General features: G+C 38.2%; 28 protein-coding genes across 52 annotated transcripts; 15 read left to right on the forward strand and 13 right to left on the reverse strand.

Moving 5' to 3' along the window:
* Nucleotides 1-5,143: 5,143 nt before the first annotated feature.
* Nucleotides 5,144-28,143, forward strand: LOC111608191 (myelin-associated glycoprotein-like). 5 transcript variants are annotated; one of them, XR_002752585.1, is made up of 10 exons: nucleotides 5,144-5,260; nucleotides 5,431-5,784; nucleotides 7,124-7,414; nucleotides 8,127-8,378; nucleotides 8,498-8,758; nucleotides 8,844-8,928; nucleotides 10,905-10,994; nucleotides 11,081-11,150; nucleotides 11,224-11,317; nucleotides 28,122-28,143. XR_002752585.1 is itself a non-coding variant. In XM_023331503.1 (9 exons), exons 1-9 carry the CDS (start codon nucleotides 5,173-5,175, stop codon nucleotides 11,257-11,259), a joined length of 1,527 nt encoding a protein of 508 aa, XP_023187271.1. In that variant the 5' UTR covers nucleotides 5,144-5,172; the 3' UTR covers nucleotides 11,260-14,450. The 5 variants fall into 5 exon arrangements, 1 of the variants encoding a protein (XP_023187271.1); XR_002752583.1 differs by lacking the exon at nucleotides 28,122-28,143 and adding an exon at nucleotides 12,048-14,450; XR_002752584.1 differs by lacking the exon at nucleotides 28,122-28,143 and adding an exon at nucleotides 13,279-14,450.
* Nucleotides 13,175-14,205, reverse strand: LOC111608192 (myeloid cell surface antigen CD33-like). Its single transcript, XM_023331507.1, has 3 exons — nucleotides 14,153-14,205; nucleotides 13,685-14,056; nucleotides 13,175-13,570 (listed from the first exon to the last, which is right to left on the reverse strand). Exons 1-3 carry the CDS (start codon nucleotides 14,193-14,195, stop codon nucleotides 13,281-13,283), a joined length of 705 nt encoding a protein of 234 aa, XP_023187275.1. The 5' UTR covers nucleotides 14,196-14,205; the 3' UTR covers nucleotides 13,175-13,280.
* On the reverse strand, nucleotides 19,222-20,640 carry LOC106700410 (myeloid cell surface antigen CD33-like). Of its 2 annotated transcripts, XM_023331505.1 has the most exons (4): nucleotides 20,339-20,415; nucleotides 20,190-20,247; nucleotides 19,722-20,093; nucleotides 19,222-19,609 (listed from the first exon to the last, which is right to left on the reverse strand). In XM_023331505.1, exons 2-4 carry the CDS (start codon nucleotides 20,230-20,232, stop codon nucleotides 19,320-19,322), a joined length of 705 nt encoding a protein of 234 aa, XP_023187273.1. In that variant the 5' UTR covers nucleotides 20,233-20,247; nucleotides 20,339-20,415; the 3' UTR covers nucleotides 19,222-19,319. The 2 variants fall into 2 exon arrangements, with proteins under 2 accessions (XP_023187273.1, XP_023187272.1); XM_023331504.1 differs by having other exon boundaries at nucleotides 19,722-20,640.
* LOC102238028 (myeloid cell surface antigen CD33-like) lies at nucleotides 27,622-29,019 on the reverse strand. Its single transcript, XM_005798434.2, has 4 exons — nucleotides 28,950-29,019; nucleotides 28,807-28,864; nucleotides 28,346-28,717; nucleotides 27,622-28,232 (listed from the first exon to the last, which is right to left on the reverse strand). Exons 2-4 carry the CDS (start codon nucleotides 28,847-28,849, stop codon nucleotides 27,955-27,957), a joined length of 693 nt encoding a protein of 230 aa, XP_005798491.2. The 5' UTR covers nucleotides 28,850-28,864; nucleotides 28,950-29,019; the 3' UTR covers nucleotides 27,622-27,954.
* A 6,135-nt stretch (nucleotides 29,020-35,154) lies between these two features.
* On the reverse strand, nucleotides 35,155-40,003 carry LOC111608040. The gene is made up of 8 exons (XM_023330329.1): nucleotides 39,936-40,003; nucleotides 39,732-39,804; nucleotides 39,255-39,635; nucleotides 39,047-39,091; nucleotides 38,798-38,918; nucleotides 38,569-38,643; nucleotides 37,803-37,881; nucleotides 35,155-37,692 (listed from the first exon to the last, which is right to left on the reverse strand). Exons 2-8 carry the CDS (start codon nucleotides 39,802-39,804, stop codon nucleotides 37,618-37,620), a joined length of 849 nt encoding a protein of 282 aa, XP_023186097.1. The 5' UTR covers nucleotides 39,936-40,003; the 3' UTR covers nucleotides 35,155-37,617.
* A 2,633-nt stretch (nucleotides 40,004-42,636) lies between these two features.
* LOC111608174 lies at nucleotides 42,637-45,005 on the reverse strand. Its single transcript, XM_023331420.1, has 4 exons — nucleotides 44,637-45,005; nucleotides 43,749-43,823; nucleotides 43,409-43,487; nucleotides 42,637-43,294 (listed from the first exon to the last, which is right to left on the reverse strand). Exons 1-4 carry the CDS (start codon nucleotides 44,750-44,752, stop codon nucleotides 43,220-43,222), a joined length of 345 nt encoding a protein of 114 aa, XP_023187188.1. The 5' UTR covers nucleotides 44,753-45,005; the 3' UTR covers nucleotides 42,637-43,219.
* A 3,088-nt stretch (nucleotides 45,006-48,093) lies between these two features.
* LOC111608099 (TBC1 domain family member 15-like) lies at nucleotides 48,094-57,820 on the forward strand. Its single transcript, XM_023330724.1, has 10 exons — nucleotides 48,094-48,530; nucleotides 50,493-50,678; nucleotides 50,825-50,943; nucleotides 52,036-52,139; nucleotides 54,090-54,157; nucleotides 54,234-54,380; nucleotides 55,334-55,424; nucleotides 55,533-55,681; nucleotides 55,774-55,915; nucleotides 55,996-57,820. Exons 1-10 carry the CDS (start codon nucleotides 48,317-48,319, stop codon nucleotides 56,162-56,164), a joined length of 1,389 nt encoding a protein of 462 aa, XP_023186492.1. The 5' UTR covers nucleotides 48,094-48,316; the 3' UTR covers nucleotides 56,165-57,820.
* Nucleotides 57,821-58,091: 271 nt separating this feature from the next.
* On the forward strand, nucleotides 58,092-64,080 carry LOC102237422 (heat shock cognate 71 kDa protein-like). Its single transcript, XM_005798431.2, has 9 exons — nucleotides 58,092-58,218; nucleotides 59,276-59,480; nucleotides 59,632-59,837; nucleotides 59,947-60,099; nucleotides 60,178-60,733; nucleotides 60,828-61,030; nucleotides 62,166-62,364; nucleotides 62,453-62,685; nucleotides 62,874-64,080. Exons 2-9 carry the CDS (start codon nucleotides 59,276-59,278, stop codon nucleotides 63,054-63,056), a joined length of 1,938 nt encoding a protein of 645 aa, XP_005798488.1. The 5' UTR covers nucleotides 58,092-58,218; the 3' UTR covers nucleotides 63,057-64,080.
* An 837-nt stretch (nucleotides 64,081-64,917) lies between these two features.
* LOC102237162 (chymotrypsin-like protease CTRL-1) lies at nucleotides 64,918-66,856 on the forward strand. Its single transcript, XM_005798430.2, has 7 exons — nucleotides 64,918-65,023; nucleotides 65,230-65,333; nucleotides 65,438-65,517; nucleotides 65,606-65,687; nucleotides 65,812-65,992; nucleotides 66,110-66,240; nucleotides 66,566-66,856. Exons 1-7 carry the CDS (start codon nucleotides 64,978-64,980, stop codon nucleotides 66,725-66,727), a joined length of 786 nt encoding a protein of 261 aa, XP_005798487.1. The 5' UTR covers nucleotides 64,918-64,977; the 3' UTR covers nucleotides 66,728-66,856.
* A 1,089-nt stretch (nucleotides 66,857-67,945) lies between these two features.
* Nucleotides 67,946-70,053, reverse strand: LOC102230788 (G-protein coupled receptor 1-like). The gene is made up of 2 exons (XM_005798485.2): nucleotides 70,012-70,053; nucleotides 67,946-69,638 (listed from the first exon to the last, which is right to left on the reverse strand). The coding sequence occupies exon 2, from the start codon at nucleotides 69,601-69,603 to the stop codon at nucleotides 68,566-68,568; it is 1,038 nt and encodes a 345-aa protein (XP_005798542.1). The 5' UTR covers nucleotides 69,604-69,638; nucleotides 70,012-70,053; the 3' UTR covers nucleotides 67,946-68,565.
* A 4,109-nt stretch (nucleotides 70,054-74,162) lies between these two features.
* LOC102230528 (C3a anaphylatoxin chemotactic receptor-like) lies at nucleotides 74,163-75,912 on the forward strand. Its single transcript, XM_005798484.2, has 2 exons — nucleotides 74,163-74,251; nucleotides 74,561-75,912. Exons 1-2 carry the CDS (start codon nucleotides 74,242-74,244, stop codon nucleotides 75,553-75,555), a joined length of 1,005 nt encoding a protein of 334 aa, XP_005798541.1. The 5' UTR covers nucleotides 74,163-74,241; the 3' UTR covers nucleotides 75,556-75,912.
* Nucleotides 75,913-81,386: 5,474 nt separating this feature from the next.
* On the forward strand, nucleotides 81,387-83,053 carry LOC102230262 (chemokine-like receptor 1). The gene is made up of 2 exons (XM_005798483.2): nucleotides 81,387-81,461; nucleotides 82,053-83,053. The coding sequence occupies exons 1-2, from the start codon at nucleotides 81,404-81,406 to the stop codon at nucleotides 83,051-83,053; spliced, it is 1,059 nt and encodes a 352-aa protein (XP_005798540.1). The 5' UTR covers nucleotides 81,387-81,403.
* Nucleotides 83,054-93,467: 10,414 nt separating this feature from the next.
* On the forward strand, nucleotides 93,468-95,317 carry LOC102229998 (chemokine-like receptor 1). The gene is made up of 2 exons (XM_005798482.3): nucleotides 93,468-93,564; nucleotides 93,733-95,317. Exons 1-2 carry the CDS (start codon nucleotides 93,555-93,557, stop codon nucleotides 94,857-94,859), a joined length of 1,137 nt encoding a protein of 378 aa, XP_005798539.2. The 5' UTR covers nucleotides 93,468-93,554; the 3' UTR covers nucleotides 94,860-95,317.
* A 2,996-nt stretch (nucleotides 95,318-98,313) lies between these two features.
* lin37 (lin-37 DREAM MuvB core complex component) lies at nucleotides 98,314-102,612 on the reverse strand. Its single transcript, XM_005798429.3, has 9 exons — nucleotides 102,177-102,612; nucleotides 101,818-101,893; nucleotides 101,686-101,733; nucleotides 101,528-101,557; nucleotides 101,265-101,350; nucleotides 100,963-101,123; nucleotides 100,165-100,296; nucleotides 99,972-100,042; nucleotides 98,314-98,737 (listed from the first exon to the last, which is right to left on the reverse strand). The coding sequence occupies exons 1-9, from the start codon at nucleotides 102,208-102,210 to the stop codon at nucleotides 98,650-98,652; spliced, it is 726 nt and encodes a 241-aa protein (XP_005798486.1). The 5' UTR covers nucleotides 102,211-102,612; the 3' UTR covers nucleotides 98,314-98,649.
* Nucleotides 102,613-102,708: 96 nt separating this feature from the next.
* proser3 (proline and serine rich 3) lies at nucleotides 102,709-108,546 on the forward strand. Of its 3 annotated transcripts, XM_023331113.1 has the most exons (14): nucleotides 102,709-103,072; nucleotides 103,144-103,255; nucleotides 103,663-103,922; nucleotides 104,532-104,662; nucleotides 104,804-104,865; nucleotides 105,240-105,325; nucleotides 105,405-105,538; nucleotides 105,675-105,910; nucleotides 105,990-106,121; nucleotides 106,224-106,510; nucleotides 107,140-107,284; nucleotides 107,565-107,724; nucleotides 107,854-107,935; nucleotides 108,087-108,546. In XM_023331113.1, exons 1-14 carry the CDS (start codon nucleotides 103,062-103,064, stop codon nucleotides 108,136-108,138), a joined length of 1,890 nt encoding a protein of 629 aa, XP_023186881.1. In that variant the 5' UTR covers nucleotides 102,709-103,061; the 3' UTR covers nucleotides 108,139-108,546. The 3 variants fall into 3 exon arrangements, with proteins under 3 accessions (XP_023186881.1, XP_023186880.1, XP_023186882.1); XM_023331112.1 differs by having other exon boundaries at nucleotides 105,990-106,510; XM_023331114.1 differs by lacking the exons at nucleotides 107,565-107,724; nucleotides 107,854-107,935; nucleotides 108,087-108,546 and having other exon boundaries at nucleotides 105,990-106,535; nucleotides 107,140-107,218.
* Nucleotides 108,150-110,294, reverse strand: hspb6 (heat shock protein family B (small) member 6). The gene is made up of 4 exons (XM_023331115.1): nucleotides 109,998-110,294; nucleotides 109,762-109,910; nucleotides 109,312-109,434; nucleotides 108,150-108,714 (listed from the first exon to the last, which is right to left on the reverse strand). Exons 2-4 carry the CDS (start codon nucleotides 109,906-109,908, stop codon nucleotides 108,556-108,558), a joined length of 429 nt encoding a protein of 142 aa, XP_023186883.1. The 5' UTR covers nucleotides 109,909-109,910; nucleotides 109,998-110,294; the 3' UTR covers nucleotides 108,150-108,555.
* A 1,132-nt stretch (nucleotides 110,295-111,426) lies between these two features.
* Nucleotides 111,427-113,560, reverse strand: psenen (presenilin enhancer gamma-secretase subunit). Of its 3 annotated transcripts, none has more exons than XM_023331116.1 (4): nucleotides 113,467-113,560; nucleotides 113,010-113,091; nucleotides 112,705-112,809; nucleotides 111,427-111,895 (listed from the first exon to the last, which is right to left on the reverse strand). In XM_023331116.1, exons 2-4 carry the CDS (start codon nucleotides 113,068-113,070, stop codon nucleotides 111,756-111,758), a joined length of 306 nt encoding a protein of 101 aa, XP_023186884.1. In that variant the 5' UTR covers nucleotides 113,071-113,091; nucleotides 113,467-113,560; the 3' UTR covers nucleotides 111,427-111,755. The 3 variants fall into 3 exon arrangements, with proteins under 3 accessions (XP_023186884.1, XP_023186886.1, XP_005798482.1); XM_023331118.1 differs by having other exon boundaries at nucleotides 113,010-113,088; nucleotides 113,463-113,560; XM_005798425.3 differs by having other exon boundaries at nucleotides 113,463-113,560.
* A 1,246-nt stretch (nucleotides 113,561-114,806) lies between these two features.
* On the forward strand, nucleotides 114,807-148,909 carry kmt2b (lysine methyltransferase 2B). Of its 5 annotated transcripts, none has more exons than XM_023331107.1 (37): nucleotides 114,807-115,129; nucleotides 117,432-117,510; nucleotides 117,619-118,964; nucleotides 119,040-121,299; nucleotides 121,385-121,572; nucleotides 123,589-123,711; nucleotides 123,803-123,989; nucleotides 124,730-124,961; nucleotides 125,047-125,114; nucleotides 125,219-125,476; nucleotides 125,588-125,694; nucleotides 126,731-126,856; nucleotides 128,456-128,569; nucleotides 128,729-128,875; nucleotides 128,954-129,046; nucleotides 129,121-129,238; nucleotides 129,355-129,468; nucleotides 131,935-132,119; nucleotides 132,313-132,414; nucleotides 134,677-134,787; nucleotides 134,896-134,972; nucleotides 135,118-135,332; nucleotides 135,414-135,517; nucleotides 135,610-135,747; nucleotides 135,924-136,082; nucleotides 136,174-136,291; nucleotides 136,396-136,474; nucleotides 137,243-137,403; nucleotides 137,677-137,844; nucleotides 137,925-140,892; nucleotides 142,226-142,326; nucleotides 142,485-142,622; nucleotides 143,046-143,298; nucleotides 143,529-143,636; nucleotides 144,820-144,903; nucleotides 145,990-146,119; nucleotides 146,212-148,909. In XM_023331107.1, exons 1-37 carry the CDS (start codon nucleotides 114,821-114,823, stop codon nucleotides 146,485-146,487), a joined length of 11,544 nt encoding a protein of 3,847 aa, XP_023186875.1. In that variant the 5' UTR covers nucleotides 114,807-114,820; the 3' UTR covers nucleotides 146,488-148,909. The 5 variants fall into 5 exon arrangements, with proteins under 5 accessions (XP_023186875.1, XP_023186876.1, XP_023186871.1 ...); XM_023331108.1 differs by having other exon boundaries at nucleotides 119,043-121,299; XM_023331103.1 differs by having other exon boundaries at nucleotides 117,619-121,299.
* Nucleotides 148,910-148,985: 76 nt separating this feature from the next.
* Nucleotides 148,986-153,800, reverse strand: igflr1 (IGF like family receptor 1). The gene is made up of 8 exons (XM_023331109.1): nucleotides 153,654-153,800; nucleotides 153,377-153,569; nucleotides 153,171-153,192; nucleotides 153,045-153,092; nucleotides 152,108-152,168; nucleotides 151,954-152,025; nucleotides 150,461-150,562; nucleotides 148,986-150,232 (listed from the first exon to the last, which is right to left on the reverse strand). Exons 1-8 carry the CDS (start codon nucleotides 153,736-153,738, stop codon nucleotides 149,913-149,915), a joined length of 903 nt encoding a protein of 300 aa, XP_023186877.1. The 5' UTR covers nucleotides 153,739-153,800; the 3' UTR covers nucleotides 148,986-149,912.
* Nucleotides 153,801-155,392: 1,592 nt separating this feature from the next.
* LOC102229477 (G protein-activated inward rectifier potassium channel 3-like) lies at nucleotides 155,393-161,446 on the forward strand. Its single transcript, XM_014468555.2, has 3 exons — nucleotides 155,393-155,566; nucleotides 156,950-158,183; nucleotides 161,010-161,446. The coding sequence occupies exons 1-3, from the start codon at nucleotides 155,393-155,395 to the stop codon at nucleotides 161,366-161,368; spliced, it is 1,767 nt and encodes a 588-aa protein (XP_014324041.2). The 3' UTR covers nucleotides 161,369-161,446.
* Nucleotides 161,447-163,932: 2,486 nt separating this feature from the next.
* Nucleotides 163,933-173,448, reverse strand: zbtb32 (zinc finger and BTB domain containing 32). 3 transcript variants are annotated; one of them, XM_023330317.1, is made up of 6 exons: nucleotides 173,370-173,440; nucleotides 172,976-173,068; nucleotides 170,093-171,142; nucleotides 169,067-169,173; nucleotides 167,184-167,342; nucleotides 163,933-165,470 (listed from the first exon to the last, which is right to left on the reverse strand). In XM_023330317.1, the coding sequence occupies exons 2-6, from the start codon at nucleotides 172,978-172,980 to the stop codon at nucleotides 165,241-165,243; spliced, it is 1,551 nt and encodes a 516-aa protein (XP_023186085.1). In that variant the 5' UTR covers nucleotides 172,981-173,068; nucleotides 173,370-173,440; the 3' UTR covers nucleotides 163,933-165,240. The 3 variants fall into 3 exon arrangements, with proteins under 3 accessions (XP_023186085.1, XP_023186086.1, XP_023186087.1); XM_023330318.1 differs by having other exon boundaries at nucleotides 172,976-173,061; nucleotides 173,370-173,438; XM_023330319.1 differs by lacking the exon at nucleotides 172,976-173,068 and having other exon boundaries at nucleotides 173,370-173,448.
* A 9,271-nt stretch (nucleotides 173,449-182,719) lies between these two features.
* aplp1 (amyloid beta precursor like protein 1) lies at nucleotides 182,720-232,596 on the reverse strand. 2 transcript variants are annotated; one of them, XM_005798422.2, is made up of 17 exons: nucleotides 232,292-232,596; nucleotides 199,173-199,352; nucleotides 198,224-198,341; nucleotides 197,104-197,216; nucleotides 195,528-195,712; nucleotides 195,138-195,451; nucleotides 194,182-194,309; nucleotides 192,601-192,675; nucleotides 192,350-192,508; nucleotides 192,058-192,186; nucleotides 191,707-191,806; nucleotides 189,016-189,183; nucleotides 188,834-188,854; nucleotides 188,641-188,699; nucleotides 187,557-187,619; nucleotides 187,266-187,409; nucleotides 182,720-185,483 (listed from the first exon to the last, which is right to left on the reverse strand). In XM_005798422.2, the coding sequence occupies exons 1-17, from the start codon at nucleotides 232,355-232,357 to the stop codon at nucleotides 185,382-185,384; spliced, it is 2,124 nt and encodes a 707-aa protein (XP_005798479.1). In that variant the 5' UTR covers nucleotides 232,358-232,596; the 3' UTR covers nucleotides 182,720-185,381. The 2 variants fall into 2 exon arrangements, with proteins under 2 accessions (XP_005798479.1, XP_023186274.1); XM_023330506.1 differs by having other exon boundaries at nucleotides 182,720-185,480; nucleotides 232,292-232,594.
* A 2,921-nt stretch (nucleotides 232,597-235,517) lies between these two features.
* LOC102229221 (suppressor of tumorigenicity 14 protein homolog) lies at nucleotides 235,518-261,479 on the forward strand. Its single transcript, XM_023330212.1, has 19 exons — nucleotides 235,518-235,690; nucleotides 244,076-244,226; nucleotides 244,836-244,993; nucleotides 246,565-246,635; nucleotides 246,865-247,037; nucleotides 247,739-247,771; nucleotides 248,151-248,379; nucleotides 250,469-250,608; nucleotides 251,143-251,246; nucleotides 251,681-251,790; nucleotides 252,611-252,741; nucleotides 253,187-253,291; nucleotides 254,019-254,126; nucleotides 255,532-255,645; nucleotides 256,077-256,196; nucleotides 256,600-256,783; nucleotides 259,064-259,338; nucleotides 259,792-259,931; nucleotides 260,061-261,479. Exons 1-19 carry the CDS (start codon nucleotides 235,670-235,672, stop codon nucleotides 260,220-260,222), a joined length of 2,529 nt encoding a protein of 842 aa, XP_023185980.1. The 5' UTR covers nucleotides 235,518-235,669; the 3' UTR covers nucleotides 260,223-261,479.
* Nucleotides 261,480-261,563: 84 nt separating this feature from the next.
* Nucleotides 261,564-461,166, forward strand: nphs1 (NPHS1, nephrin). 3 transcript variants are annotated; one of them, XM_023330210.1, is made up of 33 exons: nucleotides 261,564-262,243; nucleotides 329,731-330,105; nucleotides 341,441-341,556; nucleotides 354,356-354,393; nucleotides 409,751-409,844; nucleotides 417,039-417,227; nucleotides 422,188-422,310; nucleotides 430,911-431,033; nucleotides 431,632-431,713; nucleotides 435,647-435,750; nucleotides 438,011-438,132; nucleotides 439,555-439,726; nucleotides 441,084-441,241; nucleotides 442,732-442,873; nucleotides 444,224-444,348; nucleotides 444,433-444,601; nucleotides 445,181-445,310; nucleotides 445,517-445,689; nucleotides 446,348-446,488; nucleotides 447,059-447,199; nucleotides 448,555-448,676; nucleotides 449,588-449,747; nucleotides 449,867-450,023; nucleotides 451,440-451,591; nucleotides 453,711-453,822; nucleotides 453,898-454,079; nucleotides 454,182-454,226; nucleotides 455,059-455,181; nucleotides 455,713-455,761; nucleotides 457,463-457,592; nucleotides 458,905-458,989; nucleotides 459,150-459,313; nucleotides 460,033-461,166. In XM_023330210.1, exons 5-33 carry the CDS (start codon nucleotides 409,781-409,783, stop codon nucleotides 460,120-460,122), a joined length of 3,729 nt encoding a protein of 1,242 aa, XP_023185978.1. In that variant the 5' UTR covers nucleotides 261,564-262,243; nucleotides 329,731-330,105; nucleotides 341,441-341,556; nucleotides 354,356-354,393; nucleotides 409,751-409,780; the 3' UTR covers nucleotides 460,123-461,166. The 3 variants fall into 3 exon arrangements, with proteins under 3 accessions (XP_023185978.1, XP_023185977.1, XP_023185979.1); XM_023330209.1 differs by lacking the exon at nucleotides 341,441-341,556; XM_023330211.1 differs by lacking the exons at nucleotides 261,564-262,243; nucleotides 329,731-330,105; nucleotides 341,441-341,556; nucleotides 354,356-354,393 and adding an exon at nucleotides 405,228-405,264.
* On the reverse strand, nucleotides 264,815-309,320 carry kirrel2 (kirre like nephrin family adhesion molecule 2). Of its 4 annotated transcripts, none has more exons than XM_023330213.1 (15): nucleotides 308,643-309,320; nucleotides 282,067-282,222; nucleotides 281,286-281,435; nucleotides 277,728-277,885; nucleotides 274,997-275,147; nucleotides 274,750-274,855; nucleotides 274,392-274,540; nucleotides 274,149-274,276; nucleotides 271,307-271,433; nucleotides 270,024-270,124; nucleotides 269,127-269,325; nucleotides 268,094-268,213; nucleotides 267,818-267,927; nucleotides 267,557-267,667; nucleotides 264,815-266,925 (listed from the first exon to the last, which is right to left on the reverse strand). In XM_023330213.1, exons 1-15 carry the CDS (start codon nucleotides 308,689-308,691, stop codon nucleotides 266,422-266,424), a joined length of 2,319 nt encoding a protein of 772 aa, XP_023185981.1. In that variant the 5' UTR covers nucleotides 308,692-309,320; the 3' UTR covers nucleotides 264,815-266,421. The 4 variants fall into 4 exon arrangements, with proteins under 4 accessions (XP_023185981.1, XP_023185982.1, XP_005798478.1 ...); XM_023330214.1 differs by having other exon boundaries at nucleotides 268,106-268,213; nucleotides 308,643-309,319; XM_005798421.2 differs by having other exon boundaries at nucleotides 267,557-267,646; nucleotides 308,643-309,319.
* A 3,983-nt stretch (nucleotides 461,167-465,149) lies between the features above and the next one.
* Nucleotides 465,150-474,806, forward strand: LOC102234860 (FXYD domain-containing ion transport regulator 5-like). Of its 2 annotated transcripts, none has more exons than XM_005798420.3 (11): nucleotides 465,150-465,256; nucleotides 465,853-465,938; nucleotides 467,160-467,205; nucleotides 470,392-470,460; nucleotides 471,674-471,793; nucleotides 471,894-471,944; nucleotides 472,444-472,488; nucleotides 472,874-472,903; nucleotides 472,991-473,065; nucleotides 473,149-473,194; nucleotides 474,424-474,806. In XM_005798420.3, the coding sequence occupies exons 2-11, from the start codon at nucleotides 465,882-465,884 to the stop codon at nucleotides 474,446-474,448; spliced, it is 564 nt and encodes a 187-aa protein (XP_005798477.1). In that variant the 5' UTR covers nucleotides 465,150-465,256; nucleotides 465,853-465,881; the 3' UTR covers nucleotides 474,449-474,806. The 2 variants fall into 2 exon arrangements, with proteins under 2 accessions (XP_005798477.1, XP_023186478.1); XM_023330710.1 differs by having other exon boundaries at nucleotides 465,181-465,253.
* Nucleotides 474,807-514,321: 39,515 nt separating this feature from the next.
* Nucleotides 514,322-531,124, forward strand: fcgbp (Fc fragment of IgG binding protein). 2 transcript variants are annotated; one of them, XM_023331253.1, is made up of 23 exons: nucleotides 514,326-514,498; nucleotides 514,593-514,640; nucleotides 515,183-516,433; nucleotides 516,524-516,870; nucleotides 516,963-517,539; nucleotides 517,644-518,242; nucleotides 518,334-518,901; nucleotides 519,005-519,270; nucleotides 520,683-521,024; nucleotides 521,112-521,685; nucleotides 521,778-521,977; nucleotides 522,193-522,334; nucleotides 523,532-523,860; nucleotides 523,942-524,521; nucleotides 524,617-525,215; nucleotides 525,585-526,152; nucleotides 526,523-527,121; nucleotides 527,800-528,367; nucleotides 528,450-528,649; nucleotides 528,773-529,153; nucleotides 529,266-529,552; nucleotides 530,714-530,763; nucleotides 530,858-531,124. In XM_023331253.1, the coding sequence occupies exons 2-22, from the start codon at nucleotides 514,595-514,597 to the stop codon at nucleotides 530,721-530,723; spliced, it is 9,033 nt and encodes a 3,010-aa protein (XP_023187021.1). In that variant the 5' UTR covers nucleotides 514,326-514,498; nucleotides 514,593-514,594; the 3' UTR covers nucleotides 530,724-530,763; nucleotides 530,858-531,124. The 2 variants fall into 2 exon arrangements, with proteins under 2 accessions (XP_014324026.2, XP_023187021.1); XM_014468540.2 differs by lacking the exon at nucleotides 530,858-531,124 and having other exon boundaries at nucleotides 514,322-514,498; nucleotides 530,714-530,764.
* A 2,470-nt stretch (nucleotides 531,125-533,594) lies between these two features.
* LOC102234601 (FXYD domain-containing ion transport regulator 6-like) lies at nucleotides 533,595-546,553 on the forward strand. 2 transcript variants are annotated; one of them, XM_023331343.1, is made up of 10 exons: nucleotides 533,595-533,829; nucleotides 539,295-539,351; nucleotides 539,477-539,503; nucleotides 541,718-541,741; nucleotides 541,938-541,961; nucleotides 544,144-544,218; nucleotides 545,884-545,920; nucleotides 546,029-546,066; nucleotides 546,188-546,212; nucleotides 546,291-546,553. In XM_023331343.1, the coding sequence occupies exons 2-9, from the start codon at nucleotides 539,300-539,302 to the stop codon at nucleotides 546,190-546,192; spliced, it is 282 nt and encodes a 93-aa protein (XP_023187111.1). In that variant the 5' UTR covers nucleotides 533,595-533,829; nucleotides 539,295-539,299; the 3' UTR covers nucleotides 546,193-546,212; nucleotides 546,291-546,553. The 2 variants fall into 2 exon arrangements, with proteins under 2 accessions (XP_023187111.1, XP_023187112.1); XM_023331344.1 differs by lacking the exon at nucleotides 539,477-539,503.
* The last annotated feature ends 5,786 nt before the right edge of the window (nucleotides 546,554-552,339 follow it).

The following is a 552,339-nucleotide window of genomic DNA, read 5'->3' on the forward strand; positions in this document are numbered from 1 at the left end:
TGTATATTATATATTGTATTATGTCATATCTTCAGTTAAATTCAAGATATATTTGATATTCTTAGATACAATCAATAAATAATGTGAACTTGTATCATAAGCTGAAAATTTAAATGAACTTGTATGGAATGAGGATGCTTTTGGACTGGGGGGAGTTTCACAAATTTTCATTCAAAAATTTTTTTTTTCCAACATTTTGAAATTTAGTCTGTTAGGCTTTTTTGACACAACTTCTCCTGCTGTAGAAAAAAATGAAGTAAACAATACATTTATGTGAAATAATTTATAAAAAGCAACTGAGTAATTTGTAGAATGGCTGTATACCTGAGTTTATCCTAGGTGTTTCTGGGACTTCATTCTCATGTTTGGCCCTATCATGCCTCAGCATTGAGGAGGTGGATTTATTTAAATAAGACATTTCTGTCAAACATATGCGACACTTAACCTGCTGAACATAATATGAAAGTAAACTAAGAGTCAATTTCAGCTGAATTTGGATTCAGATAAATCAAGTAGAAACGGAAAGGAACCGGATGAAACAACAACGTAGTGAGAACCAATAGCTTATTTTCTGCCATAAGGTCAAAATGGTCCCAAACTACAAAACCTGTCATTTGCCTTGAGACTGCTCCATAGTTGAGGCTGTACTGTAAAAGATCAAGAGTTCTTTTGGCAAATGCATCCTGCTGACACATTCGGTTCCTTATAAACACATTTTTTCGTGTCAGTATCATTTCGAAACAGTTCCTGTATCGGTCACGTGACCTGGTGAAAGCAATATGCTCACCGACACAGAAACTCTCCCTTTGGCAGAAACTAACCTCCTCACCAAGTGAGACCAGTCCATTCCCTCAGAATTCAATCTGTCCAATTTACCCTCAACTCACCATCTCTCTCAACTACCCTCAGAGTTCTGATGACTGCGGCTTCCCACTCACAGGACAAGAACCTCACCATCTCACATTTCATCTTTGTTAAAGTAAACTTTATCTGATTCTCTGTTCTCACGTTTGTGGGTCAAAAGACGTGAACCCAACATGAAGCTTACCAAGTGCCAAAAGTTTAGATAGTTGAATCTATTTTTTTCTAATCATGACATACAGCCAAACAGTTAAAGACTGAAAGTGTGATTTATTGTCCAACATTTGAGGAATAACTCACCCAGGTTTAGATATGTTGTAAAAAAAGAAATGTATTAACCAAGGGTAACTCAAGCCTTTGTGTTAGAGGGGTCAAAATCCTTTCATTCATAGTGAAAGTCTGTTGGCAGACAGGAAGAAGCTCAGAAAACCTGTAGTTTCCGATATGAAAAACCTTTTAGGTTCAGCTTTTCTTTCTGTTTCATGAGGTTTATTTAAAACAAATGTATAGAAACATGAGAGTAAAGACAACGGCACACGATAAATAAAATAAGGAAAAAAGAAACACACTTATGAACAAGGTTGCACTTTCTATAAATTAAAATCAAAGTTTTTGTCCGTTCTATTAATTTCAAAGATAACAATACAGTACATTTGGTAAAGTCAAGCACAGATAAAAAAGTTCTATTTTTTGATTTTCAAAATCAGTAAGACCATACATATTCTAAAATTGTAAAAGATTAAAAAAAAAAATCTTATGCAGCCAAAAATAAAACATTGTTTCTGTGTTTTGACTTGTTTATATGCTGTCTATTAAAAGTCCCACCGTAAACTTTGCAGAGTTTCAGAAAACTGCTACACCCATAAAGTCATTTTTCAGTTCACACCTTTTTGTCACAATCACATAATTCAGTTCATTAAAGAATCTCCAACAAGTACGAAGTAAGAACAAATAAAACATATTCAAAATATTATTTATCCATAGAAAATCAATCCTAACCATTGGCTGTTTAAAAAAATCTAAGTACTTATATTGTTGAAACATAAAGTAACTTATAACTTATTTAATTCAGTTTCATGACTTAGTTTTTTACAGCAGGGTCAATGTTTTAAATTGATTTGGACATTTCTGTTGGTTGTATATTTTTATTTAACAGTGCACTAGTATTTAAAAGTTAGATTTTGTTTTAGAAATTTAAATATATGATATTATTGGTTATCTTGATAGAGACCAAATAGGCACCCTTCTGTCAAAATTTAATCGGTGGAGTGATTGATGACCCTAATCATTAATTGCTCATGTGTGTAAGATAATGGATGGAGGGAAAACATCATTAGGGCCAAGAAACATACAGCATATAAATCAGAGACAAAAGTAGTGGATAATTTTAAAAGTAAAAAAAAAAACAATTTCCCATGTTGGAGCAACTCTTGGAGCGTGGTAAAAAACTTTCAACTTTAGGAAACATATGAAAGATACATATGAGTATCCTCACCAAGGCCTGCTTAGTCCCTGTCAGATACTCTTCAGAAATAAATTTACAGATCAGGAACTTTTACTGACATGTATCACACTAGCAAGTGTTACAGAAAAAAATCTATGAGTTTTAAATGTATTAAACCAACCTTTACTATTTTGGACAAAGCATGAAGCAGTGGGAAGATCAGTGTTGATTCAACAGCAAGAGAAACACTGAACAAAAGCATTCACAGTGATGTGAGGACAAATTCTGGAACGGGAATGATGTTAGAGGTTGTCTTTCACTTCAACTGCAGAAAGCTGAAAGTTAAATTTGAGGAGCCTCACGTAGGCCTGTTTACTGTCTGTCACATTTTCTTAAGAAGTACATGTACAAACGAGGAACATTTACTGAAATGTATCACACTAGAAAGTTTTACATAAAAAAAATCTATAAGACTTTAAAATTTAAGTGATGAAGGAAATCACCAACACATAGTCAGCACTGACGAATCGTGCAACCATAAATAATGCAGTAAAACAGTTAAACTCTAGGTTTTCTTTACAACTATGTGTTTACTCTTACGCAGGGACATGCACAGGCACACACCCTCACACACTCACGCCCACGCACACACACACAGATGACCCCAGCCCTCCCCCTTTTTTTCCTTCAGAGATATTTGTCCAGTCTTATGTCCCAGACACATACACACACGCACTCTCACACACACACCCCGCACGAATGCACACACACACGCACACACACACGCACACACACACACATACCCCCACAGATGGCAGGGTTATCTAGGAAAGGTGACAATCTATGTATTAATCTTGATACTGATGATCACTTATTGTTTTTCGTGCTCTAATTGTGCTGTACTTTAATTTGCTCACAAGTGGTCACATGTGCGTAGCCCCCCCCCCCCCCCCCCCCCCCCGCCACACACACATATGGCTTGGTGCGTATCACTGCCATCGGCAATTCCCCCAGAGGTCATGAGAATCTGTGCTGGCGTTTAAATCATACCTACCCTGATAAAGACTGAATTGAAATGACTGGAAACATAGAGTATCACGCGTGTCATGCATGCTGACCAGAGGTCATGAGAGTCATCCTGTTGGGTCCGCCCTATCCCGCTTCAGGCAGTGTATCAGATAGACATTCTGTTTAAAACCCGAGGTAATTACAACATCCAAATGTATTTAAACTTCTCTAGGTACAGTATATACTATATACTGTATATTGTTCTTGATTATCTAACACTTATTGTTTTTCATACTTTAATTGTATTACTCTTAAAACTCATAGAGGTCGGGAGGAGTTTACCAAAACAATGTGTCGCATTGATGGGATTAACAGATGTCAAAGGAATGTTTATTTAAGGGGGGGCGGGGCACATTCTGTCACCGGAAATCAAAAGCAATTAATGATTAGGGTCATCAATCACTCCACCGATTAAATCTTGACAGAAGGGTCCCTATTTGGTCTCTCTATCTTGTCTAACTCTTTGGTGTATTTATGAATAAGGCAGTTAGTAAAGACTTGATGAACCATTGGCTTCAGAACTTTTCACCTTTACAAACCACAAAGTATTTACATCACAGACTGACCTGCGATCAGATGTGTACTTGGATATTGTGTAACCACCTCCCTTATTCTCTGCAGCAGAATGAGTTAATTCATCTGTATTATTAGATTATGAGAATTATTTATTGCAAGGTAATAATTTCTGTTTTGTTGCACTAAGGTGGTTTTAGACAAAGAATTGCAGAATTCGAAAAAATACATGAAAACATCACAATTTGCACAGAAACAAAAGGATTTATACAGTTTATCTACATAAATGTTCATGTAGGATTTCGTTACACTTTAACTCCTCACAGACTGTTTGTTGTTAGAGCATAATGTCGTGCAGAATTTCACACCACTTCACTCTACTCAGAAGCAGCTCTTTCTATAAATAAAAGTCGTGGCTTCTGCGGTGACGGATTGACCTGCTGACATCTTCACTGCAACAATATTTGAACTCTTCTTTGGCTCATTTTAACATCCACTGTGTGTACAAACTGTCCACATGGCAACGTAAGTTGCTTCCCAAATTCTATATTAGTTTATTTAATGTTGGCAGTCTAATCTAAAATTGTTTTTTCATTCTGTTTTATTCCTCCTTTAAATTTTGAGGTTTTTGTTCCTCAGTCATTATAGAGGAAACAGCACTTTCATCAGTTTCTTAACAGTGTTAGAGGATTATACAAAATGTAAAATATGGGTTTTTTTTACACATATCCCTCGAACTGATCACACAGAGATCTAGGCTGTGAATGGCATTAAGATTATTTTAAAGCTGTTTTAAATATGGTCAGCAGTCCATGGATTTTTCTTGATTTCTTATTTGTTCTCCATCAGTTCACTTTAACTTTCTGCCCCAGTGTACAATTTAAGTCTGTGCTCTCATCTTTAGCATGCACCTTTGTTAAAATCCATGTTGTTACATGGTGCAGCAGTGGTGCCGTTACATGAATCCAGCATGACAACTCCTCCTGGTAGTTTAATGATGACGATGGGGCGTGCATCGACATCCAAACCGCAGAGAAATGAAGGACGATCCAGTGAATTGTCTTTTTAACTGTCAAATTTAATCAGGTTTGAAATCTTCCTCACAATTTTAAATATGTTATTGAGCCGTAATTAAGATTAGGTCCGGTAGTGTCCTTTAGTTGGTCACGCTTGCAGATGATAAATATGCACATGTATGTGACGCAGTGGGTTTGAGGTTTGATAAAAGTGGAACGGAAACTAGACAAGTCATTTGTCACGGGAATGAAAAAGCAGCTGCAGCCTGCATGCCCATTGTATTTCTTTCATTCACCCAAGAAAATAAGATGGGTGCCTCCAAATGGCTTATCTTTTTCGCATGCATTTATGTGAAAGGTAAGGTATGTTTTGTGTAATGTATAAACTGTTATAAATTATGAGATGCTAATTTTGTCAGTCCTGTTTCCCAAAATTTCTTTTCATGTGACTTTACTGTAGTAGAATGTCATTTATAAGTTGCATGAAATTACTGCTTTGTTTCAATATTTTAATCTTTCTACTTGCAGAGTTTGAAAGCGAAGCCTCATCCTGGACATCCACATCTCCAGCCTCAGTTAAAGGGCTCCTCGGCTCATGTGTGGTGATCCCCTGCTCTTTTAACTATCCCGTTGAAGGAAATAAATATGAATTCACTGGGATTTGGAACAATCCAAATGGCGTAATTTTTCACTCAGGCTCTGGACAGACGTCACAGCAGTATCAGAATCGCGTTGAGCTTGTTGGAGAGCTGAAATCAAAGAACTGCTCTCTGAAGATCGACCCCCTTCAGAAGAGCGACGTGGGGCCCTTTGATTTTAGAATTGAAATTAAGGACTACAATAGATATTCCTACAAAAATAGTATCACCATTTCAGTTATAAGTAAGTAGCTCATTATTTTCTTCTTTCCGTTTTCAGTGTTGCTGTCATGTTTGACATTTATGATCATTTTCAGTATCTAGTTAGTTCAAATGTAGCATTTTACATTTGACCTTTGCACTTGTCTTAAGGGTTTAGCCAATTTTAGATACATTTTACATTATCTAAAAGCTTGCAAATTGATATTTTTTTGTGCACTACTTTACTTTTGTTTTTTTCTTGGAGAAAAATGTTCAAGAAACAAAACATTAAGAAATTGCTAGTGAACTAAAGCAAATAAATCTTAAAAAATATAAATTAATTTAAACAGTTAGAAATGAAAAAAAGTCCATGATGTTTGTTTATGAAGCATATCAGTTTACATTAGTTACTGATGTTTCACGGTAGATAATTTAATTTGACATAAAAATGTATTATGTCTTTAGACCGCTCAGCCGATTAGTTTCACCTTTTGAAAACTCAACAAGTCAAAGGATTTTAATGACATGAAGCATATTATAATTTACCAAATGAGCAAAATGCCCCAAAATTAAAACGGGAACGGATGCAATATGTGCAACAAATTTGAACTGATGCTTTATTCTACGGTGACCTCTTGAACTAAATTTGAAATCATTCTCTTTCCATGTCCATTTGAAGTGAGGCTTAGTTTTGTTGTTTGCTACATTTGGGAAAGTTTATCAGAGACAAAATGTATTTAGTTTTACATTAAATTAAGTAAAATCTTAATGGGTGTTATCTCATCAGGAGCACTAGCCTGGGCATTGAGTTCCTACGATATTTCACCTTATTCACATCTTGATTCACAGCAGTCTGAGTTTTCTCCCATTGGCCTGGATTCCTCTGGTAGATTTTCTACCAGATCGAGCAGCGAACAGAAGGAGAAGTTGTGAGCGATGACATTGATTTTTTGCACTGTTTTAGAATTGTAGTCTGTCTGTAATTTTAGCAATGGCAGCAGAGGAAGTGAACAAAGCCACTCACTCTGTGTTTTTCATGTCTACAAATACTAAGTTAACATTAACAGCTGCCTCATTCAGTGGAGGATGGTTGTTTACAGTGCAGGCAATTTCCTGTAAGCTTCATAGCATTGAACTGGCACATTGCCTATGTCATTAACAATTGGGTAAAAGTTAAAACTTCAACAGAGTCCATACCTTCAGTAAGCAATTGTTTCTCAATAGCCAAGAGCCCTGACCCTCTGAAAGAAGCAAAGTGTAGAACAAGGCCTTGGTTTTTACCAGGCTATATTAACACAGGATGAAACATTTTAATTTTCTCTTTTTGATTACTGAACATAGATCATTTTAATACTCTATTGTGATGCCTCTGGTTAACACAGGTGAGCCAAATCCTCTCCAACTCTCGGTGGAAGAGGACATTAAGGAGGGACAAAATGTGTCTGCAGTCTGCTCTGTGTCTCACTCCTGCCCCGCCTCTCCTCCCAATTTCAAGTGGAGTCACCTCGGAGAGGAGATTCATCAGTCCCAACAGCTTGGCGATGCAGAGTGGAACACAAGATCTATTCTGAGCTTTCGGCCGACTCATATTGACCACAACAAGCCTTTACAGTGCACTGTAACCTACAAGGGGGGGAAAAGTCAGGAGAAATCCAAGATCCTTCACGTAAAATGTAAGTGTTGATTAGAATGATATTTTCCTGATTACATTTTGGATTTAAAAACCAAATTACCATGTTCTTCAAGGCACATAAAAAATGTTTTTGAATGAAAAAACCTTCTAAAAAAGAAGTGAAACTGTAGAGAACACAATATGTGCATAAGTAACACAAGCCACATTGAGGTGACAAAAGCTCAAGAGGTGGTGTGGCAAAGTTGCATTTGACTGCATGGTGGTTTTAAGAATTCACTGTTTTTCAAATTATTTACCAATAAATATATGCCATGTCAATGCTGGCTTTTTACCAACTGGTAAAAGGCCAATTGGCTAGTTTGTCAATAAACTAGTCAATTGGCTAGTTGGATGCCAGTTCATCCAACAAATTTATGTCAGCAAGGTTAAAACGAATGAATTAATGTTCTAGTTCACCACCTAAACATTGTGAGCTAAGAAAGCCAGCATGAACCAACTTTCAGTCATTCATTGTAATTTTGTTCAAATAAAGACGAATAAAACTGAGTTGTGCGTAGATCATGACGCTATAATTAATTGTCATAATATCATGGCATGTTTCTAAAATGCTGTTTGTCTTTAAGTTGAACTACCAAATGAGGACTACAATTTCTGTAGATTTACTTTTTCATGACACTGTTGCACCAGATGCCGTCACAAACGATATTGTTGATATGGCAAGAATATATAGCTGTTTTTATATATTCATGCAGATGCACCACTGAATGTGAACGTTGAGTACAAGGTCGACGTAAAGGAGGGAGAAACTGTGGATCTCACTTGCTCCAGTGAGGCTCACCCTCCTGTCAGTCGCTATGAGTGGCACAATGAAACTGGAGCAAAGATCTCTCAGGGAAACCTCTACATAGTGTCAAATGTTTCTAGAACAATAGGAGCAATGTATTGTGCTGCTATCAACGACGAGGGAAAAAATGTTTCACGGCCTGTCCAGCTCAATGTTTCATGTAAGTACAAAATAACAGACATAATGACAACATTTAATATTGGAACTAAAACATTGAATGAATTTGAATTAATAGCTGATTCCAAATGCATTCTGGGATTTTTTTTTTTGCCTTTACAGATGCTCCTGAGATAAAGACTGAGTCGTCATGCTCAGTAGAGGGCAACTGGGTGAAGTGTGAGTGTATTGTGGACTCCAATCCTGCCAGCACCGTCACATTTAAGCATTCTGACAAAATTCTACCTGGAACTACAAGAGATAAAAATGGTTTCTATACCATAAAGATTCTTTGGAAAGATATTGAGCCTTCCAAGTTTGTGCAGTGTTTGGCATCTAACACCGAAGGGAAGGCCAGCCATACACTCTCTGTACCTCATGACGGTATGAAGTGATATCACATTTCAAGAATCACCACCAAACATGGCGAATTAAATAAACACACATTGTTTGATTTCTGTCTTTACAGAGGTGATGCTTTACATTTTCATTGCCAGTGGAGCAGCAGGGTTCTTGCTGTTTGTTATACTTGTAGTGGTACTTTATAAGAAATGGTGAGTAAAATATAAATGTTGTTTGCTAATGTAAAGAAATCTGGAAACAATCAGTGTTACATGAGAAACAGTAATTTATTTGTATTATACAACATATACATTAAAATACAGTATTTTAATGTAAATATGTCAAATATTTAGATAATTGTGAAAAGAGTCCTCCAAGGCACAGTTTTTGGCCTTATTGGTTTTTTGCAAATTCCAAATAGGACTTGACAGAATGTGTATATGGCTCAAGTGCATTTTTATGTAGATAAAACGATACGTCAATGTATGACCTCAATGTATGATCCTTAGCATGAAGAAAGCAAATCATGCTGTTTTCTAGAACTAAACCTAATTCTTGGATGAAATTGGTATTTCTGCTCTGTGGAAGCATTATTGATAAAGTATCATCCTCCAAATATCTGGGTATTGATTGATTAAGTAGAAATGTTGAAGGGCTTTAATTTGGCTACTATTTTTGAAAAGGACCTGTACTAGATTATCATTCAGGAAAATCCTGTAGAGCCTAAATGGATTTAGACAGCATCTTGGTGGCATTATTTATATGCACATTGCTTCTTTCTCGTGTTAATCTAGATTTTATTTATTATTCTTTACATTTTATGACACATTTATTTCACACAATGGGTCACTGTGCAGTTTATAATCTTTTTTTCTGACACAAGTTAACCTTAAAGCAGTCTTTCTCAAACTGTGGTCCCCAGACTGCTGGTGGTCCACAGGTGCCCCCTAGTGGTCCGCGAGGTACTGCATGTAAACCACCGTTTATTTGTCGTGACCTCAGCTCAAAGTGCGGCGCTACAGATTGTGTTAAAAATAATGATGGAAAACTGGCTTAAAACCGAGATGTTCTAAAGATGTCGTTCATTACTCTTCTCATTAGGAAACAACAATACATGAGTTAAGAAACTAATTACTTCATTTCAGGTTGCATCATATATTAAGATGTGTTATCACAGGGGCAATTTCAGGTTAGGTGGTATATGATTGCCTATCCACCCCCCTCCCCCTCTGATCTGAACTCTAGTGGAGTTCTGTTGTTGGACTTTCTGCCCCAAGTGGAGGAGTTTAAGTATCTCGGGATCTTGTTCACGAATGAGGGAAGGAGGGAGCAAGAGATCGACAGCTTCACTGCAGCGTCTGCAGTGAAGCTGGCGTTGTACCGGTCTGTCGTGGTGAAGAGAGAGCTGAGTCAAAAAGCGAAGCTCTCAATTTGGGTCATGATAGAAAGAACGAGGTCGCAGATACAAGCGGCCAAAATGGGTTTTCTCCCCAGGGTGTTTGGGCTCTCCCTTAGCGATAGGGTGAGAAGCTCGGTCATCCGGGAGGGACTCAGAGTAGAGCCTCTGCTCCTTCATGTCGAGAGGAGCCTGTTGAGGTGGCTCTGGCATCTGGTCAGGATGCCTCCTGGACGCCTCTCTGGTGAGGTGTTCTGGGCTCGTCCCACCGGGAGGAGGCCTACAGGAAGACCCAGGGCACGTTGGAGGGATTATGTCTCTCGGCTGTTTCTCCCAAGGCCTGGGAACGCCTTGGGATTCCCCCGGAAGAGCTGCAACAAGTGGCTGGGGGGAGGGAAGTCTGGGCCTCCCTTCTTAGGCTGCTACAGCAAACGACCCGACCCCGGATAAGCGGAAGAAGCTGGCTGGATGGATGGATGGATGGATGGATGGATGGATGGATGGATGGATGGATGATCCGTGACTGTTTGTTAAATGGGTTAAGAGTTCCTCAGTTTGTTTGAGAAAGGATTATACAGTACAGACCAAAAGTTTGGACACACTTTCTCATTGAATTCAATGAGAAATTCAATGAGAATTCATTCAATGAGAAATTCTCATTGAATGAGAAATTCAATGAGAATTTCTCATTGAAGTCAATGAGATAGTGTGTCTAAAATTTTGGTCTGAACTGTATGTACAAAGCCATGCATAGCAGACTCTCCTCTGAGAAAATTATATTTACCTTACCAGCAGGGGGAAACCTAGAGACACTTCGGAGTTAAACATGAGTGCCATGATGACAGAAAGGCCTCAGCAACCACCAGAGAAGGCCTCAAACAGGTCCTTACCACTCACCAAAGACTGAATTAAACAAACTTTTCATCTTAATTATAATTATTTTCAAACCATTTGATTTGTATTACCAGGAACAAGATTTGTGATGATCCACATTCTTCTAATATTTATATGAATGAAGATATGTATGGAAATGTTGGGGTACGTATTTTTCTATACATAATTTACAAATTCATGAGTAAATACAATATTTTATGTTGAATGTGTTTTTCAGACTGACTGGGATGATCAAATATATGCCAATGTCTAATAAATAAAGGAAAAGCTGCAGTTTGCCTACCTGTTTGAGGAAAAATATCAATATTCAGGTCTGTAATTAATGGTCTAATTATATTTTAAGTTTGTTCTGTGTAAATATTTAGAACGTATTTCCTTTAAATAAAGGAAATTAATTCTGTGTATTTTGGGGTTACATTTAACTCTCAAACATTAGAGTGCCTCATAAGGCCCTTTTGCTTGCAGCTATAACTTTTCCAAATAAGTCTTGTAAATTCATGTATCAATAATGGCTATTAAGCTGTTGTAAAAGTGTACCTAAGTGTATTTTTAATTATTGTTTATGTAGAAGTACTTATCTGGTTTCAACATATTGTGCAAGTGTTGTTGTCTTTAGAATTTCCTCCTTTGCTTAGAAGATTGTGATATCTGATTAACGTGTTTAAAAGTGAAACTATTCTGATAAAAGAGATAAACTTTAAAAATATCAAATGATGATCCTGTAGTTGTTGGCCTGCAAGCTTCGTAAGTGCAGATGTGAAAATAAGTTAGAGAGTATCACTGTTCAATAATAAATGAAGAAAGTGTGGTTGTTGATGGGCATGTACTCTTGGTCAAGTGTGGAAAAACCCACGGGTGTGCCTGTAAGTGGGTTCAGAATTAACTCTCAGAAAGGGAAGTTGATAAGAACATCTGTGAAATTTTTCAAACGTCAACATCTGTTACTCAAAAAGGAAACTGAAATGTTTCAACCTCGTTTTTGCTTTTTTCATGGCTGATTATATCAGCTGACTCAAACAGCATATTTTATTTTTAAACTAGAAATTGACAATGGAAAATGTTTGACTCATAAAACAAGAAGTAATGTGAAGCAGAGAACAGCCACGTGGGAGAAAAAATTTCCAGGGGAGATTGTTGTCAAATCAAGAGGAGACCTCTTCTTCCTCATCATTTTGCAGAGGCTCAGGTGTCTTTCTTCAGTTCTTCTCTTACAAGCAGCATATAACTTATTGCTGGAGGAACTTTTAATATAGAGGCCACTCTATGCAGCATGATGATACTAGACTGCTTAAAATGAAACATAAAGTGTGAGACTTGGTTTAACCTGAATTGTTATTTCTGTAAATCTTTTTTCATCTGGTGCTGCTGCCGGAGCACTGGAGCATGCTTTGTTACTTTAGTGCAACAGTAACAAAGCATGCAAAGATGAAGATCACCATTTAAAAGTTAGAAATGAACAACTATGTGAGATGTTATGTGATTCAAAAGCATGTAAAACAAAAAAATAATGGCAAAATAATTTTTATTTTACTCCCCTCTTTTCTTCTTGTCAGTGCAGTTGACAAACAACGTGCTTAAATGTAGTGCATCAGGTCATTATCTCAATCTTTGAAAGAGGAAAGACTATCATATTGTTTAACAGAGAAAAGTTCATGTTTCCATATATATTTAATCCACATCTCCTGTAGCTATTTGTGCAGTTCCTCTGTTGATGAAGGTTCTTTGTGGCCTATTTGAAGTGCTAAATAAAATACCTCATATTCTCTATTCACCATAAATGGGAGGCTGCAGCCACAACAGTCTCCTACTTCACACACTCCAGATAATTGAGACAAAAGTTAAGAGATAAAAAAAATACACCAATGTTATAATCTTAGCACTTTAATGAAAGATTTAATTCAAAACAACATTAAAACTTGTAGACTTTGGAGTATGATGCAAATTTAATAGTCAGTGTATGATCTTACAGTTGATGAAGAGTAAAAGAAAGAAAAACAGCAAAGCAAAATTAATCCATAATCCTTTTAGAAAATCATTAAAGGTTAAAACAAAATTAATCCTAACTTTTGTGCCTCTAACACATTTTCAAAAGATTTAGGTAAAGTTAAACTCAAAAGGTGATATGAATCAAAGCAACAATAAGAATTTCTTGACTCACTACATGATTATTTTTTTGTAGTTTTACTATTTCAGGCCTTTTTCTGCAAAATCACTTTGCCATCATGGCAGATAGCACTAAAAATATTGCTCTAATCTAGTACTCCATATTTAGACTCACTTGGTACTCTTCTTGATGAGAAGCACAGAGCCCACTGTAGTCTTCTTGCCAGGGAATGTCACCGTACATTTTAAAGGCATGTTGAAGTCGGCTTCTTGAGGGGTAAAGGTGAGGGTCGACGTTGTTGACCACAACCATTTATTTTCCTTTTTTGACCTTGTTTTCCTTATTCCAGAGTGGCTCCATGAGAATTTGGGAGGAGATGATGGACAGACATGAGTAACTTTGCAGGTGGCAGTCACTTGATCTTGGACTGCAACAGACATGGTGGGAGGCTTAGGAACTCCTGTACAATCAACAATTTTCACAAAATTACTTGTTAAATAGTGATTTAAACATGTCTTTTAACATCTTAAAGTAAATGGTTTAGAATTACTGAAAAGGTCTCTAATATACTCACGGAAGACATTGAGGGTCACCTTATTTTTTGAGAAAGTGAAGCTTTTATGTTGTGGAATTTCAATTCTGAAGTAAAACGGACCAGTGTCAGTTTCTCTGACGCCATACAGCTGCCAGGTGCAGTTGCCGCTTTGAAGGGTTCCTGTAATTCTGGATCGCATGTGGAACTCATTCCCTAGTCTCAAATTGAGGAAATTTGATGCAACAATCGTGTCCCCTCTCTTCCAGAATCCCCGCCATCTGTTCAATATTTTTTTTGTCTCGGGATACAAGTAAACGCAGGGAATGACCACACATGAGCTTTGAAGAACAGGGATTCTGGATGGCACATCTATGAGCCAGTCCTTGTGCAAGATATGAGATTCAGCCATCGCTGCAATAAAGCACAAAAGCAAGAATACATTTTTAGCAAGTAGACAGTGATAGAATGATGATATTCCATGAATTGTCATTTTAAGGCTAAGCTTACCACAAACCATCAGAATTGAGAGCCACAATTTCAGATCCATCATTAGCTGACTAATGTCCTCTGTCCTACTGTGTGGTGAGAGTGAGTCTTGTGCTTATAAAGCAAAAGTTTAGACCTTGAAGTCAGAAATTGTTACAGATTGCAATCAAACTTTCCCAACGACATAAGCTGATTATTTTGTTGCTTTTTGGGTACATTTTCGATGAACAAATTTTAGATGGAGAAAAAAATTAAATGTAGCACATGTACTAAAAATCTGCAACAATGTGGTGTTTGAATAAAATGTTTATGGTGTAAATGATAAGTCCTTAACTAGAAAATTCCTGAAGAAATTTAACCGGGGCCTGCCAAAGTGTGCCCGTCGGTTTGGGCCCGGCGTTCTGATGCTAGAAATTAGCATCAATGCTAAAGAAAGCTGTAACGTAGTCAATAGCATGAGGAGATTGACAAGATTGTTGACTAACATGCACTTGCACCATTCAGTTTGATAAAGTAAGTGTATCAGCTAAAATTAGCAAAAATGCTAATGTTAGCGTGATTCCTGTCAGTAGCATGTGGGACATCACTAGGATGTTTTCTATAATGGACTTACTGCATTCAGTAGACTAAACATGGCTAAAAAGTGAAATAAATAGCTAATAGCTTATTTAAGCTAAAATGCTAATGCTAATGGACTGCCTTGCTGAGCAAGGCAGTTCCCTAACCTGAGAGAAACAGATAATGCAGAATAATATTATTGCACCGCCTGTGGTGGTGCACTAACCTCAGGGGCATATTGAGGCTTTTATTTTGAAATTTTTGTTAAGCTTAATTTTAAATTGCCACACTAAACCCATGTGTAACAGTGCTATGGATAAAAAAAGTCACATAAAGCCAAAAAGAGCAATTACCTGATTTAAAAATATTCAAGGCTTTTATTTTGAAATTTTCAGTAAGCTTAATTTTAAATTGCCACACTAATCCTATGTGTAACAATGGTTGGGTGAAATCAATTATATAATGCCCTAAAGAGTATATACCTGACGTAAAAATTGTGAAGGCTTTTATTTTGAAATTTTCATTAAGCTTAATTTTTATTGCCACAATAAATCCATGTCTAATAGTCATTGGGTAAATCAGTCACATAATGCTCAAAAGAGCAACTACCTGAAATAAAAATATTCAAGGCTTTTACTTTGGAATTTTCAGTGTGCTTCATTTCAGAGGGCCAAACTATTCCAGTGTGTAACAGTGCTTTGGATAAAAAAGTCACATAAAGCCAAAAAGCGCAATTACATGATGTAAAATTTCTCAAGGCTTTTATTTTGAAATTTTTGTTAAGCTTCATTTCAAAGGGCCAAACTAATCCCATGTGTAACAGTGACTGAGTTAAATCGGTTATAAAAAGCCCAAAACACAAGTAGTTCTAAAGGCCAGTCCAGTCCTCTGTTTCAAATGAGTCTTCCACCGTAGATAGAACTACAGTGATGCGTATTTGTAGTCCTAAGCAGCAGCCAATAGCCTCCTGAGTTGCTATGGTAAATAACTGTCTCAGCTAAGTGTGAGCTGTGAGTCAGACATGCTGGGGGAAACAATTCTCTCTTTGAGCCAGCCAGTTTGACTGAAAAAAAGCATTGGGAACAAATCCTTCAAAAGAATATTAAAGAGACGCTTGTTGGGTGTAGAGTAATAGGTTCCTGCCATTGCTTTGCATGGCAGGCCCCAATGATGACTTCCTGAAAGTCAGCGCAGTGTACCCAGCATCAGGTGTGGAGCAATTAAATATAATAATGCTTGATATCAGATCAAATCTTTGGAATATTAATATTTTTCATTAGTCCCATAACATTACCCATGCGGAAAAAATGTGGTAAGAAAATATTGCTGACATTAGGGCAGTTCTCAATGCAATAAGAAATAAATAAATTCTTAATTTTCCTGCTTTTCCTTTAAACATATTTGCTAATGCTAATGCTTTTCCTTGTATTCTTTGCTAGTGTAAAGAAATCTGCAAACAAGCAATGTTACATGAGAACCAGTTTTCTTTTTGTATTATCCATCCATCCATCCATCCATCCATCCATCCATCCATCCATCCATCCATCCATCCATCCATCCATCCATCCATCCATCCATCCATCCATCCATCCATCCATCCATTTTCTTATATCCTTTAAGAAAAAGCCAAGAAAATGAGAAAAAAAGAAGGTTATGAAGATAGACTATTGGCAAATAAATGAATGAATGATTAAATAAATAAATAGATAGATAGATAAATAAATGAATAAGTAGATAAATAAAATAAGAAAAAAAATTATCTAGAAGGCTGGAAAGAAAAATAGGTATAGTCGAAGAAGAAAGTTGAAGAGAGAAAAAGAAGAACAGTCATGAATGTGACAAATAAAAGAGTAAATATCAAAATGAAGTGGGAAATGGTTAAAAGCAACTAAAACAATAGCAAAAAGGAAAGGATAAGAACAAACAGTTAATGTTTCACAGAAAGAAAGATAATGAAACCACAGTGGTTAGAAGGAGACAACAGACCAGTAGCTCGTGATTCGCAGGAACTATTAAAACAGGTAGTATTTTCAGCAAACAGAACTATCCAGTGATTAAGAAGAAGAGCAAATTATATAGAAATAGGGAGGGACAAAACAAAGGGATGATTAACCGTTTGAAGAATAAAGAATCTAAATAAAAGTTATTTTAAAGGATGATAGTGGGGAGGGAAGAAAATAACGAATATTCTGTCTGAAACCCATTTTTAACTGAAGGTTGCATTTTTCTCTGTATGTGTATTAATCTGATAATCTCCTTGGTAATGTTGGTGATGACACTGTCTGTGGGAGAAGGACAGTATACAGTATATATAGAGAGGTGATTCCTTTGTCTAGTCAGATCTCTTCAGAGTTCTCCATCTGCGCAGATGTGAAATAAAGCTGTGTTTTGTTCTTTCTCTCTAACAAGGTTTGGACTATGTTAATTTTTCTCGCTTCACACTGGCAGGATCAAATATATGCCATTGTCTAATAAATAAAGTAAAAGCTGCAGTCTGTCTACCTGTTTGAGGAAAAATATTAATATTCTGGTCTGTAATTAATGGTTTAATTATATGTTAAGTTAGTTCTGTGTAACTATTTTGATGTGTGCTGCAGATGTTCTGTGCAGATCCCCCTTGCAAATGCAATCTATACATCTCAATAGTGTTAACAAGGTTAAATAAAGGAAATTAATTCTGTGTATTTTGGGGTTACATTTAACTCTCAAACATTAGAGTGCCTCATAAGGCCCTTTTGCTTGCAGCTATAACTTTTCCAAATAAGTCTTGTAAATTCATGTATCGATAATGGCTATTAAGCTGTTGTAAAAGTGAACCTAAGTGTATTTTTAATTATTGTTTATGTAGCAGTACTTATCTGGTTTCAACATATTGTGCAAGTGTTGTTGTCTTTAGAATTTCCTCTTTTGCTTAGAAGATTGTGATATCTGATTAACGTGTTTAAAAGTGAAACTATTCTGACAAAAGAGATAAACGTTAAAAAGATCAAATGATGATCCTGTAGTTGTTGGCCTGCAAGCTTCGTAAGTGCAGATGTGAAAATAAGTTAAAGAGTATCACTGTTCAATAATAAATGAAGAAAGTGTGGTTGTTGATGGGCATGTACTCTTGGTCAAGTGTGAAAACCCACTGGTGTAAGTGGGTTCAGAATTAACTCTCAGAAAGGGAAGTTGATAAGAACCTCTGTGAAATATTTCAAAACGTCAACATCTGTTACTCAAAAAGAAAACTGAAATGTTTCAACCTCGTTTTTGCTTTTTTCATGGCTGATTATATCAGCTGACTCAAACAGCATATTTTATTTTTAAATTAGAAATTGACAATGGAAAATATTTGACTCATAAAACAAGAACTAATGTGAAGCAGAGAACAGCCACGTGGGAGAAAAAATTTCCAGGGGAGATTGTTGTCAAATCAAGAGGAGACCTCTTCTTCCTCATCATTTTGCAGAGGCTCAGGTGTCTTTCCTCAGTTCTTCTCTTACAAGCAGCATATAACTTATTGCTGGAGGAACTTTTAATATAGAGGCCACTCTATGCAGCATGATGATACTAGACTGCTTAAAATGAAACATAAAGTGTGAGACTTGGTTTAACCTGAATTGTTATTTCTGTAAATCTTTTTTCATCTGGTGCTGCTGCCGGAGCACTGGAGCATGCTTTGTTACTTTAGTGCAACAGTAACAAAGCATGCAAAGATGAAGATCACCATTTAAAAGTTAGAAATGAATAACTATGTGAGATGTTATGTGATTCAAAAGCATGTAAAACAAAAAAATAATGGCAAAATAATTTTTATTTTACTCCCCTCTTTTCTTCTTGTCAGTGCAGTTGACAAACAACGTGCTTAAATGTAGTGCATCAGGTCATTATCTCAATCTTTGAAAGAGGAAAGACTATCATATTGTTTAGCAGAGAAAAGTTCATGTTTCCATATATATTTAATCCACATTTCCTTTGTAAAGGACTCTCCCACTTGTAAAAATATTTAGCTGGCAGCAAAATTTACCCAATGAATCATATAATGTAGATTTAAAGTGCATAACACTGTTACTTTTGTCGCCAGGCTCTTTGTGGCCTATTTGAAGTGCTAAATAAAATATCCTATGTTCTCTATTCACCACAAATGGGAGGCTGCAGCCACAACAGTCTCCTACTTCACACACTCCAGATAATTGAGAGAAAAATTAAGAGATAAAAAACACACCAATATTATAATCTTAGCACTTTGATGAAAGATTTAATACAAAAGAATAGGACAACTTGAGGACATTGGAGTATGATGCAAATTTAATAGTCAGTGTATGATCTTACAGATGAGGAAGAGTAAAAGAAAGAAAAACAGCAAAGCAAAATTAATCCATAAATCCTATTAGAAAATCATTAAAGGTTAAAACAAAATGAATCCTAACTTTTTTGCCTAACATATTTTCAAAAAATTTCGGTAAAGTTAAACTCAAAAGGTGATATGAATCAAAGCAACAGTAAGAATTTCTTCTCATTAAATGTTTTTTTTTTTTTTTTTTTTTTTGTAGTTTTACTATTTCAGGCCTTTTTCTGCAAGATCACTTTGCCATCATGGCAGATAGCACTAAAAATATTGCTCTAATCTAGTACTCCATATTTAGATTCACTTGGTACTCTTCTTGATGAGAAGCACAGAGCCCACTGTAGTCTTCTTGCCAGGGAATGTCACCGTACAGTTTAAAGGCATGTTGAAGTCGGCTTCTTGAGGGGTAAAGGTGAGGGTCGACGTTGTTGACCACAACCATTTATTTTCCTTTTTTGACCTTGTTTTCCTTATTCCAGAGTGGCTCCAGGAGAATTTGGGAGGAGATGATGGACAGACATGAGTAACTTTGCAGGTGGCAGTCACTTGATCTTGGACTGCAACAGACATGGTGGGAGGCTTAGGAACTCCTGTACAATCAACAATTTTCACAAAATCAATTGTTAAATAGTTATTCAAACATGTTTTACTATCTTAAAGTAAATGGTTTAGAATTACTGAAAAGGTCTCTAATATACTCACGGAAGACATCCAGGGTCACCTTATTTTTTGAGAAAGTGAAGCTTTTATGTTGTGGAATTTCAATTCTGAAGTAAAACGGACCAGTGTCAGTTTCTCTGACGCCATACAGCTGCCAGGTGCAGTTGCCGCTTTGAAGGGTTCCTGTAATTCTGGATCGATGGTGGAACTCATTCCCTAGTCTCAAATTGAGGAAATTTGATGCAACAATCGTGTCCCCTCTCTTCCAGAATCCCCGCCATCTGTTCAATATTTTTCTTGACTTGGGATACAAGTAAACGCAGGGAATGACCACACATGAGCTTTGAAGAACAGGGATTCTGGATGGCACATCTATGAGCCAGTCCTTGTGCAAGATATGAGATTCAGCCATCGCTGCAATAAAGCACAAAAGCAAGAATACGTTTGTAGCAAGTAGACAGTGATAGAATGATGATATTCCATGAATTGTCATTTTAAGGCTAAGCTTACCACAAACCATCAGAAATGAGAGCCACAATTTCAGATCCATCATTAGCTGACTAGAAGTCTAAAAAACCAAAATAAAAATTAAGATAAACATATAAAAGTCTGTAGTGTCGATGAATCCTCCTTAATCTTCAAAGTAATGATCCACTCACCTTGAAGTTTCTTTAACATATGGCTGAAATTAAATCTAGTAAGATTTGAAAGTTTGAAGCCAAAGATTATGTCTTTGTCCTATTGTGTGGTGAGAGTGAGTCTTGTGCTTATAAAGCAAAAGTTTAGACCTTGAAGCCAGAAATTGTTAGTTTGCAATCAAACTTTCCCAACGTCATAAGCTGATTATTATGTTGCCTTTTGTTTGTTTTTGCCAGAAAAATATTTTAGATGGAGAAAAAAATAAATGTAGCACATGTACTAAATAAAGTCTGCAACATTGTGGTGTTTGAATAAAATGCTTATGGTGTAAATGATAAGTCCTTATTGATGACTTCCTGAAAGTCAGCGCAGTGTACCGAGCATCAGGTGTGGAGCAACTACATATAATAATGCTTGATATCAGATCAAATCTTTGGAATATTAATATTTTTCATCAGTCCTATATGTAAAAATGCAAAAAGAAATATATATTTTTACTGCTTTTCCTCAAACATGTTAAGGCTTTAGCTCATAATAATTATGGTGACAAAATAGCTTCCATATGTGAAGAACAATATATGGTTTCTGAACTTATTTCCACTTTTGTCACATGGTTGTGAATTGACTCGTTTAACATAGTACTTTTCTAGTCATATTAGTTACTTCATACACAGGCCCACTCAGTTATACACGTGCCTTGCCCATGGGTACATCAACATATGACAGCATGTAGCTGAAATTGAACTCACAACTTTAAATTTTGTTTGAAAATTCACTCTTCGGCCACTTTGTAATTTACACATTCCTTGTTCTTGGTTGGACCTAAGAAGGTGTTTGTAACATCAATCAGAGCTTTTGGTCTAAATCCACTCTGGTTTTCTCTTGCTGTAGCCAATTTCTTTGAAGATTCAATGTGTTTTGCATTTTAAAATCTTTTAAAAGAGAAGTGAAGATATAGAGAACGCAATATAAACATAAGTAACAGAAACTACATTGAGGTCAAAAAGCCGAAGGGATGGTGTGGCAAAGTTGCATTTTGCTGCATGATGGTTTTAAGAATTCAGTTTTGTACATAATTTTACCAATAAATGTATGCCAATGTGTTGCCAGTTCATCCTAAACAAGAAGTAGTTCAAATTTATTCAGCCAGGTTAAAATGAATGAATTAATTCTATTTCGCCACCTAAACATTGTGAGCTAAGAAAGCCAACATGAACCAACTTTCATTGATTCATTGTAATTTTGTTTCATGAAGCTATAATTAGGTGGTGTGGCAAAGTTGCATTTTACTGCATGGTGGTTTTAAGAATTCACTGTTTTTCAAATTATTTACCAATAAATATATGCCATGTCAATGTTGCCTTTTTACCAACTGGTAAAAGGCCAATTGGCTAGTTTGTCAATAAACTAGTCAATTGGCTAGTTGGATGCCAGTTCATCCAACAAATTTATGTCAGCAAGGTTAAAACGAATGAATTAATGTTCTAGTTCACCACCTAAACATTGTGAGCTAAGAAAGCCAGCATGAACCAACTTTCAGTCATTCATTGTAATTTTGTTCAAATAAAGACGAATAAAACTGAGTTGTGCGTAGATCATGACGCTATAATTAATTGTCATAATATCATGGCATGTTTCTAAAATGCTGTTTGTCTTTAAGTTGAACTACCAAATGAGGACTACAATTTCTGTAGATTTACTTTTTCATGACACTGTTGCACCAGACGCCGTCACAAACGATATTGTTGATATGGCAAGAATATATAGCTGTTTTTATATATTCATGCAGATGCACCACTGAATGTGAACGTTGAGTACAAGGTCGACGTAAAGGAGGGAGAAACTGTGGATCTCATTTGCTCCAGTGAGGCTCACCCTCCTGTCAGTCGCTATGAGTGGCACAATGAAACTGGAGCAAAGATCTCTCAGGGAAACCTCTACATAGTGTCAAATGTTTCTAGAACAATAGGAGCAATGTATTGTGCTGCTATCAACGACGAGGGAAAAAATGTTTCACGGCCTGTCCAGCTCAATGTTTCATGTAAGTACAAAATAATAAACATAATGACAGATAATGTGTTTTAGGAAGTGAAGGCAAACCAAAAAACAAACATGCCACAATTTATTTACTGATTTTATTTCAGACACGAGTTAGCAAAACAAGTGTGACGCCAGGTGAGACACACACACAGGAATCCAGCAACATAAAAGGACATGACTCGAACTTAAATACTGCAGGAAACAGGTGAGGGAAATAATCAATTAGGAGACACAGGTGAAAAACAAGAGCTAAATTAACAGAGGAGACAGAGCTGGAGGACCAATGACCAAGATCCATATAGACAAGAAATAAAACCTGACGTCTGACAGAAAACTAAACGTGTGAAACATTAAAGAAAACACAACACATCCCAAAATACTGACATTGTGACACATATAGTTTATCTGTTTATTCTATCTGTTTTGCCAATAGAATAATATACATTTTAATGTAAATATGTGAAATCTTTAGAGAATTTTTAAAGACAGTTTTTGGCCTTATTTTTTTCAGTTTCTAAACAGCACTTGAAAGCATGTGTATACAGCTAAAGTGTGTTTTTATATAGATAAGACAAACATCAATGTATGACCTGAAGCTGCTCTTTAGCATGAAAACAACAATTCATGCTGTTTTCTAGAACTAAACCTAAATCCAAGATGATATTGGTATTTCCTGCTCTGTGGAAGGCCTTATTGATAAATATCATCTTCTAAATACTTGAGTATTGATTGGTTGATTGTTTGCCTGATGATAATTCAGGGGAAATGTTGAAGGTTTTTAATTTGGCTACTATTTTTGAAATAGGAACTGGGATCTAAGTGTCCTAGATTATCATTCAGGAAAAGCCTGTAGAGCCTAAATGGATTTAAACAACATCTTGGAATGTTCTTGTTCATGGCGGCATTATTTATATCCACATTGCTTCCTCCTCATGTTATCCTAGATTTTATTTACTACTCTTTACATTTTATGATAAATTAAATTCACACAATGAATCACTGTGTAGTTTACAATCTTTTTTCTGACCGAAGCTAACCTTAAGGACACAATAGCACTAAGAGGATTCTGTGTACAAAGTCATGCGTAGTAGACTCCCCTCTGAGAAAATTATACTTTTAAAACTATACCTTCATTTTGCCAGCAGGGGGAAACGTAGAGACACTTAAGTATTAAACCTTTGCAATGATGACACAAAGAAGTCAGGAACCCCCAGAAAGGCCTCAAAAAATCCTCATCACTCACCTAAGCAAACTTTTCATCTTATTGATAATTATTTTCAAACCATTTGATTTGTATTCCCAGGAACAAGATTTGTGATTATCTGCATTCTTCAAATATTTATATGAATGAAGATATGTATGGAAATGTTGGGGTATGTATTTTTCTCTAATTAATTTACAAATTCATGAGTAAATACAATAATTTTATGTTGTATGTTTTTCAGACTGACTGGGATGATCAAATATATGCCAATGTCTAATAAATAAAGTAAAAGCTGCAGTCTGTCTACCTGTTTGAGGAAAAATATTAATATTCTGGTCTGTAATTAATGGTTTAATTATATGTTAAGTTAGTTCTGTGTAACTATTTTGATGTGTGCTGCAGATGTTCTGTGCAGATCCCCCTTGCACATGCAATCTATACATGTCAATAGTGTTAACAAGGTTAAATAAAGGAAATGAATTCTGTATATATTTAGGCAACATTTAACTCTCAAACATTAGAGTGCCTCTTATGGCCCTTTTGCTTGCAGCTATAACTTTTCCAAATAAGTCTTGTAAATTCATGTATCGATAATGGCTATTAAGCTGTTGTAAAAGTGTACCTAAGTGTATTTTTAATTATTGTTTATGTAGCAGTACTTATCTGGTTTCAACATATTGTGCAAGTGTTGTTGTCTTTAGAATTTCCTCCTTTGCTTAGAAGATTGTGATATCTGATTAACGTGTTTAAAAGTGAAACTATTCTGACAAAAGCGATAAACGTTAAAAAGATCAAATGATGATCCTGTAGTTGTTGGCCTGCAAGCTCCGTAAGTGCAGATGTGAAAATAAGTTAAAGAGTATCACTGTTCAATAATAAATGAAGAAAGTGTGGTTGTTGATGGGCATGTACTCTTGGTCAAGTGTGGAAAAACCCACTGGTGTAAGTGGGTTCAGAATTAACTCTCAGAAAGGGAAGTTGATAAGAACCTCTGTGAAATTTTTCAAAACGTCAACATCTGTTACTCAAAAAGAAAACTGAAATGTTTCAACCTCGTTTTTGCTTTTTTCATGGCTGATTATATCAGCTGACTCAAACAGCATATTTTATTTTTAAATCCTTCATTGACAATGGAAAATGTTTGACTCATAAAACAAGAAGTAATGTGAAGCAGAGAACAGCCACGTGGGAGAAATATTTTCCAGGGGAGATTGTTGTCAAATCAAGAGGAGACCTCTTCTTCCTCATCATTTTGCAGAGGCTCAGGTGTCTTTCTTCAGTTCTTCTCTTACAAGCAGCATATAACTTATTGCTGGAGGAACTTTTAATATAGAGGCCACTCTATGCCAGTGTTAACCAAACAACTCCAGTGCTGTAAATTGATTTTTCCCCCTCCAGTGTTATCCTACAGTAATGAGCAATTGAGATTTTTTTCCCCCAATTACAAATTGTTGAGAGCTAAAGGACAACTTTACCACACACATTACTGAAATACTTGGAATAATAAGTATTAACTTGATGAAAAGTCATCGCTTAAATTAAAAATGCCTTGTTTTGCATATGTGTAAAATAAATCAGCTTTTGTTGCAAAGTACTCTAGCAGAAGTAAATATGTGAACATTTTAAGTTACAATTACAGATGATTCCTTTCTCTGTGTCTGCTGGAATGTCTGACCTGTTGAAAAAGCATAAATTACATGTGCCAGACATTTTGATTCACAATTTAATGTCCAGAGGAGAAAACATGTGTTTAAAAATATTCATAATCAAAAATAGAAATCTGCCTTGCCCAAATGTGGCTTACTTTTTTTAATTACAATTAATTTCCAGTTTTCATCGGGAAGGTAAGACGTAGTAGTGATGGTTTGATACAAACATTTACTTCTTACCCGCTGTGTCTGTGTGTCTTGCCCTTTATTGTTCCCTCCTATTTCTCGTTGTCCTGATTGTCTCATGCAGGGGTGGAAATTAGCACCTGCCACTGTAATAGTATGAAGTGGCATGTAAATTGGAGCAACCACCCGCTACTGTGGTGGGTTGACAATTTGAACAGAAGAAGAAAAAAAAAGCAGCATTCAGTTTGAACTTCTGTCCAGGGGAGGACTGACCGTCTGGAGTCCAGACTGATGGATTTACTTTCCAAATCTACGAAGTCATAATTTAACAAAAAAATTATAATAAATCTAATTTTTACCCACCACGACAGCCCATTGGTTGATTTTATTGATGGACGTTGGGCTTATCCAATGAAATCCCTCAGTCCTCCTTGACCCGCCCCTCCCCTCTAAGTTTATAAATGGCGCCATTTCAGCTAACCGGAGTCCAAGAAAATGAACGGATACGAGACTGGGCGTATCCGGGGCACAGTTTTTGTCATAAAAACTACGACAAAAGCTAAAAAGCTCAAAACCCCATTCAGAAAAATGTGTCAAACTAACCGATATGTTAATTATCACGCTAACTTTGACCGTTGGAGGAGATTCAGTAGCGGATAAGGACAGGGAATAAGCGATTCAAGGGCTTTTTATTGTCGGAGGAGGATGATGAGAGAGATGTGACCAGGGACAGATTCAGGAAGAGTTCAGGTTAGCTGCTGCTGCCCAGTAAGAAAGAGTGAAAGTGTTCATAAAGAAAAAGCTTCATGCAGGCAGGAAGGCAGGTGTTTGTGAGGGGGAAGCTCCAGGTAGTCAGAAAGACTCTGGAGTAACACATGAAAAATGATGGCCAGTGGAATTAATAATGAACATGTTCTGAGATATTTTAGTAATAATTGTTAATTTCAATAGAAAACATAATAAGTAAGGGAAAACAGATGAAACAGTTAGAAAACAACTATCGATACAATTCAAAATATTTTAAAACTGACTAAACACATCTTTAATAGTATCAGGGAGAGTTGTCAAAATATGGAAATGTTCAACATATGATTGCAAGAATGTTAGGGTTGTGTAGTTAAAGTTTGCCTTTAGTAATTACTTCAAATTAACTTATTGTACTACAACCCCGTTAAGGTGTCCATGCTTTATGTTAAATTATTCTGTATATGTACATCTGTATGTTAAACTTGTTGTCAGTAAATTGGTTTTAATAGAGTTTAGAATAAATCATACATTTCCTATAATTTCCTTGTACTTGTGGGGTTTGTAATCGAAAGAAAAAAAGAAAACAGTCCCTGGTGAAATGTCTGAGTGGCCGGTAAAACAATTTTCTCTACCAGCCACTGTGGCTGGTGGAGAAAATTTTTAATTTCTACCTCTGACTGCGTTTCCTCATCAAACGCTTGTGTTTGCTTTCGTACATTGTGTCATCCTCTTATCTAGTTACCAGTGCTACCAGTGTTTTGAGTTTCTAGCATCATTGCTCACCTGTGCTGCCTGGACTTTGTACTCTCTGGATATCGTCATTAAATCATCAAACTCAGTTGCCACCTTTACCTCTCTGCATTTGAGTCCACACTTCTTCAACCACCAATCATGACCAACAGTGAGCTATGCATAACTAGTGTGTGCTAGGTGATTCAAAAGAATGGAAAATGGCAAAAATAATGGCATAGTCATTTTTATTTTACTTCCCTTCTTTTCTTTTTGACAGTGGAAATGAGAATGGACATAAATATAGTGCATCAGGCCATTATCTCAATCTTTGAAAGAGGAAAGACTATCATATTATGGTTAATAGAGAAAAGTTTATGTTCCCATATATATTTTATCCACATTTCCTTTGTAAGGGACTCCGTCTTGTAAAAATATTTAGCTGGCAGCAAAATTTACACAATGAATCATACAATGTAGATTTAAAGTGCATAACACTGTTACTTTTGTCGCCAGGTTCTTTGTGGCCTATTTGAAGTGCTAAATAAAATATCCTATGTTCTCTATTCACCACAAATGGGAGGCTGCAGTTGAAACAGTCCCCTATTTCACATACTCCAAATAATTGAGAGAAAAGTTAACAGATGAAAAACACAAAAATGTTATAATCTTAACACTTTGATGAAAGATTTAATACAAAAGAATAGGACAACTTAATATTGGACATTGGAGTATGATGTATATTTAATAGTCAGTGTATGGTCTTACAATTGATGAAGAGTATAAGAAAAAAAGCTAAACAAAATTAATCCATAAATCAAATTAGAAAATCATTAATGGTTAAGAAAATGAATCCTAACTTTTTAGCCTCTAACACATTTTCAAAAGATTTAGGTAAAGTTAAACTCAAAAGGTGATATGAATCAAAGCAACAATAAGAATTTCTTGTCTCTCTAAATGTTTTTTTTTTTGTAGTTTTACTAATTCAGACCTTTTTCTGCAAAATCACTTTGTCATATGGCTGATAGCTCTGAAAATATTGCTCTAATCTAGTACTCCATATTTAGATTCACTTGGTATTCTACTTGATGAGAAGCACAGAGCCCTTTGTAGACTTGTTGCCTTTGAACAACACCGTACAGTTTAAAGGCATGTTGAAGTCGGCTTCTTGAGGGGTAAAGGTGAGGGTCGACGTTGTTGACCACAACCATTTATTTTCCTTTTTTGACCTTGTTTTCCTTGTTCCAGAGTGGCTCCATGAGAATTTGGGAGGAGATGATGGACAGACATGAGTAACTTTGCAGGTGGCAGTCACTTCATCTTGGACTGCAACAGACATGGTGGGAGGCTCAGGAACTCCTGTACAATCAACAATTTTCACAAAATCAATTGTTAAATAGTGATTTAAACATGTTATTTAACATCTTAAAGTAAATGGTTTAGAATTAGTGAAAAGTCTCTAATATACTCACGGAAGACATTGAGGGTCACCGTATTTTGTGAGAAAGTGAAGCTTTTATGTTGTGGAATTTCAATTTTGAAGTAAAACGGACCAGTGTCAGTTTCTCTGACACGATTCAGCTGCCAGGTGCAGTTGCCGCTTTGAATGGTTCCTCTAATTCTGGATCGATGGTAGAACTCATCCGTTAGTCTCGCATTGGGGAAATTTGATGCGACAACTGTGCCCCTTCTCTTCCAGTATCCCCTCCATGTCTTCAACATTTTTCTTGCCTTGGGGTAAACGTAGCTACAGGGAATGACCACACATGAGTTTTGAAGAACAGAGATTCTGGATGGCACATCTATGAGCCAGTCCTTGCCCGAGCCTAGAGATTCAGCCATCCCTGCAATAAAGCACGAAATACGTTCTCAGCAAGTAGACAGTGATAGAATGATGATATTCCATGAATTGTCATTTTAAGGCTAAGCTTACCACAAACCATCAGAATTGAGAGCCACAATTTCAGATCCATCATTAGCTGACTAGAAGTCTAAAAAACCAAAATAAAGATTAAGATAAACATATAAAAGTCTTTAGTGAATTCTTCTTGACTTTCAAAGTAATGATGCACTCACCTTGAAGTTTCTTTAACATATGACTGAAATTAAATCTTGTAAGATTTGAATGTTTTGAAGCCAAATATATCTCTGTCCTATTGTGTGGTGAGAGTGAGTCTTGTGCTTATAAAGCAAAAGTTTAGACCTTGAAGCCAGAAATTGTTACAATCAAACTTTCCCCACGTCATAAGCTGATTGTTATGTAGATATTTTCACATTTTCCAGGAACAAATTTTAGATGGAGAAAAAAAATAAATGTAGCACATGTACTAAAAATCTGCAACATTGTGGTCTTTGAATAAAATGGTTATTGTGTAAAATCAGTTCAGGTATCCCTATGGATAACTTCCTGAAATTCTTCACAGTGTATCCAGCATCAGGTGTGGAGCAATTAAATATAGTAATGCTTGACATCATATCAAATCGTTGGAATATTAATATTTTTCATCAGTCCTGTGAGCACTTGGTTTTTTGTGTGTTAATTAGTCCCTATGTTGTTGTCATCTACCCCTTGATTATTTCCAGCTGACCCTCGTTTCCCCTGATTACCCTCTGTGTATTTACTCTGTGTCTGTTTCCCTACTGGATCCTTGTTGTGGTCTTCTTGTTAGTTGTTTGTCCCGTTCATGTGTGTTTCCAGTGCTACCAGTGTCTCAGTTCCTTGTCTCATTGATCACCTGTGCTGCCTGGACTTCTGTACTTTTGTGATCATCATTAAAAACTATCATTAAAACACCTCAACCTAGGTCCCACAGCATCTGAACCCTCACCATTAACCAACAATTCTTGACAGAAGAATCCAGCCAGAACGGTGAGGTTCGCAGAAGTAAATGAAAGAGAAGTAACATCAACAGAATGGATCCAGAAGAACATGAACATCTTCAATGGACAGTAAGAGAGTTCATTGATACAGTGGCTCAACTCTGCTCCATCTAAAGCTGATTTGAGTTAGCCAGAAACTGTACCATTGCCCTGTGGGACTGTTCTCCTTGTCTCCCTTTCATGGACTTGTTAGAGTTGATTCAAGGAAGCAGTATGGCACTGTCAATCAGCTTTTGCTTTGATAATAGGCGAACCACTAACACCTAAGCCAGACATCCCTGCTTTCCGTTCTCAGTCTTCCTCCACAGCTCTTTCCACATCCATCCCCTGTAAATGGGCATCCAACCCTGGTATGCAGGCAACAAACTTTTCTCTGCCCGAGTCTCCCAGTGCTCTGCCCGAAGCCAACGTTCCCGAATCAGAGCAGGCGGCTAGCCTCACCAAGCCAGCAGCTAACACCCACGAGCCGGTAGCTAACATTCCTGTGCTGTCGACCGGTCGTCCAGAGCCATCTGCCGGCGCTCCGGACAGTCTTTGTGGGTCCCTCTGGTGTCTTCTTCATCGCCTTCGAGGGGCTCGTCTCCTGCGTTGCCACCACCCAAACCTTCCCCAAAGGGTCCGCCTCCTATACCGCCATCCACCAGACTTATATGGCAGGTCCCACTCTGACCGTATTGTTTATTTTGACTGAGTTTATTTTGTTTCTTTCTGTTCATTTTGGACTCTGGCCGTCCACACACCCTGTTTGGGTTGTTTTATTCTTTTTCTCATTTTTTTTGGGTGGGGAGGAGGGTAAGGTACTGTGAGGATTTGGTTTTCTGTGTGTTAATTAGTCCCTGTGTTGTCCTCTGCTACCCCTTGACTGTTTCCAGCTGCCCCTCATTTTCCCTGATTACCCTCTGTGTATTTATTCCTGTGTCTGTGTTTTCCTGCCGGATTCTTGTTATGTTTTTTTCATAAGTCATGTGTCCCGTTCCAGTTCTGTGTGTCTCCAGTGCCACCAGTGTTTGAGTTATTTGCCTCACTGCTCACCTATGCTGCCAGGACTATCATTATGGCACCTCAACCTGGGTCCCACCGCATCTGAATCCTAACCAGAACTCCTTGACAAGTCCCATAACATTACCCAGGGGGAGACATGATAAGAAAATATTGCTGGTCAGTGAGGTGCGATTGTGGCAGTACCCAGATACATGTTCAAATACAATATTAAACATATAATTTTACTGCTTTTCCTCATGTTAAACATGTTAAGGCTTTAGCTCATAATTATGGTGCCAAAAAAGGCCCATACTTATGAACTGACTCAATTAATATAGTACTTTTCTAGTCATATCATTTACTTCAGACACAGGCCCACTCAGTTATACACGTGCCTTGCCCACAGGCACATCAATATACGACAGTAGGAAGCTGAAATTTAACTCAGCTTTCAATTTTGCAAGGTAACTACTAAACAGACACCCACATCACTATTGTGGTTTCGTTGTTTGAAAATTCACTATTTGGCCACTTTATAATGTACACATTCCTAGTTCTTGGTTGGACCCAACAAGGTGTTTGTAACATCAATCAGAGCTTTTGGTCTATTTCCACACTGGTCTTTTTTTGTTGCAGCTAATTTCTTTGAAGATTCCGTGTGTTTTGCATTTCTATGTGGATTTACTTCTTCCAGTACTTTCATTATAGCAAATGTTTACTTGGGATAAAAGAATCCCAAGTCCAAACCTTGTCTATATAAAAAGGTAAAACGTATTGTTGACTTGAATGAGTTGGACGAATTTGCATAAAGTCAAACTTATAATTTTGATTTCAATCTATAATATTACAATACTTGTCATGTGGATTTCAATAGCAGCTGGTTTGATATTAACTGGTGGCCTGCTAAACCAAAGTACTGCACAGTCATACTGCACAGAGTGATTGGTCAAAACAAAGGAAACATCGCAAGAATGTCTTCCTGTTGCAAAACAAACTGATAGCATGAAAACTGATAGTGGTTACATTGGTTACATATTTAAGAATCTTAATTTTTTCAATAAATCACTATCTGGAAGTGGTAAGAACGTCATTTCACCTAAAAACCATCTATGACTAGCTGCCTCTCGTAATATTTCTGACAGATGATTCAAAAGAATAATTATCTGTTCAATAGTCAAGGAGCCTTCACTGAGAGCTTCGGATATTTCAGAAAACAGCAGGTACAGGTTTTATCATTGTGGTTGATCTTAACAGGTTTTGTTAAGATCAACAAACGCTTGTTGCTTTTGTTAAGATCAACTGCAATGATCTCTAAGCAAACTTACTGCAGAAGACCCCCCTGCAGAAAATTTTGACAAGCCAGTGAAAAAATTAGACGAGATTAAAGTTAAACAACTTAAATATCACATTCCATGTTTGGAGGAGGAATGTTTGTGCACAGAAGCCTGACAACACCATCCTAAAAGTGAATTTTGCAGGAAGGAGCATCATGGCGAGGACCGTCAAACACTTATTTTACTTAAATATAATTAAGCCTCGAATTTATTTCACTCACAATCCTGGCAGGCTGGATTCGAGGCAATTTCATTCAACCAATTTTGTTTCTGAGAAGCAATGAGACAGGCATCTCTCAAAGAGTAACAGCAATGTGGAATAATTATCATTTTTTAATAATATAAACTCTTATTTTATTGACATGGTAAGAAAAAATTATAGTTTAAAAAAATGACCTACACCCCAGGGGGAAAAAAATTGTAAGCATTTATTGGTCATTCTTGCTATATATTTGCTGACCAGTTCTTTTGTTTCCATTGGTACTTTTGATGATGTACACACACTAACACACACATGATGTATGTATATCTAACCTAAGTCACAAAAGTAGCATCAGAAATCAGAATATTTTAGATGCTGTGTTTTTCTTGTGTGTATTCATTTAATGATGATGTTGTTCTACCCTGACTGTTAGGTTCATTTTGTGACATACGCGGAAGATTACAAAATGAAACAATCTTGCACACAATCTTTCCAACAGTGTGTGTGCATTTAGTATGTGTTTTTTTGTGCACAGTGTGTTTGGGGAAAAAAAAACAGACTGTGGACCTTGAAGAAAAGCCTGCATTGATACAGTTGGGTTCATACTGTTTTATTAATCTCAGCAGAATCTTATCACCCTCCTCAATTTAGTTCAAATTATCTCACAAACCGTTTATGTTGTTCATAATTTCTGGGAAAAAGGCTGTGGCATGTTACCATAAAAAAGACACAGTTTTTGGAAAGAACCCACTAATTTCTGTTTATCAACCAGCCAGGTAAGATGACAGCTGACCAGAATCCGGACCCGACGACATCCATCCCAGGGTCCTCAAGTTGTGAGCCGAGTATTTGACAGCAGAGCTACGACATCTCTTTGACCTGCCATTAAGGCTGAAGAAGGTGCTGAAGATTTGGGAGATGTTCTGTATTGTCCCTGTCCCAAAGAAGGGACAGTCCATTTACCTCTCCAACTTCAGGCCTGTGGCACTATCGTCAAATGAAGATCGTTGAGAGACTGGCTCTACAGCACTTCAGACCTGTGATGAATGTCTGCCTGGATCCTTTGTAGGCCGACTTCAGCGTGGACGATTCTACTTCACAGAGCTTTTGCCACCCGGATAAACCACACATCACAGTGAGGATGATGTTTTTCTACTTCTTGTACCATCCTATCTGTGATGCAGGTAGATCAAGACCTGGGGGCCTGGATTACTGATTACCTCATTAACAGGCCGCAGTATGTCAGGCTGCACGTCTCTCTAGCTGATGTTGTGGTGAGCAACAAGGGCACACCCCAGGGAAGTGTGTTATAACAGTTTCTTTTTACACTTTCCATCTCTGACTTTCACTTCAGCTCTGGAACAAACAACCTACAGAAGTTGTCAGATGACTCCTGTATTGTTGGCTGCACTACAGATGACAGGGAAGAGGAAGACAGAGACTTGATTGAGAGCTTCACTGGATGGTGTGAGAGTTATCACCTCCAGCTTGATACAATTTGAGCAGAAGGCCCCACAACCCTGTTTTAAGAAGGGGTGATGAGGTTGAGATGGAGGGTGCCTACAAGTACTTGAGGGAGCAACTTAGCAACAACTTGGACAACACTAAATGCCTCTACAGGAAAGGTCAGAGTAGGCTGTTCTTTCTGAAGCTCAGGTCTTTTAATGTGTGCAATAGGCTGCTGCAGATATTCTACCAGTCTATAATGGCCTGTGTCTTTTTTTTCTATTTTTTTGCTGTGGTGTGCTGGGCAGGTGGTAATGGGTCACACAGCATCAACAAGCTAAGTAAGCTGGAAAGGAAGGCCACTTTGGCTATGGGATTTGAACCGGACAGTGTGAAGGGAGTGACCAAGAAAAGAGTGAGAGGGAAGTTAAAGGCCTTCATGGACAATCCCTCTGATCCATGCTGAGCTTAGGCAGCATAGGAGCTCCTTCAGCCACAGACTCATTCAGCTCCGGGCCTCAGAGCAGAACGGAGGCTCATTTGTGCCATCTGGCTCCACAACATCACATCACCAAAATAATATTCCTGATTATACATTGTTTTATTTTGTAAAAATAAAACAATACATTGTTTTATTTTGTTGCTATTTCTTTTGCTGCTATGCCAACTGTTATGGGGGATTAATAAAGTTATATCCTCAACAATTGAAAATTACCTTGTGCATCAGTTTATGCATAAGGTAAAATTTGTATATATCTTTATATTTGCTTGAACTTTTATCACCTCTGGTCTGTCTGCTTTTTACTGCCTTCCCTGTTTACAAGATGTAAGCAACATTCATGTTAGAAGAGCTTTGCTGTTCTATAGTTATTGATGACAAAATTAAAGCACACCTCAGAGTGTGCTAGTATTGCTAATAGTGTTTTTCTTACTTCCTCCTAAACATACAGTGTTGCCATTGACATCGGTTTTACACAACTATTGTGTTGTAGAAGAGAATTAGCAGATCCGCATTTTTACTGTTTATTTCATGCATAGCTACAATAACACTAAACTCAACTTCAAATTATGGACAATAAATGTTATGAATGCTTGTTGATTAGACTGTCGCACATACACGTGGGTGTGCTGACAATCATGTTCAGGCTGTGCGTCTTTTCACGTCTTCCTGTGGTTTTGAATAGACCCAAGAATTCTAGAGAAAGCAGAACTTAAAGATGTTCTAGCTCACTTGGTAATATTCAAAATAAGTTCCTTGATATAGCTGCCTGCTAATAGTGAAAAAAGTAAGCAGCATTTGCTGTCCCAAGGTTAATCAGTCAGCTGAATTAAGGGAGATAAAGAGTGAGGTAAAAGCAAAAAGAAAATCTAACATCACAGAACTTATTTACTGAGCCCACACTTAAAACAACAGTTTTTTGCCATTGGCAAAGGGATTCAAGTAGTTTTATTTTAACCATTCTATAATCCATTTCAAGCATCAACATACTCAAAAAACAAGGCAGAATGAAAAAAAATGCAGTGTAAGTCACCGGTTATCTAAATTATTATAACAAGTACACAATATACATTTTGAAACACTTGTAGCTACAGGGCTTGAACTTTTGCAGTTTGTTGTGACTTTTCAAACATTGAAAATGAAACATTTTAACCCAGTGGCACTTGATGATTGGTTTCAAGCAGTAGATTCCTCATATGTTTCATTTTGACTCAGAAGTTGGAACATTCAAACTCTAAATGCAGAAAATGAACAAACAGTCCAAGTGAAAAAGTCACATGTTTCTTGCTCAAGTTAATTACAAAAATACAGGAACTATAAAATTAGATTTACTAATATTGTTTTTAAGAAAACTGACTTCTGATTTATATCAATTTGAATGCTGGCCACATCCACATTGAAGGGAGTGCACACACTTATGTAACCACATTCTTTTTCATCACTATTATTTTCCAAATTAAATTTCTTCTTCAATCAAAATGTGAACATCATTAGTCAGCCTAAGTTATTCCAAGAGTTGTAATGATTTTTTTTTATATCTATTATATCCTTCTCCTGAGACCAGGTCTGTGACCAATTTATGATATAGTCCTAACTTTTAATCAAGTGACTATGCCAGCAAAACCAATAATCATAAATCCAAATAAGTAAATAAATCTAAGAACTCTTACAACGATGGCCTTTTATATTTTGATGCTTCCTACAAATGCAGGCGTAGGACCTTCTGCCAGCAGTAACATATTAGGTAAGTGTTACTTGGCTAAATTATGTCCAAGTCATGTCAAGTAATGCTTTTAGTGTGTTGCTTCTGAGGATCGATGAATGTACACCAAATGGTCGTTTTTGAGCCCTTTGTTACTTTAATACTCTGAATGACGTTAGCTACCCAAGCTGCATCTGCGTTTAAAACAAAATAAAACTTGATTTTGATTCAACTGTTTGAATTTATAAAAATGATCCACTTCCTGCTTGTGGTGCTACTGTCCACATGAGACTGAGATAAAACAGGGTAGCTCCATCTGAACCAAAACAATATATATATTCTTGTCAAAGCAAACTTTTACTCTAACCTGACCAGTCACAGCACAATCTACTATAAATCAACAATCTGCTGCATTTAAGAAGGAGCTAAAGGATGTTGGACAGGTTTTGCTTCATGAGTTTATAAAATGCAGCGTCGTTTTAAAAAAAATGCTTGGCTGTTTCCACTTGCAAGATTGTGTAATAGAAAATAAGGAAGGCAGTAAGATGAAGCATGTCAGATCAGAGCATAACTCTTTTCTCCCTGTAATTCTATGATGTTTCATTGGTATTTGTGTCACCAGTTAACTATTACGAACTGATAACTGGCAGCAGTCTTGTTGAAAATGGAGCAGTTACTGAATTACTGGCAGCGGACCTGTTCTGTAGACATTATTATGTATATCAGAACATAATGCTGCTTCACAGTATTTGCATTTTAGATCACAACTACAATCCTAAAACTTTAGTTTGTTTATTCAAAAATACAGTTCACAATTATGAATATACATGTATGTGTGTGTGTGAGTATGTTCAGATAAGACTATTTTGTCAGATGGAAAATAATATGTCTTAAACTTTCTGTTAAGCCCACATTTCTGTATTTTATATATATATACAGTATATATATATTTCTTTTTTAGCATAACATTCTAATCTCAAATGTCTTGTTTTCATGAACTGTAAGCAGAAGGTCTTTAAAATTAAAAGGAATAATATAAAAAAATACAATTGAATTTGCCTTTCATATATTTATTTATACTTTTATTCTTCTCTTGTAGCTGTATTGCAAAATTTCAAACTGTCACAATTTGCTTAAATTTTCGAAACTGATATTTTTATAAGCAATGTATAAAAATGTAATTTTTAACATGTTGACTGACACTAGTTTACCTCAGGTTACAATCTCTTTTATATGAAGATAACTCCATGTACACAGTGCTATATATTGGACAGTAAAATTAGCATTTTTATTGCCATTTAAAAACAAATATTACTGAGGTTTGTTTGTTTTAGTTAACAAAGAGACAGGTGGCAGACTTTAGTTCTTGATTCTTGAAAATCCTTATTGAAAACCCACACAATTTATTACAGTCTACACAGCACATCATGTTGTCAGCTCATTTCATATTTGTGAGATTCTGGATTTTTTTTTATTATTGAAGCCTTGCCAAGTGAAGGTGGAAACGTTCATCTCTTAGCCAAACCGCATTGGTCACATTGCTGAATAAAGTTCCCTTTTCATTAAACTTTGGAGTTTCCATGCATGTGCTGCAAACCAGAGCATCCTTCTCAATCTAGTTGACACATTTAATCCTTCTTATTGAACAGATGCATTTGAAAGCTAAATACAATACTGTAGGATGAAAGCAGATGTTTTTTCTAAGTTGTATAGTCCACATTTCCATAAATATTTTCTACGGTTTCCACTTGTTGGTCCATCTGATTTGCTGATGTCTAAAATGAAAGGAGAAAATGTGATCAAAGTTAATTTTAGATAACTACTGGACATGCCTTGAAGTATTGTGAAGATTTTAAGATCAATTATCATTGTAGATACAATATACCTGCAGATTTAAGTAAACAGGTTCATCAATGACTTTTGCATCTGGAGGCATTTCATTTGATGTTTTACAAAATGGTTCACTAGAAAAAGGAGAAAACAGAGAGTTTCAATTTTAGTTAAATTATTGGGTAAATAATTGTGTTTGAAGTTACTAAGCTAAGAAGACAAAATGTATAAATAATCACAAACATTCTCAAAGATTTTGTTTCTGTAGTTCTCAAATTGTGATTTTATTTAATAAGAAAAGCCAACCAGCACACTATCAATTCCACCTACTGATGGCTCAAAAAGCAAAGTGAAGGATTTGCAATGGCCTAGTCAAAGTCTGAGCCTATTTTCAATGGAGATGTTATAGCATTGCCCTATAGAGGCCATTCTTGCTACATCTAGTAGAGTGATAATTGTCCCAACAGACTCGTGGTCAGCTGTTCCCACAAATCAGCTAACGGACTGTTCATTATTTAGCTCTCACTACTTTTTGAAGCATTTACTTATTTAACTTTGTCCACGGACAATTAAGGGAACTATTACCATCAGTAACGTCACAGAACCTCACTGAGGAAAAATAACAAACAAGCTCTTTATTAAATTCTATCATTTTGAAATATCTTTTTATGTTTATTGAGGTTCTTTAAGGCTAAATTTAAGAAAGTAAAGCTGACAAAACCGAAGCTAAAGAAATCTATAAGATGGCAAATAATTTTCATAGAACAGTATAATGCAAGAAGATTATGTTAAGATTTAAAAAAACAAAAAGCAAGCAGGACCTTTTGCGTGGGGTTGACAATGTCCTTCTGAAGTTTGCATAATATCCAGATTCCCGACGGTTCATCATGTGTGACCTGGGATATTGAAGATAATTACAGAGTAGTGATACACATGATACTCTATTACCAGCTGGGACATAGTATATAGTATATATTATATATACTGTATATGCAAATGTTTATTGTTTAATGGTATCTACTTGTAACATCAGATAAAATTGCTGCTTACCTCTTGTGCATTTTGTAAGCTACTATCCCAGCTGCAGCAATGATGAAAAGTCCGAGAAGTGGCACAAAGATGGTCAGATACAGCTTTTTGTCATCATCATGCACATCAGGCATGGCTCTCGCTGTGAACAACAGTCATTTTCATGAAAGAAGACTAACTGGAGATTTTTACATGTCTGTATTTGTTTCTGAGGAACAAACTGAATAAATAAATAAATAAATAAATAACTGAATAAATAACAAAAATCACTTGTGTCAAACTCAATTGAGGGATCATCTCTGTGACTTAGGGAACCTGTGAAAAAAGTAAAAAACAAAACAAAACATGTTTTTCCAGACATTTGGGGAAATATTGATTTGTGTGACTGATAACTAGAAAGACTCAAATTAATCCAAATCATGACTGTGACACAAAAACCTTTAAAGGTTTAAACTGGTGAAATGAAAAACATACTAACTTAAATTCTGTCCGTCCACCTTAATGTTCACATGGTGTTTGTTGAAACTGTAGCTGTCGTTCCATCCAGAAACCCGCAGGTAGATTGATGGTTCACTTTTCATAATATTGATGATTTGTAGAGAACAGTTTCCATCTCTGGCTTCTCCAATTAGTTTTGTCCTACTCTGGAAGTGTGGATCTATGCAAGAGGTGCTAGGATGAAACGCGAATGCCAGCTTGTCGTCTTTGTCGCTGCAGCTACTGCTCCCTTTTGTTTTCCAGTAAAGTTTAATGTTTGTTTTTTGTTCTGGAGGAATTTCAAAAGTGCAGAATATGATTATATTTGAGCCTTTTGTTGCATTTATGGTCTGATTCAAGTATATCTTCCAGCGAGGGTCATCTGTGTTTTAAAAACAAATGAAAAAATGTTTGTCAGGCAATAAACTTTTTGTATACACACACATACGAACACCCCTACATACATATATACACACACCTTTAGCTTTTGCTATGTCTTGTGATAGCAGTATCCGTATTAGACTGAGATAAAAAAGAATGTGCATCTGCATCTGGTGAAAGAACGCACATATTTTGGTCAAAATAGGAACAAATATTTTAAAAATCCATATTACAACAGAATCTAATTATAAAAGATCAATTGTATCAACTGTATCTTTTGTACAGTAGATAAAGTACTTACAGTGGAAACGGCCCAGATGCTGTTGGGACGGTAGTTTCTCTGGGTCTGTGTTACTTACTAAGCATTGGTGTGGAAACTCTAGTTGTGGGTTTCCTGTTGCACAGTTAGGTAATAGGTGAAAAAAGGAAGGCGACTAGAACTGAAAAATGACACTGTAGCTTCACCACCTAAACTGCCGGAGAACTTTTATTTATGTACTGTGACAAAAATAACATTGCTTTCAACTTCAATAAAAGCTCCCACTGCACTTCTGACAGCTCAGTTTGAAGTTTTACTGGTGCATCCCAAATAATGACAATTTATTTTAAAAGATTTCTATTCTGGTAATCCAGTAATCCAGCACTAGTGGAGCAGGAGATTAACTTGTGACGCTGCTGAAGAGTTCACGACCCCCATTGCTTTAATAGCAGCCTCGGTTTGCGTTGCTGGGTCTCGAGTCTCTCATCTTACTCTGCACAATTCTCCGTTGTTTCTTTATAAGGTTTAGATCAAGCCGGTCTACTGGCCGTGGCAGTACAGTGATCCCAACAAAGATTAAAAAAAGGTATTGATACTTTTGGTAGTTTGGGCATGCGCCAAGTCTTATCCGAAAGTGAAACCACTTAAACGACAGTGAAGATGCTCATGCATCTGTGAGCATCTCTGACGTTCTAGGATTTTGCTAAGGACACATCATATCATGTAAACAGGTTTAATTATATAGCCTTCTTAATGTCATGACCATACAGGAAAGTGTTGGCAATTGTGGGCTTCTTTAACTGCTTTCTGACCGCTCTGGGTGTCTTTTTTTTTACTCTCTGGAGTGGGCCTCAATAACTCACCAAACTCTGTGGTATTTTTCCACTGCGTGTGTTGCAAGACGCAAAATTCCCGTCACTCTCACAGGCAGTGCAAAAGATCCACACGAGTCACAACAGACATGTTTGCTCAGGACTTAGAGCCTAATCTTTTCTGTACCTTGCCCTCCTATGCGATTGATGAGATACAAAAATTTGAGGCACTTTAGTCAAAGAAATATGCCCTTCCCTCTGGAAAATGCAAAACAGAATTTTGGATATATTTTCAGTTTCTCAGCAGTGCATCTGAGATGAAAAACTTAGTGTTCTCAATGTTTATTCACTTGTTTATTTCACATAAATAGCTACAGAAAACAATTAATCTAGTATCACTTCAGGCAACACTTTTGGTTCTGGTCGCTACAATTTTTTTCTTTAACTTGGCTGGCTTCTAATCATCCAAATTGATCCTGGGTCAGACAAAATCCCTTATTCTACCCCGACAGTTTGCAACACTTTAGGGCAGTGGTGTCAAACTCCAGCTGCTGTCCTGCCACTTGTAGCTGTCTCTCTGCTTCAGCTCATCTGGTTCCAATATTAGCTCATGAGCAGAGCTCTGTAGAGCTTCACTGCATGCTAGTGAGGCAGTCTCACCATTTAATTCAAATGTGTAGAACAAGGGACGCAGCTGAAATCTGCAGGACTCCGGCCCTCAAGGGACGCAGTTTGGGAACACTGTTTCAGATCCAAACAGAAACAAAACAAGCTAATTTATTTCCATTAAACACAATATTTACAGACACAAGACAACCACCAAATGGACACAATGGATATTAGGAGATAATACAATACACAAAGAGCACTATAGGGATTTTGCATTGTGAAAATGTAATCTATAATACACATATTTTAAATGTAAGTGTAAAAACCAACATAATTAATAGAAATAAAGGCTTTCAAACATTCATCTATGTGTAGTTAATCTATATATTGTTAGTTTTTAAACTAATCTTTTAAAAACTTTCTATATGATGTATTTTTAACACATTTAACTGATAGTAGTTTACATCTGGTAATAATGTCTTTTATAATGATAAATTCACGTACACAATGCAAAATACTGGAGAGTAAAATGAATGTTTCTCATCGCTGTTTAAAAACAAGTTTTACTAAACCTTCTGTTTGTTTTTGGTTAATGTCAGACTGTGATACAACAGAGAGGCTGAAGGTGGCAGACTTTAGTTCTCAATGCTTGAAAGTCCTATTTGTTACATTCTACAACACAACACATAATATTGTCAGGTGATTTTATATTTGTGAGATGCTGAACTTCCTGTTTTTAAATCTTTCTCAAGTGAAGGTGGATAGGTTCATCTGTTAGCCAAAGTTCATTGCTCACATTGCTGATGTTATGATCCGTCTAGAGGTGGCCAGGTCATAACCACTTGGCCGCAGCAAGTTGGTTGCTTGAGATCCTCTTCAGATCTCAAGCAGCCAACAGAGACAAAGGTTAACATTTTATAATGTTATTTACTTTAAAAAGATGTATTTTTGAATGAAATGTTACAACAGGTAGCAGGCTTCAGAGTGAGCTATAGTGCTGAAAACAACAAAAAGAAGCTATGTGTCAAGAAACGGTGCAGTGAGGCAGACGCAGCAGACCCAGGTAGGATGAATAAATTATTTTAATGATGAATGTCCCAAAAAAGTCCACAAATAACCAGGCAGCACGACTGAGCAGAAGCCAGGGCTCAACGCCGGTAGCAACTGGTAAATTGACTGGCCAACATGACGGACTGAACACACATAAGACGAGAACCCGACAAAGAACAGACACACAGGTGACACTAAATACACTGGGGGTAATCAGGGAACAAGAAACACCTGGGGACTAATCAAAGGGAGACAGGACAACACTGAGACACAGATACACAGGAAACTCAAAATAAACACACAGAAAAACACAGATCCTGACACTATGTGAACATTAAAACTTACTGATTTGAAAGTAAATAAACCAAATGACAAAAACTTACCTCCCTAATTAAGAAAAACATGATAAAACTATAATAAAACAAACATAAACGGCAGCCAACTCCTACAAACTCCAAGAGCTTTTATGAAGAGTTTTTGACAGAAAGACAGTGAGGCCAGTTGAGATGAGCTGAGGATGGATGGCAGGAAGTCCGCATCAGAAGGTTTTATATCCGTTACCTCCAGTAAGCCACCAATTGGACGTCTCCACCGTCTTCTGAGAGCCAATCAGAGATGGGCACCTGCACGTCATGTTTGCATAATTAAGATGCGACGCCAGTCCTAACAGCTGGATAAAGTTTCCTTTTCATTAAACTTTGGAGTTTCCATGCATGTGTTGGAAACCAGTGCATTCTTCTCAATCTAGTTGACACACTTTCGATGCTTCTGACTGAACATGTGCATTTGAACATCAAAGACGACGCAGGAAAATACAATCCTTTAGGATGAAAACTTTGAGACAGATGTTTTTTTCTAAGTTGTATAGTCAACATTTCCATAAATATTGTCTACGGTTTCCACTTGTTGGTCCATTTGATTTGCTGATGGCTAAAAAGAAAGGAGAAAAATTAGATCAAACTTGGAGTTGGTTTTAGATTACTGGACATGCCTTGAAGTATGCTAAGGATTTTAGACGTAAATATTACTATAAATACAGATTACCTGAAAATTCATGTAAACAGGCTGATCAATGACTTTTGGATGTGGAGGCATCTGGTTCAATGTTATACAAAATGATTCACTAGAAAAGGAGGAAATAGGGAGTCTCAATTTTAGTTAAATTCTAGGGTAAATAATTGTGTTTGCATTTACTAAGCTAGAAAGACAAAATAATATAAATAGTATTCACAAAGCTTTCTTTATTACACATTAATGCTTTAGATACAAAATGCAGTTTTCGATTGGTGATTATGGTTCATATGATTATTGGAAACATGCAAGTACTTTTTCATAGAACTGCAAAATGCAAATAATTTATCTTGTGAATTTTAAAAAGCAGAACCTTTTGGGTGTGGTTGATGATGTCTGTCTGAAGTTTGCATAATATCCAGATTCCTGCCGTTTGAACATGAGTGACCTGGGATATTGAAGATAAGCATTGAAGACCTGTTATTTGTAACTGATGCAACAAAAAAAAACACTTTGGATTAGATGATTAGATAAAGTAATTATCTGTTATAGAGATGCAAATACTTGAATCAGGTATTTACATACAAAACACAGACGCTTTTTGTCAGTGTCTTAATCAGACAAACATTTTCGGTCATTTCTCTGTTAGGAATTCCTAAATTAGGTTTATTTATGTCATGAATTGCGGGTGTTGAGGTGATGAGGCAGACGCTGCAGACCCAGGTAAGATGAATAAGTGATTACAGACACAGTCCAGCAACGGGCAGCACGGCCGAGCGGAAGCCAGGGCTCGACGCCGGTAGCAACCGTTAAAACGAGTGGATAACACGAAGGACTGAACGCACATTAGACGAGGACCCGACAGAGACACAGGTGACACTAAATACACACGGGATAATTAGGGAACGAGAAACACCTGGGAGTAATTGAGGGGAGAACAGGACAACACGGAGACACAGGGACACCGAAAACTCGAAATTAACACACAGAAAACACAGAACATGACAATTTACTAAATTCTGCAGAATGAATATGGGAAAATGTTATTGCTTTTTTCAAATTCAGGAGTTTACATCTTTTTCATCTTCAGTAGAACTGCTTTTTAAACTGTATGATCTGGACCAAACACGTCCCACCAGCGCTTCACTTTAGTCCCATAAGGGTAATGACCATATGTCAATATCTCTTAACTTATCTTCATATATATCAATTTCCAAATGTATTTTATCTACTTGTAACATCAAACAAAATTGCTGCTTACCTTTTGTGCATTTTGTAAGCCACTGTCCCAGCTGTAGCAATGATGAGAAGTCCGAGAAGTGGCACAAAGATGGCCAGGTACAGCTTGATGTTCCCATCATCATGCACATCAGGCATGGCGGTTGCTGTGAACAATAGTCATTTTCATTAAAGAAGCCTTACTGAAGATTTTTATATGTCCGTATTTGTTTCTGAGGAACAGACTGAATAAATGACATGAAGTAAATAAAAAAATTTTTGTTGTAAATTCAAATGACGGATCATCTGTGTGACTCAAGAAACCTTGAAAAGAAAAATCTGTTTCCAAACATTTAAAGAAAACTTAATCTGTATGATTGCAAGCTATAATTGCCTAATGGAATCAAAACTTTGACTACAATAGAAAAACTTTAAATGTTTGAACAAGCATAAAATATCTGGTAAAATTGAAAATATACTAACTAAATATTTTTTCATCCACATAAAATTTGACAGCATGTTTTATGAAACTGTAATTGTCGTTCCATCCAGAAACCCGCAGGTAGATTGATGGTTCACTTTTCATAATATTGATGATTTGTAGAGAGCAGTTTCCATCTCTGGCTTCTCCAATTAGTCTTGTCCTACTCTGGAAGTGTGGATCTATGCAAGAGGAATTAGGATGAAACGCGAATGCCAGCTTGTCGTTGTCTTTCTTGCTGCAGCTACTGCTCCCTTTTGTTTTCCAGTAAACTTGAATGTTTGTTTTTTGTTCTGGAGGAGCTTCAAATGTGCAGAATATGATTATATTTGAGCCTTTTGTTGCATTTATGGTCTGATTCAAGTATATCTTCCAGCGAGGGTCATCTGTGTTTTAAAAACAAATGAAAAAATGTTTGTCAGCAATAGATAGATAGATAGATAGATAGATAGATAGATAGATAGATAGATAGATAGATAGATAGATAGATAGATAGATAGATAGATAGATAGATAGATAGATAGATAGATAGATAGATAGATAGATAGATAGATAGATAGATAGATATCAAACCTTTAGCTTGTGATAGCAGTATCCACATTAGACTGAGATAAAACCGAATTGGGAGCTGCATCTGATGAAAGAATGTATATATTTTGGTTAAAACAGCACGTTCCAGCACGAATCTAGCAATAAGGGTCTTTATGTACTCACTGTGAAAAGGACAATGATGGGCTGGCTGGTTGGTCTTTGGCTATTATGTCTAACCACTAATGTGAAAACTTGTTGCACAGCTGGGTAATATGACTAAAAAAGGAAGGCAGCTATGACTGAAAAATGGCTCTTCAGTGTCTCCACCTAAACCGCAGAGGAACGTATACTCATGTATTGTGACAAAAATAACTTTGCTTTTAGCTTCAGTTAGCATTGAAATAAACTGGGTAGTTTGAGGTAGTTTGAGGTTTTACAGCTGCAGGTGTATATCAGACATAACCAAGTGAATCCCTCTGTTTGGCATGAACTTATATATGTGTTTCACTTTTGAATTTAATTACTGAAGGAAATTAATGTTTTATTAATACTCTAGTTCATTGAGTTTCACGGTAACACTTTATTTGACGGGGTGTGCATAAGACTGACATTTATTTACCCATTAAAGTGACATTATTTACAGAATCATGCAAAGCTGGCTTTTAATGGACTTTCAATGCAACTTTTAGAGCAACTTTGCATTAAAAGTGGCATTATTTACCGACTGACATTTCATGACAACGATCATAAACATTCATAAAGACTCCTTTATGTTTATGACAGTGTCATGTCAGCCTTATGCACACCCCATCAAATAAAGTGTTACCAGTTTCACTTTCATTCTTTAGAAATCAAACAGTCGAATCAACAAATACAGAGAAGTAAAAGGAAAATCATAAATTATACATTTCTTGTTGACTTGGCTTTACAATTATGGACCACTTTGTGTTGCTCTCTAACATAAAAGAACTAAATTATGTGATCAAAACCGAGCTAGTTGGTTTTGTTGGCTAAATTATCATTCATTCTATAAAATTAACCCTCAAGACAAAATGTTATTTGGATCTAACATGTATTTGAAATACAGTGAGGTGATAATTTGCTTGCTTTCCCTGAATAAATAAGTTCTGTGTTCTGCAACCACCAACCCTTTCACTGAGTGTTGTTAAGCGTGTGAGTTTGACCTGTCAGGAGGAAGTCAACAAACTAAGGGTGTTTCAAGTTACCAAACTGATGTGGTTCCAAAAAAAGCTTGAAACTCACAGTTGAACTTTAGGCAGCTTAAGCATGTTTTTCTCTGCAGCCTGTATGTTTCCAGATCATTCTGAAATGACCTTTGTGATAGTCATTTTTGTGCCTGGTTGTTCATCATATGTGTATCTGTCTTTGCTCTGTAACAAACTGGAATTCTTTCGATGTTGTCGCCTTCTGACCTCCAGCATAGACTGCAGCTTCTTCACTGCCCTGCACAGGACAAACTCGGTTTAGAAAAGGCATTCACACATACTGACTTGAACTGCTAAGAAACATGTCAGCATTTTTGTTCATTCTTTCTCCACTTCTCAGGAAGTGGAGAAACATCCAAATTTAATGTTAAAATGAGTCAAGATGAAAAAGGTCAAAGTTACATAACATGATACATTGGGTGATACATTGTTTTTTTTTTTCATTTTACAAAAGAAGATCTGCAAAGGCTGGCATATATTTGTACTCATTCATTTTATCTGTCAAAGGTTTTTTAAGGCTAACCCTCACCTTCTTCTGCAAACAGCCAGATGTAGATGCTGAGCAGTATTTAAAGCCTTTACGGCTCAATGAAAATTTTGATTTCAATGTGAAATAAGTTTTTTTCTCTTTGAGCTCTATTTTCAGTTTGGTCCTTGTGTTGATCTCATTCAGTGGAATTGGAGCGATTTTTAAGGGTCATTTAAGTGGTCATTTACCACTGAAAACACAAAAAAAACAACAACAAAAAAAAAAAAACACCCAACATTAAAAAAGTAGTTGTGCTTTCAAGAAATCGATAATGTAGGCAAACTAGTTTTCTTTAGACACATTTTTACAGTCAGGATTCTGTAAAGACAATTTGTCCTTTTTTTTTCAGATTCTATTAAATTTACCTTCATACCACAACCTCTTCAACAATAAATTTATTAGTGGTTTTATATATTCACTGTTATGTGCTGCAGGGGTTAAATGACTACAGGCCATAATTAATTATGTCAGTGTTGATTCTCCATATATTGGATTAATTAATCGTGATATGTTTTAATTAACACTACTATTTTTTTCTTTTGTTTTGCTATTAAATACAAACTTGTATGATACATTTCTTGTGTATGCCTCTCTGTAAATACTTCTATCAAATTATTTTCAGTGTGTAATTACATCGTAAAGCCACTAGATGGGGGCAGTGCGACATCCATGCTACTCCCTAGTGAACTTTGGATCTTAAGGAGGGACTCCACCTGGAATGTGGGCTAAACTTTAAAGGTACAGTCATATGACTCCCAGTTGCATGAATGTGAGAAAACCAGAGCTGAAAATGCTCCCTGGGGAGATTTCGGGTGTTTTTGTGGGCCGGATCTTGACCCTGCGGGAGCTGACGCTTGGCCCACTTTAGCGCTGATCCCCGTAGATAAGATGTTGGGAGTAAACCTCCCGGGATCACGGCAAACTTTAGTGCGTGATCGCAAACTCTACATACATGCATGGAAGATTTGCACTCTAACGGGAAAACGCCACTGACGGTAAGGGAAGATCCGGGCAACATGAGTCGACAACAGGCAGAGATCCCACCTCGGAGGAGAGTAGCAGCGGTGAGCGCTCCCGCTCTATCCGCCTCACGGCTTACCTTACCCGGGGTCATGGACGCAGAGGGGAGGGTCGACGAGTCCAGACTGAGGATGCACATCTTCAAGAACGGTATGTCACTATAAGTGTTAATAGCATGAAAAGCTGAAAAAATATTGTAAGTTTAGGTCAACATTGAAGCGAGTCTTTGTTAAAGTGCAGCTCATGATGCAGCTGCACCAACAACACTTTCTCACACAGATAAAAACCTTGAGAGGTTATACATGTGAGCTCAGTGTTGAACTACAGTATCGCGCTTTTCTTGACCTCAACATCCTTATCAACAATTTTATATTGTGCCAGTGCTTTTTACTTGAGGTTTGGTTACTGGTATAGCAAGCTATATAAATAAAAGAAAAGAAAAGGTAAACAAACTTTCTAACACATCACCAAATTGCTGGACCTGTTGCATGGATGCCGGATGATTTTGCTCCATTATTAATAGATATTGTCTTATACAAATAAACTTCTGAAACCTCTGGGATTAGCATTTTTGCTAAGTTAAGCAATTTTTAAGACCTGGTGAAAACATGTATCCTACTTTATTCAGTGGGTCATATAGAATCCAAGAGGATAACGTATTTTGTTGCTGATAACTGTTTAAACAATAGAGGTATAAGCATATACTACTAGTTATATTTATACAGTATGACTTTCAAAACAGCATTCGTATTTGACTCTTTTTTTAAGAGATTAAGAGACCATATTTTATATTACCTACTCTGATTTGTTGTTGTTTTGAGAGAAATTAACATATTTGATTTATTCTTAAATCCACTGACAACTTTCTTCAAAAATTCTTTAAGTAAAAGATCTGATTTATAGGCCTGATTTTCCACATCACTGTCAGGTTCACATATTCAACCTAATAAGTAGAAGGAAGCATTCTTGCACTGAATTCAAAAGACATGAATAGAATAGATGTAATGCATGTAGAGATGCTTTACAGATGAATGTGCAGTCTGAAGAATTCAACAAATATTATCTCTGTTGAGATACACTGTGACCTTTGATCCCAACACCAGGAAGTCAAGTGATGCTTTGCTTCAGGCATTTTGTTTCCGTCACAATCAAACCATTCTCCTAATGACTCTGAGATTTCTTTGTACGTGCATCAGATTCCCCTGGAGGCAGAGTACCTCAGCGTGACCACTGTGATAAAATAATAGAATTTATTTCTTTTCATTAAGGAATCTCTGATATAAGAGAACAGAAATCTCAACAGTTAATGTATGAGAGCTAAACACACAACAAAACCTCTGGATGCAGCAGAGTGTAAGTTGGACCTTCCACCTGAACTCGTTAAAAAAAGCAGGCGGCAGACATCAGAAGTTACCAAAGAGGCTGTGGGATGCCACATCACATGTCTGTTAGCAGGAATGTTACAGCTTACCCTCTGTTTCTGAGGCCTCACTGAACTTCATATTCCAGCTCTGCCTAAAGATAACCAAAAGAAGATCCAATTTTCTACATTGTTTGGATCAATTCTTTTACTTTTTAAATTTTCTTATTTGGTCTAGGACAGGGGTGGGCACTCCTGGTCCTCGAGGGCCGGTGTCCTGCAACTCTTAGATGTCTCCCTGGTCCAACACACCTGAATCCAACAGCTGAATCTCCTCCTAAGAACAGTCAAGTTCTCCAGAGTCCTGTTAACGACCTCATTATTTGACTCAGGTGTGTTGAAGTAGAGATGCATCTAAAAGTTGCAGGACACCGGCCCTTGAGGACCAGGAGTGCCCACCCCTGGTCTAGGATGATTTTTTCCCAAGAACAAGAACAGGACACATGTCACTTTCTGCTTTACCTAACATATCCATTTTATTGGCTAACCAAACATATTCAACTGTATCAACCCCTTGTGCTGGCCTGCGAAATGTATTTCCTTCTTGAATTATATTCAAGGACTGCAAATGATTCACACAGTGCACTTTGAACACACCTTCCTTAACATTTTGTTTACATTTGTTAACTGAAGTGTTGTACTACTCATATCCTCTCACTAGATGGATTCAACTATCTTTTATTTGGGTCTAGGTGGTGTGTCTCCATCAGAGCGAGGCCTGGCTTGGCGTTTCCTGTTTGGCATGTACCCATGCAGCTCCACCGCACTGGAGCGGTCTTTGCTGCGGGAGCAATTGTTGGTACGTTACCAGGTCATGAAAAGGAGGTGGCAGCAGTTTCTTCCCTCAGCGGTGCGGATGCAGCTCAACGGCACTGATGGTAAAGGTCCAAACATGCACAAACTCTGATATCAATGGGAAGCAGATGACTTTCATTTCCTGCTCTGATCCCTTTTGGCTCAATCTATCTCACCTCCGCCAAATTTTCCTTTCTGTCCCCTAAACACCTTTGCTGATGTGACCCAGCCGAGTTGCTCGCAGCGGTTCGGTACTTTGACCAGAGGGAGGCACAAACCCAGCAACAGGACCAGGATCAGTCTGAGGAGGTGAAGGACAGACTGGCATTCTTGGAGCTTCAAGCTCAGGTTAATATAGTTTTTATTTATATGTATAAATGTCTTAAATGTGTTGGTGTAGATCACAGGTGTCAAACTCCAGTCCTCAAGGGCCGGTCTCCTGCAGTTTTTAGATGTGCCACAGGTACAAAACACTAGAATGAAATGGGTTAATTACCTCCTCCTTGTGTAGATCAGTTCTCCAGAGCCTTAATGACCTAATTATTCTATTCAGGTGTGGTGCAGCAGAGGCACATCTAAAAGTTGCAGGACAGCGGCCCTTGAGGACTGGAGTTTGACAACCCTGGTGTAGATTAACCCTCACGGTTTAGAATAGTTACGCTCTTTTAACCTGGGCGTGGTGAAGTTGATCTGTTTAGGAAAGCGACCAAACAGGATCTAATTATGTTAAACAAACTGTCATTTATTTACTCAGGTATCATTTGACATTTCCTAAACCCTGAAGGTGAGGGAGCTCCAGCTCATTTTAGGTCATGTCATCTCATTCCAACAGCTTACTGTCTTCACCCCTTCTTTTTTTTTTTTACATAAAAAGAAAGTTTATAGAAAAGAACATAATTTTATTCAAACATAACAAGCTGAAATCAAATCAAGCGATATTCATATGAATTGAAAGATAAAAAATTTTAAAGAAATTAACCCTATATCCTTGCAGCCAGCGAATCATGTGACCCAGTTTGATCTAAGATAAGGATTTTGCTGCTGTGGTTTGCAACCAAAGCAGCTCCAAATCAGTTGAGCGCATCATCAATTAAGGAATGATGAAAGCTGTGAAATTCAATACAATGAAAATATTAGTATAAATTTTATTTAAACTGAATGTTGTCACAAGCCAAAGATAGTTGTGACGAAAGAAGACTTAAAGCTGCAACTGCAGGAAAAAAGGATTCTGCATGTACTGTATTTTTAGACTTTTATTTTGAAAATTTTAAAATGTGTATTATTCTCCTTATACTTGGCATTTATCCACTACTGCAGTGTGCAGTAAGAAGAAAAATCCAGAGAGACTAATTATTAAAAACATCGAGGCATGTGAAAGTTTTTTCAAAGCACAGTAAGACAACTTTTTATTGACATAGTTTTTACATTACTTTTTAACAGATACTGTTTGAGCGCATCACATTTGACCTGGAGGAGCTGCGGGAAGCAACACGAATCATTAACAAGGACGTTCCCCGCACAAACAGAGACCTGAGCTACTACCAGTGAGTTTTTTTTTCTGTAGTTATTGTTCTTGTCTTTATCAAATTTTGTGAATCTGCCGAGTCATTTTTTTGATGAGGTGAAGGTAGAAATGCCACAAAGATAAAGGAGCACCACTGCCATTTTATGTAAAAATGTACACTTGTTTTCCTCCACTCGTGGTAGATTTGGTGACAGTAAACCATTTGACACAAGTTCACGTCTCACTTGAACAAGGTGTGTCTTGTTTGAGATTAGTCATGCATCCTCAATTTGCTGTCCAAATGTAAATTTGAGTTCAAGTGAGTGTTGATGCATTTTATTTGTCTATAAAGTGTACCCATGAAAATTCATGACAGAAACTGTCAAAAATCTGGACTCATTACACTTTTTTGTGTGTCCAGAACTCTGATTACTGTTTGTTTGGATGTCATTATTATTGAATTTGATATTTTCTGTGATGATTTGGTGTGTTTGGGTTTATATAATTTCTTTGTGGTTTACCTTTTTCTCGGTCTACTCATATTCCTTTCATATCAGGTCTGTATTTATTATTACTTAATATTTCTCATTCTTATCATTTTTGTTTTAAAGGTCTTGCCGTACATGTTCTTTCTTTTGTATTTAGCTTTCTTCAGTTATTCTTGTCAGATTTTTCCTAGTTTATTTGTGTTTATTGTTAATTTTCCTTCAGTCTGTCTGTTTACCTTTTCTCCCAGCTGCACTTTGTAATCAACCACCTGCCTCTGGTCAGTAATCACACTCCTCTGTATTTAGACTCTGGGATTGTCTTTTAAATTTTTTGGCTTAAACTTCTTTGCCTGGGTCTTTTCTAACATCAAACATGACAGGCTTAGACAAAATCCAGAAAAAACTATATTCCAGTGAGGACAGGTATTTTGTGTATTATATTCTGAACAATTAATCAATATTAAAGTAAATAAAAAAGTTTTAGCCTTCACCTGATTTTTATCAGTTTATCTATTGTCATGTTGTTATTCACAAAAACTAAGAAAAAAAAAGATTAAATTGTTTTATACACCTTGTCATTGCACATTATAAACTACATTATACTTATTGATATTTATCTGAGCTTGATCATCTTTTTTTGCCAATTCCCAACAGTGTGTTCTTTTTCTATGCGAGTTCATGGAAAGTCACTTCTGTCATCTCTGCTAATTGTTCTTGCTGTTTTATAGAATTAGCCGTTTTAAAATTTTCCTAAACTTTCATTTGTATTCGACAGGATGATGCAATGGCAACAAGTTAGATGTTTCTTTGTCACCTAAATGCGAGGGTCTTTATACTGAGGATAAACGTACAAAGGGAACATATTACATAGACAGTCTGCAGAATTGTGGTATTGCCTTTGAATTTTCATTATTTCCTAATCATTTTAAACTTCTGTAAAATTAAAATTTAAGAAAATGGCATTCTTTTTCTCAGGAAAGTCTGGATTTTACCATGTAAATATTTTTTAAAAATGTATTTCTGCATATCCGTGCCTTCTTTTCATTACGCCTGATTTTTCTCCCAGTTCTTTATGCAGAATATGATTCCAGCAGCTAGAATCCTAATACTTCCTCAATGTTTCTTCCGCATACTACTATTGCCTCACTTGCCTTTTACTTGTTTGTTCCCTGACACATATCACCCCAAATTTCTTAGTTTAAATCAGCTGCTGGACTTATCTGTAGTTTAAAACGTGCCCTACATTACAATAAAAATACTTAATATGACGTATGACCCTTTTAAAGGAGTGTTTGCATTCTTCTCTAAACCAATTGTTACAAAAAAAAGATTGGGGGGGGGGAAAGATGTGGGCAGATTGTCATAAATAACAACAACCAAAGAAAATACTAAAAACATTCCTTTTGCAATTTCAGGAGGAGTGTATATATAGTTTGTATCTAATATATTGAGACATTGGAAACTTAACAGATCTTCCACAAATCACTTGTTATTGTCTGCAGAGATGAAGGTTTAGGGAATCTGTTGGTCCTGAGAGACATCCTCATCACTTATGCTGCTTTTCATCCAGGTAATCAGACTGAATCAGCCCAAACTAAAGTTTATTTTTCCTCTGATAACTTTCTGTCTCCTTGTTGTTATGGCAGAAGTTAGCTATGCCCAGGGAATGAATGATCTGTGCAGCAGGTTCTTGGAGGTCCTGGACTCTGAGGTGGACACCTTCTGGAGTTTTTCCTCCTACATGGAGAAGTTCTCCAGGGATTTCATGGCTGACGGCTTACGCAGAAAAATAGGTGAGATCATAAGAAAGAAAAAGCAATTTTGTTTGTAGCAAATGCCACGGCAGCAGCATAATTAGTTTTGTGCAGTATTTCTTTCTCTTTTGACATAACTTTTTTTTTTGCTTAGATGTTATTGATTAAGAACTCCAAAATATTTGGAATCACTATACAAGAAACCTTCAATGAATCCAATAAATCCTTTGTGGGCCATCATTGTGATATTTTAAAGAAATATACATTTTGGAAAATATAAATTATAGAAAGGTATATTTGAATTATAGGTTTTTCGATGGCCTTGCTCCTCCATCTGAGAACTATAAGAGGAGACACGAGAGGAGAATCGCTAGAAAATATTTGGACTCTCTCTCTAAGTATCAGATTGGTGAATTTATATACCACTCACTGTCAGTCATGCAGCTCTCATCAGCAGCACTTCTTACATGAATGCTGCCAAGACCGAGCCCCTCCTTCTGCACCCTGAAAATATCAGGTAATCAGAATCCTTTTAGAAAATTCAGATCTCTACCTTTTTCAAGTTTCACAAAGCAAAAATTATTTTAAAGAACGTGTTAATAGTCTATACCAGGTTAGTTAATGCATGATCATATAATTTTATTTTCATATCGGGCTCTGTATAAGGTGGTACTTATTTTCACAGAATGGAGCTACACATAATATAAAAATGAATTTATGAAACCTGTATGTACCCAAAATCCTGTGATGATGTTTTGTTCCCAATTTCAACTGCAAAATACATTTGAGACCTCTAGTGGTTAAACACAGTAAATGACATTTTCCAGCTCGGAAAATTGTTTTGGGGGAACTATTAGAACATTTACTGTTTGCCTTCATTGCCAAACAGAAAAGTTTCTGAGTGGTAGAATGTTGATCTGAAAGTTCAAATCAAGTCTTTTGTTTTGAAAGAGTTTGATTTGAGCTGGAAATGTTTACTTACTGTATTCCAGAGCTGGAGGCTGATTTGCTGAAGGAGCTGGACCCTCCACTTTATGCTCATCTAGTCAAAGACAACATGGAAAGTTTTACATTTTGCCACAGGTAGAGCATTTGTAGCACATTTCACATACTTTGTTTTAATGACTTTGTTGTTTTATTTTAACGCGAAACCGTATCTTTAAATCTTTGGTTTATATTCTTTGTGTTAAGGTGGCTGCTGCTGGGTTTTCAAAGAGAATTTGAACACAGTGATGCGCTGCGTTTGTTTGAAATCCTGAGCTGTGACCATCTGGAGCTAATCTCACAGCAGGTTGACCGCGCTCGATATCAGGAGAGGCTGGACCAAAAACACTACACAGGTGAAACGCTGGTAAAAAGCAGAATACCTGTGCTTAAAGTTCTCCTGTAAAACACCTAACATTGCTGTATCTTCACCTTACGATGTCTCCAGAGGACAGATCAGAGTCACCACGGCAAACCTTCAACACAGACTTCACCTTCGAGCTCTTCATCTGTGCAGCCATCCTGCTAGATAACAGAGAGTGCCTGCTTCGGTGCCAAGATGACGTGCAGCTAATCCAGTTTACCAGCAGGTTCGAGCCTGTGGCTCCTATTTGACAAATTTGGATATGTTTGTCTTTTCAATGTATTAAAAACACGTTCTTTTTTGCAGTCTTCAGGGAAAACTGGACCTGAACAGCACTTTGGAGAAAGCAGAGAGCCATTTCTACAACTACTGCAAGCGGTGTGCATGGGATTATATGAATGGGCACTGCCGAGAAAACAGTAGCAAACCTGAAGACTTCTTTTATCAACTCCGTAGTTTGTTTGTCCTAAAATGACAACTTTCTCACTAGCCATAATATCACAGTTTTCTTCTATCTGACATTTTGGGGACATATTGTTTGATTTACTTCAGTTCGAAAAGAACACTTGTTTAATGCTGCTTAATTGCTTATAATTACTATTAATGTACACTATTTATTGAACGTTACTCTACAACTGTTGCAAGTTATTGTGTTTACAAATGTCAACAGCATTTAAAACTAAGTCTGAGCTTAATGGTTTTATGACTTTTGTATGTGAATTACCACTTTATAAAAGAGGGGTGTGCTGTTATGCAAGAGTCCTACATCAGCAATGTGTAGATGTGGTCTTTCCCAACAGCTGCTGTCTGGAAAAAAAAGAAAATGGTGGCTATATTTAAGGCCAGATGGCAAATGTGTTGGAGAGGCCAGTGCAGCGAGAATAGACCATGTAGTAACAGGGAAGTGAAATACACACCCACTGTGCCTTACAGAGGGAGTCTTGCAAAATGACTTATACTCCTTGAACTTTTCCGCATTTTGTCACGTTGCAACCTTGATGTGTTTTATTTTGGTTTCTTTTACGTTAGAGACCAACACAAAGTGGTCCATAGTTGTAAAGCCAAGTCAACAAATTATAAATAGCTGCAAACAAAAATTTAAGCGTCACAATTTTTTGTATTCAGTCCTGTTCACAAGCAAACATGTACCATAACAACTCCTCAATTTAAAAAAAAAACAACAAAGCAGATTGAGTATGTGTGTAATTTAATCTAAGTATATAACAGCTGATCCTATAAATTGTTTGTTGATGAACATTAGTGAACAAGCAACCCTATAAAGACCAAGGAACAAACCAGACAGAGCAGGGATGAAGTTATGGAGAAGTTTATTGGATAATCGCCTCCAGCAGTAGGTGCCTAAAATCCTAACACATGAATCCTTCTGCAAATATGCGGGTGGAGGAGTCATGCTGTGGGAAAACTTTGCTTAAGCAGGGAGATAAAAAAATTACCCAATTAAAGGAAAAACAGAGTTAAAAACAGGGTAATTCTGGAGGAAAACATGTTTGAGGCTGCAAAGCACATGAACCTGTGGTAGAGGTTCATTTTTAGCACGACAATGAGACTAAACCTAGATCCATATCCACAAAAATGCTTTATATTAAACCATATTACTCAATGGCTCAGTAAAAGAGAAAACTTTAATCCAATTGAAAATGTGTGGGGTAATATTACATTTTATAATCTCTGATGTTGAAGTTGGCTGAATTCATACCACATTTCAGATTTTCTAAACTTTTGAAAACATGTCCTATGTATTCCATTAAAGAAATTATACATTAAGTTACATCAGGTTTGTCTATCAATTAAATTCATAAAACTTAACTTTTGTTTTGCTTTATGTCATTTTGACCAAATTTGGAATTGGTTAGGAAAAACAATGCAAAAGAATGACCTTACATACAGAAGCATAACCTCAAGAGGTACAAAACTTTGTGTAACTTTGGCTTGAAAATATCCCCTGTAATGTTTTCCACAAATTGTCACTGTATGTTGCTTAATGTGTTGCCGATTTTTGCTTGGAGTTACTAACAAGAGTTGTTAAAACATTTGAAAAAAATTATTTCGGAACGCTGTGAATCATTCATTTAACTGCTTGCACATGCAATAAAGCATGTGAGTAACGTTACTGTTCTTGAGAAAGGCTTCTTTTTAATATTTCCTATCTTGTCTTTGAACAGTTAAGTCATTGCAACTTTCCAAAGTTCTACAAATTTACCTTTTTCCAGTTTTAATTTTGTTTAGTTAGAAAATTAGTGCCGAGATAATAATAGCCAGCTTTCATTCAAGGAAATCTTGCCAGTGAGCAGAAACACGGGTCTAGAACTTTCCTTGGTGGAGTCACCTGACACCTCCAGTGGGCTCTGCCCTCACCAAGCGTTATAAAAACAGGAGGGACAGGACACTCATCCGCTGCCCACCAGGAGAAGAAGGGAGTGCTGGAGAGGAGCTCAGACGGTGGTGTTTAAAATAAGGCATCACTTTAATTCAGTAAACTATCACTTCCTGAGCATCTAACTTCACAAGGTAACTGAATATACAGGAAGCATCGCTCTTCTGGCCTCGCTTTATAATCTATCTTGTTTGTTGCTTGGAAAGCCTGAATGCAAAGTAAGAGGTACTGACATATTTCAGGTTTGCATGGTCTCTGTCAAACAATAGCATGACACATGAAACCAAAATCAATGCAGTAAAATTGTAAAGTTGTGCAACCAAAATCTGAGTAATTTTCATGGCGAAGTGATTTTATTTGTGGTGTGTGGGCAAGACATAGGAACATTATGTCAGGACTTTTTTCTCCTGTGTTGCTCAGTTTCTAAGTCAATAAAACATTTTTTCCAAAAGGAAGGTTTCAGGCCTCGGCGTAAGTCACTTGGAGCTGCTTTTTGCATTGTGACATTTTCCTGTTCTAATAATGGTTCTCGGTTGGGTGAGTGCAGCTCCCAAGAACTTCGGCCTCTCAGGGGCTTTGTTAGATTTCTTCTCTAATCAATTATGTCACTGTGCAACAACAGCCACAATTTTCTTTATGTTCTTTGTAGATCACTCAGGTCAGCTGACCAGCTGCTCCTCAATATGCCTAACACATAATAGAGGCTTACGGAGGCTTTTGCTGTGGCAGGTTAAAATATGTGACTACATCACTGCCTGTTTTTAAATCACTAACTAATTTCTTCACCCTGGCCTTTGACACCACATGATATGTTGATTTGAGCTTTTACTTATTTTATACAGTAAGCCTTTTATTGCATGGCTGGTAATATTTTGAACATATTTTTGTATTCTATATTTGAGTCTTTATTTTGGCATTTTAATAAATTTTAAGTTCTTTCTTAATAAAGCTAGATGGGATTGACTGGATTGGATATAAGACCTTTAGCAAGCCTGCAAAATTGCTATTGAAAAATATCTAGTTTCTTGTGGATGCACAGAGTTCTAAGTATTATTACAACAATTTATGAGGCTTAAGCAGAAAGACATATAAAGACATTGGTGTGATAAACACCGTATGTACTGATTTGAGATTGAACTGCCAATGTAAATGTGCTGAAATACTAAAAGTCTTTTTGTTTGTCTTTTGAAGATGTCTAAAGGACCAGCAGTAGGCATTGATCTGGGTACCACTTATTCATGTGTGGGTATCTTCCAGCATGGCAAAGTGGAGATCATTGCCAATGACCAAGGGAACAGAACCACACCAAGTTATGTGGCCTTCACAGACACAGAGAGGCTTATTGGAGATGCTGCCAAGAACCAGGTGGCCATGAATCCATCCAACACCGTATTTGGTAAAAACACTGCAAGACAATAATACAAAATAGGATTTCACTTCTCCGTCTGTTTTATTTCTCAATTTTTTTAACATCAGTTCCTATTAAAATGCAAAATCTCTGTACACACAGTGAAACTTTCTTTTCATTGTTGCTGAATTAACGACAGATGCTAAGCGTCTGATTGGTCGCAAGTTTGACGATGCTGTGGTGCAATCGGACATGAAACACTGGCCCTTCAAGGTTATAAATGATTCCTCAAAACCAAAGATGGAGGTTGAATATAAGGGGGAGATCAAGTCCTTCTACCCCGAGGAGATTTCCTCCATGGTTCTCACCAAAATGAAGGAGATTTCTGAAGCTTATCTTGGCAAGGTATGCTGCTTGAAATGCTGTTGCTACAGAAAAATCAATTTCCAGCACCAAGACTTACAATGAGACATATACGTATTTTCATTAACTGAAATTATTTCCATCATTTCAGCCTGTGAACAATGCAGTTATCACAGTTCCTGCTTACTTCAATGACTCCCAGCGTCAAGCCACCAAAGATGCTGGTACCATCTCTGGCCTCAATGTGCTTCGTATTATCAATGAACCCACAGCCGCAGCCATTGCATATGGCTTGGACAAAAAGGTGACCATCAATCTAATGGCTAAAATGCTAACCTCTTGCTTTTATGTTGCTTTTACAATTTCCTTCTATTTATTTCAGGTTGGGGGAGAGCGTAATGTTCTCATATTCGACCTTGGTGGCGGTACGTTTGATGTGTCAGTCTTAACAATTGAGGATGGCATCTTTGAGGTCAAGGCCACAGCAGGGGACACCCACTTGGGTGGGGAGGACTTTGACAACCGCATGGTCAACCACTTTATTGCCGAGTTCAAGCGCAAGTTCAAAAAGGACATCATCAGCAACAAGCGGGCCGTACGCCGTCTGCGTACAGCGTGTGAGCGAGCTAAGCGCACCCTCTCCAGCAGCACCCAGGCCAGCATTGAGATCGACTCACTCTACGAGGGAACAGACTTCTACACTTCCATCACCAGGGCTCGCTTTGAAGAACTCAATGCGGACCTGTTCCGAGGAACTCTTGAGCCTGTGGAGAAGGCCCTGAGGGACGCCAAGATGGATAAAAGCCAGATCCATGATATTGTCCTAGTGGGCGGCTCCACACGTATTCCAAAGATCCAAAAGCTTTTGCAGGACTTCTTTAATGGGCGTGACTTGAACAAGAGCATCAACCCAGATGAGGCAGTTGCGTATGGGGCAGGTAGGTCTCCACAGAATTTACTCCTGTATCCCTAGAAGTAGGTGCAGATAAAAACTTTCCTGTAATCATGACTTCATTATTTGGAAACCCACAGCTGTACAGGCTGCCATCCTGGCTGGTGATAAGTCTGAGAATGTGCAGGACCTGCTCCTGCTGGACGTCACACCCCTGTCCCTGGGAATTGAAACGGCTGGAGGAGTGATGACGGTCCTTATCAAAAGGAACACCACTATTCCAACTAAACAAACCCAAACCTTCACCACCTACTCAGATAATCAACCTGGTGTCCTCATTCAGGTAGCACATTCTGCAAATAAAAGTTCACACCTCTTGATATTGGTTGACTTTTGTAAAATTTGACAGTGAAAGGAATAATCTGGGTTATTTAGCATGTCACAATATTAAAATAAGGGTTTATTTTTTCAGGCGGATTTTCACCATCTTAGTCATTCATTTATAAATGTCAAACTAAATATTTAATTAGCTAGCTAAATATTGTGTGTGCCAATTAAATATTTATCTCCAATTTAAATATTTATCTAGAAACTAAACATTTAGTTATCAAGCTAAATATTTAGTTTACAATGTAAAACTATTTAGCAGCAATCTAAATATTTGGAAATAACATGGTGGAATTATAAATTAGGAAAATGAAGCGCCAATTTTTTTCATTTATGGCATGTTAAGTAACCCAAATTATTGATTATTATTTTTTTATTTTTGACTCTACGCTGTATAAAATGGCACCCCATATTATACAGTACTACAAAAAGTTATTTACCTCCCCTCACAACTTTCTGCTGTTTCTGCCTTTTTCTCTACATCAGATCAGGCAAATGGGTAAATAAAATCCAGGTTTTATTTACCCGGTAACTTTATTTAAAAGGGAAATAAAAACCTATCCAAACCCACCCAGCCCTATGTCAAAAGTAACAATTGAATTAGGTAATTAAATTATTAACTATATTTTATAAAAACAAGTCCAGACCAGTGGAATTTGATCCTTCTGGATCTGCACAACTTGCCATCATTTAAGAAACAATAAATGCCAGAGTGAGACTGTCTGGCTAATTAGTTTGTGACCTTGAACTCCTGCATCCTTATCATAATGTATAGTTGTGTAGTAAAAATAATCCAAACCACACCAGGAACTCGACCTCTGAATCGACTGAAATAGATTTTAGAGTGTCCAAGTGAAAGCCCAGACTCTAGCCCAATTGAAATGATGAGGCTTGACCTCCAAAACTGCATTATGAATTCATTTGTGTTAACTTTGTTTGATATTAAAATTACTTTGATTATTTGAAGAACTCAAGTGTGGAAAAACAGCAAGAACAGAATAAATCTGTAAGGGGATAAAAACCTTTTTAATTGCACTGTGCTAGTGTTGAAAATGTTCATTGATCCAATAAACATCAATACCTTGTTTTAGGTTTACGAAGGGGAAAGGGCCATGACCAAAGATAATAATATCTTGGGGAAATTTGAATTGACTGGTATTCCGCCTGCTCCCAGAGGAGTCCCTCAGATCGAAGTGACCTTTGACATTGATGCCAACGGCATTCTCAATGTGTCCGCAGTCGACAAAAGCACCGGAAAGGAGAACAAGATCACCATCACTAATGACAAAGGTTGGACCACATATTGCAGGGCAAAGATTGTTCATCAGAGAAGGTTCTAAAGTGACTGAAGCAAGCTTTATGTTTCATTCTTCCTCAGGTCGACTGAGCAAGGAAGACATTGAGCGCATGGTGCAGGAAGCAGAACAGTTCAGATCTGAAGATGAGGCCCAGAGAGACAAGATCACTGCCAAAAATTCTCTTGAGTCTCTGGCCTTCAACATGAAGAGCACAGTGGAGGATGAGAAGCTCCAAGACAAGATCAGTCCTGAGGACAAAAAGACTATCCTAGACAAGTGTAATGAAGTAATCGCCTGGCTGGACAGGAACCAGGTAAGATATCCGCAAATTAAAAATGCTTTCATTAATATCCAAAAACAAGAGCTTCATTTTTGAAAAAGTTGTGAAATCACAGATGTTTAGCAGAAAAACTGTGATAGACATTTTTTTCACCTCCATATTGTGTTTTTACACTCTTACAGCTCTTACAGCACAATTATCTGCTTCTTTTTTTTACACAGACAGCTGAAAAGGAGGAGTATGAGCACCAACAGAAAGAGCTGGAGAAGATTTGCAACCCAATAATCTCTAAGCTGTACCAGGGGGGAATGCCAGGAGGAATGCCAGGAGGAATGCCCGGTAGCTTCCCCGGCGGAGCCGGAGCTGGTTCGTCCTCTGGCCCAACCATCGAGGAAGTCGACTAAATATAAGCAATAAGCACAACAGTTACTTGTCTCAGCTTGACCACATGTACTGGCTGTTCAAACCATGCATTTTGTGCCAAATGGGCACACCATAAAAATTCTACTTAATTTTGCTCTACAGCATTACTGTTAGTGTAATGAGCTATTGCTAAAATGCGCTAAGGATAGTGCTTGCCAGAAGGAGCCTTGGTGTCTGAACTTTCTCACTTTCTGACATAATTACAAATTTCTATAGAGATGTTTTATAGGCCAGCACAAATAAGTTCATACATACCTGGGAAGTAAAAATGAAAGTATGTATGGTTCTCAACACTTTTGGCAAATGTGAATCAGACCCCTGAGTTAAAGTTTGCCCAACCATATTTCAATGCAAAAAAAGCTGCAGAGCTGTTTGTGATATCGCTATTCAAGCTTTGTAAATCCAGAGACATTTCAGTTTTTGCCCATTCTTTTTATTTTAGTAGAGCTCACGCTTGGTTCCATTGGATGGAGAGTCTTTGTAAACATCATATTCTAATTCTAGTCAGAAAAATATCACAATCACAATCAAATTTGACCTATTCCATTCAGACACATGTGCTTTAAATTAAACCGTTCCATTTTCAGCTCTGTCTGTATGTTTCTGGTCATTGTCTTGCTGTAAGGTGACCTTCAGCCCCAGTTTTACATTTTACAGGATTCCTTCCAACATTGCCTTGTATTTAAGACCACAATCCATCAACTCTGTTCCCATCCCTATGAAGAAAAGCCTCCCCCCTGCACGAGCTTAACACTAGCATCACATCATAGCATGTAAGGCAAAAGGTTCAATTTTTGGTCTGATGTGACCAGAGTACCTTCTACCACATATTGGAATTGTTGCAAATTGCACAGGGACAACTGAGCAATATTTTCACTTTTGAATAGTCATACCTTTCAGACAGCCATTCAGATGGGTTGAACAGTGAGACAAAACATGTTTAAAGCTGGAGGCATTTCTGCTGTTAAAGCCTAAAATCTTGCAATAAACATCTACGCATCTTTATTCCTGACTGTCTGCTGTGTTCATTGAGCTTCATGATGCTGTTTGTGTTGTTAAACAAACCTCTGAGAAATTCATACAGCTGCATTTATACTAAGATCAAATTACTTGGGTAGAGTGTGTTTACTAATTAGTTTAAGTGGATATTTTGGGAGTAAAAACGTTAAATTGGTTGAATCCCAGTTCAATCAATTTGAATGTGCAAAAACCCTTGAAAAAGATTAAATATTTCTTCCTTCCTACTGACAATCGTGTGTCATTAAACACAAAAATGCAGTGAAATGCATTCATATTTGAGGTTTGTTCAGTCTTCAGTGTTTAATTGTACATCTCTAAATCATTAAAGTTTACATTAGATAACTCTCCAACTAATTAATAAGTTAATGACAAGACATGCAATGTGGCAACTATACTACCGATCTGACAGACTTTTCCTGAAAGAAAACCACATTTTGATCAGTATATTTTTAAGCTGTATCAACTTACCTCACAGGAAATTAAAGAAAATGTGTTAAAACAGAGCTCCTGAGTAGGAGAAGTAAGCGTTTATCAACAGAATGTGTTGTCTGTTCTTGATGCATGCATGTGCAGAAGCAAGGGTCACTAACTGAATCATTTTTAATAGCAACAGCAAAGGAAAACCATGTGGCTGCTTCTTCCAAATCAAATAATTATGTGATCTATTTTTTTCTAATTCAAGTGTGACTTTAGATTGTCGAAGGTGCTTATCGGCAGGTGGTGTTTTCTCACACGGGGGCTTGTGAAACATGGATGGGGAGGGGTTTCTACTAATGGCTACCCACAGAAGTCAGGGTCAGTCGTGAGGGATGCACCTATAAATGCTTGTGTAGCACAAAGTTACCAAATAGGGTAGACTTGAATCAAAGTTGGGCCACAGTTATGTTCTTGCTTTTTAGTTGTTTTGCGCTTGTGGCCTCCACACTGGGTGAGTGGCACTATAACTTTATTTCATGCTTTCATCTCAAGGCAAACCATAAAAGAAATGCAGTAAAAACATTGTCCAAGAATCATTGACATTTTACATTTTAATTGGATTGTAGCTACATATGCACTGATTACAGTGTAATATAACTGAGCATAGCCATTGCAATTGGGAACTAGAATGATGCTGGATTTAATCTTTGGCCTCAGGGTGTGGAGTGCCTACTATTAAGCCCCAGGTGAGCGGATACAACAAGATTGTTAATGGCGAGAATGCAGTGTCTGGTTCCTGGCCCTGGCAAGTTTCTCTTCAGGTATGTCGCTCAGTCTTCTGAAATTCTCCAGTTCTGTTGAATCATGCAAAAACAAACACCTCAGGCAGAGAAAATCTCTTGAAGAGACATTGTTCCAAATTTAGGACAGCACCGGGTTTCACTTCTGTGGAGGATCACTGATCAACGAGTACTGGGTTGTCACAGCTGCTCACTGCCGTGTGTCGTAAGTTGCTAGATGTGTCCCACTGCAAACATTTGAAAACTGTTTACTAAAAGTAAGTAATTAATAAGATGACCTCTCATTCTGATAGGCCGTCAAACCACCGTGTGATCCTGGGTGAGCACGATCGGCAGTACAACAGCGAGCCCATTCAGGTCAAGACCATTTCTAGGGTAAGGAAAATCATTCAAAAAAATCCCTTTTCTAAAGCGTGAGCTTTTTATCTGTGTGACCTCTACAAAGATATTTCAACTTTTTGGAAATAATTTGAAATTTTTTCTTCACCTCTATGTACAGGCCATCACCCACTCTTACTTTAACTCAAACACCCTTAACTATGACATCACACTTCTGAGGCTCTCCTCCCCAGCACAGTTCAACTCCCGCGTGTCTCCAGTGTGCTTGGTTTCCTCCAGCAGCAGTATCCCCTCTGGAACCAAATGTGTCACCACCGGATGGGGCAGGACAGGACAAACCTGTGAGTGAGCCTCTCTACATGTCTGAGCACGATGGTTTTACAAGCAACAAAGCTGGAAAGCCTTAGCACTGTAATGGATTTGGAGTGGTTGTGTTTTTTTTCTTTCTGTCTTCTCAGCAAGCCCTCGTTACCTGCAACAGACCTCCCTGCCTCTGCTCAGCCCTGCTCAGTGCAGAAATTACTGGGGTACCAGCAGAATCACCGATGTCATGATCTGTGCTGGTGCTTCTGGAGTGTCTTCCTGCCAGGTAACGTGGTTAATGTTAGACTTCACCGGGTAAAACATACAAGCTTAAAATGACAACTGAATAATATGTTTGCAAAATACATTTGTAATGTGTGAAATGTGAAATTAAATATGCTCTTTTAAAATCTCTGTATGAAATGCCCTTTAAATGTGAGTGCGTGATTGTGTATATATCATCTGAGTCACCAACTGTGCTATTGCTACACTTTTTCCTGTTTTTGAAATCAGTCAGCCCAGTGCTCACAAAAGGCAGAACACAGATACTGTATGAATGCAAGTTCATTTATCAAGGCAAATAATCTTGTAAACTATTTGCCTTGTTTCAGGGTGACTCTGGTGGCCCTCTGGTGTGTGAAAGCAGTGGTGTGTGGTATCTTGTGGGTATTGTGTCTTGGGGCACCACCGACTGCAACGTGTACACCCCGGCAGTGTATGCCCGCGTGTCCTACCTGCGCAGCTGGATCGACCAGACCCTTGCTTACAACTAATCAGAAAAGCACTAATGCAAACGTATTAAAGTTGATGTTGGATCATACTGTGAGTAAATAGAACCAGTGTCCCAAGGGTTGCTGTTTGGTGCATTCTCAAGAAGTCAACCAATAAAATCTTGAAGACTTGCTAGTGTCTCGTTCTTAAATAAGACATGTACTGCATGTATGCATGTGTGTGTGTTGGGGTGGCCTTGAATTTGATGTGTTTTAGCGACCATTTTCCTAACTCATGCTACGTTGTGAGGACTGACTGGTTATGGGTATGGGTAAGGTTTAGGACTAAAGTGTGAATTGAGTTTAGATCAGGTTTAGAGTTAAGAATGAACTGGTGAAAGCTAGATTTAGGATAAGTGTCAGAATTAAGCTACAGAAATGAGTGAAAATGAATTGAGGCCAATGCAAAGTCCTTGTGAAGATAGAAAAACATATTATGTGTATGTGCGTGGGGGTGTGTAAGGGTGCGTGGGTTTGGGTGTTCATGGGTGCACTTTCAGAATTTATATTGACATGAGGTCAACAAGAGCTTCTGATGGTAAAGGAAAACCACAATATCTTTAATTTAAGCTTTAAAGGTTTGAAAACATTTAGTTTTAAGTTAAATAAGTAAAGAAAAATTTTTTCAAGTATCCAGAGATAAAAACAAAATCCACATAATGTTCTTAGCAGTACATGTGTTTTTAGGAGCTTGTGACCATTTGTGGTGTTTTTTGAAGTAATTAAGTCAGCAAAAGCATTTGTAAAATTGGAATGTAATTTCCAACTACGGTACATAAATCCAGTATACTGATAGTATCGTTGTTACTTTTGCCAGTTGCAACAGCACCAACACAGCGCGATCATTCTCGTTGCACAACACACATATGGTCTTTCAGATAACATTAATATGGAAGTGGCATCTAAAGCCTTGTGTGTGTCTCCAGCTTATAGTGAATTTGAATGTCTGAATCAGTTGCCCATAGTAAGGTCTAAAATGACTAATGGGTACAGTAAGGTTTATGATTTTTATTCATATTTAGCAAATATGTATTCATACTTGACTATTTCTTCTTGCCATGATCAACATTACTAATAAATATCAATTTAATAAATTAGATTAATTAATTAAGAACAGAAAATAATTAATGTACTATATCAGCGTCCTGTATTTGTTCCAGCCCATTCAGTTTGTCCCTGATCAATAAATTGTCCAGATTTCTTTTTTTTTTAACAGGTTTGTTTATTTATTATTAAAACAGACACTCAAGCGTACATGTAATATTAAAAGATAAAGCAGTAATGAATTTTGCAGGGCATATTTGCATATCTACGGATAACACCACTGATTCATTAACACACTTTTATTTCTATAGTAATACATCTCCCGTGACACCAACCAGCTGTTATAACCATTTATATACATTTATTACAAAATGTCAGAGCCATGAAAAGTAAAAATAAACCAAGAAAATGCCAGTTTGTTCTCAAATCAAAGTGTAAGTTTGACATTATTTTCACTTTAGACTGTTGAATATCAATTACTCTATAACTAATAATTTACAAGTTATTTGCAACTTTAATTGGCAACACAATTTGTTTCTCTCTACTGTGTTTTCAAACAATATTTTTGCTAATGTTAAGAAGATCTACATCATGGCAATGGTGGCAGGAGCGGGTCAAACCCCCGCTGCGTCTGTCTCAGTTGTTGTGTTCTTGGGCAAGAAAGTTCAGACTGCTCCATAACAGCTGTGGCTCCTGTCAGTCCAAGTATGTGTCTGAGTGGTTGAATGGCTGAATGTAGTGTAAAGTACTACACAAGTACAGGCCATCTAAGAAACTTATTTGATGTTCCTATTTTCCTATTTGTTGAAGTCTTCCTCAGAACTCGCTTGTATTTCTGTGGAAACCAGCTTGGTCTCTATGAAGGTTGGAGAAGTCACAGCCTGTTTTTCCTCCACAGTGCATCTTTGGGGAGTCCCTGTAACGTGTGAGTGAGAGGATCCCAATAAGACATGGTCCTCCGCCAGAGTGCTCTCTATCACAAAACAAATGGACTGCTTGAGCTTCTTCTGGAACTCGTCACACATGAAAACATAGAGGATGGGGTTCAAGCAGCTGTTCATGAAGGCAAGACTTACAGTTAGAGGACCTATGACTTGAACAATGTTCTGTATATCTGAGTAATGATGGAATTTTAATTGTATGAAACCTAAAACATGAAAAGGCAACCAGCAGATAAAGAATGCAAAAATGATGGCAAAAATGATCCGGTGACGTCTTTGTTTCCTCATTCTCTGCAGACGCCTGGCACGAATCCCTATGGCCACATGTGAGAAAAATATTGCCAGGAATGGAATGAGAAAGCCCATAACAAAGCGGAATATACACAATGTCCAATGTTTGTTCTTTGTCATAGTTGAAGGGTACTTGCAGTATGTCTGATTCTGGCTGACTTCCACGGTACGAAAATATGCATAGGGTGTGCTACAGATGCCTGCAGCCAACCAGATTACAGCACTTATCACTTGAGCTTTGCCAACGGTGCGCTTGTTTTGTGCCCACACCACCACCCAGATGGACAAGCAACGATCCAGACTTATTGCTGTCAGAAAAAAGACGCTGGCAAACATGTTGACTAAGCTCACAAAGTTGTTGAGCTTGCACATAAACTCTCCAAAGGGCCAGTGGTGCTGCTGAGAGAGAGAGACTGCTGTAAACACCAGGAACGCTGTGAAGAGGAAGTCTGCCAGAGCCAAGTTGAGAAACCACACAGAGTTGACAGATTTCTTCCTCTGGAAGACGGTCACATAGATGACCAGACCATTTCCTACTGTCCCAACCACTATGATCATGCAATACATAACCAGGGAGAACATCCCTATATGTTCGACTCCCATGTCCAATCCAGGTGTGTGGGCTCTGGAATTGATATCTGATGAAAGAAAAATGGAATCAATTGAAGATAGATTCTCCAGTCTACATAGAGTGAACAACCTTTTTTCTCATACGTATGTACACAATCCATTTAACACTTTCTTCAGCTACAATGATGAATGGCATATCACTTGTGATCACAACTGATTTTGAATCTTGTTCAAATCTTGTAAAATAGCCTATTTTACCATTTAATGCACTGAAAACAAATGAACTCATTGCTACCTTAAAACAAAGACTTCTCAACAAATACATTTAAATGGTATTTAAGATGTTAGTACACAAGTATTTCTGCAAATCCCGTTTTAAAAAATCCAACAGTTTAGCGATTTTAAAGTAAGTAGTTATAAATATATGTTACCAGTCCTTACTTTCCTTGAAGTCTCGGAAGTCTTTATTGTGGCTGACCTCTATGCTTCCTCATATTTCTGTCTCTGTTTTTACTCCTCCCTCTCAAATGCAAATTTGACAGTGCAGTCACTTAGAGGGAGTGGATAAAGTTAACATTACCCAGAAAATGATGCCAAATTTTTAAAACAACTTATAAGGCAAGACATTCTGGTGATATACAGGCGATACATTAAATTGCCAGAGACTTCTGTCAATTATATTTACTTTTCTTTACACAAACCAATCCTATAGTCTTTGGCTGCTTTAGTGATTCAGGTGATTTGACACAACTTATGAAAAAGTTGGTTTGCGGTTTCAAGCGTAAGCAATGTCTAGCAATTTTGTTAAACAATAGTGGACCAAAATCTATCCAGGGCAAAGCATTTTGAAGTTCTCCAATGTTCCACAATACCAGTCACATGACCTTAAACCAGTTAATGCTCAGTACATTGAACTGAACAATGCTGGATTCTACATGACAAATGCAGTTCACCTCATTATCTGCTCTGTCTGTTCTGTTCTGATTTGATTGAGGACTTTTTCAGTCAAACTCTCGAGTTTGGCACAGAATGCAACAACAACCTTATGTTTGCACAATTTGTCATGGTCTTTGTTTTCAACGCCAGTAAAAACATTTCAACACTTATTGCCTTGCTGCAAAAAGTATGTCCAAAAACATTATCACTTGGTGAATTTACAGGCTTGAATTTATGGCTTGAATCAAAAGACAGACATCTTAGGCTTAGTCCACGCATAGCTGGATCTTTTTTAAAAAAGATGATAAACTAGATATTTGCTTCTATATAATTATTTTGTCCACACTTAATAAAAGTGTTCATTCACACAAATCCGCTGAATTACAATTCTCATTGACATTTGACAAGCCAAACCCATAGGGGGAGGTGTAAGAAAAACAGCCAATCACAATCCTTCAAAACAACCATGACATCCTGAGATTCATTTGTGTGGACAGAGAGAAAGCTTATATTACTTTTAAATACCATGTTAGGAGACTAAAGAGAAAAGAAAACTTTCCTATATTATCTCACAGTAATTTAGTCTTTATGTTTTCATTATTTAAAGCACTTTGAACTGTGCTGTTGCTGCCTTGCTGTGGCGGGAGAGAATTCAGCTCCCTGGTTTATATGAATCATCTGCTGCTTGATTGTCCATCAGCCAATCACCAATTGGTTCACCTAACATAGCTGAGCTCTCGGTTGACACGGAGTGCACGCCTCTTTCAGATCACTTGCGTGTCATTCACCAGCTTCTTTTTGCAACATCTTTTGGCGTATGAAGTTTGTAGTAAACTTTATAGGCTATTCTGTTGTGCGCCCCTTCCTGCTTCTCTACCTGGATCAGAGCTGGTCTATTGTTGACTTGTATTGTTGACTTGTGTTTGCACATGTCAAGTGATGTTTCACTTGACATGGGCAGACATCACGTGATGTCTGCCCATGTCAAGTGAAACATCACTTGACATATGCAGACATCACGTGATGTCTGCATTGCCTCTGGCACAGAAACTAATTCTTTTAACACGTGACTCACCATAACTTTGAACTTGCTTTTTCTGAGCAGTACCAGAAGGGCTACTGCTGGGCCGCTACCACTGCAGCAGGCTAAAGGAACGCTGTTGTTTTGCCTCTGTCCTTTTTGTTTCTCTTTTCCCTTTGCATTGCTGTGTGTGTTTTCTAACATGTAACAACTTACTCAACAATATCTTTTCCTCTGCTTGTGGGGTCTCTGGTGAGTGTGGCTATCCCTTGGTGGTGGCATCCCCCTTAAGTAACATATGCAGATTTTCATTTGGATTTAGTTTTTTTTCTCTGAACATTGGAGAGCTCAACTGGGATGTCTACTTTGTTTAGCACAGTAAGCCTAGCATACCCTTCCCTCACCCCCATCGCTTCCCCATCATCCAACCATTACATCGGCCTTGGTCGTCCTAAGGACTGCAGGTTTGTTGTTTGAATATAAAACCTTTTGTTCAGATGGAACCCCCACTCTTGTTGTTATGAATGAAAGAAACCTGAGAGTCTTTCTTTAATGGTTGTGGTTTTTTTGTTGTCGTTTTTTTGGTAAAAGTTATACATATAGACTCTAAAACTATGTCCTTGGGTGAGATTCCCGAGGTGGTGTTGTTCTCAGTGTCAGTGTCTAGGACACATCCTGCCAAATTGCTGCCACACTAGCCTTTTTCTGTCCATTTAAATTGGGTGTACACACAGTTTCCCATATTTGGCTTATTGCCTCTAAACAGTTCTTATAGTTATAAGCAGTCTTCTCTACAAACACACACTTGCCATATTTGGCAACCCTTTAGCCGAAAGCTTTGACTGTCTTTAAGCTCTGTTGAGAATTCACACCTTGCTTTTTTATCACTCTCAACATACGGCTCTGTTTTAAATGTGTTGCAATCCTAAACTGGGGTCTCGAGATCTAATGTGCAACCAGACACTACAACTGCAATTCCAATAATGTTTTTTCTAGACCCTTTATCTTTGCAGGGTCTATCAAAGCCAAACCGTCAACAAGTTGAAATGGTGAAATGGAAAGAAATAAAAGCTGTTTTGAATTTTGGAGGAAGTCAGAGAATGCAACTTCTTTCAGGAAGGTGACTCAAGCACCATACTGCAAGGTCTATGTAGTACAGATATGATCTAGACACGTTAGATGTAAGGCTGCAGTCTTATCCACCCTCTTGATTGTTTATTAACCTATGAAATATTTGCAGAAGTCTGTTGGTTTCACATAACCTTTTTGATTTAATGTATTTAGTTTCTTGCGGGTCTTGCATTTGGAAAAGATCGATTAATGCATGTGCACAAAAAATGCATTTGAAGAAATATTTTACTTTGCAAAGTGATGTTCTTTTTTTTCTGTCATTATCAGATTGTCAGAACAACCCATTGCATTCAAACACTGAATCCACTGAATCTCTGTCCAACTTTACCTATATTGTTGCATTTATTGTTGCAATTTAAACATTCAGTTGCACATTTATCAAAATCCCAAATAAAAGTTGCTTGGTTGTTCTCATGTAATTCTTGATCTGCTTTTATATATATGGGTGTGTGGGTGTGTGTGAGGGTGTGTGTGTGAGTCAATATTGTGCAATTTTGAGGATTTAGCTGTTACTAAGCAGGAATGCAAAGTAGTATGTTTTGCAAAATGGCAGTTCCTGTGAAACCAACTTCATGATCAGTATCTTTTTCCTGTTTATTAATAGGTTTTCTCCTTTTATTTTTGCATAAGGTCTGAAAATAAGATGGAAACCTATTACAAATATCAGATTTTCTATTGCACAGAAATCGAAGAACATTGGTTCTTCACATCGATGAACAATATATACACATTTAGGAAAGTTATCCTGAGAATATTGTTGATTTGTACTTCTGACATGTGCAATGACAATAAAGTTGAATTCTATTCTATCCTATCTCTTATGTAGAAATATTGCTGTTGTGGCTGCAACAAGTATACGTGAAGTTCAGGATGGAATGCAGGAGGTGCTCCAAAAAGTCAGGATTCATGACATTTATTGCTATATGCAATGAAAAATAGTGATGTATAATTTCAATGTCGCCAAAACCAGAAATTTGAAGAGGTGGTATTGTCTGTGTCTGCTTCTCATGAAACTCATTGCAATAGTTAAGAGGAATATGAAACTTCAGCTCTTGCTGCAGTTGATATGCATTATCAGGTGATTTTCAAACATACGGTTTGGTATGTGTCCTCATAATTACTCAGACACAAAAGCTGATGTCATAATAAGTCCTTCACTATATTCCTGCACGTTTTTGTGTTTGTTGTCATGCAGTTGTGTGATTTGTACAAGTGGATGAAATTGCATCAATACGTAATAAATTACTTAGAGGAAGTACAGTAGAATTTCTAATTGATACTGTGCATCAAAAGCAGCAAAATACGTCCCACCTGAGCAACCACTCAGTGATACAAAACATCTCTTTAAAAACAAATCACTCTTACAAACTAGTGAAAACTCCTTCAAGGGCTTTCTTTCACTCTGAACAGATTCTAAATCTAAATGAAATTTTGCAATGCACTACTGTCATTTTGCTCACTCCTTTTCCTGAGCAACAAAGTCTCATTGGCAGCTAGCTGTGAGGGAGGAGTGATATTACAGCGTAAAGAAATAAAGCTCCAAACAGTTAGAGCCCAACTCAGACTGAACAGACTCATGCAAAATGGATATTGGTAAGAGTTTTTAAAACTACAATTAACTTGGATAGTGTTGCTGATATGTTGTACTAGCAGGAAAGAGTAAGACAATGTATCCTCTAACTAACCTCTGAAATGAAAAAGTTTAGACATGCATTACCTATGCTTAAACGGGGAATCTTGATATTTTCTAGTCAATTCAGATAAACTAGTTGTAATTCAGATGTCTTTGTCTTTTATCTTACATTGCACATCAAATGATTATGTTGTTATATCACAATTTATTTTTCTTTCAGTATATTCTTAAAAATCTCGTTTCAAATATTTCCAATTTTCTGTCATCAGATTCGGTTCTGACGCATGTCCAGACATTCTCACTGGTCGTCTACTGTGTGATTATAGTGGTTGGGACAGTGGGTAATGGTCTAGTCATCTACGTGACCGGCTTCAAGATGAGGAAAACAGTCAACTCTGTGTGGTTTCTCAACCTGGCTCTGGCCGACTTCCTCTTCACAGCGTTTCTGGTGTTTACAGCAGTCTCTCTCTCTCAGCAGCACCAGTGGCCTTTTGGACAGTTCATGTGTAAACTCAACACCTTTGTGAGTTCAGTCAACATGTTTGCCAGCGTCTTTTTTCTGGCGGCCATCAGTCTGGATCGTTGCTTGTCCATCTGGGTGGTGGTGTGGGCACAAAACAAGCGCACCGTCCTTAAGGCTCAAATCATCAGCGTGGCAATCTGGTTGGCTGCAGGGATTTGCAGCACACCTTCCGCTTACTTTCGTATTGTGATAAACCATAATAATAAGACATACAGCACTTACCCTTCAAAAGACATAGTATGGCGTCTGAATATTTTGCGTTTTCTTATGGGTTTTCTCATTCCATTCCTGGCAATATTTTTCACCTCTGTTGCTATAGTCATCCGTTCCAGGCATCTGCAGCGGGCAAGAAAACGGAGATTTCATCGCATCCTTTTCTCTATTATTTTTGCATTCTTCATCTGCTGGTTGCCCTTTCATGTTTTGAATTTTATAGAAGTCAGTGACCAGAATCTCCAGAAAGTTGTTAGAATTGGAAGTACTCTAAGTGTGAGTCTAGCCTTCATGAACAGCTGCCTGAATCCCATCCTCTATGTTTTCATGTGTGACGAGTTCCAGAAGAAGCTCAAAAGGTCCCTATGTTTTGTCCTAGAAAGTGCTTTGGCAGAGGAGCATTTGTCTTTTGCGTCATCTCGCTCACTGTCATCTCACTTTTCACGGATTTCTCGAAAGTCAGATTCTGCTGCCCCAGAAGATAACCGTGTGCATGCGTTGACTTTCACGGAGAGTAGGGTGGCATAGAGTAAAGGAAAGGCAAAGAAACAAAATCAAATGTTCAAACTCTCATTGAAATGGCAAGAAAAATAAAAAAAAGACAATATATTGATGACATCCATTTGAGGATTGATATAGATAATGCCTTGCACCTGTGGAGTGAAATAAGAAGAATATTTACTGTTATGAGTGCTTTTTATATTTCTTTAAATGATTTGTCTTTATTTTTTTAAACAATTCCATGTATGTATGGCAGAATACTGTGATATACTGTATGTGACTATGAAAATGTAAGGTTGTTGAGATAACTAATGGAAATATTAAAATATATATTAAAATGTTATTTCCCCTGTATTATTCCCCTTAATAAACTGTGAAACTGCACATTTTTGTGTATTTATCTTAGTATGTGTGTATGCATGTATGACACTGTCATCTAAGAACAGTTTAGTTGCAAGGCTCAGTTAAAAACAAGGAACAAACATAAAACACCTCCTTTTCAGTTTAAAGGTGGGCAGACAGAACATATGCATTATTACTGTCTCTATGTTTCCCAGACTTCTCTTGGTTTTGAGTCTTTCTTGTATTGTGTTCTGTTTGTGTAGTGCTTATTAATTTCTGTCCTCTGTTCAGTTCCTGTTCTGCCGTTCATTTCCTCTGTCTCTTTTCTCTGATTATACTCTCAGATGCTTCCTCTCAGCTCATTAGTCTCAGTTGTTTCTTGTTCTACTCACCACTTCTCATTAGTATTCTATCCTCTTGGGTTGTTTGGTCATGACGGGTTCATCTGTTCAGTCGTACCCTAAGTAATTCTACCCTCTATGTTCCTGATTTGGTTTTGGGTTTATTTAATTTCACAATATTCAGTTCTTCAGTTTTTGACCCTCTGACTTTGTTGTTGTACGATGTGGATGTGTTTTGTACCATTAAGCATATTTATTTTTACTTCATCTCTACCTCCCCTGTGCCTGAATTTGAGTCTCACACAATCATTAGCCATTTTGTGACACAAATATCTCAAAAACCTTATTTGATAACTGCTTAGAGTTATTTTTCTTAGGTTGTAAGTTTGCAATAACTGTAAAGTTGTATTCTTAAGTTTTCACCTTTGAGTGAATATGAATGCTCCCACTTGCTGCTCTTACCTGAATTTTCTCACCCTGGGACAAAGGATGTTTCTATTCTATTCTGACATACACAATGTACCCCATTTGTCTAGATTTTGTTGAAGTGCATTTTGTTTTCAAGATGACCACTGACTATTTGTATGCCTGTTTTCCAGCATTGAGCAGGTGGTTTAATTTGAAATGGCTTCAAAAAATACTGATAAAAATTAATAACACAAAAGTTAACTTGGTACAAATTAACATTACTGAACTTAAAGCAACTGAAATGAATGCAACAATTACAAAAATAAGGCAGCAATACAAGTAAGTAAGGCAAACCCACTTTATCAAAGTTCTGATATTTTACAGTACATATACTGGGAGGCAACAACATGAAGAGATTGCTGTTACTTAAAAACAACAAAACTTCAAAATACTTTAGTTAATGTTTGCCACCAAAACTGGCGATCCGTTCCTTTGACTGCATCACTTCTGCTTTCTTCTTTGGTCGCTAAGCGGCACTGCAGTCCCCTCAAATTTACCAAAGTGGCCGCAGTTTTTTGATTAAAATTATGTTGTGCTGGCGTACTTATTAATACTAAATATACCGTTGGGAAGAAATATTGCATAAAAGGTCAATATCGTATCATCAGCACTTTAAGCCTATGAAAGTCCAGCACCAGTGAGATATCACTACAACATTGCTATGACAAGCCACTGTGTTGGCAGTGATCAGGGTGAATAAAAAAGGATTCTGCAAATGCTGGACATCCATTGATATTTTTATGGATATTTCATATTAGTCGATAAATTAGGACAGGTGTAAGTAGAGACCCCCATTAAGCTCCAATACTGTTTAAGTTTCTCGAGGATATGAATAATTTGGGGGTTGGGTGTTGTTATGATTCTGGCCTGTCTGCCTGCTCTGTTTCCCTCCTCAGCTCTCACCTCTGCAATCAAGTTCATCGGGTCGTCTGCATGCTGCTGTGCTGCAGTGCAATCAGGCTCAGGTCATCCACCTGTTCACCAGCAGTTATATTCAGCTTTCATGCAGGCAGACAGTGCCAGATTTTTTTTGAAAGCCTTAATGTCACTAGATATCCAGCGTTTCCTCCTCCTTTGCTGGCCTGAGACCAAGTTTTTTTCTTTGTCTCAGATACTCCACTGGCTTCTGTTTTCTGGACCCGACCTTGTTTCTGCCTTGTCCCTGGATTTGTCTGCCTGAGATCGCCTTCAAGTGTCTGTCATGTTTCTGTGCCCTGTCTCCTGTTTCTCATCTGACCCCTCATAAGTTTGTTTGCTTCTGACCCTGCCTTGGCCTCTTGACCCCAGAGTCCTGTTTTCCCCTGGGTTGATACCTGCTACCAGTGTTTATGCTCTAGATCAGTCTTCACCATCCAGCTGAAGTGTTCTGTTCACGACAACTAACAGCCTTGAGATCTTGTTTATATGGCAAGAAGAGGAAATAAATGTGTTAACACTTGTTAAAAAAAGAGGATAATTTAATGTTAACTTTGGACAAAACGTTTGGCTCTTTCCTCTTTAATTTCCCCGGATCCTCAGCGAGTGGCGGCGTGCTGCTAAAGTGAAAACAACAAAGCGTGTTGACGTCACAGATCACAGAGTTTAATCTCATACAAAGCAATCAACAACAAAACTGCAGAGGAACAGAGATATGCATTTTTCTCATAAAAATAAAGACAGACAAGGGGAGACAAACAAACACAAAACAAAGACAAACAAAAAGGCAAAGACGCGTCTTTGGAGAGAGCCGATGCAAAAAGGCAAAATGGTAGCCGCTCTCTTGCATTTTCTCTCCTGACACGAAATCTTATACTAAAGTGTTTCTCTATTTAATTTATGCACTCAAGGCGTTCCTCCTGTTGACCAACTGGAAACTCCCTTAAGTACTCAGAGAAACTTGTAACTCCCCCTGATCTACGCAAAGATCAAAGGGCCATCTGTCTTCTAGCAAACCGCTGCGCTCTGACCCCCCGTGGCTCCCACGGTCATTCTGAGTACAGAACGATCCTGAGATAAGACCTCACAGATACCTGTGAAATCTAAAGTCTCTGTCTCCCAAGGAAAATGCTAATTTTATGGCCTCCTATGGCCCGGCCTCACAGCAGGGAGACTCCATTGAGTGATCTGCATTTTGGCCCCTGTTTGTCTGAATGCCTGCTCATCTGCTCAACAGAAAACTGTTCCAAATAAGAGTGCTGAATATACCTTTTACACAGGTCGTAAGATTAACTGTATTAAGCACTAAAAATAATCATTTTTCCTTAACACACTGCTTACCACAATTTCCTCTTGCAAGTAGTGAAGCAGACTGATGGGAACTCTTAATTTACAATATTGTACATAATTAGTCTCAAAATATGAAATATTTGTTAAGTTTCTGACAGATAAATGCTTTGCGTCTGGTGAATGGTTTCTATTATAAATGTAACTAATCAAATAGATTATGAATTATAGGCAATTTGTGTGCCATTGATTCTTTGACATAAAAAGAAGCACAGAAAATTAAAGCAGAAGTTTTAACACTAAGTCTGCCATCCATTGCTGGTTTTGAGAGGGGGATATTTTATGGTTAAGAATTTGTTGCTTTTGAAAAGCTACAAGCAGCTTCTCATGTGGTTCAGTCCAATGCGGGTGATGTAAAGTTTGTTTTAATTGTTCAGAAATCTATAGTAATGCTCTCCAAATATAAGAGTATATTTAAATCACAAATGATGCAGCCCATTATTACTTTTCAAGGCTATAAGATCAAAGTTGTCTCAGGTTTTATAATTGATTATTCCCTGGGCTTTGTTCATCACATTAAACAGCAGGTAAAAAACCTGAAGCTGAAGTTGGGCTTGTACTTAAGAATTGGATCTTGTTTATCATTCGAGGCTAAGAAACGTCTTGTTGCTGCCACTTTTATTTCAGATTTTAGACTATGGTGACATAATATATATGCCTGCATGTTCACACAGGTTGCATAAGCTGGATTCTGCATGGAGGACTGTGTTTCTCACTGGTGGAAGAGCTCTGCCTCACCACTGTCTTCTCTGTACACGCATTGGCTGGACTGTCTTGTTCACCCACAGATTCTACCACTGGTATCATTTTTATTTACAAAGCTATCTTGGGTTTATTCTTCCCCATATCTCCTGTACCTTATTGCTGGAAAATTTTCAGGCGGTGGTTTTCTGCAGTCGGATGACTTCATTTTATTAAAGTTCGCATTGATCGTGGCAAGAAATCCTTCCAGTTTGCTGCTCTCTCAGATGGGAATCAACTGCACAAAGATGTAAACTCAAAGAAAATGGTCCCTTTTAATGTATTTAAAGCCACTCTTAATCAGTTTGTGAATGTTTTTTTTTTTTTTGTAAGTGCTTTGACTAATATCAGGATGCACTTTACTCCTAGTTTTACTTTAAGGGCTGTATTTGCTTTGTTGTTTTTATTCCTTTATTATTCATACTGCAGCTTTGGTTTGTAATCGTCCATGTCTCAATGAGACACACCTGGTTAAATAAACAGTACATACATTACAAACAAGATGTTATCAAAGCTTCCTTTTTCATCAAAGTTTCTTGTGGTTTTTCTGAAGAAAAGCCTATGAAGATTTTCTGAAGAAAATCACAGAGCTCGAGGCCTAATTGTGAGTAATAATACTATCACATCAACCAAAGGGGGAATGACTGGCAGAGTAAAATACCTGGTAGAAACTGAACCTGAACCAGAGTGTAGAAGAATCTTCACTTGTTATTTCATGTATTTAGGAAGGGACATTAAACAATTTATGAACAACTAAACATATTTTTAAAAGTATTTTGCATTCAACGTATCACATTGAATCTAGTTACTGTACTCCTATTTTGTAAAAAGACATGGTACCTACTAAAAATGCAAAACAAAATCCATTGCAAAATCCATAGCTTCATGTTTGATCACAAGTTTGGGACGAGGATATTTTTCCAAACTGTCTGCCACTTGAATGTTTTTCATATTTCTGTAATTGGTCATTTTGAAACTGACACCTGAGATAAAGGGCTGTGGGTTGTTTGACTGACCAGTGTTAGGATGGGAACAAAAGATGTTTTAGGACTATCTTGTGGCTTTTTGGTAAGAACAAAAGTATATGACACATACATTGTTCAATAAACTACAGCTAATTGTTTTACAGAAAATAGCACATAAATGTTATATTATGAAAACAAACAGCCTAACATTAACTTTTAGTAACTTTTTTAATTTAGGTTCATAATCCACTGCATTCTTGAGTTCTTGTTTTGAGTGTTTCAACTTTGTTATAAGAGCACTATTCGCTGATTGTGGAACATGTGCTAATGAGGAAATATCTCTAGACTTGGTGTACAAGTATGAAGGTATTCTATCATAGTAACCAGGTGAACTTCAAGTGGATATTGGGACTATTATCCGGGATTGTTGTGTGTTCCAGTCCCTCCCCGATGCTATAAATGAGCACTACATTATAACAGGATTCATTTATCTGTTGGTGACTTCACAACTGGGCTGGATAGATAGATAGAATCATACATTTGGGGAAATATACAAATAAATGATTTGCATAGGGTATAATCCACAAATGTCTGCCTCTTTTGGCTTTTACATTTTCATACAATTAATGTGATTTAAGTTCATGGTGAATAGTCTTAGTTTTGTTTTGTTCACTCCTTCGGTATGTCCACGCTGTCTTATTGGCAGATGCAGCAGCAGAAAGGGAGGAGTGTAGAGAGAGGAGAAATATAGTTAAGATGAGATATAAATCAACTCAGAATGAAGACCTTGCAGCTGCCCGGATCATGAGGACTGGTGAGTTGCTCTAACAAATAACACCAATAGTTTTAAAGCTCATTCTTAGTTTAAACAGAAAAGTGTATGATTGTTTAATGTAAGAACACAGATTATAGATTGAATTGACTGATATGTTTGATAGGTTAATTTTTTACACACTTTGAGTTCTTCTAGAATTAAGCAATTTTTTCTATTTTAATGTAATAGCTTTTTGTTGAGTGAGCTAAAGTTTTTAGGTCAAGTCAGCTTACTGTGGCTTTGTACAGTTGGCTCTCATTGTAACTTCACAGATGCAAAAAAAAGATATTTATGAAGGTTTAACCAACCAACTCACAAATTCACCCCTAGCTAAAAATCTAAAAACTGAATGAAATTTTACCTGTATGCAGCAAATAACACATTTTAATTCTGAGAACTTTGCTGTGGAAATGTCTGCTGATTCAACAACTTTTTGCTTTTTGTCTAAGAATGTAGCTGCAATGAGAAACATGATAAGATTTTGTGAATGCATCATGGCGTGTGAGGGAAGGCATTGTTGCACAGCGCATGCAAATGTTATTTGTGCATTCTGCAGACTCTCTAAAAAGTGCTTCCATTTCTCTTCACCAGATAACACAACCACAGATAGTTCATCTGGACTGGAATCGGCTCTCGAACACATAGAGACATTCTCACTGGTGGTCTACTGTGTGATTATAGTGGTTGGGACAGTGGGAAATGGTCTGGTCATCTATGTGACCGGCTTCAAGATGAAGAAGACAGTCAACTCTGTGTGGTTTCTCAACTTGGCTCTGGCAGACTTCCTCTTCACAGCGTTCCTGGTGTTTACAGCAGTCTCTCTCTCTCAGAAGCATCACTGGCCTTTTGGACAGTCTATGTGTAAACTCAACAACTTCGTGAGCTTGGTCAACATGTTTGCCAGCGTCTTTTTTCTGATGGTCATAAATCTGGATAGATGCCTGTCCACATGGGTGGTGGCATGGGCACAAAATGAGCGCACCGTCTTTAAGGCTCAAATCATCAGTGTTGTAATCTGGTTTGCTGCAGGGATCTGTAGCACACCTTCTGCCTGCTTTCGCATTGTGACCTACCAGGACAATAACACCCAGTGCGTTTACAATGCTACCATGCAACAAAAACGGTCTCTGTACACTTTCCGCTTTGTTGTGGGCTTCCTCATCCCATTCTTGGCAATATTTCTCTCTTATGTGGCAATAGGAATACGTTCCAAGCGTCTTCAAAATGTGAGGAAACACTTATCTCATCGTGTAATTGTTTTCATCATTGTTGCATTCTTCATCTGCTGGCTGCCATTTCATGTTATGAGTTTTATAGAATTAGCTTCCAGCAATAAACAGGACCTTACGATTAAGATTGGAGGTCCTTTGACTCTGAGTCTAGCTTTCATGAACAGCTGCCTGAACCCCATCCTCTACGTTTTCATCCGAGATGACTTCCAAAATCAGCTTCATCAGTCTGTGTGCTTTGTTGTAGAAAATGCTCTGGCAGAGGACCTTTTGCCATCTGCATCCTCTCGTTTCTTGTCACCACAGTTGCTACGGGCTGATAGAAAATCAGAGTCCTCTGTTCCTGTTGTTAAGGAAAAATGATTATTTTAGTACTTAATGCAGTTAATCTTACGCATGTGTAAAAAGGGTATGTTTGATACTCTTGTTTTGAACCAGACAGATAGGGGTCAGAATCCAGATCACTAAATGGGGCCTTTTGCGGCCCGGCTAGAACACAGAGCCATAAATTAACATTCCTGCAGGCAGTTGGGGGGAGACCTGCCGGAGGCCAGCATCTGCGATGGTGTAAAACTAATGCAAAATAGAAGATTGAAACCCCGTAACATTTAATTTCTAAGTATTAATACCATGTTTACTGAAGATTGTATTATCTCATTTAAAACTACTAAAGGATGAATGTATTTGAAAACTGTATTATCTGTGACGATATTAGAAGCAAATGGAAATTGTTTGAATGAAAATGTTTTCTTTACTATTAGAAAATGGCTCAGGAATTATACTTTATTTTGTCCTGTGGATTTTATGTATTATTTTGGCAGAACTCAATCTTTTGGGGGCTGACTGTGCAAAAGCAAAAACTGGGGTTTGCAAAGATAACATTTCTTGAAAAATTACCAGATGCAAGTCTCTTCGAGAACGTTAGGAGAGATAATGGAAGAGACGTCAGATTCTGAGGGTGTCTGCGAAATCTTATCTTAAGACTCTCGGCGCCGGGGACATTCGTACCTGGTATCGTCCAAGATTAAGTGGTCCGCCCTTGTCTCTCGACAGAAACCAGACGCCTTTGGAACTTCGCTGTAAATTAGGAGACTTCTCAAGTTTCCCTTAGTTCCTACGGGAGTTTCTAATTGGTCAAAGAACGGAACGCCTTAATTGAATATATTAAATTGAAGAAACACCCACTCAGTATAAAATTTCATGCAAGCATTAAAAATTCAGAATGCTACCACTGTTTTGCTTTTTGGCATAAAGCTTTCTCCAAAGACGCGTCTTTGCCCCCCTTCTTTTCTTTGTGTTTCTTTTTCTATTTTTCCTGTTACAGGTAATGAATATATATCTCTGTACCTCTGCAGCTTTGTTAATTGATTCATGCGTTGTTTTGTGTGGGATTAAACTCTGTGATCTGTGACGTCAACGCGCAGTGTCGTGGTTTCACTTTCTCCAGCCGCAGTCCGCCTGCTAAAGATCCCGGGACTTTAAGGAAGAAGGAGCCAAACTTTTTGTCCAAAGTTAATGTTAAATTATTCTTCCTTAATACTGTCTAGGAGAAATATGCAGGAATATTACTACAGATCTAGAATGTATAGCAATGTACGTATAGAGAAACATGCATGTGATTTTTTTTTACTTCATTTAGTTTTTGATGTTTTTTCAACTGTCGGTGATTTTATTGTGTGTGATTTCCTTAAATGTTAAGTCTTCAAAAGAAATATTAGTAACGTGTCGTGGCTTATAGTCTAAGTTGACAATCTGCGCACCACATTAGCTCAGACTATGCTAAAGTAAAAAATTGAACACTCTTTCCATTGATCTGTATGCTAAACTTCCTAAAAAGTTTCATATTTTAGGATGTCGCATGGTATGGCGGTAGAGATGGTTTTCTTTATACAGAGAATATCACTATATACCCAGACTCAAAAATGTTGAATTCATAATACTGTATTTGCCTAATTTGTGAATATGCACATTTTGATTAAACTGAGCTCTTTCCTTTCCCTTTTGATTTTAAATGTATTTTAATGTCCGTTGGAAACACCTGCTTAGTCTGCAGACATACATTCCTAATATAGTGCCACACCATAGAGCATCTCTCCCTGGTAGTCATGAAGTACTTTAAGAAAGTGGTCATGGCTTTCATGGTGGACTGCATTGACATCACTGCAGACCCACATCAGTATGTGTGCAGGAAAAGCCGACCCACAGCAGATGCTCTTATCTGAGGTGGTTAACACTGCATTCGCCCATTTAGAAAACAAGGACCATTATGCTCGTCTACTCTTTGTGGATTTCACATCAACATTCAACACACCCATACAACAGACTCTAATTCAAAACTTAATACACTTGGACTGAGTTACACCCTTAGCAACTGTGTTCTGGATTTTTAAAATATCTCTTCCTTCCCTGTCACTTTCAGCACCGGCCCCCTCTAGGGCAGTGTGCTGAGCCCCGTCTGTTCACTCTGCTCATATATGGAACCGCTCAGCAAAACAACTCTGTTGCCTGATTGTGAAGTTTGCAGATGATTCATCTGTAGTTAGTCTGACAACTGGCAGGAGGTGGAGCACATGGAGGGTTGATGCAAAGAAAACAACCTCTTTATCAAGGTGAAGAAGATAACGGAGATGATGCTACACTGTCAGAGGGACAGCAGTGGATGTGGTCTCTAAGCTACAGGTACCTGGGTGTACACATCACTGATGATCTCACCTGGAGCACAAACATCTCCTGCCTGATTTGAAAAGCACACTAGTGACTCTACTTCTTTGCGATGCGTTTGATGCCAGAGTTCAGTCCTGACATCATTCTACAGATGTGGAGTTGAGAGTGTCCTCTATCTCTGCATCACCACGTGGCACCGCAGCTGTTCTATAGCAGAGAAGGCACAGAACAGCAATGCAGAAAGTTGTGAAAGCTGCACAGAGGATGGTGGATTGCAGCCTCTTCACCATCGAGTACATCAAGATCTCCAGATACAAGAAACGGAAACGGCATCATGAAAGACTCAACTCACCCTGTGCCTTCCAATGTTTCCCCTCTTTCCTTCATGCAGAAGGTTGCAGAGCAAATAGCAGGACCACAAGACTGAGGGATGGTGAACTATGTTGGTCCCCTGTAGCTCCTCCTGCCTTCCCCAGCCACCATAACATCTCATATCTTTGACCTTTTTGCAAAATATGCAGTGTTTTGCATAACTCTGGAAATTGCTCAACACTGGTTTTATTTACCTCTACGGGACTGCATATTGTTGCGTCATTTTATGCAGGAAACTGTTATACTTTCACCACTTCCAGGCAAGTTGGATGAAGTGTTTTGACCAAGGACACAACGATTGAGACAGAGTGGGGGTTCAACCTAGGCTCTTTATTGTTGTATACGACATTGATGCCATTCTGTTCAGAGGAAACAAGGCAAAAAAAATGCCTTGCTACTTGCAAAAGTATTCATCATCCATAAAGCTTTTTTCATATCTTTTCATGTTACAATCACAAAGTTCAACATATTTCATTTGGGATTTTTTTGATGAACCAAAGCCCCATAGTGCATATTTTTGCAACTACTGGGTTATTTTTTACAAATAAAAATCATACTCATGTATGTCAGTACTTTGTAGAGGCAGATTTTGTTAAAGTACAATTGATTTACACTTACAAAGTCTGCACTTTTGCTCATTCTTCTTTGCAAAATAACTCAAGTTTACTCAAGGTGGAATGTGATTTTCCATCATGTTTCAGTGCCCCCTAAAGACTTTTTTGCGGATTACGATAAAGATTTCTTCTGACATTTCCACAAAGGTTAGATTTAGAAATGTGTTCTCAGTCTCATAAAATAGAAAAGTTCAAGGTTGTGGCATTTATAATGGCGTTAAAAGATCCAAATAGTGAGGTACCAAAGTCATGTGCCAGAAAAAAAAAAAAAAAAAAAAAAATCATCAATTCTCCTCTACCATGTTTGACAATTGGTATTAAGTGTTTGTGCTAGTCTGCTGTTTTTAGTTACTGTCAAAAAATAGCCTTATGCATTATAGTTTAAAGTGTAACAGAAGAAACTAAGGTACTGCCCCTGTTTTGATGTACTTGGAATTTGAGAGATGGTTGTCAGGCACATTTTTTACTTTATCATTTAAAGAAGGTTTTGCTCTGCAAAACTGAAACCATGAAGTTCTCTTACCACCCTCAGCCCCACACATAACTGCCATCAAGTTTTTGTTTTTTGGGGGTTTTTTTTTGAGAAAACAAACATTGGAGTGGATTTATGTCTATTTCAATTTGTGTAATTATTTCAACAACTGAGGTGTCAAATCCCTGCAGGACACTCTCCAAGCATTCAATAATGCATTTTTTAAATTGTCAATAATAATCTATGTGACCTCACGCAAAAACTAATCTTGTAATCAATGTGTTATATCAACCGCAAAAAATACCAATAAGATTACAATTTACTGTTTTATATTCACATTTAACATGAACATTAGTGATTCAAACTGTTGTCACTAGTTGATAAGCAGATAAGCAAAGTGACACTCACTGTTGAATGTTTTGCAGACATACTTTGTTCCTGTAAAAACACCACACAAGTTTGATTGTTATCTATTTCCTGCATATAAACTAGCTTCGCTCACAGCCTAACAGGGCTTATTTACAGTATACCACATTTATTTGTCTATATGTGAAGTTTGAAGCAAAAATACAAACTTTATCAATTTGATGCATAAACATCTATTATGTGCGACAGACTGGCGACCTGTCCAGGGTGTACCCCGCCTCTCGCCCGGAACGTTAGCTGGAGATAGGCACCAGCACCCTTCTCGACCCCACTAGGGTGTTAGAAAATGGATGGATGGATGGACATCTATTGTGGCATGTAAAATACTTTCAGGTGTTGCAGCGAAATGTTTCCTGATTCATGTTTTTGATTATTTTTTCGAGTTGGAGCAGTGGAACATAATGCGGTGAGGGCATGTGAATGATAACACAGAAAACTCAGAGTAGATGTATGAATTACACAATTGTAGGGCTTAAATCACGATCAAATTTGTGTTAAGTTGTTCCTCGAGAGATAGGGTGCTTTTGTGACTTTCTGCACTGCAGCTCTACTCTACTGTAAGTATTTGTAGGCAAACAATTGCAGAAGTACGATGCGGGGAAAAATGTGGCTTTAACACTTATTGTTTTACAATCTGCATCTCAAAAGGAGTGGAAGCCCTAACATACTGAAGGACAGTAATACCTTGTATATTGTATTTAATCAGTGGGCCTCAGGAGGTAGAATGCATGCTGCTAAGACCCAGGTGAGGAGATACAAAAAGACTGCAAACTGAGACCCGGCAGAGTCCAGAGTTCCTACTCATGTAAAAGTCATGACTTTTTCAGACTCGTCTGTTTTTTACATAAACCTATAAGATACCCTCATGAATATATGCAACAAATTTCTACAGTGGAGTGTTCTTTAAATTTGAAATATGCAACAGATATACAGTATATATATATATATTTATTTATATTTATAGAGAGAGAGAGAGAAAAAAGGAATAAAAGAAAGAACAAACAGAACAATGGAGTAGTCACAACACTAGAATTAGGAGAAAAATTTATTGTTCAGCAGTCAGAATAAGGGAACTTGTTCTAGAGAGCTAAAGTATGACCTCAGACTGTATATTTAAGCTAAATCATTTTAATTTCTTAAAAACTTTATAATACAAAAGAAACTTCACTGAAGACATTTGACAACTTTGTGGCATCGGAAAACATCAGGTTTTTCAGAGCATACAGAACAGTAGATGATAAGGTTTTAAGTATTTGACATGATGTACTAAACTCAGAAAAAAATATTTCCATAGTCAAATAATTCTATTCATTGAAACCTCTCACAGCTGTCATTTGCATTCTATTTTGATTTCCACCTATGCAAAGAAGTCTAGCTGTACTTACAGTATATGACAGTATGGTTGAAGGGAGCTGGAGGGGGCAAAATGTAATATCAATTGTGAGTTGCTTCAGATGACACAGTTTGCCACCTCTTCCACCTGATATGCAGGAGAGACAATTTAGAAATAGTCAAAAACTTACTGTGTATATATATATAAGTTTCCACAGTTTATATTTTCATCTCATTTCCATAGCTGATTACCTGGTGCAGACACATTGCACATACAGAATGAAAAACATCTCTCCAATAGAAGCATCACAGCAAATGTTATAGTTGCAAGAATGTGAACTTGCAGTCTTGCTCCTGATCAGCCATTTAGAGAATTAAAAAGATTGTGTAAAAAAGAAAATGGCTACAAATACAAATCATATAGGTGAATCAATATTCAATTTTGATTGAATATTGATTCAATCAATTTTGGGTCTTTTATCACCTGTTGCAAATCCAATTTTAAAATTAAGTCCCAGTTTTTTATTCACTCCAGTGATTTTATTCACTAATAAAATCCCCACGTAAACATATTATTTGTGTTCCTATATAAACTCTTCCAGGGAGTGTTTTTTGAACACTGAAGCACAGCGCGAGTATACTGAGCACAAGCAAAGCCTTAAAAACCATATGAGATTGTGAAACATTCATACATAAATATTAAATTGCTACCTACAGACACTGCTAAGTATATAATTTGTAATGCTTTGTTTTCTTTTGTCTCTACCAGGTTTGCACATCTTAAATTTTGGTCCATTCTTCTCTACAAAACTAGATTTTGTTTTGATCAGATCAACTCAATTTTATTAGTTTAGACCATTTATGCAATGAGGCAATTCAACGTGGTTTACAGTGGATTAAAAACACAATGTAGTACACAAACATGAAACCTTACAGTAGAGTAGCAAAATAAAGATAACTATTTTCATCAAAGGTAAAACTCTGCCCCAGTCTCAAGTCCTTTGCACCTACTAGCAGGTTCCTAGAAGTTACTCCCCTGTATTCAACTCCATCTAGCAACACTGCTTAAGATAAATTCTGCACACAGGACAAAAAGTTACTTTTGACTATTGCACTTTCTTCCCTCCATGTGTTTGCTTATGGCAAAAATGGTACTTTTTAATGTGTTGTTTAATTCTCCCATCTGAGCTGTCGATATCTGCAGCTAAAGGGGCGGGGACGGACCTTTCTGTCAGTCCCATACCTTATTTGGAAATGGGACTATTGCATTCCGGAAATGAAGGGGGCGCTATTTTCATAATCACTAGTATAAATACCTTAAGACGCGGAGTTAAGAGGAACGGAAGAAGAAAGAAAGAAGTTTGAGAGGTTCTTCCACTGGTGTTCGGCACACGATCAACAATGCAAAACTCACAAAGTCAACAAAAGGTATTTTTACCTTCTTACATTTTTTCACATAGTAAATCAATACGCTTTTCTAGATTAGGTTGAAAATACAATTAACAGCTAGTGAAATTCGTAATTCATACAGGGGAAGGCTAATTTTAGCATGTAGCATAGCTAATTATTATCCCGCTGGGCACCATTAGATAAAACTAGAAAAGTAGATAACATGTATAATTGAGAAATGTATTTTATGCTCAAACTGTTTTTTATTTTCATTATACAGATCCACGTATCTATTTGCAACATGAACATAAATATTGCTGTTCCCTTTGCTCATACAAGCTACAGAACCATTTAGCACAAACTGCTATGGTTCAACATAACGATATGTGTAACTACACTTGAAAAATATAAAATATTTTTTACATACCAGTTTTCTAGTGTTTCTCTTTTATTTTTAAAGGTTAATCTTTTTTAAATATGTTTTGTACACCAATGTTAAATTTCTGGAAAGTCTAATATATTTTATAAACTAACAGCTGCCATTATAGTTGGGTGTTGTACCCAGATGTGATACTCTAATGACGAGTAGCACTACTTCAATATAGTTTTAGTAAGTAACTGCAATAAACTACACTAGTAAGAGTAACAAAGTATTTGGTGAAATGGCTATTATTAACTACTGTTTTACTGATCATAATGTGCAATGTGATTTTTTTTTTTTTTTGTTTTTGAAGCTGTTCTCCAGGAGGTGATACCAGCACAGGGAGACTCAGCTTACCTCACCTTGGCATTGACCTGCAAGTGCTTTGAAGCCGTTGTGTCTGAGCCAGTCTTCAGGAAGAAGACTCACTTTGCTTGGCTGGATGGTAAGGACCTTTGACTTTTTTCACCTAGAACTTGTGAAATTAGATTTCAACTACATGAAATCGATTTTTCATTAACAGGTGAGATCAACTGGGGCAAATTTTCAAAAACATTCAAGGCAGAAAACCGGATTCCTTTTGCGGTTGTAACGTGTTTTTCCTGCAACCGGTAATATAAAGACTGTGGGCTTCACCGGCAATGGAAGACGAGGAGAGTACCCTGGTTACTACTGTGATGGCCGACCTGGACACTGCACTGACTGTCAATACTGAATGCAAGGAGAATATTAGTTGCTTTCCACTGTCTTTCACACATTTCAGTTGTCACACATTGTTCGTTTTTTTTTGTGACATGCCATTTTAAATAATTTCTGCTAAATAATATTTGCCTTTTGACTTGTGCAGTCATCCTTTTTAATAATGTGTTCTTTCAATATTATTTACATTTTTGAATGTTCCTTTTGTTGTAGCTCAGTTGATTTGCATTATTTAGTTTTCATAGAAATGGTGCCGTTTCCACACAAAGTTACATTGTGGCTGTAATTTGTTGGAGAGAGTAGAACCAGTAAAGTAGTTGTAAATATATTGTAACAGCGTTATTTAACAATAGGACAACCTTGTTTTAAACATTTTAAATGCAAGCAAAGCTAATAACTTGCAATATTTTATATGTGTAAATACAATGTTTCCTATACTTTTTGAACAATGACTGGAATCAATACAATTTTTTTTTACAAACCTGACACGCAGCTAAGTTGTTTATGTTTTAACAGTCAGAATCAACTTGGGGTTTTTTGTAATAAAGCAAGCACATACAGAAACATATTGTTCAGATACAAACAAGATTAAACGAGCAGAGCGAAGGTGTAGTCGGGGTGGAGGTGATGGAAGCTCAGATGAGGAGCAGTTGCACACATCAAGCCAGACTTTATGAAGGGTGAAGGAGATGAGCCCGGCGCCGTTAGACTGGGATGGAGACACATGATCAGGTGATTGGCTGAGCAGGTGAGATGAAGACAGTTATAGTTAGAATTTACACACTGGTTTAATTTATGTAACCAGTGACTTTATTCAAAAAGGTTTTCATATAGAAAAAAGATCATTCTCTCTGGCAGTTACCAGTGCAGTGTCTACTGCCGGGGTCCGAGCCCCAAAGATTATTTCTTGTCAAATAAACTTTCTAAAACCTACTTTCTCTCTGTGTGAGTCTTTCCAGATTGAAGCTACATTTAAAGTTTTAATTAATCTCTTTGGGTTTTGCAACAATTGGATATTTAAGGGCTTTATTTTATGAATCAATTGCAATTGATAGAATTGATATGGAATTTATAAATGGAATAGTGGGACACCAATCAGTTTACTGGTTGAACTGGAGTCCTTATAGCAAACGTTTCCAATGAGACATTATGGTAAACAATGATAATAGCTGAGCCAGGTCACCTGCAACCAAAAATATTCTAGTTTTCAGAATGGCACTTGTTAGAAGTTCAGAAGTCATTTGGTTTGTTTGTAAATTATATTCACAATGTGAATAATAAGAAAAATATTTGGCAAATAAACAACAAAAGTGCTCTGTGAATGGACGTACTAAGTTGGCCAAAATTGTTGACTAAATGTTTTACTGACTAAACCTCTTTTCCATCTAGTTCTTATTTAATAAGACAGAGGCTATTATATTTTAGATTGTAACTTATTTATTTTAAGAGTACCATTCACAACATCAAAATATACTGCTCAAAAAAATAAAGGGAACACTTAAACAACACAATATAACTCCAAGTAAATCAAACTTCTGTGAAATCAAACTGTCCACTTAGGAAGCAACACTGATTGACAATCAATTTCACCTGCTGTTGTGCAAATGGAACTTTGTACAGAACAAAGTATTCAATGAGAATATTTCTTTCATTCAGATCTAGGATGTGTTATTTGAGTGTTCCCTTTATTTTTTTGAGCAGTGTATATTATTCGAACTTCATTTGTTTATATCTGTTTTCTTAATCTGCGACGGACTGGCGATCTGTCCAGGGTCAGCAGCCCTCATGACCCGACTATAGGGATCAATCATGATAATTAATGGATGGATAAATGTGCTCTTAATGTAATGTACATTTGTCTCCAAAATATTGATTTGATTCATGTTTTATTACTTTTGTTTGAGATAGATTGGGTGTAAGGATAGATAAATACTTCTCCATAATGTTTCCTTATTGTTGCTTATTCTAGATTGTTTGTTACTAATATAATTTTAAATAAAGGTTTAATAAAGATTTGGAAATTAAAAAGTGACTTACCACGTGACAGACATACCACGTGACATATCACGTTTTGTAGCCATTTCTTTACTATTTAATTTGTATTTTTAATGTTGAAAGTGTTCTTGGGTGTTTTAAAAGGCGTTGTCAAATAAAATACGTTATTATTAGTATAATTATTATAACACGATGGGTACAGGAAATGGTGTCACTAGCGCCCCCTTAATTTCCGGAATGAAATAGTCCCATTTCCATATAAGGTATGAGACTGACAGTTGTCCGTCCCCGCCCCATTCTGTTTGCTGCAGCGAGGTGTACTTGCCCGAAAGTGCAACTGTGAGTTTATCCACACCCATTGACACTCTCATTGGCAGGTTTATGAGGTGAGAAGGGGGAGTAATCACATAGAGAACAAATATAGGTAAGGCTAAATAGAGATAGGCAAAGTGAGGGGAGACTCTTACAACCAAAAGCAAAATGGCAAATGGTAAGTTGCTTTGAACATGCAAAATTGATCATTTAAATTGGTATTAGAATTGTATTCTGTACCTCATGTGAAATCTGCATAAAAAAAATATGCATCTGGAGATGCAAGCCTATTTACCTTAAAGCATGTCTTAGTGAATGTTTAATACAATATTTATATTTTTGTTAGGTAATGGAAATTCATCTGTAAGTCATCCAACTGGATTGGAAATGGCAGCGAAGCACATACAGACATTCTCACTGGTCGTCTACTGTGTGATCATAGTGGTTGGGACAGTAGGAAATGGTCTGGTCATTTATGTGACCAGCTTCAAGATGAAGAAAACAGTCAACTCTGTGTGGTTTCTCAACTTGGCTCTGGCAGACTTCCTCTTCACAGCGTTCCTGGTGTTTACAGCAGTCTCTCTCTCTCAGAAGTACCACTGGACTTTTGGACAGTTCATGTGCAAACTCAACAACTTTGTGAGCTTAGTCAACATGTTTGCCAGCATCTTTTTTCTAACATCTATAAGTCTGGATCGTTGCTTGTCCATCTGGGTGGTGGTGTGGGCACAAAACAAGCGCACCGTTGGCAAAGCTCAAGTGATAAGTGCTTTAATCTGGTTGGCTGCAGGCATCTGTAGCACACCCTATGCATATTTTCGTGCCGTGGAAGTCAGCCAGAATCAGACATACTGCAAGTACACTTCAACTATGACAAAGAACAAACATTGGACATTGTTTATATTCCGGTTTGTTATGGGCTTTCTCATCCCGTTCCTGGCGATATTTTTCTCATATGTGGCCATAGGGATTCGTGCCAGGCGTCTGCAGAGAATGAGGAAACAAAGACGTCACCGGATCATTTTTGCCATCATTTTTGCATTCTTTACCTGCTGGTTGCCTTTTCATGTTTTGAGTTTCATACAATTAAAATTCTTTGATTACTCAGATGTACAGAACATTGTTCAGGTCATAGGTCCTCTAACTGTCAGTCTTGCCTTCACGAACAGCTGCTTGAACCCCATCCTCTATGTTTTCATGTGTGACGAGTTCCAGAAGAAGCTCAAGCAGTCCATTTGGTTGGTTCTAGAAAATGCCCTTGCAGAGGACCACATATCATTTGTTACGTTATCTCGTTCAATGTCAAGGATTCCCAGAAAATCTGATTCTACCGCCCCTGCTGAGGGGAAAGAAACTGAGACATCGATTATCTTAACAAAACCAAAAAAAGAGATCTCTACGAAGAAGTCCATGAACACGGAGGAAAACAGCCACAAACTGATTGAAATGGCGGACTTTAATAAAGTGCACTGAAGTGATCTGAGCAAAGCTTATTTGTAGAGGAGTGTGAACACGTGCAAAGACAATTCAAAGAATATTTTTGACGTCTGCTTGTTTTTCATCATTTGCTTACCATTAACAGGTGTTTTCGTATGTGGTTATTGAGACAGCCTGAGATGTACAACAGACAGTCTGATAAAATCGCACACAACCCCTTACCTTCCACATTCAATCAGCAAATGTAACTGAAAGCCTGTGTAGGTGTCCTACAGCAATATATTCTACATGCTAAGCTTTTAATGAAATTATTGTAAATACTGTAAAAAAAAGTATAAAATTACTTGTTTACTTTAGAACAGTTTGAATTTTGTTTTAACTTGCCTCTTTTAATGAACCTGTATGTTTAGGAATGCTCACATCTGTATGTTTGTCTACTTCATCGATGACGCCGTCAAAAGAGATAAAAATATTAATGGATGTTTCAGAAATTATTAAAAATATAATGACAAAACAATGCTGTAACACATTCAAGTCCTGATTTCTTATCTTACAGGATATAACAAGAGCCTGAGACAGAGTGTTTTGGTTTGCAATGAACCAAGCAACTGGAATAACAGAAACCTCTAAACACTTCTGTGTGGTTTTTCGCTCACATTCACCTTATCTGAATCGCAACACTTGTACTGCAGCTCTTCCTTGCAGCCATTACATTCTATTGAGGTAAAAAAAAAAAAAAAAGCAACAGCTCAATGTTTTTAGAATACAAAGAATGCTTTCTTTACAAAGTTCATACTTCTTACTACAAGCACAGTTCATACGTACATAAGGCTAGTCAAGAGGAAATTAAAATAATGGTGGTATGTGAAAATGTTTAGTTTCATATTCTAGAATACAGTAGAAGTATTACCAGTATAAAAATACAAATAGTGCACTGATTGCGAACCACTCAACCAGTGGTTCGCAAACCTGGTCCTTAGGTAACCCTGCTCTTCATGTTTTAGATGCATTACTGTTCCTGCACATCTGATTCAAATGATTGCCCGGCCTCTTCTGCAGCCACCAAATCATCCATTCATTTAAGTCAGGTGTTTGGAAGCAAGGAGACACCTACACATGGAGGACAGGGGTACTTGAGGACCAGGTTTGGGAACCACTGTTCTAAACCGCATGTAAATAAAACAGTGAAATTAATTTTGGCAATTGTGCTGAAATTGCCAAAGTCTTAAAGTCTGAAAGTCTATGTGATGTCATTTCTGGACTGGAAAGGCAAATATATAATCTAAAACTAAACCGGGGCAAAATAAGATCTGTTTAAACTATAAAACTGCATAATGGAAAACTGCAATTCATCCTATTTCTGTCAGGTTATAGCATGAATTTAAACAAATATGTTCACATCATTATAGCTTAACTTCATATTGTTGCACTGTACTACAGAAAAGGTAGATCAAAGCTATACTTGCTCATTGCAAAAAAAAATTATTCAGCTGCTTTACATCAAAAAGTTAATTTATTCCTGATCCTCTTTAAAATTATCGCATACAGCAAAGTAAAACTCAAAATGTGGTTTCTCAGACATAAAATATTACCTGAAGCCAACAAATAGAGAAGGATTTATAGTAAGGACATGCCATGTTAGGGCTAGTGCTAATGTAACATATATTACATATATGGATATTAAAATGGCTAATTATGAGTAAGTTAATAATGAAAACAAAGCAGAAAAATTCCTGGTTCGACTGCTGGAGGGAGTATGAGGTAGTTTGACTCTTCTTTATGCCAACAACTTCACAGAGCTCTTTAATGAGCTTGGACTCAAAATCTGTACCTGGTCTGAGTGTATATGCTCTGGAATCCCATAATAAACCATGAATTCATTCCAGAGGCACTTTGCTACAGCCAAATCAAAAGGTTATGTATGGAGTAACGCCCAGACAAATATGAGATACATAAGAGCTAATAATGCAGATGAGCAGAAGACCCCTCTAATCACCTCAGCTTCCTTAAGACAGTGGTGCCCAAATGTTTTTTGCATCAAGGGCCAAAACTGTCAAGTTGAAAAGGCATATCTTTTTCATTTTTACAAACTCAACAATAAAATGACTACTATGACTATAAAATGACATTTATAATGGAATAAAGACATTGGATTTTTGTAGAAATCCAATTTCCAATTTAGAAGAGTTAATCATTATAGATCTTGCAGGTTCAGAAATGGACTACAACAGTGATTTTTTGACATTTTTGTTGGTCTTGCTCATGTAAAAGAAACCACACAAGATCTCAGATCTTGTTTCTGAAAGCTTTTTTTCTCGACTTTGAAGGAGTTAGCAAAGTGAAGAAATAAACCCCATAGTTATGTCAAATTTCATATGTGAAATTATTCAGAATTGCTCAAAGTTGCATCGTCCAAAATGTAAAATTTTATTTAATTCACATTAAGTTGTAAAGTTAAGTTTGTCCACACATGCTTATTTATAGAGTTATAACAATAATGGGCTCCATTTTACAATCCCATGATTCAGATTTAGGCATAATAAAAAGAATACTGATACAAAATCTGTTGAACAACTTTTGTGAGCTTATTTATGAGAATGTTACTCACGTGCTCAACAGCACGTTATCTTACATCACACCACAGAGGTTTATGCTAGAGGTGCTAAACTTCCTGTTTGTAAGGTTAGACTGTGTGATCTGAAACATAAGCAGTAGGGTAAAATGCTGCAACTGGTTGTGTAAATGGGACCTGCATGAATCTAGTATAGGGTTGAACATGAACATAATGAACTGAAACTCTGGAATTTGAATTGGATACAAGTACTGAAACAAACTGACTTAATGAGTCTGTGTTCTCTTTAAAGTGAACAGGCAATTTTGGAAAAAAAAGACATAACTACATCTTTCTGCTGTATATCGGGCAGAGAATTACATATAAACCACTGGTACAAGACAAAGTCAAGTACACAATGACCACAACCACCAAATGAAATTGAACTTTGCATCTATGTAGTTACACTTATTGTAATTCTACCATTATAGCAGTAAAACTAACAATTATGGGAGAACTACACAGCAGGCCAACGAGACAAAAGTCCAGTATGTTAACTTCAATCTGAAGTGAAATGACACTTCGGTGAAATGCTGCAGTAATTTGTTGCTGCAGTAATCAGACGTTTTTAATAATTCCAAGAAATGTTGCATGTTTTTTGGTTCTGTTACCTGATATCTAATCAGGTCCGTTGCATTAGAGATAACGGATGAGAACACTCGATTTTTGGGGCTTCCCCACTTGCAGAATAATGAAACTGAGCTCTTACAATTAGTCATGATAAAGAAAAATAAAAATCAAGCATGTTCCAAGATAAAAAAAATCAATATGGATAACTTGTGTGTGCTTAGAAAATAACCAACCATTTCAGCTCTAATTTTTTTGTTACAAAGATTTATCTAATAGACAGAAAATAAACAAAAACCACAAACACAGGAATACATTACAGTAGACTTTAATCATTTTTGGATTATATCAAGAACGTACCAGTATGTGTGTGAGAAAAATACTACCTCAAAAGTCATTTATTTAGACATTTACACAAAATGTACTTGAGTATCAGGTCTGACACTCCAACATACCCCCACACAGGAAATTGAAAATATCATTTCTGTAACTTAAGGGACAAAAAGTCTGTTAAGGTTCAAAGTTCTGCTATTTCGTTCTACTCATCTATGGTTGTATGCAGGAGTCATCGAACATCAAATATGAATGCATGGCTCCTTTCCAACTGTGGAGAGTCCATTCTGCAGCTAACAAATACAAGGCAGGCAGTCAGTGGTCATAGAGATCCTTCATTTCCTTCAGAACCTTGATGCTCTCACTGTATCTCATCTGGTTTTTATTGGAGCATTCCTTCCATCTACGGCAAGAAAAAAAAACAACTTCTAAATATAAAACTCTTCTAAAAAGTGTTAATTGTGATGTATTTAATTATTTTTAAAATACATTGTTTTTGTTGTAATACTAGCTTGCAGCTATTATTTGCTAGCATTTACACTGTTCTCATTTTATGAAAATGTCACAAATAATATTCTTGCATCTAACATATCTGTGGTATGTAAAAAATGTGGGGAACTGAAGACACGTTTCTTTTGAAAACAAATGGGAATCACTGTCATTTCTCAAAATGTTTTTACTGAAAACAATTGCACCACAACTGGTTACCCAAACACAGTTGACCTTATCACCCCATTTCTTTCCCTTTCTGCTTATTTCAGTTACTGAACAACTGTGGAAAAAAGGAGCACTGTGGAAGCTCTGAAGAATTCCCAAAATTAGATTTTCCCCATGGCACAACTTTCATCACTTATGATGTGTAGGGATCATGGGAAACCTATTTGGTATAACAGACTCTCATTTGTGAGGAAGTCATTTCTCTAATGAGAAACACAAAAGGTGACACAGCATGAACCAGCAAATACACAGAAATGGAAATAAAAGGGGAAAGAAATGTCAAAGGACCCAGAACTAGATGACCAAATAAACAATATCTTCCTCACATCATTCTGATTTAAGATCTTTGCATTGACTTTCTTTGATTTACAAATTCTTTTAAAATATATCTTTTGGATTTGCTGTAGAATAATGTGTTTTTTCCACTTCTCAGGAAGGTAGGTGCAAGTGTTAATCCTGAAATTTTGGAAAAAATCTTTAAAGGCATCATTTAGTTTCCATGGCACCAGCTGTGGAGCTATTTTGTTGGAGACCTGAGGGCAGCTGGGAGTGTTCAAAGTTTAAAGGCAAACTCAAGCTCTCAAAAGTTTTATATTTTAACTCCCCATAACTTTCTAGTTATGCATTTATCTCTTGGAAATGCTGGTTAATTCTTTCATGGGCAGGTTGTCCACAATTAATTTATTTAATCATATATGTTTTTGACAATCACCCTTTACCTTCAAAACAGATAGCTTTCCCAATACTTGCTTAACCATAACTTAACCAATAAGTGCTGGTAAAAGCATTCTGAATCAGATTAACTACAGTCCCAGATAACACTGAAAGTGAATCTTGGACTATCATGACTGTTTCTGAGCAAGAATAAATCTTTCCAAAAACAATAATAAAGGGTCTAGAACAGCTCATGAAGGACTTACTTCTGTCTTATCTTTTTCCAACGTTCCATGTGGTCACTGATGAGAGCTCCTGATACGGGAACCTCTGTGAACTGTGCAAAGAGAGCAACTTTATTCATCACAGGCAATATGTAAGTAGAGATTTTAACTTCCATTTCCCAGTAAAATTGAAAAAGAAAAAAATATCATTGAAATAATCACATAATTTTAGAACCTTGGAAATAGTGGGCTTTTCAGTCTGTGGGATCCTGAGATTGATGAGTTCACCAGAGGGGCTCACTGGACAGGCAGATGGAGGAGGAAGTCGGTACACATTCTGACCTTTGCCATTCATCATGTCTGTGACCTAAAAAAACAAATGTTCTAAATTAAAACTAATTTAATAAGTTCTCATTGAAGCTATTCTAATGTAATAATACAGAGATTGGCTTTAACAAACGTGTCACCTCCTAAAAACAACCTTAACTAAACTGCGAATAAGTCTCTGTCCACATGAAAACAGATATTTGGCCCAACTGAAATGTTTAGCTCTTTGCTTCCAAATATGTGGCAAAAAATGCTTTGCAAAGTAGAAATTTCCAAAAGTCAGGTTTCTAGTATTCACAGGGTTATCTAGACATTATTAAAACTGACTACATAATTGCCCACTTTGAACATGACCACTTTTCTTTTCATTTCTAAAAACTACAAGAATCGTAGGAGTTGTTAATCATTTTTTTTCTGCATCTGCCTCCTTTTGTTCTGACTTGGTTTCCATGAAACCTCAAACATGAGATGAAGAAGGTAATGGGAAACGGATTCAAAGAAAGTATATATTATGACTGAGAGAAAAAAAAACATTTACCTAACCAATGCTTTAGCAATTTTTTTTTTTTAAAAACAGTCAAAAAAAACATCAACTGTAATGTAGCCATTGGTTGTCATAAACATCCAGAGTTTACTCCTCTACTTTTTTGTTAATGCTTGTGTGTGATGAACAAAATAAAAGTGACAAACTTATTTACAGTCCCACCTCCTCTTCTGGTATGCTTTGAGGGGAGCTTGGAGAAGCTGCAGGTTCCCTAAAGGAAGGATTGTTTCTCATCCAGGATCGGCAGATTGGATACAGTGGGGTGGTGGTGTTGAATTGAGCTAAATCAACACTGCGATCAAACAACTTAATAATGTATGCATCTAAATAAAAGGGAGAAGGGCAGAAAATACAAGGACATATAAAAAGAGACACAATTCACAATACAGTAAATAGATAAATGGACCAATAATAAATTAGGTACAATTAATAATCTCTCACTGTATTAATTGCATTCAATTTACTCTGTTTATGTTGATTGGTCTCTGGGATGCCCTCATCCATCTCCTTTCTTTTCTTCCTTCTGTGCTGTGGAAATCTTGCTGAAGGTCTGAAAATGAAGAAGAAAAAAAAAACTAATTTAACCATTGGGACCTACGTGTAGGACCCTCCAAAACATTTAATAATAAATAATAAGCAATAAATGTAATTTATGGATTTGTGATGCAAAAATTTATCTGGACATAAAAGGAGAAACATGTTTATGTTCATCAAAAGACACATTTACCTTTTTCCAGCAGATGACGGAGACAAATCTCTAAAATGAGCAGAGAGGCCATTGGATGACTACAATGCAACAATACTGACACAAAGGTGCAATAATGTGAAGGTAAAAAGATATCTACGTTTAATAAAGTGAAAGAATAAATTAATACTAGTCCTTACTTGCTTAAAGTATCCACTGACAACTTTCCTGGGTCTTCATTTGGTTCTCTGTTTAAAGTGCAGAAAAACAACTGTTAGCATCAAAAGTTTTCACGGATGTGATAATCAATATATTGATTATAATTTACAAACCTTTCATTTTCACTTTTTTCTACTAGACCCTTTAGCACCGCATCCAACCTGCCGCGAGCACCTGTGCTCTCCAGATCTAAAGAAGCAAAATTATTCATAAAACAGTAATCAACAAATACACTGAGATTTAGAAAGGGGAGTTTTTTTAAAAAATCACGATATTAGCGGAGATGCAAAATAAATATAAATGTACAATTTTAGTTTTCCCATGTTTTCTACACTTTATGAAAAGCAAACACAAATCATGTTCAAGAAATTTTAATACAATAATAATGTAAAATACAAAACATTATTTCCGAAGTACTTTATTTTGTGATTGGTGGCAACTTTATTAAGTTTTATAATTATGAATGTCTTACCTGGCCTTTCTGTTTTTATCTTGACGTGGTGCATTTTGTTCAGTTTACTCCCACGGGCTGCTCAGAAAAACAGACTTAAAACAGCTGTTTTGTGCCTCTAACAGAGGTATACGGGGTCCCTGAGCTAACAACGACCTCTTGTTGATTGCTCGGTAACAGCAACGTTAGCCAGTTAGCTACGGTTAGTTGTTCAGCCAGTTAGCCACCCTTCTTCATTAGCCTACATAAACTGTTAAAGCGACTCCAAAATCTAAATTCTAAATACAGACACTTATACTGAAAATGTGTTATTCTAGTAGCTCCAAAACAATTACATATTATTACCTATAAATACCTTACTTCGTGTATTACTGTTTCGGAGAATAAAAGGTACTAGCTCAACTACCGTTGCTAAGTTAGCTTGTTTTTGACAAGCTCGAAGCTGGCTTTCCTCTTCCGCGCGCTGCCGGTCTCCAATCACCCGATTGGTGCCTGTGTGAACAATGTATCATCTGTGATTGGACAAATCATGCCTCAATCAATTTTTACTCGTCGTCTATTGGCTGGTGAGTGAACAAACGTAGCAGTAAACATGTCTTGTGCTTCTATCGACAGACTCGAGAGCTTCTGATAGTTTTTCTTTTTTTAAAAGCAGACAGTTTTAAAGTGATGTTTTTTGTTTAAGATTATATTTGACGTTAAGCAGGTCTTTAACGTGCTGTGTGTATTTACATAAGCTATTTCGTTCCACCCTGCGTTTGCTTCCATGGTAACTATTGACTACAAGGTCAGACAAGCGCTGCAAAAGTGGCTTGTCGAGTTGCAAATCAATATTTTTTATACTGACGTTAATTTGTGTTAGTGTTAAGCTAACTGCTAACTAAACTGTGACATCTTGAAGTTGCTATGAAATCCAGGTAAGAAGCAATGGGCACATTTTTACTTTTGTAATTAGAAATTACAGTAAGTAAAATTTGTTGTGTTTTAGCGGACCACTGTTTACGAGGCAGAATCCATTCCCACCTGTATCCACGGTGAAGACGAGGGCACACTACTACCCATCACGCAAGAAGTCCCTGTCAAAAAAAGAGAAGAAAATTGTATGTTTAAAATACAGCTTCTAACATATACACAATTAATTTGCAGACTGGACCTTAAAACCCCTCTACCTCATCATTTGCAGCTCTTCCTGCATTATTTTAGTGTGTAGAACTTCATCTTTTGCTCGCTCAGTAGGGGTTTAATCTTATGTTGTCATCCGCAAGGTTGCCTTAACCAGATATACAGTACAGACCAAAAGTTTGGACACACCTTCTCATTGAATTCAATGAGAAAGTGTGTCCAAACTTTTGGTCTGTACTGTATTTTTGTCGATTTGGATAATACACCAAATTCGACTGTTGTGTTCTAACTAAGATTGAATTAAAATGGAATTTAATTTATCTCTAATTGACTTGATCTACTAATACAACGTCTCACTTTTTTGGTCTGTTTTTGTCTTTTACAGACTCTAAGTCCTGTTCGTTTACATCAGACCTCTAATAGTCCACCTCGCTCTCTAAGCCGGGAAAGCCAACACCTGTATGAAATTCATGATTTTCCCTCCAGTGATGGACAGCATGTATTTACCGAGATCTGGCCCTCTACCGAATGTGGATCCTCTCCTGAGGGTAATGCTGATATCCCTGAAATGTTGCCACAACTCTCTACAAAATTAGAGACATCCACAGTTCCATCTGGAGTGAAGGAGGATTCTGTACTCGCAAAGTATGTTTCCCATTGTTTTCCTAATTACAGTGCCTTGCAGACATTTTCATAGTCCTCAAATTTTTCATGTTATTACCACACATTTCAGTGTATTTTGTCTGAACTTATGTGCTAAACTTGAAAAGTGAGATCTTAAATGTGAACTGAGAGAAAAAGCGTTTACAAATAAAAATCAAGAAAGAGTGGCATTTCCTAATTACACAGAAATATGAAAAACCATGTTTTCCTGCAATAACAGCTGCAGGTCTGTTGACATATTTGTACAAATAGTGACCGATTTTTTCCTTGTTCATCTTTGGAAATAACTCAGTCAAATTGGATGGAGAGTTGGGTCGTTGTCTTGTGGAAGGTGAATGTTCACACCTGTTTCAAAATCTTCTACATCCTCTAACAGACTATCTTCCTGACTTGTTCAACATTTAGCACAATCCATCTTACTGTCAATTCAAATCAGAAACTTCCTTATCTCTGCTGAAGGAGCATCCCCTTTGAGTTTTGTGGTGATAATGTGACAAAATGTTCAAGGACTATGAATACTTGTCCAACTCACTGTAAGTATATATACATATATATTTTTGCTTTGGGAAGTACTAATACGTACTTTTACAGATACATAGAACGTTTTCGTCATGGTCGGCCTCAGAGTCGAGCAGAGCGCCGACAGATGATTTCTACTGATGGGGGGGAACAGATCCCGTTTTGGTGGATGATCCATTCATCAGTCCCCAGTTCAAACCCAGGTAAATCACTAGACAAAGGCACACTCTCTGTTGGTGTATTTATGTGGATAAACCATGAACTTGTGAATTTTGCTCTTTCTTTCTCTAACAAACATAATATACGTTTCTTTTCAATGAATGGATGTTCCCTGTCCCTGAAAGACGGCCATGATTCTACCACTGACAGTCTAGATGCGCAGCCTCAACATGACATATTCTTAAATGTGAGTGCATTAATAAGTTTACTCAAATTAAACACTGTGAAACCAGATTCGCTTAACCATCTGGACAGGAAAAAAATAGGTGTACTGCAGATTGTAATTATCTAATTACATGCTCACCCTTCTATTTTAATTTAAAACCTCTCTTAGTTGTAGACACTTTAGGTTCTACTATTAATAATTAAATACACACTTCAGCCTACTGTTGTCAAATGTATAGTTTCTAAAAATGATTTCAAAAATTACCAGGACATTTCTTAGAAAGCCAGATAATTTGCTTCTTGAGATTTATCATTTAGTTTTTCCTAAAGTGCTGTATTGTATTTGTATTCACTCACTCTGTTGTTTAGGGCTAAACAATTTTCTTTGTTCCCCAGGTCGGGTCTGACTGCTCTCAGGGGGAATATGATGATACAGAATTAATAAACCTTCAAGAAAGAGCAAGCAGACTTCTACTGAGAGGGTGTGTAGTGCATTAACTAGCAGTACCGATAAGTGGTTAGTGTTCTTGAGTTGAAATAAAACTGTTATCTTTCCAATAGTGACTGTAGTCCGAGTGATCGGTCCATTCCTGTTAGTTCAGATGGCCTAGGCTGCTCCGATTTCTCCTCTCCCGTCAGTGTGAACGAGCCAGTGCGACAGCCTTTGATTCCCAGTTTGATGAAATCAACTAATGGTGAGGCAAATAACGTGAAATACATCTTTGAATGCAGCCATTAATTTCCAGTTTTAGTTGATGTTGATGCAAGAAACCTTACCCTGTCTTGCATTTGTTACTACAAACATTATGGCTGTGCTTTTTGTGTTTACAGCGGCGATCTGTCCAGACCCAGCTGCTGCTGCCTCCTCTCAGAAATATGTCATGCCCACCATGACACCTCCTACTCGCCCAGAGGACGATATTTTGTTCCAGTGGCGATTACGGAGAAAGATGGAGCAGGCTAGAGGGTGGTCCCAGTCCATGAAGCAATCGGGGCTTCATGATTCTGCTTTCAGCTGGCAAGCCCCCAGTTTGGTCCATGAATCAGTCAGTGGAGAAGCTTACAAGGTTGGATTTTAAAAGTGTATATTTGTTTTATGTCAAACACAAAATAGCATGATTATAATCCTTGTTGTATAATCTGTAGCATCAACAGAGCTCCCAGCCTCCTCGCTTCTCAGAAAGCGACGCACATCCATACATGACCTCTTCCCAAGCAGAAACCACTGAGGCCCACAGACGAGGTGCTCCAGCTCTAAGTTCTCCACTCTTCCTTACTGTTGGTGTTCCCTCTACTTCTGTGATGTCTCAAACCCAGACTCTTTCCCATATTCCTGCTCACATGCACTTACTCTGTGATGTCCTTCCCTGCCCCAACCAGCCAACTTTTGCTAATGATGAGCAAAGCATTTCACAGAAGCTGCCTGAGTACCAAACCAAAGCTGTCCACAGAGAAACCCAAGTCTCAGAAAGCTTATTGAGAACCAACAGTGACGGGCCTGTCAAAGAATGTTTGCCAGCCTCACGGCATGCATCCTCTGGAAACATAAAAGGAGATGGTCCTAGTCAGCAAAAAATACTCCGTAAGAACAAGAAGAAGAAACTGGTGACAAAAGAGTCTGACCAGAAGACAGCCCTACCTTCCAGGCAGCAGAGGAAAGCTGTGAGGTGAAATATGAACAACTTATTACAGGTGTAGATCTGTAAACCTGAATATCTTCTAAAAGTTCAATTATTACTGTAACTCTGCTCTAAAAGTCAAGCTCATATATATATATTAATTAAATTGTTAGATTAATGGCTTGTGACAAAAAAAAAAACCCACAACTGTTTCTCAAAATGACCATTTGCTTTTTTAAGCAGAAATGAATCCCACTGAAAGGAATGCCCATGTTTTCTACATGATATGCCCTCAATATGTTTTCTTTGCTTCAATTGTTTTTTTTGTTGTTTTTTTTTTTTTTGCTTGAATTATAAGTTCTTCATAGTCTTAGTTGGTCATTCACCGTTTTTCTTTCAGCTCAATCTTCCATTAATATCCTTGCATACAACATTCTGTGAATGACAAGCTTGTTTAGCAGTGACATTTTAAAGCATACTGTCCTCATCAATGGAACATTTCTGTTTTTAAAAGTTTCAACATAACAGTCAATATAAGTTTCACTTTTTGATTGATTTGCTGAAATTCATCAGCTTTTCACAGATATTCTAAGGGATTAAAGCGAACCTGTACAATGAAATATGAATGCTTTTTTTTTAGCTGGTTAACATGTTTACTGTGATTGCTGTTCAATTAGGGATTCTTCAAATTCGAGCAATCCAAAATACACATCATCAGTAAAAGAGCAGCATCATCATGATGAAGGCAAGGCGGTTCCAAAGGAAAGCTGCAGTGGGGGTCATGGACCACCGTCCTCTCCAGTTCACACTGCCTTAGGACAGGTGAGTAAACATGCATGCTGAGCGTTATTCTAAATCTTACTAAAATACAATCTCAGTTCAAGTTCTGCTTTTACTTACATGCATACTTGCCTGTCTCGAAAGTGGGTAGACAGGGTGCATATTTACTGTGAGAGCACCTGTATCACTCACCAGTTAATGATAAATTTGCATACTAGTACACATTTTAATATGTTCAGTGTAAAATAAATCTTGTGGTTTAGTGTACTAACACTGCAACTTGCAATCTGAATCAAGTATTGTTCTTGGTGGACTTTAACAGGTAGTTTCAGAGGTTTTGTTCCCTACGGTGGCTCAGAAGACTCCAGTTTCATCCGTTTCTACTCCTAAAAACATCTCCTCACCTTCAGGGTCCCCAGTTCCTTTAAATGTTACACAGAACTCGCTGCAGGTCATTTCACAGCTGCTACAAGAGGCTGAAGGTAATCCTGTGGCTTGATTGCAGTCCAGGCAATGACTAAGAAATATTTATATTCCAATACTGCTTTACAACTCCTGCATACGCTTGTAGCATCAAATCTTTCTTTCTGTACATCTGGATTTTGTGTCAGATTCTGATGAAAAAGAGTTTGAAGATGACCCTCTGTTGCAAGTCCTCCGCCAACAGAGAAAATGGGTGAAAGATCAGATAAGGTAGATTTAAATAAAGCTATAGTTTAATCAGTTTGCTTTTTTATGGCCTTACATTTCTGACCTGATCTTATTTTCGATACTTTTGGATTTTTATTAGATTCATTCATCAAATCGACACTGTGAAGATGATGTTTCCTCTTTCTTCTTTCAGAGAGGTGGACGTGAGGCTGAATGAATTCCAGGAGGGACAAGCAGTGGCTTGAACAAATCAGACTGTTTGTTTTTGTTTTTTTGCAGTTTTATATTGAAATAAAGTTTATTTATATGATAATATTTCAACATACAGTTTGGAATATGTCTATATGCATTAATTACAATCACAATATAGTGCATTTACAAATGTTGCTCAAAGGTATAGCAGCTTCAACAGTGAGTTAGGAATATTTACAGAGAGCTGTTTGTTGAAATACTGTGGACGATCGACGAGCAACACTAGAGGAGTACTTTATATACAAACCACAAAGAGCGGGGAATATTAGAACAGTGCCAGGAGCAAAACAAAACAGATGGGTATTTCGGTACGCTGTGTGCTGTTGGGAGTAAATCTGCTTTGTGTCTCAGTGTTTATAAAGGCCGCTGTTTTATTTTCTTATATGGCGAAGATGAGAGAGGCCTCTGTGTTAAGTCAGGCATCTGGTGCCTTCGATCTGCAGCATTGGGGCTGATATGATGAGAATGCCTTCAGGGGAGACAGCTGACTCCAGCGCCATGATGTTCACGCCCTTTGGGATTCGGTAGCGGCGGTTAAACTGCAGTGTTGTAAAGCCGTGGCCCTCCTTCTGCCAGGAGACAGTTAAATACAAGTTTAAAGAATAAATCAGTCACTTTAAATTTTGCTCTGGTTAGAAGATTACATCAGGGCTCCCAATACACTCTAAAAAAAACCATGGTAAAATAAAAGGATTTTCATTTTAGTATTTTTCCAGGTCTGGTAAGAGGGGTTGGGGAAGTAAAAGTGTGGAGGAAAATTTGTTTTCACAGACATTATGCTACATCCCATCTGTAAAAAGGTTGTCTTGGCTACCTTTACTCTTAGCATCCTTCTGTCCTTTATATTTTACCATTTTCCTCTATCCTTCCTCTTCACTGTGTTTTCGTTCTTTATCTTCTCCTGCTCTTCCTTTCAACTTTATTTTCTTTTTTAGCATTCCTTTGTTCCTTCATCCTTCTATATTTCCCTTCTACCTTTTTCTTTCCTGCATTGTCATTCATTCCTTACTTCATTACTTCCTTCTTTCATTTATGTTATTTAAAGAAGGACTAAATGAAGAATGTGTGCCAACCATATTACTTGTCATGTTTTCTTATTGGGTGACACAAGGGAATGTCTTTTAACCCATACAGTCAAAATTAGATTTAAAAAAAAGTGTTCAGACCTTCAGCTCTTTGTGTTGTCCTTGCACTTCTACAAAGTCGCCCACAACTTTGACCAGCAGGTCCTCCGGGTTGAAATGCTTCACATCTACTTGAACTGTAAAGCCGATCTCATCACAGTAGACCTGTCAACACAAGTTAAAATAATGTCTGATGTTTTTGAAAAGGGTAACGATTGTTGCACAAAAAATACATATTTCCTTTGATGAATTTTGTGTGAATTTGATGTATTTGAGCATGCATGGTGTAAACAAAAGAGAAAGATTTTTCTTGAGGGCATTTAACTGATTCAGTCTTCTGTGTTTAATGAAAAGAAATATAAGATGTGTTTAATTGAAACTAAGATTTGATTTTAAGATTGGCAGTAGATTGTTTTGGTAACATTTTATTCTTATCTGAAGTGTTATTAAGCATTTGGCTTTTTTAAACTCTAGATTAAAGAAATGACCTACCTCTGCAGAGCTGACACTCTCCGTCTCGGGAATCAGTAATGATGGCGACCAGTTATAATAGCCATTAGACCCGTTCAGCCGAGGAGGTAAAACCTTCTCCCATGGAATGCCACCAGTTGTTACAGTGGGAGGCACAATAAAATCCATGTCTAACAAGTAAAAAAAACCAAACATTAAAAAGAACAATCAAAAGAGTTCCATAGAGCACAATGAATGCTCAGAGAGGAGCAGCTTACCTTCACTTATATATTCTCTGATCTAACAAGTGAGCAAAAAGAGAAAGGCCAGCCCCCGGTGCTACGTTCCCACTTATCCTGAGTAGGAGGAACGATCTGTCCGATTCCAGTTTTCCTTCTCTGACCGGGCTGAACGTGACTGACCGTCACAGGCTCTTTTATACTGCAGTTGCATAATGACTTGGGCATTCATTCTGAGGCACCTTGCCTCTGTCACATTCCAGACTGTGTACCCTTGGGTGTCCCGTCCACTCACAGATGAGTATAAGTTTTGGGAATGACACAGCTGTTGCTGGCTTATTGTCAATTAAAGTGTTTGTTGCAGCCCTCCTTTACTGGGTCGATGACATGAATATAAACCTGTTACTGGTGTGTAGTCATCAGAACAACTGTGGGATAAGTTGGTTGTTGGGGAGGATCCTTCTAAAAATAAATTCAAAAGAAGAGTGGGTCCTAGACACATGTAGAAGCATGCGTTCTGTACCTGACACATCATCAATCACCTGTTGCATAACAGGATGGGCAGTATTAAGTTGGAGTTAAAAAAAAAACAACTAAATAAAACATTTCCAGGAATATCCTACAAGCTGTATTTTCTTTAGAATTACTAAACAAAATACATTTCCAGGAACATCCTAAAAGCTGCTAAGTGCGTATAGTGAAGATATATGGTCATTTAAATGTCTAAGATAAATAAGCAGTGCAGCACAGTAAAATAAAATACTTCCACAAGCCAGTTTCATTGGGTGGCACCTCATGTTGATCCTCACTCATCTTCACACATGTAGCAGTTATGTGCACATGTTCTCCCTGCTAGCCACGCTAAACCTTGCACCCAAGCTTTGACTGTGACTAAAAGTGGCCCCGATTATGCTATGACTCATACAGGATGATGGCCAAGAGGGGACATTTGGAGGGATTAAGTTATTGAGTTTCATAACAGGCGCCACTGGTTGTCTGGTCTCTGAGAGGTATATAGCAATAAGGAAAAATAAAACATAGGCTCATAGATGCAGAAAGAAATGTATCATGAAGGTAGATAAGATGTCTACCTTCTCTAAAAGGGCAGCTTTAGAGATATACCTTAAGATTTTCAAAGTCACAGTTATGATGCAACTTTGTCTCTTGCAGCATTAAAACTTGAATTGATGACTATATCTCATAATTATAACTGAAAATCATTGCTACATTTTATTTCAATTCTGATTCAGATTTGACATTTTGACACTGTATCTCACAAATGACTTACAGTAAAAATCAAAATGACATTGAAACTCATTCTCAAAGTCTAATTTAATATTTTTCCCTCATAGTTATGACTTTGGAGTAACTATGTCCCACAATCCCTTTTTTATTTATTTAAAGTTGTGGCTTTTATAGAAGAGAGTCACAAACCCACCTTAAAATTTACACACAATTTAAGGCATTATAGATTAAGGGTATTTATTGGTCAGAAAGTAAAAATCACCTTGAGTGCACAAGGTCATTTTAGCAATATTTTAGAAAAAGAAAAAAAAAGCAGTGAAATCAAATCAGTTTTCTCAACTAAACAAATCTGAATGCACATCCACTGACAACACACTGTTAGCTCATACTAAAAAGGAAAAAAAGGCTCTAAACTAAAAACATACAGAAATGTGTGAATTCTACAGTATCAACAATGTATAGGTTATAAATGTTACAAAGACCGATTCTTTATCTGTTTTGCTTTATTAAAGAGAAAACTCTTTGGTCCAGGATGGTCAGAGGTCAAATGTCTCAAGGCGTGCCCAGTGGAATTGTGAACGAAAGGTAATCTCCCACCTCCCCCCACTGTGCTCTGAAGTGTTGGTAAATTGTAATCCATGTCGTCAGTACTGTGACCCAAAACAACAAACCCAGTGCTGATCGCTTCACATCTGGAAAAGAAAATGAGAAAGTATTTTAATTAAAAACTTGTATTATACATTATTTACCCTGGACACTTCTTGGTATTGAGGCAGAAAAATGGAAAGAGAGCTTTAAAGATTGATTACTCAGACCACCAGTCCGTACATGATTAAAAAAAAAATAATCATGAAGCTATCATCAATGGACTAACATCGGTAAAAAGTATGCATGTTACTACCAGTGGGTCTGGTAATAATTCATTATTTAGGGTTATTATTTACGAAATAAAAATCTACTGATTTTCTTTGTACGCTATTATTAGTCTATGCAAAGTCATAAGTTGACAAAAATAAAATAACTTTTATCCTGATATTAGGACCAACAGTAATGTTCATTTGAAAAAAAAAAAAAAATACTGAACATATCTTGTTCCATAGTAGAATATTCCGTTACTGCTTTTAACGGTGATATGATGATTTGCTGTAACAAACAGGACACTGAGGCTGTTTGCACTGCTTAGAAGTATAGATCTGGCATCAAATGTTCATTATTGAACATTTTTAATAAGCTTTTTTGGGATCTTTTTGAGAGGTTTCAACGTGAATCTAAAATTATGTAGTGATCTTAATTTTGAACCTAGATTCATGACCATAATATCATGGTCATGCATGCATGGTCATAAATAACAAAAAGTTGGTTCAATATTCTTTTGCGTTTTTGTTTTGTTTTAATAAATAATCCATTATTTTGCTAAAATACTTACCAATATGTTTTTACGCATGTAACTAAATTCTAGTTAATTTGAATTACTCTGCACCAAAATGTCCATGAAACTTACATGTTTTAATTTGGGTCTGTTCAGTGAAGGGCGGCTTCAGAAAAGCTTCCTTAAAAAACCAAACAACGTTTACAAGCCACAGGAAAGGAAGAAGAGCAAAACCACCTGAAAACACAAGAAAACACAAGTATTTAAAGGTATAGGAAACCAAATCATGCTATGACACGACTACATTACTCCTGGACTTAATATGTAATCCACCCTTCCCGTTTCCATGTTTGGGCTCCATAACGGAGATTACAGCAATTACAACTGCTATATATTGACAAGTAAAGCTGCTTGCATTCCTATCAAATATGTCTTACCCAAGTAATATTTCCTACAAAGGGTGAGTTTCTCTTCGTTGGGAAGTCGTTCCAGGTTCATGGTAAACGCACAGTGGTCCTGCTGAAGGAAGAAACAAAGTTCCAAGGAGATGTTTAGAGCTAGCTCCACTTTGGTATAGCTAACAGAAATAAAACTTGAGAAAACTGAACATGGCAATATTAGCTAAGTTTAAAAGATGACTAGCCACTGAATTAGCAAAGCAAACCAGCTTTATCAAAGACCTTGAGCGTAATACATATACTAGAGAACCTTGTTTAGAAATGTACTAAACCACTGTCAAGTGACTTGAAATAGCCTCAGGTAATGTTAGCATTTTGCTAACAGTTACGTCACCTTCGGAAAAAAAACGACCGTAATCCACTTTGGCAGCGTCTTTTAAATCATGTTAAACATACATTAACAATATTTTTGATAATAACGTCCTGTCATACCTACAGTCTCCAAGGCTAACTCTTGAAAATGAGAACCGAGTAAATAAACACTTCCTCAATCCCCTCTTCTTCGTCGTTTTCCTTATCACCTTTCTTCTGTTTTGAGTAGTCACAAGTCAGTGTTAGAATTAATACTACCACCTAGTGTACAGATGAAGGAGACACACACACACAATGGAGGTTTGTTCCCAAATTTAGAAATATAATGAGAAAATGTCAAATACCTGTAAGGGGAGAAAAACATTAACTTTTGGAGACTAGATTATTTAATTTAAATGTAGAGGGAAAAAAACAGATTTTATCTTTCAAAAACGTTTTACAACTAGTATACCATTTCATACATTCTCCGCAGAATTTAAATTTGTATGTCTCTTTGATGGAAATTCCGACCAACCTGGAATGTCACATATTTCCCGGAATACTAGATATTGAGGGTCTGAGACTCATGAGTGTTCTTGGAAGGAGGACAAATGTTTACACCAATAAAAGGTGTAGACGTTTTATTAGTGTAAAAACTTACCATACATTTAATTTATTAAGTACTCATTCATTTAACTTACATAATGTCTTCCTTTTACATAGTTTACATACAATTTAACAATTTCTTGTCTTAGAGTCAAATGCAGCTTCTTCATTGAACAATACAAGAGCATAACTTTTTTGATAGGCATCAAAAAAGTGAAGTAAATCAAATATAAAAAGTAAACAGTGAACTCCTTGAGGAGAATGTCAATAACCGTTTGTGACAAATGTCAGTTCATGTTATCCCATAAGTATTTATGTCATTATTAGGCCAAAAACATCCTTATTTACAATCATTTGCATTGGTCTTACATAATCTTCTGAGAAATTGTATTTTGGATTTTCATGCACCTCTTCAATATTCCTCTGTTTTTGTGGTATGAAATATGCAGTATATGGTCATCTGGTAAGACAACAATGAAGTTATGTTTTAATCTTACAAAAGAAATTGTGTTAACATCAGCATTATCGGTCATTTTCTAATTACTATAGCTTTATTTAATCATTTCTCAGTTTTATTTAATTAATTACGCAAGCTTTTAAAATCGTTTATCACCACTGAAAAAGTAGGTTACATCTGATCCATTAAAATGTCTAACTTTTAACCCTTCAGTATTTGATTTTAATGTATCAGTATTTTTAATGTCCATTGGAGCTAACAAAGTTGTTCAATTTAGATGGATATTCTAAATGCCACTGACGCTCCACTAAGTGAAAAAAACAAAAATAAAACTCAGTTTCCCTTGTATCATTGCGGCTCCCCCCTCCCATCTCGCGCCTTCCCTCTTGTCTCCCCCTCGAACTGCTAGCCGTCGGTGTGTGTTGTTGTTGAAGCAATGATGGCGGCGGCAGCGGGATGCGGATCAGCAACCGCGGCTGCCGTAGGAGGCCAAGGTGGAACTGCTACGGCCAGAGGTCGTTTCCCCGGTCGGCCTTGGTCTTCGCGCAGTCGTTTGCGCTCTGAGAAGCGATGGCAACTCGGGCGATCAAGCTCAGAAGCTGATGATGTGACTAACGGAGGGCCAAGGCCCGCAAACCTGGCTCTTTCGTTAAATGAAGACCAGTCGCACTTGCGTCTACTCGGGATCGAGGCAAGCCACAAGATCCTCGGTCAGGCTGGATATAGCTCTAGTGGAAGTGAAGAGGTAAGGTCCCGTACTCATTAAGGAAGTGGGTGATGTGTTCAAAATTGACGCATTTAGTGTGATCGGTCTATGCGCAAGAATGAGTGCTTTTCACGGCTGTATGACTGGTTAGTGCCATGGAGAAATGTCAACATCCCATTGGCAGGCTAGCGTTAACTTTAGCTTCAAGCTAAACGGTATCACCAGTGTTAGCCGAGTTGAGCTTTCCATTTGAATACTCCAAACACAAAATGCCACTTTAGTTCTGACAGCAGATCTTTTTAAAGTCACATTAGCATGGGGCTCCGAGTTGATCTCCAAGAATAAAAAATAAAGGTAAAAAATTGATAACCTTAATATATTTTTTAAATGCAGAGTGGGCACTTGTAAACATGCGCCGCAGTTATTCTACGTATGGCCCTTTCGTTACAGGGCCATAATATCTGCTAGCCTGCTAATAGCCAACACAAAGAGCAGGAAGCCTAGCGCCTTCGTACTCTGCAGAGAGTAGCCGCTAACTATGTTTGCTATGTGCTTTTCTAAAGTCTGCTTAAATAAGACACGTCTTGCGTTTGGCAAAGTATAAAGTGCATATAAACAGTTACATAACATTTTATATTGTGGCTATAAAGCTCCTTAACTGTCACAGGGGAGTAAATCGTTTCGGGTTAGCTAGCTGTTAGCCAAGGTTAGCAAACAGGGCATGTTTAAATGGATCTACAGAAGTGTGCCCAACTTACTGCCACACATGTTGGTCTCACACATTTAAGGGCTGAAGCGCAACTAATAGTGAGTGATCCCTATTTATTAGGTCTTCTTCAAGACCCAACTGCAGGTATAAAGAGCATTGTAAGTGTTTGGAGGGAGTTGTTGATTACAGACTAACGTTTCGTTGTAGCTTTTATAACATCAGTGAAGGCGTGACCATCATTAACTAAAGCATGGGTTTTTCCTTAACGCAGAGTTCTGAGTTTGCATTGGATTGTAAAAATGGTGTAGACTTTGACTATTACATTCATTTGAATTATTTCCCCGGTGGTCACTGATTATGTGGTATTAGTAAAGCTTTAAGTCTGATTTCATGGTACGAACTGCTTTTTAAGGTAATTTTTTATGTACATTTATATTTATTTAGTGCAAAGAAAAGATTATGCAGTGATAGAAAATCACAGCTGCATACAATAATGCACTGTTCCAGCTTGACTCAGACATGCTTATGTTTCACCATTCAAACTCCTAAAGGCTATTTTTACTCAATCATGGTTCTGTATTTTTCTTAAAACACATTATTAAGTGTGTAATACCAACCTTATTACCTTGAAATAAAATAAATATTTAACTGTAATAACCATACAATAGTTATGCTGCTGCATTCACAGAGACATGGATCCTACTTCTGTAACTAACGATCCTGGACATAAATGTACTCAGTTGTGCTGAATCAAAATCTTTTTTATAACTTTTTTTTTCTCCCTTGCGTCGCATGTTTCATAGATTACATCTGAGTGTACTGTTTACAATACTAACACCGCTGTCTGCCACATATGCGCGAACATAGTTCTGCGAGTGCAAAACATCTAAAATGTTTTAGTCCAACTGATTGTATAGAGAGGTTTGACTTTCTCAGAATCTGTTATAATGGGTTTATCAAGGAGACACTACTCAGACTGCTTGACTAATGAGCAGCTTCCTGAACAGTTTGGTGCTTATTTTTGTTGTGAATGTTAGGACTGCACAATATTAGACAAATATGTAATCTTTACTTTTTTAGCCACTGAAAATATCCACGTTGATTTCTATGAGGTTTAGCATTTGACCTGTTAACAGTATAGTTCAGGTGAGTGTATAAAGGGCACCAATAAATTTAAACTTGAGAGAATTTGTAGTTTAGCTGCAAAGAAAACAAGATATAGTCAAAAACGAAACATGAAAAATGTTTCAGTATTTGAATCTGGACAATTTTTGGGATTATTTGTAAAAAAAAAAAATTTTACCTCCATTTTTGATTGTCTTAGTTTGACCTAGAAGTTATGATCTGACGCACTAAGGTTCCCATCCACACTGGTTGGTTTGGCGTATTGATTAAATTTACATTATGTTTCACATTAATCTGCCCTCCCTTTGTGTGAACGCGCAGACAAAATGTGAGCATTCCTTCAGGAAAATAACACCAGTGGTACTGAAAATGTTGGTTTTAATGATCGTAATTGTAGCCTTGTTGTTCCTTTTTGAAACTAAATTTGGTGTTTGTTTAATTGTTGCCTGTGCCTCATTGTTAACTGTACATGGGCAATTAATAATTTTTAATTATTTTTTTATAAAGGGTGATGACTTCAAAGGATTTGAAGCTGACAAAAGAAACGCTGCAGAATCTGTGATGTTGCAAAAAAATTCTTCCAAAGGTAAACCATTTTGAAATTTAAAACTGTACAAAAGAAATTAAGTACATGTGAGATCAATTGTTTTTCTATAAGAAATATAATTTTATTTATTTATTTACTTTTTTGCAGTAGATGCTGTCAGCACAAAATCTAGGAGAAAAAGTGAGAAGCCACCACAAAAAGTGCCAGCAGTTGATGAGGCTGTCCCACCTGATCCTGTGAAAGATGTGAAAGCTCTGGAGGAAATAGACGACATATCTCTTGAAACAAAACCAGCAAAGGATTCAAAGAAAACTTCAAAAGGAAAAAACACTATGGACCAAGGGTCAGCCAAGAGCAGAGCTTCAGCAGCAGCACCGAGGATTACAATAAAGTTGGTGGCCAAAAAGAAAGTGAAAACTGTAAAGGAGCCCCAGAAAAAAGCAGATAAAAAGTTGAAACTGAAAGATGTGCAGGACCAGCCCGATGTTAAGGACATTCAGGGTGATCAGATTTTAAGCGCTCACATCAAGTTAAAAACCGAATCTTATGATGATGAACTCAGCACTGGGGACAAAGGAGTGCCGACCATACCTACAAGGAGGCGTGGGAGATCTGCTGTCAAGGTAGCTGAGCCTGTAAGTCAGACTACTGCCAAAGTTCTGGTTGATGACCAAAAATCAAAAGAGAAGGAATTGACCAAGGTTAAGGACAGCGGATCTGCAGAGCAGAAACTGAACTCAAAAGACTTAAAGAAAAAGAAAGTAGCCCCACTGCAGGGTTCTGAGGTTAAAAAAGTGACTCGTAGAAGCACAAGAGTTGCTAACGAACTCTCTAATAACTTAGCGGACAATGTACCTGAAACCGAAAGTCTGACTAAACCCGCTACTGTTCTGGACGAGCTCAACTCAGAAGTTTCACAAAAGGCTGAGGCCAAACCAGTGGTGAGGAGAGTAGGACGAAGGCAAAGCAGAAGGTTAAATAAAGATATTACAGTGCCAGAAAACCAAGGCTCGTTAGCCACAGAACCTGAAAATTTACCTGCACATGCCAGTGAAAGTTTGAATGTTAAAACTGAGGAAATGAGGGTCCCAAGCATAAAGTTAATAAAGACCAGAAATCCTAAATATGATGCACAGGCCAGCGGGAAAACTACATCTCGAAAGAAAAAGCGGAGAAAATATATTTGGACTTTAGCCTTAGTCAAAATTGGAAGTCAAACCCCACGGGCAGAAGATATCCTCAAGGTACAAACAGAGACTGTGAGCCAAGTGGATAAGACCCCACCTAGTGACACCGGTGTAAAGAAGATCACAAAGGGACGAGGTAGAAAATCAAAACAGGAATGTGCAGCCCCACTGGAAAGCATTCAAAATGTTGAAAAGGATCCCCAAAGCATCTGTGATTCGGAAACATCAAGTTTACAAGTGCAGCCTGAAGCAGATCCTGCGCCTGAAACTCCCACGCAAGAAATCACTAAAGCAGATTGCGGGAAGGTACCACCTCTTCAGATTAAAAAGGTTTCATCTCCTGGCAAACATAAAAGCTCAAAGCCGTCTTTTCTGATTCAGCAGGTCAGCCCGGTGCCTGAAAACAAAGAGGAAAACCTGAAAGATCCACCAGAGGTTCAAGAGGATAAGTCATCTTTACAGGATACAGAGACCACTCCTTCTAGAAGGCTAAGAAGAAGGACTTCAAGCCTTGAGTCACCACAGAAGAAATCTGTCAGCAAAAAACCTGCTACCACTCGGAAACGAAGGTTCAGGAAAAGTCCTCAAGAAGAGGAAGAGCCACAAGTGGAAGCTGAAGTTCCCTCTCAGGTTTCAACTGAGGAGTCTGCTCCTCAAATTCTTCCAATAAACTCATGTCCTAATTTAGTTGAAGACCCACCACAGGTGACCAGTTTAAACTGTTCCGAAGTTCTTGAAAAGGAAAGTCCAAAAGCTGCCGACACTCCCTCACAAACAGCAGATGAAGTCTGTCCACAGTCATTGGAGAACAAACTAGAACCACAGATTGAAGAGGCCAAACCATTGCCTGTGCCTTCCAAACCCAGAAAACCTAGAAATAATAAACAAGCAAAGAAGAAGAAGTCTGTTAAAAAGCAGAAGGCTGAGAAGGCTGTTGTTTTGCCTGACACCACAGTAGATGCAGTCCCTGACACAGTTGACTTTATTAACATGGAGCCTATTCAAGTGGAAAATGTTGAGCCTGTAGCTAAAGAGGTGAGTCAGGTAGTGGAGGAGAGAGCAGAACCAGAATCTGAGACCAAACAGGAGCCTGTTCTTGTAGAAGAAAAGGAAAAGCAAATACAACCAACGGTAAAAGAGGAACCAGACATGCAATCTATAGACAGTCAGCAATTGGGAGAAAGTCAGCAATTGGAAGAAGGTCAGCAATTGGGGGAAGGTCAGCAAATGAGAGAAGGTCAGCAATTGGAGGAAAGTCAGATGTTGGGGGACAGTGAGATGTTGCAGGAAAGTCAGCAGTTGTTGGACACTGAGAAGATTGTGGACAGTCAGCAGCCAGTGGTGACCTCAGATCAATCAGGTAAACTAATATCATCCAAGAAATCTTCCAGAAAACTAAAAAAGAAACGCAAATCCTTAATTGGCCAACGCCAAAAGCACAGGCACAGAGGCAGTGATGGAAAATTTGCCCCGCTTAAATCCCCTGAAGGTGAAAGTACTTTTGATGCTGATGATGACCGTTCTCTGCTGCTGGCAGCTCCCATCCCATCCCAAGGGTCTACACTCATCGGAGTACAGAAAAAGTACAAAAAGAAGCACACAAGCCTGCCTTTTGTTGGAGCTAAGAAGTCCAAATCCCAGTCTAAAATCATTTCCCATCTGATTGAAATGGGAATGGAGAAAGATAGTTTGAAGCAAGAAGAAGCAGACACTCCAGTGGACTCGGGACAGCCAGATGTTGTTAGTGTTCAGCCTTGCAAGTCAAAGTTTGTAAAAAATATCAAGCACTTCATTATGCCTGTTGTAAGTGCAAGATCCTCTCGAGTGATCAAGACCCCACAGAGGTTCATGGATGATGTTGGGATGTCCGTGTTGCCTCGAAGGCACTCTCCCAAGAAGGGTTTGCAGCTGGGCTTGAACATTCGTCCGGGGAAGAGGCGAGACGATGGGGCAGAAAGGCCGTTGTCTCCCATCTTTCCAATTGATGATGAGGATATTTTGAGTGAAGCTCAGCTGGATGTTGACCTGTTTTCAGCTCAGGACCTGGAGGACAGCATCGACTTGGCCGATAGCCTGTTTTTTGACTGTAAGAGTGAGAAAAATGAAAAGAAGAAACCTTCTCTGAAGAACTCGAGCTTCAAGTGGAATCTCCCTGAAGATTCCTGCGAGGAGTTATATACACTGGATAAAGCCCCAGAGAGCAAATGTGAGGATCTGTTTTTATCTACCCCAGCAGATAAGCTCCCAGAACCATCGTCGGACCTCTTGGAAGTTCTGAAAAAGAAGAGTCCACCCAAATTTAACAAGCAGGCGGCTCACCTGAAGATTTATCAGAAGCTAAAGAAGCCCATTTTGGGACTTCCAAAAAGCAAAATCACACAAGAGCTCGAGACTGTGAGTAAACCCGCTTTGCCTCCGGTTGATTTAGCTGAAGGACTCGACGACGAGGTCATGAGCATCAGTCTGAGACAGCGGGACACAGGCGTAGACAAGGAAAAGTCCAAGATCAAGATCGAAGACCTTGATAGTCCTGGAGTGGTGAGAAAGGTTTCCGTTAGTCTTCGGTCTCCTAATTCTGTTGCATTGAAGCCATGCACAGAGGAAGCATTGGCAGTGAAAGACACGTCCCTGCGGGACTCAAGTAAGACAATTATAATTAGACATGATTCTGATCAATATTTAAAATAAAGATGTTTAATAGGGCACTTATGTTTTTGTTTTCACAGAAGCGCCGTCGTCGGTACAGAAGTCAGGCACAGTCGAAGGCGTTTCTCTGAGCCACATAGAGAAGGGAGCGCCACAAAGGGCACGCCTCGCGCCTCACGCCTCAAATAAAAGAATGTTGAATCTCCTCAGGAAAGCAAAGGTTCAACTTATTAAAATCGACCAGCAGAAACAACTCAAATCTTCTGGGGTAAGGTTAAAAGTCACAAATAAAATGTTTAGCATAAAGAAATGGTCTATATTTGTGCATTTAAACAAAATTACAATTCAATCAAAAAGTTAATTTATTTCAGTAATTGACCTTAAAAATTGAAACTTGTATAGATTCATTACATTGATATATTTCAATCGTTTATTTCTGTTGATTATTTTTTATGTGTGGAAGTTCAAAATTCACTGCCTATTCAATCTCGAAATGTTTGAAATTTACTTTTATCATTTTCCATGTCTGGAAAAATCAAGCATTATTTTTTCCATACAAAATTTTCCTTTTTTTTCCCCCATTGGACAAGTCTAATCATGCTTAATAAGCACTGTAGTTTTGTCTCATTGATCTGCTGTGTGTCCTTCGATTTACAAAGTATCACCTTGATTTCAATAGAAGCAGTGGACCACAAGTTTTATGTTTAAACAAGCTTAAGTTAAGGTTGCTCTCTAATAGTTGTTTTTTAATTTTGGTGTTAAATGCTCTTGTTGTTCCAAAGAAATCTTGAAACTTGAATTTGGAATAGTATGGAATGGATTTTGTAGCAAACAATGTGTGAAAATTCTGATGATTATGGCTTACAGAAGATAAAAAGAAATTATTTTTAATGTCTCAGAAAATTAGAAAGTCACATAAGATAAAGAAGGAATTTTAATTAGCCATGTCAACCTACATATTAGTCCATGTACAGTACAGACCAAAGGTTTGGGCACACTTTCTAATTGTATTCAATGAGAAGGTGTGTCCAAACTTTTGGTCTGTACTGTACTTTCAATATATACTCTCAATATCTGACTGGACCTCGTTTTGCATGAATCACTGCATCAGTGTGGCATAGCACGGAGGTGGCCAGCCTGTGGCTCTGTTGAGGTGTAATGGAAGCCTTGGTTACTTTGAAAGCTGCCTTTAGCTCATCTGCATTGTTGGGTCTGGTGGCTCTTGAAAATACTGCAGGTTCTCTATAGAGATTCAGTCAATTCACTTAAATCATGTGTCAGTGCCGTTGACGGTGCTGGAAAATAAAACCAACAACTCTATATAGTTTGTCAGTAGAGCAAAGCATTGAGTGCTCTTAAATTTCCTCTTAGACCTTTGGACTTGAGAAAACGGTGGACTAACCCCAGCAGGTGACATGAGTTTGCAAATTATTATTGAGACAGTTGTAGCCCATTGTCCTCTCTTCATACTGATTTTAGTGTTGCACTTATCTCAGTTGCGTGTGCCCTTTTATAAAAAAAAAATTCCACTTACATTTCCATCAGTATGATTGACTGCAGCACTGTGTACAACCAGCTTCTTTAGCAATAACACTTTGAGGCCTCCTAGTGGAGGATGTCAGTGACTGTCTGCTGGACAGCTGTCAAGTCATCAGTCTTCACAATTCTTCTGCAGGCTACACCATTTTTTAATGTTTTAAAATATATTTAAATTATTGGTCATTATCTAAACAAATTGCTTAGCAATTGTCAAAAAATATCAGAACCAAAACCTTGAGTTACACCAGTGTTTCTCAATTCCGGTCCTCAGGCACCCCTGCCTTGCATGTTTTAGGTATTTTCCTTCTGCCACACACCTGGATTGAATTTTGTAGGTAATTAACAGCCCTCTGCAGTTCTTGATGGCTGCAGAAGAGGCCAGGCAATCATTTGAATAAGCTGTTCTGGAATAGACATCTAAAACATGCAGAGCAGGAGCGCCTGAGGACTGGAATCGAAAAGCATTAAGTTATATCTTTCGAATTAAAATTCTACATTTGAATTTCCCCTTGTAGGATTCAGATCTGTTTATTTCAGACTAATCCAGTTCATTCCAGTTTTGTTCAACGATACTCACATTCAGATCCAAGACCACACAGTATGATTATTTGAAAGTACAACTACTTAATTTCATGTATTCCCACCTGTTATAGACTAATCCTGTATTCCTGATTAACAGAAGCACACAAAGCTTTGCCCCTTGTTTGAGCAGATGTCTTGTTTCTTTATTTTATTTTTCCCGTAGCTGTTATCCGGTCCTGCTGGCTCCAGATCTCAAGAAATCGCTTTTAAAAGACAGAGGAGGAAGCAGAGGGCGCAAGTTCCTCGTCCTGAGGTTCCTGTCAAGACCGAGCAAGTTCAAGGACAAGTGAGTCCTCGAATCAATACGCCTGATAGGGACAAGCATCGATCTGTCTTAAAAGTGTCTAGTTCTATCCATCCCGTTGTTTTCTTCTCAGCCGCAGCTCATCTCCCCACTGTGCCAGGAGTTTCGCCGAGCAGGAGGTCCGCGAATTAAGCACGTGTGTCGCGCCGCCTCCGTGGTACTGGGCCAGCCCCGAGCCATGGTCACTGACGACATTCCCCGACTGAGTGCCTTGCCTCTACATGAAAGATCTGGCATCTCCCCGTCTGCTATCGCTAAAGGTTGTTATAATTATGATCGTCACCATTTTGTTTCATAGGATGCTATCTTGATTCCTGTGAATGTAGTGTTGTAAATTTAGAAGTTAATTTCTCCTTTTTTGTTATTTTGAACAGCTTAAATTGTATGACTGACAGTGATTACTAATTTTTGCAAAGTAATGCATGTCCATTTTATAAAATGACCACCATTGTTTTGTTTAATAAAATACAAAATTTTGATATGAACTGCAAAGAAACAAACACTTTAAAGAGCTAAATTATTAGTTCCCAGAAGGCTCTTTGTCCAGAGGTTCCTTGACATGCACAGTGGCTTTTAATAGCAATGATCAAACATTATATGAAGCTTGGCACTATTTGTACATGCAAATGTAACAAAAAGACCAATTTTGTTAGGTATTCCTATATGTTTTTATGCAGTATCTGCATAAAATAGACCCTAATGGAACACGGGTGGAAAAAAACTTTTGATTTATATCGTTTTATTTCCTTTTTGTCATTAGGGTACAGACATTTCACACTTTCCATTTTCACAAATATAAAACATTCAAACAATGAAAATGCAATAATTTTCTATAAAAAAAATATTAACAGGTATTTTTAAACTTGGTAGTGTATCTTCCGCCCTCCCCAAATGTTTCCTTTGGGTCTCTAAGCAAATAGGTTTAGCATAACAAAAGGCAATAAATATCTTTTTAGCTTGTGAAAGGTTATGACGACTTGATTTTTTTCTCTTGCTGCAGATATCGGGTCTCCATCAGAGTCAGACAGCCCAAGCCTGTCGGATCCAAAGGCAATAAAGACGAAAAAGGTGTCCAGTTTTGCGAAGAAGAAGGGGCTCGGGCCATTCGGGTACCGCTCTCGAAGGTGCGGCATTTGCAAAGGCTGCAACCATGAAGATGACTGTGGGAAGTGCATCAACTGCCTCGACAAGCCTAAGTTTGGTGGTCCCAACACCAAGCGCCAGTGTTGTGTGTAAGTTTAGCATAAATGCGTAGCTGTTGGTTTATACTGCAGTCTTCAGAAATAATTGTTTTGTTTTTCTTGCTTTTACCCCAAGGTATAAGAGGTGTGATCAGATTGAAGAGAGGAAAGCACGGAGACTCAGCGGTAGAACGGCTCCTAAAAGTATTTTGCCGCTTTATTTTGCAAACCAAAAGATGTTTTCTTTCTTTTTTACCATGTACTGTTTGTTGTAATGCTTGTTAATTTTGCTTTTCTGCTTGGATAAGGTTCGTCTAAGCGGAGGCGGTCATCTCTCAGCGGGGGGTATTCAAGCAATGACGAAGGGAACGAGGGTGGCGGGGACTCACCATCTGGTCCCAACACAGACGGCCACAGTCCATCAGTAAGGAAGCAGCCAAAGCGTGTGGTGAAGCCTCGAGTCTATTTTGACCTGGTGGATTATGACTCTGATGTCGACGACAAAGCTTTATCTAGCTCTGCCTCACCAGCAAGGAGGAGGGGAGCTGGACCGCGCTTCAACCAAGGTAACCTAAGATTCAGCAAACCAGGAACTTGTAATGGCTTTTAATAACAGCCACGCTTGCTTTATATTGTAGTTTATTCACATTTATTGTAAATTTTCTTCTGTTATAAAGACTTTGTTTCCCTGGATGGATTCTTTGAAGACTTTTCAGATGATGAAGTCAGACACCGTAAATCCAGTTCACATCGGGTACCACAGGTTCGTCGGAAACCTGAGAAGGTGAGCAATAAGAATCCAAACTCTCAGATCGTCTCTGGACTACAGTAGGTGGCTCTTTTGGCGGCTTCATCCAGGTTAAGACTAGAACATTTGGTTTTGGAGGTTGAATCTAACTGCTAATGTGAGATGTTTAACCAGATGAGTCAGTTTGGTCAAGTACAGTTTAGACTCGTGGCATGCAACAGCCATCGACTCAATAAAGTGCGTTAAAGTAAGCAAATGTCATATTTCAGCAAACATGCTCACTGCTTATACATACACATGAATAATATAATATAATATACACGTCTTTTGTTACTTTCTGTCATACAAAAGTCTTAAATTTGAGTTGGTGAAACCTGCAGAAACCCTGTGAGGATCATTTACACAAGAAATTGAAGTAGATTGGTGGCATTGTGTGCCACCAATGTTCTTCCTGTGTGAAACGTACTGAGAACAGAACATTTCTGTCAGATATGAAAGTGAAAGCAGTGTAACGAGCTAAACGCCATAGAGGTTTAAGTAAATAAGTGAATTGATCTTATTTGACTGGTTACTGCATCTTTACATTGTCCTTTCTCAGTAGATGTTTGGTGGCAAATCACCTCCTATGTCTACTTCCTGTCTGTTTTTGTGTATATACAACCCCCAAACAAATGTAACTACAGTTTTAATCTTCAAGATGGTAAAAAACTATGTTGGTTTTGACCTTTGTGTCCAAAATTCAGAATTTACACTAAATACAGTCCTCCAATAATCATCAATGGCATATTTGATTTTAACCATTTTTGACCTCTGTGTTAAAACCCTAATTGATAAACTGTCCCTTTAAGGCTTAATTAGAGCCTGAAAGGCCTTTGGCTCTCAATGGTTGCCACTGAACTTGGCAGATTTTTGATTTACTTTGTTAATACAATTGTTGCCGACAAAGCAGAAGTTTCTGAATGTCTTCAACTCATATTTTCATATTTTTAAAAATGTTATTAAAAACCAGTTTTATTTAAAAAAAGGAAAAGAGAAAAAATGTTTAAGTCTTAATGTTGGCTTTCTCCCTCAGGCTCTTTCTTCTCAGGTTTCCTTGGAGCAGACTCCTCCCAGTGTCCTGGCTGCCCTTGCTCACGGATTTGAACAGCGAGAAGTCGAGTCTTCTAAACCAAGTCACAAAATCAGAGTGGACTTTAAGGTTGAGACCGATTTCTTCTTGCAGTGCAGTATTAATTGCTTTTTTTTAAAGAATAAGCTTCTGACATTTGCTGTTTTTAAGCAACTTCTATTTCACATAGGCTGTTACAGAATGTAAAAGTACAGGTACATGTTAATTGATTAAAAAAAGTAAAATGCATATATAAATTGATTAAACAGAAGAATCTATTTTAACCTTTATATTTTTGTTAATTCTGAAGACTAAATGAAAACCATAAATTCAGTTTCATTAGAGCAGAAATAAAACTCTGTCCATGTCTTGTGGAGGATATGAACTCCATGCTTGGTTGCAGCGCTCAGCCACCTTGACAACATATAAATTGTCTGTAAAGGTTTGAGCATGTGAATTTGATTTCTGACTGGTCATTGCCCTGGTCATTAAGCAGGTGTTGGTGTTATTAGTGGTAGGAGCAGGTTCTAAATCCTGCTGAAAAGTGAAAGCTGCATTTCCAGAAAGCTTGAACGGCTGTTAAACTTCCTGGTAGGCTGTCATGCTGACTTTGGACTTGATGAAAGGCAGTGGACCGATTCCGACAGATAATGTGGCTTCCCGAGTTATCACTGACTGGAAGCTTCACACTCGACCTCAAACAGCTTTGATTGTCTTTCTCTCTGCTCGTCTGTCAGGCTGTGGGACCTTGATTTTCAAATGAAATGTAAAACTTTCTTTCTTTTTAAAAGGATTACCATTGGCGCAATGTTCCCAGTCTTCTTCAGCTTTGGTATAAAGCATGTTGAGCCATTCCTGCTTCAGGAATGGCCTAACATGTCCAGCAGGCTATAGCTTGTTAATCTACCCCAGACTCTTGAAGGAGCTCTGCTTCACAATCGTCGCGGGGCTCCAGTTATCTCTAGTGCAGATGGACCTTTTGCTACCTTACTTTTTCCTCCCAATACACTTTCCATTGCTATAGAAACAGTCTTTTTGACAACTTCTAAGTCAGCAGTTCTCCTCAAGGTCATGTTGGCCATAACAAAGTTGTAACATAGAATTTCTTTATTAAACATATTTTTTTGGGCGTTATGCAGCTCAGTTCTAGAGCAGGTGCACCATACACAGAGTCTAGAGTCCTCGGTTCGATTCCCGACCCCAACCCATTTTTTGCATGTCTTCCCTTTCTCTCTATTCTTCTTGTTCAGCCATGGCTGAATACAATGTAACCAAAAATTATTTTAAAAATTACTTTTTTCTTTACACTTATGTAATATTTCAATTTGCTGAAAAACTGAATGATTCAGTAGAGTATGTGTTTCAATTCCCAAATAAGATTACTGTACTATATCACATTTTAGTAGTACTTTCATTTATTGAGATTCACCTATAAAATCCAATGAGCAAGATAATGCTATTCACTTTATACCCAGTAGGGGTCAGTATTTGCTTTCAAATGACCAAATTATCGACTTCAGGACTTCTCCTGAAAACAATAGGAAGTATATTCTAGTCTGATAGAAACAGTTTTGCAAACAAATGCTTTAATTGGACTGTACCCTTAAGTAATATGTATTCCTGTTGGTCAGTGGCGAGTGCTGTACTTATAACAACTGTAATTGTTGCTGTTTATTGTCTCACCTTCAGGAGGACTGTACCTTGGAGAATGTCTGGAATATGGGCGGTTTAAGTATATTGACCTCTGCACCTGTCATGCCTCCTTACGTCTGCTTCCTTTGTGCCAGTAAAGGACAACATGAGGTGACTGCTCAGTGCTTTCTGCTCTGTTTGAATTTGCAAAGGGGAAACTGTTAGCTTCTGTGTTAGCGGATAAACATATGGCAGCTACGTTTTATGTTGACATGCTAACAGTATTGGGGAATTTCTTTTGAAGGGAGTGTACTTTGTTTATTTTTGCAGATGTTGTACTGCCAAGTATGCTGTGAACCCTTCCACCAGTTTTGCCTTGAACCCGCGGATCGCCCATCGGAGGAGAATAAGGAAAATTGGTGCTGCAGGCGCTGCAAGTTCTGCCACGTGTGTGGAGGGAAGAACAAACTCTCCAAGGTACAAATGCTTATTTAGCTGCTGAAATTCTAATGAGACAATTTTCCCATTATTTTTGTCTTCACAATGTTTTCTCAGCCTTTACTGGAGTGCGATCGATGCCAGAACTGTTACCATGCTTCCTGTTTGGGACCGAACTATCCCAAGCAAAACAAGAAGAGGAAGGCCTGGGTGTGTTTTAGGAAGTTTGTCTTGAATACTTTTAGGTTTTTCTGCTTTCCAGCTAATATGATGTTTTCTTGTAGGTTTGTACAACCTGCATCCGATGCAAAAGCTGTGGTGTGACACCAGGAAAGACCTGGGATACTGATTGGAACCATGACAAGGGCCTCTGTCCAGACTGTTCAAACCTCTTCGACCAGGGTGAGGGGGCAGTTAAGCTCTGCCAGTACATTGATTGATTATTTAACCAGCTGCTGCTTTCAGGCATAATCATTCATGTTGTTGGTTATGTCTTTTTTTTTCTTTGATTCTTTCAGGTAATTACTGTCCAATCTGCTTCAAGTGTTACGAAGACAATGACTACGATAGTCAGATGATGCAGTGCGGCTCCTGTAACCACTGGGTACACGCCAAGTGTGAGGATCTAACAGGTGATTTTTATTGGATGAAATCATATTTTAGTGTTTATACTCATTTTCATAGACTGTGCCTTGCCTCAAACTATGTCATGTTTTTTAAAGCTACGACTTCAAACTACTGTATTTTACTGGGATTTTGTATGATTGACTGAGAATAATAGTGCTTGACTGTAAAAATATTATTTTCCTTGCAAAGGAAATTTTGAAAAGGTGCCAGTATTTTGTAGAACTACTATTTGCAACAGTTAAAGCATCAGTTTCCTTGATGTATGTCTCCATAAAACTGTCGTTTTGAGACCATTTTCACATTATTAATAGAGGGATTATTTATAAACACTGCAGATGCGTGCTTGACTTAACTGCAGAAAGAGGCAGACTGGATTTTAAATCTCTCCCACATTTTTTAACATTAGCTAGCAGTGTACTACAACTGTTTAACACAGCGTGATACAATAAGTTATGCTACAAAATTGACATTAGGGAATGAGATGCATCTTAATTAAATGCAGATGAGTCGATAAATGATGAGAATAAATGTCCCTAACGTCGGACATTATTACTTTCTAGCAATGTAAAAGTAATTTGTTCACTGAAAAATCATCAACTCTTAATGAGACATGTTCAGTTCCTCTTAATAAGACAAACGTATACATGGTGAGCAATAGGGTCACCACAATACTGTTTTTGTAAAATGTAAGTTTCTAATATATAACAAAAAACAGAGTTCATATTTAGCATGCAAGGGAAAAATAAAATAAAATAATCTTAGTTTGGTCGCAATGGGCTCTTTGCACCTGCTGCGCTGACGTCACAACCGCATGTGCAAATGCAGCTCTCTTTTTTCCGCTTTGAGTTACCATGACAGCTAGAAAAGACAAAGTCTTATTTCAGACGCAAATAAAACAATACTATGAACATTGCTGTCTTCCTAATATAATGGGCTTTTAAGTTTTCATGGATTTCCAAGCGGTCCTGAATTAAGATGACGGTGGCTTGTAAATATTCATCGCTACCAGTTAACGCTAACGCTGCACAGCAAAGTTTACAGCCTTCACTTCACTCCAGATCAACTTCTTCAGCCTAAAGAAGAAGGTAAAGGAGCCTCCTGTGTTATTTCCATGGAATCACTTCTGTATTCAGCTTGAAAGAGAGTTTATGGGAACGAGAGAGCAGACCAGAGCCAGACAGCCGAGCAACTGATCCGCCTTTACACACTGCTGTAAACACTGTGCTGCTGCACAAGAAGCATGCAAAACTAATAAAGCGAAATAACACGGAGACCTTAAGGAAAACGGCCATATTTTTCTAAAAGCAACAACTCTGAACCTGGACAGTCTTCTGAACTAGAACTCCGACACCAGAGCTGCTCTACTGTTAAGCTATGGGCTTGTTGTTCCTCAGGCTTCAGAAGCAAAAAGCCTGAACTGTAAAATCCCCCGTTACTTGGTCTCTGACACTAACGACAATAAACGCACGTAATATACTTGAAAACAAGGTAAAAACATTGTCCATTAGAATGGATGAAAAATGTTTAGATACTTAAATAGCACATTTTTACAAGAAAAATGTCTAGCATAAGCTAAAGCTAATGTTAGCCACAAAGTTTAAAGAAAGTAAAAGTCACCTTCGTATCTGTGTATAATGAGGCAGACATCTTAAAACCTTTCTCCAGCTTACTTGTCGGGGCATCGGATCGATCTACATCATTAATTGTTACCTTGGACAAGCCCTGTAAATACCCAGTGTAAAGAGACTTTTTCAATAGATCGGAAAAGATTGAGCCGCTTTTCCCCAAATGCGGAAGCTGAGGTGCAAAGAGCCCATTGGAGGGAAAACGAAGATGTAGCTGTATCCATCGAGGCAGGTGATAAACTAAGCCTTCAGAAATTAAAAATGTATTAGCCTAATTGTAAATAGTTTAGTTAAAATAATGTATTGTTGCCAGCATCCTGACGATGAGATGCACAGTAGAGTGGCTGATGACGCAACGTGACGTCGACTGGTAATCTCTCTATCGATAATGATATTATAATGCAAGTTCACTATCACAAACTAGTAAACGTTCTTTACAAACTTAAAGTTTAACACTCGAACTGGAAAATATTTTAGATATTCAAGATAAAATGCAATGACCAAAAATAATAAATGAAATGGAAATTAAAACCACACACAGCTGTAGCTATAAATGAAATGGATTGTGAAGTCTCTGTAAACAAATTTACCCTTCAAAATATATCAATTATCAGAATGGAAATGATCAAGCTCATTTGAATTTATCGTGCATCGTGATGGGCTTAGTCAACATCCTTTTTAAAGTCATTCTGCAGTGGATTAGAAAGCTTGGTCTGGACTTTGACTAGGTTATTTTAAAATGGCAGTAGGTTAAGAATGTTAAGAGCGGTTGTGAATTTAAGGATACGTTTGCAAGATATAGAGGTGGTTTAAACCTGACCCTGATTTACTGGTAAACCCTTTCAGACGAGCTATATGAGATCCTGTCCAGCCTGCCAGAAAGCGTGGTGTATTCCTGCCGGCCGTGCAGCGTCACCCAGCCCAGCGCCTGGAGGGAGCTGTTGTACATTGAGCTCAGAGCCGGGGTGGAGAAGGTGTTGGCTTGCCTGCTCTCCTCTACTCTCACCCAGCACCTTGTCACATGCTCTCAGGTAGTGGACCAAACTTCCCCTCCTTTATTAGTGAAATGAGAGCTTTTTTTTACTTGCTTAAAATGTCTTTAAATTTAAATAGTGCTAGACTGTTTCTATTCTGAAAAAGGGTGTTATACTTAGTAGGTGGACAGAAATGTCACTGGAACCTTTAAATGTATTGGTTCCATATGTACAACGGTTTCTGTTTCAGTGTGAAAAGTGGGTTGACCCTGACAGTGGAGTTGAGAACCAGCCGGCCTGTGACCTCAGAGCCGTCGGCAAAAAGTTTGACAAAGGCCTGTACACCACGCTAGTGAGTAGAGAAGTAATTCTTATAATTTTTTAATATCAACATTTAAGTAATCTGTTAAAAATGTACGGCTGTTACCTAGAGTAGAAAGATCAGATGCTTTCGAAAGTGGAGGTTCTCTTCCTCAAAGTTCATCCGGTTCTAACCGGAATCAATAAAAATGACCTATAAAAGATATTAGAATTATCTGCACAATTGCAGAACTGATGAAAAAACTTTTGTATATTAAAATATGCTTACACAACCATGTCAGTGTTTTACTTTCGACAGTTTTTTTTTTTTTTTTTTAAGATTTTTTGTGGTTTAGTTTTGCAAACCAAACACTATGTCATCACCTTAGGACTGCAAAGGTTTCTCTTGGCAATCTGTCCAAAAATCTTGGACTTCTTTTTTTTCTATGGAGCTTAAACCCTGAATATACTGAGTTTTGTTAAGTCAGAGGATTTTTGGAGTATTTTGCAATTTATCTTGGACTTTTCTACGATGCAAAAGGTGGCATTCTCATGGAAAGAACTGCAAATATTTCTTATGTGTTTTCTTGTGTTTTTGTGAATGAACAATGGCATAGACTCTTCTGGAAAATTGCATGGTTGTGCGTTTATAGCATAAAATTATCAGGGTGAATAAAGCTTTAGCTTCAGTGACGTTCGTTGGGTTAAAAAGATTATTTTCAAAGGCTGTAGGTGATTGGGAGTACTTCTAGTTTGGTGTTGATAAACACCGTTGAAATTCTCTGATTTTTATTGTTCGTCATTGGACAAAGATTTCACATTGCTGTTTTTTTTATTTTAAAATGATTCTACTTTTTTATGGTTAATTATGCTTATTGGTGTGATCAGTTTTGCCAACTTCTAACATTTTGCCCATCTCCAGACAAGAGACACTTTTGTCTTATTCAGAACGCTTTGTTTAAGTTTCAAATCATCACTCATGTATAGCTGTGTTAACATTTTATATCATTCATCATTATTGTTTGGAAATTCATCAGTTGTGTTGTTTAAACTCAAGCGTCAATGTTAGAATTTTCATTTACAGCAACGGGTATATTTTTCATAATTTCATTATACTGTAACAAACACATCCATGATATCTCCTCTATTTATTGTCTGTCCAGCATAAATTCCAGTCTGTATGCACAGTACACGAAATTCAAATAGTTGGGTTTTATGAGTAGAGGGGATACTGCAAGTTAGCTTTATCCTGTCTGAAGGACAAATTGTTATTGTAGAAGTTTACCATCTTGGTAGAGCCACAAACCATGGTGTTTGTTGTTTTGGCTGCTAAACTGAGAGTAATCAGATATACTCTGATACAATGCTGCCCGTCCCAACAAATCTGACCAGCTGGTGACCTGGTAATAGACAAACCTGGCCGTTTAGAGGTATGATTACTCACAAGCAGCTGCTCTACAACAAATATCAGCTGGAGGACTGTGTTGCTCTTATAGCGTTTCTCTGCAAATAGTGAAGACTAAACATCTTACAAAGACCAGGTTGTGTAAACATCCCTGCCTCTCTTCACCGCCTTCTGGTAACATCTGCTGCAACACGTCTGAGATGATCCGTTTGATTGATGATAAAAAAATTAGATTTTTTTAAATCACTTTTGTTTACATTTGTTTTATTCGTAATTTGATTTTCAGGTGACTATGACTAATAACTTCAACATCTTACTTGTAGTTTTGTTTTTTTCCCATGTTGAACATAGAGGAAGAAGAAGTGTATCTAGCCGAGTCATATTATAAAAATGCAGTTGTGCAAACATCATATGATGATTATTTACTCATCATCTGATGATTATAAATCATCATACAATTTATAATCATATGATTAGAAATGGCATCCTAATCTCTGTGTTGGCTGCTAGTCAGCATTTTTTAGATCCTCACATCCCTTTAACCCTAACAGACTTTCTGCTGTTGAGCATATGGAAAACGCATCCTAAGTTGTTTTTTTAATTTGTGTACCCACTCTGACGCATGACAATCCAGTTCAGATGTGATATTACAGATTTTATAATAAAACAGATTTAGATTTATTCATATGTCGAATGATCTGTAAAATAGTCCTTTGACATCCTGAAGAACCTGAAGCCACAATCTGAATAATTGTTTCATTTGGTGATTTATGCAACAGACAGACAATATAGCCTATGTTCATTGTTTTCTTTTCAAATGTTCTGAATGTTAAGAAATTCCATGCGTGCATAAACTATAAATGGTAACATTTGTGGCTAATTGAATCCTGGTGTTGTTGTCTTGAATAGAAAATGTTCCATGAAGATGTGGTTCAGGTAATACGAAAAAGGCTGGAGCAAGAAGACCATCTCCCAGAGGAGCAAAGACCCACAGCCCTGGCACGCTCTTACTACCTGAAGGTACTCCAAGTTGCAGAGTTCACTTCAGTTTCCTTTAGTCGTGCACAGAGGGGAATTTGTTTTGCACTTATGTGTAAAAATGGAAATGAAAATTGTATTTCTTTTTAGCTCCTTGAAGAGGTGTTTAACTGGTTTAACAGCCAAGACCCAAAGTTGTGGAACCTTTCTACCAAAGATGCACCAGCGTGAGTAGTGATTATATATTTTTTGTCATAAATTGGTTCTTTAAAATGAGACTTACTGTCTTCAGTTTTCCGGTATTTGTGTCTGCTCATTTCAGTATTTTCATGGCTGCAAGTTGAATTTGAAATGTTTTTGTTCTCTGTTTAGAGGGATGCTGTCGACAGCTGTTCACCCTCCCACGACAGAGCATGTTTATGCCCAGTGGCAGGAGAGGAAGGAGTCCAGGCCTCCGCTGGGCCTCCTTCAGGATGACAACGGACAGCAAAGCTTGGACATAAAGGAAGAGGAGGCAGCTACTCCCATGTCGGGGGACTCGGCGAGCCAAAACCACTTCAAAAATAGCCGAGCAGCCAAATTTAAAGGCAAGTCTGTCATTCTGAGGTCATGGTGGAGGTTTTGTGAGTGTTTGGGGCTCAAAGTGGTCATATTTGTGGTTTTCATAGGGAAAAGAGGTAGACTTTCCAAAGCTGACTTGGACACAGGGTGGTCTAAAGACGATGAAAGACAGTGCTCTCTGTGCCAAAAATATGGAGACCTCAAACCCAATGTAAGAAATGCAGTACTTTGCATCATTGTTTTTTATAGCTGCTCTGGCTGTGTTACCAGGTAACTTAGTGCTCTATGTTTGTATACCTGTAGGAAGCTGGCAGGCTGCTCTACCTGGGCCAGAATGAGTGGGCCCATGTCAACTGCTGTTTATGGTCTGCTGAGGTTTTTGAAGAAGATAACGGCTCTCTGCTGCATGTGCACAGCGCTGTGACAAGGGGCCGATTGATGGTCAGTAAACGGATTTGTATATTTCTAAATGTACTGAAGCAAAATAAATAGAAATCTGTGTGTATATGCAGACCAGCAAACGGATATATTTATTTGTAGGAAAGTTTTAGCTGTTCGCAGTTCTTGACTCAGCTTTATGTTTTGTTCTTCCTCTCCATCTTTCCTAATGTCATCAGCGGTGTGAACGCTGTAATCAGACTGGTGCCACAGTGGGCTGCTGCCTGACATCATGTCAAAGCAACTACCATTTCATGTGTGCGCGCTCGCGGCAATGTGTGTTCCAGGATGATAAAAAGGTCTATTGCCACAAACATCGACATCTCATCACCGGCAGGGTAAGTTCCAGACCTCTCTTTGAACGTCTCCTTTTGGATGCAGCAACCATTTCGACCTGTGGTGCTAAAGCAGCTTTCTTCTCTTGTACAGATGATAACTGGTCAAGAGTTTGAAGTAAACCGCAGAGTCTATGTGGATTTTGAAGGGATCAGCCTTCGTAGAAAGTTCCTGACTGGATTAGAACCCGAACTGATCAATGTGATGATTGGTAAATAGTTCTATTTTTATCTGATCTTATTGCTCTCCTTATGTTATTTGGCTATGTTGTGCCAATTTGGCCTAATAATTGATATTTCTTTTGTTTCTTTGCAGGTTCTCTGCAGATTGACAAGTTGGGTATGCTGTCTGAACTGTCTGCTAACAAAGGCAAACTGTTCCCTGTCAGTTTTCAGTAAGTTGCAATTTACCTTTTGAACTTTTAAGTGTATCTGAAAAGCAAATTTGCTGCAAAAATATGTAAATTAAAATAAATTGGTGAATAAATCAAATAAACGCATATAGAGGTACAGTTCAAGAAATCAAAACATGATATAAACAATTGATTTCATTTATATAATCCACTGAAACTTGTTTTATGTAGATTCATTACACAAGCATAATGATATATTTAAAGCTTTTATTGCTCATAATTTGCAGTTTGACATAACAGCAAAAATCTAAAATTCAGCCTCTGAAAATTTCATGACAGGACTATGGTGTCCAGCTTATATATGGTTATTTCTTAGTAATTTTACCTTTTGTATTTAAAAAACCATTAACATTTCCCTATGTGGTATAATTGTTTTCAGCACAATCTGAACTGTGTGTATTTGTTTCATGGGGATATACTGTTATTGCGCGTTGAGTCTTCAGTCACGTAAAACCATAAAATTCGAGTTGGAAAAAGGTTAAAGAATCCACAAACGTATCACAAGACACCAAAACACTGAGCTTACATAACTTCTAGGTCTGTCTGTATGCCCCAGCCCCTCTATCAATTTCAAAAACTAATGATTTGGTCTCCGACTGTGAGTCTCCCTCCTCCTCTTCCAGGTCAAAAAAAGAGCTTCCCTGCCTGCTGCATACCCATTTTTTCCATCATCCTTGCATACATAACTAATTTATGAATTAATTTTGTTAAAATGGTGCAATAACTTTAGAACATCTGTTTATTTTTCAGGTGTTCCAGGTGGTACTGGAGTACATTGAACCCTCTACGGCGGTGCAGATACACGTGTAAAATTCGGGAGGTCCGGCCTGTCGTACCAGAGAAGCCTGTTGAAGAAATGCCTGACCAAGGAGACAACCACACTATTGCTCACAGTCCACGTCAGCTACCTGGTGTGTGATGTAGCGATGAAAAAGTGTTTTCCAAAGCAGAATAGAAACTTATTTTCTTCTGCAGACCCTCAATGGGAAAATTCGGCTGTAAAACAGAAGCATGCAGATACGTTTAAAGATAGCAGTGGCAAATAAAAAACAAACTCTACAGTAATGTCAAATGTGTAATGTAGGAAAAAATATGCAGTTGTCCTAAGAAATGTGGAAAATTGTGCAAATAATAGCAGGATTGTAGATGCTAGATGGTCTCACATGTTTGGTATGAATCTTCAGAGTGTGCAGCCCAGGAGGTTGAGGAAACAGAAGCCCACCCCCCTGCAGAGGAGTCTCTTGTTCCAGGTCTTCCCACAAAGTCTGATCAGGGTACAAAGCCAAAAGTTCCCAATCATCCCCTTCATCGGAGGCCAGCTGGAGGTTTGTCCCGTCCTCTGCCAAGCCCAGGTCTGTTCATTTTTCAAAGGTCACATGTAAATGTTTGAAAACTACCCACAAAAATAAATAGTCCAATTCTTTCTGTTTAGGTGTAATCCAGGCAAAACCTCACCACATCTTGACCATTAGTGATCTGGAAGAGACACGAAGAGCTCGCCGTCACAGCCCACACTCACAGCCCCCTTCCCTAAGGAGTCATATGTCCCCCCCTCCCGTGACTTCATTAACCGGACCCATTACCCTCCGTGCTGGCAAATCTGCTCACCCCACCTCCCCCTTGTTTCCGCTCGGTGTTTCAGACAACCTAATGAACTCATCCCGCTCAGTGGGAGGTAGAAACGCTCCCTCGGTCCGCTCCACTTCCTTCTTCCCTCAGTCTCACTGGCAGGACAGCACAGCCTCCACGCAGCAGTTACCCAGAAACCGCCTGTCATTTGATCTGAGTGGTTCAGACTCGGTCGAGGTGCCGCACAACTTTTTAGCTTCACCGGAGCCTGAGGATGTCTCTCCAACCAACGGTGCTTCGCCCCACGGAGACTTAGACAAGAACGACGACCAGTTCCCCTTCGGCTCCTTTCACCGAGATTCCAGTATGAGTCTGGGTGAAGAGATGCGGACAGAACTCGAGATTGAAGAAACGCTTCTGAACGAAGGAGTGGCTATGAACTGCGGGGGGCAGATAGTGGTTGAAGGTGACGATTCGGAGCAGTTCTGGGGAAGAACCAAAGAAGTACATAAGAGGAAACCCCTCGTTCCAAATCTTCCACGTTCTGCTGCCTCAGCAAAGGAAGACCTGGGAAGCACCTCTTCGGATGAAGATATGGAGCACTATTTAAACTTCTCACGAACTGTAGTCAGCTGCCCGGTATCCAAAGATCGATCCAAGTCTCCTTCCTCTTCTTCCTCTACCCGGCCCTTGGCTCAGCTGGATGGGATAGATGATGGTACTGAGAGTGATGCGAGTGTAGCAGCTACTGATGATGCCCAGAAAGTCGATGGGCCCAGGAAAAATCAGATACCAGGAAAAACCCATAACAGTAAAAGTCCTCCTAAAATTATAAACAGCTCAAGATTAGCTAATCTGTCATTTGATAATAAGCCATCAGAACCTTCAGTTGCCAGAAAAAGTACGACTGATGATCCCACCCCATGTCCACCACTGTCCTGTGACACCACAACCACTCCTTCAGTAGATCGGGAATCTATACTTTCTTCTCCAGTTGTTGAGTCTCTTCCAAACTTACTCACTAAGGTGCCTGAGACGTCATTTTCAGAGGAGTTGTCTGGTTCCAGTTTAGGTTTTGCCTCTGAAGCGCCTCTTCTACTTGAGAAATGCGAGGGCAGCTCAAGTTTTACCGAACTACTTCCGGTTTTGCAAGAAACTGAAAATAAAGGGCCTGAAACCTCTAAAGTCCAGAACTCTGAGTCTGAAGGTCCCAACTTGGCTTCTTCAGCTGAGGGCTCTACTGTTTTGATAAACCACATAGCACCTAATCTGCTGGATTCAGCCGAGAATAACCAGAGCCCCATGTTAGGCCTTCTCCAGCCCTCCCCGTTTTTGTCTACAGATGCTCAAAACCCCTCTCAATGTCTTGTAGATTCTCTTGAGGTGTATTCTTGTTTACCGGATTTCAGTCAACCTCCTCTGACCAGTATTACACTTCAGCCCGTGACGGTACCTCAAGAATCCCCTAGCTTCTCTTGCATGGAACCTTTGTCCGCTAAGCTAACAACCCTCACTCCTGTAGAAGCTATTAGCCAAATGCAGCTAAACGACCCTCAGAATGACCCAAGACTACCAGTCGGATTAGGGGCTGGCTCCCCAACTGAAACCTGTGCAGCTCTGTTTTCCACTCAAACACAGCCATTCAGTTCTGTAAGCGCTGTTTCTTCCTCTGGTTCTGTATCGACTCTTCCCGGGCTGCAGAGTTCAGCCGCCACGCCGCCACTGCAGACCACCTCTGCTCCTGTAGTCCTAAATGGTTTCAGCTCCTCCACTGTGCAGAAGGAAGCCACGCCCAGTCACACCATCTCCATCAACTTCTCCACTCCAAGGCCAGCCATTGAACCCCACCAGCAGGTGTTGCCCCAGGCGTTACCGGGCCACGCCATCCTCACAGTGAAGGAGGTAGGCGGTCCGAATGTCGATCCCACTCCTCATGTGCTGCTGGTCAACCGCCTCGGGCAGATCTTCGTAAAGAACCCCGAGAGCAACACCTTCCAGCTGCCCACCCCTCACTCCCCATCCTTTAACTGTGTCACCCAGATCGCCAGCCTTTTGCAGAGCAACGCTCTTTCAGCCACTCTGGCCGCAGCTGGGAGCATGACGGCTCCGCCAGCCGCCGCCAGCGTGACGTCAGTTCCTGCTCCCTCCACACCTGCAGCTCAGAACCCAGCCACCGTTACACAGCTGCTTGCTCACAACACCAACGGTCCCGTGGCCTCTACAAATTTGAAAAAGTCCAGAAAAAACACAAAAACTCCAAAAGACGAAACGGTCTCAGAGCTGAAAAAACCAAAGAAGAAGAAAGAGTCAGGCTCATCCAGAAAATCCAAGTCCTCCAAGGTTGTGGGACAGCCTGCCTTGTCCACTGAAAACGTCCCGATGAGTCCTGCCGAGAGTGCCCAGGCCATCATCAACCAAGCGATGGCGAGTAACTACACCCCCAAGTGGAGCGGGCTCCGGACAATGAGTCCATCATCGCTGGTTTTACCTCCCGGCCTTCTAATTGAACCTGAGCCTCCGGTGTCGCCACGTTCTCCCTCACCACCAGCCCCGCCACCGCCGCCGCCGCCCCCACCACCGGTGCCTCGCCCTCGTTCTCACGTTCGCATGAAGAGAGTGTCTTCGCTCTCGGACCGCATCGTCACAAAGAAGTGTAAAGTTGACTTCTTGCCACCTGAGAGCATCAGTGAAGAGGAGGAGCCCAGGAAGCCTGCTTTTCCAAGCGCGTCCAGCAGAGCCTCGGGGGTCCGCATCAAAACCCCAACGGTGAAGGGGGTCCTGAACGTGGATGAGCTGAAGATCGAGCATATGAGTGATTCTGATAGCTCAGGGTGAGTTTTTATTCAGTGACACTGAAACCTTGAATTCTAGCTGTTTTTGTTTTGTTTTTAAAAAAAAAAAATGTTCTTGTTCTTTTTTTTTGCAATGAAAAAGCTAGTCAGTAATTATAAAAAGGGCTTAACTATTTCTCCATTTGTTATTCAGAAGGGAAACAATGGTTTTCTATTGGGAGCAAATGTTTCGGTTGAATGAAAATAATTTTAAATGTCAATCCGCCCAGAAGGTATGACTAATTTTGGGTTTAACTTTAGCTATTAAAGGAAGAAATAATAAATAGAAAATAACAGAACATTTTGTCCAAAGAACATTTGCCAAGAGATTTTATTAGGCTTGCTCAATTTGACAAACTTGATTTAAGTACACTTAACATTTAGTAAGTCAATATGTTAGACTTGAATTACATGTTCTCAGCCTGTTTTAACAAGCTGTTTTTTTTTTTATTACTCTAAATGTTATTCAGCGTTAAGATTTCAGCATATTCAGCTCTGGAGATAAATTAAAGGCAGCACCTTTTAGTTTCACTAGTTTTCCACTTATATGTTTATCTTGCTGTAAAATGTTAATTTAACTCTATAAGCAACAAACTATTTCATTAATTAACATTGATTTGCAGAAAAAGGCAAATGTATAAAATAAATAGTGTTTTCATTTTTTAGCAATATTTTGGGATGGGTTAGAGTTATCCCCAATCGATATCTAGAATATGTAGATGTTTGATGTGATGGTGTATTTTTAAGTCTCTTGTTGTGAAGGCTGGAAGGAAGTTGTGGCTAAGTTAAGTTTGATGTGTCAGTGTGATAACAGCTCAGCCACATTGCTGGCAGCTGGAACATTCTGAAGACTGCAAAGGTTCCAGCTAAGTGCTGGAACGCTGCTAATTTTCATTGGCTGCTTGTGCAGCAGGAAGCAATCGGCAGCTTGTGTTCTTCTCCGGTGTGGCTTGAACACAAAAACATTTACAAACATGTTTTCTGGCCAGACCGTAGGAAGCACTGCTGCATTTAGCAGCTGATTCACTGAAAAATCCCCACTTTCTTCTGCCTTTTGCTCATTTCTGGGTCAGAATGTCTGTGGCTGAAGGACAAAGTTTTTGAGTTTTCCATTGTAAGTCTCTGTTTCACCTCTAATACATATAAACACATTTTTGAAGCATATCAGAAATACATCCAGAGACGTAAAATTAAAATAAGAGTTTTGTGGTTTGTATTTCTCAGTAACAAATAATGAACGATAAAAACCTTTTAAATTTCTGCAACTATATTGTGTTGATGCAGTCAATATATTAAGTTTGTTTTGAAGAGAGATTCCTCTTTATCTCCCCAGATCTGAGCCCATGAGCTTCTTGTCTCAGGGTGAACCAGGAAAACAGCAAGCAAGGGAGGCGGTGGGTCACATGAACCTGACCGACTGGAAGAAATACTCAGGTACTCCACAGACAGTCCAGGCCTTTTCTCGTATTTGTTCAAAATGGGCCGTTTGTGGAACTGATACTTCAGTGTCCTTTAAAACGTTTTCTGAAAATACAACAGTAGGACTCGGATTTCCACAGTGACAAATGAGCTGTGTGAAATGTGGCTTTCAGGCTCTGCTTCCACATCAGATGATGAACCTACACCATCTGATGATGACGAGGGCTGTCCAACGAACAAAGACCAGCCGCATCTGCGGTTTGAGATTACCAGCGACGATGGTTTCAGTGTGGAGGCAGACAGCGTTGAGGGTAAGAAAAGTCATCAGGAATGACCTTTCACAGTTGTAATCTACAGGTCATCCTGGATTGTGTGAAAATTACTGTTTATATTTCTGTTTTTGTAATTTTTTGGATCATTATCTTGCTGAAAAACACAGGATGGACCCACCTCCAGTCTTTTTGGCAGTGTGAAACACATTTTTAGTAAAACCCCTTGACATTTCTAAGATTGATTCTGTTATAAATGCTGTTATAAAAATTTATAACAGCACTTGCTCTAATATTTCTGGGGCTTTTGCAAGAGAAACAAACCCATAACATCACAGTTCCTGCCTCAAAAACATGAGCGACTCCTTTACGTAGTCAGTCTAAGTTTTATGCTATATTCCCTTGATTTGTATGGTTTTTGTCATGGCTTGATGCCATTTTTTCCCCCTCATTCCTTCCCACCAGTGGCCTGGAAAGCAGTGGTTGATGGTGTGCAGGAAGCCCGAGCAATCGCAAGACTCAGGCCCCTAAATTTTCAGAAGATCACAGGCGCCCGCATGCTGGGGCTGGTCCACGACGCCATCGTGTTTTTGCTGGAGCAACTTGAAGGAGCCCACCGCTGTCAGCGACATACTTTCCGTTTCTTTAAACAGTTCAGCCAGGAAGACGATCTGCCCGTCAATCCCACCGGCTGCGCCCGTTCTGAGCTCTATGTCAGGTATGACTGCCTAATAGTTTCGCCAGCATTTTCCTTTTAACCTGCTTCTGGTTACATCCACCTGTTGATATATGAAAGCCAGACCTGTTTCTGCTCTTGTTTGCACAGAACAAATGCTGACCACAGAGCAGATGTGCAATGAGATGGTTTTATCCAGGCGTGGTTTCAATAAAACAAATTTGCAACGACGTGTTAATTTAGACTATGTGCTACATTGTGTGTTTTTACAGGAAGTCTACATTTGATATGTTCAACTTCCTGGCTTCTCAGCACAGACAGCTTCCCGACATTGGCCCATATGATGATGAGGAAGATGAAGTACTTCTGAAGTCCACAAGGTCTTGTATTACCTTTGTACTTCCTTTTAGATCTTTGAGAGTCAGAATGAAACTTTTCAGCCTTCAGACATGACAGCCAGATGGAGAGCTGGCTGGTGTATTGGTGCTCACAGTTCTTGGAACACTGATGAGCATTGGCCCTCAGCGGAACTGGTTTAAACATTGGTCATTTTAAAATTATGACCAATTTTTAAGACCATCAAATGCATTTATTGTTGTACTTAAAAACAAGTTTGTTTCAGGATGTTTATTTTACACTAGCACACGAAATGTGGGTCTTTTAGTTTTGAAGTTAAGTTAGTTAATTTATAGGGATTCAAGGATATAAAAATTTGGGTCGATATTTGATATAAAAATTGCAGATATGACTGCCAATATTGGCGGATATTATTTATATCATATATATTTCACTACCCTTTTAACACCCCAACAACAAGAACGCTGACATTGCATCTCTGTTCAGTTAAACATCCAATCACATCCTGTACTGAATCACTGTCACATGACCAGCCCATCCTAAAGCACAAAGTCAAAAGGAAAAATGAAGGAAATAAGAATAAGTTGTTGCTGTCGACCCAGTTTTACTTATCGCCTCGATACCAATATGTTAAAAAAGGATTAATGTCGGCCGATACTGATGTTGATGCTGATATATCATACCTGTGTTTTACTTTTATTATTCAGGACTGAATCTTAACTTGCAGTCTGAGCTATGCTGCTTACAAAACAGCTTATCAATAAATAAAAGAATAATGTAATAGTGTTTGTTGTATGAATCACTATGGAGGGCCATATTTCGTCTCAGTACTTTTAAAAACAAACTTCTCTGAGGATGATATTGATTTTCTTTTTTTTTTCTTTTGTTTTCAGTCTGACTACAGAAATGATTTTTTTAAAAATGTATTTTGCAGCTATAAGCTGAAACTAATTCTCAAATGTTTTTATGAATTCTAACATGCGCATGTTGTTGGGTGATGGATTTATTGGCTGGAAATGTGTAATGTGAATTACATCCATTTAATCAATTGGATAAAAAAAATCAAACCTCTAATCAGAAGTTATCACGATAAAATTAGCCAGTTCTAATCTTCGGTTGATCGATTGATGGATATCCATTAATTAAAATAAATACCACAGAGTTGTATATGTCTCTGAGTCCATATTTTTTTGTTCTTTCTCTCAGACGGGCTACCAGTTTGGAGCTGCCAATGGCCATGCGTTTCAGACATCTGGAAAAGACGTCCAAGGAGGCGGTTGGAGTCTACAGGTCAGCTGCTTTTACAAACCCAACATGGTTTTATTGCTGAAGGTTGCTTTAATGCAACTTCTATAATAATAAATGGTGATCAGTGAAGAACGGTGGCACTCAGTCAAATAAGCTTACATAGCACCAGCGGTTTTGTTTTTAATGAAACCAGGTGTCTTCCTGTTAAACAGACATCTGTTTATTCAGGTGTTCAAATTTAAAGGTCAGCTTTTTAGTGAAGCCTCATTCGAAGTAAGATGATAATATGCTTATGGTTTCAGTAGTTTGACATTATGTGAACTCTGCCATGACTCTGCTTCTATGGTATTTTTTTGTGAGTGTTAGCATCTCTGCCACTAAATATATCCGTCCCATATGGACATTTTCAGAAGTTAGTTTGTCCAATAAGCCAAATATTTTAATATGCAGACCATGAAAGCATGATAACTGGCATTCTATGTATTGTGCATATCTATGGATGTTAATGAGCTTACATAATTAAAACCATGAGTCAAGTCAAATTTAACAATGAGAGCATTTGAAAACAAGTAGTGCTGATCAAAGCGCTCTCTGCAGTTAAGGCCAAAATACTGAAGGGAATTGTATGACAAAAACAAGTCACATTTTTATGGTCAAAATGTCTCTGTTCAGTAAGTAAATACATATTTGTTCATTAAGCTTTCTGAATGTTCCCATTTAAATAAAATCACATATGTTACATATATGTATAAATAAATATGACCTTTAATGAGGAAATTCATTTAAATAACTGAATTGAATGTAGTACATTTTGTAGGAGTCAACACAAGATGAAAAATTAAGTTGTCATCATTTTCTTTTTATGCAAGAAAATGTCTCATAGTGTGTAATGGGAATAGGGCTGGATTCATCCTCAAGTACTTCACAATCTGGATTGTGAAACCTATTAATATGTCATCTAATACGTGCTGTTAGTCAGGTCATTGCATTCCTTTCTGCCTTCACAAAAGAACTAAGTGTCTTAATTCAGAGGAATCTACATGGGATTTACAAGGAAATGTAAACTTTTTTCATGCAGATTCCCAAACACATTTTTTTTCTCTGACGTATTCCCCCTTGTCAATGCAGGTCTGCGATTCACGGGCGCGGTCTGTTTTGCAAAAGGAACATTGAAGCTGGGGAGATGGTCATCGAGTACGCCGGCATCGTCATCCGCTCAGTGCTCACCGACAAAAGAGAGAAGTACTACGACGGCAAGGTAGGGCGACTCTCCTCTATGACCAGCTTCAGCCTTAGGCCAATCAGGTGACGGGCCGTCTACAGTGCCGTGTGCAATGTTCTCCCCTTCAGGGTATCGGCTGCTACATGTTCCGCATTGACGACTTCGACGTGGTGGACGCGACCATGCACGGCAACGCGGCCAGGTTCATCAACCACTCCTGCGAACCCAACTGCTACTCACGCGTGATCAACGTGGAAGGCCGGAAGCACATTGTCATCTTCGCACTCCGAAAAATCTACCGGGGCGAGGAACTCACCTACGACTACAAGTTCCCCATCGAGGACGCCAGCAACAAGCTCAACTGTAACTGCGGGGCCCGGCGATGCCGGCGCTTTCTCAACTGACGACTCGGTGGAATGTCAAGAAAGTTGAGGATCTTTGGTCACTAGTAGGCCTTAAAATTAAGGTGGCAAGCAGCGGCCTGCTCAGCCTGGAATGAGGATAAACCACTATCACGCTGACCGGATACACGTGAATGGTCAGGAATAAGTCCCGGGAAATAATGTGGCTTGGAACGTAAGGAAAATCCAACTTTTGGGACGTTTCCTGACTCACATTTCCACAGTATACCTTCTTTTATTATTAGGATTGTTTTATTTGGGTGAGGAACCTCCACATGTTCGACTGCTGCAGCAGTTGGCAAGGAAGTGGTTTTTGCTATTTATAACTAGACGTTAAAAAGCAGAAACAAAGAGGGGAGTTTCTTCATTTTAAATGGAGGATGCCAACACTCACCAAGCCTTATGTGTTTGAAGCATTGCTGAAAATCTGTCAATAGCTACATTTTGGTTCCTGATGAGTTTTGGGATTCATCATCCAGTCGTACTCACAATGTTCACCATTGCTCCATTCAGTTTTTTGTTGTTTTTTTTGGTGGTGGGTGCATTATATCCCCATCTGTGCAGTGGTGATGTCTGTTTTTTTGAGCCATACATTCACCCAATCTTGTATTTATGTGTTTTAATTTACTTACAATCAACATTTTTCTTTTTTTTTTTAGATGTAAATTTTGTTTATAACTAAGCAACCATGGTGCTAAAGCTTTGAAAGCTTTATTTTACTTTAGTTGGACTAAAATGTCTTGAGAATCAGGAATTGTTTAAATGTATATTTTACTTTCCCTGCTGAGATCACGAACGTTAAACTTATGCACTCAAGCATTACTCCTAAAATCACTTGTGTGCCGAGATTTTCTGATTATCATCAATCATCAGCTCGTCTCCATCCACTCTCATCCAGTGTTCAGTTTTAAATTGGATGTCGTAATGTGCTGGTGATATAGTGTCATAAATATAAAGACAAAAGCGCTTCTCAAGAGGCAGCGTATTTGCTCTGCGTATGTAGCAAACACTACCCAAGCCAAAAGCGAAGATTTGTGGAGGGAAGAACTTTTTTAAAGTATATATTTTATTCTCTTTTATTCTTTATCTGATGCTCGATTTTTTTATTTTATTTTTTCTGGTCCTACTGCAATAAAGACTTGGCAGCCCGGCGCTTGCACACGAATAAACATCACCATCAAAACATCACTTTCTTCTTTCGGAGACCTGCTACAGTTTGTCTAGAAGTCGAGGAGAGCACTGGGGATAAAAGCATTGCTACTGAGCGCTTGCGTTCGGCTCCGGTCAGTCAGTCGGCACGGAGCTGATGTGGGGGGGGGGGGGGGGGCATTCGGCACCTTTAAAATTGAAAAAGAAAAAAAATTGTTCAATGTTGTAAGTTGTTCAGTGCTGTTAATGACTAGGCTAAAACTAAATCACGCTGTTCCACTTGTTAATCGTATTTATTCACGTTCTGATTTGTGTTTTCAATGGTGAAAGGTTGTGCTGTGTATAAAGCGGTGGCGGTCAAGTGTACTGATAGAGTTCTCCCTCTTTCCTATATATATATATATATATATTTTTTTTTGGTTTGTTTGTTTACAGATGTCCTTTGTTTCATTTATTTACTTGAATTTTCATTTCAGGCAATTGTGTCATACATTTAGGCCTTTTATGACTTCCTGAAACAGCTTTTTCTTTTTTTTTAAAGAAGTATTTTTATTCATTTTATTTTATTTTTTTATTGTAGAATACTGCCTATCTTAGTATCAGCCAGAGTTAAAAGTGAGCACTGTTTGTCTGTTGGAAACCCAATCGTCTTTCCCCATGTTTTCCGTTTTAGAGTCTCAAAGGAGTACATTTCCATCATGTTTTCTCATTTTCTCATTTGCATGACCGATACTGGGTTTCAACCCAGATTAGCAGAGTCAGTCCTAACTCCTTGCAAGGATTTCTACCTCAGCTGCTTAAACAGATGTTTGGGAATACTGATGCAAAAAGAGACTTTGATTTAAAAACTAAAAAGCTCGATTTTAATAATCTTGTATGTGCGTGTGTGTGTGTATATATTGTGTGTTTTTCTTTTTTTTTTTTCTGTGTGCATGGAATGAAGGCTGCAGAAGCACTAGTTAAATGCAGAAGTTATGACCATCTCTCCCAGGATCTGTTAAGAAAGCTGTATGTTATATATACACACCTATATAAATATATATATATAAATATACATATATATAATAAATATATAAAATAGGGTTATTTTAAAGTGTAAAAGACAAATGAAAAATTGTCCTCTTTAAATTTACGTCTTTGTTACCATGTACAAATAAACCCTGAGTTTGTAAATATTTGTAAATATTTGTATATACATTTCTAAACCTGTTTAATTTTCTATGCACTTTTTTTATTTATAATGTTACTTGCTTAATAAAGATGTTAAGATGTTTGAACATATTTTAATTGTTTATTGTAACACGTCAGTATGATGCTGCAAAATCACAAAGGTAATGGAGTGAAAATGGTTGTTTACTTAAAATTTTTTTTATTAAAATAACACATGTGCCTCTCAGTATAAAACGATTCTCAGTATAAAAATAACAGTCAAGAATGATTGTATAAAGATACAAACAAATGCAAAAACATTTTCAGAAATCTTTCAGAATTTTGAGGGGCATTGTCATAAACATGCATTAATATGCCTTAAAATCATGTTTTATTGCACAGACGTATATGAAAATAGCAACACTCCCCCAATGAGCACTGAAGATGGGCACTAAAACAGCATTTTGTTTCATCGTCTTCCTTAACATCCTGCTGAGTCTGTGTGGTCTCAAGATGAATGTGGTTCCTAGTATGACACAGTTCCAGTTGTTTTAATGACTGCTTTGACTGTGTCTATGGTTACGTTTATTTGAGTGCATTTCCTGTGTGCATGTCCTAATTTACGAAGAACACGTCATCCCTGCATGAACGCCCTGTTCTCAGAGTTGAAAGCGAGAGAAGTGGGCCTCTGTGCTGCATTCTCTGTGTGCCAGAGACATACTTTGTGGATTATTGTTGACTACTACAACTGGAAAAGTACAGACTTCTTTTTTAACACCCCCCCACCCCCCGTTGAACGTGAGCTCAAATAAAAAGTTGGATTTAAATAAATACACATTATGGTGAGATTTTGCTCCTGCACAAAAGGTTCATTCAAGGTTGTTGCCTTTTGCGTCATTCCCTGGCTCACTTGCCAAGGAATGATGCATTCAACACAGATGGACTTTTCTAGAATTTAGTCTGGACTTTTCTACATCCCACATCTTACGTGTATGGGTGGGAGCTGTTCTTGTCAAAATAACTCAAGTTGAATACTAATGTGTTTGAGGTCATATTACACCGTTCTGTTTGAAAGAACATCGTCAACTCCATGTTTAGAAAGACAAAAAATTGTCACTCTTGTGAATTTTTTAAACAGGTTCAGGCCTGAGTTTTGCCAGAACGCTGATGGCGTCATTGCGATTCATTTGTCTGAGCAGTTTGGCCAGGTTGGCCACCGTCCAGTCAGGCTGCTTGCTGGTGACCCCCTCCAACACAGCTTTCAGGGGGCTTTTCGTATCCTTCATGGAGTAAGTGTAGGTGATCCAGGTGGAAGTGAAGGAGCAGTGAGACGCTAGATGCTTTGTGCTCTTTATGCCCTGCGTGTCTGGGTCCAGCAGAATCACCAACTCCTCCAAAACATCGAGATCATCCAGAACTTTGTGTAATGGTGCTGACAGGATATCGGCATCTACAAAAAAAAAAAAAGAAAAAGAAAGAAGGTATTGGCAAACTATTACTATTTGGTTGTGATGACATCAGGAATTTTATTTGGTCTCTTTTGTTGTGTGTGTGTGTGTGTGTGTGTGTGTGTGTGTGTGTGTGTGTGTGTGTGTGTGTGTGTGTAAAAGACCGTCTATGTGCTTGATTGTAACTCAGTTGGTTTCATGCAACACATCTGGAAACATTTTTCACTCACTGAGCACGTCATCCAGCATTTCGCTGCTTGTCCCTGCTTGGATGGGGGAAAATCCTTCATTCTTATACGATGCCCTTCTGTAAAACGCTTTTTTACACACGCCTGCGGAAAGCAAGAAGAGACGCGGTTAGTTTTTGCAATGCTGGATTTTAAGTAAGGGGGTTTACAAAACCAACATTTCCGAGCATAGGTTCATATCTGCTCGTCACAGACGTGAATTTACATCATTTTCAGGCTTTTGACTTATTTATTACCGGTCTGCGTTTTGTTTTGTTTTTTACAGCTACAAAAAAAAAATAATTGTAGCTGTAAAAAACCAGCAACCAACAAACACCTTTCTCCTGAGTCATAGTCGCTCGTAAATACTCGTATTCTTTAAAAAAAAAAAAAAAAAAATATATATATATATATATATATTATCACTTTGTGCAATGCACCAGTGCTACTGGCAGCAAAACCAACCCTCAGCATGATACTGCCACCATCATGCATGACCTCTGGGTCAGTGTTCCTATGTTTGAAAGCCTGAAATTCATTGTGGCCAAATAGCTCAATCTTTCTCTTGTCTGACTATAAAACGTATCTCCAGGCAGCATTTTAGGAAGCATTGATGAGGATGGTCAAGGCTCAAGCTTTCAACCCTGAAAAAGTTCTACAGTTTATTGAAACGCTGTTCTGCAACACCAGTGATTCGCATGATGCTTCAGATGTCGTGAAGGGCACTGAGATAAGCTCAGCAGAGAGGTCAGATAAGACAGTGCATCTTACTGTGAGCTATAATGCAGTTATGAGTGTAATAATTAGGGTTAAAAGCTTGAATAGCTATTTTCATTATTCACTAGCTTGTTTTTGTTTGTTTTTTACTTTTGCTTATTTCATTCTGGTAGCAATTCAAAAAGCTTCAGAATTAGTTGGAACAATCTCCCAGTGTTAAACAATGGGAGATTTTTGGAAACACTGCTGCCTTGTAAAAGTTGAGATTTGTGTCATGTTTGTGCAGTGCATCAGTGCATTAGTAATCAGCAGTCATAGGCTGAGCAAGAGGATTGTTTCTGAAGAAAAAAAAAAACAATGTGGTAATTCAGTTCCCATCTTCCCTTTACCACAAGGGTTTGCTCATATGGGAAGCTGAAAGTTTCATTTAACCAATGAAATGTTGATATATTCGCAGAGGATTCCTGGCTTAAACACCTGGCTGGTGTCTGGAAACCAACCACTTTAAACAAGGCATCAATTCAGCCAAAACGAGCGCACAAATACGCAGCCTGAGCATCGGGTATTTTCCCCTAAAATCCAGCTGCGCTTCAACTAAAAAGGGAATATTTGTCCAAATATGGCTAACTGCGTATGTTCATAATGGACCCTGTACATGTGATGTACAGGGTCCATTTTGATCCATTTTTATTCCATCCTGGTTGAAAAAGCCAACAGTCATTAACAACCCAAATATCCATGAATATCCATGAAGAAAGTTAGTAACTCGCATTGCATACCTCTTCTTTTTTTCATCATCAAAGCAAAAAGACCAGCAAACAGGAGGAGAACAATTATTATTGGTACAGTCCCTTGAAAGAATAACAGAGAGAATTTAAGTCACATTTTGGCAACAGAAAATGGGATTTGGAGACGCCAGTATTTGTCACTTACACAGAGCTGCGTGCTGCGAACTCGGTGAGACAGTTGTCATGTATGTTTCCTCTTTATTCTCCTGGAAAAAAAAGGGGAAAGAGAAGTTTTCAACATCACCAAAATAACCATTGCTAAATTATCTCCCCACAAGGCAAATCATTATTTCGTAGTTGCCATGGATAAATAGAAAACCAGAAAATCCAACAGTAATGACCGTGCAAGTGAATCATCTACTTAAATTCAGAGTAACAGCGTGAGTTCCTCCAATTGTGCCTGCTTATACAACTGAGTCAAACAGGTGGTTCTGATTTAGAGTGCATTCCTGTCTGGGAAGCTACTACGTGAAGCTTTTGGCATTGCTTAGAAAGAAGTTGATTTAAAAGCAGACTGTAGAGGGGGAAACTCATGAAATGTTTATGCAAGGGGCAAACTTCTCTTTTCCTATTACTTAGTTGGATCATAACCTTATACATGGATTTCAACAACCCCGATTCTCAAACAAGACAACTGTGGAATATTAACAGATTCCAAACGTCGGGCAACTTCGTGCAACACGCGAAGCAACTCTCAGAAACAAAGACTGTTGTTTGCGTTCATCAACAAAACATATTGGGCTGTATTTGCTCCGTTTTTGTAAAAATTTAACAAATTACAAGTTTTCCTTCGAGTTTTGATTTCAAATTGAATGCGCAGGATATACCATAAAACGTTTTGAGCGAATGTTTTTTTTTTTTTTCTATTTCATTCTAATATCCTAGAAGCAAATGAATCTGCTGCTCTAAATGTCTTTACGCAGAAAGATGCGTAAAAATAACACATTTCATGGAAACATAGATAAAACTTCACAACAGTCATGTCGCTGGGGATTTTTTTTTTCATGCGTGGGCATATTTCCTACTTATTTCCTGCACAAACCAAAATAAACTGCAGATAAAGTGACGATCGGAAACATTACCATTGTTGCAATGCTGAATGATGTTGCTGCATGGGTGGTTGTGGATTTCTGAGGAAGAAGCAAACGTTGATGTGATGCACGATAGAGATAAAGTAAGTCAAAGTGAACCAAAGGTAACGGACTCACAGGGAGGGCTGTCGACTCATTTCTTCAGTAATGCAGAAGCAGAGGAAGACCAAAAAAAAAAGAGAAAATCGTTTATTTACTCTGCGGAAAGTTTCACACCGAAAAATCCACTTTGCTGAAAACAGGCGCGATTGTAATCCAAACACAAAAATGCAAAGAAGTTGCATTTACCTGACAAATAGCTCTGCTGATCGTAGTTTTCTTACCTTATTTCCTGACAAATAGTGTCGGATATTGAAGTGCAGGTTTCCAGTACAGAAGTGTCAGGAGAACACGTAGAACATTGTTGACAGTAATGCTGGCTGCCGTCGTTAAAAGTGTTGGGTTTGCATTTCTTGTGAGTGTCAGAGTGGAACCCACCTTTATCGTCGCGTCCACAATTAGGTTCAACTTCATATCCTGCATAATATAATATAATATAATATAATATAATATAATATAATATAATATAATATAATATAATATAATATAAATTATGCATACCAGCTATTTTTTCACACGGGTCACATTGTCTCGTTGATCTGTTCCAGAAGGTAGTTAGATCTTTGCAATTGTCCGAGAGAGCCATCTTCTGCACTCTGTTTCACATGATGTGTGAAGAAGCGTAATATTTTATAGTCGAAGGCGGAGCATATGGTGACTTATAGTACACTTCCATTCTGTCGGAAAACTGACCACGCCTTAATGCCCATAAAGAACCCGGAGGAACTTCAAGTAAGATCTCACACCTAATCAGTGAGACTCTCACATCACATGAGGTTGAAGCTAGATGTTCACTATCACTATAGAAACAGATACCCTTTCCCCCGACTGTTTGAAATTAAATTCTCGTTTTAGGTCAGTTAAGACTATACCAAAATTATTTCTATTTTCTAAAAGGAAGAATAATACTATAATACTAGCATTGTTAATGTGTATGTCAGGGTCAAGCATTTTGGATCCACAAGCTTCTGTTATTGGTTTGCTGATGTTTTGATTTTTATTTAAACCATTACTCTTCCTGACAGAATTGGTATAATTACCCAGGTTTCAGTTACCCACACATTGGGTTGTGTGTGTGTGTGTGTGTGTGTGTGTGAAACTGAGATCTTTGTGATGGCAATACCACGGCAACGACTTTGTTGTCCTTTATCCATGTTAAGAGGAGTTTTTTTTTTTTTGCTGCAAAGTGTCTAATGTCAAAATAATAATATAAAAGAAGTTTAAATGAAAAGATGAAACAAGTTAAAGCATATTAACAATTAAGTCAAGGTTAAAAACAGGCAAAATTTTACAGCAAACATTTTATTGGCTAAATGCTGCTCGACTTTGGCTTGAGTCACATAGGCACATTTTTGGAGGCGAAATTTGACAGATGATTGTTTTGTTTTTCTGGCAAATCTAAAAGAAATTTATATACATAATTGCGCAGGATCAGTATTTAAAGTTCAAAATTCATTGTTTAAAATGTCTGGTTCTAATGTGATTATTTTCTTTGTTTTGACATCTTGGTAGTCTTGACTCATTCACAAAGTAGCTGAAGACATTCTTATAAAAATGTGATAAACATTTTAGATGTTTTTAATTATATGTATCATTAAAATTATTTATTGCCTTGTTTTATCAGTTTTATGCTCCTACTTTATGAAGCACTTAATTACTTTTTCGGTGACAAGTGCTTCATAAGTTACAATTTACTGACTAGCTAACTGGTGAACAGTTCTGTTTATTTTGTATTGGACCTAGATTTCTTAGAAGAAGGATGTAATATAAATATGGTTTGTAAAAGTCCAACTAATTGTCTTGTCAATTGTCTTGTTTAAAGTTAAGTTGTTCTTACAGCTGCCAGTTCAATAACCACAGGCCCGTCCTGCATAGATGTTGTATAATCGAAGGATAGATGATCTACTCTGAGGGATACAGTGAGAGTACTGCTGAGGCAGCATAAAGCAGGAGCTTAACTCTAGCTCGAGAAGATATATCTGTAAAGCCTTTCCTCCTACTGTTAGTGGCTCATTGCCACTAAAGGTACGTAGACTTTAGTCAGTTCATCTCAGATGGGATTTATAATTGCCAAACTTGTGTTTAGGTCACTTTTAAGAAGCTCAGATGTAGTTGCTGGCATTGGTCAGGATGCTGGAACCTAATTGTATTGCTGTTTTTTAACCAAGCAAAGAACTTTGACAATGACATCATCATGATCATACTTTGCTGCTAGTGTTTATTTTCGTCCCGTTTCTGTGATGCATCCTGGCGCAAGAGAAGACGGCAATGTGGAGACCACCCAGTGCTGTGGATCGACGCGGGTCCAGACAAAAGGGCAACAGACCTCTACAACTAGTTACCCACAGTCTATCATGGTGGTCCATTCCATGCCAACAGGGGAGAAGATTCATTGTGAGAGCTACTTGATAAATGTAAGCTGTATTCTATTGCTATTTTTTTGTTTTGTTTAAAATGGAAGCTTGAATTAGTGTAGTTCTTGCTTTAATCTTAAGAGTGTTACCATATCTTAAACAAGATCCACATATTTGTGGTACATGCCGCATATTTAATAATATAATATATCAAGTAATGAAACTACACAAGTGATTAAAAATGTGCACAAGTTCTCTATCTCAACTCTCTTAACCTTTCACCGATTTGTACTTATGGGTTGTCAATTTGACTCAACCTGCTGACATTTTGTGGCCTGTAAATAGACCATGAATTCGTGAAGCTGAACCAGCATATTTCTCCTTTTAGTCAAGTAGTTTGTTAAATTACGAAACCCCAAAATGACAAAAAGTTTGTATCTGACCTTTATTTAATCAAGTCAAAAGTAACATTACTGATGCATCGTTCCAAGATTTTCTTGAAATCTAGTGATCAAATGTTTACATTGGAAGAGCACATATACGAATAAGAGATGAAAACAATAAAAACTTGTGGTGGAAATATTTAATTAATCAATGACTGTGAGATTTCCATAGAGTTTGGAATGATTCATTCACTTACTGGCAAAAGAAGAGTGTTGTACCAGAACTGGGAAAGGGCTTTATGGGAAGAGGCTCTGCAACATCCTTAAAAGTACAATAAACATAAACAGTTTCATTATCTTCAATGAACACTCTGCCTTGAAAAATGTCCTGTCCAGTTCCTGGGCAGGCTCTTCCTTAGGTCACCTTAACCTTCACATGGTTCGACACAAACAACTGTCCTGTAATTTTAGTTCTGTGAAAAAAATTGTGTTAGGCTTTAATAAAAACACTTTATGAAGACCACTCAAATCTCCCTCACAATATTATTCTCTGTTTTGCAGAAGAAAGTAATTTGAACTTTGAATATTGACAGGAAAAAACCCATCTTAAAACTGTCAAACGTTTTGACTAATTTTCTTTCTGGATTTTTTTCCTTAGTAATTGCATTTTGAAACAATTTTCTCAAACAGCAATTGCTCTCAGACATTCAAGGGCAAGGAAGTTTAACCACTTAAGCTTTCTTGTGGGAGAAAGCTAATTTTTGTAGCCAAAATTAAGTGCAGAGAAACCAAAAAATGCATGCATAAAATGGCAAAGGAGAGAAAAAAACCATGCGCAGCAATAAAGCTGTAGTAAATTTAAATGTTCAGGGAATACTACAGCTTTAATACTATTCCCTGTTGTGTGCAAAGAAAACAGGGAAAGTTCTAAGAAAAGTTAGAAGCACTTTCCTTAGAAAGTTTGAGGCACTGTAGTGCGTTGAACTGAAATGCACTCCATGACCTTGTGGTTTGGCCGTAGTTCCAACAGGAAGCGTATTAACTGTGTTTATTTCCTTAGACGAAGCCGGACAGAGCTGCACTTACTGACACCGTGGCAGGGACTTCTCCTAGTTTTGCACCGACCAGAAAACGCTACAAAAGCACAACGGATATTCCTTATCGAGGCAGTATTTGCTTGCTACCTCCCTGCGCCCCTGGAGTCACAGATGAAGAGCAGAACATCTGGCGGCGCTGTTCATTGAGCGAGGCCAACAATGTCTCACAATTCCGTCGTCATGCCCTCAGTGTCCCCAACATGGGCTCTTCCAGTCCCCTTCATTTCACCCACAGCAGCCCTCTCCACACCAACCCACTCTCACCAGCACACAGCAACATATCTAGCCCTGGAAGGGAGATGGAGAGGCTTGCAAAGGCTCGAAGTAAACTCCTAGAAAGTGAAAGCAACCAAACACCCAGACTTCCTCCTGAAACCAGAGAGCAACTTCGTTACGTGTCCAAGGATGGAAAGTGCAGAGTCAATCTAGGCCACATTGATGAAAGGGGGCGTTTTCTTTCTGATATCTTCACCTCTTTTGTGGACCTCCAATACCGCTGGTTTCTATTTGTTTTTATGATGTGCTATATTACAACCTGGTTCCTATTTGCTGGCCTTTACTATGTTAATGCATCCATTCGGGGTGACCTAGGTCAAGAACAACCTCTTGGTACAACTCGGAAACAGTACGTAGGCCAAAATCACTGCTATTTGGGAATAGACGGTTTCATATCGGCTCTTCTGTTCTCCGTGGAGACACAGCGTACCATTGGTTATGGCTCACGGACGGTTTCCCCCACCTGCCACGAGGGCGTGCTGCTGGTCATGATGCAGTGCATCGTAGGCTCCATGATAGATGCTCTCATGGTGGGCTGCATGTTTGTGAAAATATCTCGTCCCAAAAAGCGAGCCGAGACGCTTCTTTTCAGCCGGACGTGCGTCATTGCAAACCGCGATGACCAGCTATGCCTGATGTTTCGCCTCGGAGACCTGCGCGAGAGCCACATGGTGGATGCAAAGGTTCGAGCAAAGTTGATTAAGTCCCGCCAGACAGCCGAGGGGGAATTTCTACCACTGGAGCAGACAGAGATTGACCTCGGATATGAAACTGGATCAGACCGCCTCTTCCTGGTTGAACCTCAAGTCATTCAACACAATATTGGTGCAAGCAGCCCCCTGTGGGACCTGGGCCCGGTGCAACTCCGACGACAGCAGTTTGAGATAATTGTGATATTGGAGGGGATAGTCGAGGCCACAGGTCAGTAACAATTAACTCCAGAGAAAGGACAAATAGAGTAGAATCTTAACATTCCCAACATTTATTTTTCATAGTAATTACAATTTCTTCTGTCCTTTTCTCCCAGTTTGATTTTTATGTCTATCTTCTTTTGCAAAAATATCTTATGAAAATCAAAGGTTTACTTAGTATTGGTCAGTAAGCCAAACCATCAGAGCTTATATAAAGACTCACGTGTTTTATTGCTAAGCTATTCTAGTATTTCATAAGCTCTTTAAAAAGCTCTTTAAAAAAGTTTATGAATATATATGAATTTTTGCTTTGTAACCGAACCAAAAATACCAGGTGAGATGCATCTCGAACCTCATTTTTACTGTCATTCTGATGAATCTGATGTATTATGTCCCTGAGGTTGTTACTTTGCAAGACCAGTTTCTCTACAACTGCAGATGCAAGCATTTGATGTATGTTTTTTACCATCTTTGTAATGTGGATGTTTTTTTTTTTTTTTTTTGCAGATAAGCTTGAGATCTAAACAAGGCTTCCCATCAACAATTCCTTTTGATTGCACTGGATTTTTGTTTAGGACTACCAGAGTAAAGAGTGCTGAATATATCAAGTGCATGCCACACTTTAAAGATTTTAATTCTAAAGAAATGTTGAAAACCATTACATCTCTCTTTCACATCACACTTATGCACTAGTGTGTCATGAAGGTTTTATAAAATACTCCCATGATTGTGACTACAACATTACAAAAAGTAATGAGATTAAAGGAAATAATTTAATAAGGCATTACCATTGTTACAGTCAAACTGAAAGAGTCTCTTCTATTCCAAGAGTCCAGACAATGTTAACTTTCTACAGACTACACACATATTTTTACTAGTGAGATGCGAGATTTTGAGGTTTGGCTCTGGGACTAAAATCCTTGACTTCTCTTTGGGACGCTGGTGTTGCCATGGACCCATTGACTAAAACCAAATAACAACAATCCCTGTGGCCAACATTTTGAGTCTGATTTATAGAATTGCTTTCTGTCCAATAAAAAAAAAAATTAGTCTCTTTTAAAGAAAATAGTTTTTCATCACTTCAATCGGTCTTGTTTTTAGTTTAATTTTTGCGGCAGTGTTTGACATTTGTAAAAGTGAGAGTCTGAACAGACTGCAGTTAAAGAGGCCATTGTTTTGGGTCTGGCAGCTATTACTTCCGAAGTCTACAAAAATGTGGATGGATTCCAGACATGAATTCCCATTGCACAAATCTCTTGACACCAACCAGATTATTTCCAACAAAACATGAATAACAACAGTTTCAAATGTCACATGCTTTGTAACGTTTCTGAAACACATTCACGTAACAATTTCTTTGATCATTTTAAATGAGTTTTTTTCCTATTTTAAATAACTTATATCTCAAAAATAAAGTGACTTAAATGTGAACAAAAATATGAGCCATTTGTTACTCGTTAAATAAAATATGTAAACAAATTGCATTTTCTAACAGGGAAAAAATTCAGCCACCATACCTCCTAAGTACTGTAGTTACCCATTTGGTTGAAATAATATCATTGCGATACTTCTTGTATTCTTCTACCAGTTTTTAAGGTCGCTCCAATCCTCAAAGCCTGGGATGATATGAGCTTTGATTATAGCCCCAGAACCAGAGGATTCTTATTTCTCAGCCGGGTACTTGGCGGGTTCACTGTTTTGTTTTGGGTCACTGCTCTGTTTCAGGATCCAGTTCTGCTTCAGCCTTATGTTCTCACATTTTCCTCAACACCCCCTGATATTTGTAATTCACTATTGATTCTGGCATGTTGAGATTGCCAGATGTTTCTAAAACCATCTAAAATCATCACTAGTGACATGAAGGTTTTTTCTTGGAAGAAAATGATAATTTGGTTTACATTAGACATGCCCTGTGTTCCTATATCCAAATAATTACATTTTAGACTAATTTGTCCAATGAACATGATTCCAGAAGTCCTTGTCTTGTTATTTCAGGCAAACTTCAGTCTGGTCTTCATGTTTTTCGGAGGGGTTAAAATAACTTCTCCCATGGAAATTTCACTGCTGGTTTCTGTAATGGGCGGTACGCTCATTTATTAAAGTAATTCTTTCAGTCAAGGCTGATGGTTTAGAGCTATTGAAAACCAAAAACTCACATTCCCAAAGATAAAAATATTGCATCAGACCAATAAAAAAGGAATTTAATGCAGATGTGTTATATTATCGCAAACACAATCATTAAAAAAACAAAGTTATAGAATTTAATTAAAGTTTTTGCCTAGATTTTGTTGTTAGTAAAATCTTTTGTTATATTTTATCACCTACATTATTGTCGGATTCTATTTGTTGGTTTTGCTGTTTTTTTCTAGGTTATTATTTAAAGAGATAAAATCTTTCCATTTAAACACAAGTTTGTTACGTAAATGCCGATTGCATCCTAAAAGCCATACGGTACTTGTCCTTTGAGTCGGCCCATTTGTACTTTTCTCATACAGATTTGCTCCAGGTAAACTACTGAAGATGACATCATTGCCATGATTATCAGTAATTTCACCTTCGTTTGCACTTGTTTTCAGCTTCATCATACAAATTATGTCAGATTGAATCAATTACAACAGCAACATATTTTTGCAACAGCAATGATACGTGTCCAGCTGTAATTTTTTCAGCCTTAAGCAAATGTACTGTACATTCAAAGAATAAAATGTTATTCTTTGAATAGTAATAGGATGTTTACACAAAGTACTGTGCAGTGAAATTCAAACACATAGCGACATCTTGTGGAACACAATGTGAATTACACTTCTTTCTTTCCTTTTTCTTCTCTTTTTTACAGGAATGATGTGCCAAGCCAAAACATCTTACATAGAAACAGAGATTGAGTGGGGCGCTCGCTTTGAACCCTGCATGACGCTGGAGAAAGGCTCATTTCGAGTGGATCTGCGTAGGTTCCACACCACATACAAGGTACCGCTTCCAAACTGCAGTGCCAGTCAAGCACACCAGTTGATGGTTCTGGCAGGGTGCAAAGTCCAAAGCCACACCACCTGCGGGGAGTGGGATGCTTGGGCAGAGGGAACAGCTGTAGAAGACAAAGACAAGTCTCCGTCTAACATTCGGTTTACCATAGGTGACATTCAGGAGGAAAGAATGTCAGAAGGTAATGAAAGTGAAGCAAGTGCTAAGCAGATGTGATAGAATGTTTTACAGGACTGTTAACTTCCTCCTCCTCACTTTAAATATGCATAGACCCATTTATTAATAAAAACTCAATATCGGCATGTAACAAAAGAAAAATAAAAGGCAAAAGCATGAATAAAATCTTATATTAACAAATTGACTGCGTTTCCATCCCCTTCTTCATCTCTTTGGAAGCTAACAACCTAATTTACGCATTCATTCAAACTAAAGTTATTTCAAGTTTATGGTGCTGTGTGTTTTAGATGCAGTTTATGGTAACAGTGTTAGAAGGCTTACCACTCATAACTTATTCAACATGCGTAAAAAAAACTAATTCTAGATGTACAAACTGTAGCAAACCATCAGCTTAGCAGAGAGACTAGACTTTATTTTTCAGTCATGGATGTCAATTTTATCAGTCAGATTTTTTAAAATTACTTTTCAAGATAAAAATATTGCTTTTTTGTGACACTTAAACATTTTTGAGAAACAAAAACATTTTATTTTCAAAGATAAAGGCAGTTGCAGGCTGCAACGCTAACCAAATCAACCTGACCCTTTGTAAAAAAGTAATGGTCTCCTTTGTTAAAATAATAAATTACTTGTGATTAAACACAAGTAAACACTGATTAAACACTGAGGCCTTCTATGAAGGATTTGTTAAAGAGCTTTAGTGAACAAACAAGATCATAGACACCAAAGAAGGTGGTAGTGAGGTCAGGGAGAAAGTTGTGGAGATGTTTAACTGCAGCTGTTTGATGCCAAGGGTCACAGTTAAGTTTAATTTCATCCAGGCATAAATAGGTCTAAATTACCTAAACACAGACACAAAGAAGAGACAAGAGTCAGAACTTAGTTTTACCTGCAGGGAGAGCACAGTTGAAACCCAGTTACAGATTTCCACCTATGCTCTGAAGCTTCAACTGAGTCTTGCCCTGCTTTTATTAGAATTAGGAACACCCTAGTTACATGACAGAGTGCAGCCCTGAAGGGAGGGGGAACAGAGAACAGCTGCACATTCACATGAACGCAACTCCTTCCTACATTCCTCAAAGGCATATTTCATAAGATAAGACTATAGAATTGCAGTTCCTCTGGGCAATTGGTGCCGGACTGTCTTGTTCATGGTATTCTCCTTTTTCACTCCTCAGCAGGCCGCTTCCAGAGTTTCTGCAAACACTTCAAAACACTCAAAGCACTTCATTAAAATGTAAATGCAAAGGTAAATTAAAATGGATGATAAAGGTAAAGCAAATAAATGATAATAAAATATAAAATACTTCCAACACATAATTACTTCCAGACCTGTAGAGTTGAGTAATTACAACTAGAACTTGTCTGACAACATGACATTGTCAGACAAGACATGAAGTTGAAACAAAGCTAAAGTGGTGTCCCCTTTGCCAGTGATCTCCTGAATAGCAATAATTGTAAATGAAACATTTTATTACAAATAAAAATCTGGGAAGTGTGGTGTACTTTTTGTATTTAGCTCTTTTCTTTCTGATACCCTGGATTAATCTTCCAGTGCAAACAACTACCTTCAGGAGTAAGTGAATAGAGGAGCTAGTGAATAGAGTCCATCTGTGTAAAATTGACTCTTGGTATAAACACATCCCTTCTACAGTATGAAGGCCTCAGTGATTTGTTAAAGAGCTTTAGTGAACAAACAAGATCATAGACACCAAAGAAGGTGGTAGTGAGGTCAGGGAGAAAGTTGTGGAGAAGTTTAACTGCAGCTGTTAATGCCAAGGGTCACATTAAGAAGATTAATGCAATGGAGATAGGCTTTGAGTTATACTGTATGTGTCACCAGATGCTTTTGTCTGCCTACGCTGAACACTTTTGATCATTGGACTGATTCAGAGGATTTTCACTGTGACATGAAACCAACCCTATTCTTAAAAAAAAAAAATCATTGCTTGTCTCACTGGAATCAGGCTTTGACCCCCATTAGCTGTTCAACAGGCAGTAAATGCAAATGCTAGTAAAGGCCCTAGACACACTGCATAACCAAATACACACTCAGCCACACACATCCTCTCGCACAAACTCCCCCTAGTTTCTGTTGTTTCTGAGAACATCTCATCGCCACCACAAGCTTAACAGGCTGATAAAGACATTAAGCATTTCTACACTATTTAACTAGCTCACCACAAATAAGCAAAATAGCTTTTGATGTACTGAAGAACGTAGCTGACGCATTACATGTGATTTGTCTGATGAGAGTAAAACCAAAAAGTATCATTTAAATAACGACACTGATGATTTTTTTTACATTTTTTCTAACAGAAATGACAGTAGGATCTGATCACCTAAACTTCCAAGTCCTTTATATTTTATGCATGCATAGTCTTCTTTGTATATCAGTAGAAGCATGCTGTGGCTGAAGCCACAGGGCAGGAGGAAGACCAAAATCTAAAGACCAAAAAGGAGGATGGGTAAAAAATGCAGAGGATATGATTAAATAGGTGATTCCATTTGGCGATCCTTGAAGGGAAAAGCCTAAATAGAAGAAAATACTGTTCTTTGTAAGTGGATAAATTGAAAGACTTGCAGACATACCTCTTTACTTACAAACTCATTTATTTGGTGAATTAGTAACATAGCACATTTATCTGGTAAATGTTTAGCTGGCAAAAGAAATAAACATTTATCTACATTCTTTTTCATACTTATTATGATAATGCTGTTGAAATCCACACTTATCTGTAAGTGGTAGCAGGCCTGTAAGCTGTACAGAAAGCTGACTGGAGGAAGCAACTTATAATGTTACATATTGCAAACATAAACTACTGAGAAAACATCAGTTGTATACTGCATGTGTAGATTTTGTGAAAGGCATTTAATCTACTGAGTGCTATTTAATCTAAAGGACATGATGTAAGTGAATTGATATTCATGCATTTGGCAATGACAGAAAACAAAAGAGCGTCACTAATGAGGTTATTTACTAGACATGTTGGCAAATAGTTTTATATTAATTATGTACCTAAAACAGAAACATAAACAGCACCAAGGCTCAAGGTAGACTACAGTTGTGTCTCTTAGCTGAGGATTAAAAAGTAACTTGGTTAGAGGATCTAACATTTATTAAATAGTAATACAGCAGAATTATAAATTAAAAAGTAGGACATGCAACCTTTATCATATTTCAGTTATTGTTGATAATTATGTTGATAGATTTTTATATTTAAAAATTAATGAAATATTTCTTATTTGATGCTTAATTCTGAAGTCTTGACACCTTTTATCCCAAGTAGATGTAATATTATATGGATAGGTAAACCTATTTGTAGGTCATCATGCATATGTGAATATGATATGGTTTTAACTAAATGAATCATTATGTGTTATTTTTACTGTGTAGTGATAATAGGGCTGATTCTGATATTTCCTGTGTTCTTTCAAGCGTGGCAGATCCAACACAAGAAAATGCTGATTTTTGTTTTCGCTGCATGTCCTCTTGAGGGCGCTGTGAACCCGGGTGAAAGCTGCACAGCTTGCGCAAGCAGTCCAATAATAATTTTGAAAGTCAGAGGGAGGATTCCTGCGTCATGCATCGAGGATTAGATGCTGATGTGGCTTTAATGCCTGGTAAACACTTTCAAAACCTTTAATGTCACTGGAAATAGTACGGCGTCCGTATTTCCGATTATTGCAAATGCAAATAGAGAACAGTTTCATTTTGCATAGATATTACACCCATGAATGTCGGGTTTGACCTTGAACCACAAATTAGAGAAATGTTTTTATTCAACGTTCACTTTTGTATGGGTTAAGCAGATCTTTAGCTATGAGTGTCACTGCCATACTGTAAATTCAACCTAAATTAAACAGCCTCACAAGAGATTTGCCAACTAAAGCTACAGCTTATGAGGATGGCCTCATATGTGGGAGATGTACAAGTAGGTGTTGTTGATGCTCCAGTCAGGGGGGAAGTCCTGCACAGCGTGGCTCTTGACGTGCCTCTGCATGGCGACCAGGCTGCTGCAGAACTCCAGGCACACGGTGCACTGGTAGGGCGCTGCGCCTCCATGGGTCCGGAGGTGTTTGATCATGGCAGAGTAGTCCCGTGAGCGCTGACCACAGAGGCGACACTCAAACGGCTTCTCTCCTTGAAGCAAAGACAATGCACAGGAAGGAAGACATTTAAGGTGTTTGGAGGGGGGGAGGTTGCAAACTATGAGCATCAGCAAAGGCTATCACATTTATATTCTAGCATGTGAGCTTTTTTGTCTGTTGTTGTCAAACTCTGTAAATGACGAGTATGCACCACTTCCGTAAGTTTTTTTCTTTCTTTTTCAGAAATGAATTGCGTTAGTGTGTGAAATCACCAAAACTGGGACACTTTTATGCTAATCATCCAGTCTTGCATAACTTAACTTCATGTCATTGTTCCACTTAGTCAGTTTGTTTCTCTGATTTTATGTCATGGTAAAACAAAAAGAGCACAAGAAACGTGGATAAAAATGAAATTGTGAAACATTTGAATGTTCCAGATTCCTCAAGTTTTGTTCTTAATTTATGTTGAGTGGCAGTCACTTTAAGCCAGGTTGCTTACATTATGTATATATATATATATATTTATACGCAGTCCTAATATACACTGTTGATTAACACGTCTCCCACCTCATGGAAGATTGAGATCTGTTAGTTTCAGTTTTTCTGTTAGGTTTTTTGTGATATTAAAATGAGTGGAAAACTATGAGCTGCTTGGAAAACAACTCTATTACGGTCTTCTTCAGAGTTCATATGTTCAGCACTTTGGAAAAACAGAAATTTGTAAGAGGCATTTTAAACATTCAAAGGTGCCACAGAGAAAATATTTGCTTAATTGCACACTTTACCATAATTTTTTTTACTAATACGATACTGTAACAACTCCTCAACTTAAAAGTATTCAAACATATAGTACGTCACAAACGTGTTTCTTAGCAGTAGGACATTTTAAAAATGTTGTCACGTTACAACCACAAAACCTATGTATTTTATCGGGATTTTGTTTGATAGAAAGAGGCGAGTAGAGTAGGCAACAGTTGTACTAAAGAATGAATAACAATACTTCAACATATTTTTACTCACGTAGACGTATTTGGTGAAAATTCTACTAAAGCACCGAGTAACTAATTATGATATCTGATTTAATTTGTTAAAATGATGTAATCAGACAAATAAAAATATTAAGAAACAATTTTAAAGAATAATGTAAATAGCAATTAAGACAATGGGAAAAAAAAACACTTCCAAATCTATGCGAGTGTGTAGAGCATGTATGCTCTAATGCATTCATGTTGGAACAAAGTGTTGTAAAGTATTTCCAATGAGTACACTTTACGTTAGTGATTATGCACTATTACTTTTTGGGTGATGCATTGAATGCTGTTCTATGACAACTTGACCTGTCTGCTGTTCTTGGTCTTCATGATGCTGTTTGTTCACTAACAAACCTCCGAAACCTTCACAGAACATCTGGTTTTTTACTGATATTAAATTTTAGACAGGTGAACTCGAGGTCAGTTGATAGTCCTGATTACAAAGTGTATCTCACATTTTGCTTTTTTTTTTTGTTTTAATAGTGAATAACTTACCTTTTGTTTTACACGTCACAGTTAACCACTATATAACGATCTATCAAATAAAACCCTCCCAACTCAAAATAAACCCAAGTTTTTGGTTGAAACATGACAAAAACATAAATCTACGTATTGCGCAGTTGTTAGAGTTGCAAGCTTGATTCCAATCAACTAGAACAATGAGTAATCAATAGATCAGTGGTATAGTGACTCAAAGTATGTTTTTGAACTGTTAACAATTATTAGAGAATTACCCGTATGAACGCGATGATGTGTATCGAGCTGATGTTTTAGGCTAAACTTCTTTGGACAGTGTTTGCACTGGTAGGGTTTTTCTCCTCTGTGGTCTCTAGCATTCGCTTCATGTTGCACGGCATCTCTTCCACAGAACTGACATCCATCACAGTTTTGACCTGCGGCAAACCAAAATAGGCAGTTAAAAGAGCAGTTTTAAAGGTGTTAAGGCTCGTCAGCAGTGAAACCCATGTTTTCAAAAACTGCATATTACACACAAAGCTAGGCTGCACAACAGGAAATACCACCTCAAACATTACTCAATATTTTTAAAAACGACAAATATGGCTATTGCATTCATTTTTTTAAACAAAATATAGCAGGCAATCAAAGAGAGTAAATCAAATCACTATTTATTTGGAATAAAACCAGTTGATTAATAAATGCTTCTAATAACAGAAATCTAATTAGCACCTGGTTTGATGTGTTTCTGTACTGTAGGCTTCAAATAAGATATAGGATTTTATTTGAAAACGTCGTAATTAACCAGTCTATTTACAGAGGATTATTTTTATAATCTTACCACCTCCAGCCATTCTCATTTTATGTTATTGTGTTGAGGTTTTAAATTGTCTTTTATCAGTTATTATTGTATCTGCCCATTATGCTGCCTCTTGACTGAGTCTGTGCTGTAAATGAGAATTGATTCCTAGTCAATTCAGTGTGAGTACCTTTTCAATAAACATAAAAGCTAAGTAATCATTGCTTTTTTCACTTACTGAGCAAACAGGAAAAATATTTACTGTTTTTGAAGCAAAAAATAATTAAAAAAAGACTTCTATTAAAAAGCGATTTTGCAACCGTTTTCTCAGAGAGTGTATCTCTTTGATGCATCCTGTTGCAAGAGAATAGGCTCACCATGTGTAAGAATACTTTCCTGTCAGTTTTGCATGCATATCTTCTTAAAAATCTTTTACAAAAGGTGTGATTTTGAGGTAAAAAAAAAACGAAAGTGCAGCCTCTTGCTGGCCTGTATGGTTTTTGGGTCTTTTTAGAGAAATTGTACCCATCACAGTAGCCTATAGACAGGATGCTGAAATATGAAGCGGGTATACTGTAGTGAGGGGAAAAAACAGGAGAGAATAAACCACAACAATCGAACACTTACCACTCTAAAAAACGCAACCTGCAGAAATCTGTCGTCGCTTTGCTTGCGTGTTTCCTGTCCAATGCTTCGCTCTGTGTCTCGATTCAAAATACCCAACGTTTTGCAATGCTGGTATTTTGATATATATATATATATATATATATATATATATATATATATATATATATATATACACACCCCCACACACACCCCTTCTTTAGAAGTCTGAACTTCCATCTCTTAGCTTCAGCGCAGCATTTCTTCCTTTTTAATTTTTCACAGCTGCTGAAAATGAACATACTGTTCCATCGTAGAACAGATAAAGTCTTTATCAGCTAGATTGTAGACTTTCACTCATGCACTTGCACAAGCTTCCTTGCAGATCCTATGTGAGCTGTTGACTTCAGAAGACTTTATCCAAACATCAAATATGTTAGATTTTTTTTTTTTTGTCTAAGGACAAACCACGCTTTCGCTGCAGCATGTACTGTACTGTGTATATCTAGCTGTATCTAGTAACCACACTACTGCTCCTATTGCACCATGCTTTCAAAACCACAACTCTCTATCACTTTCCATTGCGTAGTTGCATCGCTGGAGCCTGCTGAGGTTAAGGGTCACGCCAATAAGTATTTTACAATCTTGTTAAATTGACCTGTTTTACTCAGGATCAACACTCCTGTAGCTTCAGTGATAGACATGGTCTTAATGTGCTCGTTGCAGTATTAAGGCATTTTTGTTTGATTACGTTCTTACCTAATTGTGTGGAGGCTGACTCCCGCAGCATCGGATCACAGAGGAGTCTTGAACTGCAGTGTTGGCACCCGTCAGCTTTTTCTCTGACTTTTGGCATTTCGGGATACCTGCGAGAAGCATATTTTGTTTGTTTGAGTCCTGCAAATGGTATGGTACAAATCAAACATCTGTGCCAAAGACAAAAATCTGTGAAAAAAATAGTTTCCTTTTACTAGAGAATATCAGTTTAGATGTAATTCATTGGGGTGTGTTTCCTCCCCTACTGATTCCAACCACGGGATATTTATAGCACCGCTTTCGGGTTTCAATAATAATTGCCTTTGGTGAAAAATTTGATTATAGGGAACAAGATAGTAGGAGACACCTTAGAAGATCTTCTTTTCCACACATACTCTCGTTTACATTCTGAACAACGTTTTTGTGGTGTAGACACGGCCAGTCGAAACACAGAAGATATGTTTCAGTGGGCGGAAAATCTTAAATTTTGTTAAGAAAGGGAGACATGTAGGGGGCTCCCCTTAAGTCATAGTTTGGTTTTACATTGTGAAAGACTTGAAAGAATTTGGCTCTTTTTTTTGCATGAAAAAAGAAATTTGAAAAACCATTCTCAGACTTCCTTTTCTCCTAATATCAGAAAGTTCAATGTCATTTAAAGAAAATGACTAAAATAATGGAAAACATCTTTGATTTGGATCAATGAAACTATTTTTGCGTATCTAAACTTGGATTACGAGTTTCTTAAGAGACCGATAGATTTGATGTGGCAGGGAAGGGTTAACAGGTGAAACCGACCAAGCAGGAAAGTGCAGGAGGCTCAATCTCTCTCTCTCTCTCTCACACACACACACACACACCCGCACACACACCCCTACCGAAGCAGCAGTGAGTCAAGTACGATAGCTGTCGCAAAGGAACAACTGAGCAAGTCAGGGGGTTCTAAAATGAGTCTTCAGTAGGAAAAACATGGAGACAACGTGAGAAAATAAAAACTGAACTTTCCAAAATTATGTCAGAAGGCTGTCTTACCTTGTTTCCACAGTTTGACTAGTGTGGCTCAATTTTTTTCTCTTCAAAATGCCGTTCTTGATCATGCTGCCCATCCTCGAAGTCTCCGTGTACAGATTTTGAGTGTAGGGATGGGGGTGCAAACGTGAGTAGCCTAGTGCCGTGCTTTGAAGGGGAGTTTGAAAATGGGAACTGAGTAAAGGGAACATGTGTTGAGAAGAGAGGGGGAATGGGCATACTACAGAGGTCTGGTTGGAGGACGGAAGGGGATGAGATGCAAAAAAGTTAGAATAGTTCCCTGCAATTCGCATTAGGGTGTTTAAGTGATTCCCATTGTCCCACATGTTTGTAGGGAATGCCCATGCAGAAGAGAAAGAGGAACCGCTGGTGTTGGGCCTGGTAATGACACTATCTCTGTTGAACGGTGTCGCTGACATCGGGGACAATTTTGCCTTCCTTTTTGGGGACTTTTGGTTGGTGGGGATATCCGTAGAATCAGCGATTGAAACATTTTCCATGCCGATGGCAATGCTTGGCTTTTCTACCGGGGAGGATGTTTTTTGGACTTTGTCCTCAGGAACTGGTCTACCTTTTTGCTTTTGATCTTTCTCTTCTACACTTTTATCTTCCTCTGTGAGGTCTACTGCTTCTCCATTTTTGTCCTTCTCTCTGGCTTTGAGACTGTCCAGCTGCTTTCGGCACTGGTCTTCCAGTAGCTGCATTTCTAAGACCTGGGCGGCTCGTAGCAGCTGCTGCAGGTCTTTCACCGGCACTTCAAGCGCTTGAGTGTAGGTGAAGTCTAAAACTTGCTGGAAGGTGTGGGGAGAGAAATACTCCAATGTGCAATGGGCTGGGCTGTCTGCGTTGCTTTTGGCTAGGTGCTGTGCTAAGGCTCTACTAGCACAGGCTAGAACTAACCGATGCGCCCGAAACGTTTGGCTCTGCACCGAGATGATGGCATCGCAAAACGACCCTGATTGACGGAGGACATCTGCCTGCTGCAGAAAGTGGTAGTATTGAGTGTTGTTGATTCGGATCATTTCTGAACGTTCTGAAAATATCGACGAGGTTCTGAAAAAAGAAAACCACAACACAAGACGTGATCAGATAATTCCTACACTGTGTTCATATTTTTCTTTGTTGCCTTTCTATGGAATGGAAATCAATGGCAGACAAAAATGTTTGCTGTGGTTTAAATAGTTTTTTCCCCCTGCCTCCTAATTTAGTGTTGCACATGAGATTTAGATAACCATTATAAAATATTTAATAACAATTTTTTTCATCCAGTATGCAAGCTAATACTCATAATTTTTAACCCTTCACAAAGACTAAAATGTGCACATTTTCCTATACTTCTGCAATAAGATTTACCTCAATCACAGCAATGTGTGTTATGAGGCTAAAACATGCCGCTTTGTGAAAATGTACTCTGCCAAGTGACACTTTTGATATTCGCAGAGCACATGAGCACTCTAAAAGCCGCAAAGCCCTAACAGTGTATGAAACCATGACTAATGACTGTACAGTCGAGAAAACATGAGTAAAGTTTGAACGTCAACAACAATAAAGCTGTGTTTAGATGTGACAGACATCAAATGCAAAAGTGTGCAGGGGTGTAATATGTAAATATCTGCATATCAAACAGAAATATTTGGAATTTTGCAACTAAAATTGAGAATCCAGAGATGAAAATGTTGCTGCTGTGTTTACCAGCTGCTTGGAAGGCTGTCGTCTTGAAAATGTTTGACTCTTGCAATTTATAATGCATTGCTGCTTTTCCAAACTGAGGTCAGAAATTGTCTGTGGCACAATTTTAAGCGACTTCAGTTGTTTCTCTGTTTGATCTCTAACTACGATGAGAAAAATGGATAATTAGAAAATTATTTTCTGTAAATAAAGTGTTTAGTGCTGCACTTTAACAAAAAAATGCATCAGACTGATAATTTAATATAAATTTTTTCTTTCCCATGTTGGAAAAAAAAAACAGCAATACGTTTAAAGGACAAGTTAGTTTTTCCAACAGTTTGGCATCTGTTGATTTTTATCTTTACCATTTTTGCTCACATACACACTGAGCATAGTCCATAAATGTAGCATCGAGAGTGAAAGTGACACTAGAGCAACTTTATACATACTGTATATCAGGGTCATACGCAAGCTAAAGGTTTCACTTCAGTGTACACTTAATATACGGAAGAATAAAAGTCATTATAGCAGTTTGTAAACATACTATACCAATAACACTTATTATTCAGTTTAGGTAGATAAAGCAAGCATGAATTGGTGTACAGAATGTCGCCTGTGCAAATGGATGTAAAACTTCCCCGAGAGCAATTTTTGCCAATGCGACATAAACGACTTTTCTACGTGTTCCGCATTTTGAAGTTACAATTCATTGATATGAAACAAAATACACTACTTCTATCAACACTACTATTACTACTACTACTACTACTAGTACTACTAATAGTAATTATAATTATCATGATAATATTATTATTATTGATAATAATAATAATAATAATGAGAATATTGTTGGTCATTTGAAGCGACATTTTCCAAAAACCTTACAAATAAAACACGCCTTAGCCTTTTATAGCTTTGAAGCAAATTTAAAGTTTGGAATACTATGTCTTTCCGTATTAATTTTTAATCAACTTTACATTCTCTTTAATGTAATTGTTATGCTTTATTCTAATTACTGAGACAACTTTTTTATATTTCCTAAGACTTTTCCTCTTTGAAACCATGATTAATATAATTTGAAATAATAAACACGGTAGGAGGCCTTCGAACCAAAATCAGCTTAAGGATTGCACTTTGCTTTTTATCAGACATTGACTAATAAACTACATTTTCAGAAGTTTTTTAAAATATTTAACTTAGCAAAAGAATATCACGTACCGCATTCAAATCCACAGTGCACTCCTGCATAGTTCTGTCACAGTTAGCTGGTGCTTGAGCTCCATTCAGCTGCAGTACAGTAGAATCTAAATGCTTACACAGGGGAAAACCATGCATGCACTTGTCAGATTTACACATCCTTTTACAGGACATGAACTCAGTCATCCTCCCCGCAGCGCGCATGTAGAGGATTAAAGTCAAAGGAGAGAAGACTGATTTGAAAGACTCCGTGGGCTACAGTAGAGCACAGTACAGCACATATAGTTTTCACTAGATTTTCTTTAGAAAAATAAAAGGGTGCTAAAAACGACAGAGGAGGAGCAAGTGTATGTTCTTGTGGTTTCAAGTCTCGGAAAATGAAAAAAGCAGAAATCTGCATGAATGAGGCACTTACCGGGTATTTAGTGAGTTTTCTCCCAAGAGGGCGATGAGCTACCCTGCATCATGACTGTACAGTGACTTCTGAAATGTTGGGGCACAGGTTGGTCTGTGGGACAAGGTGGTTTCCTCTTTGTCTTCACGGTCCCTCCTCTTCAAGTCTCCTATTGGTGCATTGATTATAGAGCTAAATGGCTTGCTTCATGCTATAACAAAGCCACTTTCTGTTTTATTAACCCACATGTTATAAAACTGCTATGCTTGTTTAAAGTGCAAGGAAGTTTCTATTATTGTTCATACAATAGAAGTACACCTCAAAAGCAATAGTTAAAAACCTTCTCTCTTTCTCTCTTCCTCTCTCTCTGTCACACACAGACACACACACCTCCATGCATATACATATATACATGTCTATAAAATCTATAACTATATATCTACATACATAGATATAGATACAGATAGACAAATAGATATAAATGCAGAAAGGGAGAAATGCTAAGTAGGGAGAGGGAGAAAAATGAGGACAGTGGCGGGATATTTGTGTGATGCTATATACCTGTGACAACCGTAGATGGTTTCCTACCCCTGCAGCCATCGTGTGCTGGTCACTACATTAATAGAGTATTCTGTGCTGTGACAGAAACCACTTGAAAGTGACTGGCCTGTGACAGGAAACATGCAGGCCAAAGCCCATTGGTACTGACATGCAGGGAGGGCAGGCTTGCAAACATGCACCCTCAAAATAGAGATGTCTGCTTTTCCCTTTTGTCAGATATGTCAGATGTTAATATGACAACCATCAAAAATAGGCCAACTGTAGAGAGATGGTCACTTAAACAGACCACAGCGGTTGGCTAGTCCTACATTAGGTTTTCTGTAGCTTTTTGTTTAAAACCAGTACGTGCAGCAAAATTATTAATAACAAGTTGAGCTTGCTGCAGGAATCTAATTCCATCACATTTCAATGCATTATTCTCCTTTAATTGCACAAAATAACTTTGTTTTGTCAAAACTGTATCTCTTTTTCAGTTTTAAAAATTTTGAAGTACTCTTTTGACAGAGTTTATCTCAAAGACAAGCACAAACACTTTGCCCAAGCACTTGACAAACATGCAGTAGTCTTCATGAGCTTTCTGCGTAAAGTTGAGAATTTATAAGTAACACCTTAAAACTTAAACTGAACCACTGAAGCAGAGGACAGAGAGTGTACCTGTCACTTCCAGAATATGTTCGTGTTTTTGAGAAAGGTTTTATTTCTGGATTTTTACATAACAGTTTCAGAAAAAAAGCTGTTGCCTTTTACACTAAGTAGGTGATCAACATTGTGGAGCACTCAACTCCTGAAGATGCGCCACTCTTGTCTTAGTGGAATTTAAATGCAAAAAAAGAGAAAAAGAAAACGAAAAAAGACGTTGAGCACCTTAAAAAGCTCTGGCAGGAAAAAAGACACACTTTGGTGCAACCAAACTGTTGTGGGTTTGAGCAAAAGAAAAAAAAAAGGTTTTGTTGTTCAAGATGAAACAAAAAGCATACGGCAAATACCACCAGTAAAGATGTGATCTCTGCAGTTTTCACGTCAACAATTTGGAGCATGTTCATTGCACAACAAGAGCAGAGGGTTCAGTTTGTGATTATGTGAAAATCTGAGTAATATAGGAAAGTTCTGGCATTATGCTATAAGACATTTGAGGTAATGGAAGGTTTGAGAAAGAATAAAAATATGGTAAATTATTACGTTTTATGATCTATGTCACAGACGGCTTCTTTGGGATTTGTTTCTGTTGTTGGTTTTGGTCAATAAATAAGCCATAATGTGACAAATATATTTCATACATCAAAATGTGAAACTTAATTCTAATTTGAACTTTAATGAGTAATTTTGTATCAGTATTATTAATTTAATTTCAAACTACGCCAACCTCCTTTTGAGTTTACCAAAAGGCTCGTGGTGCTTTTCTTTCCCATTGTACCTTCTGTCACTCAGTGCTATTTGTTACTGCAATGTGCTTCTTTTTGGAATTTGCAAGTACTCTATTTTTTGGTAGAAAGTGGTGTACCATCTTACTCCGAGGTCCTGGACCAGATTATTTTTCAGAGGTGATGAAACATAAGCCTTTAGATAGTGTTTGTGTCCAAGCTTTCTTGTACTTTTTGTCCGACTTGTTTTTAGTGTTGTAGATTTCTTCTCCAGAACTTTCATTGCATCTGTGTGTCAATACACCTTTCATTCTCTCCTCTGTTTGACTTTGTTCTTCAGCACTTCTTGTGCAGTCCTATTATTTTCAAAGGGCCTCATGAACAAGTGGTATGGTATGCAGTCATTTTTAATAAATGTAAATATGTGTGCCAATGAGGCTTGTTAGTTAAATGAAAAAGTAGGTTTTAAAAAGCTTTAAGCAGATATTAAAATTTTTATTAAGCCCATATTTCTGTATTAAGGTCTGATGTCATATTCTTTTCCGAAATGTTATGTTTGCATTACGAATAAACAAAAAAATCATCAAAATTTACAGAAAAACTGGCTTGAAAATAAGTTACTGAAATTAATTAACTTTACAATAATATACTAATGCATTGTAATCAGCAGAGCATTATAGTTTTAAAATTTTGTATTTTTGTATTTTCAAGTGCACATAGACTAAAGAAGCTACATATTATTTAGTAGCTTAACAGCTAAAATATGTATTTTTAAGCTACTTCAGACTACATTCCCTCACAATATATGAGATAAAGATATGAAACAGCCACAGAGCACTAGCAGAGGTTAAAAACGCAACGCCTAACAGGAAAGCATTAATCTGTGAATCTGTGATTCTATACAAAGCTAAAATGTTGTCATGGGAGAGTGGTGAAAACAAGCTTTGCCAAACAAGTTAACATATAGATTAAACGCTCTAAAAACTTACAAAATGAGCTACCTGACTTTCAATCTGGAAGTAATTTTAGTTCGTTCTCAAAAATCATTTTAATCTTCATTTTAATACGCTGGGCTTACTGTTAAGGACCTTTTTAGGTCAGAGCAATGTGCCTTTGAGTTAGTTCACTTGTTGCTGCGAGCATTTTATTTATTTATTGATCATTTCACCATTTGGTGGGATGGTTAAGGTTTTACAAGGTAGTTTCACCTTTCTTTGAAAGTTACATATAATGTGGACATATAAACAACCCAGTAAGACTTATTAGCATATTAAAGCAGAACCAGCAATTGTCCCCAAAAAATTCAAGATTTCAAGAGAGATTGGTTCAACTTTTCCAATCTTTATGAGTAGTTATGTACTTTTTCCGATGCCTTGACATTGTTTTGTCTTGCTGATAAGATCTTTTTTTTTTCCTTTTGAAGTTGAGACCGTTAACCTCCAAATAATACAACTAATTTTGAAAGCCACCGTAAACCTATTGACAAAGTGAAGACTGGCAAAAAGAAGTTTCATGTTAGCATTACCATGGAAAGAGCTGAAAATTTGAGGTGCTTTTGCACAAATGAGAGCTTCTACGTTTAGATATTTAACAAAAATTCTTCTTCCATTTTTACCTTAAATGATCATTGCATGCATGTCAAGTTAACCACCGTGTGGTTTCGTTGTGATCGCTGTGATCACAAGTTTGAGATGTTGATGCATTAGTAAGAGAAGGATCTTTCAGCTCTGCATCACTGTAACTTATAACAACTGACCATTTATGATTACTCAGTCTGGTGGTTTGTCAAAGTGTGGGTGTATGCATGGCTCTGAGCTACTCGGTGACATTTGGGGCTTCTCTGCGAGCACTCTGTGCAAACACTCATCACTGAGTCCTCCTCAAAACCACTGGACAGACACCATGATCTCATCTATTCCCCTCAAGGAAATTAGCATCATACCAATGCTTAAATGTCACCTTGCACAACATAGGAAGCAAGCAGTGATGAGAAGGGCTTCACCTACAAGTAATATCAAGAATGTTCACACCATCTCTTCCCCCCCATGCACACCTCACCCCCTCTCACATCACACTCCCAAGCAGCTGCTCTCCCCTCACTGTCAGTTGAACAATCACCATCAGACCACTCCACAAGACCCCATGCATTGCTGACTCACTGGGGTGTGTCTGAGCAGGATAGCAAATGGTGACAAGCTCCTCTTCTGTGCACATCAGCATAGTGCGACGGATTGTGCAAATGATGTTAAAGATATTTATCAAATACATTTATCGTGCAAACACACCTTTGATCCACCTACAAAACAACTTTATTTTTATGAACAAAGGGGTTTCATATTGTTGTTTTGTTGAATGAATCAAAGTGTTACCGAACTGAACAAGATGCTCAGACTGCGAAGTGATTAAAGTCTAGGTTAATATGAGTCGGCTTACGTTACCGCACTGGCGGTATGTGAGCAGTTGACTTCACAGGAACCACTACCAAGATGACTGATCCGCGCTACAGGCATCAATGGCAAACTGTTACTGTACAGCCACAGAGCCTTTTCACAGTAATCTGGGTGAGCAGGACTACCCGTCAGTGTTGTGGTTTGGAAGAAGTGAACCAGAGGCTGGGGCTTGACACTTCTTTGTAATTTGTAGGTGAAGGAAGTGTGAGTGCCGCCCACACACACCCACTGACTGTCAGGTGAGTTTCTGCTTGGGAACTGTGCCAGAGTTACCTATTAATTGATTTGACTGAATATCTGATCCTTTTTAATTACCTCACATTGTGGAGAACTTAGATTTGTTTGTCATGCCTTTGTTAAGACATCAAAGAAATGCATGCACAAGTGACAACAGCTGCCGTGCTGCATTACTCATCGCTCTACTTTAAGTTCAAAAGAAGCTTTTCTCAGAAACTAAAATCACAAAAGATAGCTAAAGGTTCTTCAACCCTTTGTTGATGGTTGTTTTTCTCCGCCTATGCTTCTAAATTCATTAGATTAAGGATAGCATCATCAGTCCGCTGAGCAGTGGCTCTACTCCAAGCTCCCCATGGATGATGGAGCTTCCCATTCTGCCTCTAAGTCCAACTCCAAGTACTATATGGAAAAAAAACACATTTCAGCCAAGACACTAAGATACTTGAACTCTTCCGCTTAGAGCACATACTGACCTCCAAACCAGAGGGAGCAGCTCACCTTTTCAGTTGTAAAGATGTTAGAGGCTGCTCCATTCCCTAAAATAAGTAAGCAAGACAATACTTATTTGCTATGTTAGGCGGAAATTTAAGTATCCTTATTATTAATGATAAATAACATACTCAGAATTCAATTAGTTATTTTTTACTTTGGAAACATAGCCAGTGTACAATGTGAAACTGTTGGAATGATAAAAATCAGTTTGATTTACCTGAAAGTGAATTGTATTTTTAATAGCTTTTTCAATCAGCTTTATAGTCTATTGAGTAATATTATCTTGCACCAGCATTTAATTAATTTTTTTTGTAGTTTTTAATCAGATTAGATACATTTTCATGACCTTTTCACTGTCTTGCTTTATGGCAAGACAGTGAAAAGACTACTTTTCAGGTGTGGTGCTGCACCACACCTGAATAGAATAATTAGGTCATTAGCAAGGCTGGGAGAACTGATCTACACAAGGAGGAGGTAATTAAGCCATTTCATTCCAGCGTTTTGTACTTGTGGCACATCTAAAAACCGCAAGACTGCGGCCCTCGAGGACTGGAGTTTGAGACCCCTGGTCTAGATAGACAAAAACAAATACGTTCAGAAAATCTCTTAAAACATAATTCACAAGGGCTTGAAAAAAATGCTGGTGCGTTAGACAAACCAAAGGGCATGACCAAATGCTCGAAGTGCTCGATGGGTGTTTTAAACGCTGTTTTCCACTCATCTCCATGGCGGATACGGAGAAGATGTTAAGCGTTTGTGAGGTCTAATTTGGTAAAGACTGTGGCTTCATGTACAGGTTTGAATGTAGAGGACATTTGATTTTAACTATTTTCTGGTTCAAACCTCTGTAATTGATGCAGGTTCTGAACGATCCATCTTTTTTCCCCACGAAGAAGAAACCAGCCCCCAGGGGAGAGGAAGATGGCCGAATTATGCCCGCTGCCAGGGAGTCTTTGATGTATTTTTCCATAGTTTCTCGTTCAGGTCGAGAGATGTTGTAGAGGTGGCTGGTTGGTAAAGGTGCTCCGGGGAGAAGATCTATGCCACAGTCTTAAGGGCGGTGAGGTGGAAGTGAGAGAGCTTTCGTTTTACTGAAAACGGGTGCCAAGTTGTGGCATTTTGCAGGGATGGATGACAGGTCAGGAGGATCTGCTTCGTGTAGTTCTGCCGGTGATGGACCTGGACGAACTGCTGAATGGAGACAGGAGGAGTGACAATGAGTGGACCAGGATTCAATGTGTAACCAGTTGATGTGTGAATTATGTTGTTGTAACCATTCAAAGCCTAATATTATGGAGGAGTTTGCTGCCGGGAAAACAAAAAATGAAGTGAGATTGCTATGGTTTCCGGAAATAACCAAGAGTAAAGGCTTAGTTTTATGGAGGATCTGGGGAAGAGCTTTTCCATAAGGAGGAGCTGAGACATAAAGAGGCACGGTTAGAGGGACAGTTTCAATAGATATTTGCTGAACGAAAATACGAGTCAATGAGATTTTGTTCACATCCAGAATCTATCAGAACAGACAAAGGAATGGATTGATTGTTATTGACCAAGGTTGCAGAGAACAGCAGGCGAGGAGATTTCTCTTTCTGTAGGTAGTCCGCCAGCCTCCTTGCTTTTACTGGCGGATCTGGGAGTTTGACCGAACCGGACAGTGGGCAATGAAATGGCCAGGAGACCCACAGTACAAACAGAGTACCTCAGATTCTTTTTTGCCTTTCTTCAGGGGTGAGACGAGTGTGACCGATTTGCTTCGGGTTCTGCGTAGAGGAAGCAGAGTGAGTTGTAGTAGAAACTGATAATGTTCTTACAAGTGGGGTTCTTCGGTTTCTTTCTTTTGTTCGGGACAGGATTCTATTATTGAGCCAGATGGTCTGATTTATTAGTTCTTCTAAAGTTTCGAGTTCATCTAGTGTAGCTAATTCATCCTTAATTGACTCATGAAGGCATGAAAATAGGTGCTCTTTAACGCGGCAGTGTTCCAATTTGAAGCAGCGGCTTTTACTCTGAAGTCAATAGCGAAATCTGCTACAGTTCTCTGTCCCTGTTTGAATGTCCATTATTCGCGAGAATTGAATATTTTATCTGGGCCTCTACTTAAAGCCTGCTTGGATTCCTTCAAAAATTCATGAAATGTGCAACCAAAATTGGTTGGCGTGGGAAGCCTTTCTTCAGCCCACTCTAAGGCTCGACCCGACAACAGGGAAATGACATAAGCAATCTTAGCGCCGTCAAGGGAAAAACTCTGGGGTGAGTGATTAAAAATTAGAGAACATTGTAAAATGATAATGTCTGCAGGGTTTAACTGTTGGCTTGAGTGTTCTGTCAAGATGGATTCCAGTTCTTAAGCTTCAGGATGATTGGATGATGAGCCACAGGAGCGCTTACTGAGTCAGCGGGCACGCCCCTCCAGGTGTGCAGCCTCTAACACCATCTAAAAGTATGAAGCAGCAGGTGAACAGAGAAAACCCCACAAAGAAAACCAAAAATCCCGGTTCCCAACACAAACAGTAGATGCAGCTTTTTAAATATAAAATATGTAAAAAAGCATTCAGTAAGGATAGACTGTAGTATGTTTTGGTTACATTGTTCTCTTGTCTTGTTTATTAGGCCTAGCAATTGGCTGCATTGCAAGATGCAATAATATGAAATTTTAAGTTACCAGGACACATTATATGAACTGAACAAGGTAAAGTTCATTTAGCCTTTCTTGAACCGAACTCCTTCATAACTTAGCAAATTATTATAAATGTTTTTCTTTTTTGCAGTTTTTTTCTTTTTCTTTTCTGTCGTTTAAAACAAGGTAACAGAATGATATTATCTTATGTAGCTTTTCCTGACAAAGGAAGTGAGATACAATTTTGGCTTCACAGAATTGACACTGTGGCTTAAGGAGTCACTGAAACTCCATGCTGAAAACTGAGAAATTCTCTTATCTCAGGCTTGGTCATGATTGTAATCTCTAAAAAGTTTTACTACCAAATGTTGTCTTTACGTCAATATAACACACACACACACACACGCCCACGCACCCCCACCCATCCCTATGCGCACACACACCCACACAAAAGAACAGAAATAGATGTGCTTGTGCAACTACCTGGGCCAAGTCCTTGCTATATATCTGTATAGCCATTGCTAATTCCAGTTAAAACTGTATGTAAAAAGCACGTTTTTTTAATGTACTTTAGGTTTCTTTTTCCAAAGAAACCTAACGTAGACTTGTAGTGGAAGAAGAGCTGATTTTCCAGTACGAGTAAGCCTGAAGGTTTCCCCTTACCCCCACTTGTACAGTTGAAACCAAAGATTTACATACACTGTATAAAAGGACATGCAACGTTTTTTCTAACTGTGACATTAAATCATACTATACCTTTCTCATGTTGTCAGCTAAGATTACCAAATAATTTAATATTTTCTAAATGACAAAATAACGAAACTGACTTTTTAAAAAACATACAAAAAAAAAAACAACATGTTTTATTCTTTTATCAAAGGTTAAAACTTTACATACACAGAGCTTTGTGTGCTTTTGATCAATTTGGGAAAGCCCATGTGATGATGTCATGGCCTTTAACACTCAATTCATAATATCTGAGTTAAACGAAGGAACACCTGTGGTTGCATTGGACACTGTTTCATCACTAGGTATAATTTTTATATGCCTGGAGGCGCCACATCTGCTCAAATAAATATGCAAATTTAAGCACTATGCAAATGTCCAAACATCTTGCCTAAGAACAACCAAGTTGATGTTTTGGAGTGGCCATCACCCAGGAAAAAAAGGTGGGTAAATAGAAAAGGTGAATGTGATTAAGCAGCAGGAGTGGGACAAAATTACAACAAGCTTTCTTTGAGATGCTGGTGGAAGGATGCCAAAAATATTTAACCCAAGTTAATGTGGGCTTCTCAAGTTTTTTCTTATTATAAGACAATCAGATGTTTCATTAAAAAGATTTTCAGACATTTGTCAAGGTGGAAGTGACTGACACTTTCTACAGAGAGGTTAGGCCACAAATGATTGCCTAGGCACAGTGTGGTATCCAAGTATAATTACAGAGGGTTCAGTGGAAGGAAAAAGTCAGGCTGAGAAAGGCATGAGATTCATGTAATGTGAGCCAAAGTGGATAAAAATAAACCCTTGAAATGTATCACTTTGAGTTAATTACTATTATTCACTTTTTTGAACTGAATTAATACAATATTTTAGTTTTTCAGTGATTTATTTTATAGTGATGCACCTGTGCTAAAAAAAAATAGAACACACCAATGACGCTTAAGGGATCATTCACCTTTATTACACTTTTAATTAACTCAACCAGTTTAAATTTGCCAGATTGTTTACAGTACAAGTTACACAGGAACACTTTGCCAAATAAAGAAATCTGTTTCAAGAAGTCATGGAGCATGTCTTTGGTTAAAGGTCTTAATGAAAATGAAGAACAGCTCTTTCAGTAGTAGTAACAACATCCTGGTGAATAAATTTACATCGTTTCACCAGGTTTACAACAATTTAGTTGTGCTTAATGCCACTGCATGTCAATTAAGATTCACATTTCCTCAGCATCATCTTTTATTTTTTTATTTTTTTGCATACATGCTTTTAATTACATGTAAATTGCATGACCCTCAATCCAACTGATTGTTACATAATAAATAAAAAATACAGAATAGTTACATCCAAAACACAGCATTGTAAAAGGCAATAATGCAGCAATTAAAACCTCGATAACATAGTTTATATTTTATCAGGGAATAAGGGGACAGACCAACGAAGAAGTCTAGAATCTGAATCAGGATGTTTAAGTACAAATGTGACTTGAGTAACTAGAGTATACACCATGTTGAGTTTTGCTAAATGCTGGTAGGAAACCTTCGGTGGTTTGGGAAACACAGGCAAGCTTATTCTCATCTATGGTTTCAGTAGTATCATTACAAGATCGACTGACTTAAACTGTGAACATACATTGTTTTCATTCACTAACGGAGCTGTACACTTTATACACGGGGCTGCAACTTCTCTTATCCTGTCATAACATGACCACAACCCGCTTTTAAACCCACCTAACGAGACAAACAAAATTATGGCAAACCTCAATTTCATTTTTTCTTTTTTCTGAAAGCACACACACGCAAAAAAAAAAGAAAAGCCCCTCCCCTCACTCAGTTTATTCAGGAGCTTTATGTAAAACTGAAAACAGACATAAACAAATATGGCATTGTTTGTGCTAAAACATATAATTAAAGCCTGATAAACTCCACAGTGTGACCTTTTCTAATCAAGGTGACCAGTAATAAATTTTAGAGGGTAGAGGAAAACAAAATGACACACTAAGCAGTAAACAGTTCGCCAGAATTTCAAGGGGCAATCCCTTTTCTTGACTCACCTATTTAGGGTAGCAGGTTGATCATAAATATGAAAACTAGAATGAGTCATTCAGTTGAAAGCCGTTCTACAAGGAGACCTATGTAAAGCTTCTACAGACTACTATAATCCAGTGTGATGAGTTTAAAGAGGTCAAATTGATGTATATATATATAGATATATATTGAAAAAAACAAGAGTATGACTACCATGGCAGAGTGTCTTTGTCTAGACTCTAGATGATACTTCATATGGTGACCCAATACCATAGTTGTGCCCTGTTTTTACACTTTACTGCTCTGTGCAGGATTTATTTAGTATAATCCCTCTGCTCAAATGTGAAAATAAACAGGCTGCTACACAAAGTGATGACAAGGGCACCAGGGAAATAGTCCTTAAATGTGTCAAAGTGCGCTACCTACTGATGTTCACTACAAGGGGAGTGATGCATTAAAAGTAAAAGAGGGAGGAATCTCAACGTCTACCTCAAATACATTCAGAAAGTAGTTGCTGTGTCGTTGTCTTGTGCTGGTTTTTACAACAGTCCGTTTTCAATCAGCCATGTTAGGAAAATGTTTCTCCTTCTCATAACAGCACAATGTGTTTATTATGTCTTTATTTTTTAAAACATATTTTTCCATTACACCGATGCAAATTAATCATAGAAATGTCTACATCTAGTAGCAGGTACTTACGTTATTTACAGTGTCCGTCTGGAACATTTTGGACTCTTTGAAAGCAATGACAGGAACAACACAAATAAATACTGCAGCATCATACACCAAAAGTTGTCATGCTTCCAGTAAAATAATAGACTTCTGAATATTCAGAATAATTAGTACAGATCTTTTTGAAAGCCGAATAATAAAACAAATAAACTGGATAATTATAGCTCGTGTGTATTTTGCCAAATGGTTCCTGTTCAGAAGTCTAAATATTTTTTGAACAACCAGCACATACAGTGTTTCTGCATTAATTTGTGTTTTTCTGTGTTTTTAAATTAAAGCCTGTTTGTCTCATACATTCGAAAACTCCACATCTTTTCCTACAGTTGTCATAGTAACTCGTGGAGGTAAGTTTTCAGCTAGATTATCAGCTAGTCTGCCATTCACGCTCATCTACACAGATAAATCTAACTGTGGCTCAATCTCAACAAAGAAACTACTAATGAAAAATAAATACTAACAATAAAGCATTATGCACCATTCAAAATTCAGCTGCAAGGGAGGAGCAGTAGGTCAAGTCATGCCACAAGTATGAGATGGATGGTTTCTGCGATTATGAAATGGTGTACCTCTGCTTACCCAAAAGGAATATTTGACTGCAATAAGTAATATAGGATTATATTACATCTCATTAATCACATTATGATGCGATTAACTGGCTATGGGTAAGGAACCTAGTACTTTATCATCAGTTAATTTAAATATGCAACACATCATAAATCCATCACAGGAAGTGCATCTGGGACACCACTTTCAAGACGAGTGGGGAGACAAGTCGGAGGGGAGGGGTTTTGGAGGGACAAAATGTGGTCAGGCATGACTTGCTGGTAGCATCCAGTGCTTCAGTTCATCTGCTCAAAGAACTTGTAGGTGGGGTTCTCGTAGCCGTGGTTTTGCATTTTGTTGAGCTGCCTTTCCTCGGGTGTCAACATAGGGTCGACCTGCTACGAAAAACACCAAAGGCTTGAGTTATAACATCGAAGAAAAATATGCAAATAAAGCTCATGCCATTGACTAAGATTAAAAACAAAGGTGTTCAAGTCATAAAAGGGAAAATATCAGTGAAAAACATATGGAGGCGATTGATAGATTTCTATATAAAACTGTGGAGATACTCTGTAAAACTATGCAAACACCTTAAATCACAGTAGAATTACTCTTTAGTACACAGTCAGTCTTTGCAGCAGTATTGTAACAGTAAGTTTTGGAGGTTTTATTTTTTTACCTCCCTATAGCACACAGTAGTGTACAACCAATAGGATATCTGCCTAAAATGTAATAATGTAAGTCATTTTAACTGCGATGAAGCCAAAGCCGATAATAACTTGTCAAAAATATCCTAATGTTTTTTATATTTTTTTGATTTGGCTTGACAGCATTTTGCCAACAGTGTCATACATTCTTTTCTTTACAAGGGCAGGCACACGCAAACACCTGCGTTACATTCCCACCAAGGACGTTTTTTTAAAGCTTTTGTGCAGTTTGTAATTAATAACCAGTTTAGATTGCCAAGTCATCCTAATAGTTTATTCATATACCGTATATGTGCATTGCAGAATAATGGTTTCAGGACCTATTTGTAATAGTATTTGTTGTACTAAATCTATTTTATCATATTGTTAATTAGCTTAGACATTTAAATTCACAATGTCTTATATGAAAAAACATAATTCATTAACTTACGTGAAGTGTTCTTACTAAGTTGCTAGCTAAACAGAATGCATCAGAATTCAGGAAGAGGGAGGTGATTATGTGACCCACATTTGTAACACAGTTAATTACAGACTGTTATTCTCACTCAAAATTATTACTGGAAAATTATTATGTTATTGGTTACATTTTAAAGGGTCAGGATTAGGCATTGGGTATTATGTTACAGCTTGCTTCCAATTGTTTTATTTTTCTGTCTTGTTGCCAGTTCCTGACTAATGAAAATCAACACCAATCTGCTTTGTTCAAATGGCATGTTCTCTTGTCTTTACCATTTTGTTGTGGAGGAGAACAGTAAAGACAACATGAAATCCTAGATCGCTCTTTAAAAATGTCAAGATACTTAACATCAAAAAGTAAGACATAATGATAAAAACTATTCAGTAAGTGTGGCACCAGTAATTTTGTAGTAAGCAAGACAGAAAAACAATAGAAAAAAAACCCCAAATAATAATGCAGGTTTTACCAAGTTGATGTTATCACCGGTCTGTTTACCCCTAACAGAGACAAGTCTGAACAATCTTAGAATGGTGAAACAGAAGGAAGTTTCATTGGATAATCTAACAACTAGTTGGTGTGGAATCCGTTCAAAATAAGATGAAGCTACTTTTATCTCAAACATTTTACATCTTGTCACTTCCACATCAAGCTGCTCGTCACATAAGTGTTTGTGGTTATTAATACTGAAGATGTGCGAGTCTGTGGTTTGTTACTGATAATTTTCCATGTGAAACATGTTTTCACGCATGACTTGGTAGAGTATTTAATACAAACCTAATATGGTGAAAGGAAGACAAAAAGGAGCTATTTGGACGTTAGCTATAGATTAACTGAGCATATAACTGAGCTTGACCTTTTTGTCTTTTTATCCAGACAAAGGAGCACAATGTACTGCAGGTAAGATGGTGACTTTTTAGCCTCAAAATTATAACATTAAAAACCATGACAACAACTTTTTTTTTCTTTTTTTTTTTTTTACAATTATTCCTAAATTAAAGGTCTGGTTTGAGTCCTACCTCCACAATGCCATGGCTAATAGTGCCGTATGGCTTTCTGCGCACCAGAAGCAGGCTGATTACCATCACCATGGCAATGGCTACGGCCACCACCAGCAACCCAACCATGGCGCCACGGTTAAATGTTTCCAGGGCATCAGGTTGCTTTGGAAGGAAGCAATATTAAACAGCATAGATGTTTCAGTGCAGAATCAAATATATCATTGTTATTGTAATTCATCACAATACAATACAATTTATTACAACAATTATTTCAAAGGCTTAGAAAACATTTTCAACATAAACTCTTACCAGTTCATCTCTTGCAATCTCATTGGGCTTGACTACCTGTTTCAGCTCAGCAGAGGTGTTAATCTGTAGAAACACAGAATATATATCAATAAAAAACTATATAGGTGCATCTCAGTAAATCAAAGTATCATTAAAAGGTTCATTGGCCAATGTGATGTATTTCAATAATGTTCAAAACTTTAGGCTTAGAGCTGATTCAGTTTCTAAGAAAATTAGAATATTTTATCATAATATAAAAATATGTGTGCGACGCTACTGTAAAAAAACAGCCCACAATGAGCAATTAGAATTAATTCACTTTTTTTTCTTGACAGCAATACAAAGTCCCAATTTCTCACCTTGAGCATTAGCATTGTGGCTACTAAAAATATACTTCTACCGTAGGCATTAAGGCCAATTAAATTCCATCGAACTTGCCAAATATAATAAAGCTATGCATATTGTGAGTGCATACAGTATATACTATAACTTTCTACCCAATATTGTGTCCAAGCCGTTCTTTGCAATTGCGATATTGCATATAGTGATGTTTTGATCGTAATTGATATACTGTGCAGCAGTGCATAAGACCAAAAAAAAGGCTGAGCACTAGCAGCCGTGCAGACCGGCCTCTGGCTAAGATTTGAACCCACAACTTTTTTATAAGGTGATAGTGCGAACAGCTCCACTATGATGCAGCCCGTGTCTGAGCATTATAGCGGAAAGCTTAGTTGAAAGAAAAAGTGAAGAAGCAGTGAGAATAACCACAACCCACATGCAGAAGGTCAGTGGGGCTATCATGTTGTCTCACCTTTTTATTGGTCTTAAACAATAATAAAGTTGGCAAGCTATTATCATTGAAATTCTCAAAAAAGTCTGAATTATATACTTGTGTGAATAATATTTTTAACCTTATGCATTTAATTAGTGACGTTAATGTTTTGATAACGGCCTTGATGACTGAAAAGCCCCTGCAAAAATATTTTCAAGGAAATGTTTTAAGTGGACATCTTCTCACATCAACCATTTCTGCCTAGTGAAATATAAGTGCACATAAAATACTTAGTATTTGTAGACAGACAGAATAAAGTGATCATCAGCTTACCTTTTCTTCATATTCATAAGTAGGACCTCTCTCAGATGTAGCATAGTCGTACTCATCCTCTATACACACGAGGGACAGATAAAAAAAAAAGCAAAAGCATAATAAGCTATGGGAAATGTTAAGATAAACAAATTGCTGTAATTACTGTAAAGTGCACAATACTGCAGTTAAATGATGCTGAACTGTAGCTCACCTTTCTTATTAGACTGTAAATCTAGAAGAAAATGGCAGGAAGAGGGAAAAGAAGCATCATTAACAAGAGTAATGAGCGAGAAAGCAGACCATCATTTTACACGTCCTCACAAAATGAGGGAAGAGCTAAAGGGTATTAGATACGTGGGCGCTTGCATGAGTAATGAGTGAGTGAGTGAGTACCAATGCGAGGAGGATATGGGCGGTTCTGGAAGGCCCTCTCCTCCTCCTCTTCATCATCCTTTTCTTCCTCGCTCTCAGCTGGTACGAGCTCTTCAGTGGTCCGAGTCTCAGAGAAGGAAGTGGTCATGAGTTCACTGATGTCCCCTCGCTCTGCCTTGACAAGCTCCTCTGAAGGGATGCACAAAAAGTACACATTATCAATGCTAATTTTCGGTTCTGTTGAAAGGCTTGAACCTTTAATAATGCATTTGAACATGAACTCAATACATAAGCTTTAATTCATTTATATGATGTCACAATTTTAAACCTCAACCTCAAATATATGAACACATTCACACTAATGTCACGTTTTACCACCATCAACAAGCTCCTAGCAAATGTCTTGTGGGCTATTTCACAATTCATCAGGGACGCTTTGTTAAAGTTAATTTTTTATTGATTTGTTTCCTGGCAGAAGCACAGTCTACACTCTAGATAGTTTCATGTTAGCTCATTTATTCATCTTAAAACTAGCCATATGTCTGTGAGGGATCAGTAAGGTTGGAAAAATGAGCATTGAGCTTTCAACCTTCTGACATGAAGCTGAAAGGAAGAGGGATTGAGATGTTTCATTACAACCCAGGAAGAAAAACAGGCCCAGTGTGCCATAAATCATGAAGCTGCAGGAACAGCAGCGCCGCTGTTCACCAGAAGGAAGCCCTCAATGCCTTTAAGGTATTTAGAGAAGGTCAGACATAATAAAACAAAAAAAATAACATTACATACAAAAGATATACAGTACTCAATACTCTGCATTGAGTACAGACCAAAGGTTTGGACACACAGTTGTGTCCAAACTTTTGGTCTGTACTGTATACATTTTTATACCACTTATTTTTTATTTTTAAAGTTTTTTCTGGCTTTAGTGGCCTTTACTTGACATTGGTCAGACAGGAAAGTGGGTTGTGAGATGGGGGGAAGACAGGTCAACATGCCGGGACTCGGACCTGTGACGGCTGGGTCGAGGAGTAAGGCCTCCGTTTATTTTTTTTCATATGCAAACTCAAATAATCAGAGGAATGCTTCTCTGTAAAAACAAATGTGTATGGATTTTTGTCCATCCATCCATCCATCCATCCATCCATCCATCCATCCATCCATCCATCCATCCATCCATCCATCCATCCATCCATCCATCCATCCATCCATCCATCCATCCATCCATCCATCCATCCATCCATCCATCCAGGTTGATACTTTCCGCTGCCCAACAGAAATTAGAAAAACCACTGAAACAAAAGAGTCCGTTCTAAGGCAATGTTCACAGTGACACCTTGGCAATGCATGGATGAATTATTAACCAAAGTCAGTGAAAGTGAAATACAGATTCAGTTTTAACTGGACATCTATTATTGTACTACAGAGGTGTAGCCTGTCTGAGTGAACCAGGGATTTTTTCTTTTCATGTTCAGTGTATTAGCGTGACATTTGTTCAAATAAAAGAAGCTCTTGGTGGTCTGTCTGGGTGTAAATGTGTTGTGAACTATGAGTACAGAAACTCCAGTAGGCCAGCTGTGTGGTTGAGCTGTCAGTTTACCACAGATCTGATGCAAACTTAGCAGTTTGCTCAGGTGGAAAGGCTGCTTATGTTCGAGCTTTAAAAGCCTGTGCTGACAACTGAGCTGGGCCTGTGTCAGAGGTCATAATGAAGAAGATTTATTTGGGGGGCTATTGGGTTTGTTTTTGATAGAAAAGGGGCAGCTACGTTGTTCACTGTGACACGAGTTTTAACTCACTCAGTGTTGTGAGGTTGCTGACCAAAAAAAGAGGCTCCTGCTCTCGTTGACTTAAAATTTGCAGCTGCCTACATTGGTTAAGCTATTTACCCTCTTCAGAAAACGTTTACAGTGAGACAGAACAATGATTTAAATAATTAGGAAACAATGTCAGAAAAATGCTCAGAGGACTCAAGACTGGGCCTTCAAACCTAAAAACACTGCAACTGCTCATCATTAATAGTTAATGATGAGCAGTTGTTTTGATACCAGTGGATGAAATATATGTATGTATATATATATATATATATATATATATATATATATATATATATATATATATATATATATATATATATATATATATAATCCAAATTATTTCAACTGTACCTAAAAACAACAACTAGTTTATTGAAACTTGGCCACAAATCTCAGTTCCAGCAGGACAATGAATACCAATGAACACATCAAATCTGGCTTTGGATAAAACACAGTAAGATTAAAGAAAAAATAAGTTTACTATGCTTAACATCTGGAAACCAACAAATATAAATAAAGTGAAATATAGACATATCAGATGTATGTCAGAAAGTTGTTAACAGCTAACTGTGTGTTGCAGCTCAGCTCGCTAGCCAGGAGACAAACCAAATATTGGTGGAAGCGTATTTGTACATTTCAGTTTGTATATATAATTGTGACCTTTATAGAAATAAGATAAAGTTCACAAGAAATCTCAATTTGAGCACCCAAATTAATGTCTAATAATTATTGGTATTTGTGATAATCATTCTACATTGAAAGAAACACTCTGATAAATTATTAAAGGATTAAGATACTGAATCACTTATTCACATTACAAGCGTATGTAATTAAAACAATTTTCCTCACAAGACTGACTGTAAAACCGAACGGTTTAGAAAAAAGCCGTTTGTCTTACGGATGTCACTGTGCAGTTCCTCAGCTAATGTTGGATCCTTGTAAAGCAAAGCAAGACTCTGGTTCATCCTCTCCTCAATAACATGGAGATGTGTGTAAACCTGTAGAATAATAATAATAATAAAAAAAAGTTAGCTAAGAAAATTGAAGAAAACAAACAAACTGATCAGAAGGGGTTGTCTCCATTTAACTACTTTTAAAACCTGCAAAGATCTCACTTTAATGGAGTTGAGGCCAACAACAGATGTTGTGAAATTTTAAACTTCTCTCATGCATGCAAGCTCTTCAGCACAAACTGTTCTCTGAGTTTCTCTGTCAGCAGAAAGACACGTTGCCTCCTAAAGCCTCCCACCTGGAATTTCATCTGCTCAGCTTTCTGCGGGTCGACAGCCACAATGTGCTGGTAGTGCCTCAGAGTGTGTCTGCGGTCCTTCTGCTCTGCAGCCATGTAGCGTTTCAGAGCCTGCAGCACGCGCTCAGGCTGGAAGTTAAGAGAGAAAGGAAGCAGTCAGTAAAACCCGGCACTGCGACATCCATTCTCTGCCAGAAATGTGAAATCTTAAACCCACTTAGGATTATTACTAGGGTTTGCATTGCATAAATCTCCATTTTCTGCCATGGTTTGCACTCTGGGATGGATTTACCTGAGGGGGATCAGCTTGCACAGCTGTCAGGTAGTTCTCCAACGCCAGACGGCGGTTGTTGTTGAGAATGGCCTCGACTCTGGCGAGGTGAGTCTCCACCAGCCTCTGCCTCTCCCCAGCGACTTGTTCCTCCAGCGTCTGCAGCACAGACTGGAAGTGCTGAAAGAGAGAACAAGAGGAAGCTGATAAACTGATGAACAGCTCGGGGAACTGTTCAGACTTAAACTTAGACGGAAGTATAAAATGTATACCTCATTCAGGGCCTGCCGCTCTGACTTTGGCAGGTTTTTGGACTGGTTGTCAGCCTCTGCCCACTCCTTCATTATCTGATCCATGGAACAACACAAATTCACATTATCTCTATAAAATGAACAAACTCAATCTGAATGTGCCAGCTAAACAGAGTGCAGGGATTCCCCCAGTGTAAAGCCAGCAGGCTTTACTTGTGCCCGCACCAAGCCTAGCACTGCTTATTAATTTCAGTCTTTTTAAAATGTTTGCATTTTTTCAGACTTTATAGTTGGTGTTCAGATATTAATCTTCAATCTTCCAATAACATATAATTATCAAGTGATATTTTTAAATTTTATGTCAACTTTAAACATTTTTTAACTCAAAAACACGACGGGCCGCTGGATGAATGACTGCGGAGCGCCTCAACCACCGAGCTTAGCAAGTTTTCTGGGGGAAATCTTGGAGTGGTATATTGCACATGCACCAAATGTTAACTCAGTAAAACATCCATAAAATATTTTGACTTTTATTCAAGAAAGCGGTAAAAGGTGTGTAACAAGTCCTGTTCTAAAATCCACTAATTAAAATTACAGAAAGTATATGCCATAAAATATGCCGTAAAATCTATATTTTTCCATCTCTTATTTGGTACCTTCAGTTTCCCCAAAGTGGCTGGGGAACACACAGCATTTTTGAAAAGTTTGCATACCATTGGACCTATTTTCTCTCTTTACAAACACAGTCTAAAGGTTTTTTATGGGGTTTGGTGATGGTTAAACCTCTTAAGTGTCATGAGAACACTAATGACCCATTGGATAACATGAAAATGTTTTCAGCTTGACATTTAAGGGGTTAAATGATAAACACAAAGTAGTGTAGAATTGCAAAGTGGTAAGAAAATCATATGTTTCTCAAATCTTTTACTGATACAAATTGTGAGGAATGCATGGAAGCATACTGTCTTGCCTGGACTGGACCATTCTAACACATGAATGTGATTTGATTATTTGCTGTATGTTTAGGGTTACTGTCCCGCTAGAAAATGAACTTAACCAGTTCTATTCCAGGACTGTCCAGGATTTCATTTTCTCAACAACTATGAACATCTATTACTGCTAGAGGAAACAATTCCCACACCACGTTTGACTGTGAGAAGGTTGTCTTCAGAGTCATGTGAAGGATTCATTTTTCACCACAAGTATAACTCTAAATAGTGTATTTGGGTGCATGTAGGCCAAGGAATTCAAGTTTGGTCAGGGGGTCTTTCATGTGTTTCCTGTGTGCCGCATGCAACTTGTGACAAACTACAAACTCTGGTTTGCTTCTTGCCACACAGAAAGGCCAGATTTGTAGAACACACTGCTAAGAGTTGTGCGGTCAACAACACCGCCACATGAGTTATGGGTCTCTTGGCCTCTTGGCTACTTCTCTGATTAATGCTTAACTTGACAAAAATGCGCAGAGGGTACAGAAACGTCTATGCAACTCTGCGAATGCCAACAGACTCTCATTTGTTAATTTAATGGAAAACAAGAGCAATCATCTATCAAAACGAGCCCGACATGCAGCTTCCCCGCTCCCCGCTCTGTGAAATTCACCTCATTAATGCGCTTCATCCTGCGCTCCTCCAGGTCCGTCTTGGCACGTAGGAAGTTGGCGTGCTCCGTGTCGTCCACAGGCTTCTCAAAGTAAACATCAACCCCGTCCGTGGGGCGAGTTGTGGTAACTGAATGGGAACAACAGGAAACTGATTGTTAATGGCAGCACAAGCAAGGCAACAATTACCCCATGAATAAATGGATAGTCTAAGCACATTCATGAGACATTCCATCATCTGAGCACCATCATTCTTTGGTGCCTGGACTTTAGCTCTGTAAAAATGCAGTTTACTAATGAGGAAAGCAATGAGATATGGTTTCTTCTAGCTCACTTTTGATGTGCATTAGAGAAGCTTTAACTCTTTCTTTTTCTATAACAAGGCCTAAGCCAAATGGTAACACAGACTGAGAGCTTTTGCTTTCACTCTTAAATTAAATTTGAATCTTAGCAAAAGAATAACTATTTATCGCCTTAAAATAATATAAAGCAACATAACAGTCCATCTTCAGGTATTTCACTCACTGCTTTCTGTGTAGCCCTCGCAGCCAGTATCATTTAATATTGATCTACCATCCTGAAATCGTTCTGATCGGATCTTTCATGTACCGTGGTTAGCTTCTGTATTTACTGTGCACACACACAAGCATGAACTCTGCTGTGGCCTTGCTGTGGTTGTGAATGTATGTTGTGCACCAGATTAAAGTGAAACACTTTCACATGAACATTTGTTGAGGTAGAGGGTTTAGAAAATACTGATGGAAAGTTGAACTGGAAGGAAATCGAGCTCCAGTTATACATGTAGCGTGCAGCAATGCATACATGCATTGTAGTATGTGGCGATATGTTTTGGATTTGTGTCCGCAAAGATGACGAATTCAGAAGGAGTGGCACTGAGGGGCATTTTTCACAACTGCTGCTTATGTTACTGCATGCGTTTCAAAAACTAAACACTTACAGCTGTCTCCCCTGGCCAGAGGGGCAGAAGTGGTGGGTTTGTGGCTTTTGTCGTTGTAAAATGAGTCCAAGTAGTCGGACGTCTGGTAAGGACCCAACTCAAAAGGGTATTCGTACTCCTCCCGGTCCTTCACAGCCGCTGTCTCATCTTCTTCTTCTTCTTCCTCTTCTTCGGCTTCGTCCTCATTGACGTCATCTTCCTCTTCCTCCTCCTCTTCCTCTTCATCTATCACTTCGTCGTCGTCCTCCTCCATGTCGACCTCGTCCAGGTCCGTTTCTGGAGAGGGGCTCGGAGTGGGGACCATCACCTTGGCACTGTGGAAAATAGTTCGTTTTTAAGAACTAATTTCTGAAACAGCAGCCTTCGCAGGGTTCTGCGGAGTCATCTTACACTGAGTTGAGTTTTCCGACTGTCTGGGACGCGAGCGTCTGAGGCACATCCTTTTCCTCTGTCTCTCCTTTTCCGTTTGAGCTGCTCCTGCCCGGGCAGCAGACATATTCGACGCCTCGGAAGTGGTCTCCGCATGGCAGCAGCATCCCGTAGCTGTGGAGTTCGAGATTCTCTGCGGTGCATTCCTGACACAAGCGCAGGGGAATACAGAGGAGGGAGTCTAATTTAGGGTGTTATTTATAGGATGCTGAGTTAAATGCTCTGTTAAAAGATAAAAAAACAGTACTGAGGTATTAAATAGTGTCTATTATTTCTTGCAGAATTATTTAAACTCCTTGCACTTTTTCACACTTTAGTCACATAGAAATACCTAAATGTATTTTAATGGGATTTTATATGACAAGCCCACACAATGACGCAAATAATTGTAAAGTGAAAAAGAAAATGATTTTCACGTTTTATTACACATAAAATCTGAAAATGTGGCATGGATTTGTACGCATTCCCTTTTACTCCAATACCCTATAACTAAAACCTCCAGCAGACTTTCTGAATGTTAAGCCGACAACAAAACAAATGTCTTTTCCAGCAGTCATTGCATGGGACATACAGCAGTAGACCAGTTGACCAAACATGCTGGACCTATATCTTAGTTGCTATGCGAGGGGCTGGGCTTAGCTGGGGTTGCTGGGTAATGATACAGAGCGGCTTAATAATCAGAAGATTTTTGAAAAAGCTCGTTTTCCAGACACTAAAAAAAGATTGACTCATTGCCACAAAATGGCTGGGTGTTTCTTAAAGCATTCAGGCTGTTTTTTGAATCAGCTGACACCCAAACTGAAGTATAATATGCAAATTGTGAAATTAAAATACTCTTCTTCATGAGTGAAACGGAAATTGTTTAAAGCTAATGCAATGATATATTGAGCTAAATACAACTGAATCATGAAACAAAACCTACAGGAGGCTGCAATACACTTGAGATTCAGCTGGAGGTTCACCTTCCAGCCTTCACACACTCTCAGAGCTTCAATGGAATCGTTTAGATCAAAGGATGCTCATGTGGAAGAAAGGCCCAGTCAAAGTCAAGAACTAAATCAAATTGAAAATCTGTGGGAAGAGCTGAAAATTGATGTTCACTGATACTCTCTATTCATTCTAATTCAGCTTAAGTTTTTTTTCTAAATTGCCAAAGGTTTCAGTTTCTAGATGTGCAAGGCTGGTAGGGACAAACCCCAAAGAACTCAGAGCTTGAATCAAAGCCAAGGTTTGGCTCAGGGGGGATGAGTACAAACACTTACCACTCTTAAGACTTTTTATCAGTAAAATATTTAGCAAACCATGTAAAGCAATTTAAAAATACTGAAGGTGTCTCAGAGGGAGAGTTAACTTAATGCTCTGCAGTACTGCTCACAGCCTGGAGTGGTAAAGGTTTTCGATCTTCGTTGATTGGATGAGCTATTTTAAACCCACACAAATGTAAAAAAAAAAGAAAGAGAAATCAACCTCACTAGTTTTATAACTTTCCACTTCAACCTAATGGCCCAAGCTTGATTAAAACATAACTTGTTCTCACCTCCTTGGCAATGTTGTGCCAGTAGACATAACTCTCACAGATGTTCATCTGCTCCTGGTGGAGAAAACGACATCTGTCGGGCACCAGCAGGGCCTCGCTTACATATTCGCCTTCTGCAGCAAAAGAATGTGAACTAGAATTAAAGTGGCAATTTAAAAGATTTATTTAAAGCTTGTTCTGACTAAAATTTATATAAAATGTTATGCAGATGTTATGAAAGTAAGTCCACAAATGCAGGTTATTTTGTATTAATGCAATACATTAATTAATGCATATATTAATTATATAATTTAGCATTTCACATGCTGCTTAAGACATACAAAAAAGAAAACAACTAACTGAACGGCCATTGCAGTGCAAATCAAAAGTGCTGCCGAGCAATCAGTTGTTTAACTATTGTTAGCTTATCTGGCCCCCTGGTGGCTTTTAGGAGAGAAGGTATCTGAAGCAGAACAATACATGCAACCTTGAATCCTAACTAATTTATAAAACTGCCCCAAAGACTATTAAAAAGCACAAGGTTTCCAACAGAGCAGTGTGGTATGTCATGTCGTTTTTGGTCAATGTACAAAATTACATCTGCTTTGTTTCACAATCTATAAGACCAGGACGTCTACAGTTTGGACTAGTTCATCCACATGTATACACAAATTCTTCACAATTATTGTTTGTGTGTGATATTATTGTCACAGCTTTGTTTGTCATACAAACATGGGTTTCCAAGGCAAAACCCTAATCTAAATAAAATAAAATAAAATAAATCTAATTGGTCTCTTGGTCAGAAAGACAGTAAAATAGGTGAAAACAAAAATCAAAAAAGAAACGTTAAAAAGATGCATTAAAAAAAATAACTAAAAAAAACTTTATTTGTCAGGAATACGGGATTAAATCTGGAAACTCAAACAGTTGAGTTTGAGTTTCCAGATTACTTAGTTATGTTTTTAGTTATCCACATTAGGAAAACAATTAAATTAACTGTCACACTTTTACAGGATTTCCAAGTCTGCACTGTAATCTTGCATTTACGTTTTGTCAAGTTTCTTGCTCCTCTGGGCGCTGTGTGGTGCAGTGGTCAGATCAGGCCACTAGGGCCAAAAATACAATCATTATTCTTTCTTACCCAGACAGCGGTAGGGCAGTACGATCTGACAGTGGCCCAATCCTTTCTTGCACCAGGCCTGGATGGTTACGGGTCTTTTAGACTCCTCTATGTGTGAGATTGGAAGCGCTGGGTACATCTGGACGGTACGGGTGCATGCAGAGACGCCAAAGACACAGAAACAGATTGGTAGGTGGACAGAACAAGGGGTGCGGGGGGAGGGCAAGGAAACATTTTTAAAGTAAGGGATAAAAGATCACTTCCAGGATCAGAGGAGAAGGACAAAACTGACAGGGGAAACAGTCATGCAGCAGATTGCATAAATATATGACAGCGCTTTGTGTTAAACGACATTACAAACACCTCCCTAGGAGTATATTAAAATAAATATTTCAGCACATTCAATTTTACATGTATTTTCGCCTAAATGTAGCTCAATGGTTTGAAACACAAGCTTACATTGTCGTTTAATAGCAGCAGGTATGTAAATAGCTCAGCCTAGATGCAGGCTATAATGCTATCTGCTTGAATGCAAAAGGATAAAAGCAAAGCTTCGAGTAAAAGGCACTGCAGATGCATTATGTCTCAGATAATCCCATTAGAGGCCTTTCAGCTCTATGGATGCCATCTGTAGAGAACATGTCTGTTTTGGCCCCCAGGTGGCGTCTGAGTCCCTTTGCTGCCCTGGTTTGGACTGACATTCTTTTAGGAGAATTGTTTCAGGAGCATGAGTGCCATTAAAAACACACGGGTATAGTATAGTAAAAGGTAACAAGAAGAGGAGAGGAGGATGGTGGCGTATTGGTGAAATATTGTAATATTTCAGCAGACTGCCATCTCTTTACTATATATAGTTAATATATAGATTTTAGGGGGGAGGTTTTAGACAAACCAAAAGAGAAAAAATTTAACCATTTGTGTGATGTAATAAAAATGCTGTTATTTAATCTTTCATGTTCAGATCCCCTACCTCCTGACAGTAAGACAGGATTTCGTTGGGCTCCTTGAAGCAGCCCTGGCGGCCCTGAGGGTCCGGCTCCCACTCCCCGTTCTGTAAGTTCATGTGCAGGAGCTGTCGGCCACAGAACATGGCGATCTGTGGCTCTGCCAGCTGGGGACCCGGCCCATTCACCTTGGTCATGGCAAGAGCCTGGAGAGCAGAGAGAAAGAGAAGAGTTAACACCAACGCCGAGGCAGACATTACAGTATATGAAGCTGGTTCATGGTAGACAGTTCTGGCACCATCTGCAAATAGAAAAGCCTGAGTGCAAGGCTGAGAAGAGGTGGAAGATCGGAAAAGCAGGTTGGGATAATGTACAGGAGAACCGACTGTGGAGGCGTTTAAAAGGAGTGCAGCAATTCTGCAATCTAAAAACCGACAAAAACGGGTCAGTGCATCCTCTGGGGAACAGCCAATCAAAAATTTTTTTACAATTGCAATGTTTCCACTAACTGAAAGAATCATCCTAATTATCAGAGTGCACTGACAACTAGTTAACATAAGTGTTAACTAGTTTCATGACCATTAAAATGAAATCTAGTTTCATCAACAATGGCTTAATAGCTTCTTTAATCCCCCTACATGCATAAAAACAAACAATTTTGTTTTTCAACAGAAAATGTGTTAATTACATAAAATCTTTTTGGGCTCTAATCCAACTCTCCATCTTTTTATGGTATCATCTCCTGATGATGGTGGCGCTTAGTGTTGTTATGAGAGTGTGTAGACTGCCCTGACAAAACTTATGTGTTCTGCCCAGTTTTTTTCAAGCCTGGAGATTGGCTGTGTGGATGTGTTTACATAAAGCACAGTTATAATCTCAAAAATCTGATATTTTTCTGATCACTGAATGCAATACACTAACTACCAGTTCTCAAAATGGTTTTTGAGTGAAAAAAGACTAAAAATTGGCAATTTTATCAGTGATGTGTTTAACATGAAGAAAAACGTTCAGAGATACATGAAGCTATTCAAAAGGAGACTATTTTAAATAATTTCTTGATACATGTTTGCAGTACATTCAGACTGTGGGAGAGAGCAGATAACAGGAAGGCTTAGTGAAGCACAGCAAAGTTCTCTAGTTCATCCTTTTGAGTCTTCAGCCTCTGTCAGTCATGGAACATGGTGGATTTGGAAATGTCAATGGATTTTAGGAAATCTAAGAGTTAAGGTAAATATATATATTCTAAAGAAAATCCAAATGAAGAATGCATAACAGTGCTAATCAATGGTAAAAACAAATAAAAATTCAACCAGAAAGAAAAACAGAGGATTATGCTGTTGATAGGAGTTTAATTATTATTATTATTTTAGCTGGATTGGTCATGATCAGCAATTAGCAGGTCAGAAATTCAAAACTCATATCAGTTTCCAATCAGTAAATTGTGCAGGTGCACACCAAAGGCTGCTCCCATCCACCCCTTTGGCTTGATTTCCTTCCCTGGCCTTGTAGAAAGCTGGTATTGATCCTAGGAGATGTTGCCTTTGCCTGGGGGAGGGCTCAGGGGAGCCCACACAGAGGAACAAACACTGGCTAGGTCTGGGAGTCAGGTGTTAATACAAGCTCATTGACCGATGCGCCACTTCACTACATTAACACACAGCGCAGAGACAGAGGGAGCCAGGGGAGGAATAAAGGAAGGGAGGGGCCCGGCGGCTCTATAAACAACACACAAGGACTTACTCTTCACTAACAGACAAAACAGTTTCAATAGAGCCCTTAGGGATCATGACAATAAAACATAGTCCATGTTTCTTTTGATGCAAAGAATACATGTCAACCAAAAACATTTGGGAATATCGGGTGAGTTTCTGTGGTTCGGCGGCATTCATGTTGGAGAATAGGTTACATTGTTAACTGTCCAACCCTGAAATTTACCCCCACAAAAAAAGGCATCCCGTATCGCCCAGACCCAGTGTTCGGCTCGTGTCCTTTTCATCTGCGCTGACAGACAGCCAGATAGACCTACTGACGACAGACAAGACGAGCGACGCAGTGCCAATTAGAAGCAAGCATCCCGCGGGGAAGAAATCTGGGAGAAGAAATAGAGGAGAGTGACGTATGATCAAAGGAAAAGCCCTGCTTGGACCGAACAGAGCTAAAGTGTTTGAAGTCCTAATTAAAATTTATACGGGATAAAATAAATATTTAAAGCCCTGCGAGTAAATGTACAATAAATACAATAAGCCCTCAGCAGTCTGTGCATTCTAATTAAACTAAAAGGAGTTTGTGTTTCTGCATGCCTTAGCAGATTTTTCCTTTTGTAAACTACGGATCTGCTTTTTTAAAACGACCCATCGTTTCCCAAAGCACGTCAAGGATTTTGGGGTTCATGGTTGCATATCTCTTTTGTAACACTTACAAAAGCGGATGTTTGCAATGTTGTTGTTGATTTCTTTTTTTTTTTTTAACTCCTACCAGGGTTGAAAGCTGTACAGGCAAAGTTTACTTCCTCTGCTTGGAAAAAGAAAAATGACTTTTATCCCCTGCATTTTCTTCTATTCTCTTGCTACTTTTAAGCTTTGCCATTTTTCATCCATTCTGCAGCAACAGACTTCTGGCTAGTTTTGTTATTTTTCAGTAATTTATGACCTACAGTGTTCTCGAGTCAAAATTGCTGCCTAAAAAAGGCACACCATGGAAAAAAGCACAAAAAAAACCCCAAACAACAAACAAACAAAACAGCTCATAAAAACATATGTAGGCATAAAACTATCAATTACATGTGGATGGTGATTAAAGTCAGCGCAAAAAAAAAAAAGTTGCACATATAGCAGGAACAAAATAACTGAGCAAAAATATCCTGGTTTTACGGTATTAGCGCAATGTTAAGAGAAGTCTACGATATGATTTTTATTTAAAAAGCAAGAGAAGCAATTGAGAAAATAATGTATCATATTGATTTTACATTTCTGTTACATATTTCTGAACATTTCTTTACTTCTGTTTGGACTTTGACAAGCACAAATATTACGAATTCTAAATAAATTCTAAATTTAGCAACTGAAACTTATGTTGCTCCCTTAGTTTTTTTTTTTTTTTTTTCCAAAATTTATTTATGCTTTAACATGAGGTACAGTGTAAAGGCAATGCAATGGTTATATAGTTACAGTGTACCTTTAAATACAAACGTAATTGTGCTAGAACAAGCCCAATTATACCCACATATATACACCTACACAAAATACATAAAATGGATCAAGTCAAAGTAAACATATTGCGTTAGCGGACAGAAACAGATATATCATAAGATAAACAAAATAAAAAAGGACCACAGTACTAAATTTCTTTCCCTCAACCCATACAAACACACACTCGAAAAACGAGAAAAAAAAAAAAATAAATAAATAAATACAATAAAATAAAAAAAAAAATAGATAAAAAATAAATAAATAAAATAAAAAATAAATAAAAAATCAGGTGCCAGGGGATACTTCTGTTAATGTATCAACCAAACTTAACTCAAGAAAGAAGATGAAAGAAAGAGAAATATTGATAAGAATAAAAAACATCAGCTACATAAAGTAGGTACTACCTTATCAGTCCGGAATATTAGGGAAATTAATCTTTCTAAGGGTTCTTAATAAGGGGCTCCACAAACCCAAAAATCTCATGGAAGAGCCTCTTAAAGTAAAACGGATTTTCTCAAGTTTAATGAAATACAGTGTATCTCTAAGCCAGTGGGTATATGATGGAGGTTGAGGCGACTTCCATTTTATTATAATCACTCTCCGTGCCAAAAAAGTCAAGAAAGCCAAGGAGGATTTCTGAAAGGAGGACAGGGTGGACTGTGGAGGTTCAACTCCAAACAAAGCAGTCAAGGGGTCAAGCTCCAATTTCTTGTCAAAAATATCTGACAGAATAGCAAAAACTTTGGACCAATAGTTAAAAAGCTGAGGGCAAAGCCAGATAGTGTGGATCAAATTGGCTGGAGAATGTTGGCATCTATCGCAGGCAGGAGAAACGTTGGTGTAAAACTTGGCCAGACGTGCTTTAGTATAATAAGTGCGATACACAAGTTTGCATTGAATTAAATTATGTCTGGCACAAATAGAAGACTTATGCACCAATGACAGGATTAGTGTCCAAAGATCCTCTGAAATGGTCTGTCCAAGGTCTTCCTCCCAAAGTGATCTATAGGAATTCAGGGTTTGTGGGCGTAGAAGCGTGATTTGATTGTAAAAAAAAGATATGGCTCCTTTCAATTTGACAGTAGGTTTAAGAAAAATGTCTAAAGGTGAATCTTTGGGAAGGTTGGGAAAATCTGAATAAGTAGAGCGGACAAAGCTGCGCACTTGCAAGTATCTAAAAAAATGATGGCGCGGGATACCAAACTTTCCAGAGATTTGTTGGAATGAGGCAAAAGTATTATCAATATACATATCATGAAAAGTTAAAATTCCTGTTCTCCGCCACGACAGGAAGATACCATCTGTGAGAGACGGCTGAAAGGTATGATTTGAAGCTATAGGGGAATAGACAGAAAGAGATTGCAAGCCAAAATGCCGTCTGAATTGCATCCACAGCCTCAAGGATGCATCAACTAGTTTATTGGAAGTATAAGGTTTAGTTGAGGACTGTAATGGTGAATGTAGTAAGGCTGCCAAGGACACAGGTTTTACAGAGTTGGCCTCCATAACAAGCCAAGCTGGAGAAGAAGGGCTATCTGACTGGAGCCAATATCTAAAAAGTCTAATATTTGAAGCCCAATAATAATATCTAAAATTTGGCAAGGCCATCCCCCCAAGCCTTTTAGGTCTTTGTAAGAATTGAGTGCGTATACGAGGGGCCTTCCCATTCCAGAGAAATTTGGTAATTATACTATCGAGTTTGCTAAAAAAGGACCGTGAGAGAAAGATAGGAATGCACTGAAATAGGTAGGAAAAACGTGGAAGGATGTTCATTTTGATTGAGTTAACCCGAGCAACCAACGAGAGGCCAAGCATCGACCAACGATCAAAGTCCTCCTTAACTTGCACTAATAAAGGAGAAAAGTTAGCTTTAAAAAGATCCTCGTATTTAGATGTAACCTGGATTCCTAAATAGGTAAAGCTCTGATCTATGACCTTAAATGGTAATGTGTGCAGTGGGTAACTTTTGGCTAATGCATTAGCTGGGAGTAATTCACTTTTGCTGAGGTTTAATTTATAGCCTGACAGCTGCCCAAATTTATCAAGTGTGGCAAGTACAGCAGGAATAGAAATATTCAAATTAGAAATGTACAAAAGAAGATCATCAGCATATAAAGAGACCTTTGTTTCCGTATCATTCCTCTTAATACCTATAATACTTGTATTACATCTAAGCGCAATTGCGAGGGGTTCAATTGCCAAAGCAAATAATAAGGGACTCAGTGGGCAGCCTTGGCGAGTAGAGCGACTGAGGCGAAAATAGTCAGATTGAGTATTATTTGTCCTAATCGATGCATATGGGTCAGAGTAAAGTAACTTAATCCACGACAGAAAATTTTCCCCAAAGCCAAATTTCTTAATCGAGTAGAATAAATATGGCCACTCCACTCTGTCAAAGGCCTTTTCAGCATCTAAAGATATCACAACTTCTTGAGTACTGACAGAGGGTGGGCTGTAAATTACATTAAAGAGTTGTCTTATGTTGGAAAAGGAGTTCCTATTTTGTACAAAGCCGGTCTGATCTATCCCAACCACAGTGGGAAGCACTGTTTCTAGTCTTAGAGCTATTGTTTTTGCTAGCAATTTAAAGTCAACATTAAGTAAACTTATCGGGCGATAGGAAGAGCAGAGTTGAGGGTCTTTGCCTTTTTTAGCCAGCAGAGTAATAACTGCCTGATTAAGGGTCTGAGGTAGACACCCAGAGGTTAAAGATTCGTTGTATACCTCTAAAAGTAGTGGAGAAAGCTTGTCCCAAAATATTCTATAAAACTCACAAGGGTACCCATCAGGGCCTGGACATTTACCCCCCTGCAGGGCCTTAACTGCCTCAGTGAGTTCAGAGATTACAATAGGTCTCTCAAGATCGTCGGCTACACCCTGATTGATGGTGGGAACTTCCAAATTGTTAAAAAAGTTATCAAAGTCGGTTACAGAAGGAGTACATTCTGAGGAGTATAATGACCTATAGAAATCCTTGAAGGCCAAATTAATTTCCATTGGGTCAGTTGTGATGCCTTGGGTAGTTTGGATCTGAGAGATGTGGCGAGAGGCTGACACTCGTCGAATTTGGTGAGCCAGGAGTTTACCAGCCTTATCTCCATGTTCGTAAAACTGGGCACCAGATTGAAGTAGCAGCTCAGTAGTATGTTGTGTCATGAGCACATCAAACTCAGCTTGCAACACGAGGCGATCCTTGTACAAAGTGGGAGAAGGTGATATTGCATACAAGTTGTCAATTTGAGAAATGTGGCGTGTCAAAGTATTAATTCTCTCTCTTCGCAGCTTATTTTCATACTTTACATAGGAAATAATTTCCCCTCTGATGAAGGCTTTAAGCGTCTCCCAGAGTAGTGAGGCCGACACCTCAGGTCCTCTATTATTTTCTATAAAAAAATCTATTTGTCGTGCTACAAAAGATACAAATTTTTCATTTGATAGCAGACGGGTGCCTAGCCTCCATGGAGGCCGCTCAATGGGGTGAGAGTCAAATCTAATAGATATAGAAACTGGGGCATGATCTGATAGGACAATAGCATCATATTTGCACCCAGTGAGAGAGGACAGCAATCTATTATCAATCAAGAAAAAATCAATACGCGTAAAGGTGTGGTGGACTGGGGAAAAGAATGAGTAAACCTTCTGGGAGGGGTGAAGAAAACGCCAGGCATCATGAACATTAAATTCAGACATAAAGGAGTTAATCATTTTAGATGAGCGCAAAGGCATGGTTATGTTTGTTGAGGAGCGATCCAACTGAGGATCAAGCCAGCAGTTAAAATCACCTCCCAATATTAAATGATAAGTGGACAGATTGGGAAGTGACTGGAAAACATGTTTAAAAAAGTATTCGTTGTCATAATTGGGAGCATATATATTAGCCAATGCCACCGGGATATTGCAAATGGTACCAGTGATAATAACGTATCTACCACAAGAATCAGAAATGGTTTGAGAGTGCACATAGGGGACAGATTTACTGATAAGGATAGCCACTCCTCTAGATTTAGTGTTAAAAGAGGAATGATAAACTTGACTAACCCAGGTGCGCTTCAGTTTCACGTGGTCCACGTTCTTTAGGTGCGTCTCTTGAAGGAAAGCTATTTGTGCCCCCAATCGTTGCATATGATGTAATACCTTACTGCGCTTCACAGGATTGTTGAGCCCCCTGCAGTTAAAGCTGGTGAAATGGATCTCTCGTCCTACCGCTGTAGCTGGTGTCAAGTGAAGATCAGCCATAGGTCAAAGTAAAACACAAAAGTAAACGAGAATCACCCTGGTCACCCGAAAAAAAAGAGACATACACAGACAAAAAAACAAAAAGAACAACGTAACGCACACACCCCTGCCACCTGAAACCCTCCCTAAACCAACCCATTCGCTGAAGCATTCCCCCAAACGGGATGCGCGAAACCCCATCAAAAAGAAAACAAAAAATAGCATCCAGCTTACTAGAGGCTGAAAAATGAAAGTAGTCTTAACTACTGACTACTCTCCTGGGAATGTGATGCAAATATAACAATATGCGAAAAATGCACCATCTAGAGAACAACAGGTTTGTAGAAACATGAAATATATTATAAGGCATGTAAAACTAATGTGCAATCGGATACACAAATGCCCCCTTGTATCAACAAGAACCAAGAAAATAAAAATACATTTCCAAACTAGGAGTTAAATCCACAGTGTATCCAGAGTACTCGAAAGGCACTGTAGAGAACCACAATGCATTAAATAATGATTGTATTGTACAGAGTATTACAGTTCCCAAACAAAATGTTATCCCATCACTGGGTAGCGGCCCCTCTGGGATTCAACTGTGGCCGGATCAACCACATTTTTAATGTTTTTCTCAACAAAGTCTGCAGCAAGGGCTGGGTCCTCGAACTTACGGGTCTGCCCGTTGGGAAGAGTGATCCGTAGTATTGCAGGGAAAAGAAGCCCAAACTTGATTCCAGGGCAAGAGTGGAGTTCCTTCTTCACTTTCGTAAACGATGCGCGTTTTTTAGCAACTGAGGTTGAATAATCAGGGAAAATGAACACACGTTTTCCTTCATAGAGTAAGGGAGACGACTCACGAGCCCTCCGTAGAATCTCATTCCGTTCTTGAAACAGGTTGACACGGACAACGAACGGGCGCGGTGGGTCCCCCTCTGCTGGCTTGGCCCGCGATGTGCGATGAGCCCGGTCAAGGGCAGGCTCAGCGTCGAGGCCGAGCAGATCCTGAAGCAGCTTCGATACAAACTTCGTCGGCTGTTGACCTTCGGATCCCTCCGGTACGCCCACAAGGCGGATGTTATTTAGTCTGGAGCGACCCTCCAAGTCTTCACATTTCTTGGACAGTGTGTCCACTAATACATTTAACGATTTGACCGAGGCCTCCATGGTAGCTAGCCTCCCATCCTGATCGTTAGCAGCCCGCTCCAAATCGTGAATGGCAGTCCCAAACGAGGCAATTTTAGCTTCTAGCGGTGCCAGCGCGGCTGAGATCTCCGTCTTAACGACATTCGAAACAATGTTCTCAAACCTGTTGATGAGATCAGTGCGGGAGTCGTTCAGCATCTCTTGCATCTTGGATAGCAGTATGCTATTAGCATCTGGTTCAGCAGGAGCCTCGTGGTCAGCCTTGCTGCGAGTAGCCTTGTCGTTTTTCCCCATATTCAACTGCGGTACTTACAAGTTACACATCAGATATGTATTTTCGTTCACTAATAGTCCAGTATGTTCCAAAAAAGTGTGTAAAGAGGTGCAAAAATTTACATTAAAACACATATCCCATCGGAGCACCCGCAAAACACGTCCTACATAGTCGGTGCTCAGCAGCGCCCCCCATGTTGCTCCCTTAGTTTACACGCCCACATTGTCACCGTGTTTTGTGAATGGGAATCTTTCCATACTGTGAAATTTTGATTTTCTTTCAGCCAGCTGACTGGCAGTGTTCAGCAACATCTGGGCATGAGTAGGACTGTTTTACCCAAACATGTGTACATCCTGAGAAGAATCCCTATCTAATAAAAATAATTTTAAGGTAGTATGGGAATGGCATTATTAGACATATAAAAAATTTTTTTTGTTTATTTTGTGATTGGTGACCAGCTCATAATCGGTGTTTACATTCCAAAGATATCTGCATACAGTAACTGAATGCATGCAAAGCCACACAAATGAATTTATTGATTTAAATAATAATAGAAAACATAAAATATATGTAGCCACTTGCTTTTTCCAACCCTTTGATGTAGAAAAAACACTGATTTGTGCTTCAAGGTTAATACCAATGGTTGCTCACCTGTTCTACATTTGTCATCAGTTTTTCAGCCTACATGGCTAGCCTGGGATTTGCTCATCGCTATTGTATTATACTGCATATTTGTTCAGTTTCTCGTCCCGTTTATTGGAGTACTCAGTCATACCCGTGTCTCCAGCGTGTTCTGCATCTGGGTTATCTTTGTCATTTGCACCAATTCTTGACAGGTTGGGTTTGTTATTGGCTTGGTTGAATTGGATCTTCGGGCCACACGCTGAATTGAAACATGAGCACAGTGTGCTGTCTGCGTCTATCACACATTACACAATTTTCAATATTTCATGACCAGAGGAAGATTTTGTTTGTGTAACACAATGTAATCAACTTTTTTGTTAATTTGTGGATGACTCATTGCTATATATATATACGGTATATATATATATATAGATGTTTTTCTTCCATTTCCAATAAGATAGTACTGCAGGTAATACATCGAGTTGACAACTCTTAGCCATATAAATTTTGTTATCTTCTCCTTTGAACTTAATTCTGCATTCAGAAAGCACAATGATAATGTATACCTTTTATCACCACATGCCTCAAAATGCATTATTAAAATTACAGTTTTCAATTGTTTAATGGTGCTGTTTTTTTCATTTTTTCATTTGAAGACATCGAGGAGCTAACTCCAGGACCATGTGCAGGACAGACATGGGAAAACGCTACTGCAGCTGCTCAAATAGTCGGCCTGCTGAGCCCATTCCTCCACAGACATATCTCTGCATCAGAAAAGGTCAGTGCCACAAAGACAAATAAATAAAAAATAAATAAATGAACTTCCTGATATCTGAGAAGATAACACGGCAGCTCCAGCTCTCTCATTCTGCCAGCTCTCCACTACTGCACTTGCAGAAAATCAATGCTGAGCGACTGCAACTGTATCGCCACCTTTCTCCTGAATCAATAGCGGTCCATCAGGAGCCCGAGACCCTGACCTCCAGTCCAGCCCTGTGAGGCTAGATTGGAGGTCTCAAGCCAGACTGGGAACGAGATTGCAGCTCCCCATGTTGTGATCACCTCTGATAACACAGTATCTAATAGAAAATACTTTAGCTCAGTGATGGGCGATGTCGTGTCTGGGAACCTTTGCTGTAAATTGTAAGTAGCTGTAGGTGTGAAATGTATTTTGTTGAATTTCGAAACTTCTTTCTTAGACGCTGCTGGAAGCAGGCTGACCAGATTGTGGATCTCCACTGAGTAAAAAGAAGCAGAAGTGCAATGATGTAGACTCCTTCAAGAATCAGCAAACACCATGCTTAAATCTGAACTCTCAATTAGCTTGTGTCTGTCTAACTCAGTGTTAATGACATCATATGATTAAAAAAAGAAAAGACATTTCAAATAAGAAAAAAAGTCCAACTGTGAATGCAGAACCCAAACTAGAAACAAAAAACATGGGTCAGGATGCACAGGTCTGAATTTTGTGGAATATTTCCGACCTCTGTTTTTCTGAAGCTCTGACATGCCGATTTTAATTTCACTTCTAGGTTTTACATTTAACATTGTTAAAAACTAAAAATACATGATGTTTTGAATGATGTAGATACACACAGTCCCACTGAGATTGCACAAATTAATTTGTTAAATTTAACTGATTTTTAAAAATATCTTTATAGATTGTAAAAAAAAACAATCATGCTTTTACCTTAGGTACTTATTCACTTCCCTATGTATTGTTTGAATTGGTGTCTATTTTAAAATATTGTTTTCCTCACACATTAGTATAGATGTAATAGTTGCTATAATAAAAAAAAAACATAAGAAAAGTATTGAATTTTTTTATTTCAACTGTCGTCAGCTTCATGCGTGGTCATTAAATATTTACGTCAGGAGCAGAAGCAGCCTCACACTGATGTGTGACAGTGTTGACGTCATAAAACAGTATTATTGCTAGTATTTAAAAAAATGGCAAAGTAACAAGAGAGTTCACATTTTAAACTCTCTACAACATCTGATATTAGCAATTAGTGCAGTTATGTAATTAGTGCACTTAGGACAAATACACTAATAAAGATCAGAGGCTGAAGGATTAAATATAAAAAGCAAATCAACTTTGCTGAACTCACATCCTGAATGAACCAAATACTGTTGATGTGTAAGAAAAATTACATTTTTCCTTTTTAAGTTGCTTCTTACACCTTTGTGCTTCGGCTGAGTTCAATCTAAAAACATAAGTAGTAATGTAAATAGCTTCTTCCTTCAGAGTGCCGTAGAGTGTTGATTCACTAATCAGAAAATATTATGTGTTCTAGCTTTTGACAAACCATTAATTCTGGTTAACGATTTCTCTGAACATTTCTAACTAAAGGGCTTCATAACTTGTAAAAATTTTTTGCTTTCTCCCAGGGAGGGTTTTAATTGAAAATACCAAATTTGACAGAATAAAAATCTAGAAGTGTGCTCCTTGAGCATGTGTGAACACACCTGTACAGCCAACCTGCACACTCCAAAAAAGTGAGTTGGGCACAAAAACTGGAGTTTGACTGAGACACTTGCACACTTCCCAACACCACAGCATCAAGGGCAGAAGCTACCTGGCAGAGATAGAGTTGGATTTGCGCCCAGAAAGATTTTATGAGAATCACACTTTTATCTTCGCCAGGGAGATGATGCATTGTTGTTTTATATGTCTGTGTGTCTGAGGAGGGATTAAATAAAACCATCAACCCAATCAACATGGAGGGTGGGATGGAGCATGAGCAAAGGCGGAACCTGAAAAATTAAAATCTCTTACCTTGAAATACTTGACACAGAATTTGACATGTTTTATAAATCATCAAGATATGTCTAAAACTACAGTATGAAAGGGCAAGAAAAGATTAATATGATTCTTTTTGGTTAGATCATGTGCATGTAAATTGTGTTTTTTGCAATTGACAGGACCGCAAAGTACAGAGGCATCTCTGGAGTGTACAGTTACCATGCATAGAAGAGGCTGGGGGTGTTTAGGGGCTGCTACAGTGGTGATATCCCAACAATCCCGTGCTCCACAGATCATGCTATAGTGCTGATGAGGCTGAATAGGCTGACAGCTCGGTACCCTGACAGCTCCCACTGCAGGGAAGACTGCATCATTAATAACAACCTGGTGATATATGGGGAGACACATTGATTGGATTTCAACCTTCTCAACCTTTTCTTTGCCTCCCTTAGTTCCCCTGTTTTTTTTCTAGGCTCCTCAAGATTCACTACTGACTAGTCCTGTTCTCTGTGATGACAAAAACACTCCGCACCAGTCATTATGGAACAGATGGTTCATACCCAATGACGGCTGATGACATTTTTACAGATATTCATCTTGTCGAGGAAATGATGCTGCCACGCTGAGCGTTAAAAAAGCAAAGCGATATGATCTGCCGCAAGCCGAACATAAATGTTCGCATCAGTCAGAATTGAGTTTGGGTCAGGGAGATACATTTGCATGTTCCACCAGCATCTATCTTCCCGTGCTAATTAAATTTTCAGCACCTGTTCCTCCCTTATGTTGCAGTATGACTTCATCCTCTGTAATGATGCAATCTATCGGCCCTGGCAAGCAAGCCAAGAGCAAAGGATTCAGAGCAGGGGAGCCCACCCATCATTTGTCACATTTTACAAGCTGCTGCCGGGCTGTATGTTGAAGAACTGAAGCACATGGTCCAAGCAGATGTAACGTGTTTAAGTGCAGATGTGCTGGCAGCAACACTTGTGTCGTTTGAACAGTCTCTGTCACACAGGAGGTTCCATCTCACGAATATCCTGCACATTTGTGCATTTTGGTTAAATATGTGTATGTTTATTATCTTCAATTTTTTTTATTTTGCATTCTTATGTGTTTTTATTTATCTGAGTAGTACTTGCACTATCAGCATAGCACTAAATGACATAGAGCAGCAAAGCATAGTCTCACCTATGTTTGGCAAGGAAGTACTTAACACTTAATTTATATAATTAGTTATTTTTGGCCTCCAAAAACTAAAAACAAATCCTTAACATAAGAGATGTGTTTTCAACATATACAAGTATATAAACATAAATATATATATATAAAAAAGTTACTGTTAATGTTCTAGGGGAAGAAATACATTTTTTACTTAAAAAAAGTAAAAAAAGTAACAAAAACCTCAAAACACTATATAAACATATTGAAATTAGCACACAGTTTTGGATGTTCAGTGTCCAATGGCAAAACTAGAGCGTAAAGTGTTCTAACTTTTTATCAACTAGAAAATGAGTGTTCGTTGGTTTGTTGTTTTCTATTTTGCCCTAAAACAGGATTTTTTTTTATTTTTATCTTTGCTTGAAATTAAAATACTTTTTTTAACACAAATAAATGCAAAAAGAAGAGCCTTCAACATGTGAACATATGCATTAATAAATAACTGAATGTACAATTGGGTGTACTAGTCTTTTTCTAACATTAGCTCAAAGCAATATAAAACAAAAAGGTAAGTATAAGAGAACCCAGCTGTTCCGGACAGACATGCAGCAGGACTAAAAAAAAAAAAAAATGCCACACACATTTCCAACATTTGATAACAGAGGGGACGTACGCAACAAACGAGAGTCTAATATTCAAGTGAAATAATTAGCTCCTGATTTTTAATAGAGCCTTACACAGATTTAATGGCATCACTTAAAAAAACCTTCACAAAGGCCTTTGATATATATTATAAACTCCACACACACACACATCCAACGGCCTTTCTTGAACCCTTTGTGTGTTTTTGTAGCACAGATGGCTGAATAGTGGGTGTCTTCCTGCTCGTGAGTCCCTCCTTCTCTCTTCCTCTCATTCTTTTTCATCCTGTCCCTCTGCCTCCTCCCAAGGCTGAACTCGAGCCCTCTTCCATTGCTTTCTTTTATATCCCCCCTACCTCCCTGCCCTTCTCTCTAACAGCTTTAACACAATGCGCGACACTCTTCTGCATGGCCTTCTTTCCAAGATTGCTGCTAAATGGAATTAGAATTAGGGGCATACATCACTGTAATCATGCTGCTTAATTATTAATAGGCTCCATCAGGCTCCTTCCTGGTGTGGCATATTAGAGAGAGGCAACATTAGCCTGCCAGACTCTCCTGGTACAGAACGGACAAAGCAGAATCAAGCACGTTGACTCATTACTATACATTTCTGACTAATGGCTAATTGAATCCATTAATTTTCTGCTCAGATGACGTCGATGGACTACAATGAAAATATTGCTCCATGTTCCATGTCGTGTTCTGTTCCTTTCAACAATATAACATGCACTGATGTGAATGTACTTGCTGGATATAAAAACGGAACGCCTCATTTGAGCACTTGACAGCCAACCATTACATTTGAGGCTTTGATTTCTGAGATGTGCAAACAGCACAGGCTAAGTCGGGCTTCATCAGTTCAGATTACTTTGCTCCAGCCTCCAGCTGGGCACACTGGGAGCAGATGGCCCCATAATCACCACGGTTCAGCCAGGGCTGCAGTGGAGCCCAAACTCAGCTCCTGATGTTTGATTTAATTTCAGATATAGCCTAAAATTCAGGCCACAACAGCTGGCATGTACAATAGTTTGCAGTGCCAAAAGTTTAATGATCATGGCTACTTGGAAATATTGTAAATCTAAATTGAGAAGTCAGTAGACATGGGTCAATATTTTACAAGTAAATGGTTTTTACACAAGAATTTTAAGGAGAAACAACATAATCTAACTGCTTTTATTTATACCAGAAAAAAAAATACTCCTGCAGCAGTGGAAATAATATAGCATGTTGACTATTAGTTTTATTAACATTATCTGTAATCTTTTTATGCTATTATTTTGATTTTGACTTAAGCAAAAACATGAACAACTGCTTAATTTTATTAGTTCTCAGGTGCCCAGAATACCATACCTTTAGCATTTCTACTTTATAGAGCAGAGTACATTCACCTGATATTAACTGATTAAATTGTCAGGCTATCTAAGAGACTGAAGGAGAACCATCCAATTAATGGATTCAATTAGCCATTATTAAAGTTAATGCTTCGTACATTTGGCATGCTAAGAGAATAAAGTTTCAGGTCTGTAAAGCAGCAAACTGCAGGCGAGCTAACCAGGCATTAGCCTGGTTAATTGACCAAATAATATCAGCTTGCTAGACTCCTAGCATTACTTTTCAAAAATCAAAATGAGGAGTTAATAGTGCGTGAAATGAGACTGTTAAATTCTGCAAAAAAAAAAAAGAACTTCTGCTAAATATTGCAGATCATCATCAAAAGTCATCATTTTGTCTTAAAATACTGTGTAGTGTGTCTTCTACCTTACCATGTATGGTAACGAATTTAAAACATGTTTTTCACAGATCTAAATGTGTAAAAATTAAAGGAATGCAATAGAAAATCAAGTTGTGTAACTTCATACGAGCTTATGTTGCTCCTTTTCTGCATGAGAGTGATGAGTGGTGTGTTCAACGGCATCAGGAATAGGTACCTCATTTATGCTGAACTGCAGCGTTCAGGTGGCAGAATATTTGGTCATTTGATAAATTCATGTGGCAGTATTGCTTGTGATCAAATTGTATGCTGTGGTGTCAAATGGCAGCAAAGTGATGTGGGAATTTCTTCTGTAGTATTATGTCTTTCCATGCAACAGAAAGAAAAGGCAGATCCACAATAATGTGAAGGGAGGTTTTAATAAATAACTTTTCAAGTTGCCTTTCTTGTAAGCAAGAGAAATATGAAATATTTCAACCAGGTGACAGTCAGTAGGAGACTGAAACTACACAGCAGCAGGTAGAGAAGACACAGAACTGCATTACTTAACTAGAAAAAACTCTGGTCACTTCAGCCTTTTTTCTGGGAATATTGTCCTTTTTTAAGTGAAGCATTTGCTTGCTGCTGGGAAATGACAAGACTACATCTTTGTAAAGGTTATCTTTTCAGGGACTCAGCCTTGGCTGAACACAGACTTGTTTGATGTACAGTAACACCTGGAGGCTTCATATAAAAACTGGAACAGAGAGTTCCCCTCCCAGCTGGGACTCACATTAACTGGAATAAATATCCTGTTCAAACACGTCCTACTTTTTTCTCGTTAGGGTGCGTTCTGTGACTCAAGCACCTCAATTTTGATTCTATTCAATCAATATTTAAACAGCAGTTTCCTGCTGCTTTTGTCACATCCTGCCTTTCAGCAGCTTCTCTGCATTCATCACAATTGTTCGTCACAACAAGAAAACACAAAAGGAACCTCCCACAGACATAAATTTGATTTGATGTGCGATGCTCCCAACTCTATAGAAAGTGGGTGTTAGGCAGCAATCAGAATGAAACAGGATAAATGTGATGTGTTGCGTGGAGTAGTTCGACATGTATGCCTCTCACCACCACCCACATTTCAACGAATGCTACGTCTGACTCAGACAACACGATGACGCCACGACTCACATGTGGGCTCACCCAGAAAATACAAAGGCACAGAGCAAAGTTGGTCATATTCACCGTCTTTCCTATGTCACCACATACCGAGAATATGTGTAATGCACGTGCAATACGCAGTGATAAAACCAAAGCCTCGAAACATAATGTTATCATGTCTCCTTTTTACATTGTTGATAAATTTCTGCTGTTACACAACACTGCTGAGCCTCTTTCCGAGCTACGCTGAGCGACACCGGAATGCCGGCATTTTAATACCAAACAGTGGGAATCCACAGATGCAATTTCAGGCTGAACGACTACCTCAGGGGATTAAAAGAATCAAAAGCTTAAGAGAAGATTTGAGCACTGCAGGTCTTATTTGAATCATCCTTACATCAACACAATTGACACTGAATCATGGATTTTGCTGTATGATGACAGAGAGACTCAAACAATTCTGTATTCATGCTGTAAAAACATACAAAGGTGCAAATTTCAATGAGTAAACTTCTTCACGATGTGGTAAATTGTCCAAGCTGAAGTGCATTACGTTAAATCCACAAAGATGCTTCTGCTGCTTAGACATTCAAAATATCTTTATTTTAACATATTCATCTGCTATTCAAATATACAAACACACCTTAGGTTTTGCATTTCCCCTCTCCCGTTGACAATTTCCAGAGGAATTTTATGAAACTCCATTGATTTTCTTTAGACAGAATACAGCAAAATGAGAGCACTGAGGTCTAATTATAGCTCGTGTTTTCTGATCTGATGTCAGCAGCTTGTGGACATGGGAGCTGACCCCTGCTGCTTCTGCTCAATCAACAGCAAGGTGAGGAAAAAAGTACCTCATAAAGATGCCCAGTAAAAACATATCATATATTATATACCTAAGAGAACACCCCTTTGCAAAAAATGGAGCTGCACTTTGAGACCTACCATTACTGATAAATTAACAACATTTATCAGTATTCTTGCTTTGAAAACTAACAATCTAGATGAAATGTCAACATATTAGTTAGGGTCAAATTCTTTTCCGAAACTTCAATAAAGCTGTAAAATGAAACATGCTAGGAAAATAAATCAATGTAATAAATTGTGTCAAAGCGTTTCAATCACAGGAAGGGTGAAAAATATTCTACATAAGGAGGTGAGGGAGGAGGAGATGATTGGGGGCCGGTAGGGAGGAGACGGAGGTTACAGTGTTCATATAGATTTTTTTCCTATTTATTCCCAAATGCAATTTTGATCACACTGAGCCAGCTCCCCCGACAGACTGTAGCAGATGCATCTGATGGAAATGAGATTCTGGGTTAAGTAGGATATGATGTCTGAGAAGCAGGAAGTGGAGCAGAGATGTTGTGTGTGCATAATATGAGTTTTTAAATCAGAATTACCATACATTTGAGTTGAAATTTTAGTTGAAACATTTGATAGATATACAATATAAATTCTATTCACCTTCAAGTAGAATAGTGCTTCAGGAGAAATGTATGTTTTATATTGAAATGTCAATTTTCTTAAAGATAAGTTTGCTCTCTTTGCAGAGACAGAGCTTCACTTTAAAAAAGCAACGCTATCTGAAGTTATCTGTCTACATGTCAAAAATCCATCAAGTCCTCCAAAGTGTTTTTTTTTATTTTTGTTTTACAGATACCTGCTGTAAAATTGTACATTTTAGGTTGACCACTTAGCACTTTGAACTAGCAATAACTACATACAGTCCAGATTTCTTTAAACAAAATTTGAAACAGCCCTTTAAGCAAGCATCAAAAAGTAATATTAATTTAAATACCAACTTTATTATCATTTACTAGTGTATGGCTATAAAAAAAAAACAGACAAACATTTTTTATATCACTCTTACCACCTTCTAACAGAATGGCATCCTGGACGATGAGCAATACTGCTTAACCAAACTAAAACATAACTGTGCTTGCAATTTTTAATTATTGTACGATTTAGAAAAACCTTCTAATCTTGCCTCTCTGTTTGGACAGTCAGATACTTAAGTACCCAGACTTTCTCACATTCTCACCCGTAAGTGACATAACTTCTAGCTGCTAAAACTGACGACGGTAAACAAAATTTCACAATGAGATACCAAAATAAGACAATAGGCCAGCATGGAAGACATAATACCTGCAACTGCATGAACATATTGAAGGCACAACCTCTTATGCCCAGGTCAGGCGAAGACTACATTGCACAGCATCTTTGACCCACTGCTTGCCGGTTGATGAACAGCAGAGTAAACAGCTGTTGTTGGGTAAGTGGGGCACACCCAGAAGAAGCCAACCAGCGCCACGAAGAAGTCTGGGATAACTTTAAGCATGGAGTTGAGTGACAAACTTTAACATCTGTCTCCTAGTCCTATTTACTCATAAGCTCGTAAGCACACTGTGTTTCTTTCTCATCCTCCTTCCTTGCAGCATCACTTGGTCACCAAGGGTGGTTGTCATGGTAACACCGCCCACAGGAGCTGGATACCTTCCCTGTTACCGTAGCAACTGGTTCCCTACAGGATTTCAAGCATGTCACACTCACTCTCTCTCCTGCTCATTAAGAAGCAGCCTCTCTCTATCTCCCTCTCTCTCTCTCTCTCTCTCTCTGTGTGTACATAAGACGGGTTCAACAATCACTCAGCAGCTGGTTGCTTATCACTGAGCTTTTCTTGTCACCACTTTCTGTGGACTGATTTAAAGCACGTGCATATTGCCAGGACAGCTAAGTTTAGCTCACGTTAGCTTCCTTACATATTGTCATGCTTTAATTTTAAGCATGACAATCTGTAAGTTAAAGATTATAGTGAGCAAAATGTTGATGACCGATGTCGGCAAGCTCCTGGTAAACAAATAGTTGATTTGTAAAGATTATAAGAGTATAGTTATAAAATCATTATCTTTAGCAAAATTTTCAATTCAACAAAACCATGAAGTTAAAGTAATTTTAAAACAAGGAAGGTCCCATATGATTTTTTTTTACTCATCTCACATTGTATGAAGTAAAACTATTAACATAGCCACAAAAAGACAGAATGTATGAAAAAAACAAAAAATATTCAAAACTTTAATATCTCTCATATGCTAACATTCCTAAATCGTACTTGAGTGCACTTGCAGAGGATTCTCCTGAAGCTAAGCATTTTTTCACACTGCATATACTCAATACTCTGTGCTAAATAGTCACCATGTTGTTGTTATTTTTTTTACCTTAATTGTGAAGTTAGGTTGACATACATTATGTCCTAAACTGAAACAGGAATCTGGTTCAATGTTTAAACATTAGTCTAACGCATGTATCAAAGAATCAGAGTGTTACTTAGTCTGGTGATATAAATAGAAGCTAGTCCAAAGTGTATGCTTTCAAGCTTGACTGTGTATCAGTGTGGAGCGGAAGTGGTTCCTGAGTTTCCCTGTTGTGTTGGGAGTGTTTATGCATAAAGACTGATTGTAATGGAACAATTTTTGTGATCAGACATGATTTTTCAAGTTTCTGGTAGGAATAACAACAAGTATGCTAACTGGAAAAGTTGGACCTCAAAAAGCAACATGTGCATAAATATAGCTGACCTATTTCTGTTAGGAACATCACTACTACTACTAAACTGTTCAAAGCAGTTTTGGTGGAATAACGGGACAATAGGGCAATTTCAATATGCTAAGCTTAAAAGCAGTCAACCACAGAAAACTATATTTACACAGCAATCAAACAACAAAGTTTATTCTATTTACTTTTACAAACTAAACTTGCCAGTTCCTTTAAATCTTTAAATTTAAATATTAAGCAATCTGAAATATTTTATTTATCTATTCTGAAACCATCAAATGAAATGTTATGTTATTCTGGGAGCAATATGAAAATCCCCTGAGCCAAAGTCTCAAGCCGACTGTCACGCAAGAGGTCAATAACAATTTATTAGAACTTCTAATAGTTTGTATGTTTTGAACAATGCTGAAAAACATACATCTGTGAACATGTTCGTTTTGTGTAATAACTAATAAAATGCAAAGAAATACATTATCGGCAAGTGTTGCTATTTGGAGAAACTAAAGCTGATAATTATGCACCTGCTTGCAAATCTTCATAAGCATTTATTTCAATTATGAAAACAAAAGAAGAAAGAATTTAAATTTAGCTAAGCAAAAAAAAAAACAAACAAAAAAAACACCTCAGAATGTATGGAATGGTCCAAATTAAATTATTCCTGACTGATTAAAGATTTTTGTCTGCTGTAAAACTTCTACTGCATTTGTGAAAACAAACAGAAAGAGGGGCATCCTGAATCTTTCTAAAAATACTGTTAAATCTTGTTCTCTTAAGGTCTACTGTCTAGTGAGCTGGATATATTAGTACACCCTGAGTAGGCAGACATAAATAAATAAATAATCTTTGAACTTATTCTATAGAAAGAAGGAATGTCAGGACAATTTTCTCAAATCAAAATCATTTTTCAGAATTACAATTTTTGCTAGGCTTAAAACTTTGCTTCTCTGTGAGAGGTGAAAGTGCCTTACATTCTCACTCATTCATCCCAGAGACATGACATCAAGCTGCTAAAACTCAAGGTGATGAAAAACAAGTGTTGACTTTTAAAAGTTAAACATTGATTATGCCATCCAGTATGCAGTATGCATCTCATTGGCGTATGTCAGATTTTCTGCTCATCAGTCTCAATAAATAATCACGTAACAACCTTGTGAAATGCAGATTTACTTCAATCAGAATTAATTAGACCAATTTATCCCCTGACTGATCAATTTATTCTTCATTAGACAAAAGAAACACATTAATTAAACATCCAACTAGAGAGAAAATGAAGGACATTTCTTGACTAGAGGTTAATACAAAAACAACTGTTATAATAGCATAACATATATGTTTATATCCTCCTGTGATTCTCAGGCTTTTGACCAAGGTCACTTTTCAACTACAGCGTTAAAACATGCTTAATTTAGAGTTTGCAACAGATTAAACATTAGTGTTATCTCATTTCCTCTGGCTAAAACATTTCCATAGAAAGGTCGGTTGAAAGGAAAATGGTTTAATCTTTGAGTCAATCGACTAAAATGACCAATTAGCAGAGCCGGGAATGTCCATTTACCCTAACTGCTTTACTTTTTCAAGCCAAAGCCCAAGCTTGTATACATTTCTTAGTATCACGTAAGCTTGATACTAAGCTTACATGATACTTGATGTCATGTAAGCAGGAAGCTCTCCATCAAAATATCACAGGACCGTTGAGGACATAACAGAAAGTTAAAAAAAATGGGGGACCAGAGAGGGAATACTTCATAAGTTCAGCAACAAAAAGAAAAGATGACTTCTCTGTTTTTTTCTCCACAGGATACTGCACTACAGGCTGAAGTCTTAAAAGTAGCCACGTCTGTGTAGATAAGTAGGCAGTCAGATGCTTTGGGTACATTTTGTCTCAAGGGAAGAGAGGAGATGTCTGAGGTTTATTGAGGGAAGCTTCTAAAAACAAACTTTTTAAATATCCCTCCAACTCATAGACACAGAGACACAGAAAAATCATTTTGAAAAAAAAAAAAAAGAATTTTACTTTAAGGGGTCAGTTTAAAATGGGGTAAAGCTGTGGATGACTTTGCCCATGATAGTAGCAGCAGAATAAACTCATTTTTTTCTGTGTCTGAGCCAAATGAATGAACAACTGTGTCACAGCATTTTGATTTAGATTCCAAATATCAAATGCAAAAGCTCTTTTAAATGTCTGGCAGAATTCAATTCAGCAAGGTACTGCTTTCAGAAAACATTTTTTTTTCTAGCTTATTGCTGCTTGCTGAATAAAGCACCATTTAGCGTATCAGCTCACATTTAAGCAAGAGATTTGGTCATCACAATTTTCATCTTGTACGGCCATCTATATGTAACCTCATCACTCTAAGACTGACTGCCTTGCAAAAAGCAAGTACATTTCTGGACTTCAGAACGTTAATAAATTATAAAGCACACAATTTAAAACAAAAGCAGAGAAATGTCCTTTTCACTGGTTCTAAACATGAACCTATAGTTTAAAGGAGATGCTGTGAAAGTCAGGTCTTTGAAATTAAAAGAAAAGAAGAAAAAATGGAGAGAAGGGTAAAAAACAACAAAAAAACAAACAAACAAGGAAAAAGTTGTCATGAATTATTCAAGAACAATTTCATACACAGAGGCGGAGAAAAAAAGATGTCACTGGCCACCGAGAGCCGCTGAGGCGGACTGAGAAGAAGCGCCTGTGTAGGGGAGGGGGTAACGAGTGCTTTTGGGATGTAGCAGTGTAGAACAGAGGAGGCTGGGACAGACATGGAGAGGAGAAACACGGAGGGGGAGGTTCAACCAAAGAGGAGACGGGCGTGTGGATTTTCCTTTGTGTCTAATTTAGAGAAATGTTGAGAAGCGGAACCTAGCTGGCAGGGAAGGGGGCAGGGTAAATAAAAAAAAAGGTAGGATGAAGAGAGGGCAAATGTCTGAGTGTTGAGAGGGGTGTGTGACAAGTGCTGACACCAAATCATCAAGCAAGAGCCAAGGCTTTTGCAGGGCTTTCAATAATTGATGCAACTTCTGCAGAGTGCCATCTTTTTAAAGCAGAATGTCCTCCTTCTGAAATCCACATTCTATTTGTGTGTTGTGTAGCCATTTTATTTCTGCACTCAATCCATGCTGAAACAAGCATTTTTAATGTATTGTTGACGTATAAACTAAAACTAACCTGTTTTGTTTCAGCGCTGTGATTTCTCCGTTCATCTGGGTGAATTTTTCTTTTACTGCTTTGATCAAAAAGAGCAGCTTTATACATTTCATGTAGATTTATGAAGGGTATGCCTGGACTCAGATCCACAGTATTTAGAAGCCTTTCTCCAGCAACCACATGAGTGAAAGACACAGTTTTTCTGTTTCTGAGATATTGTCACTTTACTGTATATCACGATTATCCATAACAGTGATTGTTCTCGGGTTGGAACCAGTCTTGCTTTAAAAATGAGCATCTGAATATCAGAGTGTTATCTCCTCTGTGCAGTCTAAGAAATATGACAATTGCTTACACTGTTGCTATGAGTGTAAGCAAATCTTTTCCATCAGATAAAAAAGTCAAACCCGAACATCAAAACAATGAATAATTTACAGCACAACTATAATAATAATTGCGAGTACTTTTAACAGGTTTTTCATTATTTTTTATTTGGGCACTTCACTCATATTAAACGTAAAATGATTACTTCCTGTACAAACATATAACCAATCACTATTTATTAATAGATAGAATTACGGCTGCAGGCTACATGCTGCTAGCCTTTGAAATGTTGAATGCAGACCTTCCTTAAATACTAAACACATTTACTCTAATTTGAGTACCTTAATTCTACATTAATGTTCACAGCTACACGCCCCACTGTGATATCATTGAAGCAATGAATAATCAACAATACATTTCTTACAAAGGGATATTTAGACTTGATTTAAGGGTACAGCTCTGCACCAACTAGTATTTGTTACTCCGTCATGCCAGGCAGCTAAGTAGCACATAAATCTAGTGACACATTTACATAATGGGAAGGGTACTGGGAGATCTTGACAGCTCAAAAGGAATAGTAAACTCGACACCATTCCGTCTGGGAAAACCCAGCCGCTTGTGCATCAAAGTCTAAAGCAAAGCCTGGGGGGCGCCAGATAACTTGCAACATAACCGCTCAACGTTATCACCACAGTTTTGAAAATTATGCAGGTTACATTAAAGATGTATACAGTACTACAAAATGGTATAGATAGAGATTTCTTCTATACATATTGAGCATAAACAGCCTATATATAGATCAATATGCAACACAGGATCTTAATCAGACTTAAATATTCTAGACTTTGACTAGGTCGCTTCAAAGATTTTTTTACAGGGAAACTTATTGATCTGGATCATTTTCATGCTTCAAAATCCAAGTGCACTTGAGCTACAGGTCAGAAACTGATGGCCAGTCATTCTCCTTTTGGATTTTCTGGTAGGGAGCAGAATTCATGATTCTGCCAATTATGGTAAGTTTCCAGGTCAACACCATCACACTACCGCCACCATGTTTGACTGTCAGGTAGAGCTGTGATGATTGATATCATAACTAATGAGGTTGACTATAAAAGGTTGTTGATGGATCATTTAAATGCATCATTCAATAGAAACATTTTCAATGTTTTTTGCAGCAATTGCAAGAGAGAACGTTGTGGGGACAGTTTCACCTCTGTTGTCTGAAAGCAATGGAGATACATCTATGTAAGAGAATTGACACACAAGCTCTCTGTCAACTCTGAATATAAATGGACCATAGAAGAACTGACAGGTCAAAAGTTTGCTGTCCTTTTCTTTATGCTGCTACTTTTAAACAGTGAGTTATGCTTCAGCAGATAAGAAAACATCATATCAAAGTTTCGCTGTTTCATCCGTTTGGGTTTTTAATCTCTGTATAATGCCTCTATATCAAGATCAAACCCACCAGTACTCTTAATTTAATGTTAAAGCCATGCTGCCTGGGATGCACTCAGCTGTCTAATCTGTATTAGAACGTTACATAAGTTGTTTTATTTATTTATTTTTTGACTATTATTATGATTATTAATTAAATTAATGGGTCTACGTAGGCACAGCCATTGTTCAACTTTGATTAATATTTGAAAACACATTTCTGTCCTTGAAACAGAGCTGTGCCACAGAACTGGAATGACTTTTTCCATTTCTTTTGTCTAATGTTGAGAATGTCCAGAACGTTAGTGGTGGCGGTCTCTTGGTTGAACGCATTTTGCACTCATGTTTTCAAATGACTCTGTGCTCCACTGTGTCACAGGGTATTTCCCAAGCACTTGCCAGCTGCTTGAACAGAGCAGGAAGCAGGCTGAGTTCCTCTGTGAGAATACCTAATGCTCTACATGTTCCACATTGATTGTACTCTCCCCTCCAGTTTTTCAAATCATCTGCTGGGCAAGAGCAACCCCCACCCGCCCCTCCCGCCTTCCTTCTTCTCCCATGTATCTGTACCAACCCTCAATCTCTTTTACTGTCCTGAACTCATCCTCAACATAGAGGACAAGTGTTATCATCCTGCTGCAGATGTCTCATGAAGGAGGGGGTCTCTCAAACCCCCCTACTGGCTGCAACAGTACTAAGCAGCTGATTTCCTCCTGGCCTTTACAGTAGTACAGCCCATTAGGCTTACTGAGGCAGCCATGCCTAGTGAGAAGACCTTGAGCCGTCGTGATATCTCAGCCCCACAAGACACCAGAGAGGACTAAAAGCTGGAGGTCATCAGAATGACGGGACTGGACTCCTAATCTCTCTCCACTCCTTCGGGGGGTGGCGGGTGGGCAGGGGGAGAATTGCAAGCATGCAGCGTCCCCTACACGCAGATTAAACCCCACAGTCTAACCGAGGCTTAAAATACTGCTAAAGTCCTCCATGCATGAGGTTTTGCATTAAATCTACATGTTTTATCTAGCATTCAGCAAATAAGTAGTGGGAGGTAAAGCAATTGCGAAAAAAGTTCAAATTTATCTGAAGCTGCTGTCAGCATGAGATTTTATCTGGTGAAGCAAGTGTAAGAAATTACAATAGACCCTGATGTGAAGGTGTGTGCTTTAGGTTCGACAGTGTTTTGTATGTTTCAGGGTCTTACTTTAAAAAAAAAAAAGAAAACAAAGAAAGTAGTCCTGGTGTTGATCTTTTCTGTTGATGTAGTCAAGTCGTAAAGACTCCTCGTTTGACTAGCCAACAACTTTGCTTACAAACAGACAGAGGAAGCCTCCATCACTTTTAACTCTTTTGTGTAGAAACAATTTGGGATCACAGTTGAAAGGAAATGCGTAGTTTACATAAGTTTCTGAGAAACTGGGAGCTTCACAACAGTGTACACCTGCATAATATAAAACCTCTCTTTCCACGCTACATGATAAATGGGTGCTACTCGTTTCACCCCTTTTTCATTTTGTACCTCTGCAGATTTTGTCAGTGGGCACCCAACTTCTTGTGGAAATCCTGTGCATTATTTCATCCAACAATATGCACCTGCCAGGTGGCGTTTATTGCCCAATATGACAAATAACAATTCAAAGTAATTTTTCTATAAGCCATTCATGGCCCATTCCAGTTCTATGGATACACTGAATAGCTATAAGCTTGGTGATGATATTTGGAACAAACTGTAGCACAAACGTTTAAGATGTGCGTATAAAATTTAATTAAATTACACATGGGACCTAGATGTTTTTGACCATATCTTTTCACTAATCATTGAAATACTTCTAACCAACTCAAAATAAACCAATGCCATGATTTAAATACATGGGTTTGAAATACTTTGTTACATAATTTCCCACATCAGCACCGAGACATGCCTCAACTCATATTAGTCATTAGTCTGTCATCTCTGTTAAGAACCTCGTTTGCTAAGCAGCAACTACATCTCTTCTTTCCTGGAGCACTCATTTCATAATGACTCTGCAAGATCTAATCCAGATTGCGGGGGTGTGCGTGTGTGTGTGTGTTTGTGTGCTGCACCAGAAAAAATCAGAGAGGAAGCCAGATAAGGAGAACAAGGAGAAAACATTTAAAGCAGTAAAAAGGTACATTTTATGCCTACTGGCACACACATAGAACGGAGAATACCGAGCCCGCGGAAATCCATTAGTGGAAACTGATTATCACAAAAATTAATTGAGTGTAAGGCTGCGTGTGTGTGCAAGTGTGTGCGACTGTGAGAACACACTTGCAGTTAGAGGGAATCTGGTTGTCCTTATCTCCTTTCCCGTCCATTTTTTAAAAAGATAAACAAACCCTCTTTGTCACTATCCGGAAAGACAGATGGAAGGTGGGAGGTGCATGATTCTGCATTGATGTATTCCAACATAAGGGCCTTAAACCCATCGTCCAGTAGTTAGGAGGTGCTGGCAGAGTCTGGATGGGCGGCATAGTCTTCCTATTTTTATCTAATCTTTAGCTGTGCTAAAATGTGCTTTCCTGCATTTTTCTTCCCTTTCCTGTCAATTCCCTTGTTCCTCTTGCTCATTAATCACAGAAACTACTTTGTTATTTTGCTTAACCAGTTTTGGTTTTATGCTAATGGGACAGAAGTTGAGCAGCTTTAACCAAAGATTGGGTGAAAAATTATGACTGACTAAACACAGATCGAATCAGACTTCACTGAGCCTATTCCCCAGATACAGCATAGTGGATCCTGTATGCTAATATAAGAGGGCAGAATCAGAGCTAAAAGTATATTTAAATGCAATTTTATGACACAAACCACAATGAATGAAAAAACAAAACTTCTCTTGGGGATAGAGATGAACTAGAGCTGCATGATATATTGGCACTAACATTGGTATATATCAGTAATTTTTAACATACAGGTATTGGTCTAAATCAGCATTGTGGTTGTTTTTTTCAAGGTGTTGGAAGGGTAGTAAAATTTATATATATATATATAATGAAGGAATATCAAAATGTTCGCTGGTTGAATAATTAACTAGCTTGCATCTCACTCTGTTTTGGAATTCACATTAGAACATATTTAATATTCAGACTGAAGTCCAGTTTTTTTTTTTACATATATTGCCAGTAATTTAGCAATCCTTTCACAAAATGTGGAAAAAAAACAAAATGTGAAACAGTACAAAGTATACTGAATAAGCAACCAAGTATCAATTTTAAATAGTGTTTGTCTTATGGCCACAGCAAGAACCTGAAGAAAATGAAAATAATAAGTTTTACATTTTTACTTTTCTAACTCCCTGCAACATAAAAAGCACATTTTAACAGACATCTAAAAGCCATCATAGTCAATTTCATGCAACTACTTAGTTAATGCATACAAATATTAAGTTAACTTATTTTGAGATAGACCTTGGATGAAGAAAATCTTATTTTTTTCTTTCTTTTATGTCAAAATTGGTCATATTTTGACAGACAATTAAGCTTTTTGGTATTCTTACCATGTTTTCTCTGCTTCCCAAGAGTATTCATAGTTTAGATTTTATTGGGTTTTGCAGTTTATAACAAGGGAAAGATATACTGCATAGGATGAGGGCCTGTAACGATATTTTTTCACTGTGTACCATTAGTGCAATCTATTTGTAAATGACCGTCTTCTGGATGAAAGAGTGCACAGATTCCTACAACCAAGGAAACATGTTCCTATTTTGAACTAGTCTATGCAAAGTTTGCATTTTGTGTTTGTGCCTATGTGGATTTTATCCAGGTGCTCCACTTCCTCTATGTAAACAAACTGTCAACGTGCAGATGGGAACGGGGACAAAGAGGGGATGTAATAATTACGGCTGTAAGGATATCCAAACCCCAAAATATTTCTCGTTGAAATGAATTCTGTCTCATTAAAGGCTCACTAGTTGCTGGAAGCATGTGACTGCATCTAGAGTAGCAAGTGTAAGCTGTTATTATAAGCACCAGGTGTGTGTGTGTGTGTGTGTGTGGGTGTGCGTGTGTGTGTGTGTGTGTGTGCGTGGGTGGGCGTGTGTGTGCTCTAATCTGGACAGATCTATACTTGAGAGTCTTAATTTGAAGTAAGAAAGAACGACCTCCTTGAGTTCGCTCTAAGCAACACAAACATAACAAGCTGATATTAGCTGGGCTGTCTGCACATGTAGCTATGCAGCCTGCAGTCAGCTGCTTAACAGAGTTCTTATGTTTGTTGGTCTGTGTTACATGCAGTTGAAAATAGCTCTAGTCATCCTTCCACTTTTTCTTGCATCTCATATAAAATACTTTAAACTGCAGAAAGGTGAGAAAGAAAGTCATTAAAAAATCTATCTAGAAACAAGAAACTAGCGCACACTTAGAATCAGTTTACACTTCTGAGATTGTGCAGATCCTGTCTTTGTAACAACAAAGGGAGGGGGGATTATTTACTTTTCACAAAATATTGCAGAAATATCCACTTGATCATTATGGGGTTGTCTTTTGAGCCCGATACTCCCAAAAGAATCCTTATTGTACTTTAATGACAATAATGTTTTAAATTCCAGTCATGAAATTAAGCTAAATCAACTTTAAATCAGACGTAATGTATGAAGTATTATGATACATTATACATTATGAAGAAAAAAAAAGTTTTTTATGATATTGTTACAACATGCCATTTAATGCATAAAATGTAATTTCAGCTGAAAAGGGGTGCTAAAATAAAAGATATCAACATTGATAGGAAAGGAAAGTACCTCAAATCATAGAATGACTCACTGAACGCAAATGGACAAAGTAATAAGACCAGAGAGTCTATTTACTTCAGACCCAAAATTTAGAAAGGCAGCAAACAATGTTATCTGCACATCTCATTGCTGTATCAGGTCATGCACCATCAGAATAGATTTTCTATCACACAGTGTGATATGTGATCCACATTACTCATTCCCATTGAACGACGTGCCTAAAGGCTGCAGACGTTCAAAGCGGTTTTACTTTCCATTGCCGTCGTTCTGCGCCGTACGAGTTCGCATGCAGCCATGACGGAGGGTCGAATCTGTGACCTTTCGTGTCAGGAGCAGAACTCCTCTGTGTATCAATCAGCTAAATGCTCTGAGCGCCGACTCTCCTGTTTTAGCTGAGCCTGCAGGAACGCTTCGACATAGGACATGACACATGCATCTGTCTACCTAACAGAAGATGACACAGGAAGATTGAAAAGAATACAGTAAATGTGTCCCGAGGTTTTTGGGCATGCTATGAGAAGCAGATTGGATGATATTCAAATACGTTGGTGCATTTACATACTTCAGAAAAGAAAATCCAAACAAATGTCTCCATCTGCCTATTTTAATTGAATTAATGTTGAGTATATTAAAAGAAGCTGACAATTTTATTGGGACTAATACCACAGTGTAATCCAACCAGCCAACCCTCTCACTGTGTAATCTTCAGTGTAAACCTTCACGGGCAGGTCTCCTCGTATGAAGCTAAAGCCCATTCCTCAGCATAGCAGTAATCCCACTAAGGCTCTTAGAGAGAGAAGTGATTTTTCTTTTTCCAGAATGAAAGGAGGAGGCTTTATGACTATTACAGGCTCACTGCAGACGAGAGCTAATAAATAAACATCTCACAAATCGACTTAAGATCTCGGGGGTTGCAGAAATTGCAAGCAGGTGCTTTAGAAATCTGACTTGAACTGCAGCTCCATCTGGGAGATCATGACTCACTCCCTCCGTCCCCCCCTACCCCTGTTCTCATTGGCATTCCACATTTACTCACACTGACGTTCCAGCACTCCTCCTATCTTTTCCTTTCCAAGTACATCATGGAATGGAACAGCAATCCTAAGCATGTTGTTGAAAGTTCTTTTTTTGTTGTTGTTGTTCAAAAGATAAGATCAATAATTAAAAGGGTTTCTGATAAAGAAACATGAGCCTAATAGTATGTTGATATAATGCACAATATATTCGCTCAATATTGCGTCAGGGCTGTTTTTGCATAACTGCAGCCTGAATGGAGCATCACAACCACAGAAGAGAAGCCTCTCTATGGACACAAGGTCAGGGCAGTTTGCCTGGCATTGAAGCACGGTGACACCATGGGTTTATCAAAGCAGGTATTGGTACTTTTGCCAATGTGTGTAGCTTAAAATAAATCCAGCATCCCCATCTTTTTTTTCCAAAAAGACAACAAGGGCTGCACATTAGTGAAGTTGTAGACACTATTTCAGCAAGAAAAAAGAAAAAAAATCACAGGTTCACATCCCACTGAGCCCCCTCCCACATGTAATGTATATGTTCTCCATTTTTTTTTTTTTTTGAGAACTCTGGCTTCGTCACACAGTCCAAACACATGCGTGGCAGGTTAATTCATGGCAGGTTCACTCTAAGTTGCCAGTAGGTGTATTAATGATTACATACATTATAAATCTAAGTGCTTTGAGAGCCAAGCATTATGTTTTAGCTGTTCTTGACCATTCTTTGCAAGATAATCTGTGTTTGTGGTGGCTTTTGGAAAACTAATTCCAGCTGCACGATACTCTCAAGGCTGAGAATATCTATGTTCCTTGTGCATCTTTTACCTTATTTTCTTCCACTAAACTTTCCTTAATATGCTGGACACAGTACACTTTGAACAATCAGCTCTTTTAGCTATAATGTTTTGGGTTTTAACCCACTTGAAGAGGGATTCAAAGACTGTCTGCCAGACCGCTGTCAGGTCAGTAGTTTTCCCCTTGCTTGCATTGACATTTCTGTATTTCTGTTATAATAACAAAAATAACTTGTAATTGGTCTTGTGCAATAATCTAATTTTCTGAAAAAATTTAATTGAGTCTTATAAGTTGTAAGTCATCAAATATATCTGAGATAAATGTTTGATAGTTATTAACCCATAAAAAAAACTATAATGAAGGAGATTCACGTTTAAGCTTATTTGCTTAGATACATGAACTTTTTGATTACACTAATTAGCAGAGATGCACTTGTACATAAGTACTCCAACCTCAGACAAGATCAGAGTTGAGAGGTGAAAAAAAGGTCAAGTTTATTAAACTGAGTCTCCTGTTAATACTCATGGGAAAGGGTGGGCTTGGGAGCAGCTGGTGGCTCAATGATCTGTCACTCTCCTCCTCTCTCATCCACCTATTGACGCAGACAGATGAATCGAAATCTCACATTTGCATCCCCGCATCACGCCCAAACGGTATGCAGAGATGCGACTCATGCATCCCACTGGTTTACATCCATGATTGCTAAAAGATTCAGCGCTCCTTCACGAACTGAATATGTATGACTCCGTCATGTGGAAAAAGCTGCACGACTCCTAAGACGGACGCGTGAACGCTGATTTCATCCGCTGATGTGGCCAGATGGGATGTAATGATATGGGATTTGATCTCCATCTCTTCACGGAGCCAAAAAAGAAAAAAAAAAAAAAAGAAAGAAAAAAAAAAAGAGGCCTCTGATGTCAGATGCAGGCCCAGGCTTGACGCAGCGAGCCAAAATGTACAGTAAATCCCATCCTTAAGGACTGACAGTGAGATCAGCATTCATGTAAAACACCAGAATTTCCATCTCAAACATATTCGTTATTTTCTAACGCCAAGTCATTACTCCTGATGACATCTGCGCCAGGGTGCATTTACAAATTAAAACCAGCTGACTATGAGTATTTCAGTATTTATGGGAAGAGAAAACAGTTGCATGCGTGGATAAAACAGTTGGAAAAAAAACAACAACAACAAAAAAACAATCTCATAACACCATTCGGCAAAACAAACAGACATAACTGCAGTGCGCTGTTATAATTCACTCAGATTGGGTCGCTCTTACCTCGACGTTTTCCAACACGCAATAGGACAATACAGCCACCAGGACGGGAATTGCGGTATGCCCCATTTTCTCGCCTTCCTCTGCGCCTTTTTTATTTAAATAACGAAGTTTCTAATGTCCTATTTCTATGTGTCTATGTCTCCAACATAAGCTGTCTGGTTACATCGGCCGAGGCGGCGGACACTGCGTTCGTTCGTCAGCGGATTGACTGCGTTATCTCCTGCGTCCTCCTCCTCCTGCTCGCTCTCGCCAGCGGGCTCTCCAATGGCAGCCTAAGCTGTTATGGGGATGAAGATTGGCAGAACCAAGCCCTGTTTCTGCGGGTGTTTGTTGGAGTCTTTACTTAGGGCGACCCTTCTGTGACTAGGTCAACAGTGACATCTGGTGGAGAAGGCTGGAGAATGCACAACAAAAATATTTAGTCGTGTGGGTTGGAGATTAAAGCTTTATACGCCATTTGTCTGCCATCCATCCATTGGCAAATATATATATTTCTAGCTGAAAAAGTTAATGTCAATAAATCCACAGCTTTCTGGCTTAATATGATTCCCATAAGTTTGTTTTACTTGTTCTTCATTTAAAAGAAATCATTGGAAATAATAAAATATTAGCCATAATAAACATTTTACTCATCCTTTAAAAATGCAGCAAGAAAACAAGCTTTAAAGAAACCTAATCTGGATGTATCGGAAATAGATTAGGCATTTATGGTAAAGGTGATTGAAAAATCAGTATATCAATAAATTGACTCCTTTTTTTAAGAAAAGACCTGAACAATATATTTTAATGGCTTTTGAAATCAACAACAACAACATTTGACCAGGTATTAAACATTGTTGATTTAATGCAATATTCTAAGCCTTTATGCAATTTAATTACTTGAAAGTAGAAAATCCTCATAATTAACCAAAATAAAGGCTTAAAAACATCAGTTTGTGTGTAAATTAACCTATAAACTGTGCTGTACTTTGTGAATTAAGTTATTAAAAATGAATGAACTTTTCAATAATATTCTAATTTACTGAATGACTGTGTATGATCAGAATATGAAGGACTACAAGATCACCAACACCTGGAGACAAATCTATGCCGATGACATACGACCTTATATTACCACTTGACCACAATTCACTGGTAGTAGAAGATTTCTTGTTACCAGTCAATAAAGTATATGAATTTCTGCTTAAAACAAATTACAGAAAAAGTGGTACAAGCTATTTCTCAGAAGGTAATTTTTCTGTAAGGGCAGCTGTAGAGATTTCTGTAAAAACACAATCAGGCATCTGCAGCTCCTTAAAAATGGTTCTGCCAGAGTTCTAATTTCACACTGGACCTTAAGTCTCTTCACCAGCTCTGTGTTGGTAAAAGCATTGCATTAAACATCCTGTTGGAGCTTACTGAGTGGTCTTAGGCCTAAATACATTCCAGAAACCCCTTCAGGTCACACAAGATCTCATTATTCTGTGTTCCCTCAATGAGAATTGAACAGTAGGAGGCAGTATTTATTTATCTATCCTCCCCGGGTCTGGTACCAACTGCCTGAAAACCTGCGATCTTAAGAAACTGTTGTCTTCTTAAAATCAAGACATAAACATTTCTGCAGCATACCCAGAGAGGTCAAAGAATGCATCATCATTTCTATTGTGAGTTATCTTATTTGCTTAAATTATACAACATAATGTCACATAATTTGTTATATTTGTCTTTTTGATGTATCAAGGTTTTCGTGTCTCTGTTCCTTTGTTCTTTCTTTAAAACACATTAAATAAATATATAATAATAGTGCTTTACAAATAAGCCGTCCATCCATCCGTCCGTACATACATACATACAGGCCATTCAAATGTTTAATGGCATCTTACTCATTTAACAAAAGATCACACAGAATATAGTTTGAATGTAAAATTGCACTGAACAGAAAACAAGCAAAGTAGGTAATTAAAAAAACATTTAAACGAAGTAGATGTGCATGAATCTAATGCAAATATGCACGAGTGTAAGTACAGAAAAATACGTCTCAAACTACAATTGAACACAAAAGCAAATCATACAGAGCAAAGAGAAAATTAGAAACTCGAAAGAAAAGAGCTATTTCTAAGAGTAAATATTTCAGAATATTTTCCACTTTTAGATCAACCATACAACAACTGATTTATTAGAACATGTTTCATTGTTTTTGAAACAAAACTATTTCATTGAGTTTAAACAAATAACCTTTATTTTATACTCAGGTCAATTTGCTCCGGTTGTTTGAAGACATTGTTCTCCTGCCTTACATGCTTCATCTTTCCAGCTTTATAAATGAGATAATGAAAGACATGACATTATAGCTGAGGGAGGTTCTCAGATGTAACGTTACAATTTCATACAAAAACAGCTTTTCCTACTTTGACCTAATAATAGACTGAAGTTCTTTTCAGTGGGATGCACATAAACACAATAGGGAGTAGTTGGCTCATCAGTCAGAGGAGAAATGACAAGGCTTCACTTGATCAATACACCAGACCTTGTTAACTGAGTCACAGAAAAGCAGCTATTCTTAATATAAAGAGACAGTGCACCCAGAGGACAAGTAACGTTTCAGAACTAGATGATGGGAGGGAAAACAAGCCCACATGCAAACAATGAACAGCTCACTGGGACTGATGAGTCTTTAAATTAAAGTTTGAGAGTTAGACAACAGCGCATGGCTGCACTGGAAATCTAGACGATGCATTTGTTACTTTTAGGCTGGAATATTGTAGCTCTTTATTATCAGGATGGCCAACAGGGGAACCAAGAGATTTCTTCTGTTCATTTAATCCTTGTTAAATTTGTAATAGAATTTAAAATTCTTCGTTAAACGAGACTTACTCCTTCAAACTCACTCTGTGGTGTCACAAGAGGCAGTAATCCATTAAAGTGAACATTGAACACGGTCTACTGAATTCTTTTGACAACCTTGCTTTTTACCAGTTGGCATTATATGATTTTCTGAATCTGACTGTTAACTTTGTAAAGAAATACACTGTTTCGGCCTGGCTTTATTGGAGTTATTGAAGTCTCACATACTGACCAGTAAGGGCTACAATTTCAGACTTAAATAATCAGCCATCCATGCTTTATCATCAGATTTTTGTTGCGGACCTCCACAGTCAGCACCTCTTAAAACTGACGTGAGAAAAGACTCACCTCAGTTGATTCGAACACTGTGGGCGGGGCCAAAGTGTGTGAGCGAAGTTTTCAGGTAGGTTAATATGCTCTTGCTCTTTGCCACAGGAAGAGGTTTTGGTTCATCTCTGAGGGACTGCTGGTATTCATTTTTATTTGATTTAACTCCCGTTTTGGAAGAAAGATACAGTTCTCCTGTTGGGTTTCAGTTGGGTCTGGTCTTCGAAGATGAGTGCTGCCACATATCACGTAAGTTTGTCGCACCTGACGCAAGTTCTTGTTTTGTTTTTCTTTTGTCGTTGTCACCATTCCTATAAATTGCTCCCCTCACACAGTTTTGACGCAGTAAACTTTGCCGCGGGTCTCCTGTTTAAACTCAGTGTTTCAGTCAGTACGGACTGATTCTCACAGTCAACAAGTCTGACAGTTTTTCTTCCAGCAGCTTATTCCCCACAGCGAAACTTTAAGTTGACAACCTTAGTGTGCTTCCGGGGGCCTCACCTACCACATAAACAAATGGCATTCATGTGATCATATTTTGTCAAAGCGTACTTGAACGTTTAAATTTAGTCACTTATATATTATATATATATACATTGATTATTCACATTGCTCATAATAAAATTAGCTAAATACGATTTGGTGTCAGATGAGGTGCGAGTTATAGTGTTTCAGTCGATGCTAATTTATTTGTATTGAATAAATTATGTGTCATCTCCGACATTTGTGTCTTCTCTCTAGTGGAATTAACTTTTTTCATACTGAAGGACACCTCCTGGTGTTTAGTTTGCGTTCTTAATACACAGGAAAAAATGCTTTAACATGCTTAAGCTGCTCTTAAGCATGTCAAGAGCATGCTTAAGAGCATGCTCTTAAGCATGCTCTAAAGCATGCTCTTAAGCATTAATAATCTCTGGGGAGATTATTTGTATATGTATATATATAAACAATCTCATTTCTAGTGTGTTCATTCTGACATGCTGGATTTTACAAGAAAATTTTGTGTTTCGTCTGAAAGGTGTGGACTGTATGTTTGTAGGTTGATTTCTGTTGTGTTTTTGTGACATCCATTTGCCTGTTTCTAAGATTAGAGCAGCTGTCTTGGTATAGCTGTGATCACTTCAGCTTTCTCATTGTATAGATATGTGGAAAACCTTTTGATTTATGCTTTTCTTTTAGCTCTGAATCTCCCTGTCTGGTGTAATTGCAGTAATTCATCACATACATAGAGAGTCAGTGCTGCTTATCTTATAGGGAAACTAAAGGACTGACTGCTCATTTAAAATGCCTTTAGAATTATCTTTTATTTCATTTGGACCATCTTTCACAGAAAATTTATGATGAATCCAATCTGAGAACATTAGTTTTAATAGGGAAGAATTAACACTATAAGAAACAATATTTATTTTACCAACATCCCTGGTGATATATTTATTGGCACCCCTGCTTTTCTTACCTACAGACATCTTCTCTTCAGCTCACTCCACAGCTTGCCTAGAGGATTTAGGCCTGGAGTTGAAGGTTGCCATTAAAAAAATAAATGAATAAAAAATATGTCTGGCAAAACAGTTCAGTGTAGATTTTTCTTTATATAACTGAAAGGCACTAAAGACTCACTTTTAGATTACAGTTGGAGTCTAGCACATTTTAAATTACTTACATTTGAAATGTTAGGACATTAAATTATTTTTCCTGACATCCTTCCGAGGATATTTATATACCAATATAGAGCAATACAAATCCTTATGTTTGTATGTATGGAAATCTTGGTCTTTGGGTCTTTGTAGACCTGGTATCCGTCTTATCAGCCTGTTCACGGCGTCTTCTTGCGAGATAAATATGGGGCCTTATCTAGTCTGGCAGCCAATGGCTAAAAAAATTAAAATCTTTGTCTGATGTCATGTTTATAACCTATGCAAACGGAGAGTAAATATGAATAATTAGAAATCTTCAGGAAACTCTGATCAAGTCCTTAAAGTAGAGGGGATAAATGAAAAATATATACATACATATTTTGCATTGCTCTATTAGTGATTTTGTTAAAAAATAACTGCACTGATTTTTTTGGTCACAGAGTAAAGACAGTTTCGTTAAAGAAAAACATGTATGCTAATATTTCCTATGAACTAAAATATACACAGTAAAGCTTCCTGACCTGGAACTCTGTGGAGCATTTACAGGCTGAGTTAAAGTCAAACTCTTGCCTAGAAGCCCTAATGTGCTTCCAAGAAACTCCGAGTACTGTTCAAGCTGTCTTGTTTTTATTGTTTTTCTACATCTGATGGTGAGGTATCAGCAGCACAGCTGGAGGGGAGTCAGATGTTACAATGGTATATTGATGTCTTTTGTGAAAAGTCTTTCGATAGTTCAGAAATTAAGCAGACATTGCTGTCATGCAACAACTTCTGAATTGTGTCAAAAACACCTACAGGTCAAGGAGTTCAGGAGCATAGATTATGCAAAGATATGTCCTTGTGCTTCAGTCTTGTTAGGAACTATTGAATAATATCAGTATCAGTAATGGTGGAAAAAGCAAAGTCCAGATAGAGAGGTACCTATGCAAAGTTTCGGATTTGAAATCAAAGGGTGGGGCAACATTTAGCCGGCTGCTCTATGCAAACAGTTTCAGCTATTAAATATGTAGCTGGGAGAATTACACAATAACAGGCTCAAAGCAAGAGAAACTCTGTTTTCCTTACAGGGAAAAATCTTTGATGGGTTAGTATACACTTTAGCTGTATTATGTCATAATAAGTACTGTTAGTTGTAATCCAACAAATGCCAGATAATTAATAAATATGCATCATAACCTAAGGAATGCAGGATCGTTTATTAAAAAGACTGAAATATTGCAAAACTCATGATTCTTGTTTGGAGACTTTTGATCACAGTCATCTGGTTGAGAATGAAAATTTTCAGATTTTGTTGAAGTGACTCGATTTCAGAGTGACCTAACCACAGTGATCATTTAGTACTGCTTAGGCATGAGATAGGATGAGATTCTCAGAGTATAACTAACATTCACTAAAAATGACTAGAAATAAACATCGGATTGACCATGATTTATGGTATTTAAAAATAAAACTTCAGCAACAATGTGTAACATAATCTAATTGATTTGATTTAAAATAGAAAATCTATCCATAGTGCTCATCGTTGTAAAAGCTGTTAGTAGGATATTAACAGCTTTTAATAGCCTACTATCCTACTAACTACCTATTTAGGAGATAAATAGGTAATTTATCTCCTATGTTGATTCTGACATAAAACAAAAATATGGACTAAACACCTGCTTAATTTGGGATTTTATTTTATTTTTTTGTAAGTCCTTATTGTATAGTATTTTGCTATCTGCTGTTTTGGAGTTTACCAGAAATATAGGATTGTATATTGGCTGACAAATGGCAACCAGTGGGAAAGACACAGTGCTCTGTTTCTATATGAAGTCGGAAAAAACCCGTGATGTTTTCTAAATCTTAAGAAAAACGAAACAAAAGTGACGCGCATCAAAAGATTGATGCCAGGCGTGAATCTAGGCTTGCAGAGGTTTAAAAACGTAGTTTTAAAAATCCTAAAATTTACCATCAGACTTTATTCATAGTTTACAGCTCATTTTCAAAAGTGCCAGAAGAAAGTGTCAGAGTGACAAGAGGGTGTTCTAGTTAATAGTGACTAATGTGTCACCATGCTCCTCCCCCACTTGTTGCAGCGTGTTGGTACATCGTGTCTGTCGGCGTCTGAAAAAAATAAGGCTCGTACAAATTGTTCTGCTTAAATGAAAAGCTGATTTGGCTTTTAGGGTACATTTGCATGGCAAAAACAATTGTTTCTAAAAACCTCCACCCATCACTATTATTAAGATTATGCTGATTTTAGATCTAAAGTTAGCAATTTGGTATGCAACCGTGTGTAGGCTCATCTTGAACAGCTGCCCTGACTAATTCACCAACAATTATGAGTTTGTTATACTTTCATTATTAATCTAACAGCATTTAGATTAATAAGGAGACTTTTTATCTAAATTAGATTATTGTTTTTTGCAATAAAATACCAAATAATAATTTGAAAAACACTACTAAAGTTAGCAATGTTCATCATTTTTGTTTAAGTCAGTCAATCAAAAATAATAGTAAATACTGTAGATAAAATTACTATAACTAATAATAGTAATAATCAATCAGTACATTATTTTAGCAGCAGTGAAAATAGATTTGCTTTTCTATTTTTTTAGGTAAAATTATTTAACACATTGTTTCTTCCGTGCTTTAAGTTTTGGGCAAATATCAAGTAGCAGTGGGTTTTTTACTCAATGTTATCGTTCTATGATGATCTCATACAAGCCAGTCTGTCACCCTGTGTTTCTTCATGTCTAATTTTTAATCTAAAATAGTTTTTTTTTCCTAAAGTGGCATACATCAAACTATTACCAAAGGGGTTTTTCCTTTTTTTTTTGTTAATATTTGATTTGTCACATACAATGAGGTGAGTTTTCGACACAGAGAGTGGGAATGCTGTGATTAATGTGGTGAGACGGGTCTCTGCTTATGTGGTGACACAGTGGGACGGTTGGTAAATAATTATTTAGAAAATACAGTTTTTTTGCATGTGAGAAACATCACTTAGTTTTCATATATCACAAAGATAATGTTTAATTGTGACACCTCCAAATTATTTGTATATCCTCATGTGGATTTAGCAACATAAGAGAAGTCATATTAAAAAACTCGTGAGCTGTGAAGAAAGACTTGGTTGTGAAAAGAATAGATGCCTGGCCATGTTGTAGCAGTTTGGTTTGTTGCTATGTTAACAGCTGCTACTGAGGGTTTTGGCTTTTATGCATCTCACAGCTGCACTGACCTTAGCCCTGAACAAGGGAGGTGTAGCATTTCTGATTCCTTTTTGATAGTATGGTGTTCACACCCAAACAAAGCTGGAAATGAAAAAAAGATTGGTGGCAGACTCACTGCTGCTCCAAAACAGGGCAAAACCTGCCTGACAGAAATACTCAGAAATTACATGTGAGACACACTCACCACAATAATATGGTTCCTGGGCTCTTTCTTTTTTTAGCTTTCATAGGTGAAAGACAAAAATATCAGTCGGCATGGATAATACTACGAACCTGAACCTTAAGTTATTGGGATTTGGAGATCAACACAACTTGTATATCTGCTGTGTAAATAAAAAAATTTCGTTAACATAAAATAACTTTAGGTGAACTGTTAAGTGCTGCAATCCCAACTGAAGGAAAAAATAAATGCTGTAGGGACTTTCAGACCAATCAGTCCTGAGGCCCTGTGGCATATAATATTAGAAAGTCCTGGTATTTTGGTATTGTAGAATATTGCAAAGGCAGTTTTGGTTGCACCAACTATGTAATTTACATTGCCTTCACTCTTTTTTTTTACATGTATTATTATGAGGCTTCCAACACTCTCTGTAACCTTTAGCATCTCGAACACTTTTAACTGTGTCTAAGACTTAAACATTGAGAAACCTCACAACAAGTGGCATAATGTTATGACAACTATTGCTGCACTTCAAACTGTGCACAGTAATATTGCAATAACAGCTTAGTCTCAATATATTGCCCAATCCTGCAAAAGACATTCATGGGAATGTTGAGGTCACACAACCACTATCAAACAAATACTGGAAAACAGGTTGAAATTAAGTTTTAACTTCTCTTACATTATAGTCACATCTGGTCAGAGTACTTTTCTCAGCCCATTTGCTTTGTCCTACATGGTTTATGGCAAACTTAAAACAAGTTTTCTTGTTCTTGACACTCTTCCAAAAAGAACATATTTGTGAAGTTTATGAAAGTAGTATTCTGAGCAGATGTCCTCACTTGTGGATCTTCATGCATGACCAGTCAGATAGGTTACTTGATCTACATCATTTGTGCTGAAGTTTAGTCCTTGAGAGCTCCCATCCTGCAACTTTTAGATGCATCCCTTCTCCAATATACCTGAATCTAATTACTGAATTCCCTCATCAGCAGTCATTCATCTCTGCAGAGGCCTGATAATGAGTCATTCATTTGATTCAGGTGTGTTGGAACAAGGGTGCATTTAAAATTGGCAGGATGGGAACTCTGGAGGGAGGACTGTACTTGGGCACCCCTGGTCTACATGATGTTTATTTACTAATGCTCTATAACAAAGCTCTGAGCCCTTCACAGAACAGTTGCATTAGTACTGTGATGAATTTATACACAGATGGACTCTGTTACAATTCGATGACTTTTTAAGGCAGATTTTGTCAAATGTTATTGTGTGTAAAATCGGCAGAATACATATGGGTGTCAAGGTTTTAAGTTTAGTAAAAAATATTTAAAATGATGTACTCTTTTTCTTCCACCTTTTAAATATTTTAGCAAAGCATTGGATGTGAAAAATTTGAGCTGATGATATGCTGGATAAACAACCCGTGTGGTGGGTGTGAAACTGACATGTTTTTAGGCTGCAGATGATCAGGAGTTGACATTTGCAGAAATAGTTTTTTGTTCCTTGTGTTAGAGAATAAAGTCTTAAAAGCAAGACCGTTTTAACAAGGCCTGATAAAGTGTTTCACATGGCTCGGATACACCAAGACATCTGAATGATGTCAGGAGTTTGTTTTTCATGTTATGTCAGTGTAAAATTAATTTAGAAAGCACTTTGGAACAAATATGTTCCACCAAAGTGCTGCAAAGTCAGAATAATAAAAGTAATGTTGTGAGATCAGTAAGAATGTAAAACAAAAAAATAAGCATTTAAACTAACTGGATAAAATAAACAGAAAAATAGAAAGAAAACGGGTACAAAAAAAGTATGCATTAATAATATGGCTAAGTTATCATGTAATGGCAGAAATGTTTTTCCAGTTTACTTTATAGAAAAACAAATTTTAATGAATGTTACTGTATGAGAAACCATTAAAAAATATGTTGAAATCTTGCAGAAACTCACAACAAGCCAGAGCAGCTTAATTTTAACCACACCTCACTGCAGCAGCTCTAGTCAAACCAGTTAAACCAAACAGCAACACTCACATGGTACTAACTGCAAGTCTGTGGCTCAAGTTGATTTGCTGTCAAATGCTTTCATAGAATGGGCTGTTGTTGCCTCTTCTTTGAAATTAAGTAACACTTTTGGGCGAGGGAGAGACTTCTCATAATGCTCATGCGGGATGGTATGTCTTTGGAGTAGTGAAGAATAGGATATGATGAAGCATATGTAATGGTATAATTAGGCCGTGATCAGGGTGATTGATGTAGAAGAACCTTGGGGCACTTGCTGACCCTCTATCTAATGATTCTCCTCATTCTGGCCCATGATTGCTGTTACAGATTCCAATTAGAGAGCATGTGTAGAAGCCTGAACTGGGCAGGAATGGACCTTAATTGCCATGAGTTATCATCTAGGCTCAAGTAATTGAGCCCCCATCTTAAGGAGCAGCACATCTGACAAATTGATTTAATACCAAAGTGATTCTCCATCCCTAATGGCACTCTGGCTTCTTCACTCATGGGCTGCAGGCACTGAATTCATTGTGTGTTGATTACTGAGCAGCCAAAACCTTTTTTTCTCTAAGTCCACCCACTCGAGAGAGCTCAACAACACACGCAAACTACCTTCAAGCGCTTCTTAAAGCAGCATGCCTGTATTTTCCCCAAGCTTATCACTTAGTGATCATCCAGTCTTTGAATATATGTAAGGCATGTTGCCATGTAGTTATGAGGGTGGTAGTAAATTTGTCAGTGTTGCAGAACAGGTTTTTTTTTAGAAAAAGCAAACCAAGCATCCTGTCAGAGCTTGTTGGTCTTAGAAATTAGCACAAGGTGTGTCGCTTCATAACAGCTGGGTCTCACTGTAAAACTCTCTTTTCCTTGATTACATTATGGCTGTTCTTGTATTAGACTTTCCATTGTAATACTTTTGCATGAAAAGGTTTAACCAGTTTTGAACTAACTCTCTAATATCTTAATGAGAAAATCCCTTTCTTTTTTTTCAACTTCGCATAGTGTCCCACTTTGCTAAGTTGGGAAACTTGCTGGTTATAGATTGTGACTTTCTCTGAGCTAACGCTTAAATAAATTAATAATGTTTTCTTTTTATAATTCTCATATCACTATTATGCATATTTACATTTCAGGTTACCTGTATTCTCTACCTTAAGCTTAAATGTTTCTGATCATAAAAAATACTAGATAAAGATGATCCTTGTAAATAAAAAAAAAATATATTTTTATTTTTGCATCCTCCATTCAGACAGTCAAATGTGGTAGTATTGTGATGGTCTCGGGCTGCTTTGCTCCTCCAAGTTAGCAACTTGCTGTAACTGATAGTTATGAATTATGCTTTCAGGCAATAAATAATACAGGAGAAAGTCCAACTATCAGTTCATATATTAAACTCGAGGTCACGTGGGCTGTGCAGCAGGACAGTGGTTCAAACGCACCAGTAATTCCAATCCTGAGTGATTTCTAAAACAAAAAGAAGCCAGACAAAATTGTGTTTTTGGATGGGGTTATCCAATTTAGTATGACAAAAAAGTGAAAACAGAAGAAATCTGTAACGGAGCTAATACATTTTCATAGCTCTATATTGTTGCCAAAATAATTTTTTTTCCACCTTTTCCTTTCATCAGCACCAGAACGGCCACCGAGAACAGGTAGTGTTCCTAACCAATGAACCGAAGTCCTCGTCAAAGACGAAGAAGATCGGCATCCTGATTGCTGTTCTTCTGGCGCTTCTTGCTGTCTTGGCTGTCGCGGCATTCCTCATTTGGTTCTTCGTCTGTAAGTAGTGATCATTTATTTCCGAATTTATTTAATGGAGCAGATATTCAGGGACCGCAAATATTTAGATGTTTGGACACTCTGCGGAAGTCCCTAAACTTTCAGCATAGATTTGCCTAATGGAAATAAGAGATTCGTGTATTTACATTGCATGCATTCCCTTCTGCCAAAACAGGCACATCACAAAGCGCAAAGTGGATCATTTACACTTGCTGTGAAGGCAGAGCTCTTTGATACAAGAGTGTAAGAGTGGCATGTTTGGACTTTAATTTCCCATTAGTGTTAGTCGATTTGACAGCTCTGACGTTCTCCTTTTAATAATGCAGAGGAGAAAAATGTCATGAGCCATGGCACAGTTTTCTTGTCATTTACGCAGACAGAGACTGATAAAAAGGCCTGTGAAGTCTCCATAAACACCATCTTGATTCAAGTGGCTGTTTTTAATTGCCATGAGAGCCAAACTGTCTCCACAGCATGCGATCATGCTGTAAAGCTTGAGGACTGTGCTTCAAGGCCCCGTTTTAAAAGTTTCTTCTTTCATCAGTAGCAGCCATCTTAAAGCATTCTGTTGATCAAACAATTGACTCTCATCTGTGTTTCTTCTCTCAGTTAGTGATAATTACAGGGGCACACTAAGTATGCGACAAAAACCATCAGTGCAACTTTTCAGTGGTCATATGAAGCTCGGGGATGTGAGTTATGACCAAAATCTCGAAGACACAACTAGCCAAGAATTCAAAACTTTAGCTTCAACACTGGAAGACCTTGTGAGTATGGCATCCAGATTGTCTCATGTATTTATTCTCCTGTACACATTTCTGCTACTTTTAATGCCTTACTCTTAGTCGTCCTCTCTCGGAAAAGATTAACGTTGAATGCTGTTAGCGATTGCTTTCTAAAATGTCCCTCCCAGCCCAAAATGACTGCTTTAACAGTCCCATGGTCTTAGAGCAATGCTCAGGAGGAGCGTGGCAAATGTCACGGTCGGACAGTGGGGGAGCAGGAGGGCTGTCCAGTCACACCCTCGATTCCCGAAACCACACAAAAAAATAATCTTGTGAAAGCGCACATGGTGTCAACTCAACTCCACTGGACCGCACACAGAGTTAAAAGACTTGCTGGGGTCTAAATGACCCCATCTCTTAAGACTGCAGAAGAGTTAGGGTACCTCTGAGTGGGTGAAGAAATAAAAATAACAGTAAATTCCTTGAGTGATTTTTCTGAACAGCATTGGAAGGGATGTTGTAGTACCACTCAGGAGCTTGTTGATGACAAAAGGCTCCTGCTCTTTGAGCACATATTCTTCAGTGAAAAAATATTGCAGATGAGAATGTGATGCCGACATCAGCAGGAAGTTGTGAGAATTTGACTAGATTGGTAGAAAGCTTTTTAATATATAAAGTTTGCATAGATTGTAAAAAAAACCCAACTTATTTTAAGAAATGTTTTTTTCACTCATTTTGTATAAATGGATTAAACATCCATTCATGCGTCTTTTCTCCCCCCCACCCTCCTGACCTCCTTACGGGGCTGGTGTCTGGCTCCAGCATTCATTGTGTGAAGAACACGGTTTCTTATGATTCATTCTTATGATTAACACATTTGTAGTCACTCTAACTAATGCAACCATGTTACTTATATAATCAGAATAGCACAAAGTTCTTAATTAATATTTTCTTTATAAGTATAACTCTGAAATATTACATTCTACATGTAGCACTAAAAACCTCAAGTTTGAAAATCATAGCAGTCAGCTGCCTAACACACTTGGTAGTTGTCCGCCTGACTGTGCGTCTGTATGTCCATCCATTCATTCATTCATTCATTCATCAATTAATTCATTCATTCATTCATTCTCTAACATGCTTATCCTTGCGGGGTTGTGACCGGGGCTGGTGCCTATCTCAAGCAGTCAACGGGTGAGAGGCCAGGTACACCCTGGACAGGTCGCCAATCCATCGCATTGACTACATGGTAGCCATAGTTGGCCAAATGTGATTTCAGAGCAGTACCTTATGATAAGGGATAGTCTGTTGCTTCTTTAGTACACACAAGACTCTTGCAATGGCTATTTTTTACGATTAGAAATAAAATTATATATTCTTATAAGTGACAGACAAAAATGTGCTTCTTTCTAGTCTTCTTGAAGAGACTAGAATCAATCCAGCAAAAACACTACCAAAACTTGCAGCAGCATGATGTAAAATTTCAACAGTTTCGGGGCTTTATCTCTTTTTGAAAACCATTGTATACTTTGACATTAGAAAATGGCCCATTTATAATGATATGCTATACTTGAAAATTTAAAACATGCTTCAACCATTTGTTTTTTACACAGATGGTTGAATGCTACCAGAATGACCCACTCCTCACCAAGTATTACACAGAATCTGCAGTTACCGCCTTTAGGTAAGATATTCACTTTTTCATATGCCTAAGGATTAGACATAGTGCATTTTTCACCATCTCATATCCAGATTGCAGTTTTCTGTAAATTACAGTTATTTACTATTACAGTTAAAACGTTTTTTCACTACTTTCTTTTTAAAGTTGCTTTATGCTGGTCTGGGATGTTGTTTTTTTTTAATCAATTTTTCTATGAGTTCCTTAACTTTCTTTTCTCATCTTTAAACACCAGTGAAGGAGTTATAGCCTATTACTGGTCTCGGTTTGAGATCCCAGTCAGCGACCTGGAGATTGTGCCAGAGTTCTCAGAGGAGCGGGTTTTGGAGGCACTGGAGAAAAGCGTTGCGTCACAAAGTACTAGGTCCAACCTTAAAGGCTTCAAGATTATTGAAATTACTGCTTCACGTAAGTACCTTCAGAACCACGTGTATGGGGAAAGCTTTTAAATGTAAGCCTTAACTGGCTTTCAATAATTACATTGAGCAATCAAAAAAGATAACATGCCGTGAACAAAGATCTAAACAAGGTCTTTGTCATGTCTCGTCATCATTTCTTTTCTTTTTGCTTTGCATCCATATCACAGTGGGCTGCTCTGAGTTGTGCTGATAAGATAATAACAGATAAGGCAGACCACTCTCAGCTTGTGCTGCATCTGAGATTGCACATTTTATGCTGTTTGGATCCTCTAATGATATTAGCCAGGCCCCTGGCCTGCTTCGAGAGAGCCATTTTTCTTCCTTCTGTCTCCTCAGCACTCGCCTTGCATTTGTCGACATCCTGGCCGTCAGCCGAGTGCTGGCCCTTGTGACTCTGTGGTTTTTGGTCCTCTTTAAAATGATTTCTGTTGGTACAATTTTGATGTTGCTGTCCCAGATAGTTAGACAGAGATGTATGACTTGCTGCTGTAGGGCAAGGTGAGATGGAGCAGAAAGAGGTGCGCACCATCACCAGTTCCCTTAACCGCAGGGAAATGGAACAGAAAATGTGCAACCCAAATATTTTAGGCTCATACATCAAATTCTATCAGCCTCACAACTTTGGTGACCCGTCCTTACCTCTTTTCCTCCTGTTTTCCTGTCACCCCACCCCAATGTCTTTGTCTCCAGTCACAGATGCTCGCATGGCCAGGAAACCCACGGGTAAGTACAGTATGTCCTGTTTCAATCACCTGCTGCTGTAATTTTCCAGCTGGCTAGATGCTTGCCCTCCTGCCAGTCTTTAACAAATGATGGCCCTGTCCTGCGTAGCGCTTGTTTTCATCTAAGATTGCTATCCTTGTTGCAGTTAGTTTAGGTTGCTTTACCATTATATCTGTAAGGCTAAGTGTAAAGTTATCCCAAAGTCTTGTTTTATAATTACATAAAATAGCAGACCATGTGCCTGATTTAACTAAAAACATTATTTGCATTATTATTCATAAAAGTATTCATCAAACTATGTTTTCCAGCTATAAGTTACTTTTTTCATGTCTGTGTCCAATAACCTGTTTGATTTGAGCAATATTCTTCTTGTTCTCAGAGGACTGCTTCTTTCGTCTGGAAGCAGTTGCGGATGAGCAAAGCTTTACATCCCCCGGGTATCCCACAGGTTACAAGTCAGAGTCTTATTGTCAGTGGCAAATCCGAGCAGCAGAGGAGAACACCATATCAGTCAGTTTTCCAATTTTCCACATTGAAGATGACTGCAGCGATGACTTTGTCTCAATCTTTGACTCTCTGAGCCCTGATGATTCTCAGGCCATCACAGTGTAAGTAGAGGGGGAAATGCTTGGAGAGTTTGTGAGATGTGATGGTTATATAAAATGTAATAGAAATGATTCTCTGAATAAGTTAAGTATATACTGTATATAGTTTTGCAAATGTATAGGCCATATTCAGGATCGTCAACAATTGCCATTGGTGTCCATCCATTTGATTACCAGAGGACTGTTGGTGGATATCAGTGAAGATGGAAGCCATTATCTAAGAATCTCTACAGATTCTTAGATATCTGTAGAGATTCTTGGTTCCAAAACCAGCATGGGTTCTGGTGGTTCCAAAACCAGCATGTACCAGGGGACCAGAAGGCTAACAGCTTTTATGGTTGCATATGCAAAAAACTCTGATGTAGGAGGAATTTAGAGAGGCTATGAAGAAATTGTTTTGTTTTGTCTTAAGGAAGTTCTGCAACAAATGTACACAACTCAGGAGTGGAAACAAAGAGCTGTGTATGGTTGGAAAAGGAACTTGAAGGCTGAACTGAAATTACTCATGTGGGAGGGAACAGTGGCAGGGTCTTCTCATTATAGTCACCATGTTCTCCATGGAGAAGAGCACTTAATCTGAGGATTTAAGGGGAAGCATATCCATAAGCATATCCATGGCAGAAATAAGGGAACAGTTGACAAAGCTTTCTAGTTATTGGGTTCCATGGTAGATGATATTTGCAGGGCTTTTGTAGCTCACAAATCTCTACAGTATTGCTTTGAGGCCTGGTACATCCCACACATGGTGGCAGACTGAGATGGATGTACCAGATTTTAAGAGAGGGAACCAGAGAACGTGTTCCAGCCATTGAGCCACCAATACCATGTCCTAAATTTTAGAATATGAGAAAGAAAACGGACAAATTCTTCAACCTCCGAATTAGGAGGAGCCGTATTGCTTCCATTCAGGCCATGGAACAGGAACAGAACAGATCTTTAACCTCACCAAATTGAATACTTTTAGAAGACTGCGTTTTACTTCATTTTCTGCACTTATACAAACAACAAGAATCTAATTATAGTTACATTTGCTAATTCTGCTTTTATATATCTGGGTATGGCAGGGATTTTTTTTTCTTATTTTTTGTGTTAGCCATGCGTGGCAGCTTTTGTTTCATGTGCTTCAACCAGAATTTGTCTAGTTTATTTTGCCTGAAAGAGTAGTAATTCCCAAAAGACAACCCTCCATGAATCACTCTCTTTTTGACTGAAATGTTGCACTGGGATTTTAGAATAAAAGTTGTTTTCATGTGGGTGGAACATGTTCCACTTCATTCCTTTTTTTTCTGGTTTTGTGATTACATTTATTTTCTTTATTTGCTTCAGAAGCCTTCTGCGATATGCATTCCTTTTTTATTGTCAGCTTTCGAGCCCTGAGTGAGATTAAGTTGACTCAGAAAGACCTCTCCTTTCAGATCTATGAAAGATGCCAACTTGAATCTGACTACACCACTGTGTGTAATTGCATTTTGTCTGTGGGGGAGGTCGCTTTTTTATGAATCTATCAGTTACTGAATGCAACATCAGTTGTAGCTGCAGGCAATTTTAAACTCAGAAACCAATGCCAAACAAATACGGCCTTACCGAGTGATGCATAACATTTTTTTCTATAACGGTATTGAGCGATGGGCTTTATTCAAGGTGACATGGGGTTTATGAGAGCCATAATATAATACTCTATAATGACATTATTCTACAGGAGGTGAATGTATTGCTGCTCCTGCAACGTCATTTACACCTTCATGGCTTTTCCTCTAGCCGTGCTCAAACTTTTTTTTTTTTGTTAATCTAACAAATGTTTGACTTAGAAACTCCACCTAAGCAATTTCTTATTAGTGCTGATACTACTCTTCTTATTTATTTTTTCCCCCTGACAGCTCTTTTATTGATTTCCTCTCAAAATGTTGTTTTTTTATGTTTGTAGCAATGTGCTGGTGTTTTAATCTTATTGAATAAAAAGAATTACACTTGTGTGTTACAGATCCACTTTCTTCAGTAAATGCTCTGAGCATGGAGAACATTATTTATGCTTGGATGTTGGAATTCATTTAGAATGTATCCTTACTGGTTTGTTTTCCTTGTTTATCCACAGACAATGTGGCCAAAGGCCTCCCACTAACTCCCTGAGCGTTGTGTCATCCGGTAACATCATGCTGATTAACTTCATTGCTGACACCTCTGTCCAGAAGCCAGGCTTTGAGGCACAGTACAAAATTATACCCAAAAATGAAGGTACATTTTCCACACATTCATAGTACTTAACATGATCTGTTTTACAGGTCAAATCTTTAGGATTATAATACATTTCTTTTAATCATTAGTATTTTATGCAGTTGTTGAAATCAGGATTTCTACACATTTTACATTTAATAAATACCATACTTTTCCAAACATTGTCTTTATCATTCTGACATTTGAGTTGAAAGAATTTAACTCAAAAGTAACTGGCTGGGCTTTCTAGATATTTTTTATGATCATGATAAAAAAATGTTTCACCATATTTCCCATTTCTACGTCTATAGCCCAAAGACTAAATTACTGGTGGCTAAAATTCTTCTCAATTTTAAAACTGGAAATCAGCTTTAAAATCAAATTCTTTGTACTGAGAATTTGATTTTTTTTTTTTTACTTGGATATCAAAAATGCATAGACTATGAACTCCATATTTCTCAAGTGCTTCAAAATGATTGGACTGGTGCCATTTATTTCTAGATGTTTTTAAAGTGTAAAGAAATGATAATAACTAACAATAATAATGCATTTTAGCTTCCCAATGTGATCGTGTCCTCAACAAAAACGAAGACAATTTCACATCTCCGCTTTACCCCAGCTTCTATCCTCCTGCCACGGAATGCACATGGACCATCAAGGTTTGAAAGACTTACAATCTCATTCTCCAACCCCACACCTCACGTTTCCTCCACTCTTGCCCCTTCCTTCCTTGCACCACACCTTTTCCCTCTCCTCCATCCTTAGCCTGCTATCAAAGGAATGCTGAGCCAGCACTGTCGAAGCCAAGCTGTTCAGTACCTCTTCTATCTTCATCTGTCAGGCTGCTGTTGCTGCTGCAGCTTGAGCTGAGCTGCAGGGTTTAGTGTGTGTGGCTTGTTTAAATGTGTGTGTGTGTGGGGGGGACATGCATGCAAGTGGATATGACTGTATTTGTACACCCACAAACCACTTTTGATGTGTTACAGCCTTTGTGTTTGCACTTGGCTGTAGAGGCGTGTCTCTCTGTGTGTGTAGGTGACACATTGGTCAATAATGTTGCTACAAATCAGTCACCTGAAATTTTCTGCTGCAGGTCTCTGCAGGGAATAAGGTACGTGTGACATTCAACATCTTCCGCATGAAAGAGCCGGGCGTAGATGTTCGAAGGTGTCACAAAGACTATGTGGAAATCATGGGGAAGAAGTAAGACTTGATTTACTGGTCTGTAATTGTAAGTCAGTGTCAAGTGACTCAAAGCATAAAACAAGGATCTCTGACACACTGTCATGCTTCACATGTCAATATGTGAAGCATATCGATATTGTGCTATAACAAGATACTTGCATATACAGTATAAAAATACACAGCTCAGTTTTTTCTCATTTTATGACATTTTAGATTTGTTTTATAATAATTGTCTTTACATTCAGTCATATTTGGTAAATATCTAAGATAAACTTTGGTCCTTATTGGGCCTATTTTGTCAGACTTCCACTTGTTTTAAAGTTTTATTTTGTGTCTGTAGATTTGGGCAGGCTCTGGTGAGCAGCTGACATTGAGTCACATTTTCCTGACTTATCAGCACAAATAATTACCTGAATGACATGTTCTTTCATTTTTCCCATTTTGAAGAATGTTGAACAGAAATAAACTTTTTACTTATGTTTTTAAGTTATTGATCACCAATACCAAATATGTGAATTATTAGAAGTACCACCGCTGGGCTTGAATGTGCTGCATATAATTTTTATCTGGCATAAAATTTTATAAGTAAATCTTTTTAGTCCCCCTGAGCATTATTTCCAAATCACAATACACCTTATGCTGATTCTTTGATTCAGCTAGTTAACTATCAAGTGACATAAATTAAAGCAAAAAAAATTAAAGTTAATTTATTTATGTGCATCTGGAGAGGGGATTTAACCTAGAAGGATGATGGTGCTTTTAATATACAGTCAAATTCTGTCATTTTTATGCAATCCAACACAACTGCATCTTGAAACCAATGGGTCCTGTGTCTCAGATATTGTGGAGAATTGCCATCTTTTATTCTGGCCAGTCAGACTAATGAACTAAAAGTGATCTTCCACTCCGATGAGTCCTATACTGACAAGGGCTTCCATGCAACGTACACAGCCATCGATTCAGTTGACCGTAAGTTGATTCTTGTTTTTCTCAACCACATATACACCACTATTTGCGAGCATTGAGTGAAGTGTTGTAACATGACAGTGACACACTGAGCCTGCCATTACAGTGCCAACAAAGGTAGTAATTTTGTGCTTTGAAGACAAAAAGACTAAGGCTTATTGACAATAAAGCTAACGCAGTTTGCTTTACACAGACTTGGAGATTGCAGGACTGAAATATAAGAGGTGGACTAATTACCAGAGAGCTTGTTTAGTGGGTCTGTTTTATTTGTAGCTGTCAGACAGGAGTGTCCCTTCTGCTCTAACATTGGTTCTCTGTTTGATCAAAATTGATTTATAATTGCCCTGATCAGCTTTTTTATGCCTGCTGTGAGTATACCATCACTCCCCTCCCAGTGACTTTGTCATTGCTGTCTCCTTATGTCCCTTTCTTCTGTCTACATGAGTAGCTTGCCCTGACCAGTTTGCGTGCAGCAATGGCTTTTGCATTGATAAACAGAAAAGGTGTGACGGCTGGAACGACTGTGGCGACATGAGCGACGAGAAGAAGTGCAGTAAGTTGATCTGGCGAGACTTTTTATTCCTTTAATAAACCCGTCTCTACACCCCCTTCCCTTCCTATGCCCCCCTCTCATTTCTTAAAAAGAAATAGCTTATTTTAAAACTATACTTTATAATGGCCTTCTTGCCGAGAGTCAGATGCGAAGATGGATACCACTCTCATCTCTGCCTGGTAAGTGTTGCCAGCAGCCAGTTAGCTTAGCTCAGCAAAACGAGCAGGAGGCGGGGGAAACACTTAGCCGGCATCTGTCCTGAGATAACGAAATCTGAGGAGCATAAAAATGACAAGCTGTGTTTTTTACGAGCCAGATCATGTCTTATCTTCTCCTCAGTGCCACGCTTCTAGACTCTAGGAAATCCTTTAGTGCTAATAGCCAAAAAATCAGGCACAACTTACCAAAAGTTATAATTTAAATTTTTTTCCACATTGATCACTTTGAATTAAACACTCAGAACATGTTACATAGTAATTACCATGTTTTTTTTTTGTTATCTTAAAGCAAGGGCCAGACAAGATCTGCAGTTTTCCTTCTTACCGCCGTTTTTTTGCTTCACGTTCAATTCAACCATCTTGATATTTTTACAAAAACTGTTCAGTTTTTACTTTGCAGTTCAGTTATTACTATCTGATGCAGCCAATACATGTTTTGTTGTTCCAAGGTCATTTGTTTGTTCATGTTATTTATATGCACATATATGTGCAAATTTCCTTTGTTTTAGAATGTGACAGTGACCAGTTTACCTGCAAAAATGGTTTGTGCAAATCAAAACTCTTTGTATGCGATAATTCCAACGACTGTGGAGATGGGAGCGACGAGAAACTATGCAGTAAGTATGAATATCTCCATTCATGATTCAGAGCTATTTAAGGCACCAGACTTCCAAGCAGAAAAAAACATGACATTGAAAATTAACCACAATGTGGATGATCACTATAGTTCATCTCCAGAGAGAAGTTTAATATATTCTGGGGAACATCTCTCTCTCTCAGCTGTTTTGAGCTGGCATGAAACCTTGATACTGAGATCCTAATGGAGGTTTATTATTAAGCTGATGGTATAAGTTGTAAATCCATCCTAGAGTAACCTAAAAGCAGCAGTTGCTGTTTATTAGTAATTCATAGCCATCAGGTACATACTGTATACGGCTTCATCAGAGAACTTACAGGGGTACTGGCTACACTGACCTCCTTCCAAGGTAAAAACCTAACCATGCCAGTACTAAGCCGGCGGTACACCAAGTAACAATGTGGGACAACCATTACAATGGTCTTGGTGGTGCAGCTGCTATAGACATTGCTACTGTTCTGGCTCCATCAATAAGGATGTTACCAAGTAGCTGAAATTAACGGTCCACTATCTGCATGTCAGTATATAAGGCCATCATCAGGGTCCTTGCACACAGTTTGTTATGGAGTGGGCTCCTTTCTGTGTAGAAGCTCACACCTCCAAATTGTACATCTCCTCTCGCTGCAGATGTTTTTACAGGTTGTATTACAAATGCAAATATGTCATTCAGCTTTGCCATGTTATCAAGGAAAAGCCTTGCCATGGTATTAGCAGGGGAGGAATAAGAGAAAGCAGGCACTTCTTGGATTTATATTGCAATTATACAAAAAAATCCTGCTAAAAAAACATTTTAAGCTTCAGAGATTCTGAAGTCGGAGGTTCTGAAGCTTGGGCTCTAATTTTGTATTATGGCTTTTTAGATCTCAATCTGTAATAAATCGGCCCAGGTGTAAATTATGGCATATATTTGGTAAACATCCTGTCTTTAATCTTTTTATGCTCCTAATACTGATAATAATGTAAGCTGAGTTAGTTAAGTTCTTCTTTCCTGTTATTGTCAGTAAAACATTAAATTATTCTCTACCAGCCAGCTGACCTACGTTGTGCAGCAACAAGCACTGCTGCATCACTCTATCTACCACTGAAAATTTTGGTCACTCTGGGACCTTTTCGGGCAGGTCATTAAAGCACTTCAAAGTGTAGAAATGGTATGATCAAAAATATAAGCCGTTTTGAAACTAAACTTTTTAGAAACTTTGTAAATCTTGAAAGCAGTAACTGACCCCATGCAATATGGTCACTCATACCTGGGATGTGTGTATACATCACTACACATCCTAATACTTGCAATAAAGATTAAGCCAGATGCTGATGCCTTTTTTTTCTGCTGCACTAATGTCTGTTTTTGATATAACTTCCTTCTAAACTTGTTTCGTCGACACCAGGTTGTCAGTCAAACGAGTGGCGATGTGGAAATGGAGTTTGTCTTCCTCAAGATGTTAAATGCAACAAAATGAAGGACTGTGAGGATGGAAGTGATGAGGCCTCATGTGAAGCCTGTAAGCAGATGACCAAGTTTTTGCTTCTTATACAAAACAATCACCTCAGCATGGTTGTGGGTATAACAAAAACGTTTCACTCAGGGCTTTGTCTTAGTTCAAACTATTTCTCTTTTCACTGTTGTTTTTACTCTGTTTTATTTCCTGCTACTCTCCTTTTCAGTCTTCATCAATTTCTCTCTGATTCCCCTCTTGCAGTCACAGACGTTCACAGAGGGCACGATTGCATTTCCTTTTGATTTTCACTTCTGTGAATAAGGAGGCATATTAGGCCTTAATCCCAATCAATACGCCCAATCAATGCAATCTGCTGCTCAATCACTGCACATTGTGCATTGGAGCCTCACTCTGAAGCCTCACTGATTGCGTAGTATTTCACCGGTTAAATGTGTGTTTTCACTTCGGGTCCTGTCTCCACCCCCCTTTTGCAGCCCCAGATTTGTGCTCTGACTTCAGCTTTAAGTGCACCAGCGGGGAATGTGTCAACAAGGTGAATGCCGAATGTGACGGTGTCAACGACTGCCCTGATAATTCAGATGAACAATCATGTGGTGAGGAATCTTCCTCCTTCTTGGACTCTTCAGTGTTTTGTTTTTTTAAACAGCTGAAGCTGGATTTAATCTCGTCACTTTCAAAGAAGATTATAATTGCTAGATTGAGCTCCACGTTGGGTTGTCGTTAGGAAGAAGAACTGTGTTTATATATATTTACATATATATATATTTACCATATTTAAGCCTCAGAGAGCACCTGCATTTTATTTTAATTTTTATTTACAAATTTTACTGTGTATCTCATTGGGATTTAAAAACTCAATAGCATCAACAGCAATGACTGACATTGTGTTAGTGTTCATCAAAGTCAATTTAATTTTCTGCTTTTTTTTTCCCCCCACCATTTATCGAGATAGGATTTTTCATTTCATCTCTGAAACCTTTCTCTGTTGTATTCCAGACTGCGGCACCAGGCCTTACAAGATGAACCGAATCGTAGGAGGGCAGAACGCTGATGTTGGGGCGTGGCCCTGGCAGGTCAGCCTTCACTTCAAGAATTTTGGCCATCAGTGCGGCGCCTCGATCATTTCAGAGAGGTGGCTCCTGTCTGCAGCTCACTGTTTCGTCAACACCATGTCCTCAGAGTGAGTCACAGAAGTCTTGCACTTACAGGAATGCACAAAGCTAAAACAGCACAACTTTTTAGATCTTCTCTTCACATCATACTTTAACATTTTCTAAGATGGATTCAACTGGAAAGAAAGATACTAGCAGTCTACAACAAATACAGCATCTCTCCCTTACAAATCAGCATTTCTTACTGTGTTCACCACAGCAGCCTGTTGGTGGTGCACTAACCATTCTGTTCAGCTTGAACACGGTCATAATACATTCATTTATGACAGCTGCGCAGGGTTTTTTTTTTTTTCAGACTTGTGTACAATGTTGAAACGGTTAAATTAATTAGGACATAACCATCATAAGGTGTTAAATATTCATATTGTGAGACATTTAGTCAGTTTCACATCCATTTAGTGACCTTAATGCAAGCGTTGCATAAAGCACACACTTATTTGTATAAAAACAATCCCCTTGAACTTTTTACATGATCAAAACCTCTACCATTTTGATCAAAACATAGTGATGCATAGTGTCACTATGGTTTTCTATGACAAATAGAAAATCGTGTATCATAAAAATGATACACGGTTTTCAATGTATTTTAGAAAATATGTATCGGAAGCAAACATTGACCCATTGCTTTCAGGCCTTATACAACCCTGCTTTACTGTAAGCCTAAATTAAATCCAGTGCAACAAACTGTCAAGTCACCTAATTAGCAAATACTCTATATGCACATAGTTTGATCTCAGTGTTAATACACTTTTATGAAGGCCTCAGAAATTTGCTAAGAACACTGATGAACAGATAGCTTTATAAAGACCAAGTAAAATAATTGTGAAGAAGTTGAGGGGCAAGGTTATAAAACTTTATCCTACGTAAGCTATAAACATCTCATAAAGCACTAGTTTTATCAGATGGTCCCAGAAAGTTCCCAGAAACTTAACACAAATGAAAAACTACCAAGATCTCACCTTCTACCTATACTGTGCAAGTAGAGCATAAATGTGAGAGAAAAACTGCAGCGATTCACAGTTCAAGTTGAAGATTCTGTTCACAGGAAATCCATTAGTTATGCAGTCCACAAATTTAGCCTTTATGGAACGGTGGAACAAAATCTATACTTTTTGGGAGTGACAGCAGTATGCTGTGGGGATGCTTGTCTTTCAAGGGGCAATGTGTTTTTAGGCACACAGTGCCATTTTATAACACAATTAAGTAACTGTTAACCTCCAGTTGTTAGAAACATGCTGTATAATTCACACAATATAAGAGATTTGACTTCACAATTTGACTCCTTGAAATTGGGCATTTGCCTCTTTAAGAAGATCCTACACTTTCTAACACATTGTTGTAGGTTCTATCTTTTCCCCTATCTCATTTAGCCTGTTTTAACTGCTTACACACACACACACACACACACACACACACACACACACACACACACACACACACACACACACACACACACACACACACACACACACACACACACACACACACACACACACACACACACACACACACACACACACACACACACACACGCTGCAGCTCACATAACCATGTTTATGTGTGACTGCTGGCAGTCATATGTAAACAGACTGAAACTGATTCGACTACCCTTTATGGAAGCTACAGATTGCAGAGAAGAATAAAAAGCTAAACTTGCCTCACTTGGTTTCATCCATAAGGTGAGCTAAGGGTGGCCCCATCGCTGGGCGGTGAATGTAACTCTGTATCTGTTCCATTTGTATGACATGCATGGCTTGTAACATTTGATCATTTTTCGGCATTAAAGCCTGCTTTTATACATAATCAAATCTAATTATTTTTCAAGGTAATTTACACTCAGGGGTTCTGGTCGGGTCCTGAAACTGGTGAGGGGCCTGACCACCAGCAGAACTCAGCTTGAGGACTGAAATTTGTTGAAATAGCTAGCACATTGTGAGAGCTGGCTGTGTGAGAGCTGGTATTTAAGAACCCAAATAGCTACAGGAGAGTCAATGATTCTTCAAACATGCATGAAACACTCGGTGTAACACTCCAGGTATGTTTCTGATGAGGGAATAATATAACATGTAAAATGTTGATTTTACATAATTCCTCCCCTCCTACCCCCCTTTAACATTGTTTAAAGTTGATGGGAAGATAGAAGAAGTTAAAGCAGTGAATTCCTGGAAGAAAACTTTCTTGATGCTGCAAAGACTTAAGGCCAGGGTTGGGAACTGTGACACAATGGATGTGAATACTTTTGCAAGGCACAGAAAATGATTTACTTAATGTCTCTCATGCTTTTACAGCTATCTTGATCCAATCAACTGGCGTACATACAGTGGTTTGAGGGAACAATATGATACAGAAGATTCTCAGAGGCGTAATTTGAAGAGGATTGTTCCTCACCCAGATTACAATGAAAAAACCCATGACTATGACATTGCACTACTGGAGCTCACAGAGGTGCTGGAGTGGAGCAACACTGTCCAACCAATCTGCCTCCCTTCTTCCTCCCATGTCTTCCCTTCCGGATTGTCCTGCTCTGTCACGGGCTGGGGCGCACTCCGGGAAGGAGCTACTGGTAAGAATTCTCTGTAGAATTATGTCCATATTCTTCATTTCCTTATATTTTTAATTGCAAATTTGAATAATGTTTTTGGCTCTCAATGATGGCTAATTTAGCCTTTCATCATATTTTTTCTTTGTGGTGTTTCCTAAAGCCATTGTCTTCCCTTCATCTCCATCTCTCCACCTATATTGTCGCTCGTATTGTTTCCCACGTCTCCCAATATAACACACTTCACTGCTGCTTTATCACTCTTCCCTTTTGCCTTACCTTTTTTCTGATCTGCTCCATTCACTTAAGAGACATCTTCTGTATCCATAAGTCACCAAGAACTCCCACTCTGAAGGGACGTTTCATAAACCTATGTTAGCAACCTCTAATCCAGACCATTAACACCTTTTGATGTTGGCCATGAACATTAAGCTAACATGGCCAGAGCCGCTGACCCCTCTCTTACCACTTTTGCAGCTATGCTGCCAAATTTGCTGCAGGAAGCAACAGTGAAAATCATCAATGACACAGTGTGCAACCAGGTCATAACTCAACAACAGGTCACCTCCAGGATGCTCTGCAGCGGATTCCTGACAGGAGGAGTCGACGCTTGCCAGGTGAGACCGTGCAAAATTTTCCCCAGGAAAGAAAAGCGAGACGTTTTCACATCTTTGTAATTGCTGTGCCATCCATCACAACCAAACACAATCTGATGATTTTACTTGCTCACCTGTGGCGCTCACCAGGGAGACTCCGGAGGCCCTTTGTCGTGCAGGGAGGAGAATGGGAAGTGGTTTCAGGCCGGCATTGTGAGCTGGGGTGAGGGCTGTGGCCGTCGGAACAAGCCTGGAGTCTACTCCCGCGTCACCAAGTTCAGAGAATGGATCAAAAAGGAGTCAAACATTTGATGAACATGATGTGTGGAGCAGCAGCAGGAAAGATCGCAATGCTGGAAATGCTGGAAACAGAACATTTTAGCATGGTTCAGGCCAAGTCTTTTTGAGTTTTATCTATTCTTAACAGCCGGCTGAGCATACTGTTGCATGGGCCCAGCTGTTCACATGAATGACTTTAAGCACTTTATGTGGTTGCCAACCTCCCACAGGAACTCCACAGACTCAAGTTTTGCACATTTTCTAAAGGTGTTTCTTAGCAGTGTGTCATGCTGCCATCTATTGAAGCAATACTTAACTGATGGATACAAGCCACAGTGTGTACAAAAAATGAAATATGTATGATTTGGGAATACTTTTTTGCCCCATTGGTTGTTTGGTTTAACTTTTTAAATGTTTTACTTGGATTTTTACAAACTGATTTTCTTTGTGTACAGTGCCATTAGTGATTTTTATTTTGAAGATTTTTCCATTTTCTATACCCAAACTAATTTGATCTCACTTTCCGACATGAAGTTAATGTTCCACCATTCTTTCATAACTTTAGAATTTAACTTAAAATGTAAACAAAACTACACATTTGAGTGGGTATGGGGGAGGGGGGTAGTGAGGTAAAATTGAAATGTCCAATAAGGAAAAATGGACCAACACCATTTATATACAGTCATTTTCATGTTATGCTTAGATTGCATAAATACCAGGAGCTGGCTGCAATGGAAGGCAGAAATTGTATTAATCAATCTAAAAGCCTGTGATTTGCTTTGGAAAATGGCCAATGGTTAAAGTATGCCAGGTTTGTTATTGGTGGGTCAGACTAGGCAAAAATATCACAGTGGTTCTTGAATAATGGTACTGGAATGTTTTTGTGTGTTTCCCTCCTCACCCCCCCTCTACCCCCACCCCATATTTTCCTGTTTTTATATTTCCATCGTTACTGGCTTTTGTCTAAATTTGTAAATATTTTAAAGTATTTATATATAAATTGGTGGGTGGAGGATCCAGCTGGTTTGAGCAGACCAAGTCTATGATTAAAGCTCAGGATGAGAGGTGTCTTTTGTTACAGACGCCAAGAGATTAACCACAGCTAAGAGTATTTCTACTCAAAACCAATTTGACAGGGTAACCAATTTTAGGCCTGACTTGATTTGGGATAAACTAGCAAAACCAAAGGTGTGAATGTGTATTCTTTGCAAAAAGTATTGGGGAGGACTAGGTTGGTTTGTAATTCTCTCTTTAAGGCATATTGGCTGTGAATTAAAGCAAATACCCCTCTCTTTGTCTGACCTTTTTCCCCCTTTAAACAACCTCACCAAAAACGTGCTTCACTGTTCATTTTGCTTGCTAATGTGTTTATAGACCAAAAATGATTATGCGAGGGCCTAATTTTAAAGCATATAACTAATGGGAGCTAAATTAATTTTCAGAATGTGATCTGCCAATGTTCACACCTGAACAAAGAAGCATTATGATCTAAAATGCTTTGTAAGGGAGGAAAACTGATATGCCACCCAGGTGTTCAATCCCTATTACCATGGCAGGAGCAGCATCATGATGCTTCCACATCCTTCCACCGGAATGAGGAAGTTGGTTGGAGCTTATGGGGAAGACAGATGGAGGTAATTAACATGACGTCAATCAATCAATCAATCAAATTTTATTTGTATAGCACATTTCAGCAGCAAGGCATTTCAAAGCGCTTTTCTCACCTGTCAATCATTCTAGGGCGTTTGTAAGCACGTGACCTCAGTTTGTCCAGAAGTGTGTGTTCCTTATCTGGAGGAACTGGACCTGCCTAAACGGTGCCGGGGTTCGTCATTACTTACTCATAGAGATTTCGGGGGAGATGATAGTAAATTGTGATTCAGTGTTGCCCATGGGGAACAGCCGTTATCCAGAGGGCGGACTACAGTTTATTAAATTTCCAAAACCCAAACGGAATCTGGAACAATGCAAGAGACGGAGGAAGGCCTGCAGCCTCATGACCAGTTGAATGAAACTGTGATGACTGCAACTACCACATGCTCATCTGCACGAAGGTAACTGGTCGTAAACACCCCATTTTTTCGTCATAGCAACACTTATCGATAGTCAAATCAGAGATCAACAAGTGAAGGTAGTTATGCTTGATTTCATGTGTGCACATTTTCCAACGAGCACCTGAGTCATTTTGCTTATAAGGCAAAAATGTTTCGGGTAAAACGTTAAGTCATTCTTCTTATTTTGTGTTTTGTTGGCGGATGGAAACCAACTTACAATATACGCTGTTTGTTTGTTGCTGTACTTCCGCAAGGGGGCGGAGCCGGTGTCATGTCAGGAGCTATCCTGGAAGACAACCTGTCAGTCTAAAAGACTTAAGACTAGGGAAGAGCAATACTGGTGTTTTTGTCCTATCCAGTAGGATAAAAACACTAAATATAAAGCTTTAATGGGCTGGGTTTAAACAATACTAAGTCATTTTTGTTATAATGGTATCTAGGTAATTTATTAATCATTTTAATTCAGACAGTGATTCTTGAGAAGTGGGACAAAATGGGTTTAAATGTTCCCTTTTTTTTTTTATTATTCCTCAAGTTTATGTATACAAATATGACAAATAATGTTTTGGAAATGTAAAGATGCTAAGGTGCAGGCTCCCAGTTGCAATTTTTTTTTTGAAAATGTAATCTTTAATGGACCTGACAGAGAACTTTGTCATCACCATCCGACAAAAATAAATAGAAAATTATTTTTAATGACCCTATTAGTGATATTTTTATTCAGTTTTACAGACAAATGCTTCTCAAGAAACAAAAGAAATATTATTTAAAACAAAAAACAACAAAAAGTCCATCTGACGGAGTTGACAGTGCATGACAGAGTTGACTCAGAACAGAAGGTGGTGACAAACTAGTAAGTAAAATGAAATACTTAATACATGTGAAGATTTTAAATTATTACTTAAAATTAATTAGCTACACACTTAAGTGAGATTTGTCAACACTATCACTGAAAGAGTCAGACTGATGGAGTTGACGAAATGCCAAACTACCTCAATTTATATGTTACTCTGAAGGAGGCCGTATTGTAGCTCATCAGGTCCATGAAATCTTTACAGTATACTAAAATTAAGCATTTATTTCACAAACTTTCATCAAAGTTTTGTAAATTGTCAGTTATGGCGTTGACACATCATGGTAGTGATGAACAACTTAGGAGTAAAACAGAAGAAAAAAACTAAAGAATAACATATGCTAACCAGAGCTGCTTAGCCCTCTTAGCAAAGGAAGAGAAAGGAAGAGGTCATGGGGTCCTCAGAAGTTCCGATGCCCCCTAATAATGCCTAATTTTTTATTTATTTTTTTACATTCTTTTCATGTCTGACGGTGTTGACAAAAACTTGGGACAAATTTCAATTGAGTTGGAAAATATATAAAAATTATTTTTAATTCAATTTATTGATACTTTTATAATTATTTATTTGAATACTTATACTTAATTGTCATAATATATTAACTTAGTATTCCTTAAATTGTTTTAAACTATTATAATGTAATGAGTTCTGCTCCAGGACAAGGGATTTTAAAGACACCATCCATCTACTACAATGTTTAAAATAAAAAATATTCAGCAAACCCCAGGAAAACATACATTGTTGTGCTCACATGGCCCAGGTTAGTTTAGTCAGATATTTGAAAAAATAAAAAAAATTAAAAATTGTGCTTTATGCATAGGATCTGTTTTATCCCTCTTCTCAAGAATCACTGTTAGACACAAACCTAATCAAAATATTGAATAAACACCAGCTAAAGTAGCAAAACTCAGCAACAGTTAAAGGAGGTCACTGACTTTATCTCATGAAATGTCTCTTAATACAATACTGGGGCACTTTGTCTGGCATGTCAAGCAATGGTCTTTAAATCACAGAATTTGTATCATGAAACATTTTAGCAGTTTTTAAGCTGTAGGGTGTTAAGATGTAGCATCTGTATACCTTGATTCTAATTACCAAGCCATTCTTAGAAGGGAGACTGGTTTTAAGATATTACTTCTAAATACTGTGACTTGGACTTCTGGATTTCTATTATTTATTGGTTTGTTTTTATGTTTTTCATATTAAAGAACTATGTTAATAAACCCTTTTTATCTGATTGTGCAGTTTCAAAAATACATCACCTGCTTTGCCCGTCTTTGACACTGTCTTGTTTTGTAGATTATGTTGTACATAATAAATGCATGTGTTGGGAGAGCTCATACCTACTCACAGTGGAATTGTAATGAGGATGTACCTCTCCTCCCTGTCGTGAGCAGCATGCATACCTGGGGAACAGTGGTGACAAGACAAGCTCATATTGTCAAATAATACCTTCCTTTGTCACAGCTCTATCTTATTACCCTACCAAATGGGCATGTTGACTTCAGGAGGTGGATACACATATAGTGGGGGTGGTGGGAGATCTACTGTCTCATCTGTCTTCATTAAAGTCACAGCAGCAGTGGGAGAATTGGAAAATCAACATAGACAGTGCTGCTAATTTATGTATTCATCACTTTTGCTACATGGGATGCTTTGTTTGTCGATGTGAAGCTGTAGCTGAATAACTTCCAGAATTCACTGGAGCCTGCTTCTTTATTGGAAATGGTTTTATTTAAATATAAATATGTGTACAAAGGTACAAGCAACAATAGCTCATTTCTAGCAAATAAAATTCTTAATACATTAATATAAGAATGAACAAAGAAATGGCAATTAGTTGTGTTCAACTGAAAGAAAATGAGCATTTCAACTGCATTCGATGATTGAACAACTCCGATGTGAAATTCTGTGATAACCACAAAAAAACAACAAAAAACCCCAACAAAAGACAGATTACATATGTATATAAAGATACTTTACAATAGAGCAGCTCACAAGCTGTACTTTAAGGCTTATATAAAATATAAAAATAAAAGACAAGCGATGATGTTGGCCTCCTCTCTTTCAGCGACATTTTCTTCTCTCGTCAGGCTGCCCTGGCACTAGCTCGCATAGACAAATGGCAGTACGGAAAACATCCAGGTTGTGAGACGCAATGGGATTGGGTGCGGAGAATCCGATACGCTCAAACATGAAATGGAGATGAATATAAATGCTGAAAATTTGTCACAAGACACATCGTTTGCATGCAACAGAGAGAGAGAGCAAGAGCCATTTGTACAGATGCGCAGTGTTTCAGGGTAGTACTGGTTCTTGTAAACATGTTGAGACAATTCGATTGAGTTGTAAAACTTTTAAACGGTCCACTTTAGGACCACGACTGATGCATCACTTATCCCGTCTGAGCCTCCAGAAGTTGATGTCACGTTCAAGTGTGTTTAATGTTCAAGATTGCCAACATTTCCCTCAACACCACTTTTGATTGCTCTTTTAAGATCTTACCATTTGTTTTACAATCAGAAAACAAAGTTGTTTCTTTTCCCCCCCAAGCGTTGGCCCATACTTTTCCCTATACAGTTCTTTCCATCTTTGGAATTTCATGGCCTAACCTTGTCCAACTTGTACAACATAGTTAATATATACTGTACACACATTCTCCTTGAATTTCTGTGTTATCCGCTGGCGAACAACACTTTGATGTCCAAAACCTGTTATTATCATAAGACGCCTCAGGAACACAGCTAAGTTCAGATGTATTCCGGTGATTACGCCTCATACAGTACAGCGCCTGCAGCACTTGTTGGTCAGTACAGCTAGCCTGTTGTGCAGTATAGGATAAGCCTGTCTTTGTCAATAGCTGTCTTTTGTTAATGATAGAAACACAAATGTGCTTAGAATTGCTTTCGCATGCCAACAAGACACCAAATGACAGACAATAAAAGGCTGTTCATATTGTTTTTTTTTCTTTTTCCTTTAACATGTTTTAGCTTTGTGAGATCTTCTTTCCCAGTCTCCATGAGGTCATTTTTGACATTTAGTGTTGACTCAAAGTTAAGTACTGGAATGCAGGTTAAAGGATATGCCAGCTGAGTTGTAGCATTGTCCCAGTTGGCCATTTTCATGTTCAGAAAATTAAAACCTGGTGAGGTATCACACAATGCTAGATTTTCCATCTTGGCATCCATCATAGGTTATCCCAAGACTGTCCACGCAAATCCTTGCAGGACCGTGTGAGTAAACAAAGTCTCTTTTCATGTTAGTTCAACCACAAATGTGGTATCTACTCACTTCTATTTTGCTGTTAACATTTTTTCGGTTCAATCAGACATGAGTTTGCATGCGTTGAGTCTGCCGGCCATAGTCAGACTGCTGGGAGGACACTTGAGAGGAGGCGTAGGAGAAACGAGATGAGCTTGATACCTTGCTGGCCTGATCTGATTGGTCGTATGCATCAACCTTCTCGTAGGAAGCCGGCTTGACATAGCTGGTGAAGGCACGACCGTAGGTGGCAGGAAGGTAGGCTGAGCCACTGTAGAGGGGATCTGTGGGATATATGGCAGCTGTTTGGGTGGGCGACTGTGGCTGCTGCTGCTGGGCTGGTGGCTGCTGTTCATATGAAGATCGACTCACAGTATTAGTGGCGTATCGATGGGAGAACTCGTAGATACGAGGCTGAGAGCCATGCTGGCCATACATGGGGCTTGGAGAAGGCAGCTGTGATGGCGTGTAGACTGGCCGGGAGTTGGGCACGTACTCTGAGAAGCCACTGTTGCGGATGTGACGGTCATCGTGGCCCCTGACATTGTAGTATCCGTTGGTGGGGTCCTATGATTGACAGAGGGAATGCAAATCAGTAATGCCAAATATGTACAAAATGTTTTGTTCATGTGCAAAGGTTGAAAAAACAAAAATGTACATAGTCCTTTACAAAAATATTCACACCCCATGAACTTTTCCACATTTTTTTGTGTTATAACCACAAACTCTTGTGTTGTAGATCAGTTTCACAATCTCTGCAGCCTGTAACAGGTCTTCCTCCGGGTTCACTTACTATTGATGACCCTTTTCAACTAGAACGAAAATTAGGTGTAACAGCAACGTGATTTTCCACTAAAGCTATATGATGACATGCTGTTTTTATTTGTTGTTGGGCTGAAAATGCAACATCGTGGCAATGGTGGTAGGAGTTTCTCTAGCAATTGGTGGGTTACCAGTTTGATCAGTTTGATCAATCTGTTAGCCTCTGTCATTGTGCCCTTGAGCAAGACCGCCCCCAGGGCAGCTGTGGCTATTATCCAGTCTGTCAGATTGAACACCCCAAATTATTATTGACAGGATAATGAAATTATTGAAGTTTGTGGTCGCATAATAAAATGTGGAAAACATGTATGAACACTTTTGCAAGACACTTTACTTGCTATACTGAAAGTGTCTTTTCAAGTCTTTTAAGTTTTACCTTGATGTCCGATCTTTCGTCATCCTCCTCCTCCAGGAGGTCACTGTGTTCTGTGCGAGATGTCCCTGGAGACTCGCTGCTGTTTGGAGCCTGAGGGAAGACCAAGCATTTCTAAAGAATTACAAGAACGAACAAGACCTTGCTTGAATAGGAACAAAAGAAAAGTTTGAAGTTTCTGCTTCAATGTTAATGTAACCCCTGTCTTTCTAGCTCCCATCACTGTCTGACACACAGAGAAGGTTAAAAAAAAATCAAACTTACCATTGGTTCTTTGACATCCTCCTCATCATCGTTGCCACGAGTAGCGTTGTGATCACTGTGAACAATCTGAACCCTGATATCACTCTTGGAAAGTCGAGTGCATCTCTTACCTGTGGGAATTGAAAAGAGTTTTACTTGACACACCATGGCAAATTTCTAAATGTACATATCGTTTTAAGTGTTTTAATATAAAGCCACAAGAAAACCTTCACTGTTCAGAAGAGAAAAACAAACAATTGTTTGATTTGAAGAGTTTCCTATCTTGCCCATACTGACCGTTGAGCTCACCTTTGCCTGTGTGTCGGCAGCAGAGGGAGACGAGTGTGATTACACAGATAAGCAGAACACAACCTCCACCTACTGCTCCGCCGACAATTATCAACATAGGGAGGGCCTCTGTAAAAAGAAAAACAAGAGGGCAGGGGTGGATGGAAGAAAAGAGCATATTTAGATGTTAGAAATGTGCTTAGCAAATGAGGAAAATTAAAATGGAAGAATTAGAGAGACTTCATTCATTTGCCTTGCTAATCCCTTAAACCCACTATGGCTATAAATCCATAAACAGTACGCCTCAGTCCTCTCACAGCTTCTGTAGCATATGCTCATGTGGACAATTCGGCATCTTGCAGCATGGCTATTGTCTCTAATCTCTCTGACGGAAGGGTAACAAGGCCTGACATGCAATGAAGCAATAGACAGTAATCTAATTAGAGATTCCAGGAGATACTGCTGCCCCTTTCTCTAGAGACCCTCGCTCTGATACATTGATGTAAATTACTGTCGAGGACCTTATTTTTGGCGTTTGCTGCAGCGAAGGTTACCAGAGTCACTGCTCAAGTGGTACTATTGGTTAATTTTAAGACCACTTCAGGGGATATACTGCCTGATTTTTCTAAGTTATGATATGGCCACAAACCACAAACATATTTGTTCCCTAATCGATTTACATATTATGGGGCAAACACAATCATTAACATACCCATCTACTCATTAAATTATATTGCCTTAGCTTAATTTAGCTAAGGCAAGTTAGCTAGATGTTATAGTTAGATGTTATCTAACTAGAACGTCTTTAAAAATCACATGACAGAAACAGAATCTCCAAAAACTGTTTTTATAATATATATACATTTATACTGGAAGACACTGGGCATGGCTGATTCATTTTGATTATTATGTGCCACCTTGACTAAGTAGAAGCCATTTCATGATTTCACTTCATTGAGCCAGTTCTGCTCAAGTGATTTATGAGTCATAACTATAGCAATATCACTGTAACCTTTTGTACAGAGCTGCTGTCAGTGTTTACCTTGCTCCTTCAATGTGACCAGGGCAGTGCCGGTGCCAAAGCGGTTCCAAGCGGTGCAGTTATACCGCATCTGAAAATCCTGCACCAAAGTCTCAGACAGGACAAGAGAGGAAAGGACCCCATGGTCAGTGGTCACAGTTTGCACTGAGTATCGACCGGAGGAACCAGAGGACAGACTCATGTCTCCAAAGGTCCAAACCTGTGGAGGGTAAACAATGGGTAGTAAATTGCTTTTTTGTGATGAATCTCTCAGCAAATGACCAAAGCAAAGGCATGCACACTTGTTTGTAGATCCCTGCCTGCCACTGACAGAAAACCAGTTTATCTGTTTGTTCTGCTTTCCCTCTGCTGACCTCCAAGGTGCTCTCTGGCTGACATAGCTCATAGGCTCATGTTTAAGCTACCATCCACGTCTGCCCTGCAGGTGAGGCCTAAAGAGGGTTAGGAGGCTGCACAACGAAATAAGGCTCCGCTCTGCTGTCTCCACCATCAGGCCAGCAGGGCACCTGTCTCTCATTCCTCCACACACCCTAATTATTCTCTTCCAACCCAGCATACCTTCAGCAGTTCAACAGGGTCAGCTAAGTGATGCCCCTTGGGCTGCTAATTGAATGTAGTTTGGCAAATCCTGTAAAAACCTTGTCGTCCGCAACTCCCCTAACTCTGCAATCCTTTCAGCCTCTTTCTGCAATTACGGCCGTGAATATGTGTGCCCAAGTGTGTATCTTTTAACAAGTGAAGTAGAGGTGTGTTAAAGCAAAAGTGCAATGGTGAGGTCAAGGCTAGCATTCCTCTGACTGCTCTCTCATTTGGGTGTGGCAAAGAGGAACATTTCAGTGTGTTATCCCTCCAAAAATGAGAATGTGAACCACAACACAAGTAAAGAAGCTTGCTTACAATCTTATCAGGTGGAGGGCTGCTTCCCACCCGGCACTCGAGTTTGCCCTTGGAGTGCTTGACAGCATGCTGCGTTGTGTCTGCTGTGATGATAGGCGGACCTGGTGCGAAAAAGAATGATGGACAAAGAAGACATAGAAAAAGGAATGATTATTTGTTTAATAGCAAAAGCAACCACAAAAAACTTCTATTTTTAGCGTTGCTAAAAAATATGTTTAGCTCTATTATTATATTATAAGGTCTGTCAGAAATGAAAAATGGCAGAGCTTAAATAAATCCCCTTATGATGTTTGTGTTTATGTACGCAACATTAGCAAAGTAGCATAACTGCTACAGGAATCTAGAAAAGTGACTGATATACACTGCAATACTACCAATTTAGTTAACTTAGTCAACTACTCCAATGAGCATGCAGAGTATTTTTTACATAGACCTTGTAGATGATGTGTCTTTAAATGGCTGTTGCCAGGTCCTCTTTAATGGGTTGTGTGCTCCAGAGTTCATCTTCTGTGTAGCCACTAAATTTACTGAAGAGACCTGTTCACCGGGCTCTCTAAACAAGCTATAACAAAATTGCTGAACATCCAGAATGCTGCTGCAAGAGTTCTCTCTAGAACCAGGAAATATCACCAAATTAGTCCAGTGCTCAGATCTCCACACTGGCTTCCTGTTGCGTTTAGAATACTTTAAAACAGCTCTACTTGTTTATAAGTGCCTTTGTGGTCTAGTGCCAAACTACATCTCTGATATGTTGGAGCCCTATGAACCAGTTCGGTCTCTGAGAACGTCGGGTAGGGTCTCCTATTGGTGCCCAGAGTCAGGACTAAACACAGCAAGGCTGTATGTCAGCATTACGCTCATAAAGTCTGGAACTGTCTTCCTGAAGAAGTGAGACAGGCCTCGACTCTTACTCTGTCTTCAAGCACTACATTTTTCTGTAAATCACTTTGAATTGAAATACAATTTGCCTTGCCTTGTACTCCATCCACCTGCCCTAATAAATTATTGGTAATAAGAGTTTGACCACATGGTACCTGTGATATTTTAACCTGCCCAATAAAGCATCAACTTTTCACCTATCCCCTTTTTTTTCTTTTATTTGCAGTGAACTTAATGAAAAAGCATGAAGAAATAATCAATTTGTAATTTAAAGAAAAGTCACAGAAAAAACAGTTTCAGAAAAAAGCTAAAAAGTATAATTTGCAAATGTCAAAGTATCCCAAAGTTTTACTATGGAACAATACATTGTGACTGTGCAGTCATTTTCTGAAGAAGTCACTCACCATTTACTGTTAGAATGACATCTCTTTCTGCTACTCCTATACGAGGAACAATGGCCTTGCAGGTGTATGTTCCAGCATCCTCCTGGGTAACAGCCTTCAGCTGCAAGGTGTTGCCATTACTGAGCACCTGGTGAGAGATCCAAAGAGACAAGTGAGAAATGTGTTAGAAAGAGAAAAAGCAAAAATGAGGCAGCGGAGGGAAGAGGCAGACAAAGGAAGTGCAAGCCTTCATCAGGGGCCCCCTCATTGCGGAGGCAGTGCAGAGGTGGGCTGACCATTGTAACAAATGCTGGTGGTTGGAGTTTAATTTCATTGTGAAGAGCTTTAATCACAGCATTAAGCACTCCAGCCACCGCTGAGTGACCGTGCTGCTGGGGAGATTGTTGTAATTAAACAGTGGGGACAGATCGTGGCATACTATGTGTGAGTGGGCCCTAGCCTTTGGAGCTCCTACACTCACTCACTCCTTAGCTCATTGATCCTGTCATTCCATCAAGCTGTGATTAATCCATTTATCCCCACTCTGTCCTCCTCCCTCCTTCTCCTCATCTTCACATCCTCCCTCTCACTCTCTCCTTTTTTTTTTTTTTTTTTTTGTATTTCAACACACTTACAGAGTAACCCAATTAATCCATTACTCATGGCTGTGTGAGGGACAGTGGCAGTGGGTGGATTCGAAAAATGCCTGCACATTTTGCTCAAAGTGGTTGAAAGTGTTCGTTCTGAGAGATGACGGCACTGCTTATTTCATCCAACAGCGGTCTGCTTTCTCCAGCACGGCTTCAGAAATTATATTAGTGGTCTGGAAAGAAGCTCCTAAGGGACGCCTCCTTTAATGGTGTGTGCAGCGAAAGACATTTACTAGAGTGATGTAAAGTTAAGATGGAAACTTCCCATTATTTCACCCAAGAAAGTGACTTTGAAGAGGCAGATTCAGATGTTGTGCATAGACATGTTTTACACCAAAGTCTGTTTTTGGATAACATTATTTAAAAAAAAAAATTGAACTCAATTCACAAGCACTTTAACTATTATAAAACAACATTCTTGCTTCCTAATAAATGACAAAGAAATATTTGACAACAATGAGTAGAGTTTGGAAGCTATCCAGCAAAGAACAATCTACTATGATCTTGCAAAGTGAAGTCGGAACAGTTAGCTTCTTAACCCTCCCTCAGCTGCTGCTTCTGTTTTGGGGATGCATATAGACAATCACTTACAGGACACACACATTGCGTCTAATTGTCACATCTGCCTTGCTTTTCCTTAATATGTCTAGCTGGGATTGCGGGAAGGTTAAAGGTATAACAGAATTTTTTTGTTATAAGGAATGAGTGCCTTACTTGCAGTAGATAATCCTCTTTGGGTCTTCAGTAAATATTAATCCAGATTATTGGTCGCTGTAGATGCTAATTGCTAGTTCGAGTGAAACCATCTAAAACTCCAAAATAATTATTCCCAAAGTTACATCTGTGCTATCAAATTGCTCTATGTGTAAGATTTTACAGTTTGAGATTTATTTTCTTCATTTTCTTGTAAAGCAAGAAGAAATGTCAATGCTTTTTGGAGACAAACACAAAAACCTTACCAGATAGACCTGTGAAACCTGGACTGGGTTGTTCTGCACATGATGAAGATTCACTAAAAAAAAATTTAACTTGTAGAGTTGTAGGTACGAGGTGGTGTGCCAGAGACAACATTCCATTGTCAAACATGTTCTTGGAACATAATTAAAAAGATTTTTTTGAGACTCGCAGTCTCATATAAAAGTTTATTGACCTTTTCATAGTATAACTTTCTTGTTATGTTGTTACTCTGACTGGAAACATTTTCAGTGTTCTGTTGTCAGTATGTGATTCACTGGCAGCTCACTGCCTCCAACCTCAACTTACTGTGTTAATAATCATCAGGCTCTATCAAACTAGCCACCCACTTCAAACATGAAAACGGTTTATAGATTCACAAAATAGTATCTGCACAAACGTCCATGATGGTAGAATTTTAATTTTGTCTTGCTCTCTCTCATGAGCAACATTTTAAAGTTTTTTTTATCAATCTTATGTCAATTTTTCATGAAAGTGTTAAAAAATAAACAAGAAATTCCAAATAATATGAGTAGGTCAAAAATTTTAATAAAAAAATTATGTCCTCACATATGAAATCACTTGGTTTTTTGACATAAATGCAATGAAAACATGCTATTGGGTTGTCTAAAACATTATCAACCCAAATAGATTTTGGAAAATGGATTTATTTTTTAAATTGCTGAAAATCTGAAGGTCTGCCATAACTCTGAGTAGCTATTAGCATCAGCCTCTGGGACCAATTATTCTCAATTTACACAAACTGACCAAAACTCCAACTTAAAAATGATTAAGCACCCCTTTACGCGATTTTCTATTAAGCTAAAACAACAACTAAAAACACTTACATTTGTCAGGAACAAAGGAGAAATATAGATGCATCTTTTATTCAGTGTCAGGGAAAATCTGATCTTTTTGTAAACTGTGGGGCGTCACTTAGACAGTAATTCTTTTTGTTTGAACCAGTTGTCGGCTGATTGATTGACCAACTGATTGCCTTAGACTTATGACAGCATGCCATGTGCACGTATTTGTCTGTATGAATCTGTCATTGGGCAGACAGTTTTCTGCCAGAGGCTGTAGCCCTAAGGGAGCTAGCTGTGAGAGGTGTTGAAGATTCAGCCAGGAAAAAAGTGTTGGAAAAAGTGTGTGGGATTCATGCCTCTAGGCCATGTGTGAATGTTCCTCTCTGGAGGAACGTCTGCGTTGAAGTTTTACTATTAGGATAAAGTGGCGACTTGTTTTCTGGGTTGACTTACCACGCTGGAGCCATGCTTTGTCCAAGCCAGGGTCAGAGGAGGGTTTCCAGTCCATGCGCAGGTAAAGGCTGCATCCATTCCTATGTCTACAGTCATCGGCTTGGGCTCTGACAGTAGTCTTGGGCCAACTAAGGTAAAGTAGGCAGTTTTAATCAATGAGGAACTACTTTTTATTGTTTGACCTTAAAATTGTCAAACAATAGCCAACTGTACCGCATGACATGCTCCTCCAGCGAAACTTACATTGCACATCGACCAGAGTGCTGACGTTGGTGCTGCCCACAGAGTTTGACACCTCACAGGAGACTGGGTCGGTGAAATAAGAATAATCCACAGTCACCTCAAGGCTGTCCCCATTGGCTTCCGAGATGGGCACTCCTCCTTTCGACCACCTTGGACAGTGGAGTAATCGCATTAAACTGTTGCATTCGTTCAGGAAAGGCAATTAGTCATGCTTATGAAAAAGACCATTAGCAGATTTAGGAACTGTGCCAATCAAAGGCTGCCAATTAAAAGGCCCATTTAGCCATTAATTTTATTGTATATTTTCAAGCAACTCGGGTGTTACAAATAATTGAGTCATCATCAGACAGAAGTGTACCTGTAACCAGTGATCTCAGGGTTGGCAGATGCAGAGCAGATGAAGAGAACTTTGGCCCCCTCTGTCACGGTCTGAGGTTGGACTGACAGGGTCACCGCAGGTGGATCTGTGAGGACCAAACAAGTTCATGTTAAATATTTAGGACTGAAACTGGTAACCACACAGAAAACAATTCACACACTCTTCATTAATTTTTATTTTTTTTCATGTTTTAAAAACTTTATGGACAGGTGCATGCTGGACTCACGCTGGACACTGATGGTGACTGAAGTCTGTCGTCCAGCGGGAGCAGCTGGGTTGAGAACCCTGCAGGTGTAGGTGCGTCCGGAGTCGCTGTCTTCTGGAATGATTGGAAGCATACTGACAGCTGCCTCCCTCTTCCCATCCTCCATTAGGGCCTACAGAATTTGGACAACAATGGTGCAGGAACTTAGGAAGGAAAATCCGATCAATGTTGCACAAAACAAGTCAGTACCTTATGACATTGTGGTCCAGTTCTTTGGAAAGTAATTTATTTTATGGTGCAGCACAGGAATATTGTGCTGCTCCCACATTTCTGAGTGTTCTCTGTCAGCGCTCCTTGTTTGTCATTATCTTTAAAATCTATTTACTGCTTGGAAATCAATACTTCTAAGTAAGTAAAGGTGTAGATTCTTAAGATCTGGCTCAGTAGGAGCACTCCTTCTCTCTTCTGCTTCTCATTCACACATAAAAAAGCTCCACTCCGCAGCGATGAAGTGCTTTGCAAAATGTTGATCTCCCTTAAAATTTTTCATATTTTGACATGTTACAACCACGACCTATATTAGGTTTAACTGTGTTTTTTATGTTGGACTAACACAAAATATTGCATCTATTGTAGGTCAGAGAAAACAGATAGTTAGATTAATAGGGATAATCTGTAAACATTAATATTAAAGTCTTGCTATATATTCTAAATTGGACTTAGGTCTTGACTTTCTCTTGGCCATTCTAACACTAACATTCTAACCCATAATTAGTCTAAAGTAATCCTTGCTATATGCCTGGCTGTTTATTATGTCTTTAGGGTCATTGTCTTGCTGGAAGGTAAACTTTCACTCCAGGTTTTCTTTCCCTCCATTTAGCTCCATTCATCTTCCCATCAACTCTGACCATTTTCCCTATTGACAAAAAAAGATTTCCCCAAAGCGTGATGCTGCCACCACCATATTTTCCTATGGCGATTGACATGTTCAAGGTATCGGATGCATTAATTTCTATTATACACTGGTTTTTTTTCCTGAATTTTTAATTTTGTTCTCATCTGCCCAGAGCTTCTTCTTCGACATGTTTGCTGTTTACCCTACATGACTTTCAATAAACTGCAGCTAGGGCTTCGTATGACTTTGTTTCAACAATGGCTTTATTTGAGGCAATACTCTCCCTCGAACTTTTTCAAGGGGAATATAAAGGTCATATTTTTGAAACACACGACTTAAAGTCATTCTGTCAACAGATTTTCAAAACCTAAGTGGTGAATGCAGCTCCTCCGGAGTTACAATTGGTCTCTTGCCTGCTTCTTTTATTAATGCTCTCCATGCTCAGTTTAAATAGGTTTGCTACAATACGGGCTCCATTTTCAGATAATGGATTAAAAATTGCTCTGAGAGGTGTCAAAAAAAATGGGAGTTTGTGTTGTAAGCTAACCCTGCTTCTCCACAACTGTATCCCTGACCTGTCTGGTGCATCATTTGGGCTTTATGATGCTGTTTGCTCTCTAATGTTCTTCAACAAACCTTTGAAACTCTTTACAGAACCCCTGTATTTATACTGGGATTCAGTTACACAAGATTTTATTAAGGGTAAGAGTGAAGGGGACTGAGTACAAATAGATCGCAAACTGTTTTGTTATTGGTAGAAAATTATGTAAACCATACATCATTTTCATTTAGCTTGCTTTCACGTGAACCCCCCCCCCCACAAAAGTATTTGGTAAAAATGTGCAATAAAGCTCAATAGTTATAAAAAGGTTTTTCAAGCAGTACACAGAGAGTTGGGAAAAATAACTGCAGCGGCCACAGAGAAAGGTATGTGTGTTTTTACTTTGGGGTATGGGGGGGGGTTATGATCGTAAGAAGGAAGTGTCACAAATCGAGTGCGAGCTAAACCTTTTCCACTGACAGCCAAATCAATGGAGCAGGTCTTTCACTTCCTCGGCCTGACACACAAAAAGCATTTTTATGCTAGATCAAATCACATCACTCTCTGTCACCACCACTCACTCGGACAAAGCCTTGTCCAGCCCTCCACCCGGCTTCAGTTTGGAAAAATTGACAGATATTTGCTTCATTTTGCACAAAGCCGCCTCATGATTTAAGTGAATATTGATGCCCCTCTCTGTGCCTCTTTCCCTCTTCAATTCCTTACATCTCATATCCTCTCACGCCCTCACCCCTCTGATCCTCCACCCCCGTTCCACCTCTTTCTCTCTCTACAGGCTTTCGCTTCCTTAAATGTGGCGTTTAGCGTCGTTTAGCGTAGTCAGGGAGCATGAAAAATGTGACACTTTTCCAGCCGCGGCCGGCTCACGCTCGGGCGCATCCCCATTGTGTCTCTACATTGTTGTGGGTGATTTCTCCTCTGCAGAAGCTCTACTGTATGAAACGCTCATGCCTGTCTGAGCTTTGGCATGCTCCAGTTATGCTGTAGTGTGGCTGCATTAGCAAGCAAAAAGAGGGGGGTGCGGGGTGGGGTGGAGGCATAAGAGGCGAAGGTGGGGGTCAGGAATGAGTGATAAAAATGGGAGGGGGACTGCAGAGAGCACATGAAGAAATCCTCATGACTGAAGCGAGGTAATAGATAACAAAGAAAGATCGGAAGAAATAAAAAGAGATTGAGAGTCATACCCCTGAGAGGAAATATCTTTGTTTTGAATACTTTTGCATGTGTTCCTCTCCAACTATTACGTTCTACAAGACTGCGCGGGCGGTTAGCGACTAAGCCCACTCTCGCTGTACCTTGGAATAAATCGCTGTCTCCATGACCTCCCCATCTCTGTACCAGGTGATCTCAGCTGCAGGTTTGGCTCCCGAGGCTCTGCAGGTAAGGTTGTGTGGTGTGTGGGCCTTCAGACGAACAACGGGGCCGCCTTCCACCACGGGGTCAGAGGGTGGAACTGTGGAGCAGAGCAAAAACATACCACTCAGAAACAAAACAGCAAAATTCAGGCGAGTACACAGCCAGGCTGATGCTTGCTGTAGCTTTTAGCTCAGTGTCAGTGTATGACTATATCTTCTTGCTAGCGAGCGTCTGTTAACAAGGTGTAGCTTTATACAAGAAAAAAGACCAAGAACAGTTGTTAGTTGGCGGCGGGGAAAGAAAAAGAAACACTCAACCTTATTTATTTCCTTTCTGGGGACTAGCATTATTACTCTATTTGCTCCCACTGTTGCAGACTGATGTTTCAGCCGAATTGCTTATTTGTTCATTTATTTGCATGGTTTCGCACGCACCACTGGCAAGCCGAGCGTGCCACCCCTGATGAAGGCGTCTATCTCCCCCGACCAATAAGAGAAGGCGTAAACATGGGGTTTGTGCTGGCCTTTCTCGCACCCTCCGCCGAACCAATTTCGCTGTGTGTATCTGAATTGTCAGAGGTCCTTCCGTTGCCGCGGCACGGACACTAATGGAATCCGAGCGCTAGGTGATTTTAATTTCCATGCCGATTCCCCTGACTGCACTCCCACCGTTGACTCCTTTGACTGTGCAGGATTGCTTTGGTCTCATCTGGCCACATTGATTTCTACACACACACACACACACACACACCCACGCAGCCCTACACAAAAATGCGGGCGGTTGCACACGCGACGCAGGAAAGCCCCACTTCCTTTTTGATAGTCGCATCCTCACAAACAGCTAAACTGCATTTTGATTTCTGTGTGTATTTCATAGGCATTATGATCATGAACCACCAGCCAGAGTCTTTTGGGGGCACTTTTCCAGTAGGGGTGACAGTTTTTCATTGATTTCCGTGATTTGACATGCTATGTATTTCTACATAGGAAGAACTGCAGACTGATTTGCTCTGCACAGCTGGGAAACTACACAAGAAAGGTGGACAGATGAGCATTCACAATTTCTTTATCTATTTACAGGGTCTTGTATTCACACCCATGTCACACTTTATGTCATTACAGTCGGAAATTACATTTATTTTATTGAGATTTTTTGTCCCACTATTGTTAACCAATTGTGAAGTGGAAGGAACAATATACATGGTTGTCAGAATACTACACAAGTAAAAATCACGTAAACACGTATTGTTTACACCTGTATGTCTGAAACTGAATTATTGTCCAATTTTCTATGATAGACATGATTGTAGTTACCTGAGCTGTAGCTCACTGCAGTTCCTCCAGAGCTACCAGAAACCTCTAGACTGCTTCTCTGATTTATGCTGTTCCCTTCGGTTAAGATGACATCTATGTCTTGGTAGGCTGTTAGTTTGTGCTGCAATTTTTCCAAATCTGAATCCTAACACTCCTTTAAACATCTAAACTGCCTAAGCTGTCTGGGGAGTTCCTGGGTCCCGATCATACTATAATGTTCTCCAACAAACCTGGAGAGAGCAGTTGTATATGCCAATGGTTATTTGCACACTGGTGGACACTTACTTACTAATTAGGTGACCTAAGAAGGCAGCCACATGGTTATATTTACTGTTTTCATAGTAAAGGGGGATGGATACTAATTCAAGCCACGTTTTTGAGATTCTTGTGAAAATTTTCAACTGAATGCATAATTTTTCTTTCACTTTGCTGCTTTGTGTAGGGTTATGACATAAAACACCTCCCAAAAGTATACTGAAGCTGATTGAAATGTTTCAAGTTGTGAAAGCGTCCTTTTGTTCTTTTTCAGTTCTGAGTGTGACTTCTCTACCTAGCCAACCCAGTCTCCAGTATTTGACACTTTGCCTCCATGGCAACAAATAAATAATAGAACGGCCGACTTTGTGACACAATTTGCCACAACTGTTCTGCATAAACTCTTCCTTTGAGTTTCTCCCTCCTTATAAGGATTATTTGCTTATGTAGTAATTTATAGACTATTGACAGGACTAATTAATGGAGTGGTGTTCCTTTGCATGCCACCAGATGCCAGCAGCACCTAACCGACTCCCATAAGGTCTGTCACTTCTAATCCTCCCTACTCTGACCACATCCCCCCACCCCCTTCCTCCACTTCTGAATGTCTGTGTGAAGAAGTAGATCACTCACATCACGTTAATGTACAAAACCGCCCTGCGCTTGATAGATGTTGTGGCTTGCTGCAAAATGTGCTAACTGTGCAGATATGGACCTTCAAGCAACTGTGCGAGTCATTTGTGACTGCAGCAATCACATTATCTTGGACCTGTACAGTCTCAATTATTGCCACTGAGAGTAAAGGCGTTTCCCCTCTTTTTTTTGCTGAGCTTTGCTTGGCGCTTCCTTAAGATGTGTTTTTGCAGTATACAACAAAATCTTATCTCAGTCTGTACAGAAGAAGTGAATAACATATACAAACGATAAGTTTTAAACAACCTTATAGTGATGTGAAGTGTATTTACTTAAACTTAAATGTTTCATTATCAGTTTCAGTAAATTTGATCATCTTTCAAAAATAACCTGGGTAAATACTAAATGCAATTGTTAATTGATAATTTTATTCATTAAAGAAGAATAGCAGTCCACATTAACCAGCCTTTATGTGAAAAAGAAGTACGGTAATTGCTCCGTAAACTGGTTCTGTCACCCTTGGAGGCAACAGTTGCACTTAGATGTTTGTTTTACATAGTTGTCATTTTGTCCCACTCTTCTTTGCAGAATTGGACACACTCGCAAAAGATAAATTACCTGTTTAGGGTCACATGAGGACTTAAGGATTTAAGTCTGGACTTTGACTAGGCCTATGCAAACTCTTCACTTTGGTAATTTATTAGGGCATTCTCAAATTTCTTTTTAGATCAGTGCATAATGTACTGCTTTTTGAGAACTTTTTGTCAACTTATTGTTTCAGACAGGTTGGATTTAAGTGTTAAACTAAGGATAGCTTGGATAGCTGTTTAACCATTGTAAAGGAAAACATCATTTAAAAACTGCATGCTTGATTTACTTTTTTTGTTGTTGCGTGAAATTGATTGGATTATCTCAAATGTCTATTTGTGACAAAAAAGACTAAAAAATGTAACAACAACATATAATCTGCTACCTAACGCAGGTTTAAAAAACATCCAAGAAAGTTAGGACTTAGGAAGTGTGACCATTTTCTTACAGACATTTAAGACCCGAGCTCATGAATTGAATCCTAACACAGCCGACACATCATTGAGTTGAAGATCTGAATATTCTATAAAGCGATTTTTTTTTTTCCTGGAGTCTTGAAAATTACACTTGTCTTTCTGCCTTGGTGTTTTGTGATAAAGACACTCCCCTGATTTTTCCCCCCTCCTCTTCTCTTTCAAAGCTCTGCCAGCCTGCACACCCTGGCACAAGAGCTGGCTGGGAGGATCATGAGTGAGCTGTGTGTCTTACCTAGTACAGTGAGCTTGGCACGGTGGGAGCGGAGCGCTGCCTGTGTAGCCTGACACTCATACACCGCGTCATCCGCCAACTCCGCTGAATCGATCAGCAAGCTGTGCTCGCCTGATAGCGGGTCGCCCATTAAGGAATAGCGCGTCCAGCCTGCATGAAGCCAGCACAGAGAATAGAGTTAGAAGTAAACAATTCAAGCAACAACAAACACATATTTAAAAGGAGTAAAAAATAACCAGGCTGCTGCTCTGAACAAAGGGGGGAAAAAGAGGTGTAAAAGCTCTTTATAAAGCACAAGTGAAAAGCATACAGCACCTTACAGGGGCCAGGCATTTAACTGTTATGTTAGCACAGTGGCATGAGGCTTGAAACACAACACGTAAGAGGGCTGCTGCATGAGGAGGTTGTCCTTTAAACACAGACACAATAAAGATGGGGTTGCTAAGGTCAAGAGGAAGCCTCTCCGCTTTCTCACTACGCTGCTACACATTTAAATGTCAGTGCGTGACAAAAGCCAATTGATTATCCACCTTCCTACCAGACTCTTAAAATGCTAAGCAACAAATTAAAGTTTGGTGTGTGCAGCGGGAGCCGATCTGTCAGCGGTGCGTTCTCCCCTCGCCATACATTTGTGTAAAAACCCCAACGGCTGACAGAGAGGGAGCTGATTTCTAATGAGACCGGGCATTGATCGCAACAAGACCCGATGAGACATAGAGGACAATAAATACAGAGAGCAGGAGGAAGGAGGGGGCAACAGAAACAAGGGTAGTGACCGTACCTGGTAGGTCTCTCTCTCCACCCAATGCCAGGCCATCTTTGGTCCACTGGACCATTCCTCTGTAACCCACAATCACACAAGGCAGAGTCACGGACTGGCCCTGCACCACCACCTGGTCCTGGGGCTGCTGGGAGAAGTAGGCTGCTTTGGTGGCTGCTGGAAGACAAAAATAAAAAGGACAATGTGAAAATCATTTCCCAGCTAGTAAAATAGAAAAAACACAGAATCGGCCAACAGTTGTCTTATACTGAGGAATGCCAGTAGTTTTTATTTTTCACTTAAACAATTTTACACCAACAATAACAACACAGCTGGGTGACAAAGTATAGATATCAACCGAATAGATTGAAAAAGGACAAAGTTGCACTAAAAAAAAAAAAATAAAGCAAACTGTTCAGGATCAGTGACATCATAAGCGACACAACGGATAAATTTAACTCTTCAGCAAACGGAGTGACTGATTTGACATGGGAGTCTGACAGCTTTCAAGTTGTATTAAAGTTGAAGACAGTCCCACCCTTTATGCTAAAGTCAGATTGTGTCTCTTCTTGTCATAGGAAACACAGCGATATCATCTGACATCAGTAAAATACAGATTTTTTTTTGAACAGATTTTGATATAGATTTTTTTTTAAGATTTCCTGACTGTAGTGATCTTTATTCGTCAGTAAGTTGACGGAAAATTGGGTTGTGAGAGCTGGTCAATGGGTCCGGGACTCTAAACTGTATTGGCCATATAAAAAATCGAGGCCTCCGTACATGAGTTGTGCGCTTCACCCCTGTGCCACATTGTTCTCCTGATATAGATTTTAAATAATAGAAGCATTTTAGTTCTAAGGGTTTCAAAGTTCTCTTAGGATCTAAAGTTTGACTGATGACATCCACAAGATGGAAGATCAACTTTTATTAGCGTTCACGAGAGATTCTGAAGTTGCACTTAAGCAGCAAAAGGATTCAACCTAATTTGATTCCACTGTCACACAAACCACAATGCTGCTGTAGATGGAGAAGCTGAAGCAGAAGTCAACGATCACAATGATCATTCTGTGATCATCTGAACCTTACAACATGCATTTGTGTTTTCACAACACTCACAAGAGAATGAACATACCCACCTTGTGTAGGTTTTTTTTCTTTATAAAGCACTCTAAGAAAAAGAGTCAGCAGTACCCCATTATTTATTCAACTGTTTCAAAAGACCATATGGTTATATGCTTACTGACATGAAGAGAAAACACACTTCTGGGGAGAAAAATCTGCCACTCTTTAAATGTGCTTTTCTGTAAAAATGGATGTTAAACAATCAAAACTCCATTAAAGTTCCTGGGGGAACCATCCGTTTGAGCCTGCTGAAAGTCAGTGGAGACACCTGCTGCCGTCTCGCTGCTGTGTTTAAGCAAAAGGCGCACGCGCTCCCTCCGGATTGGCTGGCTTGCCTTCACACACATAACGAAGCGCAGCGTGAATACGGATACTTGGCTCCAACTGTTTGTGCCACTATGCTAAAGATTGAGTATTACAAATCCTACTGGCAGGGGAAAGATGGCAACACTCCAGAGGTAACTAATCCATAGGGGGAAGGTAGGTGGTGAGAAGGAGAGGAGAGGCAGTTGGTTGGTTATCTTCGCAGGGTGCCTGTGTGAGTTGGGAAAGGGACTTATAAAAAAAAAAAAACCTTCCCTCTTTCAGCGTCTCCACTTCTTTGTTGCACAGTGCAGAAAAGAAGGAAAAGGGGGGATGAAGGAAGATAAAGACGGGTCCTATTCAGCCAGTGCTAAGCCCCCCCTTTTTAACTGCTTCTCTTGGTGGGAGCGCTTAAACAGACAGCCCCCCTCCTGCCTCCAATAGCAAAGAAAGCCACTGAAAGGAGGGCAACATACGGCGGCCAGAGACGTGCTATTGTCCCCTTGTCCCTCTCTTTTAATAGGCCTCTTCATTTCCAATCAATCCTCCTAAATGCAAGTTTAATAGCTTTTCAATAGCAGCTTTTCCCCCAGAGGGTGGATGGGATTTTCTCTCAGTCTCACTCTTTTCTTTATCTCTTCTCACTCCATTCTCTGTATGTTTTTTTTTAACTCCAGTTTGAAATGGGAGGGGGCTTCCCAGATTGTTGGCACTGTTTATTCCCCACTCAATTACCCACTTCATCTCCGGGTGCACCCTGGACTGAACCTCCCCCCTCTCCTCCTTCACCCTTTCAGCCCACCTCCCGCCAGTGTCACACAACATCACAATTAAAGATGCCAAACAGTGAGCTCATCAAGAACGAGAGTTCATCCCCAACACATCGTGGTTCTCAGCATCCCTCTTAAAACCCATTTTCACTTCCACCCATTGTCTCTCACTACCCCATCTGGCCCCCAGGATGTGTTAATAGTTTATTAGGCAGAAAAAAAAACCAAAAAGCGTTCTAATATTCTCTCCCTGTGCATCACTTTTTCAAAATGCGAGTGAGCAGTGGGTGCAAACAGGTAGGCAGTATGTGTATCACACACTCTGGATCAAAAGAGGCCAATTTTAGAGCACCAATGAGAAGTGTAGCGTCTTCGAGCTCAGTCTATTAGGCATTTACCGAAGGCTGGAATTTTCCCGTCATACTCTTAAAAAATATATATTTCTTTTTTCTTATTTGCGTGTCTCGAACATGCTGCCTTTATGAGCTTCTGTGTGTTTCCTTTTTCTCTCCTTGCAAAGTGAGCTGAGGATTTTCCTCCCCATGCTTGCAGCAGTGCAAACATTGATTGCAATTAAGTTTCTCGCCCAGAATATCTAAATGTTTACAATGGGTAATAATTCACTGCATTGGTTGATTGTTAAGATGGATTACATGCACTCAATTGTTTCTCTTTACCTCGCCCACATACCATTTTTCATGCTCGCAAATGGCAATTAACGCCACGCGCACACATATATGTGCAGCTATACAAACATAAAGCGCCGAGCATGTGCTGTAGAGAGTGTTCTTTTTCACCCTATAAGTGATTCATGGCTCTCTAGATCCCTTATTGAAAACGCTGAACAGAACATCTCGACTGGCTAATGACTCATGCCAGATTCCTTTAATTCCTCCTTGCTGAATTAGACAATTCTTTGACGGTGTATTAGCAGCTTAATTACATGAATACATTTCTGACGTGGGGGAAAAAGGAACAGAACCAGACAAAGAATTGGTGGTGAAGGAGCAAGTAGAAAAAAAATAAGATGTGGGTGTGAAGAGGCTTGTTCTCTGTGGGCTGCTGTGTCACGCACTTGTGTTCAAGTACACAAACACAAACTGTACTGCTCTGAGTGTTTTTTCCCCCAAACTAAACATGGGGAGCTTGAATACTGAAAAAAACCTGAAATTTTCTTGTAACACTTCTGCTGTTCACCCATTCATCCATCATTTTTCAGAGACTAGGGTATGAGGTAACAGTTCCCCATACCGATAGGGTAGGCTTCAACAGTCCAAGGGTTGCAGTTTTGATTCCTGCTCAGTCATTATTTACTTGGGCAAGACACTTTACCTATATTGCCTGCTGGTGGTGGTCAGAGGAGCCCTGGTGCATGGCAGCCTCGCTTCTGTCAGACTGACCCAGGACAGGTGTGGCTACTATCCAGTAGCATGCCATCATCAGTGTGTGAACATGTTTGCGATTGAATGAATCACTGAATGTAGTGTAAAGCTCTCTGGCGTCTAGTGACTTGAAAAGGCGCTAGATAAGGGCCATTGTAGTGTAAAGCGGTTTGGAGCCCTCGTATTTGATAAAGCTCTATACAACACCGGAGCCACAACGAACTGTCAAAATCTAGTTATCAAGCTACTGCTCTATCGTGCTACTGTTGATGAAAAGGACAACGTGATGTACCATTGACAACACTTCCAGGGTCTCATTATTTCAATTACGATCTATTTCTTGTGGCCATAGATAAAGGTTGAACAACTGATGGATCAATAAGCAAAAGCTTTTCTCTGGTGGTCAACCTGGAGCATTTGCAGAATACAGCAGGTGAGGCCCCAATCTAACCTGCTTCATCCTGCAATGAAGAAGATACCTGACCTTACCGTCAAACTGAAAGAAGCAATCCACTGTTTTCTAGTTAAGAACTATGGCCTCATATTCAGAAAACGTGACTCTCATCCTGGCCACTTCAAATTCTGCTATTAACCAATCTATTGCTTCCCAAAGACAACAGCTGTAAAATGCAAATAGCACTACATCATCCGTATGATTAAGAACATTAAGTTCCCAAAGCAGACATCCTGTTTCTTATGTATCTACCTCAAACAGGGTAGGAGAAAAGCAGCATCCCTGGTGAATCCAAAGCACACTGGGATTATGATCGACTTTGTGCTGAGAATAGGTTTTCCATATTCCTGCATCACCCTTTCAAATGAAGGCCCTGAGGGACACATAGGTGTTTTATAGTTCTCAAGAAAGTTCACCAGAGGACTCGACAACCAAATTTTCATGACCCCCATCAGCAACATAATGAAGTTGAAAAACTGGTTCCTAAATTCACTGCACAAATAAAACATCTGTAGCAGATATTAGTTTAATAGGCTACCTTACCAAGGTAAAAATGTGTAAGGGTGATTATAGTTATTCATGCTCACTTCAACATTACATCCAGCAAGATCTCAAAGCAACAAAATTTATTGCATTCATTATGTTTCTGTCCTTGTTTCATGTCTAGTGTGTGTTTTTCATCTCCTGGTAACAAGGTCAATGCATGTGTGGTCTGTTAAATTTTAATCCGGATTTCTTAAAATGGGATATCATTTCACACTGCCCGATATACATGAGACCAAGTTTATGTGGATTTATGGATGATGGCAAGAGCCGGCTATCTTGTTTTTTTGTTTGTTTTTTTTTCCCTGTTGAGAAATGTGTTGTGTTTATATCTGTTTCTGCGAGCATGCATCTGAATATGTGAATGAGCATGTAGGACAGGGCATACATTAATATGGACATCAACTTGTCAGGCACCAGCGGGCACATTTAGCGGATGCTTTGACACACTGACTTTGCTGTCACATGGTTGGAGCTAAGTGCAGCAGAGCTTCCTCCCAGACTTGACCATCGCCTACTAAAGAGCTTTACGTTGACCCCGGCACTTGCCTGCACTCCCTCTTTCAAATCATCTGATACGTTCAGATTAAGAGGGATCAGGACAAGATGGACAGATGTCAGCAATGATCTGTTCAACGCTGGACACGTGCCTTGATCAAATTAGACTTTCTTTCTGTGCGTAAGCACAAGCAGCGATGTTAAAAACAGGAGGAAGAGTTAATGGCACTGGAGATGACCTTTAGAGAAAATATAAATCCAACACACATAGCACATTTACTGGCAAGTCACCACAGTAACTGCTGGATGTAAAAAATGCACCCAAGGCTGTTAGTTAATTTAACAGGAGGCCATGTCCTTCAAATAAACCACTAAGTAATACAAGACTACACTCCCTGTTCATATTTCCCTTGTTTTGCATCAACACTCGGCTGAATACATTTCCGAGAGAGATGCTCCATCTCGCACAGCCATTTTACTCTATGACCTCAATCAAATTCAGTTCAAGGAGGCCAATTGCCACAATCTGGGGTCTGTAAATACAAGTGCTACCTAGTTTTACTGGTTGATGTAAACTGTGCTTTGGTAAGTCAAAATCTTTTTTAAAATGTCAGGAAAGCGCTGGGAAACCAGAGTACAATCTACCCTAGCTCGATTTTTCCATAAAAAAGGCAAACATAAAAATATGAGAAGGATAAAGAGGACTCTAGAATACAGCAATTGGTGGGAAAATAATATTTTAACTTGGAATAAACAACCTTTTTTTCTAAATGGTACCCATTGTGCCTTGTCTAGATAAGGCTTCTAAATCGAGCTGGAAAAGGGGAACTCTGCGTGGAATTATTATCCCTTTGTTTTGAGCTGAGCTCTTTTGTCTTTCTTTCCCTGTGTGAAAGCACTTGTGCGTATATGCGTGTACAAAGCAGACAGTTGTACTGAGCGGCTGCACCAAAGAGTCCCAAAGGGGATACTGCACCCATCTCATATTTGATCTGGCTACTAAGCTCATTAGCGTGACTCCTACAGAACTTCTGAGAGCTCGAAGGGGGCTAACAACAGATACCACCCACTGGCTTGCAGCAATGTGGCACCAAAAACACATGAGCTCAATGTGTAAGAACCTCTGTTCTTTCCTTCAGCTTCGGATTGTCGCAGACAGCTTCAGCTTGCGTCTTTGCAGACGGCGTTGTCTCTAATGGTGCCCATGCAGACTCAGTTCTATCCCTTTCTCTCCCACGCTGCATTCCAACTAACCCTACCACCCACCCTTCCGTTCTCACTATCTTTTCTCCCATTCTGCGTTTTGTGCCCAAATTGCACTCTAACAGCTTTTTAAGAGCTGTTTTGCCAGAGTTTAATCCGCCTAGCCTCCCCTTTCAGCCTTTATTCCATTGTGAAAATCTTGGCTCAGGCCCGGGTGATTTTTAGAGAGTGGACCAGTTTATCCACCCGCCAGAAAACTCCTCACCCCCTGCTGCTCTACTGATACCCCCACCCGGGGCAATTTCCTCCAGTCCTACATCCATCTACAATCCATTGCCATCGGCTCACTGCTCTGCTTACTGCGCATATGTCTGCAGCCAGTGAGGCATGATCCCTGAAATCAATGGCTAGCAGGCCCTCCTTGAACATTACATAAGGTGTTACTAATTGTTGGTTTGTTTCTCTTGGGCTCTTCTGCCATCACTCTGCATTTCTAGACTGTCAGCTGTCATCTTCTGCCAGACTCCCCTAAAACATTCTCTTCCTCTTTGCTGTCTTGGATCCCTCTGTCCCTTTTTCTTTTGCTCTTTGAATTCATGGTGTGAAAATCACAGGGGTTTATGTCAGCTTGTCAACACAACACTCAAGAAAGCAGGTTAGAAAGGGAGCAGCAGGGGGTGGGGGGAAAGGAGCCATATGTTAGAAAGATAAAAAAAAAAGGGAAGGTAAAAATGGAAAAAAAAAATTTTTTTCCATTCTGTCAACTTGTAGTTGCAAAGAAGCAAGTCAGAGGCAGGTGGTTGTGGTGCAGCAGGGGGGCGATTGATGGAATGCTGTAATCAGCCTGTCTCCAAGGCCGTCACTGCGAGGCTTTTCCCCGCTGCGACGGGGTGCTGCACACATCAGGGCAGCAGTGAGGCTGATCGCACGGGCGAGCAGCCGCAGACTCATGCACTAAGTAGCTGCTCCAACAGTTTGCAGCGGATAGTGAAATAGAGTGGTATGCATGCAAGAAGAAAAAGTGAAAAAGGAGGGTGGGGTGCGGTGGTCAAAGAGTGCTGATGTGACACAGTCAGCATGTGAGCGCATGTGAATGATTCGCGCAGTCACCGTGCTGCAGTGTCTTGACAACCTGCCACGAGTATATGCACGATCACCCTTGTGGTCCCGTATCTTCAGGGTTTTGAGTAGGCAGAAGCGTCTCCTTCTGCATAATTCTAGTATGGCTTTTAAACACCCCCCACACACCCTTTCTTCCCTTCAAATACACACACACTAAAGCCCCGAGCCAGAGAGCTGAGAGCTGACTCCGTGCAGACAGATAGCAAGTGACTGGCTGGCTGGCAGCAGGACAGGAAACAAAAAGCCATGTGGAAAAAAAAAAAAAAAAACGGGAAGAAAAAGGAGAGGAGGGGGTCTGCGGTGGTGGTATGAAATTGTCTGTACACATCAGCTTGCTGTGTTGACAAGATGTTGATTGAGCTAGTCTTGTCATTTCGCTCCTGCTCACCCCCTGGTGTTTTTCTCAGCAAGACAGCTGCTGGCTGGATGTGTGTCACAGTTCCAGCCCTTTTCCACCCTCCACCCCCTTCCCTGCATCTTCTCTCCACTCCATTCCAGTTTCTCATCCTCCCTCTCCTTTTTTTTTTACCAGTGCTTGGATGGAGGGACTTTCACTACAATTTACTGTGCTTTTAATCATTATCTTCTTGTTTTTAATTTTTTTTTTATTGAAAGCCCTGCTTTAGTGTATGTGCAATAGCTAACATGGTGGATAAAACGGTGCACAACATGTGGTCGAGAGATGGCTCAGAGATGGAAAAGGAATTGGGACTGTCCCCAGGCATTAAGTGAAAAAAGCTACTACATTGGACTTCCAGGCCAGGTGGGGGCCACCAAGAGCATTTGACTCAAGTAAAATATTGAAAAATCTAAGCGATTCAAATATGTGGCTTGTTAAGAATCAGCTGAAACTTAGGTTTTTGAGGAGCAAATTTTAAGAAAAGTAAAATTCGTAACATTTTTCGCACCACTGAAAAGAATCTTAAATGTTGCTCATAACATAATTTATATTTCACACCAATGCAAATGCAAAAAAACATTAAAAAAGCATAATTGAGAACTCTTTTCCAACTCTAGATACAGAAGTGAACTAATCTCTATCAATTATTATTGTAGCTATTTATTTAGTAAATAAAAACTGGAATTTGTGATGCAAAACAAATTCTGCTTAAGGCCCCAAGTCATTCTTGGGTTGCTGTGATGACGTTTAATACAAGTTAGCATACAAAAAAAAAAAAAGAAAAAAATACAGATGAAAAATTTATAAAACAAGCACGGAAGAGATTTTTAAAAAAGTAAATTACATTTGTCTTTATGTGTCATATTTTGCAATTGCTTTAGAAATGAAAACAGGAATTCTCTCAACATAGATTTTGTAGAGAGACTCAGAGCTTTATGCTCTGGGGTATCAATTAATTTAGTCATGGGATTTGTGGCCTGCTCTTCCTAATTGAGCCCAGTGGAGACCCCCTTGGCTTCCCGCAATAGGAAGTAGTGTGTTTCATAATTAATACTCCCTCCTTTATTATTATTATTATTATTTTTAATGAGGGTGGTATTGCTGTAAATGTATGCATCTCATTAGCATGAAAGGGCCATCTATTGCATTGTTCGCTCCTGCAGTGTTTGCTTCAAGTGAGATGAATAAGAGACAACCTCATTCAGAAGCAGCGGTGGCACACCAAAGTCAGAGCTGCCCTTTTGTGTGTGTTTGAATATAATACACAGCTAGCTCAATGAGAGTCTCATTAGTGTTGTTTAATATGTGTGCTTTTTAAAGCTTAGAGGTTAATACCCGACTTGCCTCTATTTCATTGGAGTTCTCTTTAATTTGATGCATAATTTTCTTTTTTTATGTTATTTTTTCTGAAGAGTCTCTTCACACAAAGCAGCTGAGCTGTGTTGTGAACCCTGCATCGGACAGAAACACAAAGGCAAACAAACACTTCTAATTAAACGTGTTGAAAATGGTTCTTGTCACTCTCCCTCTCGTGTTCGTTCCACATTGCCGAACATATTTCAGAACTATCCTATCGCCCCCATCTCTCCATCCAGGGACTATAACTCTTGGCGATTAAACAAATTACCTCCTCACCCAGAGGAGTTGTGGCTTCAGTGGAAACAATGAGACTGTGATTCACAGAGCTGCCACCTCTCTGGTTCTTACACTCTTCAAACTTGCTTGCTTGGGCTGTTTTCTTTTGGAGAGTGGGAGGGGATTTCTCTTATGTGGACGTAGACTCCCTCGCTAATATTTTCAGCAAGCATAATGTTGAAGTGACGGCTCAGAATTTATGAAAAGAGGTTATGGTGAATTGTGAAATGAGACTAAATTAAAATTATTTCTCATCTAAAGTCTGTCTGGTACTGTGGTATAGATAGATTTTTGTCTGTTGTAGTAAGTGCGTGCAATTAACCCCGGGTATGAAGGTGAGTGTTTTAAGCTTGACACCCTGTTTTAGCTGTGCTTGAAGAAAGAAAAGAAGTCATTCCTGCATTGTGTGGATACAGTGGCTGAAAAACGGTAGTTGACAGATGATGTAGAGTGTAGCAGGTGCATTTACAGAAAATCATGACCAAAACATTATTTACAAAAATCCCAAACTAATAACTCAACAGTTGACCTCATGAAAGCAAACAAAACTAAAGCCAACCAAATTAAACATCAAGTGCACCCAGTTATACTGACTTGGCTCTCTCTAGACTGGTAAAAACCAACCTCTTCTCCTACGTAATTTGCTACATACAGAGGGTCTGGACACTAGGCTATAAAGAAAACATTGCTTCCTGGAGGCGTGGACTGTGTTGAATTTTAAATTTTAGTTGCTAATGTTTGCCTGTGACTTCTGTAATGCGCCAATTCGATGTTGAGGTTTTCTAATCAGCAACCGGAAATTGCCAGCGCTGTAAACAACCATCCCCCACTGTGTATAGAGAAGTGCTAAGTCGAATGAGGCAGCTGTTAATGTTAATTCAATATTTGGAAGCACGGCTAACACGGACTGAATGGCTTTATTTATTTCCTCTGTTACCATTGCTAAGGCTATAGACTTACAGTTTTAAAACTGAGCAGAAAATTTACGTCATTGTTCACAACTTCCCCTTCCATTCGCTGATTGGCCTGATTTAAATTCTACCAGAGGAATCCATATCAATGGGAGAAAACCAAGATGGAGCAGTGAAGTGAGAATTGAGCAGACTTGCGTAGGAAGGCAATGGCCCGGCTTGTCCTCTCCTCAACAACTGCATTCTTCGGTTTAAATACTCTACTTTAACAAAGATATCTCCAAGAGAATATAAATTGCAGTCATCAGTTTAGTGATGCTATGTTACACCAGCAACAAAAAACAAACAACTTATTTAGCATAGGCATTACATTTTACAATAACTTATACAAAACCTAAGGCAGACAAAACCCTAAAAAGGACTTTTCAAATTATAACACTTCTCTTCCCCTTCTTGTTAGCAGCAAAGTTCACAAAGTAAAATGCAGAAATAAAATGTCAACAAAACTTGTCTCTGTTGATTTAAACTAAGATGTTCTATTAAGCAATCTGTAAAAATGCAAAACAAGAACAAACTCAGGTTAGGAAATGTTTTCAGAATTCAGAATAAAAATGGCATAAGCAAACAAGAATATTAACTGAAACTAATAAGAGTAAACTTTAAGGTTTTGTGGATTAATGCAGACTTCAAATTAAAGATTTGAATAAAGCACTATGGTTTGTTTGACACTAGCAGATAAAGATGGTAGATGTCTGCTTTAGTATTTGGCCCTCACTGACTAGCAGTTAATTTCAATGTCCGGGTCCAGCTAATGTGAATTTATACTAAAGGAAGGTGCCAAAAGAATTATCTACTGCTGGTAAGTTATTAACCTTTGCTAACTTTTAACAGAAACTCACTTAATAAATCCTGAACCATCCCTAAAAATTACTCCTGACTAAGAGCTTTGAGAACACAAAAAAGGGAGGGAAAATGTAACATGCCAACCTCACTACATCCTGCTTTGTGCTGAGAAAAGAAGGGGAAAGGAAAGGGAAAACTAATTTCCTGAAACTCCATTTCTTAAGCGTTGATTAGTAAAAGAGCATAATTAGAGTGAAATGTGAAGTCAGGGTTTTTCAGATTGTGCTGCTTCCTCCAGAAAAAATCAGGCCATGATTAATGAGTAAATGATTAATGAGGGAACTAATTAATCAATTAATTATTAAGCAAGCACTCTGAAAAAGAAATGGGTAGGATGACAGCGAACAGAGAGTAAAATAGATGCTTAGGTTGTGTCTTGGAGAGGAAGAAAAGAAGCAATCAGGATAAACATCCTGTTTGTTCTGTCAGTTTGTTTCATCTGTAGTTACAGAATAATGAGTACGAAGGATCATAGGAGGAGGTAAAGTCATATGTGCTGCTTTTCATTTGTCTATTTTTTTTTTTTTGAGATAACAAGTCTGGAAATTTCACGTTCGCAAATTTCCTAAACATACTTGAGTTAAATCCTTGGGCTTCACATAACATATGCACTTAAACCTTGCACAAAAGTGCTTCCGCAAAAGCTGCGAACGACAGAGAGCTTCTCTGTCTTTAACTAGGACACCCCATCAATCTTTGATAATCTGCACAGAGGGTCTTTCCTGTGTGACCAGGCTGATGGGACTGATGGGACATCATTGCCAGAACTGATGTATGAAACGCAGACTCCAAATGCAACTGTGATATACTGGACCGTTTCAAGTCAAGTTTGACCTTTTTTTCCAAGTTATTAATCACTGCGGTGAGAGAATATATGTGATCTATCCCTCCCACAGGAACTCTGCACACCTTCTTCTTTGGCGTGACTTTCTTCTATACCTTTTGCTTAGAGGGGGTGGATTTTTTCTTTCTTTTTTTTTGTTGTCTGTCAGAAATCCCCAGAGCTACAACACAACAGGATATGGGAGAAAATATTATCTTAAAGCAGACGGGTTTATTGTCTCTATTAAAATGCAGAATTACTCCATAAAGATGCACCCCCTCTGCCTTCTACCCCCATCCCCTGACAACCTGAAACACTTCCTCAAAGCGAGAACATAAGAGAAGAAGCTTTCATCCCCACATATTTTCCCCCGCCGTTTACTGCTGGCCTTATTAAGAGTTGTGAGTGACGGAGGCAGAAAGTGTGCTGGGAGAGTCTCGGGGGGGCTTTGATGGAGGCGGGCGATGGAGCCATAGCGAGGCTGAGGGTGAGATCATGCCTGCATTTATCCTCTTAAAGTGTTTTATAAAGTTCTTTGTTCGTGTACCATATTCTCTAACACGTCTTTTCTTCCTCTGTTCATTCTAGTTTATTGTTGCTCCCAAATGGCCACTGGCTGGACTAGTGCTGTATTCTGTCCTAATCACACCGTGGCAATTGCAGATTCCCTCAGAGTCAACTGAGTGTGAATAGATCTTTGTCATCCGGGGTGGGCTGGCTCATTAACTGTGAAATAGTGGACATATGGTGGCTGTGTGTTGGGTTGTATCTGAGTGGAGAATGCCATGGGTTGGGCTTTTGACCCTTGCCTTCACCAAAGTCTGCGGTTTGATGAACTTAAACACGTCTTTGTTCGTTTTGTGTTGGGGTGTGTCTTCAAGTGAAGAATGTTAAGTTTGAAAATAGGGGCAGATGTGTGCAATGTGACTGGTTTACTAAACACAAAGCACACACCATCTACACGGCTGCAGATGAACATGCAAATGCCGCTTTGCCATTAAATGCCCTGTTTGCATGGTGTAAGTACAGCAATGCAGGAATGGATCAGCGTGTATCTCTAGCGGCCAGACTCCTGTGGGGTAATCTGTTTTTGTCATGGTGCGATAAGACTTTTAAGAAGTTAATGAGGATGTCCCAGGCGTCCACTGTTGTAACAATGGCACCCAAAAAGAGCCACGTGTGGGCGTGCCGTGGTGGCGTAGTGGTTAGCGCGACCCATATTGGGAGGCCTTGAGTCCTCGACGCGGCCGTCGCGGGTTCGACTCCTGGACCCGACGACATTTACCGCATGTCTTCCCCCCTGCTCCTTCCCCGTTTCCTGTCAGCCTACTATCATATAAGGGACACAAAAGACCCCCTGGAGGGGTAAAAAAAAACAAAAAAAAAAGAGCCACGTGTAAGAATACCTGAAGAGTCTCACTTGTGATTATTTGACAGCTACCATCTGAATATTTAAACTTATCTTTAAAGCTCCCTATCTCTCTTAAGTAGGAGTTGTTTGGACAGAATCAAATAATAAAGATTGCTCACCAGGCTAGCCAGCAAGATTCAGTTATAGTACTTTTTTTTCAAATTGGTCTGGTCTGCTTTCATCAACTCAAAATCTGAAATACTTAGACTTATCCAACCTGAGTAGTTTAAAACACTAAACAAAAACAAAAAGTCAGCCTTTTTAATGCTTGTTTAGGATTGGCACCACCTTAGAAAGAGACAAAACATAAAAACCACAGTATATATGGACTCAACTGAACTGTTCTATGCTACATAAACATTTTGAAAGATGAAGTTTTTGATTTTCTGAACTGTTATGGGTAACGCACAGCAGGAGAGCTGGCGTGCCTCTGGTTAAATGCTCACGTTTAGCACACATTCGGCACATTCTGCTGAAATGCGTTGAGACAGGATATGCTGGAAGCACAGCTTCTGAATAGAACAAGTTCAAAAAGGATTGCTGCATCCATGCTTAGAAGCATTGACTGCTGTCTGGACGCAGCCTGTGTGAGACGTTAGAAAATAATAGGGGAATATTTTTATACATGTGATGCTGCCGATTTACATTTACCTTACTTTTTCTTTTACTCATTTTGTTCTGGTAAACCCTAAATTGCTGATATTGTTTTGAGAGATGAATGCATAGTTACCAGGTTCGCCCACCTACAAACTCTTAAACCTATCACACCCCAGAGACCCTTTGCTAGATAGGCTTAGATTTTTTTTTTTTATCCATACAATTTAGAGGGGGCTAGCTTGAAAATTGATTATTAATTTATTTTTTGCTTATGTCACTACGTTTTTCTATCCGTTAATTATACCTTGTCCTGTCTTCCCACCTCCTCCCATTATGACAACAATATAATAAAACTACTTTAATTCTTTTGATATCCCACTAGAAGATTGTAGGTGCCCCCCATCTGGAAACCCCTTTCAGAACTTACTGGATGGGCCCCTGATCATAACACCTTTACTCTTAAGTACTATATGTTTGCAAAAATAACACTTACTTTGCGGGTCACATCTACAGATAGGCCTAAGGTTTGCAGCTCTGATAAACAAGTGAAGTGTTACAGGGCTCTTAAGCCCATCTGGTGAGATGATCGATCATTAGACAGAGAGTGGAGATAACTCGCTCAGCTTGCCTGCTGGCTACCACTGATCCCATATCACTCTCGCAGGATACGGTATGAATCACAGGAAGTTGAGATCAATCTATATAGATTGTGCTGTGTGATTACAAATGAAGAAAAAAAAAAATCCCATCTGGCTTAGCCCCTTTCAATGCCTCAGTGTCTGGCTGTGCTTGTGTACTCGACGCTCCCATCTACGTGCGTTAAATAATAGCTTTTTAACTTTCCCTCCGTACCGATTTTCTGATATTTGCTGTGTCCAATCTGCAATCTGTCCCATCTTTACTCGTTTACTCCGCTCTGTCCATCTCTTCTTAAATCTCCCTGCTTGAGGGAGTCGTCTTTTAAATCTTAATTAAAACAGACTCAGAGTCCCCCCCACCTCCACCCCTCCACCCTCTTGGAGGCTGGCTGAAAGCAGCTTAGAACAATCAAGAGGATGGATTAGAAGTGAGAAGAAAAAACAAGAAGGGGAGAAGCAAGAGGTGGAGGCTGGGTGCGGATGAATAGAACGGCAAAGACCAATATTGAGGGGAAGGAGAAAAATGACCCCTTTCCTTCAGCTGAATGGTCCTCTCTCTTTCCTCCCTATGTGTCGACTCAGGGTCTCTCCCTCTCTCTCTCAGGGCTCTGGAGTCTTGGCCTGACCTATTGACATTCAGCTTCTCGCCAGATTAAGCAGCGAATGGAGCCTCTAGAAAGGGTAAACACACTGGAGGAACAATGACCAACAGGCAGCAACCTTATTGGATTCTAATTAACTGCCAGGAGAGATGGCTAGGGGGATGTTAAGTGCTGTGGGACACAAGTTAAACCCCCAGACCTCAAGTACCACAACTCGCATCACCAACTGTCTTCCTTTATGAGGACTGTTAATGTCTTTTCTGTATATTTATTTGTATCATTCGGTTTCTCATTTTCAGGACTCCTACGTAGGGGGTTGAGAAAAGCAGAAGAAGGATGAAAAATTATGTAACTTTTTGAGAGCTAAAAAAGCAATGAAAATAAATAACCATCCACTTTCTTACACTCTGGTTTTTTGCAAATTCCACATTTAAAGCTTTGCCAATATCCCTAAAGCATGCCAGCATATATATTAAATACTATATTTAGTATTTAAAAATATGATTCTGGAAAAGTTCAGAATTTTGACTTTAAAAATGTGTAGGAACTTTAATGCCCTTTAATTTGAATCACGTTGCCCTCTGTTTTACCTGTGAAACATAAGAACAGCAAACAGACACTTTTCCAAGCACACAGCTTCCCTGGGCTGACTCTCCCATAATTTCTTTTTTTTTTTTCTTTGACGAGCTGGAATGCAGCTTGTCCCCCTGAGGCAGCTGTTTGACTGATCAGGTTAAAATAGGCTGAAAAATCGGGAGAGATTATTTTATATTAAACAGATTGAATTATCTGCGGTGAAGAATAAGGAAGAAGAAGAGGAAAATCATTTTTCTGCATCGCCCTCGGGAGGAGAACTATGGGAGGAAGTGAGGGAGATAAATGGGAAGGAGTGAGCAGCCGATCCTCAGTGGTCACAAATCTGAAAAATGCAACCTTTTCTTTCTTTGCTCCCTCTCCTCGTCCAAAAGATTTGGGGTGCTAATTTGAGGGAATCCAAACTGGTCGGGCATACATGTGAACATCCTTGCTTGAGCACTGGGCACTCTTGTCTTTTTAGTGGTCCCCTGATTAGGCTAACTCACAATGGTGATGTGGTTTCAGGGGTCCCTGGTATGAAGCCACAAGCACTAATTAGACTGGGCTCATTAATGTGTTAGTGTGCGAGAGAGAGGACCCGGACCACCAAGGGTTGAGACTGACATGGGAGGGGGATGCAATGCCTGACTGGAGACAGGCCATTGTCACCTCAGCCAGCATATAAAGCCTTTCATTAATTAGTGTGAAAATACACATGCACACACAAAGTGGCATATATACACAAAGCCACATGCAGACTCTCACTTCCTTGAAAATACACATATTAAGGCTATGGGTATTCCATATACCCACTGCTTGTTAGCACATTACCTCAAATCAAAGAGCCAACATTTGCCAGAAGAGAGGACTACAAGTGTTATTTGTTGAGGATAATTCCAGCCTAGTGTTATGTGTTTGTCCTTTGGCAACCCTGGTGAGATAAAGTATTTTCTCCCCCACAGAACGAACAAACCTCTTCCCTTGTCCCCATCATGTGAGAGCCTCTGAAACCCTCAGAGTACTTTTTTTAATCAAAGCACGAAGCAAATGAATAAGAGCCTCAGTTGTGATCCAAGCCTGGAGGTGTAAACGGGGGGATCCACATGACCACTGTCCATTTCCACACCATTACTGCAGCAGTCATGGCTGTAATGGGTTGAATTGGGTCATTGATTTCTCTCATCCACCCTGTCTTTCACTCACAAAAAAATAAAAACAGACGGTGCAGGTTCCGCTATATGAGCCCAGACCATTTTAAACAGAATGTTGAATGTGCCAAAACAGCTTTGCACAAAATGTAAACCCTGAGCCTACAGCATAGGTACCACTGGTGCTACCTGGGCTGCCTTAGTGGTGAGCTACAGTAGTTTAAATTGGCTCTAGAGGGCTTTTGATATCACTTGTTTGCAAAGTAACTGATGCAGATTTTTGTTTCATCAGAACCTTCTAAATATACGTATATATATTTACCATAATCTGTGGCTATACTTTTGTTGTTTTGAAGACAAAATCTAACTAAGATGTATTCTTGTTTAAATAGTTAGTAATAGTACCAAATCGACTGCATTTGCTACATAATATGCTCGATGATCAGACTAATTATCAATACAAGGTGATAACAATATTCTCTCCATTTTGTGCTTTTAGCCAACATATGAAAGGTTTTAGAGGATAAAAATCAGATGTACAGCTAATCTGGTTTTATTGTAGCTAAATTATACTAAAACAACAACAAAAACAAAAATTTTGTGGAAGACTGAGGTTGGGTTGGGTGAAAACCTCATAATTTTCCAATTTTAATTCCAAGTTCAAGGTGATAATTCTGGGAATTTTTCAAATTTTAAACATGGAAATTTTCCCTTTGACTTAAAATGGAACACATGATTGAGCCATATCATTTAACCATTCAATAGCACAAATGAGAACTTTTTCTTCTTTTTTCATGTATAAAGTCACTTAGGAATCTTACAAAGTCGAAATTCTACTTTATTAGTGTTGTAAATTTCACATCAGTGTGGTGCTACTTGTAAATCTGGTGCATAAAATGCTGGAGAAGTAATACCTTAAGTCAGAAAAAATAACCTACATACACACTCTCGCACATAACCAATGCAATGACTCCAGGTTTGAGTTCCTAGAGGGGTTAAACAAAGGACGGAGTTTAAATTGGCTTTTTAAAAACTCCCTTGACCGCTCATGGAGTTAACATGAGCCACAACAGTCTGTCAGATGTGTGTTTAGAGAAGGAGGAATGGCTAAGCTGAGGTTTATAGTGTGGTTAATGGCTAATCTGAAGTGTGACGACTCGAGAGCTTCTCTTGACCAGCCTCAATGGGCCTCCAATCAAGCCTGACAAGCCCTTCCATCCTTGGTCAGCTGTTTTAACTGACCTGTGATTGAGTGGCTTCATTAAGGGTCTGTTTATCTTTCCCTCTACCAGAGTCCTAAAAAAGGCTTGTGACATGTCCAACACACCCAGGTACTGCCCCACAGGAACCAGAGCAGATGCATCCCTGTATTAGCACATGAAGAGAAAGCTATGAGTGTGGCATAGACAGTTAATGAACCACCCTTCATCCCCTGATCAGACTTGTATGGCACCGCCACCTCACAATTTCTTACCAGAGAATGTTTGCAGGGCATGTAGCTTATGAGGGCTTGGCATGTGTTGTTAAGAGTAATCCTGCCTGAACAAAATAGCAGACCAGATGAACTCATGACCTCTAAAAAGACTGGGACCCTCCCAAACAAGCCACAACAAACAGCTGTCTGTAGCCACTCTGTGCCTTTGATCTGAAGGAGCTGAGATGAGATCAATCTCCTCTTCCCTCTCTTCTCTTTTGCCCTTTTCCATTTTCCTGTACAGCATCTCCTTATATGTCTCTTTCCCCTCCTGCTGAGCAGGTGTATAAAATGAGGCGCCTTATTCCTGTGGCACTGGGCCGCGCCTAAAAGTGCAGTCTGTGAAGAGAGCTTTTCTCTCCCTGCCTCTCATCTTTTATCCTTTGCATCGCCTCATCTCCTTTACTCACCCTTTTTCCTCTCCCTTTATCCTTCTCCATCCCCTTTACTCCTTTTAACGCGTTCCCTCGCACTCTTGAATATGAAACAGAGGGCCCAAACCTCTCATCTATCTGAATTCATCAACACCTCCCCGTCTATCTCCTTCTGCGCGTCTCTCTTTCAGCCTATTGTCTGTTTAGCTATACGTCTAATTATGCTGTCTCACTTATGTAATTAGTGCAAAAATAAATGGCTGCCATAGCTTGGTGTGTCCCCCCCAGCACCCCTCCCAATGCAAGCTCTGAGAAAACAAATTATGGAGTACAATAGGTACAAATGGCTTCTGCACCAAACCACATGATGGATGCATTCTGGGTTCCCTGCATCTCATCCTTTCTCTTTTTTCCCTCACTCCCTCACTCTCTTTACTCTTCCTTCTTTCTCCATTATCTCCAGCTCTATATGTCTCTGTTCGGAAACTAGAGAGGACTTGAGCACTTTCTCACCCACCTATCCCATCATTGGATGGCTATATCATCTGTCTTCTCTTCTTGGCAATGACACTATATTCACCCTGACAAGATATTAAGCAAACTACTTTTTTTCCCTCCCCATCTTTTCTTTTTCTCTCTGCTCTGAGCCCTTCCCTTCTCTTTCCCCGTTGTCTCCAGTGGTTCCCTTTTCTCTACTATCCCCCAGAGCATTCCGTAAACCATGACTGCAGAGGAAACGCCTGGGACTTTCAAAAGCAAACAGCGAGCGTCCCCGTGCCATAGCCCCATCTGTGGATAGTCTGAGCGGGGGAACAATCGGTCCCTGTACTCCTCTGCTTCGTTCTATTTCCGGCCCCCAGGGATCTGCACAACGCAAAGGATATCTCAGTCAGACGGGTGCAACGTGCTGGAACAATGGTTGGACTGCTTCCTCTTTAGAAGATGGGTGTTTGGTTTACCTTAGCCAGCTTGGGAAGCACTTAGGCATGTGTGTTTTTGCCCTCCCTGTAGCATCTTCACAAAAATGTAGCAAACGTCTGCTGCACCACCCTTATCTGCACTCTCAAGCTGACACATGGACGCTCATGAGAGGACGCAATTCTTAGCCCAGGGTGTTGCATTATCAACTTTCTGTTAATCCGCCTCAGACTTTCAGTCAGTTACCCCTTTGTTGCTTTTCACCTCTGTTGTCTGAGAAGAAGAACAGCAGGTTTTCTTTACACTAACACAAGTATATCCATTACCTGGAATGCTAGGCTCCTGGCAGTAAATCCTTTTGACCCCCCTGTGCCTTTCTTTCTTTTCTCTCTCCCTCTCCATCGCTCATGCTGAGCCCATTGTTATCTTTGCATCAGCTTTCTTTCCTCAAACAGACACGAGAGAGACACACCTTACCCTTCCACCACCCACCATCACCACCTCAGCCACCTACACACTTTGCTCTTCGCTCACTTCTCCAAACCACTTAATGGCATTAACATGTTTTGCCACTCAGTGAACTGCAGTTAAATTTTCAATCAATAAGCTTTGACTGACATCCCTTCAGATTTTGGATCTCCTCTTTACCTCCTAGGCTGAGATTCCTAAGTTTTCCCAGCAAAGAAAAAAAAAGGAAACACAATACAGGCTATGTTTACTCTAAACCCACAGAGAACCTCCTGAAACAACACAGAGCAGCCCAAGCAAGAACAGACCAACTATTTTGGTTATTACTTTGATCAATAACAAAATATTTATCCTGGAATCACTAGAAGTGTGAACTGATGGAGTTATAGAAAGTGATGAAAAGAGAGTTTGGAGAGGAATGCTAGATTAGATCAAAGTAACAGTGATCTTTATTCTTCAGTGAGTCCCAGGCACACTCATATCAAAGATATTGGCATGAGAAGTACTAAAGAGTTTTCTTTTTAATTGTTTGATACAAAGAAAAGTTAATACATAGTCTTTATGCAGCCTAAAGTGTAAAGTTATTGCCCTGACCATTTGCTGTTTACTGGTGCGGGTGTGTTTAAATACTGGCAAAAGACTGGACATTGGAACTTCCAACTGGACATTTACTGGTCTGAGCAAAACAAAGTGAAAATCTGTCATTTTGCGGTCAGCAGTCTATTTCTTGGTTCATCTCCACTATAACATCTATGTAAGTGATTGTGGAGATGAGGTGTTAATTGAGTTGCAGTGTCAACTGGACAATCTCACTGCACCTTCTATCTATAGAAAAAAAGCACACAGCCCTGAAGATGTCAGATACTCGTCCCAGCCCATCAGTTACTCTTTCAGTGTCTGCCCTTGACCTCTCTGAGTATGCCTATGTGTTAGGGATGTTGCCTCAGCAAGCTTCTTTTGATCCATTACTATCTGAGCTCTTAGCCCTAGTGCATAGCGCTGAATATTTCAGCTCCTCTGCTCAGTAAGTGCCGCCAACAATCAAACTGCATAAATAGGAAGTGAGAAGTGAAGTAAAATGGATCAGCATCTGGTGTCAAATTAATGCTGTCTGGTGGCACTGCAAATAGGACTTTTCGTTTTCCCTGCGAGACTCCCCTTGGCTGCCAAAATCCATACAGCTATCTCTAATACAAGGTTAAAGAACACGGCTGGTGAAGATAACACAGGAACAGATATTGCTGCGACGCAGAAGATAAATTTCAATTTGCTGTTGGTTTTTGTCTCTCGGCAGGAGATATGAAATCCTTGTCATCCCAGGCAGCAATTGATTGGAAAATAAAAATGAATGTGTGGTCCTATATGTCTCATGTTTTTTCTGTCTTGGTTTCTGGGTTTAGAGTCTTCTGGAGCGGTGATACATCTCTCTAGAAGGAGGTGACACTTGTGTTTTTAGGGGAGATAAATGCAATTCAAGCCTTTCTTGAAATAGCTGCTACTGTATGAATGCGACTCTTCGCCTTGGGGGGATGTTTTAATGAAAGGCACCAAATTAATCCCACTTTCCCCCTCTCTCCATTCTTTCCATTACTGTGTTTGCATAGAAGAATAAAAGGGTAAATAACTTTCTGCTTTCACTCCTCTTTTCTATGCTGATGATACAAGGAAGGGATGTGTGTGTGAGTAAGTGGGTGGGGGGTCTCAAGGCAGGATGCTGACATGGCCCTCCTTTGCCCTATTCCCTTTCATTTCCTCTACAGATCTTCCGACTGACCCAAAGGAAGAGAAGGTGAGGATGTGCGAAGACGCACACGGGGACAGACTGAAGACAAAAGGAGGATGGGCGGATAGAGATAAAAATAAAACTGGATGAGGCCAAGTGCCGTCAACAGTTTGCTACCTGGCTACTTTTGTGCTTTCCTGTGGTTTTGTCTGAACCAGCAGCGCACATCCAGTTAAGTTGCTCAGAGCTGATAACGACGCCTCAGGACATGCTGCCAAGTTCTTTATCTGTGTTTACCCAAATGGCAAAACTGATTAGAGACAAGCAATGTTATCAAGCTCCATTGTTCTCTGTTTTAGTTCAGACTTCTTCCGTACGTGTGGGGGAAGGGGAAACATGAGGATATGAAGAGAGCTAGAAAGACAATGGTCTAAGATTGTCACAGAAAACATAGCATTATTAAAAATCTTGGTCCTGTTGTGCAAATATTTAGCATTTCCTCATCAAATTTTGAGATTTTAACACAAAAAACGTACAGAATGCTACTGATTAATAGGTTTTTAAAGAATCTAGAAAAGCCTAGAAATTTTAAATATGATTTCAAGAATGCTGAAACGCTCCATCCATCACATAGTTTATATGGTGTTGTTGAAGTTTTTTTTTTCTAGAAAAAAGAAGTGATGGAGAAACAGAGTTTTCTCCAACAGCGTGGGGCATAGTTCAACACAATGATGACCTCTCCTCCACCTGTTGCTGTGCAGTGCTAGCCAGCTAATCAAAGTCATTACACTTTTTCATACATATATAAAATAAATATTTGGTTGCCTGGAAGTATTTACAGTCTGCAAAAACACACAGACCAATATTTTAGAAGCTGAAGGTGCTTTGCACAGTACTTTTATTCTAATGTTGGGAAGCTAGAGGCTGTTTTCCCAGATTTTTTAAAAACAAAACATTTAGTGAATTTATTCCATAGATCTGTTACATTTGTATTGCCATGAAACCATAGTGAATTTACTTAGCGTGATCTTACAGTGAGAATCTCATCCTGACCCATGTCTAATTCAGATTCCACTTCCAGTACAAAATCCTTCAAGAAACCCATTACTCAGAGCTCATCCAGGATACCCAGCAGAGAGGAAAATATCCATATCTTTGCCATGACTTTGTCTTCTAAATAATGCAATACATTGGTGTTCAGGACTCAGATGTGTTCGAATTCTGCTGTGTTTGCACTATCTTGCACCTCATCTCTCACACACCTCACTGGCTTGCTGGGGTTTTCTGCCTCTCCAAACTTTCTACCATGGAATCCTTTTATCATTAGGGCTTAAATTTTTTTTTTGAAGAAGAAGTAAGGACAAAGTGATTATAACCATGATTCTGGGTTTGTTTGACAAGAGCAACAAGACAGAAAAAAAGTTTTGGAGACCTCAGTGGAATTTGTTTCTGTTTACTAGACACTTTTCTGCTTAATCACCAAGATGCCGGTGACACATCTAAGTCTCATCCCCGCTAAGCCTTCCTTCCCACCATATTCCTCTACCCCCGGCTTCTTCTTTAACTGTCCCCATCCAGACTCCATCCAAGAGAATTCAAAGAGCCCAGAGTGTCAGTTCATAAAATATGCACGGCTGCTTAAAGCAAACCTCTTGGGCTCTGTTGTCTCTGCATCCACATACAAAGTTGTGCTCCATGTAGAGAAGACCCATCTTTAGTAATGAGGAAAAGAGGAATGACAAGGGAGGGGTGGAGAGTATTCCTTGCTTCCCCTGCTACATTACAGTTCTACATCTGAACTCCATTGCACGAAGTACATGATAGTGAATGGGGCTTTTCAAAACCTTTGGTGAAAGTCTGCTTTCTGCCTCCGGCCCATTAGGCAGACTTGCTCTCATGTCCTCCCGATTCGCAGTCACACATTCAGGCAACTGGGTAAAAAGAGCTGTGAGAAGAAGTAAAGGAAGCAAGGTGGAAAATTTCCTCCGCATTACACTATAGTGAGACGTGAGTGGCGACACGACTTAAGAGGAAGGGAGAGAAACTTGTAATCTCAGCTCGCAGCCTTTGAACTCGGCCCGATGAGACGCAGGCGACCCAAAGCAAAAGGTTCCAAAGAAGAGCTCACTGAAGATTACTCGGAATACTGATGCAGTGTGGAATCCAATTCCTCTGGGAGCCCTCTGAGAAAGTAAATTATCTGTGTTGAGCAAGCCTACATTCATTGAAATGTAAGCAATATGCCATGCAAAAATAATAGAAAAAGGGAAACCACAAGTTGAAGTTGGATACATTTATGAGTGCAACCAGTTGTGAGCATATATGCCTTAAAGAGTGACCCAGTAAATGAGGTCTAGGGTCTCTTAGGTTCTAATTAGGGCAGCTGTCACCATTTTCATTATTTCTGTGTGTTTGTGTGGTGAGAGAGCACAAGAGAGAAAAGCGAGTGTTTCCAATGTGCAATGGGGTTGAGGTCAAGGGATATATGCCACTATCTGGCTTTGGCTTCTTCTCATACAGCTGCTGCTGCTCTGTCAGGGACCGGTTTACTGGTGTCATGTACCCTCCCTCGGGCTTTTGAATAATGACAAAACCATGCGGAACCGGGGGCTGGAGGTGAAGACGTACACGTGCAGGAAATGGCCATTTGGGCAAGCTTTGCCATTTGCTGAGAGCTGCTAGGGGGAAACTGATTCATGCAAGAAACTAAAAATGCAGCCCAAAGGGTTCAGATTTTTATTTATTTTTTCCTACAACTTCTGTCCCTCCAAGAAAAGACCTGTGCTAGAATGGCACTGTTGTGTATTCTCGATGACATGAAATGAATTTGTTCATTTTAAAGTGTTAACTCTATGCATCCACGGGCTGCAAAGAGATTTTCACAGTATGATAACCCGAATAAAACATAATAGTTTAATAATTTTCCTTTTGATACATACATTAAAAAAAGAAATAGAACAAACAGTTGCTAAGTAATATCTTAAAGACACTCAGGATTCTACTTTAATGTTAAATTTTTTTTCTCCATAGAGAGAACACACACTGACAGTATAACAATTTGACTTGTGCTGGATAATTACTTGAACTATTGACTCGTTTATGTATTCTACTGTTAACGACTTTAGACACATGAATCTTATAGCATGCCCACAGCAGTTTTATGACAGTGTTAATTAAATAAGAGCTCCTTTAGTTTCCACAACATAAGGGTCCCTGTTTCTGGCGTCTCAAATATTCTCAAGCAGCCTCTCTGCTTTTTCTCTGTCTAGCACAAGCAGCAAAAATGATTATGATTCCAATTACATTTGTCAATTCTTTTAAATCCTAAATGAATCTAATTGTGAAAGTTTTTTTTAAAAGAAATACTGATTTAACTTTTAGAAGTAAGTACAAATGTACATATTTTTTGTGAGAGGCCTCCTAGGAGCCCTCCACTGCTGGCCTGGGGGGCCCCTAAGCAGCAGCTTAGTTTGTTTATCCCTTGGGCCGGCTCTGAGCAGCTGCTCAAAAATGCAGCTTGTTGATCCCGATGTTTATACTTCTGTAAACTCTCACAAGCCTAGCAGAACAACAGTCACAAGTTTCATTTAAATATGCATTCAAACATCTACTAAGATTTCCAAATGCAGAAATATGTAATATTCAGTTTTCTTTTAAAAATTTATAACATCTTTCAAAGCGCAGTGAGCACGTTTTGCCAAGCTGGCACATAAACAAAGCGTTAAGTAAATCCTACAAACAAAAAAAAGCAGAAGAGAGTGGTGATGTGTGTCTGTGTGTGGGGGACGCGAGCGGGGGAGACAGGTGCTTTGTGTCTCTGCTCGCTTGAAGAAAAACAAACGCTCTCACCCAATTTGTCTGTCCCACTCACTTTTCCGATCCACGCTCACTCTCTTTCTACCCTCCCTGCGTCCCTCCACATCTCTCTCTATGCACCCCTCTGCATCCCCACCTATGCGCCTTTCCTCTGTTTTCACTCAAAATCTACAACCACACCACATGCCGGGCCAGTTAATCTTTTCTTAAAGGAAAACCGCCTCTGAGTAACTTTGCAGGGTTGAAGGGACGAGGAGCCGTGCCATCAGCACTTGCAGGACTCGCTTTGTTTGTCCCAGTCATTCTCGTGGATTGGTCCACGCTTTTGTGTTCCGAACTGGCTCCCACACATGCTCTGTGCAGTCCAAATTCACAGTTTTCTACTTGCTAAAAGAAAAACAGCCAGAGAGGCACTTTATGTAGGTGCGCCCCGAAGCCGTAATTCTGCGCGAAGTCCCCCACTTAAAACAGAGATCCTGTATTTGCACAAGAGCAGAGACCATTTGGGATAAACCCAAATTACGCATTCACATTATTCACTCGGGCATACATGGGGTGAAACCCTTTGATGCAGCTGGCAGCTGCCTTTTCTTTCTTTTCCTTTTTATAAAACAAGTGATTAAACATTTACTGGTCATTAACAGCTGTGAAATGTAGCATTGCAGCAGACCAGCGCACTGAGGCGACTTGACGCAGCGCCATATGGAGCAGCAATCCATCCCCTTCCATCAATACAGACCTGCAGGCTAAATAATAAAACAAAACTGAATAAAAACATCTTACCTGTCACCATAAGGCAAAAGACGAGATATAGAGAAGTCATTTCAGACATCCTGCCCACTGACTGTGTAGGGTGAAAAGATCTACGCCGACCGAGATGGCTGGGTCCACCGCGGCACCAGAATCAGAAGAAAAAGCGCACCGAGATCTGTCTATAACCGCATCCAGTGTGGAGAAATGACTCTGAACGCTCCGATCAGTGCTTAAACTCTCACTTAGCTGTAAATCTCCATAGTTGGTAACTTTCCCGCAGCATCAGCTCCTTCAGTGTCTGTTCCTTGCCTCGCTGGCACGGCTCTTGCCTCCTTCTCCGCTCTCCGGCAGACTGTCAGAAATTCGCACGCTTCAGTCAAGCTTCATCCACGGTCCGCCTTTAAGTCTTCTCCAGCATGCTGCTGATGCTGACCCGGAGTCGCTCGGAAGCGATCTATACTCCGCCACAGCGCGCAGCCAAACAATTCCGATGAAGTTGGCTGTCTGCGGTCCGCTGGAGTCTCTGCTCTCACTGTACCTCACACTCTCTGCCTCTGTCCCTCACACAGGCTTCTTCCTCCCAGGCGGGTCTCCTTGCTTTTACTTCTCTCTCCTTCTTCCCAATAAGAAATGCGCTCTGACAGTCATCTGGTGGTGGGGTTCAAATGTGGCAAGAGCTGACTCGCAGGAGCCCCAGTGCCTCAGATGCTTCATCCGGAGGGTGCCCACCCCCGGCGGCCCACGCCCCCAGGGGGCTACCATTGGCTGAGCAGGCGTCAGGAGGAGCGTTTTAAAAACAGTTCATCTCTGTTAAATGACTGCACGATCACGATGAGTTGAAAGAAGACTAATCGTGAAATTTGAAGTTTATACAATGATGAATTAAAATCCTGGAATGCTGTCTATTTAATTGCTGCCAAGATAAAATCAATTTCCTGGTGGTACAACACGATTCTAAGTATTCAGTAAGCAGGGTTTTCAAATTTCCAGATTATTAGTAAATTGCCTTCATTTAAATGTTTACCACTTGATTTTTACCAAAACCCTGGCTAGATGTTGTTAGCACTATTCCCTTGAAGCATGAACGTCTCATTCTTACTGAATAGAGTGGTGTGAAAAGGTTTCCCCCTCTTCCTGGTCATCTTTTTTTTTTTTTTTTTTTTGCTTATTTGTTACACTTCAGTGTTTCAGAAACAATAAAATACAGTTAATCCAAACCTCCATAGAATGTCACTGTGTGAATAAGTGATTGCCCCACTAAATCTAATAACTGGGTAGGCCATCCTTAGCAGCAACAATTACAATCAAGTGTTTGTGATAACTTGCAATGAGTTTTTTACAGCACTGTGGAGGAATTTTGACCCACTCATTTATGCAGAATTGTTCTAAATTTTGCCACATTGGCAAAAAAAAAAAAAAAAAATCTTAACAGGTCAAAATCTTTATCTGTTAATATTCTCAATAGCAATCTTAACCTGATTTTCAATAGGAATCAGTTTAAGACTTTGACTAGGCCACTCCAAAGTCTTCATATTGTTTTTCTTCAGAGTGGTGCTGATGTTTTGGATCATTTTCCTGCCGGAGTTCATTTCAGCTTCTGGTCACAAACATTTGGCCGGGCACTGTCCTTTTTTGGTAGATAGTAAAGTATATTGTTCCATATATCACAGCAAGTCTTTCAGTTCCTGAAGCAGTAAAACAGCCCCAGACCATCGCCATGTTTTACTACTGTATTCTTTTTTCTGAAATGTGGTGTTACCCTTATGCCAGACATACTGGGACAAACACACATACTGGGACAAACACCTTCCAAAAGTTCAACTTTTGTCTCATCAGTCCACAATGTTTTCCTGAAGGTTTTGGGGATCATCAAGATGTGTTCTGGAAAAATTTAGAAGAGCCTTACTGTCATGCTCTGCATTGGTTTCCAATTTGGAACTCTTCTCTGCAGGCCATTTTTGCCTGGTCTCTTTCTTATGGCGGAGACACGAACTCTGACCCTAACTGAGGCATGCGGTTCTTTGGATGTTGTTGTGGGGTCTTTAGTGGCCTCTTGGATGAGTCATCTGTGCGCTCTTGGGGTAATTTTCTTGTTGGCTGGCCACTCTTGGGAAGCTTCATCACTCCTCCATGTTTGCACCATTTGTGGATAATGTCTCCCAAAGCTTTGTAACCCTTTCCAGACTTATTGCTTTCGTTTTAATATGTTCCCAAATTTCTTTAGACATGATGTTTTGCTTTTGAGGATCATTTGGTGTACTTAATTTTTTCAGGCAGGTACTATTTAAGTTATGCTTGCACTGAGAACAAGTGTGGCAGTACTCAGATCTAGATGTGGCCAGAGAAAGTGAATTCAGATGTGAAAATACCACAGTTATGGTTTAATGGGAGTGAACGTAGATTTAGACTTTTTTTTCCTCAGTTTTTGTCCATTTCATGCCACAGACTAAGCTTTTAAGCACATTTTGTAAGTTTCAATAGCATTGAATCAGGGATACTGACAGGACAAAGATCCAATAAAATGGTAAATGGCTTGTACTTACATAGTGCTTCTTCAAGCCCAGAGGATGCCAAAGCGCTTCACATTACAGTCATTCACTCATTTACGCACACACTCACACTAATCAGAACTATTTTTGGAATGGGTAAAAAGAGACATTAAGCTTCTGGAATAGCTTTATCTTTGACACCTCCTCAAAAGAGGTCTTCAACTCTCAAAGGTTCTGGGGTTTTCTTCTACGCACTCTGATCTTCTGTTTTTTCCATTGCTTTCCAGTTGGATGTAACTCAGGTGACTGACTTGGCCATTGTAGCAGTTTTTCTTTGTCTGTGTCCACTTGAGAGTTTGAGAGCATCTGATGATTCTTTTGGCACCTCTGTCAGAAATCTTTCAGTGAGTAGCTGGTCGGGGCTGATTTATAGTGAAATGAGGTTCTTTCTACTTCCAGATCCTGGTCCCAGTGGTACTCACTGGAACAGAGAATTTTACACTAAAGTCTGAAATCAATGATATGAAATTGTTTTGTATCTATAAGGTTGCAAGTGTGTCTTGATCTTTGCCCAGCCTCAGATGCTTATGTGTGAAATGCTGGCCCATTAGAGGCCTTCAATTAGGACTAAACACACTGGTATTACTTTGCATTGACAGCTATTTTCATGGGTATTATTATTACCTTTTATGAGTTATCATTTGATTGTAAAAAAAAAGACAACTATTGTCAGTTTTCAAATTAGTATTAACCTGTAAGTTTATAATTCACCTTCTTTCAGCTATTGTTTGTCATCGTGCAGTAGATGCTAAGATGAACACAAATGAATGGAAGCAATATTACCATATTCCAACAAAAGCCTCAGCTTTTATAAGAGATGAGAACAGTGCTGTCTGTTACTCGCCTGTGTCTGTTTGTAGTCTTCTTCTTTGATGTTGTTCATTACTTATTTAAGGATCTATTGATTAGTCAAAATAATAGGCCTTTCAGTCATCTGGTTAATCAGTCTTTCATTTGTTTATTGTACCAAGCAAAGCCTGAGGCTCATTTATTGTCGACACAACCTTCCTTATAAGCACACACACACAAATATAAAGGTACACATGCATAAAATGTGCCTGTTAACTCATCCAGGTGGTTCAAGCTCTGTAAGACTGAAAAATTCATCAAAGAGCCTCGACTTGGACGCTGAGGACTTCAGCGCATGTGTATCTCTGAAAACATCAACCATACACACACGCACACACACAAATAGAAATTGATTCTCTCTCTCTTCTTTTAAAAAATTGGTTAAACATTGAACCATAGTGATTAGGGTTTGCTCCTCAAGAGGCTTCCCCCCTCCAAACAGTAGTTTTAAAACCCCAGGGTTGGCCTTCCTGTTTATTGCCTCCCTGTAATGCAAACATAAGGGTCCCCTGCCAGTAAACACATGTTGATGGAAGAAACAGCTTGCACAGCTGGGAAGCCAACCCAGGTTAGTGTGTGTGTGAGCATGTCAGTAAATGGGGGTGTCTGTGCATGTGTGTTTACGTGTGAACATAGATGCTTATTTGATGTTTTACTTATGACAGTTCAGATGTAATGTACACTTCTAAATGCTTTAGATGTGGATCAAAAGACGAAAGTCGTCAATCACACGCACTCACCCCCGCACGCACGCACACAAGCATGCAAATGCAAACGCTCACATAGCATTGGTGTGAGTGTCAGCCAAAGGGTGTATATGTGATACCGTCAATCAGTCACCAAAAGCGCTCTTTGGGTGAGCAGTAAAACAGCAGGGAGCCTTCACCAGTTGTGCTCTGCTAATAAAATCAACATCCATTGTGTGAAGTCTGTCACTATGCATGATGCTGTGATTGAAATGCGTGGTCTCCTATGGCTCACACAGATGGACAGGAAGATGAGGCAAAACAGATGACACATGCCGCAGCATCACTTTGAGCCAATAGTCTTAATTATACTGGCCTTGGTGGCATCAAATGGAGGGCGCCCAAACTCCCCGAGCTTTTGAGAGACTGAATAATTTATGAGTGAAAAAGGGGGTTTTCAGCCGTGGGTTTATTAATAATAAATATGGTTTGATATTTACTAAACTGTTCAGAGGGAGAAAGGGGGTGACAGTTAAAACATTGTTTGCATGGTAATTGTAAGGAGGTAATAAATAAGGCATGAAGTGGAAACATATGGAAATGTGATTCATGGGGAAATGAGAATAATTTAACAAAATATTATCCCACTGCGCGTATGACCTGAGGTCAATTAAGAAAAGAGATGTCAGTCACTGTGAGCGGCATTCTGGGTTGGAGAATTACAATCTTTTGCTTTTCCCTTTGTCTCACTTAAAAACGGATAACATTCAATGTAGGAATTTATTCATACTGACACAAACCAGATTAAGCTGAATATCAAGCTCATTTCAACAAAAAAGGAAAAGATTTCCTGAAAAAATGAACTCAGCAAAGCATGAGAAAGAAGTTTAGGAATGTGAGTTTTGTTTTGGTCCAAAATTCTCTAATGTTATTGGAAAGCCTCACATAGTTATAAATGGAAGAAAAATGTTTTTGCATTCCATGGGTGGTTCATCCATTTAAATAGATGAAGCAGCACTTAATGTAAATTTTGCAAAAGAGTGGTCTCAGAAATATGCAAAATGAGCGCTACTTGGTAACATAGCATTTTATGTGAAATGCACTTAATGTGTCGAAATAATGCGCTTTTACCACAGTGTAAAAACCCCCCACAAAAACAAGTTTCTCCTCATTCGATATTAAGAATGATGAATCCCACACAGTACAATGCAGATTCCATTGTCTTAGATTATATATGGTTCTAAAAGATAAAACTATTTTAATGCAGTTTGGTGGATTAGGTTTGGTGTTGTTGGCAGTGTTAATTCACACATATTTTTCAGACCTTGCATATGCATTTTAATAAGTGTACAGTACACTTTTATTAAGTTTTAAAGATACCATTGCTGTCCCGTTTCTTTGTATTATATCTTTACGTTGTGAAAATCTGCATTATAATATCTGACCATCACTAGTTGGCTATTTGAGACCAAACACCCGATTCAAACCTATTGTCATCCAGTTTTTGGTATAAAGATAAAGAGAAAGAGAAAGGAGAAAAATCAAGGAAACAGAAATCTTTGAGCTTATTTTAATTTATCACGTGATTAACTGATTTACTGCTTATTGCGACAGGCATATTGTTATGTAATATGTGCAATGTCATGCCCATAAATAGTTGCTTACCAAATGCAAATAAAGTCCAGAAGAAGAACACTTCACATCCAATTGTTTTATAGGCGACACCAAGCTGATATAGTGACAGTGACAGCATGGTTGCTCACCATGGCGCAACAGGACATCTAATTGATTCACCAACGTTTCTGAATTGATATTGACTAGAAAAAAAGTTAATTGCCATGCATTGATAAATCAATATTTTGACCCACCGGATTTTGAAATAAAGCTCCTGGGATGTCGTCATCTTACAATGTTCTATAGATTTTGCATGTTGCACTCTGTTTGTGCTTTGTGTGTCTGAACATTCAGGTAATTAGCACGCTGGTGAATGTTAATGAGCAAATGTGACGTAATTTGCGATTACTCCCATTGATCTTTACCCAGCCATGTTTGGCACTGGTTCAGTTGCTTTCATCTTTTTCATTTAAAAAAAGCACCTGCATCTAATTATCCAGCCAACATGCATTTTTGGGGCCCATAATGACTTCCTCATATGGGGCGATACTATTTGGGCCCAGGTCTCAGAAATGGGCTTCTCGTTTGAGACCTGTATAGATTGATAAATTGTAACCCATATCAGCAAACCTTCTTTCGCACCCTTTGTAGATCTCAGTTAGGTCTCAAATGGTTGTTATAATATCAGTTTAAATTTTTCAACACATCCAGAGCTCGCATGGGTCAGACTTTTTCCTCAGTGTTGCTCTACATCAAAGCTGAACGAACAAATAACACTGAACTGTTATGCAACTACCAAATGTCCCATCTGGGGCACATTCCTCAGCCCATTTTCTGCACATATGGGTCCCATATGTAAATGCTGACTGGATAGAAATGCCGTCAGATGAATAGTGGAATAAAAGGTTCTCTGCTTGTTAGTGTCATGATTGGGAACAATTAACAATGTTTAAATATTTACATATTTAAATAGTAGTTCTGTGCTTGAGAAAAATTAAGTATTCTTATTCCACTACCAATAAAAAAGCAAAATCATCATGGTTTATGTTTGGACAACACAAAATCAATGCTCTTTATTACTGGAGTAAGCATTTGAAGTTTTAAAAGTGCTTGATTAACATTTTGCTTTTACTGCAGTATTTTGGTTAGCGGTAGGGTTTGAGGTTTGCACTGCTATCCATATGAGGAACATTACACCAGCTTTTACTGTAATTGTGATATTGAATGTAGAGTTGATCTGTGTCAACCATAACTCTAACTGCTGCTACAGCCTCATAACTTATGAGAACATACAGTATTCCTTTGCAAGGCAGTGGTATCCATCTGCCCGGCTTGTGAGCAATTCAAAACCCGTCTCCAATAATATGACGTCAGCCCTCTGCACTGGCTTGAAATTTGCAATTTAGCAGTTTCTTTATGTGTGATTGAGGAGCAGGAGGAGAGCCATTAAAGCCCAACACAGACCTGGGGCTTGCTCTGCAGTCTATAGAACTATTCCCTGGCTCATATCAAATCCACGTCCTCTGCCCCGATATCAGAATACGACTCTGGCCCCCCATGGATTCTGTTTTTGTCTGTAATGAAAGTCTCTCAGGGGATCAGGTTGAGGGATTCTTTTTCTCAGGGGTCAAGGAGAGGTTGAGGCTTTTGGTTCAAACTGTGCTCAGAAAAATGGTGTGGATTACAGGAATGTGGCCATTGCCCTGAGTTTTCCCGCTAGCTCTCTAATCTGGCATTACTGCAGATAAAGAAGCCAGTGTTGAGGAAAATGTAAAAAAAAATAATCATTATGGTTAATGTTTTCGGTCTTCTTTCGAAGTTCGTCACTTAACAAAATATTAACAAACAGCAGACAGACTTTAAATTAAAGTCAGAAAAACTGGGTCCATGGCCACCCTGAGTGTTTCTTCAGTGATAAGTACAGCAGTAAGCTGTCTAAAATATTCATGCTCTGATGCAGAGTTGTTGTCCCTTGATGGGCCTCGCCATGTGCAACATCTGTTCCCGATGTCATGGCGCACTCCTCTGTGCCAGAAAAGCCCTGCTGGCGTTCGTGGTATCTCTACTGTACTATGACTTATCCAGACACACACTCACACCCACACACACACTGCTCCACCCGGCTCTGATAAAATCTGAGACGACGACAGTAATCCAGTCCACTGGACAGAACTATTTAACTTCTGTGCTAATCCATAAACATAGATTAAGGCGCTTTAGTTTCATACTCAGATAAGCAATTCTGTTATTCCCTGATGAACGTTTCACTTGATTTCTTGCTCTATCTACATTTCATGAATATTTGGAGACAATTCTAGGATGACTCCTTAGTGGAATAGGCCACTGGTGTTTTGAAACAATGTACTTTGTAAGCTGCCAGCAAATTAAACTGCTATTGTGTTGATGCTGCTGCCTTATAACAAGTTGGTGAAGTTCACTTCACTGACATCTCCCAAAAAACTAAATAAAATGTCATCTATGTTGCAGTCCTTTGCTTATACACCGTGTTCCAAATTATTATGCAAATTGGATTTAAGTGTCATAAAGATACATTTTTTTGTTGTGCTATTAAATTTATAGATGGTATTGGGTGTCAGGGCTCTATGAATTACTGAATTAAATTTCAGAGAGCTGGGTTGATTAGCTTGTCTGGTGAGCTCAATTAAAGGAAACCTACTTAAGAAGGATGTTCCACATTATTAAGCAGGCCACAGGTTTCAAGCAATATGAGAAAGAGAAAGGATCTCTGCTGATGAAAATCATCAGATAGTGTAGTGTCGTATGACAAGATATGAAAACATTAATATTTAATGAAAACTGAAGCATTATCATCGTACTGTGAAGAGATTTGTAGCTGATTCAGAACAAAGATGGGTTTGTACAGATAAAGGCATAATGAGGAAGGTATCTGTTAGACATATTAATCGGATTAAGAGAGCAGCTGTTAAAATGCCCTTACAAAGCAGCAAACAGTTATTTGAAGTTGCTGGTGCCTCTGGAACCTCAAGGTGGAGGATCCTCCAGAGGCTTGTGGTACATGAACCTACCGGTACTATTGGGCCCCTAACCAGAACTCACAAGCAGAAACAGTCACAGTGGGCCCAGCCGTACATGAAGATTCATTTTCAAACAGACTTGTTCACTGATGACTGCTGGATGGTCCAGATGGACGCAGTAGTGATTGGTGGTGGATATCCACCACGTCCCAACATGGCTGTGACGTCAGCAAGGAGGTGGTGGAGTCATTTTTTGGGCTGAAATCATGGGGAGAGAATCATTGGTCGGCCCCTTCAGAGTCCCTGAAGGTGTGAAAATGACCTCAGCAAAGTAGATGGACTTTCTGACTGATCACTTTCTTTCATGGTTCAAAAAGAAGAGCTGTACCTTCCGTAGCAAAATCATCTTCATGCATGACAATGCACCATCTCTTTCTGCAAAGAATACCACTGTATCATTGGCTGCTATGGGCATAAAAGGGGAGAAACTCATGGTGTGGTCACCATAATCCTCTGACCTTTGACCTCAACCCTATTGAGAACCTTTGGAGTTTCCTCAAGCAGAAGATCTGAGGGTGGAATGCAGTTCATATCAAAACAGCAGCTCTGGAAAGGTATTCTGACATCCTGCAAAGAAATTCAAGCAGAAACTTTCCACAAACTCACAAGTTCAATGGATGCAAGAATGGTGCAGGTGATATCAAAGAAGGTCCTATGTTAACATGTAACTCGGTCTGTTAAGATGTTTTTGATTGAAACAGCTTTTGATTTTAGTACATGTGACCACTTAATGCTGCACATTCAAAGAATGACCGTTTGCAGTTCTTTATAATCCATAAAATGTTTAGAAAATCTGCTGTGCATAATAATTTGGAACAGTGCATTTTGAGTTTTTTATGTTTGAACAAAATACTGTTCTCATGGGGAGCTTTGTTCAGTAAAATTTGATTAATACTGTAATAGTTCATGACTTGAAAATTATACTGACCATCATTTGCATTGACCATTTATGAAGATCTGAGAACATATCACTTGCATAATAATTCGGAACACTGTGTAGTGTCATTAACTCTTAAACAACCAATGTGCACCAGAATATACTCTTTAACATTCTGTAGGGAGTGTGTTGGATAGTTTTCACTTATTAAATTAGCATTTCACATGATTTGGTTCAGTTTGATCATAGTTTTGTTAGTCTGATCAGAAAATATCAAAACTTCCAGTGGAGGAGAACCTGATTCCTTTGTTGTGTGTAATCATATATTAGCCATACTTATTTGAATAAAACAAACATAGAAATTCATAAAATTAATTTATACATTTCTCTAAACAACCTGACCAAGAAAAAAAGTCCAACTGTGCTTGTGGTATTTCTTAAAAGCTTTTGAAATGCATGTATCCCTTGAGATAAGGACAATGTGTATTCTAATTTTTCTACAAACTGAAAAGCATGTTAATAACGATGGCCTCACCAGATATTATCAAGCACAGGTGTTATTATTATGACAGTATGACTGTACTTTGCTTTAGAAAGTTATTTTCAAATAGGGAATCTCAGCTAGGTCCTTGTAAGAGAAAATAAAGAAAAGCATCGGAACAAGATTGATAGAGGACATCCCTTTAATTTTTGACTCCGAGTCAAACAGTGATGATAATCAGGAAGTGATTTTGTAATCGGCAGTTCCAAATCTTCTTCAGCAAGCTTCAAACAATTCTTAACATGCTTTTTTTTCGACCTTGGAGACTTGTCCCATTACAGATACATTCACAGATTAAAATCATTGATCAGTAATTATCTTCTGAGCTGTATCTTAAAATAAGAAACTAGCTCATGCTCAAGTTTAGGCAATCTGTGGTTTACACTGATTTTATACACGTATGAAACAAACAAGAGACAATAACAGGAGCATAAGCGAAGTCAGCAATAGTCAAGGTGAATTCTGTCTGAGTTGCAGGGTCTACAATAGGCCACAAATACAGTCACAGCTTCCTCCAGCACAAGGGTTGCCTTGCTGTCTACTGACAATCACATGAATAGGCCTCGACTGGCTGCTTGTTTTGTGCCATGATCCCTTGCTACTCATGCTGCTGAAAAAATAAATAACTGAGCTCTGCACTGCTATAAATAATGGATGACTCGTCCACTGTCACTTTTCATAGCATGTCAAGCCACGGCCTGGCCATTATTAGGGTCTGTCTTCTCCTCTCTGGCTCTGACTCCAGTTTTGTTATTGTTCTGGTCGACTTGCCTGCACACCTCCTCAGCGGGTCGGCTGTCAGTCTTCTTCTTGGTCGGTGCAGTTGATGGGTGCTACAGAGAAGAAAGAGGTGCTTTGGGGAGGTCTAAAACGAGCGCTACAGCACACCTATGTAAGGAGAGCTAGCTGCTCGTGGTCTATCTTGACCAGGAACAGGGTCTTTTAGAAACAATTTAAGGATGTAAAGAGATCTTGTGCCTCGTGACATTTGAATGCCACTAAAGTATATTTCTCCTCAAAATTAAGTCCTTTTTGCAAAGTGCTGTGTCAGCATTCCTTTGCTTTGTAAAGTAAGAGTATATTAATGTGTCACTAACACTTCAATACCTGCATCTGTATTTGATATTTTCACATTTAAATAAGATAGAACATAGTTCTTATGTCTCTGCATTGTAAGACAGAGTCTACTGCTCTTGATTGCATATGTATTGAATACATATTCACCACTTTAAAATAATTTCTCTTACAGTAAAAAGAAACTAAACATCAGACAAGATGCAAATGATTTGCAATACCCTGTTACACCAGTGATGTCAGTGATGTGTTACTTAGTGACGCATTACTCCAATCTGACCCCTTTTTTTGGTAATGAGTAACACATTACTACCTCCAGTCTTGTAATCAGATTAAAGTTACTTATCTGAATTACTATTATTATGATTTTACTTTGTAAAAATATATATAGTTACTTTTCTTTTGCATTTCAGGGAGTGAAGTCTCATATGCAAGAACACAGGTTTTCTAGCTGGAAGTACAAGCACTATTTTGAGTTTGTGTCAGCTACAGATGACAATATCAAGATTTGTTTTACCACCAGAGCACTGCTGGCAACACAGTGCTGCTAGTACATCCTTGAAAACAGGGAGGACAGAATAATGAGTGGTTTTCAGTACTACATCTGTCATGAAGCAGCTTAATGCAAAGCAGAGAGGGCCTCCAAGTGGACGATGCTACCAATCAGAGCCAGGGGAGTGTCTTAGTGCTGTCAATCAACCAAGTGTGCACACTGCTCACACTCTGCCGATTGCGCTCTGCTTTGCTACAGCTCCTTCGCCACTACAGACTATGCGGTGAATGCGCAGGCTAGTTAGCATGACCACTGATGACAGCAGGTAAACAGTTCTCCTGTAACAGTAAGATGGTTTTCTACCGTTAGCACAACTACAGAGTGTACATGAGTGTGATTGACAGCGCTAAGATACTCCTCCTGGCTTTGATCGGTTGCTTTTGGCGAGGAGTGGTGTATTTCTGCAGATGGCAGTAGGACTACAGGAAGGAGGGAGAAGAGCTCCATTTTTTCCAGAGATCATTTGTTTCATACTGTGATGACATAGCAACAATTTAAATAAATACATATAAAAAAATCAGATTTTCATAAAAGTTACATAGTGCAGCTTTACTAAAGCAAGAATGTCATGACAGCCCAACTACTATAAACTGATAATGCTAAAGTTGCCATCTTCCTCAGAGGTTTCTATTAGCATCTAATACATAATTTGTCTTGTAGAAAAAACGGTCACAGGCAGACAGACAACAATATAGTGACATTCTAACTGAATAATTGTTTAAATCTATTTCAGAGTTTGCTAAATTTTTTATGACATGTACATTTTTAAATTAGTTTTTGAACTATAATACAACCTGAGCCAGATAATTCTATTCTAAACAGATTCTTGAAAGTAGAATTTGAGATTCATACAAAATTTGTTGTACTTAGGATAATGCAAAAGATGACATTTATCTACTTTTTCTGTATCTTGATTACCTTAGATTTAGATGAGCAATACACGGACAACTCAAACCTTAGATGTTATTTTAAACTGACTACAGTCTTTAAAAGATTAAAAAAAACAACAAAAACATCCAGAAAGGGAAAAAAGGGGGTATCCATGGCATTATTAAACCCAAATGTCGTCTATTCTCGTGAGCCCAATATCATTGTTTCCTCTCCATCTAGACAGCCTCCCTCTAGTTTTGCCAGTGGCATAGTTAGGTACTATATTTTTTTGTTTTTGAAACTGAGCCTCACAGCTAATGGAAAAAAAAAGCATAGGAGTTTGGGCTACTGACCCACAAAGCCCCTCATTTCAACTCACTAGCCTGAAAAATCATGGATTATTTACACATACATCTGCACATAAGAAAAATGAATGAGGAACATCTGGCTTAAGATAGAGAATAAAAAAAAAAAAACACAGAAGAACTCATACATTCAACCAGTATCAGACAAAGAGCGGTCTGTGTTGAGAAATCAAAGGCAGACGCTGATACAGCCACAGACGCGGAGAAAACTGAAACTGTTATTAATGTCTAATCAGGATGAGCCCAATATTTGCTCAAGATGTGCTTCTGTCGCCACCGGAAAAAGCCTTAGGCAAGTATTGTCCACCAGCAGCTTTCAGTTCCACAGACTGAGACAGTCTCTCCATCTGCAGAGTAACAGCATCAAATCAGGGCCTGCAGCAAACAAACCCTGACAGATCCTCTCATTTGAGATTCACTTTGGGACAGCTGTGGTGCCATCCAAAAGGGGGAACCGAGTGAGGGAAGCCAGTACTCGGTAATGTATGCAGAGTGTCTCCACGTCCTGGATGACAGCAACACGAGCGCTTGTCACAAGAGACATCAGTTCTACTTAGTCACAGCGCTGTGGGGCAATCCATATGACTGCAGTGCTGTGCGAACTCTATTAATAGTTATCTACCTTTCAGGAGTTATTATGCTGAGTGGGGGATGACAGAGAAATATAATGGTAGAAGTCTCAAATGAGGGACAGAAACAGCGTCTGCTGAGTGTCTTTTGTGTTTCTCGGGCTGTTACAACTGAAGGAGCCTCCTCCAATCTCCTCTCTCACCCATTTCCTGCCAGGCGGTGTGTCTTGGAGCCTGGTGCCAGAGACACAGTTTATGTGAGAAGCATAATAAGGATTATTTATTGGGCAGGAAGGGCAGAGAGAGAAAATGATGATTCGGGGGAAAAACCCAGCAATTGTAGGGTAAGGGAGAATGAGTCAGAGTTGGAATAAAGATAACATTTTATTTTATCTTTTCACCTTAACTTTCACCAGGGTATAGAAACCTTTACAGATATTCAGTTTCCACCTCAGAGACCTGGATCTAAAATAAATCACTTCAACTGCCATAAGGTATTCTATTAGGGGTTGCACTTTCTGAAACTTTAGGAACTTTGGGGATAGGAGAGGCAGCGTAGGTTAAAAATTTTGTCTTATGGAAGATATCTACTTTTTGCTACATGGACTCTCACTAGTCATGAAGTGGCACATTTATTTATAGGAACAGAGCAGGTGAATGCTACTTTTTAAAAATTCATTGGAGGAGGTAAGACCTATCTTTAGATTGTGTTCAATTGTGAAGTCACTTTTTAGAGTAGCAAGGATAGACAGAAAACTCAGTTTTCAACAGCCAGTAAAAGATTCAAATTCAGTATTCAGAAAATTTGAACATATCATTCCCCATCATACATAGTGGTGGCAGCATCAGACTGTGTGGGGTATTTTTCTTCTGGTGGAGCAGTGAAGCTGGCAGGGAACATGGCAAAATAGCAACACATTGGTCAAACATTTGTACCAATCTATTCACTCACTCTACAGGAGTGAATTAATCCATAGGTGATTAGAGTTTGAGACCAAATTCAGAGTCTGTCTGGACATACAGTACATACATACAGCATATCTGATAATTTAATACTATCTAATATGCGTCATTATTATCAGAAGAACCACCAACGATGTGCAGGACTAAGTCTTGTTATTGAGTCCAAGATGCTTCGAATACTACAGACTGACAGATTTGATAGTCTGTAGTATTTTTGGAGGCTTGATTTATTTATTTGTTTGAGCTTATCATATGAACAAGTTTTCATTATGCTGGTTGTACGCAGCATAATGGAGAAGCTATATTTTGATGGTGTGCTGGAAGTGGAGTATCAGAAAGAGCAGCAGCTTCTTAAAGAGACAGAGGACAATTTCAAGTCTTCAAATTGCAAAGCAAAATTTCTTTGAAGTTATGTTGGACATATACATACACACACACACACATATATATATATATATAATTTTTATAACAACTGAATATAAAAACAGATTTTCATAAAAATCTGTTTTTTTGTGTATTCAATGCACAATACTGCCCCTTTAATTCTTCTTATTAATTTTTAAGAAGATAATACATTTTAATTTCAATTAGTTCATTTGGGATCAGGGTTTTTAGATCTTTAGTGAAAATCTTTAGAGGGGAAAAAAAATCTGGTTGGGAAACATAAATGAACCTGTTTAAAAAGTCCACGTCTTATGTTGGCATTATGTTAAATTTTTTATCAAACTCCTAAATTAAAAATGTGGACAGTCATTACTTATTTGTCAAATTGTACTGGCTCAAAAGGTGGATGTCACATTGGGTTTGCTAAAGAAGAGCGGGGCAACAGTCAGGGAGGGAAAGAGTGGATCAAAGACTGCTGATCCCTCCAAATGCTCTGCAAAACTACCTTGTTTAAGGGGCTTTTACTCCAAATGGACTTCCTGGACTGTCACACTAAGTGGAGATGACAGGATTTAAAAAGCAACATCTGGAAGGGTTTGAGCATACTTATTCAAATAGCTTCATAGTCCCGCCTGATTATAGCAAGATCTAAACAAAATGAATCATGGCCCGCACACTGTATATTCCCTACTTAAGTCCTAAAAGCCTTCTAGTTAATTCCCACATGCTCTAAATCAATACCACATTCCTTTCACTATAATTCTGTATGTATCTTACTTTCCACAACCACTCACATTTTGCAATCATCTCATTAGAGGTAACGTGAATCCATTAGACTTCTGCATATGTTTTGATTACCTCCTACTGTCCACTGCTTCCTCATTGCCAGCCTGCTTCCTGTATTGGTGCTTCTTTGTCCAGAAAAATGCCACACGTCTGAAATAAACATGAAGTCAGCATAATCAGCCTCCTGCGGGCTATGCTTATCATGCCTTTTTTCCATGATTTCCAAAGATTAGAATGCAGAGGAAGAGGAGAGAAATGATAGACGTGTGTTGCTTCGAAATGGCAAATGTGTAGATCTATGGACGAGTGCTTAGCCCACAGCTGCCAGCCAAAGGAGAGAGAGAGACACAAAGGGTCCTTGTGTTCAGGCTGAAAGATGGGCCAGAAAAAGGCAGCTAAAGATCTACTAGTGTATCTCAGCTGTCTTATGGGTCAATAGACCCTTTCCTCCTACTGAAGGAGCCTATAACCTCTAATGTTCTTCCACAGACAGTTCAGCAGTTTTGAATCAATGATAAGGGATAACAAAGGAGTAAAGAGAAAATGCTGGATTCTACCATCTTTTCTTCAAATATCCAATGGAAGATCAGATTTTGTTGTTTCGGGACAGCAACACAGGGAGAGGCGAAGACCCCCGCCATTAAAAACGCGATGTGTGTTTTGTTTCTACACATATGGAGAGCTGCTTGGTTTCTCTTCTTTCTCTCATGTCCTCTCAATAGGCTCGGGATAAACATCTGTTACCGAGGAAATCTTGAGAAAAAAGGCAGCTTGACAAATTGGTTTTGAGGAAGAGGTTTTTTTTGAAAGAGGTTTAATTTAAGCCACCCTGTCAGACTATTGTTCTTTGGGTGAGGACAGAAATTAAAATTTTAATTTTTTAGTGGAAGGATTTTGAATGGGTTGGAAAACTGATTTTGGGACACCAAATCAAGCATTTAATGTGTGTCTGACAAGCTTCACGGTATAAAAGAGAATTAGTTTTTATGTGAAACTTTGTTTTTTTTTTCTCCAAGTCTGCATGTACCGTACTTTGGGAAATACGAATCCAAAATTTAATAAAACCAGTAATATTTCATTCCATATGCATATCCAGCTCCTGGGGATTGTTAAAGTTGTGCAAGTGATTAACTCATTTTCCTGCAAGAGGAGATTTAAAGCAGTTAGTCTGTGTATTGTTTGGGTAACACTGCTCTCTTATCTCTATTATTAGCTGGCCACTCGCTCCCTGCAGTTTCTTTCCTTCCAGTATTTCCTGATTACATTTTTCATCCCTGTCTTAACCACATCCCGCGTTCTTTCGTGCTGTGTACTTTCCTTGGCAGTTCATATATAAGGCCACATCCTCACTATGATTAGAACTATTCTTTTTTTTTTTTTTTTTAGAAAAAAGGGATATAGGAGGAAGTTTATCATTGCCCTGCCACAATAAGGAACATGCTGCAAATCTCTCTGAGGACGCTGTATGAATTACAATGAACAGTTGTTTGAACACTAGATTAATCGATATTTTAAAGCTATTAAGTTCAACACATTTTTTATGTTTTACAAAAAATCTGATATTTTCCTTGATTAAATAATGAAATCAAATTAAAAAAGCAATATTCAAACGTGTGAGAATCTCTTGAGACTTGAGCACTGACACAACTTTTGCTTTTAAATTAGATGAACATAGACTGGGCACAATCAGGGAAGATGACAAAGATTTGAAGAAGAATTAATAAAACCCCTTGCCATCAAAGCTAGTAGAAGTCCCATTTATCTTGAGAAGGCCATCAGGAATATTTAGCACACCCCGGAGAGGAGGTTCACTGTTATGCTGGTCAGCAACACCTGTACAAACAGAGCCTTCACCAAGAGTTGTTGGATAATTTATGATTTTCCTGATCCTTGCCCACAAATTCAACATCTGTAGTTAGAAAATGAACATCTAAGGGAGTCCCATGCATTTTAGAAACTAATTGGTGAATGATGAAGTTGTAATACATCTTTGATGAGCTAGTGCAAGTAAAAAAAACAACAAAAAAATAAAACTGTAGTTCAGCGAAAAGAGCGGTCTTTCTAAAAGTTAAGGAGAGTGGTTTATAAATCATGGTTGGGGCTTGCATTGCGGCCACTAGCACAGGGAATATTTCACGACTGGAATAAATTTATTGTCTTAAAGTTTTGGGTTTGCACTGACAGCCGAGTTCAACTTTAAGCCTTCCATCCACACAAAAAGAAGAAGTTATCTTCCTCAAGATATGTTATTAACTTGCTTGATATTAACTTGCTTGTTTTATTTACATTACTAGATCTTTAACCAGTATGTTGAAACATTTAATTCATTTCTTAACTGGGACATGGACCATTCACAAATGAGACTTGAATAAATTCAAGGGTTTTTCAGAAACAAGTGAGTTATCAAAGATGACATCCAGGGATAATGAGGCTAGCACAAACCAACCAATGAAGAACAATTCCAGAAATGTAGCCGGCAGTGGTTCAGGAACGTTTGCCAAACAAAACCGATCAATTACTCTGCTAACTGAAGAAGTCATTAGTGAGGCAAACTGAGTCAAAGTCAATTACCTACATTTCAATTTGATTCTAGTTGCAAAACAGCGTAGGTAGGTTGAGTTTATGATTTCAATCAATACAAGTTTATTTTTTTATCTAAGCTGATGGCATAGAGTTGGTAATTTGCATAAAACATATCCTCCTGAAAAAGCATGTGGCCACAGTGCTTTTTCACTGTGTTCTTCCTCAGGAAGAATTTTTGTATTTTTGTTTGGTTGACCAGAGTGATGCATGATGAAAATATAATGGCATTACAATATTTCACAGTTTGGAATACAGTATTTGTTTTCTAATCACAGAGCTTTAACATGTGGTGATCTATAACTAGAAAACCTAATTACTACTGCAAAGATGTCATGTTTCTTTCTAGTCCCAAAGGTGTTCAAGTCAAGGTAGGCTGCAACCCATGGTGACATTTTTTCCTGTTAAAATTTTGTTGTTCGTCTCCACTGGTGTGCCATCCTTGACATGTGTAAAGCAAATTTGGGACAACCAATCGTAATGAACTTATTATCTGGATGTTTGGATTACAAAATATCTTTGTAAACATAGAGATTTTACCTGGCACCCATCTCCAAACCAAAATGCTGAAACTTTGCTGGCTGCAAGGGTTTGGGCTAACCTGTTGTACGAATGCAATTCTGCCATCACTGTTGTGATGCCAACATCCTTCTCACTAGAGAGTCAATTTTAATACACGAATAAGACACATAAAAATAAACTTTAAGAGACTGAGCTCAGTAAAGATTGGACTTGATTGTCTGAATGTTTAAATGTCAGAAAATGCTGATATATTTTAGGCTTTCTATAGCCAAGATAAAGCTTCTTTGTAGCCATTGAGAAACGGTCCAGGATGTTTAAATTAATTAGCTTTCTCTACATAAGCAAATTTGCTAATAGATCATTTGAGAACACTGCCAGCTTCAGTTGTCCATTGAATAAGACCAAAAATGGATTCTGCAACAACTCTTGAGGTGCCAGCAATCTGTGTACTTGACAGTATAATTTGTTGGATCAAAGAAGACTTCAGCAAATCAAATTTATGACATCCAGAAGTCTCAATATTCACCATAAAATGTGGAAAAATATCGTAGACAGCATCTGACATCCTAAGTTACCTGTACTGGTATACTGGTTGTGAAGACGACTTCATCATCCAGTCACCAGATAATATGAAAGAATATATATCTAGTTTAAAATAAAGTGTCTACGCTCCAGTGTTAATCAAAAAGTACTGTTGACAAAAGGATTGTATTGGAATGTCAGTAAATCTGCTACAAATGGTGGGTAATAAAAGAAGAATTGAGACCTCAAACAAATGTTAGTGCTATTTCATGACTTGGCACACTTTCATCCCAAGTGGCTCACAAATTTTGGAGCTCCATTTGCAAAGCCGAGCTTTGTACCAGCAAAAAGCAGGTAAAATACATTGCTCAAGGATACAACCGTTCCACATAATACATGTTGTATTAAAACAGGTCGTGCTCAAATTAAGTGGATCCATGAAGAGAAATGAAAAAGGGCCCCTTTTGAGGGGAAAATACATTAGTTTTGCTGATAGATGATCACTTGAAAGCTTTGTGCTGTGAATAAGGAAATCTTGACCAGTTAAAGTAAAACTGATTTATATCAGTTAAGATGCTGTCCAGAGGGCCACTGCAGGAGGGAGAGGGATATGCCAATTTATCCATGAATATATCAAAGTCCTCTTAGTGGCTCATTGGTGTAATGACTTTTTCCTGTTACTCACAAAGTATTGGCTTAATTACTCTGTTTAGAGATATCCTCAACATTATACATTCCCTTTACATTCTTAATACTTTTTGAATTAACAAAGTTAAGTTCTAATGTTCCATGCAGATGTCAAACACATGCATGCATGACCGGTGCTGCACTGACCTTTTAATAGGAATATATTAAAAGGAGATCCCTGCGGCACTATTCAATATTGTTGTAACACTAACACGAGTACTTTAGCGGAAAGCAGAAATTGCGGTTCCCCTCAACCAAAACCTGCTCATTATTGTCCATGTGAGCAGCTTGTCTCATTCATTAAGCATTCCCCATGTTATGTGCTCAGGAGACCCAGAGAACGCAAAGAAGAAGAAACTGCAGCAGGAAAATATGATGATGATGATGATGATGATGATGATGATGATGATGATGTCGATGATGAAGGTCATGCTGTGGTTTAACCCGGATGTGCCTCAAGTGAAAAAATGATTGATTGGAGCATTCTTGGGCTGACATGCCCTCACTGCAGCTGAAACCTGTTAACTCAATGTGCGCAGGACCGGGCTGAATGAAGAGGCAAACCTGTTGTGACTGCCACATGGCAAATACTATGCTTGGCTGGTCAGGCCGCAGTTCAAGTAGGGTAGAAGCCGTGCAAATAAACAACCTGCATTGAAAATTAGGTGTCTGTATCACTCCATGTTCGTTGTAGTAGAATTGGGAAGCTGTGTACGGATCTGTGTATGACATGATTTCTCGTATTTTTCAGTAGTTAATATCCACTGAGGTTGCCTGAACAACAGTTCTAGACCAATTTTAGCACTAAACGTGGCCAGAGCATCACAATGTGGACTACAGAAGAAACTGAGACAATAAGAGTCTTGAAAATCCACTGAACTTTTGTCAAATTTTGTGGCATTACAATAGCAAACTTCACAGTTTTCTATTATAATTTTAAGTGATTAGCTAATGCCACCACTTCACTGTAAGACTTTTATTTGCAAAGAATACAAATATGGATGTATCATTGAGATGTCTCACTCAGGGCTAATGCCCCCATTCTGACTCTCCTTTATTGTGTCCCTGTAGGTTCTTTGCCACTCTCTTCATTAATCCTAGATGGATTATTGCAGATTTAACAAAACTCGGCCAAAGATCGGATTAAATCAGTAACAAAGCTGAGGGGATGCAACAAGAAGAGACATGATAAGCAAGGGGCTGTGGCTCTGTCAGCAGCCATTAGCGCTCACATCAAAGTCTTGAGGAAATCACTGCTGCTGAGAGCTGCCATTATAGTGCTGCTGGAGAATCTGGGGTCCAGGTGCCGGATCTGCATCACGCCCCCCACCCCCACCCTACCTCACACACACAACTCTGAACGGAGACCGGAAGCGGACACCAACACCATTCGTTCCACTGGGCCAAATCTACACCTGTTTCTACTGCTAATTAGCAAACAATAAGGTGAGAGACAGCAGGTTTCCAGACTTCATGATATATTCAAACGGGTTTACAAACTGTTCTACAGGTGCCTTATCTCCGCAGTGGAACAGCCATTATCACTTTTGTTTCCTCTTCTCAGCAGTTCTCCATTATGATTCCTCACACAAAAGATGAGTGAAATACAACTTTGCAAGCAGGGGTGTGAGCCCAGCTCTGCTTTCTTTAAAACAAAGTGGAAAACACCTCAGCAGTAATTAATCTTGTCTCTCCACCATAAAACCATCCAGCGTGCATAAAGCCAGCTCGCCCTACACGACGGTTTCAGAGTTTCCTGTCCAAGTCCTACCACCGTGGACGCTTGGAATTTCAGACATTCCCAGGCCAGTCTGTCTAAACATCTGTCTGCGCATGGGCTCTGAGATGAGGACAGTCTTTGTAATCCTGTCCACAGTGGGAGAATAAGTAGCTCACAGGAGTGCAGTGCGGCTGCTACAGCAGTCCAGGCTTGACAGGCATGTACTTGAAAAGTTGCTGTACTGTGAGTGACTGTCCTTTCCCTCCTGTCTAGCCCTTATCTAGTTCACTCAGCCCCTGCCATGGAAACACACACACTCATACACGCCCCCCTCAACTCTCACACACACTTTATTCATACAGTTGTGTGCTGCAACAACTGTCTCCCTCGGTCACCTCTGTTCCCTGCCTTCTCCTGTAGGATGACGTGTGTTTGATGGCTGAAATCACTGCACTCACTTCCTCCCCCCTTCCACCCCACTGTCATGTCTCCTCTGCAGCAGCCACACCACAGCCTGGGGAAGTGGGTGGATAGAGGGGGGTGAGAAGTTCAGTGAGTGGCATGTTTGTACTGCTCAGCACCTTAAGAAGAGATTTAGTGCAGCTGATCTGTTGTTTTGTTTGTTGCTTTGTGTGTCCCTCTTAATTAGCTCCTTGGACAAACAGTTATAATGTGCCCCCTCAAAGCCACTGCAGCTAATCAGGAATGCTGAGGAGCCTGAGATGAAGAACAGAGTGATGTTGACCTCAAAATGTCAGCTGGTGTTGCATTACTTACTGTTTACGCTCACTGTTCCACGCTGAAGTTTTCATGATTATGCTCGGGGCTATTTACATATTTGAACTCTGCTTTTTGTCCATTGTTATTTCATACAGAAGAAATTAAAAAGGCTTGGGGGAAAAAAAGCTTCAGGCTTGTTTTTGAAAGGGTGGAAGAGCTCATTATGGGGAAATAGGCTGAACCTTAGCCACCCACGCCATTCATTTGGGCAACCAAGAGGCTCATTATCCTTTTTGAGAGCCTTTAGGTCAAAACACCATATCCTGCCCTGCGCTGAATCCATAGAAGTCGAGCAAGACTCAAAGGTTAGATGGCACTCAGCCAGAGAACAAAGTGAAAATGACAAGAATGAAATGGAAAGAGGTGACACCTGCCAGTCTCCATGATCTTGGGTGATTGAGTGATGCAACAATCTGCATCAGAATGCAGCTGTTTATAAAGATTTTTCCCCACTATTTGATGTGATGTTCTGGAGTCAAAAATGTGTGTTTTTAAATTAAATGAAAATCATTTCTTAGACAGGCAATTTTACCAACAGACATGTTTTTTAAAATTATTAACTAATTTAATTCAGCTGCATGACATTAGATTATTAGGTGATGGAATTACAATATATCAGAGTTTAATGAAGCAGATGGAATTTGTCTGTATTGTTGAGCCCAATAATAAGAATTATTATCAATGTAGCTATAATTGAAATTATACTTGCTGAGGTATAATGAACTACTTTGAACAGAGCTGAATTAAATATAATTCTCTCATCTGTTATTTGAGTTGGTAAAATGCAACATGGCAGCACTCTTACAGATATGTCAAGATCTATACAGATAAACTTATATACAATACAGACCAAAAGTTTGGACACACCTTCTCATTGAATTCAATGAGAAAGTGTGTCCAAACTTTTGGTCTGTACTATATATATATATATATATATAAATAAAAAAAAATATCTAGATTTAAAGAACAGAAAACCAGCAGCACTCCATGTCAGGGGTTTTGCACGTCTATGCTACAAGGTTTTCAAAGCTTTTTTAATGTTTGCTTTTAATCTTCAAACTGTCTTATTTATTATTCATTTGAACAGTGGAGGATTTATTACTGAATACAGAAGGAAGGATGTTTATAAATTATATATATATATACATATATATATATATGTAAATGCATTTTGAATGTATTTTATTTAGAGGTATCAGGGGACTGAACATAAATTCAGACGACATTTTCTGATCTTTATTTCTGAAAAAAAAGAAAAAACTTTAGAAACCATTCATCTTTTTCTGGATCTATTGGTTGCAATGCTGAGAAGTAACATCAACCACATTTCTATTATTTGAATAAGGCTCTAAAACATTTTATGTAGCCCTGCATGTTTAGGGTGGCATACTCCCTTATTACGCTCCATAACAATGCATTGCTATCATATACTAGTACTGGTTTATCAAACACATTCTAGCAGAAGAGACCTTTCTTTTATTCCCCTTTTCTACCATTGTTTCTCTTTCATGCTTGTAAGTGAGGGTGAGGAATAGGTTATTCAGCTTGTTGCAAAGTACAACTTTTACATCCCACACACTGGTCCTCAAAGGTGTTGTGCTGCACAGTTTGTTGCCAGTGACATCCAGGCCAGGCATGCACACACAGAAATGAGAGCTGAACACAGAATAAAAAGGAATGACTTACTGTAGTAGGACATGGAATAGGTTATCTGTTTAAAACATGCAAATGTTCTCATATGTTTTGGAAGAAATTATTAACAAAATAGCAATACAATATAGAATAGGCCTATCTTTAGTTCTGCATTTGTTGCCAACTTTAGCAGCAGCTCAATAGCTACAAAACATCAAGAGCAGACATCCCCTTGACAAGTTTGTAAAAAAAAAAAAGATATGCCAATAAGCATACTTTTTTGAACATCAGATATAAAATGTTTTCCAACCCACAAGTCCTACTGATGTTTTGTCAAAATTTTAGGCTTTGGTGTTTAGAAATTTTAAAGATGGATGGATGGATGGATGGATGGATGGATGGATACAATTAGATAACTGGATCAGAAATCCGCCATATATTCACCAATATTTGTCCATACTCTAGTTTCCTTGTCTATACTTATTAGGTCTTGAAGCTGAAATTCCAAATCAATTTCCTGACCAACTAAAATCTTTGATATATTCTCTGTGATGACAAATTAGCACCTACTTACTTCGTCACCCTAACAACCCATCAATTTTTGTAATGTTTGTTATTCTAACCTCTTTTTATCCTGGGTTTAAACAAACCAACAGCACAGCTCTTGCACAGTCACCAGCTGTTTTTCATCTGCTTGTTGTGACTGGAAATGATGGCACTTACGCCCCAAGGGCCCTTTCTTAGCCTTGATAGAGCTAGCTATCTATTCTGAGCCCCTTGGCTGTTTATACCTCTGCTAAAAGCATGGCCACAATCTGTCAGTGTGGCCACTATCTCTGCTGTGGTCCCTTTTCTGAGACTGGCTCCAGGGAAAGCAAGAGAGGGCAACTGTGGTTTTGGGTGATATTTATGATTTCAAGTTTCAACCCCCATCCCTTCGACTTCATGACTCTCTTGGCTGACTGATAATGGAACAAAGCTCTGGTTTAATCATCTATATATGTCACATGTCCAGGCCCCCTCCCTACCTCCACCCAATGTGAATCATCTGCGTCACAGTAACTGGAGCACACGGTCACTATGGCCCTTGGCTCTGCTTCGCCAGTGCCAGCTCTGAATCCATTGCCTGTCCAGGGAGAGCGAAGACAAGGCAGAGAGGGCTTTGCTTAGATCTCCTCTTCCTTCCCCCTGAAGCTTGACGAGTTCCTGCCTTGCATGGCTGCCCCGTCTGAGGATGTTTACTCTTAATTGAGCTGCTCACTCATCCCCTGGCCCCCGGGGGACACCTCTGTGTCACTTCCAATGATTAACCTAAATTTCATCCGTCATACAGGACCGCTGCCAGATCTGGTAAGGGCACAAATTATGTGTTGAGACACGGACAATAAAAGAGCAAGGAAGAGGAAAAGAAACTGAGTGAGCGGCGAAGCATGGCACAGCTTGATAAGTGAAGCATAATAAATCCACCCATCAAAATGCACGTATGCACATAAAACCGGGAAGATGAGGACGGAGATTATTAGGTAAAAGGTACATTTTTCTTGCCTCAGCAAAAGTCTTTCTGCAGTGATGTCACACAGTTGGTCAAGTGGATTTAAAAATGACCTCTTGTAAGGCTGGCTTCCATTAAACAGTGCTGGTGTGGACCAATTTGGGCGTTTTAGCTCTGGCCTAGCTCCAGGGGTAAACACGTTGGTAATGTATGGGGCTTTCTGAGAGTTTGTCTCAGGCTCGGTTGCTCATTTCCCCCCTTCAGTAAGTAGCAAGAGATCAAAGGCAGTGAGAGAAGAGCCGTTCTGTCCAGTTGTACATGGAGCCAATCAGACCTTCTATTTATTGGCACACGCAGAAGCAGTATAAATCACGTCAAACAGCATTGACCACAGCCTTAGTCATGAACAGCAGCTCACAACAACACATAGATTTGCTGTTATCTTTGATCAATGTGGAGTTATTTAAAAGCTTCGAAAGAACCAGTGTCTTTTAGTTTTCACAGTTTTCATTTGCACTTGCTTCCGTTTTTCATGCCTGTTCTGTTTTCCAAACACTTGTGTGCATCGGTGGCTTGAAGCACCTCCCACCGCCCCCCCTGCCAAGGCACTCATGGAGAAGTGATAGACATGGGGAGTCTGTGGGCCAGCAACCATGAAATAAATATGGATGGTCATGAGTGAGATGAGCGAGGATCATCTGTTTTGCCATCTGCTTGCATGAGAGCGTGGATGTAATGACTGTAGTCCTGCCCAGCCCGTTGAGCCCGGAGTCGCAGGGAAGATGTTTGACGGAAAATGCACGTTTGCTCCACACAAACACAAGCAAAAGTGCACAGTCACTCACATGGACACACAAAAAAATCCCCATTGTACACGGTCTTTCCCCGAAAGAGAATGGTGACACTTGTACAGTGTCTTGCCCTTTTCACAGTTTGTCACGTTACAACAAACTTCAATGTGTTATGTTGGACTTTATGTGAAAGACCAGCAAGTTCAAATCTCACAAGTGTGAAGTGGAAAAAAAAATGAATGTAAGGTTTTCTACGGTTTTTACGAAAAAAATCTGAAAAGTGCGCCTTGCCTTGTAGGGAGGTAGTAAATGTCAGTGTAAAGGATTTGCTGCACTGCATTTTACTTCCTCCCTATTTCAAATGTGAACACACTTTTCAGATTTTTATTTGTAAAACCTTGCATGCATTTCTTCAATTGCATGTTCTCTGGTCAGATGTGTCTAGAGATCCATGTAGACTGGAATTTTTTAGTCTATGTGTACCACAGTTGGTGGTTGATCTACAAAGAAAACAAGTTCAGGCTCAAAATACTTGACTAGACTTGAACAAAGCTCCACTTGGGCAGCTTAGATCAGTCAACTTAAATGGTTTTACATAAACACATCTAAATGTGTTAGAATGGCCTACTCAAAGCCTAGACTTAATTATATTGGAGAACCTATGTGGCAAGCCTTGAAAATGCATGTTCGCTCTGATCAATAATAGAGTTTGAGATAGTTTGCAAAGAAGAATGGCTCTTTACAGATGCACATACCCCCAAAAACGTGCAGCTATAACTGCATTGGAAGAGATGAATACAAATGCCTGCCACATTTTTCAGGTTTAGTTTTCTCACACTTCACATTATTCACTGCTGTGTGTTGATCTTTCACATTAAACAAAATAATCAATCTTTATGATTGTAAGGTGGCAACATATTCAAGCCGTATTAAAACTTTTGCACAGCACTGGATTTCCTCTCACACCCACACAGACACAGCCGCAGCTTTCCCCTTTGGGTTTAGGTACAAAGTCTGGGCTGCTGCATGTGGCTTGCTTATTCTGCGAGCATCTGGCCCACAGTGGCCATTAGAAATGACAGGTTGACAATTGGCAGACAGCATTGGTGTTGGTGATTGTTCAGCTGGCAGTGTCCTGCCATGTGACAGTCTGTTAGTGTCCCTGCACGGAGAACAACGTGGGACTTGTGTAAGCAGCACTCTGGGCATTGAGGGGAATAAAAAAAAAAAAAAGAGCCGCAGCAACCCACCAGCAACTCCTCCGCCACCCATCCTCACTGTTCCCCAAGCAGACAATCCTCTTTTTCCTTGGATGGCTTCGTCGCTCAGGGCTGGTAATACTATGAGTGTATGTTTACGGAAAAAACGAGAGGCGGAAAAAAAAACAGGCTGTTGAATTATACATATTACTTATGGAGGGTGACACAGTAGGAGCTCTCAGAATCAATCTTGACGCTTGGATGGAATCATGGAGCGCAGAGAAAATGGCAAACATTGCTGTGGCTCAATGGCCTGATGCTCTCATAAATATGTTTTTATGGCCCTGAATGAGTTGGGGCACAAATATGTTTGGTGCTCATATAGGTATGTGTGTGAGACTGTTCGGGACAATGCTTCACATCGGTTATAGAGCAATCCTAATTTAATTAGCTAATACAATATAAAAAACAATAGTGGGTCAATCCTGATTTTGCATGTTTTACACCTTAAATTAGATCTATGCAAGAAAGAGGTCTGATTGCTGAGACCATTTTGGTGCTCAGTTTTCTTCACTTGCAGAAGATTTTAACAGTTACTGAAAACACCACTTGAACGACAAACTTGTTAAGCATACAATGCCTTGCCAAAATATTGGTACCCCTTGAAATATTTCACATTTTTTATGTTACAGTTGCAAATGCCAATCTGTTTTATTGGTATTTTATTTCTTAGACTCACAAAGTAGAGCATTTGTGAAGTATATGAAGAGAAATGACACATAATAAATTTTTAATATAAAATTCTGAAAACTGTGGCTTCACTTCCAACTAGCTTTACTTTGATACCCCAATCTAAAATCCAGTGCATTCAACCTTAGAGTCTGCCAGTGTGTAATTTAATCTCAGTATAAATCCATCTGTTCTGTGACGGCCTCATAGGAGAACATTCGTTAAAAAAAAAAGCAGCATCATGAGGACTAAGAACAGAGCAGGGCAGGTCACAAAGGAGAGATTAGTCCTTCATTCTAAAGCCTAAAGAGCACAGCATGGTCGCACACCTACCAAGACCGGGCCACCCAAATAAATGGAGAAGCTTGGTAATGAGATAATCTACTAGAGAAGCAGCAAAGATGCTGTGTAGCACCAGCAGACATTAAAAGCTCAGGAATGGGGCTGAATGCAAATCTACCCATACGACCCCTCACATGTCTTCCACTTCACAACTATTTTCAACTTTGCTTTGATTTATCACATAAAACCTAATACAATACAATGAGGTTCACAGCTGCAACTTGACAAAATGTGGAAGGAAGTGTTAGTATGCTACAGCAAGACACTGTACAACTATCTGAGATCAAACCCCATCTCATTCGTAGAACTCTCTTGAGGAAATTCCGAACAATCTGCTGCTTCAGATTTTTCATCCATCCTTTGGGTTAAGTGTTGTCTCGGAAACGTGCATAACAGCAGGCTGCTGAGGAGGGTGATAGTGGGGTGAGGGAGTCTGTTAAGAGGCTCTTGAACTATAGTCTACTGTAAGTGGAGAGAGCTGAATGAGAAAATTATCCAAGTGCTGGAAAAGAGAGGCAGAAGATGCAACAGATTCATGGCTTTGATGATTTGTTTTGCTTTGCCTACATGCCCTGAAAGCTGCCAGACTTCACAATCAATGAAATCTGCGAGGGAAAAAAAAGCTAGCTCTTTGCCGTGAACAAAGTCATGAGATTGGAGAGTTAAAGCGTCTTTACTTCTAACTATTATGTAGCATTGCTGTTTTTTGTTTTTATGCTCTGCTCCTAAGTTCCCTGTATCCTTTTGTCTGATTAGGAATTTTGCTGTGTTCTCTTTGGTAAGAAGACGGGAAAAAAAATGTGCAGAGCAAAACAACAAAACAGCCATTCATCTGTGATGTTTTTCTCCCTCATTCAGTTTGAAGCTTCACCAACTGGCAAGCTGCATGCTCCACTTTTTCATGTTGCCCTGGCATTTAAGCTACAATGAAAGCATTCTTTGAAATGTGTGGCACAAAATAAAAGGGAAAAAAAGTTATATCTATCCTAACCGATATGCAATGATTGTGTGACACATTACTATGTTCTGAGATTGTGTAATTCAGTTATTAATGTTGACTCTGTGGGCCTGTAACTTATTTATATCGTGTTTTATTGAAGCTCAGGGAGTTGCGGAGACTGCATAAGCTTTGACTCTTGATGCCAGCCGAGTGATGCAAAGGGAATCCCATTTCTCATTCCCTCTGCTTCTGATGAGTCACCTGCCAGTAATCAAAAATAAAACACTTGTGTCATGTGCTAAACAGGTGCATCTCAATAAATAAGGATATCACTACATTCAGTTCAAAAAGTGGAACACTATATAGATTTATTATGCCCACCAAACATTTATTCCTGTGGATTTGGGTGATTAGGATTCAGATCAACAGATAACTCAAAAGCCAGCTATGTGTATAATTAGAATACTACATAAGACAAATTTAATATAAGGACTTACATACAGGAATGTTATGTTATGTCATGGGAAGGTCTGCTGAGTTGACTATTGTCCAGTAGGTAGTCATCAACTTGCTGACGTGGTCTGTTGCATCCAATTATATCAGTGAAAAGTTAAGCGGAAGAGAAAAGCGTCGTCCCAAAATGTACACAAGTATCAGGGATAGCCACATCCTGCAGAGGATGCAGCAGAAGTTAAACTCCCATAAACAAAGAGAAGTAAAAAGTCCGATTTTAAGTTACTTGAGGCAGTGGTCATTTGGAGAAGTGTTTCCACGACTGTGTTTGTCATCCAAAGTCAATACAGCTGTCTGCTTAAAATTTTTAGAACCCTTAATGGTTATTGTTGTTGAGGAAGTTTATGGAGATGGTGATTTTGTATTTCAGCAGGACTTTACTTTTTTGTTTTCTTTGCACTTAACTTTCCGGTAACATACTATAGGAACAGAACTCGGTAAACCCAGAGTTTCTGTAGCAAATACATTTTGGGGCTTATAGTCCTTGTGGAGGTTGTCAAAGACTGTATAAGACAACTGTTAAGCCAAAGCTCTCAAAATATACAATATAGCCTTTCTGTATTGAAAATCTTTTTTGACTGTGCATATGCGTTTTGAGAAACAGATTTATGGGGTTTCAATAGTTGTAAGCTGTCAACATCTAAAATACCAGCAGTACATTCCTTTTCTTCTTCTTCACAAATCCAAGAATCAATTTGATGTGACTTTTGCCTTATTGAATTGAGTTACTGAAATACATTAACCATGATTATAGTCATTTTTTTATTTACAACTGTATAGAAAATAACAAGCATTTAAATAGAACAGGTCAAATCTCGGTGTAAGCTATGTTCCTCTTTTCACACAGAGCTAGAAATAGTCGAGATCTGGCCCAAAACGTCATGGGGAAACTGGGATTAAGTTCAGCTGGATGTCGCCCCTGTCTCTCCAAATGCCCAGCACTTTCCCACCAGTGCTCTCACATCTTTGTGGGTCACAGAATCCCTGTCATGAAGGGCGTCGGGTTTTAACGTCAGGAACTGTGATATCTCCTCCCAAAACCCTTCCCTCTGCCTCTTCCCCTTCCTCCGATAACAGCTAATCCTTGCCTCGCATTAAACTGTGACCAAGATCAATTAAAACCCAGCCTCACCCCGATAGCAATCTCCCTCCGCTGCAGCCAGTGGTGAGAGAAGGCTGAGTGTGTGTGTGTGTGTGTGTGTGTGTGCGTGTGCGTGGTTTGGAGCTGTGTGTACAGCCCGAATGTGGTTGCCAAGCCACAGGGAAAGCCTGCCATTGATTTTCATCGCCTCTTACCAGAGATGAAAGACAATAAAAAAACAATAACAGCGATGATCACAGCACTGCCAGCCGTGGATGCATACAATAATTATCCACATCCGAATTAGTATTCCTTTCTTTGTTTTAATTATTTTTATTTGGCACTGGCTTAACCATTGTTATGAACTCGATAATGAAAGTGAATAAAGCTAAGTATTTTGTGTGGGTCTATATTTTTCCTCATTCTCTTATTGCTCATTTACAATCAGTTCAATGAAGATTTCTCCCACAGGGTTCCTGCTCAAATTTTCATCAAATTTCCAGGCTTTCCCACACTCAAATTCCCAAGTTAAAGACTGAAAACTTACAAAAATGTCATGAATAAAAAGAAAGAAGGAAGGAAGGTCATAAGATTTTGATGGCTGTATGGATGGATGGTCAGACAGACTAATGAATGGGTGGATGAACAAATTGACTGATGGGAGGTCAGTCAGATGCATGGATGGACAAAGAACAGGATGGAGAGAAGGATAAATAAAGTTGGATGAAGATTAATATAGCATTTAAATTCTAAATGGTAAATGACCTGTTCTTCTATAGCACATTATTTAGTCCATATGGTACATCCAGTTAGTAACCCACTGCTAGTATGCAAGGCAGGTGAAGTGTCTGAGACAGATTTCAGGTTCAAATCGGCAACCTACTGTTTACAGGACAAACTCCTACCTACTAAAAACTTTTAGACAATTAGACAGAACATACAGTCAAGAAATACAAGTGTTCTTTCACACTTTGTTTTATAATTCCACACTTACACAGCCCTTGCAATGGATTTAGTCAAATTCCAGATGTTTTCAGGCTGCTTAGGAACCCTGCTAGCACCAAGAGGCATTTCCCAGCCTATCGTTTTTATTTAGAAACTTTAGTGTAAGTGGGCATCATTTCTGTTACATATGGTGTGCCAGTTCCACAGTGTATGATTGTTTCCAAGATCATTGGCATAAGCATTGAGATCGGTTGGCAGAAAATGGAGGCTTGATACTGGGGTGCCAAACATGCCTTGGCATGTGAGATGGGCAGGGTGGGTAGGGGAGAGGCAGGAAGTGTGGAACGCCAGAAAGGTAGAGGATAAGGAAGGGGATGGTGGTGGGCATGGCAGGACAAGGCGGGAAAAGAGGCGGAGTGGAGTCTCCAGCGGGTACTATGGCTGCCAAGCCGACTGTCATGTCAACTACTGGGATTGGCTGCTGTGGGCCTCAGGTTGTTTTGGTGTATACTTCAAAGGGACAGGCTGTGAACATGAAAACATAACCCAATCCCCCCCCTATCTGTCCCATCTTTCACATCCCTTCCACTACTCTTTCCACATTCGCTCTTTTTCAGCCTCTCTCCCTGAGAGGGCCACATCCGCGGAGGTGCAGAGTCTTTGAGCACAGAGGGAGAAACAGCACGCCCGCAGGGTTGCCGGTACAGAACCTAGAGAGGACGGACGTGGAGAGGTGAGGTGGTCAACTCTTGCACCCCTGAGCGCTGTGTTATCAGCGATGGTTTTGCAACACAAACAACCCAAGAAAGTTTCTCACAGATGCACAAACCCCAAGAAAAGTACCATCTGGTGCCATTTTTATCCTCCTTCCACTGCGCCTCTGTTTCGTCTTTGCACTGCTGTCAGCACTGTTTCAATTACACTCTGCAGCTTATGTCTATAGTGGATTACACCAGCTCCATGTTTGTGTGTACGGCTGTGGGCAGGCTTGTGCTTTTAGGCTATACAGGGCTTTCTTCTTTTATTGTCGAACCAAAGACAATGGTGTTCTTGGCCTGCGAGCAGTTTCCACCCCTTTGCAGCGCAGTGGCAGAATTAAGACCTGAATGTTCCAGATTTAATTTAGAACAAAGAGATCTCATTTTGATTTTTGTTCCTGCTTTTTTCACCCTTTTATGTACAACACTTTTATTTTTAGTTGATGGGGCTTTTTCTTCTTGTAGATTGGCTGTGCTTAGTTGTGACCTAGTTTATTAAAAGGGGGGGGAGTTTGGACAAGCCATGGGAATCCGGGGCAGATTAACTTTCTGTTAGTTCTCCCTAGCAAAGCTCCATATGTCAGAGCTGCTGCTGTCAAAAATGGAAGTCACTAGCACGACTTGTAGGGGTATATTGAACATTTACACAATAAATCTCAATTTATTGTATGTGCAAGCCAAAAGCTTTTGCTATGCAAAATAAGTAATTCAATAACATAAGAATCACGAGTGCCAATCTAATTTTGGGGGTAAATGTATGTGATAGAAATTGGTCTGGTATTCCTAATACATGGTTTTCAAAATTTTGAAAAACTTAAAAAAATGTTCATTTGCATTCATCCCCTGGTAACTCTAAAGAAGGTCTAATGTGACCGATACTGTCTTCCTATGCATAAGTTAATCTCATCTTGAACACCAGGTAAAACATGCTGGTGGCAGCAGCTTGCTTTTCTTCAGTACACTTGTGTATAATTTATTATCAGTAGATACAACATGGTGGTGGTGGCATGAGAACACCTTCCTTTACAGGGAAGCTGAGGTGATGAGAAGATGGAAATTAAGTGGAAGAAAATCCTGAAAGGTCTATCAGATTCTGCAAAAGAAGATACTAGGGGTATCCAGCAGGATGATCCTTAACATTTAACTTGAACAACATTGCCAGGACTCCATCCAGTCTAACTGAGTTTGAGCTATTTGGCCAAAAATGGGCAAACATTTCAGTCACTACATTTGGATCACTGGTAGAATCAAATATCTAAAAACCTCAAGCTGTTATTGTAGTAAAAGGCGGTTCTACCCAGTACAGACTCAGGGGGCGGAATACAAATGCATAACTCAATTTTCAGATTTTTTTTTTTTTTTTTAAATTGAAAGTCATGCATAATTTTTCTTCCACTTAACGATACTGCACTACTTTGTGTTGATCTTTTCCCAATAAAACATAATGTAGATTCTGGTTTGCAGAGTGACAAAATGTGAAAAGTTCAACGGGTATAAATAGTTTTAGAAATCACTCGTCCAGAGTGATTTTGGAGAAAGGATGCAGAACACATTCATTTAGCCTTCAGCATGGAAATGTTAGTGTTGAACTTCAGCACTAAGCACTGCACATTATCTGGCTGTGTTGTGCTTCTTTATACTCCTGAGGTAATAATGTTTACTGTCTTACTTTCACTTGATAGAGAACAACAAACAGCAGCCAGCAGAAGGTTAGAACTGGAAATGGCTTTGCAAGATAAGAAAAAATGTAAATTCTCCTGGCACCACTGCAAGGGATAAAAAAACTTTTTTTTTTTAACCTGCTGTGGGTTGTCAAAACTTTCAACTAAAACTAGCAGAACAAGATATGTGTATATGTGGAAGGAGAGAGGAAAGCTACTCAAGAAAGTCCGTCACAACTGCTGCCGACCCCCCACAAACTGCTGCAGCCCTGATGTGTACTGTAATTACATTTCTACGGAGGTGCACACCGCAGGACGTAGGTACCCAAACACCTTGGTGCAGAGGCATCAGTCAGCCTTTAAGAGCTCGAGTTTGCAGCTTAATTTAGAAGTGAGCAGAGGCAGGAGGAAAATAGGCTTGTTGCTTTATTAAAACAGAATTTCCAGCCGAAAGTCTTTTAGGAATCAGCCGCCATCTCTGGTTTCCAATCAAAATATCTATCAAACTCAAACTGTGCTTGGCAAAAAAAAAAGAAAAGAAAAAAAAAAAAACCTCCATGCAGTTTATTACTTTATTATTGGGTTGAATAATGTTCTTTATACTGGCTCAAACGATGAAGATGAGCTGAAAAACATATAAGGCCCATCTGTCCCGCTTCTTCAGATGTGCAGAAAGACAGATAAACGGTGAAGATATTCATCATCTTCCCTATATCTTCTTTGTTTATCTATCCTTATCTGTTTTTGCCTGGATGCATAGTAAACACTCCTGTGTTGTGCACAGCCATGCCTGTAATTAAGCATATTCTGGGTAATAACCCCATTGGATCTCAAAGCATTTACAAGGTTATCCAACTGAAGACAGCTTACAAAAGAAATCAGGAGTAAATGACAAGAGGATAAAGAGATAGAAGGTTAGGGGGAAGGTGTGTTTTGTTTCTTGTCTTGTTTCACTGCATCCATGCTGTAAGGGCTTGCTGTGTATTTACTGTGCAACGGTTTTAAATCAACAATCTTGTTTTTAAGGAGCCAGAGTTTTTTTTCATCTTCTAAAGGAGCCTTGATCAATGGTTCTTTACGTTTTCTGGCCGTCTTTTCAGGACTGCCTCATGGCTTTGAATACAGTTTACTCCTTTTGCTATTTCTGCACATTTATTAGGTAAATATTTACCAAATTACCATTGTTATGCATATTTTCTCACTCCAATGTGCAACAGCGTGAATTCTCAACATGAAGCTACCAGGAAGCCATTCCTGTATTTCTGGTATCTAGACTGTCCAGAAGTACAAGCTGCTTAGTGCTCAGGGACACGGTAAGGTAGGCTGAAACTCAACAGCCTACCTTCCAAGACAACCTACGTGTCTTGTTTAACTACTGAAAAAGATACATAGGTTGATTCATCAAGACTGTTTCAATAAATATTTGACGACAGACTTTTTTAAGGTTTTATGAACTGATAAAATGAGAATGACTTTTGAAAGTTAGATAGATGAGCCTGTGGCTGGATCAGTACCTGCACAGAACTCCACTTTAATTCAGACACCAGCAAGGTGGAAGTGGGGTATTGGTGTGTGCTGGTATTTTTAGGGATCTTTCAACATCGAATATGACCTCAAAATCAACTCCCAAACCTACTACCAGTTTTCAGAAGACACTTTCTTCAAGCAGAGTTACAGGGGAAAAAAATAAACAAGTCTATGATTTTAAGGCAGGATATCCTCTATTATGTGGATCCAAGTACTTTGCTGCATTGCCACCCCATAAAGATTAAAGAATCCTGACATGATCTCTTCTGCACCTGAGCTAAATCTTATTCTGTGGGCTGACTAAAAAAAGATTGAGGTTTATTTTGGATTGACTGAAATCACTGTAGTACTGTAGTACCATGGCTTAATACTTAGGGGGATGCAACCAGGGGGCTGTCACGAACACTCAATAGAAAAACAATGTATCTCTGTCTAGTCAGCTGACTAGCTTTCAAGCTACCTTAGAAAAGAATAATTTTAAGGCCTAAAAACTATCTTGAATGAATTGATAGCATCTGAAGGTCATGCCTGGAAGAAAATGGAAAACAAAAATCCAGCAAATACAACAGAGCTAAACAAACTTCTAGTTGGTCTTATGTATGTATGCGGAATGTCTGGCCAAAAAGTAGTTTGTGAATCATTCCCTTGGTGATAAAATACTATTTCAGGTGTGAAATGTCATTATTTTTAGAAAGTATGATACAATTAGTCAATAATTCCCAACAAAATACACTTTTGTGAGATGCTGCAGTTAACTGCTACTAAATAATCACATGTATTTTTTTCCTTTTAGTTGTTTGTTCAATACAAAAACAACACTGTGAGTAGAGTGGCTCAACAAACATTTATTAGAAAATGGTCAGATACCAGACTGGGTGAAAAGGCAGCACATATCAAATGAAAGAGAATCAGAAAGCCAAAATAATTAGTAACCAAAATCAGTTTAACAGATTAAAAATAAGGGAGCCAAATCTAAAATGATGAGGGATTAAAACAGAGTGTTTTACCACTGAGAGCTTTGAAAGATCTGTAGCTGTCGTAAAGAGCTTACGAGATGTTATTCGCTCTGTGGCGAATAAGCTCACTCTCGCAAACGAAGATGGTCAAACTCAAAATGTTCAGATTATAGAACATATGCGACAGAGGACTCCAGCTTTTCAGGTGTACATCTGACCTGCTCCAGCCACTTCAAATGTAACTCAGGATCCTTGGAAAATTTAAATAAACTAAAACCACCCTTATGGGTCCTTGAACAAAGCCCTGCAATACAACATGAAAGCATTGCCGTTACTTACAACCAACAAAACTCTGAAACTTTCCACTAAACTGCTAATCTTTGGTTAAAAAATTGAGGGGGCATTCTTTACTGCTCTCTGCCTCGGTCACTAAGCAGCCTTTAATTTACCCAAGTAGTCACAGTGTTTTGATTGCATCAATGTTATCCAGGCGCACTTGTAATTATTAAATAGAAAACCGGAAAGGACTTTTTGCTTGAAAATATGGCAGAATAGATCACTATCATCAACACTTTAATGGGCTGATGAGCTTCAAAGTATCATTTTCTTGATGTGGTAAAGTTAACTTTTTCTACATAGCTGTCGACTTACTATGATTGCACTGTACAAGACCAGTTGGGGAAAAATGAATTCCCAGCAGTAATCAAACTTTGACCATGATGTCAAGTATTTTTACATTAACATTCATCACATCAAGGACAATGATCCAGGACCAGAGGAATATTAAAAGGCCACCAATAAACACACCACATGCAAAACAGTAACAAACACACTAAAAGGAGAGGTAGGAACAAATAGCCACCGGATTCATGGACGGTGCTAAGATCAATTCAAAAAAGATTAAAATGAGCATCCTGCTTATGCAAACATGTGCACACATTTGCATGGTGACACGGGAAGGGTAAGCGTTCACATTGTGTTTCTACCATTTGAGATGGACAAAATGTTCTTGACCCAAATGTTCAAATTGCAGGAACATTTTAGGATAAATGTGAGTAGTTTAATGACTGCAAACAAAAGTCATACAATACACATTTCAGTCAGAGCAGGCAGAAGCACACAAGCACTAATCAAGACCGGTGAGTCCTGCCGGCAGCTCACTCATCTCTGTCTCCACCTTTCATTACCTGCCCCTCCTCATGTGAAGACAGCTGGATAAAACTGCAGCCTCTGCAGAGCATCTCTGCAGGTTTCCCTCCTGGTGGTCCCCCTATCCCCCTCCCACTCTTGGCCAACGAAAACCTACCCATGGCTACTTTTAAACTTGTATCGGATGATTAGGCTTGGGTTGCATCCCAGAATACTGCTCAGCCCCAGCAGGGATTCAGCAGGGAGCATCGCAGCCAATGCATAATTTCTCAAGATGGGGTAACTCACACTGAGCAAGTGAGTCCCATTCCTGCACCACAAATATGTGACAAGCTTACTGAAGAACTAAATAAGATGGCACTGAGCGGATGACAAAGAACAAAATTTGACCTTTTTCCTGACATTGTAAGATGAAGCAGCCAGATAAGTAAAATTTAAACTCAATTTTTATAAATGAATATAAATGTCCTCAATGCATCTAGGAATGGACTATTTTTATTTCTATTCTTACTACCGGTATGTCTTGTAAAGTGAAGCTTAAAGGAATATATCAAAAGTTTTATGACCTTATGTTTTTAACAAAACGTCAACTGTTCAACTGTTGTTTCCAAATGATAATGGTTATATTCACTTCCTTAACAAAAAAAGTAAAAAAGGGTCAAATAATAATAATAATAATAATAATAATAATAATAATAATAATAATAATAATAATAATAATAATAATAATAATAATAAAAACAGAGCACAAGACATTCAAAAATATACTTGCAGAAAAGTGATTATTTCATGTTTTCCTAAACTCTGGCATCAAATCTAAGGTTATATATTCTGTATATATATATACAGTATATATTATAGTATAGGCTAAAAGTAGCAGCACAACAGCCCATGGCTTGCATTTGATTTCACAAAGTGAATACTTAGTTGGTAATTTATCCACTGAAGAGGAGAAGATAAGAAGAAATATTGTCTGAGTGCACTAACTTGGAAACCTATTAACCTAGGAGTTTATTTAGAAGCAAAATGAAACTTGCCTGATCTGTCATTCACAAATTTTGCATACACTTGTAATTTTCACCATTCATCTCAACTTTTCCTCAAATCTGACTAATCACCTTAAGGGGGCAGTATTATGTATTTTTCAGGCACTTAGTGCCGTTTTATAGTACAATCAAGTAACTATCTTGCCTTAATTTATTATAAAAATGCTATATATCAAATATGACTTAAAATAAATCTGACCTCGAAATCGGGCCTCCGTTTCTTTAAAAACTCCTGCTCTTTCTGAAACTCCAACTTCATGAAGTCATCACAACACTTCTGTATTAAGCCTTTAACATTTTTACTAGCTTTGCACTGAGAAGTAGCTTGTATAATGAGCTCAGCAGACGCAGGTGTTTGCTAAAAGCTGCTGGCTAGTTTGAAGGAGCTGAGTGAAGAGAGTTTCAGGGGAGGGCTGCTCCATGAGGTGGACGCTTGTAACCTGCAGCTCAGAGGAGGAGCTGCACCTGAAAGGCGGTGTTATATCCACCCAGGCAATTTGAATGGTTGCCACAGGAGATTAAAGGATTTCTCAAACGTGCATGAAACAACCAAGGCAACAGTCCAGGTATCTTTTTGTTGAAGGAATAATATTATAACATGATATATAGTTTAAAAAAAAGGTTGATTTGCATACTACTGCCTCTTTAAAGTTATCTGAATTTCCTTCTTTTCTGAGCAAACACTGCACCTTGGCAGAATTTTGACCAATCTCCTTTGCCTCGATTAACCTTTTGGTTCATGACATCACATAAAAGTCAGCAAGAAATCATGCATGATGCTAAAAGATAATATTTGCTTTTTTTGTGCAAAAAACATTTTAAGCTCTTATGTTGTGTACAGTCATTGGTGTACTGTGCTCACTGTCCGGTACACACTTTAATCCTTTAGAACTGTTTAATAGATTGTTAGAACACAATAACATGATTTTCTGAATGCACATTAAGCATGTTGACACCGGTTACACCTGCTACTGTGCCGTGCCGTAAAGTCTGCCATGTTCAGCAAATAGCCAGAGCCAAAAAGCAAAAATCTTTGCAGTTGTCTTCCAAACAAACCATGTAAGTTGAATAACGCTGCTGAATGAAAATATTGTTAGCTAAATGATGGCTAGTTTATCCATCCCTGTATCATAATAAGCTTGTTAACAAGAATTCTAATGTTGTTACCTGTTTTACATCCAATGCTTATTCATTAATGTCATGAATAACACCAACCCTCTTTATTTTCATTCATTCATTCATTCATTCTACTCCCTGTTGTTTTTTGCATATTTAAAATAGACCTTTATTGCTACAATGTAAGGAGCAAGGAGTCTGACATATAGCTTAAAAGAATCTGCAACTTTGACTGCAACCTTTTATTTTTTTTGAAAAACCACAAAAATCTTTAATTTCAGGATGTAGCATTTACTAAATAAACGTTACAATATTGTAGAGGGCCTGTCTGGAGAATAAAAACTATAATTCAAAAAATCTGATGTGCACAGGAATGTGTCAACTCACATTATTGCCTCTCCAAACCAGAGTAACCTACTAAATATTAGTAAACCATTCAGTGGCCATCCATCCATTCAGCAAGTCTCACTTTTCTATATAAAATCAATCCATGTTTGTCACATGAAGATTAACAAAAAATAAAAAATAAACACGATGGTATGCACTGTCTGCAGTTGTTTCTTGGCACTAAAAATACTTCAAGCTAATACTACATGTATGGTGGCTGGAAGAGAAGTAAAAGTTAAAACACTGATATACAATATAACTGCAGTCAAGCATTCCCTCCTTTAATTGATTGGTCACAGTTTAAGCTAATTATAATGGCTAAAAAGACATTGAGGGTTGTGGTGGATTGTTTGGAGTGCATGGTTATTAATTTATTGCAATCTGTGCATATCAATCAACATTTACTAATGACAAAGGTCACATAAAAATTGAATGGCCGCTTTTGGTTGATGAAGAAAAATATGTCAGAGCTTGTCCATGTTTGCAGCACAGATGATCTCAAAGCAAAAATGCTCACTCTGACCTTTTTTCTTATCACTGAAAAACAACCACACATGTATTCAAAATATTCTATATGAAAGGCTTCATTCTAATAAAGTCAACCATCCCTGTCCCATATGTAATAGCAGTTCATCAGGCATTTATGGTCCAGGTGATCTATCATAGACCATTGTAATCACTGCCTGATTGTAGGAGAGGTATGTCTGCAGATGCTTTTATTGGTCAAAACGTCCTTTCAAATTTACTAACCTGCTTGTCCTCATGATTTATTTACATTTCTCACTTTCAAGATTGTAGGCTTCATAGCTCTGAAATCTGACATGTCTGGAATGGAATGATCTGTTTCTTTCTCAAACTGGCATAAAATGATTCTATTTTAACCAGATGTTTTGGTTAGAGATCCTATTTTCAATATCTCATCAACATCTTTTAAAGCAGAAGACTCATTTCCTTTTAAATATGAAGATGGAGGTGGCTTTTTCAGAACAAGTGCAATAACACAAAAACAATGCTGTGAAGATTTTTGTTGGCCTCTGTCTCTGCCAAACAAGGAAATTGTAGTTCCCTTTCATCCAATTCTAATCAACATAGAACATGTGGGAGACTAATGGTGTTTTTCAGTTGGCAAAGCTGTGCTCGCTTCACCTCTGAGTGGGACAGTGTGCCTAACTGAAGAGATTATGGATGGCGGAGTATGCAGCAGCGGGTCAAAGGAACAAAATGTGCATCTTTTATCTTTAATAGCTTATGAATATTTAACTGCCAGGGTCATTCAACAAAATATCTATGTACCCAATTTATTTATATTTTTTTATTTATCTTTTATTTGAAACCCAAGTAAAGCATTTACTCTCACCAAAATAGCATAAATTACTCCAACTTTATCCCCTGAGCTCTCTGCTGAATAAAAGGCACCGGTTCCCAACAGTGTGTGCCTGATGGTGTGTTTATGCAAGTGTGTGCAGTTGCGTTTGTGCAGTCATGATTATTTTCTCTTGTGAGTCCTTTATAGCGCATTTTGCACAACCGACAACTTTTTTGGTTTGTGTGTGGTTACAGTGGATAACCTGGTTCTTTCAGCATTTATGTCTACAGTGCATGTTTATGCCACTATAAAGGCATCTTTCCTTCTGTCATGCCCATAAATTCAATTTTTAAGTTGAGAAACATGAAACAGGAATTTAAAAAACAGACTTCCACTGTGACTGGATGTGTACCAGGATACCTTTCAGCCAATTCATTTTTTTTTTCTTCTCAGCTTTTTCTTCTGTATGCAACAGGGAAACGTTTTAACTGGGGGTGATTGTGCAGACCTGTCTGCCAAGGGTTTTAGGGAGAGCAATGGTGTTACCATGGCACTCGCACCCCTCTGTGTGAGCCAGTGATTCCCCGTTGGGAAGATTTTGCATGCAGGTTGGAGAGAGAAAGCTGCTGGCCCCCCAAATGCATTCCATCACCATCACCCCAAGGGTCCTCTGCTACAGCCGTATTTCAATACACAGAATAGAGCTGGGACAGAGAGGTTTGAGGGCATAGAAATGGATGTGTATATTAAGGAGGAAAAGGTTTCATGCTACTGGTCTGAAGTGAATAAGAAGGCATGTATTATAGATACATATAAGTAGACAGATGTAGAGGTCACACGGAGATCTAAGAGTGGAGAAACAAAGGGATTAAATGGTTTTAATCTATGGCTGTCATACTTCAGATATCTCAACATGTCACTGTTTTAATGTCCAGAACAGTAATGGTACCAAAAACTTCAAAATTCAAGCAAAGATTACAATAGGTAGCATAAGCTAATGTAAAATGCACTGTCCAGATCATGTCATTGTTGAATGATCAGTATAGTCAACTGCGTTTTTAAAAAAAAATTATAACCTATTGAGCACAGCATACAAAATCCTACAAGATGCATACTCATTATTTTGGTAATGTAATCAGGATTCTCCCTAACAATTGTTTATTATCCTTCAGAGTCAGAGAAACAAAGAGACACTGTCCGGGCTACTAAATCTTTTGTCTGTGATTTAATCTACTTTACACTGAAATGTTACCAGCTAATTTTTATACTGTACTTGTGAGTTTTCAGGGCTTTCTTGCGATCTTTCAAAAAAGCACCTTGCAATAAATCAGGCAACTTTTTGAGCTCTTTTGTATAGCATGCCTATTTCTTATTCATTTTAGCATGCAAAAGGCCATGTGTCAGTTCTCCATCCTAAAGTACTCAAAAATTGTCTAGTCCTTGCATTGTTGTCCTTCCCAGCTTCACTCAGAGCAGGAGATGTTTAACCCTCAATTTCTGGACGACAAATTAATTATGCATGGACTATTTGGAGTTAAAATATTCTCTTTTTTTATTGCGAATTGTTGAAGACTCTGTAGTAGACAATACATTTCAAAACTCAATTAGATCTACAGTAAGATCTAAATTAATAAATAACACCACTCAACCATTGACTGCTGGAGATAGGCTGCAGACCACCCAAACCATGGATAATTGAATTTTGTAGTGCTTGTGGCATTTTGATGAGGAAGTACTATTGGAAGACAAAAAAGTGTCATATCCTGTATCCTGTGTTATTTGGACTCATTGCTTCCCTGTACTAATTCCCTTTTTCCCTTCATCCATGTTTCCTTTGTTAGTTTGGTTATTTTCATCTGATTAGTCTGGAACATATTTTACTCTTAGTCTGCTCTTAGTTTTATTCTTTGTGATAGTTACAGTTAGATTAATTTCCTGGTTCCCCTGTTTGTCCCCCTTTGCTGCCTTGTATCAGTCTACTAGCTCAGCTGCTAGTCATTTACCCCATTAAGCCTCATGCGCTCCCTTCCTAATTGTAGTCAATTTCCCTATTTGTACCTCTCTCTCCCTCCTCAGGTCCACCGCTGTGGTGTGTCTCATCTCACACCTGCATCCCGTTAGCTAATAAGCCCAGGTCTTTTGTTCCAGTGGTCACCCTTCCAGTATTTAAACTCCGTCTCCTGCTCACACTCTTTGTTGGTTCCTCCTGTTAAATCCTGACTAATCCTGTTACCTCTCTGTTGGCCCTGATTCCTGTTATGTCTGTCCTGATCTGGATTCCTGTCTTCTCTATGGTGATTTATTGTAAGTTTTTTTCCCTATCCTTTTATTAAGTCTTGAAAATCAACTCAAAGTCCAAGCCTGATTCATTTGGGTCCATGACACAGCACGACATGTGGCTGCTGTTTCATTTTCTTTTAAGTCATAATTTCTGTGACCTGGAGAGTCTGAGGCTTTTTATCAATCTCCACCTCATAATTCAATATGGTTAAAGCGTAGTCATCACTTATGATGTCTATCTCATTGAATAAGTAACACACACAGAACTGCCCAGTTTGTAACTTCAGCACCCCTGAAGCTGGACGTGACATAAATTTCAGCTCTGACTTCCACTGCAAATGGGAAAACAACCTATCATTTATTACCTTAACAAAGGCCCTACTTGCACCATTGTGAAGGCAACAGTCACCATACAGACTGAATAGTCTTGGTGAAGCATTGTACTGAAGTAAGTTGGTAAACCTTGGAAGCTGAGGTCTTATCACAGGTTTGATTTTTATATATTTTTTTAATTTACTTTTTGGAGCCAAATCCTTTTATCTAAGATCTAACCTGCAATGAAGAGATAAAGCTGTGCTGACTTCTCCATAAAAGCACTTATCGCTGCAGTACAAGCACTCCAATGCCAATGAGATGAGCAGGATGCTCACTTAACATTCGGTATGCATGCCCTCACCTACGCTGCCCTGTGTTCCACACTCTCTTTACTCACAACATACAAATATACACAGACACCTAAAGTACATGATCCCATACACAAAGCACAAAGGTGCATTCAAAAAAACTGGTGCTGGCATGTCCACCTGCTGTTTGGTGTAATAGACTAAGCCCCCCACCCCTTTTCTTCTTTTTTGCTCCAAGTGTATGCTTTATTCCTCCTCCAATCATGAAATAGTGCCTGCTAAGCTGGCATGTAAGAAAATCAAACAGCAAATGAATGTTCCTTGAGCCTTCTGCAACAGTATCAACCCTTAGCATAAATTTTTCATCATTTGGTGTGGTAATATTACCTCATTAGAGTACTCAGCCCACCATTCAATAAGTGTGGCCATTCTCCCTGCCAAAGCTGGATCAGCAGTTGCATCAAAACAGCTCTATTCATTCACCCTCCTGCGCACCCCTACACATGCCCACACACACACACCAATATACAAGGGTGTGTATATAGTATTTTACTTTACTGATATTGCAGAAAGGGTCACATCCAACACTGGCATGAACACATGTCCAGATGAATGAAGCCCAATTGAGCACACAATAATTTTTACTATTTTTCTCCCATACAAAGAGATGCTATTACATTGACTGTGCTTGTGTGCGTCATCTTGTCATTTTCACTTTTTCAGGTTCTCCTTGGATCAAAAGACCTCAGACAGTGAGAGGGGTATGTATGTTGCTTTATTTATAATAATATTTGTAGTAAATCTAAGCTGACTCCAGTCAAGTTCTGCTCTGCAACGACACACACAAACGTGAAAGTTTAAGCTTTCTTTCAAATTCAGAAGTCTACATATATTTCATTAGTATTTGGTAGAGATGGATTTCAAACCGTGTGACTTGTGTCAAATATTTGTAGTGTCCTTCCCAAAGCTTCTTATAATTATTAGTGAGTTTTCATTCAGTGTGAATATCTGCATTCAGCTGTGTTATTTGGTATATTAATAACTTGTCTAGCTCTTTACTCTTTGGCTTTATTGTGGCTGGCATCTGTGAGTGCTTTCAATCTCATGTTGAAGACAGAAGAAAACACTGTTTTTTTCCATTTTTACTCAGATTCTGTTATTATTGCAAGCTATTGCAGTTTGGAACAAATTTATAGTCTTGTTGCAATTTTCTCATATTAAGGAAATGCCAGTTGGCCATTCAATGTTTTTTCTGGCATAAAAAAAATATTGTTTTTGCTGCTCTACTGCTCTGAGATCCCTTTAAAGTGGTTCATTCATTTGTCGTCTGTGCATGAGTGAGCGAGTGAGTGAGTGAGTGAGCAAATTAATAATTGAAAGAATGAGAAAGCAATAAATGACTGTTTGACAGTGAAACTCAGTTGGGAATCTATTGCATCTTTTTTAAGTGCTGATGGAGCTTTTACTGCTATATAGGGGAAAAATTGATGCTCAGTTTGCAGGCTAATCTGACAAGGGGTTAAATTACATTTTAGATGTGTGTATGTGTGATGCATACATATTCATAATGTAACAATCTATAGATCTGACAAGAGGATAAAGGACTTTTTGTCAGTATTTTTGAACAAAAAAATGATGTCATGACCATAAGAGAAGGTTGGAACATAGACAGTCTGTCAAATCGAGATTTTCACTTTTTGGTTTTTCTGACAGATTGGAGCGTTGTTCGCATTACAGCAGATGAATTCCTGTTCATGATTCATAAACAAGAAACTGGTTGGGCTCAGGCTTATAATGAAATTCTATAATCACTGGGACTTTCATCAAAAGATTCATTTGAGACCTTCAAGATCTGTTTAGGGTGCCAACTGGGCATTCCACACCGTCTCCAAAGGATCTCCCTTTGGAAAGGCTTCCCAGATATTTTCAACTTTGAAAAATTTGAAGCAGTCCAAGAACTCACTGAAGGGAACAAAGTGCATAGATATTCAGTGTAAATAAAGCCGAGTAAGACCAAGTTGTCAAATTATTGCCTGCTGACTAATGACTATAATTCAAAATCCAAAATACAGAGATGGAAAATTAGGGATTGTAGCTGTACAATTTGTATATAATATTACTGATATGTGTACACTAGATTTAGGTGCTGTGGATAAATGAATCAGGTGGATACTTAACAGACTGTTCTTGTTCCTGTGGTATGAAGAGATAGGCAAGATATGCTTGATAGAGGTTAATCTCTATCAAGCATATCTTGCCTATCAAAAATTTAGTTATATTAAAAAGCATATCGGTTGATGGAAAGCAAATTTTAGCTGTTAAAGTGACATAATTTGTTTATGTTTAGTGAACAAATGAAACATAAGTTCACTGAACGAGTGTTTGCTTTGTCAGACTAACACAAAAAAGTTAAGTTAGTTCAGCTAACTTCTATTTTCTTAATCTGAAGTGATTTGAATTAGTTGGGTTAATTCATTAATTTTGTCTTAGTTAAACATAAAGTCATTATGTCAGATTACTATATCTGTTTTGCTATCAATTAACATAACTCAATTATGTGGAAACTGTCGACATAAAAAATATGCTAAGTCAATGATTCATTTCTTTGAGTGTGTAGAAACAGAGTGGACAGAGGACAAGCAGGTCGGTGCAGTATTTTGTTGGAGTGGCTGGATGGAGGTGGTCATGGTGGTTCATCCATGTGAGTACAAAAGTATTGAGGTCCAGTAGTGAAGGTTTGGTTGTGACAACTTGTTCTGGAAGTGACAAGCTTACAAGACATACTCTTAGCACAGCAATCAAAACGATGAGAATGAATGTAATCAGCTCTGCCCATGATGAGATCAATAGCACAAAAAGAAGAGTGGAAAGTAGAGGCAGAAAACCAACATCCAAAAACCATGACATATTTGAGAATGTGAGGTAAGATGAAGGGAAAAAAAACGCTGGTCAGACTTTGTAACAAATAATGAAACAGCCAAAGGATGTGGTGATTTTCTTTTTTCAGCTACTGAAATTTGTTAGCACAATTTAAGTTTTTCCTCTGACAATATTAGCTAATTTACGCTGTCAGACTTGTTTTCACAAACACTGTATGCACTAAATAAAGTCCCGGGCAATGTTCTGGGTTTCTTCTTTTTTTCTTTTGGGAAGGGGGGAGTGAGGATGGTATTCGGAAAGCTTTTAGTCATCTTTGCAAGGAACTCTTGGCTTAGTTTAAAAGCTTCTCCCCCAAAAGGAATTCAAGAACAATTGCAGGGCAAGTCCGAGCAATAAATTGACAAAAGTGACAATCTCACTGAGGAGCCAGCGCTGACCCCAGTGCAAGGTGATGATGTGATTGATCTAAATGAGAAAAATGTCTTTGTTCTTTTCAGCTTCACTGATTGTTGAAATGTCTATTTAAGGCTCGGAAAGTGTAATGACGGTTTGACGGTTCATTCTGCCTACAGAACGCTCTGTCTACCTGCAGCATATTTGGATCTTCACCGTATTTAAATATTTACATGGAATTTTGGCATTTTGTGCACTGTCGAATATATAACACATCTCTAATCATAAGTGTGCTCCCTGTACAATCTAATCTGCGATGTCTGATAAGTCACTGGCATTAATTTTCTGAGGCACATCTCTTGTCACATTGTCTTTCCCACAGCTCAACCTCTTGAAAGTTCTCCACCTCTCTCCTGTCCACTTTTTATTTGAGGAGGTCTTGGAGTTTTAGCAATTTTACTGAAACAGTTTTTTATGGGTTGATAATCATTCATGGATACATTTTATCACTATGAAGATACAGTTTTTAATTTTCAAGAAGCAGAGCTAGAATGTCTAGATCCCAATTTAGCTCTAGGAAATCTTTTGCACAAAGTTGTTTTATGCAATCAGTATATGGAGGATCAACCTCGCCATAATAGAAAATAAATGTGATGTTCCACACAGAAAGTAGGAACAGTTTCTGAGAAAATAGTGATTTTCATTTATTTATTTATTTTATTTATTGTTTGAAGTTATGAAGAAACCACTCCTTGCTTTAAAAAGCAGCTCCGGAGATTTTAAAATGGTAGACTTTGTGTTTGAATTCAGTTTATTATTTGGAATTTGAGGTATTGAGCTTAAGCCTTTTAGTCATGTAACTTGGGAGTTACAGAATAAAAATCCATAAAAATACAGATTTTTTTCTTCAAAACATTTTTTAAAAGATTCAATAGGATATTTTTAAAACTGCCATACCTCAGTTACATAACTGGGTTTTTATTTGGAGCCTTTTGGTCAGATTACTCGGAAGCTATTGAAAATTAATATTTCCAAATATATGAATGAAAAATATAAAATTGTGTGAAATATGTTAAGTCTGATTGGTGATAAAACTAGAAGATTTGTGAAGAAATTTAAATGGGGCCTGCCAAAGTGTGCCTGTCGGTTGGAACCCAGCATTCTGATGCTAAAAATGAGCATTAATGCTGAAGTAAGCTACTGTATAATGTAATCAATAGTATGTGGAGAGTCAAAAGCAAGTTGAGGAACATCTACTTACTCCATTCAGTATGTTAAAATTCGTGCACAAGCTAAAATCAGCCAAAATGCTAATGTTAGCCTAAGTGCTGCCAGTGGCATGTGGGGTAGCACTAGCATGTTGTCTTACATTGACTTCCTCCATTCAGTGTGCTAAACGAGATTAATAAATAAAAATAAAAAAACAATGGCTAAAAAGCTTATTTTGGGAAAAAGGCTACTGCTAATCCACTAGTGCACTACTGAAGGTGTAGGGAGGGGGCAGTGTACTGCTAATGTTTGTGCTAATGTTAATGCACTGAGTTCTGATTTTTACATTTGCAAAAGTAACAATTTACTTTGTGGCACTTCGTTACCAGAAAATGCGCTCATCTCCTAGCAACAGATTATCAAATATTATTTTTGTTAAAAAAAAACATGTGATTTCTTCAGCTTTTTTGAAATACTACCCATCTTATACTACTTACTACTTAAGAATTGTGCATTTGGTGAATTTTGCAGAAAAGTGAAAATGTTTTGTTTTTTTTGTCATTGGTGGTAAATATATTATAAAACAGACATTAAATACAAAAGTAAAAATCTGATTTATATTTCCTGGCAGTTTGTTGCAAGAAAAAAAATAAATAAATAAAACGCTCATCACTTAACACTAAATTAATAACAAGTAATAATGTTTATATTATTATTGCAAAAAATTTGTATCAACGCTAAAGAAAGCTTCAGTGTACTCAGTAGCATGTGGAGAATCACAAGCATGTTGACTAACATGGAATTACTCTATTCAATATGTTAAAATTAGTGTATGAGCTAAAATTAGCCCAAATGCCAATGTTAGCCTAAATGCCTATGTTTTGCTGTAGCAGGCCTCAATAAATAAAGAGACATTCTGCTGACGGTAGAATAATAAGTGTCTTCCATGGACCTATTATTGCAAGGCATTTCAATGCTCTCCTTTGCATTGCTACGGCTGGCCCCAATTAAGCACAGATTTGCAAAGATTCCCTTTAGGAGACTCTATCCAAAAAAAGAATAATAATACTTTGAGAAAATATTTAAAACACATATCTACCTTAATATACTATGTTGTGATTTGATTGAAAAAAAATTGTCATCATGGTGGTATAGACATATCTTCTGATATAAATGTAATCACAAACCATCCCAATTAAATTCTGAAATAGTTCTCTGAGCAAATAATGTTGGTGGAAAAGACTGTAAGCAAAAGACGGTAGAGAGACACATCTCCCAGGGAGAAGACCACCTACAGTGATGAGATGCTGTTCCACCAAATACACTCTCTGCATGTCCAAACTTCATAGAAAGTAGAGATGCAGTCGCTTCATATTTGTTTGGCTATCACCCATTTGTGATGCCCTTGTTTCATACATTATATTCTGCCTCAATCTCTTGATGTGTGAAAGTGAAGGACCCAAAAGCATGCACTATGTAGGTGTGCTTTGTAGGTTTCAATGTAAATATGGCGCCTATCCAGAATTTATTTTTGTAATTATTAGCAAACCAATGCGATATGAAGGTCGCAGTGGGAGACATTACAGGAAACAACTAAGAAACCCAGTAAGGGGTGGATGAAAACAAAGAATTTAAATACATGGGGCAAGCACAGTACTGGTTGAAGGAGCTGATGAGTGTAATAAACTGAATGTGCTGCAGCTGTGAGGGAGCAGGGAGCTGGAGTGAACTGAAGTGACTCGCTGGGGAATAAACCCACAGAGAACACTGAAACCACCACAAAAGAGCAGAAAAGTATCCTCTAAACTCAAAGCCTGAATACCAAACACATGAGAAATAATGCGATAGCAATAACTCAGCAGAGCATGACTAAAAACAAAGCATACCAAAACACAATATTACAGATTGAACAAGAATAATAAATAATAGAAAACCAAAAACCAAAATACCATAGATCATGACAATGGCATAATTAAGTTTGTCACATTTAGCACAAATTCATTTAAATCTAGGTCAGTTGGATCTTGTTTTGTTTTAGTCATAATTAATGGGCTATTCACTCTTTTTAATCTCTATGTTCAATCGAGTTTAATTTCTTTAAGCTTTTTTGTCATTCATATTTTATTTTTTGCACCCCAACATTATTCAATAGTTTATCCGTTTTAGTGTTTAGTTTTTCTTTTTACTCCGACTCATACGTTTTTTCCCCATAACATAATTTTACACCACCTGTTTAAATAAACAATAACTCTGTATGTTGTATATGTTTTAAGGTTCATAAATACATATATTTACCCTTCACAGTACCTTAAAGATAAGAAAACAACCTGATGACCAGTTTTGTAATTTTGTGTTATATGAAGGAAAAATACCCAGTGAAGTCTGTGATTCATATTTCATAAAATTAAACAAGTGTGATCTTCTCATACTATGTCAACGCAAAAACTGTTTTCCATAATTTCTAGTGGTATTGTTAACTAGATTCATCTTATCTTTTCATGGTATTATTTCATTAAATGATAGATATTTGCTTTATGTTTTACCTTCTAAAATATATTTTTGCTGAGTTGTCTTTGAAGTCTAATTTTGCTTCAGCAACAGTTATACACACACACCTAGTACAACGCCTGCTGGTTATGCTTCTAACAGTAAGTGTTGTCAGCTTGCATTTTTGATTGTAGGTAGATCGGGCTTTCTATTGATGGGGTAAATGGATCAGCATTGTACACAGACTAAGAGTTGCAAAAGGGAAAGATTAAACCCTTCTGTAAACGTTGCTTTTTATGTGCTATTTATGGTTTCACAAAATTTTAATAGGGAATGACAGCCAAGTAGAATATTTTTTAGCTCAAATGCAAATCCTTATCTCAAGGGCAAGTGAAATGCTGTATTCCAGCTTATCAGCTTTCATCCATTGTCTGTGAACCATTGTTTTGCTTGTGACTGAGACCTGTTTTATGAGTCTTGGAAGTATAAATGTTGTATTCTAACATTAAAACCTAAAAAGGATGTAAGAACATCAAGGTCCATTAAATGAATTCTAAATAAAGTTTTTGTTATAATGATAAAGCCTCTTTAATAGCACATATTTTCAGATCAAAGATTAGTTAAGTATATTTAATTGATGTTTTGAAACATTGATCTCCACACTATCCTCCAGCACATTTTTAGCTTCTGCTTATGAATTAATGTGAATTTTGTACTTCGCTTATGTTGATGTTTCTTATGTTGATGTTTTACAAGTTGTGGCAGGAGGATGGATCAGTTTTAAAATACATGAGGCATGCACCATTCTGGTATTTTTTATTTTTTTCATTGGATGATAATCAACAACTAATCAAAAGGAAATTTGGGGGAATAAACTATAGCCTTCCAGCCTCTGTGCAGTTTATTTTTTAAGTATATTCCTCAGATTTCAATGGAGTAAACTATTAACCTTTTACCACTTTTCTCTCTTTAATCACATTGGACACATTGGATTTTATTTGGCAGCACAGATTGTCAATTGGCTTTAGATCGATGAATATGCCTTAAACCATCATTGTTGGTTTGGCTACGTTTGAGGTAATTGTCCTGGGCCTCTTGCCCTACTCTGAAGCCATTGTTAGTCTCTAACATAAGGGAAAGTTTTAAGCCTAGTTTTAGAGTTTATTCACACCTGATGCATTTTCTCTTGATTTAAATGGACCAGAGTTAATGTCCCCCATTGGTCTGAAGATTCTGTGTGAATACAGTCATGCAAACCCTGAATCTTCTGCAACCAAACCAAGACCAACTTTTTTCTGTCCGCTTCTGAATGAACTCTGGTGCTGTTTGCTTCTGGTACGAATACAGACCAGCTTCGATCTGAACCAATGACAGGAAATGTACATCTTCCTTCCTATGCATTATGGTTAAAACGAGTCTTACATCTTGTTTTAATGTGGCAAAATGTATAAAGTTTCAAGCAATGTGAATACTTTTGAATTTGACACTGAATGTTTTTTTTCTTTAACAATAAAATAATCTTAAAAATGTAATGGCCTAATGAACATAACACTTACAGATTTTAAATCACGTATTATGATTTGAAGATACCGTGTCCATTTGTATCAGAAGAGGTCAAACAACCAAGGATTTGGAAAAGAAGTCCTAACCAATCCTGTGATATAACTATATACATATATGTTTCAACAGGTCTTAATCCACATTACATGGATTTAACATGAGATACACAGGGATTTGAGAAGATCAATGTCTGCTCTGAGACAGAAAGGAAAAAAAAAATCCTCTCTTTCTCTTGTTGCCATCCCTATATTAAGTGAATTTAACTGAGCATGCATTCGTGTACAGTGATGTGCTGCAGACACTTTACAGTATTATTGTTTTGCATGTTCATGTCATATACATTGTGGTCTTTACAAGTCTTACATCTCTGTGTTTTCATAAGCTTCAAACCTGTTATTGTTGCTGTTGTTGTCATGTTTACTCAGCACGGTGATGCTTCTCACCGAGGGCCCCCACAGAGTGCCCCCTCCCACCTATTTGTGGTTGTAATCATCTTATTCACAGGTTATGGTCTCATAAAACTGTCTCTCGTGATCTCCGTCACAAAGATTCATCATGATGAGGCATGACATTCACGACTGAACCAGGCAGAACTCCATGACTAACCTGTTTGTGGCACAACTCCACCAGCCGCCTCCGTGTCTGATTGGAGCCCAGTGCTTCGCTCAACTCTGCCTTACCTTGCATGCCATGCTGCTTCTGCTCGCCTCATGCTAAGAACCAAATCCGGTTCAAGGCTGCTTAACAAGAGGTTTCTGCCCTGGCTGCTTTATGTTGCGTGATTACAATCAAGCTACAGTGTGAGCTTAAAGAGGCCCATAAGACCAGCTCCTTTTATACGCACCACATCCAATTCCGAGTCATCAGAGCATCCTCAAGCACAGTGGCTGCACCTGTAAATACACTTGTGCTTGCTGTTTTATTGCGACAGCATTGCAGAAAAATAAAAAAAAGTAATGGTCAAGATAGCGCCCTGCGTTGATTTATGTCAGACGGAAAATAAGAGTTGGAACATTTACATCCTCTACACCTTTAAAAACGGATCCCTCCTCCTGACACAACATGTAAAACAGGGGTGCCAAAGTTCGAGAGCTACCTCCTGCAGCCATTAGATGCATCTCTGCTTCAACACACCTGAATCAAATTAATGGCTCATCACCAGGTCTCTGCAGAGCTAAATGAATCCTGGTGAGGGAATTCAGCTGTCTGATTTAGGTGCGTAGAATCAGAGCTGCTCTAAAAGTGGCAGGACGATAGCTGTCGAGGACGAGATTTGGGCACGCCTGTTGTAAAGCATCAACACAGGCAAAGAACAACATTCTCATTAAGCCTCAAACAGAAGCAGGAGCATTTGTTTGAGGATACAGCTGAGTTCAGCAGCCATCACACACTGCTCCTTCATTTTTGCAAACCTTATTACTTTAGCTGGTGCCACACAATCATTCTCCCCTGCTCCAATATGATAAGATTTAGGGGCATGTCCAAATGGGTAATCTTGTTTATTCACTGTAGCAGTTTGAAACATCCTAAGATTTCCATGGGAATTAAAGGGTCTCCATCGCTGCAGGAGGTCAAAGAGGGAGAAGGGAAATGTTTTTTTTTTATTATCTCCTTGCCTTTGTGTTCTTGTTTACAAGTATTTTAATAGCTGATATAACTTCTCTTTAGCTTACTCTATCCCTTGTTGCTCTTGTACTCATGATGACTTGAACTTTTAATATGAGCACCTTCTGGTATGCATACTTCTAACAAGGTGCACAGTGAGATGATGTTGCTGCTATTAATTCATAGTAACAATCTTAGACAATAAGTATTACACCAGATACACTAATTTAAGTCTCAATTGATTCAAAAAGTACTCTGGAATAGTCACGTACTTAATAGCTGTTACAGGGAATTAAAAAAATAAAGGAAAAAACAGTTCATTGTGTAATTTCTAAAGCAATGGTTCATGATGGTGTCATAATCATTTTTTTTTGCCCTTGATGCCGAGCTTAGTCATTTAAGAAGAGATGTTGATGTCCAAAAATAATTCATGGTTTTTTGCATTGTTTTCACTAGGATTGTAATTGATTTACACTGCATAGTCATGAAGGCAACAAAATATTTGGGCTTGAAAGTTCATGTTTCAAACCCAAGTAATATTTGCAAAATGTGTCGTGTGAAATATGCACAGTCTTATCATTTGTTTCAAAAGGCAGATTTTACTCAACACGTATGGCCATTGTGTCCAGGGAATCTACATTCTGACAATGTTTTTATCAAAAGCAATTGGCTGAACTGCTACCTCTGTCTTTGTATGACTCATTGATGACTGATAGAATGTGTAACATGTTGCTTATTGTGTGTGATGCTGACGAAAGCATACAATAGACTGACAGCAGGCATCAGGCTTTGAGTTTCATGAGGGACTCCGATAGACTCTCTGACTTCCTATATCATGTAGCTGTACTGCAGCTAATGCCAGCATGAATGTAAGCAGAAACTATTTCCAGACTTTCTATTTCCACAGTCCAACTTTTAATGACCCCCTCCACAGTTCTACTTCCATCAACATTCTTGTTAATATCTTTATTAATAAAAAATTACTGTATTCTGAGCTACTAAAATATTATTTCATGTTTAAGGTTACTGTTGCGTTAACTTGCAATGTATCTGTCAGTCACATGGTGCTAATGCCTGACACCTAACTAGGTCCCACGCTGATGTCAGAAACTGAAAAAATTGGCCAGCAGTCAGAGCAAAGGTGCAACTAAACCAGAAAGTTTAACAAAGAAGCGCTTCCCAATCCATACCATTATAATGCTCTGCTTGTGGAAGATCTTCAATTCTAAAAGGCTTGTCCTGCTTTTGCCTACCCTGTTTTCTCCCTAAGACCTCAGTCTAGAGAGACAGGCCCGCAGCTCATCGCTGGCAGATTGTTGTGAAATGGCTTGAGCTTAATCTGTGATACTATTCCTCCATGGTTGCAGGAGAGCAGAGAGAAAACAAACCCCGACTGAGTAGGTTTAATCTTTGGATTCAGATAACTGCAATATGTAGCAAGCCAACAATAACAAAACACGGCACTGACATGGCAGCACACACATCACACCGCAATCAGAGTGCGCTGCTGTCCTCTGGGGCTGACAATCTCTTCATCAGTGAAGCGGTTCACTCGCCAAATCAATTCAGCTGTGAGGAAGAAACAAACCACACGGACAAGACATCTTGGGTGACAGAGAGCTTTTATTCATCCTCTTTCTTACTTTCACTTCCTAATAGATGAGACATCAAGATAGCCACAGGGAATTGTTTGTGGTATCTGTGCTGTGGGTGAGGAGGTTGCAGGTTGTATGGGGTTGCATCAGCAATAGTGCTGAATAAAGATTCCTGGATTTCGCTCACGTATCGTGTGCTATTGAGAGGAAACAGGTGGCGGAGTTCAGCAAGGATGAGAGGAGGGGGGGGTCTATTGTAATTAATGCTACAGATGCTGATCTCCGCAGCGCATCTGGGAAGTGCTCTCATTATCTGAAATCTCCTCCAAATTTTCTGCAAATCCCTGGAGCCTTTTAGAATCCCTTAAAAATCGCTTTGCAGCGTCTTGTATTTTCCCTCATTTCTTGACCATCACCTTCACCCCTCTAACGTTTTTTGTACCAGACATTTTTATGTGAGTCTTTGTTTTCTTATGTTTCCAGTCGATTCAAAACAATGCTAGAATATGGCAGTGGTAAACACGTTCCAAAATAGTAACACACCATGACTAAAAAGGCAGTGAATAATTTGTTGAGTAATATGCTGCACCTTTGCATTCCATTTTTAATCAGAGTTAAATTTGAAATTCCAACTGAGAAAGATTTGGGTTTCTATTCAACGTCTCAAAAATTACTTTTGCTTGACTTGCATGTAAAAACTTGGAGGTGTAATGAGTTTACTTGCACTTCTGAGAGTTTGTTCTTCACTCTTTTAGAGATGCAATACCCAACAACTCCCTAAGACCTCAGACCTCAGCAACATGTACTTTGGTGCACATGTTGCTACATCCTCCTCTTGTGGATTATTTTATTTGAAGCAATGATAAATGTATTTGAAGAGTTCACCGTTTTGGTTGTTTGTTCTTTTTATCTCTGCATCACAGGTTTTGACTCTGTGGTGGCATCAGCCATCTTCTATACTATAAGGTGTATGTCAAAGCAACAGCTTATCTACAGCTGAGCGGAAGCATTTAGATAGGCTAATCAAGAAGACCAGTTCTGTCCTAGCTCGCCCCCTCAACCCAGTGAAGGTGGTGGGAGGAATATGGCTAAAATATAATTTTTGTTCACCAGTGTATCCCATCCAATCCATGAAGCTGAAGGAGGCTCCTTCAGTGCCTGTGTTTCCATTCACCATATGATTGCATAACTTGACATTTCAAATAAATTCACTCAATGGAAACGTCAATTTAAAAAAAAAAAAAAAACTCTCATTCTTCAATAAAACATTTTGGTGCTAGGATGAGGCGGATTTATGGTCGTATTGAAACTGGTTTATTTTACAAAACTGCAATGGAAACACTTTTTTGCATCACACGAGTCGCACGATCAACGGCCAGCTGCTGCCACTGGCACAAACCACGAAGAAGACGACGACAGGAAATAAGGCATCATGGCATGTGATGATTTATTGTGTGCACAAACTTAGTCATGTGTAATTTTAATTGCTTTTCTTACTTAATATTGACAATGGTTTGTGCACATTTGTAATGGAAACAGACTGATATATCCCAGGTGCACAAAGGCACACCTAGGTTTACAGCTGCTGCTTCCTTCAAATAGCTGTAAGACTTACAACCGTCAGTGCTCCAAAAAAACTCAATTCCTCTCTTTATCTCTGCTTTTATTTGCACATCCTCGTTTGAAGTTTTCTCAATTTTTGCAAACAATCTGTTATTTGTGCACACGGACATCAATGCACATTTTATACAAAATTTTGTTCTCTAAATTCACATAATTTGCTGTGCATTAGTTTTAATCTGAATTGTCTATTTTTTGATAACTGCATGTGATGCTTCTTATGTTGTAAATTTGTCCTATATAAGGAGAGATATTTCTCATCTCAGTGCCTGCCACTAAGTTGTTTTAGTGCTACACTTTACTTTTCCTTTTTTACCCCACCTATATTCCACTGTTACAGAGCTCAGCCAACCAACACCATGTGTCTGTGCACGTACAATGATGGGAATCCCAGTTTGCTCTGATTACAATATGCTCAGGATTAGAGGGAATTTGTTCTAACATATTCAGTCTGGTATTATTCTGATATCCCCTGATGCATGCATCACAGGAGCCTCCACAGCCACATCAGGACATCACCTCTGCAAGCAACATGCAGAGCACCATGTGGAAAGTGGCCATCAAAGCTCACCAAATGTGGATGTAAGAGTTTCTGTCCTTAGGTAAAGAAGGAATGGAATTTTATCAAGTCTGCGTGGATTAAAGTGGCATTGTTGGAACCCTTTTGTAGAAAAATCATAGGGGACATTAGAGGACCCAGGTAATAATAGAGATGATAAACTGTATTCTATAATATATCATCATTTCTATTGTGCTCCACTGTCATTTTGTACGAATAGTGTTCAATAAATTCAGGAGGGAATAGCACACATTTTTTGATTTGCATTAATCCACACATCAAGGGCACATTAAAATAAGAGCAAAGAATTCAACAGTTTTTCTCCCCTCTTATCTCCCTCAGCTCGGCAAGCACTGTGCCAGTGGAGCAGTGGGGGAGAAAAGGCATCTTTGCATAAAATAGCAAGCAGGCAAAAATCTGAAACAGTTGGTATGGAACTCTAAATAATCACGGTGCTTTTGGAGTTGAATGCATTAGCATAACTTAGTCCCCGTGAAGTAATCACTCGTCCCAGGGTGAAAAGATCCCCTCCGGGCTCGTCTTGCAGCTCCTGCTGCTTCTCTCCCCATGAGTTCAGTCTTGGCAGAATGACTGACCTCATGAGACCAAGGGGTAGCTGCGACATGTGGCAGGAAGAGACCAGTTCAACAACCCCTTTGGGTTCTAGGAAAGTGCCTTCGGCAAGTGATGAGATTATACGCCAAAAAGGATAAATCCCCCACATATCATTTAGACAGTATTTATCCCCATATCTCTGTGGAAGTGACCAACTGCACTGAGGACAAAGTGAAGCCATGACAATGTTAATGTGTATTCATCAGGGAGACAAGATAATAAAGTGGCATCCAGAAGAAATACCGTTGAAAGGTAAATCATTGGAAATGTAACATTTATTAATTCCTTTGTTTATATCCTATTTTTAAAAGTTAAAGTAGCTGTAGAATAAAGCTATTCATGATGCCTGTGAACTTTTGACAGCATATTTTTTTAATAAGTTGCTCTTTTGACATTAGCGTTATTTATCTGTGTTGGGACTGTTGGCACCATAAATGATAAATATTCAACATAAATGTCTTGCAGTTATTGCTATAGGGGTTAGAATTTAAATACGGAACCTCATTCAAACTCACTTTGAAAGAATTGATAGCTAAGGGTTTGTTAGTACAGTGGACCTCATGGTTCCAATAGTTAGCTGGCTAAGTCCATAAGCAGAAAACCAGCTCAAGGCCATAACACTACCTAGGCTAATGTGAGCATATTTAATCTAAGGTATTAGTACAATTGGTTGATAATTTGGCCCAAAACATTAGTGAGGGCCCAGTTAATTATATGCTGACAAAACAAACGGAAAGTTATTTTCCTGCTTTATAAACCTAGCAAGTTACTTTCAATGTTGTACATTTTTTACTGTTTCAGACTGTCTCAGGAAAGGTGGGGTTGTATAAACACAGAACAGAACATGACACAAGCAGACTTCTGAGTCATGAAGTCTGCTTGGTAAATGGCTTCAATTCAAGGCAGGAAACCCAAATTCAATCATCACAATTATGTGTTGTTAGTAGTTGCAGTTTTGAAAGCCGTTCAATGTCTTTTTTTGGGGGGGTGAGAATTTTCTATTTGAGTTTTCGTACTTCTCTCTTCTGCTCTTCTCAATGTTTATTGACAGATGATGGTGGTGTGTTCCTACAATCTTGTTTTTGAAAATGAGTCCCAAGTGCATCATTTGCTAAATGCCAGTCTGTTTCATTCATTTTCAGTGTTTAAAAAGTATGCTTTTCAATTTGTTATACCATCTCAGTTTTATTGCTTGGCCTTTGTCTTTGGGTTGGCTGAATGTTTCTCAATCTATAGTGAAACAACGAGTCAGTTCTTTATGCTTTAGGACTTTTTGCTACATTTACTGTTTAGGTGAAAATATCTCTCTGGCATGTCTGCTATAAAATAGAAGTTGCCAACGTTTGATGCACAGTTTCCTCAGGCACCCTTTTGCTGTACTTTGCATCGTTTTCTGAAAGATTCAGCAGGTATTGGGTGAAAATATAAAGCTGGATATATTGCACCCATGTTTGAGATCATTCTGTTTTCACTTACTCAACCACAACAAAACGAAAGTCTGTTTGCAGACTTACAGGTTTTTTTTAGACTATTAGCAGACGCTTGTTCTGTACAGCATGGAAAGGTTTTAAAGGAACACTTTGCTAAGTGGTCCTTCAACCTCTTCTGTCCTCGGCTTGATTTTATTTCAGAGTTTGGCACGTACCCCTTTAATTTCTTCCTGGATCAGACTCACAGTAGGAAGTTATTATAAATTTAAAGATTACATATCTTTTACAGGACCTGCTGAGAATATCCAGTATTAATAGTTGATATTCTCTGCATGACCTAACTTCTACAGTTTTGATGATACATCATCATAATCTGTTGCTTTGATTTTTACCTAAAAAGGGAATCGAAAATTAACATTTCCCATAATATATTGATCATAAATTTCCTCTTGAGTTTCAGTGAAAATAAAGCAGGAAATAAACGGAGGTGATTCAGGCGTAGACAGTTTTTCTACACATCCTTTTTTCAAACGTTAGTGATCTGAAACCATATGTTAAGCAAGATGCTACAAAGTATTTTTGTAACTTTGAATTAAGGTTTCAAGTTCAACAAACAGGTCTGAGGCAGATAACTTTCTTTCAGTTACTGCAGGTTGGTAAACTAAAACAGGTCTTGTTGAAACGTGACCTGGAGATAGTAATCCATACTTTGATCACAACTTAACTAGATTATTTGCAATACATGTTATGCCGGGATCAATTAGGCCTCCCTTTCATGCCTTCAGCTCTTTCAGAATGCTGCTGCTTGTCTTTTAACCACAAACAAACAAAAATAATCCCTTCTGTTTTCTCACCTTTGGTTGGGTGAATGTGCCTGTGTGCCAAAGAATTGATTTTAAAATTCTTCTCTTGACATTTAAATAATTTCATGGTCTCTCTCACCCAGACCGCTCTGACCTGCTTCAGGCTTTCACCATTACCTTAGGCCAGACCAGCTTCTGTTGGTTGTAGCTCAAGCTAGGATGGGGTTCAGAGCAGATAGGGCTCCAAAAATTATTTGACAAGTTTCAATGAGTTATCAGATGCTCTACTTCTCTTGCTGTTTTTAAGTCTGAAGTCTAATTGCAGTCTAATAGATTTTCATTTTACCTGAGATGCAACCCGATATCATCGCTGACTTAAAAAAATATATTTTTTAATGTTTTATTGAACCAGTTCAAAGCAGTCGTTCTTGTATCGCAGGCCTAATAAATGCTAACTTGTGGTGCATCACTTAGAGCCACTTTCATTGAATCTATCATAAATCTCTTCTTTTAGCCCACTGTTGCTTTGCTTCCTCCAATTTTCTGTATGAGAAACTTACAACATTTCTCTTTTGCTCACATTTCAATGATGAAGTTCATTTTATTGGGAATTTATTTAATAGACTAACATATGTATTACATAATTCAATGGAATCCAACGGGAAATACTTTGTTGCACCATTTTGATTGAACCTATGGCCTCATGAATTGTGGGGCATGTTTTAAACCAACTTTACTCATCTAGAGACTGGACGCACAACATCTGTAAACATCAGTTTTGAAGACATCCTTTAGCTCAGACTTGTGTCTAGCCTTTTCTAACAAAGGAAAGCCCTTTGATCTAAAGTATTATTCCGCTGTAGCTCTGGCTGCATGTTTTTCTTTGTTTGAACTTCTTGAATCGTTTATGTCTTCTGTTTTTTGTTTTTGTTCGCACAATCACAGGGCACCTTCACTGTCATTGCTCTGCATCACCACAGCATGTTGCTGCCATGACCATATTTCTTGGTGTGTAATGGTGTAATGGTGTGTTCAGGGAATAATGTTTTTATCCATAAACATGTAGGGCAAAAAATTTCAGTTTTGTTCTCATCTGACCAGAGCACCTACTTTCACAAGCGTCTGTGTGCCCTGTATTGGTAGAAGCAAAATGTCGAGGCGACTTCTTGTGGCTTTTGTTCAACAATGACTTTCTTCTTGCAACTCTTCCACAAAGTCACGGCTGCTGATCGCTACAGCTCTTTCAGAGTTATCAGATTTTCTTTGCATTTTTGTAAATATTTAACCTTTTACTTCCACTTTACAACTATGCCCTTCTTTATGCTGGTCTCAATAAAATATATTGATTATGGTCATTACTTGCCAAAATTTGGGAAAGTTTGAGAGCATACTTTAACAAGGCAGTGCATTGAGATAGGTCACAGTTAATCAAATTTTATTTCACAAACCTGGAGTCTTGCCTTTTGTTTAATTATAGGTATAGATTCATCTTTTTGTCCTGCTGCTTTGACATTTTCCACAGTCTACCCGCATGTTTCCTTTAACAACCCCGTTCTGTATTTAAAATACTGGCATCCAATTTTAGACTCAGCTGACTTGGAACATCTGACATGCTTTGCCACACACTATGTTGAATTACCTTCTTCAAGGAGTTTTTTTAATCCCCTCCTTTGTTTCAGCTGACAGCACTCCAGCAGGAGTCATGTTTCATGTCAATCAGCCAGATGCAACAGCCTATTAGCATCTCCATCATTTTGTAGTTGTGAATCAGTTTCTGATTCTAGGTATCAAACTTTTGCCGCTGATTAACACTGTGCTATTTAATATATTGAGATAAGTTTTACAAAGCGGTAATGCTAAACAATTACCAGTAAACCATCTGGTGTTCTGCTTTTTTGTTTGCTTTAGTGGGGCAATAACAGTGCTATGAAAAATTGTTTCATCATTTTACCACCACAGAATTCAGGGTTAAAACTTGAAAAGTGTTTCTTGCATGTATCAGCCTTTTACTCTGATATGGCTAAAAAGAAACCTTTATTCATTTACTCATCTAATTTGGTTGGTTACAGAACATAAGTAAACAAACAGAGCCATGAAGACAAACAGAACAGACAGGTCAGGGATAAAATCGTGGAGAATTTCAAACGTACCAAACATGGCTGTCCAAATAAATTGACAGAGTTGCTGTTCACTTAACAATATCCCAAAATTATGCCTTTATAAAAATGTTGCAGGGGCGTGCCGTGGTGGCGTAGTGGTTAGCGCGACCCGTATTTGGAGGCCTTGAGTCCTTGACACGGCCGTCGCGGGTTCGACTCCCGGACCCGATGACATTTGCCGCATGTCTTCCCCCCTCTACTTCCCCGTTTCCTGTCAGCCTACTGTCATTTAAGGGACACTAGAGCCCACAAAAGACCCCCTGGAGGGGTGAAAAAAAAATGTTGCAATATATAAGACATTGTTTAAGGAAAGCCATAAACATAAAAGATAGCCATAAGTCACACACTGAACACACAGTAACATGATAATGTAGGTGTCCTGGTCGAAAAAAAAAAAAAAATTAAGCTTGAAACTCAGGAAGCTTGACCTACAAGCAAAACTTCACTTTTGTGCCAGAAACACTGCAAAACACAGAAAATACTATCTCTACAGTGGAATATGGATCTAAATACAATAAAAAATAATACAAAAAACCTATTAGGCAGAAAAGACTTAAAACTGGGGTTAAACTTAGCCTTCCAGCAGGCTAACTATTATTATTCTCTAAATAATTGTTCACTGCTTAATTAAATTGAGCCGTGAATCAAAAAATGGCACATTACTTTTTTTTTGACCCACCCCATTGATTCAGGCAATTAATGTCAAAGTAAGAAAAAAATATAGACAATTTATAATTCACATACTGAAAGAAGTCAAATCTCAAGTTAAAATATCAATCATTGCTTTTTTTCTTTTTTATTGTTAATTCTGAACGTTGTTGCATTTTATGTTTGAGTTTCCATATCTCAAAATGAAAAGTTAAAAAAACCTCTTGAGAATTTGCTCTCGCCAAGAACCAGAGGTGGATACTGAAAATAAATCAAAGTGTTTCAACAAAATATTAGTTTAAGGGTGTCCATGTTTATGCAGCTGGGCTATTGCAACTTTTTCTAAATAAAATAGCTTGTGTTTTATTTGAACTGAACACCATAAACATCCACTTATTAAAACCACCAAAATTACAAAAATACCATCTTTGTATCATATTTGGTAACACTTTGTTTGACAGGATGTGCATGAGACTGAGATGACACTGTCATAAAAATGACATAACATCTGTCATGAATGTGAAAGAGTGTTTCTGAATGTCTATGACCATTGTCATGAAGTGTCTTTTGGAAAGTAATGCAACTTTTAATGCAAAGTTGCTTTAAAAGTCCATTAAAAGTGCCACTTTGCATGATTTTGTAAATAATGACAATGTAATGCAAAGTTGGCTCTTTTAATGGACATTCAAGGCAACTTTTAGAGCAACTTTGCATTAAAAGTGTCATTATTTACCAAATGACACTTCATGACAACGATCATAGACATTCATAAAGACTCCTTTATGTTCATGACAGATGTTATGTCATGTTTATGGCAGTGTCACGTCAGTCTTATGCGCACCCCGTCAAATAAAGTGTTACCCAATCTATTTAAAAAAAACAAAACATATAATAAGAATAATATCTGAAAGTCTGGAGCAAGTTGTGAAAATGATGGTCTTGGTATTGTCTAGATGGAAATAGGGATTGTGTTTTTGGAGCAAGTACACCCTGAAAAATATAAGAGTCAAAAGACTATGAAAAAAAACTTCTTTTTAAATCTGTAAGACTGATTTTTGATTGAAATTGTTGCTTGTTGTTTTGTTCACCAATCATTAGCTGCACATAATCTTTACTCACACTGAAAAGGCAAAAAAACAAACAAAAAGAATAAAACCAATACCACTCATTACCACATTACACAACATTTGATGTCTTTCTAAACAGATGTGGTAAAAGCAATTTTTTTTCTATTTTCTTCATTTATTAAGGAACCTGTGATCAGTTGAGCAGATGAGCAAGCCCTATAAAGATAAATAGATGATACACTTCTAAAAATATTTTTCTTATTTGATCTTCTAAATTTAACGTGTTTTAAATATTTTTTTTAATTGTGATCCAATTGCTCGTGACTACTCAAAGAATGTGTTTTTGTCAGTTTTGTGCCTTTGTAGTTCTCAGTTTATTTACAGTATTATCACAGTTGCTTTTCATGCTTTCTTTAAATGTGCTGCTATTGAGCTTTTCAAATTTTACCAATGCTTTTAGTACAACAGACTAACAACAGGTATGATCTGAAGGAAACATGAATCTGGGCACCTCAGGTAAACAGAAACGTATTGTTATTGTGATAGGAGGGGTGTGCTTGCGTGTGTTGTGGTGCTGTGTGCGGGCGTTCGTGTGTGTGTGTGGGGGGGGGGGGGGAGGTGTGTGGGGTTGTCTGTTGGTCTGCATAATGGCAACACAAGCTTTTCTCAAAGAAGTTGCATTAACTTAACTAGATTGTTCTGAATCAGTTGTAGAAAAAAAAGGGTAAATTTCACTCTAGAGCTTTGGTTTTAGGGAATATGAAGCTTATCCACAGCTGACAATTAGGGATCTTGTGTATTTCAGCACATATTAGCATAGTCTCCTTGAGGTTTGCTCCAGTCACATGTATTGATTTAAAAAATGTCATCAACTAGTTTAATGTTGCATCACTTCCACTGTGGCACATTCCTGATCAATCTTTACTTCGACTGCTGCCTCCTCTGGGTTGTACGCTAAGCAATCCATAAGAGAAAAACATATTTACAGTCAGATTGTTTTCCTGCTTTTAGACTGTTTTTTTCAGCCAACATTGCATGAATTTCCCTTTTATGTATTCCCTTTCTTGTATCTGTTGATACGCTATCTGCCTGTTGACTCCCCTCAATCAAAACCAGAATGTTCAAACATCATCTGACAAAAGCAGAAAACTGTTTTTTCCTGTGTGTTTTTGATCGTCGGAGCATCCATCAAAATGGAAAACATTTGATGAATTCAAGCATCAAGTGGGAAACCACAGACACACGATACAATATTTTTTGCAGAAGCAAAAAATATTGCCCCTTGCACTTTTTCACACTTTATCTTATTAAAACCACAAAATTCTAACTATTTTCATGTTGTGGATACGGCAAATAAATCTTTTTGGTCCCTGTTAGGTTTGCTAATCAAGAGAACAAAGATTTTTTTTTTGTTTAAAACATTAACTCATGCACAGTCAAATAAAGTCAGAATGACTTTATTTGGTCATTCTTACACATGAATACAATTTTTTAGATGATGGATTAAATAGTCTACACATGCACAAACAATTATAAAGTCAACTTTAAATCACATAAAGGATATTTTCAGGTTTAAAAGGCTAATGTCCTAAATAAATCTAAAAAAAAAACAAAACAAATTTGCTCAATTTAGTCAAATTGATTACTACAACAGTGTCTTCACAGGTCTGCCAGAAAAGTAAATATGACAGCTGGAGCTGTTCCAGAACCTTTTCATTGGCATTAAAACCAGAAATATAGAGCATATCATCCCTGTCCTTAAGTAACCCTGTATCTCAGATAAAAGACATTAAAATACTTTTGTTAGTTTATAAGCAACTGAATGGCTTAGCAGCAAAATACATTAAAGAGCTGTTGTCATTGAATGGACCTTCCAGACCAGTCAGGTCTTACGATTCAAACCTACATTCATCCCCAGAACCAGAACCAAACATGAAGAGGTAGAGTTCAGTTTTTATGCTCCACTAATCTGAAACAAACTTCCAGAAAACTGCAAAACAGTTGAAACACGGGGTTCTTTAAAATCAAGACTATAAACCCATTTGCTTAGAAGAAAGAACATCATAAAATGAAGTCTGTTCTTAAACTTATCATTGATTTTCCTTACTTTGTCAATGCAATGTAATGTGTTTTGCTTGTTTGTTGTTTTATTTTCCTTCTAATAATGCACAGCATTTTAAATTACCTTGTTACTGAAAATGTGCTATGCCAATTAAATTGCCTTGCCTTGTCTTACAAGGAAGTAATAACATGACAAACTGTGAATATTTTTGCAGGGCTGTATATATGCATGGGGCACCAACATACACAATATGCAATATAAAATGATGGTCAAGTATTCCATTATTGTTTGCAGCTTTGACTTCTACAGTTGTTTGCCCCTCAGTGGGATTGTCAGAGTTTTGCGTTTATATGTTTGTGTGTGCATTCCTGGGGTTTAACCGCATTTCCTCGTGTCTTTGCATTGATTTTTCTGCATCATTTGAGCTGTAAATGTGATTGGTCTGGAACTGCACGTTGGCTTGCTAACTCACTGGCTGAGCATAAATGAGAGCCAAATGAAAAGGAGGGCAGGGGCAGGAGTTGGACAGGAGTGGAGACAGAGAAAAAGATAAAAGCTTTACATAAATGCAGAAAAAGCCAGTTCTCTGTGTGTTTCTGTGTGTCCACCCTGAGCTTTTTCAGGTGTCACAGTTTATCCCATCCCCTTTTATGCGCCTGCCATTTTCAAACGCTCTGCAGTCTCTTCTCTCTCACTGCGTGTGCAGGCGTGTGTATGTCTGTGTGTCTGTGTGTTTCCCTGCTGTATTGTCTCTGTTTCCTCCGGCCTTAGTAAATGTCAACGCAAGCTGCTGCTCTTCCCAGACCACCTCTGTGAGACGGACCAACCTCATCGCCGTGGCAACCCTCTGTTCTGGCTCAAAGAAAGAGGCAAGAGAGGAGAAGAAAGGGACTTTTATTCCTCTGAACACCCACAAGTTTCCTCTTTCTCCCTTGCCCTTGTGCATTGCAGCTCAGGCCCGAACCATGTGGTCAATCTCCCAGGCTTCACCACTCTATTGTGAGAAGGGAGCAGGGGTAAAGGATGACTGAAATTATTAAGTAGCTCAGGAGCCATTTTCTAAATTAATTTTAGAAATTAAAATGCTATTGAAATTTCTTTTTAGGTACTGCTCTTTGAGGGTCATTTCAAATATGATCTGTTCTGCTTTTCTGAGAGGAAAAAAAAAGAAGAAATTTCAAACAAAAGGTAAAGAAAACTTCACCCGAATTATCAGCAAAGCAAAGGAAATGGCACTATTAGATTTCCCAGAGTAACTACTTTGCTTGCAGCCATTGTATTTGGTTTCAATCTATACCGGCAGGAGGCTGTCAGATACCTTTCTTCTCTGGTAATGGCTTTCTTTTCCAAGCTGACTTGTCACCTCTAACAAGAAGTGCACCTTAAGGGATTTCGGTGGTCATAAGGAGTAGTTGTAGTAGCCTGGCCAAACACTGTCACTCATTTCCCAGAAAAAATTATATCGTTTTCTTTTTTTATGCGACTGTACAATTGGTTAAGGCACAAAGTTGAGTTTCTTAAATGACAGCATTTACTATTAACCGACCTGAAGGAGGATGTAGGAGACTGCTGGAGAAAGAGAAAATTTGAGAGAAATAAGAGGATGGTGGTCAGACGTGAGGGATCCTTCTGATTGTAGGGGAGCAATCTTATTTTACACTGGCACTAATCCAATATTGTTTCTGGTGCATCCTGGTTGAAAGAAGTTCAAATTTGCCCCAAGGCTTTTAGGATTTAGTTTGTTTTGCTACTCAGATATTCTTAATAAATATATTAGCACCACATTTGAAATTATTCAGCTCTCCATAAAGAAGCTTTGACACATAGACTTGTGTTTCAATTTATTTATGACTGTGCTTAAGTGAGTCGTTAGTCTCTCATATTTCTGCTTTGGAAACAATCGAATTGTCTTTCACACAAAGAGTATTTTTCATTTTCCATAAAATGGTTTACTGCATGCCATTGCATCAAAATTTAGGTTTTACATGCAGAAAAGAAAGAAAGCAGTGAGTTTCTTTTTGAGATTATAACCAAAATTGTTCCAATTTTGCAGTATGTCTGAATGTACGGCTAGAAAAAAGGTCAAACATGCAGACTTGCCACATAAAGTGGCCACACCACTGGCCCCTAACTGAGAATCATGTTCAGTGCATATAAAGTGAGTTCTTGGCAGACTGCTGGTTAAATACCAACTATCATAATTAAGAACAACTGATTTGTATTTTTTGACTGGGGCTCTAGTTCAGCATTGCTGGGTTCCCCGTGTCCCCTGCAGCTTTGCAATGCCAATTTAATTAATGGAAGCTTAGTTGTGTGTGTGGGACATGTTTAGTTTTTCTTCTTCCTATAATATTTTTTTTGTCTTTTTCTTTGCTTTTTCCCCCCTGAAGTTCCTATTTTCAATGTAGCCGAATTTTCTATAAACGGCCTAGTTATTCAGAAGATGTGTAAAAAATGAACAATTCAATAGTGGAATATTCAAAATTTAATAAACATTAATATTTCAAAGAAAACACAGCAAATGGTGTCTCAATACTACAGACCACATGTTTTATTGAATTTGTGCTTAGAAAATTATTGCTTGTCATTTAAAATTATTTTGCTGCTTAAATGTGTTTGAAATGAATGTAAAAAAAACAAAACATCTCCAAGTATTCAAGTTCCAACCTTAACATTCTCCATGCATTTTACCAGCAGTATGTGGCTTGAATTAGCAGGGCTGTGTCCTATACTCACTTGCACAACTATGTCCTTCAGGATGTTGTTTTTCAGGACACTTTTATTGCCCTTGAGCTTCTTCAGTTAAGTATTTTTTGCTCCAGTGTAAGGATTCGAGGAAGCAGCTATAATCATCTAACAACACTTCACCTGACGTAATGTCACCTTTGCTGACAATCTTTGCATACGGGGTAATTTGCAAAATTAGCCGGCACTGGTTAGCTCGCGTCACTGTATTGATGGTGAGGCTAAATGGCCTGTAGTTGTGTAGCGTTTCATCAAGTCCTGAGGACCCCAAAACACTTCACACTATTTTCAGTCATTCTCCCCTTTCACAAACACATTCACACACTGATGGTGGAAAGCCACAATGTAGCCACAGCTGCCCTGGGGCTGACTGACAGAGGTGAGGCTGCCATGCACTGACACCTCTGGGCCTTCTGATCACTACCAGCAGGTAAAGTGGATGAAGTGTCTTGCCCAAGGACACAATGACAGAGATAGATTGAGCGGGGATTCAAACCAGCAACCGGTTACAGGATGAACACCAACCACCGACACCACCTAGGCCCCTGTTGAAATGACGCTACCAATTTGGGTCATTCTGGAAGTTATATTTAACATTTGACATTTTGTTTGTGTCTAGTTAGGTGTCTTTGAGACAGTCTGAGTCTATGTGAGAGAGACATGAACTTCAGTTTAATAAGTCGCACTGTGAAGCTGCAACAACCATTATTGTCTCTTTGTCACTGTTTTTGACAAAAAAAAGTTTTACTTCAAATTATTTAAATCAAAATTCCATATTTCTTGGAAATAATGTCAGCTGCCTCATCAAAAAATTGTACGCATTATTGTAAATGCCCGTAATATTTCATTTTGTTTTCATCCTTTTGTGTTCTCTCATTGGAGCAATACACTGTGTCCACATACATGAAAATGATTCTTGTCATAGGAGCTGAGAGCAATGTGTATGATGGAATATTGATGTGGCACACCTTGTTTTTTTCCATAGGAGAGGTGTTGAAGAATGCATGTATTATTGTGAACATGTGCTCTGTATGTCGGTATGGATTGTGTGCATGCCTAATAGTGTTATCTGCTTAGCCGGCCATGCCGGTGTGCTTCTCCGCTCAGGTTGCACATGACCCCAGCTCCACAGGGAGGTACGTGTCTTTTATGTCTCCTGTTCATTTTTACCTCAAATCTGGGTCAAAGGATAAAAGAATCACCCCTACTCGCTACAACTCTAACACACACTGATGCTCGCCCAGACTGCTTTGAAAAATGGCTTCGTGGAGATCTGAGTAGTAACAAGGTGCCATTGTGAAGAACATTCTCAAGACAAACTCATTGTCCTAAATCTAGAGTTTGCCACCGCTTTTTGCAAAGTCCGGTAATTCACTGCACCGGTTACTCATCCAGCCCTCCTGTGTCTGACATCACAACTTGGTTTGTTTCAGTTCAACTCACAGCTACCATTGGTTTCTACACAGTCTGGAAATGTCTGGAATTTGATTAAGTCATTTGTCAGACATGAGAAAGTATAGAGAAATAAAGCTGCTTATGAAAAAATTACATCCATCCGTCATTCCATCCGTCCATCTGTCCATCCATCCGGCCCTTCAGCAGCAACCTTGGTTACTTTTGTCCAGACAAGATGACAGATTATAAAAGAGTATTGTCAAGTTGGCACCAGTTTGATTAAGAAAGCTCTAACTCTGTGTGTCCTGGTTTCTCCTTGTCACTCCATTTAATTCTTGCACACTTGACTTCCTCATTCTGTGATGACTTTCACTCTCTTCCTCTGTAAGCCCCTAAAATACTGCTGATGCCTTGGACGAGCTTCAACCCACAAAGGAGGAAGAAGCCATACCACTGAATTAGAGTGTATCAGAGTGTGTGGAAGCATTCCTGGATACATGTGAGGGGAGATTACTAGGAAAACAGCGTTTGCCAAGAGAACATAGTGAGCATTCACAGTTCCCTACATTTCAGTGAGGTCTTTTCTTTTCACATGCAGAAAGAAAAGACTGATGGGAGACAGTGAATAGTTCATGCCCTGAGACTTTCATTCCTTTCCTGGAACATCAACCCTGAGGGTTTTGGGTTTGGACCAAGACTCTGCAGATAATATAAAGACCTAATGTCTGCCATAGACAAAGGCTGAAGCCCTCCCACCAGCAAGGGGGCAATTGACCATATGGGAGGACCACTTGCAGTGCTTTACATCCAGGCAACCTCGTGCTACACACCACCGTACTCAAACATGCACTGCCTCCTTAAAGGATTCCTGCTGCTTAAGGAAAAACCCTTGTCAGGTTGATGGAGATGTTTCCGTGGCACACCTTCTGTCTCCAACATCGCTTTAAATAATTGTTGAAATTAGCGACACTACAGTCTGTGAAAACTACTGCCACCTTGTCGCTATCATGAGCAACCAGAGCGGCAGACCGCTGCTGATTAATAGGAAAAAGGGTGTAGCTTATGTGTCACTGTGTGAATAGTCATCAGTGCCTGGCAGGGGGCTGTGATGGCTAAAATAGGGTTTCTTCTGTCAGTAAGCATATTTCTCTCAACTGTAGAAAGTAAAGGCTACTGTTTGCCCTGGGTAATGCACCAGTGCATGTGCCAGTGGGAGCATCCAGTTTGTTGCATTACAGATTAATGCTGTTCAAAATTTTTAAATGTCCAAATATTTACAACCTCTGCTTTCTTTTCTCCAAGCTTTCAGCTCTTCAGCACAACATTTTTATTGTTCTTTATGAAATAAAATGAGACTTTAATTTAGTTTAAGATGACCTAGACTGTGTAGATATGTAAATATCAAGATAAAGCCTCTCTGTGGTGCACTCAAGTCTGATTATTTAATCAGGGAAAAATTATCAGTTTGTCTCCATGCAGTCCTAAAGAGACTATTCCATCATACAAATTGAGCATACGGTTTAAAATGCTATTATTTTACCTGCATTATAGGAAAATCATTTTCAACTATGGCCTCTGCATGTGTTTTTCACATTTTGTAACTTTGCAACCATAAACTAAATTAACCAATGTATAACTGTAAGGAGGAAGAAATTATATTTTTTTACAAATGAAAAAAATTATAATATGGCCTCCATTTGTTTCCAGTCCATTTTACTCTGGTATGACTAAATAAAATCCAAAGTTATCAGCAACATTTAGTGACATTCACAACCAAGGGGAGCTGATGGTGGCCATAGAAAGCTAGTTAATTTTGATGGGACTGAGGGCTAGGGTGCATTGACAACAGGCCTGTTTAGTCTGCTTTAATCAAACTCAAGTTTGTTTGCCTAGAAAGGTTCATTTGTGTGAATGTGCAGTCAAACTCTGACGAACATCAAAAAAGTGAATTCTGGTCTACCTAAAAGTCTAGGTCTTCATTTAGTTGAGGTGAAGTCTGGTGCAGCTGGAATGCATAGTGAATGCCAAGTTGACTGGACACCGCTCCAAAAGCAGGAAGCAGACTAGAGAGCAGGGATTTCTGGGTAAATATAACCAAAACAAATGCGTGTGTCTATCGTTATGGTCTTTTGCCAAAGACAAAAAAGAAATTCTAAAACTGTTAAACTCGCACCACTCCATTTTTGTTTACATATTGTGAAGAAGCAAAGTTGCACTCAAGTTTCTTCTTCAGAGATTTTCTTGTTTTCTTCAGTGCCTCTAGGTGCAGCACCACCACAAGTGAGAAGGTTTGGTTCATTTGACAGTGCAGTAAGGAAACAAATTGCACCAGCTGAAAATGTGACAAATTTTGTAATTTTCTATCTCAGTACTCAAACTGAGTCAACCGGACTATCAGATGTGAAAGTACCCTGAGGCTCACATTCCAGCTGAAAAATGGCCATAAACATATAGCCAGAGTTTCAATGGAAAGCTTTGGATCAAGTCATATTTGCATGTGTTAGAATTACCTATTCAAAGCCCAGACTGATATCCTATTGACGATTTGTGGCAAGATTTAAAAAGTGATATTCAAAGATATTCTCTAACCAATCTGAATACAGTGGAGTTATGTTGCAATGGGCCAAAACGGATTGGTTTCCAGATTTGTAAAGCTGGCAGAGACATACTTCAATAGACTTGAAAGTGTGATTTCAACAAAAAGTGGTTCTACATCTATAGTGGCTGACTCAAAATGTCACACTTTTACAGATTGTGTAAAAAAAAAACTATTTTTTCGTCCTATAATGCATAACTGTGTTTTGGTCAGTGACATAAAATCACAATAAATTACATTGAATTTGTGGTTGAAATGTGACAAAATGTTCCAATAAATGGAACATGATGGTAAAAATAAAAATACTTCATAAGTAGAATTATAGGCGTATGACTATCTATTTAAACAGTATATTAAACTTAACATAGCTTAATATGCTTTTTATATTCTGCATTTCATGCCTAACCAAAAAACACAAATGGCTTACCTTAGCATTCAGTGTAAGTTTCAGATCAGTTATGTTAGTAACACATAAAAATTGAAAGTCTATCAGAATGGACGTATTGATGGCCCTTCATTTCCAGATGCCCACAGAACAGCTTATAAGTAATCTAAGGAAGTTGATGTGGGCTGAAGGACATCCTTCTATTTAGGTGCTGATCTCTGTCTTTACCAGCAGAACCAGGAGTGAGGTAAAGAGCCATCTAGGGAAATTACCCCACATGCAGGCAGCACATTGAGACTTCATTAGCTCATCCACAGCCTGATCGAACAGAGCAGCTCTCCGTGACCAAGTAAACAAAGCAAAATCACACAGTTGGTGAGGAAAGGAGGGTTTGTTTTCATGTGATTCGAATGATCCCTAAAGGTGGTCTGGAGTATTAATTTACGTTCACACCTGTGGGTGAACAAAGGTCGATTTCTCTCGTTTTAATAGTTCTTTCTTCATTCTCTTTCAGAAATGTATATGCATTTTGTACACACATACTAAATTTGCACCAATCAGACGAAACAATAGCATTGACAGGTTAAGGGTAGAACAGTGTTTTTCTACAGGCAGTAATTGGATAAGTGAAACATACGTAAGTAAATGTATTTCAGGAGTGATTTGAGAAGCACAAAAATTTGTTCATGACACTGATGTTGACACCCAAAGTCCCAGTATCTCAGTCCAATCAATAAACAAGTCAAATACATGAAAGCACCTTGCAGGACCTAAGTGATATTCTCCTTCCATGTTGGTGCCAGATACTGCAGCACATCGTTGTGGATCCAAAGGACTACATTTCTTGATGGGTCGGAGCTTGTTTTGACACGAAAATGTTTACCAACACTATTAATTGAGTGGTCATAATATTATGCCTAATTTTCTATATATGTTTGCTATGAAACAGTATGGTTTGCGTTGAGGTGAAAGAGATGAAGTAGTTGTCCCTGACAGCAAATAAAATAACTTCTTCCTCTGTTTTTTTGAAGTTTTCTTCCTTTTCTTTTTCATTTGGCATCTCAGCACATGCAGGGATTGTGATTCTAGGTTACTGAAGGACTCAGCACTCCATAGTTTTGCATCCCTGCTAAGCCTTCTGTGCCTAAATTGATAATTGAATTGACTATCGCCATGTAATCAATTAGGGTGCTCATCCTCGGCTTTGAATCAAACAGTTAATTGGCTTGTGCCACAGAGAGGCTGATGCTGGAAGCACGCTGGTGCAGGAGGGACTGCTGGATCACTACAGATGGGCTTCTGCACCTATTTACAATGTGTGCCCGGCTTTAAGTCTTTGATTTCCTTTCTGGTTCGGAAATTGCTTGGGTGTTGAGAATCACTTGGGTTCAGATTGGACCGGGGAGACAAATTTTGGCTGTTTTAGGCAGGACTAGATATACTGCGCACCCAGCTGCTTATCTCTTCTGCTTTGATCCCAATCTTTTAGACAGATGCATGGAGGTTTTGCTTCCATTACTCAGCTTTTGTTGCTTTTTTTAACCAAACGGACAGAAAAATTCATCGCCACCTGCTGTCAGCACTGCTTTGTTTGAGCATAGAGAGGAAAGCATTTCAAGTCCAAACAACTGTGCGGTATTGATCCACCCCACACCTTATTCCATTTTGTCTTCTAAAACATGCCTTTTCACTGTGTTGACTTCTATTCAAAGATATCCAAAGACGTGTGTCAATGGAGAAGCTTGACTTCATTCCACAGCTCTGGAAACCCCCTGGGGCCTAAGCATAGGTTGCTAGACCATGACAGACAGGGGGCTAATAGGCCGGATAGGATTGGATAAAAGGGGGAAAAAAGGAGGGGTGGGGGGGCTGCAAAAAAAAAGAAAGAAAAACATTTTAAGACCAGGACACAGCCATCTGCTTTTGTAGTGGTGATCATCAAAGCCTGAAGGAGCTCTGTTGGGTCTCTTTTTCAGATGGCCGTCCCACATATGGGCTTCATATTTCACCAGGACAGACAGTCAGCCAGGCCCATTGGGCCACGGCCTGGGCCACTTCTCTGTCTCCCTACGCCTGGTTTCCAGCCTTTGAGAAGACCAGCAAGATTACTTTTATTTCTCTGGAGAAATGTGGCTAATAAATGACCATGTTTGACCCAGAGGATTCGGGCTTGCACCCCCACCTTACTGAAGGAAGGTACAGATGAAGAGGGGGCTCTTCTGGTCATGTTACTATATAGAGGGAAATGGTGGAGAAATAGGTCAACGAGTGGCTCCAACAACATGCTCCCAGGGAGATTAATTATTAAAGTGACTAATACTACATTTTCCTGGGATCACCGGGGGGCTTCAGTCCACATTTATGGCACCAAAACAATAATCATCCCTGTTGCATCTTTTATATCCATCTACTCCTCTTCACTGTTCAGTGTTTTCCTTCTAATTTTCCTTAAACTTATGTTATTCTGGCCTTTCAAATTTCTTTCCTCCTCTTCTGGTTCTCCCACATGATAAACACAGACCTCATTATCTAATTAGGCCTTTTCACTCATTTCTGTTATCTCTGTTTCTTCCTTTACCCCCTTCTTCTTTCAACTCCTTCTATATCCCTTCTGATATCATCATAGCCTCTATCTATAAGGGAGAGACTTGGGAATAAGTGAGAACCTTGATGAAAAATGTGAAGGCCAGACACATATAATATCAGCACTGATGGAAACCAGCCCATCTTGTCTAACTCCATATCTCCTTTGCCTTTTTGCTAAGACTTCGCCTGCCTCAAGGTAGCATATGGCATTCTCTCAGACTGCTGGACTTGTTGGCCTCCCACACAACAGTGTGCATCCATCTCTCCCTCACTCGCAGCTCCTTTATGGGCTCTCCAACAGTTATTTTCTCCCTTGCCCCTCATCCCGTGATGCTGCACAGAGCCCCATCCTTCCACATTCTATTTCACACAGCTACACTTCAGTGACGCTCGATGCAGAGACGGCTGAGGTCTGGCAGTTGGTGAGAGGAGGGCGGTCGAGTCTGGAAGGCACAGTCATTAGTTAAATATTAGCCAGACTGTGCTCTATTCCCCCAACATCTACGGGAGGGGTGGAAATGCCATAGACTTCCAAAACAATGGGCCATAGGGGGATGCTTTTCTGCCCTCCTTTTTTTATACAAGTAGTCTGTCGGCACAAATAATTGAAGGCTTTAAAAACTCATCTACTTACCACACCTTATAAACCTTACTAACCTCACAAAAAAGGATAAAAAAACAACAACAACAACAAAACAAAACACCAAAAGACGTTTTAGGAAACCAAAGTTGCTCAGAGAAAAAAGTGATATGTTAACGTTTATGTGGATGTCATTCATTTTGAGCTTGATGGTGCATATGAACTGTTATTTTTCAATGTCTAAGTGGTGACACAACATCAGCATGTGGAAAAGAACAATTAGATGTGCAAAAATCTAATATATACTATATATCTATCCATCTACATATATATATATATATATATATATATATATATGTATATATAGATATCTATATAGATATATATAAATAAATAATGTGCTATTTGGCCGCTATGACCAGACAGGTGGAATCAAGCTTAGATTTTCAAACCTAGGAACATTCTACTAACAGTCAAGCATGGTGGTAGTACCATAATAATAAGGCAATACATCTTATTTCTGCATTGTACAAAGTAGAATAAATAATAAAAGAGAAATTCCTCCAAATTTCTTGACTTTACCTCCGATCAAGATAGATGGTGGATATTTGGATGCAATTAAGTTCTGCAGCTGGAAAATGATCCCAAACTTATGTGAGCAATGATTAGCAGCCGTCCTTAAAAATAATAGTGTAAAGATGCAACAGGAAAATAAATGACCCATTTAAAGGAAGCTGTCAAATCTCCATGCAATGATGATGGGACCTTATAGATACAAAAGTTGTGATTTTTCTTTGCAACTTGAAAAGGGAGATTTAACCAAAATGTTGGTAAACATTTAATGTCGAAGCTTTACATTTACATTGAAGCTAAAGTTTTTGAAAATAACATCTACAATAAATTGAACTTGTGAACCAATTTGAATATTTTCACATTCTTTTAGGATGTTTGTTGCACCACCCCCACAAGTCATAATAATCAGAACGAATATGAAATTTATTGCCATGTTGCAAGTGTGAGCTTCTGACTTTCACTGCATGTGCTCTAAAATCACATGTCAATAAAAGATAAACTGAAAAGCGATGAGGAAATGGTCCTGTCAGCGTACCTCATAGTAAAATATCTGATAAATACATGGAGGCAGATATTCCTTCCATGGTTTTTTTTGACACAAGTGAGAGCATTTTTAAATTTTACTTTTCTAACTGTGTTATGCTTTTAAATTGAAGCTTCTGATAAAACATGAGCAGTAGCATCATATTCCAAATGATAGTCTCACTAGAGAGAGTTGAAAAGATAAAGAGGATTCTTGTGTATCTTAGTTTTGCCTCCGGATAAAGATGAATCTGGTGGTTATAATGAGAACACTGTGGATACCATATCGGTCAGAGTTTCATATCTAGCTCGGAGTGATGATTTGTACATGTGTTTCCCTTGCTCCGTGTGTGCGTGTACTTGTGTGTGTCGGAGCCACGCATGCAGAGCGCAGGGTTCATGCTGTTTGTGTGGTGATGGGTGTGTGGAATCCATGCTGTGAAACTCAGAGATCATCTCTTCTCTGCCCAGGAAGTTTCTGGTCAGGCAACAGATATCTCAGCACACTCTCTCTTATATGTTCTGCATTCCTAACTCTCCTTTAAAACGTTCTCTAAAACATTTTGCTATTTTGTCTAACTTAACCATCCATTATCAATCCTTTGAAATCTGTTGACATTACCTTCATTTGTAACATCCATATGTTTGCAGCCTAGTTCTTCTCTGTCAGTAGAATCCCCTTCTGAGCGAACTCAGAAGGCACAGGTGTGAGCAATTAGTTGAATTCAGCAATGTACTCGCCGCTCTCGTTCTTTTTTTTCTCCCAAGTCCCAGACAGGGTCCATTGGGCAGGCAACAGTGCAATTAGTTTAATTTGGTCGCCTTGATTCATCTAACATCAGCCCACAATACACATTCTCAATCCAATAAAACACCGCCAAGTAGCTTAGTTCAGTGCAGCAGTTCAGGGTAACATTGAATCATTCCAAGGCTCTCTAGAGTCTCAAATGTCCTTAACTAACATCAGTTTGGTAAGTACATCTACGTATTGAAATACATTTAAAAACTATTTAAAAAATAATGATTACTGCATTTTTTTAAAAATGCAACAATATGCTTTGTAGATGTTATGATGCTCCCCAATTTGTAGCAGTGACACACATGTACATAATAAATAACATCCCCTTGAATTCAAGCCTAAAAATACCAGAATTTTTGAACATTTCATAAGGATTCATAAATATTTCTAAAGTCAGAAAAAATACATCAGAAAATCATGATTACCAAACAAATTTGTTCAAGTCTGTAGTCATAAATTTACATTGGAACTTACATAATTAAACTCAGAACAATTGCAGCAGTCAGGCTACCACTTCTGGCGGTAGGAAAGAATACAATTCAATTCAAAGGTATGGCTGGTTTAAAAATGTTTTGAAACATCACTTTAGTTTAAAAATGACAAAAAGAATGACTACCTTTTTACAAATTGCTTTGGTTTCTACATTGGTTTCCTGATCAAGGTTATAATCTAGACTAGTTTAAGATGTGAGATGATTTCTGATAGGAATTTCTGTGGTAAAGGTTGATTAAAATTACAGCGGCACACATTCTGACTCTAGCGTAGTCCTAATGAGTACATTAGCTGAATTACTTGGAATGTGCCTTTAGGAGTCAACAATATTCCAGGCCTGACCAGACTTAAGCATCTTGTGATTGTGCCAAAGAGGTGGGGCTGATAAATAACACCCCATTCAGTGTAATTGAGGTGCAATCCTTTGCCCATATGGCATGTATTTGCCATGCACACACACGCTCCAGAGCATCTCCATACACACATGTTCATATCCCTTTAATCAATTATATTTTGAATTGCATGGGAATGTCAGCTGGTAGCACTCAGGAACCCCCTCCAGTTATTCATGCGTTTACACAAGCCGCTCATTCAAACTCTCCACCGCTGCCTCCGACATAAGCAAATGCTTGTTTCTCCTCAGATTCTTTGAAAATCATAGATTGGAACAAACTTTACAGAGAAGGAATTTTAAATTATGTTGGACAGTTTAAGCAAAGTGTACAAGCAAAGTTTATATTATTTGACAGGGCAGCAAATAAAAATGGACATGTTTCTTCTTGTGTGCGGTGCCATAAAGTAAATGTACTTTTGCTTGTCTGAAAATGGACCCTGATCACCCACCCAGCACATCCTCCTCTAACCACTGTGGGAGATCAGAAATGCATGAACACGTTCAGCCCATAATGTTCTTACCGTTTGCACTGTTTATGCAGCCTGCACACTCATTTACATAACCTTGATTATTTTACTTCACGGCGTGTGTGTGTGTGTATTTGTGAGAGAAAAAGTGAAAAGATAGGGAGAGACAGGTTACGTAGGTAATATAGAGGTTCTTGGCATTTTTAATTTCAGCTCATTATGATGGTTTGGGCTGCCCAGTCTGTTTGTTATTATATCACGATGTCTGTATGTGTTTATTTTAATAAGGATTATAATGAATGGAACCATTAGAGTACCGGATTCAGGAATGTGAAGCTCTGATTGCCCATTCAGGTTTTCCACCCTGTTTTCTTAAAGGGGGGAGGATGCATTGCAGAGTGGTGCCTATTCACACAATAATTAGAAAAATCCAGCCATCCGTGCTCTGTTTATTTCTTTACACGCCTGGCAAATGGGAGAGAAACGTTGTAGGTCTGTGTTTGTTTTCCTTTTTGAAAGACTTCACAGTGGTGTGCTTCGATGGTTAACACTGGCAAGAAAAACACAAATCAAAAGTTTTTCTATCTGGAAATTGATTATGTTCAGACCATTTTAATCCTTGAGGGATTTTACAGACTGTGTTTAGAACTTATAAAGATGAAATCCAAAAACATAAATATAGATTTTAATTTTTTTTAAATCAAATTATACAGCATTATTCATGAGGGGGAATACCTTTAAAACGAGTTTGAGATTCCTTACATTGTGCAGTGCCGTTTTTAATCACCTCATCCTCTTTTGTCCTTGTTAGTTTTCTCACACTTTTGCAATTAAGCAAGAATTTCTTTTGAAGTTGATTGCCCCGTCTCTCTCATTGCTTTTGACTGCGTTTATTTAAATGAGCGCACAGTGACCGAGCGTACCACTCGCTATTGTGCCTGCTGAATTTATACCACAGCCATAGAACGTAAACAAAGACTGTTTAATTAGGTGCCTTGAACTTTATTAGTCCTTTACTCATACTTAACACAAATGCACACAATCAAATACACACATACAACATCCCACACACACGTACATCATTGTCCCAAATGAATACACGCAGCATTTTCCAAGCTATATTCTATTGAGCTTGAATAAAGAACAGTTTAACTGCAATGACAACCATCTTGAGAGTGTGCAAGGACTTCTGTTTATGTGATTATGCATAGATTTTTTTTGAACGCTGACAAGGCAGAAGAGCTTGTTAGAAAAAACAAAAAAATGTTTTCTTGGCCGGAAATCAGTTGCAGCTTTTTGCTAACTGGCCTTTTTTTGTGTGTGCCAATAACAAAGAAAAGCGTAAATGTGCAACATTTAAAAGTTTAAACTTTGGTAAGCGTCTCTGACTCAAAGCATATGAAGGCACATGCAGTGGGAAAAAATAAGAAGTAAGCAATACAACATTTTTCCATTAGATATATTGCTAATAGGGCTTTGACATGAAATTCTCACCACACATTGAAAACTACTCAAGGTTTAAAGAGACAGAGACATTGAAATAAATTTGTCCATATAATATTTATAATTTGTCAATATATTGGCATATAGTAGAGTAATAAATGTTGAACACATCAGGAAAAGAAGCCAATTAATATCCACTGGTTTAGTTTAAGTAAGAGTCTATAAATAGGTTTCTCACTACCAATGTATTACACAAGAAGCATCTCATGATGGATAAAAGCAAAGGACTCTTTCACACATTGTGGTACCCTTACTGATGAGATTAGCTACCCATGTCTGTCTACTGTTCCTCTGTGTACTGGAAGGGCAATAATTTGTAAGTGGAAGGGACTTTATTTGACCAGAAACCAAAAATACCCAGGTGGCCTTGTAAGATGTCTCAAAAAGAAGTTGAGAGAGTAATTTAAAAAAATTGTCCAAGAGCCTACTACTTATGAAGATCTTCAGAAAGACTTAGAATAAGCAGAAACTGTTTTTCATGATAAGAATAAGTAGCGCACTAGACTGGAATGGCCTCAATGCACGCTCACTGCATAAGACCTCACTGCTGAAGAAACAGCATGTTAAAGGTTGTTTACAATTTGATGCAGCTGCTCAGATGAGACCATAATTGAACTCTTTGAATGTCATTGCACACATATTGTAAGCAGAAATGGCATTGCACTTTTCTGAGAAACTATAATAGCAACAATAAAGTTTGGATAAAGTCCTTCAGCATATGGCACTGGGAAACTTCAAATAGTAATAGGCAACATTAATGAAGGACTGCATAGGATACTTTTGATAAAAGTCTGAAGATGCTTTTTTTTGGCCAAGGAAACACAACCAAGGTGAAGCTGCTGAATGGTTCTGACAGATGCTAGACTGGAATCCAATGGTTGAGATATTGACATAACTGTAGATCAGAAGAGACCACATGATCCTCAAGATGTGAGGACAGTTTATAAGGACAAATGGGGAAAAACAACCCCATCAACAGATGTGAGTTTCTCCATTCAAGAGATCTTGTAAAGCTTATACTTTTGTAAAAGGTTTTTCAGCTAAGTATTAAATATATTTCAACAAATTCAGCTCAATATTTATAACCTGTGTCATTCAACATTATTTCATATAACTTAATTTGTGTGCTAATTTACTTTGATTGCAAGTCACTTAGGTTTCTACCAACAGCTGGTTTGAATTTCCTTGTAATGGCCCAATTATAAATATGTATACTGAAAAAATGTTGATGTGTTTAATATGTTTGTTTTTTTTCTGTGCTGTTAGCTGATTGTCCATCTCTCTAACCGCTTGTTTCTCTCTGTGTTAGCACTTCTTTTGTCCTTTTGATAATTTTACCCCCACTGGCTCTTTAGGCTGCTCACCATGGAGACTCATTCTCAAATGGTGCCGAGGAGCATGGGTCGGGGGGTCAAGCTGAAAGACTGTTTAGGCAAACACAGCACACTTCATTAGGTCTTTTGGTGTTGGGGTTCATTAAAACTGCAGGAAGGAAGATTCCAGGAGACTCCGTTAACCAAGCTGTCTAGTGACTTTCTGTCAGGCTGACAACATTCAAACATCTTGTGCTAAAATCACTGCACCCTCCTTTTCTTCTCTCTCCTATTGACCCCAGTACACAGACAGAAAGAGTTGCAAATGAATGCACTAGCAAAAGTACTCGTCAAATAAAAATGCTCATGCACGATTTGAATAGCACACACAGTTTCTCGTGTTTGTGTGTCTTCCTTGGCTCTGGTGCCACTCTGCCCCACACCCTTCGTTACAAGATGGCCTCCATCTGTTGGGCCAGACAGCTTTCCCTGGTGGTCATTTGGGTGGGTGTTTGGGAGATGTGTGGGGGGTATTAATTTGCATGAGTAGGAAACCTGATTTAAAATGACCATGAAGGGAGTGCTAAAGCTAAGTTAGAATGAGTAAAACAATTTACTTTGTTTGGAATGAGGTGTAATAATGCGAGGAGTGGTTATGGTCAAATATTGAGAGGAGACTTGCCGGATTATAGAAACTTGTATAAGTGGAAGTTCAGTGATGGATATCTAAGGAGAGGAATAATGGCAGCCTTATTTCTGCATGTAACATTAGATGCTGCATTACCAGTAGCATTTCATATATTTATTCGATTATATAACCTTAAGTGGACCATGTGGTATCCTACTGAGCCACTTGTTTTAAGTAAATCAAAAAACTTTGCTCAAATCAAAATGCATGCTCTGGCCATTCAGTGGGAGAGATCAGTGCTTTTAGCTATGTGCTGCATAAGCAGGTATAACTGGATTATCCTTGTGTTTCAGTTGGCAAGCCTTACCATGAGGGCCTCTATGGCTGGTCAGTTCAAACTGGGAAGATTACAATTTGCAGAGACTGAGGTTTAGCCTCATTTCTGGTTCTGATATGTTAATTAAAGTGGATTTTCTAAAAATGGGACGGCTGCAATGATAAACTCTACCTCAACAAAGCATTAAGCCCATCTGTTGGCAGAGGTGTGTTTGGTTTAGATGGGTGCATTTGTGTGTGTGGGTTGTTTTTTTTTTTATATCTCTTGGCTCTTGTACTTCTGTTCCTATGAGAACTGGTTTCTGCCTTTTAGAATGAGGGCACCCTGTATTTCTAAGGTGGAGTATTGGGGTTTTGTGATACGTTTGCAAGAGGCAAATTTATAGTAAATATATATGGAAAGCATGTGCTAAAATTGTTGAACACTTCAAAAAGATATTTGGAGGTGAACTCATATTTTTCTTTTATATTTCTTGAGCTTCAGCAGCAGCATATTAGACACCAATATATGTACCATAAGAGAAGTGAGAAATCATCCACCTGGCCAAATACAATGAAACAAACATTGTACTCAAGCAATCCTTTTGATAAAACAGACATTGATGCAAAGATGAGAATTCCAATTTGAAGTATTTTGCTTATCCAAATGCAATACTAAACTGTATTTTCAAAATGAATGACCAAATTCTCCAATTTCTCTTTGCTATTTTTTTCCACTTTGGTGGAACGTGGACAATTTTGGAAAACAATGACAGTAGAAACACAGAACATTTGCTATCAAATTTCTGTTTCATTTTCTATTTACATATGTTTTGTAGTAGGCTTACTTGATTAACTGTGGGCTGGTTCTGGCCTAAATCTCCTTACTAATTCAAATGAAGGATGGTTGTGTGACTGTGCTTTACTGTAACTGCATGTGAAAGCCAAAAAAATGCAAAATATGTACCATGTAAAATTGTTATTTATTTGACAGTTAATTTATGCATACCCTCTGGTCTTCTACTGTACTGTGACAACCAGAAAACATCAAGTTATGGACAAAAATCCAGTCAATCATTCAATTCATATTCTTCTGCTTTTTGCTTCCTGCTCTTATTCTTGTAACATTGATGATAGCTTGGTAACTAATGAGGTTAGACTACATGCAGTATTGCTCAAGTTAATTATAAGATAAATTAACAATTAACTAAGATTGACATCAATGTATTTAAAACATGTATAAAAATATATAGATCATGAACAAATTCACCAATTACTACATCAAAATCAATGTAATTTTGTAGATCTTACAACCCTGCCCTTGTCAGCTTATATATGCTTCTCTCCTGTTCTCCAGTTGACATGAATTGTGTTTTACTTTGGCCAAATTTTCAATATATCAATATGATTTTACACTATGGTTGTCAACAAGACATGTGAGAAATTTGCAATACCTTATAAAATGTTGTTCAGAAAACAAATATGCTGTTATTTCGAGCAGAACCGTCTCGTTGATGATCTGAGGAAAAAGTTAGGGGTGATAGAACAACCTGCAATAACAAGGATGAAAATGATCACATTCAAGCAAGCAAATTCCTGATAAGGTAATTTATATTATACAAAGTAAATAAGAGAAAGGTGAAAGTTGAGTCAAATAAAGTGAAGAAATGCGCCTTATATGTATGTACAGTATATATGTATATAATGCTAAGCGAATTAGTCAAGCCTAATGTTACACAAAGTAGAGGCATAACACTAAGCAATCACACCTTGAAATGAGGCTGTTTGTATCTCACATCATCAAAACACATTGCTGCATTACAGTGGATAACATGTGTGAGTCACTTCTAAATACGGCGTCTATTTAATTCATTATGTGTACAAACTTGAGATCCTGTCTTAGCAATGGCTTTGCCTTGGGTGTTTGGGTTGAGATGACACCACTACTCCTTCCAGGCATCCTCACTCACTTATAATCACCAAAGATGTCAGCTGAATTTTTGTCACCGAGTGATTCCTTCTGAAAACTACAGGACCTCCTTCAGAAACTGGAGGGAAAAAAAGACTCTCCTGAGGTAAAAATTGCAAAATCGTCACCTCTGGGGTAATACTAATGCTGTGAGGAAAAGGTGAGGAGGAACAATACACCAGACCAGAGCCCAGTGTTAAAGCTACAGCAGTGAAAATTATTGTTAAGGTTTTGAAGAGGAATGAGGAATGAATGTCTGTGGGGTTCTTTTCTGGATGGTTTTAAACAGGTATGTATTTGTGATTTGCAATGTGTACCTGTTGTGTGTCTGTGAACTAAATGTATTTGCAAACAGTAAAAGCTAAAATGATATTTTAATAACTGTTGAAGGGGAAATTTCTTGGCTAATAGGTAAGGGCTTGCTTAGGATCCTATCAGTATTTTTTCTTTCCATCCCTTCCTTTTGCCCTAATTTTAGCTCACCCAGATTTAGCTCTGTTTCATCCTTTAATCCTACTGTTTTGTTAGTGACACTGCTTTAACTATGTGGCTCAGCCCTGGCTGTCAAAGCCTATAAGATCTCTCCACAGGATGAGGTTATTGCCTTTCGCTCTGAGTGTCTTTATATTGAATTGCTTGTGATATAATGTTCATATTGAGTTGGTTTGTCTGTGTTTGAGCATATGTTTGATTGTGCATTTATTGTACATGGATCAAGTGAATTTGACACTCAAGGATGAACTTGACCATTCTCTTCTCTGACCTTAAATTTCATACGGTCCCTTCCCTTCCACCTTACCACCGCCGTATCTGTCCATTCCCACGTTGGGTGATAGATATTGCAGCGGAGATGGAGGATGTTAAAGTTTGTGGGCCGTAGAAAGACAGCTCGGGATGAATATCTGTGGCACAGAGTAAGTGCTGGGAATTGGATGAGCCTGGCCAAGGGAAGCGTCAGCACTTTCCCTCCCATGCATTTTCACTCAGTTGGATTGAGTCTTATTATGTGACCCTGCTCTTCTCTCAGTGACCTAATAATATTGTTTCAGTTATCCTGTCCAGCTTGTGACCCCATGACTTCATAGAAAAATGTATTAGATTGAAGGGAAAAAGTTGGGAGTTTTTCCTCCTTTTTTTTTCCAAAAAAGTGATTTCTTCCTGGGACTTCACTGACACTTGAAATTAATGTTTCATTGTGATGTACCAGAAACAGAGATATACTGAATATCAAAGTTTTGTTCTGCTTAAAATAGGTTTACTGTATTATCGTCTATTGAGTATAATACAATGTGTGGTAATGTTGTACACACATTACCACATATGAAGACAATAAAATACTTAATCAGTCACTATTGATGTGCCAAGACAAAACTGAAAGCTTCAGTCACATAGTTACAGTGGTCTTTAATGACTAATACCAAAATGTAGAGCAACATGTTAGAAATGATGTAGCAATAATGGACATGGCCGGTATTAACAAAAAGAAAAAACTGATTACACATTGCATGTATGTATTTGAGACTTTAAAACCAGCATTCGAATGTATAAATAAATTGTCTCTCTCAGAAATAATACAGATTAAAACAGAATTCTTGTTAATATTTTATTAATCATAAACCATTTAAAGATTGGGAGAATGACAGTAATGAATTAACTATGATCACTTACTGCATGCCTGCATATTTAGCCGCTTTGTCAACTTCATTTGTATGGACCAAGATTCAATGTAAATAGATTTATTTGATAATTAACCACATCTTTGTATGGTTTTAAGTGCCTGGGAGCACATTTAGTTCTGTAAATGACTATGTTTAGGTGGTAATTTTCTGTTGTAGATTGAAAATATATTTAGGGTTGCAAAGACTGGGATGCCATGTACATTAAAAAATGGTTAATGTACCTGTCTGTCTGTATGTTATATTTATACCTAAAATCATAGCTGATCTTTTCTCATGAACACTGTTAATCATTTTCAGCAAATTATGTTTTACCTCAGGTGGTCAGTTTTCAACCCAACATCTCTATAAACTGAGTGGTAAGTTTTTTGGGTTTTTTTCCATCCTTCACAGTCATTTAGTTGATGAAGTAAAAATACAGCACCTGCAGGGCCTCTCGTAGATAATTTAAATTTTGATTTTTGACAATGTTCGACCTTGAATCCTTATCTGTTGAAAGAATGTGAATTAATCCATTTATCGAAGGAGCAATCTTGTTTTCCTTTGGGTGCATGTCAAAGGCACCTGGCGTAGCCACAGATTACACTTTTCTCTGACTGAAGATCTAGCCACAGATAGTTCAACAAGTAGTCATGTTCATCAATGCCCTAGCTCCACAGGGAGGTGCACGATCAAAACGGGGAAAAAAAAGAAGACAACAGACCAGTAACAACAAAAATACTATTCACCAGATATGGTAAGCTCCCAAATCAAACCACTTTACCACAGTTGCTTCAACCTCAATGGAACTTGCAAAACAATCAATCCTAGAGCAACAGGAATAAGACAGATAGAGCTGAATTCAGTTTCACTATCATTACCTCAATGGGGGGCCACAGAAATTCCCAGAGTTTGGACTCTTAGATGGATTCATACTGAACAGCAAGACAATCTGGACCCAGCCCACATCTTTTTAAGGCCCTACAATTTTTGCAATGTGGAAAAAAATATTGATATTGGTTTCTCCAGTTCCCTGTCTGTCTTTGTGATATGAGCTGCTCACGTGACTCTCATCTCTACTTCAGACAGAAGTAGAGATGAGACGGTAGGAACATGGTCATAGCGCAGCTCATTGTTATAACACCATAGACATTTAGGACTTGATACAAGCAAAAACGCTCTTTCTGTAATTTTTTTCTTAGACAACTTACAATCGAGAAGTTTTACAACTCTCAACATGCAATCTCTCCACTAAAAATCCCAGTCCAATGATCAAACCAGGAGCTCCTTTTTCTAACTGGTGGCACACACAGTGCCTCAATGCAGCCTAAGTCCAATTTTAAATAATAATTGGTGATTTTTAGGGATGTAATATAGCTATCGCCCAATAACTATCAGCCTATGTCAAGAAACTGTGAAACTGTGACGTCATTTTTATCTGTCTGATATTGTAATGAATAACGCAGATAACATGTTCAGTTGTGTGTGTGTTTTTTTTTTAAATCAAGCACCCCCACGCCTTCTTGAGACCTGCAGAGTTCAAGTGGCATTAGTATAGATAGAGAAAACAACTTTCAGACTGAAAGTAAATCATTTCAAAATTATCTCATGTCAGAAAACTCTGCCATGATTGTAATTGTTAAAAAGTGATGTGTCAATTACTCCAGGATGGTACATGCAAACAATAAGTATAAACAAAAGGTCAGAACGACTCCCAAACTTGGATCTTCCAACACCATGTGAATGCATCTCAGCTTGTCAGTTAACAGAGGACATGATGGCAAACCGTTGCTAAGAAGGAGCATCTGAGGATGCCCAAGGTGCTTAAATAAATCGTTTTTCATTACAAAATATTATATCTTATTTTAAAAGAGTAAACTATTTTTGGTCTTGATCACACAGTCTTACACCAACCTCCTTATTTCCAGGTATGTAATCGACTTTTGGAATGAGAAAATGATCGGTTATCACTATCGGTTTAATAAAAAGGTCATTGTGCATCCCTAGTGATTTCCATTTACCTTTCAGTCACATTGTTTGTCTCAAGTACCTAAAACACTTATCATGCACTGCAACACATTCAAAAAGTCCATGGATTATTTACCTAAGAGGTGTGATGGTACTTTCTGATGAATTTCAGTCATCTACAGATGTCGATACACCAATAATATGCAGCAAAACTGAATTTAAAGCAAAACACTCTTGTAAATCTATAGAAATTCTCAACAACTCATTTCTCATCATCATCAGCAACTGCAGTTAAAATTTACTATATCTGAATTACCATGAAATTAGCCTGCTCAAACTTGCTTTATGAGCAAAGATCTGGGTTCAGTGTCACCATGAATGCCTCTTTGATCGGACATGGTTTTCTGTTATTACCAGCAGAATCAGTGTGGCACTATCAGTGAATTAACATGGTTATGTAGGAGCTTGTTAGACAGCTGGGGCAAATGAAGGAGATTTGGGAAATAATCCCTTCCCAATCTGGACACCGCAGCTGGTTGTCTCAAGTCTTTCCATCCCTCACAGCACATATGCACACATTTGTGCATACACACATGCCCGGCTCTGGACTGCATGTTGGTGCCAGCAGGAAAAGTGACACATGGATGGGGATTGATGGGAATGGCAAGAAGTGTATTGGTGTGTTTAACGGGTTTTTTTCAAAATCTGTCTAAAGCCCCATTTATGTACAAACACGTGCTCCAGTTCCACTTGGTCTGCAGGTTATTTAGACTCAACAACAGGGGTTTCTCTACTAACTTTCATCATGAAAGACCTTTCAAAAGAGATTCAGTGTCTGTTAGATTTGAGCAAGCCCTCTTTACTTCATTTGTGTGGTTGTAATGAAGCTTGTAATTGTCATCTCTGGTTTCTGGTAATACATGTTCACAGTTTGTTGCTGTCTGTTAAAGTTCATTCTTCTTTGTTCGCCTGTGAGCCAGATTGGCTAGGGAAAAAAAAAACATGTTGACCTTGTCTACAGATTTAGAAAACAGAAGCATCACTGACAGGGCAGCTGTACTGTGGCAGGCAGCAGAAGCTTGAGTTCCAATCAGATCATCAGGTCAGATAGCTGTAGTTAATGCCAAAGCTCAGAGCGAGTGTGTATTGCTGCTCTACTTGATTCACACAGGCAGTTTTGTTGTCCTTTATTAGAACCTTTGGTTGCCGTAAATTGTTGCTGAGATCGGATTCGTGTGAAATAGGCCTGGGCCCATTAAACGTTTTGGATATGGCAAAAAAAAAATAAAATAAAATACAATTTGTGCAATTTGATCATCTCTAGTTCAACACCTGAAATACTTGGGTTATTCAAACCTAATTTCAATTGATTCCTACTGAACAGAAATAAAACAGTTTGAAATTTATAAAGCATTGATTTTATAAGTTCCATCTTTTACTTTCTTTGGCACTCTGTTAAAAGACCCAGCAGCAAGTCCTGGGTTGTCCAAACTCTTTTTGTGATTTAGACAAAATGTGAAGTTGGAGATCTAATAACCTCCTCAGACTATTCTGAAAGTCATTCTACCAAGACAACCTTAACATATTTTTTTAGCAATGTTTATACACTGATTGTAATCTACAGTTTGAAAAATACTTCTTACATGTTAACATAACAATAAAAATAAATGTAAAATATATTATAAGTTGTGATGTCTAGTTTAATTTAATGGATATACCATTAAATTAAATGGTATATCCATTTAATTTAGAGACTTCACTGTTCAATCTCTAACCGCCTTTTCCTTTTGACCTTAAATTGGTCAACTCAATATGCCTTTCTTTTAAAAGTTGCTTAATACAAACTGTCAAATAATTTCATAGTAAAGCAATGCCTTGTTGGTAGCACCCACTTTGTTTGTGCCAGCATATTTTTGTCACACCTTCTGCCACTTCTTCACGAATCCAACCCTCACCCACAGGCATGTATAGGAACTCCAACGTATCAAAGTAATGTACAATATGCAGTTGGGTTCTGCTCCACATTTCTGAATCAATCCCCTGGATATGACCCCATCTTTCCATCTTGCACGCGTTGTGTTGCTTTTCTCTGTGGCGCTTATTGTTTTCTTTTGATTAATCTTCCTCCATGCTCTCCCTGACGCACTGGTCTGAGTCAGTACGCTTCCTGTTGGTTTTCAAAACAACCCTTCATGTCAGCCTTCCTTCCGCCCATCTCTCCCTTTCCCCTGTTCCTCCCTCGTCTTCAATTCATCACTCTGCAGTCCATTTTACAGTATCTTTCTGCCTCCTTCCTCCATCCGTTTCTCTCGCTCCATTACCTTGCTCGTTCATGTCCCCTTCATCTCCCCCTCTGCCAGTCCAACCTCCTGACATGAATTCTTTTCAACCTCTTACTGTATTTCCCTCCTCTTCGTTCCATCTCCCCTCTTGCCATTCATCTTCAGGCCCTCTGTCCACTCCGTTCCTACAATCCCACCACTCCCCTGCCCATTGCCCCCTCCTCCCACCACCACCATCACCACCACCTCACCTCTCTGTCAGGCTCCTGCACCCTCCCTCCCGTTACTTCATCTGGCAGTGGAGCTACTCCACTCTTGCTGACAGTGCTGTTTGCGTGAACTGAGTGCTCAGCTTCACAGCCCCCTCGCCTCACATTGCCTCCCCCTGCTCCCGCCCCCTCCGCCTCTTTACCTCATCCTCCACCTCCTTCCATCCTTACTTCTTGCTTCCCTCCTACCCAGCACCCCACTCCTCTTCTTCCCCCAGGCAGGGGAATTAACCTTCCAGCCCTGGGCTGCTAGGCTTTAATGACTGTCTGTGGGGCCAGCTTCGACCACACAACCCAAATCCTGACATCTGAGCCACACACACCTGTCTGCACTGCCTATATAAAAGTACAGACATAAATTAACCCACTGAATAGACACTGGTAGCAATGTTATCAGCATAAGTACATAGTCATCAAATGAAGACAGTTAGCTACAATGCTTTTGCAATTTTTTTCTATTATCTTTGATTTTCGTTTGCATTTTGTTTTTTAAACAGACAGACTTCCTCGCATTTATTTTAGATTTTATGTTTTATTTTAATGAAATCTGAAAAATGTGGTGTGACCATGTGTTCGGTCCCTTTGCACAACTAAATATTTGTTTGTTTTTTTTCCCAATTTTTCAGCTTCAGTTCAGTGTGTTTCTATCTTTTGATGATGCTGTATGCTCACCAATGTTTTCTAACAATTCTCTAGGGTCATTTAGGGAATAAAAAGTAGAAATGACTGATAAAGGCTACATATCATGTCATTCAGAATTTTTATTTTGAAAACAAATTAAAACCATATACCATTTTTATTCTATTTCATTATTATGCTACTTAGTGTTAGCATCCCACATAAAATCCCAACAAAACATGTAGCATGTTGTTGAAGTTACACAACACCTTAAGGGAATACTCAGTGTTTTCTTTTGCAAGATACTGGTATTTTGTTACATACCTGCAATACAGATAAGAAGTTTCTTGCCAATATTTTAACAGACATCACTTGATATTTTTATTGCACAGCTGAACTGCAGTTGCCCCAATGTAACTGCTTAGGGGATAGACTCATGAAACATTCGGTTGGTATAGTCAACCCAGAGTCACAGCACAAGTGCAGCAGAGCATCGGATGATCAGCTGAAAGATACATGTGTAGGGGGAAACAAACATGACCTTTTAAGTTGCCTCGCCAGGAGATTTTTCAGTATGTTCCACTGAGCAAATGGTGGTATACTCCAGACACCATTCAGTTGGAAGCATATAATTGATAAAAGTGTTAGAGGGTCAATATTTTGGAAAAAAAAAACTTCTTTTCAGACTGAATTTGACTGGTCTCTGTCTCTAGCTCTGCAGTGGACCATATCAGCCTGGTAGTGTTCAGTGCAGAAAATACAGTTATGTGTGAAGTCTTGAATCCATTTATTATGTATAAGTGTTACAGACTGGCAGCAGTGAAGACATCCGTGTTACATCAGGAAATCTGAAGCAGTTCTGCTTCTTCCAACAAAGCACATTGTAGTGCTCAGAAATGGGGCCTTCTTTGATTTCCGTTTTACACATAGAAACGAGCTAATCAAATAAAAAACTGGTGTTTGTCATGTCCTGAAATTAGAGACAAGTTCAAATGAGCAACAGCAAAAGACAAATACATCTTACTTTCACAAAAAATGCACAAAAAAAAAACAATAAACCAAATTGATGAATCATTTTGTAAAGCAGTGGTTCCCATAGGGTGGGGCACGCCCCCTAGGGGGCCGCAGTGCCATTGCAGGAGGGGCGTGGGAAGTGGTATGGATGAATGAAGAAAAAAAAAAACAGTTACACAAGTGTTTCACTGTAAAGATGGTTTGTAGTGTGTTTTGTTGCAACCTGAAGTGTGAAATAAACTTCAGTGGAGTTTGAAAACAAAATATGTGTATAGGTTTATGTGTGGTTGAACGATGTGTGTGGCCAGTTGATTTTTTTTGTTTTTTCTTTTTAGGGGGAGATTTTATTGTAATCCATAGGTGGGCCCAGAAAATCTTTGGGAACCACTGGTGTAAAGGAGGAATTGCTCTCCTACTGTAGGAAATAATCTTGATTAACTCAGCATCAACACGTTTGACCAACTCTAAAACTAAACTGAATAAGAGAAACAAATTGTAAGAATACAGTGCATTGCCATGGTTTTCATATTCCTCTACTCGACATTTTGTCATACTGCAGTCACACACCTTGGCCTGTTTGATTGGTATTTAGACCAGACAAAGTGGCACATAACTGTAACACATAAAGAAGAAGATACAAGGTTTCTAATGTCTTCAATAAATAAATGATCTGAAGACGTTACAGCCAACCTTCTTTATTATCCTACTTTTAAATGAAACCCAGTACAACCAAGTGCCTTCATATCTAACCAAATTGCTCAAGCCATCATCTGTAAATGGAAAGAGTATGATATTCTACAAAGACATATCCATTCATGTAAGACGAGGAGAGTATTAATCAGAAAAGTTCCCAAAAGGTCCAACTCTGGAGGAGCTCCAGAAATTCACTACTTAGGTAGAAGAATCTGAAGACAGAGTAAGTATTTGTGCTGTGCTACACAAATTAGGTGTCGTTTGAAGAAAGAAGAACAAGATGAAACTTCCTGTTTGCAGTTTACCATCAACCATTTCAGGAGATGCAGTAAACATATTTAACAGGATGCTCTGTTCAGATGAAATCAAGTTTAAGTTGATTAGAGTTAATAGGGATGTGAATGATGCCAAATACATATCGCTACTTGTGAAGCTTAAAAAAAACTATGTCAGAGACTACAAACAACTTGACAAGGAGAGTCTGGAAAATACATTGATGTGTTAAGAAGGTGTGTTAAAAGCTCATATGAAAATTCATCTGGGCATCTGTGGCAAGACTTGAAAACCGATGCTCACAAAAATCAATTTTTTAGCATCATAGGAAAAAAAATCGGAACTTGAGGTATTTTGTAGAGCATGGGCAAAAGTTTCACTCTCTAAATGTTTAGAGGTGGTAGAAACATTTCCAGAAAGATATGCAACTGCAACTGCAGTGGGAGGTTGTACAATGTATTGACTCAGACAAGATGAATATGAAATCCCACCACACTTTTCAGTTTTAACTTGTAAGCTTTGGAAATTATATATAATTTTCCTTCCTCATCACAGCTGTACACTACTTTGTCTGGCTCTATAAAATCCCAATAAAAAAAAAACACAATACAAACCGGTGGTTGTAGTGTGATCGAACATGAAACTGTTCAGTGGGTATGGATACTTTTTGCAAGACATCACGCTTGTCACACATGCACACACAACCTCACTTCCATCTTCAGTTTGTGTAATATGGCATCTCTCTCTCTTTGTATCTGTATGCCTCTGACATAGAGGAAGGAGTGAGTGAAGGGGGAGAGTCCCATTGGCATTCTTTAACATCTCGGTCGCTCACTTGCTTTCAGAGAGCTATCTGTAGATCAGGAAGACAAAAAGTTGCTCCTGAGCCTTGGTGTCACTCAACAGGTAAGCTATTGCTCTCTTTCACTCATGCAAATTCACAAAACTATTAAAAGATTCAGTTATTTTTTAAAGAAGAAACTACCTCTCTGTGACTGTCTGCCTCATGCTTTCACATTGTGTGCTTTAAGGCAGGCAGATATACTTGAGTTGGTAGATGTTGAAAGGAGGTTTTGTCTCTCTTTTTCAACCCTTTTCTTGGGAGAGCAGGTGTGGAAGAGTGTGAAGTGAAGTCATTGTATTTCAGAAAACTTAAAGACTGTAAAGGAAAACAGACAAACCAGACAAATATTGAATTTGGGCTCTCTTCAACACCTCAGGAATCTCCGTGACTTGACGATTGAATTAGAAGACAGGAATTCTCCCTGTCACACATTTTCATTTTGTACTGTTATATTGCAATAATGCCTAACAAGAAGTAGCATGATAATCCATTTAGCCTACAAGATGAGACAATGCATGATGCATGATGGGTTCACAAGAACAAGACAAGATGACATTTTTGACTACATTTTTTTGGGAAACTGAGAATGCCCAAATTTTGTTTGTATTCACAGATGTATTAAAGGTTTAAAAGATTCAAAGCTATGTTTTACATAATCAGTAAAATACTTCTATGTTGCTATCCCTGGTCCATAGATCTCCAGCTACATCTTTGTTCAACTCTAACTCAGATCTACAGTATCTCATTATCTTAATTTGAAACAAATTATGTTTTAAAATATTTATATGTCCTACATTTATTATAACTTAAACAATCATGCTGAAGTTATGAATTTCAGACAGTTTTCAACTACATTTTAAAATTTGTTGTATTCATATTTGAATTTCCACATTATTTATGTCTATTTGGACTGAATAAATTCTATGTTGAACCAAATGTTACTTGGGTTTTTTTACACTAACTACAGTAGTTACTCTATTGTGTACACCTGATCAATTGCTTGGCTTGCAACCTTTTCTGGTGAATTAACCAATCACGACAGAAACTCATTGAGTTTCAACATTTAGACATGATGATTACTTTCCGACATTCAAACTGAGCATCAGAATAGAATATTCAAGAGACTTTGCATATGGCATGGTTGTTGGTGCCAGACAGGCTGGTCTGAGTATTTCAAATACTGGTGATCAACTGGGATATTCATGATCAACCATCTCTTAAGGTTCACAGGGAATCAAAACATATCCTCAGAGCAGCAACTGGCCGGACAAAAATGCCTAGTTGATGTCAAACGTCAGATAACATGAGCAGACTTGTTCAAGAAACAGACAGAAAGGCAACTGAAGCTTCAATAACCACTTTCTACAACCAATGTATGTATTATATTATCTGTTAATGTGTAATATTTCGAACCTTTAAGCAATCAGGCAAGACATGTTAAGTACCACATTGCCAGTCCTGTTAGCAAAAAGCAAGAAACTGAGTCTATAATGGACATAGACTCACCAAAGATGGACAACAGTTTGGACAAAAACGTTGCCAACTATGATGGGCTTAAATTTCAGCTGCAACAGTAACATGGTAGGATCCTAATTTAAAAGAAAAAGAAACATTAAAGCATGGATCCATCTTGCTTTGTATCATTTTTTTAAACTGGGGGTGATGGTGTAATGATGTGTGGGTGTGTGTGTGTGTGTGTGTAAAGGGATTATTTTTTTGGCACTCTTAGTATTAGCATAACATTTTTTTTCACACCCTGCCTGAGTATTTCTTGAAGACTGTAAAATGAGTTCACTGTATGGCCTCTGCCGTCACCAACAGAGCGTCTCTGGAATGCTGCAGATCATCATGTGTAGCTGATACTGTCATGTGAAAATAGGTTTTAATCATTCTTTTTTGTCTTTTTACATGTCCTGCTGCAGTGTTCTGGACATACTTTATGAAGAATCTAGTTCTACTCCTTCCATCTATTCAATGAGAAAGGAAGTCCTGAAGGGCCAGTCAGTATGTAAAATGTATTAAGTCGGTTTAAATTTAACATAGTCCTAATGACAAATATAATCAAAAAGCTTTTGTTTGTGTTTTCACACACTATTCTGGTGAATTAGGCCAATTTGTATTTTAAGTAATCTGTTTTTTTTGTGAAAAATGTTCAAGTTCAGGTTTAACCAGTGAAAGTATTTATATTTTAAATTAAAGATGATCAAATACTCCTTTATAAAGTGAGAAATCTGTAAAGAATAATTCTGATAATTTAGCTAACTTTGATAATTTAGCTAACTTTAATAGCCAAGAGTTTCAAACATTGATTAAAATTGTGAAGAATAAAGTACTAACCTTCAAATTCAGGGCATTGACGACATCTTACACCAGTTTCACTAGTCACTGTTACTTGCTGATAGGAGCTGGAAAGTACTTTGTGAGACAGATCTTACTTAACGTAAAATGTGGTGATATTTTAATGTCATAAAATATCTTGGCATCAAACACCTTACAACCTATCAAGACTTTTTACAGAATATAAATTACAAGCACATTTATTGTCTTGAACATGATTTTGTTGAGAATCAAAACTGCATCTCGAAGGCAGCCCATCTAACACCATATCAGTTTCCAGCTGGCATGGTTCCCATGGCAGCCGTTGTAACCGTTCGCACCCAAAGGGAAACAATGAGATTTAAAAAACCTTAGATTGGCATTAAGATGTCAGACCACGTCTAAATTGAACTGCCGCACAAGGGGTAAAACTTCATTTTCTGCACGTTGACTGATTTCATGGATTTTTCACGATAAATTGGTACTGGACTGAGTGCATTGAGTCAGTTGATGATGTTATGAAAGATGCCATTAAAACGAGGCTCGCCTGCCTCTTATGTCCTTGTGAGGTGTACAGGCAATTTTTTTTTCTTTCTAAAGCAAATCAAATTTCAAATCAAACTTGGCAATTTGCATTTGTAAGAAGCTGGTGAAGAACAAGGTCAAAGCAAAAAAAAAAAAACTGCAGTGTCAAGAGCTCTTGTGGCAAAATCCTTTTCTTTTATTTAAAAAGAAAAGAAAATTTAATAACCATTTCATCCACTACTTAACTAATCTCAAACTGAATGACAAGTAACACTTATTCCGTAAATGTTACACCGTCAGAGACTTCTCATACAAAGTAAACAAACTTGCACCATTTAATGAACATTCTTGGGACTCGCTGTATTTTTAAAGCAATTAAGGAGGTTGTTTAACTAGGTAATGGGAATGTGGGGAGGTCAGACAGGCCATGTCTGCTTTCATTAAGAGTCCCAATGAAAATGGTGACTCATGAGGCTAGCAGCAACCTTTCGGTGTGTTGGACTAAAATTTCCCTTTCTCACAGTAAAGATTTGATGTTTAAGCTCTGAATCGCAAAGGAAGGAATATTTTGGATTTTCAATTGTTCGGTGAAATCACTCACTTATGAAAAGAAAAGTAGTACATTGCCATCCATATGAAAAAAGAGAACAAATGGAATGATAAAATAATACCATTTGTGTTTACCCACATGTGGCAGAGATAAAGAGAGGATGGACATTTTCAACCTCACAGAGGATTTTCTGTTCATTTAAGAAGGATATAATTGGCTTGGTGTGCTCTAAGAGTATAGTAGAGGCTGTGAAATGCACAAAATGTTTTGAGAGCAAATAATAATTGAGTGCAAGTTAAGTCTTATCAAAGTCTGTTGAAGTGCAACTAATCGACGGGGGAGATGCGTCAAGAGCAGTTGCCACCAATTCATTTTGCCTATTCAGTTGAGAAAATATTTAGTTTTCAATTAAGTTAATCACTATTATTTGTTCCACTATTGCAGCTGATAAATTGAAGCGATTACTCGCTGAACTTAAAATCCACCAACCTCTCCAACCTCTCTTTCAGGTCAAAAAAGTCTGTCTGTACTTGTATGTTTGCTCTAGGAAAAAGCATATATACTGATATATATATATATATATATATATATATATATATAAGGAGGAAAAGGAGCACGAGAAACTAGAGAAATACCAGGGCCTCAGGGAGGAACTGGAGAGGGCCTGGAAGGTGAAGACCACAGTGGTGCCTGTGGTCATCGGGGCCCTCGGGGCGGTCACCCCCAAACTGGACCAATGGCTACAACAGATCCCAGGAACAACATCAGACATCTCAGTCCAAAAATGTGCAGTCCTTGGCACAGCCAAGATACTGCGCAGAACCCTCAAGCTCCCAGGCCTCTGGTAGAGGACCCGAGCTCAGAGAATAAGAACCACCCGCGGTGGGTGAGAAGGGAATTTTTTTTTTATATATATACAGTATATATAATAAATTGCCACATGGCTGGAAAATACATAACACTGGCCCTTTAAGGATCTACATCTACCTGGATTTGTTTCTGCTTAATAAATCAGACTGGAGTTTATTTAAAACATGGTTTCATAAGACTGTACCTCAGAACTCAGAAATGTCTACAAAAACACATCTGTACTTCTTAAGCCTGAATTCACATATGTGCATTTTTTAATCAATTTTTGTTGACTATGGTTCTTTTAGGATTCCTTAAGGTCAGGTGCCAATGGTGAAATGGAGTTTGTGTCGACTTGGATCGTGTCTGCTTGGACTCTACCATTTCTGTGTTTCTTTTGGGGTAAGAGAGTCAGATGTTCATGTGCACCTGAAATCTATGTAACGATGGCCTTTTCAGGTCCCATCTTTCAAGGTTCTTTTGTTTGGGGTAAACCTAACACCAAACAATCTTATTTTTTTTCATTTTATTTTTTTTATGAAACTGCTGCTGTGTGTTATACATTAGATCCCTTGCAAATCTGGATCAAATATGACTTGGCACGTATTTGTAATGGTAATGTAGGTCAGTTAAAATATTTGTATTCTAAGTTCATTCTGTGTTACGTAATGCACTGCTATAGCCTTCAATCAACAAAGACTAAACAGGATACTATCTTGGCCATATTGTAATATCTCCATTAGCTTCAAATTCCAATCCATAATTTAAGGCTGCTATATGTAGCTTTTTTTAAAAAATATATTTTTTTTACATATTTGCTAAAATTCTCAACATGTCGTGACAGTATGACATGAGACAGGTAACCTGTGAAAAGATCAAGCTCTTCCACCTCCTCCAATGTTGCTATAGTAAAAAAAATAGGCAAATAAAGATTCGTCATTTTAAAAAATATATATTTTTAGATATGATTATCTGAAAACAAACAGTTCATCAGAGTACCAGATGTTAAAAAGCTTACTGTTCCTAAAGTTAAATATCCTGGACATTTCAATAAATTGTTTGGCATTTTAATATTATTATTGGTTCATGCAGGCATGCAAATTGCCTCATAGGGAGAAGTCCCAAAATCATCTGACCCAATAGCCAACGGGGATGATGGGAGATGGAGAAATATTTTCTCTCACACATACTATGACAATAAAACACCAACGGTAAGACCAAATTTATGTTATTGGCTTTATGAAATGAGCCTTATTTTTCCTCTTCATCAACTGTTGGTTTAGTGAGTTGTGCACGTAGAGCGCCGATGCTCATATTGTCTCAGCCATGGCTAAGTGTTGTTCTAGCGTTGCTGTGTGTTTCTACGGTTATGCAGGTTTAGCATTTATGTTTAAGCTAGTGTTGAAACTGGGTTTTATGTATTTGGCCTTGCCACTTAGCTGTCATTGTATCCGCTGTCCTTCAATACATGCTGCTCACTTTGCATTTTATTAATCCTGACGGTGGACAACATTTACAGGTGTTTTTCCTTAACCCCCTTTCTTAAAATGTTTTATGTTTTGAAAAAAGCAGACTTAATGATTTTTTGCAGTCAGATTGCAGATGTTTGCTCAGCAAAAGCTAGACCGCACCACATGTGAACAGAATCGCGCGCTTTTAAATCAGAGGACCAAAAGTCGCCTGTTGTGATTAACATTCCCATGCAACACAATTTTGCAGTCATTAGCAATAATAACAGTATTTTTTTCTGAGATGGTAGGAGGCAGCTGTGTTATAACTTATGCTGCTTTTAATTTACATTCATCTTGTTGTGCATCTGAAGATAGAAGGGAGTCATGTTTTTGTGTTTTTGACACAAACTAGTCTAAACAATTCGACCTATTTTGTCAAGAGCAAGACCATGACCGAGATGTTACAGCCATTGTCACATCAGTAATTGATTAACCATTTAAACCTTTACAGGTATTCATTTTAAGTAAACCATGATTAAGTAATCAAAACATAGCTTTACTTTTGAGAGTTCAGCACATTGTGTAAGATACCACGGCTGTATGTATGAAATGTTTTCAACAGGAGCTGAAACTTTCACTTCCATAAAATTAAACTCTATATATACATGGTTTTGCATGACTGTAATTTATGTCTGTCCTTTTACCAGACTAGATTTTTCTAGTGCATGAAAGACCTAACTTCTCTCACGATGTTAACTCTCAGCAGATGTGTAGGTGGTTGGATTTTACATTTATTTTTTAGCCATATAGATGGTGTCTCATCATATATGTCTGTCAAGACTTCTTGGCATTGAAGTTATTTCAGAAGAATGACTTTTTGATGCTGTTCAGTTAATGAGGTAGTCAGTTATGAGTCTGTCTTGTCCTAAACTGCCTATAATTAGCTCCACCATATCATCACCTTATTAAAATAATGGTTTAAGTATTTTTTTGTGCCAAAAGTGATTTGGCAAAAAGCAAATAATAAAAAAAATAAAATGAAAAATCACCACCTCTTTCTTTCCAAAAACATTTTAGTAAAAAAAAACACGTTAGGGAAAAAAAGTGATTTTTTTTTTGGCCATTATTTTATGAAGGTGACCACATAATATGTTCATGATTAAAAATATCTTTCACCACTACAACTTTATTGAAACAGTGTACTGACAGTATTTTGTGAAGTTAGCTAAGTAAATGTCATAATAGTAATCAGTTAGTTGAGTACATGAAACATCACTATATCCCTGAAAATTTCTAAAATATGAAGTAACATTTTAGTACTTTACATTACATATAGTGTAGAGTCTGACACTGTACCATAACCTAGTCAACAGTGGCCACAACAAGATAAATTATGGTATCATCAGCATACAGACAGGACTTAACATTTTACAAATGCTTTCCCAATTTGATTTTATTAGTGGTAAACAGAACTGGAACCAAAATGAAACCGTTAGGGACGTTCTTAACAATGTCCATAAATTCTGATTTCAACCCATCTGCAAAAACACATTGAGTTCTGTCTGAAAGATAATTCCTGAACCATCTGAAAACTGAGTCACTCATACCAATACTCTTCACATTTGCTCTTTCACTGATTTGCTTGGAGTGTTTTTTTTGGGGGGGGGGGTTGTCTTGATGCTGTAATGGGAGCCAGGAACACGGTTTAGCCAGTGAATGGATTCCGGACACAGGCATCATTATACTACTGTCACTTGAGACACTGTCATTGCACTTAGGTGATTTCCACTCCACTCATTGTGAGACTATAAGCACCAATTGGCTGATCCTTTGTTGGATTAGGTCAGTTACTTTAAAAAGGGGGAACACATAAAATGTGTAAAATAAATAAAAAATCATTTATTTTATGTTTAGTATTTTTATCTAATTGTAAAAGTTTAATAGAGCTCACTTTTCACTTTAAAATTAAAAACATTTTTTTCTTGTAAAAAAAGCTACATTTGACATTTTGTTCCTCGTGATTTTGTAAAAGCAATAAAAAGGTAAAACATCCAAGGAACTGAGTGCTCTTTATAGATACTGTGTTTACCTATTTATGCACTAATGACATGAATATCTTTAGACACAGGGAAAAAAAGGTTTTTTATGACTGCATGCCAGAAATATCCAGCATTTTTAGCAACGGCATCAACATTTATTTTTTTCTATAGAAATGTTTGACATCCTTAAGGAAAAACATGGTGCAAGGTTTTATCTGAGTGTTCATTCCAAAGAGAGAGAGGACAAAAAGGTAAGAAACATTTGAAGGTTGGAGCAATGAAAAGGGAAGCTTTAGTTAGAAAATACAGAAAATTAAAAAAAAATACACAAATCCAAGCTTTGGAATAAAACCGCAGGGAATGGTTCAAGACAACATGCACAAATAACTAAATAAGGTGCAAACTAAAAATATCGGTATGCACAGCACGACAAATAATAAGGAACAGACAGCTAATAAACAGAAGGGTTGGACTACAGTTAAACCACAAAATGATTGATGATACAAGTTGAGCAAAGAGCAAAACAGGAGGCAAACAAGGTAGAATGCAAGAAGGAAGGTTAATTATCACACAGATTAAGTAACTTTAAAATGGAGAAGAAAATAACTGCAGGGACTCAGAAATGCTGAGACAAACCGAGCTGCATGGCGGCAGCAGAGCAATTTTACAAAGAAAAATATTATTTTTAATACATAAACAAGTGAAAAAGAAAGTAGGAAGAAGAATTTGTTTTTTGACTTCAACATAAGGAAATTCATATGTCGTTGAGACAGTTCATTTATAACTACTCAATGCCAAGATATTATGTTAAACACCAGATATTGTTGACCTGCAGAGATTAAGCTGCATTGCTGTGAGAAATTGTTGGCTAGTCAATTTACCACCACTTAGTCTTAGGATGGTAAAAGACCAAGAGTAATAACATATTTTTTGTTTTGTTATGATGTCATATTTATAGTTTATGGCTAATTTAAATAAATATCTCAACAATCGAGTTAGGTTAACCTATGGAAATTTGCACAGGTTAGGTGTAAGGAATTTTAATATGAAATTTGCAAGATTTTATCAAATAATTTTTAAAGTGAATGGTTTTTAAACATTCAATTTGAAAATGTTTGGCCAACACCTGGTTGGAAGACCTTTGCTGGACAAGTTCACTGGTTTAATTCCATGTTGCATAAATCTAAAGAAACTACAGTATCCAACTTTAATGAATATATATATATATATATATATATATATATATATATATATATATATATATATATATATTGAAGTTCACTCGTTTGTATGTTAAATAAGTGACCTTATAATGACAGTAAAGAATGAGACAGATAATAGTGGAAAGAATCAAGCTCTTCCACCCCCTCCCAGTGCTATTGCAATTTCCAGAAATGCACCGCTCCCGGTCGGAAACAACCAATCAGAGTAAGGAGGAAGGTTGTAACGCTGTCAATCATTCTCATGGACACACTGTTCAATGTGCTAAGTGTGGAGAAACAACTTACTGTTACAGGAAAACTGTTTGGTGGCTGTGCTAAGTAGCCCAGGCATTCATGACATGCTCTTCTGTTGGGAAGAAGCTGTAGCATACCAGAGAGCAAGGGGATGGACGTGAGCAGCAAATACACAAAACTGATTGACAGTGCTAAAATACTCCTCTTAGCTCGGCACTGGAAGAAGGTAGAGGAGCTTGATTTTTTCCACTAATTATCTGTCTCATATTATACTGCCATGATGTAGTGATGATTTTAACAATGTAACCTGTATATTTTGAATTTTATAAAAGTTACATACTGCAGCTGTAAGGCATCAGAAAAAATACTCCAAGTTTTTGATATGTATTGACATGACAGCATCACACACTTGAAATAGATTTGTTGATAGCACATTATATGACTTAAATCACAGCCCAAAGGGAGCCTATTGGATTGAGAAATGGAGACTGTGGAGGACTTTAGAACACAGTGAGCATAGTGCAACATCCAGGAAACCAGTACTAGACGATTTGGGCTTTGTTACATGGTCATAGAGTGGACATGATAAGATGGGTATACTATGGCTATAAAGTAATGGTCAGCAACTGTACTCAGGTAGGAAGTAAGCATGCTCAAATGGCACTAATGGTCCAGATGAGTACCAAGAAAATATGTGCCACACCATACAATCACCTCTGAACAAAACAACTGATATAAGGCAGGAGGGATTTATGTTTTCATGATGTCTACCCCAAACTCTAATCTCACCATCTGAATGTTGCAGCTGAATTGGAGACATAACAAAACAAGCAACATTTTTTCAATCTTTTATTGTCCAATTTGCAGGAGCCTGTAAGAATTGTAGCCTCAGGTTTCAATTCTCAGCTGACAAGAGTGTCACCAGATTTGGTCTTCTTCTGCTGTGGCCCATCTGCTTCAAAGTTTGATATGTTGTCGCTCAGAGACAATATTTTCTACATATCTTGCTGTAACAAGAGGTTATTTGAGTTTTGTTGCCCAGCAAGAATTTTTTATCCACATGCCTGCTGTTCACTGCATATTTTTTCTTTTTTTTACTGTAAACCCATGAGACGGTTGTGCGTATCTGAAAATGACAGTAAATCAACTGCACCTAAATTAATCAGGCCAGCTTGCGTGGCACCAAAAAACCATGAATTTTTAAGGGTCTTAAAATCCAATTTCCTCCCCATTCTGATGCTCAGTTCAAACATTAACGTATCTTACCATGTCTAGATGCTGAATGTCATTGGTTAATTTGCTATAGTGTCCTCAAAGGGACAGGAAATGAACAGGAAGAGTCTAGTTTGAGCATAATATACAGGGATGTATGGAAAACCTATGGCTGATATTAAGACTTACTTGACAAAAAAAGAAAAAAAGACACAAAAAGAAAAGAAACATGGCTTACATCTTGACTAAAACAGAAGCTCAACAATCAATAGCGTCCTCTTAAATCTAAAATGTCTTTCTTTAATAACATTAACTGTTACTAGCTTAAAACAGATACTTATATGAAATGGAACACTCCTTTAATTAAATTAAGAAACTCTGAAATCTTTCTGGATTGAGCAAAACATTTTAATTAAGAACACACAAATGAAATTTTATCACGTAGTTGATAAGATATATTTCTGTATTTTCAGAAAAGCACATCCATTCTGCATCTCTGTTGAGTATTCATTTATGTAAACTGTATGCAAAAACGCTTCTGTGTTTGGCTGTTTGTATGCATCCACTGTTATGGCCAATCCTGCCCTTCATATTTGACGTGAGGTGACTGGTTCAGCCTTGATCTGAGAGCTCTGCCTCTCACTCATGTTGTCAGATGCAACAGAGCATGCACTTCACAAACAACTTGGTCATTGCTTCAATGAAGGTCAAGATTTAAGCAACTCAATGAAATCAGGCAGACCCTCTCTGCAGGGCATTGTTTAAACGAGACCCATGCTTTGATTTGAGCTGCTAATTGGAATAAGTATTTGCACAGGGCTCCTTGAACTGAATTTATTCTGTGTACTATAATGATGTAATCCTCATCCTGGTGATAGTTCTGCATTAAAGTTACCTTTCTGATTCAGATGCACTGAACCAGTGAATTCCCCTTCACAGTCTGGCTGAAGGATGGCCAACCTTACCTATGACAAACAAGGGGGATTAAAGTGATAATCATTACTCTTCCAAGAAGGAATTAGCGGGTGGGACATCAACATTAAAGAAAAACCACAGGTGAACAAGGTCTCTGATACCCCCTGCTTTTTTTGCACCTCCCCGTACCATATCTGCGTGACCGAGGGGAGATTTAATTTGCCGTAATTACTTTATTGACTCATTTTCAGAGCCGTATCACCGCAGTTTACCATCAATAAAACATATGCCAGGATGAATAATGTGTCCACACACAATGGGGATGCCTTCTCCTACAAAAGATCACAGGACTGCATCCCTGTGGTGCATGTTTATGTCACGCTCTCTCTACTTCATTTACTTCTTTGATAACACTCCTCGCGCACACCGATTTCCTCGTTCGTTTTTATCTCTTTGCATTAACTCCCATTACACCCTCTTCCACTCCAGCTCCTTGCCTCCCTCCGCTTTTTATGTCTCCAGGCACGCATGCCCAGCAGGCCTTCAGGACTGAGCCCAGGAACCTCACTGTGCGAATGGGAGCCACAGCTGTGCTGAAGTGTGAGGTCCTCCGGGCCTCGGGGATTGTGCAGTGGGCGAAAGACGGCTTTCTTTTGGGACCTCAGAGAAGCCTGCCAGGCTTCCCACGCTACAGCATGATTGGAAGGAGAGGTAAACAGGAAAGTCACCCAAGTAGTCTGTAGGACTGATTTTAAATAAAAGCAATAAAACAAAAATGAGACAGAGTAAATGCTATAGTTGTTCTCGCTAAATATGGTGCCTAGAAATGATTTTATACCACTTAAACTTAAAAAATTTGTCTATTAACATCCATAAACATCAATTAAATTTCTGTATTATTCATGTGATAGACCAAGTCAAAGCAGTAAGTATCAACAATTATCAACAATGGACAGTCTACTGCAACCTGTTGGCAGCTTTGCAGCAATTTCTTAAACTGCCGCTCATGTTGCGACAGTGAAAAGAAACACTCCTGTTTGTCAGGTGGAAATTTGTAAATAAATCCAAATTCATATCTTATGTAACTGCACTACATGCTACTTGGTTTGGGTTTACCTAAAAGCCAGATAAAACACACTTAATTTTGGAGTTGTAATGTAAGAACGTACGCAAAAGTTCAAGGACTGTAAATATGTTTGTAATGCAAGTCTTTTTGTTTAAAAGTCACAGAACATAGAAATTACCGTAAAGCTTAAACTGTTAAGGTTCAGTATAGAACAAGGCTGTCAACACTAATTTGCATAGTTTTAGTAAAAAAGAAAAAAAAAAGATGCATCAAATAACACTCTGGGTACTTCACAGTAAAATAAATGAGGTTAAACTGATAAAGCAACACTGTCATAAAAAACATGAGCTATAAATGCAGAGGGTTGGTATAAAAACGTGAGAATACACGTTTCACTTATCCTGTCATAGGCATATCAAAAGGGAGAAAAAAAACACATAACTGTCAGCTAATCAGTAAAATGTGACAGAGGGGAAAAAAAGTGTGTTGCAGAACACCACAGTCTATAAAAAGTAATAGCCAATTAGAAGGCAATCCCGAGTAGGAGAGGAGCATCTGTTCCTGATCATCCTGCAACTAGACGGGCCACACTTCACTGTTGCACTCTGTGGGAGACAGCCAGCGACATATGCACGGTCGGGGAACCATAGTCCATGCACATAAAACATCAACAAAAATATACAGGTGCATCTCAGTAATGTGTAGTATCTCTGAAAAATATATATTTTTTCTGTAATTCTTTCAAATACTAAACCTTCTTTTTTGTATAGGTTCTCAAGCGTGATATCTCAACCCTTTATTTTTGTTATTTATATAATTTTTTTTACAAGCATCTAGAGCTTGAGTTTCTCAGAAAATTTGAATGATACATGAAACAAATTCTATTGAAATATGAAATCAATAGCTCCTTAAAGTTTGTAAGCATGAATTGCTGCTTACTTTCCACGTGGACAGGTGTGCAAACTTTGGAGTTCAGGAAATGCAGCAGACTAACCCTAACAAATGACTGACTGGTGAAACTTCCCACTGGACTTTAAGCAATATAAATTTGGTGCCTCTTTTCTTCTGGGCTCTGCGAATTTGATTTTTAAATTAAATTGAATGTTTTGCTTTCTTTGAAAAAGATATCCATGGACCACTGAGCTACTTTTCAGTCACCTCTGATGTTGTCTCTAATTCAGAAGTGGCCTAACATAAGCTTAAAAAACCCCGAAAAAACAAACTATCCTGTATGAAAGTCTGAAGCGCTTTCCATATGCCACACATTCCATGCTTGAATCTATAATTTAGTCATTTATTTTTAAATAAAGTATTGATAAAAAATAAATTATTCAACAACATTTTTACCTTTTATAGTTCTAAAATGTCATTTTATTTGCTGATTAGCGATTCAATGCAAGCATCAACAACAGCCCATATAGAAATAACATTTAAAAAAAAAGTCTACAGCATTGAGATAAGAACCTGCGCCCATGAACACTTGAACCACAGGCAAACTCAGCATGCTATACACTCATCCACTCATCTATGAATAACATCTCCATCAGCACAGGTACAATTTCCAGGAAAGGTAACTGCAGACTGATGTATGCAATCACTTTCCTCTGCCCAGAACGAACCAAATCATTTGGGATGACACTTGACTGCACTTGATAGGCCACCAGTTCTCACTGATTGTTACCATCGGGGGTGTTTATTTATGCTTTAAAAAGCTCGAAATCATGTCTTTACAGAGACAAGAGAGGGCAGCATTGATTTCAACACACACTCAAGGTTGATGCAGCACACTTCCTTGTCCCCTCACCCCCTGAAGCAAAGGAGTGATATAAATATGGAATGACATGAGTCCTAATCTACTGCAAGATTTCAGGCTCATTCGTGTAACAGCTCTTATTGTAAAGACAAACACAGATAAGCCAATAAAACAGCTTGTTCGGCGCACTAGAGCATGAAGTATGTCTTTGTTAATTTATTTTCAATGATTGGCCCACAAGCAGTGATTTAATTATACCTGACCTGCAGCCAATCAATGAGGCGAAATGTAATTATTAATGGGCACAAAAAAAACACCAAGCTTTTGCATATTTTCCATAATGATGATAACATAACTATTATGAAAGATTATTAAATGGATTAATGATTGATTGTGTTATTCATGAAACATGAAAATTCCTTTCTCTCCAATTTCTTCAGTCTAGGTAAAAGTTTCATGTAGGCTTTTACAGTCACCAAAGTTTCTTTCTTTTTCCTTTGAGTCTGTAATTTCAAACAGAGGAAGAAAAGGAAATAGAAAGCGATAAAAAGCCTTCAGCCAGTTCACAGAAGTCAGATTGTGTGCAGCAGAAGGAAACCTCATTCATTTTTCCTTAAAACTAGTTCAGACTGGGTGAAACAGAGAAATAGTGTGACATGAGTAAAATCTTTGCGGTATGTAGTGTAAAAGTGAGAAAGTCATTTGAAACTGTAAAATTAAACACTTTTTTGGAACCTGTTACTTGCTTTTATCAGCTGACGGGGTAGAAAACAAACAGCTGATTTGGAAATCACAAATGTGTGATCTGAACCTTTTACTCTTTGTTTCCACTTACTCCCAGTTTAAAATAATGCATTGATTTTGACCTGTTAAATGTTAGTTAAAAAAACAAACAAACACTTCAGCAGGTTACCCCCTCTGCGAGGCATTGTTTAAATGAGACTCATGCTTTGATTTGAGGTTGTGATCTAATTTTCACACAACCCCATGTATGTGAGACCATAGCATAATTAATTTGTTGTGGGAAATGATTTAGTATAACAAATATGCTAAGATAAACACCTAAGGAGTGGATTTCATTTAAAAACAAATACTTTTAAAAGGTAACCACATTTACTAGGAAGACTTTATGTTGTAAGATATACTTTCAGTTTTAATTTGGTTCACATAACGTGAATTTGCATTGGGGACCTTAATTTTAACTGCAGTCAATATGTCTTTGTATCTATTCTCAATCTTAAAGCCTCCTAAGGTTCTAATCTATATGAAATAAATAGAAAGTAATAGACAAATTGGCACATCACATCCCTGCCTTCCACCATCTCCTCTGCCATAAATACACACTTGCTGCTACTTGATTGGACTATTTGTGAATAATTTCAGAAAAGAGGAACGTGATTAATGACTTCAGTGTCTCTCCCACTCTCTGCACTCAATGATAACTTAGATGTGAAAATTGCTTCTGGTTGGTGTTAATTATCTTGCCAGCTTACTTGACACATGCGTTTTTAGGCCTGAGTGGTTGTCAGACCAAGATACTATTTTCCACATGTTAGTGGGCCGTGAGCCATCAGGAGCTGGAAAACCAACAGTGAGCATCATCTAATCCCCACAGGTTGTGGCAACGCATCAAACAAATCAAGCCCCATTGGCATGCCAGACTAGCAGAGGGGAGATACATAGTGAGGGACTCTGTCTGGCAGCAAATAATAGGCAGTTTATTCAGTTCGCGTTTTGAATTAGAGATTGGATTTTATTTACCGCATTGGAAACTCCTGCAAAAAACAAAAAACAAAAAAAAAAGAAAAACAATCCTTCAAGTATACAGTACACTGCAACTTGCATATCAATTGGAATGCCTGGAGCAAGAAATTAGAGATTCTCACAGAGTCTGATGTTTCAACTCTACAGCTAAAAGGAAATTGTCTATTTATAGCTAGATCACCTAGATATGACTGAATACTGTTAATTTTCTTCTTTTATAAATTGTAAAGAGCTGCTCTTATCATTGCACAAGAAGCTAGATCTTTTGTATCTGAAGCAGCCAGTGACAGAAAAATCTTTTTAGTTTTCATTGTCACTTTAGAGTATATTGAAGAACAATTGTGAAGCCTTTTATGTGTATTAAGTGCTTTTTTTGGCAAAATTGTTTGGCATTTTTGTGAAAGGTTTACAATTAAAGTGTTCATGAACACATCTGAATTTTTAAGAGGTTAATCCTGAATAAACTGCTGAAACTAATTAGATTCACATCTGTTTCATTGAGAATACAGCCATAATACATATAGTTGGTGATTCATATGCCTGCTATATTATGGTTATTATTATAAGTGCTTTGCTACTTTTCTAGTTCTCAAAGTATATACTACATGTGGTTCCTTGAAGCAGGAATGTACTATGGGTTGACCGAATGGGATTTTGCTGATGAACTCAGTAAATGATTTTAACCCTGATCTGGGTTGTGCAATAAAAACATATGTAGGGTTATTAATATCTTCATTAACTAATATATCAGAATAGAAAACATGTGTCTTGTTTCTAATTTTGGAAATGACGTTTTTTTGGCAACAGTAGGCAACTCTGTAATAGAAATGAGCATAAAATATTTGGTGAGTTGTCTAAAGAAAACTGCTTGTAACCTTTTAACATAAACTCACTTCAAAGATCCTGAATATTTAAACATATTCAGAGTTGAATTATCCCATTGAAAGATTGCACATTAAACTATGATTCATAATGAATGACAACCTTAATGTGACTGTTGCCTCTGTTGAATTTTTCTGATAAAAAAAAAGCTGTTTTACGCTTCTGCTCTTGATTAAGTACATTTCTCCATTTCTGTGTCTGCACAGGACAGTATAATCTCAGGATTGAAGATGCACAACTTGATGATGATGCCTTCTTTGAATGCCAAGCCGGCCAATCTGAGAGAAGTGATGCTATTGTCTCCAATCCAGCCTTTCTCACAGTACAAAGTGAGAGTCTGACTGTCTGTCTGTCTGATCTGTCTGTCTGTCTGTAAGTAGCTGGACACGTGTTCAACAAGGCACAGTACGCATTATCTCTACTCCAACAACATGTCTGACCTCTTGCCCAGTAATCAGCATATAAAGAGCTGTTAAATATTCATTTCTATTGATAAAGAGCTTTCATTTTTTTTCAAGATAGTACTGTTGCATTTGTAGCAGAGACAAAAGGCATATGTGAGCATATACTGGTACAGTAAAACTCAAATGTTTCTTTTGAGCACATGTACATGTCCTTCTTAATGAACTAGAATATTATAGAAAAGTTGATTTATCTCAGTATTATTAGTAAAATTAGTGATGGAGGAGTCTATCTCCTGAAGTATTTACTACAGTAGTAATCATTTATTTCTGCTAATGCTTATGGCTTACAGCTAACAAAAACCCAAATTGCAGTTTTACAGAAATTTAGTATATACAGTAAAGCATTTGAGGTGTTAAGGAAGCTGCCGTAGCAAAACTTGTCTGCTTTGAGGAAGATGTCCGGTGACCCTTCCTTTTGACAATACTCTATAGATTCTCCATAGCATTTATAACAGGTTATTCTGCTGGCCAGACCTTAGACTCGATGAAACAGTGGATCAGCAGCTGGTCACATGGCCCATGAAATGTGCCATGGATTCTGGGGTGCTTTTCTGTGTGGAGATTTTTGAAGCTTTCACCCACAGTTCACACTTTGTCACCTCCAAACTCTTAAAAAGGCCTTTTTCACAGTCCTCTTAACACTGCAGTATTCCTCTTCCTTTTGGACCATTTCATAGCACACATTTTCCTTTCACTAAACTTTCCATCAACCTTTTGGGATAGAGCACTCTGTGAACAGCCATAATTCTTTAGTGATAACCTTTCGTGGCTTATCCTCCTTGAAGAGGAGGATAAGGAAAAAATGATGGAGAAAATATCACAATTCAGCGGTTTCCCAGTTGATTGTGTAGGCCGTACAACATAAATTCCACTTTTATTGATCTTATCCAATATTCTAGTTTGTGGAAAACAACATTTTTATTAGCTGCAACTGTCAAATAAAGAGATTAAACAGCAGAAATAAACTGCTATGTGTGTAATGAATCGATATAAACTATCAGTTTAACTTTTTCAAGCAACTATTTGATAATCGTATTTATTGAGATGGATCTGTAAATTGCAAAAAGTTTTGCAACACCTTAAATTTTTATTTTTATTTTTCCAAATCCAGATCCACCAGTGGGTCTGGTGGTTATTACCACCATCTGTAACATATAAGGTAACAGTGCAGCCTGGCAAGCCTAAAGGGAGATAGTTCAATGTCTCTTTCTTGCACAGAATAAATTATTACAGAGGTGATTGAAAAGTTCAATTTGGACATGTAGTGAAACATATGTAACCGTAAGACTACACTGGACCACCTGTTGTCATTCTATAACGACCCTTTCCCGTCGTTCTTGCCTGTGGGAGTGAGCCCATATGTGGTCAGGGAAGGACTGTAAAAGAACCTTTCTTCTCCAGGCACAGTTCATTTACTTAGACCCACCCCCAACCCCTTCCCATTTTCTCTGTCACTGAAATTTTTACTCTCTCCCTTGTGCTCAGGCTTTTTCTTTGGTAATACGGTTGTGGGGGTGGTGGTGAAGGTTTGACGGGGGGGTTGAAAGGGTTTTCGCTGTGGCAGTTTCAGCAGTCTCTCTCCTCTGGGAAGAGAGCAGGTTTTTCTGACATCAATGGGCTGCCAAGAGGGATGGCGGGTGGTGCGGGGTAGCAAGAGCCATAGACTGCAGACGTCTCTTTTAAATGACTGTGCTCCATTCTGCTCTGCAGCAGCTCCGTATCCTGCAGCAGGCCTTACACCTGCAGCCACAGCGGGTTTGACTCCCACATTTATTACCTCTGAGATGCCCACTACATGCGCGCCCACGTACACAAAACCAACAAGATTGCCTTTGACTCTGCCGGAAAGGTCAAAATACACAGGCATCATGTTTGCGTAGCATCGGGCATCTTTCTGACACTCGCAGATAATGAGTCTTGTCCACAATTGACAATGGATGGTTTTGTGTTTTTTGGCTGTTTACATTTCAGAATGGATAGCTACACCTGTCGAAAAGGTTAAAGAATGAAGCGATGACCTTAAAAGCTCTTTGAAAATGTCCGTCCTAAAGGATCATTAGTTCCACCCGAGCTGTTCATGTGATTCAAAATATGTGAGAAATCACAGACTTCATAATGAGCTGATGAATGCAATCTTGGGTTAGTGCTGAGCTGGGACTGGAAAGTGTGCATACTTTTGGAAAGCATAGCCTCTGATGAGTTTCCCATAGACTCCTCCATCAAGGCGACGATTGCTCCCAAGGTTCCCCCCCACATACCCCTCCTTTCTCCAACCGGTCAACCATGGCCAGATCCCATCAAGCTCTGCATCAAATCAAAACACTATAAACCCTTTATGAAGACCTGGCTTATGAAAGAGGGGAAGGAATTTACAAAAAAATAAAGCCAAACTGAAATTGCTGGTTGTAAAATTGGTATCATGACTGACTAATTCAAGATAAATCACCGCAGGAAATGAATAGCGAGGGGAAGAGAGAAATGTCAATAAAGCCCCCATCCATGGGCTTACAAAGAGATGTTTTCAAGACATATCCATTGGTGTAACATAACTCCTGTGTGTTTTTGCCTTTCTGTGGAGCTTAGATAGGGGATTACTGCTATAGGCAGATCAAGTGGCAGTGAGTAATCCATGACAATAACAACCTCTGCTGAAACCCCCTACCTCCTCCTCCCTCTGCTGCTAAAACTTACCCCGCGCGGTGCCACATATCACATACCTGACACATCCTGTGTCTCGGTTTGTACCATTAGCCTTAGCATTTAATCCTATTAATGAACAACTCTCTCTCTCATCATGTTGCGTGCCTGTACAGATACCTCCTGCAAACGTTCAAAACAGTTTTTTGATGTGCTCTGGTTTTAGACTGAATTACTCATTCTGCCGGATCTTACAGAAATATGCACGTTTGTGATTGAGTGTGTGCGGGTGTGTGCATGAGTGTGTATCTGTATGAGCTTATTATCACAGCTGCTTCGAGGTTAGAGGACATTTTAGGAACTGGGGCTATGGCAAGGTTTCGGTGGTAGCTAATGAGTTTAGCTCTTGAAGAGTATATAATGAGCCTTCATTTTCTGATTCCCTGTTATGAATAATGGAGCAACTTATAAATCGGGGCACAAGCAACATGAAGCATAGCGACTTTTTTCATCCTTGTTCTTAAAAAGTTCTGACAGCTACCAAAGATATATTCTCATCAGAGGTTGATGAGTTATGCACTGATGTGATGGTGTGCATATTAGAGTGCTCGACTGATGTTAAAGCGTCAGTTTCTGCCTTCATAACTACCAGGGGACGTCATGCTTAATAGTGAAATGGGACACTTAAGAGGCTCCTTTTAATTCTATCTTGAACGTTTAATTAGCATAGACAGGACCCTCCACTTATTGGCATTCCTGGTAACGTCTAAAAATAAATTCTGTTATGGCAGTACAAGCTCATCCAGAAAAATGAACACACACACACACATATATATATATATTTATATATGTAACTCCCTGTTATCTTTCTGTTTTCTCAATCATATCAAAAATTTATGGCAAATGCTGAAAGAGGGGAAGGAATTTACAAAAAAAAATAATCCTATATATTTTTTTTTTTGGGGGGGGGGGTTCCTAGCTGATCCACCAGGGCTGGAGAAGTAAATGGGAGAAGAAAGCATCAAATAAATAATGCAATGATATATGGTGGTGTCTGATAGACCACACTAGGCTTCATTAGTATTTAGTCTCATTTTACATAAACTATGACTCAAATATTATGGGTTTCCTTCCATAACATCTCACAATAGTTGGGAGGAATTTTGGCCCTTTCCTTCTGACAGAACTGGTGTAAATGAGCTATGTTTGTAGGCTGCCTTGCTCACATATGCTTTTTCGGCATTTCACATAAATTTTCGATACGATTGAGAGAACAGAAAGATAACGGAGTCAGATCAACCTATGTTGTTTTGAAGTTATTAAATGTTCCTTTGCATTGATTTTACAGCCGTTGCATGCTTTTAAAAATATACATGTATTGTAGCCATAGTGCTCATTTAATATAACTTAAATGACTATAAATATAACTATAATGTCTGTGATAGTCTGGTTTTTCTGATGATCCTTGTGCATGGTGCAGTGTTAGGTGGGTTGTAAAAGGATGGTGGCGCGTTCTTCCTCAAGATATGTTTCAGCCTTTCTCAATGGCTGTGTTATTTCCCAGGCCTTAGCTTTAATGTAAACCTCTGTGATAAGCTAGAGAAGAAAGCACAAAACAGGAAACAGGACTTTGGGCCATCTAGTAAGATTGTCCAAAGATAAATGCTTCCCTATATGCACCACTATCTGGTATTGTTAAAGAAGATAAATGTCTCTGCTATAGGCATAGTGGGGTTATATAGGATGATAGCAACCAAAAAGACCAAACAGAGTGAGACTAAAGATTTTATTAAGAAATATTTTGTATTGTTCTTTAACTGTCAGTGTTTGATTATATTGCTCCAATAAAATATGAATTTATCTTATGGGACAACTATGTGATGACAGCAGATTTACAAGTGAATGAGCACAAACCATGTTTGAATGTGAGTGTGTGCGTGTTTGTCATATTTTTAGCTTTGGCCACAAGAGTCCAAATGGGAGGTAGATTTTCCAAAAAGGGAATTTAACAGTTATGTAATACAGTCAAAACAAGTTACATTTGGTTGAATGAAGAAATGATGGCGGACTGTGTGAGGATCTGATTTTCATCCTACACGTTTGCTCAACATCTTCCCAATGAATCGTGAAGGAAAAGGGGGAAGAAAGCCAGGAGAGAAAGGATAAGCTAAAAAAAGAGCTTTGTTTCAGCTGCTTTTATTGCCAGAGATCACACACCTGAGACCTACAATGCGTGCATATGTGTAAGCATGAGTGTGTGTTTTTATGCAAAATAAAAATACCCTCGAATATGCACCAGTGCTGATGTGTGTGAATTTGTGTGTACTTTTCCCCTAGAGATAAAACTGATGAGTGCAGTGGGTCTGCTGTTAAGAACTCAGATCTCCATTATTTTCCGTCCTATTCAGCACAATCAGCTTTTTAGAGACTGCTTATCTCCTCGGCCAGCATCATTCGGAGAATCATGTTAGTGTCACATGTTAGACCGTGCACACACTTAACGCAGAGCAAGATGACAATCTGCATATTTCCTTCACCTGTATCAGTTTGCTGGGTAGCTGCGCAAATCTGCATGCACTGTAGATTTGAGTTTATCTCTGGGTGTTTGTTCAGCAAGGAGCAAAGAAAGTAATGTGAATGAAGGAGAGGGATAGGTGGGAAGAGCTGCTTATGCATTTTAATGTGCATCTGCTAATCTGGTTCTTATCTGCTTTATCCATCCATCCGTCTGTATTTGTCTAATAATTCAGATTCTGCTGCTCACTGTTTGTCTTCTGAACTGCAGGAACAAGTCCTTGCATAATCTATTTTTGTGTTCTTCATATGTACCTTGACGAAAGCGAGAGATAAAGAGGGCAAGGGAACGCTAAAGAAAAATAAATGACTGGCTTGTAGACTAAGGAGTAGCTGTAGGGTTAATTAGAGAAACTGCATGTTTGTTTTTTATGATTAGCTCTGGGTGCATGTCTGAAAAAAGTTAATACTTTTTAAAAATTATTTATTTATTTATTTTATGTATGTTTATCTCCTTTCACCATTGAACAGATACAACAATTGGCTAGTTCAACAGCCATTGGACCTTGTGGTCACTTTGCAGTGAAAACATGGGGAATGGATATGTTGAATAGATGTAAAGTGAAAGAAAGATTTTATGTTTTTTTTTGCATATAGTAATTTGAGAAGTTCAGCTAGTATGGAAAGTATGTGTGTCAACCCCCTTTTGTAGATCTAGACTAGAGGCTGAAGTATTTGCTCATTTTTCAAAATAACTCTGTCCAGTTGTTTGAAAGACATTGAACGCTTCAATGTCTTTCAAAAAAAGTCTTCCTTTCCTTATGGCTCAGGTCGAGCTATTTTGCACAGAAACTTAACAATTTCAGTCTCTGTACTTGTTGAGTTGGCAGATCGATGTCTCAAAAGTTGGTAATTGAAGTGAAAGGTGGGTCTCTAAACAATAAGATAAGGAGGTTAAAATCTGTAACTGTAAAATTTTCAGATTTTAATTTTGAAAAAAAAAAACATATGATTTTCCTTTGCTTTACGATAATGGACTGCTTTCTGTTTGTCCATTGCACAAAATCTTACTAAAGTACATCAAAGTTTGTGGTTTTACATGACACAATACTGCTTGAAAAAGTTCAAGGGGTATAAACACTTTCGCAAGACGCATATATGCAGGGATTTGTCTGAATGGGTAACTTTCTCCTGACCGTGCTGATCTGATCACATGGTGTGCCCCGGTGTACGTGATGGATGGCGAGATGCAAGTTCCAAGTCCAAGACAGAATACACCTTCCTCCTCACTTCTGCAGTTTAGCTGCAGTGGTCAAGAAGGATTGCATTTAGGGGAGCGAGGTGGGCCGGGGGATGATGGAGTGAACAAGAGGTACAAGGGACAAGATGGTGTTTCAGGGAGGGAGGAAGAAATTAGAAACCTGCCTGGCTCATTTGCGAACATATCATTATTCTTATTTTTAGGATTTGTTGGGCTGCCAGATGCTCCTCAAGCACAACAAGTGATGCGCCCATGTGAATTGTGTTGCTGTGAGTAGATTGAGAGTGCAGCGGCTGTCAATAGATGCATGGCCTAGTCTCAGGGAGGAGGAGGAGGATGAGGGGAGAAAACAAACAAATGCATCTCATTATTGTGGCATGCGCCTCTGCAGTGCTCTGGGTAACCCATCACAGTCCACACAGATTCAATTGCTTCTTTTAAATCAGTTTGAAGCTGCAGCCACATCTCATCTGTCTCAATAGCAGACCAGAGCATGTGTGCGACTCTGGATACTGCAACAGCTCCTCCTAGTGGTGTAGGATAGATTGTATGTGGTGAAAAAAGGTGGAAAGGAGCTGTTTGTTTAATGGCTGGCTGATTTGGCCAGATTTATATTAATCGTTGTAGGAGTGCGGAGCAACTACACCTTATGCTGACTTTTCTCTCTTGACATATCATATTATTTCCATCTTCACCTGTGTTTCCTATACATCCCAACTCTCGGCTTTGTTTCTCAGCTCAGACAGCCTCTGCACTTGATCTCTGATGAAAGAAAAACAACCTCCACTGCAACCATGCTCTCCATGGCTCACCCACTCTCTCAAAGTTGGCACAATAGACGAACATTTTCTCTGTAGTTTGTGCGTGACATAACAGAGTTTTTTTTTTGGTAGGAGCTGATAGATCTGAAGAATCTCTTTGATAATTAGGCTGGTGGCAGATTTCTCAATTCACTGCCAAACGATTCTTGGTCCCTTGTGGTGAAAGCTTTGCTGTTGTTCTCCTTCCTCTTTTTTTCTTACTCTGGAATTCCTAGTTATGGTCATATAAAAGAACTGAAATGTTGAATAGGAGATACGTGAAGACTGCTGTGGCCAATCCAGAAAGGAAGAGAGAGAGAAGTTTGTTGTGATCTGTATAGTGTATTAGTGAATCAGTGTTTCTGCCTTTTTCTTCTTGCTCACAAATTGAAATTAAACACAGTACTACATCAAACCTCACTATTGTAAATCACTCAAAATTTTAACAGTAAGGCAATCTTTTCACCTTTAAAATTTGTTATAAAGTGTTTGAATATCAATGATATGCATTGCGTTGTAGCTCTGTATGTGTGTTTAGGTTTCACTTCAGGGAAGCTTTGTTCAAGATGAATTGGCATGTTAGTTTTCAATTCAGGTGAGTTCAGTTTATTTACTGTAAAAAAAAGACAGAAAACATAAAGTTAGCACTTGAAGTAACAGTGAATAATGCAAACTGGAGAGTAGTAGCAAAAGAAAGTAGAAGAGTAAGGATAAGGGATCAGTTTGTGGCCCCGCAGCCGAAGCCAAGAGCAGCATACTAGCAGAGATAGCTCAGGATAAACTAACACCTTAGGATGATGAATTTCTCCATTAAACAGAGTGTTTTGGTGGGAATGAGGATGCAGTTTTGCAAAACTCCTTTCTTAGTGGAATGATGAACAGTAATCTGAGACATTCAAAACTGTTGATTTTACATCTCCATAGCATTACCCCTGACCTGCCTGGTTGTGTGTTCCTTTGGCTTCATTAGGCTGATAGTTCACTGATGTTCCTTGTAGAGCAGTTGGATTTATAGGTTATCTCCCTAATTAGGCAATTTTTGAATTGGTTCTACTTGATTTTCTTTAGGGCCATCAGAGAAAAAAGGGATAGAATACAAGCGTACTCCATACTTTTCTAATTTTTTCAGTTAAAAAATGATACATTTTATTTGCATCCACTTCACAATTATTCACCACTTTGTGCTGATCTATCAAGGCATTGTAATATTGACCTTGAAGTTAATATAAAAACAAATTGTTTCATGTCTGCAGTTCCCCCATCGAAGCCGTATTTTACCACGGATGTGACAGCACCCTGGGTGGCTGGAAAGAAGTACATGGTTGAGTGCGTGGCCCCTGACGCAAAGCCTGGAGCTGATATCACTCTGTATAAAGGTGAGAGCCTTTCTAGCTTTCCAGCTGATTTCAATCTGACAACAGCTTAGAAAAGAAGGGTTGCAGCCCTTTTAAAATATTCTGCATTCAGGATCTTCTATAGGCCGTGACCTGAATGTTCAAGCGTGAATACATTTTGGAGGATGGAATTCAGTTTAAAGCAATAAATTCTGAGTTTTTTTTATTTCTGGAATAGGAAACGAGGCTCTGTGTGGGAGGACATAGCCTGAGAATTTGAATTTAAAATTTCCTCCTGACTTTACAATTACTCTTACAGTGTATATCACAAGTTTCTAGTTGCTCACTTAAACTAACTAGAGGCTACACTGCATGGGGCTAAAACTTTGTAAGACTACCCTTTTGTTTTAGATGAAATGAGGTCAAAAGGTATTTCATTCATGTGCGTCCTGATCTAGTCATAATTCAGCAATGGCTGTTTTTAATTCAGACACATTGAAACAAAGATGGTAGGATTCCTTATTTGCACATTTCAGTATTCACTACTCTAGTTAGAGCAACACTGATGCATCTGACTCATGTGAACACATCTACAGACTCGTCTTATTTGTGCATCTCCTCCCCACTGTGTCTTTTCTAGATGGAGTCGATCTGACAGGTGCGACGTCTTTTACCACATCTGGCTCAAAGGATAAGCTTCTGAACACGCACGCTGAAGTAACGTATGTGTTCCACCGCCTGCCAGATTCACTCTCCTCAACCAGCCCGCTCAGTCTCCCCCCCAGCCTGCCTGGGCTTCTTGTTTTCCTTGTTTTCAAAGTGTTCTTATTTTTCCATCTGTCTTTGCGAATACAATGAATCTCAGCGCGTACACAAGTCAACTGTTACTTGCCACCGCTCGATTGAATTAGCTTCTGTCAAATGCACGAAATTACATTGCAGCAGCGAGACAGAGCCGAACCTCGCCGGTTCACCAGGTGCCTATACATTAAACAGGTGCATAGATTGCTTTAATCCTGTGCGTCTCCTCAGTGTCAGAGATAATAACCTCTTGTCATATTCTGAGATAACATTTGCACTGAGGAGCTGTGCTATTGTCTAGCCCTCCAGAGTTGGAGCCAAGGTCTTAAGCAATATTGATGTTCTTTCTTTATAATCACAGTGAGCATGCAGAGCAGCAGGCCTTGTGGGATTTGAACAGATGTCATTGTACTGTAGTTTTATTTAAAATACATTAACTGAAACCCAAACAAGACAAGAGTAAAAGTTATTATGAAGGTTTCTGTCTGCATTAGACTGCACATTTTTTGATTTATTGACACAGAGACTCACAAGCAAAATGTTATTTTCTCCTAAACAAACAAACAGACCAGTTCTCAAGCTATCTCATTTGTTGTCTAAGGATTCTCTACCTACAAACTTTCATTATCTTAAAATGGTTTGCATAATGCTGACCTTATGGATGCATAGACACACCAAGCTGACAACAAGTTACTGCACTTGACCGGTTTTGGCTTGCATGCTGGTTGCTGTACACTATAGGTCACTAACTGGCCAGCTGCAATCTGGGACTCGACCCAAATAGTCTTTTTTGAGTCCTGATGGACTAGTAAATTTTAATTGAGCAACTTAATTCTAACAAGCACAGTTTTGCATCAGATGGTGTAGGTCATTTAGACTACAAAGCTTTCCTCTCGTTCCTTTTAGTTTGTTTTACTTCAAGAGTAGAAGTAAAAACAAATACACAGTAATATCATAGATGAGCTTGGAAATTGCCATTGCTTGCCTTAAAATGACAGAAATTGGCATGGAAAATTAAACTTTGAGGCCAAAAGAAATAATTAATTTCTTGGAGAGCTGTAGTTGAAATGTATTTAAAGACCCTTTGCTTTGTACTTTCCTATTTTCTTTTCTGTGATTGTCAGATCCATAGTTCTCAAACTGTGAAAAAGCACCAGAATAAATGTAAGTATTTGGTAGGTAAATAGAAAGAATTTATCTGTGATGTAGAGCAAGTGGAGATTTTTCCATGAATGTTGTCCCGGTGAGCCGCTCCTTCAGTCAAAATGTCAGAAACCATCTAAATTCCGGGGGCACGATGAAAGGCAGTGCAGTCTGGATGTATGCTTTAAAATACATCCTATAAAATAGTAAAATAGATCCCCTATTCTCAGCAGTAGGTAGGGGGCACCAGCTCTGCATTGACTGCACATGAAAAGCAATGGAAGACTTGTTAAGGACACAACTGACAGATACGTTCTATTTTTTGATCTGATGCTTTTGCACTTTTCTTTTCTAATGCCACCTTATGCACTTCCCAATATGTTCCATGTTAGCTAGTTTGTCAGAAGCATTGACAGTAAAACTTCTGGTACCAACTGAAGTGGATGATGGTGAACTGGGCACAAGTGCTGTTGGTGTGTAATGCCGTGTTTCATTTACCTCTGAAGTCTTAATCTGCACCTGAAAATGACATTGAACTCAAACTAGCCATTTAATAGTTTCAAGTTGAAAACCAGTGGGCTTTGCTAATTAATTTACTCATTGGACATTCTATAGCAGACCCCTGGTGTTTGAAGGAATTAAGAAATAGAGTTGTCTGCAAATAGCTAAAATCTGAAAATGTTTGAGACCCCCCCCTCCAAGAATTATTATACCTGCCTATTTTAATAGTTCAGACAACAAATATACCTCTCTTGGATGTACAGCCAACAAGCACTAAGAAAAATAAATGGTCCTTGGCAAATGGCTGCAAACGCCAACCAAAAGAGGAATTATTTGTTTGCTAACTCTGTGGATATGCACGCAACTTGACTTCAAAAAGAGCCGACCGGCCTATAAAATTCTTTCTGTTAATTTTTCAAATTAAAACTATCAATTTTTATCTTCGAAGTAAAAACAAAATCCATAGTCACATTTTTGGAGAGCTTACTGTATTTGCATGAATACAGCCACAGTTACTCATGTTGTTCCAACATGAAGGAACATTCTTCTTTTCTCGTTTTTGTGCGTACAACATAACACAACAAACTAAGAAAGTATATTTGCTTGTGTGTTTTAAAAGGTTTCAGTGTTTAGAAAAAGTGGTATTTATAAAATGTTGAGATTCTTCAGTTCAGATCATTCAGTAGTGCACAAATCACAAACAGAAAAAAAAAGTATGATGGCTAACTCTTCCACTCATATATAACTTCTGATTTTGATTTATTGTGTTAACAGAGTGTTTGGAAAGAGAGTTCATAAACAAAAGTAGTGAGAAGTAAGAAAACGTCGGGGCTGCTGCTTGGAGAGCAATTTGTTATTTTCGTTATTGATTTGTCACTGGTTTGGAAAATTGAAACTGGAAGGTGTTTCCGATCTTGGTTCAACACCTTACAATATTTCACTTTTAAGAAGGTGTAGTAAGCGTATGTTTAAAGCGACAAATTAAATTGGTCTTATTTTCTGTGTATTTGGATGATCAGTTTTCAAATGAAGCACATTTGACTGACGCAAGGAGAACATGACTTACTTTGTTGATAACCTAGGCAGGGCACACAACTCTCACTCGCTTTAGTTTGAAGTATTTACACTCCAGAGTTCAGTTCACTGTTATTTAAACATTATTCCAGTAAAAGCAGGTAGGTAATGGTAGTTTTGGATCAAGTTCAATTTCCCCTTCTCTAATTTGTTCCTCCATTTAATACTTTTCCATCATCCTAAATAAGTTTAATTTTATCAAAAAATATATTTTGGGGCTGCACAGTGACATCACTGTTGATTTGTAACAAGAAGGTAAAGGGTTACAGTCCCAGCCTTGGTTTTTCTGCATGGAGTTTGCATATTCCCCCTGTGTATCCTGTTGAATCCCATCTCTCACCCATTGACTGCTTGAGATGGGAACCGGCACCCCATGTAACCTTGCAAGAATAAGGGTGTTAGATAATGGATGGATGGATGGAAGTTATATTTTGTACATGTAAACAAACCATTTCATCTCTTTGAAACTAATCAGTGCATGTCATTGGTTTAAATAGTCTTATAATTCAAGTAGACATGAAATGTGCCCAAGATGGGTGCAAATTTATGCATGGCTGGAATTTAATACCTCCCAGCAGACAGCATTTTTTGTACCACAAAAAATATAAGTATATGTCCTAAATGTATGAAATGGCAAAAGAGCCGAATTTTTGGCATGAGTAATGTGATATAGTTTTCTTGCAGGTTTAGGCTAGATATGGTCAAATGTAGTACACCACAGACAGTCTCAAAAAGTATATCTCTCAAGTTAGCAGATTGTGTAGCCTAGTGATCTAGAGTGGGAGACTGTTTAAAGCCTCAAGAAACCTTCAGGTGTTAATTTAAGAGTTAGCAGATTTTTATATATATTCTCATTTTTTTGATAAACTGAAATTTAGATTTTTCAGCAGCTGTAAGCCATAGTTATCAATTTTAAAAAAATAAATAATTGAAATCCATAACTCTGTGTGAAAGAAATCTGTAAAATATACAGTAGTGTCATTTTCAATTGTATTACAAAAATAAATTAAATTGTCAAGGACTTTCCTACACCCCTGCAGGTCTCCAGTGTTTATCCATATCAACTAAAGAGAACTATGAGCACCGTTATTCTTTTAAACATGTTATTTTTTTCTTTTTTGTGTTACCTCTGAAAGGGTCACTGCTCTGAGATCTGACAATGGGAGAGAGTTGACATGCCAGGCCAACAATGAAGCCGTTTTCCAGCCGGTGGTGACCACAGTGACCATGAATGTGTATTGTGAGTGTCTGCTTCTTTTCTCAAAGCATACACTCATGCAGCTACAGGCACACTCAACTACACAGGAGTCCAGGTGCCCTCGGGGAGGCCCGCAAGGCATCCTGTCTTGTGCACTCAGCCTATGCTAGTGGTCTGAGAAGAAACATTCGACTTGAAGGCAAAGTCAACACCTGTTTAAAAAAAGACAAAAACGAAAAAAAATTAATTAAATACCCCCCTATGGACCCAATTAATGATTGGTAGGGTCATAGTAAAATCTTTTTTTCTTTCACTGGTACAGTGGAAAACACAGAGCAGTGTGCAATTACATTTTCATTAAGTCTGATGTATCATGTTTGACACAGCTTTTGCCCCAGCGTTAACCCAAAATACACCAAACGATTATTAGACCAGCCCAGATGGATTATACAAGCAAGGCTTCTAGTGAATTTTTTAATAGCATTATAATAACTAATAGGCTAATGGAAGCCAAGGCCACCTCAGATATAATAAGAAATCCAGCCTTAACTAGCCCAGCAACGTTTGTGTTCATCAGCTCAAATTAAATTTAGAATGCACAGAGGCAGAAAGTGCCTTTTTCCTCGTACTGATTTCACAAACCATTTGACAGCATGGAAATAGAACTTCTGCTGAACCGCACAAAGGTTAGCTGGCACAAATGCTGTCATTTTCCCGTATTGTTGTTTAATCTCCCTTTTGCTTTCGTTTGGCATTGCAACTGCGAGAGCCTTTGTTTCTTAATGCATGAACCAGCGTGACCTGGCAGCTATTGTTTATCACAGTGGAGTTTATATTTTATACTGCTGATCAGTTATACTGCTAACAGTTAAAGTAACTGTTGAGATGTTTTTCCTCTTACAATGTCTTCAAGCTAGGAACACCCTCCAGTCCTATATCTTCAAAGCTGACTGAACACCCTGATTAACCTCTGTCCAGTCTCAACCCCTTTGTAGTTAAAATCTGTGCTTTTGTTTAAACTAACCTCCCCTCCCTTCCTTTCCATAAATAATATGCTCTCTCTGTGGTAAAGTGCTAATATTGCAGAACTTGGGACCTCTGCTGCGGTATTACTCAATGTGCCAGCCCATCAAAGCCAGCGCGGTGGCCATTTTCTGCCAGCCAGATTGTCAGCAAGGTGGCAATTTTTCATGCTGGCCCAGAGTCTCCCTGAAACGGATTGCAGCAATAACAAAAGCCCATCCTCTTTTAATTTATTTTACTGCATATATTTTATTCAAGCTCAGCTATAATTTATTCATATTTCACGTTGTCTTATTACTGTTTGAACATCTGTTATTTTTCTTTATGGTCTCACTGTTCCCCTTAATTCTTAATGCTCTCATCAGATCTGGACTTCTCTTACTCGTAGCCATGTTGAATGGGACCAATTTATTAACTTTCTCAACAAACAGGGGTACTCTGCTCATTATTTCATTTCATATAGTAATGAAATGTTTATTTATATGACACATCTCCCAGCAAAAAGTGCTGAACAGAAACTTAAAAAAAACTAAAAAACATCAAGGTTTTGAGATGTGTATGTGTGGTGACCCAAATGCATGCAGGAGCATGCAACTTAAACCAAAACACAAAGTGACACCTGGTGGAACAGTGTGTCTGCTGATCTCATCATTTAATCTATTTCTCTGTCCATTGGCCCTAAGAACAATGGTAAATTAGTTAATGGAGGAGCATTGTTGTGATGAGGCACTGAAGGAAAAGTATTATTATAGTATATTAAGTGTTATTTTTTACTTGGCTGTGATATATAAAACTTTATATAAATATAAAACTTTCATATGACTAAATATAAAACTTTCATATAACTAAAATAGGAATCAAATTGGTCTTCATTCAGTGAAGTTAGTCACAGTCACTAGAGTATTGAATAATTTTACTACAGTAAAAACAGCAATACTTTACAGTGTAGTAAAACTTCTAGATGTAATTTTTTCCCCAAAACTTACTCAAATAAAAGTAACTAAGTAAATGTAACTAGTTACTACTTACCTTTGTATAATATCAACATAAAGATGTTTAGAAAGATTAGATTTTTTTATTTATTTAACGTGAAGTCATAGAAGGGTAAAGTATGAAAAAGCTAAGTTCCTAGAACTGAACCTTTTGGGGCCTCACATGCCACTTATTACTTGTACTGAGTGTCAGCAGATACGAAATTTATTCAGTATATTTTGATGCTTTACTTAAGATTCAGATTTCTCTGAGCTATTGCTATTTTTGTCTCTCCCTCTTCTGACAGATCCTCCTGAGCCTCCATATATTATTGGTTTGGACAGAGACGTGGTTAAAGCAGGGAGTTTGCTCGTGTTGGAGTGTGTATCCCATGGTGGAAACCCCCTGGGCACTCTCCAATGGACTAAGGTAAATCCTCTTAGCCATCTGCGAAATGAAGCTTTAAAAAAATCACTCTGGCTAAATGAGTCATTTTATTTCACAAACCCTTCCAGCTCTAGAGTACCTTATTTTCCCACCTAAGTTGTGAGTCTCTGTAACCTTTTGGTTTCATCTCTGATTAAAGTTATCCTCTTCTAGCCTATCATTTCATATAGAGTCTGTGTCTTGGTAGTAATGCAGTTGTGCCATATTCTTTCCATTTTCAGATAATGAATTCAACAGGTCTCTATGAGATGTTGAAAAAGCGGGACACGCGATTTATGACTTAACTCTCCTCGCAGTGGCTTGTGAGGTTATTTGAGGCCACACTTTGAGATATTATCATTTTGTCTTACAGAAATGAATCGCCTTTATCACGTCGATAAAGACCAAGATCAGCTGATTGTTTAGCTGTGCATATAAAAATAATTATATTCTGGTACTTTTTTTTTTTTTATATGCAACCTTTTGGGTTTAAGTAATGCAGTCAAATGGTGTAAACCAATAGCCACACAAGAACTTTATTTATTTATTTTTAATCCAAACAAAAAATAAAATTTATATCACAAGCTGATGTTAAGTATTTCCGGTGTTTAACACTGTCAGCGCAAAACTGCAGCTCCGACAGAAATTGGCAGCGTTTCTCTCTTCTTTATTGTTGACTGTTCTTCTGACAGAGGAGCTGTCTACAGAGGTGCTAAATCACGGTCATTCTGCCCCAAAACGTAACACATGTTCCTGGCTCTGCTCGTGATTAAACTCATAATTACACTTCTCTGTACTGAGCAGCTCTCTGACAGCAGACGGCATGGCCGCGGTCCACAGCGAAGATATAAAGTTGTTTGGAGTTCGCCGAGGTAAATCTCGAGTTAATCAACAAATATGGTCAGCTGTCAATCAAATTGCTTTGTCTCTGTAGTCTGTTGGGTATGGCTAGTACTACCACTGAAGAAGGTAGGAAAATCTGAGAACAGCCATGCAGAGTGGCACCGGATCCACTAATGGAAAATGAGTCTGACTGGGGCGGATGGGACCAAAACGTTTAGAGATGCTCTAGTGGAAAAGCACCATTACAGACAAACAGACTATGCTTATTATTTAGGTAACTTATGAAAGGACTGCAGTTTGCTGTGATGAATTTTATTTAGGAGCATTACAGTAAAGGGGCTGAGTACGACCTTAAGCCACAGTTTTCAGACATTAGAAGAAATTTGAGTACCACATGTTGTTTTTCACACTGTTCGCAAACATGTTGAATTTTACTGAGTTTTCACATAAAAGCCCTTTGGAGTTTGAGGAGATAACATTAAAAGAGAAGAAACAGTTTAACTGATCTGAAAGCTTTGGCAAGTTTCCATATTCAGACATGCTGCCATCTTCTTTTCCACCTCATGTTCATCCATCTTACAGGAAGGCGAAGTTCTCTCAACAACCTGGGGAGAGCAAGTCGTGGGCCAGAAGTCCAGAAATATCCTCAGACTAAAGATCACCCCTGCTGACAACCAGGCAGAGCTGAGCTGTGAAAGTGCCAATATTGTCTCCCTGTCTCCTCAGTCCATCACCCGCAAAATAACAGTGTTCTGTGAGTAAAAGCAGAAGGCACACAATACCCTTTTCAGGTCTTACTTCTAATGGTTTATTAAAGATTAAAGAAAACAGTTAGAAAAATCTCGGAGTTCCAGCAAAAAAAAAAAGAAAGAAAAAAGAAGTCTAATGTTAATATCGTTAATGAAACTAATGGCTATGGTAGCTGAAGCCAATATTTCTTACTGCCTCCAGACTAGCATTACTTCATGGTTCTTTCGGAGCTGTTGCATTAATTCAGTTCAACTTCTTAACTGCACAGTCCTGAGGCTCTACAGACGACACTTAGAGCAACTGTAACAACCATAGTTAATAGATTATACTTTCTTCTCGGAATATAAAATGTTTACTTCAGCAACTATTAAACAAATATGGAGTTATTATCCATACGACTTGCTGCATTTTACCTGATTTTAATTTTAAGTTCTTTCTAAATGATGCGGTATCTTATGTAAAACTTTATTTAAAAAATATGTTCTGTATGTCAGTTTGGGTGAAGAGTTGTATCAGTGAGCCTGCCTTTGCCCCCAACATGCTCTGAAGTCATCATCCCTTCAAGTCATCCATTCAGGGATGCTGAAAATGAACTGCAGACTGTTTGGGTGTGCTCAAGGCTGCGACAGAAGCTGCAGGGCACAGAGTAAGACTCCCTGCTGGAGTTAAAAAAAAAAAAAAAAAAAAAAAATATATATATATATATATATATATATATATATATATATATATATATATATATATATATATATATATATATATATATATATATATGTGCGTGTGTGTGTGTGTGTATGTTTTTGTCTTTATATTTATTAATGTTTATATATATATATATATATATTAATTTATGTTTAGAAATTAATATATACATATACAGTATATATATATATATACAGTATATATATTTATATATATTGAGAGAGAGAGATAGAAAGAGAGGGAGTGCAGTAATGTGGAATATGGGATATGCACAAATGTGACAACAAACTGACACACATGACCCACCTTCTTCTCTGAACCTGTCAGCTCAGACCCCCCTCCCCAGCCTTTGTATTGCCCTGAAGGATTTATACAACTGCATCGTATCGCCTGCAGCGATTGTACCCTGTCTCGCCTTCTGGTTAAAATGAAGCAGACTTTAGAAACCACAATGAAAAAACCCCCAGAGAAAACAAGTTGCCACTCAAAGTGATTTTCACTCTCACCCTTGATACGAGCTCTGTGTCTCACATCCTAAAATAGTTGCGCTGCCGCTGTGATCAGAATAGGGAGCTGTTGAATGTGCTGTTCACGGGGTGATATTTTTTACTGACTTATCTTTGTGTGCTTGCTTGTGAATGTGTGTGCTTTCTCATCAGTCGGTCCTGCGAAGCTGATGCTGTCGGGTTCGCTGGAGGCCATCGAAGGGCAGGAGTTGACTCTGAGCTGCCATGCGTCCTCGAGTAATCCCCCCGTCCACATTCGCTGGTGGCTGGGGCACAAGGAGCTCAGCAACACCTCTGTCACAACGGAAGAGGTGGGACTGGATGGCACACAAATACACAAAGAGTGTATGTTTCTAACAGAGCTGGTAGTCAGGAAGAGTAATGGAATAAATAAGGTTTTATAGTTCTGGTCAGGAGCTGACAGACTGGTGGTGGGCATGAATGTTATATTATTTAGTCATATTGATCAATTGCTCACTTTTGGTGGGATCATTTATACATAATACAACTCAGATGGTGTTTCAAAAGCAAGAAATTGGTGCATAATGATGAATGCTGTTGGATTTCTCTAACAGCTTTTGTCACTTCACTTTTGGAGCAGGAGATAATTTCTCTTTATCTATATAGAGTAACAGTCTGCTGAAACACCAGAGTAAGTTATAGGTTTGCACCTTGGTTCTTTGATTGTACTTGACTATCCCAACGACCATGAAGATATGTACCAGCAGATATGTACCTAAAGATAAGCGTGTAAGATAATGGATGGATGGATGGATGGATGGATGGATGGATGGATGGATGGATGGATGGATGGATGGATGGATATGAAGCTGTGTTGTACCACCTTCATACCCATTGAAATACATCATTATGAGCCCAAATTAATATGACGTCTATGCCTATGGTGACAACAACAAAAAAATCTCTGATCAGACCTGCATCTTAAAATGTTTTCATGCAAGCAGAAGACAGAAAAAGGCTGTGTTTATGTTCCTCTTTTGCCTAAAATGGTCTAGAAGGCATGAATTTTCCTAGACAAGCAAGCACTTCCTGCTTAATCAAGCTTCTTATTAGGGTAGCAAGCAAAAGACCCTCGACTGAAGGAAAAAGAATCTCCAATATGAAATTTGACCTCATGTGAACCCTGGTAGATGAAAGCAAACAGTACAACCGTGAGCAGTCCCCGAATAAGCCCACTGCAGCTTTTGCAAATGAGTCAGCCAATTCGAAAAAGAGTATTTCGTAGCTCCGCTCCTCTTTTGTGTACGTTAATAAGATCAAAGTGAATAAAAGCTGACACAGAAGATGAGTATTATTAAACAGGCTCTTTATTCATCTGGCAGCAGCATTTCCATTTGATCTTGCGCGAGGCACTCTGTGGGCTGCATGTGAGCTTTAATGCATGTGAAACAGTGGGAAGTTAATGAAGACTGACGCGCCTGTTCACTGTCTTTGTTAGTCTTTCTGACTGTGGCTTTTACCGTAATCACCACAATAATGGCTTTAATAACCAGATGTGCTGCATAGGCATGACCACTATCAGGCAGGTGCAAAATGACACTGTGCTCCATTTATAATGGGGTGCAAAGCGGGGGGAATCAGATGAATATGCTTATTTATCACAGACCATGCACAACATCAGTCATTACAGCAGCTAATTTGCCATCTGTATTCACAAGACAAACCAGGGAGGTTGGTGGCTTTTTTCCGCTTTTTGTCTCGCTTTTTCACAGCTGAGGACGACGGACCAAGCCTGCCTGTTTTCTTCATCTTAATTGTTGCGTGCTCTTTGTGTCTGCAGGGAGAGAACGGAGGGATAGCAACCACCTCCAATGTGACCCACCAGGTCTCTCGGGAGGAGAATGGACTGGAGCTTACCTGTGAGGCCTTTAATAACGGCACACATCTCTCCAAAATCCAGGCGGCTAAGCTCACTGTATACTGTAAGTAATCATAATCACATTGAACAAGTTATTTGAACAAACAAAACAAAACAGTGCAGTTGGATTTCATATAATCAGCTACGATATCAAAACATTTTTAATTTGTCTAATTGGTTTTTTTGGTTCCTAAGAAAAAAACCACATTTATCACTACATTTAAAAATGTAAGACTTTTACCACATTTATCTTTTTACAGCTACAAACATTTGTTACAGTGAGAAATTAATCACTGAAAATCACTGAAAAAAACTTTGGAATATAACTTATAATATTTGCACAGGGAATAAGCAAAGAAATGTCCAAAATTCAGTCCAGATTTACACTACACTAATTTGTAAATATCTTTTTTTTCCCATTGCTTTGTTAAAAGTACTATGAGAAAAAATGCCATCTCAGAAGCAGAATACTGCCTCTTTCAAAATATCCATTCCCCACATACTTTTTTTCTTTTTTTACTTCTAATTTACTGCCACGATTTGAATTAATCACAACTGGGTTTTATGTCACAGACCAAGACAAAATATAAGAACCTGAGGTGTTGTCTGACCATCTCATTCAGAACCCTCTATACTCTGATATTGCTAAATAAAATCTGTGCCTTCAGAAGTCAACCAATCTCAATGTCATCACACAAAGTGCTCTTTAGTCTCAAAAGGTCAAAGAAACAAAGTGTCATATACCTAAACTGACATGTCTCCAGGGAAACCATGGTCAGGGTAACTCTGAAGGAACTACAGACATCTGCAACTTAGATGGAAAAATCTCAACTCATTTCAAAATGCTCCTAGGTCTTATTTGAACATTGACTAACTCTTGGTAATTTGCAACACATTGCCTTAGAAGCAGAGCATAAAAAAGTTTTTCTTTTTGACGCTCTTACAATTTAATTTGTGACTTATACACAGCTGTCACACATCCCAAGGGCTTAGATTGGACCAAACGACAAAGAAAAAAAAAAAATCACTTTAAATTTATTTAGAAGGTGAGATCACAGCTATTTTAGAGAAGACGGAAGGCAAGCAACACCTGTTTCTCCGTGGTGTTGGAGAAACAGGAGGTTCTTATATTTTCACGGAGCAACTTAGCCCTGGAGCAATAAGATAAAAACAGTGATACAAACAGAGAGCTCTGTTGTCATTCATTAGGCCCCTGCAGACTTTGCCACTTTTAGTGGAGTTTATTCTAAACTACTCCTATATGATGAGCATTCTGGTCATTTTGATACTTTACAAACACTTTTTAAAAAAAATAGAGTTCTTTAGGAGCTGAGCATACATAGAAAACGACATACATTTAAATTTGTAAAATCTTTGGACAGTCAATGTCAAACTTTTTACCCTTTGAAAACAGATCCTCCGCAAAAAGTTTTTATTGATTCACCGCCTGAGGACATCCCTCTGCGCTCGGGCACCAGAGCCCTGCTTGTTTGCCACTCGGCTGGAGGGAATCCTCCTGCGAAGCTTACCTGGTTTAAGGTGCTATCTTACCTTATATCATTTATGTAGGCCAAGAAGAAATGCACATCAATCCATATCTTAATTTCTTCATTTATGTTTTAGGATGGAAAAAAGGTTTCAGATGCACAGCCACAGACGTCCTCTAATATGGTTGTAACTCGGGTGCTCAACCTGCTCCTGACGGCGAGTGACAACCAGGCTGCCTACCGCTGTGATGCCACAAATGAGGCAAAGAGAACAATATCAGCACATGCTAAGCTACTGGTCCAGTGTGAGTATGTCTACTGTTCTAATGCATGCACACCATCTGAACTTTATTCTTGTTACAGTCAACTGAAAGATGTATAATATCAATATTGGATAAATAAAGGTGATGCACACTGGAATATAACTTATATATTCAACTGAATCGCCAATTTACTTCATGTTATTTACACAACACCAATCCTTAAAGAGAACTATCTGAATCTAAAAAAAGGGCATTCAAATCCAGCTATGTACTGTATATATTTCAGGAAATTCTGATTTTAACTTCTTGATGTGAGTGGTCATTACTCATGTGTATTAGGTGTGGAGGCAGAGTCATGCCATATGTGTGAGGGAAGAGTTCTAATGAAATAAGATAATACAATTAACAGTTAAAATGATTTGGAGCTGACATTTTAAAATGTCCTCTTATATTTGTGATTAGTGATTTATTAGCAACGATCTGTGTTTTGCCAAAAGAATGTAGCCTAGACTTAACTCAAAGATTTCCAATAAGCTTATCCAAGTATGTTAGTTCTGTTTCAATCAAAAAGGAAAGTTCTCTAAATGGTTGGCTGTTCTTGCTTAAATTATGCTTTTCCAGTTACAGCCGTGAGTATGAAGATTACAGCCAAAGAAGAAGTGTTTTACCGAGGTCAGCAGATGGAACTGGAGTGTCTTTCTGGGAGCAGCAACCCAAAGTCCGACATTTCCTGGAAAGTGGGCCTATTGAGGTTTGCTTTAAAAATTAGACCTGTAGTGTGAGAAAAACCAAATAATATATTCAGCATTTTGCCACTACTTTTTTTGTAAGCATATAATCCGCTTTAAGTAACGCAAATGAGGTAGGACGACAGAGACTCATCTTCTCAGATGTGTCCACTTGCATTTTTGGGAACTTAAAATTGTTTAGCAATTGTGATTTGCCACTTATTCCTAGATTCCAGGGAGTTGCGGAGGCACCCAAGAAGGCTGAGTTTGGGGGCGTTTCTGTGCTCAGTAGGCTTCACCTGAATCTGACTTCACAACACCACAACCAGAAGGTGATCTGTCAGGCCTACAGTCCTGTGTTGGAAGAGGGAACTAGCACGTTTTACCAACTGAATGTGCTATGTAAGTAGGACAGGAATAAAAAGCATATATTTTTTCAGTTATTTATCACACACATGTAACCAAGCAATGTTTGCTTCATTTTTAAATGACAATTTACTAACAATGCAGATGAAATCTACATCGTTGGGATATTTTTGCAAAATATTTTTGTTTACAGGAAACCTTTGTTGTGATTTGTATGTCTGTTGCGCTCTGCGGCAGTGTGTCCTAATTGTGCATTTGCTTTGCTGCATAGCCATGTTTGCCTTTGATGCCATTTCACAGGCAGCAGCCAGACTCTGCTTCAAAGCTCAGTGCTGTGTATGAGCATGAAGAAATGTCACTGTGTGTTTGTGCAGATCTGCATTTGGACAAAAGTACTGTCAGGCGTCATTTTAATGCCTGTCCCTCTCCCTCCTGTCCTGCCTCACTCCCCTGTTGTCGAAGTGCTTGAAGTTGGTTAGATCTGGAATTATTGGTGGGATGTTGACTTTCTACTGGTTTGACTCTCATTAGTGTCTCTTCGGGCTTTTGTGCTCAGCATGTGCTGTGGGATTTTGTGCTCGCTCTTGTTGGATTTTATCACTCCTGTGAACAGGAGCCTGTATTTATTCCTCTGTGCATGTAACATTTGTATAAATTCAGCTGAATTTGTATTTCTGTGCTGCTTTTACGTCAGATCCTCCTGAATTCAGTTCTGAGCAAGCAACAGAAGTCCAGGTGGTGGAGGATGATGTGGCAACCATCCCCCTGATGGTCTCAGCAAACCCCGAGGTGGTCTCCTGCATTTGGCTTCGCCGCAAGCAGATGCTGGTCAAAGGTGATCCCGGGCTGTGTGATGGCTCTATAAACCAGGTCCTAGTTGAGCTGAGCCAGCAAGTAAGCACTCAGCTCTGCCATTCAGGGTCTGAATAAAACATAGCAGGTTAGCCAGCATGGGACCCTGCCAAATGTGATTCTCATTACAGCTCTAATATATTCAGTCTAAATGAGGATTGCTGTCTCCCTGAATACAACACAACGGCTTTAAACCCGTCTTCCTCTCCAGGTCGATGTCATCAGAGCCCAGCTGCACCCACACCCTTTCTGTTAGCTCTGCTACTTCCATTATGTGCAGCCAACCCCCTGAAATTACAGTATTTTTCAAATGAGGAAAAACATCTATTACTTTTTTTTGGGGACTGTGGTACAGAAGGTCTCCCTCACACACCTATTGTCAGATTGCAGTGGGAATCTTGCCAGGCCAATCAATAATGCAGGATTAGATGTCACTTAGAGACCAGTGGCCAGAGGACATGCTGTTGATGAGCATGTAATGAATACTCAATTTACTATCGGTTTTCATGTGTGTGTGTCGGCGTGCGTGTGTCTGTGTGTGCTTTTTCTTAAGGGGAAGACATACGCCACCACTGGTCGGATGACCACTCTCTGGAGATTAGGAATGTGACAAGAAGAGATGGCGGACTTTACACTATCAAATGTGAAAATGGTGAAGGTGTCAACGAAACCACTGTTAAGCTGGATGTTTACTGTAAGAAACTGCAAGTAAAGAATGCATAAACATATCAGAGTAATATACAGTATGTAGTATATTAAATCAGTGTCATAGAATCAATGTGCACAGTCCTGCAGTCACAAAGGACAATTTGGATGCAGTATTTGGCAGGCTGTACTAATTCAGGTTTCATACATTACAAACCTGCTTGCTAGGAATGCATTTGACCACTAGGTTTAACTTTCTCAATTTTTTTACGTTCATATCTGATCTCAAGCTGCTGCCACACTATTTTTCTATTTTGCCATGTGTGCTGGCATGCTGAAAAATCTGATTTCTTCTGTAGCCAAATAAGTACCATTTCAACATAAATGCTAAAATGATTCAAAAGCAGTTGTCACATATTAGGTTCTTCAACTTACCTTGTTACTCTGACCTTCCTGGATACAATATTACATCTGACCTTCCTCAATTGTCTTTCAAATGTGGTTTTTGAATAATTGCTCATGCAGTACAGTGAATTCATTGATTGCTAATAGCACAATTTTGAACTTGTCCAAAGCTGCAGAGTATCAGACAACCAAAACTGGCATTCGATTCATCCAAAAAAACCTTCATTAGGCCTCCATGCAAGACCATCCATTTCCTCCGCTGCCTCAGGCCCAGCCTCAAGCTCTAGGCCCTCTGCCTCGATAGTAATGATTTAATAATGCTAGCGCAGAAAATGTAGGTCTGTCTGATTCACCAAAGCCCATGGTACACGACTAATGGATTCTGCCATCCTGCACTGACTGGGCATGACAGTTGTAGATATTCATTATGTATGGAGGATTGTAGTAGCTTTTAAGTGTGGCAGTGTATCCCACTTAACAATGTCGGTCTTTGTTAGGAGACCAACAAGAGTGGGTACTACCAACCCAGAGGTCTGTCTCTAGCTAGTGTTTTTTGCCACTGTTCTTCAGGAGGGAACATAGGTTCAGACAAGTTGGCACTAATGGCCTTACTGTTGCATGTACATGGCACCCACGGGAAGTGTAAAAAGCTTATGAAGCTAACAAAGAAAAGAAGTGAGGACTCTGAATGGAAGGAGAGATTCACTGTTGTGTAGATGGATAGAGAGGGGAAACAAAACGAGGGCAAACTGGTCACTCTGCCATAATCTGAATAGGGATGTGCTCTCATTAGAGGGTTTCGTGGGTCACATTAATTTGCCATCTTTGCTCGAGCATGGAAGGAAGTTAATAGTATTGTATCCCAGGGGTTATGAACACTGTCAAAGCCAAACAAGTGCAAGAGTAATTATTGTAAATCAACATGGGTTTTTTAATGGATGATTTGTCTCAGACTGACTTCACTTCTGCTTCAGCCTTTTCCTCTTTCCTCACGCTCAGATGCTCCGACTGTCAAGGCAGAGAAAGACCCTGTGTATGTTAACCAGGGGGGAACAGCAGACCTGATATGTGTGGCAGATGCCAACCCCATTATACCGGAGATGTTCTCTTGGAAATGGCTGGTGAGTGCTACAACAAACACACACACGCAATTCACAGGAATTTTGCATTGACTTCCATTCATTTTTGATTCATTAGAATCAAGCCTAACCTCAACCCTTACTCTACACCTAACTATTATCAGTTACCAGTACATGGCCAACCTCAACCTAACCTAAACTCAATTAACACCTTTTTCCTAACCCTAATCTCTAACCCCAAAGCAATGCTAATTCTTATGGGTTCCCTTCTGGGACCAACTGCTCCTAAAAGGAGCTCAGAATCACAACATAGTATTTTTTGGGGAAAATGGTCCTTACGCCGTATCAAAAACAAGGCCACAAACACACCCCCTCACGCACGCCTGCATGCGCCCGCACGCACACACAGCCGATGCAGCAACAGTCTAGAATCTATTTCCCCTATCTGGCTTCCTCTGTGTTATTTTCTCTGTTCTTACCGTTTATCACTGGGCTCTCTAAATGCACAGATGCACCATAATTCACTGGCTTTAACTATCCTTCCACCCCATGTCTCCTTGTTTCACACTCAGCCCAAATCCAGAAAAATAGCTTTCATTACTGCTGCGTGACTAAAGGGCACATTTGTCAATGTGGCGTGGTCTCTCTATCTGCTGATGCTCTTCGTGGTCCAACCCACCCCCTGGCAGTCGGGTTCGTGTTCTTTTCCTCTGCTTTTATTGGCCCTCCTTTTTCTTGTGTCTTGGGGCTCTGCAGCCTTTGGTGTTATTCTTCTTTGTCCTCTCAGCTTGTTGTATTGAACGCCCTTCTCGTGCAGACATCAAGCAATAATGCCTGGCTACCTGTCTTGCTTTACGCGGCGAGACAGGAGTGCACCATCCCTTAGAAGGAGTGCAGGTACTGAGGGATAGCAGCTGTCTTTTGACTATTTCCCCTCACTCTGTCTTCCACAGGGAGAGGAAGAATTGGAGATGGGAGAGGAGACCAACGAAAACAAATCAAGCTTGCTGACCATTCATAATGTGACTCGGGCTCATGCTGGTTTTTACCAGTGTACGGCCAGCAATGGCATAGCACTCCCTGGCAGTGTGGAAATGAAGCTGGTGGTGCAATGTAGGTCCATTGTTGTTATTTTTCAGTTTAAGAGGCAAAGCAAACTTTCAGTTGACTTATGTAAATGCAGAATTTGAGGTTTCTGAATAACTTTTCCTCATCTGTCTTTCCTTGTGAAGTCACTCCGGAACTTCGGAAAGGACCCCAGTGGAGGAAGGTTGCCAGTCGAGGGGATGGCACTGCCACTGCTGAGTTGGTGTGTCAGGCAGAGGGCATTCCTCCTGTAGCGTTTACTTGGGAAAAGAAAGGGATGCTCATAGATTTGGCAAATCCCAGGTCAGGAGGTGATTTTGATTTCTATTCATAGTTCATTTTGATCACAAAGTTAGATTTAGAGTTCTTTGAAAAAATATTAGTAGCAAACACACCCTTTCTAATATGATCATGTGATCTTCTTCATATGACAAAGACAAAATTCAATATATTGTGTTGTAGTTTTGTCATAGATCAACAAAATTAATCTTCCGAGATATCTGGGAAGAAAATGAGTCTTACTTAGATTAGTATTACTGTATTACCTTCCTTGCAAATAAAAAAATTTAATAGTGTGATGTCCATTTGTGTAGAGCTCCCTTTAATCTAATACCACACAATACAATCCTGTGCCACCAATAGCTTCAGAAATCACTTATTGGGAGATGCCACTCCAACTCTGCTGTGTCTTATTATCAGTATAAGCACAGCTGTTCTGTGAGACTCATAATGTTTGTTATGGGAAATTAATGAACAAACAGAACTTATGAAGCCAAAGAAACACTGCCAGCAGATATGGAAGTTGTGGAGAAGGTAAAGGTAGAATTAAAAAACAAGTTTTGGACATAGAATGGAATGTTCATTCATTCATGTGTTCATTTCATCATCCAGAAATAGTGATAGTGTGGCACAACAGAAAACAAAGGAGATAAATAATCAGCGATGCAGTAAAAAGGCTGGGAGATGCTAGAGGGAGGTGTGAGGATCTGTTGACAACCTTTACTTAGCCTCACCACAAATCTGGCTTTATGTAAGGGTGAAAAGGAGAAAGCCATTATTAAACCAAAATCATGAAATGTCCTGTTAACAGATTACTACAAGCCATGTAGTGTACGTAGCAGACATGCTAAAAAAGCTGTGGCTGAAAAGTTTGGCCTACCTGCGAAACAATATGTGCTGCAGAAATCTTGTACCGTGCATCATCCTGAATGGACTGTCACACTGGTTAAACAGGGCAGTGGTAGTATCATGCTGTGGAGTGCTGTTCTTCAGTAGTGAGCCACTGTCATGGGCTTCAGAGAATTTGTGGCAAAAGTTGAAAATTAATGTTCACTGGTTCTCTTCATCCTGTCTGACTAACTTCAAACTGATTTTAAAACATCAAGGCATGTGCTCAGGGAGCCTTCATACAGTATATAGACTTGTTAAAACCAGTCCAAATCCTTCACTTTACTATGATGCACTACTTTGTATTGATCAATACCAGAAAAACATTGGAACTTCTAGCATTAATGTGACAAAATGTGAATAAGTTAGGGGGTATGAATAGTTTTGAGAGGCGCGGTTCACATTCATGCACAATTAGCTTCTCCTGTGGTTTACATTAATCCTCAGATTTGCTCCATTATTTTACTATTTATTGTTATTTCAGCAAGCTTTAGCGACTGCACAGTGTTTATCCCTTTTCCTACCACAGTGCCATAAATCTTCATATTGCAGGTATGAGGAGAGGACAGCGAGGGATGGCTCTTTCCACACCAGTACTCTGCGAGTGGTGAATGTGAGCGCCACTCTGGACTATGCCGTCTTCAGCTGCACTGCTCGCAACTCACTTGGGGAAGACAAGCTAGACATCCAGCTCGTCAGCACAAGTATTGCATCTGCATACATTTCCATTTTAAGTGCAATTGGGCGTGCGTCTCTGGGTGACTGTGGTTTCAGCAGTATTCTTATTTGGTGCCTTTCAAAAGGGAGTGAAAAAAAAGAAAAAAGCTAGCTGTGCCACATTTTGGGCATGTCAAGAGAGAAAAAGGTTATTAGATCAATAGCAGTGTTTTGAATTTATATAGACCAACCTGTTTTGACCTATTTATTTTTAAGTGCGAAGCAATTTTATTATTTCATAAACACTCCCTTCAGTTTAATTGTCTAGCCAACACAAGCCATATGTGTGAGCCTCATTGTTCTTGTAAACACGCAATACCATACTGTTAAGAGATTGGTAGGATAAATACCAAGTGACAACAGACTGCAAGAAAGTGTCTATTGGTTCTTGACCATCCTTGGCATCCATTTCCTCCCACTGTGCCTTTCCCATTGTTGTAAATTTGCCCCCCTAGTGGACAAAAAAATTTTGAAATATCCCACATGAATGTTTTTTAAATGAATGGCAACTGATCAAAGTGAGTTTTTTTATGGCACACACCGGGTAGGGATTATTCATATCACACACTTGGCAGGAAAGCACGAATGTTTCCTTCTGTTCTTATTTGGATACACTTAAATAAAACTGAATCCGTGCCGTCTGGTCCAAATTCTATCCGGCCTTCCCAGCTACTGCAGAATAGTTTGGGAGATTCCTCACAATCCCACGATGATTCTGTAAACTGCAGAGAGAGTTGTTGTTCACAAGAGCCAGACCTTATTTTATTCCTCTATCTCTCTACCTTATCATCTAGCCCACAGCACTACTTTGCTTCCTCCACAGATAAGAGTTGCAGTGATAAGCTTTACTCTCCTGGCATACTTAGACTTTTCCACCCTCGAGCTACCGAATGTATCTGCACACTACCAGTCTAATCAACCAAGTCCAGCTCTCAGCAAATGCCGGCAGCTATCGATGGACACATTTAATGTTTACTATAAAAACTTTAAAACACAATCCAATACTGGCCCTGATTTTGCCCATATATTTTTCTTCTTTTTTTATGGCCGTGTGGGAATTATCATAATTAATTTGACGCAGTGATAATAAATTTTAAATGCTTCCTTATCACATTGGGGCTGAAAGAAAGAAATTTTTTTGTTGGTTTCTTTTAGCATGGATGAGGATATTTAAGAGAACTCTTTGCTTTCTTTGAGTTGAGTTGAATGTTGGAATTACTTAGTTTTGTAAACTGGTGTGCAGACTGAATCATTGCTCAAGCAACACTTTCTTCCTATGCTTATGTTTAACTACCTCTCTGTCATCACACTTGACTACTGCTCCTCTCCAAAATTATTGCTTCTGATGCTCCAAATGTGAAACACTCCACTTTGCTTTCAGAAGTCTAGCTGAAGCAGTGCTTTGTAAAAGAGCAAAGGTCTGAGTAGCCTCCTTTGATCAGCTCTCTCAATATTGATACTGAAATAATCATGAGACAATGTCTTATTGCTTATGTTTGGTTGTATAAATTATGAAAATCAGCCTCTGGGTTATTAAAGGAGTCATCCAAAGCTTTGCCTTTTGTTGCTGATCATAAGGTAAAATAATGAGCTTTTCAAGTCACAAATTCATAAAAAATTAGATTTTTTTTAGAGCTCACCTTTTAAATGAGCATCTATGAAAAAAAACCCACATTGTTATTTTTCTCTTTCAAAAAACAGTGCCACACACTGCGGCACACAGAAAATAGATATTTTACTTGTATTCTCTGATTAAGAACATCAGTAGCGCTACACTCATATTTAGAATGATCACTTCTTTGTCTACATACAACCACTCTATATAAAAGACCACCAGCAGTGGTTATTACCAGTGGTCTTTTATATAGACCACTGGTAGTGGTCTATATAGTGGAGGAAAGAGTATGGAGGGCACAACCCTGTAGGGAGCAGAGTGGCATGTGCTATTTTAGAGTCTGTACGTATAATCAGTTCCCTCATAACAGCATATATTCTCATTTCATAGCAACTAAATTCTCGTCAAAGACTTTACTGCAGTCTGCAAGAATTCAGCTGTTGCACAAACAACACATTTGCTTTTTAACTAACTTTCCTTTTCGCCCTCAGCTCACCCAGATCCACCTTCGTCATTTAGTCTAGTCAGTGTCACCCATGACTCCGTCACTCTAGAGTGGATCCCCGGCTTTAATGGGGGTTTGCAGCAGCGATATCGCATACGGTAAAGACAAATGTCCAAAAAGACGAGTATCCTTACAGGAACAAAGAATCCATATTTGATTCTTTTCTTTGACAGATACATCTCGGACCAGTCTGTCAGCTTCATGTATGTAGATGTCGTTCCCCCTGATACAACAACCTTCACCGTTACCGGTCTGCAGTCTCAGACCACCTACAACTTCTCAGTTAATGCCCTAAACTCCATAGGAGAGAGTGGCTATGCTGACGACGGTGCAGTACTGACCATCACCACTGAGGGTCAGTTTGGAGTTACCCCCCCCAGATTAATCATGTGAGGACTGATGTCAACAGTACATTTATAAAGATTGTGTTTTTTGTGCCCTTTCTCTTTCTTCATAGTGAAGAAAGATTTAGAAGAGGATCAATCGCATGATGACGCACAGGGTGAGTTTTTCCCCCTCAATTTTTGATGAAAGATGTAATATAACTGAAGTGTTTTTAAAAGTCGGACATTTCATAAAACTCTTTAAGACTTAATTTTTTTAATTTTAATGGCTACGTTATCATTTATTGTTATTTAAACAATTTGAAGCCAATAATTAAGTGTCAGAAAGAAAATAATTTCCTGTTTGTTGAGAACACTGAATGCTATACATACTGTATTCATGACTTCTCTGGCTCTTTGACTATTTAAATGTTAAATAAGAAATTTGGCCAGGAGTTCCTGACAAAAATTGACACCAATTTTTATTTTTTGTAAAATGTTATTTTGGTGGTAAATTTCTCTCATTTCTATTACTTTGACAATTGCTTAAAATTGCACCATAGAAATATTGTGTCACTATTTATTTTTCAAATGTATTCATATGAATGGCATTGTTAACTTCAGTCCACACTATACTATACAAACATTTACAGTTTTTCTCCTGTCTTGGTCCCTGAAATGCCTTTGTTTTCTTTTTTTAAGTAACATTTTTTCTTTCACATATATTCAAAATGACAATAACACGGATTGAAATTTTTTAATTTGTCTTTTAGTCTTTTAAGAGTTTGAAGAAATCCAGGTTAGACAAGCAGTGGCTTTCCTTTAGCTCCTCATGTTAATTCAGGCACCTTTTGTGGCTGTAACAGCAGTAGCTATTTTTGTCATCTGCTAGTTCTTAATTATTTAAAAGCTGCTGAGAGACCAGTTAGGTCTTTTTATCCTTACATGTCCTTCAGTTTAGCTTTATCTGTTCTGCACTAATCTGATATTTCTGTTTTTGCTTGCAACCAGCTCTGAGTGGCCTGTCAACCCATTTGACTGTGGCCTTCACAGTGGTGTTTGGAGTCCTGCTGGTGTTGAATTCGCTGGGCTGTTTCTTTGGGCGGAAGTGGAAAAACAGGCGTGACAAAACAAGTACCCATGATTATCTTTATCTGGGGAAGTGTTCCTCGCTTTCTTGTCTCTGCAGTGTTCCGATCTCCCTGGCACAAGACTCTAAAGAGATTACTCTGAGCAATGATGTAATTGTCAGCTCAGCACCACCTCATTGCTCCGTGTTCCTCTTTCTGTTTGTGTGTCCTGTCTCCTCTCCTTTTGCTCACCATCTGAGCCTCTACCTCGCTCCACATTCATCCCTCAAAACTGTCACTTCCACATTGCACTCATATCTTTTATCTCATTGGCTGGCTTCATGTCCTTCCTCTCTCTCTCTCCCCTTTTGTCTCTTTCCATTTGTTCATCAGCCTAACCATCAAGTCCTCCTTCTCAGTCTTTCAGGTTTTTCTTTCCATCAGCACCTTCCTTTGCCTTCTGTTTTTTTTTTACATTGAATTTCTTTCACATCTCACTAATCTTTCATTCACTCTTGCTCTCTGGCCTCTTTAGTTTTTTGATCAAATTCAACATTTGATAGAGTAGCTCTCCTTGTATCTCATTCCCCTACAGAGGCAGAAAGGGACAGTGTGGTGAATGGGCAGAAGAGTGAAGAGGATGTGTAAGTCAAGGTTTTGGAGTTCTCTGGAAGAAAAGGAGATACACACATTTCATGATTTTTCACTAATGTGCTGGAAGCAGCTGAGGAGGCAAAACAAGATTAGATAAAACTAGGTCTAAATTGATGTCTTGAACCTTGCATCACACATGCAGTACTGCCAAGAAACCACAATATGATGCCACATAAAACCATTTAAACATTATGAACATGGGCTTGAATGTATTTTTTTCCGATTTTATGTGATAGACCAAAGCAACATAGAGTATAATGGCCACATGGACGGAAAATGATATTTGGTTTTTAAGTGTGCTTCTTTCTGGCATGCATTTGTATGATTCTGATAACTGCAAATAAAATTTACAGACATATATTTTCCTCAGAAGTCAAATAAATAGTAAACGATTAACCTGTCTGTAATCTGTAATCTAATTTCAGTGTAAATATGTAGCTTCTATGAAAGCCTCAGAAGTTTGCTTGAGAATGTTAGAGAACAAAAACTATCTTGAAGACCAAGAAACACAGCACAACCATCTAGGGATTAACATATGGATACATTAAAGTAGGATAATGTTATAAAAACAAGTTTTGCATCTCATACTTAAAGTTCATCGCTCTAAAATGGTTACTGTGTGGCACAACCGAATACATGATGAGTAATAAGACTAGCTAGGATTAATCAGAGAAGCAACCAAGAGTTCTGTGGAAACTTACTGAAAAGTTTCCACAGAAACTTTAGTAAAAGTTACAGGAAGTCACAGTTCAGTTTGAAGAATCCATTGACAACTTTGTTATTTGCAGTGGCAAAAAGAAACCAACATCAGGAAACAAAAAAAGTCATAAGAAGCTCATTTTAAAGTGACCCAAACCACCATGTAGGGGACTTTAGTCAGATGACCTCCATGCACAATGCATTATGAAGGCAAAACTAACCCTGAACACATAGCCCCTGCAGTGAAACATGGTGGTCACAACGTCATGCTCTGGGGAAGCTGTACAGAGCTAATAAGATTGTGGATTGAGCCAAATAAAAGAGCAATCCAGGAAGAAAATCTGTAAAAAAAAAACTTGTGCCTGTTATGGAAGTTTACCATCCATGACAGATGGTAAACTTCCATCTGTAAAACCAAAAACAATTCGTTTTATCTAACAATTGGTTAGATAAAAACATATTTATGTTTTAGGATGGTCCAATCAAGGGATGGATGTTAATCCATTTAAAAATGTGCGGAAAGACTTAAAAGTTGTTCTCCACCCACAGAGATGATTGCAAAAAAAACAATTACCTTTCTGGATTATGCAACGTTCATAGAGCGATGCTCAAAATCATTTGCAGCTGTAAGTGCAGTGAAAGGGGCCTCTATAAAGTAATGCCTCGACAGAATTTAAATGCACTCTTCCCTCTTCTTACTTTATTTATAAAAGCTTTGAAATCCATGTATAAATTATTATTTTTTTTTTTGCAATTCATCATTACACACTACTTTGTGATTGTCTACACCAGATTCTTAATAAAAACAATGATAATTGTAAATATGATGAGACTCAATACTTTATTTCCAAAGCCCTGCAATAATCATGAAAGGCCAAATGTTCATAGGTTTCTATGGCAACTGTGTGGTTAGTATATCTGTTTATACACACTTGGGATGAATTATCAGCAGTATAACCATGAAGTAGATAAGCTCTGATTTCTACATGCAGGTCAAGTCAATCAACTAGCAACTCCAATAAGTACGAGAGCAGAGAAAAAATCAACACCGGAGCCCAACGCACCCTCCTCGTTGACACTGGATCTGAAACAGAGAGCAAAGTCTACGAGAGCTACACAGCGGTAAGAAAGACGGAGGAAGAGATGTGGGGAGAGAAAAGGGCAACAGATAATCTGCAGAGACACCAAGAAACAGATGAATAGGGGAAATAGGTTAGGCACAGGGTGAAGAGAACTGGTAGCAAAGGAAGTGGAGGCTTCAGCCATAACAAGGAAAAGGGATAAATAAACTAATGAAACCTTAGGTTGTGCGCAGGGATGGAGCATTGATCAATAGTCCACAATTAGCATTCAAAATACACATTGATCTTGGAGAAATGATCATCTTGTTCTTTTAAAAGGCCAACAAGGATTTAAGATTGAAGAAAACAGTTTATTGAGGTAAAAGAAAACAGATCAGGCTATGCGGTCAGAGGAGAATCAGTTCACAAATACACATGAAGGTAGAGCTCACCTCGCTTTAATTGACTTTAAGCATGTTTACCTTCAGCAATATCTGGATTTCACTTGAAACAGTCTTGTATTTTATATGGTTATGCCCTAAGATATTCTACTGACACAGTATCTCTCAATATCTTACTGCAACATTTCATTCTTTGAACATTACCACCCATTACTTTATATGGCGCCCCTAACATTTATTTGAACCTCTGGTAAAAATATGTAAAAAACGTAATTTTTTATTTTTTTTAACTTTTTGCGGAAGCATAATACAGCTCTGAAAAATGTAGAAAACTCTTTTTTTTGTTAAAAACTGATTTTTTGACTATATTTGTACTAGAATTTCCTTTAGAAAATTTTGACATTAACATAAAATTATAGAAAAAAGAAAGCAAAGCAGAATTTTTCTTCTTTTAAGAATTGGCTTTAATAGGAAAAAGTCACTTGCATTCACATAGACTGAGAAACATAAGAAACACAGCAGCCTAGCTAGCTGCTGAAGGAATTAGGAGAAGTAGTTTATAACTCATGTGTGCCATTTAATCAGACTAAACAAAGATTAACAGGTGTGTTTTAAGGTTTTATTGATTTTATTTTATTTGGGGTGAAAATCATTATAGTAAGTGTGTTTAAGAGATTTCCCTTTCACATTTCTCTTGCTTTTCATTATCAACTTAATATTAGTATTTACGAAGTGATGATACATAGAGCAATTACTGGTGTTCTGTTATTATTTTGAGCAAAGTGGCATAAAGAAACCATTTCAGATCTGCCTTTGAAATTGTCCTTTTGCCACTCTGTATCACATTATCTTGCCAATAAGTGAAGTACATCCACATTGAAGGTGAAGGTGACCTTTCGCCTCCTTGAAACTAATGATATGTGGAAATGCGTTGTGATGCTTTATATGATGAAATGTTGTCTGTTTGACCAGTTTCAGGAAGACTCCCATTATTATTATCCTACTGGTGACTATAAACCCTACCATGGTCCACATCCTGAGGACAGACATGGCCTTGGTGAGACAAAAACACTTTTGCTTTAACAAGGCATTAGCAAACACCTTGCATCCTGGGGAGTGCAAAGAGACTTTTTTTTATGCAAATGCTGAAAATTATAGTGATCCATTTTTATGTTTTAATCCATATTTATGCTGTGATTGTGTATGGGCTATTAAAGGTGCCGTTCCTGTGAACTTTGAAAGCCATTTGTATGAAGACGTGGGTGACAGAAGAGTGTACCAGGACACACTGGCTTCCTCTCTTCCTGCCTACCGTCCACTTTTCTCTGATCACAGACTGGTCCAGCAAGCAGAGGACTGGAGGTCACCAACAGACCCTCAGGTCTTTGAAAAAAACTAACAAAAAAAACCCCTCTTTAGAACAGTTACATAACAAATACATTTAAAAGATTTAATGTATTACCGAAATATAAAACAGCTTTTACACACCTCACGTATCTCTTGCTTTTTTTTTTTTGGCTTTTTGTCATCATCAAGCAAATTTTAATATAAAAAGAACTTCTCAAGTATTTCACTTGAGAGGAAAACGTTATCAAAAGCAACCTGCTCCTACTGTAATGTTTCAGGAAGTTGAGTTTAATTTTATCTGCCAACGCCAAGCTTATGTACCATGAAACCTTGAAGAATCATAAAATAACTTAGACGCTTTCAGATAAAGTAGAAATGAAGGAGAAAGTAAGACTAAGTCTCAAAAAGCAATACCACATGTTCCATTTTAAAGAAATTCAAGAATTCAAAAGGTTTTGGCATCCATCAGTCTGTTAAGGGTTACAAAGCCGTATAATTTTGTGACTCAAGTGAACCAAAGGGAGAACCATTATCTACAAATAGGAAAAAAAACATGAAGCAGTAGAGAGCCTTCCTTTAAGTGTATGGGCAACTCATCACAAGAACCCAGAACAATTTTTAATGTGTAACCAGGTTGCTATGGATAACATTTTCCCTTAATATATTTATTCAGATTATCTTAGTCGGATATGTAGATTAGTTTTTAATGAGGAAAATCATTTTCCACAGTAACTGTATTCTCTCTTTTTACAGGGTATCAAGAGAGACGGGCAGTTCATGAATAATCAACAACCGGAGCGGGATTATGATCTACCCTTCGAGTTGCGAGGAGAATTAGTCTAGATTGAGACAATGCTATCAATTAAATAATTTAACTCGATAGTAGGAACTGAGTAAATTGCTGTAAAGAAGTATATACTCCTGTCTTTTTTTTTTCTAGAACTTGATTTAAATTATATTGAATGATTAGATTAAGAGCAAAAATAAATGTAAGTTTTTCAACTTTAAAGTTTTGTTTTTACTTTTTAACCATTAAAATAATAAGTTGATCTAATTCACTGACATAAACTGCAAACTGTTGCTGAGTAGAAGGCAAGAAGAAAGCTACAGTAGAGGAAAGATTTGAAAGCTTCGGCCCCCTTATTGCAGTCAGGAATATCAACGTGATAAATATTGTTTTTCTTTCAATAAATATCCTTATATTACACTATAAGGTTAGTTTTGACTTCTGCTCCTCTTTTTATGCCCCCTTCCACTTTCTGCCTCTTTTTTAGAGCCGAGTCATCGTCATTACCCTCACTCCCCCCACTGCCTCCTACGGGCCTGCAGGTAGACATGAATCAGTCGGTTAGAGATAGAAATGAACTGACATGTGTGCGGTTGGCACTGGAGCAGAAGCAACAGAGGCTCACGGTGCCACCCAAGCAGACATCATCCTTTTGACCCATCTGACATTAACATTTTCCAGTGTGTATCCAGATGAGAACCTGATGACAGGGCCCTCTCCCTCCCCCCACCGACTACAAAGACTTTTCAGATCTGACAGCTGGTCTTACGGAGTCCTTACAATGGGATCATACTGAGCGGTATTTAGCACAGTTTCATCTTAAGACGAGAGAAGCCATATCTGCGACCAGACTTTATAATCCTGTTTTCTCTCAGACTGGAATTCAGCTTAAAGCATTGGTAAAGGGGAGAGACCATGCTGGGAATTTGCAGTCAGAGAGAAAGAGAGAGACTGAGAAGAGAAAAGGGTTAAGCTAAGCTTCATATGTGGCTACTGCAACAAAAAATATTCTCTGCTTTATAGAAAACCAGTACTTTTGGTACCTCTTTGTCAAATATCAAATGGCATTTACACAAAGAAAAAAAAAAGAAATTATTGTGATAATCTTCTCATATGAAATATAAACAATGTAAAAATTCAAGTCAGAAATCAGTTTGTGAGTCTGGACTTGTTCAAATAATTTTAGTATAAAATTGTATTTTACACCAAGTTCCTTTTGAAGACCTGCAGAATCACACATATTAAGAAAATATGTGCATATTTGAATAAAAACCCTTTTGGCATAATTGTTCAAACTACTATCGTACCCTGGTGATGGTTTACCTTGCTCTATCCAATACTGCTCAGACATTTGCAATAATTTGTTGTACCCACAGTTCCATGCAAAAATATTTTAGATTTTTCATATTTTGCTATTACGTAACCACAAATTAGTGTTTATTTTACTGGAATTGTATCTAATAAATCAATAAGTGGAAGAAAGCTTGATGGTTTTGAAAAGGGTTTACAAATTAAGAGAAGAAGTGGAGGAGTTGTAATAACATGTCGCCTACTTTAATATTTAAAAGTAGCATTATGCTCAACGCAAATTGAAAACATTAATATGAATATTTTTACATTTATTGACTGGTTGTAATTCGAATATGTATCACATACATGCTTACTTCCTGTATCAGTGACTATAACTTAGCAGTTTAGGCGTAAGATGAAGCTGTTAAGCCGCAGATCATTGGCTGAATACGCTGAATACTTACTTGCCTTTAGCAGATCAGAATCAGCATCACCCTTATTGGCTAAGATTGTGTGCACAAACACGAAGTTTCAAGCTCTTACCTGTCTTCATGTCATGTCCGCCTTTATTCTATAAAGTATTCATCACAGCAGTGTTGCTGTACATTACGCGCTGCATATATTTTTCTCTTTGACTGAAAAGCCCCGCAGGGCTCTAACAAAAATCAATGCATTCTTTCAATGAAAATATTTACCTACAGGATGCAAGATGCAATTTAAATCTGCAAAACCCACAAATTTCCTTAGTGGGGTTTGAATGCCTGGAGATACATCTCAATATTTCTCACTGAGCACTCTTTCCCAGACTTGCTATTCTCCATTATGAGCCGTCAAGGTGCGTTTGTCTCATTACTGAACAATTGTTTAAGTTCCTGTCTAACTGAGCTCTGTTTTCATACCAAAGCCTGTTCATAATGCTTCGTTTCAGCTCAGCCACGAACAGCAATCTGCTAGACTGAAAGCTTGACAGCTCAATACTGCATGTCACCTTCTATTTTTCCTTACTCGCCTCATGAACATTTTGATATGTTGCTTCCAGGAGAATCTCAAGGGAGCTCAGAGAATCTTTGAGAGGGGAAAATTAAACCAAAAGAGAAAAAATTAACATTATTTAATTACCTAAGGTCTAAGGTTATTTTTTCCATGTGATTGTGTATGATTAAATAATCCCTTTCCAAAAAGTATCTATGTAACTTTAGTGGCTAGTGCAACCTGTTGATGATATAGTAAAGTCATGCTAAATAGATGTACGTTTTGGCTATTGCATGTATTATTCAACTGGATCCAGTTGGAAATTAATTTAATGATCTCATTAACTGTACTATGCATCTGGGTACTTTTGGTGTGGATCAAATACTACAAATGAATTCATGCATCTGTAGTCTTTGAAAGATAAAAACAATGCTTTGTTAGCTTTTCATAATGTTTACATTAAAAGATGTTTCCTGTTTTGCTATTGTGAGGACATCTGTTGAAAAAACTCTTCAGATTTAATTCTGAATTAAGGCAAGACTTTATAAAATTACTTTTTCTTCTGTTGAAGTTTTTTTTTTTTAAAGACTTTAGGCATATGCTTAGAAAAGTGCTAGGAAAAGAAGTCCCTCCTTATTTGTTTGGCTTTGCAGCAGGTACCACAGGTTTTGAATAATAATTTACCAGTTTTCAGACTTGCTCATGATTTCATTCATCTGAACAAAAAATTAGTTCTACTTGAAGAAATGTAATCCCAGAGAATGAATATTCCAACACCATGTTTCACTCTGTGTACGGTGTATTCTTAATGCCCTTTCTGAGCTAAGTTTACCATTTTCTATTGTGTCCAAAAATTCAATATTGTTTTTATTAGAACTTAACACAATAATGCATTGCACACAAACACATAATGGGGAAGGATTTTATCTGCAGGGAAGATAACATGGGTGCATCTTGCATTACCAATTAGACAAATGAAAATGAGTCAGTTAATATCAGCAGGTTTCCAGCTGTACAGTGTTTGGCTTTAATATTTACCACACCTTCACAACCTGTGAGTTGTGAAGGTAGTTATTGTTAATGCAACCTTTATCATGTTAGTACCGTAAAAGCAACATCCTCAAAAGCATCAGTATTTTAATTTGCACAACACTAGATGGAATAATTCTGCAGAAACTTAAATGGTTTCTGCATGAAATAGCTCAGGGAACCTTTAAACTACAACTTTTGTAACATCTCTATAATTCTTCAGTTGTGCTGTTAGCAAGTCATGACAGTCAGAAGACTGTCATAGCAAGAGTCTTCAGTCAGAAGCCTCTTCAGATTCATTATTAGACTGACTGCTACCGGAGAATCTTCTAATCTCAATCCATGATGGCTGTTTGAAGAGACTTAGAAAATATGAGTTACAACTTTAATGTTGGTCCATTGTTGCACAACTAGATGCAATGTAGCAGCTAGCTTGTAGATTCAATTGCAATTTTTTATTTTTATTTATGTTATCCATTCATATTGCTAAAGCTGATAACATTTTGTTAGCATCCCTATCAAAGATACAATCTACTTCCTGCTACCTGAAGTTGTGTTATCCTTTAGCCTCTACAAGGGAAAATGTAGGCCAGGCACCCACTCTCTTCCAGATAAATTGATTGTGCTTTAAAAAAGAATAACCTAGAAAAGCACAAATACACTTTAACACATGTACACTGCCCAGACAATTGATTAGGTACAGTATATGCATGTTAACAAAGCTGGCAAATAAGCCAAACACATGGCCGTTGTCAAGCTTCATCAAAGAAAGACCATGTCCAGTAAACAGCAATTCAGGTGAAAAAATGGCTTGTTAGTTTTAAGATGTATTTTTTTTAAATATAAATGCTATCTTTTTGTAAAAAAAAAGAAAAAGGATTGCTTTTACCAAAAGATAGTTTTTATAAAAGATAGCTTTTACAAAAAAGTGACCTTTTTGTAAAAGGTCACTTTTATAAGCTAAGTTGTGGAAGCAGAATATGTTCTACAGTGTATCTGATAAAGGATTATAGTTGCTTAATTGACCTCATTGTATTTATGTAACTTCCGTTTTGCAGAATATACAGAATATACAGAAGTTTCACACGTTATGTGAGGAAGAAGCAACCCTACTTCCCTCTTCCATAGCCAAGCTACGGAAATACATGCAAAACGTGGTTTGGCAATGCCTTGCTCTCAGGGACTATCTTTCTGAATCCAACCCTGTTTTGTTGGCTGCATAATGTAGAGTATGCTGTTTTAAGACTTATGTGATCTCAAATTTCATTCCAGGCTTCCTTATGGTTCCTGATTGTTAGAAACCTTAAGGAAGGTTTTGAACATTGTCAGCTGTGAACAGAACAATATTTTGACCAAATAGTCACATTGTTTTATATAATTTTTTTTTTTTTCAAAATAAAATCACATTGTTTTATATAATTTTTTTTTTTTCAAAATAAAATCTGTGGCACTTGCTGCCATGGGGAGGCATAACCACATATCATCACATGAAAACCACATTTTGTTTTAACCTAGGACATCTTTCTGCCACAAAAACATGTTTTTGATTATCACAAATAACTAAATATGAGGTACAAGCAAAAAAAAAAAAAAGGATCTGTAAGGGATAAATAATTTTCACAATATGTTTACAGGTGGAGAATTATTATAGTTTAAGTTGACATTCTTATAAAGACTGGAAGTTTGTAAGCTGGGTACAAATTGCTCCCACTCTGAGGGACAAAGGCTGTGCTTTACTCATGTAGATGAATTGCAGCCTTTGTTTACTGTAACAGCCTATGTTTGTGCCTCTCAGTTGAGTAATGCAGTTGGATCACAATTACTACCTCTTTTCTTGTGAATGTCTTGTGATAGTGGCTTAACTATTTTGTCGGGGGGGAAAAGCAAGTAAACCAGGTGGTAAGAATGGCTTTAACCTTCATCTGATTATGATAAACTGGAAGAATGTATATTTGTACTATATTACCTTTGACTAAATAGTTTTTTCTAATAAACTCTGTTGATGTATCTAACTCCTATATGAAGAAAAGCAACAAAATGTAGGCAGAATTACTTCTATGAAAGCTTTCATAAAACTTTGTGCTCAAAGGCAGTCGCGTCTTGATGCCATGACGTTACAGGGGAGGATATACTACATTAACTATGTAGATCAATAAACTGTATAATTATGATGTTTATTTATCCTCATATTAATACATTTCCTCATTACAAGGATGTTTATTCCTTTTTGTGAGCTACTGATATTGACACTGGTAGTTCAGTTGAAAAGCGTTAATTAGAGAGGGTGGTTTGAAATGTGAAGAGAATCCACAATGCTGAGGGAAAACAGTACTGCACAAAGAGATGAGAGTAAAAGTGAAAAACCTGCTTCAGTGAGCAGATGGAAGAAGAGTGGGTGAGAGAGACAAAGTCTCTGGATGCGGAAGTGGTTGTGGTGAGCAACATGGGTGTGGCCTTTTTAACAGTTTTTTTTTTTTTTTTACCCGCCTGTCAAGAGGTCATTTTACAGAGGAAAGCACTGTGGATGATGAAGCTTTGGACCCATCCCTGGAACCAAACCCCTTTCAGGATGGACAATAAGGTAAGCATAATAGTCTAGATTAAAGACTAAATATCTAAATGCTCAGGGCTGATTTTGGGTGAAGCCGAGTCAAAAGAGACTGATGGGGGTTGACAGACAAATGGATGAACAGACAAACCAGAGAGTGAGGGAGAGAGCTAGATGTGACAAACAGGCAGGCGGGTCGGCCCAGGGGAAGCGAGAGACGCCTGTACAGCCCAGGGGATACAGGCCTCATCCTGACATATGCTCTGAAGTGAAATGAAGATTGGCACGACCTGCTAATCTTAGCTGTCAAAGCTCATGACGTACACGGATGCTCACCTGCCATGCTGTGTCCGTCCCAGGGGATGAGATGCCACCAGGATCGGTCAAAGATTGAAATTTCATTTTCTGAAGGGGAGGAGATTCAAAACTGGTCTCTGGCCTGGACCTCCACTTGTTACTAGTCCTGTTTTTTTTTTTGTTTGTTTGTTTGTTTTTTACCTGTTTGACAGACAAATGTAATGGAAAGCTTTTTTTTTTATTTCCAAGGCAGTATGTTGAGGGGGAGGAAGATGTCTACTCTCAGACTCAGGGTCTCCATTATGTTAAAAATATTTTCAACACATCTTGTGATGCCAACTTTTAATTGGTGACAGCTTTAAAACTACGATACAGTAATTCCTACGGTGCCACAAAGTGCAACAAGGATACATGTGGGAGGGTTGTGTACACAATATGTCTCCTCAGTCACTCCGTTTTGACAAACAAAAACAAGTTTCTCACAGTTTGATTTTAGAAGTAGGGATCTGTTTTCTCTCACACTGTTTAAAGAGTGTGAATAATGATGTTCAGGGACCAAGAGAGGAAGAGGAAGGAAGCATAAGTGGCCATGTGGTGCTGAGCTTAAAAGCCATGGCTTCCTGTCTGGTGAACAGTAACTGCACATCTTCTTCCAGTGTCATTGCAATCATCATTTAGACAGACCTTTCATTGGATGCTGGGCATATTCACATTATGCACATTGTCTTGCCGTTGAATGCTCAAAGTGACCAAAAGGTCAATTGAAAAAGGTTTTCTGTTTACACATGAATAAGTATTTTGTACCATTTCTTTTAAAATAATAGATCTCAGCTACCTGTTTAAAATTATACTTATATTTCTTATTTCTTGGATTATTCCTTCTAACATTCATCTTGCTTCACCTTCTTATGCCTTCTTTATGAATCATCATCTCTACAAAATGTCTGTTTCTTTCAGATTTACAAGGCTGCGCTGATATGTCTTCTGTTTGTCATGTCAGAAGGTGAGTGCAGAAATCCCCTGGGTACTAAATTTGCTTATGGTAAATTAATATGTGAACTGGGTTTGAAATGAAATGAACTGGATTCAATTACATGCAACAACCGTATTAAGCAACTGACTTTAAAATGTAGATTTCCATTTTGTTTAGCTTTGTATTGTTTTTACAGTTTTGAAAGTCTGAATAGTCAGTTTGATGTCATTTGTTAAAACAATGTCCATATATTTAGAGGTGTCACAAAACATGTTGCTCAGAAGATGAGACGTTACATTATATTGGGTTTTTGAGAACCAGACAAGATTTTATGATTGTTTTGGGGGGGAATCTACACATTTTTTATTCTTTTCAGAAATAACGATTTTGTAAACAATTCAACCTAAAAGCTAATTCTAAGTTTAGATCCACAGGTTAAAACGTAATTCATTTCTGATCTTAGTTTACCACCAAAGTACTCTGAACAACGTTCAATTTCCTCAAACCTGGACCTTACAGGCTTACTTTAAATCTGTTTAATTCTATTGCACTGTTATTTTTACACAATAAATGGATTTCAGTGGCCGAACTCTGAATATAGCTCATCTCATCCTCTTACACATTTTTATTAGTTTTTGAGAGAGCAAGCCAAGTCTAAATTTTTGATGGAGAATTTCTTATTCAGATTTTTAATTGCAGCTACTCTTAAAGAACTAAAAAAGTGGAGTTACTTTTTTATTAAATTGTGATTCTTTTAAAACACATCAAATGACAAAATCAACACTGTGGTGAAGACATCTGGGCTGTTATTTGAGCTAAATTTAGCTCTACCTGCAAATCCACAGCTGATCCAAGCCCGTACCTGCAGCTACTCCAAAGTAACAACAGAAAAAGGTTAAGGAAACATCAAAGCATATTCTGTATTTCGATGGCAAGGGCAAAGCCATTGGATAATATTATGTTTAGTACCAGGTAAAAATGATAACTAACATGTATCCTCATACCTCCCACTTGTAAAACAGTCTGAATTGCTCTTCTGCCTTGCGTGTTGGGGGAGTGTGGTACCTCTTTCCTGCACAACTTTGTGTATTGAGCTCCAAGAATAAAGGTCCTTTTATTTATTCCAAGGAGAGTTGTGCTTTGTTCATCATATAAAAAACAATGTTGTTTAGTTTAAAGTTCATCAAAAAAGTTAAATCCCATTCATGAACTTCCTTATTTCAACACATCCACACACTTCTCACAAATCACAAACTGTGTTTTAAAGGATCTACAATCAATGTAAAATATTTTAGTCCAGGTTTTAAGCGTTTTTTGTTGTTGTTGTTGTTGTTTCTGTTTGTCTCACTGTTAGGTGGTTCTAATGTCAACATGCCTTTAACTTGATTAAAGGCTCTCTCTTACTTCATCCAAAGTCAAACAGTTGATGTGCGGCCATGTGGTTGCGGAATGTCTGTATGCCCTTTCACACACGTGAAAGGTGTGTCCACAGGTGGTCTGCGGCACCTGGGGACACACCTCCCACTTCAGTATATCTCATAGCCATTAATTGGTATGGCATATAGGTAAATTATACGCTCATGGAGTGCGCCACACTTTTCTGTAGACAGCCTCCCCTGTGGAAAATGACTTTGCAGCTAGATTTCATAAATCTCAAACTTGGCTTTTTATTCACTGTGGAATTATTCAGTTCAGATTTCAGAAAGGCACTTTGTAATTAAAGATTATCAATTGCAAACCAGATTCCTTGAAAAAGTGTGAAATTGTTATTTAATGTAGTCCATAAAAGGAGTTTCAGATGCCACCTTAGCATAGAAGCTAATAGCAAGATGTGATTTCTCATTTTTACGAGTTGGTATCTTACATCGCGGTTCTCTGTGTCAAGTCACTGTAGGCTGGTTTAGAAGGGGAATCCATGAGGGTCTTAATTTTTTTGCACATTCTCAACAAATGCTCTTCTGAATACTCATTTGAGACTTAGTCAACACCTGATTGCTCAACTGGTTGTTATGACATGGGTTGCAATTAGCCATTGTGAAATTTCAGGGCATCAAATATTGACATCTCTTGCTATCTCTTTACACTCATAATATATAATCATACACTTAAATCACTTGTAACTTTAAAAGCTAAGTGACATGTTTTTGTCAAAATGCATATGTGATAAACATTTGATTTGAAGGGTCCTGATATTGTCTTGCATTATTCTCTACATTAGCATTAGCTATGTTTATTACCCCTAGCATTGGGTTGCTTAAACAAGCCATCATATTCCACAGACTGAGTTGCATAATTGCCATTTATGTTGGGCTGTTTTATTCAAAATTCCTAATCTATTACTGTAAGCTCAGACTCTGTGTGAAGGTGAATAAATAATTCAGTGAACCACATAAATGAAGCTGGTGTTACTGGTGGAAACAATGTCCCAAAAAAGCAAGGACATATGATTTTTAATTCCTCTTGAGACCAGAATTGCAGTCAGGCCAACTTCCCTGGAGGCCTGGAAAAAATTGTTCCATATTCTAAATGGTAATCCATCATGTTAGAAGGCTGATGTGTAGATCAGAAATAATTAAACTATAAATTGGGATTATATATCAAAAAAGAAGATTAAATATTCAGAAGTGTGACAATGCTGCAAGTCTACATTTACACAGTTAGCAGGACTAAAACAGCTGAAACTGAAACTGCAAGAGAAATTTACGGAAACTGTTGAGACAATGCTCTTCAACTACTCATGATTGCATACAAACTGCTCATTAAAAACATTCAAACACATTTTTAAATATTAAATTACACATTTAATCCAGCCAGTTTTTACCAGTTCATGTAATTAGTCAAAATCAATGCACTGCCCCCACAAAGCAGAAGTTTTGTGTAACTTAATTACTAATTGGAAGGTGCTGAGTGAGCACACAGACAATGGGCCGCTCTGTCCCGTGGTCTCACTCAACAATCTGACTCTGTTGTATTTGGAGGTTGCCTCACAGCCCCATTCACTGACAGGACTGCCACTGTGACATGCTCAGTGGATCTGCAGGGCTCCCTCTACTTCATATTCTGAAGTTTGGCCTCAGCCAAGAAATACGTGACAGTTTGTTAGAGAAACTCATAAACAACACTGGGCTTTGTTCTTCCTGTGAAAGTCCACTGTTTCATCTGACTCCATTTTTTTTTCTGTTTGGTGATTAAAAATGCATTTATTTCTCTCCACAGTGTCATGGGCCCAGAGTCAAACTCCCTCAGATCAAAGAATGTCTCCCACCAAACCTACGACTCCCACTGGTAAGACACTTCCTTCTGGCTGTCTCTATCTACAGCACCCTCCACAGTTTTTGATACCCCTGATTTAAGACATACTACAATGTTTCAAAAATCATTTTCTCAAGCAGATTTGCCGACCCCGAGATGTCAGTCTTTGCTGCAGCTCTCTAAGCAAGTTTAGAAAGGAGCTACTTTCTTGCAACCATTTTCTGACTAATGACAATAAACACATCTACTGTTTGCCCTAATTGAATGGCATTTTTTTTCTTGTGTTTTCAAATGTTTAGGGTGTATAAAGTAAAGTATAAAATAAATAAATCCAAAGCTTATGTTTATTTTGTGGTTGTTGTTCAGGGTGTCATTACAGTGCCTTACAAACCCCCCCTGATATTTCTTAAAATGTTCCTTATTTTGACTCATGAGAACTAGAAACTTCAATGTGTTTCATTGGGATTTGATTTTACAAACCAAAGAAATTCTGGTATTTAAAACAAACAGCTCACCAACTTTCTTTCCAGAGTTTCTCCTTGATGTTCTTTGTATAAACTTGATAATTTTATGCAGATTTGGCAGTTTTTTAGTGCATGTATAATGAAGGCTCGTACAATGGCTAAAGTACAGGAATTAGTGACGCTTTGCCACATTTTCAGTATGCACACTGAGAAAGATCCTAAATGAAATGTTTCATCACGTTAGAAATGTCTAACATGAATATGTGACTCTAGCATAAAATATGAGATCTGTTCAAAGTTTTTGACCCCAGTGTGTTGGAGCAAAGGCAAAAGAGGAAGTTGATGTTATGTGCTTATGTAAATCCTGGACCAAATTTTATGTGGCTTATAGACTCCTGCAGCATGATTTCCATAGGTATCACTACAACAGGTTATCCATGATCTTAGCCATTCATTTCTTACCACATGTACTCCAAATGAACCTGATATACCTACGGCATCCTACTGTTGAGTCTTGCTGTCAAAGTAGCCTAAACGCATCACCATCTAGTTGAAAATATGCTACAAAAATCATGTGTATTCTATGTATTTCTACAATATATTATTAGATTATAACTTAATAGTGTTCAAAAGTTTATTTTCCTCAGTGACAACAATATGCTTCTGTAGATCACTCAGTGTACTTAGTTTTTTGAAGAATTATCTATTCACTCTATTTATGTAATTAAAGCTTCTGTGTTTCATTTAACATTCTCAGTTGATTTTTCTGTGTGTGCCACCAGGAAACAGAACCACCATAAATGTTGAGACCACCCCGAAAAATCTCTCAGAGAAAAGCCCATCTGGGCACAACACCCAGAACACTTCAGTCAGCTCCACCGTATCCGCAACAAGAACAACAGGTAGCACAGCGAGTGGCGTGCCATTCAAATTATATGCAACATTTAGGACTCTTGCCTAAACTGATGTTTTTTTTTTGTTCCATGTTCGTATTCCTTTTAGCTTTCATTCAGAAGGCAACAGAGCTTCAAACAAAGCCCACATCTGCTACAGGTATCCCACTTCTTCAACTTTGAACAGTTGGTGGAGCCATTGAGTTTGCTGACAAACTGAGACCGCAACAAATTTAAATAAGCAATTGCAATTTCCTTTGCAAATACAGTAGTTGTTTTGTTTTTTTTTTTCACAATGCTGGACTCACTGGCTGGAATAAAGAATTGCAGTAACAAATACTGAAAGGATGAAAAGCCTTCTGTATAAGTTTCATGTGAAACTCATTTCACTGATATATTGAAACATTCAATTAAAAATGAAGTTAGACATGAGGACGTATCTAGAGTCTTGGGTGAAGTAATGATGCATTGATGTTGCGAGCATGAGGCATCAACAAATCTTGGAGGAAGAAAAAATGCAATGGTTAAAATTAAGCCAGTAAAGTATAAAAAGGATATTATAAATATTAGACTCTATGAATAATAAATAGAAATGGGAGTTGATTTTAAAAAGTCAAATGATGTAATGTTTTTTTCCATTTTGTTTCCACCTTGCACAGTGTCATCGACAGAGAAAACTACGGCCAAAAACAAAACTGTCTGGGGTGACTAAATTTCCTTCCTACAACACAATTACCCATGAATGCCATGGGTATTGTAATTGTCTTAACATCCCTTGGCTTGCTGACACTATCACAATTCCCTGCCTCCTAAGCAAAACCCACCCTGTTGCCTAAAGATTCATTCTTGCTTGTACTTTATGTAAAATGAGATATTTATGCCCTTACACTGCTTCAGTTTACCAAAGATGAGATTTACAACATGTCACCTGACCCAGCAGATCTATCATGGCATTGCTAACAGTTGCTCCCCATTGATGTTCTGCTTTTTTGTTGCTGTTGTTGCTGTCAATGCGTACTGTTCAGCACTATAACTGACTTCACTCAATCCTGAATAGATCCTTCTTCTCTTTCCTTTTGTGTCATATAGATCCAAAGTGGGATGAACCTTTCACCTATAGTAAGGAAGCTCTTTTCTGTATCTTTTTTTCTGAAAGTACTTAGCGTCTGTATGAGAGGGGCTTTAACATATATGTCACTTGTTTAGATTATCAATCTCTGCGATACGCTGGCCTGATCATTGCCAGTGTGCTCTTCGTTATGGGAATTATGATCATTGGCTGTAAGTTTGATTTTTTTTATATGTAATAATCCCCATTTACAGTCAAGAAGCTTTCTTAATACTTTGCTTATTTTTGACTACAGGTGGCAAGGTCTGCCGGCTGCCCAAGTGTCACAAGAGGTCATCGAAGTTAGTATTTGTACCAGCAACCTCTACTTGGAGCTAGTTAAAACTCATTTGCATCTGTAAAACTCCTTTCCAAGTGTGGTAAAATCACAAAAAGAGCAGCCACAAATTAGTCTAAGCATGTTAAAAGATAAGATTCTTAAATAATATACGGCTTTACAACATTTACTTCAACATTTGTGACAAAAACTGTAGAACATAAGCTCATAAAATCAATCAAATCAGAAAACCAGCATGCAGCAGCTAACTTATTTTCACAGGTAAACTTATGTACATTATATAACATATGTCATTATTTTGTCTTTAGCCTGTAGTTGTCAATCACTTTATCAAGTCCAGAGGGCTTCAAAACACTATATTCAGTCATTCACCCATTTATTCACACGTTCACCTGCTACTGGATTGTAGTCAAGACTGTCCTGGTAAGCTGTTGTTTTTAAGAGAAGCACAGTCTCACTGTGCATCCAGTCATGGAAGGAATGAGTCTGTGGCTTAACCAACAGACGATAAACTGTCAATGCTGGTAGGACAAGAAATTATAGTGCTCTTCTTAACTGATGGCCAACTGTAAGGGCCTTGAGCTTTTAACCAATTCAAAAATCTACACCTATGTTGGAGAAAGCCTATATTAAGAAATGTACCCAGCCTTCCGAACAATAACACTTAGACGTTGGCATGTTTAATTTGTAACTATGCATATGCTAAAACATCACAATGAGTCACTTTAGGTTTTGTAAAAAGATGTCCAAGTTGAGAAAAAAAAATCCATGGGCTTAGACCTACAAAAACAAAAACAGTAAGAGAGACTAAGCTGATATGTTAATTTAGTTTGTAATGCAAATATTGAACTGTGGAAGTAGTATGATGGAAAAACAGTTTTGAGGAACTATCTTTAATATCTTGGTACAGCTATTACCAGCTCATAAGTACTTCTCACATATAATGATTAAATAATTAATTGGTGAAATAAATTAAATGGCTAATTATTTGCATACTATATTTTATTTATGTCACAAGCTTTCATTCTAGACAACAGTTCAACAGAATGCAGCAAAGAGCTCTGTGATGATTTATGCATCAAAAGGGTTCTGATTAAACTGTTCAGTGACCAAAACACAATAACTTGCCCACTGCAAATAACTTTGTTTATGTTATTCAATAAATGTCGGTACTTGCTGTAAATGGTGCTCCAATAATTTTTTGTTCACAGAGTATTTGTATTTATTTTTCAGATCATACCGTGTTGTCCAAGGATAAGAAGATGTGCAAGCAATGGCAGCCATGGAAAGTTTCAAGAAATTACAAACGACTTAGTCCGTCAGAGAGAAAAACACTTCACTAACACCTGGCAACGCGTTTGTGTGCAGACTGACAGGCTAATTTTACTGCTTGGTAACTGTGGTGGAAGTTTGAGCAAACAAATATTGACTCATGCTGATAAATGGAAAGCCTGGGATCTGTTTTCATGTCTATAAAATAAACTGTACTGGAAATTAAATTGTCCTGAACAAGATCACTGACTTTAATTACATCAAATTGTATGAAACAAATTTTTGTAAAAAAATAAAAAAAAGTCAATCACTAAAGGTCATGAATAAACATATTTGTACACCGAGGAATCTTACATTTTTTTCACATACGAGAATTAAAACTGAAGCTGGGCAGTCCTGCAAACTCCAAAAAAACAAAAACACCAAAACGTTAAGCAAGTGTGTCCAAGCCTCTTATAGGTTGTGTGTTTGTGAGAAAAGCCCTAGAATAAAGAGAATCTGATGACAGAATAACTTTGTATCCATATGGTAACTCAGTTATGCAAACACATAGACAGCAAGTAGGTTTTCTAGCATATTTAATGTCAAAATAGGCAAAAATCCAGAGTTCATTTATCTTTTTATATGTACAGCAGTTTCCCCATTCTAATTACTGAAAGAACAAACAAAAGTGTCTGTAGCTGTGCAAAAATGATTATGGTATTCTTGGCTGATAATACATCAATTACAGGCTCTGGAAATTAAATGCATACCCCAGTAAATGTCTTTGGCATAGAAATACATATAAAAAAGTGCATATACAAATACAATTATTTAACATGAAGTTCAAATTTAAACTTATTGCTGTGATATAACACTAATACATATTTAAGACAGGACTTACTCTCTAATCATGGGAATTCCTTACAAAAGACCCTTTAAACCATTTTTTCTTAGAAAAAAAAATGGACACGTATCACCCAGTAAATATATACAATTTAAATTTAACTCCTTATGACCTGCATGCTTTTATCACTTGAGCATATCCTAATTGTATAAACTAATGCTTCATAACATTATTTAAAAATCAATTACTACTGATTGCGTTTTGAAACCTTGTTCTTCCAGATAAACTGTGGCAGTCATAACGGGTTAAATTTAATGCACAAGACATTTTTAGATGACAGATGTTTACTTGTAAAATAATGATAAAAAGCTTAAATGCTACACATATTGCATTTTGTTACATAAGTAGTGTCACAACAAAGAGGCTCTCCAATGAGTTAATATCAGAGAGGCATTTGGTAGCAAGTGTATAGAAACATTCTTCTACATTTTAGGGAAATAAAATGTGAAGAAAATACCCTTGTATCATATAAAACAATCAGGAAATAAAATTATGCTTAGCAAAAAAATGAAATGTTCTGTACTCCAGTTTATGCTATGCCTCAATAAAATGCTGACACATTAAAGGCTAGTCAGAAATAAATGACGCAGGCGTGTTCAGATATAGGAAGTTAGAACCAATCGGATAATTTGTTTTATACCAATTCATAAGCATCTTTTCTTAAGCTGATGCCTAACACCAGATACATTTTTACAGTTTTTTTTAATACGCAGTGTTCTTGTTGACACAATTTATTAGAAATAAATAGATTTTTTGAGTCAACACATTTTTAAGTATTTGTTTCAAAGGGTTTTGGGGTTGTCCCACTTCATCTGAAACATTTTCTGACAGAAAGCTTTCCTGCATATAGTGTAATTGATGTCATGTGAGTGAATCCAGCACCCCTTCATCAAGAAAAATAAAAAAATAAAATAAAAATAATTAATCGTAATTCCCAAATCATCCCACCTTAAGTTTTCTACCCTCCCTCTCAGCAACCTTTCTGCTCCCAGTGCAGGAATTGCACTCTGCAGGTTTCTGAAAGCTATTTACAATCTACATGACTTAACAGAAACTTTGCAAAAACAAAGAAGGGAGGGAACTAAACATTATTTATGACGGCTGATTATTTTACAGCTGAAAGGTGTGCTCAGCTGGTGTATCCACTTATTTTTACTTTGCGCCTTGGAAAAAAAGATGAAGAGCCGGTTTTGCCTTCACAGTGCCTCCCGTTGGGCCAGGAACAGAGGATGTCAGACAAGTGAATGAGAAAGTAAGTGAGCATTCAGCTGGCTTAGCGCGGATTAGCATGGTTTGTCTCACTCAACGACCATTTCACAGACAGGCCTGTTCCACACGCACCAAATCAAAACACAATTACAGTTTTCTCTGCTTAAGTGGTCAATCATTTTATGCTTTTGAAAAAAAAAAGGGGAGGTTTGGCTGAGCTAAATCATTAATTTTAACAAAAAGAAGCTGCAAGCCACACGTTCCTCTTTTAAATTGGATTCTTCAAACAGAATCCAATTAAAAAAAAGGTTTGAATGCTTTCCAAAAAAACCCCCAACTAAATGGAGAACAAACAGCTGGGATCCAGAGAAAATGGTGCACTACAGCAAAAAGAGAAAAAAAGTCATACTGCATAGGTTAGATATGTTTATGGGGATGTGTGAGAGAGTGGACAGTGATAAGCAGGCTGAGGTGCAAATGAGTTCAGGTGTCCTGAGTCAGTGGGAGATAACGGCCTGTTCTCCTCACTTGGCTTTACGGTGCAGAGCTGCTGCGCTGCCAGGAACTAGATGGTTTCTTTCTCGTTCTGCTCAGTGGGTACAGAGTAAATCCTGAAAAACAGGTGGCAGACAGAATAAGGTGAGACTAATGCATCTAAATGAATTAGCAAATAATTTAAAAGTTAATGTAGTGGTGTAATGTCAGTTTAAAAAAAAGGAAAAACTTTAGATTTCTTAAACAGATATTTCAAGTGTTTATAGGTGATCATCTCATTCAGCTGTAAAAGGCTGAAATGAACTCTTACGTACACACACAAAAAAATATATTTTACATGCAGAAATGTTCTCCAATCATTGGGAAAGGGTGCTGACTTGACAGTTGTCCAGCAGACAGTCACTGGCACTTTATACAAGGAAAGTCATTTCTAAATAAATTGGCTGATCAGAGCACTGTATCCAAGCATGTAAATGGGAACCATAGTGGAGAGAAAAAGTATGACGTAAAAAGGTGCACAAGAGGCTAAGATAACCTAAGTTTTGAGAAATAAAGGGAAATCAAGAGTTTGGGGCAGATGCACAAAGTATGGCCGATTTCAGTGCTTCAAGAACAACCACAAAGATACATCCATGATGTATTTAGAAGAAATGCTAGAACAAGCATTTTTTATGTCAAGCCATTTCTGAACCAGGAAAAATGTTGGAAGCCTGCAGTGGTAAAGTAAAGTAAAAAAAAAATAAATAAACAAAGAGGACTGAACTGTTCTTTGGTCTAAAGTATTACAGACTGCATTTAATTTGAGGATCATGATCCCAGACTGCAAAAGAATAATGGTGTAAAAAACCAACCATCCAAGTACCAATTTCTGCTTTAATGACATCACTAAGATTAAGCTGTGAAAGACATTAACACATTTTTTCTAATCTTGACTGATTTTGAAAAGAATGGGTGACAAAAGAAAAGTCTGCTTGAGGGAACAGAAACAAACAGATCAACAATATATTGATTGGGCTGAACTGTGTAAACAAGCATTACAAATGAATTATAAATAGTTTAATGCTATATTGAAACTTCATTCAGGAATGTCAAATTGTTGAATGAATTCTCATTACCTTTATGTTCAACATGAGAATGATTATTTCAGTAAGACCCTTTGTTTTATTTAGTTTTAGTAAAAATATTTTTTCCAGATATCCCTTTATTTTTAATCACTGTGACTGTAATAAGTTAGTTGATGATGTGTTTTATGCCTGGTGCTGTTGTGCACTTATGCTCATAGCGATTCAGTTACAAAAAGTTTTATTAGTTGGTTCACATCCTCTCTCTTCATCTGTTTGCAGCTGGGTTGTGACTTCTTTATCCAGTCACATTAGCCGACTGGGTACTGATCCACCCAAAAAATGCAATCATGTTTGTCTGATTGCTACCAAAGTTGGGTCAAACTCCAGTCTTCCTCTCATTTCGCACAAACAAATTTGGTGCCAATTCGCTCCCCTGACAACTGACCATAGCAAGTGCAGACTTTACCTGACTGTGGCCCCGGCTTTATAGTCTGCTAACCCACTTGACCAAAACCTGTGGTATGTAATCCAGAGGACGATACAAAATGCCAAACCCATCAACACATATGCTAAATTCTGCTGTTAAACACCTGAGAGCCACAGGCAGATCAAGTCCTGATCAGTTAGTCAAACACAAGAGTGACTGTACTGCCAAGAATATGGAAATATTTTTATTAGCCAGTTGTTTCTTTATTAAAATCATTTTAATTGTTTTTATGTACAATTTATGATGAAGCTAAATTTGACGCTTTCATTAGCTGCAAGATAAACAAAATTAATTCAATAAACTGAACAAAATCAATGTGTAATTGATTTATTCAATTACACAAAAGTGATAAAGATAACTTTTTTAAAAAGCTAAACTTTTAAATGATATCCTAATTCATTGTGATGCTATGTTAGGCAACTAGGTTCTTTTTCAGTGATAACTTTAACAACAGAAGGAACATCCATAAACAGCAGAACAGCAAGAAAAAAAAATTCAATTGCATGGCTTCCTCATTAAGCTGGGTTCTAACAGGTGCATGGTTGCTGCGTTACCTCAAAAACACCGCTCATCCCCCAGGTGGGTCTTATAAACCTGACTGAAAACTGTTGATCCAACAAGCCATAGGTTGCTGCGTGATTAAGCCTCTTTTCAACAGAGCGATCATTCAGTGCCAAACACCGCTGGAGCTGGCTGCAGCTCCGCGAGGCAGTGACTAATCCTGCACAAGAATTTAACCCTAGGATGCACAACAACTTAGGTGTCATTACTGTAGCAGCTTTTCTTCTGCCACCTGATTGTGAACTCCATAACACCCCATAACCTTGCGACCCTCCATCATGCAATTTATCCATCACCTCCTGAACAAAAGAAACTGATTAGTTTGCAAGATTTCTCAAAATTCAAATTACAGTAAAGCAGAGGCCAAATGCTAAGAGCAAAACAACCTAAACCAGTTATGCAGAGTCTCAGCAGTTGTTGTCAAGATGCCAAGAACATGTTTATTGGGTTGGTTAATTTTTCAAGTTCAGTTGCCTCCTTGTGACTCGGTGAATGAGGTAAGCTTTGGGACAGGTTGAGTCCTGTCCCTTTGGGTCATACTTTCCCAGTGGCACCGACAAAGCCATTGTTTGACAGATAGTTGGGGAGTGTTCATAGTGACTCTAGAGGACACAAGGTGCAACACTAATTGTTGGACAAGTCCAGACGGGCTAACGTAGGTGGATGCTGATGATTCTTTCAGGCGTGACTTTTCTTTGGTTTTGTAGGTTGACAATTTAGACCAAGTAGAGCACAAAGTAAAAGCAGAAGCAGGACTGTTACCCAACAGACTGGTTCTGTGACTCCGAATCTGACTTAGCATGAAGTCCGTCCCAAAACAAATAAATACCAACACACAAACCTGTAAACCAATCATTTGAATAAAACAAGTAATTTGATCTTACCCTTGCTGCTGCTTCAGCTTTTGTCGTTTCATCAACATTACGGCTGCAAGCAGAAAAAAAAAAAAGGTCGACTCCATAAGAGGAAAGTTCATATTTGCTTAGGAGGCAACAGCTTTACAAGACACACAAAAATCCCTGCCAAGTACTGAAAGGCAGTACATCTGTCAGCCCTGGGAACATAAAGTTCACATTTCACTCTCAACAAAAACAGAATGCTTACCAGCTACTGCTATGACTGACAGAGCCACCACTGCAACCACAGCAGCTATGACGATCAGAGTCATATGGCCTAAAAACAAAAAATGACAGTTAACATGTTTGAAGCACAATAATTGTCCTTTTTAAAACACTTGGTTGTGTTTTAACTTGTGTTAAAATTTTAATGAAATCCAAGCAATTTCAAACTTTTATTTTACTCACAAAGAAACATAGCAAGAAATCTATTTGTTAAACTAAAAGATGGTACAATGTCTCACAGAAAATAAAAATCTTAAATTCAAAGTGCACCGCCACAAAGTTTTATAATACAATCCAGATTAGGGACACCAATTCTTTGAGTGATATACAAAGAAATATAATAAAATATAAATATAATTTCTGAGTCAGTTTTAATTAGGCAAGAATAATATCCAAAATAAAAAATAAAAATCAAAACATCAAAAAAAAATAAAAATAATGTTTAGTAATCTATGGTATGTAAGATAATCTTATCAAGTATCTGTTTAGTAAAAAAGAAAAATTTTCCCCCAAAAATAAATAAAATCAGACGATCTTTCATAATTTGGTGATTTTATAGTACTTCAATTATTTTTACTCTGGTATTGATCGAGGGCCAAAGGTAACTGATAGATATTCAATATTGGAGACGGCCATGTTCCCTCTTTAAAACATCCCTTAGTCATCTGCCATTTTTGGAGCAGAGCTTTGTTCTTTTGGTTTATTTCTAAAATCCAAGAAAAAATATTTCCGATTGGTGAAACGTGTGACCATGTTTTGGCAATAAGTGAATCTCTGTCCATTTTAGCTTCTCAAACAGCTTTACAACTAGCAATCCTGATTGTTACCAGTTTAAATATTAAATTGCATATATGCTGCTACAGCTATTTTTCCCCCCATTCTTAACACTTACATCACAGTTTTTTATGGCCTCTGTCCCAGCTTTGTGCATAACAATTTTAAAGTTTAAAATTAAAATATTAACAGTGGAATACAATAAAAAATCAATTAATGCATATATTTAATTGTATGAAAAATGCTTTTTTGTGACTCCCAAATCATTCAGCTTTACTCTTTATTTAGATTGGTATAAAGTTCTAAGTTAGTCTAGTATTTCAATTGTTAATACTGTAGGTATGAAGAAACCATATACATCAATACTGTGAACAAAAATACATTATACTTACTTGGATTTTCATTTGTACCTTCATTTTCAGCTTGGGAGCCTTCAACATAGGGAATAGCTAAGTGGCACAAAACAAAAGAACAGTTACAGTTTTCATTTTATATACTTCCTCTCAAGTGTACAACAACAACCTATGGTTTTCCGAAGCCATTACTTTACTAATTTGAACTTTTAAACATTTTGATTTATAGATTTTTAGTCCGAGCTTATGCACTTATATCCTATAGATAGAAAAAAGCTTCAGGCTCCTGTGATGAGTCGTAATCATTTGTAGAAATGCTCCCCTTACAAGAGCAGGCACACAGACTGCAGCCCTGGTCTAACGGTCTGTAATTCTATCAAATGCCCATCAAAGCCTGGATGAGGAGTGACAGGGAGATGTGTGGTGAGAATGAGAATGCCAATGTTGATTAGGTGACCGACAGGGCGGCAGAGATATCAGCATGCTCATTGGCCTTTCAGCAGGATCCACAGGGCCTCTCTGGAGAGCTAATTGATTCCATTCAGGGCTTAATGGTTAGAAGGGGGTAAACGCCAACAGGGGCCACAGACCCTCTGCACATCTCACTGGACTGGAACAGCCTATACACAATACTGACGGTAATTAGAGGCCGTAACCTTCACATACTCTCCTGTGAGCAGCTGCCATTACAGCGATTGTGGTCAGAAGAAGTGGCACAATTCAAGAATCAAACCTGCTGTTGGTGAAGTGTGGAGGAAAAAGAAAAACTCACTCTTTCTCATAGCAAAATCCTCATCATCTGAATCTGTAAAAAAAAAACAACAGAAGAAATACCACTGTAAGGAGAACAAGCAGAGCACACTTTTAAATGACTCAAATTGGGAGTAGATAACAAAACTCTAAATGAGGAATTCAATTAAAAAGGGGAGCTGGAGCTGTACATGAGAGTCATCACACAGAATTATGCACCACCTGTTTTCCACTTGGGTTTAAGCAAGTCAGAATGTGGAGATGGATGAGGATGAAAAGCCCTGGTAAATTACCCTCCATTTTTAACAAACAGACTGCATGGCGAGCCTACCTCTTCACTCTTGCTCACTCTGTTAAGAATTTATTTACTTTTAACAAAATCAACCAAGCTTTCCTGAAGTTGAAACAAGAACAAAACACTGACAAATAACAGCGCTTTTCTGTGACTTCAAAAGACAATTGAAAAGTTTCTGTAGAATACATAAATGTGAAGTTGTCATCTTCAGTAATTCAAACAAATGCAATAATTCATAACTTGAAATTCAAGCTCATTATTTTCATTTTAAGCTCTGAACAAAGCACATAAAGATCATCAAAATAAATGCTGCCTTTCTAAAGATGATTGAATTGTGTTGCATGCAAAGTGCACTTCAGATATATTCGTACCTCTTAATTTTTCCATTTTGTCTCATTACCACCAATCATTTCAATACTTTTCATAGGGATTTTATATAGCGAAACTAACACACAAACAGGCTAGGCTATTATGCCTTTAAATAAAATACAGTAATATGAATTACTTTCTGAAGTAGCACATAACTTCAAAGAAAAAAATATTTGTTCTGTACTGTACATTGTTTTTATACCACTATATAATATTCAATCTCATACAACACTAGAAAATAAACTGCATTATGAACACCAATATGTGGAAAAGTGCAAAAAATAGGGTGTGAATAGTTTTACAAGGGACTATATCTGCATTTGGTTTCATTAAGAGTTTTTCATCCCCAGTCCTCAAGCTACCCTCCCTGCACACCTGACTTCAATTGATGGCTGATTAACAGGCTTTTGCTCAACTGCAGTCAACTGAATCAGGTGTGTTAAAGCAGGGAAGCGTCTAAAAACACGCAGTGCAGTGCATCTTGAGCGCCAGGGTTGGCAAACATTGGACTTCTTTCTGCAAGCCATTTTATTGTTGCACATCCAACAAATCGTCTCCATGGTATCCACTCCCCTTTCTCTTATCTTTTTAGGACTATAACGTCCTTGTGCAGTTATGTGGGAGTTTTTTTTTTCAACTAAAGTGAAGAAAAGCCATGAAAATACATTTGATTTTAAGTCAGCCCTGAGAGGGGGCTGAAACAGGCTAAATTACATAAATGTGGTGAAAGAAATTGTCTTTTATTTCATTATACTTGGAGTATGAGCTAATATAATCCAGCAATTACACAAAATTGTCAGTTCACTTTGAATAACAGGTCATTATTATCAATAATGGCACATAATGAAGGCTTGTGTACAAGAAAAAAACATGCTTAAGTCTTTTCAAAACACATCAACGAGGTAGTAGTACTTGTTGAAGTTGGGTGTGATCTCAAGTAAACGTTTATTGTAAAAAAAACACCGACATTTTAATCACTAAACTATTGCAATCCAAGAAACAGTTGCTATTTACTTGGTAACCTTAAAATCAACATGAATGTGTTTCCATTTTATGTTTTGTTCTCAGTTTTCCTGAGTGAGATGTGCAATTCATACCATCAGCTGATCCCTCTAAGTCTTCTGAAAGCACTGCAAAACAAAAGAGGGGTAAGAATTATGAAGCCAAGCAGTTTTTTTAAAACATTTAATGTGCAGGGTTTTGCAACAGTGTTTATAGTCCTGGAACTTATTTCTAACAACCTAGGCAACCAACCACAAAGCTGTAAATGAGCCTAGATTTGGTTTCATTTCATGCATAAGCAGGTACTCTTTATTTTTTTTAATCAGGAAGTAGCATGTTCAAAGTTATATGCAGCATTAATTCTCCATTGCAGTTCATATTCAGCATGTGCATCAAAAGTTACTTTTTGGTCAATCTGTCAAGAGTACAGTCTTCACGTTTGCCATGTCACATGGCTTGTGTGTGACTTTTTTGTTCTTATCTGCATGACAAATAGCTGACCAATCAATAGCTTCTACCCATGGAGCTGGGGATATTTGCAGCTCTTCCAGAGTTACTACAAGCTGCTTGGCTGCCTTTTCTTGCCTGCATTATCAACTTAGGTAGGCGGCCATGTCTTGGTAAATATACAAGGAAGGTGCAAAGCAAATGGGTGCCCCGGGTCCTATTTAGGAGTCCGAGTGTAAAACGGACTGAGTACAAATACATGCCACGCAAATTTTAATCAAAGAAAAATTTTATAAGTTTTTCTTTGATAAAAATATCTTTTTTTCTTTTTATCAAAGGAATAAAGTAAGTAATAAGTAAGTTTACTTGAGGAATACCACTACGCATTCCTCAAGTAAACTTACCAAATAAAGTCTCAATAAGTGACACAGAAATTTGTGGTTGTACCGTGATAAGGGACACACACAATTTTGCAATGTAGAACATAATTATACATAATGTACTTTGGTACATGTCTTTCAACACATTGACAGATCATCAACTTTTTCTTTTCTCTCTACTAGAAAAAAAAAAAAAAACATGGACTGTTGCCAATTTAATTTTCATGTTTTTCTTTCTGTCTTGTTCATTTGCTGTTGAGGTGAACAAGTTCTGTCATTGTGTGCTCCTTTTTAGACTATTGCGAAATCAGGCAGCGGGTGCATGTGGTAATCTTGTTGCACACAACACAAGACAGTTAACGCATGTAGGCAGTTGAAGAAGGCAGCCTGGCACATGGATGCCTGAGCCCCGATTAGATGTTTATCAACTGAAAGCGTAGCAGAGATGAGAACATACCGGTGGCAGCTGGCAGCAGTAGCAGTACACAGAGGAACAGCAATCGCATCATCTTCAAATGCTGTAGGGAGGAACAAGAAAAAGAAAAAAAACACACACCCAAGTTAAATATATCTGCTATTAATATGCAGTCACTGATGTGAGTGAAATCTTGGGGTCCTTGTGTAGAGAAGGGGGGTAGGGTGTTGGAAAGCAGAAAGTATTATTGGGACTCCTGCTGGTACTTTTGAGATTCAAGCATTGCGTGTTAGCGGAAAAATATAAATTCTGAGAAATCCAGGCCTTGTGCTGCTGGTTTAAAAAGTGCACATGCAAAATATAGATTGTAATCTGAGATGTATGATGGTTAAGAGGGTCACACAGAAAAAGTTCCCACTATAATCAGCAGAAAAAGAAAAACACATTACAAAAAGCTGTTTTTCAGAGTAAGCTGGTAGCAAGTGCCTGCTCAACATTTCCACCTCTTTTGCAAAGCTATGGTGCCATACCTGTTGCGGAATGTTTCCAGGAAGATGCAAAATGACTAATTAAATAAGCATTTATTTTTCTGTTGCATCCTGGCAACTAAAAATATCTAGAAATTTGCTTTAGTCCTTTTGATATTTAAGATGTATTCACCAAGTCATTTTTGGTATGTGTTGTTTTTTTACCTAATGGAAAATGAATCTCTCAACTTCCTCATGGCAAAATTCCTGACAACAAGCCATTCTGCACTTCCCTATTACAAGTGCATAGATGCAAAGCACAGATGTTCACAGCTGGCAGAACAAAAGCACTGGCTATTTTCAACACAATATAGATGTTGGTATTTTTAAAATGGGAAAATCATGAGAATGACCTCTCCTCCAGTTTATGTCCAGAATGAAACTTCCTTGTTCTCACGTAGGTACTGAAACAGGCTCCTTCTCAGGAACTAAGATCATTGGCTCATGTCTGGTGATACGAGAACAAAGAGTGAACACTCCTGTTGAGCTTTGTGCCACATGTTGAACTACGGGCACCTCATCATTGACCGCCATTAACATTGTGCTCTTGTTTCCTCAGCTGTTAATTACCATAAGGAAACGACTGAAGTGAGAGATGAGCGCAAATCCCAAGGCACCTACTAAGACTGCCAAATAAGAGGAAATGACTCTCAGCTGCCACAGAGAAAATAAGTAAACAGGCTAAGGTTTCAGGGTTTTGGAATTTCCAATGATCTAATCACTACAAACATTGCAATGTTCAGTCATTATGAATATGCATAACATTGACGTGTGAGCTACAAGACTAGCATCCACTAGCTGCAGAGTGGTTTGTGATGTAAAAGTTTACCAAAGTTTGAAAAGGCCATGGTTTTCTAACCCCTTGGATTCGGAGTGATTCTGTTTCCACAAGGTAATTTCCATAGATGCTATAGAAAGTGTTGTAGTGTTGAGATTTGTTTAACAATATGGAGCATAGAGTAAAGAAGCTCTTCTTCTCCCCTACATGTTGCTGAGAATTAACCGTCTCAAAAAAGACCCCAACACTTTTCTCTGCTTTTGATAAGAGGGACAAAATCAGCTATTTGGAAATATTTCTTGTTGCAAACATATGGCCAGTCACGAGTCAGAAACAAAGGAGCATCACTGATTATCCTAAAAGGATTGCAACAACTCCAGCAGAAATGATTTATTCCCATCACTTACACCAATTGTTTGAGCTTAAAATGTCCAAGTTTCTATAAAATTACGTTGAGCTGCCTTATCAGGTGCAATACCTGAGCTTGCCAAAAGTTAAGCAGCATATCAAAATTAAGTTATTAAGCAGGAGCAGAAATTATGTTTATCAGTTTTAAATGAAATCAATTAGATTAGATTGAACAATTCAGATTTTTATGTTGCATAGATACATTGAAACCAATATTTTTACTGAATATTGTCACACCTTGACAAGCTCGTATTGGTCATGCGTAGCGTTCACAATGCAGGGTACTCTGGTACAAACCAATTGTCAGGATAATTTTCCTACTAAAAATAGATACACGGCATCAAGAACTGTTTTGCTTGATTATATTGGGAGGAAGATGTTAATCACACAGCCGTGGCTGATTGGAGAGGGAGTGCTGTATGTGGGCTGCTTAGGCCCCTTGAATAGCTGGAGTAAATCTCCAAACGCAACCAACCTAAGAAGCTGCAAATAAAAGCCCCTTCTGTATCCAATTTGCTTTTCAGAGTCGCTTTGGGTGAAATAATAAGCTGATCCAATTTGCAAATATTTATCAACCCAGTCCACTGCCTCCACATCCAAATGGCTCCTGACGCCTGTATTATTCCTCAAATTGGGTAATATATTCTTGTACGTTCGAATTTGCTCTTTCATACCAAAACCCAATTTGCGACATATAATAACAGGCAGCACGCTCATAAAGCAGATATGGCAGCTGCCTTCCGGCCGGAGGACTATAAACAATAAATGAAGAAATCAACAAATCATGAAACTATTGTGCTTCACTGCAAGACAGGAATGGACAGGGTTCGGTCCATTCATTAATATTGGATTATTACAAACTCCCACACCAATCTGGTAATATTAGAGAGAAAACACTCTTAATTCCAACTAGGAAAGGTTGATTTTAAGCCAAAACATAATCTAATCTAGCCAAAAGTTCACACAGCGTTCAACAACAGGTCACTTCAGCAGGCTTACAGGTCATTTCTTGCTTATCTGCTTTCATAGATAACAAGCACCGAGTTAAGGACAGGGCTGGTACTGGCGATAGCAATCACAAATGTCTGAACAGATCAGCATTTCAGCAGGCAAGAGGGTTCACAGGACAGCAAATGTGACTTAAAACATTTGTGGGAAAGTATCAAAGCTATAAGTTTGCTCCAAAAAGAAGGAGCAAAAACAATCATGAGTGCAGATGGAAGGCAAAAGAAGAAACCTAAATCGTTTGTTATTCATTGGCATTCAGCTTTCTAAGAAGTGAATGCTTCCGGTTCACAAGAATTGTGTACTTAATTCTGCAAACTCTCACAGCTGCTGTTTATCAAACCGGACTTAATGCAAAGGCATTCCTTCCATGATGGACTCCACCAGAACAATTGCAACAAGAAAACTTGCAATGGCAATCTTAAAGCATTTACAAACTTACCATGGTTCAGGCAGTGCTGTACATTACACCAAGCCGATCAGTCAGCTGAGGAACTACAGGGTTTGTGAGTGAGTTTTTAGTCTACTGGGCCATTGCAAGTAGTGAAATAACTAAGAGGATATGAATGTGTGCCTATAACAATGAGCCAGTGACGCCTTTCCTGGATCCTCTCTCCCCTACTTCAGTTGAATGAGTGTGATAAAAATATATACTTATAAAGCCAATAAATGAAAAGAGTTCTACATTTCTGCATGATGTAGGCATCTCCAACCTTACCTAAGCTCAAAAATGCAACACAAACCAAAACAAAGACATACCGGACTACAGTCACGTACCGATTTTCCTTTTCTTTCTTTATCTGATGAGAACAAAGCTATTCTTCATTCTGTTAACCCCAACAACCAACTGGTTCCAGTCACAGTGAGGGTTTGCAAAAAAACCCTCATTTATCTCAAAATCCAGCCACATCAAAGCAACAACAAAGTTTTTTTTTCTTTTTTTTCTGTAGATATAAGAAGCAATGCATCTGCCAAACTGTAATGACGATTTTAAAAAAGGACATATGTACACTGACGTATGTAGAGGACGGATAAGATGTCATGACAATTACAGACACACACACAGGAAGTGTGAAATGAGGTGCAAAAAGTGAGTAGTATTTATCTTCTGAATAACCCTGTCAATTTCAGTTGCTATTGCTTAAGAGAGACACCTGATAAGCACAAAAACGTGTGAAAAGCACACAGACAGAGAAAAATACAAACATGACCAAACAGAAAGGAGGGCATCTGTAGACTTCCTGCATCATCATGTCACGCCAGTTTCAAATAACCTACCCTTAAAAGTACAAGACAGATCTGGAGCAAAGAAAAAAGCGTATTCTGCTTATAAAAATGAAGTTTCTCTGTTAGATTTGGTTCTCCATCTGAGCCCTGAGAATCAACACCCGCACTCACCGCTGCTTGCTTGTTGCTCTGATGACTCACAAGTGAAGTCCTTAAACAGGATATGTTCTCTTATTGCTGAGTGGGCTAAGTCAGGAAAGCAAGAAAAACTTTTTGTCACCTACAATAGGGACTTTACTGCCACCTCATTTAGAGCTGAAATTTACCCTCAGTTTAGTTTTTTTCTGTGGAAAATACCTCTGCTGACGTCATTCTCATCAAACCTCTTGACTATTTTCATGTAAATTTCTTAGAAACAAAACATTTGCTCATCCAAAAAAGAGGAAATGTATTTATATACATAAATCCCCAAATGCAAGGAGCTAAACACTGACTTCCTTTTTAAAAAGTAAGATCTTGCAGTTCTTCTTGATGATGGTGATTCTAATAACTTGACAGCCCCATATTGGTCTCTGGGCTGATTGACAGGCTCATAACACAGGTGTGCAAACAGGACATTCACTGCCAACTTTCCCCTTCTCACTTCTTCTTAATCTTTAAGTGTATTCAACAGTGTGCAAATGTTTTTAAACAAGAACCTATATATAAATAGGTGTGTGTACTCTGTGACAGCTGGCTTTTGAGAGATACTAAAAGTTAATACTGCCTCTCCAGCTGTGCTCTGCAAAAGAGAATTTTCTTTGCAGGTGCAGAGCTTTAATTACCCCCAGATCCAAAGGTCACACTTTGCACAAACACCCAGGTAATGGATAAGCCAGACCAGTTTTGCAGCATGTTAGTCCTCACTTCATGCGCATTCCTCCTGGACTTCTATCCACGCAGTGGTGTTATTTTACCAAAGGCCATACATCATATGCAGAGCCGACTTAAAGAACTGTACACAGTTCATGTCAGTTACAATTAATAATGAGTTTTCTATAAAATCACCTGCATGACTACACCGGCACCCAGTTTGACTTCACTGAAAATTCAGTTGAACTTTCCCCTCATTAGATTCCACACATATAAACAAAAACGTTCTCATGACTACATGAAAGATAGAAGGTATAAAACTATAGATAAACCCTATTGATAAAACTCTTGGCTGAAGTGTTTACTTACGTTTAAATGAGCTGTTGTTGTTCAGAGTTGCTTTAGCACACTGCTGGCTTGGTATGATGTTTCTTCTCTCGCAGAGTTCCTTACAATCTTTGAGACTACCAGTGTGCAAGCTCTCTTTAGACCAGGTGTACTGACTTTAAGGAAACATTTTATGATTGGCTACTGAGCTTTTGAAATGTGACACCACCCCTCCGCCCTTATCTGCTTTGCAAGTTAACTTGCTATGCTTAGAGGGTTTATTGTGAAACTCTGTTGCTGGTTTCTGCAAATAGATGTACAATTATTGTGTTAGAGGGAGAGTGACGTTTGCATTTAGACAGTCCTCTGCAGTCAGATCAACTCATTCTGTTTAGGGTGTTTTTGTTCGCACATATGGATATATTTTCTCCAATTACAACTGGGATTATTTCCAATTGTTTTATTAAATAAAATGGATCATGTACAGGCCTGACCACCTTAGCTACAGTTAATTTAATGAGAATAACCTTTCTCAGGTTATTAGGTTATCCCCATCTCTTTTTAAAAGCACACTAGAGAGAAATGCTTTTCTTAGGGTGGACACAGACCTCAGACTTTTTTTAAAAACAGGTACCACCTTTTTTCCTTCCAAGTCCTTTTAAGCATGACCTTACTGATGGGCATTTCAGAACAGTAGAATATGATTTGGACTTTCTCAATTTGTTGTGTTATGTCTTTAAAGCAATAACAGAAAGGTGAAAACATTCTTATCCTTTTAAAAAGCTAATATTTCAAAGTTTAATGTCGTTCTGGCGATTGTGTGAGAAACAACAACAACAAAAAAAGCACAACAGCTATTCTCCTGTCAGAATTTCAAGCAAGAAAGTCTACATTTTTTCCCTCAACCACAACCTCAAAATCTAACATGGTTACTGAACATATGAAACCTGTTGGAAAGTACAAAATGCAGAGCACAAAAAAAACAAAAACAAAAAAAACCCATTAATTCCTGTTTCTAATCGTAGTTAGTTATAATAAGGATAATTAGAAAAAATTATCAGGGAAAAAGGTTTTGAAATGATGATTTTAATAATTAAGGTGAAAAAGCTATTAAAACCAACATGCCCCTTTGTGAAAACTAATTCCTCTGTAAACATATTAAAAGGTTGTGTCACCCTTGAGTGAACAACTGCCATTAAACTTTGTGAAAACTGATAAGAAATCTTTAATATCTTTGGGGGAATTGTATCCTACTCTTTGCCAGCTGTTCAAGGCTTTTTGAGCATCACTGGGCTCACTGGTGTCGTTTGGATCATTATTTTGTTGCATAACTTAAGTGTGCACATGAACTGACACTTGGACATTTTCCTTCAGGACTGTTTACAAGATAGCAAAATTTGTGGCTCTATTACTTACAGGAGGTCATCCAGATCCTTGACCAGCAACTCGTCCCAAGACGATCCACCCACACGCTTTTCTGTCGGTATGATGGTCTTTTTCTTAAATGCGGTGTTAGTTTTACATCAGATGTAATGAATGCACACCTTCAAAAAAGTGTTGCTATTGCCTTTTAAATCCTGTAAATTACTTTCCAGATGGCTTGGGGATCATCAAGATAGTTTTTAATAGTTGTGAGATGGGCCTCTGTGTTTCTTTTAAACATCATTGGCCTGCAGGAGTCCCAAAATTTAATTGGGTCTGCAACCCTTTCCAGATGCCAGTAACTTTTTTTGACTTTCTTTAGAACAGAACACAATCAGGTTTTAGAGATCCTGGAGTCTACTTTATGTTGTCAAACAGGTTTTATTCAAGTGATTTCTTGATTATACTGATCCGTCAGAGACTTGTGAATTTGAATCATCTTTCCAAAACACGTAGTTAAGTGTTGTTAATTCATTATTGCTTCATGCAATGATTACATAGGGTTTTGTTTGTTTGAAAACATTCTCCCTGATAAATAAAGTCTTTCTCTGAAAACTGGATTTAGTTTTTTTCTTTTCTTGTTTTGTTTAATTGTCAAAAATGTGTGATGATCTGAAACGTTTAACGTTTTCTTTCAGATGTTTTTCAAGGTGCTAGATCAATTTGCTTTAACAAGCTCACATTTATGGCTGCTGTACTTATCATTGCTACGTCACAGCGGAGTGATAAGTGCTCATATTTGTGGTACTTATCATTGTGGTACTAAAAAACATCTGATTCCAAAGCATTTTTTAGATAATAGTTGTATTTACAATAGTTAGCTTGACTTTTCTGAAATACTCAGCTATGCACTGTTGGTATCAGTATTTTCATAACTGAAACCACCTTTGTAAATCTGATATAAAAAGATACAGCAGTCGTGGTGAAAATCTTGACTCTAGTTCAAAACATATATCGCTGCAATATATTTTGTTTCCAGAAAAATTATTTTTTTCTGGTTTCCTTATATATGGACAATAGTTTACAGTAGTTGATTTGCACAAAAAAGACTTTTCTTTTTTTTTAAATTCTGCCTGGATTACATTTTTACTCAGAATTTTTAAGTAACTTGCAAAACTGAGAAGCTTTTTAAAATCTTCTTTCTTTGGAATCTCCCTTTCAAAAGTTCCCAATCAAAGAGAAAATAGCTCTACTCTTAAAAGAAGTTTGCTGTTCACAGGAAAAGGGTGAATAGTACTTAATTTAGAGATTTCCAGGCCTTATAAACACCTGCCTTCTGTCACTGAATTAACTAGCCACATGAAATTTGAACAGTCTCTGCTGCAGGAATTCTGAACTTGAGTTAAAGATGAATTTTCTGAGTTTACATCATGGACTGAAATCCTGAAAAGGAATTTGACACTCTCTAGCAATGTACATTGGTTGATAAATATATTATATTGATTAAATACATATCAATGTATGGAAATAATCAACATAATCAATGTATTAATACTTTCCACCTGTTGAACGATTTCTTATTTACATATTTTAAAAAGCAGTGATATATTTCTAAGAATTAAGACATAATTCAATAGTATAGGTATTATTAGTTAAATTCTGCTGGCCGGTGGTGGACCTTCATTCTGTTTGCATCAGGACTGAGGTATTGTGGTCAAAGCTATGTAGTCAACCTACACCATATTGTCAAAAGTTCTGGATCACTCATCTAAATCACTGATGTTGACGGTTGGGATTCCAGCCACTGTCAGATGTAGTGCTGCAAAGCCTGCTAACAATACACACTAAAGCCGTGAAGAATTGTTCTCTAGAGACAAATCACCCTCTCCTGTCTGATAATCCATTGGATGAGTCAAGGTTTGGCTGTTGCTAGGAGAACATTACTTTTCACACTAATTCTTCCCAAGTGTAAAATTTGTTGGGGGGAGGGTTATTGTTTTTGGTTGTTTTTTCAGGGGTTGACTTTGACTATACAGTTGCAGACAAAGGAACTCTTAAGTCTGAAGCTTACAAACACATTTTGGAGGATTAAAGGCTTCAGAATTTGTGAGGAAAGTTCAAGAATGGTATATTCGCATCTAAAATGCTCCTTGAGAGAAATTAGATCTTAGCCTTCTTGTCAAGCAGAAGTATGTGATCTCATAGACGAATGCAGAAATGTTCAAATATTCCTATAAACAAGCTTTTAATCTTTGTTGAAAGCCTCCCTAAATAGGTGAAGCTGTAAAAGGGTGTGCCAATGTCGTTTTAAAGCTTTTGAATTACGAATTAGAGATCATAACACACGGTTTATGCTTGTTTAAAGACAGGTGACCAAGTGCTTCTTCTAATATAGTGTATGTGTCAAAGTAGTCATCATCTTTATGAACAAATGAGCCTGATTTCTTTTCAAATGTATTATTAAATATATCTTAAGAATTTATTTAACAGAGATCCCAAACCCCCAAATCTATTGTTAACTCCAAAACCCTGGAGAGATAATTCATGTATGACAACTTGGTTGGTTTGGTTGAAAGCTCAAACTTTTAGAAAGTTTATTTATTTATTTATTTTATTGTACAAATATTTTATTTAATTGATGGTTTCTCTGGAGTGTTGTGAGATTCATCTGTGATGAACAGTAATTTAGCACATGGTTTGAAGTCATGCACCTGAGTCAGGACAGAGCTCTATGGAGACCAATGTCATTGTCACATTTATACTCTGATGTTATAACTTCTCATATGCAAAATCTTTTCTGGTACTTTCATGGGTTACCGCTCAGTCTTTGGTCTCAATCCACAAACTCCCAAGTCAATATATGTACGTGTGCAGTATACAGATGAGTACTGAGGGTCTTGACTCAACATAGGGGTTGTACAGGTTCCACTTGGGTTGAAAAATTTCAACCTATTCCATTAAAACTATTGTGACACCTTACATAGATCTTAGCTAGGTCTTCAGGAATTAAAAAAAATGATTCAATCTACCAAAATCTCCTTCAACTCATCACTTGAAGGACTGAGTTCCACTTTTTCCCCAAAGTGAATTACAATTATATTGGCAATTACTATGGGGCAACTACAGTATTTTATGTCCAGACAATCCTCTCGCAGGCCCATAATTTAACCCACCTGCTTCCCATATGGGCTCCATATGTAAATTTTTCCTGGTATGATCCACAATAAATTACCAGCTCCTCTGTATATAAAGAAATGTGAGCTGCAGTGAAAAAAATGGAAGGAGTCCAATGTTTTTATATCTTTACTCAAGAGTGTATACACATATGTAGATTTTCTGTTGTAATTGTTTAAAAGACTTCTCTTCCTTTTAGCCTTGCGAATAATGATCCCTCATGCTCAAGTCACACATATGACAGCTCCTTTTCATGCTGAAATGCAAAGAACGCTGGATTTGCCTTCCTTTTTCTCCACAGTGCTGGGTGTGTGTGAGCCAAGCTCTGCGTGGTTGCATTTGCATTGGTGTTCACCATGAAATTCATGAGAGCTTCCGTTCTAATGAGCACTGTCAGCTGTACCGTGTGACTGGGACACAACAGGGTGCACTTGTACCCACTCAAGGTGCCCAAATGTAACAAAAAATATGCCAGACAAAATGGTCAGAGGGCATCCCAGTACATCACAATAAGTAGAAATCTCTGAAGCTATTCCAGACATTTTTTTTTTAACACGAGTGCTTTCAGGAAGTGTTGCAGATTTTACTGTGGCTTGAGTGTTACTTAAATTAGAACATATTTAAATTCATGCATCTCTGAGCTATTCCTGCCCAATTTCCTTTCCGCCTTTTGACATGTGACCCACTCTGTTATGGAAAAAGAGGTTGCTGTCACTTCACTTATAGTCGGCCTAATTTGACAGAAATGCAAATTTTTTGTCTTAGTCTGAAAGAAATGTGCAACTTGTGCAGATTTAACAGTCTTTTTTAAACTGATAATAAACAACTTAAAATATATATTTCAAATAATGTGTTTAACCTCTGAAAATAAAAGTAAAATAACTTGTATTATTTAGCTATTTAATTTAATTCAAGGTATTTCAACAATATTACAACTGGATTTAGAATGCTTGTAAAAATATTAAAATGTTTTTTAAGTTCTGCATGTTTCGTCACATTGCATCCCCAAACTTCAATGTGATAGCACATATGTGCAGTAGGTGGAGGAAACATACATAGTTTTCAAGAACAAAAAGAAAGAGAGGGAAATCTGACAAAACGCATTTGTATTCAGTTTCTTTGATTATGACTTCCATTAATACATTGTTGTGCAACAACTTCACAAGTCTTAAACATATGAGGAGACAAGAGACCACTTGATAATTCTTTAGGAGCTGCAGAGGTCCACAGCTCAGGTGGGAGATTCTGTTGGCATGATTTAAAGAGTTTAAAGAGGCCATTTAAAGAGTGACAAGAAGACAGGGACTGTTAATAAAAAGCCAAAACAAATCCTATTCACAGTTTGAGAGTCTTGTGGAGGACACGTAATAGATATAGAAAAACATGCTTTGATCATCTGAGACCAAAATATTTTTTTGGTATCAGCTTTACTTTTTTCCCTAAATGGAATGCACGATGTGTAGCTTGCAGTTGTATTCTGATGGAATGAATACAATGCATACTATTTTATTTTATTTTATTTTATTTTTTTGTCAAAACACAATGGCGTCCATTCCTTATCTTCATTCCACTTCATAATTATGCACTAGTTTGTTTTGGTGTACAAAATAATAAGCTTCTGCAAAGTTACATGATTTGTTTTCATCCAGTGATGCATTAATTTCTCATTGAAATATATCATGGATGAATAGAAAGTCCAAACAACTGAGTAAAGTCATTTCAAGCACATCCCAAAGATTGTCAAAATCCAAACTCGTCGGTGGCCAATTCATGTGTGAAAATAATGCTCCCTGAACCACTCTTTCACAGTTTGAGCCCAGTGAATCCTGGTATTGTTATCTTGGAATATGTCCAGACCATCAAAAATGAAAATAAAAGTCATTCTTCTATTACGCTATCCACAGAACATCCGTCTGGTGGTTTTTGTTTTGCTGGATCAGCAATCACAGTCAGAATCTTTTGATGGTTTCCCCACTTTCCTTCCTGTTATTAGTAAAGTGTTCTTAACCCAATTTCTGTTGTTTCTCCACACTCCTTATATGCTTTTTCAGTTTGAAGCGAGCCAATGTTTCAGGCCTTCTTAGACAGACCAGCATCTTTTCCATAACCAAGGGTTGTGTCTTTCATCATAGGTGTTGAGGAAGCTGCTTTTTGCAGCAGTTGGGGTTAAATACCTAGTTGTCAGCTGAAAGATAATTGCCCATCTACTTGTTAAATCCTGGTGACAGCTTTTTTATGGGCCAGAGAGTGTACATTAAAATTTGTGGCTGCAACATTAGAATGTGTAAACCAATTAAGGGGGTCAGAACTTTTGCAAGACATCATATTTAAAGCACATTCAGACCCAGTTCAGGCCAAATTATTAGATGTCAAAGTTGAGCAAAACAAGTGACAAAGTAATTTCATGAACTCCCAATAAGATGACTCATTAAAATCATTGCAAAACAAACACATGAATCACCGACACCTATTACAAATGATTAATCAGAAAGTCTTCTGCCTTTGTGTAATCCTGGGTTGCTTATTTGCTCAGTCTTTCAGTAAAACAGTTGTGTAACACTTACACATTGACTCACTGCTGGCTATAGATTGGGGCGAGAGCGTGCGCTGAGGGATGCTATGAGCAACAGAACTGCTTTGCAGATCCCTCAGTGCTCTATGAGCCTCCCTGTCACCCTGAGCGATACGGCTGCACCCTCAACAACACCTAAGGCTGAGAGACAAAAAGTAAGCATAACAGGTTCTGCCAGATCAGGTGACAAATAAACACAGAATAAATGTTGCTGAATTAATTGCCCTATTTTATATGTCAAATTGTATTATTCTTGCAGTTACATGGATTTGCAAAAAATGTTTATTTTTTTTTTACTTCCTCTTGTTTTTACATAAAATGATTTTGCATCGCATCTCTTTGCATATCTGAAATCTGCTTGTTTTCCAGAGGGTAGTCATGGCTATAATGCTTGTCAAATTTAGCCAATAATGCATCTATTTCTAATAGTACTTTCCATTGAGAATTTAATAAACATGTCACAAACCACTGAAAGTATATGAATATTTCAACCTATCTAATATACTTGGGGCATTTTTTTTATCACTTCTGGTACCATAAACTGTTTGCATATAACTCAGAAGCCAACTGCCACTGCCTGCAGGTAACTCCTCTACCCAAAATCTCATTTATCTTTCGCCATTTAATGATTTTTTTTTCTTTCTTTCTCACCAAGTCAGTTACAAGAATTATGAGATTCTTGTTTTCACAAGCAATTTTTATTAAACCCAATGTTGGCTATGTGAAAGTCCCTTTGCACACTTTAATTATGTTTCTCTTACAGGAAAACTGTACTTACATTTTGATCAATGACACCAGCAGGAATATTTCATTCAGTGGTAGAGTAGGAGATTTTAAACTGCAGTGTGGACAGGAAGAATCAACAACAACAAAAAAAAAACCTTTATTGAAGAGAACATTATAACAGATATCTCATGTATGCTTTCCCAGCTGATACATCTCTGGGCAGATTGTGCAACACTTCACTTAAATTATCTATAATAAAAATAAAAATTGGGTGCTTGATTGCTAATGTGTCTTTATCGACACAATACAGAACCTCACTCCATCCCACACCTACTAATATTTTGATAAACATCTTTCATTGACTTGTTTAGAAACCATGCGTTTTTCATACACATCAAAAGGCTTTTGGCATCATTGATGTTTCAGTGCTCTACTAATGAGAAGTACTGGAGATCACTTGAATTGCTCAATTCCCTTGGATGGAGCTAGCTTTTCTACAAGGTCGGCAAATTTTAAACGTGGTTGTGGTCAGGGCCCTTTCATTCCAAAAGTAGTTTTAAGGTGTGTTTATCCTGCTGGAACACCCAACTGTGTCTCAATTTTAACTGTCTAGCTCAAAGGTGTCCAAAGGCAAGCCTTCTGATTCTGAGAATGACCACAATGTATTTATCTTTTAGTATTCAGGTATATATTTTTGTTTTTATTTTAAATACATTGTAACTAAAGCCATAACCATCTGGTAAATTTGACCCCAAAGCAGAACAGCGTGCATTAACACATAAAACATTGCTAAATAAAGCAATTGTTCTTTTGTTGTTTTTTTTAAGTTTCACTATTGCTGGTTAGAACAGACAGCAGTTTGCAATATCACATGCCTTTCTGTGTTTTGGCAAACTTGCAAGCTATTTTTATGTATTAGACTTCCAATTCCCTTTTAACAAGTGTAACCCCCATAAACTATGCTGATCTGTCTGTATGTTTAATGTTTGTTTGTTAGTTCTTAGAATGTCCTGTAGAGGGCACTAGACCCACATTTCTCCTGTGTCGGTACGAGAAGAAGAGTAAAGAAGAGGGAAGAAGAAAAAAAGAAATGGCAGACTAAGCACATTTCAGCAGAAGTAGAGAAGTTACTACGCAGAAGTGCTGCTGTGATATGAGAGAAATCTGTTTATTTTGAACTGGATAATGTACATTCTGTTCTGAGATTTCTCCGGTGAGTGTTGTTTTATTTTCAGCTGCTTACTTACGCAGAATGGCTACCTAGCTGGAGCTAACGTTGCTCAGTTTTTTTCGAACTGGAAAAAAAACAACCGGAGTTTAAAGTGTCGCTCTATTAGCAGCATAGCTCTGTGAAATGAGACTGTTTATGATGAAGTGATGTTTATTAAGTAATTTCTTTATTACTGAGCGTTTTTGGTTTATTTTAAACACTAATTTGATTTTCACTGAGAAGTAATTGAAAGATTTCTATGATTTCCGTATACCTGCATGATTGGTTAACGCTCTGCATGCAGGTTGTTGTTTTTTTTTTTTTTGGACGACCGATACCTGAACGAGCCAGTGGTTCCAGAAGCAGGAGGGTTCCGCCGCCATCTTTGTGACTCGGACTGAAGCCTGGAAAGACGGAGGGCCTGGTGCTGCTGGATGTTCTGCGTGGACAACAGATAAGCTTATTGAACAAAAAGGGGGCCCCAGAACTTTTTTTTTTTTATTCCACAAACTATTTATTCATGAACATTTTCATAACGGACAACTTATGTGCACATTGACTGAACTGACTGACTGAACTGTTATATTGAAGGACTAACTGGAGTATGTAATTTCTTTTGTTGAAATAAGCTTTAAAGCTACTGTTTAAAAAAACTACCCTCAATTTTCTATATATTAATTTGATATTTTTATATAAGGGTGGACAATTTAAGTTTTATACCTTAATTTTATTAAGGTAATTAGTGTTACCTGGATTATTATTTTTTTGTGGGGAAAGAAAAATAAACTTGAGTTGTTAAAACTTGTATGCTTATCATCCTCCTGTGTGACCCTAGAACAAAAGTAACTTTCCTACTGAATTTATTGCTAATTAAATTAAATAGTGGTTACACAAGGATAAATAAATGAAATAAAAAAATAAAAATCAGAATGACTCTTTAAATTGGTTTGTGTTGCCGGGGCAAAATGATGAGACAGTACAAGAAGTGTCTATTTGAAGTAAAGTTAAACAGCTTAGAAGCCATCATTCTCTAGCCATGTTTTGCATTTTGCCAGTAACACCAGCAAAGAAATGGACCCCAAGTATGATGCTACCACCACCATACTTTACAGTTGGTTTTATGTGGACTCCTTCTAACATATTTCTTGTTAATAAATAGGTCAATTTCTGTTTCTTCTGACCATCAAACTTCACTGTGAAGACTTTTGCCTTCTCAGTATGAGCAGCTGCTAATTGCAGCTGGATTTGAAGTTTCAGAAATGACTACATGGTTAGCATGCTGTAAATACATGTCGATGTTCCATTCACTTTGGTGTGGACGTTGACTGTTGCATCAGTTTCCAGTTCAATATCAGGTCAAGCCTTTAAGTTTTTCAGGTTGTTCTTGAACATCATGAGAACATTTTATTATTGTCTTACACAGACAGTTTGTGTGAGCCTGTAGGAACTGTGTTAGAATTGATTGTTCCCACAGGACATTGATTCTAAAATACAGATGAAATCTGGATTTGGAATGAAAGCAGGCTAAGATTAGAGTTCCTTAATGGCCTTCTGCAAAGGCATGGGAATATACAGTACAGACCAAAAGTTTGGACACACTTTCTCATTGAATTCAATGAGAAGGTGTGTCCAAACTTTTGGTCTGTACTGTATATAAACTGTATTTTACCAATTATTAAATATCCAGTTCTTATCACACATGTAACAGAAAGCCTTTCATAGCTACAAAAGTACAGTCAAGGTTCCACTTGCACAGTGTGTGCTAAACCAGTTTGTATTTTGTAATGTTATTCAATATCTATAATTCTGATGCTGTGTAGTTTAGAGGAACCCCACAGTAAATTTAAACTTGTTTAAAAAAAACAATAAATAAATCATTGTAGTTTTATGTTGTGTAATAATCCACTCTGGAAGAAGAACATCTCAAATGCATCGTAAAAACGGTGATGTTCATGGAGGTGATGAGTGCATGTAAACTTCTGATTGAAATTGTGTAGTGTGTGTTAAGCAGATAGCGGAGTTGAAACAGCAAAAGACACTGCATCATTTATGAGTGCTTTAAAATGGCAGGTAAACAGCATGTTTCATACAAAGGCAGTTTGATGAAGTCCTCATAAAAACCTGGAATGTCTGATGGAAATGCGTCACAATGGTGTCATTTGGAGAATGTAATTCAGACAACAGAGCTGGATTTGGGATGGGAAGAAGAGTGAGGCGCAGAATCTCAAGTTTATTGGTACTTTATCAGCGTAATAAAACAGAGTAATTTCACACTAAGCATTTATAAAAAATTTAAGACAGTTGCCTAGTAGTTATGCTCTATAGTTGGTTTGGTGGTTTTCAGTGTGAAAAACCCAAAACGCACTAAAACACTGAAATATGATGATTTTCAACACATCTACAATGAAATAAGATTTATGCTTTATAGTTTGCCTTGTTATGGCTCCAGTGGGTATAATTAAACAAACATCAACATCTATTTAGCTACATTGTCCTTCTTAATATAGTTTTATTACATGATAAAATGTCAATCAGGCAACCGGCAACCAGTTTTGGTTTAAAACATTGAAATTGCTTATGACTTCTCACATTGTGCATCACACACACAAAAACTGCAGGTCAAGTCACAAAAAGTTTTCAGAAAAAATACATTTAAATTAAACTTTTGTTTCAAGGGGAAATGTTTCTGATTGATTGATATTTTTTTATTTTGCACACCAAGATAAATGAACAAATTGGTAATACCAATACACAATATTGCATAGTTAGGAGGTGAAAAAATGTCCCATTCTCAAAATATTTTATGATGTAAAATCTGAAAAGTGTGGTGTGAATTTATATAAAGTCCCCTTAACTCTGGCACCCCAAATAAAAACCCAGCAAATTCAATAAAAGTCAAGAAGATAAATCAATATGTAATCTAATATCGGTATAGGTACGACTGTTCTTTGAGGCGTTAGACATTTGTTAGAAAATATTAGTGAAAATGTATGACCTTCTAAAGTTGAAGGTTATTGTTTCTGCCACAATGTAGTGGAGAAAGTGGAGAAACAGCACCGTCTGCTGTACGTGACTTTAAGTTACAGTAAAGTCAATTGTTTATTGAAATTTTAAAGGTCTCTTGAAACTTAGCACAACCTGTTAAGTAAAGATGTCTTGTTAGAATTTTATTTTTATTTTTAACCATGTAAAATTACAGTTTTAAATAAAAGTGCATTTAAATGCCTTTTTCTCCCTTGTAGTCATCCACTCAGAGAGCTCTAACTCTATATGAGCCACATTTAGACATTTACACACTTGTTCGTACACCGCTTCTTAAAAATATATAGTCTCTCAGAGGCTGTGAAGTTCTCTGTGCTTAACATATATACTCTAACTCATCATGTCTGTGAAGTGGTTCAGCCTTTTGCCTGAGGATACTTCAAAAACCAGAGAAGGTGGTACAGAACCCTGTGACATTCTGGTTAGCAGACAAATTATCTGCTTCCTGAGTTGGTCCGTATTTTCTGCTTTTCAAATACTTCTAGCAGTGTTTGAAAAGTACATTTTGTGTCATCACAACATATTAAACAATTTCAACAGTCATGAGGCGGAACATGCATCTTCTTGCTAATATGTAGTATCTTGAGGTGACCAATCAAAAATTCAAAGAAATATTTTGTTAGAACTGGATTTTTTGTTGTTGTTATTTATCTGAGCTAACGGTTTAAAATTTCCGGAAGACCTTACAATTGTCCCGGATAGTTTTTTTTATTACAGTTGAATTTTGGGGCTGCCTACTTTTTTCTATTAATCCCTTCAATGCTTCAATGCTTTCAAAACTTGATGGCAATGTAACTTTGTCCAGGAAAATCCATTGGCCATAAAGGCACACAAACGTCTTTATCAGCACTCGTGGTGGATGTGTTTGACACTGTATAAAATTAAGCCATTGGGTGGAAAGAATGGCCTAAAAAGTCATGAGACAGAACTGTGTCAGGGCACAAATATAGGGAAGGATAAATATGCTGTTCTTCAACTTTTGAAAAGCCAGCTAAACTGAAAAATCATGAATAAAACCTTTTCCTCAGCCAGATAAAAACAAGACAACAACCATGTAAAAATGATAGCGGCCTTCAAATTTTTAATAAATCAGTGATTTATCAGTCTCAAAAATACATTTCATTAGTCTAATATCTATTAAAGTTTAATCTGAAGGATTGTTCATTTGATTGAAACTGAATTATGACAAATACACAAAAAGCAGATATAACCAATGAAACCAGAAGTGAAATTCAGCTTATTCTTTTTGACCATTTTTTTTGCGTAGACCTTCTGATTGTTAAAAATAAAGACATTTGTGGAAAAAAAGGAATTTGATAACTTTCTTTCTTGCTTTGCATTGAGAGCCCTGCAGCTTCTGCTACACATACCAATTGTGTGTAGTGAAGCAATTTTAGAAGCTTATGTGTGCAGTTTCCCTCTAATGTTGATCATTCTCCCTCTCTCCGATCAGCCGTTTCCTGCCCACTGAATAGCCATTATGGTTCCTGTGGCACAGCCTGCTCTGCCACCTGTGAGGCTCCATTCATTTCAAGTCCCCCGACCCCTAAACCCCATAGCTTGTGGGCAGATGTGCCTTTGCAGCTCTACGGTTCATCCTGGATGATGGCACCTGTGCCCTTTTGTGATGGTGTGCGTGCACACACAGTGTCAAGTATTGGTGCAGCAAACATCCATCTGGGCTCATGAACGATGTGCTGTTGGTGACCCAAACACCAAATGGACATACTCTTATTTAATTTCTTGTGGCTCTGAAAAATAGTGCTGTGTTAATCCCATATCAGGCATTTATGCATGTCTGCTTGCATAAATGCATAAAAAAATGATGTTAGAAGATTTATTAAATACATCATCCCTAAGTATCATCATCATAACCAAACAACAAAAGAAACTTAAATACTTAAAGCTGGACTTATTTCAGGCTTTGAAACGACGTTACTACACTAGCCAGTTAAGGTGGAGGATCATGAGTGATTTAAATACAAAATGGCATGTATTTGTGTAGCGCTTTATTTACATGTTTAACATAAATAAAGCATTTATTTACATGTAGTGTTAATGTAGTGGAGCAAGTAAAGCATAAGGACATAGATGTACATTTCAAAAGGTGTGTTTTTATCTAAATGTATAAAACAATTTAAAAAAGAATCAAACGTCACAGGACACTGAAAGGAAGTCAACTGATTTGAACCCAGTTTAGCTCATAGATCAAATAAAACAAACTTTTAGGAGGGCAACTGGACGTTCTGTCATTCCCTTGATTGAGCTGCATTGAGTCTTGCCCAATCAGCACTTCCTGTGCAATTACAAAGTTGAACATACAAGAGTGAACTAAATGTAGATTCTCCAAAAAGAAGTAAAGTATTTCATATGTGTCAAATGGACATTTATTATGTAACCAAAGCTTATGTCATGGCAGTGAACACGAACAAAAATAACTTACATTTTGCTTTACATTGGTGGATCGGGGTTAGTGACATTTATTGGGTGGCTGCAGGTATGGCCATGAAACTGATCAATCATTTCTACTGAGCCTTGCCCATCTCAGGCAATTGAAATATCACATTAGTTAACAAAGTTCCTAATTTTTTATTTCTACTTTATTTTATTCATTTATATTTTGCTAATGACCGGTTTAATTTTTTATTCGCTTTAGTGGCAAAAGGATATATCGCACCAGTGACAGCTTTCTATCAGGAACTGCACTCTCTCTCATGCTGATTTTACCTATAAATAAAGTCTCTGAAAGGGTTCTGATATTAAGCAGAGAACTCTTCAGAAAATATGCTAATTTAGCTCACGTTCTGAGTGCTAGCCTGAACTCTGCACCCACTGTTGACCTGAAACCATTAAGCACAGAGAGGTTTCACAGTCAAGAGCATTTTTCACCTCTTGGAAAAAGTTCAAAGACTGTGAAAGAATGTCTTTGGAAGACGATAAGTAACCAAGTGCCCAGCCTCCTTCTCTGAACCAGTGGATTGCTGAAAGATTATTGGGGAGTGGGGTAATGGACCATTTACACGCTGTCATGGAGGGGTGGACCTCTCAAGCTTTTACACGAGCTGTGCCAGTGACCTGAATCTTTACGGCGGTCTCCGGTGTGCACTGTCTCGCCCTCATGGCAGATTATCCAGCTGTCTGCTTACCCCAGCAAGGCCCCACGTTATGCCTGGAGGAGTCCAGGATTTTTTTGAGAGCATTAATAAGCTCCCCTGTTCTGCTGCTCGAGTGAATTAAATTAATATCCCCTACAATTGTAGCTGTACTATTTGGAGTTCAGCATCATTGCACATCAAATGAAATATGAAGTGACTGCAGATGCCTTTGCAAGCTGATAACGTTTCATCATAGTGAGATTGTTGAAGCCGATTACAAAAATGAGGAAACAGAGGAGGGAGATATGCATACAAATCAGACATTTGTCTGTAGGTATTTAATGTTGTGCTTGTTTTGGTGTGCTTAGCGCATAACAGATGGCCTGCTGGGACTCAGTATTGATGTTGTAACCTTTCAGGTGCAATTGGGCCACTAGATGGTACTAATGCATCACTGGTCAACCCTAACCTTTGCAAAGTTTAACTGTCTTTCTGTCCCTGGTGACGGATGTATTTCTGCAAAGCTGTCTGTCGCTTCAACTACACATCTGCCTCTATTCCCTGCTGTTTTACCTCAGATAATAAAACTTGTCCATGGATTTAAAAACTGTCTCCTTTCTCTAGCATGTGTAGGCAATACATCTCCATCTCAACAAAGCTGTCAATGGCATTTGGTGGGGACACATCACATATCACCATGTTTTCTGAGAAGCGTGTTGCTGCTCTGAATCCAAGCCATCAAAATGCTCTTTAGACGAATCTCAGCATGCTGAATTTGATTGAAGGACTTCTGAATTCCATAGTTCTTGTAACTGCACCACTCCACACAATTGCTCTTACAAGAAATTGAATGTATAGACTGTTTTGATAGCAGCAAAGCAGATTCAAAGCATGCAATCTACATTCACGTCAATGAAATGCATTCTATTTTTTCTCTCTCTTTTTGAAAAATTCAAGGATCCTGTGTAATGACTTCAGAACCCTTCAACACAATTTATTCGTCCCTCAGCATAGGTTCCCTACTGTACATTTTGTGTATGAATTATTCTCCCAGGTAAATTGAGTTGTGGGAACCTGCCATTCTGCCAAAAAACCTTCACTGTGCATCAGGAAAATGAATGGATAAACACCCAGAGCCTTCAGTCAAAAGAATTTATTTCTAACCAACGGAGAAAAAAAACACATCCTGAGGAAGATCCACTGATATTTATTCAGAACTAGACTTTTCTGTGATATAAGCTTGTGCTGTGAAAAAGCCTCTGTGTGTGATCCAGGCAACCTTTAACATGTACATTTAATGTGGTACTGAGGGAGCTTCTGGATGAGCAGTGCTGTTCTGTATGTTGTAGATTTTAAAATTCACAATAGTTTAATTAGTATTCCTACATAGAGTATATTCCTGTTTAAAATGTCTGTCACAAATGCCTAGTTTTCAGTTCATCGGTTTTAAAGTGGGAATATTTTCCTTTGAATTTGGAGCAGATATTTCTGGAGTAGTCTGGATTTAAGTATGAAACTTGAAGAAACTGCCAGAGGATTGATGGAAGTATCCAAAAAATACCTAAATTAAATTAAACTAAACACTTCTACATACTTTAAAGATTATGTATTTAAAGTTTTAGAATCTCTAATATGTTTAATAGAGAATCTTTATCATGTAACATTTTATCTCTTTAGTAAATGCATTCCAGTAATTATTTTATTAAGCCTATTCTTTTGAAAAATGACCTTTATAATACTTGGGTTGATAATGTCACCTCTGGGTATACCTTTGAGTAATATTCTTTACTCCAACCTACAGATTGAAATCTTCACATAGACACATACTCTGTCATAAATAAGATGAGAATTTAAATGTTTCATGGTTCTTTTATTATTTTTTTATGATTATTTCAGGCTGCATGGTTCATTCATATACATAAGAGATGTTGAATCATCCACCATAACATGAAATTATGTGGTCTTCCAGAGAAAACAGCAAGGAAAAAGATATTAGACCTCTACAGCACAAGTGTCAAACTCCAGTCCTCAAGGGCCGATGTCCTGCAGTTTTTAGGTGTGCCACAGGTACAAAACACCGGAATGAAATGGCTTAATTACATCCTCCTTGTGTAGATAAGTTCTCCAGAGCCTTGCTAATGACCTAATTATTCTATTCAGGTGTGGCGCAGCAGAGGCACATCTAAATGTCGCAGGACTCTTGAGGACTGGAGTTTGACACCCCTGCTCTACAGTGTTTAAGCCCCTGGAATTCATGTTGTGAGGCAACAGTAAAAAAAAAATGCAAGTTAAGTGGTATTAATAATAGCTAATTAACCATTTAGACTACTGAAATCATAAGCATGACACTCATATTGTAGACTCTTTAAAATAACCAAATACTAAAATAATTCAAGCTTTATAAAAGTAGACTTTGTTCTAGTCCAAAGACCAACTTTTTACACTAAGAGAAAGATTTAGGGATCTTTATATTCATTTGCCAAAATTACTTACCAATAACCCTTCGCTAAAAAGAAAAAGCAGAGCATAGTACAAAGATTGTACTTTTTAACTTTTGGGTTTTATGTATATTTTATAAAAGGTAGCAATCTTGAATACTCTAGAAAACCTTTTAACAAAGTCAAAAATAATGTAGAGAACAACTGAAGTTTAGACAACTTCTAAACTTCAGTTGTTTAGACAACTGAAGTTTCTTAAAAAGAAAAAGGGCTAGGACTAATAACATTGTGCTGCTTTGGATAACGAAGGTAAATGTTTCTTCTGATTTGTCTCATACCATATAAGTGATTTCTTTAAGATTTATTTGTGATGTGTTACGTTACCATCTCCAATTGATGACAATTAAAGTATTTCTATAATTTTTTTCTCATAATTTTATGTTATAGTTGTGTTAAGGCCTGTAGCTGAAAATACAAATTGATAATGACATTGACTGATGACAATTATATGCATTTTGATGTGTAAAGTAAAAAACATGTGTGAAAGAAAAAAAAAACAAGAACACAGCAGAAAACCCAAACCCAACAGATCCAAATACAAACAAAGTGGCCCAAAAGAAAATTACAGCAACTAACCCAGACAGAACTTACACAACAAACACTTACTCAAGCAACTATGAATAAACCCAGAGAATTAGTTCAAAGGCAGTAAATTACAGCTAAAGTATACGACAATGTTCAATTTAATGGCCTTATTGCCCTATAATTTCCCTAATTCCTAATGACTATCTTCATTTAACCATGTAACATTAATAATACTCTAGAAATGTAAGTGAAATGATATAATTTTGATCCTCTTGTCATTTCTCTGAAAACTATAGCCTTATCTTGGATGCAAATGTGGGAAAAGTAGGGGAAATGACCAACAAGGATAACTGAACTGTATTTTTGGTTAAACAGATTTATTATAATTTATGATTGGTGTGACTACAAAACAAAATCAAAAGGGTCATCAACAAAGTGTCAGTTTAAGAATCGACACATTTTTTGCAACTCGACCTTTAGACTTCAGAAGGAAAGATGACATTTTGCCCTCTTTACCTTCATTTCTCATTCTCCACATATGTCAATTTTATGTCCTCAGAGTCAGAAAAGCTCTTTAAACTCATCTGCAGAGTGCCTCTTGAATAGAAAACATAAATTGCTGATCTAATCGAGGAGCAAAATATAGCAGTTTTAGAGACTGTACAATTGTGGATTACAATGTAAATAAATTACAATATGGACAACTAAAATGTAAATCTACATTTACAATACAAATTATATTTGAAAAGACTTAATCAGTTTTGATTTACACCCAAATATTTTATTCAAGTACCTCTACCAAAAGCAAAAAATAAAAAAGAGAATGGAATTAATGATTTGAGTTCACTTACTGTCAACATAATGAAATGATGACATTTACTTTTAATACCCCACAAAGCCTTCGGATACTAATTTAGCAGTGAAAGCTTCACAATACTCATCAGAGACAAAACTTATGATCTGGCAAGACAGACAGAAGTCATTGTTATCTAGTAAAAAGCTAAGTTTAGTCAGACAGTAGATAAAAGGGGTTTTTGTTCAGTAGTTTTTTGTTTCATCAAGCCAGAACAGATATGTCTTGGACATTTCTAAGCTAATTAAACTCATGACAAGACGCTAGCTCATCTGTGTCTCATAATTCCAAGTTTGACAGGCAGCCACCTTAACTTGTGGCCAAAGCAGTCAGTTCAAATAAAAATAGCTTTGCTGTGTCCCAGATGTTCTTTGCTGCCCGTTCCTTTGGGGCTGTGTTGAATCTGACTTTGATGGATTACTGGCTGCTCTGTTTGACAACGCCTGTTGCCTCCACCTCTTCCTTCTGTCTGTTTACTGAGGTCAGTTTTAGCAGTGCTCCACAAATGGCATCTTGAGTTCCGTCACCAACCTAGAAAGGGTGTAATCTGCACTTTGTAACCCGAATGCACATTGAAAGGTAAAACCTGATTGGATAAAGGGTCTTTGTCAGCATCTTTTTTTAAAGTATTGCTTCAGATTTTCATTGAGGTCTAAGTTGACTTAAGTGTAACACATAAATTTACACTTTTATTATTTAGCCCCATTCAAGATGCTGCCACTATATGTTTTGGGATGAACTCCTTATAAATTGGTAATGTTTTAGTTATGAATATTTTAGGAATCAATGTTCACGTCAACCCTTATGATGTCTTACGCTTACTGCTTATTTCATCTAATTAAGCTGTCCAGTAGCCACCTACTTGGATATCTCTATGAACTCCTCAAAGGTTGTTCACTACTGTGCTGTGCTGGATTCAGTCACATCATCCTCTGGGGTTTTACTTGGTCTTTGTCTTGGCAGTCATGCATAACTGTTCTCATTTGACTGACTACTTCCTGGTACTGGGCGTTTTTACAATCTCTGTTTGCACTGACATTATGTTCAAAAAAAGTAATACATGAATTTGAAAATGTTATATGAATTTTAATACATTTCTGTTTGTAAATGGGTAAAACTACTCACACTGTGCAGCTTAGCTGTTGATTAAAAAGAATGGTTCTACTGTCTTTAGTTGGCAGCAGTGTAATAATCACTAAACTGAACAAACAGCAACTCCCCCACTTCTCTCATCCCCCACAATCTGCCAGTGTTTACTGTGCAAGAGGTGTGTGACACCACACCTTCTAGTCTTCGTGGGAATGTCAGTGTAGACCGATGACAGGAACCTTTTTAGCACTTGAGGACTGCTGGTGAGCCCTAGAAAACATAGATTTGTCCATTCAGTTTCCACATGATAGCAGAGTCTGATATATCCTCACCACACAGACTCTGTGTCCACAGAGTGAAGAGACAATAAAAAACTCACTGCGTATGAATTAGTTTTTAATCAAAGTTTCAATGTACCTAACAGCAGAAGCCTTCCATTTGTTCTTTTTTGTTTGTTTTTCATGTGTCCGGCAGCGTTGATTTAAAATTGTTGTCTTGTGAGGCCCAACAGATTCACTTTCACAAACAGAGCATTAAAGCTTTTGCCTTAATGCTCCACTTGAAATGCATATATATATATATATATATATATATATATATATATATATATATATATATATATACACAGTATCCTGTATATGTTATTTTCAAAATGTCGTTTTAATCTGACATACAAGATTCATTGAGACATAATATATTCTAATTTACTGAATGAAACTGTATATAAATCAAATCAAAGCACATTCCTGACAGAAAAGACAACACGGGTATCAGTACTTGTGCCCTTGGACAGAATATTTTAAAGCAAGCAGAGCGTTATTGTTTCTCTCCAGATGAGTGAGGAATGTTAGCTTGAAGTTCACGCACAGAAATGCTGGTGCCCCTATTTGAGTCAGCTGATATGTGTAGATCTAGAGCCCAAGGCACCACATGTCTGCAGAGTTAGGAGATAGCAGACTGGCCCATGAGCCTCCTTCATTATCTTACTCCATGATGTCCCTTAAGAAAGGAAAACAGCAGACACTGGCTCACTGTAGTCAATTACAAAAGGATGTTGTGATGGGAGTATTTAAAAATTATTGGTATTTCCAGTTTGCTTGAAAATGGCAAATAGTAAGCTTTAATTCAGTTTTTTGTTTGTTTTGGGGGGAGAGGGGGTTACCAGAAATGCCTGCTTTGAATTTGAGTTGCTTTCCCAGCATATTCTGTGGGGTTTTAGAAAGTATTTATAGGAAATTTTATCAAAATAGATGTCATTGTGTGGTAGAAAAGTAAAAACTTGAACCTTTTAGTAAGATATCCTGTTCTTGCACTAATTTTATCAAGTAATGTATTCTGGAATGTCTAGAATCTAAGATGACATAATCAACACTTAATAGTCACTGGTTTATCAAGTCTCACTATAAATCTTTCTAGCACTTTTAACATGAGTTTCAACAGAGGTTGAGATTATGGCTCTAATTTTTGTTGAGTGGGTTTTATGTTGTGTTTGGACAGAAAACTGTCAGTCAGATCTGTACTGTCTATGCCATGAGCCTGCATTGTTGCAGTAGTCACTTGATTCAGGGTAATGACTACCTTGATTTATGAAATGGCACCCCGCTTTCTGAAACGGGCCCCTGGCTGTATGTTTAGTGTTGTCGTCCTGCTGAAAGAAAACTTCCAACGTGGACCTTTGCTTCAAAAAACAGGTTTAACAAAACCTGAATAGAAGACAGAAACTCTGAAAAACCTATTGGGGTCTGTGAAGTGAATCATTTTTGTTTTCAAAACAGGTGATGTCAATCAGGTAACTAAATTCTGAGTCAAGGTAGCTTCAAGTGAAGCATGAGCGTATACAAGGTGTTGATGACAAACCAGTCTTGGAGATGCTTTTGCCTATTTTTTGTTGCTCACATATTCTCACATGACAGGAAGATCAGAGTTACTCTCTCTCACTTGTTGTAAAATGGAAACAGAGAAATAATGGTGTGTCTTGGGAGAAAGGCTATGACAGGTGGAGATTGGTGCCATCTTAGTCCAAGCGTCCTCTGTTATTTTAGCAAATTGTATGATCTGTGAGGAAACTTTAATTACCTTAATTTGCTCTGCTCAAGTCAATCAAATCATTTTTTAACACTGGGCAGTAATGTAGAACAGTGGAGCTATAGTCTCACTAATTAGTATTTGGACAATGAGGAGTTATAAATAGGTTCATGTGAACTTTTCAAAGTGGCATGTCTGCTGTAATAAATATTGCACAGGACCCATTTGAATACAGTAAATGACCAATTTCCGTGCTCCTTTTACCGAATAAAAGCTAAAAGGAGCATTGTAGGTCACGTACGTTTTAAAGCAGGATCATTCCTTAGAAAAAAGGGTGTTGAGGGCATGCCTTTATCCAACCCCAGCAAAACAGCTGCCATGCAATTAGCAAAACAGGCCATCTGCCCTGACCTGCCCTGCCCTGGACTGCATGAACACCAATGCAACGCCAAGTCATATTTACTTTCTGCAATTTGTTGTTTCAGCCTATTTGACAAGTTATTATTCTTTGGGTGGCACACTAAAGCCAGCAGGGAATCCACCCCTATTGGTTCTACCACCACCGGTCAAGATGTTGGTTTAATCCACGATGCATCCGTTTCGTGGGATTATCCGCCCCTTTTGCAAGCTTGACACAAGACATATTTGACAAGCATAAAAGAAAAGAACTTAAAACACACAACATGAACATGATCAGATGGTGTATTTAAGCACTCAAAAGCAAGCAATATGACTTGTCTTTGATTACAGTATTTTATTACAGCTTGTTTAATCTTCAAATCATTGTGTAAATTGGGCACATCAAAACGGTAGCTTATGATTTCTTTGAGCAAGTTGTAAATGTTCATAATGCAAGTGAATGTGTACAATTTTCTGCTTTTTCACACATTTTTCATTGTTTAAGTCTTGGCCTGTTGCAATAAGTCAATTAATCATATGATAAAATAATTAATTTTCATTTTCATAAGTTATTTTTTTTTCTTTTCTTTCTCTCTATCTATCAAAAACTGGATGGCAAAAGTCTGGCGCATTATGGTCTCAGTTTTCCTTTTTTGAAGGTCAATTTTGTTTACAGACACTTTGAGAATGTGTTCTTGCATTATTCTCCTATTACCATTATATTACTGAAAATGGTCCAAAGCAACAATGTAATTGTTTATGACAATAATTTATGAGACAATTTATTGTCCAACAGAATTTTCAATTGTGACAGGCCTACTTATGTAATGTTGATCAAAATGTAATATGCAGGTCTCTGTTAAATTGTCTTGACCTCCACAATATTTAAGTTTGTCATATGAAACTTAACATGCAAAACCAGTTGTCATAATATGTCAAGCATAATTCAAAACATTTGCATTAGACTTTTTTTTTCAAAATCTGTCCTGAAAGAGCATAGAAAGAGCATGTTTCTTGAAACTACCTAGCTAACCAAGCTAGCTAACATTACTGTCTGTATTCTACTGTGCTGTGTGTATCATTTATGTGGGGGTGTGTATGTATGTGCATTTATTTATCCTTCCAGCCAGTCATCCATTCATTCACCAATTCATCCATCTATCCATCCATCTTCTTTCGCTTATTTGGGGTCAGGTGGCGGGGGTAGCAGCCTAAGTAGCAACACCCAGTCTTCCCTCTCCCCAGCCACTTGTTCTCTCTAGGGGAATCTTAAGGCACTTCCAAGCCAGCCGAGAAACATAGTCCTTCAAGCGTGTCCTGGGTCTTCCCTGGGGCCTCCTCCTGGTGAGAACACCTCACCAGAAAGGCGTCCAGGAGGGACCTAATCAGATGCCAGAGCCACCTCAAATGGCTCTTTTTGACCTGAAGGAGCAGCGGCTCTACTCTGAGTCCGTCCTGGATATCTGAACTTCTCACCCTATCTCTAAGTTGCATTACACCCCAAGTACAAATGATTATTCCTAGAAATGTCCACACCCATGTCAGCATGCAACAGGACCTAAAAGTCATTGCCAAGTTTTGGCTCTGTTTGTTTAAGAGGAAGGTTATTGTTAAAGAGAAGCATATATTTTTCTGATTGGCTCTAGTGTTTTTCTTTCTTTTTTTTTCCTCGTCCATCGTTATAAAAAAAGGATGAAGCAGTAAAAACGTTGCTCACACAGAACTAGTCAACAGGTGAGCACATTCTGGATCAAGCAGCATTTGTGTAACTTAGATAATATAACTGTTGGATCCTTTTTAAACTAAAACCATTTTTTTTCTTTTTCAGCCATGGGGATCCTTGTGCTGTTTTGTGTTGTGGGGGCTTTATTGAGTTGTAAGTACAACTAGTTTTTGCTGATTTCTATTACTGTGTAATTTAATTTGTTTGGCTTAAATTAAAGTGTAATTCAGCAAAGTTTTGATTGCATATGACATGTCAATGAACTAAAGTTCTTCAAAATATATCAGTCTATTTCATAAAAAGTGACCATTCATTTCTTCTAAAATTGTGATCCCTTTTCAGCAGCCATCTTTTTGGTTTCTCAAATAGTATAAGGTTTCTTTGTACTATTTGATAAATATATACATATTTATATATTTGTTTTGCCTTTTTATATATTGCATATATACATATAATATATATGTAATATATATTTTTTAAATTTTCAAACATAATTGCCTCTGTGAATCCTTTGATCACTGTGGTGACAATAGTCTCATTAATTTCCTAATGCTTTTATCACATATTTTTAACACACAATATCTTGTGAAACTCAGCTGTGTATCGCTCATTGTTTTTTGAAGCAACTTGAAAAAGCTTTGGCATTAAAGTGTTTCTTCATTTTTTTCACCCGTTTTTCATCCTGTATCACTCAGGTCCATCTCATGCTCTTTGGACAGGAAGGGAGTTTATCCTATCATTTATGGAGAATTATGCACCAGACTATGACAGTCCTCGTTTTCAGCTGTATATTACAGCTGTTCAAGCCAACACCAAAGTGACCGTGCAGGTGCCTCTCTTGAAGTTCAAAGAGGAAAAAACCCTTAAAGCTGGGGAAAGGGTCACTGTCAGTGTCCCTACTGGTGTCGAGATGTACAACAGTGAAAAGTCCTACAAAACTGTTCAGGTTGAAGCTTCAGCAGATGTGTCTGTAACCTCCTTTAACTGCAAGCTCTTCACAGCTGACACCTCTGTCATATATCCAACTACTGCATGGGGGAAAGAATATTTCATCCTCACTCCTCCCAGTGGTCCCTACGGCACTAGCAAAGAGTTTGCTGTGACAAATGGCAAAGACAAAAACCAGGTGGAGATATTCCCTGAAGCATTAATCACCTTTCAGGGACGTGTCTTCAACAAAGGCAATAAGTTGGTTATAGATCTTGAGCCATATGAGAGTGTTCAGCTTCAGAGCAAATATGACCTGTCTGGTAGTCAGGTTACTTCCCAGCGTCCTGTTGCTGTGTTCTCAGGACACACTTGCTTCCTTCTTTTCTCTAAATGCAACCACGTTTATGAGCAGCTTTTACCAGTGAGCAGTTGGGGAACCAGCTTCATCTTATCTGCTCTGAGCTTCCAGAAGAACTATGACTCTGTTTATCTCCAGGCCTCCCAAGCCACCCAAGTCAGTGTTAACGATGGTAAAGGCAAGACTGCCTTTAGTCTCTCCAGAGGCACGATGAAGGAGATCAAATTAAAACACCCTGAAACACTTTTTATTCAGTCTGATCATGGCATCCAGGTTCTGATGCTTTTTAACGGCGTTGAATATAGTTGGTTCCAAATATATGATCCGTTTTTTATGACAATCCTGCCCATAGACCGCTTCTGCTCTTCTTATTCATTAGAAGCTCTTGAAAGTTTTGACAACAAAGCCCTTATTGTGGCAAAAACCAGTGCAACAGCCAGACTTCAATTGGACAACAAAAATCTACCACAAGATGTACAATGGAAAAAGGTTGCTGGGACAGATTTTTCATGGGCAGAGATGTCCTACAAACAAATCTCTGGCAACAACATCCACACTGTGTCCAGCTCTGGTTCTAGCTTTGGGCTCTACAGCATTGGAGTCAGTCAAATGAATGGCTATGGTTCTGTAGGACACTGTATAGAGGAAGGGAATTCAGGTAAGTTGCACAAACTAAAGCTGACCAGAAATCATTTTTTTCTCAAACATATCAGATGAATAATTATAAATATATTCTTTTTTTCTGTAGGCTCTTTATCGTGCAGTAGCATTACTTGTAGTCCCAATGAGGTCTGTGAAATGAGTGGTGGGTTTCCATCCTGTGTGGCCAAACCAGTGAAACCACAGCTCGGTACCTGCTGGGCCATGGGAGATCCTCACTATCGTACTTTTGATGGACGGCGTTTTGACTTTATGGGCACCTGCACATATGTTATTGCTAAAAACTGTGAAAGTAACAGCAAACTCCCAACCTTTGAAGTCCTTGCCCAGAATGAGAACAGAGGCAGCCTCAAAGTGTCATACATTGGTCTGGTCATAGTTAAAGTCTATGATACCACTGTCACAGTAGTTCGGTCTGAAAATGGTCGTGTAAGGGTAAGGGCTTTTTTTATATTTTTTATCTATATTATAATGTGTCAGCTATGTTTTGTTAAATTAACATAATTTGTATTTTTTTTATTGTGCAGATTGACAACAGTTTGTGGTCCTTGCCTATAGTCTTGAACAACAGCAAACTGAATCTGTTTCAATGTGGCCGCTCTGCAGTTATAGAGACTGACTTTGGCCTCTCTGTCCGTTATGACTGGGATCACAATCTTGTGGTCAATCTGTCCAGCAGCTTTGCTGGTAAAACCTGCGGACTCTGTGGTAATTTTAACGGCAGCCCCGCTGATGATTTCACCACACCCTCTGGCACCCAGGCAGGTGGGGCTGTGGCCTTTGGGAGCAGCTGGAAGGTTCCCGGATTGGAGCCTGATCCTAAGTGCATAGATAATTGCGTAGGTGGATGTGACACCTGTAGCAGTTCCTTGATGAATATGTATGGGAGTAACTCGTATTGTGGACTCATTGAAAAAGAAAATGGTCCATTTAACAAGTGTCATCCAGTCATAGACCCACAAGCTTACCTGGAAAACTGTAAATTTGATTTATGCATGGGAGGTGGTCTTCGTCAATTCCTTTGCAAAGCTTTTGAGGCCTACACTGAAGCCTGTCAGAATGCTGGAATCCAGGTTCAAGATTGGAGGAATATGGCAAAATGCCGTAAGTGCCTTAATGCAAAGTAAAAGATAAAGTCTATTTGAATATTCACAATCCATTATTTAAAATTAATCTAATGAAGTTTACTCTGCTTTTTCTCCACACAGCTGCCAAATGTCCAGCAAACAGTCACTATGAGTTCTGTGGAAACGCCTGTCCAGCTACTTGTTCTGACCCAACTGCACCCTCTAAATGCAAACACCCTTGTGTGGAGACCTGCACCTGTGATAATGGCTTTGTTCTAAGTGGAGATAAGTGTGTGCCTGCTGCCAAGTGTGGTTGCACCTATGAGGGTCACTACATTCCTGCTGGGGAAGCATTCTGGGCTGACCAGAGATGCAAGCGATGGTGTAAATGTGTTCCTGGAACCAGGCGTGTAGAGTGCCAGGATAAGGGCTGTGGACCAGGGCAGCAATGCAAATTGGTGAATGGGATAAGAAGGTGTCAAGCATTGTCCCAGAGCACCTGCCATGCCACCGGTGATCCCCACTATTTGACCTTTGATAAGATGCGGTTTGATTTTCAGGGCACATGTGTGTACCAACTTGCTGCACTGTGCTCAAAAGACCCAGAGTTGGTTCCCTTTGAAGTGCTGGTGCAAAATGATCAGAGAGGCAGCAAAGTGGTTTCCTATACTAAGTTAGTACAGATCAATGTCTACTCTACCAGCATTGTCATAACAAATACACACAAAGACTTGATTTTGGTAAGATATCCATAAAAAATATATGTGAGTTTTGATTCTACCTTGATTTTTTTTACTGCACAAGAGTGCAACTAAACTTTCTCTCCTTTAGGTAAATAACGAGCTAGTTAACCTTCCCATTAACCTCAATGATGGGCAGATATCTGTGCATAAAAGTGGATGGGATGCTGTTGTCACCACAGATTTTGGCCTAAAAGTCTCTTTTAACTGGCAAAGTGCTGCATTTGTTACTTTGCCAAGCAACTACATGGGGGCTGTGTGTGGTCTTTGTGGCAACTACAATGGCAAACCCCAAGATGATCTAACCCCTAAGGATAGCAACAAACCTGTCAAGCCAGCAGACTTTGGCTCAAGCTGGAAAGTGGCCGAAATCCCAGGCTGTGTCGAAGGCTGTAAAGGGGTATGTCCCACTTGTGACATTACAGACAAGATTCAGTATGAGAAGAAAGATTTTTGTGGGATAATCAGAGACCCTAATGGGCCGTTCCAAGAGTGTCATGCAAAGGTGGATCCAGCTGACTACTTTGAGGACTGTGTCTATGATGTGTGCCTGTATAAAGGCAGGAAGGATGTACTCTGTCAGGCTATTACATCATACACATCTGCCTGCCAAAAAGTGGGGGCTAAGGTTCACAGCTGGAGGACCACTCAGTTCTGTGGTAAGAAATACGTCAACAATAGAAATAATAATTGTATACTTTTATGTGTACTTTTTTTGTAATGACAATGGCAAATAATTTTTTTTTTGTCCTTCGCTTGCAGCCGTGAAATGTCCCAATAACAGCCACTATGAAATCTGTGCAACTGCATGTCCTGCAACATGTAGCAGTCTTGCTCCTCCTCAGGGCTGTGAGGATATCTGTGAGGAGAGTTGTGCCTGTGATGAAGATTACATCCTCAGTGGAAATCTCTGCGTCCCCTTCTCACAGTGTGGATGCGTCCACAACGACCGGTACTACAAAATAGGCGAGGTGTTTTACCAAAATGGACAGTGTCAGCTTGAGTGCAAATGCACACAAGATGGAGAGGTAATGAATGACAGTAAATATTCTGTCCCTTGCAAAATTATTCATATATACTTTTGTAACTTATTAAGAACCACAAACTATATTGTATGTTGTCAAGGTAGCTGACAACATTGCAGCTGCAAATATTTTAGTGCATGTATCTACCAGGTTTACATATCCAGAGATTCAAACTTGTCTGCATTCTTCTTTGCCTGATAGAGCAAACTCATTCAGATTGGATTGAGATTATCTGTGAACATTCATTTTCAAGGTTTGTGATGAACGCTAAATGGGATTAAATGTCATCAATATCTTTACCCTAGCATTATCGTTCCATGAATTCTGTCCAGATTTTGTTTTGTGTCCCTACTGTTGTGTATAAGTAGCACTTAAAGGGGTTAGCCTATCACCAAACTGACTCAAGCCTACAATACCATCTCAGTGTAAGCCATGTTGAAGCAAGCACGTAATTCTCCATTGCTAATGTTACCATTCAGATGAATAATTGTAAATGTACTCATTTACAATTATTTCTGAAGAGGTATTTTTTCAAAAAAGTTACTTGAATGATCAGAGGTTCCTGAAACTGTTGAAAGCTGAAAGGGCATAATAGCACTTTGCACGAATCTGATAGTTGAATAATCTAAATAACTATCCAGTTTGTTCTCTAATGTTCTCTAGCAATCCATTGAGGCCTTCACTAAATATCTGGATTCATATTGAATTCATTTTAACATATAATTAAGAGACTTCTAAAGGCAATATGAGTAGGGATGTGACAGTAAAAGGAGATTAATGCAATTGGACATTATACTTTTAAATGTTCCCTCCTGAAAAAAATCTAAAAAACTACAAATCATTTGCTGGGCTGCACAGTGCTGCAGTTGGCATCACTGTTGCCTTGCAACAAGATGTTCCTAGGTTCGGTCCGCAGCCTTTCTGCATAGAATTTGCATGTTCTCTCTGTGCATGCGTGAGTTCTCTCAGGGTACTCTGGCTTCCTCCAACAACATGACTGTCAGGTTGATTGGTTTTTCTAAGTTCTCCTTAGGTGTGGGTGTGTGTGCGCATGTATGATTGTCTGTCTGTGTTTCCCTGTGGGGGTGACCTGTCCCAATAACCGCTGGAGATAGGCACCAGCACCCTTCATAACCCCACTAGGGATAAGCATGTGAGATAATGGATGGATGGATAGATATTATTTGTGTTGGTCTATCACATATTTGTGATGTTTTAATTTATATTTTCTTATAGTTACAGCTGCTATGTTGTATTTTAAGTGCTGATTTGGTAATTAAACTTATTGACATTTGTGGTTCTAATGTAACAAAATGCAAAACAATTTCAAAGGGTGAAATCTTTATCAAGGCACAGTTAATTAATTTACCTTGCCTGGATCTGCAAACACTGTTTTATGTGTGTCTTTCACTCAGGTTGAGTGCAAAAACTTCTCATGTGGCCCTAATGAGAAGTGTAAGATAGAGAATGGAGTTCAAAAATGTCACCCAGTTGGGAAGGGTGTTTGTCGAGCTTCTGGTGATCCCCACTACCTTTCATTTGATGGGAGGAAATTTGATTTCCAAGGCACCTGCACGTATACTCTGTCTAAAAGTTGTGGTGTGGAGGGGACCCACCTCCAGGCCTTTTCAGTTCAAGTGGAGAATGAGCAGTGGGACCAAATGAGGGGACAGAAAAAAGTTTCTGTCACCAGGCTGGTTGCAATGGAGGTCTATGGCTTCACCCTCATAATGAGAAACAAAATGCTGGGAGTATTGGTAAGTGATGATATTTTTTTTATTATTATTTGAATGTGTATATTTGTTTCTGCAGTATTTATGTAATATAAATCCTGTGTATTTCAGATAAATGGAGAGTTTAACAACCTTCCGGTCAATCTTAACAATGGAGCAGTTAAGGTTTATCAGGAGGGCAGAAATTATGTCATTGCAACAGATTTTGAACTGGTAGTCACATATGATCTGGTCTACCATGTGACGGTCACAGTACCGGGTAATTACCGTGGTAAAGTCTGTGGGCTATGTGGCAACTTCAACGGAGACAAAAATGATGACTTCCAGATGTCTAACCATCAAGTCACCAATAACGTCAACATGTTTGGAACATCATGGAAAATCACTATTCCCAATGTAGTGTGTGAAAATGGCTGTGAGGGGGATAAATGCCCAAACTGTGATGCAGCTCACAAAGCTGTGTTTTCAAAGCCCACTTACTGTGGTATCATTGCAGCAGCCAATGGACCTTTCGTAGCCTGCCACAGTAAAATTGACCCACAGCTGTACTTTGATGACTGTGTGTTTGATTTGTGTGCCTCCAACGGAGAAGGAAATGTGCTTTGTGACAGCGTAGCAGCCTATGCTTATAACTGTCACTTGGCAGGAGTGGATGTCAAAGACTGGAGAACTCCATCCTTCTGCCGTAGGTTTTCCTATTGTCATATTATTGGGTCCTACATAATAAAAAAATATTTTTCTCACATGTTTTTAATTTTAGCTGTTTTTCTTCTTTAGCCATGAAATGCTTTTCCAACAGTCACTATGAAATGTGTGCTGAAACCTGCTCTACTTCCTGTCCTGGCCTCACGGAAATTGTTGAGTGCCCCACTGGCTGTACAGAAGGCTGTGAATGTGACACTGGCTTCCTCTTCAACGGACAGACGTGTGTCAACGAAACTGAATGCGGCTGCTATGAAAATGGAAAAACATACAAAGTACAGTTTAGCAACTCTTTCAGTAAACCTGCATAAGACTATAATTATAAAAATGAGCTGATATATGAGCTCCATTTGCTTCACACAATGGGGCAGGATTTTAGCTATTTACATTAAGATGTAATCTGCATAAAAGTTAAGTTTAATCTGAAACTTGTTTTAATTTGCCCTTGAAGGAATTTAAACCCACTATTTTCTTTTTTTTTATTTACCAGCCTGGTGAAATCATATATGAAGAGGAATGTAACACAAAGTGCACATGTAATCCAGCAACAGGCCTTGTCTGTGAAAAATATTCATGTCCTAAAGACACTAAATGCATGGTCAAGAACGGAATCCGGGCATGCCACAACACAGGTAAGATGCAAACACTACAACATATTTACTGATATCAAGTAAAGTGGGAAATAAAGTAATAATACTTTATTTTCAAAAATATATGTTGAATTTATTGGTTAATACAAATGTATTCAAACCCCTGGAATAATGTATATGTTGACATATAACAACCAGAAATTTTGATGTATCTAATTGAGACATTATGTGACAGACATAACTGAGTTAATGGAAAATGATGTTTTAAAAATCTCCAATCTAGCATTCACACTAGAGTGGCAATATGCAAGTCATTGTAAAAAAAAATAAAGAAAATAAAAAAGAATAAAATACAGCTTACTCTGCAGTTTGACAGTGCTCTGATCCCATAGAACTAAAAGTGAACTGTCTAGTATACATTTAAAATGTTTTACATTGTAGAAAACATTACATCATCTTAAACAAACCATCCCCATGGTAAAACGAGATGATGACGGTATTATGCTGTGGGGGTGATTTTCTTCTGTATCTCAAGGAAGGCTGGTAAGAGTTAATGGAAGTATTGATGGTGCTTAATGCAAGTCAGTCATGAAGTACAACCTGTGTCAGGGGTGTCAAACTCCAGTCCTCAAGGGCCACTGTCCTGCAGTTTTAGATGTGCCACAGGTACAAAACACTGGCATGAAATGGCTTTATTACCTCCTTCATGTGTAGATAAGTTCTCCAGAGCCTTGCTAATGACCTAATTATTCTATTCAGGTGTGGTGTAGCAGAGGCACATCTAAAAGTTGCAGGGCAGTGGCCCTCCAGGACTGGAGTTTGACACCTGTGTGTTAGAGTCTGCAAAAACATTGAGAGTGCAGCGGAGATACACTCTAATTGAATGTTTAGATCAAAGCCTACATATGGTTTAGCTTAGTCTAGTAAATATCTAGACTTGAATCCAATGAAAAATGTTGTAAGATCTGAAATATTATGTGTACAGGCACTCTTTACCAAATCTGATTGAGCTTGAGCCAAAGAAGAAGTGATTGTTTTTCTTTCTAGATGTCCAAAGATGTTAGAGACATTTCCTAAAAGACTCTAGAATTTTAGCATTGTAGGTGGAGGTTATGCTAACTTGTGGAACAAACTACAACGGCAAGGTTGAGATCACAATGTAGCAAAAATGTAAACAATTTCAAGGAGTATGAATACTTTTGAAAGCCACTGGAACTTAATCTCGATTGTCTCTTTCAGATCCCTGCAAAGATGCTAATTGTCGTGTCCAAGAAGAATGTCGTGTTGAGAAGGGCAAGGCTCTGTGTGTGCCCAAGTTCACTGGCACCTGCTGGGCCTGGGGTGACCCACACTACCACACTTTTGATGGGTACAACTTTGACTTCCAAGGAACCTGCAAATATGTTATCTCCAAAACCTGTGGCACTCTATATGGTCTTGTTCCATTCTCTGTAAACGAAAGGAACGACAACCGAGGCAACACAGCGGTTTCTTATGTCAGGGAGGTTGATGTGCTTGTTTATGGGTATACCATAACAATTCGAAAGAACCAAATTGGTCAAATTATGGTGAGATTTTAACCTCCTGACTGATTCACCTGCCAAGTTTCTCTGAGTGGTGTGAGTATTGTTCTGATATTTGCTTTTCAGGTGGATGGTGAGCTGGTGAATCTTCCTGTTCAGCTGGGTGATGGTGAAGTGACTGTGTTTCAAAGAGGGAATGCTGCTGAGCTACAGACAGATTTTGGTCTAGTTGTCACCTATGACTGGAACTGGCACGTTGTCATCAAGCTTCCTAGTAGCTATTATGGCAGTGTCTGTGGCCTGTGTGGCAACTTCAATGGCAACAGTGGAGATGAGCTCCAGAACCCTACTGGCCAAGTTATCTCTTCAGTGATTGAGTGGGGAAAGAGTTGGCAAACACCTGATCAGGACAAGGACAATCCCTGCTGGGATACATGTGAGAAAAACTGCCCTACCTGTGACGATAACGACAAGAAACTCTACCAGACTCAGGCTTTCTGTGGGGCCCTAACAGCAAAGACAAATAATGTGTTCCAGAAATGTAATGGGAAATTAGACCCTCAGGCCTTCATGAACAGCTGCGTGTATGACATGTGTTTAAATAAAGGAGACAAAAAGATGCTGTGTCAGGCACTAGACTCCTATAATCAACAGTGTCGAGAAGATGGAATAATAATCAAGAACTGGAGACAGACGTTTGGCTGTCGTAAGTTTAAAAATTATTCTGCTGAAGATTGTAGTTAAATATTTAGCATCTTCTCATCCTTCTTTCTGTCTTTGGAACATTTTATTTACATCCAGCCATGAACTGTCAAAGGTACAGCCACTATGAAGAATGTGCCAGCCCCTGTCAGCCATCCTGCCCATTCCCCGAGGAAAAGCAGATGTGCAGCGGCACGTGTGTGGAGGCCTGTGTGTGTGACATGGGTTATGTTCTCAGCGCTGGTGTGTGTGTACCATCTAAAACATGCGGATGCTCATATCAGGGACTCTACTTCAAGCCAGGCCAGCAGTTCTGGGCTGATGAAACTTGTGGTCGCCTGTGTACGTGTGACACAACTCTGGGCATGGTGACATGCCGTGATGCCTCCTGCTCTTCCAATGAGAAATGCACCGTAATTGATGGAGAGCGTGCTTGCAGGCCCATCAGCTACGGCCTGTGTACAGCCTCGGGTGACCCACACTATCGTACCTTTGATGGTCGCAAGTATGACTTCCAGGGCACATGCGAGTATCAGCTGGCCGGACTGTGCTCCCAGCATGCTGGGCTGGTGCCCTTTAATGTGACTGTGCAGAATGACAACCGGGGAAGCAAGGCAGTATCCTACACCAAGACTGTCAAGATTTCCATTCATGGTGCCACTCTCATCATCAGCAAAGAGTACCCCTACAAGGTCTTGGTGAGTATTGATGAAGTGGTATGAATAATAAAGCATGTGGATGTTGTATTAATACCAATAGGAGTAATCTGCTTTTCTGCACATTTGTGGAGGGATAAGAATTAGGACACAGCTTCCAGTCGTTTCACTGAAAATAAAAACCCATCTGATTCGAATGAGTGGATGATAATTTCCTTTGTATCTGTGCTAATTTCCTCATCCCTCATGCTCTACTGTATATATATTTAATCACATATTAAAAATTTAATCCAGACAGTCTTAATTAAACTAAGATTTAACTGCACATTAGAATAGATCAGTGGGGTGTGCAGAATTATTAAATGTATAATCTCCTAAAAATACCCCCCACCCCCATTCTCTGCTCTACAGCTGAATGGGCAGCTTGCTTTGCTGCCTCTGGATTACAATAATGAGCTGACTGTGTTTCAAAGTGGCCGTACAGCTGTATTGGAGACTGTGGCTGGTATCACCGTGAGCTTTGACTGGGGAAGCACAGTGACCATCTCTCTGCCCAGCACCTACCAGGGCATGGTTTGCGGTCTGTGTGGCAACTACAACGGCAAAGCTCAGGATGACCTGGCCATGCCTAATGGACAGACCGCTCCTGATGGGACCAGGCTGGGGGACAGCTGGCAGGTGGGCATCACACCTGGCTGCTCATCTGTCTGCCAAGGGCCTTGGTGCCAGGCCTGTTCAGACTCGCAGAAGAAAGTCTACCAAGCTACCAAGTACTGTGGTATCATTGCTGATAAGGCAGGGCCCTTCAGAGAGTGTCACAGTCTTGTGGACCCCACTCCGTACATGGAGGACTGTGTTTATGATGTTTGTCAGTACCATGGTCATCAAGGCTCAGTTTGTGATGCAGTGGAAGTGTATGTGTCTGAATGTCAGAGCAGAGGAATCACAATCCACTCCTGGAGAACAAATACGTTCTGCCGTAAGTTGTGTTTTTTCTTTATCAACTTAAGGTCTGCCGTAAGTTGTGTTTTTTCTTTATCAACTTAAGGGTATATTTAATTATTTTTTTACAATATTTCCTATCCACTTGTGTAGAGGCTTGTAGCTCACCATAATTATATTAATTTCCATGACTAAAATTGAGAAATATTTTAAATACCGGTAACCTGGCAGAACGCAAGTTAGTTCAAGGTAGCCAAAACAATGGAAAAAGTTATTGTGTTTTACATGTGTTTCATACTTTCAAGACGTTTACATGCTATGGCTCATAAAATATGAAGCATCCACTTTAAGCATTGTTTTAAGTATGTATGTCACTTTTATTCTGGGTGTTTTTTTCTGTCCTGCAGCAATGAAGTGCCCTGCTAACAGCCATTACACCCTATGTGCCACGGGTTGCCCAACCAGCTGTGCTAGCTTAACCTCTTTCGCCACCTGCCACAGGCGCTGTGCAGAAGCCTGTGAGTGTGACCAAGGCTATCTGCTAAGCGGGGAAACTTGTGTGCCAGTGAGAGAGTGTGGATGCTCTTATGATGGTCAGTACTACAAGAAAGGGGAGGTGTTTTACCCTGAAGACAAGTGCATGAAGAAATGCACCTGTGGAGAGAATGGGGCTGTAACCTGCCAAGAGGAGAAGTGCCGTAAAGGAGAAGTCTGTAAGCTCCTAAATGGTGTGAAAGGATGCCATCCAGAGGGTGAAGCAAAGTGTGTGGCTTCCGGTGATCCTCATTACACTTCCTTTGATGGTCGGAGGTTTGACTTCCAGGGTACCTGCATCTATACGCTGGCGAAAGTTTGCGATGATGACAAAGGTCAGCTCACACCATTTACTGTTACCCAGGGCAACGAGAAGTATGGAAATGGAAAAGTGGCTGTAACCAATGCAGTTGCAGTGACAGTCTATGGTTATGTGATATACATTCAACAGCGCCTGCCATGGAAAGTCATTGTGAGTTTGAGCATTTTTTCCAGTACATTTGTTAGCTTGCTACAAAGTTTTTTAAAGATACTTTTTCTCTGGTTTTGTAAAAATCTATCCACATTTTCTCTGAGATTCCAAGGGAAAGTGTTGCAATACCATGTATGCTGTTGAAAAAATATAACTTTAATGATACCAAAAATCAGAAGAAAAAAGTTCAGGAGCATGTCTTTTGCCCAAGATATACTTGGGCAAAAGAGTCCATTTTAAATTAATTCAGAAACAGTATTTAAACTACAAACATGTTATTGTGATGTCCTGTACAGAAGAACAGAGTAAATATGTTCAAAAATCTTTCTTTTTGTTAAGCTTTTTTTTTTTACCCATCCAGGGGGTCTTTTGTGGGCTCTAGTGTGCCTTGTATGAAAGTAGGCTGACAGGAAAGGGGGGAAGGCATGTGGCAAATGTCGTCGGGTCCTGGAGTCGAACCCGCGACAGCCGCGTCGAGGACTCAAGGCCTCCAAACATGGGTCGCGCTATCCCGTACGCCACCACGGCACGCCCTTGGGGTTTTTTAGTTTGCTTTTTGACAGGATTTGCAAGCGTAGCAGGAAACGTATCTTTTAAAAATATAAAATGTTTATGAGGACAGGACTTTAGCCTTTTCAGCACAGTCTTCACAATGTTTTCTTTAACTTATGTTTACAGGTGAATGACGAATTGCTTAACCTGCCTCTCTCACTGGAAGAAGGCAGTCTGATTGTCACTCAGGAAGGTCGCAATATAGTGATCCGAACAGTGTTTGGGCTCAAAGTCCTCTACGACACTGTGTACTATGTTGAGGTGGTTGTTCCTTCTACATACCAGGGTAGGATGTGTGGTCTGTGCGGCAACTACAACAACAAAGGTAGTGATGATTTTATGCTTCCCGGTGAGAAACAAACTAATGACATCACTGACTTTGGGAAGGCGTGGGTGGTGGACCTTCCTGGATACATGTGCGGTGGCTGTGGAGGCCAATGTTCTTCATGTGAACCAGTGAAGGCAGCTTTGTATGGAAAACCAGACTCCTGTGGCATCATCAGTGCACCTAACGGACCTTTCAAAGCCTGCCACAGTAAAGTTGATCCTGCCTCATATGTGTCTAATTGTGTGTTCGATGTCTGTGCAACTGATGGCAACAAGGATACGTTGTGCGACAGCATACAGGCCTATGCTCTGGCCTGCCAGGGTGCAGGAATTCAAATCCAGCCATGGAGAAGCACCTCCTTCTGCCGTAGGTCACATAGTAGCATTTTACCTACCTATCCAAGCTACCTACAATTTGTTATTAATAAGCACATTTTGTTTTATTGCAGCTGTTTCCTGCCCTCCACATAGTCACTATGAAGTGTGTGCGGACACCTGCAAAGGGACATGCGCCAGCTTCCTTCAACAAGTCACTTGCTCTGAAAGCTGTTTTGAAGGATGCCAGTGTGATGCAGGCTTTGTTTCTGATGGCATTCAATGTGTTCCACTTGACAACTGTGGGTGTGTGCACAACAACAAATACCTGACGGTAAACTTTGAGAGAGACTTAACATCTGCTAAATCTGGTGGACAAGAAATTACTCATATATTTCATTTTCGTGCCAACGCTCACCATTGAATTGGGATTTTACTATCCCTAACTGTGTTTCAGGTGGGTCAAACTGTAGTAGACAAAGACTGCAGCTCCAAATGTGAGTGCCAGGCCTCTGGGCTGGTTACATGTGAAAAGCTGCTCTGTACCAATGGAGAGGTCTGTGACGTGAGAGATGGGGTCAGAGGTTGTCATGTCATACAGGGCCATTGCAATATCAGTCCGGTTGGCGAGCTGAGCTCCTTTGATGGCATGTCTGGAAAAATAGGAGCACAAGGGGCTTTTGACTTGGCATCTCTTTGTAACGAGGCCAGTAACCAATGGTTCCGTGTGGTTGTGGATGTGAGGCTTTGCAGAAAGAATGCGCCTCTCGCTGTTGCCGCTTTGTATGTGTTCTTTAAGGACACTACAGTGGTAGTAAACAGTGAGCATGTAACCTGGGTGAGGAGTTTAAACCATGAGCCTTTTAAAGCAGAAACAATTTAGACTGTTGGGGAGCTTTTTTTTTTTTTTACATCTTTTCCTCTTATTTCCTATTCATTATATTCTCCAGGTAAATGGTCGGAAGGTGTCCCTGCCCAGCAAAGTGACAAATGAGTTATCAGTCCAAATCTCAAACAGGAGTGTGGTTATTGAGAGGCTCTCAGGTGTGCAGGTTATCTATTCTATGTCACAGAAGGTCACTGTCACTGTTGATGGTAACCTATCTGGTGAAATTTGCGGTGCCTGCGGCAACTACAACAATAACTCCAAAGATGACATGAAGACAGCAGATGGGAAAATTGCAAGTGATTTCTCAGCTGTGATTGGGTCTTGGAGTGCTGAAGACTTCCCTAGATGGTGAGTATTTTAAACATTCTGCAACATTTTGTGATAAAAATGTTGTAATATCTGCAGTCCTTTCAGACACTGCCTTGCAAAAAGATATTTTTACTGTTGCCACTACTATTTCATTGGGATTTCATGAGATGAAACAGCACAAGTGAATGCAAAATTTCAAAGCATAACTGAAAAGCGGGTAAAGATATTCTGCAACTGCTGTGAAAAGCAATGCTTCAAAGTATTTGGAAGGGTTACTAAAAACAAATGCACTCATACTTTTCAGTTTTTTTATTTGTATGTCCACTTCATAATGGTGTGCTGCCTTCTGTTAGTCCATCAATAAAATACAAATAATAATAATAATAATACATTGAGAACTTGAGGCTGTCACATGAGAAAATTCAAAAGAAAAAAGGTCAAAGAAGGGAATACATTTACAAGTGGCAACATGTTGCATGTTTATATCACAGTGCTTCTCACGCTGGCTTTTTTGCTTCGAACAAAATAACTTCACCTTCTCGTTCATTGTCTTTAACCTCTTTAGTTAAGGCGTACGATGCAATTTTTCCGCTCTATTATCCAAACTTTCAACTTAATTTGACCGGTGAAATAATCAAGCAGAGATCGGTGAGAGAAGGGACGTTGCTACAACTATTCAACCGCTTACTCTCTTAACAGCATGAACTAAACAAGGACTCCACAGAGCCCCTTTTAAAAGAATGAGAGTGTGGTTTTTAATTGCATTTGGCTCAATTTAATTAAGAAATGCTAGAGAATCCCCTATGGTAATTACTGATTAAAAAGCAGGTGAGGCTGACAGGCATGGCCATCAAAAGCTACCAAGCTTGCAATCCAATCTCTGCTTGTCATCCAAGGACACTTAAGACTCATCTGGGTGCAATATTAATTTGAGAACTTGTCTTTAGTTTAGTGTCCTAGCCTCAAGTTAGACCTTTGGAATCCCCCCATGTACCCCTCCCCCCTCCACTTCCTCTTATTTAGTTATTTCACCTTGAGAAACACAAGAAAATAACCCAAAGAAGAAGTGCTTGCTCTTACATATGTGCATGGGAGGATTCAATTCTCAGAAGAACTGCTTGTAGTCTCTGCTGTGCTTGAGTGGAAATAAAATCCCTTCCTCCAATGCCACTTTGACTGCAATTTTCTTTTCCGCTGCAGTGGCCTGTAGAGAAGCTGCTTCTGTGTCGATAGAGGCCACTGGTACACAGGTAAATTATGAACCCATTTCCTGTGGAAAAATGTGAATGAATAAGACAGTTGTACAGTGTGACGTATATGTGTGTGTTTTTCTCTGTTATACAGGAAGAAGAGAGGTTTCTTTGTTTGCAGCCCTGATTGCCATACTTCACCGCTTCCTCCTGATTGTCATTGCAGTTTTTGTTGTTTCCTGGGGATTTGGTTCTCTATTGTTCTCTTTGCTGTTATTGAACCAAATGGCTTACTCTTGTGCAACATCGCCATCTAGTGGAAGAAAAAAAAAGAAACTATACCTGATTTGGTATACTTTCCCAATCTTTTGCAAATGTGTAATCCTACCTGATCACTGAATAAATATATACCTGATTACAATTTGTACCCAAGTTATTTGTTTCATGTATTTAAAACATGCTGTATACAAACACACAGATGACATTGTGCTTTGTAAAAGTAATCACATCCTGTGGCCCTTTTAAAATGTTGTCACATTAAGACCAAGACTAGCAAATTAGTGAATGTATGAAATGGAAAGAAAATGAGAGAAGCTTTTCATTTTTGTCTAAAAATCTGGAAACTTTGGTCTGCATTTGTAATCAATTCATTTATACTCCTAAAATAATATAAAAGCATAACCAATTGGCTTAAGAAATTACTTGATTAGTAATGGCCAACATTCCATATCACCCTGAACACCCCATTCACATGATGACAGCAACATCATGCTGTGGGGATGATTTCCTAAACATGACTGGAGAAGACAGGCGGAGGATGACATTAAATACAGGGAAATGTTGGAAGAAGACTTGCTATTGGCTGCAAAAAGACTCAACCAGGGTAATGGTTCGTTCTCCATCAGGACAGAAATCTTAAACATTCACCCACGAGTACAGCTGAAGAATTTTGGTGAAATCATATTCATGTGTATGAATTGCCCAGTCAAAAGTCCAGACCTAAATCCAACTGTGAGTAAGACTTGAAAATGTTTGCTCTCAGAAGTTCTGCAGACCAGTTGACTGGTTTTGAGCTATTTTGTACAGGAGACTGGGCAGAAGCGTAGGTTGGTGGACTGCTGGTAGAAACACCCCCCAAAATGCTTGCAGCTGTGATTGCAGGCACACACAAGCACAACCCCCACCACTTCCTGTAAAATCCTGGATTACTAACATACTCTGTCTCTGCGGTTCCTGATCACATCAAATTCTATCGTAGAGGAAACTCTGGGAACAATGGTGAGAGCAATGTATTTCTATGATGTGTTGACACAGAGGCAGAGAAAAGAAAGTCATAGCACACTTATTTATTTGTACATATATCTGAGAAAATCTTTATAATTTTCCCTAATGCATGCACAACAGTGTTGGTCTGTCAAATAAAATCCAAATTAACTTTCCTATAGTGTTAGCTTTCTGTCACCATCCATGGTGTTTGGCATTGCCTAATTCGCAGAGTAACATCTATGGTGTTAGGGTAGAAATTGACCTCTTGATTTCTTCAAGAAAAACAACAACTTTCTTTTATTCGTAGTGAAATAATATAAATACAAAATGAAGTGCATATTAGTACCCACAGTTGCCTTAGACTGAACACCTATGGAAGAAGCTGCACCCATCTCTCCCAAACATCCCTTACAGGAGAAAACTTGTCAGACTTTGAGTGTCTCTGTTTTCAAATCTGAGGGTTCTTGAGATCATTCAAATGGTCTAAAGTGACATTGCTTCTCTGAAAATATTTCTACCAGATGACGCGTCCCAGAGGTATTCAGTGGTCTCGATGCTGGATCTGTGTAATCCAGCAAGAAGAAGAATACCAGTATACAGAGACAGGTATTCCTCATCAAAATCAATCCTTTAGACTTTTTGTCCTTGTAGGTTTGTTATTGCAATTAGTGGCAGTGGCAAGATCAAAAAGCATGTCTTAATTTCACAAAACTTCTCACAATGAATCTTGTGACCCCAGGAATCATTCTGATGACTTTTGCCGATTCTCTAGTTAGAAGGGAGGTGGATGTTTTGGTTTTATTTTGTTAATTCTGAGGTTTCTGACAAAGTAATAAAATCTTAATGTGACCAACAAAATTTATGTGTTTAAGTGCTTTTATGCACATAAAAATTGTGGTGGAGGTTAATGGTTGTACGGTGGTGAAATTTAAAGAAGTCCAAGGAGTGTGAATACTTTGCAAATGCTTTTTTTTGTGTCAGTGGCCTCTGCTGCAGTTGGCATATCGGGAGAGAAATTCCATCACCAACAGATAATAAAACACAAGGCCCTTGTAGAAAGAGGGAATCTGGGAAAAAATACAAACTATGGGATGTTCTGCTGACCAACCATAATGAGGCAAGGGCCTGTTTCCAGTTTGGATCAGCTTTGTTTTTGCTCACTTGGAAAGGAATCTATCAGTTTTTCTTTTCTTTTCTTTTCTTTTTTTTTTTAGGTTGTTTGCAGAAGAAGCAACCTTATGAGGACTGTTTTCATACTGCCCCTGTGACAGACTGCTATGGCCCTGAAAGCACTTCTCTGTTTATGCTTTGGCTTCACAGCACCAAGCTTCTCCCTCAGAGCCAGTAAATTACTCCACAGTACAACAAGCTCACTGTTCTACTCTGCTTAAGGTCTCTTAAATTTGCCTATGGGGAGCAGACAGAATGATCACAGCTCATTATGACGTTATATTTTAATATCTCTGCAGGCAATAAATTTTTGTTTTCCAGCAAATAAAAATACATATACAGCACATGGACACAGTGGTATGTAGCTGTGGTTATGTTGTTTAACAGTGCAGGGCAGCTCAGGGTAATTTTTGGGAGTAACTTCAGTGGCACCCCGCCCCCTCCTCCACTTCATTCCTGAGGCAAAAAACCAAGACAGAGCAGATCTTGACTAAGTTGTGCAGAAGAGCCCAGACTTACACATGTAGCATGCAACAGAGCCATTAATTTTAAGTTAGTCAATTTTTCTTTTTCATTAGCTTGTTTTTTGTATATATTTGGTTATCTTGGCTCAAGCAACAACTGAGTGGGAAACTTTCTTGGGAAGTTTGATTTACTGAGGATCTCACAGTTACAAGCGGCCGGTGCACGGTAAGTGGATTTTATGGAACAGGTTCATGAAAATTTTTACTGAATCATTTGCATTTAACTTGTAGTCCAATTGATTCTGCGATAAGCTAACAAGACAAATTAAAAACACACCCTTTCCATAACAGCAGCCTTGTTTATGAGACATCCTAGTTTTGAGTTTTTTTGTTTTTTTTTCTTAAATCACCAGGTCTCAACTTCCATCCCCCAACTAGAAGAACCTCCTCTGTGTAAATATAACCCTGTCTAACTACTACGAGATATGTGATTCGGTCACAAGTTCACATGCTCGTGTTTGATACATCTGTTCGCAATTTCCTGTGTGACTTTAGGTATAAAACTTATATTTTCCCATATTTTGCAGAGCTTTTATGTCAAATGCAGTAATTTCTCGGCTTTAATAAAACTTGCCCTCATGCGTCCACACCGCAACTTTACTTTACTTTCGAAGGTGCTGGGGGAAAATTTCTTCTCACGCAAAGTATCGCGGTAATAAGCGATAACAACGACGCAAACCAGAAAAAAGGGGGCCACTTTTCACGGTTTGATATCAGGCAGGAAATGGGTCTAAATTTAAGTGATGGATTCAGGTTCCAGTGATTTTTTTTTATTTATTTTTTTTGAAGCGCAAAGCTGGAGCATGAGTGATGTTAAGAGAAGATTAAACTCGTGAAACAAATTATTTTTTATTGCAGGGTGGTTGGTTAAATTTTCAGAATTGTAAGTCAAAATGATTACATCTAAAAGAGCAATACAATAACTTTCGAATTACAGCAAGATCATGTGGCAATTATTCAAAGAATAAAACAGCTACATACTTTGTATTTCTCCTAGCTCGGTTTGGAAACCTGCCGCTGCGCAGAGGTGCACATCTTTGTGTGTGTGTGTGTGTGTGTGTGTGTGTGTGTGTGTGTGTGTGTGTGTGTGTGTGTGTGTAAACGTCATGGCAGCAAGCCAGCAAAAGGCGAATAAAATTTTGCACTGTTTTTCTAAGCAAGCGGAGTAAGTTGTGATGCTGTATGCTAAATAATGACTAGTTATGCCAGTACATCAAGATGGTTAACAAGAATAACCTAATTCGTTGTCTGTGTTCAGAGGTCGGTATTTATTTCTGGTTACATTTACTTGAGCAAATTTTTGAAAAACAGAGGGGAAAAAAAACTCTTATGTGAATAGTTTTACTTCCCTATGCTTTTTACTTTTACTTGAGTATTTTTGAACTACTCTTACTTGAGCAGATTGATTTTGCATTTAAATAAAAGAGATTGGAAACATTTTTAGATTTCTGCAATGTTTTGAGCTAATGTTTATGTGAATCTTAGCATAATTTCTCAGCCTTTTCTACATGTCATTGTAATTGCTTTTGTATTAATAAACATGGTTATGTTATTTGAAAGGTTACATAAACATATGTTTATGTATTTATACTACATTAAAGTCCTGTTTACTGTGCCCCAAAGATAAGCCATTGCCCCCTTGCTACACTTAATTCCTCTGGAGCCAGATCTGGGTACTTTGTAAAATTACATATCCTTTATCTCATTAATAAGTGGCACAGTGCTGTAGGATAGTCTTTCTTACATGTTCCATTTGTTTTTGAAGCATAAAGAAATAAGCATTTTTACAGAGTTTTCTTGCTAATATAATATTTGATACATTCAAGTTGTCTTAAAAAGCACAGCTGGGCATGATGTGATATCTGATTTGAGAACTTTTCTTGGATGTTGGAGACAGTGAGATTTGCTATATTTTGGTAATAAATTTTTCTGCAAGCTTGGACTTTTCCATCTAGAGTTCTGATTTCAGGGTCATTCTTGTTTCAGTTAGAAACTCTACAAAATTCAACTTTCAAGTGCAAAGAGAATGCATCATTAATACTGCAACTGTTTTTTTTCTTACTTATAAGTAAAATGTGCTATGCTCAGGTGTTACATCATTCCTAGATCTGAGCTACAACTTCTGAGACTAATTGAGTGTAGCATAACTTAATTTAAATTCAAAGAACAAGACATAACCAACTGCTTGAACAAGCACAAGTCCAAAGACTGTCAAAACAATTTTAGTTCTTCTACATTAGTTAGCTGTTCTTCACTGGGCAGCCCTGCTTGTTGCCAGTTGATTGGCAGCAGATCTAGACTTGCCGATAGTAGGCCTAACATAATAAGTTGCAAACAAAAACATGCCATTGTTATATTTATCTTAGGTTAATACTTTAGGTTCTCAAAATGTGGGACAATATCAAGGGTGATGCTTGGGTTGCGTTTGGTAGAACTCAAAGAAAATGTGAGTATCAAACTTTAGATTTTCCCTCTTGGAATTTTGACTTTGTGGAAGTCTGGTAAAGTGGGTCAGTGGTTAAAGCTGTCTAAAGCAAGTACTGGTCAGGAAATAGTACAAATCTGTATGATGCAATCAGGTTCTGATGTTCATTGTTTAACTCAGACCAGAACAGATTTAGAACATTTTGACAAAATATTGAACTCCTGAAATGATTATTCACGCAGGAGCAAAACAAAACAAAACACACATCATTTATCCTACTGTTACGATGCCAAAATCCTCAAATTAAAGGAGTAGGAGTGGGCTACTAGTTATTTTGCTTGAGTTTCTTGGAATGATCCAAATTAACAATGGTCTAATCACATAACTAGTGTTGTGTAATCTAATTGTCATTCTCAGTGATAGCTAACTACCAATCAATTAATTTCAAGAGAAATTAAAGAAGAGGTTATTACTTCAGATAAATTTCAAGCAGCCATGTTGGATTTCAAGATTTTTGATGCTGAGAAACATCCCCACTTGAAATTTCAACTTTAGGTGACTTTAAAGTCCAAACCTAAATCCATCAACAAAATATAATGTACCAATGGAAAAGATTTATACTTTTCTTTTTCTTCTTGAATGCTTTTGTGGAAAAAAAAACAAACAAAAAAAACAAGCGATCTCTTAGGTTAGTACTTGAAAATTTTGGTATTCACTAAGGTCATACTTGTTGTAAATAGCTTAACACTGATGTGTTAACAAAAGCAATCTGAACCAAACTATCTTTTTTTTTACCTGCTAAATGACTGTGTAAACTCCAGTTTATTATAATTCACTTCATTTCACTTAAAGTGCTGCTTTATATGTTTTTTTGTTTTTTTTTCTGTCTCCCCATTATTTCCTTTTATATAACTCAGAGGGCTAACAAACGAGATTATTGGATTGCCTCTTGTTCGAATAGCTTGCTGTGTGTTTGTTTGATTAAACCTGATTGGCAGGTCTTTGTACTTAATCCTGTTCCCGGGGCTTGAAGCGTTCATTTTTCGCTCTGACTACAGCGCGATGTTCACACCCCCGCGTTGGTTGTGCATGAATCTCCAGCAGTGCTCAGGGCCAAGGAGGGAAGCATTGGCTCTGCTTTGATCTCCCCAATGCAAAACATTTAATTTCATGGCTCAACCGCACAGCTAAGTTATATCTACCTGTGTTGCATTTGTGTTGCCACGACTCGGGACCATACTGGCATAATCGGTCTGAGGAGCAGGCAAAATCACAGTTGGTGTGATCTCCTAAAAGAGAGCCTTCTTCAGCTCGCGTGTCCAATTGCAAGAGGTTGTCTGGTTTCTTGTAATCTTAAGGGTGTAAGAGAATCCCAAAGGAATGTTCTAGATAATATATAGATTGAAAAATAGCACCCCCGTTACCCCCACTCATGGTGATGACCCTGCGAATCCCACTAACCAAATATCGAGTGCAACTTTACACCTCTCTTTTCGTTGCACCCCTCTGCTGCCAAGAAGATGTTCTGAGATGCAGGGCCAAAAATAGATACTCTTCTCCTACTCATAGCCTGGAAAACAAATTATGAAGGCATAGATCCTGTTATGTTGTGTCTACAAAGATGGAGCATTATGTTCTTGTCAGGAATTAAATCATCGAATGGGTGAGGTTTACTCATGTAACTGAGTTTACTTTAGTCTTCATAAGGATATGATTTTATGTTATGTAACATTATACCTCTGAGTGATTCAACCCTGAGAATGTCACAAAGATCCAGTGAAATGTAAAGTCGTTTGTAATGTCAAGTGACATTACAGTGGCTGAGAAATGATTTCATACTCTTTTAGTCACATTATAGCCACAAACTTTAATATGTACGTATGTTTAGTATGTTACTAGGATGCAATAAAACAACTAAAAGTGTTTAATAAGTGTAAAAAAAAAAGAATAAAAACAAAACAAGAAAAAGATCCATGGAAACCCCCTTTTTTGCATTTACACCCCCAAAGTCAGCTTTGCACATTCAGAGATGGAAACTCATTTAGATTTGATGGAGAGCATTGCTAAAAACATTCATTTTCAAGTCTTGCCACAAATTGTTAATACATCTGGATTTTACCGACCCGTTTCAACACGTGAATATGTATTGATTTAAATCATCCAAGACTAGCTTTCCATGTATGTTTAGGGTCATGCTCCTGTTGGAAGGTGAAGCCTCTAACAGGTTTTCTTTCAGGACTTGCCTGTATTTAGTACCAACCATCTTCCCTGGAGCTTTAAAAAGCTTCCCTTTCCCTGTTAAGAAAACCATCACCCACGGCATGATGATGCCACCATCATGTTTCATTGTAGGGATAGTGTGACCAGGGTGATGTGCAGCGTTAGTGTTCCGTCACACAATGTTCTGCTTGTAGGTAAAAAAAATCAATTTTGGTTTCATCTGACCAGAGCACCTTATTATGCAGTGCACTACATCTCACATTTGGCTTGTGACAAACTGTTAACAGGATTTTTTTATAGATTTCTCTTAAGAATGCCTTTCCTCTTTTTAAAGGTCAAATTGGTGTCAAATATTTCTCAAGCAGTTTTCAGCTACAGTGTCACAATTACATAGTTTTCCTCATATCATGCAGCCCTAATTTGCAGTTGTGCCATGTTGTGCTGGATAATGGATAGAACAGTGTCTCACGAGATGTTCAGTGTCTGGGGTATTATTTTATAACCTATCCCTGAATTTTATGGTTCCTGGCTTGCCTGCTGTGTTCCTTGGTCTTTATGATGCTATTTGACCACTGATGTTATCTACAAATCACTTAGATCTTAACTGAACAGCTATATTTAAACTAAGATTATATTGCCAACAAGTGGACTCTTCTTACCAAGTGGGTTACTTATGAAGGCGATTTTATTTGGATTCATTTATGGGTATCAGAGCAAGGGGGGATGAGAACTATAGAACACTATATGTCCTCTTCCTTCCACTTCCAACTGTGTGCTCCTTTACATTGGTATGAAATTCAAATATAAACTAACAATATATGCATATACACAGCATTCTGCCTTTGATGAGAACCTAACTTATGAGCAACATGTCATTGTTTAGCTGTCTAGAGAATATCAGCTAAGTCTACATAAAATAAACCTGACTGAATAAACCTCACCTGACTTCTTAATCCTGACTTGTTCCTCTATTTTCATTCAAACAGGTACAATGGATCTTGTATTTGTGGTGGCGTTCAGCTCTTGGCTGGCTCCTGCACTCGGTGAGAATGAATTTTCTATAATTGCTTTGGCATTCGGACCCTTACGAGCCCAAATGTGCAAGCGTGTTGTTCGGCAGTACACTGCTGTAGTTGTGTTTTAAGTTCCTGATGTGTGTGTATGACAGGGTCAGCGTTTGGCAGAGAGGTGTTTGGTAAGTTTCCTGCATTAGAGTGGCCCCTCCCTGAAATTGCATGGCCTTTACTCCCTCGTGTTGTTTTGTCGGCTGGCTTTTTGTGAACAGCACCACTTGTTTGAATTGCAGTAAATCATTTTCCATCCCTCTTTTCAGTTTGTTTTTTATTTGTCTGGAGATTTTGTTTTATGCCTGTGGATTTCTCCCAAAAAAGGGTTTTGTTTCTGCAGTTTGAATAATCAATCATCCGGTGCTGCCTGGTTTTCCATTGTTACAAATACAAATCTTGGTCTCTGACTTGTTTCCCTAGGCGCTCCACATACCGTCAGCAGGGTTTGATGCTAAGCAGATTTGCCTGCACCGAGTTTTTTATTTTTTATTTTTTGACTCAGTCTCGTGCCTGACTGCAGGTCACTTTTTAAAGCCTGTCGAGAAGCAAAACATGTTTTTCACCTCAGAGAAAAATACCAACAGTTCAGATTTATTTTGTCTAAGAATGAGGTCAGAGGTAATTTCAGGACAACTTCCTCTTCAGTAAACAAATTGCAGTGTTTTGTTTCTTTTTTATAAAAGAAACAAAACATTAGAGTAGATTGCACTGTTAGTGCAATCTACTCTAATGTAAAAAAAAATTCGGAGCAGATAAATTAATTGTTGATAAGCTTTTTAGTATACTATATCCAATCGCAATTGTACCCTAGGACTTAGTTTTAATATGATTTACAATGTCTAATGATATTAGTTATAACAACTTTGCATTAAGTGATGATGTAAAATGTCAGATGGTCTAAGCATCTGACATCTTTCCAGCTCTTCTTCCATCTGGCTCTTGTCTAAATGTTAGTGTTCACACAACGTCTGCTTTGTGTCTGACATAAACCTAAGTTGGTTACTAAGTAACCCTGCATGTTTCCGGTTAGGCCACTAAACGTAAGGTAGGAATTGTGATTTAACAAGTTGAGTTTGTTTTTTGTCAACATTTCATAGTTTGGGCTCCAGGCAAGTCTTGTTTTCCAGGAGGAGACTAGGCAAAGAGAAACTAGTACAAACAACAGGGCAATAAAACAAAAAAACATTTGAGGTAAACCAATGTTATTAGAATTTTACAAATGTTGCTACATGCTGATCCCCTTTTTAATGGATGACTGTTTAAAGGGTTGATTGTTTTGTAATAACTTCGATCAGTAACGTGAAAAAGTAAACACATACAGTGCTGAGTAGCATTTTCCATACTCCTGTCACATTTTTTATCATGCTACAACTACAATAAAGGACATTGGAGTGTAATTCACTGGGATTTTATATTGTGCATCAAGTGTCAACGGAGTTCTTAATTGTAAAGTGGAACAAAAATAACACATGATTTTATTTTAATATAAAAGTATGAAAAGTGTGGCATTTAGGTCTAAACTTCTACCAGGCATTTTTGACACATAAATACACTTTAGCTAAATCATTACAGTCTCAAAATTCGTTCAAGTCTTACTGTTTATTTAGCTCCTACCATCTTCCTTTCTTTGTTTACCAGCTTCCTTTCCACTCCTGAAGTAAAGCAGGTGCAGCATAATGCTGCCAGCGCCATGTTTAGTGGTCGGGGCGGAGAGTTCAGCATTATACATTGTGTTTTAGTTTTCAGCCTTGCATAATGTTTGCATTGACTCAAAATTATTGGTCTGATTTGATCGCAACACCTTCTTTCACATGTTTTCTTTCTCCCACACTTGATTTGAGGCATCTGACGGCCTTCTTTGAACAACTGCTTTCCTGTTAGCTGAACCTTCAGCAATCAAATTGCAGTTATATATTTTCCTGATACTGTCCAGCCCTCTTCCATAAAGGCCACATTTCTGAGGTGGACTACTAACTGTTATCACATCCACAGAACATTCTCTGAATTGTGCATTTCTGCATCTCCTCCAGAGTATCCTTTGTCCTATTGGTTGGTTCATTATGCTGTAATTGGATATTGTTACTAATTAGATTATCTTTGGAGAATGTTTGTTGCCCTTGAACATGTTTAGGTACAGCAAAATGTTTTATAGTTCAGAATTATGCTCTACTTTGCATTGATCTGTTTCGTAAATCCCTAGTACAACTATAGAATTTTATGAAAGAAAGCCACTATTAATTTTATGGGGTGTACCTCGTGAAGCGTACTCAGCTATTGTCACGTTTGCAGTTTGCTGGCAGGCACTTAAACCACCATCTGATATGTTCTTTTCTCTTTTACAGTCTCAGCAGCAGACGATGAGAAAGGTGAGGACATTTTAAGAAAAAGCATAAAATAGTCAAATTATTAACAATTTGCTGCCATTTAAATCAGGAGTGTGAGCATCTGAAGGACTGAAACAACTGCAAATCTGTCATCTGATGAAAAGAGTCTGAAGTGTGTCACTGGTTTCATCTGCCTCTCATTCATTACCTCTCTGTCTTCTGTTTTTTTTCCTTCCAGACTTCGACAGCGCTTTTCATTATGGTGAGTGCTGAGCACGCAGAGGTTCTCCTTTTAACAGTCGACCCCTCTGCTCAGGAAACATCTGGGAAGTCGAGATGAGTGAGCATTGTGGTCTCGTTTTTCCAGAGGTGATGGAAAACTTTCACCTTTTGGCGCAAGTTTTTGCAGCAGAGCCAAAAGAAGCACTTGACATCCTGTTTGCTGATTTTAATATTAAAACAGCCACAGCATATACTGAACAAGAAAATCTCAGCTGTTTACATTTTTTTGTGTTTTGCCCAAACTGATGGTCCAGCATTTTACGTTCTGTTTATGTTTGAGGTTAGATTAAAAAAAACATCAGTCAGTTGCATGAGCTACAATATACTATATTAGTGCCTATATTAGGCACTGATATATGGTGCCTAAACGTTGTTTGCATTTTGGTTTTTTCAATAAGAACATTTATTAGTCTGGGTTTAGACTCTACTGGAAAGAATATTGGAAATGAATAACACAAGATTCATCTACAAATGAAAAATTGTTTTGTTTTACGAGAAAACAAAATGCTAGCTGATGATGTCAACAAATAACAGATGTTGAATAAACTGTAGAATAATGCCTAAAAGGTTTGACCTAAACTAAGATTTTAAACACCTTGCATAATTGACTTCATATTGTTGAATTTTCCAAAAGCATTTTGAATTTTCCAAAATGGAAGACCAGTTAAAATAATTTTGTTGATTTATTTTTATGGAACACAGTCGTCTTTAAAACTATGTAAACCTTTGCTCTCTGTATCTGACGAGCTCCAGACATGTTAGTAAATCCAGGTAAAGATTTCTGTTAACTCCTGATAAGCTTGAAGGAATTTCAGTCCAGTCATCAGCCGTAACACTTTCATTTTTTCTCGGCCAGCCATTGGTTGTGTTCTCATTATACGTTTCTTGGTGGGACTAAATTTGAACGGATTGCAAATTTATAATAAATAATAAATTTATTTTAATTATGTGGTGGAGAATGACTAAATGCATTTAGTTCTAAAGGTAAATCTACATGCTTTGTTTAGATATTTTTGTTGTCTTGAAGGCCACCTCATAAAATGTGTGTATGAAATGTATTCATGTTCTCACTTTGGTACTTGTTACTTAGAGGAACATGAAGTCTTTGAGCAGTTTTGACATGCCGCATTGTGGAGTTAATCTTCTACTTTGTTGTTATTCTTTGTTACGCAATGGAGTTATTACAAATATGCAAAGTGTTTCTTAGTTGCAGCTAAGCATCTGAGAACGTTCTTATTCTTGTCCCTCCTCTCCTTGATCTTTTAAGAGAAACAAATCCCATGACAGTTTATCAGCCCAGCTGAAAGATAACCACAGAAGTGTCCCAAGATAAATGCAAGATTTTTACAACTTTCTTTTGCGTTTTCCCTCGTTTCCCCTGTGACATGCAGGAGCAAGATGATATTTATTTTTACAAAGGTCACAAACCAAACATGTTCAAAATCACAGAGCAGATTTTAAAAAATCTATTTAAATACTTTTTGATTATCTTCCAAGTTCAGATTTATTGATCTCTGTAACTTGACCCTGGGATCAGAATATTTTTAAATTTTCCAAAGCTTGCCTTACATATCCCTAAGCAGCAATTATCCACTGCAAAAACACAAAATCTTAGTGCACTTTAAATAAGACAAAACTAACTCACAGGTAAGTTGTCAGTAATATGTACAAGCATGTTTTAAGTCAATATTTCTTTGAAATTGATTAAAAGTACTAGCTCTAATAGCAGTATTTTTTTACTTATACATTTAAAAAAAAATTAAGCTTGTTTTGAGAAGGATATTTTTTTGCAGTGTTTTCACTGTCGGTTGCTTTGCATGCGTGGGAAAGTTTTCCTGCTCTTCTTCCAGAGAACTGTTACAAAACAAACTAAACGAGATTGCAACTGTTTTTAAAGTCAAGACTTGACACCAGCCCTGAAATTTGTTTACAGATCTGCTGTCTGCAGCTTCTATGATTTGTTTTGGCACTGTACATCCCAACAAAGCCATTATGAGACAGCAAATTACCTCTGCAGTGCTTTTCAATTAAAATTTCATTCGGAAGCCTCAGAAAATGCCTCAAGATATCTATTTTTTATGTCCTTAGGAGAAAAACTTCTGCATGTCTCCTTTCAGCTTTGCAAAAATCTCCCCAACATTTTTTTTATTTTTTTATTTCAGATTATGAATCTCTAAGAATCGGCGGCCTGGTTTTTGCTATCGCTCTGTTCCTGCTGGGCATTTTCCTCATCGTCAGTAAGTATACAAGTTTGCAACAGATGTAAAACATCAAACTGAAATTATGCTACAAAGCATGCAGACTCTTTTTCTGGGCTCAAGGACTCACGCACACTTCTTGGAAAGTGTGTGTGGGAAAGTATCAGCCAGTCGCAGCATTTCGGCCATCATAGCTCGTCCTTCTCTTTTACTCATGGCGTCGTCTCAAAATTCCTGCTCCAACCTGCCAGCTCATCCTGCTGCTTCTGCCAGTTAGAGATGTGAAACCATAACTAAGCAATAAATAATTTAGTCAGACTCAACCTCTCTGCAGCACGTCCTCTGTGTTTACAGGGACTAAAGTGAGTTTCAAACATTTCTCAGAGAAAGCCAGCTTATGAAAACTTTGGGAAGGTAGAATAAAATTTCAGTATGTACAGACAGATGCCTATGAAACATCAAATACTAATCTAATCAACTACTAATTTAATCTGTCTTTAAATGTTAATCAAAACCAATACGTCTTTATGTTAATATCTTTTTTGGTAGTACTATAAGCTTTAATGAGATTTACATATGTGTAACAGCTCAATGGAAGAAACAATGCAATGCTTATGCCTTTTTATCGGTAAACGGATGCAACTTTAATCTTATTCCTGACTCAAAATAGCTGTTTAAGATTCATCTGTCAGGGTGCTAAGGCTTGATTTATTTCCTATATAATTTCCTGTTAAATTGAAGAAAGTCTGTTTGATCTCATTTTAATTTAAAGAGCTTTTTAGACAGTGTGTCATCAGATTACATGGGCCAGGGGCAAGTAAAGGAAGGGAAGCATAAACAGAATTAAAAGATACACTCATGAAGGAGTATTTTCTGTCTAAATATTTAAATTGAACAAAGAAAAGATGGCAGTTTGAATCATATTTGCATTAAAATTTTCCTTCTTCATTTCCTGTTTGCTTGCAGCAGTGGTGGTTCTTGCATCACTGGTGCCCCCTCTTGGTCCTTTATAATTCATGATTTTCCCTTTGATAACTTCTTGTTGTTTTAGTTGTATTCTAGATTTACTTTTCGAGTTTTGATTTTGGCATCAGTGCTAGTGTTTCCTTTGGTTACCAAAAGTTAATAACCTCTCACTGTGGACTAGGTGTGCAGAAATCATCCAGGTTTCTAAGGACACATCTTTTTTTTTTTTCCATTTGCTGTCAGGATTTCAGGATCACATGATGGGATAGCTCCCATTAAATTAAAGCTATTCTATTTGAATTTATTATTGTTTTCTAAACCACAAATGGTTAAAATTATACTGGAAGGTGAAAGTCTATGCATACTCGTTCACGCGAATAGAATATTGCGCTCCAACCAAGAATGTCAGTAACATTCTTCTGGTATAAGTTTGGCTGTATTTTTGGCAACTCCTCATATCAGAATTGGTATAGTTTATCTAAATGAGTTGGTTTCCAGGAGTAGAGGTCAGAGGGTATTCTAAAATAATAATAAAAAATAAATACAGTGATAAACCATAAAGCTGGGATGCATCTCGGACTTGCTGCCCAGAACATCCTGAATTGTTTTATACGTAATTTAATCCAGTTCTTTTTATAAATGGTGGTGCAATGTCAAAGTTTCATAACAGCACTGTAAATTTAAATGTTATGCTATATTAAATATTGAATATTCTACCCACCTTATTTTTTTAAACAGCTCGAAAGTGTACCTGTTCAAAGAGTGACAAGCCAAGGTGAATTACACAAAATAAGACAAAGATATGCTTTTGTTTTCATATTATATATAAGTACAAATGTACAAATGTTATTTTTACATAAACACCTATCCGTATTTCCCTTAGGCCCAGGAATCCTGAAGTTGAATCAGCTGTCCAGAAAGGTATATTTTACATTTTCTTCAATGTTTACTGTTATGACCTGACATACATGTAACATTACACATAATACTAAACTACTCTGCTGTAATTTATGACTACAAAAATATATATGTATTTTTTCAGCTTAACTGAGGCTACAGAAAAACTGGTAAATGTCTCCAAAACATCAATGAATCAGATGATTTAAATGAGAAATGAAACTCAGTTGACGTCTTTGCGTCTGCAGTTTGCCTACTGGCGCCACTAGATGGCAGCAAATACCGTGAAGACGGCAGAGAGCGATCCTTTGAAGAGGACAGCATTGAGCCTTTTTAAATGACATAATCCAGTTGTTTCTTTCTTTTTCCCTCCTTTTTTATGTTTTTATCACCGATAACTGTCACTAGATGATGTTTTATCTTTATACAGTAGGAGTAGTGACTTTCATTTTTATCTTTCTGATTTTCAAACAGATGCTAGATAATAAAGCAAATGTTTGAAAAAACAAAAGTTTGCTTTGATTTATTTCATCCTAAATATTTTTTTTCTTTTTACCAGTGTGGTTGTAGAACTGCGAGTGTGGCCATCTGGTATGCTGCGCTCATGTTTCTGCTGACGCTGCACACTGTTCAGTTACACATGCAGTTGTAACTACCAGCAGTGTGTGAGGACTCACTGCATTATGCAGCATTCAGAAAGATTTTCTTTAAGAACTACATTGCACCCTTCTTTGGTTTTCAAGCTGCTAAATGGCAGCTTTACACTCTAGTGTGGTGGTAGCTTCTGTAAGAGGAAACACTGCATTCGGGTGTATTCCCCCGACACTGCAACAGAGAACATGGGAAGTGCTGCTTTCACTGCATGCAAACTCATCTCTCTGAGAATGAATAGCTGGAAAATAGGTAAAATTATTCAGATATTCTCAAAACAAAATATGTCATTTAGTCTATTTTTTCCATGAATTAAAAATGCTCACAAAATAAGACTTTACAGTTCACTGAAGTAGTTGGATATTGTCTCTTTGTTATATCCTTTTTTTTTTTTTTCTTCGGGCTGGGCCACCGTCTCCTTTAATCTGCAGCCTGTGTGCTTCATCACTATTGGGATTGCCCCTGGATTGCACCAGTAGATGCGAAGGATGGATGCAGTTTTTCATTATCACCAGCAGAGGGACGCCTGCTGAGCTTGTACAATGCAGTCACAGTAAGATGTTCTGCCTGCTGCACTGCCCAGTTTCTCCAACCCTATCCAGGCTGTAACTGCAACCCAGCAACTTGCTAAATTTCCAGAAGGAGACAGAGCTCTTCAGCATCTTTGCATCGCAGCCATGGCCACCGCGGGTTTGTTCTCTTTACTTCTGTCTCTATCATTTAGTACTCAGAAAGATATTTTGGACCTAAAGGAGAAGAAAAAAAAATGTAATTTTAGTTTGTTTGATCCCTGTCTTTATGTTTGATTATTACAAAAGTAATGGAAGCTTGTTAAAGTAATGATGCATGGATCGGTGTCACAATGAGGGGAGTTCCTGAGTAAACTACCAAACTGAGAAGGTCAGTTTTTAGCACTTCTGCAAAATCAGAATAGTTTCACAGCTGTGGGAGAGCAGTGGTGTTACATATAAAATACCAGTTCAACCACTTGGGACTGAGAGCTCAATAAAAACATACTATTGGCAGCATCTCCAGCCTCTAACACTTTTGTGTTTATGAATTCTGGCAGCAAAAGATATCATTAGTAATTATAGATCTTGTTGAAAATTACATAACTGCTTTTTTCTGTTGAAGCTCTTACCCCCTCCTTTCCCATATTCTTGCCTCTGCTGCTGCTGCTGGCTTGTAACCCTTTTTTTTTTTTTCTGCTGAGCGAAGATGCTGCATTGAGTGCCGTTCTGTGTAGGGCAAGAAAAAAAGCTCCCAAAGTGTGTTGAAGCCAAGTCTGCAGACATAGGAACAGAAGACCCCGCTCAATTTCAACACAACCTCAAACTGCTCTGCTGAAATCAGCAGTTCTGGATCTGTAAATGACGAGTCTTTCTTTTACAGAATCAGTGTTTCCAGACCAAAGTGACTTTCACTATGGTAAGATTTCATCCGATTGCAGCACTTTGCAAAAATATGCCACTGTTTTACATTTTGTCACATTATAGCCACAAACTTCATGTATTTTACATAATAGACCAAAAGAAGGGAAGGTATAATCGAAGTGTGAAGCCCCTAAGCAAGACTGGAGGTTTGCCATAGAACATCAGTGAACAAAAAGTACCATGAAGACCCAGGAGCACACCAGGCAGGAAGACATACAGCAGTTTAAAAAAATAGCCCAGCTTTTATACAATCTCAGTGTAATTAATACACAAACCTACTAAGATATGGTCATCTGCGTAAAAGCAACAGGCAAAAAGAGCATTAATACAGAGCAGAAAAGACCTACAAGGACATGATGTGCTCAAATGACAACAAAACAAATTTTTCTGGCTTCTGTGTTAAAGGCAATTCTTGAGGAAAACAGTTTAGCTTCTAAATATGATTTGGGAATTTTGTAAAGATTCACCTTCTAGCAAGACAATCATCATAAACCTACATCCAGAGCTACAATGGGACGGTTTAGATCGAAGATGATCCATGTGGTATATTGGACCTAAATGTTTTTGGTAGATGATATTCATCCAATCCTTTGCATCGTATTTTTAACATTAATACCTTTACTTGTTTAAGTCACTTGTCATTTATTCCCTGCAGATTATGAGACACTGAGGACTACAGGGGTCATCCTTGCTGTCGTTATGTTTGTCTCTGGCATTTTAATAGCCCTGAGTAAGTTTAATTTTTTTTTTTTTTTTCAAATATGCCAGTAATACTGAGACTTTAGTAAATATATAAAAGATCAAACTTCTGTAACTTATCTATCATTCCTCAAACAGGCAAAAAATTCACAAAATGCTTTAAATCCTCATCCAAGTAAGAATTAAGTTAGATTTAGCGAATGATCTGCCCGTGCATGTCGTATGAATGATGTTGAACTGATTACAGAACCTATGCGGTGAAACAAAAAAATTTGTTCTTGAAACAACTTTAAAAGATTTTTTTAAGTTTTACCCTCTCCCTTCCTGGATGCCACTTGAATATAAGTGCTTTCTCCTTGTTCGACCAAAAATTCACTTCCATCACATCAGTGAGTTCATAAACAACCATTAGAGGAAAAAAATAATTTTTAATGCTTTCTTGACCCTTCCATCTCAGTGCTTGGCCTGAAAGGCATTTGTTTAAATGTATGCATTCAAGCAGAGACACTCCTTGTGTGTTGGTAGTGAATGTGGGAAATCTACTCTCAGCTAATCGCATGTTGCTTGAATGGCAAGACAGGAATAAAGACAAGAGCTGCTGTTTCAGGAGGACAAGGACTTGGCATTTTGGTCTGCGGTCATGGTGCTTAGAAGTTTGAAAACTCTTAAGGTTTCTGTTTTTATAAGCCTAAGATACAGTATAATCACATTTACAGAAATATAATAAAAGCAGGTTTTACAGGCGACAAAAAGGTATAGTATGAAATGATTATATATATATATATATATATATATATATATATATATATATATATATATATATATATATATATATATATATATATATATATATAAAGGCTTGAACCCCTTATATATAAATAAAATACTGCTGCTAGTTTATTTAAAAAAAAGAAAAAAAATCACTACCACTTTTTGCCAAATTTAGAAGATTTAGATTTAAAAAATCACTTAAGCCAATATTTTAAGAAAGTGATTATATTATATTATATTATATTATATTATATTATATTATATTATATTGTTATGTTTTATTTTCTTTTTTCTTTTGTTTTTTTGTTTTGTTTTACAGTAACTGCTTGTGTTAATACCCTGTCGTAATTAAGCTGAAGGTAAAATTAATTCTTTTGGATGACAGCTTCGGGACTCCACAATAGGACTATAGTTACCCTTCTCAGAACTTACCAACCAACAAACATCGCTATGAGATCACCGCATGTGAAAAATGTCACCAAGGACCATAAGATACCGTAAATGTATAACTAACCATTATGTAGTTTGATGAAATGAGAAGTGACTTTTTATGAAGAAATGAATATTGCATTTCAGCACAAAAATTCCAGCTATGAAATATGGTTGAAAAAGTCACTTACTTAGGCATGTTTCACTTCACTGGGACTGTTCCCCTCAATAAACAATAAGTGCTGAATTAAACCGGTAAACTCCTGAGGACGAAAAACCAGACTTGAGTTTGTGAGGTGCAAAAAATAGAACTGAGGTAATGTTTAGGAAAGTCAGGTTTCTGACATCAGACTGACAGAAATGTTGTAAAGAAACTAAAACTGGATAAATGGAAACTACTGAAGATTTCTTGACAAAATGTGAAATATTTCACATTCAGATACATCATAAATTGCTACATCTTCATATTCAAAAGACTTTGTGTTTTTCCTAAGAGTAAAAAAAAAATCCAAGCATAAAAGCTTGTTCAGTTTCAATTGGCGAGATATTCTCTGAGTTGTTTATCTGCACTGTCTTCTGTTTCATTATGTCTATAAAATTCTAACAGATGTAAAGTTGTAATGTAAAACTTTACTGTTCAAACAATTTCATGTCCATGTCTGTACAACAATCATGTTAAAACAATATAATATTTATATTGCAAGAATGTGAACTCTTTTTATTTAAAACACAATAAATATATATTGTTATAATGTGATACCATAAGAGTTTGTTGTTAGAAAAATATTATTTTAATGTTATAACATAATTTGGTTCTATTTTTTCTGGTTTCTATTTTTTCCTTTTTTTCTGTAGGAAACTCAACATCTTATTTTTTCTTTTGTGTTTATACAATAACATTCTTCTGATCACGGTTAATGAAAATATTTACATTTAGTTTTTTTTTTCTGAGTAAGAACAAGGCAGCTATGTTTTCCTCTTAATGCAAAAAGGAAAAACTCTTAAAGTTGTGCCACTCAAAGATCTAAACTCATAATTCTTACAAGGCGAAAGTGCAAATGTTCTTTTTTTAAATCATTGAATTTTATTGAGACAGAGTCTGTTTCTAGTAACTAGGTGAAACCTAGTTCTTCAAAGCAAATGATTAAAAAATGAAATCTCTAAAGCGTTTACAAACTTTTAAGCACCACAAATCAGAACCCTGTGGCTCCAACTCGTTTTAGATCTGGTAATTCTCAAAATGTGCACACTTTGACAAATTTAAGACAAAGTTGTTGCCACAGTTTTCACAGTACAAGTATATTTTACAGTAACTAATTTAACCCTTTCATGCATGAATCATGATAACCTCACTGAACTTTTCATTTCTCTGTCATTTCAGTCGACTTAAGATATGAGCACATAAAATATGCAGCTCATTTTCTAAAACATGTTGTTCAGACCTTTTCACTGATTTTAAAAATGTAAAATTATGAATATTCTACACCGAGTGAAAACTATACATCCATTCATCTATTCATTGACTATATCTGTTTTCACAAGCCCCAACTTATCTCTAACCTACAGTATCTATAGCTGCTGTTGGGTGGGAGGCAGGGTACCAGTCCATCAGGGGGCAACACAGAGATACACAGGACAAACAACCATGCACACATTCATATCTAAAGAAAAATTAGAGAGATCAATAGCAGTCATGTTTTAGGTCCTTGGGAGGAAAGTAAAACTATTACTATTGAACTAATATACCAAAATACCACATTTTACCATTTTCTAATACTGGTCTGCATGATGAAAAGAAACACAACTTCAGACCACAACAAATATTTCTCAAAGAACAACAAAAACATTGCTCTCTGGACTAAATAACAATAATAATAAAATAAATTTAAAAAAAAAACCATGCTGATTTATTATTTGAAATATTGCTTTTCACCATAGACATGCCAGATTGTACATCAAGCTAATTTAGATCTATAGTCCTTGGTGGATTAATGTTGAAGCAACAAACAGAAAAGCAACAAACACATGACTGTACATACTAAGAAGTAACCGCATAGGCAAGCACCCACATTTCCAACCACATGTGTGTGAGTCAATATGTTCACACACTCAGATATTGCACATGAAGGGTTGCGACATTAAATTCATCTTCAAAGAATATTGAAAATGCAGGATCTAATACACAGAATATGCCCTTTCTGTGCAAATAATTTCCAGTACAATACAAACACAGTACAAACAGGCAGTCAGCCATGATGTCCTCTTTTATGGGAAAATTATTAGGTGAAATTTCCTGCCAACATAAAATTGAAAG

The sequence above is a fragment of the Xiphophorus maculatus genome, chromosome 3 (genome assembly GCF_002775205.1).
Source record: "Xiphophorus maculatus strain JP 163 A chromosome 3, X_maculatus-5.0-male, whole genome shotgun sequence".
Taxonomy (NCBI): Eukaryota; Metazoa; Chordata; class Actinopteri; order Cyprinodontiformes; family Poeciliidae; genus Xiphophorus; species Xiphophorus maculatus.

Coding starts and splice junctions, on each gene's coding strand:
- LOC111608174 (XM_023331420.1), bottom strand. CDS start 44,752: ATGCCTGATGTGCATGATGATGGGAACATCAAGCTGTACCTGGCCATC. Junction 43,488..43,748: donor TCATCAACCACACCCAAAAG/GTTCTGCTTTTT, acceptor CTCCTTTTCTAG/TGAATCATTTTGTATAACAT. Junction 43,295..43,408: donor CTGTTTACATGAATTTTCAG/GTAATCTGTATT, acceptor CTTTCTTTTTAG/CCATCAGCAAATCAAATGGA.
- LOC102229477 (XM_014468555.2), top strand. CDS start 155,393: ATGCATCCTGGCGCAAGAGAAGACGGCAATGTGGAGACCACCCAGTGC. Junction 155,567..156,949: donor GTGAGAGCTACTTGATAAAT/GTAAGCTGTATT, acceptor TTATTTCCTTAG/ACGAAGCCGGACAGAGCTGC. Junction 158,184..161,009: donor GGGGATAGTCGAGGCCACAG/GTCAGTAACAAT, acceptor TCTTTTTTACAG/GAATGATGTGCCAAGCCAAA.
- LOC106700410 (XM_023331504.1), bottom strand. CDS start 20,232: ATGATGGATCTGAAATTGTGGCTCTCATTTCTGATGGTTTGTGGTAAG. Junction 19,610..19,721: donor GGTGACCCTGGATGTCTTCC/GTGAGTATATTA, acceptor TTGATTGTACAG/GAGTTCCTAAGCCTCCCACC.
- lin37 (XM_005798429.3), bottom strand. CDS start 102,210: ATGCACCACGTCAAGATAAAAACAGAAAGGCCAG. Junction 101,124..101,264: donor GACCAATCAACATAAACAGA/GTAAATTGAATG, acceptor CCTTTTATTTAG/ATGCATACATTATTAAGTTG. Junction 98,738..99,971: donor TGGAAAAAGATAAGACAGAA/GTAAGTCCTTCA, acceptor TTCTTGCCGTAG/ATGGAAGGAATGCTCCAATA.
- proser3 (XM_023331112.1), top strand. Junction 105,326..105,404: donor AGCAGACTTCTACTGAGAGG/GTGTGTAGTGCA, acceptor TCTTTCCAATAG/TGACTGTAGTCCGAGTGATC. Junction 107,285..107,564: donor TTCACACTGCCTTAGGACAG/GTGAGTAAACAT, acceptor GGACTTTAACAG/GTAGTTTCAGAGGTTTTGTT.
- LOC102234601 (XM_023331343.1), top strand. CDS start 539,300: ATGGATCTTGTATTTGTGGTGGCGTTCAGCTCTTGGCTGGCTCCTGCA. Junction 541,962..544,143: donor CGACAGCGCTTTTCATTATG/GTGAGTGCTGAG, acceptor TTTTTATTTCAG/ATTATGAATCTCTAAGAATC. Junction 544,219..545,883: donor GGGCATTTTCCTCATCGTCA/GTAAGTATACAA, acceptor TTTTTTAAACAG/CTCGAAAGTGTACCTGTTCA.
- LOC102237422 (XM_005798431.2), top strand. CDS start 59,276: ATGTCTAAAGGACCAGCAGTAGGCATTGATCTGGGTACCACTTATTCA. Junction 59,838..59,946: donor CTGAAGCTTATCTTGGCAAG/GTATGCTGCTTG, acceptor CCATCATTTCAG/CCTGTGAACAATGCAGTTAT. Junction 62,365..62,452: donor CACCATCACTAATGACAAAG/GTTGGACCACAT, acceptor ATTCTTCCTCAG/GTCGACTGAGCAAGGAAGAC.
- LOC111608191 (XM_023331503.1), top strand. CDS start 5,173: ATGCCCATTGTATTTCTTTCATTCACCCAAGAAAATAAGATGGGTGCC. Junction 5,261..5,430: donor CGCATGCATTTATGTGAAAG/GTAAGGTATGTT, acceptor TTCTACTTGCAG/AGTTTGAAAGCGAAGCCTCA. Junction 10,995..11,080: donor CCAGAGAAGGCCTCAAACAG/GTCCTTACCACT, acceptor TTGTATTACCAG/GAACAAGATTTGTGATGATC.
- hspb6 (XM_023331115.1), bottom strand. CDS start 109,908: ATGGATTTTATTGTGCCTCCCACTGTAACAACTGGTGGCATTCCATGG. Junction 109,435..109,761: donor AGAGTGTCAGCTCTGCAGAG/GTAGGTCATTTC, acceptor TTGTGTTGACAG/GTCTACTGTGATGAGATCGG. Junction 108,715..109,311: donor GACAACACAAAGAGCTGAAG/GTCTGAACACTT, acceptor GTCTCCTGGCAG/AAGGAGGGCCACGGCTTTAC.
- LOC102230262 (XM_005798483.2), top strand. CDS start 81,404: ATGAGATATAAATCAACTCAGAATGAAGACCTTGCAGCTGCCCGGATC. Junction 81,462..82,052: donor TGCCCGGATCATGAGGACTG/GTGAGTTGCTCT, acceptor TCTCTTCACCAG/ATAACACAACCACAGATAGT.
- kirrel2 (XM_023330213.1), bottom strand. CDS start 308,691: ATGTCTGAAATGACTTCTCTATATCTCGTCTTTTGCCTTATGGTGACA. Junction 277,886..281,285: donor TGCCAAGCTCACTGTACTAG/GTAAGACACACA, acceptor TCTGCTCCACAG/TTCCACCCTCTGACCCCGTG. Junction 267,928..268,093: donor AGGCAAAGGTGAGCTCAACG/GTCAGTATGGGC, acceptor CAATTCCCACAG/GTAAGAGATGCACTCGACTT.
- LOC102238028 (XM_005798434.2), bottom strand. CDS start 28,849: ATGATGGATCTGAAATTGTGGCTCTCAATTCTGATGGTTTGTG. Junction 28,718..28,806: donor CTCAATTCTGATGGTTTGTG/GTAAGCTTAGCC, acceptor GCTTTATTGCAG/GGATGGCTGAATCTCTAGGC. Junction 28,233..28,345: donor GGTGACCCTCAATGTCTTCC/GTGAGTATATTA, acceptor TTGATTGTACAG/GAGTTCCTGAGCCTCCCACC.
- LOC102229221 (XM_023330212.1), top strand. CDS start 235,670: ATGAGTGCTGCCACATATCAC. Junction 251,247..251,680: donor AATGCACATGGACCATCAAG/GTTTGAAAGACT, acceptor TTTCTGCTGCAG/GTCTCTGCAGGGAATAAGGT. Junction 254,127..255,531: donor GAGCGACGAGAAACTATGCA/GTAAGTATGAAT, acceptor CGTCGACACCAG/GTTGTCAGTCAAACGAGTGG.
- LOC102230788 (XM_005798485.2), bottom strand. CDS start 69,603: ATGGGAGTCGAACATATAGGGATGTTCTCCCTGGTTATGTATTGCATG.
- LOC102234860 (XM_005798420.3), top strand. CDS start 465,882: ATGATGAAGCTTTGGACCCATCCCTGGAACCAAACCCCTTTCAGGATG. Junction 465,939..467,159: donor CTTTCAGGATGGACAATAAG/GTAAGCATAATA, acceptor TGTTTCTTTCAG/ATTTACAAGGCTGCGCTGAT. Junction 471,945..472,443: donor AAAGCCCACATCTGCTACAG/GTATCCCACTTC, acceptor CACCTTGCACAG/TGTCATCGACAGAGAAAACT.
- LOC111608099 (XM_023330724.1), top strand. CDS start 48,317: ATGGAAGATTTGCACTCTAACGGGAAAACGCCACTGACGGTAAGGGAA. Junction 50,679..50,824: donor GCAGCTCAACGGCACTGATG/GTAAAGGTCCAA, acceptor GATGTGACCCAG/CCGAGTTGCTCGCAGCGGTT. Junction 55,425..55,532: donor AGTTTTACATTTTGCCACAG/GTAGAGCATTTG, acceptor CTTTGTGTTAAG/GTGGCTGCTGCTGGGTTTTC.
- zbtb32 (XM_023330317.1), bottom strand. Junction 169,174..170,092: donor AGTCAAACTGTGGAAACAAG/GTAAGACAGCCT, acceptor TGCTTCTCGCAG/GTATCCCGAAATGCCAAAAG. Junction 165,471..167,183: donor ACATCATCGCGTTCATACGG/GTAATTCTCTAA, acceptor CTTTGCTTCAAG/GAGAGAAGCCGTTTGAGTGT.
- kmt2b (XM_023331103.1), top strand. CDS start 114,821: ATGATGGCGGCGGCAGCGGGATGCGGATCAGCAACCGCGGCTGCCGTA. Junction 117,511..117,618: donor GCAAAAAAATTCTTCCAAAG/GTAAACCATTTT, acceptor ACTTTTTTGCAG/TAGATGCTGTCAGCACAAAA. Junction 132,415..134,676: donor AAGGCCTGTACACCACGCTA/GTGAGTAGAGAA, acceptor TGTCTTGAATAG/AAAATGTTCCATGAAGATGT.
- LOC111608040 (XM_023330329.1), bottom strand. CDS start 39,804: ATGCAGATGCACATTCTTTTTTATCTCAGTCTAATACGGATACTGCTA. Junction 39,636..39,731: donor AGACATAGCAAAAGCTAAAG/GTGTGTGTATAT, acceptor TTTAAAACACAG/ATGACCCTCGCTGGAAGATA. Junction 38,919..39,046: donor CTCAATTGAGTTTGACACAA/GTGATTTTTGTT, acceptor TGTTGTTCACAG/CGAGAGCCATGCCTGATGTG.
- LOC102237162 (XM_005798430.2), top strand. CDS start 64,978: ATGTTCTTGCTTTTTAGTTGTTTTGCGCTTGTGGCCTCCACACTGG. Junction 65,024..65,229: donor GCTTGTGGCCTCCACACTGG/GTGAGTGGCACT, acceptor CTTTGGCCTCAG/GGTGTGGAGTGCCTACTATT. Junction 65,334..65,437: donor CCTGGCAAGTTTCTCTTCAG/GTATGTCGCTCA, acceptor TTCCAAATTTAG/GACAGCACCGGGTTTCACTT.
- nphs1 (XM_023330210.1), top strand. CDS start 409,781: ATGGAGTTTGTGTCGACTTGGATCGTGTCTGCTTGGACTCTACCATTT. Junction 441,242..442,731: donor CCTCTGTCACAACGGAAGAG/GTGGGACTGGAT, acceptor TTGTGTCTGCAG/GGAGAGAACGGAGGGATAGC. Junction 449,748..449,866: donor AATGAAGCTGGTGGTGCAAT/GTAGGTCCATTG, acceptor TTCCTTGTGAAG/TCACTCCGGAACTTCGGAAA.
- aplp1 (XM_005798422.2), bottom strand. CDS start 232,357: ATGGGGCATACCGCAATTCCCGTCCTGGTGGCTGTATTGTCCTATTGC. Junction 191,807..192,057: donor CTGAGCAGATGAAATTCCAG/GTGGGAGGCTTT, acceptor ATTATTCTACAG/GTTTACACACATCTCCATGT. Junction 187,620..188,640: donor CTTATGAATATGAAGAAAAG/GTAAGCTGATGA, acceptor GTGTTTCTACAG/ATTAACACCTCTGCTGAGCT.
- fcgbp (XM_014468540.2), top strand. CDS start 514,595: ATGGGGATCCTTGTGCTGTTTTGTGTTGTGGGGGCTTTATTGAGTT. Junction 518,243..518,333: donor CACACAAAGACTTGATTTTG/GTAAGATATCCA, acceptor TCTCTCCTTTAG/GTAAATAACGAGCTAGTTAA. Junction 521,025..521,111: donor ACAAAATGCTGGGAGTATTG/GTAAGTGATGAT, acceptor TGTGTATTTCAG/ATAAATGGAGAGTTTAACAA.
- igflr1 (XM_023331109.1), bottom strand. CDS start 153,738: ATGGCTCTCTCGGACAATTGCAAAGATCTAACTACCTTCTGGAACAGA. Junction 152,169..153,044: donor CATTCAGCATTGCAACAATG/GTAATGTTTCCG, acceptor TTTTTTTTCCAG/GAGAATAAAGAGGAAACATA. Junction 150,563..151,953: donor GATGATGAAAAAAAGAAGAG/GTATGCAATGCG, acceptor TGCTTTCCGCAG/GCGTGTGTAAAAAAGCGTTT.
- psenen (XM_023331116.1), bottom strand. CDS start 113,070: ATGAACCTGGAACGACTTCCCAACGAAGAGAAACTCACCCTTTGTAGG. Junction 112,810..113,009: donor TTGTAGGAAATATTACTTGG/GTAAGACATATT, acceptor TTGTGTTTTCAG/GTGGTTTTGCTCTTCTTCCT. Junction 111,896..112,704: donor ACAGACCCAAATTAAAACAT/GTAAGTTTCATG, acceptor TTTCTTTTCCAG/ATGTGAAGCGATCAGCACTG.
- LOC111608192 (XM_023331507.1), bottom strand. CDS start 14,195: ATGATGGATCTGAAATTGTGGCTCTCAATTCTGATGGTTTGTG. Junction 14,057..14,152: donor CTCAATTCTGATGGTTTGTG/GTAAGCTTAGCC, acceptor GCTTTATTGCAG/CGATGGCTGAATCTCATATC. Junction 13,571..13,684: donor GGTGACCCTCAATGTCTTCC/GTGAGTATATTA, acceptor TTGATTGTACAG/GAGTTCCTAAGCCTCCCACC.